The 517570-nt window shown below is 39.7% G+C and overlaps 3 protein-coding genes across 4 annotated transcripts in view; 1 reads left to right on the top strand and 2 right to left on the bottom strand.

Annotated features, from left to right (window-relative positions):
• Positions 1–105071: 105071 nt before the first annotated feature.
• LOC136860718 (uncharacterized) lies at positions 105072–144929 on the top strand. Its single transcript, XM_068225442.1, has 6 exons — positions 105072–105208; positions 105381–105390; positions 105474–105747; positions 113451–113582; positions 118447–118593; positions 144681–144929. The coding sequence occupies exons 1-6, from the start codon at positions 105087–105089 to the stop codon at positions 144761–144763; spliced, it is 768 nt and encodes a 255-aa protein (XP_068081543.1). The 5' UTR covers positions 105072–105086; the 3' UTR covers positions 144764–144929.
• A 13069-nt stretch (positions 144930–157998) lies between these two features.
• Positions 157999–477370, bottom strand: Amph (amphiphysin). 2 transcript variants are annotated; one of them, XM_067156011.2, is made up of 9 exons: positions 477279–477370; positions 227667–227802; positions 219345–219535; positions 217941–218213; positions 210640–210755; positions 185484–185521; positions 176088–176315; positions 162452–162594; positions 157999–160075 (listed from the first exon to the last, which is right to left on the bottom strand). In XM_067156011.2, exons 1-9 carry the CDS (start codon positions 477345–477347, stop codon positions 159995–159997), a joined length of 1275 nt encoding a protein of 424 aa, XP_067012112.2. In that variant the 5' UTR covers positions 477348–477370; the 3' UTR covers positions 157999–159994. The 2 variants fall into 2 exon arrangements, with proteins under 2 accessions (XP_067012112.2, XP_067012113.1); XM_067156012.2 differs by lacking the exon at positions 176088–176315.
• A 34462-nt stretch (positions 477371–511832) lies between these two features.
• The window catches only part of Gpdh1 (Glycerol-3-phosphate dehydrogenase 1), a 152282-nt gene continuing 146544 nt past the window's right edge, over positions 511833–517570 (bottom strand). The window contains exon 9 of the mRNA XM_067156010.2: positions 511833–516937. Within this exon, the coding sequence (XP_067012111.2) occupies positions 516925–516937 (13 nt within the window). The 3' untranslated portion in view covers positions 511833–516924. The remainder of the gene's footprint in view (positions 516938–517570) is intronic.

Below are 517570 nucleotides of genomic sequence, written 5' to 3'. Positions count from 1 at the left end.
CTTCATATTTCAGGAGTAATTTCAGACATTACACTATTTAATTTTTATAGTTTGCACATTTATGCAGAATGTAAGTGGTTTAAAAACAGCATTTATAACAATACTCAACTATAAAATTAACTTCCAATTGTCAAATATTGTGATAATGTGTAAAAGCAATATCAGATTGAGAAATGGTTGAATTTCATTGATAAAAGAAAACATTTGGCAGGAAAAAGATTGTGTAGATGAATCATACTTCAGTGTATATAATTGTAGTGAAAGATTTCATATGCCTATTAATTTTTATAGTCTTATGCTGTCTACTCTTTGCTGTTGCAAAGAGGTTCATATGAGCAGCAAAAGTATTGCACTAAACTCTTCTTATATAACAATAACTATAGGCTTAGTTATTATTAAACAGTATTAATAATTATACTCTACAGTTATGTACACAGAAGCCACATAATTGCCAAAGAAGTAAGTTACAATATATTTATGTATATTTTGTGCCATACATTGAATACATATCGCCAGTAAGGATAACCTGTACAGTTTATATCTTATGAACTACCTGATATTGTTAAATATAAATATTATATTTAGCATGTTTATATGTTATTATTAAAGTGTATTAATATAAACATCTATTCTATTTATTTACCTTGTAAAATATTCTTTTAGCTTCCCACATCTACCACGCAAAGACCACTCCTAATCCAATAACGAACAATAAGAAGAAAATGGCAAAATGTATGTTGGGTTTTCAGCCCGAAGGCTGGTTTGATCCTCTACAGCTCCACCAACAGCTGTCATAGATAGCCTAGGTGTCACTGAAGAGGCATACTAGGGAAGTGAGGAGTGAGGTGGTTTCCCGTTGCTTTCCTCGGTGAGCCAGAAGTTGCTATTGCATATCAGTCTGCCAAGCCCACTGAAATGCATGCACCAACCGACCCTATGAGCGATATTTTCACACCATTCAGAACAGGGACTGGCTGCATAAGGAATGGTATTACTGGCATCGCTCATACCTCAGTCACTTTCATATTGTCAACGCCAAGGATGAGACTGAGACAGGTCAATGAAAGTAACAAATTTATTCTAGCCCATACCAGAAGACATAGTGCACTGTAAACACTACATCCTGCCAGCAAAGGCAGAATGGCAAAATATGAAAACAAAAATTAAAAATATGACACACAGATTTCAATGTTAAAATCTCTTTAACCTTAAACTACACTACATTTGAAGGATCAATAATCCCATTAATAAAAAAAATCAGTTGAACGAATCAAGTACCGGTATTTAGAAATTCAATTAATCAATCAATCAATCAGTAGTGATCTGCATTTAGGGCAGTCGCTCAGGTGGCAGATTCTCTATCTGTTGTTTTCCCAGCCTTTTCCTAAATGATTTTAAAGAAATTGGAAATTTATTGAACATCTCCCTTGGTAAGTTATTCCAATATCTAACTCCCCTTCCTATAAATGAATATTTGCCCCAGTTTGTCCTCCTGAATTCCAACTTTATCTTCATATTGTGATCTTTCCTACTTTTATAAACGCCACTCAAACTTATTCGTCTACTAATGTCATTCCACGCCATCTCTCCACTGACAGCTTGGAACATACCACTTATTACATGTAATAAAATTCATTTTTGGGTCCGTATTGAAAGTATTTATATTAATAACACTTCTATGTTTTATTATTCACCTGCCTGCTGTCATCTCACAACATTTTCAAGGTCACGTTGCAGTTGCTCACAATTTTGTAACTTATTTATTACTCTATACAGAATAACATCATCCGCAAAAAGCCTTACCTCTGATTCCACTTCTTTACTCACATCATATATATATATAAGAAAACATAAAGGTCCAATAATACTGCCTTGAGGAATTCCCCTCTTAATTATTACAGGATCAGATAAAGCTTCGCCTACTCTAATTCTCTGAGATCTTTTTTCTAGAAATATAGCAACCCATTCAGTCACTCTTTTGTCTAGATTTTTGCCAGTAGTCTCCCATGATCCACCCTATCAAATGCTTTAGACAGGTCAATCGCGATACAGTCCATTTGACCTCCTGAATCCAAGATATCTGCTATATCTTGCTGGAATCCTACAAGTTGAGCTTCAGTGGAATAACCTTTCCTAAAACCGAATTGCCTTCTATCGAACCAGTTATTAATTTCGCAAACATGTCTAATATAATCAGAAAGAATGCTTTCCCAAAGCTTACATACAATGCACGTCAAACTTACTGGCCGGTAATTTTCAGCTTTACGTCTATCACTCTTTCCTTTATACACAGTGGCTACTACAGCAACCCTCCATTCATCTGGTATAGCTCCTTTGACCAAACAATAATCAAATAAATACTTCAGATATGGTACTATATCCCAACCCATTGTCTTTAGTATATCCCCAGAAATCTTATCAATTCCAGCTGCTTTTCTAGTTTTCAACTTTTGTATCTTATTGTAAATGTCATTGTTATCATATGTAAATTTTAATACTTCTTTAGCATTAGTCTCCTCCTCTATCTGGACATTATCCTTGTAACCAAAAATCTTTACATACTGCTGACTGAATACTTCTGCCTTTTGAAGTTCCTCACATACACACACTCCCCTTGTTCATTAATGATTCCTGGAATGTCCTTCTTGGAACCTGTTTCTGCCTTAAAATACCTATACACACCCTTCCATTTTTCACTAAAATTTGTATGACTGTCAATTATGCTTGTCATTATGTTATCCTTAGCTGCCTTCTTTGCTAGATTCAATTTTTTAGTAAGTTTCTTCAATTTCTCCTTACTTCCACAGCCATTTCTAACTCTTATTTCTTTCCAGTCTGCAGCTCCTTCTTAGTCTCTTTATTTCTCTATTATAATAAGGTGGGTCTTTACCATTCCTTACCACCCTTAAAGGTACAAACCTGTTTTCACATTCCTCAACAATTGGTTTAAACCCATCCCAGAGTCTGTTTACATTTTTATTTAACATTTTCCACTTATCATAGTTACTTTTTAGAAACTGCCTCATGCCTGCTTTATCAGCCATATGGTACTGCCTAATAGTCCTACTTTTAAGCCCTTCCTTTCTATCACATTTATTTTTAACTACGACAAAAACAACTTCATGATCACTAATACCATCTATTACTTCGGTTTCCCTATAGAGCTCATCTGGTTTTATCAGCACCACATCCAGGATATTTTTCCTTCTGGTTGGTTCCATCGCTTTCTGAATCAGCTGTCCTTCCCATATTAACTTATTTGCCATTTGTTGGTCATGCTTCCTGTCGTTCACATTTCCTTCCCAATTGACATCTGGTAAATTCAGATCTCCCGCTACAATCACATTCTTTTCCATGTCGTTTCTAACATAGCTGATTATCTTATCAAATAATTTTGAATCCATGTCAGCGCTACCCTTTCCCGGTCTGTATACTCCAAATATATCAAGTTGCCTATTATCTTTAGAAATGAGCCTTACACCTAGAATTTCAGGTTTCTCATCTTTAACTTTTTCGTAGCTTACAAATTCGTCTTTCACCAGAATGAATACTCCCCCTCCCACCATTCCTATCCTATCTCTATGATACACACTCCAGTTCCATGAGAAAATTTCTGCATCCATTATATCATTTCTCAGCCATGATTCAACTCCTACTACAATATCTAGTAAATATATATCTATTAAATTACTTAATTCTATTCCTTTCTTTACAATACTTCTACAGTTCAACACCAACATTTTTATGTCATCCCTACTTGATTTCCAGTTCCCTGTTGCCTTATCACCGCTCCCTAGGCCACCCCATTTCCCTGAATGTACTCCCTATTACCCTTCCAAACAAATTTCCTAACTTATATGTACCACTGCGGTTTAAGTGAAGGCCATCTGACCGCAGATCCCTATCTCCTACCCACCCATTAGGATCTAGAAATTGATTTCAACAACAAAATTTCTCTTGACAGACATAAACTAATAAGGCTGTAACTTCTGACTTTAAAAATCTGATAAAAACAAACTTCTAAAACCAGAGCAAAAGATTAAGATTATTAATAAATAGTTTGGCCAGGTTTAATCTAATGGAAATTCTAAGTTCCCATGGAGGGAATTAGATATTTTTCCACCAATAGAGCATATCAAAAATCAGATCAAAAATTAGATGTATGGCTTTTCAGGCATTTGCTCTATTAACCAGCGTTTTGTCTTAGGTCTGACAATAGACTCGTCAGAGTGGGATGTGTCAGACCCTACCCACTGATGCTGGGGTGTATGCAGGTGAACTTACCAGAAGCCTATTTAAGAGGCACAGTCTGATAACTGCATATGGGAGATAAAACTCCACAATGGAATTAATGCCCGCCTAGCAATTCTGAATGCAAATTCTAAGTTCCCAGTTCTAAGTTGCTAGGCAGGCATTAATTCCATTGTGGAGTTTTATCTCCCATATGCAGTTATCAGACCGTGCCTCTTAAATAGACTTCTGATAAGTTCACCTGCATACACTCCAGCATCAGTGGGTAGGGTCTGACACATCCCACTCGGACGAGTCTAGTGTCAGACCTAAGACGAAACGCTGGTTAATAGAGCAAACGCCTGAAAAGCCATACATCTAATTTTTGATCAGGTTTAATCTATCCACTACAATGTGCCCCTCTGATGCAACTGTCAAACTCCCTTCTTAACCCTCAAACGTGTATGGGGTGGAATCCACCCCAGGTCATTTTATTTCGTACTGAAATGAACAAATAACTTTTCTGTGCTCTCTCCGCTCTTGTACCTTTCGGGCTGGATCCCTGCAGAAAGAGTAATTCGTACATAATCTATCTTATAATCTCCAATTAGTACAGTAATTCATATTTTACAATACAATTATATGTGGGGTCAAAAGTGCCCCCACGCGTGTGTCTGCACCCTAAGATCTGGCGCGTGTGCTTGAGGGTTAAATATCTGGACAAAATTACTCATATAAGTTGTTCTATAAAAGAAATAATGATACTGCCAGATGATAACCGTACTCTGAATGCTATGTTGTATAGTGCCAGAAAAGTCAGAGGGATGGGAATAATTTGCACCGAATGGGAAGCCAGTATACTGCATTATAATGTTTGTAATCACTTACTCCATATTCAGGATCTTCCAGTGGCGGTTTCTGGTATAGCGCAATGGAGCAATGAACCTCCAGTTTATATCAAATTTTATTCAACTACTTAATATTCATAACTCCCTTGTCAATCTCGAAGCTCTTGCTTAGCCCATCTATCCGTAATATACTCGTATTGGCTTTCATTTCATGTGAACTGCGCACGTTCCGTGGCTGGATACTTGTCTGGAATGAACCCCCTTCGAAGGCGCTCTCTCCGTCTGTACCTGGGTGAAGGGAGCGGCGAGGTGCAGGGGGACATCGGCAGACACGTAGACAAGACCAGGATATCGCAGAAACAGATATCCTTGGTTTACGCATGCGCAATATGCCACTCTCTCTAGTGTTGTCGGGGGGTGTTGGGGCAAGATAGACTGACCTCGTGTTGGGGTATGTGCCTGCCATCTGTTGCCCTTACAGGAATTCAACTACGTAACAGAAAATAGTGCACATAATTAGCGCTAGTGCTGAAGAGCATCATTACTGCCAGTAGTCACATTAAACTGCCAAATTCCAATTGATGTATTTTCCCAAATTTTGCCTTCTCTGGAATAATTACTTTTTGGAGAGAAAATTAACTTAAAAATCACCGAGGCAAAGAGTAGCGGGAATGTAATACCAAAGAAAACGCTAACTGCCTAGCCACAGGAGTTCTTAAAATTAAGTTACCAACATTGCGAACATGCATCCATAAAGTTTACTCTGTTTTTCAAGTGTGATGCTAGTGTTTACAACAGTTTGCAATAGTTATCATAATTCGTAATATTATTGTACGCTGTACAAGCGTGTGAGTGTTTTTCTGCACTGTTGTGCCGTTCAAAAACATAATTTTTAGGACATAAAGAAGTAACAATATTTTCTCCGTGTGTGTATTTTTGTGCACTGTAGTTGCGTCCATAATTTTTGTTCCCGGGAAAGGTAAGGAGCTACATAATAAGTTTGAAGAGTGATATGACACTTAAGAAGACAACCTTTCTTTCTTTCTCTCTCTCTCTCTCTTTTGAGCGTAAACTTAAGATTAAGGATGCCGGACGCCCAATGCCTGATCTTGATATAACGAGGCATCCTAAAAGTAAAAGTAATGAAATCGTGCGTAAATTCAGATTGGATTTATACCGTATAAAATAATCGAATGGATCTGTGGGTGCGAAATTACTAACATGTTGATTTGTTTTCCTTTTTTATGATTCATGAGTGATGAAAGCAAAGGGACTTGGACCAAAGTCGGAGTGGTAGATATAGGATATCTGCCCAAAAAATAATAATAAAGAAGCACAGAAGTTCTAAATCTCATATGCTTGCCCAGTTACAATTCGATCTCCTGGGAATACACGATAACCGTCAGTAATTTGACTGTGCTTACAGGCAGTCTGTGGAAAGAGACAACGACCAAGTACGAAAAATTCGTTATGTGCTGTGTAAAGTATGTGGCGCATTTGAGATGGCACTGCGCGGGCATGACGAAACAAGTGAATCATCGAATCCTGGCATATTTCGAGGCCTCGTCAATTTTAATTCTGAAATTGACGTTGCATTAAGAGACCATCTGTTCAAAGCTACTGTTTTCAAAGGCACCTCGAAAGACATTCAGAATGATTTGCTTTCGTGCAGGTATGAAATCTGTCGTGAGGGAAAAAAAATCACCACAGCGCACTTCATTTCGGTAATCGCAGATGAGACCACCGATATATCAACTACAGCACAATTTGTTATCATTCTTCCCAATGGTAAGCCAGTTGAAAGATTCTGGGGTTTCCTCTACCCTCTAGTCATGATGCTAAGACAATAGCAGAGTATTTAAAATTTTCTTTGAGCGAAGTTGTGGATAATAGAGATAAGTTGATTTCACAAGGTTACGATGGAGCAAATGTAATGAGTGGTCACCATTCAGGGTGCAAGTTCTAATCAGGGAAGATTTTAGGCATGCACATTATGTGCACCGTTATGCTCATTCTCTGAACTTAGTCATGGCACAGGTGACAGGGGGGAGAGGAGATATTCAGGGGGGATATTTCCTTCTGTTGAACCCCCAGTGACGAAAGTCATGCGCCGCCACTGGGATCTTCATCTACAGTACGTAAGGAAGTTGCCTGAAGAACAAGGAATGGCACTCCACAGACTTGACATACACAAACAAAGTCTCCCCCCAAAGCTTGACAGAAGAAAACTACATGAAGTTATGAGAAATTGAACCTTTTGGTCGTGGTGCCAGTTACCACATAAAGGAAAGGGAGTAGTGTTATATTCAGACTACATGAAAGCAAACTCCTGGATGGCTCATAAATCACCTCTGTCCTCTTCTGAGTACATAAACACAGTGAAGATGTCATGCAACCTCACTGCAGTCAGATCAATTCCCGGTTGGTCATTCAACACAGACAGAAACTCTTGGACATGTGCTAAGATTTTTCCGCAACACTGAGCTAATGTGCAACCATCGCCACCACTGTGTAAGAACAATGATTGCTCGAGCCTTGAGATGGCGTGAATGGGAGGGCCATGAGGTTGATTCACTGCATCTCTACCGATGACTCTATTGGAGGGCTGACATCACAGCCATCAGTAGAAATGATCAAATCAAATCAAAATCTCTTTATTTGCAAATGAGGTGTCTACCTCGGTGGCAAATGGTACACTAAAATACATTATTGTTAAGCACTAAATTTTAAATTAACAAGAGAAGAAAAAAATTCTAGAATACAATAATATACAATTTATGCTAACAATTTTTTTTTAAATATTAAACAAACAGATCATCCTTAATAAATTTATATTGTTTACAAAATTCTACTTATAATATCTCCTATACTTAAAAACATAGTCAACTCATTTACAGTATTTGGAATTACTTCAAATAATACTATGCAACTGGTATGAGATTAAAGTTTACATTGCATTTATTTACTTTTTTTTTTTACCCATATTGGAACCTAAGTAACATAACGACCAGCTGCGTCTTAACCAGAGCCCCCTTTTGCCACCACTTTTCAGAGTTCCTGAAGGGCCTTCACAGCTACCGTAGCGGTCCCAGGGCCCTCGAAGTCCCCACTGTACTTCACCCCTACAGGCAGTCCCCTACTTTGGCTGTCCAAACTCCATGGACCAGGGGATGAAATTAATTTTTTTTTTTTTAAACACACATTTTTTATTTACAATAGCCTGCACTGGTCGAATGCCCTCTAACATTTCATTTATTTTCCCTGTTGCTGTTTATTCTCTTCTTGAATACCTGCACAGATTTTGGAAAAGGATCAAACACTACCCCTGGTAAACTGTTCCACTCCTTCACGCCCTTCCCAATGAATGAATTTACCCCAATTGCTTCTGCTAAAATTCTTCTTAATTTTATACTTGTGGTCAGTTTTGCCGATATAAGTTATTTATTTTCCAACTGAAGCCTCTCATGGATTTCTCCCCATGCTTCTTCTCCTGTATAGGCTCTATATAATCCTATAAGTCTAGTTTTCTCCCTTCTCTTACTTAAAGTTTCCCACCCAATTTCCTCTAACATTTCTGATACACTACTGTTTCTCCTGAAATCCCCTGTTACAAATCTTGCTGCTTTCCTCTGCACACTATCTATTTCTTTTATTAGGTATTCTTGGTGAGGATCCCAAACACTGTTTGCATATTCCAATAATGGATGAACCATACTTAAGTAACTTTTTTCTTTTAATTCTTTGTTGCATCCTTTAAGTAGCCTCATTATGACATGTAATGATCTGTATGCTTTCCCAACAATGTCATCAACATGACCCTTCCAGTGCAAATTACTTTCAAATCTCACACCTAAGTATTTGCACTTGCCATCTTTTGGGATAACTACCTCATCCAAAGTACACTGACTGACAGAGCAAATGCAACACCAAGAAGGAGTGGTCAGAACTTTATGCCAATTGCAGGGTAGACTGACGTCACTGAGGTATGCTCATGATGTTAAATGCGCCGCTGTGCTGCGCACGTAGCGAACAATAAATGGGACACGGCGTTGGCGAATGGCCCACTTTGTACCATGATTTCTCAGCCGACAGTCATTGTAGAACGTGTTGTCGTGTGCCACAGGACACGTGTATAGCTAAGAATGCCAGGCCGCCGTCAACGGAGGCATTTCCAGCAGACAGACGAATTTACGAGGGGTATGGTGATCGGGCTGAGAAGGGCAGGTTGGTCGCTTCGTCAAATCGCAGCCGATACCCATAGGGATGTGTCCACGGTGCAGCGCCTGTGGCGAAGATGGTTGGCGCAGGGACATGTGGCACGTGCGAGGGGTCCAGGCGCAGCCCGTGACGTCAGCACGCGAGGATCGGCGCATCCGCCGCCAAGCGGTGGCAGCCCCGCACGCCACGTCAACCGCCATTCTTCAGCATGTGCAAGACACCCTGGCTGTTCCAATATCGACCAGAACAATTTCCCGTCAATTGGTTGAAGGAGGCTTGCACTCTCGGCGTCGGCTCAGAAGACTACCATTGACTCCACAGCATAGACGTGCACGCCTGACATGGTGCCGGGCTAGAGCGACTTGGATGAGGGAATGGCGGAACGTCGTGTTCTCCGATGAGTCACGCTTCTGTTCTGTCAGTGATAGTCACCGCAGACGAGTGTGGCGTCGGCGTGGAGAAAGGTCAAATCCGGCAGTAACTGTGGAGTGCCCTACCGCTAGACAACGCGGCATCATGGTTTGGGGCGCTATTGCGTATGATTTCACGTCACCTCTAGTGCGTATTCAAGGCACGTTAAATGCCCACCGCTACGTGCAGCATGTGCTGCGGCCGGTGGCACTCCCGAACCTTCAGGGGCTGCCCAATGCTCTGTTTCAGCAGGATAATGCCCGCCCACACACTGCTCGCATCTCCCAACAGGCTCTACGAGGTGTACAGATGCTTCCGTGGCCAGCGTACTCTCCGGATCTCTCACCAATCGAACACGTGTGGGATCTCATTGGACGCCGTTTGCAAACTCTGCCCCAGCCTCGTACGGACGACCAACTGTGGCAAATGGTTGACAGAGAATGGAGAACCATCCCTCAGGACACCATCCGCACTCTTATTGACTCTGTACCTCGACGTGTTTCTGCGTGCATCGCCGCTCGCGGTGGTCCTACATCCTACTGAGTCGATGCCGTGCGCATTGTGTAACCTGCATATCGGTTTGAAATAAACATCAATTATTCGTCCGTGCCGTCTCTGTTTTTTCCCCAACTTTCATCCCTTTCGAACCACTCGTTCTTGGTGTTGCATTTGCTCTGTCAGTCAGTGTATATTCAAATTCAGTTTTAAAGCTCCTGTTTGTAAATGTTGTAACAGTTGATTTACCTCCATTAACCTTCATATTATTTTCTTTAACCCACTGTTGGATAATTTCAAGGTCCCTTTGTAATTCTGAACAATCCTCAATGTTATTTATTTCCCTATATACAATTATATCATCTGCATACAATCTTATTTTTGATGTTATATTGTTCCCTAAATCATTTGTGTATATTAAGAAAAGCAACGGACCGATTATACTACCCTGTGCGATTCCCTTCCAAACTTTCTCTTCCTGTGATATATTATTTCCTACTTTGACTTTCTGAACCCTTGAATTTAGAAATGTTTTTATCCAACGTATAACCCTTACGTCCAATCCTATTCCCTCCACTTTCTTTAATAATATTCCATGTTCCACTCTATCAAAGGCTTTGGAAAGATCTATGGCTATGCAATCTAACTGGCCTCCTGAATCCAACTGATCTGATATGTCCTGCTGAAATCCCACCAGTTGTGCCTCACAAGAAAATTTCTTTTTAAATCCATACTGGCTCCTCATGAACCAATTTTTATCATCACATATCCCTCTGATGTACTTTGCTATTAAACTCTACAGTATTTTGCAAACTATACTGGTCAGGCTGATTGGTCTGTAGTTCTCTGGTTTCCTTTTATCACCCTTTCCTTTATAAATTGGTATTATTATAGATTCCTTCCATTCTTTTGGTATTACACTATTATTTATGACATGATAGTAAAGCAATGAGCTATTTATGTACCATGCTTGCCTCACCTGTCAGCAAAGTACAAAATACCTATTGATTGGTGGATAGTCAGAGCAAGAGGCACCATCCCTAGTCAGACATCAACCTTAAAGTTTCATTCTGCGAAATAGAAAAAAATAGTAATACAGATTCTGAGGGACTCTATAAATCACTCATTTCCATCTATACCTGAGAACGTGATTAACATTCCTCCCTCCAGGAGGAAAGAAGACAATAACAGCATTAACAATTATAAATTTCCACTTTTGATGTTTTTACATTCTATTGAAATTGTAACCTGATTGTATTCCAGATTCAAATGGTTATCTCCATTGGAGGACGGATGATTATTTCTTTAATCAATTTTTCTCTCTCTCCCTCCCTCTCTCTCTATCTATCTCTCTCTCTCCCTCTCTGTCCATCTGGTGACCATGAAGCACCAAGTCTTTAAGGTCTGATACCATGGTCAGCTAGTTCGAGTTCCATTGATGAAAAAACAATGTTCCCATCAGAATATTAGCCAGTTTTTTTCCACAATAAGAAGGAAATGCAATTTTTAATTTTCTATCACGTCTGTATGCACACACATCACGAGAAAAATTGCTGAACAGAATTTAATGAAAACTGGTATGTAAAGTCAGGAAATAAGGCTCTACAGTCTAGGCTATAAATATATTTTTTACACTGACTATAATTAGTAGTTTAGGGAAAGTCCTAAAATTAGGTATGTATATGCTATTAATAGTCATATCAATATATACCATATAACAACAGTTATAGATAATATAATTTCTAATCATTTATGCCTCATACAGTTTTACCATTCTGGCTACGATAACAGAGATATTAATGCATTTAGACTTTTGTTGCTTAGTCCACATCAATGCCAAGCCACGAGAAAATGGCAGAACAGAATTTAATAAAAATCGATATTTAAAGTTGGGGAATAAAGCACTATAGTCTAGGCTGTAAATAATTTTATTCGCACTGGGTGAAATGGTAGTTTAAGGGAAAGCCTAAATTGTAATTCTCAAATATCTATATTATTAGCGCTCCTATCGATAAGTAGTATTGTTATTATTATGCCTTTATTTCCATGGCATGACTCAAGATATGAAGCCTGCTATTTCTCCAAACCATGTCTTATAATGTACATAAGCTTAACAACATATTACACGAATTACACACATACACTATAATACTGATCTGTATACATAGTTATAAAAACACATTAAAAGAAAGAAAAAAGAAATATACTGTTTCCCAGAATAAAGAAAGCCATGTTAATGCATCAATAAAAACAAACTTGGCACAAAAACTTACAAGGTAAGGGCACGTACTGGGGAACTGCTGATCTTACATAAATTTTTTGCACACATTAAATGAGCCTAGAACAACACAATGGCTAAAATACTTCTTTTGGATATTAATTTGTGCGACCTACAGAAAGCGTTAAAATTCACATTTTTGAATTGGCACACTCGGCTATGCGGTACTGCACCGTGTGACAGGTTCATTCGTCAAGAGGCCACTACTCCATACCCTACCTGCAACTTGCAATGTCCAACAGCTGATTTGAGTCCACACTGACATATGCTCAAAGAAAAAGAGCTTTCTATATTGGAGAAGTGGTAAGCAGTGCCCGCTTTTGTTTTCGTCAGTGAAACGAAAGTTCCATTGTGTCAAAAGCAAAAATGATTTATATTTGTGGGAAAAGCATATACAGAACAGTGGAATGCACTGCGACAAATTGAGGGCAATAGCATGCACTGTCATAAAAAATCAATTTTTCCCATCAAAATAACTTAATAACTTACAATGTGACCGTGTGACCATCCAGCAGCAAGTTGTTCATGAAGAACAACGCATGGGATTTAAAGAATGCCACACGTGGGTACGTAGTGCTGCAAATACCATCTGTAATGATGAAAAAGCAGACCAACAAAGAAGAAGAAACCACGGCAGCAGCAGAAATATTCATAGAAGAAGTTAAATCTGTTATAGAGTCCTACGGCTTTACAAAGGAAATTTAATTTATCCTCCTATTCAATACATACATATCGTCACCTTTAGTTGGAGTAATATTAATCATACATGTTTCAACTCATATGAGCCATCTTCAATGAAAAAAGATTGAAAATGTTTACATAATTGATGCTGAAAGAATATGTTAAAACATAATGAAAATGAATGAGACATAATGGAATTAAAACAATAAGTTATTATGGCAAGGTTGTGGACCTCTTAATCTAGATGTGCAGAGTGTTACAATTAAAAAACGAGGACAAATCACCATGCTAAAATTTAAATTGACAGTCTGTCTTCATTGAGTCACAATCACGAATAGTCAAGAGGGCAGCGAAAAATTGAGAAACTATGTTTGAGAATAAAACAAATGCCAGGTAAAATGTATGTGACTCATAGCGGAAACCGCCAATGAACTTCAAATCTGTAATGGAAAAAGTACGTGCGTGCGTGCGTGCGTGCGTGCGTGCGTGTGTGCGTGCGTGCGTGTGTGCGTGCGTGCGTGCGTGCTTGCGTGCGTGTGTGTGTGTGTGTGTGTGTGTGTGTGTGAGAGAGAGAGAGAGAGAGAGAAACTTGAGCTAATAAGTAAAAAATAAGTGTGAAGAGACCTTTAAACTTACTTATTGAATTGTTGCCCTCTTGAATGGCCTGGCCTTCTTAACATAGCGGTCCAGCTTTCACTAATCGTGTCTGTTGCTGGTTCAGCTGTGTTTACGAGGATGAGAGGAGTGAAGGTAGAAGGGGAGGGAGGTGCTGATTTGACTGGGAAAGGGGAAGGGAGGAGTGGTGAGTTGGAGAGATGGAGGTGGGGTTTGTTTATATTATAGAAATGCTCACAAATATATGGAATGAAGGTTTCAAGTAGAATATACTTTCTTTCATTGATTTCATTTAAATTATAAGAGAGGTTCCTAAACTGATCTATATTGATGTGGATACTCTCAATAATGTTGAGCAAGGTGCCTTTTGGCTCATAATGCAAGATCTTATGATCTTTATCTATTGTTGTATATTCGTGACTGGATTCTTTATGATGCTCACTCATAGCTGAAAAATTATTATATTTGAGAGTGTTGCGATGTTCAGCATATCTTATGACAAAATTGCAGCCTGATTGACTGACATAGCTGGAATTACAGGATTGGTACTCTAATTTGTAAACTCTTAACTTCAAGTATCTTTTATTATTATTATTATTATTATTATTATTATTATTATTATTATTATTATTATTATTATTATTATTATTATTATTATTATTATTATTATTATTATTATTACATCAATTTAGTAAGGCTCAGCTTGTGCCAGTAATATAATGGGCTGACTCGGCCTAAGCAAGAAGTCACCCTCTTGATTACAAAACTATAGGTACAAATATTTACAACAGAAATAATTACAACATATACACTTATACAATAAATATGCACAGATGATGTCACTAAACAACTTCTTATCTCCCTGTTTTGGGAATCTGTTCTTCAGTATTACTGGAACTTATTATTATTATAACTATTTGAAATACCGTACATTGTTATACGACACGGAAGATGGTCAGAGAAGAAAACGGCTCACAGCTGGTGCAGCGCAAGGCTCAATTCTCGGACCACACCTTTGGAATATCATGTATGATGGTTTGTTACGGCTGGAGATGCCAGAAGATCAAGGGCGGCTTTTCAGGTGAAGTAGGTGAAGTGCCACTTCACCACTTATTTTTACCATAATGAATTACTTAAATTTATTTTTCTTATGACATTTGTTGGTTTTACGGAAAGAAAATGTTTTATTGTACGGCGTTTGGAGCACCTCATCACCTGATGAGAACCAGGGGAACTCACGAAAGCGCCGGCTGTCGGCCACAGTACGGCGCGTGAGACTGAGTGAAGACAAGAGATTCAGCAGCTGCCTCTACCTCCCAAGTGCTCCCTCCTAGCACTTGGCCTTGGCGGTTGCCATGACAACCGTGACGTCACCCGCGTACTTTCCACATAGTGGAATGTGCTAGTGAAGTTGTCGGAAGAGCAGAATGTTTCATCTTCCCTGCGTCATCCGGTGTGAAGTACGAGTACTTACGCATCGTGGTTCATTCGTAGTGTTGTGCTGTTTTATTTAAATATGTATCATATTTATGACATAGTGTGCATTTTATTATAAACACCATTTTCATGTTGGAGAAACGAAGATCAGAATGAAGTTCTACATTTTGATCGCCCTTCTGAATCACTGCAAATTTGTGCTACAAAAGAAGTGAAACATTCTGGTAAATCTTACAATCTTAGTTTCAAACGATTGTGGTTTAAGGAATTCCCATGGTTGTGCTCCTCTCCAGCTCTACAGAAGTTGTTTTATTGGGCCTGCTTGCCTTTTATCAATAAAAATAACGTTTGGAATAAAGAAGGATTTTCAGCCCTTTTGAACATAACACGTTCTTTACATAAGCACTCAGACTCTGCAGAACATAAAATACGGCAGCTAGATTTCAAGACATTGGAAACAAACCAAAATACGATATCTGATGTCCTGAAGGTAAATGCTAGCCTGTATATTGTAATTGTACAGTTCAGTGAAATGTACATTTAAATAGGCTTTTCCTTCAGTTGGTAATTGATGCAGTGCTCTATTTAAGTAAGCAAGAACTAGCTTTTCGTGGTCATGACGAAACATTAAATTCAATAAATCGTGGTTGCGTGCTGGACCCTCCGCCAGTCACAGGTACGAGGCACGAGTACAAAACAACCAAAAACAACACGTAGTTCCTAAATCTTGTCCTCCTCTGTGGTGTAGTGGTTAGTGTGATTAGCTGCCACCCCGGAGGCCCGGGTTCATTTCCCAGCTCTGCCACGAAATTTGAAAAGTGGTACGAGGGCTGGAACGGGGTCCACTCAGCCTCGGAAGATCAACTGAGTGGAGGTGGACTCGATTCCCACCTCAGCCAACCTGGAAGTGGTTTTCCGTGGCTTCCCACTTCTCCTCCAGGCAAATACCGGGATGGTACCTAACTTAAGGCCACAGCCGCTTCCTTCCCTCTTCCTTGTCTATCCCTTCCAATCTTCCCATCCCTCCAGAAGGCCCCTGTTCAGCATAGCAGGTGAGGCCGCCTGGGCGAGGTACTGGTCATCCTCCCCAGTTGTATCCCCCGACCCAGAGTCTGAAGCTCCAGGACACTGTCCTTGAGGTGGTAGAGGTGGAATCCCTCGCTGAGTCCGAGGGAAAAACCAACCCTGGAGGGTAAGCAGATTAAGAAAGAAAGAAAGAAGTTCCTAAATCTGTCGCTCGAAACCGAACGGATAATAGCTCTTCACTGTACTTTACAGCCACGAGCCGCCACTGTAGAAGATGTAAAACTTGTGGGTCATGCTGATGATGTGGCTGCTGTGATAGTAACCCGTAACCTAGAGCTGGCTCAATTTAAATTGAATCAGGTGATGTGACGTGTCAAAGAATGGATGACAAATTACAAGTTAGAACTCGCAGATCATAAAACGGAAATTTTCCTCCTGACGAGGAAAAGGATTAATACTGTTGTACCGATGCAGATCGGGCAGATAGCCATCGTAAACAATTAGGAGCACACAATATCTTGGTGTAACGCTTGATACTAAGCTTACATATTGGAACCACATCCAACGGGTAACAGATAAGGCAGCGAAAACCATGACTGCACTGAGTACATTAGACTCATGGGAAATATCAAGGGGCCGAAATCTAGTAAAAGGCGGCTTCTGCTGTCGACTGTTCAATCAATACTGCTATACGGTTCGGAAATTTGGGCTGAATCGTTAAAAAATGTGAAATATCTGACAAAAATTGCGGCTGTACAACGGAGAGCAGCTATACGAATTGCTTGCGCATATCGCACAGTATCAGAACCTGCGATTCTAGTAGTAGCTCCTATTGACTTGTTGGCCTTCAAAAGACAAGAAATTTGGCTCACACAAGAAGAGCTAGGAAGGAAAAGGGCAAAGGCTTTGGCTCTTAGTCGCAGAATGCAACGATGGCAAACAAGATGGGAAGATGATTCTAGAGGGAAATGGACGAAAAGACTTGATACCTTCTCTGGGCGTATGGGGTGGCCGAAATCATGGTGAAGTGAACTACTATCTCACACAGTTCTTGACAGGTCATGGATACTAGCAACTAGTCCGGTGTGCATATAACTTACTGTGGTGATATCGATGACGTATTACATACTTTCTTTATGTGTGTTCATTGGCTGCCACAAAGAAGATGCTTAGAAGTTATGCAGGGAGAATTGACGCCAGAAGGGATCGTGTCAGTAATGCTACGAAGTCAAGAATCTTGGGACCAGGTGGCAGTCTACATAGAAAATATTCTGCGTCAGAAGAAAGAGGACCTGGACGATTATGACAGACAGTAAAGCAGAAGAAGGAAGATGAAGCACAAGATGCATTAAGCACGACATCCGTCCTGAAGTAATGCGAGAGCGGTTTCCGGGGCGGAGATAAATGTCGTGGGAAAAGGGAGTGTGGTTTTTAGTGGGTAAGAATCTCCACACACTTGTTGAGTGCGGACCCTCGCAAGCGTCTTATGAAAGATTTTCCACACTCCCTCGCAAAAAATTATTATTATTATTATTATTATTATTATTATTATTATTATTATTATTATTATTATTATTATTATTATTATTATTATTATTATTATTATTATTATTATTATTGACAGTGTGTGGATTGAAAATAAGTCTGGAGTTGGTGTGGGAGGTTCTAAACACTATTTTAATGTTGTGTTTTTTGAAGACATTTGAAATTTGGTAAATGCTACTACCTAGGTACTATTGAATGTGAAAGTAGAAACCTTCTCTTTAGAAGCGGAATCTTTTTCTAGGGTAGTCTTAATTCTGCTCTTATATCTATTGATGATTCTGTTGAAGAAGGTTCTATTGAAGCCGTTGTATTCTGCAATATTGTAAATAGTGTTTATTTCTTTTTTGTAATTCTTGTGAGATAAAGGAACAGTTAATGCTCTGAGTAACATCTATATAAATAAAATTGTAATGACCATGTGTCTGTACGTTGACTATTTTGGCGAAATTTACGTACAGTGTTTCAGGTGTAATAATGACCATCTGCATATTTTTTACATTTGGTGTCTGTATGTCTGTTTGTCTATAACTTGAAAACTACCGGACATATTTCTACCAAACTTCATATTTAGAATCCACCTGTCCTTGGGTAGGTTTTAGGGCCAATATTGTTTCTAAATCCCTGAACTGATGGGGCTTTATACAAAACCGAAACCGTGATTTTCACGCCCACAAAATATACACAACCAAACTTAATGGAAATCTACCTGCCTTAATGGTAATCAATTTCTAAACCTTTTTCCTCATGTGCATCATTTCAATACGAGGATTGATAAGGGAGATATCATTAATGGACCGTCTTTCGGTACAAGTCCCACCGGACTTAACTCAAGAGCGGGTGCGTGTAAAGCGTACTTCTTATAACGTGTAAACTGCTGGAGATATTTCAGCTCATATTTAGTATCCACATGTCCAAAGGTAAGTTTTAAGGTCCATACCATTTCAAATTCCCAGAATGGACTGGGGGTTTATAGTGAACTGAAACAGTGATTTTTACCCTCCCACAATATATACAAGACCAACCTGACTGGAAATCGATCAACCTTGGTGGAAATCCATTTCTAAAACATTTTTTCTCATGTGCATTTTTTCGACAGGAGGATTAATAAGGAAGATATCATAGACAGTCAATTTTGCAGGCTAAGCGCAGTGGACATAACCCAACAGGTGTTGTACGTGGAGCAAATTCCTAATCTATATGAATAAAATCAGAATAAAATCATAACGACCGTGTGTCTGTACATTGACCATTTTGGCAAAATTTTCGTGCAGTTATCCGTTTCAAGTGTAATAATGACCATCTGCATTTTTGTTAGCTTTAGTTTCCTGAAAGTCCACATTTTACCCCCACCCCCACCTACCCCAAAGCAAGATTGAGGCACAATCTGCGAGACGAGCTAGAAAATTGAAATTTGGCAAAATTATATGTCTTAGGCTGTAATCCATTTCTTACTACCACTCCTACTCCATTTCGCTTTCCCTCATCATTTCCTATCCAGTACAACCAAAAACTATTCTGCAGCTCTCTCCTACCCTCACCCCTCCAGTTAGTCTCTGCCAGCCCTAGTACATCCAGTTTTCTTTTTTCCATCAATGGTTACAACCTCTTCTACTTTTCCGGTCAATGTTTGTATATTCAGTGTGTCAATTCGTAATCCTGTTCCTCGCCAGGGTTGTCGTCTGTTACATCTGTCCGGCTTATCGTTCCTTATTTCCTTGAATGCGAGTTAATATCCATCACCGGCTTGCTAGGCCTGTCGTGACTTCACCAGAGCCCTGTTAGCCGCCATCTTTTTCAGGATTCCTGTAGGGCCTTCACAGTACCGTAGCGGTCTTTGGGCCCACACAGTCCCCACTGTACTTCACCCCCACAGGCTATTCCCTACTTGATGACGTTGCCCATCTCCCATGACGTGGACAAGGGGTTGGACTTGTGGGAGACACCTACCTGTTGGTAAATAACATTAATGAAAGTGAAGAAATTGTTATTCAATGTGAATTTCAGAATCTGAATAAATTCTTCTATTTCACCTATACTTAATTTACTGAATTTGGAAAGATTGTTCTTAATCAATCGTACAGTGTTGTTAACGGGCACATTAGCATACATGTTAATAATATCAAATTAATGAGGTGTGTGGTGTGTGGATAAATTAAAATACTTCATTCTACTGCAAAATTCTATGGAATTTTTCACTGACATATTGGCTTGAAAATGATAGTGTGATTTAAGGAATTTGTGACTGAAATGAGATACTTTATAGGTCGGACCATTTCTGAAATTGATAATGGGTCTAATGGGGACATCGGCTTTATGGATCTTGGGTAGCGCTTTCACTGCGGGAAGCTTCGGATTCATGGCAATCATTTTGGATTTTTCAAGGTCTCTAAACAAAAACAAAACGTTCTTAATAATGGTTTTCAGGTCTTTTTGTATTTTACTTGTTGGATCACGTTTAGATCTTATGAGGTTGTTTTCTGTAAAAAACATATGTGCTTTATTGATGTAGTCGTTTTTATCCATTATAACGGTAGCGTTCCCTTTGTCGGGTTTTGTTATTATTAAGTCATTGTTTTGTTTTTTTTACTTTTTTCTTTAGTATATGGACGTTAGCTATGTGTTTAGCATTGGTTTCAATGGTTTGTTGTTGATTAAGGATAAAAGATAGTTTATGTTTGACTTCATATTGGACCTCTTCTTGTATGTTTATGAGTAACTTATTAATGGCTAATTCTGATTCAGCTCTGGTGGAAATTAAATGACCAATTGTGTTTAGGTCCCTTGCTCAGCACTTTGAGATCATCGACATCGAAATTGATTTTACTTATGTTCAGAACAGGTTGGTGAAAATCATTTGGTTTAACGCTGTTTGGGATATTACTTTTGCAATGTGTTGTTTTTGCAAGAACATTCCATTCCATGTCAAGCTTGTTTCGTTTCTTTAACAAAATATAATTATGTTTATTAGTGACATATAATTGAAAGGATGTCCATTCGAGGGGGCAGAGAAGAGTGGAAACTTCTAAATGAGTTTCATATAGTTTGTGATTCAGAAGAGATTTCTTTTTATGGAGAAATTTGATTTTGTCTTTAATCCAAATTTTGTCGGTTTTAAGTTGAGTTGCCCAAGTTTTTGCAGTGTTCCTATGAGTATTCTTATCGAATTTCAGAAATTTAGGGGTTAAATTATTCATGAAGCATTTTTTCAAAAAACTTAAATCCTTCCCTACTTTAGCAACCTTTATTTTTAGATTGCAATAAAGGTTGGCTTGATAGTAGTGGAGCAATGTATGTTCTAAAAGAATGGGTGCTACGTCAGCATTTTCCCACAAGGTCATTGACCCCTAGTAGTAGATGTAGGGGGTTCTGACCCGAGGTCATTGACCCCTAGTTGAAGGGCAGGGCTATGGGGATTCGCCGATTTTGCGTACAAGAGCAAGCTTAACACCACAGACGCCATTTTGGAGGTGCTTAACGTCACAGGGCCTAGTTTTACGGTCATATGCCCTTCCCACCTCCTCCTCCTCCTCCTCCTCGGACCTAGTTTTACAGGTAGATGGCCTTCCCTCCTTACAGATGCCATTTTGTTGACAGGGCCAAGTTTAATGTCAGATGTCCTTCACTCGTCCTTATCTGGCCTAGTTTTACGGTTAGATTACCTCCCCCCTCACAGACGCCATTTTGCTTTCAGGGCCTAGTTTTAGGTCAGATGCCATTCCCTCCTCCTCATCAGACTTAGTTTTATGGCCAGATGCCCTTCCCCCCTCACAGAAGAAATTTTGGTGGGGCCTAACCTCATATGGCCTAGTTTTACGGTCAGATGCCTTTCTGTCCTTCTAATCTGGCTCAGTTATACGGACAGATGGCCTAGTTTTACTGTGAGAGTTCTGCTTAAGGCTTTACGTGTTCATCCGACAGATAAAGTAACTATGGACAGTGTTATATGCCCACACTGTGAAGAGGATTGGAATATTCAAGGATTTTTTGGCATATACAATCTAGTAATTAGAAATTGTATACCACTGGATGCTTTCCCTGACATCAATCTTATCAGGGAAGATAATGAGATGAAATGAACGACATGTTATATATGTATGTTCAGTCCGTCAGTGATTCCGCTGGTGGGATCCGCAACAGCACTGCCATCAGCTGTCATAGATGGCCTAGGCATCACTGAAGAGGAGTACTAGGGAAATGAGGAGTGAGGTAGTTTCCCGTTGCTTTCCTCACCGAGCCAGAGTTTCTATTACATATCAGTCTGCCAAACCCACTGAAATGCATACACCAACCGACCCTATGACAACGTTTTCACACCATTCATAGCAGGGACTGGCTGCATAAGGATTGGCATTACTAGCATCGCTCATACCTCAGTCACTTTCATATTATCAAAGCCAAGGATAAGACGGTGACAGATCTATGAAAGTAACAAAGTTGCTCTAGCCTATATCAGAAGACATAGTGCACTGTACACACTACGTCCTGCCAGCAAAGATATGATGTTATATATAGGACTAGCAAGATACCCGTGCTTCACTACGGTATTATACTGAAATTTATAATTGAATGCTTATTGTTGTAGATATATAATCCGCCGAAATTCGCGATCTGACTCGTTTACTGCGAGAATCCGCCAGAATTCGCGATCTGACTCGTTTTCTAATAGATTACGGCAAGTTTCCTCCCATTTTTCAATCTTTCTTTCCAGCAATCGATTTCGTACTTCCCGGCTAGGTTCAGGTATTCCACCCGGTCAGTTGGGTCCCTAAATCTTTGCCATCTATTCCTATAAGCATTTTTAATATGGATCAAATCCTTCAGGAGATACGGCGTGGTGTCTTCTTGGGTGCCTTGGCGGTACTGAACCCGCGGCCGGACTGCATTCTTAGTCATTACCCGTCCAGGACCCGTTTCCAGCGGGATCCGCACATTTGAAGACGATCCAAGGCAAGTGTGCGGGATTTCTGGCGATACGAATGACATACTCCCGTGCATTATTGACCTTATTATAGAGGTGAACAATTGGACGGTCAATCTCTTTCCTATCGTTTATTTCAAATGTGTTTAAATTTTTATTTATATGCCAGGAGAATCTACTGTAATCTAAGAACGTTCTCCGAAGGAAAAGATGGTTCTTGAAAACGAACCCAGTAACGATTAGAAATGATCGGTTTATGATCAGAATAAGTACATCGAAAATCTACAGCCTGTTTCCAGTCATTCGACAGGGTCAGGAATGGAATGAATAAAGCCCCCGTCTAGCGGCGACAATAGGAATTGTTCCGGCTGCCGAAGCCTGTCGCACTTCTCTGGGGCAATGATTATTAAATGACAAATGAAATGAATTGATACTGGACAGTGTTGCTGGAATGAATGATGACAGGGAAAACCGGAGTATCCGGAGAAAAACCTGCCCCGCCTCCGTTTTGTCCAGCACGAATGTCACATGGAATGACCGGGATTTGAACCACGCAACCCAGCTGTGAGAGGCCGCCTGAGCAACGGAGGCTCCTTGTAAGTACATTGCGAACAGTAAAATCAATTGGTCTCCCCTCCTTGACACTCCACCGCCGTTAAGTCTATTTACCCCCCAAAAAGGAATGAAAAGATGGCGTGCTTCTTTATGTTTAAAGGAGATTCCAACACCAATGTGGTCACGTCTATTACCTTCAGTTTTGAGATATAAGTATACCCATAAAAATAATTCACTTTTTTCACTTCCTTTCACACTCCTCCCCCTCCCCACCCAACCAAGTGAATTTTCCAGCAAAAAATACTTGTTTCTTTAATAGTAAAGGATCTTCTAAATGCCAAATATCACGACTCTAACTTTTTCAGTTTATCCTCACGAAAGGAATTCAACTCCTTTTCACTCCAGCCCCCCCCCCCCCACCCCCAAGATGGTTTCCCCCAAAACGCATTTTTCTTTGTTTTTAAAGGAGATCCAAATACCAATTTTCACGTCTGTAACAACTTTAGTTTTTATTAGCTTATGTATTCTCATACAAATAAGTCAATTAAATTTTCAATTCTTTAACCCCCCCCCCCCCCCTTTCATTGGATTTTCCGAGAATACGTGTTTCTTTACTTTTAGAGCAGATTCCAAATATCAAATTTCACGTCTGTAACATCTTCATTTTTGAGATATCAGTAGCCTAATTAAAATAATTCAACACCATTTTCAGTCATTATTAACTACCCCCTCCACCCAAGTGGTATTTCCGAAAACTAAAAGTACACGTTTCTTTATTTTTAATAGAGATAAAAATACCATTTTTCACTTCTGTAACATGTTAAGTTTTTTGAGATATACTGTAGAAATTCTCATTCTAAAATTTCACCCCTTTTTAGTTCCCTTAAGTGGAGTTTCCAAAAACAAATCACCTATGTTTCTTTACATTTACAGGAGATTCCAAATACCTACGTTTTACCTCTGTAACATTTTACGTTTCTCAGATATTCTGTAGATATAGTCTTTCAAAAAATTCACCCCTATTTGTCACTCCTGTTTAACCGCCATTAATTGGATTTTCCAAAAACAAAAAATACGTGTTTCTTTATTTTTAAAGGAGATTCCATATTAAAATGTTGAGTTCTGTAATATCTTCAGTTTCTGAGGTATATGTATCCTCATTAAAGGCATTCAACCTTCACCCTTTTAACCCCTCCTATTGGGATTTACAGAAAACAAAAAAATACGTGTTCCTTTATTTTTAAAGGAGATTCTAAATACCAATTTTTCCATCTTTAAAAACATTTAAAGTTTTAAGATGTAGACACACTCATTTTAAAAATTCACCCCCCTTTTCACCCCCCCATTATTTGGATTTTCCAAAAACAAAAAATACCTGTTTCTTTATTTGTAAAGTAGATCCCAAATACCAATTTCAGGTCAGTAATATCTTCGGGTTCGGAAATATAAGTAGCCTCATTAAAGGCATTCAACCCCTTTTTCACCCTTTTCCACCCTTCCTATTGGGATTTTCCGAAAACAAAAAAATACTTATTTCTTTATTTTTAAAGGAGATACTAAATACAAATTACTACATCTATAAACTTTAGAAGTTTTGAGATATAGATACACTCATTTTAAAAATTCACCCCCTTTTCACCCCCATTAATTGGATTTTCCAAAAACAAAAAATATGTGTTTCTTTATTTTTAATGAAGAATCTAAATACCAATTTTTACATCTGTAAACTTTCAAAGTTTTGAGATATAGATACACCAATTTTAAAAATTCACCCCCCTTTTCACCCTCCCATTAATTGGAGTTTCCAAAAACAAAAAAATACGTGTTTCTTTATTTTTAAAAGAGATCTAAAGTACCAATTTTCAGGTCTGTAATATGTTCAGTTTCTGAGATATAAGTACCGGTATCCTCATTAAAGGCATTCAACTACTATTTCACTCTTTTTTACCCCTCCCATTGGTATTTTCCGAAAACAAAAAAATACGTGTTTCCTTATTTTTAAGGAAGATTCTAAATACCAATTTTTATATCTGTAAACCTTTAACGTTTTGAGATATAGATACACTCATTTTAAACTTTCACCCCCCCTTTTCACCCCCTTAGGGACGGAATATCCAAAAATCCTCTCTTAGCGAGCACCTACATCTTATTATGAATGTATCCTCAAAATTTCATTTCTTTATGTCCAGTAGTTTTGTCTCGGCGATGATGAATCAGTCAGTCAGTCAGGACAAGTTACTTTATATATATATAGATTGGAATTTATTCAAGGCTTTTTTGGAACACATAATCTAGTATTTAGAAATTGTCAAATACACATGTAGATGTTCTTTCCTGTTCAGAACACAAGAGATTGTATGCTAACTGTTCAAATCTTTTCTGTTCATTACAAAATACATGTATATTTCTAATTTATGAGCAAGGTAAGTAAACAACAGACAATGTATGTTCAAAACACTAAATAAATAGGTTGTGAAGATAATAAGATAAAATGGATGCCATGTTATAATTAATAGTAGGAAGGGAGAGGGTAAAAAACTTTCTCCTGTTGATTAGCATCGAGAGTTCTGCACAAGGATTTACGTCCCCATTCAACAGACAAATAACCATTATCAGCGTTATATGTCCCTCACTACGGAGAGGATTGGAAGGCTTTTCGAGCATACACAATCTATTAATTATAAATTGTATACTACTACCTACGTTACCCTGTTATGCTGAATGGCTCGGACGGCGCTGGCCTTCCCATCGCAAAACTGTGCAGGTTCAATCCTGTCTCAGCTGTGTGGGTGGAGGGAGGAGAGAGGGACCAGAAATGCATTGTGTGCAAGATGGCTGCACGCCTGACAATGTTTTTAAAGCATACAACCTATTTATTTAGTGTTTTGAACATACATTGTCTGTTGTTTACTTACCTTGTTCATAAATTACCGGTACAAATATACATGTATTTTGTAATGAACAGAAAAGATTTGAACAGTTAGCATACAATCTCTTGTGTTCTGAACAGGAAAGAACATCTACATGTGTATTTTTTGATAGACGGTAACTGAGGAACATTTGAAAGGGAGAGTTAACGCTCGTCTACATCAAACCTTACGTGTTCAACTCCTTCAAGGGGAGACACCCGGGCTAGTAGCAGCTTCGTATAGTCACAAAAAATTATTATTATTATTATTATTATTATTATTATTATTATTATTATTATTATTATTATTATTATTGAATAAACAGAATCATAATTTTAGTAATTAACACTACAATTGACGAACTATCTAAGTTAGGAGCCTCCTGGTACTGATATGATATAGCATCTTCTGCCACGGTGAAGAACTGGAGATTTGACAATTATTGCACTTTTAACATACCGGTAATTGAATGCGATTAACTATATCATGAGAAGAATAGTTAAATAAGGTACAGTCTCAGCATTTGCCTCACTTCAGATAAAGTAATATGAACATTTGAAGAAAAGAAATGGATTAATAATTTTTACCCTTTTAGTCACTGCTTACGACAGATAGGGGGGACCTGAAACAAATCTCTAACCTGGCCAGGAATCGAACATAGCCACAAAAAATATTATTAATGTTGAATAAACGGAAATCATAATTTTATGATTTTACAATTGATATGCTGATACTATGTTGTTAGGAAATTGAAACCCAAGCTTGAATAAACGGGAATCAAAATTTTATTAATTAACATTACAATTGATGCGCTAATTGATAGTATGTTGTTGGGAATTTAACACTGGGCCTCTAGTCATGAATTACGGATCATTTAGGGCCTATTCTGTTTAATAGTAAAAACATGATGACTGCGGATAAGTATTTTTATCTGTCTACAAAAGCAGCCGCTCGCAAGTTGGGAACCCCCTGGCACTAATATGAAATAGCATCTTTTTACACAATAAAGAATTAGAGAGTTAACGATTATTGCACTTTTTAACGTAACTGAATGCGATTTAACTACATCGTGAGAAAAATAGTTGAATAAGGTACAGTCCCAGCATTTGCCCCACCTCAGATAACCTAATATATAACTTTGAAGAAAAACAAAATGGATTAATTTGTCTTTTCTTTGATGATTTTACCCTTGTAGTCACCATTTACAATAGGCAGGGGGATACCGTGAAATAAATTCCTGACCTGGCAGGGAATCGAACCCGTGGGTAGAATCATCTGTCACAGTGAAGAATTAGTCAGTTAAACAGTTATTGCACTTTTTAATGTAATTAAATGTGATTTAACTGTATCATGAGAAGAATGGTTCGATAAGGTACAGTCCCCATTTACCTCACCTCAGATAATGTAATATAAACTTTGATGAAAAGAAATAGATTAATTCGTCTTTTCTTAGATGATTTTACCCCTTTAGTTACCACTTACAACAGGAAGGGGGATACTGTGAAAAATCTCTAACCTGGCCAGGAATTGAACACGGCCGCAAACTAGCCCACACATGCAGGTAAAAATCCCTGACCTGACCGGGAATCGAATCCATGAATAGCATCTTCTGCTACAGTGAAGAATTGGTCTATTAAACAATTATTGCACTTTTTAACGTAATTGAAAGCGATTTATATCGTGAGAAGAATGGTTGAATAAGGTACAGTTCCAGTATTTGCCTCACCTCAGATAACATAATATAAATTTTGAAGAAAAGAAATGGATTAATTCGTCTTTTCTTTGATGTTTTTATACTTGGGGACAAAACATGACGACCTCGCCTCACACCATTACTCCCCAGCGGCAGCCCGGTGTCTATTAGCGGCTTATAGGATTTACTACGTGTACTGTAGCCGGAGCTGCCAGCTCGTCTACTGCATTCGACACGAAGAAAGGGCAAAGACAGAAGAGAGCATGGAGAGTATGGAAGAAAGTGGTTTGGCAACCTCTCCACACCAAGCAAGGATCACATAGAGTTCGTTAACTCCGCAGCGTGCGGGGTGTGATTGCTGGCTTCCGGCTCGCTTTCAGGAACTGAGGCCGTCATGTTTTGTCCTCAACTATACCCTTTTAGTCACCACTTACAACAGCCAGGGGGATATCGTGAAAAACTCTGACCTGGCCAGGAATCGAACCCGGCCGTGAACCAGCGCTCAGATGCAGGTAAAAAATCCCTGGCATGGCTGGGAAACCAACCCGAGGCCTCAAGGTAAGAGGAAGGAACGCAACCCCTACACCTACACCAACATCTTTTAAATCGTATCTGCTAATTATTGTATTATAATTCTGTGTTCGACCAGTACTGTAGGTAAGGATGTAATCAGCGTGCTGCAGTGCGTGCAAGTGTGTTCTTGAAATTTGATACATCCGTATTCCGGTAGTGCTCGCAAGCGCTCGCAGGCAGACACAATGTTTCAGCTGCAGTCGTATTAATTGCTTAAGATAACATGCTGATGTTCACATATACAATTTTAATCCTTTAATTCCCTCATTTTTCATATGTAAGTATGTATATTATGGTAATCCAACGTAAGCAATCTATATAAATAAAGTTGTAGGGGTTCCGCTGTCTGTAATTTCGTTTGTTTTGCCAATTTTTCAGATATTTATCCGTTTTAGGTCAACTCAAGACCGAATCGGTGGTTTTTATTTTTCGCGTCTGTTTGTCTGTCTGTTTTTTCCACCATCACGGCAAAACGGCTGCATAGATTTCAACCAAACTTCATATTTAGAGTATAGTCATCCCGAGGAAGGTTTCGATATGCATATAATATTAAAATCTTTGAATATACGGGGGGTTTATAGGAAAACCAGAACGGTTTTCCTCCATTTTCTCTTATACTATTGATTTTCTGTAAATTCCGTGGACCGTATGTGAAACGCATCTTCATTATAAACAACTTTCGTTATGTTCATAATTTACCTTACTCTTCAAATGACGGAGAAATTAACTATTTTTTGCGGGGTATCATGCTCTGCATTTTGTGACCGACAGACCGACAACGAACTTACAGGTTACCACGGCAACGTCTCTGACTGCATGCCAGCAGGGAAGTAACGTATTGCCATTTTCCTCATCATGCCTTTAATTCGTGGTTGTTCTTTGGGTAGAAGGCAAGAGAGGCGTCAATCGGACATTCTGCGGGATATTGGCGGAATATCGTTGGAGATTATAACCGTCCTCGAATAACTCAAGTAATAACACCATTACCCATCTTCTTATCTGTTTACCTAAGAATCCCTGCGCCTAAATCTCTCCTCTGTTACCGCTTTCTTATATCCATAACTCACACCAGCATAATTTATTGAGGGGCACTTGATTTTCCAATACATTCACTTGGTATTTACATATTTGTCGTCATCCGGTTATCCTCAGTTATAATCCATTTTCTATCAATGTCAGCTTTCTTAGATGCGAGTGCTTATCCCGAAAGCTGGACAGTCTTTTCTTTGAGGAAATATTCTAAGCTATGTAAATGTATAACTTTCGGCCCCGGAAAATATCGAAATATGGATGCAATTTTAACGACGGTGCAGACCTTCCTTTCGGAATAATTGGTGGCTAAATCGTAAGTCATATCACAAAATATCGCGTTTCATTTTGGAGAGATCTACAACTTTGGTCCTATGACTTTTTGTCGTATTAACTCTGTGTTATGTATCCTATACTGTAAATACTCTGTAATCAATTCCTGTACGTCTGCAACTTTTATGTTATGTAATTGTAAATAATCTGAAATCTATTCTTGTACTTCAGCAACTCTTATGTTATGTAAATGTAAATACTCCGTAATCCATTCTTGTACCTCTGCAACTTTCATGTTATGTTAATGTAAATACAGTCAGAAATAATTCTCTGTAATCCTCATATTGATGTACATATTTTATATATTGTATGTGTTTATATGTTCAACCGTTTACTAATTATCTTATATACACAAACTATATTTTGATGTGTAAGTGCCCGCCAGTATGTAATGTCCTGTACAATTCCTATGTATGAGCCTGCAGGCTCGTTGGAATTAATTGAAATGAATGAATGAATGAATGAATGAATGAATGAATGAATGAATGAATGAATGAAATAGAGCTGTATTTCTTGACTTCAAGTTAATTTTGTACTTTTACACGTATATGTTATCATTTGGCACACTTATAGGAAAGATAGAATCATGACATTCGGCTCGCATATTAACATGACCAGTGGCCATGTAATAGCCAAATTTTATGATTCTGTCACATGAGTATCAAAAATATAAAGTAGTATGTGAAAACTGTACAAACTTTCACCCCATTCAATGACTCTAACTTAATCAAACTATAAATATAGGAGATACGAGAAGACGTCATGGGACCAGCCATGTAAAACACTGAACGAGGCGTCTGATGGTGGAGTCCGTTTGTAGATATGTCGTACAGTTTCAAAGTAGTAGCTCGAAATAAAGGTCTGCACTGCTAGACGTGTCCATGCTTATCTATCTATATAAATAGAGTTGTAGAGGGTCCGCTGTCTGTAATTTCGTTTGTTTTGCCAATTTTTCCGATATTTATCCGTTTTAGGTAAACTCAAGACCGAATCCGTGGCTTTTATTTTTCGTGTCTGTTTGTATGTTTGTTCCACGATCACGGCGAAACGGCTGGAGAGATCTCAACCAAACTTCATATTTAGATTATACTCATCCCGAGGAAGGTTTCGATATGCATATCATATTAAAATCTTTGAACAGAACGGTTTTCCTCCATTCTTTTACCGTATACTATTGATTTTCTGTAAATTCCGTGGACCGTATGTGAAACGCATCTTCATTATAAACAACTTTCGTTATGTTCATAATTTACCTTACTCTTCAAATGACGGAGAAATTTACTATTTTTCGCGGGTATCATGCTCTGCATTTTGTGACCGACAGACCGAAAACGAACCTACAGGTTACCATGGCAAAGTCTCTGAAGCATGCCACCAGAGAAGTAACGTATTGCCAGTTTCGTCATAATTCCTGTAAATTCGTGGTTGTTCCTTGAGTAGAAAGCAAGAGAGGGGTCAATCGGACATTCTGCGGGATATTGGCTGAATATCGTTGGAGGTTATAACCGTCCTCGAATAGCTTAAATAATAACACCATTACCCATCTTCTTATCTGTTTACCTAATAATCCCTGCGCCTAAATTTCTCCTCTGTTACCGCTTTATTATATCCATAACCCATACCAGCATGATTTATTGAGGGGAAATGTTCAATAATTTTCCAATTTATTTGCGATCATTCAAGAAAAGGCTAGGAAAACAACAGATAGGGAATCTGCCACCTGGGCGACTGCCCTAAATGCAGATCAGTAGTGATTGTGTGTGTTTCTATCTTTTTTCCAATACATTCACTTAGAATTTACATATTTCTACTCATCCCGCCGTCCTCAGTTGTAATCCTATTTTCTGTTAATTTCAACTTTCTCAACTGTATTACTTTCTTCCTTACTTACTCCGTACGTATGCGACTATTAATCCCGAAACCTGGACAATCTTTTCTTGGAGGAAATACATCTTCCAGGCCATACAAATGTATAACTTTTGGCCCCGGAAAATATCGAAATATGGATGCAATTTTAACGACGGTGCAGGCCTTCCTTTCGGTGGCTAAACCGTAAGTCGTATCACAAAAGATCGCGTTTCAATTTGGAGAGATCTACAACTTTGGGCCTATGACATTTTGTCGTATCTCTATCCCTTATTCGTTAAATAGTACTGCATTTGTTGAGTTCAATTTTATGTTGTATTTTTTACACGTGTATGTTATTGTTTGGCACACTTATAGGAAAGATGCAATCATGACATTGGGCAGGCACATTGATATGACCAGTGGCCATATGTTCGCATAATTTTATGATTCCAGGGTCACATGAGTATCAAAAAAATAAAGTAGTAGGCTATGTGAAAACTGTACCAAATTTTTATCCCCATTCAATGAATAACTGAATCTAACCCATAAATATAGGAGATACGGGAAAATGTCACAGGACCAACCATGTAGAACACTGAACGAGTCGTCTGATGGTGAAGTCCGTTTGTAGGTGCAATTTAATATGGTTTTACTCACTGCATTTACAGTAATTTACGGAGAAATACGTATACAATGTAGAATACCGTAGCGAAGCACGGGTACATTTGCTACTTAAGTACTAAAAGTGATTGAAGTGTGCGCAGAATCAATCACGTTAATGCATCTGTAAATACGCCGTTTTCCAGAGGATGCTATTTTTATGTCAATGTTTTAAGTCTAAAGTCTGAAATGTTGTGTAGTAACCTAGCAATGTCTAGCTGATTCTGGCATACTGCAATGTGCGGTGGATGTGCAACTTTCCTCACTATGCTCAGCTTTACAGTCAGCTGTCTTTCCTAACGATACCTTCGTAGTAGTCATGGAACACGGTATCACCTGAATGTTGAAAGTGGATACTAAAAGCGGGCTCCCAACTAGGGAGCACAGTGTGTGTATGCTATACCTCTCAGCAAATGTCTAGCTGATTCTGGCATACTGAAATGCGCGTGAAACTTTCCTTACTAAGCTTGGGCTCCCAGCTTGGGAGCGCGGTGTGCGTGCGTGCTATACCTCTTAAAATCATCAAAGAAAACGACGTGACGTGTTAGTCCATTTCTTTTCTTCAAAGTTTATATTACGACTGAGGTAAGTGTAGTGTGTGTGTGAATAATTACTTCAATATGATCTACGTTTATTCATAATTAAACTTGTTCAAGTATATTTAAGGAGTGTAATGTGTTACACATCAGTAAAATGTGGCGTTTAATATGTATTACTGTAGCACAGTGTAGGGGTTGCGTCCCTGCCTCTTACCTAGAGAATACGGGTTCAATTTTCGGCCAGGTCAGGGATTTTTACCTGTATCGTAACCGGATTCGATTTCAGGCTAGGGGCTCCCAACTTGAGAGCGACCTAAAAGTCCCCCGGTGGGTGGGGGCGGTAGAATAACACCCACGGTATCCCCTGCCTGTCGTAAGAGGCGACTAAAAGGGGCCCCAGGAGCTCTGAACTTTGGAGCGTGAGTTGGCGACCACGGGGCCCTTAGCTGAGTCCTGGCATTACTTCCACTTACTTATGCCAGGCTCCTCACTTTCACCTATCCTATCCGACCTCCCTTGGTCAACTCTTGTTTTTTTCTGACCCCGACGCTATTAGGTTCGCGAGGGCTAGGGAGTCTTTCATTTTCACGCCCTTCGTGGCCCTTGTCTTTCTTTGGCCGATATCTTCATTTTTCGAAGTGTCGGACCCCTTCCATGTTTTTTTTATTTCTGATTAGTGTTATATAGAGGATGGTTGCCTAATTGTACTTCCTCTAAAACAATAATCACCACAACACCACCGACATAAAAGTGATTGAAGTGTGCAACAACATTCTATCAGTTAGCGCGTCAATTGTAATGTTAATTACTAAAATTATGAGTTCCGTTTATTCAAAATTAATAAAAAATTGTGGCTATGTTTGATTCCTTGCCAGGTGGGAGATATTTTCACGGTATTCCCTGCCTGCTCTAAGTACTGACTATAAGGGTAAAAATCATCAAAAAAGACGTATTAGTCCATTTCTTTTCTTCAAAAGTGTATATTACGTTATCTAAGGTGAGACAAATGTTATTCTTCTCACGATATAGTTAATCGCATTCAATTACGTTAAACAAGTTCAATAATAGTTAGACCTAACTCTCCAATTCTTCACTGTGGCAGAAGATGCTGTCTCATGTCAGTGCCAGAGGGCTTCCAACATAGATAGCGTATCAACTGTAATGCTAATTACTAAAATTATGATTCCGTTTATTCAATAATAATAATAATAATAATAATAATAATAATAATAATAATAATAATAATAATAATAATAATAATAATAATAATAATCTTTCTGTGATGATACGAAGCTGCTACGACTAGTAGCCCGGGTGTCTCCCCTTGAAGGAGTTGAACACGTAAGTTTTTTTGTTTTTATTGCTAGTGGCTTTACGTCGCACCGACACAGATAGGTCTTATGGCGACGATGGGATAGAAAAGGGCTAGAAGTTGGAAGGAAGTGGCCGTGACCTTAATTAAGGTACAGCCCCAGCATTTGCCTGGTGTGAAAATGGGAAACCATGGAAAACCATCGTCAGGGCTGCCGACAATGGGATTCGAGCCCACTATCTCCCGGATGCAAGCTCACAGCTGCGTGCCCCTAACCACACGGCCAACTCTCCCGGTCACGTAAGGTTTGATGTAGATGAGAGTTAACTCTCCCTTTCAATTGTGCATCAATTATCGTCTCTTTAAAAAAATACACATGCAAATGTTCTTTTCCGTTCAGACCACAAGAGATTGTATGCTGAATGTTCTAATATTTTCTTTTAATTACAAAATACATCTATTTTTCTAATTCATGAATCAAGGTAAGTAAACAACAGACAATGTATGTTCAAAACACTAAATAAATAGGTTGTATGCTTTAAAAATATTGTCAGGCGTGCAGCCATCTTGCACACAATGTATTTCTGGTCCCTCTCTCCTCCCTCCACCCACACAGCTGAGACAGGATTGAACCTGCACAGTTTTGCGATGGGAAGGCCATTCAGCGTAACAGGGTAACGTAGCTAGTAGTATGTAATTTCTAATCAATAGATTGTACCTCATGTGCTAAAAAGTCTTCCAATCCCCTCCACAGTGAAGGACATATAACGCTGATAATGGTTATTTGTCTATCGGATGGGGACGTAAATCCTTGTGCAGACCTCTCGATGCTAATCGACAGGAGAAGGGACTTTTTACCCTCTCCCTTCCTACTATTATATATAACATGACATATATTCTTATTATATTCCCTGATGAGATGGGCGTCAGGAAGGGCATCCAGTGGTATACAATTTCTAAATACTAGATTGTGTGTGCCAAAAAAGCCTTGAATAAATTCCAATCCTATATACAACATGTCATTCATTTCATCTTATTATCTTCCGTGATAAGATTAACGTCAGGGAAAGCATCCAGTGGTATACAATTTCTAATTACTAGATTGTGTATGCCAAAAAAACCTTGAAGACATTCCAATCCTCTTCGCAGTGTGGGCGTATTACACTGTTCATAGTTATTTTGTCTGTTGGATGGGGACGTAAAGCCTTAAGGTGGTGGTGGTGGTGATTATTGTTTTAAGAGGAAGTACAACTAGGCAACCATCCTCTATATAACACTAATCAGAGGGGAAAAAAGGAAGGGATCCGACACTTCGAAAAATGAAGATATCGGTCAAAGGAAGACAAGGGCCACGAAGGGCGTGAAAATGAAAGACTCCCTAGCCCTCGCAAACCTAATAGCGTCGGGGTCGGAAAAGAACAAGAGTTGACCAAGAGAGGTCGGATAGGATAGATAACAGTAAGGAGCCTGGCACAAGTAAGTGGAAGCAATGCCAGAACTCAGCTAAGGGCCCCGTGGTCGCCAACCCACGCTCCAAAGTTCAGAGCCCCTGGGTCTCCTTTTAGTCGCCTCTTACGACAGGCAGGGGATACCGTGGGTGTTATTCTGCCGCCCCCACCCACAGGGGGAGTAAAGCCTTAAGCAGAACTCTCACAGGAAAACTAGGCCGTCTGCCCGTATAAATGAGCCAGGTGAGAAGGAGGAAATGGTATCTGACCGTAAAACTAGGCCATATGAGGTTAGGCCCCTCCAAAATGGCATCTGTAAGGGGGAAGGGCATTTAGCCGTAAAATTAGGTCTGTCAAGGAGGAGGAGGAGGAGGTGGAGGGAAGGGCATCTGACCGTAAAACTAGGCCGTGTGAGGTTAAGCGCCTCCAAAATGGCGTCTGTGAGGGGAGAAGTAAATCTGATCCTTAAACTAGGCCCTGTGAGTATTGGCCCCTCCAAAATGCCGTCTGTGAAGGGGAAGGTAATCTACCGGTTAAACTAAGCCATATAAGGAGGAGAGAAGGGCATCTGACCGTAAAACTTTGCCCTGTGAGGTTAGGCCCCTCCAAAATGACATCTGTGAAAGGGGGAAGGGTATCTGACCGTAAGACTGGGCCCCAGATGGCGACTGTATGTTTAGGTCCCTCAAAAATGGCACCAGTGAGGAGGGAAGGGCATCTGACCATAAAACTGGTCCCCAAGATGGCAACTGTAAGGTTAGGCCCCTCCAAAATGCCGTCTGTGAGGGGGAGATGGCATCTGGCCTTAAAACTGGGCCCTGTAAGTTTAGGCCCGTCCAAAATAGTGTCTGTGAGGTGGGAAGGGCGTCTGACTATAAAAATGGACCCAAGATGGTGACTGTGAGGTTTCGCCCCTCCAAAATTGCGCCGATCGTGAGACTGGGCCCTGTCCCTCCAAAATGGCGACTGTGAGGTTAGGCTTGCTCTGGTTCGGATAGTCATGAGGTAGGAAGGGCAACTTGCCGTAAAACTGGACCCCCTGTCCCTCCTAAATGGTGCCACTGGACTTGCCGTCTCGTGATATCGCTATGGCCCTATGGAACTCTACACATTTTGCTCTGCTGATGCTTTCTACGTTAAGCTGGAAGACACGGATGGAAGGTCCGATGTTTCTTTTCTGGTAGCTCTAAGAAGACTTATTTCCACGAAATAATCTTGCTGGGAGATCTTTAAAAAGATAGGTCCACCAGCAGATGCTTTCTTAGCACCACCCCGGAGTCACCTGTAGGGCACTTTGAGGTAAATGCAATGCAATGGCGTATGGCTTTTAGTGCCGGGAGTGTCCGATGACAAGTTCGGCTCGCCAGATGCAGGTCTTCTGATTTGACGTCCATAGGCGACCTGTGCGTCATGATGAGGATGAAATGATGCTGAAGACGACACATACACCCAGCCCCCGTGGCAACGGAATCAACCAATTATGGTTAAAATTCCCGAGCCTGCCGGGAATCGAACCTGGGACCCCCGTGACCACAGTCCAGCACACTAACCATTCAGCCATAGAGCCGGACACGTTGAGGTTAAACCTACGGACGTGAAGCAAGAATGTACCCTCTATGGGACCTTTGACTTTACATTTACGATCTCTATGGTAGGAGAGCATGTATATGTGTGCAGTGGCGTAACGTTAGGGCCTGCAAGGCCTGCAATGCGAGCGGGCCCGGGGCTTAAGGGAACCCGCAAAGAATTCCCCCGGAAAATAAATATACAAAGAACATTTTTACCCGAATGTCATTCTGTAATAGAAAGGTGATATCACGATGTTTTTGTTGAATGGATTTAAAAATATTAATTTTACAATTGGTCAGTAAGAGGAATTTTCATGTTGTTTGCTTTTAGCTAGACATTATTATTATTATTATTATTATTATTATTATTATTATTATTATTATTATTATTATTATTATTATTATTATTATTATAGCCTCTGTGGCTCAGGCGGCAGCGCGTCGGCCTCTCACCGCTGGGTTCCGTGGTTCAAATCCCGGTCACTCCATGTGAGATTTGTACTGGGCAAAGCGAAGGCGAGACAGGATTTTCTCCGGGTACTGCGCTTTTCCCTATCATCTCTCCTTCCAACAACACTCTCCAATATAATTTTAATCCATCTGTCAGTCATTAACCATTGCCCCAGGGGACTGCGGCAGGCTTCGGCAGCCGGCACAATTCCTACTCTTGCCGCAAATATGGGCTTCATTCATTCCATCCCTGACCCGGTCAATGACTGGAAAACAGGTTGTAGCTTATCATTTCTATTATTATTATTATTATTATTATTATTATTATTATTATTATTATTATTATTATTATTATTATTATTATTATTATTATTATTATTATTATTATTGTATGTATTTAACACACACGCACCTCTCATAACATGAACTGTAAAGAAAGTCACCTGCAGCTGATTACAAATTCATTAGTAGTAAAAACTCAATCACAGTCTCAAGTTTCAGCTGTTTATAACACTTCGCGCCATTGTTTTTTTCCATGGGGCGATAATGTTCAAAAAATAGAACATGTAAAGGACTATCTACGAAATTATATGGCCCAATACAGACTCGGTGATCTCAGCCTTCTCAGCATGGAATATGTCAGCGAAATCATTAATAGCTTTACATCCCAGAAAACACCTCACATTAGAATCTAATGTGATTACAACGAAGTTCGAAAAAAATATAAAAACCAAAAACAGAAGCAAATCATTATTTATGCTGTATTTCATTCCTATAAAATATTTAATTTTTTAAAAAATCCATTAATTAGATCTGTAATTTTACAATATTTCTCTGTACAATAATATTAAAGGGATATAGATTGCGTTTAAGTTTTGCTTGTATCTGCTACAGTAAAATGTATATGTGTTATTGCCTGGTTTTACACATTTTCTTTGAGGAGGCCAAATTTTTGTTTCCTGCAGGTGGGCGTGTATATTATTCTTTACACCTTTGTATCCGTATAAAAAGTAACCCAATGTATGAAACCAATAGTTGAAGAAAGAATGTGTTAAACTGGCTTTGAACTTTGATGTACCGTATACAGAATGAGGGTAAGTTGTGTACAAGTAACTCAGCACTAGGGTGTTTAGGCATTTGGAAATACATAGCACTTACAGGGTTAAAGAGACAAGAACACAAAATAAAAGACACATATTCGATACAGACGAATCTGTTGGTTGATTTATTATAAAGAACATTTACAAAAATCAGTAACAATAGAGTATTACTTTCAGCAACATAAAAGCTGTTATGATATAACCAGTAAAGAATGAAATGGCCCTGGCTGGTTGAGGTGTAACATATATAGCATATACTATCGTATGAAATATTCTTGTAGCTGTGAAGGCCTGAAATAATTTCTTTGCTAGAGTCCTATCCGGTTTGGTGAAGATAAATAAAAAGGCTACCATAAGGAAGATTGGAATGTTCTCCACGTCATTACGATGAGCTCTGAAAGAAAAGTAAATTCATTAGGGCTCAAAAGCAAAAGAATATAAGTACCCAAGTAAAAACATACTTTTTTCATAATGAATGCTGGAAAGTTTCCTAACAGTGCAAATTAAAGAAAGTGTTGAAGAAAATGTTCCAGATAGTAAGGAGGTCGTTCTCTCCTTTCCTCACATCCTGGTGGGGTCACAGGTGAGAACTGTGTTGCCGAGTCAGAGGAATTAATCACACGCGATTAAAATCCTCGACCTGGCTGGGAAACGAACCCGCAACCCTCTAATTGAAAGGCCTCACCGCTGACTATTCAGTCAATGAGCCAGTCTGAGATAATAGGGAGGTAATCTATAATTCACAGACCGGCAAAATTAACGGATTACTTGAAAGCATGTTAAATAGTGAAACACTTTATTTTTTTATTTACATTGATTATTTTCATGAAAAAATTATCTAAGTAATGTTCTCGTCTGCTATTACTACCCTTATAGTTACATGGATAATTTGTTCATGAAAATAATCAATGCAAATGATAAAACAAATATTTCAGAATTAACATGCTTTTTCCTTTGAAAATTCAAGTGACCCATTCATTTTTACGGTCTGTGTAAATAACAAGTAATAATAATAATAATAATAATAACCCTGTCAGCTTGCGTAGGGGTCTAGCCCTGAATTGAGTAGGGGTTAGGCATAACTCTACGCGAGACACTGGGGCGGGGGCCCTCAATCCCGACACGGCGCGTCCCAATGGCTGATAGGGAAAGTTCCTGCAGATATGCAGGACAGGTGTGAATAAGGCCTAGCCAAATAAGCACCCGCGGATCAACTGAGGGAATGCGAATATGGTCAACGGCCTCGACGGCAGAATAGGATATATCCCAATGGCGGAGAGGGCGGATGAACTTACTGAACACAAACCATCTAGCAGCGTCTGTACCTCATGTTAGAGGCGGCTGTGAAAGGCGTCTGTACCCCATGTTAGGGGCGGCCTCATTAAAATACTGGCAGTAGGTATAAAATGCAACCCATCATTGATGGAGGAAATGAATAATAGAAATGAGCCTCGGAAAAGGACGCTACCCGAGGGTCGTCGGGGCACGCTTGGAGCTGGTGCTGAGCGTAACAGCAGGCAAGCCACCAGTGACATGATGCTGATCAGGCGGGCACATGTCGGGTCACCCGAAAATTGTACAGCCGACAATTCAGCTAGGAAAACTCAACAGCTACCTACTCCTCCTGCCGAAGATGTTTCAGAAGTTCAGCTGACCACCAAGGCAGGTAAACCGAGGCAGCGCTTGAAATGGACAGATGATATGAATAAATTCACAATGCGCTCCTACTTTATAACTACGAACTTAGAGAAAGACCTTACAACCTACAGGAAAGATATGCACAGGTTGTTTGTGGACAAATTCCCCCAGTACTCCTTTGTCACAGAACAAAGAGTTGCAGACCAAAGACGTGCAATAGTAACCAACAACAGACTTCCTGCCACAATAATTCAAAACCTTAAGGAAGAAGCTGCTAAAATTCTAGCTACGAGGCCGAGCAGTGAAGGCAACTCCATCTCAATGCCTCAAATTCGTCAGGATGATTCTGGAAGAAAAGAACCACAGGAAGACAAATCTGTGGAAATAAGAGATACTGGTGATTTCTCAGGTGCTGATGAAGCACGTCGTGCTGAAGACATGTTTAAAGAGGCGATGGCGGAGTTCGTGGGTCTCAAAGTGAACTATAGACCAAAACTGCCCAAAATTCGAGGAACACCAATGAGAAAAAAACCTTGTAAGTACTGTAAATAACATCCTACAGCAGTATATAGAAGAATCCAGTAGCATAGAGGAAACAAACACCCTCGTTTATTGCGCAGCAGTAACTGTGGTTAGGATGAACAACCAAAATCTAATACCCATCTCCAGAAGCTCTTGTAAGAACGCTGATTCAGAATACATTCCACCATGGCAAAGTCGATTACAAAGTGATATCCAAGAGCTAAGAAAAACCATTGGTCAACTTTCCGCATACCTCTGTAACAAAACGAAAACTAACAGAAACTTGAGGAATGTGTTCAGGAAAATCAACACCCACACAAATGAACCCGAGCACAGAGAAAAGGTCAAAGAATACACTGACACCCAAAAATAAAAGTTGTGTGCAAAAGCAGCAAGGCTCGGGAGGTACAAAGAGTCTCGAGCTAGGGAAATGCAAAACAACATTTTCTCCAAGAATGAGGGCCAATTCTACAGAACGCTCAAGCAAAATCGGCAAACTAAGGCAGAAGAACCTCCAACTATGCAGGACACGGAAGACTTTTGGAAACGTATTTGGTGTACCAACACAGTCCACAATACAAACAAAACATGGATTAAGGAAGAGAAAAATACAATGGTTATGCAGAAATGAGTTTTGATACCATAGAAGAAAGCCATGTGAGTAATGCTGTCAGGAGAACTCAAAGTTGTAAAGCACCTGGTACAGACAAAATACAAAATTTTTGGTTTAAACATTTCACTTGCGTCCACAAGAAAATAGCCCAACAATTCACTTATCTTATGCATCATCCTGAAGAGTGTCCTGAATTTCTTACATCGGGAATTACATACCTCCTACCTAAGGAAGGTGGAAATGCTAAAGATCCATCAGCTTACAGACCAATAACTTGTCTACAAACGATCTACAAACTTTTTACATCCATACTCACAGAAGAAATGTATAAACATATCAGCAACCATAACATTCTGACTGAGGAGCAGAAAGGATGCAAAAAGTCATCACTAGGGTGCAAAGAACAAATAATCATAGACTCCGTTGTAACACAACAGGCAATACACTCACAAAGGAACCTGTACACAGCGTATATAGATTATCAGAAAGCATTTGACTCAGTTCCCCACTCATGGTTAAAAGAAGTACTTCATTTATACAAGATCAGTCCTGCCATAATTCATTTTCTTGAAGTTACTATGAACAATTGGAAGACAATGCTCTGCACTAAGACAGAAAATAAATGTATCATGTCCGACACAATTAAAATTGAACGTAGTATATTTCAAGGAGATTCATTAAGTCCTCTGTGGTTTTGCCTTGCAATGAATCCCCTATCATATCTTCTAAAAGCTACTGGTTTTGGATTTGATATTAAATATAACAATGGGAAACACAGAATATCTCATTTGTTTTATATGGATTATCTGAAAGTGTATGCCCACAACGAAACACAAATGAACGCCCTGCTGAATATAATAGACTCTTACTCATCTGATGTGGGAATGACGTTGGGAGTAAAGAAATGTAAGCTGCTAACAATTGAACGTGGTCGGTACACAAACTCCCATCCATACCGGATCTTTAATTGAGAGAATGACACAGAGACATACAAGTACCTTGGATTTGCTCAGAATACAACTCTGGAGCACAACAAAATCAAACAGGAACTCACTAATAAATATACATCGAGGTTGCATCAGATTTTGCGCAGCTATCTAAATGCCAAGAACAAAATTAAAGCAATAAACACGTACGCTATTCCAACCCTTGTTTATTCATTCGGAATTCTGAAATGGTCTGCTACAGAAATAGACAGCATACAAAGAAAAATGAGAACTTTGCTCACCACCTATAGATTACATCATCCCAATTCATGCATGGAAAGGGTCAGTCTCCCACGAAAATCGGGAGGCCGAGGAGTACTGGATCTTCAAGTCGTGTTCCTGAATCAGATAAAGAACCTACGGAGATACTTCCATAAAAGGCAAGAAAACAACCTTCTCCATAAAGCTGTAGTACTTGCTGACAAGTACACTGTTCTGTATCCATACAATGCCTCTGACCCACATACAAATCACCAAGTATCCCTGCTTGTGAAAGAAAGGACATGGTGAGAGAAGACCCTCCACGGAAAATACTACAGCAATCTAAACCAACAGAGCATAGATAAGAATGCGTCGTGTATGTGGTTACAAAGTGGGCGCTTATTTGGGGAGACAGAGGGATTTGCAGTTGCTATACAAGACCAAGTAATAGCTACAAACAACTACAAAAAGTACATCATCAAAGACACCAACGTACTCTCCGACAAATGCAGACGATGCTCCGTTCATCTCGAGACCATCAACCATATCACTGCGGGCTGCCCAGTACCGGTACTTGCCCCCGTAGAATACACAAGACGACACAATCATGTCTCGGGAATCATACACCAGGCACTTGCTCAGGAAAACCAATTAATTCAGGAGCGTATCCCTTATTACAAGTACCATCCAACACCATTCCTGGAGAACGGTCGATTAAGCTTTATTGGGACACTGCTGTAATGACAGACAAAACAGTCAACCATAACAGGCCAGATATCATACTGGTAAACAAGAAAACTGGGACGACTTTCATTATTGACATCGCTATCCCCAATGACACCAACACTGACAGGAAGTACAGTGAAAAAATCTCCAAGTACAAAGAACTTGCAGAAGAGATAAAGAGGATCTGGAAGATGAAACTGGTACGAATAGTTCCTGTGATTCTGTCAGTCAACGGCCTCATTCCACACACACTTCACAAGAGTCTGCGAGAACTGGGTCTTCCACCGAACATCTACAAAATTATGCAACATTCTGTCCTCCTGTCAACATGCAACATTGTGCGATCGTTCCTTTCGCAAGAATGAAGATCCCGTGATCTACAGTTTTGTATATACCTGTACATCAACTTTTTGCATCCCGTGCCCCATTACTACCCATATTTCCTGTGGAGAAGTGTATGAATAATAATAATAATAATAATAATAATAATAATAATAATAATAATAATAATAATAATAATAATAATAATATCACCTCAGCTACTATATGTCCACCTCCGTAGAGTAAAGGCTAGCGATATTGGCTGCAATCTTGGAGGTCCCGGTTCGATTCCAGTATGTCAGAAATTTAAGATTGACAGGAGGGTTAGTATGGTTAGTATGGTTAGTATGTGGTTAAGAAAGTACACGCAGCTCACTTCCATTGGGGGTGTGCCTGAAATGAGCTGCACCACCTCGAGACGAGGACACGAATTTATATCGTCCGGCCCCTTGGCTGAATAGTCGGCATAGTCACCTTCGGTTCAGAGACCGCCGGGTACAATTCCCGGCCGGATCGGAGATTTTAACCTTAAATAATTCCCCTGGCTTGGGGACTGGGTGTTTGTAATGTCCCCAACATCCTGCAACACACGCAACACTATCCTCCATTCCGATAACACGCAGTTTCCCATACACAGCAGATGCCGTCCACCATGGCTGGAGGGTTTGCCTTACAAGGGCTGCACTAAGCTAGCAGTAACCACACGAAATTATTATAGCTACTATGTACCCACAGGCATCTACGCTGCCTGCGCACCAATTTCAGTATTTTGTTTTACTCTACTAGACGGCAGAGCAAAGGATCTCTCTTGGACGACGTATGGGTGGGATTTTGTTAAATTTATCGAGTAATGCCAAATCTGTCACCACAGATCTTTTCCGCGCCGGTATCGTACGACATGGAATGTCCACCTTTCAAGAATCCCATTAAGTCCCCACTGTCGGAAGTTCTGAAGATGGTTTTTCCGTGGTTTCCCACTTTCACATCAGTCAAATGTTGGAACTGTACCTTTAAGGCCACGGTCGCATTCTTCCTACTCCTAGGAGGAGATAGGGATCTGCGCTCAGATGGCCTTCATTTAAACCGCAGTGGTACATGTAAGTTAGGAAATTTGTTTGGAAGGGTAATAGGGAGGTACATTCAGGGAAACGGGATGGCCTAGGGAGCGGTGATAAGGGAACAGGGAAGTGGATATCAAGTAGGGATGACATAAAATTGTTAGTGTTGACCTGTAGAAGTATTGTAAAGAAAGGAATAGAATTAAGTAATTTAATAGATATATATTTACCAGATATTGTAATAGGAGTTGAATCATGGCTGAGAAATGATATAATGGATGCAGAAATTTTCTCACGGCACTGGAGTGTGTATCGTAGAGATAGGATAGGAATGGTGGGAGGGGGAGTGTTCATTTTGGTGAAAGAAGAATTTGTAAGCTACGAAAAAGTTAAAGATGAGATACATGAAATTCTAGGTGTAAGGCTCATTTCTAAAGATAATAGGCAACTTGATATATTTGGAGTGTACAGATCGGGAAAGGGTAGCACTGTCGCGGATTCAGAATTATTTGATAGGATAGTCAGCTATGTGGGAAACGACATGGAAAGAAATGTGATTGTAGCAGGAGATCTGAATTTGCCAGATGTCAATTGGGAAGGAAATGCGAACGACAGGAAGCATGACCAACAAATGGCAAATAAGTTAATATGGGAAGGACAGCTGATTCAGAAAGTGATGGAACCAACCAGAGGGAAAAATATCCTGGATGTTGTGCTGATAAAACCAGATGAGCTCTATAGGGAAACTGAAGTAATAGATGGTATTAGTGATCATGAAGCTGTTTTTGTGGTAGTTAAAAATAAATGTGATAGAAAGGAAGGTCTTAAAAGTAGGACTGTTAGGCAATACCATATGGCTGATAAAGCAGGCATGAGGCAGTTTCTAAAAAGTAACTATGATCGGTGGAAAACGGTAAATAAAAATGTAAACAGACTCTGGGATGGGTTTAAAGAAATTGTTGAGGAATGCGAAAACAGGTTTGTACCTTTAAGGGTGGTAAGAAATGGTAAAAACCCACCCTATTATAATAAAGAAATAAAGAGACTAAGAAGGAGGTGCAGACTGGAAAGAAATAGAGTTAGAAATGGCTGTGGAAGTAAGGAGAAATTGAAGGAACTTACTAGAAAACTGAATCTAGCATAGAAGGCAGCTAAGGATAACATGATGGCAAGCATAATTGGCAGTCATACAACTTTTAGTGAAAAATGGAAGGGTATGTATAGGTATTTTAAGGCAGAAATAGGTTCCAAGAAGGACATTCCAGGAATAATTAATGAACAAGGGGAGTGTGTATGTGAAGATCTTCAAAAGGCAGAAGTATTCAGTCAGCAGTATGTAAAGATTTTTGGTTACAAGGATAATGTCCAGATAGAGGAGGAGACTAAGGCCAAAGAAGTAATAAAATTTACATATGATAACAATGACATTTACAATAAGATACAAAAGTTGAAAACTAGAAAAGCAGCTGGAATTGATCAGATTTCTGGGGATATACTAAAGACAATGGGTTGGGATATAGTACCATATCTGAAGTACTTATTTGATTATTGTTTGGTCGAAGGAGCTATACCAGATGAATGGAGAGTTGCTATAGTAGCCCCTGTGTATAAAGGAAAGGGTGATAGACATAAAGCTGAAAATTACAGGCCAGTAAGTTTGACATGCATTGTATGTAAGCTTTGGTAAGGCATTCTTTCTGATTATATTAGACATGTTTGTGAAATTAATAACTGGTTCGATAGAAGGCAATTCGGTTTTAGGAAAGATTATTCCACTGAAGCTCAACTTGTAGGATTCCAGCAAGATATAGCAGATATCTTGGATTCTGGAGGTCAAATGGACTGTATCGCGATTGACCTGTCTAAAGCATTTGATAGGGTGGATCATGGGAGACTACTGGCAAAAATGAGTGCAATTAGGCTAGACAAAAGAGTGACTGAATGGGTTGCTATATTTCTAGAAAATAGATCTCAGAGAGTTAGAGTAGGTGAAGTTTTGTCTGACCCTGTAATAGTTGAGAGGGGAGTTCCTCAGGGCAGTGTTATCGGACCTTTATGTTTTCTTATATATATAAATGATATGAGTAAAGGAGTGGAATCGGAGGTAAGGATTTTTGCGGATGATGTTATTCTCTATAGAGTGATAAATAAGTTACAAGATTGTGAGCAACTGCAACGTGACCTCGAAAATGTTGTGAGATGGACAGCAGGCAATGGTATGTTGATAAACGGGGTTAAAAGTCAGGTTGTGAGTTTCACAAATAGGAAACGTCCTCTCAGTTTTAATTACTGCGTTGATGGGGTGAAGGTTCCTTTTGGGGATCATTGTATAAGTATCTAGATGTTAATATAAGGAAAGATCTTCATTGGGGTAATCACATAAATGGGATTGTAAATAAAGGGTACCGATCTCTGCACATGGTTACGAGGGTGTTTAGGGGTTGTAGTAAGGATGTAAAGGAGAGGGCATATAAGTCTCTGGTAAGACCCCAACTAGAGTATGGTTCCAGTGTATCGGACCCTCCCCAGGATTACCTGATTCAAGAACTGGAAAAAATCCAAAGAAAAGCAGCTCGATTTGTTCTGAGTGATTTCCGACAAAAGAGTAACGTTACAAAAATGTTGCAATGTCTGGCTGCTCGACTAAGTGGTATGTTCCGAGCTGTCAGCGGAGAGATGGCGTGGAATGACATTAGTAGACGAATAAGTTTGAAAGGTGTTTATAAAAGTAGGAAAGATCACAATATGAAGATAAAGTTGGAATTCAAGAGGACAAACTGGGGCAAATATTCATTTATAGGAAGGGGAGTTAGGGATTGGAATAACTTACGAAGGGAGATGTTCAATAAATTTCCAATTTCTTTGAAATCATTTCGGAAAAGGCTAGGAAAGCAATAGATAGGGAATCTGCCACCTGGGCGACTGCCCTAAATGCAGATCAGTATTGATTGATTGATTGATTGATTGATTGATTGATTGATTGATTGATTGATTGATTGATTGATTGATTGATTGATTGATTGATTGATTGATTGATTGATTGATTGATTGACTTTCCCTATCCCGTCGCCGCCGCAATACCTTTCTGTGCGACGTAAAGCAAAATCAAATGTAAAAAAAAATGTATAACCGATTTACAGTACGTTAAAACGGTACTTTTCAATGAAATGTCTTCATTCAGCCGTGGCGAATAATTGGTCGGTACAACTTAACCATTCGATGTTACGAGATGAAGAAAACGCGTGTATTAAGCAAATAAGGTTAGGTGAGATGTTTCATATTAATCGTGAATCAAATTACAAGCTACAGTAATTTAATCGTTGGCATATATAACGTACATATTAAAAGAATATGTTAATATGCTAGGGTATGCTATAACAAATGTCAAAACCTATTTCAACTGAGAGTTGAAAGAATTGCATAAATCAATATATATATATAACAGTTGAATCTTTATTCTATGAGACTCTTAGTTAAAACAGCACAGTTGTCATATTATAAATATCTTAAGATGAAAGAATTTGCGAATACGTAGATTATTTTGATAAAGATTGTGGCATTGTGTGTTATTGGTCCAAGGGCTAGTTAGCCTACACTTACCGTCTCATTCTCTCCACATCTGGATCGTCATAGCGAATCGTTATTTTCCTGTATGTACCATCTTCTGGGCTTGAAAATACCTAGATTATATCATTATTTATGACTGTATTTGATATATAATTCATTATTTATACAGCTACTTGTAATTAACCATACCCCTTTCCTGAATCGCTGGTTTATAGTAAGCAAAGTCATCAACATCATTTTAGATATTAAAATTGAAGAGTAAAATGCGTAATCTTTAAAAATATCATTTGAATTTACGTATGTAATTAATGAAATCAGTTCTTCCATATTGTCAATGTATTATCAGTTCAATTTGTACCTGTCAAACCAGGTAAGATATAAATGGTTGTTCTCCTGAACATCGTTGTTTTCGTCTGCCTAATCTCAGCTGTTCAGTCTACATCCAATCACAAAATTATCTGATGATGTGCAGATGAGTCCAGCTGAGCGAATGAAATAACTCTGATTTAGCTTAGTCACGGGGGAAGCGAATACTTTCTAGAATCGAACACAGTGTATTAAAAACTTCTAAGAATTAAAATTTTCATTGGAAATAATATTTGCCCCAATTTTTCCTCTTGAATTCCAACTTTATCTTCATATCTTGACCTTTCCTACTTTTAAAAACACTACTCAAACTTCTTCGTCTCCTAATGTCAATCCACGCCATCTCTACACTGACAGCTCGGAACATACCGCTTGGACGAGCAGCTTGTCTCCTTCCTCCCAAATCTTCCCAGCCATAACTTGGCAACATTTTCGTAACGCTACTCTTTTGTCCGAAATCACTCAGAACAAATCGAACTACTTTTCTTCCGCTTTTTCCAGTTCTAGAATCAAATAATTCTGGTGAGTGTCCCATACGTTGGAACCATACTCTAATTTTGGTCTTACTAGAGACTTATATGCCCTCTCCTTTACGTCCGTACTACAACCCCTAAATACCATGATAACACTATGAAGAGATATGTAACCTTTGTTAAAAATCCCATTTATGTAATTACCCCCAATGAACGTATTTCTTTATATTAACACGTAAGTACTTACAATGAGATCCATGAGGAGCTTTCTCCCCATCTATGCAGTGATTAAAACTGACTGGACATTTTCCTCTTTGTAAAACTCACAACCTGACTGTTCATCCCGTTTACCATCATACCATTGCCTGTTGTCCTTCTCTCACATTGTTAAGGTATTTTTTGCAGTCGCTCACAATTTTGTAACTTATTTTTTGTTGTTTTTTATTTGTATGTTACTGTAATATTTCGACCGAACATCATAAATAGATGGCCGCGTTCCAACCTCACATATGAATCTGTATCCAACATGGTTACAATGGATATGTATTTCACTGCGACCTGGAAGCGACCACAAGCAATAAGGTGAAGCACAACATTACAATTGCCAGGAAAATGCTCCGTGTAACGAATAGCAAACACTGTCTGTCATGTCGATGTAATTTCCTGTAATTTATGATGACCCACTCAGCGCGCGCGCACACACACACACACATAATTATATTTGAGAATGTAAAGTGGCTCTTTATAAATTAGGTATTTGTCCACTTCACAGGAGGTAGTCCGGCTCGCTGGTATTGCCATGGGCGGGTGATAATCATGATTGACAGGTCTCACTTTCACCTTACTTTGCTTCCCACGTTCAGTCATTTCACACAACAGCTGCACGCGGACAGGTTCGAACACACAGTCTGTTAACAATCACGATGTACAACGTTTCTTCGCTCGACTCCGGAGAAGTCCATCGCTCACACACCTATTTCACTACTTAACACTGACAACTACACGGCAATCACATAACAGCAACAATCCAACAGTGACAATCGGCACTGCTCCAACTCTACTCACACCAACCGTTCAAAACATTGACTCCACTTCGGTATACATACAGTACTCAGTACTCCACGGCAACACACACACGCACGCGCGCACACACACACACATATATACACACACACACAGTACTCCAACAACAGTCTAACACGACGATACTCTGACACTGACCCCGGTAGGACATCCACCACAATAATTCTGACGACAGCCAGCACTACTGCTATCCAACAACCGTACACTGACTGTGTGTTCGCGGAGATCCTGGTTTACAGTATAAGCCCGGTGATGAAGTTTTAGGCTTTTCGGCGTACGGCTGGAATGATTACATTCTGGTTACGCCTTCCAGAAGATCCACGAGAAACAAGATGAAGAGAACAATAGAGGGGAGAGGCTGTCACTATGCCCCTCTGGTTCGTGTGTGGCCGGTTGTCGCCGCATTGCTATTACCATATACTGCAATGAGAAGACTATTTCCCAGCCGACTTACTAGTTCCTTCCATGAAATACCGAAGGGGGCTACAGACAGAGGGCTGGCTCCCCTTCGAGAGCTATTCCTCGGTAAGGCGCGAATCGGTCCAGATATACCACCTTCATCTTGCATCTTGTCATTTCTTCATTTCAACATACGGTAACGGCCTTCCCACACCTTCTGGGGCTTGAAAGACAAACATATCTTCCTTATGGGATTATACCGCCACACTATGCAGCAGGTCGTATTTATGATGTCCGGTAGCGTCCACTCGTTGGTCGTATCGTGCCTACTGGATAGCGACATGTGCTGTACATCTTCTAGTCTCCTTGTCAGATCCAGGCAGTACTGGTCAGTCGGGGTAGAAGGTCCTCTGGTTCATGTTGTCGCCGCTTTTCTATTACCATATACTGCAATGAGAAGACTATTTCCCTTTTTCAGAAGAACGCTTTCTCGACCACATGTGAACCATTGTCGCCAGCTGTAGCCGATTCCATCCACTGACCACAGCCCGACTGCAGTACTTTCCATTTCACACGGATGTCAGCCACATCGCGACAAGTTCCCGTTGGCAGTTATCACGATATCGATATAGCCTTCTTCATCAAAGTATATGTGTTTGAAATAATTGGTGCAAGTTCCTATAGTAGCTTAAGAAAATAAATTTTAGACATTCTGAAGAACTGGAAAAAACTTATCTGGTTGCTTGCAAAGGTCGAGATAAAAAGAATGAAACTACTCAAACTGTAGCCGGACTTCTACTATTGGATGTAACGACGTTCTCCGCGTTTTTTCTCTTTTTTCTGCGTCATCCTATGAGAAAAAGAAGTACAGCCTCCTCTTCAGAATCCATGGTGTGAATGACCGAAGTTCCACTTGCCAATCGAAATTACTCCATACGCGGTGAAGCTGGCCGGACCACACTTTGACTCTAGCCTAGGCACAAAATGTAGCCATAATGAACTACAGAAGTGGTCGGGCCGGCGACAAAGAAGCGTATTTTTGCAGTCGACAACGACAACAGGAAAACGCTCGTGTGTAAGGACTGTAAATCCACCGGAAGGCACAGCTCACCTCTAAACAGCTCTGTGACCTTGTACACTGCCTTTGCCTACGTGATATACAAGGCCTGAAGAACAGGTGATTTTCCACCATAATAGCGGGACACTTGGGGTTTGTAGTCTCACCGGTAGATGTCAGATTTATGGGCTGCTCAGCATTTCCACGCCTTGTATATATCACGTAGGCAATGGCAATACAAACAGATATGCAAAGAGGAGTGGGGCGCCACGTTCAAAGTGGCTAGAAAGCGCTCCGTATAGATTCACAAGCGTTGCCGACATATCCAGTTGCACTGAAAACGCCAAACAAATGGACAACGTCGACACACAAGGCGTTTAAAACGCTCATATAGATACAGCGACGTGCTGCCCGTTGATTTATTGAATTAGCGTTAACGTGGCTTTAGAGCCGCCGCGTTTTAAGTGTTCGTATAGAATGCCTCTTACGTACGAGATACACTTGTAAACCATGCGAGAAACAGGAAAATGGAGTTCTCCCTACGAAGATACCTTATACCATTTTCCTTCCTAGTATCAGGCATAGTAGAGAAAATATCAATGTTCAGTGCTACATTTACTAGGGACCCCTTTCTTTTATGGTTTTATTGTACTGTAAACTGGAGATACTTAGAACACTGTTTAACGTTATTGCAAAATTCTAGGTTTATTTTCAATGCAATTAGTTTTTGTCTCTTCGCTGAAGTAAGGGAGCCAGGGAGGCTAAATGATTACATAATTCAGTGGAGGTAGTAAATAATTTTTAATCGCTAATGATGATGGACCTTAGAAACTGAAAAATGGTTCTGAACCAAAAATTGTGTGCTGATACGAATGCCAATAATAATAACTGTTACCGTACTTTAGTAGGTTGCAGAGGTGTAAGAAGGTGCGGGCTTGAATGGGTGGACAGACAAAAGATGAGAGCATAATTTAAAACACTAACATTTGAAATTTTACTTCTCTCCTTTCTTTTTTTTTTTCTGAGTTTGAAGTTTGATAAATAATCTGCATGAACCACAGCAATAACAGTTGAATAGACAATGGCGATCTCGTCAGCTCTGATTACAACATTGACTCAAAGTCAAAATTTAGTTACAATAATTTACAAAATTAGCTTGTAGCTCAAAACGTTACACTATTTTCTAAGAGCACCTTTTCCCCACTCAATTTACACTCTAGGAGACTGAGCTCCAGAACTTACTACAATCTAGCCTCTCCAAGGCACAATTTTCTTATTCAAACACTAGATAAACCTTGAAAACACGGTTCACTGTCATTTCAGCTTGACAGTCTATTAAACACTCATCCATAATTAAGGACACTTTATACAGAGGCAATAAGTACCCTAAATGCCCTTAGCGGTCAAAAGTAAAGGTTTAAGATATCGGTCGTAAACAAAATGCTAGAAGGCGAAATACTTGCACTCTTTTTTAAATACACTTGAAACACTTAAAGAATTATATATGGGCTTATGGCCCTCAGTTACAGAGGCTAAGCCTATACTACAGAGGCTGACTAGATGGCGAAAAATATTAGTTTCTAAAAAGTTTCGAAGAAATTTAGACTTTTAGAAAATCATAGTCACTTCCATACCAAGTTGAATGGGAATTAGAAGAGGGTGCACACTCTTTATTCCCTAAGTTACATTTTTCCCAGCAGGGATTTGAATAGAGTCTTTAGACTGTCTTGTAAATAGCATTTAAAAGGTGATGTTACGGAGTTATCCGTAGATCAGAAAGAGGTGAAGGAAGGTGAGGGTGAGAATGGGTCTATCTACTATATCAAAGATTGAATTAAAACTTTAACATAGGTTATATTTCTCTTTAAATCACAAACTTAACAACTTTTCACTGAGTGAAAATAATAAAATCTCAGGTACAGTGCCAATTTTGCTACAAGGGTGGAACACCCCAGAATAGGGAATTTAACAGCTTTGGGTTTCAAGCTACAGATTTACAAGTTCTGAACTAAAAGATAAAGTTTACAAAATTTGCAAAATTTCAAGGTTTAGACAAGGACAGGAATATCCCAAATTAAGAGCACTTTGCTCCAGCAAATTTTCTTTTTTGCTAGGGGCTTTACGTCGCACCGACACAGATAGGTCTTATGGCGACGATGGGATGGGAAAGGCCTAGGAGTTGGAAGGAAGCGGCCGTGGCCTTAATTAAGGTACAGCCCCAGCATTTGCCTGGTGTGAAAATGGGAAACCACGGAAAACCATCTTCAGGGCTGCCGATAGTGGGATTCGAACCTACTATCTCCCGGATGCAAGCTCACAGCCGCGTGCCTCTACGCGCACGGCCAACTCGCCCGGTCCAGCAAATTTAAAGCCTTCCAGAGGAACCCCTCAATATTACAGTAGAATTTAGAAATCACCGAAAAAGAGCTTACATGCTCCCCCACTCTAACTAATTTCTTACAGCCCGCTTAAGGCAACATTACACAAAACCTTACAATCTCTGGCCTCTCTAGGCCTAACACTTACAATTAGTACACAGGGGTATCTATTACCCAAACTACTGGGCCTCCATGGAAAGAAGAACAGGTTAAATTACTGGCCCGAACACACTTGCACTCCTAGAAAAATAAAAAACCCTAATTGGGCTCTCGGCCCGATGATGCAGAGGCTAATCCCAAGCTACTGAGGTGACTAGAGTGGAGATTAATCTAACACTTTACAGAAAAGAGAAAAGGTTACAAAATCATAGTCACCTCAAATTAAATTGAAGGGGAACTCAAGAGGGTAACGCACTCTCTATCCTTGATTTACAGTTTTAAGAATTTATGAAATTTTACATTAGCCGAAAAGGTTTACATTTTAGAAAACAGGAGGTTACATAATTGAAATCTAAACCTTCTCCTCGCGTAAGTCTGCGGAGGTAGCTACAGAAAAATAAGCCTGTTGGGCATTACCTTGGCTGATGGACTGCCTGGCGAAGAATGAGGCGCCACGCCTCCTGTCTTAACACACACACTTTCAGAAATACGGCGATCAAAAGACAAGGTAGCCATCCCGAAAAGGTTCGGCTGAAACAACTCATGGACTTTTTAAGATCTGAGGTCGAACGTGAACAGAGAATTTCTATGGCAATGGCTGGTTTCTGTCTCAGGGATGCGGATAAATCTAGAGCGAAAGTCACAAAGCCTACAGCAAAAGGTGCAGTTAGGCAATCCACAGTTGTTTCAAATAATATTGCCACTGCTGCAGGGCTGCTCACCGCCTCTAAAGAGGAGAGGAAATGCCTATTTTGTTCTTCTGGTCACAGTTCTCAAGATTGTATTAAAGCTCAGGACTTGTCTTTATTAGAAAGATGACAAGTAGTGGATAAAAATAGGGCATGTTTCTGCTGTCTGCGAGTTGGGCACCTAACTAAGAGATGTAAAACGTCCCAAATGTGTCATTTGTGGAAAGGGGCATTTTGCATTAATGTGTGGACAGGTTCAGAAAGAGCGATGTAGCAAAGGGGATGAAGTTGCTGGGCCAGTGACCCATAATAATAATAATAATAATAATAATAATAATAATAATAATAATAATAATAATAATAATAATAATAATAATAATAAAGACGAGGCCCTCGCAGCTGTAGCAAATCATTGCAATGTTTTAATTCAAACACTTGTAGTTTATGTCAGAAGTACCGGTAATGATCGAATGCGTAAGGCGAGACTTTTGATCGACTCAGCATCTCATCGCTCATATATATTGGCCAGCACTACTGATGAAATGGGGTACGTTCCAAGCCCTCAGGAATTAATTCAGCATTCACTGTTTGGAGGAGCTACCACGGAAGTGGTGGAACACAATGTTATCACACTTTACCTTTCTAAATTGGACAAATCATACCATTGCCATTTTGACGTGCTTGGACAACGCAAGATCTTCGAACGAATTGCTCCTGTTTTAGATGGCCCTTGGATACAGGAACTTGCTTCGCAAAATATAGAGTTAAGTGATGTTGACTCTTCGGCAGATATTGAGATTTTAGTTGGAGCTGATTTTGCTGGCAAACTTTGGACTGGTAGACGGGTACAATTGAGTTCAGGACTAGTAGCAATGGAGACAATTCTTGGCTAGACATTGACAGGGAAAATTCCTGACATCACACCCAGTAATGAGAATCTAGCCATTGTGGTATCTAGCATGTTAACCAAAGAAGCCACCATCACTTTAGGGATTAGTGACCCATCTGAGAAACTCAGCAGATCTGAGATTGACTCTACTACACAGCAACATTTCCTTGATACAGTATCAGTCAATAAAAAAGAGCGTTTTGATATTCACCACCCATGGGTTGAGAACCATGCCACCGGGCGAGTTGGCCGTGCACGTAGAGGCACGCGGCTGTGAGCTTGCATCCGGGAGATCGTGGGTTCGAGCCCCACTGTCGGCAGCTCTGAAGATGGTTTTCCGTGGTTTCCCATTTTCACACCAGGCAAATGCTGGGGCTGTACCTTAACTAAGGCCACGGCCGCTTCCTTCCAACTCCTAGGCCTTTCCTATCTCATCGTCGACATAAGACCTATCTGTGTCGGTGCGACGTAAAGCAACTAGCAAAAAAAAGAGAACCATGCCTGATAATTACCAATTATCACTGAAGAGACTGCTGTCTACTGTTAAGAGATTGAAGACTGAAGGTTACTATGATGCTTATCGGGAAGTACTAGATGATTGACTGAGGGAAGGGGTGATAGAAGAGGTGCCTCCTCAGGAAATGGATGTTTATTGCCACTATTTGCCTCATCGTCACGTTGTGAAACCTGGATCAACAACACCAGTGCGCCCCGTGCTCGATGCCTCGTCTAAAAATAAACAGCCCAGCCTCAATCAATGTCTTGAGAAAGGCCCTAATTTAATTAAGAAAATACCTTCTGTGTTGGCACGTTTCCGACTGAAGAAGGTGGGAGTTGTTGGAGACATAAGAAGAGCTTTTCTCCAGATCAGCATTCGCGAGAGACAGAAATTTTTGATATTCTTGTGGTTAGGCAGAAATGGAAGTCTCAAGACATACAGACATTGTCGTGTTATTTTTGGAGTCTCTCCAAGTCCTTTTCTTTTAGAATCATGCATCAAACTTCACCTTGAAAATACATTAATACTGTGTGAGGAAGAGAAGTCACCATGGCCCAAGTCATCTGTGGAGCTTCTTACACATAGCTTCTATGCTGACAATTGCCTTGCCAGTTTGGGCGATGAAAAACAAGCTAAACAGTTTATTGATGTAGCTTCAGGTGTCATGAGGGAACGGCAATTTTGTCTTCGAGGGTGGGAGTTGACCGGAAGTAATGACGTTTCCGGACCTACCAATGTGTTAGGACTCTTGTGGAACAAGTCCGACGATTCCCTAGCAATCAACATAGATAGCCTTCTTTCGATTAGCTTCGAGAAAATAACAAAGAAAGTTATTTTGAGTGCTGCCCATAGATTTTTTTTTGTTAGTTGCTTTACGTCGCACCGACACAGATAGGTCTTATGACGACGATGGGACAGAGAAGGGCTGGGAGTTGGAAGGAAGCGGCCGTGGCCTTAATAAAGGTACAGCCTGGTGTGAAAATGGGAAACCACGGAAAACCATTTTCAGGGCTGCCGACAGTGGGTTTCGAACCTACTATCTCCCGAATACTGGATACTGGCCGCACTTAAGCGACTGTAGCTATCGAGCTCGGTCCATAGAATTTTTGATCCGGTGGGTGTCACATGTAGTGTAGCATTAATACCAAAATTGTTGCTTCAACAGACTTGAAGGGAAGGTTTGACATGGGATGAAGAAGTCAATGAAGAGATCAAAATGAAATTCTTGAGTTGGCTTGAAGAAGTTCCTCTTTTAGCTCAAGTTAAGATTCCTCGTTGGTTGTCTAACTGCAACAGCCCAAACGACTCCTGGACACTTCACATTTTTTCAGATGCCTATCAGACATCATATGCAACGGCTATATTCCTGCGTGTCGAGCAAGAGGGTGAAGTGAGTGTTCACTTGGTGGCTGCCAAGTCAAGAGTTGCACGAACTGGAAAATCAGGCAAGGAATTGACCATTCCTAGGTTAGAACGTTTAGCAGCTTCAATAGCAATGAGATGATATGCAGCGATTGTACAGGATTATTGCATTCCCGATATTAAGGCAATTTTTTGGACAAATGCTTCAACTGTTCTCGCTTAGATTCAGCGAAGTGAAGCATGGGATGCTTTTGTCATGAACCGGATTAAAGAGATTCGGGAAGTCACTTGGTTGTGAATGGCGACATGTTCCTGGAAAAGAAAACCCATCAGATCTTCCATCACGTGGATGTTCTGTGAAGAAGTTGATACAATGCCGTTGGTGGAAGGGCCCTAGTTGGTTGAGAGAAAATCCAGACTGCTGGCCACAAACTTACTTTTTCTTATAATGAGCAAGAGGTAAATTCCGAGAGAAGGAAGAATGTCGTTTCATTGATATCAAGTAATTCAGAAGACATCAGTAAGGATTGGTATTACCGACACTTTTCTTAGTACAAGAAAACTGTAAGGATGGTAGGCTGGATGTTGCGCTTTCTGACCAACTGTCGCATCAGCAAAGCTCAACGCATACACCGTGACCTGACAAGTGAGGAATTTGTCACGGCAGAAAGGAAGATTTTTCGGTGGGTGCAGGAGGAAGTGTTCATAGATGTTTTCAATTCCAAACTAAAGAGCTTACTTCCATTTGTTGACGAACAGGGAGTGATTCGTTTGATGACCAAGATATCTAACCGGGATGATGTCAGGGTCTTTTGTCATCCCATTGTGCTTCCAAAAGCTGATCACCCAGTCGTTCAGCGACTGATTATGGACGCCCATCTTAGCAACTGTCATGCTGGTACGCAGATGCGTTTGTCAATGCTGAGGCAACAGTATTGGATTCTAGGAGGTAGACAAACAATTAGAGCTGTTATTAACTCCTGCATGATTTGTAAACGTCACAGTTCAAAGAGGTTGGCAGCTCATCCTTCATCATTACCTGAGAGTAGAGTGCGTGACGCAAGAATTTTTGAAATTGCCGGAGTTGATTTTGCTGGTCCTCTCTACATCAAAGCCGATGATGGAACCTCGGAGAAGGCATCGGTTTGCTTATTCACTTGCGGAGTTTACCGTGCAGTTCGATTGGAACTGATGTCTTCGTTATCCACAGACAGCTTTCTACAAGCTTTCATTCGTTTCTGCAGCAAACAAGGAACAAATTTTGTTGGGATTAAGAACTCCTGTCACAAACTGGACTGGAATGCAATCTCACAGTACAGTTCAGTGCGGAAGATAGATTGGCGTTTTAATCCTCCAGGTTCGCCATGGTGGGGAGGTTGGTGGGAACGACTAGTAGGAATGCTCAAAACTCTTCTCCGTCGATTGCTTGGTCGATCATCTATCAACTATGAAGAGATGCAGACAATCCTCTGTGACTGCGAAACCGTCATAAATTCTCGGCTATTAACCTATGTCTGACAACCCATCAGATCTGGCTGCTCTTACTCCAAACATAGCTGCCTCTGTGGATCAGCGGTAGAGTGTCGGCCTCCGGATCCCAAGATAGCGGGTTCAAACCCGGCAGAGGTAGTCGGATTTTTGAAAGGCGGAAAAAAGTCCATTCGACACTCCACGTCGGCATGTAAAAGATCTCTGGTGACACATTTGGTGTTTACCCGACAAAATTCATTAAATCTCAGCCATAGACGCCCAAGAGAGTTTCGGTTTACTCGGTCTGCCATCTAGTGGGGGCCTAGAGTAAAACGGAACGTCGAAATTGACGAGCAGACAGCCAGATGGCGTCAAATTGAAATGTCTGCACACGGTAGCTGAGGCCATACGATTATTATTATTATTATTATTATTATTATTATTATTATTATTATTATTATTATTACTCCAAACATGTTTCTACATGACATAGAAGAAGTAGGAGTACCTGTGTATGACCTGTTCGAAGCAACTGATCTTTGGAAAAGGCTGCAGTATCGCCATCAGCTGAAAAAAGAATCTTAGAGAAAGATTTCGTACTGAGTATTTAGGTCAGTTGAAGTGATTTTGCCAGCAAGGATAAGCCACATGATCTCAAACTGGGAGAAATTGTTTTGGTTGGCAATGATGACACTAGAAGAATGGATTGGCCATTGGGACGAGTTGTTGAGCTTGTTAAGGGAAAGAATGGCAATGTTAGTGTAGTTCGTGTTATCACTGCTTCAGGCGAGCTTATAAGGCCAGTTCAAAGAATCTACCCAGTAGAACTCGAATTTCAACCACCTGAGGATACCCAGGAAATTCGAAACCACCTAAGAAAAGACTTTGTTCCAAGTGAAGAAAATATAAAGGATGATCACGAGGCCGAAGCATGTGACTCTTCTACTATTCCTGAAGATGGTCCTCAAGTTTCAAAGCAGGCAGTGAAAATAACTCATCTAGGACGACTGATTCACAAGCCAGAAAGGTTAAATTTGTGATATGTGTCAGTTAACATATTTCTTTGTGTTTATGTTATTGAATTTTATCATTTTGTAATTGTTTCAGGACTATATTTTATGAAAGTAGTAAGGTGTAAGTCAATTCATGTTAACATTCATTTGACTTAGGTAGGAGGATGCTGTGTGAGATCAGTTAGTGTAACCTTTTTGATTCTTGTTACTCCTTAGATTTGTTTTCGAGGGCTTTGAAATAAGCAAAGAAACGCACTTCAAGGGAATAGATTGGGATCTTTTGTTGTTTTAAAAAGAAAAACTACGAATCGTTGCACGCTGCTAAATCAAAATATATACATATTGTTATTGTAAGTATTAAAGGGTGTTTAGTAGCGAGAATAAAGGTAGTTTTTTCCCACAGGCGGGATTACGGACAATTAATTTTTAAGGGAATTTTCAATGAGTGTAAACCTTAGGCTTTTGTTGATTGTTTTTTCATGTGTAATAAGTTGTCAACACTCCGACTGCCTCCTCCTTCCTTAAGTTAATAACCAATCAGGAATTTTGTGTATATTTCTCTAGCCAATTCAAATTAGGGGGTGTGTACAGGCATTCTGCCGATCTCAAGAGTGTTCTGGAACTTTCCCTTCTGAGATGCTATAAAAGCTGGGCGCTTTAGGGCCGTATTGTCATATTCATCATTCCGGTCTAGTGTGTGTGCGGCGTAATAAGGAGACTGGGGCTGCCTGCCATCGTCGGAAGGCCCAACTACTCAAGGTAATGGCAGAAATTTCTTAATATGTGATGGCTCCAGGCAGTTAACTTGAGGGGAAGGTTTCAAACTCCTTTTATTAATGTAAAGTTCTAAAGTCACGGTTTAAATTTTCGACAAGTCTGAGGACTTTGTTCTTCTCCCTGCTGGAAAATATGTAACTTAAGGGAATAAGGAGTGTTCACCATCTGTTAATTCCCATTCAACTTGGTATGGGGTGACTAAGATTTTCTAAACCTGTAAATTCTTCACACTGCTTTGGTACTTAATATTTTGCATCTAGTCACCCCTCTGTAGTATAGGCTTAGCCTCTGCAACTTCGGGCCATAAGCCCATTTAGGATTTTAAGAGTTTTGTAAAAGGAGTGCAAGTGTTTCGCCTCCTAGCCTTTTGTTCATGGCCGATCATGTTAAACCTTTTATTTTTGCATTAAGGCCATTTAGTATGGACACTGATTGCCGCTGTGATTACTGAAAGACAAATGTGTAAATGACTGTTGAGCAGAAGTGACTGTAAACACAGTATTTAAAGGTCATCAGGCATAATTTTCTAAGAAACTTGTGCCTCTGAGAGGCTGGATTGTAGTAACTTTTGGAACACAGTCTCCTAGAATGCAAATGAGTGAATCAAAAATGCTCATGTAAAAGTGCACCTGTTTTGAGCTATTTTGCTCAACCCTTGTAAATTGTGTGGATAATTCCACTATTGTACCTGATTTTGGACTTACAGTCCGCTGTTTTTAACAGCGCTGACGAGCTCTTTGGCAATTCTATTTAACTGTTATTTATTCCAAATCACATTTTAAACTTCAAAAAGGAAAAAGGAAAGAAATAAATTTGAAAAATATAGTGCTTTAACTTGTGCTCTGGTCATTTCCCTGTCCACCCATTCACCCCGGCACCTTCTTACACGTCTCTGTTCCACAATATTACGGTAACAATAATATTATTCGAACCCCACTGTCGGCAGCCCTGAAGATGGTTTCCGTGGTTTCCTATTTTCACACCAGGCAAATGCTGGGGATGTACCTCAATTAAGGCCACGGCCGCTTCCTTCCCATTCCTAGGCCTTTCATATCCCATCGTCGCCATAAGACCTATCTGTGTCGGTGCGACGTAAAGCAAATAGCAAAAACAATAATAATATAACCATCACCACTGGTTTAGTGCAATGGCTTCGATTTTTTACGATGATTATCTCTCTCCTGTTAGTGTAGCCGACAGTGTCTGATGTCACAAATGCTAGATCACAGGCTCTGCTCCTACGAATACCGTCCGTCCACAACAACGTTGGCGCTCATCGATTTAAAATTTAAAGGCGTGGTGTAATTCCTACAGTAACTCCATATTGGAATGGAGTTAGTCAAGACAGCGACCTTGAAGATCTCTTGCCTACAGACACTATATAATAAGTGGGTGAGACTAGTTAGGTACCTTTACGGAAGCGAACGAGGTACGTGAGGACTTCAGTGTGACGTAAAGAAACGCGTAACCTTGTACGAAACACCACATCGATTTTTATTACATCATTGTTCTGTATATGGGTTCTCAGTTACATGAAGTTAACTTGTACAGGACGTCCTCCTCGCACATGTTAATAGCTTCCGAGTAGGGCTCGGAGGATAAGGAATTTTCTTTTTTTCGGTGTCCGAAGACGAGGCCCAACATAATATAATGTTCATTCTGGGTCATTGTAGGCCAGAAAATGGTGAGTTTTATTGGTCCTTTTTCCAGCCTTTCTTTAGGTTTTTAACGGGTTTTTTAACGTCACCCTCTTTCGACTAGACTTTTACTGCCCCTTCTCAATTAGAATCATCATTAGTTCATCCATCACCCCCCTTAAACACCTTTTTTAGTAAATATATTTGAACCATATCTGAAAAGAGAGAAAATGAAATTAAATTTAAAAATGAGTTCGCCTCTGTGGTGTAGTGGTTAGTGTGATTAACTGCCACCCTCGGAGGCCCGGGTTCGATTCCCGGCTCTGCCATGAAATTTGAAAAGTGGTACGAGGACTGGAACGGAGTCCACTCAGCCTCGGGAGATTAACTGAGTAGAGGTGGGTTCGATTCCCACCTCAGCCATCCTGGAAGTGGTTTTCCGTGGTTTCCCACTTCTCCTCCAGGCAAATGGTACCTAACTTAAGACCACGGCCGCTTCCTCCCTCTTCCTTGTCTATCCCTTCCAATCTTCCCATCCCCCCGCAAGGTCCCTGTTCAGCATAGCAGATGAGACCGCCTCGGCGAGGTCATCCTCCCCAATGTCTCACGCTCCAGGACACTGGCCTTGAGGCGGTAGAGGTGGGATCCCTCGCTGAGTCCGAGGGAAAAGCCAACACTGGAGGGTAAACAGATTAAGAAAGAAAGAAAGAAAGAAAGAAAGAAAGAAAGAAAGAAAGAAATTAAAAATGAAACTAGTGCTTAAGCAATCCAAGGCTATCAAATTATGTGGAAGATAAGTAAAATATTGAAAGGAGAAAATGTTGAGAGTTTTTGAAGAGGAAGATCTCACTTGATTCAAGTATGAACTCTTAACATCCGTTGATGTAAAGTCAAATAAATATGAAAGTTTATTTGTTCCACCTTTTCAATACATAAAAGAATTAATAAAGAATTAAAACTCTAGGGGCATGTTTCGCTCTTTAATTAAGAGCATCATCAGCCTATATCGCAAACTGAAAGGTAAATAATCAGGTAACTGATTGTAATTAAATTAAATATAAATGTGAAGATGATGTTACAAATGGTCAACGAAATGGTTGACAATAGTTTAAAGATTAAAATATGGATAGTCGTAAAAATTTTATACACCCTCCTGAAAGTCCTTGTTTAAATACAGCAAATAGGTGTTCTGTGGAGGTTGAAGGCGTAATAGAAAACTAATAGATCGTAAACAGATTGATTAACATATTAATGAATAAAATGTAGCTGACAATTCCAAATGGTGCATTAATACATTGCTCACTTCAAGTGAGGTCTACGGTAAACTGCTAAGTTGAAAGAAGAAGAGTAGTAGAGAAAATTTATCAGTCTTAAATATTTCGAACGTTGGGAATAAATCAGAGTGGAGTTCAGATCCAATTCTTAATATTTATAGCATAGAGACGCTTCTGTGGTCCATTTTAAGTGAGGTTTATAATATTATGTGAAGAAATAAAATTGTAGTCCTCCAGAAGTCCGAGAGAAGAAGGGTGCTTGATGGTAAGTGGCTTGTCAAATGGTAGTTGGAAGGAGTAACTTGTGTAGAATTGAAAGAGAAATTAGGATTGAAGTCTGAAACAAAAGGAGAATTGTGTGTTAAAGAAAGGATTTTAAAGAAAGGAGAGTTTAAAGAGAAAATGAAGTGTGTAGATCGCTTACCTTTTTAGTAATGTTGAAATAGGTTGGCTTAAAGAAGAGTTGAAGAGAAAATATTGTTTGTAATTTCATTTATTTTCAGTTGTAATAGTATTAAATGGTTGCTATGGTAGCGATGAAATGACTGATATTTAAGTTGCTAGTGTTGCAGAATGAAGTGAGATTAAAGGCGGAGAGGGTTGAATCAGTGCTAAGTTTATGTGCGGTTCGCTGTGGCGGGTAGCGGGAAAATGAGTTTAAATCTTAGAATAAAATAAAGAGAAAGGATAATCAGTAATAAGAGGAATTCATATAAAAAAGATCTAGTTTAAAGTCCATCTTTAGTGTGGAGATAAATTAGTCTTCCTATTGAATTACGGTGCAGGAGTGAGGGAAAGCGTGGCAGTGAACAAACATGATTTTTTTATAGAACAAAATAAAGAGATACGATATCATCATTACCAAGAGGAATTCAAATAAATGATCCGGTCTAAAGTCGATCTTTAGTGAGGAGATAAATTAGCATTCCTTTCGAATTACGATGCTGGAATGAGGGAAAGTGGGGCAGTGAATAAACATTAAGGAGAAAGTATGAGTTAATACAGTTAAACAGAAGTTGTTAATTGTTCTTTGAGCTTCTGATATTGTAACAGTGTGAAAAGTGGGAGGTGGAAGTGGTGGGTTGGGAGGGGTGTTAAGTTTATGTGGTGGAATTATGGGTATGGGTGGGGTAGGAGTAGTGTTTTTTGGAATTAATGGGGATTTGGAATTTAATAATTTAATATTATTTAGAATGTTGTGTTGATTTAAATTTAATGTTAGCAGTAATTTTGGTAAAATTTCGTATAGTGGGTTTTTTATTTCAACTATATCGTTGAGGTTTAGATTTTTGTTATAGTATTGGTCTAAAAATATATAGATGTTTTCTAATGCATTCATTAATTTTCCTTTACTTACTTTTTTAATAATTGTGAGGTCTTGATCTATAGTGGTGAAGTGATGTCCGGTTTCTTTCATATGAGAACCCATAGCTGAGAATTTGTTATGTTTGATAGGATTAAAATGTTCTAAGTACCTAGTTTGAAAGCTTCGGCCTGTTTGACCAATGTAAGAGGCGTCACATTGTGTGCATGCGAGTCTGTATATGCCTGAACCTGTGAATAAATTGTTGTTAGAGTTGATTGTGTTGTGATTGAAGAATAATTTTTGGTTAGTGTTGGATGTTCTATAAGATATACAAGTGTTTAGTTTTTTATGGGGTTTGAAATTTGGTATTCCCAACGTTTCGAAATATTTAAGACTGATAAATTTTCTCTACTACTCTTCTTGTTTCAACTTAGCAATTTACCGTAGACCTCACTTGAATTGAGAAATGTATTAATGCACCATTTGGAATTGTCAGCTACATTTTATTCATTAATGTGTTAATCAATCTGTTTACGATCTATTAGTTTTCTATTACGCCCTCAACCTCCACAGGACACCTATTTGCTATATTTAAACAAGGACTTTCAGGAGGGTGTATAAAATTTTTACGACTATCCATATTTTTATCTTTAAACTATTGTCAACCATTTCGCTCACCATTTGTAACATCATCTTCACATTTATATTTAATTTAATTACAATCAGGTACCTGATTATTTACCTTTCAGTTTGAGATATAGGCTGATGATGCTCTTAATTAAAGAGCGAAACATGTCCCTACAGTTGTAATTCTTTTTTTTATTTTTTTTTATGTATTGAAAAGGTGGAACAAATAAACTTTCATATTTATTTCACTTTATTGTACATTTCAATACGGACCAAAATATGAGAATCATAATATGTTATCCGTTGATGTGGAGAGAAGTTTCCCTATGTTTCGCAACGTGCTGTCTGAAAGAACCTGGAGATTACTATTGTTATACTGTATACTGCAAAGCCAACTGAGGTAAGGTTTCCCAAATACAGTAGAGACAATACGTGACGCTTACGGATTTAGCCTTGTTAAAATGGGAGACAATTTGACGATGGCGCTCCTAGTGACTTAACCTGAAAAGTCGCGCTAAATTCAAATATCAACGGAAATGCATATACGAAAATGGATAAATAAATTACGTCTAGAAAGAAAGTGTTAATGAGATATTAACTTCGAAGTTTCTAAAGCAATTCTGGATAAATGAATGAAGAATTATTTAAAAGGTTATTATTTAAACACTAAAATTAGACATATAAACAAGATGTGAAATGTACTGTTTCAAATGGCTTGATCTTTCATTTATGCATTACTTTTTTTTTGCTTTAGCATTCCTGCCTGAACTTTTACGGTTAGATTTGTCTTTTTTCTCATTTAAAAAACATTTTATCATCACATTAAAACACTTGTCAAATAAAATCTCGGCACATTCCTTACACACATGATGCAATGAATTAACATTTAAAAGCAGGACAATTTTCCTCTTAATTCGTATGCTTGTACACCTTATCTAAATCACTTCTATGACATTTAAAAACTCACAGATCACACCTACAACAACACATCGGTATTGAAGGTTAACTGCTGCACTATACAATAAAATATGCGTATTATATTTTAAGCCAGTTAAAATATGGGTCGAGCAGGTCAGAAAATTATGAAGTACTATAAAAATCTCTTTGTCACTGGAAGAATATATATGCAAACACAATATTACTTACATTTTCTTGTCACGAGGTAAACGAAAGAAAGACCGCGCATTCTTCCCTACTTCATAGTTACTGCAGCCAAACACAGCTCATACCTTTCCCCTCACGTTGAGAGGAGATATCAAGGAATGACACACGCTACTATTTTATTATGTCAACTCACTGAAAACGCATAAATAACACCAAAAACTTCACACACAAATACACGTGCTCTTATGACAGAATCAGTAGTTCTCAGGTCCATCCGCTAGAGAGAGAGCTCTAATCGCTGTCCCTCGATATCTCGCTGAGTGTCGCGTATTGTCTCTACTGTATTTGGGTTTTCGAATTCCAATTTCTGTAACTCTAGTGCGGTTAAGCCAAATATGATTCCAGGTATGCTAACTTAAATTTCTTTCTCCGGGATGCTCACTGCGGGTTCGCTGAATTCATTCTAAGTGGAAAAATTATTTCATTCTAAATTCTGCAAATACTTTTTTAACAAACACGCCTTTTTAAAATTATGTTAATCTAAAAATACACTGACTGACAGTGATAATGCAACACCAAGGAGGAGTGGTTCGAAAGGAATGAAAGTTGGGGAAAAACAGAGACGGCACGGATGAATAATTGATGTTTATTTCAAACCGATATGCAGGTTACACAATGCGCACGGCATCGACTCATTGGGATGTAGGACCACCGCGAGCGGCGATGCACGCAGAAACACGTCGAGTTACAGAGTCAATAAGAGTGCGGATGGTGTCCTGAGGGATGATTCTCCATTCTCTGTCAACCATTTGCCACAGTTGGTCGTCCGTACGAGGCTGGGGCAGAGTTTGCAAACGGCGTCCAATGAGATCCCACACGTGTTCGATTGGTGAGAGATCCGGAGAGTACGCTGGCCACGGAAGCATCTGTACACCTCGTAGAGCCTGTTGGGAGATGCGAGCAGTGTGTGGGCGGGCATTATCCTGCTGAAACAGAGCATTGGGCAGCCCCTGAAGGTACGGGAGTGCCACCGGCCGCAGCACATGCTGCACGTAGCGGTGGGCATTTAACGTGCCTTGAATACGCACTAGAGGTGACGTGGAATCATACGCAATAGCGCCCCAAACCATGATGCCGCGTTGTCTAGCGGTAGGGCGCTCCACAGTTACTGCCGGATTTGACCTTTCTCCACGCCGACGCCACACTCGTCTGCGGTGACTATCACTGACAGAACAGAAGCGTGACTCATCGGAGAACACGACGTTCCGCCATTCCCTCATCCAAGTCGCTCTAGCACGGCACCATGCCAGGCGTGCACGTCTATGCTGTGGAGTCAATGGTAGTCTTCTGAACGGACGCCGGGAGTGCAGGCCTCCTTCAACCAATCGACGGGAAATTGTTCTGGTCGATCTTGGAACAGCCAGGGTGTCTTGCACATGCTGAAGAATGGCGGTTGACGTGGCGTGCGGGGCTGCCACCGCTTGGCGGCGGATGCGCCGATCCTCGCGTGCTGACGTCACTCGGGCTGCGCCTGGACCCCTCGCACGTGCCACATGTCCCTGCGCCAACCATCTTCGCCACAGGCGCTGCACCGTGGACACATCCCTATGGGTATCGGCTGCGATTTGACGAAGCGACCAACCTGCCCTTCTCAGCCCGATCACCATACCCCTCGTAAAGTCGTCTGTCTGCTGGAAATGCCTCCGTTGACGGCGGCCTGGCATTCTTAGCTATACACGTGTCCTGTGGCACACGACAACACGTTCTACAATGACTGTCGGCTGAGAAATCACGGTACGAAGTGGGCCATTCGCCAACGCCGTGTCCCATTTATCGTTCGCTACGTGCGCAGCACAGCGGCGCATTTCACATCATGAGCATACCTCAGTGACGCCAGTCTACCCTGCAATTGGCATAAAGTTCTGACCACTCTTTCTTGGTGTTGCATTTGCTCTGTCAGTCAGTGTATATAGGTACTGTCTTAAAGGAGAAGTATTTCAGTCATATATTTTTGCACTGTGTATTACATACCACCAGAATTTTGTATTTTTAAACATATTTCTTCATTAAATATGTAATTAGCCTGCGCCATGGTCTGGTACCTTGACGTGGTGGGGAGGCTTGCGTGCCCCAGTGATCCCAAAAGCGGTGCTGGTGAGAGCGTCGGCTCCTGGCAGGGTCACCCTTGCCGGTGAGGTCGAGGGTGAGAGGCCAGACTAAATGACCGACCTTCAGCTGCAGGCCCTGAAGGAAGAAAATCTTTGTCTCAGGGTGTAGAGAATGGGAACACCATCAGTCCTGAAGTCGCAGCATGGCAGGGGCACAGGCCCTATATGCACTGTGGGCCCATATCTCACCTGCCCGAAGTAACTTCCATGAAAAGTCAAAACGGAAGATATACCGGACTGCTAAACCCGATGGCAACGTGGCGGGGAAAGAGAGGTCGTTGCCATTGCCGGAGATAGGAGTTGATTGAGATCTCTCGTATCCTCGGCACCTCATGGAACAAGAGGACCGGATTAAGTAAGTAAATATGCAATGAAAATTAAAATCCTGAATGAATTTGGATTGCATTTTTACGTTGTTTTTGTCAGTTTTAAGACCTTTTTTGGGATATTTTTAAGTCTTTTATAGGCAGTTTATAGGTCTTCAACTTCCAACCCCTGCTTATGAGACTGGCAGTGCCCTTGTGAAGTCACGGGATATAAGTCGAAAACTAAGCTCTCTCTGTGAATGAGATGCCGAGTGTAGTCTCCCGGATCTCAAGGTCGCAGGAGAGGTAGACAGAATCTTTGAAGGGCAGAAAGAAAGTGAATTTGGCACTTCATGTTGTAAGATGTCGGCATGTAAAACATCTCTCACTGGTGACAAATTTTCCCCCTTTGGGTGGGGGCAGTAGGATGCATGATATTCCCTGTATGTGGTAAGATACTACTACTGTAAGAAGGGTAATTCCCAGAGGCTCTCACCTTCGGAGGGCTGGTAACCACGAAGCACCTAGCTGATTCTGTATTGCTTTCACTTACTCCTATCTTTCATTTTTCCCACCCGACCTTCCTTGATCAGCGGTAGGATGCATCCACGGTATTCCCTGCCTGCCACAAGATATTTTTTTTGCTATGGGCTTTACGTCGCACCGACACAGATAGGTCTTATGGCGACGATGGGATAGGAAAGGCCTAGGAGTTGGAAGGAAGCGGCCGTGGCCTGAATTAAGGTACAGCATTTGCCTGGTGTGAAAATGGGAAACCACGGAAAACCATTTTCAGGGCTGCCGATAGTGGGATTCGAACCTACTATCTCCCGGATGCAAGCTTCACAGCCGCGCGCCTCTACGCGCACGGCCAACTCGCCCGGTCCACTAGAGATTACTAAGAGGGGTAACCTCCAGAGGCTTTTAAGTTCGGAGCGAGGGTTGGTAACCACCAGGCGCCTAGCTGATTCTGGCATTGCTTCCACTTACTCCTAGTTTTCATTTTCCCTATCCGACCTTCCTTTATCAGCTCTTGTTTTCTTCCGACCCTGACGGTATTAGGTTTGCGAGACCTGTGGAATCTTTCAATTTCCTGTGGGTGGGGGCCGTAGAATAACATGTACGGCATCTCCTGTCTGTCGTAAGAGGCGACTAAAAAGAATGTAAGGGCTTTCGTCTTGGGAACTGCGTTGGCTATCACAGGTCCCCTAGCTGCTTCCACTTACTTGTGTCAGGCTCCTGGACTTCATCTTTCCTATCCGACCTCCCTTGGTCAACTCTTGCTCTCTTCCGACCCTGACGGTATTAAACTTGCAAGGCCCCGGGATTCCCATTTAATAATAATAATAATAATAATAATAATAATAATAATAATAATAATAATAATAATAATAATAATCAGTTTACGTCCTGCTAACTAGGTTTACGGCTTGCAGAAACGACGAGGGACCAGAATTTTGTCCCACGGGAGATTATTTACGCACTGGTAAATCTACTGACACAAGGCTCGTGTATTTGAGCACCTTCCGATACCACCGGACTGAGCAGGCATCGAACCCGTCAGCTTGAAGCCAGAAGGTCAGCGCTTTACTGTCTGAGCCACTCATTGTACAGCTGGTATGGTACCTTTCCTGTGTCCCTTTTACTTGTGTCCGTTCCGAGCAATCAGGTTCTCGAGCGCTATGAAGCTTCTTAATTACGAGGCTCATTATATATTTTTCGCAACTGATACACTTATTTGTTCTGTATGAGGACTCATCTATAGCGGGGCTGTATATGGATCAACGCGGAAATTCCGATTTCTTGCGTCATCAGGTGTTTCATAACGAGGAAACATTTGGTGAGTCATTCGCCACTTAATTTGTGTAGTTTCCCGCTGTGGTTGAAGTTAGCAGACACTGTCCTGCTTTTTTGTTGCTGTTTTTTTTTTACATTACGTCATACTGAGATAGACAGATCTTATGGCGAAGATGGAATAGGAAAAGAGCAGGAGTGGGAAGGAAGCGAACGTGGCCTTAATTAAGCTACACCCCGTCATTTGCCTGGTTTGAAAGTGAGGAAACCACGGAACAGGGCTGCGGACAGTGGGCTTCGAACCCACTATCTTCTGAATGCGAGCTGATAGCTACGTGGCCCAAACAGCGCGCAGATACTGTTCTCCGCCTGGTTGGTTGGTGTTCCATTCCCTCTTCTGCCAAATCAAGACTGATTATAAGAAATGAAAGTCCGGCTCCATGGCTAAATGGTTAGCGTGCTGGCCTTTGGTCTCTGGGGTCCCGGGTTCAATTCCCGGCGGAGAGCCGGGCTGAGTGGCTCAGACGGCTGAGGCGCTGGCCTTCTGACCCTAACTTGGCAGGTTCGATCCTGGCTCAGTCCGGTGGTATTTAAAAGAGCTCAAATACGTCAGCCTCGTGTCGGTATATTTAGTGGCACGTAAAAGAACTCCTGCAGGACTAAATTCCGGCACCTCAGCGTCTCTGAAAACCGGAAAAAGTAGTTAGTGGGACGTAAAGCAAATAACATTATTAATTACGATTATAAGAGACTAGAACAGGATGTACATGGCTTTAGGTAACAACGCAGTAGAGAAGAGGATTAAAATATCTCGTTGTCTGTCTTCTATTGCAGAGACCCTCTGTGGTTGGGACGGTAGAATACATCCACGGTATTCCCTGGCTGTCGTTAAGAGAGCAAGGGACTCTCGACTTGGGAGCGTGGATTGGCGACCACGGGGCCCTTAGCTGAGTTGGCATTGTTCCACTTGTGTCAGACACTGTCAACTTTCCTCTGCGACCTCTCTTGATCAACTCTTGTTCTCTCCCGAACAAAACTGTATTAGGAGTCCGCGGCCTAGGGAGTATTTCATTATAAAGCCCTTTCTGGCCGTACCGTTTCTTTTGCCGATACCTTCATTCTTAGAAGAACCAGAACTCATCCATGTTTCCTCTGATTAATGGTTAGAGACGGTTGCCCATCTTTTCTTCATCTTAACACCTTAACGCACACATTTTTTTTCCCATGCCTTTTACGTGGGTGGTTAGTGGCTATAGATGTGTTGACATTTTCGCCACATAATAATTGACCACCTTTCACCTACTGAGCCTAGAGCAACACTGCCTTTGAGAAACCACTCTGGAAACCACTGCGGTCATCCCTCCGCAATGCAGCCATCCAAGTGAATAAACACAGACAATTATTTTAAAAGTATCTGCGTTGTAGTTCAGTAGGTAATTACGGTTACGTAACTGCCAATCGTCACATTACAAGAGAACACATGAAATTCAGAAATCCAATGTGCGTAAATAAATTAACAAATAGCCGCGTAGTGATAAAATTAGAAACTACGTTCATAATCCTGCTAAATGCAGCTATTAAGGCGAGCTGTTCAAACGACGATATACCGTTGCTGGCACTTTACGCACAAATACCAAACAACGATAAATCGTTGTCTGGCATTTTTACAGAGGAAAAGCACGATTTTCACCCCTCGATAACTAAATTGTTTTTTCTTGATAAGAACCATTAAATGTATTCCAAGCCGCCTCTGTGGTGTAGTGGTTAGCGTGATTAGCTGCCACCCCCGGAGGTCCGGGTTCGATTCCCGGCTCTGCCACGAAATTTGAAAAGTGGTACGAGGGCTGGAACGGGGTCCACTCAGCCTCGGGAGGTCAACTGAGTAGAGGCGGGTTCGATTCCCACCTCAGCCATCCTCGAAGTGGTTTTCCGTGGTTTCCCACTTCACCTCCAGGCAAATGCCGGGATGGTACCTATCTTAAGGCCACGGCCGCTTCCTTCCCTCATCCTTGCCTATCCCTTCCAATCTTCCCATCCCCCTACTAGGCCCCTGTTCACTATAGCAGGGGAGGCCGCCTGGGCGAGGTACTGGTCATACTCCCCAGTTGTATCCCCCGACCAAGAGTCTGAAGCTCCAGGACACTGCCCTTGAGGCAGTAGAGGTGGGATCCCTCGCTCAGTCCGAGGGAAAAGCCGAACCTGGAGGGTAAACAGATGATGATGATGAAATGTATTCCAGGTGGAAAGATTCGAAATGAATGCGCGGTATATTAAATGATAACATATTAGTATAGTATTAGTATAAGGTTAACTTGTGCTGGGCTGAGTGGCTCAGACGGTTAAGGCGCTGGCCTTCTGACCCTAACTTGGCAGGTTCGATCCTGGCTCAGTCCGGTGGTATTTGAAGGTGCTCAAATACGTCAGCCTCTTGTCGGTAGATTTACTGGCACGTAAAAGAACTCCTGCGGGACTAAATTCCGGCACCTCGGCGTCTCCGAAAACCGTTAAAACAAATAACATTATTATTATTATTATTATTATTATTATTATTATTATTATTATTATTATTATTATTATTATTAACTTGTTGTCCGACTCCTTGGCTGAATACTCAGCGTTGAGGCCCTCGGTTGAGAGGGTCTCGGGTTCGATACCCGGCCGGGTCGGGGATTTGAATCGCGCCTGATTAATTCTTCTGGCTCTGGGACCGTGTGTTTGTGTTTGTCCCAACAGTCCCCTCTTCATATGCATATAACACACCACACTACCAACCACCACAGAAACACGCAATAGTGATTACATCCTTCTACATAAGGTTGGCGTCGGGAAGGGCATCCGGTCGTAAAACCGAGACAAATCCACCCTGTACTACACAGTTTGCACCCGCATCCCACAGGTGTGAGGAAAGCTGAAAAAGAAGAAGAAGAATTGTAAGGTCAACTTGCTCAAGTATGAACAACTATCCAAATGCAACGGGCCGGCACGGCTATCATCGTCAGCACAGCGCCCGCTCCAGAATATTGAGACCGGGCTGAGTGGCTCAGACGGTTGAGGTGCTGGCCTTCTGACCCCAACTTGGCAGGTTCGATCCTGGCTCCGTCCGGTTGTATTTGAAGGTGCTTAAATACGTCAGCCTCGTGTCGGAAGATTTACTGGCACCTAAAAGAACTCCTGCGGCCCTACATTCAAGCACCTCGGCGTCTCCGAAAACCGTAAAAGTAGTTAGTGGGACGTAAAAACAATAATAATAATAATTATTATTATTATTATTAGAATATTGGACGGCAGGGCACTCTGTTATGACGTCATCGGGCACTGAGTTGAGGCTGCCTGCTGTAAGACAGCCCCCTAGAACAGAACTCGCTTGGCACCCATGTTCAATACAAGGAAGTCCAAGGAGAAACAAAACGTCCGTGTAGCGTAACTCCCACTTCTAATATAGTAAGAAGATTACGTCCAGAAGTTGCCATTGTCTAGTCATGTGCAGACTCGTGTGGTTGGTGGTATTCTTGGCGGTAGCTGTCACTTTGACGCTTAGCGGTAAGTACAGTTCCATCACTCCTGATTTCTCAACGAACAGTCCGGCTCCATGGCTAAATGGTTAGCGTGCTGGCCTTTGGTCACAGGGGTCCCGGGTTCGATTCCCGGCAGGGGCCGGTCGGGAATTTTAACCATAATTGGTTAATTTCCCTGGCACGGGGGCTGGGTGTATGTGTCGTCATCATCATCATTTCATCTTCATCACGACGCGAAGGTCGCCTACGGGTCTCAAATCAAAAGACGTGCATCTGGCGAGCCGAACTTGTCCTCGGACACTCCCGGCACTAAAAGCCGAACAGAAACAGATTTCGAAAGTTAGTTATGAACACGCACATGACAAACTAGGAATTATGAATTAACTGATTCAAATCGCGACGTTCGGACTTCTTTCATCACAGGAACATTCTGAAATTGTTCTTCATCGAAATTCCGAGGCATTTTCCTCTCGTTCTTATCCGTACAGCCCCACCAACATCTTCCGTTGTATTTCTCGCGTACTGGTCGAGTGCGGTTGCGAACTGCGTCGCACAAATCGCCCTGTTGTACGGCCGGATGCTCAGTGGCGTAACGTTAGGGTCTGCAAGTCTTGCCGGACCCGCTCCAGAGAAAGTAAATAAGTAATAAGTATATATTTTTTGCCACTTGTTTAACGTCACACTAACACATCGAAGGTTTCCGGCAATGGAAGGATGGAAAAGGGCTAGGATTGGGAAGGTAGAGGACGTGGTCTAATTAAGGTACAGTCCCGATATTTGCCTGGTGCGAATATTGGAAAATCACGGAAAACCATCTTCTACCGTTTATCCGTTTATCCCGCGTAATTGCAGGGTGCGCTTTTGTCAGCTTTTCTGTACTTCGGTTTCAATCTTTGTGATCTTTGGCATCAACTGAAGTGACGCCCACTAAGCGCATGTCCTACCGCAGTGCGTCGATCCATCACTTCCTTTGCCGCCGTCACATAGGAATTCACACATAACGTAAATATTTTTGTGAGTGGTCAGCACTCCGTCCCGTACAGTGTCACAAGACGAAAGACCGTTCTGTAAATCTGTAATTTTAAGTACAATGGAACATATTCTCGTAGCTTGGTGCCACTTCATCCAGGCTGCATTTACATTGTTCCTTGCATATGGGAGTGAATCTTCGTAAAACAAATCCGTTTAAATAGGCCGATTGGGGTCGATCATCGTGATTCAATACTCTACGAGCGATACAATGACTGTAAATACTAGGCCTACTAGAAAAGATCCAAAGGAAAGCAGTACCTACAATTTGTTCTGGGTGATTTCCGATAAAAAAATAGTGTTACGAAAATGTTGCAAACTGTGGGCTGGGAAGACTTGGGAGTAAGGAGACGAGCAGCACGACTAAGTGGTATGTTCTGAGCTGTCAGTGGAGAGATGGCGTTGAATGACATTAGTAGACAAATAAGTATGAGCAGAGCTTTAAAAAGGATCCTGATCTTTCTTTCAGGTATGCGATTTTTAGGCTGATTATGCCCTCATTATGGGTGTAACATGTCCCTATATCTAATATCTTAAGAACTATGTCTTAAATAAAAAACTCTTATGTATTGAATAGGTGGAATTTTATAATCTAGTATTATTATTATTTGATTTTAATACATTTCAATACGGACGAAAGCATGAGATTTGTAACATGTAACATACCACTTAGTCGAGCAGCTCGTCTTCTTTCTCCCAAGTCTTCCCAGCCCAAACTTCGTAACATTTTTGTTACGCTACTCTTTTGTCGGAAATCACCCAGAACAAATCAAGCTGCTTTTCTTTGGTTTTTTCCAGTTCTTGAATCAAGTAATCCTGGTGAGGGTCCCATACACTGGAACCATACTCTAGTTGCGGTCTTACAAGAAACTTCTATGCCCTCTCCTTTACATCCTTACTACAAACCCTAAATACCCTCATAACCATGTGCAGAGATCTGTACCTTTTATTTACAATCCCATTCATATGATTACCCCAATGAAGATCTTTCCTTATATTAACACCTAGACAGTTATCTCCATAAGGAACTTTCACCCCATCAAGGCAATAATTAAAACTTAGAGGACTTTTCCTATTTGTGAAACTCACAACTTGACTTTTAACCCCGTTTATCATCATGCCATTCCCTGCTGTCCATCTCACATTATCGAGAAAGCTGGAATTCAAGAGGTCAATTCATTTATAAGACAGGGGTTGGAATAATTTAACAAAGGAAATGTTCGATACATTTCCAAGCTCTCTGAACACATTTAAGAAAAGGCTGATAAGGTTGATAAGGAATCTGCCACCTGAGCAACAGATGATTGATAATTGATTACTATAACCGTATGTCTTAAACAATGCAATTTAATATGCCTTCGCAGTGTGATTTTCGAAAGTTCTGGAAATTACTTAATGTCTTCCCTTTCTTTTGATCGAACCTTTTCCTCTCTCTTCAATAACCAGTAAAAGAGAGAAATTATTGGGCATATTTTCAGCTTGTAGGCTGGTTGTATTCTTCAAGCTTATCCAGGAAACATATAGGAGCAGTTATGTGCCAAGCTACGTGAACGGAAATTAGGTCAACTTTCAAGCTCACTGAGGAACTTAAGCTGAAAATATGTTTAATAATGCCCGTCCCTTACTGCTTATTGCAGAAAGAAGAAGAAAACAACATCCAAGCAAAAGGACAGGTAAGTCCTTGAACTTTTGGAAATTGCAATAAATTATACAATCTCTCTCTCTCTCCTTTTACAGTTATAGAAATGCGTACATCAACCAACTACTTCTATGGTTTTCATAGATGTTGAGGTGCCAGAATTTCATCCTGCAAGAGTTATTTTATGTACCGGTACACTAGACGAGACTGGCGTATTTGAGCACTGGGCTCAAACCCACCAACCTGACCTCTACCATCTGAACTAGTCATACATTCTCTACTTCACTCGCTTCAGTTAATTTTAAACATTCCCTGCCTTTATGTTGATGTACGCATTACTATAACTGTAAAAGGAGAGAGAGAGAGATTGTATAATTTATTGCAATTTCCAAAAGTTCAAGGACTTACCTGTCCTTTTGCTTGGATGTTGTTTTCTTCTTCTTTCTGCAATAAACAGTAAGGGACGGGCATTATTAAACATATTTTCAGCTTAAGTTGGTGTATCTCAAGCTTACCACATTAGGGAAACCCAGGAAATGTACAGGGATACTAATAAGTCGAACAACATTACCAGATTTTTATATATATTGGCTTAAATCACACTAACTGAAGACAGGTTGTAAGGCAAGAATAGGATAGGAAAGAGGGCTAGGACTGGAATGAAAGGAAGCAACCATTGCCTTAATAGAGGTATAGCCACAGTGTTAGCCTGAAGTGAAAATGAGGGAACCATGAGGGAAGAAAACTTCAGATATGCTGACTGTGGGATTAGAATCCAACATCTCCCGAAAGCAAGCTCACAGCAATGTGATCGAGTTGCACAGCCAATTCACTCGGTTTCTTGTGATTCGTAATACCACATAGGCTTACTGTCCCACATTACACAGTTTGGACTTCTCCATACGGCGACCCACTTACTTGTATATGGATCTTCAGTTATACATTTATCTACCTTAATAAAAGATACTTCCCTAGTCCGTTTTCTGATTGGTGCAGGTATAACAAATCTATTTGGGAAGAAATACTTTTATATTTACATCATAAAGAAGGCATGTTGTCATAGCATTAACAATATGCAATGAAGTAAATGAATACAAAGAGATAAGCATAATTTACTATATTAAATATTAGTTTATTTACATGTTAATGAAAATGTAATAATAATAATAATAATAATAATAATAATAATAATAATAATAATAATAATAATAATAATAATAATAATAATAATAATAATAATAATAATAATAATAATAACAACAAAAGTATGCAATAAAAAATATAATTTACAACATCAAGAGCCATTCCATGGTTACTGAATTACAGAGCAGGGGGTATGAATAAACAAACATAATAAACATGAGTACTAGTATTTTAAAAGCAAAGTCATCTCCGCACAAGCCATGAAGGCCATTAGAAGGTTGGAAGGTAAAGGCTTCCACTATCCATAACATTGGCACTTGGTGGGGTAGAGTGGTTAGCTCTACGCCCGGCCGCCTTTGCCCTCAGGAGTTCACCTGATACTCATTTTTGGTGTAGGCTGAGTGAATCTCAGGGCCATGTGCTCCTCCAGAAGTGGAGATATTGCTTCTTAAATTTTAGAATTTGTAGCAGGGAATCAAACTCATGCCCTTCCAGGTGGACGATCCAAGCATGCATTTACCGCCTCGGCAGCCTCTAACGTGAGTTTTTAGTATAATTAATTACCGATATACTAAACATTTTTGAGCAAATACTCCGCTTCATAAGAATTAAGTTCCCGAGATTGTACCCTTTAACTGAGCATGTATGTTATGGAGGTAGTGTAGTATGAACTGATATTTCGAACAGTCTCATAGCAGATTCTCAATTGTGGTGGTAAGACTAAAGGAGAGTATCTTCTCTGATTAATACGTATACTAATGAAGAATTGAATCAATGACACCTGGCTGATAGCACGTAGACCAACTTTTGCCCTGATGATTGTGACGATATGGAATGACACAGGTTCAAAAAGACACTGGAAATGTTGGGAAACTATCCTGAAACACAACAACTGCAGAACCTCCCATAAAGCACAGAGGTCCGGTGGAACAATAACCAAGGCACGCACATCACTCTCCAGACCATCCCAGATGTGCTCCATGGGACTGAGGTCAGACGTCCTTGGGTGGTAGGCAATGGGGGTGTTAACTTACTAATGCCCACGGAATTATATATCATACGCAAAACATTCTTTCCAAATGATTTTATACCCCTGTCACTCATGTCAAGCATACTAGGGTGGTGAACACATAAATAAGAATGCCAATGAAAGGATTTTCCTTCTGGACCTTCATGGTCGCCTGGAATGCCAGACAGATATTTTGTTTGAAAACAAGTTTTTTCACTACAATATGATTTATCTATAGAGCGAGACCGCTGTAGTGTGCATCTCATAGCTATCGAGATGGAACTGGGAGACAGGGATTCCATCCCTACTGTCGGCATTCCTGAAGTAGTTTTCTGCCAGGAAATGGCGAACCAACACCATACATACATAGTTTACAGGAATCAACAAAACAGGATATTAATTCATGGTCTCACTGTTCTTTAAAGAGAAGAAATATACAAACAACAATAGTTACAATGAACTTGGTTTTTACTATTATTGTGTAAAATAGCAACTTAGTTTTGACAAGCACAGTATGCCATCATACACATACATACAGAATGTTCAACAGTGACTCATGAACGATGACAGGCAGGATGTCCAACGTCACTAATTTATGTTCCGGACTATTTCTACTTAAAAAATTGTATTTGTCCTCTTCTGTGATTTTGCAATTTTTGCTGATATTTATATGGCTGTAGGTGGATAAGCTACATGGTGTCCTTTTTTATAGGAGGAATGTGTCATGGCAATGAAACTCATAATTCGGGTTTCATGTACTTTTTATAGTTTCTCTAAGAGATGTTGATAGCAATTCAGTCATGTACGATGACAACAACGTCTTCCATGGTAAAGACGAATTATTTCACAATGCTATCTGTGATAATGGTAATGTACTGTGTATCTGTACAGGCCTATATATAAGACTTTTTACAATTACTTGGTTTTTTTTGCTACTTGCTTTACATCGCATTGACACAGATAGGTCTTATGGTGACGATGGGATAGGAAAGGGCTAGGACTGGGAAGGAAGCGGCCATGGCCTTACTTAAGGTACAGCCCCAGCATTTGCCTGGTGTGAAAATGGGAAACCATGGAAAACCATCTTCAGGGCTGCTGACAGTGGGGTTCGAACCTACTATCTCGCGGGTGCAAGCTCATAGATGCGCACCCCTAACCGCACAGTCAACTCGTCCGGTCAAATACTTGTTAAGTGAGATTATAGCTGAGTGATAATGCTAAAAGACTATGGACTTCAAGATTGCTGGTTCAAGTCACCCCTGGAGAAATCATCACAAGCATAATTTAATACAGTGTAACTCCGCCTTTGGACTTGATAACCACCTGGATTCAGTTAGGAAGTGAATCCACGAGGTTGTGCAAGTACATTGCATCCAGATCAAGCCATTCACTGAGGATTTGATAGCGCAATTCCACCACATTGCTGGGATGCTTATGTCGGCATTTTATCCGCTGTTCAAACATGTGTCACCGATTTTTATTGGGGTTCAAGTCCGGTGATTTTGCAGGCCAATCGAGATGTAATAGTGTGGGGGAGTGTTCATAAAACCAGTCACATATACTTCCAGCCCTATGAACTTTGCTGTTATCATCTTGAAAAATAGGGGTATCAATAGCATACTCATCATGCAGATGTTGACTGAAAGGCAACATCTGATCATCCAGAATGTTTAAATAAACATTTTGGTTCATCTTAGTGGTCACCTCAGTAAGTTGGCCCAATTCATGATACGAAAAACACCCCCAAAACTTCACAGACCTACCTCTGACATGAACCTGACCTTGCACACATCCAGGATGAAATGCTTTATTTGGCCTTCGGTGCACTCGACGACGTGCGTCATTGGAATATAGGCAAGAAAAGTGATTCGTCAGACACATTACGTTCCGCCAGTCAGCTACTGTCAACGTTCAATGATTTCTAGCTCACTGAAGACTTTATGTGTCTGTGTGAGCAATGGCCTCTTGTGAGGTGACCGACTCCAAATGTTCATTGCATGCAGTTCCCGTCGCAATGTTCTCTCACTAACAGGTTGGCACGGACCTTCATTCACTGACTGCAGCAATTCTTGTTGGATTTGGAAGCGATTTTGATGCACAAGCCGTGAAACGCGTCTCAGTCAGGATCTTTTACCGGCCACAATTCTGATCAAATTTAAAAACTTCATGTTAATTCCGTATTGAACCGAGAATCTAATGGGAACAAGAAAGGTCCACCTATTCAATACCAATGTACACAAATTTTACAAAATTTACACTTTATGCATTGTTTTTGTAACCTTGTCATTTTATGTTTTTCTAATTTTATGGCTGATGATGATGCACACCAGCATCGAAACTGGTCCTAAGACTAATAAAATGTTATAAATTATTTTATAACATTGTATGGTATTGAATAGGTGCGAATTTCGGTATAGGCCCTAACACAATTTGTGTAACATCTTCCTAAATTTTTACTTTTCATCTTGACTCAGCTTTTCGGTAAGTTATGGAGAAACGTTCAAGTTTAAAAACTTCATGTTAATTCCATATTGAACCGAGAATCTAATGGGAACAAGAAAGGTCCACCTATTCAATATCAATGTACACAAATTTTACAGAAATCATCTAGTTCCCATTAGACACAATTCTGATGTCGTGTTTCATGGCCATGTGTAGTACACCACTGCTTGTAGACACGCCGAACAGTCCGCCGCAAAACACCAACAAATCCAGGAACTTCACGCATGGGCTCGACCAAAAATGATTGCTCCTTTTTGCCACTCAGTCACATCCTTACATCTACCCATGTTGACATACACTGTCCGCTTGAAACATGTATATCTCACTGATCGCTACTGCCTTATGCTCACACTGAGGCAGTGCACATGCGGTTGAGCACGGGACTTGTTTGCTGAGCTATCTGTACAGGCTTAACGATCCGTCTGTGCGTGCACACTAGAGTGACTAATTTTTTGTCCAGTGAGCTTATACTATAAAGACAAACTTCAGGAGGTTAATCCTGATAGAAAAAGGAACAAAAAGCTGATATTAACATTATTTCCAGAAATGTATACTTACCATGGTAGATGGTACTGCTGTCCACGACGTCATTTTGCCATAGCAACAGTTACCGTGTGCGTTTTCGTGCTGCAGTTTTACTTTTGAATGATCGTAGTAAGGAAATAAACCGAGATGGTATTCACATACGGACAAGCACTTTGAAATAGTCGAGAGGCCGGATGGATTTACCGAGAAAGGTACTTCCACAAACAACACTACCCATATCACTAAACTTTTGCAACAATTTGCGAGGCGATAGTAATGTAATGCTTTACAGACTACGAATTGTTCTACTGTAGACTCACCGTCCATTTCTGTATATATGTTCATATAAGTTTTTTGTTCCTTTTCCAGTCAAGATCATCTTCTGAAGTTTGCTCCTGTAGTTTAAGTACACCTTCTGTGTGTGTTCGCGTGCACATGTCATATTTACTCATGCATATATCTCGCAATTTTCCCTAAATATTCAAGTTTAAAAATTGAGATGCGAATTAGAGGGATATTAGGAAATTAACTTCATTAAAACTACCATAGCCTACTTTTCAAAAGTAAAAAATATATATATTAAAAAAACTATCACATTTTCATGGCACAACTTCAGTTCACGAGTTTTAAAATGTGACATTTCGCAAGACACTCCATTTAAATATTTCTCGTACTGAAACCATTTTTGAGCTAAAGCCCCCTGCACACAGGGACAGTAGTGGTGGCCAGTACTGGCGGCTAGAAGTGGCAGCCAGTGAAATGGTCGGACAGTAGGCTTACACATGAGGACAGTAATAGCTTCTATTTTTATGTTCTAGTGACAGCCAGTAGCCAGTTTTAATGTGGACGTGGTTAAGGGTGGAAGTGTTTCTCTAGGATGTCAGTGTATTCTCAGTTGTCAGAGGATGTGTAAGAATATGGAGGGGGTTGATGAAGAGTACGAGGAAGCTGTTGATGAGGCTGTAAGTGATATTGTACATTTTTTAAGTGAAGAGCTTCAAGAAATATTAACCAAGAGTTGGGCGTGCTGGGTTAAAGACTGGGTGTGTCGTAGAGATCAGCTAGCAGCTTCGTCTACAATACTTCAGGAACTTGCCGAGGAAGATCCTCTGGAATACAAGAGAATTATGAAAATGAGTGTGGGGTAATTTAATGAACTGTTTAATTTAATCGAACATAAAATATCAAAAACAGATACGCAAATGAGAAACGTAGTTCCTGCCCATCCAAAACTAGAAGTTGCCTTACGATTTTTAGCTCGTGGTGACAGTTACCAAACTCTAGCAATCATGTTTCGAATACCAGCCAACACCATTTCTAGTTTTATGCCAGAAGTACTTACAGCAATAACTTCAGCATTACAAGAATATATGAAGGTAAGATCTCACAAGTTATTGCGTACTAATTTGTTCATTTATAGTATAGGGCAGTAGAAAAATCAAGACTGGGCTGTCTTTTGTATCATTTCATAATCATTTGCAAAAAGTGTAGCAAATTCTTAGTTTATATACTGGTGAGTTCAAAGTAAACATGTGCAGAAATGTGCATATCCTTTAGAGGTTGTCACTCCAAACAACTATGCTAACCATAAAACAGGTGTTTAAACCAAAAATATCAATTTTCTGCAGAGTAATTTGTTATTAAATGTAATGTTAGTTATAATGCATTGTAAAGTACACAAAACAAAATTTGTTTGTCAGGTAATGTCCTTTCATTATAAATTTCTATAAACAAAATCTCCTTCAGCTATAAATTAGTTTGGAATTCTAGAGTCATCATCAGAATCTTCCGTGTAGGATGAGGATCCAGATAACATCAGAGAATGTGAAGGTTGTGGAGATTCTAACAACCTCAATCTATCTTTTGTTAACATGAATTGAATTTCGTACTGGCAAGTAAGGCAGTTTCTCATGGGAAGGTCCCGCAACTGAGCTGCAACATATTTGCCAAATACGTCAACCTCGTTGGGCTCGACTTTGGTTGAAGTAGACGGGTGACTCTCAGTTATTTTTTGCAGTTTTTCAATCACACACTCAACTTTGGATAATTTCCTTACACGCCGTTTTTTCTATTAAGTGTTTGAAACGTAGGCACATTTGGGGATTGTGACGTGTCCTCTTCAGTGTATATGTTGACATTCTGTTCACTTTCAACAGTTTGTTGTTCAATTTCTTCATCCATCCCATCATCTTTAGGGCTGATAGCTGCTGTAACCTGAAATTAAAAGACAACCAGTAATTTACCGGACTCACTCCTCTCTATGTTTGTTGTGTTTTTATGCACTTGCAAATAATTTAGATTGTACCCTAATATTTCTTTTTTAGGTTCCACAAACATTCGAGGAATGGGTGGAAATACAAAGAAATTTTGAAACAAAATGGAATTTTCCTTTATGTTGTGGTGCTATTGACGGAAAGCATGTGGCCATAAAACGTCCGGCTGGGAGTTGCTCTGAGTTTTACAACTACAAAGGAGGTTACAGCATTATACTTTTGGCATTGGTAGATGCTGATTGTAAATTTCTATACGTAGATGTGGGAACCAACGGAAGAGCCAATGACGCAAGTGTATTCCGGTTGTCTTCGCTTAAATCAGCTATAGACAATAGAAGGCTCAATTTTCCTAAGGACTACTTCATTTTGGGTGATGACGCGTTCCCTTTGTCACCAAACTTAATGAAGCCCTATTCAAAAAGAAATTTGACATTACTGGAACGTATATTCATCTATCATTTATCGTGTGCACACAGAGTGGTGGAAAACACGTTTAGTATAGGCCTAATCGCAGCAAGATTTACAATCTACGAAAAAGAAATCGAAGTTGATTTACAAACTGTAGATCTGATTGTACAATGCACACGTACTCTCGACAACTGGTTGCGAACAACGTCACCAGTAACGTACTTTGAAAGAGGATGGGTTGACCATGAAGATACTGACACAGGAGTTCTTCACCCTGGCCAGTGGTGTTCGACTGGGACAGAACTACCATCATTGAGAGGAACTCGCTCGTCATGCACATATTCGAAAAGAGCTTTGGAAACAAGAAAGAAACTGGCTGAGTACTTCAGTGGAGATGGACGAGTGTCTTGGCAGGTGAAGGCTATTGGCATGTAATCAGTGGCACAGCAAATTTACTTAAGCCCTACTTTGTTATTGACGAACTCTGTGAAAATAAAATGTTCTTAAAGACTTACTAGTGTTATTGTTCAGTGAATCACAAAATAATTTTTAAATGTTGATACCGGTAGTTGAAAACACTAACAACATTACAAAAAATTTTAAAACACAATGGGTCCGTAGTCTTTTGATATAGTCTTGTATCTTATCTTATCTTATCTTATCGTATCGTATCCCTTCCCATGGTTATTAAATTAGATATTGAACTTTTAAATAGTTCTTATTATCCCTTTTCTCCTTATTTTTACAAATATGTTTGTTGATTCTGTTTCTATTTTGGCAACTAAGAACTTAATGCATATGACCTAACCTCTCGACAGGTGACAATTAATTGAATAGCTACTTACCTTGACACACAGTTTTGACCTAACATACTTCTACATAAGGATTTTTAAAAATCAAACTTACCAAATTCGATGTGGACTTCCTCGTGATGACTACATGTCTCAAGAAACTGTCTGCTGCAGTGAGCCATGGTAGTTTCGGTACTAGACGTCGTACGTGCCTGCTCCACTTCTTTTAGATTCATTCACTTTCAGGAGTTCACCTCTGTACGTGGCCTTTATAGCCTTTATACGGGCTCCCAAAAAGCTCAAGTTAGGAACCGCGACTCTTAGTCCTATTAATTCACCCTTTAACTTCATCATTGAACTCTCCCTCTTCGCCTTGTTGGCATAATCAGAATGACAAACATTCCATAGTAGTTCATAGTTTATGTAAGTTTCTAAAAATGTACCAATATTCTCCGCACTCCATTTTATACTATCAGTAGGTTTTGTCTTCACTTCTTCAGATTGTGAACACATTTCGCAACGAATGTAAGTACAAAAGTAAATCACAAAAATAGTTCTCTAGCATTCTCTAGCCCTCTAGGGTCCAGTAAACTCAATCATGCTTGAGTTTGGTGGCAGCAGGTAGCCAACTGGACGTTGAAGCGGAAGTACCCCTGCACACAGGGACAGTAGAGGGATAATGATTGGCGGCCAATACTGGCTAGTACTACTGGCCACCACTACTGTCCCCCTGTGCAGGGAGCTTAAGGAAACTTTCCACTTTTAGTTCTCTGCATGGCTGTTCATGATTTGTAGGTAATTTCAAGAACAACTGTCTTTCTTCTTCAGTTGTGTAGTTAAACTCCATCACATAAAATTCTCGGACCACGGTACAATTACCGTGTTTCCGTGCTAATACAGTCACTCGAAGTTTAAAACTTTTCTCTATAACTTACTGAAAAGCTGAGTCAAGATGAAAAGTAAAAATTTAGGAAGATGTTACACCTTACGACTAGCACAAATTGTGTTAGGGCCTATACCGGTATTGAAATTGAAGACATTCCAATTCTGTGACTTTCCATGTAGTACATTAGACCAGGGAATAACCAAGTATCATATAATAGTACTATGTCAGCTTGCTTTCGGGAAATGGTAGGTTTGAACCCCACTGTCAGCAGTTCTAAATATGAATTTCCGTGGTTATCTATTTTCACACCAGGGACGGTCGCTTCCTACCTCATCGTCACCATAACACCTGTCTATGTCGCTGTGACATCACGTACAACTACAAGCTTTCTGCTTTTCTGTTATTAACTAGCGGTATCCCTTTGTATAACTTGCAGTTCAATTCCTGAAAACTGCTGATCTCAAATCCCTCCCAGCAATAAAAATTCTACAGATATCCATTATAGTGACACCGTTAACAATCTAGGACTAATTTTGGACAGAACCCTATCCTGATCTGATCATACGTCAAATGTGATCAGAAAAGTTGTGTCATCCATGCATATTTTGAAACATAACGTGTCATGTACACCACCTTACATGCGAAAACTACTTGTACAAAGTCTTGACTATGGATCAGTCGTATACGACGACTTATCTGAAACTTTGAACATAAAAGTACAGAGTGTACAAAACACAGGTGTTCATAACGTGACAAATGCCAGGCGTAATGAACACATAAAATAGCTGCAATGGCTGAAACTCCATGAACGGTGAAACATCTCAGTAGCCATTGCTACGCACAAAATTCTCAAACTGAAGGCCCCATCCTGCCTTTATAATGCATTTAAACCTATGGAGTTAGTATATAACAGAAATAATAGGTTTACAAAAACTAAAATTAGCAAGTCCTTTGTTTGCACTGCATCCCATATCTTTAACGTCTTCACCGTTTTGCAAATAACACTAACTGTATCCAACTAAAGCAGTCCTTAATGTCTATCTTCCTGGAGGAGTACACAAGGTGCTGATATCAGGTATTCTTTTGTCTAACAATCAGAAATATGTATATTTCTAAAAAAATTGTTCTCTGTTTTAGCTTCATATTCTTTAGATTCTTGTAGTCTAAAATAATAAATAGGCTTAATGATATACTTTCTTACTTCTTATATAATTTATGTTTTAATATTATTGGATTTGGTAACTGTATTCTTTGTTAAGTTTAATGTTTAATTTAATATTTTAATATTATAAAAATGTAGTTAGTGTGTTCATAAACCTGTACTGTATTATATGAAGACGCTATATAAAGAGCCTGTTCAGCCTCAGTGGCATGTAAATCATCAATAAATTCAAATTCAAAATTCAATTAATTTTAAGAAAGAAGTTCATTGATTAGCCTGTCTTTAATTCAAAGAATTGGAGACTGGTAGATTTTGATCTGTGCGCCAGCATGCATGTCACAAAGTGTCTTCTTATCACATTCATAGTGATACATGCTGGGCTGAGTAGCTCATACAGTAGAGTTCAAGTTGGCAGGTTCAATCCCGGCTCAGTTCAGTAGTATTTGAAGATGCTCAAATACGCCAACCTTGTGTAGATACATTTTCTGTCAGGCAGAAGAACTCCACGGGACAAAATTTCGGCCCTTTGGCGTCTCTGAAAGCCGTAAAAATAGTCAGATGGACGTAAAATCAATAACATTATAATAATAATAATAATAATAATTATTATTATTATTATTATTATTATTATTATTATTATTATTATTATTATTATTATTATTATTATTATTAACACCTGAATGCCAACCTGTGTGAAGTATAAACAGGGATTATTTGTTTCTCTTAGTTCCATAAAAAAAAAATTAGGATGAATGGTATACACGAGTAAATACAGTATACATTTCTTTTTCAATGGAACTTCCTTTATTTATACAATATATGTAGTAGAATCTCGTTAATTCAAACTAATTGGGACCAGAGTCTGTTCGGATTATGAAATTTTCGGATTAACTGGAAAATATTCTCTAATATTAATGTTATTGTTTTTACGTCCCACTAACTACTTTTACGGTTACCGGAGACTCCTAGGTGCCAGGATTTTCTCCCACAGGAGTTCTTTTATGTGCGAGTAAATCTACTTACATGAGGGTGACATATTTAAGCACCTGCAAATACCACCGGACTGAGCCAGGATCGAACCTGCCAAGTTGGGGTCAGAAGGCCAGCGCCTCAATCATCTGAGGAAAATAGTTTCTACAATACAGTACAGTACATACTGTAGTTTGAAATGTTCATTCTTTAGCAGTTACATTAATAAAATATGCTGGTTTAACACTGCATCTTTGAGTAGGTTCCAATCACTACGGCAAAAGAAACTAACAGACATTGTAAAGATAATCGACGTGTGATTGATGGTTTATGATGTGTAATTATGTTTACGTTAAGTTAATCTAGTAAAATATGACTAATAAAATGCAAGTAAATCTTCATTCTATAATATGTTCATTCATTTCAATAAGGAGAATTTTTTTAAAAAATTGAATATTTCAGTTCGGATTAACCGGACTTTCGGATTAACGGTACTCTAGTGTATAGCCTATCCATCAATTCCTAATACCTCGAAAATTTCCCATCATACTATCTTCAATTTTAAAAAAAAATATATATATATATATTAATATGCACTTGTTGTTTGGGTCATCAGTCCATATACTGATTTGATGTAGTTTTCCAGGTCACCCTATCCTGTGCTAACATTCAAATTCCTACCTAACTACTACATCCTACATCTGCTGTAATCCCTTCGTCATATTCATAGCTTGGTCTACTCCTACCATTCTTACCACCTTCAGTTCCCTCATTCATTCATGATTTGATCTAACCCTCTAACCATCATTGATGATCAATCAATGATCAATCACTACTGATCTGCTTTTAGGGCAGTCACCCAGGTGACAGATTCCTTATCTGTTGTTGATTTCAAGGAAACTGGTATTTACAGATCATCTCCCTTGGTAAGTTATTCCAATCCCTAACTCCCCTTCCTATAAACAAACATTTCCCCCAATTTGTCCTCTTGAATCCCAACTTTATTTTCATATTTCCCACATTTAAAAACACCACTCAAATTTATTCATCTACTAATGTCGTTCCCTACCATCTCTCCACTGACAGCTTGGAACATACTGCTTATTTGAGCAGCTCGTTTCCTTTCTCTCAATTTTCCCAGACCAAACTTTGCAATATTTTTGTAATGCTACTCTTTTGTCAGGAAAAAAAAGAAACAGAAAAAATTGAGTTGTTTTTCTTTAGATTTTCTCCAATTCTTGAATTAAGTAATCCTGGTAAGGGTCCCATACACTGGAACCATACTCTAGTTGGGAACTTACCAGAGACTTATATGCCCTCTCCTTTACAGCCTTACTACAACCCCTAAACATTCTCATAATCATGTGCAGAGATCTGTACACTTTATTTGCAATACTGGTACTGTTTATGTGATTACCCCAATAAAGATCTTTCCTTATATTAACACCTAGGTACTTACGATGATTCCCATAAGGAACTTTCACCGAGCTCGATAGCTGCATGTGAATTGTGCACGACGTGCTCCCACACTGTACACATCGACCAGTCAACAGTACTATCAGTAATATATTACTAGCATGTCCAACAACACAACTACAAGGAGGGAGCATCTGCACCTATTCAATATCTTATAACAAGATTGGTACCAAGGAAACTAATGACATACCACAATATTTCGATGTAAATCATCCAACATTCTCAACTGTATGAATGCACAAGATAAACAATTCACATCTACGAACATTCTAGAATGCTTGGTAGAAACATATCTGTGAATGTACCGGTACACAATGCTTTACCAACATTAATATAACTCCAAAGTGTACCGCAAGAATACTGTGCACATTTTATGTTATAGAACATTGTATTTTAATGTACTATGTGTTACTAGTTTTATAATAATAATAATGATGATGATGATGATGATGATGATGATGATGTCTGATGCGGCAAATGGCCAAAAATAATTACAGGATATACACATGAATTATTCCTTACTTAGTTCAGTCAAGGACATATTTCTTTCCTGACAAAGTGAGGCATGATATCTATCACATCTCCCGCCACACCACAAGCACATACATTGTAGATCTGGTACGTGATATGCCTTACGTTGGCAACACTTATGATGAAACCCGTGAACAGCAAAGCGGGGCACTGAATGTCTCAATTCATAACCGCTATCTGTCCACTCTGTCGTTGTCATCGCATCAGTAGAGTACAACAGTTCTTCCCATATTTCTTCTTTCTTCCTCTTCAGTTCGTCCAAGAGATCTAGTTTTTATCACATCCATATCTTGAACTTTTTTCAATATGGCGACTACTGTGTGTCAGTCTGTGATATCCGTTGTGAATAATGTGGCAAAAGCAGAAGAGTAGTTAAAAATGGGATTCTGTGTCGTAAGTGTGATGAATTGTACCATTTTTGTTGTGCAAATATTGTAAATAGGACTGACCAAGGACCAGGGGAAAAGTTTTCATTCCCCTTCCCGCAAGGAAGGGGCGGGCCACCTAGAAGGTATATTGAAGAAAGTATGTGGCAGTGTCCCGAGTGTAAACAAACTGATAGTGAGGCCGTTGCCTACATAATCATAATAATCTTGTAGACAATGGTGAGGCAGAACAACAGGAAAGAGAGACTTGCGAAACTATACTTTAGATTTTAGGAGTCCTACAAGAAGACTTATGTGCTCTAAAACTTTAAAATGAAAGCTTAAAGGACAGAATAAAGAAACTGGAAGGTAAAGAAGACATTGGAGAAGAAAGTTTGCCATGGACGGATGTGACACGTAGCCATTTTAGGCCTAATATTAAACATATGGGAGAAACTATGTGCAACTTACAACCGGGAAAAAACTCTTTGCAGTGCCAAAATAGATTTCAGTCATTGCAACAAGTTCCAGAAGAAAACACATCAAGTTTTCTGAATAATTTTAAATCCAGTGGAGGTAAGCTACAGAAGAAAACCAACCGGACATCAAGATCGCCAAAAATTCATCTCTACACAGACAGTCAAGGGCAGGGTATGGCAGAAGGCATCAAGGATGAGCTGCAGAATCCAAAAACAGAGGTTTTAGGACTAATAAAACCAGGTGCCAAAACTGAAGACGTCCTTTCAAGTTGTGATCCTGTGTTAAAGAAGGACAATTAGGCCTATGTGGTGATTGTGAGTGGTACAAATGACATTGCTGCAAATGAAGGTGAGGAACTAATTACGACCCTCAGAGGTAAGATTTCCAAACTACCTGACTCAAAAGTAATTGTAATTAATGTGCCACCCAGGTATGACCTTTAAGAGGACTCGTGTGTGAACAAAGCTGTACATGATGTAAATATAAAAATCAAGAGATTATGTAAGAGTTTTAGAAATGTCTATGTAGTAGATACTTTAGATCTTGGCAGGCAAATGTTCACTAGGCATGGGTTACATCTGAATGGTAATGGAAAAGCAACTCTCTGTAGACAAATTGCTACAATTATCAACAGAGATCTGCACTTAAGAAAACCCATACCACTACACTGGCACATACAGGGAAACTTGCCAGAAAACCCAGATCCTTAAATCAAGATCTATGTACAAGGATCTGGGTTCCAGAGAAGTTCTCAACTCATGAGTCAAATGTTACCCAACTGCAAGAGACAAGTTTTAGGGAGGAAGGGGGTCTGAGATTGCTCTTGGTAAACTGTCAGAGTGTAGGAAATAAACAATTAAAATTTGGTACATTGAGGAATCTTATGAGACTGATGTGGTGATAGGAGTGGAATCGTGATTGAGAGAAGGGGTGGATAATAGAGAAGTATTTCCAGAAGGGTATACAGTCTATCGTAGAGACCGAGGAGATAGAATGGTGGGGGGGTGTTTATTCTGGTGAAGGAAACTTATTGTTCACATGAATGGTTTACCGATGAAAGGGATGAAATATTAGGAACATATAGGCCTGGAAGAGAGGAAAGAGACATGGAAATATTTGAGAAAATAATAGATTATACTCATAAAAACAATAATAATGATATGGTAATAATTGGGGGAGATCTAAACTTGTCTGAAGTTGAATGGGATGGAGCTGCAAGTGAAGCCCATGAACAAAAACTGCCAAAATAAGTTAATTTGGGAGGCAGGGTTTACACAGGTAGTAAAAGAACCGACTCGTCTCAATAACTTAATAAATGTATTCTTGGTTAAACCCTGGGAAATGATAAAACTGCTGAGGTACTGGAAGGAATAGGTGACCATAAGGCCATAATAATGGATGTAGGACTCATACCAAAAATGCTTAATAAGAGGGTCACACAAGAAATTATACAGAAAAACTAAAGTTGATGAATTTGGGACTTACCTTAAATCACAATTCAGTTGTTGGATAAGTGAAGGGAGTAATGTGGATACACTTTGGGCTAAATTTAAAGGAATCATTTGGGAAGGAGAGAAGAGATTTGTACCTGTTAAGAAGGGTAAAATGACCTCAGACCCTGTTTATTATACAAGGGAAATAAGACAATTAAAAAGAAAATGTAGAATAGTAAACAGGAAAATCAAAGAGGGTAGGGAGAATAGAGAAACTAGAAAACAGCTAATGAGGGAACTGAATAGAGTGAAAAAGGAAGAAAAAGAGAATTATATGAATGGCGTAGCCTACTTCAAGAGGGTAATGATCACAAAGGGAAATGGGAAAAGCTGTATTCATATATTAGGAATAAAAAAGGAAAAGGAATCCAAATTCCTACAATGGTGGGAGAAGGGGGTGAGCACTATTCAACAGATAATGAGAAAGCAAATCTATTTAGTAAGGAATTCAGAGATTGAGTAGAAGATTGTCAGGAGTTGGAAACCATAACAGAAGATAGAGAGGGAGAGACACATAGGGGAAACAAGAACCTTCTCATTCACAAATGAAGATATTTTCAGAGAAATCCAACTGCTTCAGCAAAGAAAAGCAGCAGGAAGTGATCAAATTACTTGGGAGGTATTAAAGACAATGGGGTGGTACATAGCGCCTTATTTAAAATTTCTCTTTGACTATGTCATAAATAATACTATAATACCAAAGGAATGGAAGGAATCTATAATAATACCAATTTATAAAGGAAAGGGTGATAAAAAGAAACCAGAGAACTACAGACCAATCAGCCTGACCAGTATAGTTTGTAAAATACTGGAGAGTTTAATAGGAAAGTACATCAGAGGGATATGTGATGATAAAAATTGGTTCATGAGGAGCCAGTATGGATTTAGAAGGAAATTTCTTGAAAGGCACAACTGGTGGGATTTCAGCAGGACATATCAGATCAGTTGGATTAAGGACGCCAGTTAGATTGCATAGCCATAGATCTTTCCAAAGCCTTTGATAGAGTGGAACATGGAATATTATTAAAGAAATTGGAGGGAATAGGATTGGACATAAGGGTTATACGTTGTATAAGAACATTTCTAAATTCAAGGATTTAGAAAGTCAAATCCGAAATAATATATCACAGAAAGAGAAAGTTTGGAAGGGAATTGCACAGGGTAGTATAATCGGTCCATTACTTTTCTTAATATATGCAAATGATTTAGAGAACAATATAACATCAAAAATAAGATTGTATGCAGATGACATAATTGTTCATAGGGAAATAAATAACATTGAGGATTGTTCAGAATTACAAAGGGACCTTGAGAGTATCCAACAATGGGTTGAAGAAAACAATATGAAGGTTAATGGAGGCAAATCAACTGTTACAACATTTACAAAGAGAAGCTTTAAAACTGAATCTGAATATGCTTTGGATGAGGTAGTTATCCCAAAAGTTGGCAAGTGCAAATACTTAGGTGTGAGATTTGAAAGTAATTTGCACTGTAAGGGTCATGTTGATGACATTGTTGGGAAAGCATGTCATAATGAGGCTACTTAAAGAACGCAACAAAGAATTAAAAGAAAAAATTTACTTAAGTATGATTCGTCCATTATTGGAATATGCAAACAGTATTTGGCATCCTCACCAAGAATACCTAATAAAAGAAATAGGTAGTGTGCAGAGAAAAGCAGCAAGATTTGTAACAGGGGATTTCAGGAGAAAAAGTAGTGTACGGTATCAGAAATGTTAGAGGAACTTGGGTGGGAAACTTTAAGTAAGAGAAGGGAGAAAACTAGACTTATAGGATTATATAGAGCCTATACAAGAGAAGAAGCATGGGGAGAAATCCGTGAGAGGCTTCAGTTGGAAAATAATTAACTTATATCGGCAAAACTGACCACAAGTATAAAATTAAAAGGAATTTTAGCAGAAGCGATTGGGGTAAATTTTCATTCATTGGGAAGGGTGTGAATGAGTGGAACAGTTTACCAGGGGTAGTGTTTGATCCTTTTCCAAAATCTGTACAGATATTCAAAAGAGAATAAACAGCAACAGAGAAAATAAATGAAATGTTAGAGGGCATTTGACCAGTGTAGGTTATAGTAGAAGTAGAGCAAGCTCTCCATAGGATGAGAAGTGGTAAGTCAGCAGGAGCTAATGAAATTACAGCTGACATGATTAAAGCTGCTGGTCTGCCAGGAATACAGTGGCTGTATAGAGTTCTCAGAACAATATGGAAGGATAACGAAATACCGGACGATTGGACAAAAGGGGTCATAGTTCCTATCTTTAAGAAAGGGAGTAGAAGGAAAAGTGAAAATTACAGAGGCATTACCCTCTTATCACACGGCCTTAAAATTATGGAGAAGATCATTGAAGCCAGGGTAAGGGATATACTAGAGCCTATCTTAGAAGAGGAACAAGATGGATTTAGGACTGGAAGAAGCACAACAGATCTGATATTTGCTTTGAGGATGTTGGCAGAGAAACACTGGGAAAGAGGAAAAGACCTAATTATTGTGTTTATGGACCTTGAAAAGGCATATGATAATGTTCCTAGATCAACTATTTGGAAAAGTCTTAGAAAACTTGGTGTACCGGAGTACCTTATTAGGAAGATCCAAATGCTATATACTAATTGTAAAAGCTGAGTCAGAATTGGAGATGGTCACTCTGAATGGTTCAATACAACCAAAGGAGTACAACACCTTATCACCTCTTCTATTCATAGCAGTTATGGATACCATTTTAAAGGAACTAAAAGGAAATGGTAATAAAGATCTTCAGGCTCTGGTGTTTGCAGACGATGTGGCAATATGGGATGAAACAGAGGAGGGAGTGCAAAATAATCTGAATGCATGGTGTAAGAAGTTTGATGATTATGGAATGAAATTGAACCCATCAAAAACAGTAGCATTAAAAATCAGCAGATATAATACAGAATGCAACATAAAAATGCAGGACCACCAAGTTGAAGTAGTACACCAGTTCATTTATTTAGGAAGCATAATGGCTAGTAATAACAGAGCTGAGACAGAAATAACAAACAGCGTAACCAAAGGCTCTAACTTTTACAGTATTGTTAGACACCTACTATGGGATGAGAAGGTCCCACAAAGAACAAAAATGACTCTGTACAAGTCATATTTGATTCCCATCCTTACATATTCTCTGGAAACCTGCACACTAACATCAAAGGATTGTAGTAGGATTCAAGCCTGTGAAATGAAATTTCTTAGAACTGCCCTCCAAAAGACCCGACTTGATCATGTGAAAAATGATGAGATCCGATCTAACCTAGGTCTAAATGAATCGATGGAGGAAAGACTTAGGTCATCTAGACTTAAATGGTTTGGGCATGTTAAACGAATGAATAGCACAAGGTTACCATGTGCTTATTTGGAAAAGAGAATAACAGGTACAAGACCAGCTGGAAGACCAAGAAGAAGATGGATGGACCAACTGAGGGAAGACGTGGAGAGAAGAGGATGGAATTGGGAATCTGTCCTGGACAACGAAATGTTTTTGAATAGGCAACTTTGGAAGACGCTCGTTTTCAAACACCCTACCCGGCTCGCTGGAAGGGCAAACCGATGATGATGATGAGGTTATAGTAAATAAAAAAGTGTGTAAATAAATTAATTTCATCCCCTGGTCTATGGAGTTTGGACAGCTGAAGTAGTGGACTGCCTGTAGGGGCGAAGTACAGTGGGGACTTTGAGGGCCCTTCAGAAACTCTGCATGAATTGTTAAAATGATGTCAAGAGAAACGAAGGAAATAGAAAGAAGGAAAGATATTTGTTTCGGTGCATTCAGCGAGAGTCTTCATAGGATGTTTTAACCTATGCCCAATATCTATCCGTAGTTAAACTGGAAGTTTATTTCTTCCCTGTACAGACGGTAGTTTTAATTTTCATCACTATCACTGCTGCCTGACCACATATTTATCAAATTATATCTGAAATAAGCATATTTAAATAACACTAGTACATTTATATATTATTGTCCTTTCACTGGTAGAGAATACTTCTCAATTCACTAGTAAGTTACAAGTACTAGTACTTTCGTGGAACACACCCATAAAAATTCACTGGTAATTTGCAAGTATGGAGTAGTAAAGTACAACTGTAGAAAATTCTTTTGTGGAACAGAAACTCTGGTATTTGTACTAGTTATTAGAGAATTTACTTGTAATGTACAAGACCATACTTATGTGGAATAGGCCCCTGACATTTAAATTTACATATAAAAACACAAGCTAAGCACACCTTGGGTTACAGCTTGGGTTACAGCAGAAAAACCGGATGAGAACAGGTGTGTCCAAGTGCATGGGGTGAAATGGGGTTAAGCGGAAGATCCAAGATGTGACTGTGGAGGTATCCAGACTCTTTTTTTTTCTGAAGTTTTCATTCCCCGCCTGAAAGGCGGGGTGGGCCTCTTTGTTGGTTACGCCCTCACTCAGGCCGGGTGAAGTGATAGAAGCAAGAGATTTGTAGGACGAAGAAGAGGGGAAAGACGAAGTGAAGAGTAAGTAAGGTGTTATCTTGGGGCGTCTTGGTTGGGGGAGATGGCTACGGATGGAGATTTATATAGGAGTGTCGAGAAGGAAGTTTCGAGGAAGTGTGAGGTGGTGAAGTGTTGAACCGATGGGGTAGAGGACAGTTATGAGGTGTCGGAGGTGTTCAAGGGTTGGTGGTGGAGGGATGGAGATATTAGCAGAAGAAGGAGGTGAACGGACATAGATAGAGCTCTGGAAGGGAGGATGATCAAGCCGGGTATGGCGACGAGATGTGGAGTGGTGATATCTAGGGCGGGGAGGTGAGCTTCGACGGGATGATGACGGCCGTAGAGAAGTGCTCCGCTGGAGATCAGGTGGGCGACGGCTGCTGCACTGTGAAACTGAAGTCTGATTAAATACGTCGGACCGGTGGAGTTGTAGATACGGAACGCCCTCTTGACGGGTATGGCTTGAAGGCGAAGTTGTTCTTGAATGTCGGTTGCCGGGATGAGAGGGCTTACGCCACGGACGACGCAACTGAAGACTTTGTTTGTGGCTGATGTGTCTAACGGTGATGGAAGTTGAAGAGCGGCTGCTGCTGTTACGACGGACAGTGGTGGTGGTGTCGTAGTTGGCAAGGCAGATGTAGACAGCGTAGAAGGGTGGGTGAAGTAGCGGGGAGGAATACGTAATAGTCGAGGTGGATCAACAGAAGGTAGCGCGGGGAGAGAGAGGGATAGAAGCGGTTGTGATGGAAAGCGAGGAGAAGGTGTGAGCAGGGGTCACAAAGGTAGTGGTGATGGTGGTGGTCGTCATGGTGGTTGGTGGTAGGGAGGCTGACATCCAACGAGGAGTCGGCCTATATGCTTTGTTGGCTTGGCGCGAGCAGAAAGTAAAGATGTGTAGCCACCCGGCCGATCGAAAATAGCAGGAGTGTCTTCTGTGACGAGTTGTGTAGTCCCTGTCCTCTGGTGTGCTGTGTGCCATCCAGACTCCACAACATTTAACTCATATATCAAGAGATGAATGACTCCTGTACCCAGGAAGATGTGTCTCCCGGACACGTAAGTACGTAAGTTAAAAATGAGCACATCGCATAATGCATACTGACGATATAAATTCACCATAAAAATCACAATGAACCATTAACATATTGGAATTTAGTAACAAAGGAAGAAAACATCAGAGGCTGCTTCGATACCGCTTGAGCGCCCGAGCATTAATGGAGCAATTCACGGTTCCCAATTATAGAACGCGCGTGCATGTTGGGTATCAAGAAAGCATGTACGAACGATATGACACGATACGTGAAGCAGCAATGAGGAGAGATACTACCGTTACATTTGGCAGTGGCCTACCTCTCTTTGGGCCTAGCGACCCACTCAAAAAACGTGTTATTACTGCACTCATACAGAAAAATTAAAACGGAGGCTACGGTACATTGTAAGTTCACACAGTAACAAGAAAAGGACGTAGTGTGTTCAAACAGCGTCATGAAATGCTATAAGATATGTTCATTAGGTACAAGGAAGGAGTAGAGGTGCGAAAATACTAGGTTTTTGTATATTACCTGACATATAGAACACTGAAGGGTATATACTACACTGACTGACAGAGCAAATGCAACACCAAGAAGGAGTGGTCAGAACTTTATGCCAATTGCAGGGTAGACTGACGTCACTGAGGTATGCTCATGATGTGAAATGCGCCGCTGTGCTGCGCACGTAGCGAACGATAAATGGGACACGGCGTTGGCGAATGGCCCACTTCGTACCGTGATTTCTCAGCCGACAGTCATTGTAGAACGTGTTGTCGTGTGCCATAGGACACGTGTATAGCTAAGAATGCCAGGCCGCCATCAACGGAGGCATTTCCAGCAGAGAGACGACTTTACGAGGGGTATGGTGATCGGGCTGAGAAGGGCAGGTTGGTCGCTACGTCAAATCGCAGCCGATACCCATAGGGATGTGTCCACGGTGCAGCGCCTGTGGCGAAGATGGTTGGCACAGGGACATGTGGCACGTGCGAGGGGTCCAGGCGCAGCCCGAGTGACGTCAGCACGCGAGGATCGGCGCATCCGCCGCCAAGCGGTGGCAGCCCCACACGCCACGTCAACCGCCATTCTTCAGCATGTGCAAGACACCCTGGCTGTTCCAATATCGACCAGAACAATTTCCCGTCGATTGGTTGAAGGAGGCCTGCACTCCCGGCGTCCGCTCAGAAGACTACCATTGACTCCACAGCATAGACGTGCACGCCTGGCATGGTGCCGGGCTAGAGCGACTTGGATGAGGGAATGGCGGAACGTCGTGTTCTCCGATGAGTCACGCTTCTGTTCTGTCAGTGATAGTCACCGCAGACGAGTGTGGCGTCGGCGTGTAAATGCCCACCGCTACGTGCAGCATGTGCTGCGGCCGGTGGCACTCCCGTACCTTCAGGGGCTGCCCAATGCTCTGTTTCAGCAGGATAATGCCCGCCCACACACTGCTCGCATCTCCCAACAGGCTCTACGAAGTGTACAGATGCCTCCGTGGCCAGCGTACTCTCCGGATCTCTCACCAATCGAACACGTGTGGGATCTCATTGGACGCCGTTTGCAAACTCTGCCCCAGCCTCGTACGGACGACCAACTGTGGCAAATGGTTGACAGAGAATGGAGAACCATCCTTCAGGACACCATCCGCACTCTTATTGACTCTGTACCTCGACGTGTTTCTGCGTGCATCGCCGCTCGCGGTGGTCCTACATCCTACTGAGTCGATGCCGTGCGCATTGTGTAACCTCCATATCGGTTTGAAATAAACATCAATTATTCGTCCGTGCCGTCTCTGTTTTTTTCCCCAACTTTCATCCCTTTCGAACCACTCCTTCTTGATGTTGCATTTGCTCTGTCAGTCAGTGTATATAGGACTGTAGAGCACATGCAAGGCCATCTGCAATAATATCGGACCTTAATACAGAAACAACATGGCCGACGCATCGGTTCAATGTAAACATGCCTGTGATACGTAAACATAAAATTTTGATTATCATATTGAATTGCTAGGCTGTCAATAATAACGAACAGAATACTTTACTTTGGGTAATAGACCAATGCTATCTAGAAGTACCCTATATTTTGATAAGCAATATGCGGATAATTCAAAATATAAATAATTTCTATGAACTAGTATGGTAAAGGAAATAGGTAATATAGGATTGCATTCTAAAATAACAATCCTGGGGGAATATTTGATGCGTTTCAATTCAGTCAATTAATTAATCAATCAATCACCGATGATCTGAATTTAGAGCTGTCTCCAAGTGGCAGATTACGTATCCGTCTATATACCTAGTAGAGATGGGCACTATCGACTGAAAACCACTATCGACTAGTCGGGCGATGGTCCCTTCAAACCATCGACTGAATAGTCGAATGTTTTCAGTCGAACATAAGTATTCATTACTTCCTGTTGAGAAGACTGAACAGTCGAATGATTTCAGTCGAAAGAAAGTATTCATATAACGCAAGCAGTCAGTCCATGAAAAACATTCGAATGTTTCCAGTCGAAACTCTCCGTATCAAAAGTGGAGAGTCGTACTTTTACGAATTCGACTGATTTTAATGCAATTTACCAATAATTAGAAATCACTTGTATAGACACCCATTAGAACAAAATTAATGTTATATTGAGTGACTTACAAATTACATCACTCCACATTAGGAATAACAAGCTACACCAGCTGGATATCCCAGGTCCGTATTCTATTCACTGACAGCGGATACCATATCCTTAATGCAGTTTTCCATGGGGTTTTCTACATTCATTCCTGGCTATTGCCACAACATTACTGTACCTTGGGCGCATACCCAAATCCCAGACTTATATAATCACACTATCGAGGAATTCACAGTTGTGACACGTAGCTCGACAAGACTACAACAGGTGGACCTCTAGGATTGTTCACTGGAGACCATGGGGACACAAGAGAGGCATTGGAAGACCCCTGAAGAGATGGCTCGACGACATAAAGCTGTTGGCTGGAACACGCTGGTTCCAAGTGGCTCAAGACCGAAGACGATGGAAGCACATGGTAGAGGCCTATATCCAGCAGTGGATTGAAATAGGCTAGAAAAGAAGAAGAAGAAGAAGAAGATAATTCTCCTTCCTATAAATCAATACTTGTTTTAGAAATACATTTATTTGAATGACCTTTCCATTGCCATACGTTTTTAAATATAATATCCTACCTTGTACCAGAAATTTGTTAGAAACATAACCTTGTCGCGAATTTCAATTCTCTCATAACAATGATCCTAGTAATGATTCACCAAACTGCTACATCTGTTTCATTTCAGATAATCAATAGGAGAATCAGTCTGAAGCTCTCTGGTAGCATATGCATTTTCGTATAAAGCACTTTAACACCCAAATCGTTTCTTGTAGCGCAATGACATCAATCTGTTGACCTTTCAGAATTTTAGCTTGACAATCGCATTTTGCTCTGCTGATGCCTTCGATGTTAAGATGGCATATTCGAATTGAAGGTCCGATTTTTCGGCTATAGGCTTCCGGGTCCTGATCTACCCAGACGTCAATGGAGGAAGTTCGTGAAGTTGATTTGGGCTCGTTATTTCACCCAACGACGTCAATGGAGGACTCTAAACAGGATAAGAGTCAATCAAGGAAGATGCGGCTATACTCTTTATAAATGGGGCTGGCAGAAGTCTTCTGGGTGTGATTGTGGAGCTACCTCACAGACCATCCACCACGTACCGGTAATTGCCGAGTGTCCACAGAGAGCATGAGGCCTTAAAATGGATCAATGGACTTGATTTGGAACTATAGGCTTCTGCTTGTATATATTGTATACCGGTACTTATTTATATAATCTATCTGTGCACATCATACGATAAATAAATAAACCCAAATCGTTGGCAACGTAAATGAGTACGGTACTGTAAGAGATCAGTTGATACCTTGTCCTCTAATTTAACAAAGAGAATATAATCATCACTCACAGATAAATAAATAGCTTTATCACTTTTTATAACCTCACTTTAAAAATCCTCAAAAGGTATAGTAATTCAGAAACGTACCGGTACTAGAATTGGCACCAACACAGAATTTTGGCCTTATCCGGAAAAAAAAAACAGCTCATCAAGTACACGGAATACATCCTCTCTATTGACAAATTTATCCTCGAGTGTTTTAATGCACCCGAATCAATTACGTGTAACTTCGAAATCGTCACGATGCATTAAGTACACTTGATCTGAATGTAAGTGCATCCGCGGTAATATGAATTGCACCCAGGCATACAACACGATCGACACGTCCCAATATATCAAAATAGTTTTAAAACCAAAATTTCAATAAAAACATCACTACACTAACGTTTCCTAATCAAACCAAACCAATAGAAGAACTAAACAGATGCTTCGCACATGCTCATGTTTACATTTGAGCAAACCGATCGGGGCGCCATTTTAGCTAATATCGATAGCTGCATTAAGGTCCAATCTGAACGAAGACTCAAGGTGATAAGTTTGTTAAAACTTCATTCTGTAAAGTTGGGGGAATTTACTCCCAAGGATCTGACAGTTACTTTCAGCCAAGATAAAATAGTTCAGAACTTGCACAAATTTCAGTCTGCCTCGGATGAAACACCTTTAGTGTCGATTTCTCTTGAGACGCTAAAAATAATTGTATGCATTGCAAGTTACACGAGGATGAAGGTTTTGTTAAAGTTAGAGAAAAGTGGAAAGTGCACACAGTGTAAGCAAGTATTACAATCTGAAGATGATTTGATCATGAATTGTGACAAGGAAGATCTTCTATCTTACTTCAGTGAACTCAACAGGGGTGGTTTGAGGTGTCCTTCATCTTTTTTGATGTGTTTATGTTGTGACATTTATAGACTTTTTCAGGTACTCATTAGCAGCAGGTTTGAACCTGCATTTTTTAAGTTAGAAAATCAGAGAAATGCTGTGATTACATTAGGTATACAGTTTATAGAGAGCAATATAAGCATTGTAAGTGATAAATGCAGTTGTGGTGTGCCTTTGATAAAAATTGTCAAGAAATGTGTGAAAGTGTTTGCTAACATATTTGTTAATAACTATTCAAAAGTGCTGCATGATAAAAATGTGTCCAGGGAACTGGCAAAGAAACTTGAGAACCAGGAACATAAAATGAACATTACTGAGGAACTTGCAGTTAAAGTGAACAAACGTAAGGCATTAAAACTCAGCAGTAAATAAGGTAGGCCTAAAGCATATTTTACATTCATTTATTGTTCTGTAGCATTTGCACCCATTTCCCTTGGCTGGCTTGATTACCTCCATTCACCTTCAAACATTAGCTTGATTCATTCCAGGAATATTCCAGCCCCACATCCTCACCAATTCACTCTGCTCTGTAATATTCTTGTTAAAATGTTTGATTCCCTCAGAGCAAAAGTTATGCTTTCTTAGCTCTCATGCATAAGAACAAATTGAGAAATTTTACACCATAATTTGTTTAAATGTTCAGAATGATGTTATAAAATTATTTAACCGGTTTTGTAATCTTTTCCCATTTTCCTGTGAAGTGAAATTGAAGAGACAGTGTTTGTTTGACTAAGTGAAATTTCTAAATAATCAGCTTGCTGTTCCTTTTTTATTTTGGGGTTGTCCATTTATTGTAGTAGAATATATGTACATCTAGTTGATTATATGTGATGGGCAGTGGTTGCCGACGTGTTTTCGTACGTGCAAGAGTGGTTTTCCCTATGATGTTAAATTTGTAATGTTAAATTACCGCCTGTGTACTGTACGTCATATTTTCGCGTTAGCCAATCGCAGCAATTCGGCTACAATAGCCGCCATGTTCTTTTTATATTACGGTCTGAGGATTGGAGTCGGTCTTGTCTTGGCACATGGCGACCATGTTTAATTGGTGACGACAGGTGACGGAGGGGTGATGATGTCATACCGGACGTCACAGTGTGTGTGTGTGTGTGTGTGTGTGAGAGAGAGAGAGAGAGAGAGAGATGTATTTAATTGAAAAAAAAATGTAAATGAAGTCCGAAATTTTACTACTGTGCATGCGCGACGAATTTAAGTTTTTAATCAGGAAACGATAATCATATGATGTACTTTCTTCACCAATAAACAAGTATATAAGTAGTGCGTGTGGGGTTAGTCGGGCGGGGTGGAGGGGAGTTCAGTCACTTACTGTCATATTCTCTTTCCTTACAAATGTGCCACACACTTATTCTCTTTGGTGCCAGACTGTATTTGCCTCTTATATCCACTCTCTTTGATTATGCTAGTCTCAAAATGGAAATCCAGGCGTGCAGGACATTATGCCAGTTCTTCTCCTCTCTCAGTACACTAGTGTGTACTTCCGTTTCCCACTACCCTCCAATCTATCCCTTTTTGTAACAGACACTTTGATTGGTAAAGTTTAAAACAACCCAGTGACTGGACGTAGTGCGCTGCGCAGAGTCCAAAAACAAACAAAGGAGAAGAGAGAGAGTGCCAGTTCTTCTCATACCTAGCGGTAAGTTACGGGATGTGATTATATACCTGTTTTGGAGGTTTGTGTACACGATAATTTGCAAGATATTTGTTTTTCTTGAACAGCAAAGCGATGAGGACATCGTTGTAGACCTCCAGCGGCAAGGTCTCTCGAAGAAGGCTGGGAAATGTCCTCGTTGTAGGCGTAGGGTACCGCGTGTGATGGAGAAGAAGAGTAATGTGACGACCCATCTCGGCCATATCCTTCACTGCAGGAAGTGTAAGAAGACGAAGTCTTTAGCCGAAGGCACATTCTTCGAGAAATCGCACCTGTTAATGTACTTGCGGGCTACTAGCTCTACTGTCGGCGTGCCTACGGTGCAATCCGGTATTATAAAGGGTACTGTGGTTCACTATTTCACCTTCTTCCGCGATATCGCCTCATGGAAGATAATCCAGAACGTCGATGGGTACCGTTTTGGTGGGCCCAATGTCGCCGTGCAGGTTGATGAGTCGGCGGTTATACATGGGAAGTATGGACGAGGTCGTATTGTACCGGCAAAATGGGTACTCGGAATCTACGACGCCATGCTGAAGCGAGGCGTAATTCGGCACGTTGTTGCTAAGAACCGACGTACCGGTATAATACCTACCCTGATTCCGATAATACGGCCAGGTCGTACTTCCCGGCTCAACAATTTATACCGATGAATGGCCAGCTTATCGTGTTCTTGGTTATCTAGGATAGGACCACAGGACCATCTGCCATAAGGATGGGTACCGTAATCCCGTGGATGGGACCTGCACAAATGCGGTTGAAGGATACTGGAGCCGTTTTTAGGGGTTCTGCTGGTGACGAGGTGTAAGTACCAATATTGTACAATAATACTCGGATCCCTTCATTTGGCAGTGTGTGGAATGTGACTTATAGTGCTTGTTGTTTTTGTTTTTTGTTTTTTTAGGTCATGAGCAGTCCTCTTCTTGGTTACAATTTGATGTAGCAAAATCCTGACTGTAGGGCAGCTGCAGAAAAGTACATAGGCCCTACGAAGTCCTGCGTTTTTTTTACTATATCAATCACTACGATCTGCATTTAGAGCAGTCGCCCAGGTGGCAGATTCCCTATCTGTTGTTTTCCTAGCCTTTTCTTAAACGATTGCAAAGAAATTGGAAATTTATTGAACATCTCCCTTGGTAAGTTACTCCAATCCTTAAGTGCCCTTCCTATAAATAAATATTTTCCCCAATTTGTCCTCTTGAATTCCAACTTTGTCTTCATATTGTGATTTTTCCTACTTTTAAAGACACCACTGAAACTTATTCGTCTACTGATGTCATTCCACGCCATCTCTCCACTGACAGCTCGGAACATACCACTTAGTTGAGCAGTTCGTCTCCTTTCTCCCAAGTCTTCCCAGCCCAAACTTTGCAACATTTTTGTAACGCTACTTTTTTTTGTTGGAAATCACCCAGAACAAATTGAGCTGCTTTTCTTTGGATTTTTCCCAGTTCTTGAATCAAGTATTATCGGCCCACTTCATCTGGATGCATTTACACCCTGGTGCTGAATCGGTCGACCTTGGCAATCTTCGAGATTCTTACTGGAAACCTTTGAAACACAAACTATGAATCACTTAAGCATCGTTGTGCGACATCTGGCGTGCACTTTATGTACTAGTACTGTTCTTGTTTACACAGCAAAGCCAAACTATAGAATTCATGCTAGGAACAAGATTCGCATCAAGAAATGTTATATAATGTTATATAAAGTGTATGTGACACAGTTGTTGGCTTAAGATAATAACAGTTTAGAAACTTCATATCGATCGATCATATTCTCGATTCAATTCAGATTTCATTTTAATTCGGTTGGCTGCACTACCGGAACCAGGACAGCTCCCTCCTTACTCCTCACCACCGTACACAAATGCATCCAGATAAAGTGTGCCAATAATAATCCTGGTGAGGGTCCCATACGCTAGAACCATACTCTAGTTGGGGTCTTACCAGAGACTTATATGCCCTCTCCTTTACATCCTTACAAAAAACCCTAAATACCCTCATAACGATGTGCAGAGATCTGTACCCTTTATTTACAATCATATTTATGTGATTACCCCAATGAAGATCTTTCCTTATATTAATACCTAGATACTTACTTTTGAGTAAACATTTTCATGGAGAAAAATAATTCCACGAGATAGCATGCCTTTGTGGTGGTTCTGAATAGGCCAACAAAAACAATAGGAAATTGCATTTATGATATTTCCAGGTATAAATTCATTTAAGGACCCAGAAAATGGATGCCATGAGTTTCTGCAATGATGCAGATTGTTTGATTTTGCGTGGTTGTTTTGACAAGTTTGAATGATACCACTCAAGCGACTGCCGTTTCACACTTTTCATTCCCGTGCCAATTTGGTCGATGAGCTCATTGCCATAATGTTGATAACACTCCAAGAAAGTCAGTGCAGCACCCATTCTTTCAGCTCTTTGTTCATCTATAAGTATCTGTGGCCTGTCTGCCTATTAACAAGAGATCTGTATTTGATACCCAGCCAGTTCTAGGATTTTGATTCAGAATTGAAATGTGTTATGAGAAGAAACTGGAACAGGTAGATCATTTCAAGTGTCTAGGATATGTGTTCTCCCAGGATGGTAGTATACTTCATGAAATGAATCAAGGTGTAGCAAGAGCCGATGACCTTAATCAATCTCCCAGGATGGTAGTATACTTCATGAAAATGAATCGAGGTGTAGCAAGAGTAATGGTATGGGCTCGCAGTTGCGATCAACAACATTCTGAAAGAAAGAAGTCAACTCCCAAGAGAAACTAACTTGACACTTGTCTGGTATCAGACCACTTTACCGTCATCGTACACCAAAAGCCTTGTCGCCTCAACCATTCTCCTCGCAATCCTGCCTCTTGACTTCCTTGTAGTTTTTATGTCCCATCAATTTCCTCACATCCTCTTAAGTATATCTTCCTTTCTTTCCTAGTACTTTTCCTTCAAAGACGTTTTACTAGGTAGTCATCATGTCTCAGGATATCACCTACAAGTTTTTTCTTCCTACTTTCCATATCCTTCATCAGTCTCCGTTATTCATTGATTTCCTTTAGTGCATCTCAATTTGTCTTTTTTTTTTTTTTTTTTCAGCATGTTATTGTCATTTTTCTCCAACTTCAGATTTCAGTTGTTTCCATTGAATTTATTTCCTTTCTTCCAATAGTCCAGCTCTCACAACTGTAAAGTGTAAAGGACTTTACAAAAGCTTTTATTGTATCTAAACTTATATGGGCATTTGTTAAAAGACTTCTTTTAAATCGAAAGGCCTATTTAGAGCTATTCTTCTTTGGTTTCCTTGGTGCATCTATTGTCTTTAGTTATAATGCTTCCTAAGTAACAGAAATGTTGCACTTCTTTTATTTTGGAATTTCCTATTCTTTATTTTGTATTAACTTTACCATCTTCATCCATTCCCTTTTCCAGATTCCCTCTGGGTAGGGTAGTGTACCAAAGCAGTCCTGAAGTCCTCTTGACTTCCTTGTAGTTTTGATGTCCCATCAATTTCCTCACATCCTCTAAGTATATCTTCCTTTCTTTCCTAGTACTTTTCCTTCAAAGACGTTTTACTAGGAAGTCATCATGTCTCAGGATATCACCTACAAGTTTTATCTTCCTACTTTCCATATCCTTTATTATTCTCCTTACTTGATTTTTCCACCACTCCTCTTCCAGTACTTTATTGCTATAGACTCTCCTATTTGCAATACAGTCCACAACAGAACTCCTCCATCTCATTCTAGGCCGTCCCCTAGGCGTCTTTGCAGTCTATCTATGAATGTTCTCTTTGGTAATCTCTCTCCTGGCATTCTCATCATGTGTCCAAACCATTTCAGCTTTGATATCAATCTATTCTTGAACTTTACATACTCTCTCGCTCTCTCCTTGTTCTATTCTCTCTCCTGGCATTCTCATCATCTGTCCAGACCATTTCAGCTTTGCTATATCAATCTCTTCTTGAAGTTTACATACTCCCACGCTTCTTATTTCCTCATTTCATATTCTATTTAGTCTTGTCTTTCCCTGCATGCTCAAGAACCTCATTTCAGCTGCTTGTATCTTACTTTGGTTCCACTCAGTCAATGTGCCCAGGTTGTTGAGGCATAAGTCAGTATAGGTTTATAATAGGAAGAGTATAAAACCTTCTTGCACTTCATTGGCACATCTTTGTTCCATATAATGCCTTTCACACACTGGTAGAAACTTGCAGACTGATGTATTCTTAAATCAATTTCTCCATCCAAATTTCCATCTTGTGACATCATGTTGCCCAAATATTTAAAAATGTTCACTACTTCAGGAGGTTCATTTCCTATTCTTATCACTCCCCTGGATTTTCTGTTACCTCTCATCATGATCAAAGTCTTGCTTTTCGCAGTACTATTCTTAATTCCAATATATCTTATCTCCTCATTCCATAAATCAACTTGTCTGTACTTCCTCTTCATTATCTCCCCAAACTACAGTGTCATCAGCGAAGAGCATAGACTTTACTTGCTCATCTTCTCCATGACATTATGAAGAATTTTATCCATGATTATTATGAAGAGTAAGGGAGACAATACACTTCCCTGTCATAGGCCTGTCTCAACTCTGAACCATTCAGTTTGACCCACTTTGGTTCTAACACAGCTTGTGCAATTTTGATAGAAAGCTATTACCATCTTCATTGTTTCATTCCCAATGTGTGCCTCTGTCAATGTTTTCCGTACCAAATTCCTTGGGATACTGTCATATGCCTTTTCAATATCTAGAAACGTTACTACAATGTCCTATCCATATTCCCTCTACTCTATCTCTTATTTGTTTATCCAAGATTCTTTTAAGGATCTTAGCTGTATAAGGTATCAATGTCTTGCCTGTAATTTTCACATTGCTTCCTGTCTCCTTTCCTGAAAATTGATATAATGACCCCTTTCGTCCACTCGTTTGGAACAGTCTTTTCTCTCAATATCACTCTGAAGAGTCTATACAACCAATGTAGACCAATAATTGCTCCTGCTGTTATCATTTCTATGGCGACCTCATCAATTCCAGCTGCCATGCCTCGTTTTATCCTTTTAGTGGCCCACTCAATCTCTGCCATTGACACCTCGTTTTCCTTATCTTCCATCTGCAGTAAATCTGGTTCTTTGATTTCTCCTTGTACCGAGGTATTTTGCACATTGTAAAGCTGTTCACCATATGGGAGTAAACTATTTGGAAGGTAATGGACATGAAAGTAATGAGAATGATTGTTGGTACAAACAAGTGGAAACAATGGCATGGGGTTTCTTGGAATAAGGAGATATAGTAATAAACTTGTTGGATGAAGCTGTAAGTATAAACTGGGTTTAGTGGTTGGGTCATGTGAGGTGAATGGTGGAGGATAGGTTACCTAGGAGAATAATAGACTCAGACATGGGGGGTAAGTAGAGAAAGACCAAGGTGACTATGGTTAGACTAGTTTTTTAATGATTTACGGTAATGATAAAAGATGTGGAAATAAATGAGGCCACAGAGGAGTGTGGAAGCTCTTAGTTAATTCACAGATGATTTCAGATGGAAGTATGAAGATGTACTGTAAGTATTGATGGCTGTAACAGCGTATACACAGCCTCATAAGACCAACTGAGAAGCTGATATCAAGCAATGACTGAGGATGCCCTCACACTGACCATGTGGCACACCAATACCTGTTGGTCATTTAGCTGGGTAACAATTGTCTGGGAAAACCAAGACTCATGAAGGAATGCATGTGCCACATTTACTGAAACATTGTTTCTGTCCAGCTGATGAATACTTACCTCACAGTTGCTTTCTCTAGAGATGGAACTAAGCTTTGTGCTAGTTTATAATGTTTTATTAATAAACGAAAGGGCACTGTGAAAATTGGAACTCAGTCTGGAAATTGTGGACAACTTTATCTACCTAGGAAAAGAATTGATGAAAAATGCTAGGGTGGACATGGAGATTAGCAGGAGGGTACAGGAGGGCAATGCATTCTACCAAAGTGTAAGAAACCTTGTTTGGAGCAAAGAAGTACCAAGGAAAAGTAAAGAGATAATGTACAAAATGTACTATGTACCCATACTGACTTATGCAGCTGAGACTTGGACTTTGACTAGCAAGTAAGAGAGTAGAATTCAAGCGAGATGAAATTCTTAAGAAGTATGATAGGAAAGACAAAGTGAGAAATGAAGATGTTGGGAAAGAAGTTGGGATAGGCAAGCTAAATGAGAGAGTTGAAAAGAATAAACTAAGGTGGTTTGGACATGTAAAGAGGATGGAGGAGAATAGAATTCCAAGACAGATGCTGGTGGCAAAGTGCAAAGGCAAGAGAGCAAGAGGAAGATCTAGAACAAGCTGGATTGTATCAGTAAAGAGCGGCATAAGAAGACTAAATTTAGACTGGGACAAGATCGTGGAAGAGGAATGGTGGAAGGAAAGAGGAAGATGGAGAAGTTCCATAAATACCCCGACCCGGCAGGAGCTGGATAAGGGGAAATGATGATGATGATGATGATAGCATAATGTATTGTTTGGTAAGACTTTTCTTCCTTATTTGAAAGTAAGCATTATCTCATGAACAGATTATTTATTATTACTGTCAATAGATATGTAGGTCCAATTCAGTAGGTTTGTGTATTATCTGCTTTCTTCAAGTACCATCCTTTGTCCCTCATACATTGACTATTGCTATGGCAAAGGCATTTCTGTCTGTTAGCTTAAACTATTCTCCAACATAGTGAATCCATGACCAGTGATTTATATTCTGAGGCCAGAACATTTTTCTTCTACCATGTCCTTGTTTGCCTTCTATTTTGTCTCAGTATTAGCTGAAAGAATTGATGTTTTCGGCCTCTAAGCACTTGTTCTACATTTAATGACAGGCAAGAGGAGAAGTTTACTATTTGTTGTTCTTAGGACATATCTGTCCATCACTTTATCAATCCACAGCATTTTCAGCATTCATTGATGGATCCACATCTCAAATGATTTCTGATTTTTTTCATGGTGTTAATCTACAATGTACAAGCCTCTATGCCGCGTAAGAGAGTCAACCAGATGCGAGTTCTAGCCATACTGTGATCAGTGGCGTATGCTGGGATCAGGACGTGGGCTATCACTAGATTTAGGTTACCCATTTTCAATGGCTGGTTTGGTGAACGTCAAGCCTTAAGCATCTTGAGCTGCAGCCAATTGAAGAAGCCTGCTGTGTGTCGAGGCTGTTTTGCAAGCTACTGCCCTGGGCTCTGCTACTGGCAATACTCTGCACTGATCAGTGGAGATGGTAGCCTGGTATTGTAGATGAGGAGAAGGGAAGAGTTAAGACCCTACCGGGTAGCAGTTTTTATATATAGAAGATAAGAGATTCACATCTCAAGACGGTGATTTTAAATGTGTGTCAGTAAATGTTTCAGGATTTAATTTCCACTGAAGATGACTCTAAAATGGGTCAAATGGAGGTTTATCGTTTTTATAGGTGTCATCATCATCATCATCATTTCCCTTTATCCAGCTGTAGCCGGGTAGGGGCAAATATGGTTCCTCTCCACTATTATAATGTATTGAATAGGAGGATCTTTTACATTTAAATTAATGTAATTAAAACTGTAACAAGTTCCTATGCATAGACCACAGCCAATTTCTTCCACCTCTTTACCCAGTTTCATTCATTATATCTTCAAAATCTCCTCAATTGATGTTGGCATTGGTAAGGGCATCTGGCCATTAAAAATGCCTTATCATTTTATCCCACCTCCCTCAAGACCACATATCAGAAAATGGGTCTGAGGGATAGACTTGCATTTAAGAATGAAAGTGGGCAGATGATCTTAGATGTTAGGTCCCTTTAAACAACAATCATCATCATCATCAAGAATGAAAGCCTTCTCAAATACTAGAAAATGAAAATGTTGATAATGTTCTATTGAGGTGGTTTTACAAAATCTCCTTTATCTTTAATTTTAAAACCAGGCAACCCTAGACATCCTGAATGAACATTGAACCAACTTACAGGTTGTATGTAAAGACAGAGCTCCACGTTTTGTTCCAGGTCGGGGACCACTTGCTAGCCCATGCCATAATGACGTCGACTGTGTGACAAAGCATGCTCATTGCAAGAATGGTTTCTGTGCGTGCAGGGTCCAGTTCGTACCATCTCAGCGTCGAGATTCCTGCTTAACTGGTGAGCATTGCTGATAACAGATGTCTTGATAAATCATAACTGATTTTTAGAAGTATCATATTCACTCTGCCCACAGTAATAGCGTGATGAGTAATCAAATCTTTGTGTCTTGTCAGAGACTGCACAAAGTCCGTAAAGTGGGGATTGTTGTTGCTTTAGGTAAAGAGGAGAGAGAGAATGCGTTACCTAGAAGTACAGTCGAATAATTAACTTGAAGGTACGCTATCATACAGTAAATTTTAATTATAAAAGTGAAATTCAAAGGCAGCTACATAGAGAGGAAGTGCTTTATTTTACTTTTCAGTGAAACCCTACAGGGAATAGTGTACAGTGTGGTAAGTCTCTTAACACTCTTAGGACTATTTCTTTTATTGTATACTATCAGTCCATCAGTCACTACTGATGTACATTTAGGGCAGTCGCCCAGGTGGCAGATTCCATATCTCTTGTTTTCCTAGCCTTTTCTTAAATGATTTCAAAGAAATTGGAAATTTATTGAACATCTCCCTTGGTAACTTATTCTAGTCCCTAACTCCCCTTCCTATAAACAAATATTTGCCCCAATTTGTCCTTTTGAATTCCAACTTTATCTTCATATTGTGATATTTCATACTTTTAAAGATACCACTCATATTCGTGTACTAACATCATTCCCTGCCATCTCTCCACTGACAGCTCGGAGCATACCACTTACAATGAATCAATAACAATAAATTTCCACCTTTTTGATACTTATATTTGCTTTAAGCAAATCAATTGATCATTTACAGTACATGTTTCATTCCATTTGGAACATCTTCAGCTGTATTACAATGCTTAGGTGAAATTACAAAGTATTTATCTTCTTAAGAACATCTTAATGAGTACCTTATTTTGCTTAAAATATACCTGAATTTAAACATTTAAATAATTAAAATCAATATGGATGGTAAAATGGGAAGGAAAATGGATTTGCTTATTTTAACCTTACTGTCCTTATTTTAAGAAGATAAATACTTTGTAATTTTACCTAAGCGTTGTAATACAGCTGAAGACGTTCCAAATGGAATGAAACATGTACTCTAAACGATTGATTTACTTAAAGCAAATATAAGTATCAAAAAGGTGCTAATTTACTGTTATTGATTCATTGTAAATAAGATTTGATATGAGAAATGAAGCTGATTTCTTGCAAACATACCACTTAGTCAAGCAGCTCGTCGTCTTTCTCCCAAGTTTCCCCAGACCAAACTTTCCAACATTTTTGTAATGCTACTCTTTTGTCAGAAATCGCTCAGAACAAATCAAGCTGCTTTTCTTTGAATTTTTTCCAGTTCTTGAATCAAGTAATCCTGGTGAGGGTCCCATACACTGGAATCACACTCTATTTGGGATCTTACCAGAGACTTGTATGCCCTCTCCTTTACATCCTTACTACAACCCCTAAATACCTCATAACCATGTGCAGAGATCTGTATCTTTTATTTACAATCCCATTTATGTGATTACACCAATGAAGATCTTTCCATATAGTAGCATCTAGGTACTTACATTGATCTCCATAAAGAACTTTCATCCCATCAACCCAGTAATTAAAACTGAGAGGACTTTTCCTATTTGTGAAACTCTCAACCTAACTTTTAACCCTGTTTATCAACATACCATTGCCTGCTGTCCATCTCACAACATTATCAAGGTCATTTTGCAGTTGCTCACAATTTTGTAACTTATTACTTTATACAGAATAACATCATCTGCAAAAAGCCTTATCTCTGATTCCACTTGTTTACTCATATCAATTATATATATATATATAAGAAAGCATAAAGGCCCAATGTGAGGAATTCCCCTCTTAATTATTACAGGGTCAGATAAAGCTGATACTGTACAAAACAGATACAACTAGCTATTGTACCCGGTGTTGCCCAGATAGTTTTTGAATGTTTACCTTCAAAATTTGTATTACTTGTTAATTATGTGTGAAGTGAATTTTTGTAGAATTCATTATTGAGATGCTGATTGATATTTTACAATCTATTATGTTGTTTTAAACTTATTTATATGCGTTCAATTTCAGGTTTTAGATTGTTTCCTTTTCGAGTAAAACTTTGTCCATGTGGAAGCCCGAATTGACTGGGAAGTATTTTATCCTTTCAAAAAATTAATACGTGAAAATGGTTCGATTGTATTTACCCGTTGCACTTTTGATATGGTGTACATGGTTTCAAATGTCATTGAGACTCTTGGCAGTCATTCTTGTGAACACAAATTCTGTGGATTCAATCTAATCTCGGTCATTTTAGACTATTTACTTTTCACCCCATATCGTCCTCTGTCCCAATGGAGGCTAAACGTGGATTTAAACAGTATCCAGAGTGTTACAGTTCATCTCAGCGACACAAAAATAATGGATTCGACATTTTCTTTATTTTCCATTATTTTAATCGCGTTTGCAATGCCTCTTTCTCTTTCTAAGAAATTACACATATAGAAGTTACAAAATAAATGAAAGACAGTTTTATTTTGTGCATTAAATTAAATTTGAAGGAAGTTTATTCAAGTGCTTTGGGATATATAATATTTTTGGTCTTTCCATCTTCTTCAAAAACAAATACAGTACATTTTTCAGCTCTCCCATTCACGAGTATGCAACACATTATTGACTAATATTTTTGGTCTTTCCATCTTCTTCAAAAACAAATACATTTTTCAGCTCTCCCATTCACGAGTATGCAACACATTATTGACTATGTGAAAATCATGGATTTTCCAGATTTAACTCACACAGCAATTGAGTTTATGCCTCGTTGATGGTCATTGAGAATGCAAGGCGAATGGGGAAATGAAATGGCATGTCTGTGGGAATGATGGGAATACATGGCTCGTAATGGCTTTTTTTGGCTCTGCTACTTTGAAATATATTTATGTGCTTTATTGACTACGAAAGAAAAAATAAAGCCTTTGATGAAGTCAAATGAGAGAAACTGTGGATGATCTTACAGTATGGACACATCTTTGCATCTGATATGTTTAATAAAGCAGCTTTACAAAGGAAACACAATGGGGTCTGGATAGGCAAAACTCTCCAAAGAGTCTAGCATCTCAGCTGGGGTAAGACAATGATGTATTCTCTCTCCAATACTATTTAGCATCTACAGTGAGTTCATTATGCACACAGTTTTTGAGAATTGAGATGGAGGCATCGCAATAGGTGTCTGGCTCCTTGGCTCAAAGGTCAGCAAAGTCTCCTTTGGTTCAGAGGACCTTGGAGTAGATTCCTGGCCAGGTCGGAGATTTCAACCTTAAATGGTTATTTCGCCTCGCTCAGAAACTGGGTGTTTATATGGTCTCCAACATTCCTGAAACTCACATGCCACACACATCTTCAGCTGGTCATGAGACCCAAAGTTAACATATAATTTTAAAACATTACTAAATCTAATGAAGAAAGTCACATGATAAGAGTGATAATATTAAAATATACAATGATATTGTGTGTCCTCTGGTTTAAAAAACAAGCGTCAATATTTTATGAGTGATGAGCATCCGGTCTGCAATTTGTTAAAATAACATCCAGCCACGTTTGATTTTCTTTTTGGTTGAAAATTTGAATAACCTAAACTTAAATTCCATGCGTGGAGTCATCATATTAATTAGGAAACAAGCATCCACGTGGTTTTTGGTCGAAAGTTTGAGAGACTTAACCTAAAATTCAACAAGGCTGTATAGCAATCGTAATACTTCCAAACAACCATCCACGTGATTCCTTTTAGGGGATGAGGTGGGGATATAGGCTAATTTATGAATATTTCACAGTAAGGTAGGCTGTACCATTCAAGATGGTGTAAATGTATTTTAAACACACATATAAATAACGTCCAAAAATTATATCTGAAATCGGCACTTACTTTTCAAGGTAGTCTCAGAAAGCAGGAGGGTCCAACTTGTGGATGGGGACATTAGTCTGCAGGCAAATCTTCACAGTATCCTCAATGAACGTTTGTTTCGTGGTTTTTGCTCTTTTTGTCTTTCTATCCATTTCTGCTATTATGGCTTGATGCTTGATGCCACTCTGTTCACGTGCTGGTTGGGAAAAAAATCCCTCCTTTAGTTTCAGCTTTTGCAGTGTTTATACAGAACAACTTTCTTCTTGCATTCAAGTCTTTGATTGCCAAGTCGGTTCATCAGTATATTTGTATCACTTACATAAAATTGTTCCGATTTGTAACTCTCGGCACACTGTTTGATTGTCACTTAGCTTCTACCCATGGTTACCAGACAATAAATCGCTACCGTACTTTAAAACAGAACTACTACTCAACACCTATGTCAAGAATAACCGACTAGGATCAAGGGTTAATACAAAGTGAATGAATGCATGTGCTTGAAAGTGTATTTAGCTGTTTGATTGGTTGTTCTTTGCACTGCTCTTTGGCTGCTGAAAGATATTCCACACATTGAAAGATTTAAGATGTCGTAATAATTCTTTCCCCTGAAATTAACAATATATATCTTATTTTTAAGAAACATCCATCGTCGTTAAAATAATATATGTTTATTTCGCAAAAAACTGGGAATTTTGCATATATTGCGCATAAATGGTATAATTTTGCATTTTGAACCAATTTTGCATTTTATCGCTAATTCACAATCGCTAAAATCCACTCGTAGGGGTCATATAAGATGAAGGCACGTACACTGACAAAGTTTCAACATATTTCGCATTTATCACAAATGCTAAAAACCACAAACTCTAGATATAATTGGTGACTGTATGGGGAGCAGAACAGGTAACCATAATGACAGGTTGCTATTGAGCGAACTGTAACATCTATCAAAAGATTTTGTCTTCTCCAACATATGAGTGTGTAATATCTTCTTCCAGTGTCCTCGATGGGTGGAGCTTGTAACGAGACGGAGCAGTGTTTCAGCCTGGGTGAGCTGGGGATATGTCAGCAACATAAATGTGTGTGTGCTCTGGGATCAGAGTGGAACCTGCAGCGCGAGGAGTGTGTGACGACCTCCAGTGCAGGTGAGTCTACTGGATATCAAGTCATTTAAGAGATACAGAACATGAAAAGACAAAGCCGATTTTAAACTAGCTTATCTTGTAGACATTTTCAAAAATTGAATGATCTAAACCTATTAATGCGCGGATGCCAAGAAAATATACTTAAATCATCAAACAAAATGAAGGGTTTCCAGGGGAAACTCAATTCTATCTATCAAGCTTGCCCGCACTCCACAAAGTGGTATAGGGAAATAAAAATGAAGAATTGGCAATTAATTGTTGAGCATATTGTGAACTTGGAAGAAAAAATTAAAAAGCTATTTCCCCATTGCTCAACAACAAACTTAGACGTTTTGGCAGTGAAGAATCGCAGCGCATTTCAATTAGTTAATCTCTTTCGACTGCCATCATATCCAAATCTTCAACTTTAAAGTTATATAGAAACCAGATTCATTTTCCAAGTCAGAAGTTCACCTAAAAAAAAAAAAAAAAAAAGTCTCAGGCTAACCAGTCTTCAGAATCTGACACTAGGCATTGAAGAACTTGTTCCAGTAGGACAAAAGAGAGACCTGCCTAAAATGAGATACAACACAAACAAAATGAACACCACTGAAGACATCATTAAAAACTTCAGGGACAAAATCTGGACCAGCAGAAAGGGGAACTGTTAAGAACTATGCAGGGAATCAATGAAACCGCAAAGAAAACACTCAAATAGGCTAGGAGGAAAAGAGAAATATGGTTGAATGAAGAGTGCGAGGAAGCTCTCAGGAAGAGGTCCGAGAAATGGAGAAAATGGAAATGCTCCAGAGAAAAGGAACACATGGAACAATTTAGGCAACAGAGGAAAGATACATCCAGGATATTTTGAAGGACTAAACGATAATTTGAAGGAGCTCAACTGGAAAATATCCAGACCGACTTTGTCAGGAACAATTTCAGAGACTTTTATCAGATATTCAAGAGCAAACTCAAAGGATAACAAGCACAAAGTTTGAGCTTCAGAAACTAACAGGGTAAAATTGGACTGAACAACCAAGAAAACTGTGAGATATTAGCCGGATACATCCACACTCTTGAATTGTCCTTCCCCAACCTCCAAACTAGAATTTCCAGACATACTAGAGAACTCAGAAGATGATGAGCGACCAACAAAGGAATGACATTAGTAGATGGCGTGGAATGACATTAGTAGACGAATAAGTTTGAGTGGCGTTTACAAAAGTAGGAAAGATCACAATATGAAGATGAAGATCTTCATTGGGGTAATTACATAAATAGGACTGTAAATAAAGTAAGTACCTAAGTGTTAATATAAGGAAAGATCTTCATTGGTGTAATCACATAAATAGGACTGTAAATAAAGGATACAGATCTCTGCATGTGGTTATGATGGTATTTAGGGGTTGTAGTAAAGATGTAAAGGAGAGGGAATATACGTCTCTGGTAAAACCCCAACTAGAGTATGGTTATAGTGTATGGGACCCTCACCAGGATTACTTGATTCAAGAACTGGAAAAAATCGAAAGAAAAGCAGCTCGATTTGTTCTGGGCGATTTCCTACAAAACAGTAGCGTTACAAAAATGTTGCATAGTTTGGGCTGGGAAGACTTGGGAGATAGGAGACTAGCTGCTCTTCTAAGTGGTATGTTCCGAGCTGTCAGTGGAGAGATGGTGTGGAAGGACATCAGTAGACGAATAAGTTTGAGTAGTGTCTTTAAAAGTAGGGATGATCACAATATGAAGATAAAGTTGGAATTCAAGAGGACAAATCGGCGAAAATATTAGTTTACAGGAAGGGAAGTTAGGGATAACTTACCAAGGGAGATGTTCAATAAATTTCCAATTTCTTTGCATTCATTTAAGAAAAGTCTAGAAAAACTACAGATAGGAAATCTGCCACCTAGGTGACTGCCTTAAATGCAGATCAGTATTGATTGATTGGATTGATTGATTGATTGATTGATTGATTGATTGATTGAAATTCTGAAATGTATAATGGTCTATAATAGAAAAGTACAAATGCTTCCTCCTTTCTCTCTAGTTTATCTCCCATTAAAGAAGAATTGGAATTTTTCTTTCAGTCACTCACTTCTTGTAACCTCTCTGTACTTGAAGGCACAGATTTTTATCACAGTATACATCAGTAGGTTAACCAAGCTACTTCCAGTTGTCATATCAGTGGTAACAGTATTACCATAATTGATTTCAAGCACAAATGAATTCAAAAGTAATATAAAACACTACAAATATATTATGTAATGCAAGATCACAAGCAGAAAATTTCTAATCAGATCATCATAGACTCAGGTGAGGAATAGAAGTTCCCTCCACTTGCATCTGTCTTGGTAGGTTTCTTCTGCTGGATCTGCTGCAACCCCAAGTCTTGTTTCTGCACTTCTTATTTAATATGATCAAGCCATCTTTTCCTTAGTTTCCAGCTTGTGGTTCTTTGTATCTTCAACAGTTTTAAATGATCAATTTGCCTTAGCCTGGCCTCAGATAAGGTTTAACTTAATGACTGTTTAACTTGGGCTTGCTGATGTATTACTTTGTTGTTTTTTGGACAATTATTTGTTAGGTTTTACATTACTGACCAGCCAGGGTTGCCTGCTAACAGATGGAGTAGACCATACAGCCAGTGACTGAACACCAAGTGTTGTGCAACGGTAAGCAATCTGACGCTTGAAAGGGGCCAATAACTTTTGGCAGAGGAGCCCCTTTAATTGGGTACTGGTTCTCTAGTGGACAAAATGACACTGAAATCCAGCAGACAGAGTTTCTTCTCCAGGTTAGGGGCATAGGATATAAACTTCAGTTTTGATTCATATTGAATTGTGATCACAATAATAATTATTAAATTAATGGCATAATGGTCCACCTTTTCAATACTATAATATGCAATATTTTTGAATGACATTACTAAACTAGGGACTAGTTTCGGCCTTGGCTGACCATCTTCAGCCTTAATGTAATACATCTAATAGCTAAACAAATGTACAAACACACAATTGACATAAAAACAAATGTACAACAATACAATTGACATTAAAATCTGGGATGAACACACCACACAATAGGCCACACACCACATGCCGAAACGAGATGTTAACTTCATGGACACCGCAATGAATTGCAAATTTATAATGTTAACTAGCTGATGTACCCGTGCTTCGCTATGGAATTCTACATTGTATACATAATTCTAGGTTAGGTAGTGTACACGTTGTGAGCAAGATTGTCTTAAATTGTATAGCTCTTAACGTTACCCTAGAAACACGACGGGAGGTCACTAAACATCTTTTCTCATATGAAAACTGAGGGAATTTTCACTTTAATGGTAGACCCAATTTCATACCATCAGTCACAATCAGGTTGGGATGTTCTCATTACAATGCCTTTTTAAATCCTCAGAAAGACTGTCTTAGTGGTTTTCCCTACTGAAATGAACATACAATGACGTCAATAGGAATGGCGCAAATTAAAAGCAATGCTTTCATGTTACGAAATACTCGTTCAAATTAAACACCACACATTTTCTCACTTTTAACGAACAGGACTACGCTGTCTATCTAACAGTCCAAAGTTCCAGACCTGGAATGACCAAACCGCAGACAGCCGTGATCCGTGAACACTCTTAGGCTTTCTTCGGCGGGGAGAGGGTGAATAGTGGAGACTCCCAGGGCAAAAACTATGCCCAATTACTATTCTGTTTCCTAGGAGTACCCAATGAGTCAGAAAATATCAATTCACTACACTGGCGGCATAAAAATCTATCTGGCTTGAAGGCATATTTTTCCTCCAAGCCAGAAGAGAAACCCCCTCTTCACTGCTAGTTTGGACAGGGGCGAATGCTGGTCATGAAAGTCAGGCTTGCTCTTCCATTCGTGAAAGTTGGTGGGGTGGGACATGCATAGTTCTGAATGAATAAAATTTATAAACCCAATAATCGCTAAATCACATGGACATTTTAATCATCGGTTACATGAACATGCATTCAAACTGGTTACGTCACACCTTCAAGAATGGCCAGAAGAATAACAGACACATTTTATAATTATTAACAAATCATGACAAGCCAGTGATTATATAATTTAAACAAGTAAACGTCAAACTATGTACACAGAAAAATTGCAACTATTTATTAGATCTTCCTACTTGAAAACAAACTCTACTCTGCGGCTTCTCTTTACAAAACCATCAATAACTTCATCATAGAAAGAGGACTGTAATCTAATTTTTGCAAGCAATCCTTTTTCAATCGACAACATAGCTAATGATGATAGCCTCTCTTGACTTTGAGTCGATCTGCAATATGTATTAATGCGTCTCAGTGTTGAAAAAGAACGTTCTGTAGAGGATGTAGTAGCAGGAATTATTGCTACAAGTTTGATGAGCTTGAAAATTGCTGGCATACCCATGTACAATTTATTTGTATGCATAAACTGCATTAAGTCTGAAACATTTTTCTCTTTAAAATCAGAAGATGAATACATCACACTTAATTCGGTTTTTAAGCGAACAATGTTGAAAAATGACCCATAGGTCTTTTCTAGGGCAGTAACATCACTGTCTGGAAACCTATTTCTGTGCTTCTCAAACAAATCACAATCCAACAGCGAGAAGAACACAAATTTCTTTATGCATTTAAACGCTCTCCTATTAGGACAAGTACATTGTCAATAATTTCATTGAATAGACGTTTGTATTTTGATTTTTCTGGTTCATCACTAATTCTTCTATTTTTAGAGCACGGCTGTCTCCATAAACATCAGTTTCAGTATCAACATGTCCATACAAACTATCAAAATCTTCATTTCTCATTGACTGGATATTTAAAAAGAGCTCCTCAACCAGACTTTTTGTTTGTAAAATATTGAAACAGTATCGGAGAATGAAAAACTCTTGGAGAACACTGCCAGCAGAAATCTAGTGTTGAACTTAAGTAAGAAGAACAAAGATCCTTGTGCTTTCAATATAGTGTCTTCATCCCAGTCGTCTGAAGTATCCTATACATGTTGAAAGAATTTCACCAGCGTATTATAATATTCCTTCCCAGTATGAATAAGTCGTGAAGCAAAATTCCATCTCGTTGGTGCTACTGTTGGCAACTTCTTCTGAACAAAATATCGAAAAACAGCTGTTCTCTTTGTAGACTTTGAAAAAAAGCAGCAAATCCTGACATTGTTTGGAAGAAAATTGTACATTCTTTGATTTTTGAAGCAGACTGCTGTAGTGCTAAAATCAATAGGTGGCAATAACAATGCACAAATGTCGCATATGGATACTGGTCTTGAAGTAGTTTATTAACCCCATGCACATGACCGGCTAAGACAGCAGCACCGTCATATGTTTGAGCCACAATCTTTTCCTCACAACTGAACTCTTTTAAAATAGCACGAACATGATTTAAGAGGGCTCCAGCAGTGCGATTTTTAATAAAGTCAGCAAAACCAAGAAACCTCTCTTGAATTTCACCACTTTCATCTACAAAACAGACTAAAGTAGAGAGTTGTGACTTATTAATAATATCGGACGTTTCGTCCAACATTATTGCCACAAAAGTTGCTTGTTTAAGCTCCTCCTTTATTCTTCTCACAATTACTGAACTTATTTCTGCTATTAAATCATTTTGGATAGCAGACGACGTCCCTCTAAAAATGGTGGAGTCTTTCAGATGAGCTGCCAGAAGAGGATCATATTCACTTATAATTTGTAAAAGTTCAATGTAATTCCCTCTGTTTACGGAAGTTGCAGACTCATCATATCCGCGAAATGGTAGTTCCTGTTTTGCTAAAAAACACACTGCATCGATCAGTCGTTTAAGTATGTCACGATTTTTCTTTACCTTTTCATTATGAAGTTGGTCACTGATGCGTTTCTGTTCATCCAGCTGGTGCTCGATCCTTGTACGCCCAAAGTTATTTAACTGCAAGAAACACTTCATATGGTTTGTAGATTTCTCATGTCTTGTAATGGACAGTGCCAAGGTGTTCAAACTGGCAAATCCACTTTTACACCATACACCGTTATCAGCAGAAAATAGTAAACACGGCCAGCAAAACAGTCTATTCAGTTTCTTGGACCCTGTCAACCAGTGCGTATTATTATATTGAGATACAGAGAACGAACGTACATATTCTCTATTTTTCTCCCTGTGCTGTGTCTTTAAATCTGGCAGCGCCGGACAGGGCCTGCCATTCTTAATAATGTCTGTTTTCTCTTGGATAGTCCTCCGAGAAAATGGATTTGATAACAAGCTGTCAATAATGCACGGTTCGGAACCCATTGCAGCACGTCAAATCATTCAGAATAGATGATCAGGAACTTACAGTACACTACTCACTGACACAACACACTAGATCTGTAGCTCTCAGACCAGAGCTTCCAACTACACATTACAAATGTGATAGCTTGCAACCGGCCTTGGAGAGTAGAAACCTGCGCGCGCATACATTTCTCGCTGTGTCGACAGCTCCGCTGAAGCTCCTAAGGCACGAGCAAGCCTCGCTGGGCTCGCCAAGATATATGCAACATGCGATTTGTATAATGCAGATCTATTACAGATACGGTACATAATATTAATTTTTTTAATTCGCCTGCTTTAGAAAAATATTGCACTTGCGCAGCAAGCGTAGCATGCTCGGAGAAATCGTCCCTGAGTTTGGAATAAGTTGAATGTAGAATTTAATAAAAGTGAAGAGAAAGATGCTTTTCTTAAGAAACGGCTCTTTTCAGAGTTGAATTTTGAGTTATTTAGTGAATATTGTGGTGCTATAATTTGGAAAAAGCCTAAATTGTTATTCTAGACCAGGCCATACTACTACTACTACTACTACTACTACTACTACTACTAAGTGAGGCTCTGCCTTAAGTATGCACACTGCTCATTCAAAACAGCGCGTCAGAGTAGGGATCAAATAGCTGAAATACTATGATGATCCAGTGTGTTACGTACCAGCTGTATCAGAAATGTATGAACCAGAGGAATGGCATGCTAAAGATGAAAGTTTTCTAACTCCCCGGCTATTTCCTGCCAATATTCAGTCAGGCTGTTATACTCGGTACGCAGCAGTAATCCCATCTATCGGAGTTGAGAGGCAGCATAAGAGACAAAGTACATCACAATAAACAATGGTCAATGTAATGTTATTGTTGATCAATGTTATGCGCTTTCGATATTATAGGCCTTCACATTTCGTTTTATTCCCACTCTGAAGTACCACTCTTATCATAGTCGGTACAGTAAAACTGAATAAAAGATAAATGATCGGAAATTGTATTCTCTATAACTTTATTATATAGTACTTTTAGATAGGACCAATAACATTGGTATTTAAATATGACAGTTTAGGCACCTTAACCTAAACTACAATTTCATCCAGGATGAATAAATTTGTTTATAGCTTAGACTGTAGTTTCTTATTCCCCTACTCTATATGCCGATCTTCATTAAATTCTGTTAACCCATTTTCTCATGGCTCGGCATTGATATGGACTTGGCAACAAAAATACAAATTCATAAATATCATTATCATAGCCGGTACGGTAAAAATGTATAAGACATAAATGGTCGGAAATTTAATTCTCTATAACTTTGGTTATGTAGTATTATCAATACGACAACTAATAATATAAATATTTGAAAATTACATTTAGGCCTTCCCCTAAACTAACATTTCACTCAGCGTAAATAAAATTACTTATAGCTTAAATTGTAGTGGCTCATTCTCCGATTTTTGCATACCATTTTTCAATGAAACAGGACCACTAATAATGTAAATATTTAAAAATTAAATTTTAGGCCTTCCCCTAAACTATCATTTCACTCAGCATGAATAAAATTATTCATAGGCTAGATTGTAGCCATGTATTCCTAGACTTTGCATACCAATTTTTATGAAGATAGGACTACTAAAAACATAAATATTTGAAAAATAAATGTTAGGCCTTCCCCTATACTACCATTTCTATCAGCGTGAATAAAATTATTTATGGCCTAGATTGTAGCGACTTATTCCCCGACTTTGCATACCGATTTTTATTAAATTCTCTTTGGCCGTTTTCTAGTGATGCGTGTACGTACATACAGACAGACAGAAATTACGGAAATGTAAAAAGTGTATTTCCTGGTTACTGTGGACATGACCGATGCAGAAATACCATTCTTTTCAAATTCTGAGCAATGTACCGACAAAACTCTTATTTTATATATATAGATAATAATAATACTTTATTAACGGTAATACCATTTTACATAACAGAAGAGAAGAATAAACAAAACAAAACACACTAAAAAGAAAGTTCAATGGAGTATAAGTAGAAAAATATGTACAGATATATACACAGGTTATATTACAAGTAATCACAGGAAAGTAATAGTCAATTCTGGAGATTATGCAAGTGATTTCTCAATTTTGACAATGAGCAGTTAAATACATCAATATCCACTTTGTTTAGAGATCTTGACATTCGTTCAAATGGCCCATTGAATGCGTAGTTAGTTCTATGCCAGTTTGTATGACAATGTATTCTTGAACCTTGTGCGTCTGTCTGGTACATGTACATTAATTTTTGCAAGGAGTTGTGGACAATTCACCGAGGAATGAAGCAATTTAAAAATGAAGAGTGTATCCAATAATTCACGGCGTTGTGACAGGCTATGCAGATTTAAGGACTGTTGTCCTACCTACAACCTGTTTTCCAGTCTTTGACCGGGTCAGGGATGTAATGAATGACGCAGATATAGGCTGTTAGTACGATGGGGTCGCCACTCCCAAAGTGATTTATTAATGAATGATAGATGCTATGAAATGATACTGGAGAGTGTTGCTGGAATGAAAGATGACAGGGAAAACCGGAGTACCCGGAGAAAAACCTGTAAGGACTGTTGTAAGGATGTATAATCAACATTATCATATGAGAATCCTGCTCTAAATGAATATAAACGAAGAAATTTATGTTGTACTGAATCTAAGCTATGGATAGAGGTCTGATGAGAAGGGTTCCAAACAGGTGTACAGTATTCTAGTATAGGGCGTACCATAGACACATACAGCAATCTATAGGTAGCTAAGTTTGAAAATTCTCTAGAATATCTAGTAATGCAACCCAATCTTTGAAATGCTTTCTTACAAATATTTTCAATATGTTCATTAACCGATAGGTTATAACTGAATAAAACACCAAGGTCATTAACTTGTGAAACAGGAGTTAGAATGTTGTTATTACTAAATTTGTACTGAAATTGTATTTTCTTCTTGTTTTTAAAAAACTATATTATTTTACATTTCTCATGATTAAGTTTCAACCCATTTTGAATACAATACTTTTCCAGATGATGTAAATCTTCTTGAAGTTTTAAACAATCAAGTGGACAATTAATTTATATAAAAATTTTTGCATCGTCAGCAAACAAAAGCAATTCAGAATTCTTAAGTATATTTTTAATGTCATTTATGTAGAGAGTAAAAAGTAAGGGCGCAAAGTGAGACCCTTGAGGAACTCCACTGGTAACAATAATAGGTACAGATAAATGATTCCTTATTTTAACAATCTGCAGGCGATTTTTAAGATATGATTCAAACCATGAGAGGAGAGGCCCATTAATTCCGTAGCCTGTTAGTTTTTGCAGCAAGATATCGTGGTCGACAGTGTCAAAAGCTTTTGAGAAGTCTGTATAAATGCAGTCCACTTGGGAGTGGTTCTCAATTGCATCCAAGAGGAACTGATAGAATAAAAGAAGATTGCTACAGGTTGACCGTCCTGAAAAGAATCCATGTTGCTCATCAATGATGATGTTTCTAAAGAGAGGTGCGATTTTGTCAAGAATTATTGAGTCAAAAATTTTGGAAATATGAGAAGAGATTATAACTGGTCTATATTGTTTTATGTCAGTTTTATCACCATTTTTGAAAACTGGACTAACAAATCCTTTCTTCCATTCCACTGGAAAAACGCCTTGGTTTAATGATAAGTTGAACAGATAAGAGTGCTTCACATAAAATAAATGAGCAGTACTTGAGCAGGTAAGTTGAAACACCATCAGGTCCTACAGTTTTCTTTAATTCCAGAGATATAAGTTTCTTGCAAATTTCTGCCTTATTAATGTTTATAACTGATAGATTGACAGAGAAAGGATAATCATGACATACTACTACCATTTTGATAAGAAGATTAAACAGATGAAATGTGGTTAGCAAAAAGATTGACAATATTTTCTCCAGTATCTGCTGTAGCTTCATTAAGATGCATTGTTGAAGGAATATTATCACATGACCTTTTAGAACTGAGATACTGCCAGAATTTCTGTGGATTGGAAGTAATACTTCGTTCACAGTTGGAGACATACATTGTATAGCAAGATTTAGATTCAGACTTGCATTCATTTCTTAATTTTGAGAAATGCTGATAATCACTATTGAGACCTGATAATTGGTATCGCTTGTGTGCTTTCTTCTTTTCAATAATCAGGGATTTCAATTTATGATTAAATCACTTCGGGAATTTGGGAGTCTTAAAATTCCGTATAGGGATGTAAAGTTCCATGCCATAATGTAGTACTGAATAGAAGATTTCTACTGCTTTATCAATTGATATATTTTGAAACATCTCCTTCCAGGTGAACTGTGACAGATAATAATTTAGTCCATTATAGTCACCATTTAAAAAGTCAAAATAAAAACTATTAGCAGGCAAGGAATTATATAGCTCATTTAAAGGTAAAGAAATCTCTAATGCTGGGTGGTGTCTAAGGAGGGGGACAATGCTTTCATTACTAGATTTTACTTCAATGGAATTGGAGTTACTGAAAACCAAATCAAGAAAGTGATTCAGAAAATTTAGGATAGCATTAAATTGATTTAAAGAGAGATAAGAAAAAGTGTCTATAACTAAACTGGACTGCATGGTGTGGTTACCTACTGGCATAAGGCCAGAAGATGTTTCTTCATTTACTATCCAATTAAGATGTGGTAGATTGTAGTCACCAACAATGAGCAAGATTTGACATAATTTTTTCAACAGCACTGCAATGTTCGAAATATTTTTGGACAGGAGACTTGGGTGGAATGTATACAGCACCAATGATTAATTTTGTGGTGTTAAAAGTCAGGGACATAAACAACTGTTCAACTGTGTTAATGCATGGTATCAGAGTAGGTTTAAACCTCTTGTTAATACAGATCATTACCCCCCCATGGGATGCCTTCGTACTCGTTAAAGAAGACCTATCACATCAGAAAATTGAATACGTTTCGAGTCCGAGTTCCACATCACTAATTTCATCATTTAAGTTTGTTTCGGTTAATACCATGAAGTCATAGTCAGCTAAACATGAAGAAATTTTAAGTTCAGTTAGTTTGCTTCGAAGTCATTTACATTTTGATAGTATCCTCTAAAATGTTCAACTAATCTTTTTATTGATGTCTTTGGTGCTTTCTTAGTATAGTGTATCTGATCTCTGTGAAATGATTCCCTATCTACATTTTGTATTGTATTCCTGATATAAGTTATACTTTCTAAATCATTTTCTGTATCACTTAAGTTTTTGCCATTAGGATTAGCATCCCCCCTCATTTCTTAATTAGTTTCCCGAGAGCATTCTACTAGATATTCTATTGAGAAGTTTACCAAACTTAGAGGTTCCTTTTCTGTTAAGGTGTAGCCCATCTTTTCTAAAATCACTACCTCTAAGCCAACTATTACCATCAACAAAAAGGACATCTCCATTTTGGCATAACCAGTCAAGAGTGGAGTTTACAGCATCTATATAGCGATATAATGGTGAAATGACAGTCAAAACGGCAGTTAGGGAGAAGAATAAAGCTTTCAGAGTGTGGTTTCAACAGAGGACAAGGAAGACAAGAATATAAGATGAAAAAGGTAGAAGCTAAAAAGGTTGTAACAGAGGAGAAGAAAAAATGGATGGAAAAGTGGACAAACATGATGGAAGAGGATAGCAAAGGAAATAAAGTACTGTATGGAATGGTCAAGAGTAAGAGGAAAGGCAAGAGGGAAGATGTTATAATGATGGACAAAAATGGAAATAAAGTGCAGGAAATGGAGAAACTCAATGGAATGTGGAATGAGTATTTTGAAGATTTAATAAACCCAGAAGGATGCACTGAGGAGGAAAGTAGAAACAGCGAGGAAGTAAGAAATATGGAAGAAGAAAAAGACTTAACATGGGCAGAAGTGGAGCTAGCACTGGACAAGATGAAAGGAGGGAAAGCCCCAGGGTTAGATGAAGTGATTATTGAGATGGTGAAGGCAGCAGGAGAGGTAGGGAAACAGTGGCTTTATCGTGTGCTGAAAGTAGTATGGAAGGAAAGAAAGACCCCTGAAGATTGGAAGAAGGGGGGTAATCATACCCATTTTCAAGAAGGGGAATAGAAAAGAGTTTAAGAACTATAGGGGAGTCACATTCATATGCCACTGTGCAAAGGTGTTTGAGAAGATTCTGAAGAATAGAATCAGAAAGAGGGTGGAAGAAAAGAGAAGAGCAGTATGGTTTCAGATCAGGAAGGTCCACAGTAGACCTTATATTTGCAGTAAGGCAACTACAAGAGCGTCATTATGAATGGGGTAAGGATCTTGTGATGGCCTTCGTGGACTTTGAGAAAGCTTATGACCGTGTGTGTAGAAACAAGGTATGGGAAGCCTTACAGAGAAGTGTCGAGGAATAGACCGTAGAAAGAGTGAAGGAGATGTACAATGGGAGTGTCAGTTGTGTGAAAATAAGAGGAGAGAGAACAGGCTGGTTTGAGGAAGGAAGTGCTCTGTCACCCTTGCTCTTCGTAGTAACAATGAACAAGATAATGACAAAGTTGGCAAGGAAAATTGGAGAAGGAAAAATGAAAGTGATGTTTGCAGATGACCTGTTAGTCTGGGGAGAAAAGGAAGAGGATATCCAGGAACAGTTAGATGCTTGAGTAGATGAGGTGGAACAATATGGAATGACATTTAATGCCCAAAAGTGCGCGATAGTGATCACAACTAGAAAGGAGAGATCTACTAGAGGGGATAATGCTTGGAGGGGAACAGCTTAGGAAGGTAGAGAATTTAAAGTACTTAGGAAGTATCATAGAGGAAAGTGGAAGAAATGATAAGTAAATAATAGAGCGTGGAAGACAAGCAGGAGCATTCCTGAAAAGTGTCAGAAGCCTGGTTTGAAGCAAGGATGTCCTTCAGAGAAGCAAAAGGGTGATATACAGGACGTACTATATACCTATTCTGACGTATGCAGTTGAGACTTGGGTAATGAGGCTGAGAGCCATGAATAGAATACAGGCAAGTGAAAAGTAATTTCTTAGAAGCAGGATAAGAGTGACAAGATGGGATAAGATAAGAAATGAGAAGGTTCGAGATATAGTAAGGGGAGGCACTACAGAATAGACTAGACTTAGATGGTATGGACACATGAAGAGAATGACAGAGGAAAGGATACCGAGGAGGATGCACGAAATGGAGATAACAGGTAAACGGGAATAGGAAGACCAAGAGACAGGTGGATAAAAGGAGTGGAAGAGTGTGTACAGAGAAGAGGAAAGGACTGGGCAAGAGTGACTAGGGAGAAGTGGTTGGAAGACAAGAGGAGATGCAGAGGCTTATGTTCCAAGCAGACCCAGTCAATAGCTGGAAACTGCAGATGATGATGATGATGATGACGACGACCAGCCACAAATTAAGAATTCAGTTTTAACCATATCTTCATGTGCCGTCCTGACAATGTCCAACAGCATTTCAGCATAATTTTAACAAGCACTACAGGAACATATCATTTTATTTACGTTGGTTGATGTGGAAACACCATCTAGCAGTTCTGCGTCAGCCGGTGGTTATATACATTGGCGTCCAGTGGCTTGCATACCACTCAAGTAGATTTGGTGATAGATGATCGGACTACAAAATCAACATTTACCAGTTCCCGTTTTGCAGTTGAAATTGTATTGATTAGCAGTGATGGAACTAACAGTTCTATGAATATTAATGCAAGAAAGAGTCTTGGATGATGAGCATACTCCAGATGCTAAGAATTTAGAGTCTCATTTATTTATTTTTCAAATACACTTACTTCATCTCAGATTTTAATGTCAATTGTATTGTTGTACATTTGTTTTTATGTCAGTTGTGTGTTTGTACATTTGTTAGTTATTAGATGTATTACATTAAGGCTGAAGATAGCTAGCCAAGGCTGAAACTAGTCCCTAGTTTAGTAATGTAATTAAAAAATATTGTATATTATAGTACTGAAAAGGTGGACCATTAAGACATTAATTTAATAATTATTATTGTGAGGTTAGGGGCAGCCTCATTGAAACATGGCAGCGAGCCCAGTGTAATAATAGCCTATATGAAGAGTCTAAGTGAATCAGGGCAAAGAGCTAATGAGTATCTCAGAGGCACCATTCATCTCTTATGTCTCCAGGGAGATGCAAGAAGTGGATGGAGGTCAATGACCCACTGCCTGTCCCAGGAGCTCTCTGGATAAGTGTGACAGGAGGAGGAGGAATTTCATTTCCACTGCTTGAAGCTCGTTAATATCTCTGCTTGTTACAGAGTAGGTTTCAAGGTCATGACAGGCACAAAGAAACTGTAGTTAATTGTCAGGTAGGTTGTTTGTGGGAATTAGGAATCCCATAGAAGTTTTTGCAATTTGATTGTACAGGTCGATCTCGTTACACACGATAGTTACGTTCATTTTACTGACTATCCACTTCGTGTCCGTATCAGTATGACAATCTAACAATCAAAGAAATCTTTGGCCACCTAATCGATACCTTTATTTGCCTTCGGTAATTTTATAAAATCATTAATAGTACATGTTTTGACTGCTTTGCAGTCATTATCAGCTATATTCACGTAACCTTAAGTGTAAATAAGGTAAAAGTATGCACAATATACGTTCTCGTATTAGCCTTTATAACTTCTCATGGGAAACTTAACAATCGTTTGTCCATTGGAGGAGGATGGAGGTAGTGAGGAAGAAGGGGGTTGGACAGGAGAAGAGTACTTAAAAAATGATTAATAGCTTGTCCTTAACTAAAATACTGTTAAAAATTCTCTTCTTCCAATAAGAAGATAAAAACGTCTTTTAAGTCTCTTTTCTTAGCTTCTGTTCGGAAGCGTATTTGAAGAAACACTGATTAACTTTTCACCAACTAACTACTTGAGATGTTATTAAAGTATAATTGAAATTCTTAACTAAAATATTAAAAAACATATGTCAGCTTCCAGTCGAGGAGTTAAAATCTTCTTTTCTAAATCCGATTCATGTTTGCGCTTGACTTATGGAAGAAGCTGGTTAACTTGGCAGATTATTAGAATGTCCTTGCAGCTCTATGTTGGGATGTGCTTAGAAGTTTTGTCCATAAACCATATAACTGGGCGGCTTGTAACACGATCCCTCTCTGGATTTCTGTCTTTACTTCCCGCTATCTTGGGTGTGGGTCTGTGTCAGTCCTCCGTCCTCAATCTGGTATAGTAACGTTACTACCAAATTCGCGTAAATCGAGAGTCATGTTATATGTAAAATATAGGGTTAAGTTTCCATTTACTCACATATTACATTTAAAATCGCAGAGATTCTTAGTATTTTTACAAAAAATAACCATTATCATGTTTCCGAAACTCATTTTAATGCAAAATTTAATACTTAAACACACAATAATAAACTAAACTCTCCATACAAGCTCTTGGCTTTGGTTTGATTAGCAGCTCCAGAGAGCGGCATGTGTTGTTGGTTGTGATGCTTAATCCAATGGCTTGGTATTTTTTCAATTCTTTCCATCGCTTCCAAGCGAGATTTGGTCACTCTGGTCACACTTAAGTTAGTAGGAGATTGAGCAGTTTTTCAAATTGATTGCACATTGTCACGAATAGTTCTTACAGTGGATTTCCTAAGTCCCTAAGCATGCTGAATGTCAACAATACGCTCACCTTTCTCTTAGCGATCCATAACTTCCAACTTTGTTTCTAACGAATAAGACTTTTGTACACGCTTCTTTCTTTTTTTACTTCACATTTTAAATACAAAACCTGTCAACTACAAATTCACAGCTCTGCTCACTGGAACTGACGATTCATGTCTGGACAAACACAACAAAAGATGCACGTAGAGATACACTTGCCCCGTTTAACCTTGGCGTGCAATGTAGTGTACATTACAGAGTTCGGAACGCATGTTTGTACTTGCCTTAGGGCATTACAGTTTCCACGTACTGGTAACAGATGGCAGCATTAGACTTAAAACCAAAATTGTGGATAACGAATTCGTGTATAACGGGACTTACCTGTATATGTGTGCTCAGTTTCTGGACTTTACTGGTAACATACATACATAATCATTATACACTGTTATGCCTTTCAGCGTTCAGTCTGCAAGCCTCTGAGAATTTACTAAACGTCGCCACAATCCTCGATTTGCAACTAGTGTTGTGGCCTCATTTAGTTCTATACCTCTCATATTTAAATCGTTAGAAACCGAGTCTAACCATCGTCGTCTTGGTCTCCCTCTACTTCTCTTACCCTCCATAGCAGAGTCCATTATTTTCCTAGGTAACCTGTCTTCCTCCATTCGCCTCACATGACGCCCCCACCGAAGCCGGTTTATGCGAACAGCTTCATCCATTGAGTTCATTCCTAAAATAGCCTTTATCTCCTCATTCCAAGTACCCTCCTGCCATTGTTCCCACCTGTTTGTACCAGCAATCATTCTTGCTACTTTCATGTCTGTTACTTCTAACTTATTCATAAGTTATCCTGAGTCCACCCAGCTTTCGCTCCCGTAAAGCAAAGTTGGTCTGAAAACAGACCGATGTAAAGATAGTTTCGTCTGAGAGCAGACTTCCTTCTTACAGAATACTGCTGATCGCAACTGCGACATCACTGCATTAGGAAATTCTAAGTTCCCATGAAGGGAATTAGATTCTTTTCCACCAATAGAGCATATCAAAAATCAGATCAAAAATTAGATGGATGGCTTTTCCGGCGTTTGCTCTATTAACCAGCGTTTCGTCTTAGGTCTGACACTAGACTCTTCAGAGTGGGATGTGTCAGACCCTACCCACTGACGCTGGGGTGTGTGCAGGTGAACTTATCAGAAGCTTATTTATGAAGCACAGTCTGATAACTGCATACGGGAGATAAAACTCCACAATGGAATTAATGCCCGCCTAGCAATTCCAAATGGAAATTCTAAGTTCCCATGAAGGGAATTAGATTCTTTTCCACCAATAGAGCATATCAAAAATCAGATCAAAAATTAGATGGATGGCTTTTCCGGCGTTTGCTCTGACACATCCCACTCTGAAGAGTCTAGTGTCAGACCTAAGACGAAACGCTGGTTAATAGAGCAAACGCCAGAAAAGCCATCCATCTAATTTTTGATCTGATCACTGCATTAGCTTTACTACACCTTGATTCAATCTCACTTGCTATATTACCATCCTGGGAGAACACACAACCTAAATACTTGAAATTATCGACCTGTTCTAGCTTTGTATCATCAATCTGACATTCAATTCTGTTGAATTTCTCACCTATTGACATCAATTTAGTCTTCGAGAGGCTAATTTTCATACCATACTCATTGCACCTATTGTCAAGTTCAAAGATATTAGACTGCAGGCTTTCGGCACAGTCTGCCATTAAGACCAAGTCGTCAGCATAGGCCAAACTGCTTACTACATTTCCACCTAACTGAATCCCGCCCTGCCATTTTATACCTTTCAGCAGATAATCCATGTAAACTACGAACAGCAAAGGTGAAAGATTACAGCCTTGTCTAACTCCTGCAAGTACCCTGAACCAAGAACTCATTCTACCATCGATTCTCACTGAAGCCCAATTGTCAACATAAATGCCTTTGATTTGAATAATCTACCTTTAATTCCATAGTCCCGAGTATAGTGAACATCTTTTCCCTCGGTACCCTGTCATATGCTTTCTCTAGATCTACGAAACATAAACACAACTGCCTATTCCTCTCGTAGCATTTTTCAATTACCTGGCGCATACTGAAAATCTGATCCTGACAGCCTCTCTGTGGTCTGAAACCACACTGGTTTTCATCCAACTTCTTCTCAACGATTGATTGCACCCTCGCTTCCAAGATGCCAGTGAATACTTTGCCTGGTATACTAATCAATGAGATACCTCGATAGTTGTTGCAATCCTTCCTGTTCCCTTGCTTATAGATACGTGTAATTACTGCTTTTGTCCAATCTGAAGGTACCTTACCAACACTCCACGCTAATTTTACTATTCTATGAAGCCATTTCATCCCTGCCTTCCCACTATACTTCACCATTTCAGGTCTAATTTCATCTATTCCTGCTGCCTTATGACAATGGAGTTTATTTACTATCCTTTCCACTTCCTCAAGCATAATTTCACCAACATCATTTTCCTCCTCCCCATGAGCTTGGCTGTTTGCAACACCACCATGATGATTTCCTTTTACATTGAGAAGATGTTCAAAATATTCCCTCCACCTCTCCAGTGATTCCCTGGGATCTATTATGAGTTCACCTGAATTACTCAAAACACTGTTCATTTCCTTTTTCCCTCCCTTCCTAAGATTCTTTATTACTGTCCAGAAAGGTTTCCCTGCTGCTTGACCTAGCCTTTCCAGGTTATTACCAAAATCTTCCCATGACTTCTTTTTGGATTCAACAACTATTTGTTTCGTTCTGTTTTTTTCATCTACGTACAAATCCCTGTCTGCCTCGGCCCTTGTTTGGAGCCATTTCTGATAAGCCTTCTTTTTACGTTTACAGGCTGCTCTCACTTCATCATTCCACCAAGATGTTCGCCTTTTCCCATCTTTACACACAGTTGTTCCTAGGCATTCCCTTGCTGTTTCTACTACTGCATCCCTGTATGCCACCCATTCACTTTCTATATCCTGAACCTGCTTACTGTCTACTGTTTGAAACTTCTCACTAATCATATCCATATGTCTAATTTCCTCGTCCTGGAGATTTTCTACCCTTATTCGTTTGCAGACAGATTTCACTTTCTCTACCCTAGGCCTGGTAATAATAATAATAATAATAATAATAATAATAATAATAATAATAATAATAATAATAATAATAATAATAATAATAATAATAATAATAATAATAATAATAATATATGTTTTATGTTCTACTAACTACTTTTACTGTTTTTGAAGGTGCTGGGGTGCCGGAATTTAGTCCCGCAGGAGTTCTTTTACGTGCCAGTAAATCTACAGACACGAGGCTGGCATATTTAAGCACCTTCAAATACCACAGGACTGAGCCAGGATCAAACCTGCCAAGTTGGGGGGTCAGAAGGCCAGTCCCTCAATCGTCTGAGCCACTCAGCCCGGCTGGACTTCGCTGGTAGTCTCTGCATAACATTGATCATCTTCTTGAGCAAACTGTACAGATATCTGAACTGATCCACTTCATCAGGGTTTTTCCTCACCCAAGGTGGTGTTTGTTTGCCTTTTCTTTTTGTCAACTAAATGTGAATTTGTATCTTCAGTTTCAGGTGGTGCAGTTCTTTTTAGTCACACCTCTAATGGAATGAGCTGCATTATCTTTTAAACCCATTCAAGTCTCAATAAATGGCCACATTGTTGACTGTGGAATCAGATTTAATTTACCTACTTTGAGTGCACCTATCACACACAAACTTGCCTAAATTATTACCTAATGAAGATAATTCACTCAAATTTCATATTCATGCCAATGAAAGTTGTGACTTACCCATTCATTCTTTGAATGACTGTTGGCTGTGGTACAAATGTTTCATTTGAAATCATTTCAAAAGGAGCAGATCCACGTACTCTAAAAACATTGCACGTTGGGATGGTCAAAGGACTCTAAATTTTTCGTATTTCTGAAACACTGCTATATCCACAAAATGGATGTATATCAGAATTAATGTCTTTGTTCTCCAATTTCCAATCATTATGATTCTTTTGTCACCGGCCACACACATTTGGGAGGATTTGCACTCTCACTTTTTTCTATACTCTTCGCACTCGAATAACTTTCACTGTTGCTATCACAACTCTCGAACTCTGATTCTTTTTCCAAGACATAATTATTGCCATAATCACCATCTAAAACAATGTCTACAAGCGCATTCCTACTCTCGTCATTATCGTGTTGTCTGTTCAACTGCATAATTAATACTGAATGCCACTGAAAATAAACTGTTGTTCAACAATCCCAATGCCGTATAGAAATACAGACAGCATTGTTTACCAACAGTACATGTCTTTGTGAGAACTTATATCGAAGACAGAATCTAATATACAGAGATAAGCGAGACACTGCGTCATTGCGAGCTGAGCTTGAAGTTTGATTCGTGCATCAAAATACCATGTGCGACCATAGCTCATCAAATGATGCGAATGGATTAAACATACACTAGTCCTGCCAATTTTAAATTTGTGAGAGTGCTAGGAATTGAAACCTGGGCCTCTGTGGATAGCAGCCAAAGTGCCAACCATTACACTATGGAGGTGCCAACTAAATGACAGAAGAAATGACAGTTTCTGCTGTACATCTGCTTTTGTATTACCCTATATTACTACATTGTCACGACAGGCAAGAGACCTGAAATAACTGATATCAAACTACTCTCAAAGTGATTTTCCTTTTTGCCCAGAGCATCCAAAAGAAAGAAAGGCTGAAGATAATGTCAATCAGTCAGTCACTACTGATCTGCATTTAGGGCAGTTGCCCAGGTGGCAGATTCCCTATCTGTTTGTTTTCCTAGCCTTTTCTTAAGTGATCGCAAAGAAATTGGAAAATTATTGAACATTTCCCTTGGTAAGTTATTCCAGCCCCTAATTCCCCTTCCTATAAACGAATATTTGCCCCAATTTGTCCTCTTGAATTCCAACTTTATCTTCATATTGTGATCTTTTCTACTTTTAAAGACACCACTCAAACTTATTCATCTACTGATGTCCTCCCACGCCATCTCTCTACTGACAGCTCGGAACATACTACTTATTACATATAATTTTAAAAAAATATTTGTTTAATGTCAACCTAGTCAATACTTACAATTACCACTATTGTGGTTAAATGATCATAAATAATTGAAAAATCGTGAACATGTTTCGCCCTTCTTAATGGGCATCATCAGCACTATGAACAACTTTAAAAATAATAGTTACATTTAAGACTGTCTTACAATAATCAATCATATAAGATTGGAATAAAATGTGACATTAAAAGTTGTTTTTGATACCATTATTAAAAAGTTATAAGTAAATCTTATAAACAAGTTAAAACAAATTGTAGGTCAATCTCATAATCTAGTCTAAAAAATATATATGTTAATGTTGGTAGGAAGATTTCAAACGGCATTCGTCTGAAATTGAAATGGATCCATTTTCTTTAACATTTGGTGAAGGTCCATATTAAGCTGTATTCATCAGCAAGTAGAAATTTGAAGAACAAAATATATACAAAACAAGGGCTCTAATTAATCATGTAGTAGAAGATTAGGTCAGGGATGATCATGGTAATTCTTCTTGAGTTAAATTGGTTATGTAACCAGTCGAATAAGAATACGTTGAATTAAAAATACACATCGTAAATTCACGACAATGCACTGGATTGAAGATATTTATCAATATAATTGTAGTATCCCTTCTGTTGTGTAAATTTTCAATGATTAGAATGTTGGATAGACTGTAAAGAAAAATATAAAAAAATGCATTTAAAGTGTATGTACAAAAATAACAGTTGTGGTTGTATACGGTTATGGGTTACGTAAAAATGGGTACTTACGCGAATGCCGTAGAGTGTCTAACTTGTTCTGTTGCTAGCGGTAATCTGACTGGCGTTTCTACTACGTGTATTGTATGGGTGTGGCGGAGGGAGGGGGACAAGTTGAGGGAGGGAAGAACTGGGCGGATTGGTACATATTGGTGTCGATATGGGAGGGGGATTATTCGGAGGGGGAATTATAGGTAAGGTATCTGGGTGCGTGTTTGGAGTTGTTGTATTGGTAATTTTTAAAATATGCGGGATTCTCTTTTGATTTGGGATAACTGTTTTCAACAACTTAGGTATTAATGTGTACAAAGGACTCTTAATTTCCGTGTCGTCATTAAGGTTATAATCCTTATTAAACGTTTTGTCCAAATAAATATAGATATTTTCAAATTCGTTTAGCAGTTTTCCCTTGTTAGTATTCTTTATTATTGTTAGATCTTTTTCTATTGTGGTAAAATGGTGGCCTGTTTCCTTCATGTGTGTACTCATAGCGGAATATTTATGTTTTTCGGCATTGAAATGTTCCAAATACCTTGTAATAAAACTTCGCCCAGTTTGACCAACGTATGAATAACCACACTCTAGACACTCTACGGCATTCGAGTAAGTACGCATTTTTATGTAACCCATAACCGTATACAACCACAACTGTTATTTTTGTACATACACTTTAAATGCATTTTTTTATATTTTTCTTTACAGTCTATCCAACATTCTAATCATTGAAAATTTACACAACAGAAGGGATACTACAATTATATTGATAAATATCTTCAATCCAGTGCATTGTCGTGAATTTACGATGTGTATTTTTAATTCAACGTATTCTTATTCGACTGGTTATATAACCAATTTAACTCAAGAAGAATTACCATGATCATCCCTGACCTAATCTTCTACTACATGATTAATTAGAGCCCTTGTTTTGTATATATTTTGTTCTTCGAATTTCTACTTGCTGATGAATACAGCTTAATATGGACCATCACCAAATGTAAAAGAAAATGGATCCATTTCAATTTCAGACGAATGCCGTTTGACAATCTTCCTACCAACATTAACATATATATTTTTTAGACTATTTATTATTATTACAACTTCCCCCATGCGGAGGCTGCCACAAGGACAAAGTATGTCGACTACACAGTATTTTGTCTTCTAAGTTACTGTTGACTTTGCTAGTGTGCCAGGTAGAAGATTCACCAAAAGACTCAGGAATAGATTTGCAATACGGTTCTTCAGATGTTATATAGATGATTGCGGAGTATGGTCACTGAACCTCGTATTGCGGCGATAGCGATGTCGTGAAGTCGTGTCCGGCTAAGACCGAGAGAATCCCATAGCTGTACAAGAAATTTAGGGATTGTGCCTCGAGCTCCGATCATGAGTCCATGGACGGAAATATTGTCTAGGTGATATTTATCTTTATAGTAGTTTACAGTTGGCTGGTAAATTGACTTCTTTTCGGCGTCCACCTCTTCGGCCTGGCCAACGTGCGACTCGAAGCGTATTGTGGGATCTAAGATTAGTCCTTGCTTGCTAGCTGGTTGAAAGGCTATCATGTCAATATGTCTGTTACTCCCGTCGGTAGCTAGGCCAGAGACCTCTTTGTGCACCGTGAAACCGTGATCCCTCAGCGAGGTCGCAATCATGTGTCGTATTGTATGATGGCGGGAATTTCTCAATACCTCCCCGTGAGGGCAGGCTCCCAGGACATGGGCAAGGGTTTCGTGCTCTCTGTGGCAACGCCGACAGAGGGTGTTGTCCTGGGACCTTCCTGGCATGGAGCGAACGGCGCACACGTTCGCTGTCATCTTGATGGCCTCTCTCCATTCCGCACAGGATAAGCCTCGGTGATCTCTTATCCATTTGTTCGCTGGCGTGTATTCCTGGAAGAGTCGAACGCCCTTTCCTTTGTGCAGCAACTTCGTCCATGACTGAACTTCTCTGTCTCGTAGTATCTGTCGGAACTTCCTTACGTTGGGAAGAGGGCTATTTTGGACATAACTCGATCATTCATTTCTATGCCTAGATCTTGCAAACAAATTGTACGTTCTTGTTCCAAGTTTCTAGTTGCATTAATGTAGCCGTTATTTGCAAGTGATAATTTATTACAGATGTTAATATGCTGTAGTTTGGCTTCCCAAGTGGCGCGAAACAAACCGAGGCCTTTATACTTCCTTTCGGAGTATACCATGTGATCCGGAATGTCTGCTGGTAGTTGTAATAATTCTTTAGTTCCACTCTTTAATATTTTATCTGCATCTGATAGAAAAGATTGAGGTATCTTGTTTAGGGGAGTAACTTGGAGTGGATAAATAAGAGTAGGTGATATTGAACTGTTTAAAATTGAAAATTTCTGGTCAGATTACAGCAATGGTGAGCTAACAAGGGTGTCAATCTTGTTTCGCGTCTTTTCAAGTACGGCTTGTGGATCCAGTTTAATTTCATTGATGAAATTCACACCTAAGTAACGAATCGCACTTCCGTTGCACTGTGATTTAATTTCACAGTCGTCATTAATGATGATATTCTCCTCCGTTAGCCGACCTTTCTTGATAGAAAGACAAGCTGATTTTGAAGCGCTGATGTCCAGGCCGAGTTCCTTAAATCTTTCTTTGGTGATCCTGGCTAGTTCGGCAGCAGATTCAGTGTTTTCCCAAATATTACCGTATCGTCGGCGAAACACATTATAGTGAGGTTAGGCTCCAGTTTGCAATCGAGTAACCGTAATTCCTTGCTAAAGAATCTTCAGAAAGTTCTTCTACAATATGATTGGTAGTGATGTTAAATAATGCCGGTGACAAAGGGGAGCCTTGAAGCACACCGCGATTAATTTTGATGGGTTTTGTTCCCTGTTTTTGTGTCTGTATCTGTGTTACGTTTCCCTCTTGTAGAGCAATTATCAGTCTCGTCAGTTTTTCGGGAACTCCGACTCCAGTGTGCTCTGGAGGTGCGCATGTCCGACGTTATCAAAAGCTTTGCGAACGTCGAGAAATATAATGCATGCATCGTTCTTTTCTTGCCTAGTGTGCTGTAAAGCGGCTTCCAAAATTGAGGTATTTATGTAAGTACCGGGTGTATTGGTGAAACCCCTTTGGTTGTCATGAAACCCAATGTAGTTCCGAAGCTGTTTGTCAAGAACTCTCTCGATGACTCGTCTAATAACTGAGCATATAGTAATTGGACGCCAGTTACTGGGATCGTTTACGTCACCTCCTTTATGAACCAGAATTGTACGGGCTTTCTTGAAAGTCGATGGTACTGACCCTGTTGTTAGCATTCTAGTGGCGATGATTGCGATTATGTCTGAAATCGTGCTGTTTTTAATAGCTCGGACGATTACATGGTCAGGACCGCTTGCGGTGTCTATCTTGATTTTCTGTGTTGCCTGAATAATGTCTTCTTTAGATATGACCGGATTGTATAGGTCGTTAGTCTCCATGATTTCACTCTCAGTGAATTTTTGAGGGTATTCTGGTCTTTTGTGGTCGTTAGGCCTAGAAAATATGTCCGAAAAGAATGTGTGCAATACATCTTCTTTCAGGCTGCAAATTGGTTGTTCGTTTGTAAACACATTGCGTATGGCTTTTCGCCACTGATTGTAATAGTAGAACTGAGTGGATTCATACATGTACTTCCTTCTTCTCTTCTCTCTTCCCCTTTTCGTTGATCTTTCAGGGTTTGAAGAGGTCCTATATGAACGTTGGGCAGAATTTAGTTGGCCATTCTTTCTCAGTTCGTAATATTTCTGGGCGGGGTGTTTCGGCCCGGGAAGAATATGTGGTACTGAAGCTAAGAATTGGACAAGAATGAGATTGACCTACAATTGTTTTAACTTGTTGTTTATAAGATTTACTTATAACTTTTTAATAATGGTATCAAAAACAACTTTTAATGTCGCATTTTATTCCAATCTTATATTGTAAGACAGTCTTAAATGTAACTATTATTTTTAAAGTTGTTCATAGTGCTGATGATGCCCGTTAAGAAGGGCGAAACATGTTCACGATTTTTCAATTATTTATGATCATTTAACCACAATAGTGGTAATTGTAAGTATTGACTAGGTTGACATTAAAAAAATATTTTTTTAAAATTATATGTAATCACTGTCGTCAATACAGACCAAATATGAGATTAATGACTTGTAACATACTACTTAATCAAGCAGCTCGTCTCCTTCCTCCCAAGTCCTCCCAGCCCAAACTTTGCAACATTTTTGTAACGCTACTCTTTTGTCGGAAATCACCCAGAACAAATCGAGCTGCTTTTCTTTCTACTACTAAGTAGTAGCAGTATTTAATAAAAATTCTCATTTCTTTTGTGTTCCAGATAGAGCAACGCAATTCCAGCTTCCCATCATGGCAGCACTGACTGTAGTTTGTTTCTCCACACGGAACTATGTCAGTCCATAGATATCAACATATTCATTCAACTTTAATCTTTATATAGGATTCTTAAAGTGTGTATTTTACAGGGACATTACCATTATGAACTAATGATATACAACATACTTGTATAACTTTGACCTAAAATGTACAATGTTTCCTAGTCATATGCAATAAAGGCTATGAAATGTCTTTTAAATGAATGGTAGTAAGTCAAGATTTTTGTGCCTCTCCCTCCAAATTTTGATGATGATGTTTATTGTTTAAAGGGGTCCAACATCTAGGTCAGGCTCGGCCAACTGGCTGGCGTGTGATGTAAGAGAGACCGTGTGACGTCGGAGAGACCATGTGATGTAAGAGCGCAGAAGGTGGGGAGCCGCTGTCGTAGGCTGGAGACGAAGAGACAGCCTCGCTTTGTAGTAAACACGTGAAGTGCCATACATGCTGGTGGCTACGGCTTTTATAGACAATTTTCACAACAAGCCACACAAATCCTTCTTATTTAAAAATTTATCTCTTAGTTCTCTATCACACTGTAAATCTAATAACTCTAACTGTAAGTCTAGATCAACGTTATCTACAACTGAAAATGGCGTGGTTAAAAGTTTGTATCACGCTGCAGATTATGATCAGTATCAAGGCGAGGAAAGGGTACGTGTAATTACAGAACTAAAAGGTAAAATAAATAACCATGTCGAGCATTCGATCAGTGAGTCAGCAGTTCAAATGAGTTATAAAATTTCATATTTAATTACAAAGAAACTTAAACCGTTCAGTGGTGGTGAATTCGTAAAGGAATGTTTAATTCTAGCAGGTGAGGAGTTTTGTCTAAATATCATTCAAGAGTTCGAAGCTACCAGCTTGTCCGTGCACACAGTATCGACAAAAATTCAAGACCTATCTGATGCTGTCCACCTACAATTATCAGAACTGACAAAAAGCTTCCGGGCATACTCCTTAGCAATTGACGAGGGCACAGATATTTCTGACACGGCCCAGCTAGCCGTTTTCATACGAGGGGTTGACAAAAACTTAACAATTTGGGAGGAAATACTGGATTTAGTGCCTATGAAGAATACCACGAAAGGCATCGACATTCTCAACTGCATTGTAAGTGTTGTTGAAAATGCTTCTTTGCCATGGAACAAACTAGTTTCAATAGCAACAGATGGTGCACCTTCTATGGTAGGGCGCAATTCTGGTGTAGTTGGGCTCATAATATTAAAAAGAAAGGTTTCCCCGATTGCATAGGTTTGCAGCGGGAATGTTGAGTATATTAGGTTCCACGTATGCCTGTGAACGAATCTTTTCTATTTTAAATCAACAAAACCAAAATATTGAAGCCAGTTGTCAGATCACGATTTGAAGAGTGCTCTTAAACTTAGTGTTTCCTCAAACATTAACTCCAAATATTGCAAAACTAATAAACGAAACAAGATTACAAAAATCAAAGAAACCCACGAGTGGCAACTGAGTATCGATATCATGAGATAAAACGTATGTTTCGAGTTTACACATTACTCTCTGTACTATTTTTGTTGTAAAACTGTGCTGTTTGTTACTATTAGCACTATTTTTTACAGTGGGTGATATTGTAAAACACAGCAATTTTGTGTTCAATATCAGTTCCGAAGATTCACCGGAAAAAGTTAGTTTAGTTTGTATATGTAGAAATAAAGTTGCTTTATAACTTTTATATTAATTCATAACAAAGTTACGTTACAATAAATTACGTGGAGAGAAATATGTACTACACATACCGCATTGTACTACCTGCAGCCCTTGGGCCTCCCTCTACGAATGAAGTTGCATTTCCCCTCGCCCCTCTAGCCTTCACTTGTCAGTTACAGTACTAAGTACTTCGCTTCGCTGCCCGAGCAGAGTGTGTGACGTGTTACCTGACATCACACGTACTCGCAGTTGGCTGACCCTGATCTAGGTCATTAGCCCCACCATATTTAGACATACAACTTACAGGGTGAACCCAAATTCATCAAACTTTCAGATGTTGTTCAGGGATATTGGTGGGTCTCCAGTGGCTCGTTACAGTGTAATTGTATTTAGTTTGGTTTGTTGTTCCAATTAACTTTGTATCCCATATTGCACTGAAAATAATATTTGTTTAACGTACGCCTTGACTTCCTTTGTTTATATACAGTTAGTTTATCATATCAGTTTGTGGTAATACATTTAGATGGTGTCTAGTATTTTCAGACCGAGCTCGATAGCTGCAGTCGCTTAAGTGAGGCCAGTATCCAGTATTCTGGAGATAATAGGTTCGAACCTCATCGTCGGCAGTCCTGAAGATGGTTTTCCTCGGTTTCCCATTTTCACACCAGGCAAATGCTGGGACTGTACCTTAATTAAGGCCACGGCTGCTTCCTTTCCAATCCTAGCCATTTCCTATCCCATCGTCGCCGTAAGACCTATCTGTGTCAGTGCGACGTAAAGCCAATTGTAAGTATTTTCAGTCAAAGACAATGGACTCAGATTAAGAGGATTTGGCCTCTGTTATTTCCACTGTTGTTTCTTGTTATGATTTAGAAATGCAGTTTTATTAGGCAGATTTCCTCCCCTCATCCTGCTCATTGCTTCAAAAGCAAACTATTTTGCAGTATAAACTTGTCCACTCCCACCCCCGACTTCCGACTTTTCTGAACGTTTTGCAATTCTCGACTGTACTGGGAGCGGAGGGACGCTAGTTTTTTTTTGATGCACTCACTAGAACAATTTTTGCCAGGTGCTTTACGTTGCACTGACACAGATAGGTCTCGTGGCGACAATGGGATAGGAAAGGCCTAGGAGTTGGAAGGAAGCGGTCGTGTCCTTAATTAAGGTGCAGCCTGGTATGAAAATGGGAAACCACGGAAAACCATCTTTAGGGCTACTGACAGTGGGATTCGAACCCACTATCTCCCGGATACATGCTCACACCCGCGTGCCTCTGACCGCATGGCCAACTCGCCCAGTATGGGAACAATTATAGATAATTTCAAGTTCCTGTAAACTGTCAGCTTTCTTCACTTTATCTCCATATTCCTTTGATGAGAGACCCCACAAACAGGGCCTTTCTATTATATCATTAATTAAGTCCAGAATAATCTCCTTGCTCCACTCCATTTCTGACTATAAATTTTAGTATAGTGCAGAGAGAACGACACACGTGCACGTACTGTATTTGTAGCTTATAACAAAAAGAATGAGTGTTGAGTGTTGTACTATAATCCTACTTCACGAGAAGCACGTCTTTTGCATCATTTACGCTATCTGTTGGCACGGAGCAGCACGGAAGTTGCGGAAGCTGTGCCGACATCTCACGAACAACAAATTGACCTGACATGTTTTCCACTTGGTGCGGAAAACACGCCAACATGTTGAGTGTTAAACTTCAACATTCTGAGTTAACATGTAAAGTCAATTGGACAAGACAATCACAACATACATGTCAATTGTAACATGTTAATTGTAACATGTTAAATTTAACATGTTGGTGTTAAATGTTAATCAGTGCAGACCGGCCTTTACATGGAAGCCAACAACATGGACTTATTACCTTTAAAATACCCTTTAAAGGGATATTACAGGCTTTTTTAATGTTGTGAAGGTATTTTCAAAGAAACAAGGATGATTGGGGTAACAAACCGTACAAATCATAATTACATTATTAATCTGAATGTATAATGTAACTTTAAAATAGTTTATTTGAATCCACCTTGATCAATACACTCATTAAATGAAAGAAAAACAATTTATTAAACCAAACATGTTTCGGGAAATCTCAACCATTCCCTTCCTCAGTGGTCAGATCAAAGAACAAAACATTATCACACAATCTTTTGTTTTACAATTTAAAGAAGTATTGTCCTAATACACCATATCAAAGAGTAAAAAGAAATATTATCAAAATGATCAATACATAAAATTTTGGTTGAACTGAATGAGAATACTATATAAATTTAGGATCTTCAAGTTTTTCTTTTTTTCTTTTTGCTCCTTAAATGATCATATGCTAGTCTGAAATGAGCCATCGGAAACCACAAGTCCCTAGTGCCAATATACTAGGAAGGTATCCCTGAACAACCTCCAAAAGTTTGTCGCTGGAGTTTGGGTTCACCCTGGATAGAGAGTTAGGAACATGTTTTCCATCCTTGTGGCCATGTGCTTCTCGCATATTCGTAAGAGTAATGGTGGCTAACTCTAATACTGTATTTGTAAACAATGATGATTTAGCAGATTATGTAAATTCTTTTTGTGATAATGGCGACAATGTGTCAGCAGGTGATGGAAATTTTAGAAATGATTGTTCATGATGATACTGTGGAAAGTTAACTAAATGTGCAGCCTGCCTGTCTGGCTGTAGATGTAATATCCCAGTGCAGCAATCTCTTAAAATTTGTATATCTCAAGTACTCAACATAGGACTGTGAACATTTCTGTGGTGACCAACAACAAACAGGGATGTCAAGAAAAACAGAATTTGGGCAGTGTTCTCAATATCTTACTAATATAAGAAGACTGTAGTGTCTGTCCATACATTTGTTTTCTTGTCGCGAGTTTGAGAGGGTTGATAGTATACACCATTGCATGCGTTATTGTACAAGGCTGAGAAGTGGGGGCGCTCTATGTAGTTATTAGTTCTCCTGCTAGGTTTGCCTATATGACAACTTTTAAATTTCTTCATATGTTTAACAGGGAGTTTATGATAAGTACTTGTGAATACAGTCTAAATCAGTTATAACGACCCCAAACGGACCTCCAATCAATGGTCATTATAACCTATAGTCGCACAAACCATTTTTTGGTTGTTGCTAAAATGTTATACCTGTAAGTTTTAGGCTGTACTACACGTACATGGTTAATTACCAGAATTAAGTTAAAACTTATGAACGATTTGGTCTGACCATCAACACCTATAAGACTAAAATACTTGAACAGCCGGCACCAGGTGAACTAAATGTCACCATAGCAGGAACACCTCTTGAACAGGTAGACCAATTCACCTACCCGCACGCTGCAATGCAGAAAAGGATGTGGAATATAGAAAAAACACTGCACATGCAGCTTACGTCCGCCTCTCCCACCAAGTTTTCTATAAGTATCTCAAAATATATACCAAACTTATGGTGTACCGACCGAGCTGTGGTTATAACATTACTATATGGATGCAAAACCTGGACACTTTACCGTCGTGACGTAAAGAAACTGGAACGCTTCCATCAGCAGAAACTTAGATCCATCATGAATAGGGTTGTCACCTGTCCCATATTTGAGGTGAAAATTTTGTGTCCCGTATTATGAGCTGTTGTCCCGTAAAAACTAGTTTGTCTTTTTTGTCTCTAAATATTTTTAAATCCGTATTTAATTTGAGCGCCATTGAAGTTCAAAGTAACTCCATTATTTTTTTCTCTTTGGAGCCTCAGAAGAAGGAAATCTCGTGATGTCCCGCCATTTGCTGGTAAGGCTGAGCATGGTGGGTTATTTGCCTTCTTTCGCTGTGTACTTCCGTAGGTTTTCCATTCCAATTTCCACGTGATTGTTCATGCTGTTTGAGACTAAATCTATGTAAATTGTGAAATTATCAAAGCTCATCGAAGACATCAGTGTTAAGATGTCGGATGAATTTTACTGTATGTATTGTTAAGTGTGGAAGTTTCTTTTATGAATTTCAATAATTATCTTATTCTGTTAATGAAACTAATTATAACCTAATTGAAATTGGTACCTAAATTTTCTTTTCTAGTATTTATGAACTGTCCCTTATTTTTGTGAAAAGTCCTGTATTTTTAGGTAAATGTCCCTTATTTCTTGTATCAAAAAGCGGCAACCCTAATCATGAACATCAAATGGGATGTCTACATAAGTAATGTGGCAGTTCTTGACAAGGTGCATATGAATAGCATAGAAGTCTTCATTCATCACTCATCGGCTTAGATGGGTTGGTCACATCCAGTGTATAAATGATAGACTGCCTAAACAACTTCTCTATGGTGAGACCAGTCATGGTAAAAGGCCTCAAGGTGCTCCTTTGAAACATTATAAAGACCAGCTTAAGAAGACTATGAATAGCAGCGACATAAATGCTGACGCCTTGGCAAGAACTGTACAAAACAGTGTTCTTTGGCACAAAGCTACTGCAGAAGGCGTCTCGCTGTTCGAGCAGACACGTCGCAGACAAGAAATTTAAACCCATGAAAAGCAGAAACTACGTCAGATCCACCCACCTTTAGATGTGACCTGTGTAACCACAGGTTTCGTGCAAAGATTGGCTTGATCAGTCATCAACGACATCTCCATAGAGCCAACAGACTTTAAGAAGTGCAGGAGAAAAACGTATTCTCAGAAACGAGTAGCGACCGACGACAACGAGTTGAAACTTCAAAGTGAAATAAGTACTGTATTAACAGTATTATGGAGTAGGACTGTGAGGAATTTCACTGGTCAGGACATTATTTGTTGATTGCTGCTTAAACCATCTAAGTAAAGATATATTTGTACCCGGATGATCTGGCCTGCTCGATTCCCAAATTGTGGAAATCGTTTGGTGTGATACACCCAATTCCTTCGCGATGCTGACGTTTGTTTCCCCATTTTCTAATCGCCATATAATGTGTGACTTTTCCAATACATAAACATAACATAACCTTCCTTTTTTCTATGACATCTTCACAGCGATGCTTGCCTTGACTATTTAACAGACAGACTGATTTGAATTCTACAATAATAAGCGTTACGTCGTTGTCAGCAACCCCAAATATGTGAGAAATAAAAATCAACACTGGACATTATAGCCGATACTTTTCTCTGAAAATGTGATTAAATTGTCGGGGTTTTTTTTAACGATATGTCATTATAACGATGCCATACTAAGCGATTTTTAAATACAGTTTTTATATAGGATTTATACGGGACCATTAGATTTCACCATTATATCCAATACATTGTTAAAAGCATTGTCTCAAACGGTTTTGACTGTATTTGCTAATATAGTGCTAATTATGATACTTATGAAGAGATTACATTTTCTGAATGTTTCTTGCGGTCTGTTTTTGTTTTGTTTTTAGTGCAAATAATTCTACGATTGTGCTAAAATAACTTGCTGTGAACTTATCTACGTCTGTAAGATTGTGACCAAATGATCCAGTGCCAACTCTATTTTATACAAGGGCTGCAAATCAGTAAAGTAGTGGCAACGTAGCCCAGACACTCGCTGAAGATCGGGTATGCGCAAATGATATATGGGAGTGGTCAGGTGGCACTTGTCGATGTGTAGTGTGCATTTGATGGGCATCCAGTTGGTAGTGTTGTTGCTGTGTGGCGTTTAATTGAAGAATGTCAATTTCACCGATCTAAAGCATGTTTAATGTCAAGAATTCCATTTTTGGTCCGTATTGAATCGAAATTTACAGTTACAGAAAAGGTTAAAGGTTTCCACCTGTTCAATACAATAAAATAGTGAAATTATTCGAATATCACATATTTATTATCTGTCATTTTGGGACCGGTTTCGGCACCTTCCTGTGCCATCATCAGCCTAGGAAATTGTTGCAAGTAAATGACAGATAATAAATATGTGATATTTTAATAATTTCACTATTTTATTGTATTGAACAGGTGGAAACCTTTAACCTTTTCTGTAACTCTAAAGCATGTTTTCAATAGGTAATCAGCGTTCATGGATTAAAATCAAGGTTGCCCGTAGCAAAAATGCATCAGAATGTTATCAAGGATTACATGAAGCCTGAGGCGAGAGTGTATTAGTTGAGCAGGCAGAAATGAGAGAGTGGATTTGCATCGCACAGGTTGGCCGTCCATTCCTTAAGATCAATTTGACAACGTGAGTGGTCTTGTTTCCGTAGACCATCAATGGATCGTCCGAGAATTATCCGTAGAGGTTGGTCTCAGTCATCAAATGGTGTGGCACATACTGATGAAATGTCCTAACGTGAGGAAAATTGCATCTTGTTGGGTTCCATATCAACTCGCCGATGTACAGAAATGGCACCGGCATGCATCCATCTGGACAGGTACCGCAATGAAAGAGACACATTTCTGCAGCGTATTGTTGCCATTGATGAGACATGGGCACGAGTCTGAATTAAAGAGTCAGTCGAATGAATGGCGTCACCCAGGCTCGCGACTTCCACTCCACAAAAATTTCTACAGGAACCCAGTTGGGTAAAGCTTATGCTGATTGTGACATACAACTATGAGGGTGTTATTCTTATCCATGGTGTGCCTGAGGGACAAACAGTCAACAGTGACTCCTATTGACAATATCTGGAGCAACATCTGCATCTGGCTATGCAGCGCAAATGTCCATGTTTATTGCAAGACGATCGCCCTATTGTGTTTTCGCTGTCATGTCACAAACAATTGCAACAGTGGCATTCGGAAGTCTTGGAAAACCTTCCGTACTCACCAGACAACAGTCCTTGTGACTTCAACCTGTTTCCGAAGTTGAAGGAACTCTTCCAAGGCTGCCGATTTCTGACATGGCATCTGTACTCTGCGCAGTGGGGCGCTTCGCTGGTCATCAAAAGAGAACGCCTTTCCAGTGGTCCGCAATGGCGTCCCAACATTTAACAAAAGGTAACAGACTTTGCAAGTGACTACAATGAAGGAATGTAATGCAGTTGTACTTGTTAGTTCATTAAGTATTGTGTTCTATCAATATCGCCACTACTTTATTTACAGTCCTCATATGTATATACAAAGATGTTTTAAAAAGTGTTTGTGAGAGTAGGTAATCCACCAGTCCACTGACACACACACACACACACACACAAAATTTGTTAATGACCAAAAAAAATCTCTGTAAAGAAAGCAGTCTCCAGTTCAAAGTCGTGCTGTAAAATACACATCACTTCCCAAATTAGCTATAACATTTTATTCACAGGTTTTTGGTCTATTTCTACAGTTTTTTTTTCTTTTTTCACTTTGATGACATAGTTCTTGTAATATTGTCCAACGAAGTCTTTGGTTCTTTCTGTTCAGCATTTTGGCTGAATGGTCAGCATAGTAGTCTTCAGTTCATTGAGCCCAGGTTTGATTCTCGGCTGAGAATATAGCGTTGGTGTAAAACTAGACTAAATCCACTCAAAGTACCGACCCCACATAATTGGGAAAAGGTCAAGAAGAAAAAGAAGAGACACGTAATTTCTGCAGCAACAATACTGGCAATATTTTGTTGTGGCAGATCTTATTCATAAGTTTTCTTATAAACCTGTCTTTTGGATAAAATAATTAGTGCAGATCAGTTCATAGCGTTTTCTTGGGAGATAGTGTATGGTTTCAACAACAAAATTGTAAGACATTTGTGTCAAAGCCCTGAAGAAAGTGTTCGGGTACCTTAAACCTCCCGTGTCCTGAAAATGGATTAAATACATTGCAAGACTTCTAGTTGCACGTAAGGATATTTTCTGTAGACAATTGTCGTAGCTAATTTCTTCTTCTGCTCCATGTACCCATTTTCTGACCTTTTCTTTCTTTTCTTTTTTCTAGTATAGTATTGTATAGTTTCTTCAATTCAATGGAACAATGCATGCCTGTGAAAGGTAATTTTCTTCACTGACTGAAGATTTAGTTGGCTCCCCACGATGTTCAGTTCTCTTCCTTTCCCACGTCTATAGCCTTCCTCTTTTTATGATCATCTTGTATGTGCACAAGTCTGTTTGTGCTTTGGAAAATATTCAAATACAGATAGAAAGGCATTTGGAGGTAGGGTTTTTGTTGCTGTGCTGACTGTGACACTAGTCCAATTCCTCAAAGGCCTGCTGCAAACAGTGAAAAATACACTTGAGGCTACCGAGTGAGTTGGCCGTGCATACTGACAGTGTAGCTGAAAATGTACATTTGGGATATGAGGAGTTCGAACCCTACCATGGCAGCCCTGTCTTATTTCCCATTTTCACACTACTAGGCAAATACTAGGGATGTACCTTAATTAAAGCACCACACATTTTGAAACGCTTAGTTTTAGTGGTGTACCACTTGGAGACAGCAGTACTATTCTTTCTGATCATAATGTTCATTTCGAAAGATTTTCAATGGGTTGATGGTTTCAACTTATAACAAGAGAAACCAACATGTTCTAATATTACTAAAATGATACTGAATGCATTTTGATCCAGTTCCACTGTTCACCAGTTCTATAAATGGCTACAAAATAAATTTCCACGGATGCAAAGCCACAGTCAAAAGCTAGTTGTCTATAAATGTTTGAATAAAAGAGTACACTTTTTAAATTTCTTATTGTATAATTGGTCTTGTTGTTCTTCCTTTAGGTACTTATTACATAACAGGAATGTTTATTTGCTAAAAACGTGGTAACATTTTCAAGGAAATAGGTTGAAAATTGAGAAAACTGCACTTGCTTTTCTTCACCTTGGCATATTAGGCTGTTTTCCACTGGCATACAGGGTCAGAGGAGGCTAATGTAAGATAAAATACAGTTGTGTAACATATTCAAGTTTATTTAAAATAACTGTAAAAACTGTACACAAAGTGTAGAAATGTGGTGATAAAAGTTTCTTTTAATTGATACTCAATTAATATTGTAAGGAATCACAACATTCTGTTGGATAATTTTGTTTCATCTCTACCAAATTAGAAACCAAAATAATATGTATATAACAATTCAAATTCAGTAGTGAGCATTATTTTCAATGGCACCAGACTTTCATAGTAGAGGACATAGCTACAACAAAAATGTCAACAAAGGGGTGGAAATGATGACTAGGGGTAAGAAAGAAGGTGGTCTACTGTAGGGTAAGATGTAATTACTAGCAGCCATAGCTTCTCTGTATTTGTTTCATGTTAACTGCCATTCTCAAACCACACATAATTTTTAAAACCTGAGAACTTAACAGTGTCAATCACATTTTACATAGAAGGCTTCTCTGAACATTAATCAGAAGTTTCTCTCTGTAAAAAGGGCAAGCAAGCTACCTTGAATTTAATCAACTCACACAGGCTGTCTTGCTGACATTACCAAGGATGGATATGAATTGGATTATACAACTCAGAAGTATTTAATTCTACATTACTGGTCACCACCAAAATTCAAGGTAGCAAAAAGAATATTTCATGCAGATATTTTTCCAAAGTTGTTCACAGCAGAATCATTAGTACATTATTTTCCCCATTCCATTACTGTATGTCCAACCCTTGTCCCGTTCCTCTATGGAGTCAGATATGCACTGAGATGAATCTCTGTTGAGAGTTTTTACGACCAGATGCCCTTCCTGACGTCAACCTCATCAGAGGAGTTAATGAGATGAAATTAATGACGTGATATATTATAGACTCAAATATGTATAAATCATCTCTAATTTTCACATATAACCTTGCATATTCAATGTTAAAATTAAGTTCCCAAAAGAGAATCATAATTGCGTATAATAAGGCAGGCATTTATACAAGTATAGGAACATATTTGTTACTGCTCCGTCCTACAAATGAGGCTAGCAGTAGTGTCTCAAAGACGCACTAGCCGCCAGCGTCTTGGAAACTTGTGGCAATCCAACTGATACCCCACTGACGCACTGGGGGGAAATGCTGGTAATTTCACGACTGTAAAGACCTTAAATGTTACTTGTTTTACATCCCACTAACTACTTGTACGGTTTTCAAGGATAACGAGGTGACAGAATTTAGTCCTGCAGGAGTTCTTTTACGTGCCAGTAAATCTACAGACGTGAGGCTGATGTATTCGAGCACCTTCAAATACCACCGGACTGAGCCAGCATCGAACCAGTCACGTTGGGGTCAGAAGGCCAGCACCTCAACCGTCTGAGCCACTCAGCCCAGCTCTACTCCACTCAAGCATTGAAAGTTCAAATACTATTTCCCATATACAGTACTACCACACAAGTTGCATGTACAAAAAATTTATCTTCACTACCAGCCTACATTTCATATAGTGAATATAAAATGCTTTGAGAAACCAGTTCTGATAATGGACACACTGAGAAAATGGCTAAACAGATTTTGATTATTGTTCCCTCATTATCTGAAGGTCCTTGGAAAATAACTAATTTTGAAAGGACTCCTGATTTTCCTTCATTATTTCCTTATTTTCCCCATATAATTCGAAAGTCTTCTATACTAGGTACTTTGATGTGTGACAGGTGGTATCATCGCTACTAGTGATATAGTAGGAGAGTTGTCAGTTGAACTGCAGTGTTAGTATACTGTTAAGCCATAAATGTTAAGTTATTTTGAACTACTGCTTGAAGATTTGTCATTACAAATTTATAGATTGCTATATAAAATTGAATGTACAAATATATATACTATCATATCTGCTAGGGGATGTCTGATCCTACAGAGAGACACATGAGAGAAACTGAGCCCCGACAGTTTCAATGGCAAAGATCACAAAAACTGATTGCAGTTTCTTCCAGGTACCTTGGAACCATGATTTCTGTAACCATTTGCTGCACAACCGTAGTCTCTTAAACTGTGATCTGTGTACCCTAAATTCAGTCCTCAACACAGTACAGTTGGGCAATCAGTACTGCTAAAAAAGCAACAATCATGATAATATCAAAAACAATAAGTTTTTAAAATTATTACATCCTTTCAAATACTTTGAACACGTAAGATTGATCATTTACACAGCATAAACTGTTAAGAAGGAAGTGTCGACTTAGTACAAGGTAATATAAAAACTTTCCAGTCTGTTAAACACAAAATTTAAATGTAAATTATAACACTATAAACATACCTGTAAAAATACACACTATTATACAAAGAATGACATGTTTTGTTCTACAAGAACATCCTCAGAATCTATCAAATCACTTAAATCATGTATATATATGTACAGTATTGTTTATGTTAAGTAAACTTTTAAATCAGAGAGTTAGGTGATAATATGAACAAATATTAACAAATAATGATTGTATAAGTATTCAACCATCATGTTTATAGTGTTATAATTTATATTGAAATTTGTTGACAGACTGGAAAGTTTTTATGTTACACAGCATAAACAGACATTTAGGGAGGAGCTTCAGTCTTCTGGCTAAGAAATACTATTTACAAAACTATGGCAGCTAATAATTTGATATCTGTGCAATTAGAAAAGGAAAAAAGTGAAAACCAGTAAATCATCAAGAAACTGTAATCCCTTGACATAACAAGGTCTAGTATCTTCATGATCTTCTGAGCAAGTTTACAGTATATTGAGGAAGACACCATTCAGCTATAACACAATTGGTGGCATGTATGATCACATGTTATTGCTTAATATATATATATATGATAACAAAAAATAAAAAATAAATTTATTCTGATAGAGATTTAACAATAATTCTTGTAGACAAAATGCATTACTTAACAAGGTGCTACCTACAACTGTAACTGAAAGGTAAGAAAAACAAAACAGAAATGTTTTTATATGCTTATGTCCTGTAGTTTTTACAAAATAAAAGGCAAACATTCCATAGTCAAGAAATAATACAATATCAGATCTCTAAGGTGGTAAAATTCACATACATGACTTGGTCAACTAACCTTCTTCACACACGCACACGCCAAAGTTTAATGAAGTAACGCGACACCTCAATTATAATTACATTAAATTATTATTTATCAACTGTTAATTATTATAAATCTGTTGTCATCATACTGGTCTGATGAGTAATACTTACTGCACAGGTGGATTACCAGCCTCTGCACATGAATGAATAAACCAAAGTTCAGTAGGTCTTCCAAGTCCTACCCTTAATAACATGATGAACATTTTAGGATCATAAATTTTGTCTAATTGTAGAGAAAATAAAATCCCTTCCAAGAAGGATGATCTCTGGTAAGCATGTAGGCCAGCTCAAATTCTCATTCTATTTCTAACCATGTATGTTAACATGGGTCAATATGAAATAAGAATAGGATCACTAAATATTATATAAAAATTAAGTTACAACATTCTACTAACAGTATCATTCTTTCAAGTCAAACTCTGTCCATAATATTCCATCAAAAGTAGATAATTTTGTTCCCCACCAATACTAAAATACATTAGGCCTGCAATGTGAAAGTTCTCTGGTATTCTTTTAGTCCCATCAGAGGACGCTTAGTAATGCCTCAAAAATGATGGAACATATTATAAATTTTATTTTATTTAGAAATTTGAAGTCATAGCTTGAAATTTACCCAGCAGTACAACAATAATAATATTCTCTTTTAAAGCTTATTACCATTCATGAACAGTAAGACATCAAGATATGTACACATAAATTCAGTAATAGCAGTCAACATACAGTATAAAGAGGATGTATGAATGGAGAAACTTAGCAAATATTACATCATGGCAGTAATCAAATGGAATATAATCTCAGAGCAGGGCAAATGCATATGCTGTACTGAAAAACCGTTACAATGAAGGACTGTCACAAAACTAGACATGATAATGGCAGTGAACATGAAAAGTTGGTGCCATTTGATGTATGTTGTTCATTATATATTTAATATATCATCAATCTCTTATATTATGAACTTCCAAACATTTACAGTGACTGCTAAAACTGAATTTATCATGAGGTAAATTTACAACACACAAACAAAAGTACAGATTTAGCTGTTTTAGTCAATTCACATTGCTCTGATCAAGCATTTTAAGTAATATTTCTTTTGGAAATAAAAGAGTGACTTGTTGGAAAGGAGAAACAGGTTTCAATAGAAACCCAGGCTCAATCACAACAGACAAATATAGTAACTAAAAATTTTGGCTAATCTGGTCTACAAATGCTATGTTATTTTTAGATATTGGTGATTTTATCTTTTATAGCTATGTAAAGGCACTTCAAAAGGTCAGGCAAAGATACCATCAGCTCGTGCAGTGCACCAAACTTTTTGTCAGCATATGAAGCCTGCAAATCTTGTACGAATTTCTTCCTTCTCTTCATGACAAAAGGAACAGACTTCCAAAAAATGGGAGTGGTTTCCTATTATTTTGATTAAGCCAATCAAACAAATAAAAAAAGCTTTTTAACAGGGTACGACACATCCGCTTCGTCCTTGTACTCTTCAGCACTGAGGACTGCCTCTCACTATCACATCACAACTAAACCAAAACCTCTCCAACTAACTGCATTTCACTGAGCACAAAGTACTCTTACTTTGTGGCAAGTAAAAGGAGACATGAAAACAATCCTTCAGAGCCTTATTGTTAAGGTTGCTTGAAGACTCAGAAGAGAGCTGAAGAGTCGTGGTGATCTTGATCCCTGGACATTACGATTTCTTCATTGGTAGATCTCACAGAGGCCGTGTGAAATTAGCAGGGAACATGCCTTTCTCATTCGAGTTTTCTTTTACTCCCATTAGCCATCCTTCCTCCTGTTCAGACAGACAATCAGACAGCATGTAGCAATAAATATACATACAATAGTATTTGTAACAAGATAGACCTAGGGCCGATGACCTTCGATGTTAGGCCCCTTAAAACAACAAGCAACAAGCAAGATAGACCTACACCCAAGGAGGATTTATGGGATGTGTTTATATAATATTTTAAATTATTGTTGTAACATTTCGTTAGTTGGAATATATTTAGTATTTTTTCACAGTTGTCCTATCATACAACATTTTCTCAAGAGTGGCTCAGTTGTAACTGATCGGCTTGAGTGCATTTTTTGGAGTCTCCATGAAACTAATGAAAATTGGTGTTAAAGAATATATTTTTGTTAGGTTTATTTTGTAATAGGAATCTTATTAAGTGTAGTTTAATGTTGTGTGCAATGCAGTGCAACATGAGGTAATGAATGTTTAGAAGAAAAAAATTGGTAGCACTCTACACAGGTGGTTAACCTGCGTTTATGTTGAGTCTCAAGCTCTCTGAGGCAGAGAGTAGCCTAAAGATCAAGGAACAAAGTTTCAAAACTTCAGAGTGTGAAGAAATAACAACTTAGAAGTTTCCTTAGAAGCTGTTTCTGTAATATAAAACACAAGTATAACAAAGAAGATTGTTCATACTTAGATATCCCCTCAAGATTTCATAACTTCTTGTGGCAACCACAGGACCCTAAGCTAAGTTGAGCAATGGTTCTGCTAATTTGTGCCAGGCAACCCTCTGTTATCTTCCCTGTCTGACATCTCTCATTCAATTCTTATTATTTACCAACCCTGTTGGTCCTATGTTTGCAGGGCTGAGGGAGTCTATAATTTCCTCATTTAGCAAAGGAATGTTCTTCATGAGCTGTACAAAAAGTTCCCAGATGACAACAGAAATTGTTTAGCAACACTTGGATCCTTGCCACACTCTGATGAAAGTAAAGAAATCCTTCAATGACAAAATGTTTGTGGTCAGGGAGTTTCCCTGGCATTATTCCCTTAGAAAACATATGGGCTGTTTGTAAAACTTATATGTTCAACAAAAACACACATGATAGACAGACTCTCTAACCAGAGTGAGGTATCATGATGATGAACTTAAAAGTATGAGATCAAAGCCTGTAGATCTATTCCAATTTAGAAAACAAAAGGAGGGCATTTTAGCCAATTACCCTTCAGTGAAGCAGACCATTCATGTACCGCATCACCCAGCACATGGAGGCAATTCTGGTGTGAGCACTATGAAAATGTGGGAGGCCTATTTAAAAATTCACTGTTACTAAAATGTGGCTGAAATTAGTTTCAAACGTTTACGAGTAGAGACTCAAAAGTATGGTGTAATCCAATTATTCTCTGATTTATTCAAAACTTTGATTACTTCACTTACATTCAAACTGTGCCCTGCCTTCTTTTGTAACATGCAATGTCACATCTCATACCGAAAGCAAGCTGAGCAATTACAAGTTGTAAAATGTTTCAAGGCATTGATAGACTTATAGGAATCCCTGAATAAGGTCAAAATACATATTGACTGGAGCCTACAGAAGGTTCTAATTATATAAACTTGAAAATTTAATCAGTCCCACATCCACTACAATGCACTAGAATGCTAAAGCTATGCACACAATAGCAAAGACTTGATGAAATTTTATTAGGAAAATAAAACTGAATTCTGACCTGATTATATCAATATGCAAATCAATGAAAAGATTAGGGCCATTTGGACCTGTCTTCCATCTAACCAGCTTATGAGATACAATGTATATATAATTATAATAATTTCCTTTCCTATAAACCTACGTATGGAAACATCACAAAGTGAACCAAGCATCAGCCAGAATGCAGCGATGAGTTAAGTCTACAGTATACATAGTTAAGTAAAAAGAGATGAGACTATTTCTGTCTCTCTAAAAAAGAAAAAGAAACACTGACTTGGGATGATTCATGCATGTTCACAAATATACCACTCCTGTCTTGATAGTGTTAAATACAAGCTAGAACAAAATAATTTTAGGCCTACAGAGATCTATACCACATATGGAGGTTGGCAGCATGGGAAGAAAAGGAGCTCTATATGACATATGGAGGTCAGCATCAAGGGATTAAAACATATGCAATAGATGAATATATGGGAAAAATTGTATATGTTATTGTAATGTTCTGATTAACTTTCACAGGACTATAAATAACTGCTCTGAAGGCAGAATTATACGCCCCCAACTATTAACATTTTGTTGAATATTCATCATGACACATAGCTACTGTGCAGAAGATAGACTTATTAGATTCTTATATCAGGATATATCATCTAATTAGTTTTTTAATGAGTTAAGACTTTAATAGAACTGCAGAATAAAGAACCATAGATCATCAGTGCCATACCTGTTCCTCAGGATCATCATACTCTACAACTCTGATGATTTCACCGACATCAAAGGACAGCTCATCAACATCTTCACGTGTGTACTTGTACGTGGCTTTTACTCGATACAGCACACCAGGAGGTAGATTATCAGTCGTAGCACCTGAACAGTGAGAGAAAATGGATTTAACCAACAGCAATACATCACTCATTTAATACAAGAACGTCATAACTCAAGAACAGCCTGTTTTGAGTTATGTATACCATTTTATTGGTTCTTGCATGCACTTTTAATTGGTGTCCACAACTCAAAACAGGGAGTTATGACGTTGCTGTATTAAATGAGCAACATTGTATTACCTACTATTTTTTCAGTTGATGGAGGCAACATGAAAATAATCTATTGTTTTTGCTATATATCCTCACTTATAACAAAAGCAATACTGTAGTAGTTGTACTTTCCAAAACATAGAGTGCATTATCATAAGATAGGATGCATAATGCTCAGGACAGAACAGCTTTAGCAATGAAATCTAAACTTGCAATTTACTACAGCATAGCAACACACAATAAGCCAAAATGCAGATATAAGTTGGTAAGCAACTAAATAATTCTAGCAACATATTTTACCTCATGCAATCATCAACTACACTAACTAAAAATGAATAATGAAGTAGTACATTATAAGCATTCACTGACTAAGAACAACGAAGAGGGACACAATAATCTCTCTCTTCAAAGAACAGAGGACTTCACTGACCAATGGAGACCCTTAAAGAATTAGTTCCTCTTATTGTTATACATCATGTCAACAGCCAGCTGGAACATCACACTAATGATAAAGCATTATTTCCTTTTTTAGTTTAATGTCCGTGATCTCCTCAACTATACAGGTAAAATTAAGTCATTTACAGAAAGGTACATAATAACAGACCAGCATTGGAAGAGGGAGCAAGAGAAAAGGAAATGTATATCAACTATACAGGTAAAATTAAGTCATTTACAGAAAGGTACATAATGACAGACCAGCATTGGAAGAGGGAGCAAGAGAAAAGGAAATGTATAAACACAAAATCATAAAACTACAACGATAATCTGCACATCTTCATAAAATGCCGTCTTCAAACAGATTGGATCTCTCTGTATTAATTCCAGTTCTTCTACATCCACTCTTTCTCAGCCCCCAACGAGCTCATATCTGGTTCCCAGATTCATGGGGCGGATGGGCATCAATACTCACTGAGAGGCCAATATGACAGATATCTGGTCTTGATGTGAGAAGTAATAATTTAAAATTTTGTGTGGTTATTTCTATCCTGAAGAGGGTCTGCCATATATAGGAAATTGTTGTTTGTGTGGTGGTTGATAATGTAGTGGACAGCACACACACTCAGTCCCCAAGCCAAGTGCATTAACTGTTTAAGATTCCTTGACCCAACCAGGAATAGAATCTGGAGCTCCTAGAACCAAAGGCCAAGACACTGAACACTTGGACATGTAGCCAGACAATGTGGAAAGTATAGGATAAGAATAAAAGCTGGATAAAGATAGGATAAAGCAGGGCCTCTCAGGGTGCATTGCGCGATACAAGGTGCATTAGAGGACTTCGCTAGGTTGACCACAGTGCAGATCACCCACTCCTCGATTTTGAGCAATAGCTCTCTCTCTCTCTTTTTCCCTACGCCTGTCTCGCTCCCTCCGCCTGTTTCCCCTCTTCCTAACTCGCTCTGCAGCGCTCCACCATCCGAGCTGAGCTTAGCCAAGTCACACCCACGCATGGTGCACAGAACCTCTGCGCCTCGGTTTACACAGGTGAGATTTTGGGCGTTTGAGAGGCTCTGGGATAAAGGAAGATAAAGATGGATACAAGTGTACTCACAAGGACAAGGACAGAAGAGCAGTATTTCACTTTTTTCTTCTTGTATCTTCCCTGTTCCAATTTTTATCTGGTTTTCTTCTTATCCTACACTTCCTGTACCAAGAAGGCCACTTAATGAGTTTTGATTTTTGCCCTCCTGATGAAGCCGAGAAGCAGAAATGAGCTCGTTGAGGCTGAGAAGAAACAGAAGGATTGGTTTTGATGATGAGAGAGACACCCTGTTTGAAAACAGCATTGTATGAAGATGTGGAGATTGTCCTTGTTTCCTCTTCTGTTGCTGACCTGTCTTTGTGCTTATCCTATTATGTATTTCTATTAGTGTTCCTAGCTTTCTCTATATGACCTCACTTTTATTTGTCTGTTCCTTTTCAATACTTATCAACGTGCAGAGTAAGGGCTAATAACTCTCCAACAAAGTTTATTAATACACTGACTGACAGAGCAAATGCAGCACCAAGAAGGAGTGGTCAGAACTTTATGCCAATTGCAGGGTAGACTGACGTCACTGAGGTATGCTCATGATGTGAAATGCGCCGCTGTGCTGCGCACGTAGCGAACGATAAATGGGACACGGCGTTGGCGAATGGCCCACTTCGTACCGTGATTTCTCAGCCGACAGTCATTGTAGAACGTGTTGTCGTGTGCCACAGGACACGTGTATAGCTAAGAATGCCAGGCCGCCGTCAACGGAGGCATTTCCAGCAGACAGACGACTTTACGAGGGGTATGGTGATCGGGCTGAGAAGGGCAGGTTGGTCGCTTCGTCAAATCGCAGCCGATACCCATAGGGATGTGTCCACGGTGCAGCGCCTGTGGCGAAGATGGTTGGCGCAGGGACATGTGGCACGTGCGAGGGGTCCAGGCGCAGCCCGAGTGACGTCAGCACGCGAGGATCGGCGCATCCGCCGCCAAGCGGTGGCAGCCCCGCACGCCACGTCAACCGCCATTCTTCAGCATGTGCAAGACACCCTGGCTGTTCCAATATCGACCAGAACAATTTCCCGTCGATTGGTTAAAGGAGGCCTGCACTCCCGGCGTCCGTTCAGAAGACTACCATTGACTCCACAGCATAGACGTGCACGCCTGGCATGGTGCCGGGCTAGAGCGACTTGGATGAGGGAATGGCGGAACGTCGTGTTCTCCGATGAGTCACGCTTCTGTTCTGTCAGTGATAGTCACCGCAGACGAGTGTGGCGTCGGCGTGGAGAAAGGTCAAATCCGGCAGTAACTGTGGAGCGCCCTACCGCTAGACAACGTGGCATCATGGTTTGGGGCGCTATTGCGTATGATTCCACGTCACCTCTAGTGCGTATTCAAGGCACGTTAAATGCCCACCGCTACGTGCAGCATGTGCTGCGGCCGGTGGCACTCCCGTACCTTCAGGGGCTGCCCAATGCTCTGTTTCAGCAGGATAATGCCCGCCCACACACTGCTCGCATCTCCCAACAGGCTCTACGAGGTGTACAGATGCTTCCGTGGCCAGCGTACTCTCCGGATCTCTCACCAATCGAACACGTGTGGGATCTCATTGGACGCCGTTTGCAAACTCTGCCCCAGCCTCGTACGGACGACCAACTGTGGCAAATGGTTGACAGAGAATGGAGAATCATCCCTCAGGACACCATCCGCACTCTTATTGACTCTGTACCTCGACGTGTTTCTGCGTGCATCGCCGCTCGCGGTGGTCCTGCATCCTACTGAGTCAATGCCGTGCGCATTGTGTAACCTGCATATCGGTTTGAAATAAACATCAATTATTCATCCGTGCCGTCTCTGTTTTTTCCCCAACTTTCATCCCTTTCGAACCACTCCTCCTTGGTATTGCATTGTCACTGTCAGTCAGTGTATATCATAAAAGAAAATGCGACTTTCACATAAATCTCTCTCTATATAAAATAACGTCCTGACTGACTGATTCATCAACGCCGAGGGAAACCTAAAAGTAATGAAATTTTGAGGATACATTTATATTACAATGTAGGTGCTTACTAAGGACGGATTTTTGGATATTCCATCGATAAGGGGTTTAAAAGTGGGGTGAATTTTTAAAATGAGTATATCTATATCTCAAAAACGTAACAGTTTAAAGCTGTGAAAATTGGTATGTGGAATTTCCTTTAAAAATAAGAAAACACTTTTTTTTGTTTCCAGAAATTCCTCTAAAGGGGGGGGGGGGGGGGTGAAAAAAAGTTAAAAAGAGGTTGAATACCTTTTATGAGGACACTTATATCTGAAAAACTTACAGACATAAAAATTGGTATTTGGAAACTCCTTTAAAAATAAACACACATTTTTTTTGTTTTGGGAAAATCCAATTAATGGGAGGTGAACAGGAGTGACAAAGGGGATACATTTTTAAAAAAGACTTTACATAAAGTACATCTCAGAAATGTAACCTGTTACAGACATGAAAATTGGTATTTGGAATCAACCATAAAAGTAAAGAAACAATTTGTTTTAGGAGAATCCACTTAAGAAGAACTGAAAAAGGGGGTGCATTTTTAAAATTAGCATATCTACAGTACATGTCAAAAATTTAACATGTTACAGGCGTGAAAAATTGGTATTTTTAATCTCTTTAAAAAATTTTTTTTTTTTGCTTTTGGAAAAACCACTTCGGGGGGGGGGGGTTAAGGACTCAAAAAGGAGTTGAATTGTTTTTATTAGCATATTGATATCCCCAAAACTGAATATGTTACAGACGTGAAAATTGGTATTTGGAGTTACCTTTAAAACTAAAAAAATATGTATCTTTTTGTTTTGGGAAAATCCACTTAAAAGGAGGGGGGGGTGAAAGAATTGAATAGTTGAATTCTTTGTATGAGGATACTTATATTGCAAAAACTAAAGATGTTGCAGATGTGAAAATTGGTATTTGGAATCTCCTGTAAAACTAAAGAAACATGTATTTTTTTGTTCTCGGAAAATTCACTTAAGGGGGAGGGTGAAATGAAGTGAAAAATTCTGAAACCTTTCTATGGGGATACTCATATATCAAAAACTGAAGGTTACAGTTGTGAAAATTGGTTTTGGAATCTCCTTTTAAAATGAAGAAACATGCACTTTTTGAAGGGGAAATCAGCTTAAAGGAGTGGAGGGGTGCTGAAAAAGAAGTTGAATTCTTTTTATGAGGATACTTATATCTCAAAAATGGAAGATGTTACAGACATGAAAACTGGTATTTGGAATCTCCTTTAAAAATAAAGAAACACGTACTTTGGGGGGGGAATTCTGAAAAAAGAGTTTAATTCTTTTCTTAAGAATACTTATATCTGAAAAACTTAAGATGTTATAGACAAGAAAATTTGTTTTTGGAAAATCCACTTAAGAATTGAAAAAAGGGTGAAGTTTTAATATGAGTACCAGTATATCTACAGTATATGTAAAAAAATATAACATGTTACAGACGTGAAACTTGGTATTTGGAAAGTCCTTTAAAAATACAGGAAAGTGTATTTCTTTATGTTTTTGGAAAAGGTATTTAACGGGGATGAAAAGATGTGAAAAAAGAGTTGAAATATTTTTTCACAAGGATACTTACGAAGTACATCTCAAAAACTGAAGATGTTAGAGACGTGAATATTGGTGTTTGGGATCTGCTTTGAAAATAAAGAAACATGTAATTTTTTTGTTTTCAGAAAATCCAGTTAGGTGGGGGTGGGTTGGGGGAAGGACTGATAAAAGGGTTGAATTACTTTTATGGGGAAACTTATATGTCAAAAACTGAAAATGTTACAGACGTGGAAATAAGTATTTGTAATCTCCTTTAAAAATAAAGAAACACTTTTTTTTTTTTTTTAAGTTGAGAGAAGACTGTTTATCACATGTACAGTTCTATGTCGCATCTTAGTCCAAAAGGCAATACCACAAATATGGTTTACAAAGACTTTCTGGGATAAATGAAACTCATTTTTTGGTGAGTTTTTATACTTTATGGATTTTTAAATAATGTCTGAGTACAGTACCGAGGAACTATTACTTTTATCAAATTACGAAATCCACGCGAGCGAAGCCGCGGGTAACTGCTAGTTATACAATATGGGATTAGAACAATTAATTCACACAAAGCACTAGTTCTTGCACGGGACACCCACCATGGTGATAACACTGGATTAGATGACAGAAGGCAAGAGGAAAGGGAACTACTTAACATCAGTCAAGTTTTCAGAAAACAACAAGAAGTACAGCATAAAACACATATGGCACTATTAGATATCAAGAGTAAGTGATCTTGTAATGGTTAAGAGGGGGGTTCTTGCAAGGCAGTAGTATTAGACCTTTCTCTTCTCATTATGGCCTGCTAGGGACTTCAGTAGCTGCCTCTGTGGATCCGTGGTAGAGTGTCGACCTCCGGATCCCAAGATAGCGGATTCAAACCCGGCAGAGGTAGTTGGATTTTTGACAGGCGGAAAAGAAGTCCATTCAATACTCCATGTCGTACGATGTCGGCATGTAAAAGATCTCTGGTGATACATTTGGTATTTACCTGACAAAATTAATTAAAATCTCAGCCATAGACGCCCAAGAGAGATCCGGTTTACTCTGTCTGCCATCTAGTGGGCCTAGAGTAAAACGGAACGTCGAAACTGATGAGCAGACAGCCAGATAGCGTCAAATCAAAATGTCTGCACACGGTAGCTGAGGCCATACGATTATTATTATTATTATTATTATTATTATTATTATTATTATTATTATTATTAGGGACCTCAGTTTCTCAGACTTCGATGTTTCCTCTTCCTTTCTTCCCAATACTCCTTCATCCTCTCTCTATGTTTGTTCTTTCTCTCCTTAGACCTGGTTTCTTTTCCCTGTTGCCTTGGAAACCTTCCCTACTTAACACTTCATTTCTAAAAATACCTCTTTTCTAGATTTCTTTTTCTCCTATTTTATTTCTTTCCTCTGAATCCAGGTTGTAGTTGACTTTTTCTCCCAAAGATATTTAAATATCATATTTGTCATTCTGTTTATTATTTCTTACTTATATAAATGATATGAGTAAACAACTGGAAACACATGAGGCCTTTTGCTGATGATGTTATACTGTGTAGAGTAAAAAATAAAGTACAAGATCATGAACTACAGGAAGACCTCAACAATGTTGTAAGATGGACAGCAGATAATGGTATGATGGTAAATGGAGTGAAAAGTCAGGTTGTAAGTTTCACCAAGAGGAAAATAACTCTCAGTTTTAATTACTGTGTTGCCGGAGTGAAACTTGGAGACATCATCCAAGAATGGGCTGGAATTTAGTATTGAAAGACTTTTCCATCTCGCAAGAGATTGCCACAGAATTCACCAAAGTGATTGCCAATGTCAGGGAAAGGAGTGAAAGTCCTCCTTATAGGGATCACTGTAAGTATCTAGGTAATAATATAAGAACATAACTTCATTTGGGTAGTTACATTAACAAGGTTCATATGATTATCAGGGTATTAAGGTGTTATAGTAAAGATGTAAAGGAGAAGGCGTATAAATCACTCTTAAGACCCCAAATAGAGTATGGTGCAGTTGTTACACCACGACTACTTGATACAAGAACAGGAAAAGATGCAAAGGAAATCATCACAATTTGTTCTGGGTGTTTTCTGGCAAAAGAGTACAAAAATGTTGCAAACTTTGGGCTGGGAAGACCTGGGAGTAAGGAGACTAGGTGCTCAACTAAGTGGTATGCTCCGAGCTGTCAGTGGATAGATGGCATGGAATGATACTAGAATAAGCTTGAATTAGTTTTTTAAAGTACGAAAGATAAAATGAAGATAAAGTTGGAATTCAAGAGGACAAATTGGCACAAATATTTGTTTACAGGAAGAGGAGTAAGGGATCAGAATAACTTACTAAGGGAGTCGTTCAATAAATTTCCAACTCCTTTGAAATCTTTTAAGAAAAGACTAGGTGAACACCTGATAGGGAAACTGCCATCTGGGCAATACCCATATCAAGGTTCAGTACCTTTAATTGAAACTGATCTTAATTTTCCCAGACTATACGAGATCATCATCATCTTCATTTCCCATTTCGGGTTGTGAATGAGGCGCCTCCATCGCTGCCTGTCTCTCCACCACTCTTCTCCTTTTTTAAGTACATCTTCCGGTTTTCCTCCTCTCTTCTCTATGCACTCCCACACTGAATCTGTCCATCTCTTTTGGGGTCTACCTCGTGATCTCTTTCCTGTTAATTTCTCTGAAAAAGTTTTTTTTTGGCACACTCCCTTCCCCCATTCTCATCATATGCCCATACCACTTTAGCTTTGTTCCTTCTATCCCGTCTTGAAGTTTCTAAATTCCTGTCCTTTTCCTTATCACTTCATTTCTAATTCTATCCTTTCTGGTCTTGCCCTCGATACCTCTTAGGAATTTCATATCTGTCAGCTGCCTGTATTCTACTTTCCTCTCATTTTGTTGCAGTCCACGATCCATCTGCATAGGTTAATATGGGTTTATAATAGGTTGAACATAATACTTTCTTACATTTCTTCGGGACATCTTGGTTCCACAAAATACCCCTTACACTCTGGTAGAAGCTGTTTGCTTGCTGTATTCTTCTGTGATCACACTTCCCAAGTACCTGAAACTTTTAACCACTTCCAAATTTTACCATTCAATTTTATCTTTCCCCTTCCTTCCTTCCTTCCTTCCTTCCTTCCTTCCTTCCTTCCTTCCTTCCTTCCTTCCTTCCTTCCTTCCTTCCTTCCTTACCCTTGTCATCACTATTGTTTTAATTTTCTCTGTGCTTACTTTCATCCCGAATTTTTCTATCTCTTGATTCCATACATCTACTTGTTTTTGCATTTTTATTTCATCCTCACCCCATATCACTACATCATCTGCAAACAACATGGCTTTTGTTGCCTCTCTTCCCAATCTCTATTTAATGTTCTTATGAATTTCATCCATGATTATGATGAATAGTATAGGGGATAGTACACTTCCCTGTTGGAGACCAGTTTCAACTTTAAACCATTTTGTTTTTCCTATACTAGTCTTCACACTACTAGCACAATTTTTGCACACAGCTTTTATCATTTGCACTTCCACTCTGTTAACTTGTTTCTCCCTTAATGTGTCCCATAACAACTGTCAATAAATGTCATCGCTAAGTCTTTTCCAAACTCCCATCTTTTCTCCATCATATGTCTTAACCCATTAGTGTATAAAGTTATTTTTGTCCTGCCACCATCCTGGCTACAAATGTGATTCAACAATGAATGCTAAGAATTGAGAATAATGTATTCTTGTTTCCTGTTAGCTACAGCCTTTCTCAAGGGAAAGAAAGTACTGTGGGCTTAAAACCATGCATAAAATTCGTACTTTTTCTCATTTTTAAGACGTCCGAAATCCGATTTTTCGGACGCTATGCACTAAAAGATCAGGTCAAACGTTGATCTGTCTTTCCTAAAACCATACTATTCTTCCATTTCTCCTTTTAGCTTCCTCCAGAGTCTTCCTTCCAATACTCTCTCAAATATCTTAGCTACATGGGCAATAACCTCAGCCCTTGTGGGGATAGGGGATCCGTACAGTACGCAGGGCTGGTTGAAATACCCAATACAACCCGCGGACCAACATGTAGCCCAATTCCTGGGGACTTTAAAATACCCCTCTCCAGGGGTCACAAATATGGAGGGCCCTTGCCCTGGGTTATGGGTGAAGACCTCAATGGCATCTACTGCAGAGAAGATGGACTTCAGTATGGTGGAGATGGTGGAAGGGGCTAACCCGTAGCATCTGTACTCCAGAGGAGCGACTACAAAAGGCGTCTGACTCCATGTTAGGGGCAGCCTAATTTGAACCTGGCAGAAGGTAATAAAATGGCTTTGGGAGTGCCAAACCCATTGTACAAACAGCCTAAAAAATGAATGTGAGTGAATCGAGGCCTTGGAAAATGCTAGAGCATCACCCTGAAGTGATGCGCAGTTCCCGGTGCTCTGGGGGGAACTGTCAGAAGTGGGCTACCAGACATCACAAGAATCGGTATCATCAATGTCATGACTTTGAATGGCAAGGTAGAAGAACTGATAGATATATGGAGAAGAAAGACATAGCAATGATGGGAATGAGTGAGATAAAATGGAAGGGCAAAGGTCAAAAAGAATTGAAGAAAGGGTATAGATTATATTGGAGTGGAGGAAATATGGCAAGAAATGGTGTCGGTGTTATATTGAGAGAAGACCTAGCGCAATATGTCGACAAAATTGACCAGATCAGTGACAGGATAATTAAAGTTGGACTTGAGAGTGGAATCAAGGATTTTATACAGGTTTATGCACTCCAATCGTGGAATGCACATGAATGTTTAGAAGAGTTTCTAGAAGAACTGGAAAGTTGTATTGAAAACAAGGTTATAACAATGGGAGACATGAATGCACATGTTGGAACAGACAGGGAAAGGAAGAGATTATTGGCCCCTACAGTTATGGAAACCAAGATGAAGAAGGAGATTTGGTAATAGATTTTTGTACAAGGAATGGATTAATTGTTGGCAATATGTGGTTTAGAAAAAAATAACTCACAAAATAAAACTATACCAATCAATGAGAGAGAAAGAGAGTGTAAAGGAACAAACTCCATGGTCCTATGGCCCTGATGGGCCTTGACCTACAGGGTGACTGCTACTCCACCTCAAGGCCTACAGATTATGGGGCAACATATGGTCAGTGTGATGAATCCTCTTGGCTGTTAGTCTCGGCTTTTTAGACAGGGGCTGTTATCTCACCATCAGACAGTGCCTCAATTGTTCTCCTGTCAGCTGAGTGGACCTCGACCAGCCCTCAGATCCAAGTAAAAATCCCTGATATGGCCAGGAATTGAACCCCAAGCCTCCAGGTATCCCTGGATCGCGAGGCTGGCACAATTGTCAAAAAGGAGCTTAGGTTTGGTTTAGACAAAAGGTGTGGAGGGTGTTCCTATATTAGGTCCATTGAGAGAGATTTATGGTTTCATAATCATATAAATATTTCTACGCCGCTTTCTGCTTCTAGCACAACATCAGGGAATGAACATTCAAAGTCTTCGTGGGCATTTAGTGGCTGCAATGCTGTTGAATGACAAGTTTCATTCCTTCGTTGAAAAAATAATCTAACACCAGAACAAATCTACAACACTGATGAATCTGGTCTTTTCTGAAAAATGATGCCTTCACGTCTCAATCTCGTTAATATAAATCCAAATTTCAGTACTGTAGATATGAATTACATGGGAAATATATGGGTCATGATGCAAATCAAGATGGGTACAAGCAACTAGAAGAGCATGATGACATTGCATATGTGCAACACATACACTCAACAAAATGATGGAGAATCCAAACAGTTAGTTGACACAGTAGAAGATAAAATCTCACTGTCTACTGCAATGAAAGTGGTTGACACATTGATCAATTTCTTTGAACTTATCAATTAAAGTAATGTTTCATTATTTGTGACTTTCAATTTTCTGTGTAACAGATAACGGAGGTTCTACTGCCTGCAACAACTCAAAATCTCACAATATCTGATATCTTGGTGATGGGAATTGTAAAAAATGGGTTATATGTGATAATGCTTGACACTGTATTCTGTACACTTCTGTGAAATAGTAGAACCAATAATTCTTAAAATAAACCATTGAACTGTTTAAATGTAATAATAAATTAATACAGTAATTCCAAATATCCAACCTGATCCTCCAGAAAGCAATTTGAGAAACTATTTGAGAAACACCAATTTAGACTACCATGAAGATAAGATTCATATTCAATGACAGAAAGTGCTCCAACAACTCTACCAAGAGGCACAGAGCTGTGTTCAAATCCAGACTGGCAGATGAGAGAAATTTGAAACTAAGAGAAAAGTCCAACAGAGTGTTGTATCAAACATCAAAAGAACAGCAGTGAAGTCTGTGTATTGCATGACTGATATCCATACCTTTAAAACAAAGTTTAAAACTGTGAAAAGAAAAAGAAAAACAAAACAAACTAATGAAACAAGTGGCGAGGTGCTTCAGCGTGATATATATAGTAGCTTCATTTCACAACATGAAAATATCTGCAAACACTGTAAGAATTATGGGAAAAGAACTCAACAAAATTTGCTACAATTACTAGTTTAAAAACAGCTATCACTGACTGGAATGGAAATCATTTGCAAAAGTTAAAGTAAATTCATAAAAATATAATATTTTGTTTAACATAGTAGCCCATAAACAAATTATTTTGGATGTGTCCTTCACATTCCTTGATTGAGTGAACTGAAGAGTGCACCATTTCTGGTTGGTGTGCTGAACAATATCATCAAAGCATTTCGTTAGTGACAAAGAAAGGCGGAGATGAGTGTTAGCAACCGTCTTCACATGAGTATTTTGTTATCAAATCGTACAGTACTTGAGGCCCATCAATTTTATGTTGGACAATGAATTTTCCATTATACGGTAAATTGTCCTCTGTGTCAAGATTTTCTTCATTCTCCTCCACTGACTGTTCCAAACGAGATAGAATATCACTGACCAAATACCACAGAAGTGTCAGGTAAGATTACTGCTTGAGTAAGACAACTTTACCAAGAGACACAGAGTTGTGTTCAAATTCAGGCTGGCAGGTTGGAGCAGTTTGAAAGTAAGAGGGTATTTGTCTATATCCAGTCCAATTGAATGATGCAATCAAAGCTGAGAAGAATGAAGTTCCTTCCTTCCTGTCTCCAGATGGAAAGGAGAAACAAAATAAGAAATGAGGAATTTTGCCAACAGCTTGGGTTGGAAAGGAGTTAGCCAATAACATTAAAACTGAATAGACTAAAGTACAGCGTTTTCCCTAGGACCTTTATAATGGGCGCACCATCCTGCTGTTTTTACAGACCATCCGGCTAACATAACCTAGATATGTGCTAGTTACATAGTATTAATACATATTGAAGTCATTGGGTGCTCCAAACTAAAATGTAAATACTGTAAAATTGTTTATGTAAATGATAAATCTTCATTATTGTCAGCATAATTGCATCAATTACATCAGAGTTTAAATGTTTAACTTGTCTATCATGTAATGTGTGTGAGCAGTGCCTGGATTAGCATGGAATCTCATGCGGGCTCGATTCCGCATACGTCACAAAACCCATATGGCACTCCACAGCAACTGGGTAGTAAGCTCCGATGTTCTGCAATTGTAAATGAGCAGTAGAAAGTTCAAAATACACTCATGTCTTTTTCGTGAAAATACCACTGAAAAAGTTTAATTTTGCAGTTCATGTTTCCTGTCTGATATTATATTAATGACCTGAGGGGAAGCAATGAAATGTTATCGTATTCATTTTCTATGCAGTATTCCCCTCCTGGTTACTCATTCCTGCCACCCAGCTGACAAAAATTTCTGGGGAGAACACTGAAGTGGTATGGCCATATGAAAAGAATAGTCCCTGAAGGACTCCAAAAATGTACTTTGATCAGATTGGGTCAGGCAAAAAGGTCGCAAGAAAGGCCCGGAGACATCTGGAAACAACAAGTATGGTGATACTTGGCCAAGAGAGACACAGGACGGCAACAAAAACTAGAATGAATTGGAAGAGGCTAATTTATAACTGTACTCACTTATTGGAGTGTATACATGATTATGACAATTGCAGGACAGTTGAAAGTTGATTACATATACTCAGAAAAGAATGAATACCACTTCTCAAGGATTAACTAGTATACATGAAACATGTTCAACCAATTTAAATCATAAACATGTCTTATCAATATCACTTGTTTAAAATAGTTCTCTTTAATTAGCATATGAACTGATGAACCTGTAGGGAAGATACTCACCCACTGGAATATCATACAGCTCCTCGACTTTCTTGTTGTTATTGGGTGATCCAGGGCTCGGCGGCTTATCGTTACCATTTACCTGGGCAGGTGGTGATAATACTGGACTGTCCTCAATGGAGGGTTTGGTTTCCAGGCTGAGATTTGGTTTGTGTTCGGTAATGGTGGCATTTATTGAGGCAGGAGATGTACTTGTAGGGGTAGTGGGAGGGGTGGGGGAGTCGTCCGCTGCAACACAACAACACAAACACACTGTCAAAACAAACACATGCACTTAAAACACATCACAGTTAAAGCAAACCCGTGGAATTATCCAAGTACAGGGAGTTCAAGGAGTCATAAGAAATAAAAGTATTAATTATTATATTACAGTTGCTGAAACAAATCACTGAAATGTAAAGCATAATTATTTACAAATAATTTCTGTGATTTGCAGCGTTAGATTAAACTCAAAGTGCACACAACCTCTGTAGCTGTGTACCTATTACACAACCTTTCACTACCGCTCCAATGAGGAGAGCCCATCCTCATTCAGCACACACAAAATCATACCAAGAACATCAAGAAGAAATACAAAAACCAAGGACAGAGAAACCATAACCAGAAATTTTCAATACAGTGGATCGTTGATTGTCCAAATTTCAGTGACCTGAAATATTCCTTCTTGGAAATTCCCATTTGCAAGTTCATTTATTCTTTACTGACAATCTTCTGCATTCTGTTTTGTCAGATACCATTCATAAATGCAATACAGCAACTAAACAGTTCTCCTCTGAAATATAAATTGTTGACTCAAATAAGTGGGAACTTGTGTTTCAGTTAAGAAAACCTGATGAATGTGTTGTGTTACCTTGTATTGTGTTCTGCACTAGTTTTCTAATCCTATCCATTGTACACTATCTTTAAATAAACAAAATTGCAATGTGCTAACAAGAATAGAAATTTCAAACCATCTTGCAAAAGGGGAAAGTCGATCTTCTCTAGGAAGACTGTACAAAATGGGAGAATCCATCACCTATGATACTAAACTAAATAACATTATCCTACAGAAACCTTTCAGATTTACTCATTCTGTGATTTCTAGGTTCAGTTATCTAAAGAATCAAATGTCCAAAACTCAGTGGCGAAGCTATTAGTCAATGAATGGGTAGGGAGGAAATATTATCTTAAAGTTTTTTCTAGAGTAGTTCCAAACGTCGGTCAGCCCTCGGTGTAGGGTTAGCGTGCCTGCTTCTTACTCAGAGGCCCAGGGTTCGATTCCCGGCCAGGTCAGGTTTATTTACTTCGATATGAGGGCTGGTTCGAGGTCCACTCAGCCTACGTGATTGGAATTGAGGACCCATCTGATGGTGAGATGGCGGCTCCGGTCTGGAAAACCAAGAATAAAGGCCGAGAGGATTCGTCGTCCTGATCACGCGACACCTCATAATCTGCAGGCGTTCGGGGTGAGCAGCGGTCGCTTGGTAGGCCAAGGCCCTTCAGGGCTGTTGCGCCATGGTGTTTGGTTTTTAGTTCCAAACGTCTCGTTTTCTTGGTTGCAAAATGGTCAATCACACTGTCCTTCAATACTTGGTCACTCATCAATTCCTTCACAAGCATTCTATCGATAAAATTGGTACTAAGACTGCTGAGTCTTTCATTGTTCTTGTATTACACAAGTATGTCCATATCTTCTTCAGAGTGCTCATACTCCTTTCCAGAAGATGAACTCTTTTTGAGGATCTACTAAAAAAATGAATGAAACGCTATCAGATTATGAATGAACCGATGTGGACTGGAGATGGTTTCGAATGTACTGTTCCTGTTTTGAAAGAAGATCTAACAACTCTAGGTTGATCGAGTCTTCCCCTTCAGAATGACTTCGAAATCCAAGCTCCTGTTTCCCAAGAAAACACACAATGTCAACAAATCTCTCAACAACAAGCCGACTTCTTTGTTATGTTTAACGGCTTGAATTCTTGAACCTTAAGATAAAGAATATTCTATCATATCGCGCCCCAGTAAACGGATCTCTCTTCATTCTGAATGTTTATTTGAATTTTGATGCTAATTTGCTTTTTTAAGAAAGATTTTTGTAACGGTTACCCCATTTAAAGTCTTTTTTTTCATCACCAAACAAAACACTCTTATAACATAAAAGCTTCTTGCTTTCGGAACAGGCTGTTAACCATGAATATCGTGTATACCAAGAAAATTGAAATGTTCTCGCTACTTTACCGTCAAAATACTTAATATCCAAATTATGTATACATCTTTTGTTTTCGGCTTCACATTTCTCTTTGTAAGTCCAATATGAGAACGGTTTACGTTTTAAATAGTTCAAAAGACTCCTTAAGTTCCAGAGTTTCATCCAGATGATGCCAGTCTTGTCCATGTCTGACTTGTCACAAATAAAGCTAATAATGCATTTATTGCCTACTAATTCAAAAGAATAACACGCAATTAACAATACGGTACTTCATTGTCACCTTCGCCGGGGAGTTTCTGCACTCTCAAATAACAGACGAGGCATGCCTCTCTGGGGTCTAGACCTTGCGGAGAGAGGAGCGCGGGCGGTAACCTATCTTTCCTCCACCACCCCGCTCCAGTCACCAAGCTGAAAGAAGGAAAAAAAAAAAAAGTCCTGGGTGAGAAGTTTCAGACTGCCTCCCTGTCAGAACAAGTAGTCTGCTGTCACCATCTAGCGGGGCGATGAGCGAATCACATCATCTGCTGTCATCATGTAGCATATATCAAATAGAGATTATTGTTGATTTAACACAATAACAACGGCAGATAAATTTGTTATGATATTTAGTTATTTACTGTATGTTTAATCGTATTTCCTAGGGTAGGCATTGCCTCAAATGACTCCAAGTAGCTTCGCCACTGCCAAAACTATAACTGGTACCAATTAATGCTGTCAATTAGTTAGTACCAATTAGTTTGGACAATTGATGTTTTACGTTAATTAAAGACATCCCTACATCTGGCTAAAAGGTAAGTTATCTAAAAAGATTTGTAACAACTATAGTTTTAGCTTTTCTTGCTATACAGTTTAGAACTAATAAGATATTTCTAGGGACATTCAAATTCGATCTTTGATGTGAAGCCTTTTGAGTTCAAACTGAACTGAATAATTCACTGGAATGGTGTGTGTAGTATAGCTGATGGTGTGCGACCATTACTGCACACACCGCAGCGCGAGGTCCAAATTGGGTTCCGCTAAGAACTGAGAATCAATATATCCACGCGCAGTTTCCACCTTCTTCTCAACCAGAAATTCAAAAATAACTTCATGTCCAACAATTCAACAACGCAACCGATCAACACAGCTTTAATACACCAAATGCCTAATTTCTCCGCTTAAGTGATCAGTGTCAAGCCGACTCGACATCAAAAGAGTATCACTCTTTACTCTCCAGACTTTGTACATACTTGTATATATGTTTATATGTGTTATTTTACATTGATTCTTTAGTACAAGGACTACTGACATCCACGAGGTTATATTTTTACAACTCTAAGCACCCCACTTGTACTTTGTTCCAAACTTGTTTGTATATATATTATTATTATTATATATATTATTATTTACTACTCACCTGTACCATACTAACATTTCTCATCTCATTACCACACTTCACTTTATAAATTATAAATCCATACGATTATTACAGTTAAAAATGACATGTTTTAGGATTCGACAACAACTTATGTATGCTTTAATATGGCTGATGATGACCCCTAGGCGGGTCGAAACTAGTTCCATGTAATTTATAACATTGTAAATACATATTAGTACTGAATAGGTGGAAACCTTTACTGTGTTACTATTCATATGTTATAGGAAGGGGAGTTAGGGATTGGAATAACTTACCAATGGCGATGTTCAATAAATTTCCAATTTCTTTGCAATCATTTAAGAAAAGGCTGGGAAAACAAGAGATATGGAATCTGCCACCTGGGCAACTGCTCTAAATGCAGATCAGGATTGATTGATTGACAAGAAAGGTCAACTGCGATTTTGAGAGATACACTCCAAACAGCACAAAAACCATCTGTATAACTTAAAAGTTATTTGAATAAACAGAATCCATAATCTGATGCAATGCTTTATAGGTACATCTTTCACTTTCCTTCTATCAAACTGGCAGAAGATGCTTAAGATCGGTATGAAAGCATTCCATAAGAAATTTAATCTATAAGTTTTTTTCTTCCTAAATGTCTGATGTTGCACTAACACATCAACAGTTTTTGGTGGTGGAATGGATGGGAATGCGCTAGGATTGGAGAGGTAGTGGTCGTGGCCTTAATTAAGGTACATTGCAGTATTTGCCTGTCTAAAAATGGGAAACCAATGAAAAACCAAGAATCCAAAAGAATAATATAAGTACAAAAATGTCATGGTTATAAGGAAACCGATGGCATTTAAGGTCAACTTCATGTATGTTACTATCCACACTACTGTTAGGTTTGTTTATTTAAACATGTGATTCATTCTATACTGTTCAAAACATTCTGGAATTTTAACAGAGTGCCCTCGTGTGTTGTAGTGAGGAAGGATTGGTAGACCTACATGGCTCTGATGATACAACGCTACTGGGAGTTGAATTTGTTATCTCCTTTAGTTACTGTTCATGGTTACCTTCAACATTACATTGCTGTGAATATTTTGCTAAGTTTTATAGGTGTTTACATTGTACAGCCAGCAGAAGATACTTAACAGCTGTTTGATGGATGATGTGGTTTATGTTAATTAATGCAAAGTAGTGGACAAACAATATTTGGTCAGAAGTCAAACAAAACTCAATATGAAGGATGGAAATGAAACAGTAAATGTATACGGAATGTTTAATAAAGAAAAGTTTTGTGCACAAGCAGCACAAAAGCTTCAGGTATTGTAGAGATGGCCTAAAAGGTGACACACAAGACAGCTGCTGAAAATGGTAACACGATACGTGAAGTGTGCTGCGTAGATCATCAAAACTGAATATAACATTTCATTTGTAAGTGACATTGGTCATGGCTTCAAGTTTATATTTTGACATTCAGTGAACATACAAATTTCAGATGAACAACAGCTGTCACCCAGAAGAAAACAGCTTAACAGAGATAAAACGATTATGTTATGTCCCTTCCTAGCAATACAGATACATGTCACAAAAGGCAATCCAAGTTCTACGAATAATTAAATACGGCAACTACACAATAGCTTCAAAACAAAGCAGATTCCTTCCATACTGCATTTCAAATTAAATGAATTGCCTCCCACATGTGCCGAATGATTTATACAACAAAGAAATTAACTTTTAGAGTAGTTTCTTTTCATACAGAATTATTAACTGTTGGTAAGCCCAGGTCTGTTTCTGGTGGGATATACAGTAGTTTTTAGAGTGCACCATGTCTTCTGGTATGGGCTAGAACAAATTTGTTACTTTCATTTACCTGTCTCAGTCTTATCTTTGGCTTTGATAGTATGAAACTGAAGTACAAACAGTGTAATAAAGAAGCGCAGACATCAGTGGTATGGGAACATTACGAGAATGAATGGACAATACTTTTACCTTACTGTCCAAGGAAAGAGACCACGGGGAAGGGCCAAGGAAACGCTGCATAGAGGCAGTGAAATCAGATGTGGAGGAGAAAGATCTGAAATGGGAAGATGTCCTGAAACAGAAGATGTATGCAGGCAGGAAGAGATGGCAAGCACTTGTACACCACACCCAGGAAACAGGAGGTGGAAAATGATGATGATGATGATGATGATGATGATGATGATGATGATGATGATGATGATGAGCAATGTCATTCTTTATGCAACTAGTCACTGTGATGAACGGTGACAGAGTGGTGCTCAAAGGGTTGGTTGGTGTGAGCATTTCAGTGCGCCTGGCAGACTGATATGTAATATATTGTCTGACAGAGTGAGGAATGCCACAGGAAACTACCTCACTTCTCATGTCCCTAGCATGGCTCTTCTGTGACACCTAGGCAATTTATGACAGCTGACAGTGAAGCAGTCAAGCATCTAACTGGCCTCCTGAAGTAGAAACAAGCATGTCCAAAGGTAAAAAGAAAAGGATTCAGAAGAACTGGAATTGATGAGGAAAGAGTCTATCCATTTGAAGACAGTGATACATGAAAATGTGAAGATTATCCTTGTCTTTTTATGTTTCCATGTTTTTCTGTATCTATTTCTCAATTGTGCTTGTCCCATTCTGTGTTCCTTTTCATTTCATTTTTATATATTGCTTGTGTAATTAAACATTTTTGCCAAACAGTGGCACCACCATTGTTCCTCCTCCTTACATGATAGCATATCAATATGAAATAATCCTCAGATATGGCATAGTAACAAGACTAACAAAGAAATAACATATGAATTGAAATCATTAAATGAATACTGAAGCAATTCTAAGTATCTTAACAAGAAACAATCCATCTCAAAACACAACAAGAGATTACACAGTTGCATGAACTTGTCACATGTGCAATGAAGGAACTTAAATCAACAATACAACAAGCGTTTATGCTCTCCTACAATGATTCTGAAATTATACTCACAAAATTACAGGCACCAATTAAAAATCACCACCCATTGTCATCCCAACATGCACGAATGGGATTTCAACACAAATATTGCTAAACACGCACGCATATACAATACATTCACAAAAATAGTATTATAGAATGTGCATGAATTACACCTGCTGAATTAAAATATTCTATTATTTTTAATGTATTTGTTGTAAAATATAATTTGATGTCAAGAATGAGATATCTGTATGAATATTACCAACAGTACTTTGAATGATGGTTGAAGTATTATTAACTTCATTTATTATGTGAATATTCTAGAGTATTCGGGAGATAGTAGGTTCGAACCCCACTGTCGGCAGCCCTGAAAATGGTTTTCCGTGGTTTCCCATTTTCACACCAGGCAAATGCTGGGGCTGTACCTTAATTAAGGCCACGGCCGCTTCCTTCCCACTCCTAGCCTTTTCCCGTCCCATCGTCGCCATAAGATCTATCTGTGTTGTGCGACGTAAAGCAACTAGCAAAAAAAAAAAAAAATCTAGAGACAATTAATCAGAACTATAGGGCTGGGCACGATAAGCTGGCCCACCTTGTCTTGTTAGATATTCAACACATTCACCTGGTCTGAAGCTATACTTTCTACAACACTCATCCATTATAGGTCATCCCTTCCTCACCTCTTCACTGTATTGGCATCTGTTACAGTTTTCAATGCAACCTATGCGTTGTGCACGAGCATAACTTTCTTATTATCAGAGCAAATGAGAGCATACACACATACCAACTCTGTCCAGGAAACACAGAATTATCCAGGAACAAGTTTCCACACTGTTCAGTACCAGTGAAACGCAACATTCAAGAGTACAAAAGGAATGGCAATGAATGGATCCGTCGCAAAAGCGCCGAAGAACACAGCATCTTTTGTCTGGTCACCTCAACATGTGGCAAAAATTAATGAAATGATGACAAAGAGTCCTCCCAAGTTAACCACCAAACTGGCTCAAGAAGTCAATACAGACCATGTGTTAAATGCTTTGAAATTCAAATTGTAGTTAATGACAGTTGGATTTATGGTTTGGTAATTGTGTGAATGATCTTGACAAGAGTAAACATGTGAATTAACAGTTGGATTTATGGTTTGGTAATTGTGTGAATGATCTTGACAAGAGTAAACATGTGAATTATCTATTGCAGGTCGTTGAACATGGTGGTAGATGGTTCTTTGGATCTAGTTTTGTTTATAAATATCAACAGGGTATGATTTGATCTGTTGAGTGTTAGCTCAGTAACTACCTGTTTAGCATGCTGGCCTTTGGTACAAGGGGTCCCAGCTTCGATTCCTGCCCAAGTCGGGGTTTTTAACCTCCAGTACTTATTTCCTCTGGCTCGAGAATTGGATTTTTGTGCAGTCTTCAACATTAGATTTCATTCCAGCTAGGTCCCTATGCTCACAAATGCGGAAGTCACCCATGGACGTCAACTCAGAGACTTGCACCAAAACCTCTCCGTAGGCCACGTGGCATCATCATCATCATCATTATTATTATTATTATTATTATTATTATTATTATTATTATTATTATTGTCTGTTAGGTTGTATACCTCCAAGAACACCAGGGACTGGGTGGCTACATAAGTAAACCCTAGCATGCGGTGACTGCCACACGCATTTACTGCCAAACAAAGTACCAATATCGCGAGGAAAAGAGGCAGAAGGTGTCTTCCACCATCTTCAATTCGATAGTATTTAGGAAATAGCTGTGATTTGTTACAGAACATAACATATGATCCAGAAGAACCACAGGAAACATTAAACGGTGGTACACACAGCAGTTTACATGCCTTGGACAGATCCTATCATTCCAAAACAGTCAGCATTTAGAAATTGAAGCAAAAAAAATCCAAAAAACAAAACAAAAAACAGATGTAAAATGTATTGGGCCTTTGGAAGCTATATGAAAGATGACTTACCTCTTTGTTTGAAAAGGGAAATATTTACCTTGTGCATTAATCTCACACTCAAGTATGGCTCACAAACCTGGGCACTAGTGCAAAAACAAGAAAATCAAGTTACACTGGTAGAGAGAGCGATTGAAAAAAATACGCTAAACAGAAGTCCGAGAGACTGAATCAGAAATACAGATCTACGTAGCAGAATGGTGTGAAGGATGTGTTAATTCAAGCCAAGTCCCTGAAATGGTGAGGAAATAACATGAGAAGTCCAGATGACAGGTGGAGCAAGGCGGTCACAGAATGGATATCTCTGTAGAAATTCAGGGGAAGGCAGACAAGAAGATGGTGTGACAAGCTGAAGATCCACATGGGATTACATCATGGTTAACGACAGCTCAAGAAAGAGTTCAGTGGAAGCAACTGGGAGAGGCCTCTGCCCAGCAGTGGGACAATGACGATGACAAAATATTCTAAAGAGGTGAAAATACTGAATTACAAAAACAGTTCTTCATTAAGCACTTCAATTTTTCAGCAAATCACAGTTTTGCCTGAACAGTTTAAACTCAATCCTAAAACATATTCCAGGATTATGCAATGTCCATGTCTCAACAATCTTATCCAGCCAAGATCCAGAGTAAATCTATCTCAGCATTTACAGATGTCAAACCAGAAAGTTTCTTTGTTACCCTATTCCTACAAGCAAGAAGATTCCTTGCAAGCAAACCATTCCTCAAGATAAAGCAAGAAGGGCTCTCTGTCATGGAGTGGGCCATCTATTTACTACATGCTTGAGTACAGTGTATTCACTACAGTCTTGCTTCCTTGCAAGACACAACATTCAACTTACTTGGACCAAAACATGCCAAAGGTTGCTGACACACAAGAAGCCAATGCACCATGCAAACAAACAGAAATATCACTTACCTGGTCTTGCTGGTGATGAAGGCAAACTCTTGATCATGCTGCAACAAGACAAATAACACCCATTATTTTAACAATTTAACAAGAAAAATAAGCAAAAAGAAAGGGGAAAAACAATTGTTAAGATGATAGATGCAAGGGACATAACAAAGAACAATATCTGTGCCCATCTCAAAATTGCAAGCTGTCCACTTCATGACCATACTGATGAGTTAAATCAACTTATTAGATTAAACTAGCAAGGTACCCGTGCTTCGCTACGGTATTATATTGAAATTTATAATTGAATGCTTATTGTTTTAGATATATAATCCGCCGAAATTCGCGATCTGACACTTTTTCAGCGAGAATCCACCAAAATTCCCGATCTGACTCGTTTTCTATTAGATTACGGCACGTTTCCTCCCATTTTTCAATCTTCCTTTCCAGCAATCGATTTCGTACTTCCCGGGCTAGCCTCAGGTATTCTTCCCGGTCAGTTGGGTCCGTAAATCTTTGCCATACCGTATTTTCCTATAATCATTTTAATCTGGATAAAATCCTTCAGGAGATCCGGCGTGGTGTCATATTGGGTGCCTTGGCGGCACTGAACCCGCGGCCGGACTGCATTCTTAGTCATTACCCGTCCAGAAGCCGTTTCCAGCGCGGTCCGCATATTTGACGACGGTCCGGAACATTATTATTATTATTATTATTAATGTTATTCTTATTCTTATTCTTATTCTTCTTATTACTATTATGTGTTGCTGGGATGAATGATGACAGGGAAAACCGGAGTATCCGGAGAAAAACCTGTCCCGCCTTCGTTTTGTCCAGCACGAATGTCACATGGAATGACCGGGATTTGAACCACGGAACCCAGCTGTGAGAGGCCGGCGCGCTGCCGCCTGAGCAACGGAGGATCCTTATAAGAACATTAAGAACAGTAAAATCAATTGGTCTCACCTCCTTTTCCACCCCACCGCCGTTAATTTTTAATGCCAACCCCCCCCCCCAAAATAATTAAAAGAAGGCGTGTTTCTTTATGTTTAAGGGAGATTCCAAACACCAATGTTCACGTCTATTACCTTCAGTTTTGAGATATAAGTATCCCCATAAATATAATTTACTTTTGTCACTTCATTTCAAACTACTCCCCCCCCCCCCCCCTCCTAAGTGAATTTTCCCGCAAAAAATACTTGTTTCTTTAATAGTGATGGATCTTCTAAATACCAATTATCACGACTCTAACTTCTTCACTTTTAGATTAATGTGTCCTCATGAAAGGAATTCAACTTCTTTACATTCCCGCCCCCCAAGATGGTTTCCCCCCCCCCCCAAAACGCGTTTTTCTTTGTTTTTAAAGGAGATCCAAATACGAATTTTCACGTCTGTAACAACTTTAGTTTTTATTAGATATATATATTGTCATAAAATTAAAGTCAATTAATTTTTCAATTCTTTCACCCCCTCCCCCCGCTTCATTGGATTTTCCGAGAATACGTGTTTCTTTACTTTTAAAGCAGATTGCGAATATCAAATTTCACGTCTGTAACATCTTCATTTTTAAGATATCAGTAGCCTAATTAAAAGAATTCAACACCATTTTCAGTCACTTTCACCCCCCCCCCCACCCTCCACCCAAGTGGTATTTCCGAAAATTAAAAATACACGTTTCTTTATGTTTAATAGAGATAAAAATACCATTTTTCACTTCTGTAACATGTTAAGTTTTTTTAGATATACTGTAAAAATTCTCATTTTAAAATTTCACCCCTTTTGGGTTCCCCTTAAGTGGAGTTTCCAAAAACAAATCACCTATGTTTCTTTACATTTACAGGAGATTCCAAACACCCACTTTTTACGTCTGTACCATTTTACGTTTCCAAGATAATCTTTCAAAAAATTCACCCCAATTTGTCACTTCTGTTTAACCGCCATTAATAGGATTTTCCAAAAAATAAAAAAATACGTGTTTCTTTATTTTTAAAGGAGATCCCATATACAAATTTTCAGTTCTGTAATGTCTTCCGTTTCTGAGATATATGTATCCTCATTAAAGGCATTCAACCCATTTTTTACCCTTTACACCCCTCCTATTGGGATTTACAGGAAACAAAAAAATACGTGTTCCTTTATTTTTAGAGGAGATTCTAACTACCAATTTTTATATCTGTAAATTTTAAAGTTCTAAGATGTAGACACATTCATTTTAAAAAATTCACCCCCCCTTTTCACCCCTCAATATTTGGATTTTCCAAAAACGAAAAAATACGTGTTTCTTTACATTTAAAGTAGATCCCAAATACCAATTTTCAGGTCTGTAATATCTTCAGGTTCTGAAATATAAGTAGCCTCATTAAAGGCATTCAACCCATTATTCACCCTTTTACACCCTTCCTATTGGGATTTTCCAAAAACAAAAAAATACGTGCTTCTTTATTTTTAAAGGAGATCCCAAACACTAATTTTCAGGTCTGTAATATCTTCAGTTTCTGAAATATATGTAGCCGCATGAAAGGCATTCAACCCCTTTTTCACCCCTTTTCACCCCTCCTATTGCAATTTTCCGGAAACAAAAAAATACGTGTTTCTTTATGTTTAATGTAGATTCTAAATGCCAAATTTTACATCTGCAAACTTTAAAAGTTTGGAGATATAGATTCACTCATTTTAAAAATTCACCCCCTTTTCACCCTCCCATTAATTGGATTTTCCAAAAACAAAAAAATACGTGTTTCTTTATTTTTAAAAGAGATCAAAAGTACCAATTTTCAGGTCTGTAATACCTTCAGTTTCTGAGATATAAGTACTGGTATACTGATTAAGGGCATTCAACCCATTTTACCCATTTTCACCCCTTTTCACCCCTCCTATTGGGATTGTCTGAAAACAAAAAAATACGTGTTTCCTTATTTTTAAAGAAGATTCTAAATACCAAGTTTTACATCTGTAAACTTTTAAACTTTCGAGATATAGACACACTCATTTTAAAATTTCACCCCTCTTTTCACCCCCTTAGCGAAGGAATATCCAAAAATCCTCTCTTAGCGAGCACCTACATCTTAATATGAATATATTCTCAAAATTTTATTTCGTTACGTCCAGTAGTTTTGGCTCTGCGATGATGAATCAGTCAGTCAGTCAGTCAGTCAGTCAGGACAAGTTATTTTATATATATAGATTAAGGGTTAAGGGTTGAATAAGAAAGGATAGATGGAGTATACTTAAAATTAAACCATTGTAGACATGGATTTTAATTTTAAGTATAATGCATCTATCTTTTCTTATCCAACCCTTAACCCTGTCCTTTCCTTGTTCAATATTAAATAGTAATAGTTTTTTAAAGTTCCCATGGGAAAAAATGATTTAAGGTTTTTAACATGCTTACTATACATGTATTATCATCTAAGGTTTTTTGGATACAGCTGAAAATGATCACTAAGTGCTCGAAACATGTACTGTGATTGTTAATGTTTTTATAATTTTGCCAAAGGTATGTAATAAAGTATCAATTAGGTGGTAATTTAATCTAATAAGTTGATTCATCTCAAAATTTGCATTATAACAACACTGATGTCGTGCTGCTCTCACTCCTCCATCCACGCATCCTACAGCACGGTGCACTGTCAGGGCAGCCAACAAGCGGCGATATTCAGATAGGTTGCCTGTACGGAGGAGTGGGGACAGTGGTAAGCTCTACTCTCGCGTTCATCTCACTGCTTGTGCTTGGATGCTTCCTGCCCCCTCACTATATGTCTCATCAACATTCAGAAGGCAGTCCTCAAACCACATTCCCAACTCTTCACACCATGGATACACCCTCAGACATCACACTAAGAAAACTGGAATGATTTCCCCTGGACATTTTGAATCCAGGACATAAATGAACTTGCAAAAATCTATATTCCCCCTCCCTTCCTTCTCTCTTAACTTTGGTTTTCAACAAATTCCATGACATTTCAATGTTCCAGATATGAATTTGAGAATCATCAGGTCACATATAGTCTGCTGAATATATCTTTATAGAAAACAAAACTCAGGGAATTAGAGTAGATGAAGCATTATCCTATCCTGTAATGATGAAGGGGGCGATCTGCAGGGCAATATTGTTTTCTTATACTGCATACAGTAGTGCAAAGTATTTTTTATGACAGGTATATTATTGACAGGACTTCATACCTGCAAGCAGAATCAAAACAAAATAAACTAATGGTTCAGACTGCTTCACAATGTTGTGGTTTTGTGTACTTCAGTAGAAAGGAACATTTCTTTCATCAATAAACTTCCATTTAATGCTACGGTTAGATTGAAAGAAAAATCTGACCTTCCAATACTTGTTTGTTTTTCACTGCTAGTCTATGTAATTATGAAACATATTCCAGCTTAAAATCTAATTACATTATTTTAAAAAGTTCATGTTTCGTTCCTAATATGGAACATCTTCAGCTCAAAAAAGGATACAAAAATTGGCATAAATGGCTCATGGGGAGGAGGAAAATGATGATGAAATTACGCGGGAGGAAGTTGAAAAGGTGGCAAATAAACTCCAATGTCATGGCGGAATTTGAGGTGACGCTATGAGTGTGCTCTGTGTTTATCCCGTGCTAACTGCATTTATAACAGCATATATAGTACGTAAGTTGTGTGAAAAGCGGTGTTAAGTAGTAACTGGTGTACGTTGGAAGATGCCTTCAGTCAAAGGTGCACAAGAAAGACTGGATGTGAAGCGGCTATGAACAGGTTCGAGGCACGCCTAGAACTTGTTGATGGCTCCCAAGCCTCCAGCACAACCAACCCTGCTGGTAACTCCCTAGCTTCCTTGAGGCAGGAATTCATGGAATTTAGGTCTGCGATAACCAGTGAACTCAAGTTGCTTAGATATGAACTAAACAGTCTTGAACATAAACTGGAGTAACATGATGAGCTACTGGATGAGGCAGAGCAGTACAGTAGAAGAAACTGCTAGCTGATGCATGGTATCGCCGAGGAGCCAAATGAAAACGATTGGAGAAAAGTGAAGGACGTGTTCTCCAAACATCTAGAGTTGGAAGTGCCCATGGAAGGGATCGATAGAATCCACCGAACTGGAAAGCCTCAGAGAACAGCAGCTGAGGTACCAATAGTGGGTAAGCGGCCGATTATCGTCAAGTTCGCTCGCTACTGGGAACATTAACGTGTGTGGGGTGCTAAGCGCAAGCTCAAAGGCACGAAAAGCCTGATCACTGAATCACTGACAAGGACATGTAAGGTAATTTTAAATTCTGCACAGGACCGATTCAGCATGAGAAATGTGTGGACACTAGATGGTCGTATCGTGCTTCCAGACAGCACTAAGAAGATTATTTCCATCAATGCGGATTAGTGGGATAAACGATAACAAATATGTTTCTTGTAATTGTTATTGTTGTTATTATAGAGTTCTTAAGAATGTATGAATGTGTAAGTGCCAGCAAGTGATAGTCAGCTGTCTCATTCTCCAGGAAGTTGAGGTGAGTTTCCTTCTTTAAAATAGCATGTATTGTTATCTTATAATCTACTTGTCAGAATTCTTAGTATTCAGCTAGACAGTTATTGTTCTCCTGGACCTGACCTTGGCAGTGACAATATCAATAATCCCTCCCTCCTGGGCTCTCCCTTCTACGCAGGTACTCTGTTGAAACAAGCATTGTCGTCCTCTTCTCACAGCCTGCAGTGTTGCAATGGACGAAATTCAAGCAATACTAACGAAAAATAATTTACATATACTTATCAGATGTAAGGCTTTTCAGGCGTTTGCTCTATTAACCAGCGTTTTGTCTTAGGTCTGACACTAGACTCGTCAGAGTGGGATGTGTCAGATCCTACCCACTTCCATTACATATACTTTGCATTTCTGAAACCTGGCTGACTCCAAGCATTCCGTCCTCCATGGTTGATATTGATCGATATGATCTAATATGTTTCGTTACATAAAATGAACTTCATTATAAAGCCCGTATTGTCGTAAGTATACTTTGAAGGTTGAGTCAAATGTTCCACCTTTACAAAACCAAGATTCATTATCTAATTATTTACATATCATTTTTTAAAATATGGCGCGATATCGTTCTTGAACAGTTGAATGCAGTCGATTCATGGATCAAGTTTACTTCTGAAGCGGATGTCAATAATTCTTTACATTTCTTAGATGTTACTATCAACAACAGCTCCAACAAATTCTCTTACATCATATTCAGGAAGCCCACCCAAACTATTAATACCATCTGGCAAAATTCAATGCATCCGGAATCTCAAAAAAGAGCAACATTTTATATTTTGATCTACAGAGCTTTTCATGTCCCTTTATCTAATGTAAATCGTAAAAAAGAACTCGACTCCATCCGCTCAATAGCAAGAAAAAACGGTTTTAGCAAGCATTTTATTGACAGGATAGTCAATAAAGTTACTAACAAATCCAGTTCAACTCTGCTTAGAGAAACAAAAAGAAAAACAGATAAATACGCCACTTTCACTTATACCAATAATAATATTTACAATATCACTAACATCTTTAAGAAGCATAAGATCAATATTGCTTTTAAAACAGTCAATAATAACACTAATCTCTTTTACAACCAATATAAAATTAACAATACTATGAATAAATATAATAAATCAGGCGTATATAAGTTGAATTGCAACCAATGTCCCGCGAGCTATATCGGACAAACGGGAAGAGGCTTTTCAGTTAGATATAAGGAACATATCAACGCTGCTAAACACAGAAGATATTCCGCCATGAGCACTCATATGACAGAGTCCAATCATTTCTTTACTTCCATAGAACAGGACTTAAAAATTCTTTATTTTCATAATAAGGGCACTTTACTTAACGTTCTAGAAAACATCTATATTAATATAGATCAAAAACGTAATCCCATTCACACTTTGATGAAAATTTAGAAACCGCGAACGTAATTTTCGAGGCATTGCTTAAAAGTTCCTACTTTGACAAACTTACAAACAAGCTTCCACGTGATAGCTCCGCACCTATTGATTCCAACCTTCCCCTACTTTCCCCTCATACCAGCTCCCACCACACACGACCTCCATAGTTCGCCCCCAGTTAGCCACAATCATCCACGCTGAACTAGTCGCTCTCGAACAGGCAAGAACGTAAGTAATCAGATGTGCCGCACACTCTTTATATATTTTTTCATTTATTGCTTTATATCACAAGATACAAAAACTTGCCTATTTTAATACTAACAACAGCTATCAATCTCGTTCTAGGGCCCTTTACTGCACATTCCATGCATGTTATTGTGTTCAAATATTCCATCTAACTTCTCAGCTAGAAATGTCAACATCATGCCAATAAGACGACCTTAACATCCGCTCACTGGATTCCTTACACATCGTCTTTATGCTACTGGATTTAACATTGTGCACCACATTATCAACTTTCACTGACACAACAGAATATTGTATGTCAACACAGCACCTTCATAAGAAGAATTTTAACGCCAAGTTTTACTGAATCATCCCACATGGACAATTTTAATTTTAATGTCAACAATATATTTTTAAGTGTTGTGCTCTGAACAATCCTGAACACTCTTCACCATTTTAACTGACGTATTCGGGTACCCAAATTATTTTAGTGTGTTGCTTTGTCCTTGTTCTTGTTGCGTTCTCTTAAAGACTTTTGCAGCTGATGATGTCTACAAGTTAGACGAAACATGTCCCGTCATATTTTTAAAAGTTATATGTATATAGTTAGATAATAAAGAATCTTGGTATTGTAAAGGTGGAATATTTGACTCAACCTTCAAAGTAATATGTTTTGATCGGTCGAATGGAAGGCGTGGAGGCGGGACAGAGATTTACTGTAGAAATGACCTAAAGAGCCGAGTTATATCTACATCTTCCCAGGGTGTACAAACACGGCCGGAATTCATGTTCGTTGAAGTAAATATTAACAGACAAAAGGTGATGATTTCTGTCATATACAAACCGCCTGGTGTAACAGATATGACCGAATTCAAAACGTATTTACTAGACTTCCAGGCTATTTATGAACACAACCATTCATCATCATCATCATCCTCCTCCTAAACCATCTCCAGTTTCCCGGGTGTGGTATATGAGCCTCCTCCATCTCATCTTGTCCTTGTACCATTCCTCCTCCACCAACTTGTTGTCCCAATCATGACCTCTCAGCAGTACACTGTTCCTAAATAAATCTATCCATTTCCTTCGTGGCTTTCCCATGGGTCGTCTTCCTTCTACTTTTCTGTCAAATTCCTTCCTTGGAGTTCTGTTAACTGGCATCCTCTTCATGTGACCAAACCACTTCGGTCTTGATATTTGAATCTTAAGGAGAAAATCATCTATTCCTACTTCTTCTCTAATTTTCTCATTCCTAATCTTGTCTTTCCTGATTTTCTGGATCATAGTGCGCAGGAATTTCATTTCAGCTGCCTGGAGTTTAGAATTATCTCTATTGGTCAGTGTTGTAGTTTCGAGACTGTATGTAAGAATTGGTGTATAATAGGACTTGTACAATGTCACTTTTGTTTTCATAGGTAATTGCTCATCCCACAGCAGGTGTCTTACCTGGTGGTAAAATTGTGTTGCCTTATTGATCTGATTGTTCACCTCATGTTTTGCTAGGTTGTCATTTGATAAGAACGCTACCCAATCATTATGGGTGACTAACTCTAACCTACTTAATACGACTCATGACAGTAATCGATTAGCAGATTTGTTTACTACTTGTAACATGACTATTTTCCCGCTACAACCCACGAATCACCTGTATGCAATAAACCATTCATCACACATACTCATCGATGTCATTATAACGAACAAGCCAGGTAAAGTAATAATCGAAGGTATATAGAGTATATTAGGTAGGCCATTCCCGCTCACAGTGCTTTCATTGGTTGATCGCGTGTGATGTAGCCGGGAGGGCTAGAAGCGCGCACCTGCATTGCCTGCATGCAGCATAAACCTCAATAATTAGGAAAAATAAGTTCAATTTCTTATAAATAATTAAAAGTTTGGCCTTATAATAAAGTGGTACTTTACATACCACCTAAATTCTGTGATATAAGACTGTTGATAGAAAATATAAGAAACTCTGTGTAATTACATCTTAAAGCCAGCTGTAAGAACAATACATACATAGAAACACTGCAATACTTACTTGTTTAATTGTATTTAAAATTCACGTTTTGATGACTTAGGAAGTTATTGAAGAAGCTGAAGCTGCCCACAGACAACTCTTTTTCGCTGAATACTTCTTCATAGCATCTATATGATTATTTTTTGTTGAGGTGACGTATTCTGATGAAAATCCTAGTTCTGACGTACAACGATATAATATTCTTGTCAAGTTCTGGAAATTTTGAATTTATTATAGAAGTAAAAGTCTGCATTACTCTTTCACATTTAGAAATATAAAGCCCGTGAAAACTACCAAACAATACCTCAAACTGCATCACTTTTTGATACCATTCTTCAGTTGGATGGGTAAGGCCTCCTTTTGAAATGATTGATAACCAGTCGTGGGGCACTTTCTGTGGGAAGGCAAACATTTCACCTTTATCACCCGCGCTGTCATCAACAGAGCGACATTTGAATGCCAAGTAGCCTGCAAGGTATTTAATTGCATCCTGGTTTATGTCTTCATTTTCAAAGTCCTGGCTCAAGTCTTCCAAGTCTTAACAGCTCCAACGTTTCTTTCTGTTCATCTACGGGTACAGGTGTTAACAGCCCCTCAAAAACATCTATACATAGTTCATTGCTTATGAAGCTCAAGAAATCTTCTTCATTATGAGCATCAGGATGAAAAATACCCATATCACTCGGCGATGAATTATTTTCAGCTTCTACTGACACACTGCAGGAGAGAGGGATTTCATTACTCCCTGTGAGTAATAGAAGTCGAATTCTGTTACGAACTTCAAAAGGGGATGGATTGCTATAAAAAACTCCTAGGCAACGGACACGTGAAAAAATTCTCCAAGCAGTCTTTATTTAATCTGGCAGTTAAAATATAAGACATATTTGCATGTTTCATGTCTTCAAAAAATCCTAAGAGAGAATTTATAGATATTATGAACCTCTTCTGAAACGGAAGTAAAGTTTTCCATTTACCAAATCTCACTTGTGTAATCACCTAAAGAAAGCGCTTCAGAATATTTTCCTGGCTCCTTATGTTTAAGCCGTATCCACTCCTAAGGGGAGTCTTTTCATCTTTAGGCACCCTGGAGTTCAACACGTCAAAGGTGTCATTGACTAGCTCAAAGTTGCTTTCAGCGTCCTTATTTAAAGTATACCACACTGCCAGAGCTGTGTGGCTGGAAAACATCTGCGCAGCCATTCTCACATTCTGACGAGATCTGTTTGTTACACTTAGATGAGCCTCATTAATATGATGTGTAGTTGATAGGTCCCCTGTTTGAGTTTGTAATAGGTGTTCCATTGTCTTCTTCTGAAATTCTGAACCATCAGCTAACGTCAAACCTTCATCTAAAAAGTGGTTTCGCAATAATTTCAAGAGGTGAGGTACATCACAGAACACCCACACCTTCCTTTTATAATCCACTGGATTGGCAAAGAAGCTCTTGTCCTTGTGTACGTTTAGTTCCTTCCACACATTGGTATTTTTCCCCCCCATGTCACAAGTTAGCCGGCCCCGTGGTGTAGGGGTAGCGTGCCTGCCTCTTACCCGGAGGCCCCGGGTTCGATTCCCGGCCAGGTCAGGGATTTTTACCTGGACCTGAGGGCTGGTTCGCGGTCCACTCAGCCTACGTGATTAGAATTGAGGAGCTATCTGATGGTGAGATAGCGGCCCCGGTCTAGAAAGCCAAGAATAACGGCCGAGAGGATTCATCGTGCTGACCACACGACACCTCGTAACCTGCAGGCCTTCGGGCTGAGCAGCGGTCGCTTGGTAGGCCAAGGCCTTTCAAGGGCTGTAGTGCCATGGGGTTTGGTTTGGTTTTTATGTCACAAGTTACTGCGACAATATGATGTCACAAGCCTCAAGTTTGCTAATTATGTTTCTTAACAACTCTAACATCGTTTCACATCGAAATTATAAAAAATGGGTTGCTTCAATGCAGCAAAGAGCCCTCGAACCATCGCTACCTGGACGTAGCTCTGAGGCCCTAGTATGCGGTCATCAGATGAATCGTATGAAATACGTCCGTCTATGTTCATTTCATCAAATGTCAAAACCACCATCTTTTCAGATTCCTTGTAATTTACTGCACTCCTCACATTTTGGAAATCTGTAGTACAAGACAATTCCCAGTTAGTACAATGTGCCATAGCACAATTAATGTTATATTTAGAAACCTTACTCATCTTTAACACAACAATCAACACAATACAGAAAATGTTACAAGACTGCGTACCGCAAAATAGACAAATACTGAAAGCGAGTTCCTTATCATTAGGGCCCGGATTCATATGCACTAAAAACTCCAAAAATATGCATGCACATATGCATTAAAAATGTTGAAAATATGCACAAAAATATGCACTAAAAATAACGAAATACACTTACCAAACGCATTATTTAATTTTAACTCAGTGTTAAAATTCATTCCTTGTAAAATGATGCATGGCAGTAGGTTATCAACAGGTTTTCAATGTTCTCAGGGGTCAATGACTTTCTGTTGTCGGACATAATTTATATGCTAAAAATGATCATTCTACGTCAACGGACGTAACTGGGCAATACTTGTACACTGGCCCTGACTGCTCAGAACATTCTTCTAGCAAAGACTGCCTGATTCCACTTATGTATTTGCTTATGGATTGAATTTTCTTCAGTCCTGGGTATGAGTCCAACAACGCACTGAGTTTCCTTTTTTAACTTTTTATCCATTGTCACCATGGACACCATTTAATGAACTGATGGTGTTTCGAATTAACTGAAGGAATCCGTGTAGGAGTGCACCACGAGTTTCTAGGCCCTTAATCGCCTTCGAAGTTGATGAATAATGCACCTGGATGAAACTGATATCTTTATATACAGTTTCAGATTCAAATGCGCACTTTGCTTCACGAATACACGTTCAAAATATGCATTTGCATATGCATTTTTAAAATATCCGGGCCCTACTTATCGTTCACCGCAACAGCTGCCGACAAGAGACCTCCACGTGACGTCAGCATGAGGCGATGTTACGCTCGAAGCAAAGTGAGCCCCGCTGGTAATAACCCAAGGGCAAAACCCTGTACAATCCATTTCGAACCACGACCTTATATATTTATCCTATTCCCTCAAAGTGCCTAAATACAAACCCAAGTACATAACTGTCAGAAATACAAAGGACATAAACTTGAATTACTTAAATTATGACGCTTATCAACTACCGTGGGACGATATACGGAGTCTAAATTATACCGACGCTAAAGTTAACATGTTTAATACGATGGTAAAGAACTTACATGACAGACATGCCCCTAAATATAAGAGAGGTAACTTAAAGGGTCCATCTTTTCAATACAAATAAATATTATAATGTTTAAGTTACAACATATTTACTTGGAACTAGTTTCAATGCTATTTAGCGTCATCTTAGATTTAAATGCCCCTAAATGTCGAATAAAGGTTTCTTGCCCTTCTTGTCCATGGCTAGATGATGAAACCCAGAGAATGATGACCCACTGTGACTCGTTATTTTGACATTATAAACAAACCCTAGATGACACAGACTTTGAATCTTACCGCATCTTAAGAAATCGCACAAAACAGTTAATCAGAAATAAAAAAATTGTGGAATTTAGCTAACAACATAAATTCTAATCGTGCATGGGACCAACTTAGAGCTCTGGGAATAGGAAAACATCAACAGAGACATTCCATTTGACAAACTGAATGATTACTTAAGCAGAATAAATACGTAGGTGGTTGAAAAGTTCTCGGAACGTACTAGAATTAAGTATCTTACCTCGGTGGAACTGCTTTTATTTTTCAACATAGTCTCCCTGTAGACTAATGCATTTGGTCCAGCGATGTTCCAATGCCTTGATCCCATCTCGAAAATGAGATTCCTCCAGGCCTGCAAAATACCTCTCCAATTCGGTTGTCAGTTCTTCCCTTGTAGAAAATCTCCATCCACCGAGGAAAATTTTCAACTTGGGGAATAGATGAAAGTCTGATGGTGTCAAATCAGGTGAATAAGGTGGATGTGGCAACAATTCGTACCCCAGTTCATGAACTTTTGCCATGGCAATAACACTTGTGTGCGGCGGAGCGTTGTCCTGATGAAAGATGACCTTTTTCCTTGCCAAACCAGGCCTTGTTTTGCGTATCTTTTCCTGTAGTTGGTCTAGGAGATTTGCATAGTATTGCCCCGTAATTGTTTGGCCAGTAGGAAGATAATCTATCAGCAGAATGCCTTTTGCATCCCACAAAACTGAGGCCATGACCTTTCCGGCCGAACGCACTGCCTTTGCTTTCTTTGGTGGTGGTGAATCAGCATGTTTCCACTGCTTTAACTGCTGTTTTGTCTCTGGGGTATAGTAGTGGACCCAAGTTTCATCTGTAGTCACAAACCGGCACAAAAAATCTTGTTGGTTGCACTGAAAATGGGCCAGACTTTGTTCGGACATTTCCAATCTGAAGCGTTTATTGTCCTATGTCAAGAGCTGCAGCACCCATCTTGCGGATAATTTTTTCATACCCAATTCTTCGGTTAAAATATAATATACCCATTCAGAAGACATCCCTACAGCTTCAGCAATCTCCCGCACTTTCAGTCGACGATCCTCCATGACCATTTCATGCACTTTTGCGATAAATTCTGGGGTCGTAACACTTTTTGGCCGTCCACTACGCGGATCATCATCCAAGCTCTCCCGACCAAATTTAAACTCGCTGGTCCACTTGGCAACAGTTGAAAATGAAGGAGCAGAGTCCCCCAGTGTGTTTTGAAAGTCGGCATGAATTTCCTTTGCTTTCATACCTTTCTTTACAAAGTATTTAATCACTGCTCGAATCTCAGTTTTTTCCATTGTCACAAATCACTAAGTGGGAACAACAACAAAGAGTCGTCACTACCACACTCCTGCAGCTAAAGCACTGATGCGCCACGTGTTCACTCACAAATGATGTGTGATTATTGCGCAGGAACCTTGTTGCTCTAGCACTGACATCTAGCGGTGATTCCGAGAACTTTTCAAACCGCCCTCGTATTCATTCTACCCCAATTAACTGCACTGACTCACTGCCCTCCCCTCCAACCAGTCACCATTCACTTTCACAGTGTTACAGAAAATAAGGTTAGAAAGGCTTTGTACTCTATTAAATCAAAGGCCACAGGTGTAGATGATATTCCTATTACTTTTATACATAACATTATGGGTGCTGTCCTGCCTATACTGAAGCACATATTGAACTACTGTTTACTAAACGGAACTTTCCCTACTGTCTGGAAAACAGCCAATATTGAATATTCTACTGGTACCTAGGAGTTTAGACCCACAATCACCCTCTGACTATCGTCCTGTGTCCATGCTCCCTGCGCTTTCTAAAGCCTTTGAACGTTTAATATACAAGCAAGTTCTGGAATACCTAAATAAAAATGCTCTTTTGGACCTTTTGGAATCTGGATTTAAGAAGGGGCACAGTACCCGTGACAGCACTTTTGAAGATTACTGAAGACATTAGAAACGCTATAGACAAACGACTGCTCATTATACCCTTCTTGACTTCAGTAGCGCCTTTGACACTATAGAAATTCCGACTGTAATATAGAAAATGGAACTGCTAAATTTCGACCCGGCTGCCCTTAAGATTTTTAGTTCTTATTTGAGTAACCATCAACAGCGTGTAACAGTAAATGACAAGGCCTCTAAATGGAAAATGCCCCACGGGGCAGTAATCTAGGGCCCTTACTTTTCTGTATTTGTATCAATGACATAATACCATCTGTGACAGGAAATAACACACACCACCTCTATCCTGACGATCTTCAAATATATCGACACTGCAAGACAAGATATTAACAATGACCTATGACGACTCAGTATATATGCACAACAAGATTCTCTTATACTAAACTCCACAAAATCTCAGGGAATCATATTGGATAACAAAAATTACTGAGCTGCTCAAGCAATGTTGCAATCCCGCCTATCCTACTGAATGGTAACATTATTCCCTACAGTAAAGCAATTAAAAATCTCAGCGTAATTATGAATAAAACACTTGATTGGTCTGGCCACGCGAAAGAAATACGTAAAAATATTTTTGGAGTGCTTCACCCTCTTAAACGACAGAGGGATGTATTTCCATTTGAGCTAAAGGCCAAACTAACACAGATACTCATTTTCCCTATTCTTGATTATTGTGACGTCGTTTTAGTTGACTTGACAAGAGAAGAAATACTTAAACTTCAACGAGCACTGAATTCCTGCCTGCAATTTATTTACAATATCGGGTACGATGTTCATATCACCCCATACTATCAGGCTTTCTCATGGCTGAAGCCTGATAAACGGTGTCCCCCTGTGGGTGGGGGCGGTAGAATAACACCCACGGTATCCCCTGCCTGTCATAAGAGGCGACTAAAAGAGACCCCAGGGGCTCTGAACTTTAGAGCGTGGATTGGCAACCACGGGGCCCTTAGCTGAGTCCTGGTATTGCTTCCACTTACTTGTGCCAGGCTCCTCACTTTCATCTATCCTATCCGACCTCCCTTGGTCAACTCCTGTTCTTTTCCGACCCCAACGGTATTACGTATGGAGGCCTAGGGAGTCTTTCATTTTCACGCCCTTCGTGGCCCTTGTCTTCCTTTGGCTGATACCTTCATTTTTCGAAGTGTCGGACCCCTTCCATGTTTTTTATTTCTGATTAGTGTTATATAGAGGATGGTTGCCCAGTTGTACTTCCTCTTAAAACAATAATCACCACCACCTGATAAACGGCGGCAGCTACACATTTTAACGATGGAGTTTAGAGTGTTAACTGAAAGTCAGCCACTGTATATTTCTTCTAAATTCACCTTTTTATCATCATTTCACAACTTAAATACACGTTCCAGATCCTTCCTTTCTATTCCAGTGCACCGCACAAATAAAATTAATAGATCTATTGTAGTAACCAGCGCCAGATTATGGAATTCCCTTCCAGGTCAGGTCAGAGAAACTAGCTCTTTACCAAGATTTAAGGTCATGTGCCGAGACTACCTGCTGAGGACAGCTGACCGAATGGTTGAAGTATGAATATGTGCATGCCTGAGGATCAGTCATTATTAAGAGTTTTTAATATTAATTAGTTTTAATATAAATTTAGTTAGTAATTTATGTAAATTTATTTTCAATTCTATTAATTTATGTAATAATTTATGTAATTTTAACCATTTTAAGTATCTCAGTATTTCATTTAAGATTTTGATTAGTATGTGGTTAAGTGGAAGAAAGGGCCTCGATAAATAAATAAATAAATAAATAAATAAATAAATAACTAAATAAATAAATAAATAAATAAATAAATAAATAAATAAATAAATAAATAAATAAATAAATAAATAAATAAATAAATAAATAAATAAATAAATAAATAAATAAATAAATAAATAAATAAATAAATAAATAAATAAATAAATAAATAAATAAATAAATAAATAAATAAATAAATAAATAAATAAATAAATAAATAAATAAATAAATAAATAAATAAATAAATAAATAAATAAATAAATAAATAAATAAATAAATAAATAAATAAATAAATAAATAAATAAATAAATAAATAAATAAATAAATAAATAAATAAATAAATAAATAAATAAATAAATAAATAAATAAATAAATAAATAAATAAATAAATAAATAAATAAATAAATAAATAAATAAATAAATAAATAAATAAATAAATAAATAAATAAATAAATAAATAAATAAATAAATAAATAAATAAATAAATAAATAAATAAATAAATAAATAAATAAATAAATAAATAAATAAATAAATAAATAAATAAATAAATAAATAAATAAATAAATAAATAAATAAATAAATAAATAAATAAATAAATAAATAAATAAATAAATAAATAAATAAATAAATAAATAAATAAATAAATAAATAAATAAATAAATAAATAAATAAATAAATAAATAAATAAATAAATAAATAAATAAATAAATAAATAAATAAATAAATAAATAAATAAATAAATAAATAAATAAATAAATAAATAAATAAATAAATAAATAAATAAATAAATAAATAAATAAATAAATAAATAAATAAATAAATAAATAAATAAATAAATAAATAAATAAATAAATAAATAAATAAATAAATAAATAAATAAATAAATAAATAAATAAATAAATAAATAAATAAATAAATAAATAAATAAAGTGTTGGTAAGATACCTTCAGATTGGACAAAAGCAGTAATTGCACCTATCTATTGGCACCGTGCGTGTCGCTCTAGCGGCCGGGCGGAGAACAACAAGTGAGGCAGACTTCAGACTCGCAGTAACTGTTCTGTTATGAGTGAGCGTGTAGTTACTCCGATGAAAATGGCAGAGAAAAGGAGATCAAGTAAACGCAATTGTTGTGTTGTCGGATGTTCCAATACTTACGCAAATACAGGAAGTGAAGTACAATTTTACTGTTTTCCAAAACGAGCGATAGAAGTGGACCGAAGGAGGCGATGGATACAAGTAGTTAACCGAACGAAGTAAGTAGGTCTACGCATACGTACTGCACATGTTTGCAATAAGTTCAACTGATTCGATTTAATTTCATTCTGGTTTTAATTTTTAGCACTGATGGATCACTTTGGCAACCTACGACTTATTCAAGAATATGTAGTGCACATTTCATCGGAAACAGAAAATCTGGACACCCACTAAGTCCAGCCTATGTTCCGACAATATTTCCGGATGAATACAAGAAGAGGAATGTGTCGCTGCGACCCAGCTTACAGCGCTTTCACAGACAACTCAAGCGATTTAAAAAGGAAGAATCAGATGGAAAATTTTCGAGAACAGTTTGCCCAAGTAACATAACCAAGGACGCATCCGTGGGAACAAAGGCATCTGATTTTTATTGTTCAGACTTCATGTTTTCTTGTTCAATTAATGAAAACGACGTAAATACACTGTATTCAAAGAATTAAAATAAACAAAATATTACAGAAATTGCCAACAGAACTTTTTTCACACGTGGATGACATCGTGCATATGTGTTGCGTGTTAACGAATTTGCAACCTCCAATAATTAAAGAATAGTTTAAGAATTGTTCTACCATCGGTTTACATTTTGATCTGTTCAACGTTCAAAAAACAAGAATTGACAAATAAATACTTAATTATTTTTATCATTATTTTTATCATTATTTTTATTAGGAATACCGCTAATGTTTGGCAAGTAATTATTGAAATAGAACTTTGTCATTTTGGTGAGACATTCCTCGACATACTTATTGTCCTGATAAATAGGTATTGTCAACTGTTGTGCTTTGCTATATACATATAGATCACATTTTTCCAAGCCAGTTATGTACATCAGTATTAGTATTTGTGTGTAATACATATGACTTGTCTTTAACTGTATGTTATTTTGCTCGTCATAGTAAAGATAACGTACTCGCACATTTCCTGACTCATCTACTATTGGTTTATCTTTACACGAAGATGGACACTTAACTTCTAACACTCTGTCAGCTACATTTCCTCTGAGAACTATGCCATCTAACGATCCACAAATCCAAGGTTGTTTCTTGTGGATTATTAACGCACATCGAATAACACGAACACCAAATGAACTTCCATAGCATTCTATTGCTTCACTTTCCATTTCACTTCCGTAAGAAAGATTGTTCAAAGCAACTCCCCCAATTGGAGATTCAGTTACAAATGCGAGAGCTAAAGTATCAAAGTTATGTCGCCTAGTTTTGATCCGATGTGCTTTAGTGCTAGCAGATATTCTTATCTTTCTTTCTTGAAACCACTGAGGGCTTCCTGATTGAGATAGAGTATCCAGGGAGATTTTAATTATATGATCTGTATCAACCTGCACTTTGCTGGTAAAAAACATTTCGTCACTCATAGTGCGAAAGGTGTATTTGTCTGGCAAGCGCACGTCGTTAGAGACTTGTAAATGTAATAGCTGTGTCACAATTTCCTCACATTCTTCTCTCTCCACATCATTCACTACCCTGTCTATCAATGAGATGACTACGGCCCTGCACGATTGTTCGATTTCAGTACCTGCTTCTTCTCGAAGCATTGTACGAAGACTGCAAGGGATGTATTTTAAAATATTCTCAGTTAATTCGAAGGGGGGAAGAGATGTCCTCAAAGTCTTTTTACCGAACAGTTCTTCTACGCGTTTGCCTTTTCTATATTTTTCTTTGACATTGTTTTCGGGCTCGGTTTTCCCCATTGTTGCGGACGGTCTGTTTTGGAGACAACACTTTCATTATTTATATAATACACTACCGCAGCCACGTGTTTGCAAGTTCCTCTGGCGCCGTCAGGACAGGAACATTCGCTGGTAGAGACATTACGATTCTGGTCAACCTGAACACAAAATAAAAATGCGTACAACTTAGCAAACATTCATTAAGTAATCCTTACTAAATAAACTTTATAAATTGTTACCTAACTATACCTTGCCTACCTCAAGTTTCACGATATAAGGCGGCAAACTGACAGACGTTTACGGGTGACTTTTCCTGTGATGTATCCGAAACCATTCGAAATTAACTCTTCAACGCCGTTCACGTGGCCACTGACAACAAGGTTTCTTCCTTTATTGCATGATGATTCACTTAGATCCCCGAATTGAATCACTTTAAACCCGCAACTTGTTCGAATGTCACACATGTTGTACTGAGACTCTCGCACTACACCTCACCTCTTGTTTCAGAGCGGGCCACTATGTAGCGCTAGTAGTAGCATTTTGATCTATCTGCACGGTGCCTATAAGCAAGGGAACAGGAAGGATTGCAATAACTATCGAGGTATCTCATTGATTAGTATACCAGGCAAAGTATTCACTAGCATCTTGGAAAGGAGGGTGCGATCAGTGGTTGAGAGGAAGTTGGATGAAAACTAGTGTGGTTTCAGACCACAGAGAGGCTGTCAGGATCAGATTTTCAGTACGTGTCAGGTAACTGAAAAATGCTACAAGCGGAATAGAGAGTTATATTTATGTTTTGTAGATCTAGAGAAAGCATATGACAGGGTACCAATATAAATGGTCCTTTATTGGACATTATAAATTTTCCAGCTAACTCATTCCTGGTTGCCAGCATTTCGCCCCCGTGTGCTAGGTTGGACTCGTCAGTTGGTACCTAAGCACACCTACCAAGACGCATGGCTAGTGCATCCCTTGTTGGCCACTGCATAGGCTACTTGAAGGGCGAAACGCTGGCAACCAGAAATGAGTTAGCTGGAAAATTTATAATGTCCAATAAAGGACCATTTATATTGGTATTATAAATTTACTCATTCGGAACAAATATTTCAGATTCCCTATGGGAATCAACACCTATATTATCTGATGGCCAAGCAGGCATCAATTTTTGGTAGTGAGACAAAGTCTCTCATAGTGCATTGGCACTGCCGGTGGCTTCAAGTAGCCTACGCAGTGGCCTCCATGGGATGCACTAGCCATGCGTCTTGATAGGTGTGCTAGGTACCAACTGACGAGCCCAACCTAGCACATGGGGGTGAAACGCTGGCAACCAGGAATGAGCTGGAAAATTTATAATGTCCAATAAAGGACCATTTATATTGGTATTATAAATTTATTCATTCGGGACAAATATTTCAGACTCCCTATGGGAATCAATATCTATATCATATGACAGGGTATCGAGGGAAAATATGTTTGCCATACTAGGGGACTATGGGATTTATTAAAATCAGAGGCATTTATGTTGACAACTGGGCTGCAATGAGAATTGGGGGTAAAATGAATTCTTGGTTCAGGGTGCTTATAGGGGTTAGACAAGGCTGTAATCATTCACCTTTGTTGTTTGTAGTTTACATGGATCATCTGTCAAAAGGTATAAAGTGACAGGGAGGGATTCAGTTAGGTAGAAATGTAGTAAGCAGTCTGACCTAAGGTGATGACTTGGTCTTAACCTCTCAGTGTGGAAGGACTTTCACTATCTGGTTACCCTGTGCTGCAGGAGGAGTGTAGCACTAAGCATGGTATGAATGCAAGATTTTAGTTAACCCTTTGTTGCCTGAATAGTGAAAAATAATAAGTATACTTGATTTTTTCACCTTATTCTAATGGAATATGTTCAAATAGTAAATGCTAATACTTTCAAATCATAATTTTAATTTGTGGTATGTTTTTGGGGCCTGGTACTTTTAAGTACCGTCAGGCATATAGGAGGCTTCATATTTGGGTAGATAAGAATGTTCACATTTTGGAATTATATCACATTTATTGTCTCAAAATATTAGTAGAACATTTTTTTCATACCTAAAACTATTACAAAAATGTAAAAGCAAAATTTAAAGCAATTATGTGTAATAAGAGTGAAGTTTCCTAATATTATTGTTCATATGCAGAACATCTTGCATACATCCTATACAGCTGACACATTATGATACTCTGCAAAGCAGTTTTTTTTCATTGCAGCAAAGAAGAACACTACACGTAGTAAACTTTGAATGCGGTCTTGACTGCACCTTCTTTCCCGAACACACCTCACATCGACCATGGTTTTTTACAAAAACAACAAAATGATTTCCACGATTACTTAGTCTGACATCACTGGGCACAGAATATTCTGTTTTCCTCCTTTTTGGTAGACAAGTTTGCTCTGGTGACTTTGGTGACCTCATATCACGTGAAAGTTTTCCTGGAAGAGGAATTTCTTTCTGGTTCATCAGTCCTAGGGCCACATTATGCCGGAATGCCATTAGAGGGACTTTTTCATGCAGATTACAGTATATGATGTAGGCATTGACAAATGCTATCTCAATCATTCCCCAAAATAATCTATGCCACCATTTTTGGATCGACGTTCTAAACCATATACAGTACGCCTCGAAGTCTGTCAGCATGGTCCACTCCACCCATGTGTGCACTGTAGTCTTGCACAACCACCAGGCAATCAACAGTAACATTACTTCCATCCTTCTGTTTCCTAGAAACAGTTGTGGCTTCTGTTCCATGGAAATTAGATGCTAAGCACACACCTTTACTGTCTTTCCATAGAAAAACACCGATGTCCATCGAAGGAAAGCATTACTTTTGGTTTTGGATATGACTGACATGAGACCCTCCATATGGCCTGACGGTACTTCTAAGTACCTCGCCATTTACTAGCTACATATCCACGCCAATTGGAAATTTCATTAATTTGGGTATTTTATTGCATTAAAGAAGCATATTTACATGTACTAAGATCACTTGCAGGTCAAATGTAACAATAGGAGCTAAGAAATAATCAATCAAAATGTCATTTGTTTACAGTGGTAACACTATGACTACACTCCTAAGAATAAAACGATCTCCTGCGTTTTTCATCAATACCAACCTCAAAAATGAAATATCTCTGTTTCAAGAATTAGTTACTTGAAAGTACCATGAGGAAAATACAAGGATAGGATTTACTGAATAATTCCAAAGCCATGAAATATGAGATGGTACTTTAAAGGACCGTCAGGCAACAAAGGGTTAATCGAGCATAACTGAAAAACGGTTCAATGAATGTTACCAATATTATCAGTTTGTTATTAATGCATTAACATACATACAGAATAAGTTACCAGAATTCCCTAAGGTCAGTGCAGTGGAAAAATCTTGTAATGCTTTCAAATCAAACAAGGAATATGGTTGAACCAAATATAGGAGTAGCTAGTACCTAGTTTCTTGAGAAATAAGATCTCGATATAGATTTCTGTATTATGCTTATTAACATATAAACTACTAAAACCACATACATTTCCTACAAAGTACCTGGAACCCATTAATTTACCCCCTATCAGAACAGACTGCATGTGATGTTGAGCATAAATATCTGTGTGTTCTACTACCATCCTTACGAACTCAACAGTAAAAAAGAACTGAAAAATTTTCATAGGATATAAGCAATATTGACAGTATTCTGAGCCCCATAATCTGTCAAGATTTGCCCTCTTTAATTATCCATGTCTTCCCAAACAAACCCACCATTGATAACATTATGGACAATATTTTCCCATGTATCACAAGCAACATCGCTGTCATGATCACTACTTTTATCCTCAGATTCTATATCTTAGTCCTTGTTTAACAAAACTTTCTGTATCATAATTTGCTAAAATATCGTTATTTTTCACATCCGCTATCACGAAAAATGTTTAGCTGCTATGGTGTCATCAAAAAAACTTGTTGGTTTTTCAGATGCGATATATCATATGTAATACCAATATAGTTGGTCTGTTATTGGACATTATAAATTTTCCAGCTAACTCATTCCTGGCAAATATTTCAGGTTCCGTATGGGAATCCACATCTTTATTATATTATATGCAATCGATAAAAACTCGATAGATATACACATCAAATGAAAGATCGATGCTTTGTCTATAGATATATGTCATTATATTTGTAATAGTTCAAGAAATGTTTGCTAGATAGAAGCACAAAGCAGAAGCTGCTACGCAAGTGTAATGCAAGTCACTCCGCGACAGAGAGCGTTAGGGAAGTCGGCGTGCAGTGTATGGCACTCCATGTTGAGTGGTTAATGGCAGATTGTACCGAGAGCCTGCAGTCTAATATCCTGGAACTTGAAAATAGGTGCAATGAGTATGGTATGAAAATTAGCCTTTCCAAAACTAAATTGATGTCAGTAAGTAAGAAATCCAAGAGAACTGAATGTCAGATTGGTGATACCAAGCTGGAACAGGTAGATAGTTTCAAGTATTCAGGATGTGTATTCTTCCAGGATGGCAGGATAGTAAGCAAGACTGAATCAAGGTGCTGTAAAGTTAATGCAGTGAGCTCGCAGTTGCGATCAACAGATTTCTGTAAGAAGGAAGTCAGCTCCCGGACGAAACTATCTTTACATCGGTCCGTTTTCAGACCAACGTTGCTTTACGGGAGCAAAAGCTGGGTGGACTCAGGATAACTTATTCATAAGCTAGAAGTAACAAATGTAAAAGTACCGAGAAATGATTGCTGGTACAAACAGGTGGGAACAATGGCAGGAGGGTACTCAAAATGAGGAAATAAGGGCTAAGTTAGGGACAAACTCGATGGATGAAAACGTACGCATAAACTGTTGGCTGATGGGGTCATGTGAGGCGAATGGAGGAGGATAGCTAACCTAGGAGAATAATGGACTTTGTTATGGAGGGGAAGGGGGGTAGAGGGGTAGAGGGAGATCAAGATGATTATACTTAGACTCAGTTTCTAATGATTTAAGAGACAGAGAACTAAACGAGACCACAGAACTAGCTACAAACAAAGGATTGTGGTGGTGATTAGTAAATTCACAGAGGCTTGCAGACTGAATGCCAAAAGACATAACAGTCTATAATGAAGATATATGTACGATGTTATTCAATCATAAATTAGTTTTGAGAGACTGTAGAATCTAACAGTTATAAATTAAGCAGTATATTGCAATCTGTCAGTGGAGAGAGGGCATGGAATGACATTAATAAACGAACGTACTTGAATGAAGGTTTTAAAAAGTAGTATTGATCACAATTTGAAGATAAAATTGAATTAAAGAAGACAAAGCAGGGCTAATATTAATTTATAAGAAGAGGAATCAGGGATGGAAATAATTTACCAAAGGAGAGGTTTGATAAATTTCCAAATTTAAGTAAGGTAAACAACTGATGGTGAATCTGCCACCTAAGCAGCAGCCCTAAATGCAGAACAGCCATGACGGACTGATTGATTGATTGATTGATTGATTGATTGATTGATTGATTGATTGATTGATTGATTAAGTATAAGTCTGAAAAGGATTACAGGCCAAACTGGAGCCAAACCTCACTTGTTCCTTTTCATAGCCCTTAGCCCTTGATTCTTATCACAGATTGTACATAGCCAACACATGAGATGATATTTAACAACAAAGATACTGCAAAATTTGCCCAGTGTACTGAGTACTTCTCAGGTGTGTATATCAACCATCCTATGACCGAAAGAACATTTCTCACATTATGAATGACTAACAACTTGCAAGATAAGACTAATATCAACATACTTATTATTTCCTGTAGGTGACTTTGGTGATTTAGGTGAGCTTTTCTTTAGAGTATATGAACCTCGTTGACAGTCACTGGCCAATTTGTCTACTATTGCCTCCAGCTCAGAGTACACCTAAAAAAGAAAAAGAAAAAAACAATGATTAACACATGCTTTATGTACTTTAGTTAATTCTCAAAGCAAATCTAACAAGGTTAAACTCCAATGGTTTGTTCCAAGCAAAATACATACATTTGTGGAATGCCTGAAATAGAATAATTACATAAAGCAAGGGTTTAAGCATTTGAAGATAATATTTTGTGTGAAAATCTTCCTGTAGCATTTTCAGGTTGCAGTATTGACAAAGAGTGGATAAAGGTATCCAGCTAGTCACTACGTAAAATTACATACTGTAATTATTCTTAAAACATTTTATTGAAGTCAAATGTGTTAAGGCCTGTAAGCATGACAGAGTCCAAATCATTCACAATTTTTAATGTGTCATTGAAATCATTCCTAAACAAAAGTTGGTAAGAAATTCTATTCTGGATTCTATCATTAAACCAATCATGGTCATTCATTCTAGATGGAATTATTATCAAAAGAAATCAACAGTTGATTCATAGATGCACTTTTGGCAATATCGACTTCCTCATATTGGTTTTCATGGGTTTCAAACTTGATAGATAGATCAATGATGCATCCATGATGGGAGTTTGGCTTAAATATGATTATGCCTGCCCTCTGACTGATGTCAATACTAGAGCACATACGCACCTCTTCATATACACACTCATCTATGCAATGTCACCATCATCATACCCAAATGCCCATGAAGAAACCGAAATCTAGTTATGGTAATTTCTTTTTTTTTTTTTTTTTTTTTTTTTGCTAGGGGCTTTACGTCGCACCGACACAGATAGGTCTTATGGCGACGATGGGATAGGAAAGGCCTAGGAGTTGGAAGGAAGTGGCCGTGGCCTTAATTAAGGTACAGCCCCAGCATTTGCCTGGTGTGAAAATGGGAAACCACGGAAAACCATCTTCAGGGCTGCCGATAGTGGGATTCGAACCTACTATCTCCCGGATGCAAGCTCACAGCCGCGCGCCTCTACGCGCACGGCTAACTCGCCCGGTATGGTAATTTCTGACCCTATAGAGAATTCCCTTTCTCTTAAAATTAGGTACTTTCGCACTGAACCTCTTTGTAAAACAAAATAAGTTGACATTTTAAATCCATATTGAGTATAGTCTGTGTCAACTCAAGTCATCAGTCATCAACTGATGAACTGAGGAAGATATCTTTCCAGTTGTGAACACCCCCCCCCTGAATCAGGGTTCTCATCCTGAACCTGGTGGGTAATGTAAACTACGTTTAAACATATGTAACATCAAATGGACTGCTTAGGATTTGAGTCGACTCCGAATATAGTAAGAGTACCTTTCTAACACATTGCCACCAGGAAATACTAGAAAGTTTATTATCTTATTTTGAGCCAAAGATATCTTGGTCATCAACTCCATTCATTAGCATATGTAAAACTTATTTGATAATTAAATTTGCTCCATGGATTACGCAGCAACAAGAAAATTACTACAATCTACAACGTGGAAAGATGTTCCATGAAATGCTGTTCGATTAGTGGAAAAAACACAGAATTCCTGCTCCTCCTCATATAAATCATACAATGAATTCATCAACCACGTTAAAATGACAACATTGTTTATAGTTTGCTGCACATATTCATGCCACATCTATGAAGTTGTCAACATCTCAAACATGATTGTATATCTGTATTCAGTCTAGGTGAACAGGTTCATATAGCAAATCTTGAGTTTTCCAATTATGTTTCACTGTAGAACACAGTAAAATTACTATCCAGCTCCAAATGTTAGCAGACTTATAATCTTTTAGTTTTCCAGTCTGTCAAAACTAATACAAGATTAAGAAAATACTAGCAAAGACATTAAATTAGCCATTAAAAACTTTATTTTCCATTTCTAGTATTATCTTAAATCTTGGAGCTTAAAGGTAATTTGAAACTGAAAGAAAATGGCTTCCACTTAAGAAAACTAAAAAAAAAAAAAAAAAAAAAAAAAACAGAAGATCAAAAACAAATGTAATTATCTCTTATCATTTGAACTATTCAACAATCAGCTAAACAGTTATTTTCCTCACATAAAAATATGGCTTTGCTTTTCCTTTCTTTTTACAATTTGTTTTACGTCGCACCAATACAGATAGATCTTATTGCGATGATGGGATAGGAAATGCCTAGGAGTGGGAAGGAAGCAGACATAGCTTTATTTAAAGTACAGCCCCAGCATTTACCTGGTGTAAAAATGGGAAACCACGGAAAACCTGGAAAGCTGGACGGCGCGCGGAGAGTATTCGCCTTCAGGAAGACTCTGGGAGACGTATCCCTTCTGGAAGCATCCAGATGGCGTGGACCCAGGTATTAAAGTCAGGCACGGCCTCCGAGTGGGTGTAGTTCAGCTGGTGTAAGTGAGCGAAGAGTGCAGTCAGTGTGTTAGTGACAGCCTGGGCTGAGATGTCAGTCTGTTGGAGCCGAGGACTTGTTTCTGTGTGCCTGTCGTGATTCATGTGAGTGTCTTGGACCAGCTGCTGGAAGTGGACATAGCCTGTCCTGTGCAGTGTGGAGGACAACACTGGGTGCCAAAATGGGGCTGTGAGTGGAGTTCGACGGACTGAGTGGACAGCGGATACCATCCCGAGCTGCGAGGCTAACATATGGACTGCGGACCGTGACAGCGCTAATAAGAGTGACTGAGCGGCTGAGTGAGTGTAGTGTAAGTGATTGGAGAGAGAGAGAGAGAGAGAGAGAGAGAGAGAGAGAGAGAGAGAGAGAGAGAGAGAGAGAGAGAGAGAGAGAGAGAGAGAGAGAGAGAGAGAGAGAGAGAGAGAGAGAGTGTGTGTGTGTGTGTGTGTGTGTGTGTGTGTGTGTGTGTGTGTGTGTGTGTGTGTGTGTGTGTGTGTGTGTGTGTGTGTGTGTGTGTGTGTGTGTGTGTGTGTGTGTGTGTGTGTGTGTGTGTGTGTGTGTGTGTGTGTGTGTGTGTGTGTGTGTGTGTGTGTGTGTGTGTGTGTGTGTGTGTGTGTGTGTGTGTGTGTGTGTGTGTGTGTGTGTGTGTGTGTGTGTGTGTGTGTGTGTGTGTGTGTGTGTGTGTGTGTGTGTGTGTGTGTGTGTGTGTGTGTGTGTGTGTGTGTGTGTGTGTGTGTGTGTGTGTGTGTGTGTGTGTGTGTGTGTGTGTGTGTGTGTGTGTGTGTGTGTGTGTGTGTGTGTGTGTGTGTGTGCGCGCGCATAAAATATGAGAAACTAAGAGAGAGATCACGAACCACGTAAGTGTGTGTCCTGTGTACTTGGCAAAGTTGTCGCAATCGTGTGTGTGTAAATGTGTAATTTTAGTGCTTCATTAATAAATCTTAGAATAGGAAGCTATTTATTTATTTACCCTGCCAACACATTACAATATATTTCTCAATTGTATTTGCCTTGTGTTAGTTCTATCATCATAGGAAAATGAAGGCAGATACTTCAAATTACTTACTAATAACAACCTATCAATTTAGAGGTAGATTTTAGGATTCTCACAATCAGAGAGAGAGAGAGAGAGAGAGTGTGTGAGTGTGAGTGTGTGTGTGTGTGTGTGTAGCAACAGAAATAGGAGATGAGGACAAGCATGGAAGGACAATCTCCACATCTTCATGCACTGCCATCTTCAAATAGACAGCCTCTCTCCTCGTCAATCCTACAGCTCATTCCATGTTAAGAAAAGAGTATTGCTCTTATGGATCTACAAGGAGTGAATACACCCCCTCTGAGACACCCATAATTCCTCGTGATTAAGGGATATTATACCATACTTTGTAATATATTATGAAAGGACGAGGCATTTTTGGCCATGAGATATTAAAATAACTACGTAACATTTTCTTCTTCATAAATACATTGGTAGGGGGAAGCACAATGGCAGGAACAGCCATCGTTTTGTTGCCTTCCTTCAATTTCCTTCTTCTGTGCTGCTCTGCTACAAGCCTTGTGTAGTCCCTCACTCTGTGAACCACCAGCAGCTCACTTCTGTAGTGAAGTCATCTACAGTATTTATTTGTTGCGTGTGTGTTTTTAGGCTTTAAATCAGTGCGTACTCGTCTTATGTTGAATGAGAGTTGGTCGTATATTGTATAGTATTTGTGTGTGTTCTATTATTTTTGTACTGTACAGAAGTTGTTACTAAAGATTTTGGTGTTGTGGTGTGCAGCAATACGTCATGGCATTTAAAAAAATGCTGTGTGTTTTATTTTTGCTTGGTTTTGTTATTTAAATGTTCTTTCTTAAGCTCATTTTAATTTTACCACTTTTTTGAAACCGCATTTAATTTTTACTATTGTTTTTATGAAAGTATTACAGAACTATTTAAAATAGTTTTAGTTGAACCGCCTTGTCAATACACTTATCTGCCGTGAATCCACCTTTACAGGGGCTAGTTTTGGTTTGTACGAATCAGAGGTACACATAAAAAACCTCAGCATTGAAGTGTAAGGCAAATTGGGGCAGAAAATATAAAATGCACTTAATGACAAAGCAGATTCAAATAAAACTATTTTAAATAGTTCTGTAAAACATTCAGACTACTCAATATGGATCAAACAACCATATTAACCTATCATGGTTAAGTTTATCAACATTGTTTTTGTGAGCGATACAAAAGCACAGTAGTACCCCACATTGCCTGGGGATAATTAGTAAATGCAATTAAATGCATTCCGCACCCCTCAAGCCCATAAAAAATATTACTTTTCTATTTTCTGCCCCAATTTGCCTTACACTTCAATGCTGAGGTTCTGTAGTGTACCTCTGATACCGTACAAACCAAAACTAGCCCCTGTAAATCCCCCATCCCCTTTAGTTCATAAAAGTAATTTGCAGCTTAGTTCCTTCCACTTTTTATCTTGAACTTAAATACTGAATTTCACAAATTTATGTACCGCCGTTTTCCTGTGTTGGTGTTGAGCAGAGCCGTTAGATATGGCAACCCTGTTGTCATAAGAGCAATACTGTTTTCTTAACACGGAACGAACTATAGTTCTTCTACATCCATCTCTTCTGAACCCTTCACAAGCTCATTTCTGCTTCCCAGCTTCATCAGGAGGGTAGGCATTAACACTCATTGTGGGGCCATCTTGACAGATCTCCAGTCTTGATGCGGGATAAGTGTAAGATAAGAAGAAAGTCAAATAGGAACAGAAAAAGGGATGAAACTTGTATAATCTTGTAGGGAGATATATAACTTTCTCTGTTACTATTAAATCTACCACGGGAAAAGTCCCACGTGGACTACAGCTATTTTTAAAAAAAAAGCTAATTTTCGTACCTATGGTAAAGAGCGTGATAACAGTCATATATATAGCTTTTTTCTTATTAATTATATAAGATCATGAAATTAAAATGAATATATTATGCTCCTCCACTAGATATGTCGAGAGGACAGACTGGAAAACAAATTTTTAACAACCTTGAAATAAGGATGATTTTTAAACAAAACAACTGATAATCCATTCCTCCTAAGACTATGATTGCACAGGCACTCTTTACTTTTTTCGGCAGTTCGAAATTGTAATTCAGAAAATAGAAAACTATTTCAGACACAAAGTTATCATTGAAAATGCCATTCAGAATATTTGCTTGACAGAATCTTTATAAGAAAATTACAATCTGCTTTTCTTTTTTTTTTTCCTAATCATCAATTCTGTTCCGATATACAAGTCAAATTCAGTTAACGACAGTAAATGTGAAATGGAAAATTATGAAGAAGCAGTATTTGTTTAAATGTCTTCACTTTTCTTGACACTTTGTCTGAACCATACTGTTCTAATTGCATACTTCCGTCAATAAGGTACAAGTAGTTTAAATAAATATATTAATGAAACAGTAAGTTAAATTTGTATGAAGGTATAAAATAAAATGAGGGTCAAGAGCTAAGTTTTAAAACTTGCGGCTTGATGAATTGCTTGCAGTTAGTGCATGAGTGCCAAAATAACCTCATCATGAACTTTCTGACCTGCACCCCCGTCCTTCGTGGAACATACTTAATGCAGATGATACTGTCTACATAAGTGAAGACCAAGAGGATCTACAAAGGATACTGGATCAATGGAGAGTAATTAGAAGCAGGTGGTCCAAAAACCAGCAGGTAGAAGACTGAATGTGTGTGTTGTAACTTTAACAACACTCCTAACCAAAGTTATACATGCCTACAAGAAACTCCCCTCTGAGAAGTTGAAGCTTTTAAACATCTCGGATCAATAATTTCCAAAGACTGAACCACTAAAAGAGATGTTGCACATCACATAAACTCTGGATGGATGAAATAGAGAGACCTGTCTGGAGTACTATGTGACAGAAGAATTCCAGTAAGGAGAGGTGTGTATAAAGCAGCTATACGAGAGGAGCAATTCACGACTTTCATCACCGTATTTATAATAAGAAAGGTTTTCACCGTGTATCCAGCAACTGTGTTTGTGAAATCTGCAGCTCATATTGTTCACTATACCACCTGTTCGACTGCACACAAAAAACACTTCCTCTTTCTCATTATCCTATGGGTGAAACCTTGTACTGACAGTGAATTTCTCTATTTTTAAAATCGTTATGTACACATTGCGTTTAATATTAAATAGTATTATTATTATACAGCAGCAATAAGACCAGCCATACTGGATGGTGCAGAATGCTGGCCTGTAAAGAAGGAACATGCGGATAAGTCACAAGTTATAGGATATAAACTTCACGGTCTTGATCCATATTGAATTGTGATCACAATAATCATTATTAAATTAATGTTGTATGGTCCACCTTTCTCAATACTATATTATGTAATATTATTGAATTACATTACTAAACTAGGGACTAGTTTTGGCCATGGCTGGCCATCTTCAGCCTTAATGTAATACATCGAATAACTAAACAAATGTAAAAACACACAATTGACATGAATATTAACGTACAAACACACAATTAACATTAAAATCTGGGATGAACAAAGTGTAAAATCTGAAAAATAAATTAGTCTCCAAATTCTTAGCATCTGGAGTATGCTCACCATCCAGACATCATCTGAATCAACATCTGTAAGAGTTACTGTAAGAATGTGCAGGTAAGAAATCATCATATTTTAATAGTATCTTCAACTGCTAAGAAATTGTACTGTAAAGTCACAAGTTGTAAAACACCAAGTACTACCAAAGACATTATGTCACTAGTCACTTGTTTAAACACAGTATGAAGAAATGATATCCCTCACCTTGGCAGTCTCAGCATGGAACACCTGCTCAGCAGCAAACAAAGTCTGAAGATTGGTCACGAGGAACAAGACTCTTGAATCGTATAGAGCCGGAAGTTCATCATGCAGCTCACTGTTCAGAACCTCGTACGTCCTCTTCGCCTCTTCCAGTGATTCCTTAGCCTTGGCCACTTTGATCTCGTCACGTTTCTTTGGGTTGTTCTGCAGCGACTGGTAATTGTGTCTTTGGCTGTCAAAATCCACCAGTTTGCGGCCACGTTTATCGATTTTTTTCTGTGGACACACATCAGTAGGAATTAAAAGTTATTCTTCTAATATAAAAAGCAAGCAAGCGGCTTGTAGTTTTTTAAGTGAAAGTTGATATCATGATTATAACCATGAGCCCCAGTTTTACATGCAATCCCAACCTCAGGGATATGACTTCTCATTTCTCATTTGCAAAGTAAAGAAAGGATTTAATCATAGGCTAGCATTTAACAGGATGGAATCCAAACCCAGTGCAGAAAATTGTTAATTAAATTGCAGTATACTGTAGCTCTAACAGAAGTCAAGCTATAATATAGAAATTACACATACTGTAAGCAATGATACTGTGTTGAATTCTGTACTTACAAGGCACGTTTGTTGCAGAAAAATGTTATTACTGCATCTTATAATGTACTGCTAATCAATACTGTATTTTCCTCTTAATTTAAGAAACGTTCACATTTGTATGAAAAGACAGTAATTTTCATGTCACTAGAAAAATCAGTAATTAGCTTTTGGCTTAAAGAACTAAATGGGTAACCACTACACTATGTTGCCTTGTAGCTGTAACAGTATTCTGTTCTGTACTTTTTATTTTCAGGTTATGAAAACATTTTCAACACATCACAGCCCCAATTAATTCAGACTAATCAGGGTTCTACTGTACAATGGCTGTCATTTGAACCACAGAAGCCTTGTGAGAAGCCAGTGGTACTCAACTATCATACCCTGGCCTTCCTGCATAATCTTAAGTAAAATCCTTAGGGAGAAAGCAACTTTCACAAGCAATGTTTTAGAAGTATTTTTAAAATCTATACACCAATATTTTTTTTTAAAGTATTGCTACATGCCAGCCCTGTTGTAGCCCCCTTTGGTACTTCCTGCAAGGGATTAGCTAGTGAGACCGGGGAGCTCTCAGCCAGCCTGGACGGCATAGCCGGCCTTTCCATGTATTGTGCTTTCGTCTGGTTTTCTCGTGGGGCCTTCCAGAACGGGAAATGAGAAACCTCCCTCTCTAGTTGAGCCCTGAATATTCTAGTACTCCACAATCAGGATATAAAAAGGAGGCTAGGCACTAATGGTCGTCATATATTAAAGTTTACTTGTGTAACCATACCATCTCTTTACTTAAAGGATAGATATAGAGATGATACATACCCTCATTTCTGGGAACTGACTCTGGTAGGTGTTGAGAGGGATGAGCACTTGGTCACCCAACTTGTGACTGAAGTCCTGCCATAACATCTCTATGTTTTGAGCCTGTACATACAGTAAATCATGTCCTACCCAGTTGCTCTCGTAGATCTCGTTCAGAGAGTCCATTAACGTTTTACTCGCCGTCTGCACCGCTGAAATAAGCACCCATATATTAGTCATATTGGCACAACGCACTACAGTATATACATTTTTTATCAAAAGACTTTACAATGACACACCATATTCATTAATACTAAATTATCACCACTAAACACTGCCTCCAGTAACAAAAAGAAAGAATGATGACAGGTTACGGGTAACAGGAAATCGTGTTTGTTGTTTAAGCAGTAGCTTCTTTCTTCCTACTGTATATACACATACTTCATTATAGACAGTTCTGCCTTTCAACATTCAGTCTGCAAACTGCTGTGATGAACTAGGTGCCTTCACAATCCTCTGTAACTATCTCTGTCGTCCCATTTAGTTCCACACTTCGTATCTCAAAATCATTAAAAACTGAAAATTTACCCTTCATGGCCGAGTCCATTTTTTCTCCTAGGTAACCTATTTTCCTCCATTTGCCTCACATGCTTCCACCAGGAAAACCAGTTCATATGAACAGCTAATTCCTAACCTAGCCCTCATAGTGAATGCCTAATAATAATATTGGTTTCACACTCTAAAAACTGCTCTTTTGGTTTTCAGGCATCCCAAAGTGTCAGAATTTTGCCCTGAAGAAGTTGTATTTTTTGATTTTTTATTTTTTTGCTTTACGTCGCACCGACACAGATAGGTCTTATGGCGACAATGGGACAGGAAAGGCCTAGGAATGGGAAGGAAGCGGCCGTGGCCTTTATTGCCTGGTGTGAAAATGGGAAACCACGGAAAACCATCTTCAGGGCTGCCAACAGTGGGGTTCGAACCCACTATCTGCCGGATGTGAGTTCACAGCTGCGTTTGTCTTCCCGGTCATGAATTAATCTGAGCCAATTTTGAAAAAAAAAATATATCCTACAGGATTATTGAAATAGAGTCATGGAAATACAAGGAACGGAAATCAACAACAGGGATGCTTACAAGTCGAGAATCAAGGCCACGAAAAGGTTTCAAGAAAAAGTTAGATCCCATACCCAAGCGCAATGGACAGAAGGAAGGAGGAGATTGCAGAGTGAAAGGATGAAGGAGTACTGGACGAGGATTAAAGCCCAGAAACAGATGAAGTGGAATATGAATTAACATGGGCGATAGTCAGCCAAAATAAAAGGAGAAGAAGAAGAAATAGAGTCACAGGAAAATGTGTCTCAAATTTCTGAAGATAACTGACTGCTCAACTCTGAGATACATTATGTCCAATGGTTGTAAACTGTAACTTGAACCCTATCCTGCTTACATTAGTTTTATTGTGCCAGTACAAAGAAAAAACATAAGTCTGCTTTATGTTCAGCAGAAATATCAAATAGAAACACATTACATTTTACACATGAACAACCTCTTGAGAAGCCATAAAATCATAATTTCAACAGAATTTTGTATCTTGGGAAATGAGCCATTGGATTTCCTCAAATATTTGAGACATAAGAAAGTGTGACTCTCTTTCAATAATTCTGGGATTTTTTTTAAATTGGTGCAAATTACCTCGTAACTGAAAGGGTTGACACAACAATAAATTTATAGACATGAGACTGACGTATTTGTAAATCTACTGACATGGGACTAACGTATTTGAACACCTTCAAATAGAACTGGACTCGATGGGATCAAATCCAATTATGGCACCTATTCCACATCAGTAAAATCAAATTCGGACATGTTACTACAAACCAGAATCTAAGTTTATCTGATCCATTTCATCATCGTCGTCATCGTTGTCGGTCTCAAGTTACCTGGGTGCGATGTAAACTCCACTCCGGTCTGCAGAGGAAGGTCTCTTCTAACTGGATATGTTCCCACTCCAGTCCTTGGTTTCTGACCACTTATCCTACTTGATCAAGCCACCTTTTCCTTGGCCTAGTTCTTGCTTTAATTCACAGTTTCCAGCCATTTTCTTGTTGTTCTACATGGTTCCAGCGTAGCCTCTGTAGCTCAGGTGGCAGCACATCAGCTTCTCACCGCTGATACTGTGGTTCAAACCCTGGTTGCTCCATGTGAGATTTGTGCTGGACAAAGTAGAGGCGGGACAGGTTTTTCTCCGGGTATCCGGTTTTCCTGTCACCTTTCATTCCAGCAACACTCTCCAATATCATTTCATTTCATTTGTCATTCACTAATCATTGCCCCAGAGGAGTGTGACAGGCTTCGGCAGCCGGCACAATATCCTCGCCGCTAGATAGGGCCTTCATTCATTCCATTCCTGACTGGAAACAGGCTGTAGATTTTCATTTCTATGTGATTCCAGCCATATGACATGCCCAAACCACTGCATTCAACAGGGTTTCACTCACTGACTGTTTAACATGGACCTGTGTCTTATTATTTCAATTTGGATCTCTCTTTTTGACTTGTTCTTAAATATTTCATCTCCACAGCTTAGAGCTTACTTACATCTCTGCTGGTTAGAATCCAGGTTTCAAAACTATATGTGATGATTGCTAAGAAAAAACTGTTATAGGCTGTTAGTTCTTATTTTATTGGGATTTGGTCATCCTATAAGATTTTTTTGCACTTGATGGTAAAAATATGCTCCTTTTTGGGCTCAACTGGTGATGTCAACATGGGACTGATTATCTTCTGTGACCATACTGCCTAGATATTGAAATGCTCCACCCTTTCTAGTTTTTCCCTATCAAAAGTTATGTTCACTCCCTCTTCTTGTTGAATAGCTGACAGCAGCACTGTTTTGGAATGACTAATTTTCAAGTAAAACTCTTTGAACACATCATTCCAGCCATTCATTTCCTGCTCTACTTCTGCTTCAGTGTTGCCCCATACTAAATCATCTGCAAAAGCAAAGGAATTAAGTTCACTGTTGTTGGTCCGTTGTTTCACCCACTTCATTATTTCATCCATCACAGCGATAAATAACAGTAGGGATAAAGCACTTAGTTGTTGTTCTCCGCGTTTGGTCGCAAACCAATCTGAACAACCATAATCTATTAGGATGCAACTCTTAACTGTTCTTATACAGCATTTTCACTTTATTTACTAAGGACAGTAGCATATTTCCTTCCTATAGACATTCCCACGCTTTGTCCCACTGTAAACTGCCATAAGCCTTTTCAATGTCCAGGAAAATGAAAACAACACTTTTTTCCTTTCTCCCAATGTTTCGGCCCCAGGGGCTCTTAACTTGGGAGCATATGTTAGCGACCATGGGGCCCTCAGCTGAGTCCTGGCATTGCTTCCACTTACTTATGCCAAGCTCCTAACTTTCATCTATCCTATCCAACCTCCCTTGGTCAACTCTTGAGGCCTAGGGAGTCTTTCATTTTCACGTCCTTCGTGACCCTTGTCTTTCTTTGGCCGGTGTCTTCACTTTTCGAAGTGTTGGATCCCTTCCATATTTTTTCTCTGATTAGTGTTATATAGAGGATGGTTGCCTAGTTGGACTTCCTCTTAAAACGATAATCACCACTACCACCACCTCCCAATGTTTCTCCATAATCATTCTAACAGTAAAAATCAGGTCTGTTGTTGTCTTGTTAGTTCTGAAGCTATATATTGTTCATCTTCAAGCTGCAGTTCAATGAAATGAAATGTTGTATGGCTTTTAGTGCCGGGATATCCCAGGAAGGGTTCGGCTCGCCAGGTGCAGGTCTTTCTATTTGACATCCGTAGGTGACCTGCGCGTTGTGATGAGGATGAAATGATGATGAAGATAACACATACACCCAGCCCCCATGCCATTGGAATTAACCAATTAAGGTTAAAATCCCCGACCCGGCCGGGAATCGAACCCGGGACCCTCTGAACCTAAGGCCAGTACGCTGACCGTTCAGCCAACGAATCGGACTTGCAGTTCAATGATAGATCTTTAGTCCATGTGACTGAAGTGTAATGCTCCTTTAGTTACAACATTTTCATCCGTTTCCTTTTTAAATAATGGGATTATAATGCCCTTTTTTTTTTTTTTTTACGTTGCACCGACACAGATAGGTCTTATGGTGACGGGGGGACAGGATAGGGCTAGGAGTGGGAAGGAAGTGGCCGTGGCCTTAATTAAGGTACAGCCCCAGCATTTGCCTGGTGTGGAAATGGGAAACCACGGAAAACCATTTTCAGGGCTGCCGACAGTGGGGTTCGAACCTACTATCTCCTGAATACTGGATACTGGCCGCACTTAAGCGACTACAGCTATCGAGCTCGGTATAATGCCCTTTGACCAGTCTTCTTGGGTTTTCTCTTCCTTCCAAATGGCATTCATTACCCTTTATAACCAATGCAGGCCTTGGTTTCTAGCTGCTTTGATCACGTCAGTGTTCACTTCATCAAAGCCAGGTGTCTCTGCTTTTCTCGTTTACTTTATAAAGCATTTTCAACATATGTCCATGTTAATGGAGAATCATCACTAGCAGAACCCAAAAGGCACTGAAATTTTAGTTGGCTATTCTGTGAGATTCCCTCCATTACACACCTTGTTGAAGAACCTCCCCATCTCCTCTTCTCTTACCTCATCCATCATCTTTCCATGCAATGTTGCCATCCTCTTTTTTCTACAGCTTTTAATGATACATAATTTTTCCTCTTGCTCTTCATAACTTGGAACAGTAGCTTTTGGTTTCCTTTACTGTCTTCTTTGAATTTCTGAGCAAACTCAATTCATGACTTCACTTCCTTTGTTTTAATAAACCTTTTTGCTTTAAGTTTAAGATATCTTGTACAAATATGATAAAAGCTCCTTTATTTTTTCCTTATCCTCTCAGATTTTACCTGGCTTTGTCTCTCTCTGTCTCATCTGGCTGCATTTTGTTGTCTTATACCAGTAGCTGCCCTGACAGTATCATTCCAACCAGAAGGTCTCTTTAGCTATAACTCTACCACTTATCTTTCCTACCACACTGACCATTGCACCAATCAAAGTTTTCTTATATTCCATTCCTTTCTCCCATTCCCACTTCACTCTTGAGCAACTGGTTATTATTCATTCTCTGATATTCACATTTTCTCTTCTGGTTTATCCAAATTCCAGATTTGAATCTTTTGTCTGTGTTTATTATCAAATCAAATCAAATCAAATCAAATCAAATCAAATCAAATCAAATCAAATCAAAATCTCTTTATTTGTAAATGAGGTGTTTACCTCGGTGGCAAATGGTACACTAAAGTACATTATTGTACAGCACTAGATTTTAAATTAACAAGAGAAGAAGAACATTTTCTTAGAATACAATATTATACAATTTATGCTAACAATTTTTTCTATTAAGCACAGAGCTCATCCTTAATAAATTTATATTGTTTACAAAATTCTACTTATAATATCTCCTGTACTTACAAACATAGCCAACTAATATACAGTATGTGGAATTACTTATACAACTGGTATAAGATTTAAATTTACATTGCATTTATTTATTTATTTATTTTTTACCCATTTTGTAACCTAAGTAGCATAATGACCTGCTGAGTTTTAACCAGAGCCCCTTTTGCCACCACTTTTCAGAGTTCCTGAAGGGCCTTCACAGCTACCGTAGCGGTCCCAGGGCCCTCGAAGTCCCCACTGTACTTCACCCCTACAGGCAGTCCCCTACTTTGGCTGTCCAAACTCCTTAGACCAGGGGATGGAGTTAATTTATTCACACGCATTTTTTATTTACAATAACCTGCACTGGTCGAATGCCCTCTAACATTTCATTTATTTTTTCTGTTACTGTTTATTCTCTTCTTGAATATCTGTACAGATTTTGGAAAAGGATCAAACACTACCCCTGGTAAACTGTTCCACTCCTTCACACCCTTCCCAATGAATAAAAATTTACCCCAATCGCTTCTGCTAAAATTCCTTCTAATTTTATACTTAGGGTCAGTTCTGCCGATATAATTATTTTCCAACTGAAGCCACTCACGGATATCTCCCCATGCTTCTTCTCCTGTATAGGCTCTATATAATCCTATAACTCTAGTTTTCCCCTTCTCTTACTTAAAGTTTCCCACCGAAGTTCCTCTTAACATTTTTTATACACTACTTTTTCTCCTGAAATCCCCTGTTACAAATCTTGCTACTTTCCTCTGCACACTATCTATTTCTTTTATTAGGTATTCTTGATGAGGATCCCAAACACTGTTTGCATATTCCAATAATGGACGAACCATACTTAAGTAACTTTTTTCTTTTAATTGATTGTTGCATCCTCTAAGTAGCCTCATTATGACATGTACCAATCTGTATGCTTTCCCAACAATGTCATCAACAAGACCCTTCCAGTGCAAATTACTTTCAAATCTCACACCTAAGTATTTGCACTTGCCATCTTTTGGGTTAACTACCTCATCCAAAGTATATTCAAATTCAGTTTTAAAGCTCCCGTTTGTAAACATTGTAACAGTTGATTTCCCTCCATTAACCTTCATATTATTTTCTTCAACCCATTGTTGGATACTCTCAAGGTCCCTTTCTAATTCTGAACAATCCTCAATATTATTTATGTCCCTATAAACAATTATGTCATCTGCATACAATCTGATTTTTTATGTTATATTATTCCCTAAATCATTTGTGTGTATTAAGAAAAGTAACGGACCGATTATACTACCCTGTGCAATTCCCTTCCAAACTTTCTCTTCCTGTGATATGTTATTTCCTACTTTGACTTTCTGAACGCTTGAATTTAGAAATGTTCTTATCCAACCTATAATCCTTACGTCCAATCCTATTCCCTCCAATTTCTTTAATAATATTCCATGTTCCACTCTATCAAAGGCTTTGGAAAGATCAATGGCTATACAATCTAACTGGCCTCCTGAATCCAACTGATCTGATATGTCCCGCTGAAATCCCACCAGTTGTGCCTCACAAGAAAATTTCTTTCTAAATCCATACTGGCTCCTCATGAACAAACTTTTATCACCACATATCCATTTGTGGTATTAATCCTGATGTTTCCTAAGGTAGCTAATAGCAGTCTGTGGTCACTGTCCAAACACTCTCCAGGCAGCACTTTTACATCTCTAATATATTTCCCAGCATTCTTTAACCAAGATGATAAAATTAATGAGAGATTTTTGTTCCCCATTCCAGCTGCATATGGTGATCGTGTGACCGAGTTGTTTCTTTGGTGATGAGATTGTGGCATAACTAGAGAGTCCGTCTCGCAATGTTAGTAACACGGGGCACCACAATGTGGTACACTCAAAGTGATTGTTTAATACTTAGGTTTGCACTAGTAGCACTGGGATAAGTAGAGGTAAGTAGAATAGCACTGCTGCCAACTGTTGGTTGTTGGTTTGATATGGCTGTCTTTTTTTTTTTCCCCTTGCCGTGCGGACAGTATGGGCCGCGCCGATAGAAAAAGGCCTCTGAAAGGGAGTGTGGTCCCTTTGGGGTCACTGTTCTCATGACAAAGATTGGCCTGGATGTGCAAAAATACATTCCACGTGCTCAATGACCTTTTTTTTCTCTTACTGTAAGCCCCAAAATTAAAGGAGGAATTGAGCAAGTGTAAGATTATTGTCCGATGCCACGACACTTTCAAACATGGCGGGCCTCTTTAGCCTTTTTTCTTCTGCAATGGTTGGTAACAAAATCTCTGCCTCTTCATTGGTGGGAATGACATCTTAATCTTTAATATCTCTGCCAATGCCTGTGATCCTTGGCAGAAGCAATGGATAATGGCGCCTGGAACATTACTTTAGGTTATAAAAGTAAACATATCTAGGAGCGCGTAATTGACACATCTCTCCTCTAGGTAAGAATAGCAACATTCAAACTAACATATCATGTTATAATCCTTGAGGGGCAGACTATTTTTCTACCGAAATTGTTTCTTACGCAGAAGTCGAGGAGGCACTCTCCTTCCTGATTTCTATTTCCAAGCCCATGGGGACCAATGACAGCTTTATAACCTATCCTGACAGTACCAACCCATGCATTCAGGTCACCCATTACAATTACATTTTCATGTTCTAGGGTTGATTACCAACGACTTCCAGAATATAGGCCATCTTCGCAAAGGAGACTAACAAAATGTACAAATTATAGGATAAAATTAACTGCATACTTTAGCAAAATGAAGATTTCACACACTTCCCGCTATACTAGAGATTAAATTATTACTGAATCCATTTTGAAAAGGGAAATGACCACAAAGGAAAAACAGGTAATAAAATTGAAGTAAAGCATTTACTTACCTCGTATGCACCTAATATAATTATTGAATTCTTTCTGTAGTCGATTGGCGGCATTCTGTTGCCTTGTAAAATTCTGTAAATGTTCGTCGAAGATTTCGTCAGCTGTCCGATCAACCTTACCCAGGTTTTGCAGGAACTGTAACACACAAAAACAAAATCTTTGTCAATTAAAACACAAATGCAGATAACAAAGGGCATGCAAGTATATACACACACTGACAACACTATTACAATAAAACAATATTACAAGTTAAAGAAGTGGTTGTGCTCACTGCTCTGAAATTAAATTACAGTAGCATTCTCTATATAGCTACCCTCGTAATCACGCTGTCTTTCATACATAGGATACCGCGAGTTGTTGTGGTGGAGGACATCGTTGCGTGTGAGGTGCAGGAATGTCGAGGAAAACACAAACGACCAGTCCCCGAGCCAAGAGAATTAACCGTTTACGATTAAATTCCTCGACTCGGCCGGGGATCGAACCTAGGGTACCAAGGACCAACGGCCAAAACGCTGACCATCCGAAGAATTAGTGTCTAGTTAAAAAAAGAGCCGCCACATACAGACGGAGAAATTAATTATTTCCTGGTTATCCGTGCTATCAACTTGGAAACTACAAGTTAACGATAGTCAAACGAGAGAGTTTAGGCAGAAAACATGAAAGTGGAAGCAATACTAGGTGATGAAAATTACCTGCTACCACTTCCTATAATACGTCCCTTAAGATCACCACTTTTCACTGTCCTGTTCATCTCTCCGCAATGCATCATGTAGCACGAACTTTTTGACACTCCAGTGCCTTATTTGTCTTGACCCGAAGATGCGTGGGGCCAGCAGAGTAGGGTCGCGACCTCAACCCAACACCACTTTTTGTTACAGTAATGAGCCGTAAGTCTGGTAAGTACTGCCAAACGAAACAAAACGAAGTGAGCATTAAGTAAACGGCTTCCCTTCTCAATCTCACGAATCGTTCATCTCCTACTAATATGATGGCGAAATTGTCCTATTGCTCTTTAAAGGACGGTTCGCAAATCTCCGGAACGTGATGGTGCTTTCCTTTTCCGTATTCGTCCTCTTCGCCATGAATTCTTTACGTCTCTGCTCACATTCCAGTTCCGTACAGTTAACTTTGCAGTCACGTGTTCCATGTTAGTTACAACGATAGTTACAATCCTGGATGAAGAGGAGAGAAAGAAAGAAAGAAAGAAAGAAAGAAAGAAAGAAAGAAAGAAAGAAAGAAGGGTTAGAAGGAGATTTTTCGACTTTAAAACAAGGACTTAACGGATGATGAAGTAAAACGAGCAGAAATACATTCTCAATTTAATACTGAAGTTGAAAAAAGGATACTTTCTGGAGACCGGCAACTATACCGAAGGAAAGAGACAGTATGCCTAAGATAGGCATATTTAAACTATTTTAAAGTATGTACTTCAATGAAATTAGTAATGATGTTATTTGCTTTACGTCCCACTAACTACTTCTGATTGTTTTCGGATACGCCGAGGTGCCGGAATTTAGTCCCACCGGAGTTCTTTTACGTGCCAGTAAATCTACCGACACGAGGCTGACGTTTTAGAGTACCTTTAAATACCACCGCCGGACTGAGTGGCTCAGACGGTTAAGGCGCTGGCCTTCTAACTCCAACTTGGTAGGTTCGATCGTAAAAGTAGTTAGTGGGACGTAAAGCAAATAATATTATTTTAAAAAATACCACCGGACTGAGTCAGGATCGAACCTGCCAAATTGGGGTCAGAAGTCCAGCGCCTCAACCATCTGAGCCACTCAGCCCGGTAATGAAATTAGTAACATGATAGTTTTTATTGCAGCGTGGATATATAAAGATCCGGTATGTTTTAAAAGAACTACAAGCAGGTGCAAAAGTTTGCGAGAAAAAAAAATTGAAAATATATAGATTTTAAACAACAGAGAAAAATGTAATAGAAATCACAAATGATTTTTGGATGAAGTAGCTGTCATATTACTGAGCTGAATTCCCACCATAATTCTGTCAAATGTCCTCCACAGATAACCACAGCACTGGAAGAAAACAGAGAAGCAGGATTGGCCGGGGGGGGGGGGGGAGAGAGAGAGAGAGAGAGAGAGAGAGAGAGAGAGAGAGAGAGAGAGAGAGAGGCGGAGAGAGGGAGATAACGTCCGTGAAAACAAGAAAATATCGTTGGCTAGCGAAAACGTTTTGCCGGCCCAGATCACGGAGAAACACTGAACATGACTGCAAATGCCGTTGTCGGAAGTATTTGAATACACCCTTTCACTTACAATGTGACGATATTTATTTTCTAGGAAGATGCTACCGGAGATGTGTGAATCTACCTTGAAAGTTGGATCTTCTCTTCAATCCCTTTTAACTTCTGAAGCCATTTTTCGAACTGCCCTCGCTGAAGCTGATAAAGCAATCAAGATACGGGCAGCAGATCAACAGCGTGATACCTGCTGACAATGTAGACCTTAAAATGCTTTCGAATAGCATCAACTGAGTAGGCAAAGGCATTCAGAAAACAAAATTCACGGTAACCAGAAAACTGAAAAATCATCAACGCTGTCACCACTCTGGACAGAAACATCATTGAAAGGGTGTCTATCTTCTAGGTACCAAGGATGCTGGCTAAGAATGGGTTAGACTGTAGAAATCAAAACCAGATTCGGAAATTCTGAAATTAAAACATCTCGTGTGCAACAGTGGCCTTCGATACGAAACTCCTTGAAATGTCATGAATAGTGTTATGAGTAGACCTCGAATTTTAGGTAAAAACCTGTTATTTTCGTAAAGAAATAACTTAAAAGGAAGTTGTATTAAATTGCAAAAGTTATAAAAAGTATAAACCCCAAGACTTGTATACACTACAAAAAAACAAGATTAACAAATTAAATGTAAACAATATAGTCATTAAACGGTAAATCACGCATGTTAGTAAGGCCAAAATCAATCTAAGAATAGGAGAAAAATAACACATTAAACAATTTGACACCATGGTATACGTCCCCTCCATAGAAAACAACTCGAGTGCATCAGCAAAAGTTTGGGGTAACCCAATAAATCCTACTTTAGTAGACCCTTTACGGATTTGAATATATCCTAAAACCTACGTTTCATCTATTTATAAGGATAAAAACGGTAGTCCTATAGTGCCTAAAATGACTAAATTGAAGTTAAGACCTATATTTGCCTGTATTCCTATAATTCCTATATTTTATTCCTAAATCGATTAAAATGCTTTGTATTTATTCCTAGAAACTAAAATATTTGCCGACTCGTTTTCGGCATCTTGAACAGTATATTCTTGAAATGCATTTCAAACATAATCTTAAAACCGGGAAGCTGTAAACCACACTCCCCGGAAATCCCTAACAACCTCCCGCATCAAACACGCTCGAAGTCTGTATGTCACGAGGAGGGAGACAAAGTATCCATTGACCTGTTGGAAACAAAACTCATTTCATTCTCTGAGAACATTTCAGTTGTTCGTTTGTTCAGTGTGTGCATTAGGCCGAAAGTGTCGGTTTCCAAGTCGCCTTTAATAATAATAATAATAATAATAATAATAATAATAATAATAATAATAATAATAATAATATACATTATCATTATAGACCGTTATGCCTTTCAGCGCTCAGTCTGCAAGCCTCTGAATTTGCTAAACGTCGCCACAACCCTCTATTTGCAACTAGTGCTGTAGCCTCATTTAGTTCTATACATCTTATCTTTAAATCGTTAGAAACTGAGTCTAACCACCGTCGTCTTGGTCTCCCCCTACTCCTCTTACCCTCCATAACAGAGTCCATTATTATCCTAGGTAACCTATCTTCCTCCATTCGCCTCACATGACCGACCACCGAAGCCGGTTTATGCGTACAGCTTCATCGAGTTCGTTCTTTAGTCTTTATCTCCTCATTCCAAGTACCCTCCTGCCATTGTTCCCACCTGTTTGTACCAGCAGTCACTCGCTACTTTCATGTCTGTTACTTCTAACTTATGAATAAGATAACCTGAGTCCACCCAGCTTTCGCTTCCGTAAAGCAGATAGTTTCGTCCAGGAGCTGACTTCCTTCTTACAGAATACTGTTGATCGCAACTGCGAGCTCACTGCATTAGCTTTAATACACCTTGATTCAATCTCACTTACTTTATTACCATCCTGGAAGTACACACAACTTAAATACTTAAAACTATCTACCTGTTCCAGCTTTGTATCGCCAATCTGACATTCAATTCTGTTGAATTTCTTACCTACCAACATCAATTTCGTCTTCGAAAGGATAATTTTCATACCATATTCATTGCGCCTATTTTCAAGTTCCAAGATGTTAGACTGCAGGCTTTCGACACAATCTGCCAAGTCGTCAGCATAGGCCAGACTGCTTACTACATTTCCACCAAACTGAATCCCTCCCTGCCACTTTATACCCTAATACAATAATAATAATAATAATAATAATAATAATAATAATAATAATAATAATAATAATAATAATAATAATAATAATAATAATAATAATAATAATTAGTTTTTACGTCATAATAACTACTATTACGGTTTTGGGAGACGCCGAGGTGCCAGAATTTTGACCCGCAAGAGTTCTTTTATGTGCCTGTCGAGGCTGACGTATTTAAGCACATTCGAATACCACCGGACTTAACCAGGATCGAACTTGCTAAGTTGGGGTCAGAAGGCCCCAGCGCCTCAACCCTCTGAGCCAATCAGCGCGGCTCCCATTTCACATCGGATGGTAAAATATTCTGTGACGTTCGCTGCAAACAGGTGAGTGAAATTTTGTTATATTTCCCCGTAAAGAGTCATTGCTAATTTAGCAAAATAAAAATGGCGTTTCAATTGATAAATGCTTATTAAAATTGCGTAAAACTGAAGCTGCCTCGTACATTTTAAGCCTTTTTTAGGCACCTAAAAATCCGATGTCTGGTTATGAGTTACGGTGCCGAAGGATGGCCGCTAAAGGTCCCATCGATGAACCGACTGTAGGTCTTTGAAATGTGGATGTATCGCAGAATGTTCAAGATCCCATGGACAGTCCACGTCACCAAGGAAAAGACACTTCTTTGTGTCGGGAAATTATGAGAAAGCGAAAAACACTAGGAAGGAGTTTATTTCGGTGACATCTTCACAAATGACAAATACTGCATGATACAACTGATCATTGAAATAAATTAAATGGCGTATGGCTTTTAGTGCCGGGAGTGTCCGAGGACATGTTCGGCTCGCCAGGTGCAGGTCTTTTGATTTGACACCCGTAGGCGATCTGCACGTCATGATGACGATGAAATGATGATGAAGACGACACATACACCCAACCCCCCGTGGCAGCGAAATTAACCAATGATGGTTGAAATTCCCAACCCTGCCGGGAATCGAACCCGGGACCCCTGTGACCAAAGGCCAGCACACTAACCATTTAGCCATGGAGCCGGACTGATCGCTGAAGACAAGATAGAAGGGATACGTGGACGTGGAGGAGAAGATTATCCTAGGTGCGGAACCTTCCACAGTTGCTCGACGTCAAAGATACGGCAGCTCTGATAAAGGGAAACAGGAAACAGGAAAACTCCCCCATGACGGTACATGGCATAAATGATTATTTTTCGAAGTTCAAACTTTTCGAAATCAAGTAATTCGAAACCAAAACCTCAATGAACTACGAAGACATCAGCCGTATTTTAAATCGTTAAAGTAGACGACGGAATAACTTAGAAAATTTGAAATTGCCATAACTGTTGTAATATGTGTGACAGAACAACGAAATGTTGTACAGACATTCACAATACGTTTAGCACTGCAGGTAATGCTTTCCGGTTTTTTTTATTTTTTATTTTTTTTATACCGACAATGACCGTCCAACCAATTTTTATTCTTTTTTTACTTATCACACCATTCAGGTAAAAATAAAATCAAAAACGCAGAGAGATATAACTTAAATTTGTGTACATGTTTTATGATATGAGAACCTTAATTTTATTTACACGAATTTTAGCATATTTTTCAAAAGTAACTGTTCATTTTTTGCCACTTCATAAGACAATTACGAATACAGAAAGCTTCCAGTGAAATTTACATGACTTCAAGATAAATCCTGTGAAAAGTTCTCGAAAAATGTTCCAATGCTATGAAAAATGTACAGCTTAAAACCAAGTAGGTATAAGATGAAGAATACGTTTACGGGGACACTGAAAGTTCCCTTCCCCACAAACTTTACGACGGCAAGCTGACCTAACTGCTTTTTTCAGTAACGACGAATCTAATGTTCTGACCCTGCAGTTTTGTTTTACTTTCTTGAAGGCTCCAGCAATCCTAACATTCTGAACCACCTAACTTACAACACAATGAAATGAAGACTCACTATTTTCACGAGAAATGAACATCTAACACCCCAAAACAAAGTGACCACTGGACGCCAACAAACAGCCACTGACTTTTACATGGATCGAAGAACGCCTATCGAATAAGTAATCATTACAGCCATCTTGAATCTGCTACATACCAGAGCACCACCTGTCAAAATTATCATGAAAATGAACATAGGATACAACGTTTCACAGACCATGAGGCTCTTACAAGAGCAATTAACTCATTAATAATTTTGTTTTAAGCAGGGCATTTTTGGAATATATTGTCTTTTTAGTTATTTAACGTCGCACTAACACATCGAAGGCAAGAGTAATTAACTCATTAATAATTTTGTTTTAATCATGGCATTTTGAATATATTTTCTTTTTGCTTATTTAACGTCGCACTAACACATCGAAAGCAAGAGTAAATAACTCATTAATAATTTTGTTTTAAGCCATGACATTTATTGAATATATTTTCTTTTTAGTTATTTAACGTCGCACTAACACATCGAAGGCAAGAGTAATTAAATCATTAATGAAATGGCGTATGGCTTTTAGTGCCGGGAGTGTCCGAGGACAAGTTCGGCTCGCCAGATGCAGGTCTTTTGATTTGACTCCCGTAGGCGACATGCACGCCATGATGAGGATAAAATGATGATGAAGACGACACATACACCCAGCCCCAGTGCCAGCAAAATTGACCAATTATGGTTAAAATTCCCGACCCTGCCGGGAATCGAACGCGGGACCCCTGTGGCCAAAGGCCAGCACGCTAACCATTTAGCCATGGAGCCGGACAAATCATTAATAATTTTGTTTCAAGCATGACATTTTTTTGAATATATTTTCTTTTTACTTGTTTAACGTCGCACTAACACATCGAAGGCAAGAGTAATTAAATCAATTTTTTTTCTAACGGGCGAGCTGGCCGTGCGGTTAGGGGCGCGCAGCTGTGAGCTAGCATCCCGGGAGATAGTGGGTTCGAATCCCACTGTCGACAGCCCTGAAGATGGTGTTCTGTGGTTTCCCATTTCCACACCAGACAAATGCTGGGGCTGTACTTTAGTTAAGGCCACTGCCGCTTCCTTCCCAGTCCTACGCCTTTCCTATCCTATCGTCGCCATAAGACCTATATGTGTCGGCGCGACGTAAAGAAAACTGAAAAAAATGTTTTGAGCATGACATTTTGGAATATTTTTTTGTACTTGTTTATCGTCGCACTAACACATTGAAGGCAAAATGTTCTGCGATCATCATCCCTTAACATACCAGAGATGAACCATAATCTGATGTTAGTCTTATTCATAACACTTGTACAAGACCACGTTCCTTCACTGGCAGCAGCCATACTCCGGAGATGAGATACCGATACTTGACGTGCCCAGTCGAATGACTGCGTTCGGATATTGTTTCAAGAGAGAACGACGAGAGTGCAATGCGAGAGAAAATATCCGAGTCAGTCTCCAAAACACAACTGTAGATAACTATAAACAGATTAGACAAACTTAAAAATAGTCCACTCGTTTCGCTGTCAGATCACACAGGTGAACAGAATGTGAGGACTTGAAGCAGACGTTACGCAATTGTATGGTGCCAGGATGTGGGAGGTTGGCACGAGACACAAGGCCGACTACCGTTCGTGGGAATCGAGCTATAGCCCTCAGCTGTTCCCACATCACTCAAGGTGCATGTGAAAGAAAAAAAACACTATCGGCAGAGAGAAAGGGGACGGCATATTCAACCGTGATCACAAATTTCTCCTACCAACAAATACTCGAGGTACGCTAGGACGTGATGCTGATACTACTACTACTAAAATGCTTTCATTCCTCCCCTTAGACGGTGATGCCGTCTCTCAGGCCGGGAGATTTGTTACGGTGAAGGAGATGCTCGGAGAAGGTGAGAGGGTTGGCGGCCGTGGCTTACATTAGGAACTGTCCCGGCATTTGCCTTAGTGTAGGAGAATGGACAACCATGAAAAACCATTCTCAGGACAGCCGGCGGCAGCCGTAAGGTCCAGCCCTGTCCCGTCTCCCGAATGCAGAGGCGTAGAGCCACGGTAGAGCCGTGGCCACCCCTCCTCTGCTCGGGTGGCCGGTTAGAGTGCAGAGCTGTTGGACCACGGACCAGCCGTGGCCACTTATGAGCCGAGACCCACTCTGCATCTACCGACCGACGTGATGCACTTCGCTGAACACTACACGGAACAGAAATTGTCTTAATCTACGGGGGTACGAAGAAACGTGGGGTGATGGAATCAGCCATAATATAATGCCCAGCTGTGACTATCGTGATGGATACAGGTTTTTTTTTTGGGGGGGGGGGGGGGAGGGGGCACAAGCAATAGCAAAATGTAGCTTGTGCTGACATCTGTCTCATTTATGGCTGTGGCTGTATAGAAGCCGGGGCGATGATTTTAACTGCGTACCGTTAATACCTCTGGCTGGAGGACCGGGTGCTCATGTTCGCTTCTCTCCACCTCCATATAACACATAACACGACAAACCACCACAGCAACACGCAATAGTGAATACATCCTTTCACATACGATAGCCGTCAGACCAGGCGTGGATCAAATCCATGACAAGTGTGTGTAACAGAGTTCATCATTTCGTGTCACCCACAAGAAGTGAAGTGCGGTCGATTTTCAGTGAAATTTCCATGGCTATACTTAAACATCAATAATGTAATCAGACGGACAATATTCCACGTTATAACGAAATATATTTGCACATCTTTTAGGATATCCTTTTTCTGTTACTTCCTCCACTTCTCCTTTGCAACTCAGTTCCTGTCAAGTGTAATAAATTTCCAAAATAAGAGAATACATTGGCTGGCGGAAACAAGAGGGGACCTGAATGAATTGAACATCGGGGAAGACATCAAGAGAAATCGCGAGGTCTTCAGGACATCAGTAAATAAACACACATTTACTGTGAAAAGTAGCAGCAGGGCTGTTACAAAGTAGTCAGAATATAGGAAGAGGCAACACAATGCGTGCGTGAAGAGATTTTGGAAGAATAGGAAGGCGAAAATCATCATCAAGCCAATGAACACGCTCCAACGCGCTCTATGAACGGACATATAATACTGTAGTTTTTAAGTCGGAAAGGCGAGGTGCCGGGATTATGTCCCGAATGAGTTCATTCACGAACTGCTAAATCAACCGACACAAGGCTGGCGTATCTGAGGATTCTGAAATCGCTGATAATTTCACTGTTGAAAAGGCCTAAGAGCGTGACTGTTTTCACCACCGAAGTGAGTTGGGATCGAACTCGGCGCCTTGGGCTCAGAAGGCCAACGCTTAACCGTCTGAGCCTCCTTTCACCCCAGCAGACTCAAGCTTTCAGAAAAATGACATGACATTTCAGCCCATGCTCTGAGGCGAATTGCGAGGAACACTGCAACTTTCAGATGTTCCCCATAATTGTTCAGATAATTGAATATTATTCGACTACAGTAAGGTGCCTGTATCATCCACGTTAAGTTTTCAAAAGAAACCAACAACAGAAAGTAACATTTCTCCTCGTTGACCTTCCAGGTAGTGCAGCAAACAGGAAGGTGACACCACCCGAGGTTGCAGGTAGCCCTACATACAAATGAGAAAGAAGCGACATTCACTGTGAAGCCATTAGACAGGACTGAACGGTAAGGTGTGGTTGTGAAATGAAAGTAGCAAACAGGTAACACCTCGAAGAACGAACGGCAGGTGACAATGACTTTTCTTTTATGGTAACAATCTACATCAGATTGTACGGAAATGTACTGTGTATTGGCTGCACGTACAAGACAGGGTGAGGTTAATATGGATACGGTCAATACAGGCAAAAGTAAAGCGGGCTACGATACTTTGAAGTGAAACTTCTGGAAAATTATACATCATATTCGAGATATGTATTTGCCCACTTAATAATAATAATAATAATAATAATAATAATAATAATAATAATAATAATAATAATAATAATAATAATTTGCTTTATGTCCCACTAACTACTTTTACGATTTTCGGAGACGCCGAGGTGCCGGAATTTAGTCCCGCAGGAGTTCTTTTTACGTGCCAGTAAATCTACCGACACGAGGCTGACCTTCACCGAGCACCTTCAAAAATCACCGGATTGAGCCAGGATCGAACCTGCCCCTGTGGGTGGGGGCGGTAGAATAACACCCACGGTATCCCCTGCCTGTCGTAAGAGGCGACTAAAAGGGGCCCCAGGGGCTCTGAACTTTGGAGCGTGGGTTGGCGACCATGGGGCCCTCAGCTGAGTCCTGGCATTTCTTCCACTTACTTGTGCCAGGCTCCTCACTTTCATCTATCCTATCCGACCTCCCTTGGTCAACTCTTGTTCTTTTCCGACCCCGACGCTATTAGGTTTGCGAGGGCTAGGGAGTCTTTCATTTTCACGCCCTTCGTGGCCCTTGTCTTCCTTTGGCCGATACCTTCGTTTTTCGAAGTGTCGGATCCCTTCCATTTTTTCTCTCCGATTAGTGTTATATAGAGGATGGTTGCCTAGTTGTACTTCCTCTTAAAACAATAACCACCACCACCACCATAGAACCTGCCACGCTGGGGTCAGAAGGCCAGCACCTCAACCGTCTGAGTCAGTCAGTCCGGCCTTAGTTTCTCGACTGAATAGTCAGCGAAGTGGCTTTCTGTTCAGGGAGAGACCCGACTTCGACTCCCGACTGGCCCAGGGATTTTGGCTGCGGCTGGTTAATTTCTTTAGTTCGGGGCTGGGTGTTTATATTCGTCTTAATTTCATTTATATGAAACAGATCGCACTACAAACGTGAATTCGCTTCACCACATAGGGTTTGCGTCAGGAAAGGCATCCGATCGTAAAACTGGGATTAATCCACATGAAGTATCGACCCCATGTGATTGGGGGATAAGTTAGAAAGAAGAAGAGACATACGAGTTAATAAAACATGCAAGGCGGTAATATCGCAACCCCACTGTTGACAGCCCTAAAGATGGTTTTCCGTGGTTTCTCATTTTTACACCAGGCAAAAGCTGGGGCTATACCTTAATTACGGCCACGGCCACTTTCTTCCCACTCCTAACCCGTTTCTATCCCATCATCGCCATAAGACCTGCCTGTGTCGGTGCGACGTATAGCAAAAGAAATTGTAGTAATATCGCTGACTTCAACTGAATTTCCCATAATTTAACTCTGATTTAGATTTGCTAAAGGAAAGGTTTTGTACACCTGTAAGTAAACTTACGCAGCATTTGACAGCTACATCAGGTTGCAAAATACAGTGCATAACAGTCTTCTTTGTACATCCCACCTAGCAGATATAATGCCTTTATAATTTCTAAATATGCACGAAACTTGGATAAGTTATTGCACAAGGTGTTGAGAACTTGATGTTAGCGATCAAAAGCCTCGGTATATCATTTTAAAAGAATAGGAGAGAAACATGTTGTGTAGTGGCCTATTTGCTTGCAATAGTGTTGTTTTTTTTTCACTACCGCGTATTCGCTCGGGAACACTCCCAGTTAGATCGTGCGTATGTGTGCTGTGCAAGTGTGTCTAGTTTTGCAGTTAGTGCACCAGGCCGTGTGTTACATAATGGGTAAAAGAACAGAGTTAAGTGACGAACTGAAAAATGTAATTGTATCTCTGGGATTGCAAAGATATTCTCTGCGTGAAATCGGACACAATGTAAATAAACCGCATTCCACAACATACTGTGTGTTGAACAAATTAAGATATAGAGGAACCACAAAGAATTTGCCAAGAAAAGCAAAAGAAACGATACTGAATAGGTGAGATGAACGTCATATTTTGAAACAAGTAAAACAGAATCCACAATTAAGTGCGCCTAAGATCCGCATAATGCTGGAAGAAAGTACGAAGAAGAAAATGTCTAGTCAGACAGTTCGTAGGGTATTATGAAAATATGATTATCACGGTAGACGACCACGGAAAACGCCATTTTTACTAAGAAAAATCGACAAGCCAGAATGAAATTTTGCAGAGAGTATGAAAACAAGGGCTGTACGTTCTGGAACAAAGCTATTTGGTCAGCTTACATCAAAATCTTATATATATAAAGCCGCAAGGCTAACTGACTCACTGACTGACTGACTGACTCACTGACTGACATTAATGTTTGCCCACTTCCAAGTGAGCTAGGAACTTGAAATTCGGCAATCTGATAACTATGAGGCTGCAACCGAAGAAAAAATTCCAAAAAGTTAAAATTTTTTATATATAGCCCCCCTTTCGCCCCATCAAAATATCGGACTAAAATTTCGTGTTAGACTCTTCCAGATGAGCTAGGAACTTGAAATTCGGAAATGTTATAGGTATTAGGCTGAAACCCAAGGAAAAATTCCAAAGAGTTATAATTTTTCGTATTTAGCCCCCCACCGAATCAAAATTTCGGACTCAAATTTCGGGTTAGACCCTTTCGTTCAAGATAAGATGGAAATTTGGAATTCAGCAGTCTGATAGCTATTAGGCTGCAACCCAAGGAAAAATTCCAAAAAGTTGACATTTTTCATAATTAGCCCACCTTCCGCCCAAATAAATTATCGGACTAAAATTTCGTGTTAGACCTTTCCAGAGGAGTTAGGAACTTGAAATTCGGAAATCTGATAGCTATTAGGCTGCAACCCAAGGAAAAATTCAAAAACGTTGAAATTTTTCATATTTGGCCCCCCTTCCGCCCCATCAAAATATCGGACTAAAAATTTCGTGTTAGACCCTTCCAGATGAGCTAGGAACTTGAAATTCGGAAATATGGTAGCTATTAGGCTGTAACGCAAGGCAAAATTCAAAAAAGTTATAATTTTTCGTATATAGCCCCCCTTCGAATCAAAATGTTGGACTCAAATTTCGGTTTAGACCCTTCCGTTCCAGATAAGGTGGAAATTTGGAATTCGGCAGTCTGATAGCTATTAGGCTGCAACCCAAGGAAAAATTCAAAAACGTTGAAAATTTTCATATTTAGCCCCCCTTCCGCCCCATCAAATTATCGGACTAAAATTTCGTGTTAGACCCTTCCAGATGAGCTAGGAACTTGAAATTCGGAAATCTGATAGCTATTAGGCTGTAACCCAAGGCAAAATTCCAAAATGTACAAATTTTACGTATTTAGCCCCCATCGAATCAAAATATCGGACTCAAATTTCGGATTAGACCCTTCCGTTACAGATGACCTGGAAACTTGGAATCCGGCAGTCTGATAGCTATTAGGCTGCAACCCAAGGAAAAATTTAAAAACGTTGAAATTTTTCATATTTAGCCCCCCTTCCGCCCCATCAAAGTATCAGACTAAAATTTCGTGTTAGACCCTTCCAGATGAGCTAGGAACTTGAAATTCGGAAATATGATAGCTATTAGGCTGTAACCCAAGGCAAAATTCCAAAAAGTTATAATTTTTCGTATTTAGCCCCCCTTCGAATCAAAATGTCGGACTCAAATTTCGGGTTAGACCCTTCCATTCCAGATAAGGTGGAAATTTGGAATTCGGCAGTCTGATAGCTATTAGGCTGCAACCCAAGGAAAAATTCAAAAACGTTGAAAATTTTCATATTTAGCCCCCCTTCCGCCCCATCAAAATATCGGACTAAAATTTCGTGTTAGACCCTTCCAGATGAGCTAGGAACTTGAAATTCGGAAATCTGATAGCTATTAGGCTGTAACCCAAGGCAAAATTCCAAAATGTACAAATTTTACGTATTTAGCCCCCATCGAATCAAAATATCGGACTCAAATTTCGGATTAGACCCTTCCGTTACAGATGACCTGGAAACTTGGAATCCGGCAGTCTGATAGCTATTAGGCTGCAACCCAAGGAAAAATTTAAAAACGTTGAAATTTTTCATATTTAGCCCCCCTTCCGCCCCATCAAAGTATCAGACTAAAATTTCGTGTTAGACCCTTCCAGATGAGCTAGGAACTTGAAATTCGGAAATATGATAGCTATTAGGCTGTAACCCAAGGCAAAATTCCAAAAAGTTATAATTTTTCGTATTTAGCCCCCCTTCGAATCAAAATGTCGGACTCAAATTTCGGGTTAGACCCTTCCATTCCAGATAAGGTGGAAATTTGGAATTCGGCAGTCTGATAGCTATTAGGCTGCAACCCAAGGAAAAATTCAAAAACGTTGAAAATTTTCATATTTAGCCCCCCTTCCGCCCCATCAAAATATCGGACTAAAATTTCGTGTTAGACCCTTCCAGATGAGCTAGGAACTTGAAATTCGGAAATCTGATAGCTATTAGGCTGTAACCCAAGGCAAAATTCCAAAATGTACAAATTTTACGTATTTAGCCCCCATCGAATCAAAATATCGGACTCAAATTTCGGGTTAGACCCTTCCGTTCCAGATGACCTGGAAACTTGGAATTCGGCAGTCTGATAGCTATTAGGCTGCAACCCAGGGAAAAATTCAAAAACGTTGAAATTTTTCATATTTAGCCCCCCTTCCGCCCCATCAAAATATCGGACTAAAATTTCGTGTTAGACCCTTCCAGATGAGCTAGGAACTTGAAATTCGGAAATCTGATAGCTATTAGGCTGCAACCCAAGGCGAAATTCCAAAACGTTCAGATTTTTCGTATTTAGCCCCCCTTCGAATCAAAATATCGGACTCAAATTTCGGGTTAGACCCTTCCGTTCCAGATGAGCTGGAAAATTGGAATTCGGCAGTCTGATAGCTATTAGGCTGCAACCCAAGGAAAAATTCAAAAACGTTGAAATTTTTCGTATTTAGCCCTCCTTCCTCCCCATCGAAATATCGGACTAAAATTTCCTGTTAGACCCTTCCAGATGAGCTAGGAACTTGAAATTCGGAAATCTGATAGCTATTAGGCTGCAACCCAAGGCAAGATTCCAAAATGTTCAAATTTTCGTATTTAGCCTCCCATCGAATCAAAATGTCGGACTCACATTTCGGGTTAGACCCTTCCGTTCCAGATGAACCGGATGCTTGGAATTCGGCAATCTGATAGCTGTTATTCTATAACCCGTGGAAATATTTCAAAATGTTCAAATTTATCACATTTAGCCCCCCACACCGGATTAAAATACCGGACTCAAATTTCGTGCTACACCCTTCCGCCCAATCAAGTTATCGGACTCAAATTTCGTAGACCCTTTCTGATACCTATTAGGCTGTAACCCAAGGAAAAATTTCGGAAAGTTCAAATTTTTCATATTTAGACCCCCCCACGGCTCAATCAAATTACCGGACTCAAATTTCGGGTTAGACCCTTCCAGATGGGCTAGGAACTTTGAATTTGGCAATGTGATAGCTATTAGCGTGTATCCTGCGGAAAAATTCCTAAAAGTATAAATTTTTAAATTTACCCCCTCCCCCAAACAAAATGGCTACACCGTGATGCAGCGCCTTACAAAATTAAAATTTGGCAAATTTCTAGCTCCTAAACCATATCCGGCGTAGAAACTGCAATAAGTTAATATAATTAATATTCAATCCACTAAAAATTCGAAATATTACGCCAAATTTAAAAACGGTGCATCCTTTTGTTTCGAGATCTCTTGTGGGTAAACCGTAATAGTTATCGATAAATGGACTGCACTTTCATGTCCTAAAATGAGTAGATATACAACTTTGGTCCTATGACTTTCTGTCGTATCTCGACCCCTTCTACCTCAGATTGAGCTTCATTTTCCCGGTTTTGGAAAATTTTGTTAAATTTTTAAAAATTAATTTACTGATTCACACACTCATGAGACAGATAGATGCACACAATTCAGCACGGTCCTTGGCACGGTTATTGGGCATATGCAGACCGACATTCATTATTCTAACTGCCTTGAATGTATAGGAAAATGGAAGGAATATATGAAAACACCAATAAAATTTCAGGCTAATTTAAGGTTCCTAAGCAATTTATGGTGAATCCCTTGGAGATACAGCAAAACATTAAATAAGTAAAATTCTATCTCCAGAAAATATCGAAATCTGGAAGTAATTTTCATTATGGTGCTAACTAGCGTTTCGAGGATTTTGGTGGCTAAACTGTAAGTTCTACCACCAAATGGACAAGACGTTCGGATCCGATCATGAAGAGATCTACAACTTCTGACCCGGGAATTTTAGTCGTATCTTGATCCCTTATGCCTTAGATAGAGCTGCATTTTTCAGATTTAACGTCAATTTTTACATTTTCCGTAGTTAATTTTACTGTGTTACACACTTATAAGACCGATAGGTTCATGAAATTTAGCAGGCTCACTGGAACTTTCGAGGGTGACACGTGAGCAAAATGCATGATTCTAGCACCCTGTAAAAATGGAAAAACGAAAGTAAAACGGAAACACTGTATTCCTAATCCAAGGTTCTAAACCAATCTGCGGCGAAAACGATGCAGATACGACTAAACATCAAATAACGGAAATATAGAGCGTTTCAAATACGATAAACCTACCAACTTTCAAGACTGTAGCTCCCCGTTACGTTAGGAAAATAATTTCTTATCTTGTGAGAATCGTATGTAATTTTCACCACGTCGAAACGTTTAACGCTATCTTTTCTATAACTCGTGAATGTACGGTACGAGAAAATATTAGAGGACCATACATGTAAGCGAATATATGGGCCGTCTGGTGGCGCAATCCGTTTTTCGTAACGAAGTATAGGTTCGTCACTGTAATTTTCCATGTGACTACTTATAATGTACAGGAATGGGGGGTTTGGGGGCGCAGCCCCCAACGAGCGAAAGCGAGTATCTCTATATGGTTCGGATAGAAAGTTATGTATGGATACATGTAAAAACAGCCAATAAACCTGCAAATACGCTACCCACCGTAACATATGGAGGTGGATCAATTATGATTTGGGGGTGTATATCGTCTCGTGGAGTGAGAAATATCAGAATCATCAATGGCATCATGGATGATGGGGTTATTTAAACATTTTAAAGAACAACGTCAGAGTGCAGTAAAAATGGAGTTGGGGTCTCGCTACATCTTTCAGCAAGACAATGACCCCGAGCACACAGGTGATATTTGCAAGTAGTGGCTGATATGAAACGTACCAACGCAACTGCAAACTCCTGCCTAATCCGCTGACTTGAACCCCATAGAACATTTATGGGTCGATCTAAAAAGAACGGTTCATGCAAGGAAACCTCAATCACTTGAGCAGTTAAGAAGTAGGCCTATAGTCAACGAAGAATGGAGTAAAACTGGCCCAAAAGATGTGAGAAACTGGCTCATTCCGTGCAGCGAAGGTGCAAGGCAGTTCTCAAACCCAGAGGATACTCATCGGGGTATTAAATCCAATGTAACAAGTGTTTTTGAGTGAACTTTTTATTTTCTTCGGTAAGTGTACAAACACGATTGTTGCACGATGAATGTCTTTTTTTGGTACATTGCTTGTATTTGCATTAAACTGTAAGATCACAGATCTGTTTTTTTTATTATTTTCATTGTTTAGTGGTGTATCTATTACGATATGGGCAATAAAATGTAACACAATAATTGTATACAAAAATTTAACCGTTATTTCGTTGCAATAAGTTGCTGTACAAACAAGACTGTTATGCACTCTACCTCCGACTATTATTCTAGCAAAAGGGAGAATACAGATTCTTACTTGTCTGGACAATGGTTGCAAAGTGCGAGACCAGGAAAATATCTATCATGGAAATTAGTTCGTACAATTTAGCGACGATTGAACTAATGGCAATGGTTAGAGGGGAATTAACTGTGGCAATGAAAAAAGGACTACTAACAAATCCGTGTTTGATGCGGGAAGATCGACAAGAGAAACAGGAAGTGAAGAAGGCTGAGACTAGAATATTTAATACCAGACTGATAGAGTGAAAGGAAGTATGTGAGAACAGGAATGATTGGAAGAATGGGCAGTAAGAAATTAAGTATGCATGTATATATTACACAGAACTATTTAAGCATTGTGTAAACCATGTAAATATTGTAAATAATCCTACCTTAAGATAGGTCTAGGGAACATTTTATATGTACATGGAGCTCACCCTTTTTGCGTAGAACTTCCATATTTCTGCTCAGAATTGTGGCAAATAAATAATACTATACACTTGTTACATGGAAAGAAGAGTCCTATGCAGTTGTTAATTTCTTACAAATCAAGGAGATTCATTCCTATTTCTTGAGATGTGATTAGCCTAAAGCCAGTGCGTAGATTTCCAAGATTCGAGCTCCAAATTAATCACTGCAAGCTTCATCTTGATATAAAACGTAAAACTTGGATTCTGTAAGTGCCAATGGGATTGTCCACTCTTATGAAAGCAATGAACGTGATCAATTGGCTAGAGCAACCCGGGAAAAAATACGTAAAAGCTAAATAAAAGTGGTGAGCATCTTTAAACAGTTAAGACAGAAAACCAACAACTGGAGCTTCCCCGGTAAGATTTTGACTCAGGCTTCCATTCTGGAATTACAGGAGCACTATCTTCGTTAAAGACCGGCAGACCTTCGGGAACAGCAAGGGACAATGTTAGCAGAGTAGCGGAACCTGTTTCTCCTCAAATCAGCAATAAGCTGCGTTCATTTGTATCATTCTCCTACAGCACTGATCAGCAGCATACTGACGTTTACATATCTGTACCACGTGGAGTGAGAATTGTGATATTTCAGGGTCACAGGAGCTTATAGCGGTATTCGCAATATATATATATATGCTGCTTGTAGTCCATAATATTCGTTCAATCAATCAATCAATCAATCAACACTGATCTGCATTTATGACAGTCGCCCAGGTGGCAGATTCCCTATCTGTTGTTTTCCTAGCCATTTCTTAAATGACTGCAAAGAATTTGGAAATTTATTGAACATCTCCTTTGGTAAATCATTCCAATCCGTAACTTCCCTTCCTATAAATGAATGTGTGTCCCAATTTATTCTTTTGAATTCCAACTTTATCTTCATATATATATATATATATATATATATATATATATATATATATATTGTATTCATAATCATTTAGATTTGAATAACAAAGTACAGAAACCCTTTATGTCCACATTTTTTTGCTAAAACGAGTTAATGGTACTTATGAGTTTAGTATACCAAGGCACACAAACTGTGCAGAAACCCACTATGCCCAGACCATCTGCGCCTAAATATAGAACAATGAAGTTTACATGAAGTTCAGTAACACCTAATGTTCTGGATTTGAGAGGTTTCTGCACAGCACAAGACGTACGTTGGCAGCCATGTTGTTCATGTGAGCTGATGGTTTCGTCTATTTTCTGTTGTTTATTGCGTGTCATTAGCCTAGTAAATCAAAAGAAATAAGAACCACGGAGTGATTTAATGGATCTTGATACTTTTAAGATGATGTTTACTGGCTGAGAGGACATGAGGTTAACAGTTACACAAGAGTACAAGAAACAAACATGCGTAGCTCTCGGTAGGTGAAGCGAATCTGGATCGCTTGATTTGCTGCTTGTTAACTACGATAGTGTGCGAATAATAATTGAGTCACCGTTCTTAAGCTGTACATAGATAAGTGCATTGTAGACAGCGGTAAATATCAGGAATGGTACCTAATAGCCAAATCTAACTGACAGTTCGACAAACGCCTACCACCAACCTTGCAGGACAAGTTAAAGTCGAGGGTGAGCGCACTTTTTTTCGACTCTATTCAGAGAAAAAAAATCTACATTAGGGGGAAGCTATCCTCCAAAACTGGGACGAAGACCCTTACACTGGCTTCGGGAGAGCACCAGGTAGCAACACTGACCTATAATGTATTCGTAATAAAATAAGGAAAACAGATGTGAACACGCGTACTAGAGGATAACAATCTTGTAGAACCTTTTATTTCTATTTATTTATTTAGAATCGGAAACAACATAGTGCCGAATTACAAAGATCCGTAATAAAGTTACAACAATTAACCTAAAATGAGAAATGAACACACATTTACAAAGGATACAAATATACAAAAAAATAAACTGTACAAGCCTAGTGCACCTCAAACCCTACATTTTACACATGTACGTAAACACTGACATAAAAGAAAATTCACGTAAATACTATACACTCAAAATAAGAGAACAATATTATTTTACAGCCACAGTGATTAATTTTATCGAACTAGCCACCATTGTTCTGTACTTTATTTTGCATTCTTCGTGGTGGTGGTTATTGTTCAAAGGTGTTGTTTAAAGGGGTCTAACATCTAGGTCATCGGCCATAATAGCGCTAACGTTCCGCTACGGAGGCGGACAGTGTTTATTCTGGTAGGTGCTAGGTAAAATTTTCTTTCATCGACATGCGTCATTCTGATCTCTGACAATGTGAAAGTGACTGTGGTATGAACGATGCTAACAACACCCATCCTTCTCTAGCCAACCCCTGCGAAAAATGATGTACCGAACGAGTTGGCCGTTCGGTTAGGGACGCGCAGCTGTGAGCTTACATTCGGAACAATGTCGGTAGCCCTGAAGATGGTTTTCCGTAGTTTCCAATGTTCACACCAAGCAAATGCTGGGGCTGTACCTTCATTATTAAGACTACGTTCGCTTCCTTCTCACTCGTAGCTCTTTCCTATCCCATCGTCGCCATGAGACAGATATGTGTCGGTGCGACGTAAAGCAACTTGTAAAAAACGGGGTAGAAGTATCGATTGTAAGGTTAGTGGGTGTGTACATTTCACTGGGCATGAAGACTAATATAGCATATTCACAATCGATGAAAAAAGCAACGGGAAACACACACACACTCACTCTCTCTCTCTCTCTCTCTCTCTCTCTCTCTCTCTCTCTCTCTCTCTCTCTCTCTCTCTCTCTCTCTCTCTCATTTCCCTGGTACGCACCTTCAGTGACATCCGATGCTTGAACTATCGTAAGTGGTGCAGCTCAAAAGACACACGTCATCACTCATCAGACTCTCCTCGAAATTTCTAATAATGTAGTTGTACCGACAAAGATGATTCTCATTTGTCTCTCTCTCTCTCTCTCTCTCTCTCTCTTTTTCTTACTAAAATACCCAGCATGTTTAAGTGTATTTTTCATTATTTGTTTCATGTACTCGGAATTTTGTTACTTCCTGGTGCTTTGGTTTATATCAATTACCGGTATACGTACGGCCACATGATTCATAAAAGGGAGTTGAACAAGGCTGCAATGATACTGACGAATGTCATAGGTAGAAGACAGAAGAAAGCAAGCGCATCCTGCCTCCTTGCGTCCATCGTAACTTGCACTTCCTACTTGGCTAACGACAGTACGACTTTCTAAACCTGTCAACTGGGACACACATGTATACAATACAGTAGTATCTCGAGGCAGGATGCATTTTGCTTTATTCTGGTGTAACATCCGTCAACACCACAGCAATTAGTTCGCGTTAGCCACTGACATGCATCGTTCGGTCAAGCGAACATCCTCAAACGCAGTTTAAAATACATCGGTATGAAGTGTATATCCCTAAATGGCTGTAAACATACACTTTTTTTAAATTTCTCTTTTTAATGTTTATACTAGACCTACAACAGTTATTAGTTCAGAGTGTGGAACTAGTGAGTGTTATTTCTCGTTTGCTATGTGTTTAACTTGGTGCACTATGTCTTCTGGTATAGGCTAGAGCAATCTGGTACTTGTATCGATCTGTCCCAATACTACCCTTGGCTTTGATAATATGAAAGTGAGAGAGATATGAGCGATGTTAGTAATGCCATTCTTTATGCAGCCAGTCCCTGCTATGAATGGTGTGAAAATGTTGCTCATAAGGTCGGTTGGTGCGTGCATTTCAGTGGGCTTGGCAGACTAATATGCAATAGCAACTTCTGGCTCGGTGAGGAAAGCAAGGGGAAACTACCTCACTCCTTATTTCCTTAGTACGCCTCTTCAGTGATGCCTAGGACATTTATGACAAATGATGGAGGAGCTGTTGAGGATCCAGTCTGCCTTAGGCATAAATATCCAACATTCATGTGTTTAACATGCTAGTCTACTAATGTATGTATGTATGTATGTATGTATGTATGTATGTATAGTTATCTGACGATGCCCAGGAAACGGTTAGAACTGGGAAAAGATTGTTAAACAGCGTCTGGACATACCGGTTAGCATTAACGGATTGGTGAAAGGTGGTGGTGGTGGTGGTGGTGGTGGTGGTGGTGGTGGTGGTGGTGGTGGTGATTACTGTCTTAAGAGAAAGTACAACTAGGCAGTCATCTTCTATATAACACTAATCAAAGAGAAAAAATGGAAGTGATCCGATGCTTAGAAAAATTAAAGTATCGGCCAAAGAAAGACAAGGGCCACGAAGGGCGTGAAAATGAAAGACTCCCTAGCCCTCGGAAACCTAACAGCGTCGGGGTCAGAAAAGAACAAGAGTTGACCAAGGGAGGTCGGACAGGATAGATGAAAGTGAGGAGCCTAGCACAAGTAAGTGGAAGCAATGCTAGGACTCAGCTAAGGACCCCGTGGTCATCAACCCACGCTCCAAATTTCAGAGCCCTTGGGGCCCCGTTTAGTCACCTCTTACGACACGCAGAGGATACCGTGGGTGGGACTCATTGCGCACCACACACCAATCTTAAGATTATGCAACGGCTTTTCGACGTACTGATGGGGATTTTCTGATGGATAACGGCACGTGTTCTGTGACAACAAGCTGGATAACAAGCTGAACCAGACCTTCTCTGAAGAAATGAAAAACCGAGGATCCAAGAGTCCTGACTCTACTTCACTCAGAAATCACCGGCAGAACTCAACACGCGAAAGTTCGTCTGGGCACTCAAATGTTGCAAAACAGTAAATATGTAGGGGTACAGATGCAGGTCCTTTTTGATAATATTTCGACACGATTATCTCTTTAATTCCAACTTGCACAGATAAACGGTGTTGAGATTCCGTGGGACTTCGTTCCGGGCTTTCCTTCTCTCCAGCAATGTTTTCTGGTGTTCGAACTCGCAGACAAGTGCCAGCAACAGATTGGTGCATCGAAATCACGGTTTCCAACATTTCCTGTGATGGACAGTTCTCCTGTTCATTAACAAGGGTCAATTCCGCGTCAGTCTTATAAATATTTTCCGGGCTAGTTTTATTTTGCCCACCATGTATAACCTGATACAACTAATCACAGGGGGCAAGCCAGAAGAGAAACAAGGACGTGGACGGAGAAATTTATCCACGACGCGGAACCTCCGATAGAGGTTCGTCATCCACGAAACGCTAACACTAATGTCGGAAACGCAAAATAGGAAAACTTACTCCATGACGGTTCGCCAGTCTTCTGTGACGAGACGGAAGATATTTGATGATGATGATGATGATGATGATTTCTTCTCTAACATGACCCAACAGAACTAGTAAAAACAGCAGAAATATGAAGAAAGTTAAGTGCCTCTCAAATATAACAAAACCTCCAACTCATTATCTCCGTAGATAACCGACCACCATCGCGCTAAAATCAAGGCATCTGATGCGGAACCAAGATAAATATAATATAATATAATATAATATAATATAATATAATATAATATAATATAATATAATATAATATAATATAATATAATATAATATAATATAATATAATATAACAGAAATACGACCATCATCCAGTTTCGGATCACCTGAAACTGGAGAGGGAGTAATCATTTATGTTAATCCAAAATGTGTACTGATACATGCATTCTTTTCCCTATTACTTCATTAAACATTACAATAAAACTTATTAACTATTTTTTCAATCCAGTTGAACCAAGATACATTAACACAAGCTGAAGAATTCACCACAGGATAAGTACGAAAGAAAAGTGGCCACCTCTCGCTTTTAAACAGACCGTCCCTAAGACCCCAGTCCCAAGCTCTTACTGGATTGCAACTCTAACTGGTGCCAACTAAACAGTTTTAGAACTGGTGTTGCGAGATGTAAAAGTGAACCACATAAGTGGGGAATAACAGACGCTCTAGAGTGACTGTGGACCTGCCAAACAAACCGTGAACCACGCCATTACAGTGTCCCCATATGAGTTTCGCTGGAGACTGGGAAGAATTGTACGACAATTAAGTAGCTCTAATATCGTTGAGTCAGCGCTAGCACTGCCCCCGTATATTTGTAAGTGTGTTGATTGCCCAGTCCTTTTAATCACACTCACCGGTTACTATTATGTAGTCTTCATGTAGTTAGGCTTTCAGTGTCTTCGTTGTTTTTTTTGTTTTTTTTTGTTTGTATTTGTTTCACGTCGCACTGACAATGACAGGCCTTATGGCGACGACGGGATAGGACTGGATAGGAAGCGACCGTGACCTTAATTAAGGTACAACCCCAGCATTCGGCTGGTGTGAAAATAGGAAACTACGGAAAAACGTACCTTTTTAGTGTCTTTAAGAGTTCGTACTGTAGTTTTCATTATGTTCTAGCGACTTCTTATTTCTTTGTATTGTAATTCTTGTTTTCTTCTTCATTGTTGGTTATTTTGTATTCAGTTGAAAATATATATTGCGGATTAACATACGATAAGTAAATATATGAATAATAATAATAATAATAATAATAATAATAATAATAATAATAATAACAGCAACACCGGACAATGTAAATATGCTCAAGATTCTTGACGATTATCCTACCAAACACAGGAATTCCTCTAATTGGACAAAGTTTCCATGATTTCATTTGAACCCTTACCTCACATGAAAACGCAATCCTGCTGCGAGATGTACGTATTTGGTCCCAACACCTGTCCTCACCCACACGGCAGCATCGCGAGCGGAGTGGGAGAGAAGGTCGTTCACTTACGTGGGGGTGGACGACTCGCGGGCGATGCTCCACGTTAGTGCAATCCCATCCAGCACCGATCGCGAGTAAAATTCCCCACAACTACCCTTTCCAGACTGCAACACATTCCTGGGGGAAGTTTCGTTTGTATTTCATTATAATACGAGAACAGTTCATTCAAAGTGATTCTCGAAAGTAGTTAAATAAAATATTGTCCACTTTTAATGGGATATTATCGATTGATATTTTGGACCAAAAACAGCCACGAGATTTTGGTACTAATAGACGCTTCAAACTTGAGGGAATATGGTGATAACCATTTCTCTCTTTTGCATTTGCGCTAATATTTGAAGGTTCTGCGAAGACATTTAAAACACACCAGCGCATCCATTTAACTACTGTAAACATATCCACTCCAGCCTTGCCTTTTCTGAAAAGTATCTTTTTTTTCCTCTCTCTCTAGAATTGCTCCCAGCACTTCTAACTTTGTACAAATGAGCATCTATATCTTGTTTTTTAACATGTAATGACCGCTTTCAAAATGACTGAAAACGTTCAGTACTTCCAGTCAATACATGAAAATGTCCACTGTTTTTAAGACGCCATGCCACTAATTAATGTTGTTAAAATATAAGCTTTAAATTATTAACAAACCTAATGCTACAAATTATTCCTTTGACCTTCCTAAGCTTAACAACCAAGTTTCAAACGAGGAAACGAAAAATTGGTACGCCTGGAGAATTTTGAAAAAAATAGGAAAAACTAATGCCATAATTACGAAATTAACAGCCCAGTTTAAACCTACTAATATTTCTCTGAGTTTAGACTACAAAATTGTCTCGCGTAACGTGGTGTAAACCACGCTAAAAATTAACATGTCAATTCACTATAAGAACTAGCTTCTTCTGTGGATCAGTAGTGAAGTGTTGGTCTCCGGATCCCAATATCACAGGTTCAGAGGTACCACAGATTTTTGAAGGGCGGAAGAAAGCCAATTCGACACTCCATGTTGCACAATGTCGGCATGTAAAATATGTCTGGTAACATATTTGGTAGTCCGACTCGTTGGCTGAATAGTCAGTGTACTGGCCTTCGGTTCATGGGGTCCTGAGTTCGATTCCCGACCGGGTCGGGGATTTTAACCTTCATTGGTTAATTCCAATGGCCCGGGGGCTGGGTGTTTGTGCTGCCCCTAACATCCCTGCAACTCACACACCACACATAACACTATCCTCCACTACAATAACACGCAGTTACCTACACATGGCAGATGCCGCCCACCCTTACAAGGGCTGCACTCGGCTAGAAATAGCCACACGAAATAATAATAATAATAATAATAATTATTATTATTATTATTATTATTATTATTACTACACATTTGGTGTTTACCCACCAAAATTCATTACAGCTCTGTCATAGTTCGCCCAAAAGAGATACAATTGGCTCCGCGGAACATCGAAATTGACGCGCAAACAGCCTAGATGGCATCAAATTAAAACGCCTGCACACGATAGCTGAGGTCATACGATTATTTATTTATTTATTTATTTATTTATTTATTTATTTATTTATTTATTTATTTATTTATTTATTTATTTATTTGCGTGTATGCATACAATCAATATACAAAATACGGATTATACAAACAACAACCTCGCAAACTATAAACCACTGCTGTGACAAAAACAATCCGACTGTACGGCACGTGTCCAACAAAACTGCTCTCTGCATTCCTGCAATTAGATGCTCCATACCTAGTTCTTCCAGACCTGTTACCAGCGCTTTTTCTGACGATACCTATCGCTGACATCACCACTCTTGTGATTATTATTATTATTATTATTATTATTATTATTATTATTATTATTATCATCATCATCATCACCACCACCATTTCTCCATGTGCTGGTAATGCTATTGCGCAGTGAAATTTTGAAATGTTTGAGGTGGACACACAAGACCACGCGGACCGAGCTCGATAGCTGCAATCGCGTAAGTGCGGTTAGTATCCAGTCGGCAGCCCTGAAGATGGTTTTCTGTGGTTTCCCATTTTCACTCCAGGCAAATGCTGGGGCTGTACCTTAATTAAGGCCACGGCCGCTTCCTTCCCATTCCTAGGCCTTTCCTATCCCATCGTCGCCATAAGACCTATCTGTGTCGGTGCGACGTAAAGCAAACAAAGACCTCGTGGCTCCTTGGCTGAATGGTCAGTGCACTGACCTTCGGTTAAGAGGACCCTGGGTACGATTGCGGTCGGACCGATGATTTTAACTGCGTATCGTTCATTCATCTGGTTTGTGATTGTAATACACTTATTTTCATACAAACAAAATACACAAAACTACCAACCACCACAGAAACACGCAACAGTGAATACTGTACATCCCTCCGCATAGAGTTGGCGTCTGGGGAGGGCATCCGGTTGTAAAATTGGAGCAAACACTTATCCAATGCTAACCCTATAAATTGGGGAAAAGGTTAGGAAGAAGAGTACTTTTTCCGACCCTGTCATCTAGGGGTAGCCCCGGACTCGATTCCCGGCCACGTCAAGGATTATTACCTGGATCTGAGGGCTGGAGGTCTACTTAGTCTTCATGAGAACAACTGAGGAGTTATTGGCGCTGAATTAGCCACCCCGATCTAGAAAAACCAATAAAGGCCGAGAGGATTCGTCACTCTGACCGTAGGTCACCTCGTCACTTCGGGCTTTACAGCGATTGCTCGGTTAGACTACAACCCATCAGGAGTGTAGCTACTCTATTAGTTTTACGTCGCATCGAATCAGGCCCGTCTTTTGGCGATGGCGGGATAGAGCATGACCAGGATTGGGAACAAAGCGGCCGTGCCCTTAATAAATTAAGATACAGTCTCGGCATTTCTCTGGTGTGAGCAAAGGAAACTGCAGCAAATCATCTTCAGCGCTGCCGACCATGGGATTCGAACCCACCATTCCCAGCTCACAGCTACGTGACTTGAACCGAGCAGCTGTAGCGGCACAGGATTCAGTTTGGCCGTGGTAATTTTACTGTGTATCTAGCAGATTCGGTGAGGTTTCAGGACCTCATTTCATTTGACTGATAACTGCGACTGTACACACCAACCACTCGAACTAACTTTAAAGGTAGTGTAAACTTAATACAATGAACCTTGGAAACGTAGATGTTGTTTATGAAGAAAAGGATAAGTTGAACGGCACACTACAAGGAGTGGATCTGTCCTTCTGCCCCACTTAACGAACACTTAACAAATGAACTCTTTCACATAGGGAACTTTCTATTTAAATTATTTTACTGTACTTCACACACTCCTTCATGGAAAGGAAAATAAGTTACAGGCTAGTAGTTCAGTGTACAATGAGTTTCGAAGCAGATATGCTACACATTTCTGTATCAGGCTACTTGGCTCAATGATCGGCGCAGCGGTTCGAAGAGACTTGGGTTCTATTCCTGACTGGGTCGGGGATGTTATATTCCTCTAACTGAAGGAAGGGCTGTTTATGTTTGTCTTAATTCACATCTTCATTTATGTATATACAACATATCACACTACCCACGCACTATTAAATGCATATTTCACAAGCCGGGCTGAGTAGCTCAGACGGTACGGCGCTGGCCTTCTGAACCCAACTTGGCAGGTTGGATCCTGGCTCAGTCCAGTGCTAAAATAAGTCATCCTCTTGCCAGCAGATTTACTGGCACGTTAAAGAACTCGTACGAGACCAAATTCCAGCACCTCCACCTCTCCGAATACCGTAAAAGTAGTTACTGGAACTAAAATGAATAACTATTATTATTATTATTATTATTATTATTATTATTATTATTATTATTATTATTATTATTATTATTGCTAGTGGCTTTACGTCGCACCGACACAGATAGTTCTTATGGCGACGATGGGATAGGAAAGGCCTAGGAGTTGGAAGGAAGCGGCCGTGGCCTTAATTAAGGTACAGCCCCAGCATTTTTCTGGTGTGAAAATGGGAAAACCATCTTCAGGGCTGCCGACAGTAGGATTCGAACCCATTATCACCCGGATGCAAGCTCACAGCCGCGCGCCCCTAACCGCACAACCAACTCACCCGGTATTATTATTATTATTATTATTATTATTATTATTATTATTATTATTTCACAACTTTATAGTTGGTAATATAGCACGCATTTCGATATTTTACATATAAGAAATAGAGCTCAATCATAATTTATATAACTTTACAATATACGCCTTCATTTTTCTCTTCGTTGTAGAGGTTGCAGCCTTTTCAATTTATGGTCCGTACTGAACATTCAGGAATCTTCTGACGATGTTGCAGGTCTTCAAAATTGCAGCCTTTTGTGCCACATTGTGAGTGAAGATGGGGTGCTGTAGTTTCATTCAGTTTTCTGGAAATGATATTAGTGTGAGTCCAGTGGGAGAAAGGAGGAAAGGAAAGATTGTCACTCTGTCTTGTTTCCAGATCCTTGCTACTTCCACAACCAGAGGAGTATATTTATCGACCTTCTCCCTGTATTTCTGTTTCATATTGTGGTCATTCGGGATAGCGATGTCAATGAGATATGTGTGTTGATTCTTTTTATCTTATGTCTGGTCTATTGTGCGGAGTTGTTTTATCTGTTTGTATTGTTCGATCCCAGTAAAGTTTAAAATTTTCATTTTCCAGTACACTTAGCGAGGAGAATTTGTAGTAAGGCACTCTGTTCTGGATCAAAGATCGGGTCAGGGCAATTTCTTGATGTATAACTTTGGCTACATCATTACGTATGTCAGTGTACGATGTTGGCGCTAGTAATCTGCAGTTGCCGATGATGTGCTCAATGGTTTCTGGACTGCTGTTGCATTTCCTGCACTCGTCATTCTTAGTAGTAGGATCTTTAAGGACGTGTTTCCAGTAACTTTGTTGAGATCACTTTATCTTGAATCGCCTGGTTGAATCCCTCAGTTTCTGGAAATAACTCTCTCATCATTGCTCTGGTTGTAGTACCTTCCATGAAGTTCTTTACTAGCCCATCTCCCTATCTTTTCCCTGTGCAGGATGTTGGTGTCTTTGATATCTGGATGTTGGTGTCTTTGATATTTATGTGGTGTTCATGTAAATTCAGAGGGGCGAGTCCATACAGTCCCACCGATGTAAGGTTGCACCGGTTCGGGCAGTGTCACCTCGAATTCTGTTCAGTCGTGACCAGACAGCCCGAGGGAAATAAAATCCAGTGTTTTATGGTCGAGTAAAAACATACTTAAAAATGGATCTTTTGACCAACAGGTTCTCACAGGAACAAAATTCATTGAGTAATAAATTATATTTCAGAATCTGGAAGGATTACCAGTATAGAAATCCGGTGTAAGATCACATTCAGGATAGCACCAAAAGTCAGTGTGATTAAGATAAAAAGCCACACATCTGTGGCATCCAAGAACGGATATAGAGGTAAGAAACTTCAAAGTGAAGACCTTCTAAAATTCGCCCCTTTACTTTTTCACTTGTTTAAACAGAACATAAGTTTCAACGATGAAGGGAATAATAATAATAATAATAATAATAATAATAATAATAATAATAATAATAATAATAATAATAATAATAATAATAATAATAATAATAATAATAGGCTCAGACGGTTGAGGCGCTAGCCTTGTGACCCCAACTTGGCAGGTTCGATCTTGGCTCAGTCCGGTGGTATTTGTAGGTGCTCAAATACTTCAGCCTCACGTCGGTAGATTTACTGGCACGTAAAAGAACTCTTGCGGGACTAAATTCCGGCACCTCGGCGTCTTCGAAAATCGTAAAAGTAGTTAGTGGGACATAAAGTAGTTAGTTGGAGGTAAAGCCAATAGCATTATTATTATTATTATTATTATTATTATTATTATTATTATTATTATTATTATTATTATTATTATTATTACAGTGATTACATCCCTCCATGCAGGGTTGGCGTCAGGAAGGGCATCCGGCCGTAAAACAGGACCAAATCCACATGTGCGACGCAGTTCGCACCCACGACCCCACAGGTGTGGGAAGAGGCGGTACGAAAAGAAGAAGAAGATTGACAAAACAGATATTAATGTACCTTTGGGAGAAAAAGTCAACGAGCTGGATACAAGAGGTCAAGAAAGATTTAGAAAGAAATAATATAAGGAGAAGAGGAAACTATAGAAAGAGAGATTTAGAAAAAGGAAATGTTAAAGGAATGGAAGGATTCCAACGGAGAATGAAAAGGAAACCCGGTTCAATGTGGTCTGAGGAGAAAAGAATAAAGCGCTGAGGAATCACGAAGGAATACTGGAAAGAACGGAAGAGGAAACAACGAAGAAGGATGAATTGAAATTGACGTGTAGTCCTCGGTGGGCTTCATAGAAAAGAATAATTATTGTATGGTCTCGGCTATAGTTTGCAGGCATTTTGATTTAACGCCATTTAGGCTGCCTGAGGGTCAATTTCGACGTTCCGTTTTACTTGATCACATGGCAGAGAAGTGGATCTCTGTTTGGGATCTATGGTTGAGCTGTAATTAATGTTGTCTCGTAAACGCTAAATGTGTCACGAGATATCTTTTGCATGCCGATATCGAACGGAACAGAGTGCCGAATATGCTTTCTACCACCTTTCAAAACCTTGGAGGCCGACCATTTACCACCGATCCACAGAGGGAACTACATTTTTAGAAGACATTCTGTACTTTTTCAAAGGCTGCATCAAGTTGTGCCGGGAAGAACTGTGACATGAGGTCTTAAGTTGGCAAGGACACCCCGCCGCACAGTTTATTTTGAGTAGACACTACACGGCCGAGACTACAAGGTCATAGCCGACATGTGAATTCTATTCATTCGGCTTTCTAAAGCATAAAATTAGTTTCAAGTATGTACCATAATGAAACTATTAAAGCATTTTTGACACATTTTATTAGGATCTTCTCTTACACTTCATCCCGAAATTCGGTCTCCGAAGAGGCCTGATGCAGGTTTTTCGTGTTGACGCCGTATAGGCGACCTGCGCGTCTATGAGGATGGGGCCCCACCTAGGATGAATGCTAATGATCGGAGCTATCGGAATTAACCAATGAAGGTTAAAATCCCTGACCTGGTCGGGAATCGACCCCCCCCCCCGCCCGGGCCAAGGCCAGCATAACCATTTAGCAATGCAGCCCGGCACAAAAGTATTGAAATGATATTGATGTCCGGCTCCCTGACTGAATGGTCAGAGTCAAGACCTTCGGGTCAGAGAGTCCCGAGTTCTATTTCCGGCCGGGTCGGGGATTTTAACCGCGTCTGGTTAATTTCTCTAACTAACCGGGCGAGTTGGCCGTGCGGTTAGGGGCGCGCAGCTGTGAGCTTGCAACCGACAGATAGTGGGTTCGAACCCCACTGTCGGTAGCCCTGAAGATGGTTTTCCGTGGTTTCCCATTTTCACACCAGGCAAATGCCGAGGCTATACGTTAATTAAGGCCACGGTCGCTGCTTTCCCACTTCTAAGCCTTTCCTATCCCACTGTCGCCACAAGACCTGTGTCGGTGCAGCGTAAACCAAGTTGTTAAAAAAAAAAAAAAACCTCTAACTGGGGTCTGGGTGTTTGCATCAGTGCCAATATACCCCTCTTCATACACATACGTCATACCAGACTGCCAAACATCACAGAAACACATCCCTTGACACAAGGTTGACGCTAGCAAGGGGGTCCGGTCGTACAATAGAGCCAAGTTCAAATGTGCGCCACGGTTCGCACCCGCGACCCCATCAAGGTAAGGGAAAGGCTTTTTGCGGATGATGTTATACTGTGTAAAGTAGTAAAATAATACGAAACAGGATTGTGAGCGACTGCGAAAAGACCTTGAAAATGTTGCGAGATGGACAGCAGAAAATGACATAATGGTAAACGGTGTGAAAAGTCAAGTTGTAAATTTCACCAAGAGGAGTCTCCTCAGTTTTAATAACCGTGGAAGTACCTCATGGGGATCGCTGCAAGTTCTTACGCGGTAATATCAAAAAAGATCTTCACTAGAGTGATCACATTAACGATGTTGTAAATTGTTATGAGGTTTTTATGGGTTGTAGTGAGGGTGGAAAGGAGAAGGCGTATAAGTCACTGGTAAGACCCCAATTACAGTATGATTGCAGTGTATAGGGCCCTCACCCAGGGTTACTTCATTCGAGAACTGGAAAAGATCCAAGGGAAAGCAGCGTGCAATATGTTCGGGCGATTTTCGACCAAAAAGTGTAGTGTGACGAACATGTTACGTCTTTGAGCTAAGATGATTTGACAGCGAGAAGACGAGCTGCTCGACTAAGCTGTCAGTGGAGAGATGGCGTGGAATGACATTAGAAAACGAATAGGCTCGAATTATATATTTTTTTAAGTAGGAAACGTCATTCATGAAGATAAAGCTGAAATTCAAGAGGACAAGTGGGACAAATATTCATTTACAGGTAGAGGAATAAGAGATTTGGACAATTTACCCACCGAAATGTTCAATAGATGTTCAAATTCTTCGAAATCATTTAAGATGGGACTAGGCAACCAACTGATAACGAATCTGTCGCCTGGGAGTCAGCCCTAAATGCAAATCAGTAGTAAATGAAATGGCCCATTAATGATGAGTCTATTTTGTAAACACGAGACACGGAATTGAAATGATTGAAACTTGCTCTTCGAAGGAATAAATTTACACAAAATCTATTAAATATTGGCTAAAACATTATCAGATACCTAATGAAAACAAGATCAACGAATCTGTGGCATATACCCTTAGCGACATAGTGTAATACTTCATTTGTAACATGAAAGGTTTCGGGAACAGTACTAATTTAATTAAGATGGTGGGTAAGTAAGTAAGTGAGTAACTTATCCAGTTCCTCATATATGTTTTCCAGTACAAGTCTTCCTGTACCGTTATCACAACTCAGTGACTGATAAAATGAGTCAAAGTAATAGGTAGTACAAACTGCAGTAGAATCTGTAACTCCCTAAATTTTGCATGCATTATTGAAATCATGTTGGCCAATGAGAAACGCTGACTCGTAACGGTAGCGACACATATGGCAAGGGCCTCTTCTTTTCGTTACGGATGTCCGAAGATCACCAAGACTTTTTTTTTTCCAGTTTACTTACAGGGAATAGGAGTTTATATAAGTCTCTATTGTATAAAAAGGACGCACAAACTGAATGGTCAGCGTGGAGGCCTTCGCTTGAGGGTCTCCCGTGTACGATTCGCGGCCGAGCTGGGGGATGTTAATAGTATCTGATTAATTCCTGACCCGGGGACTGGGTGCTTGTGTTCGTCCTAACACTTTCCTCTTCATATACACACACATAACACATCTTACTACCAACCACCACGGAAACACGCAATGGTGGATACATCCCTCCATACAGGCTTGGCGTCAGAAAGGGTATCCGGTCGTAAAACAGGGCCAAATCGACCAATTCGACGCAGTTCGCATCCGCGATCCCACCAGGGTTAGTTTAAACGGCAGAAGAAAAGAAGAATTACAGGGAATGAGTGGGAGCTACAGGCTGGATGATGCGGATTGCGGGGTGATACAAATATCTGACAATCACCAGCCATGTGCATCCTTTCCACTAGGTTCCTCAATTCCAGGCCAAAAAAGTCAAAATGAGCAACAACAAAATAGTCTTACTACACAGCCGAGAAAGGAAAACTAGTTCAAAATCCCTGGCATCACCATTTAACGTATCCATAAACTCCTAGTCGGTAAGACTTCATTTCCGTCGTCTCTACGACTGAATAATAGCATCGTGACCTAGTTCAGCATAATCTCGACGCACAATTCTAAACCAGTTTCAATACCAAAAATGATCACTAACGCAATTACAGAACACACCCCGATGTCAGTCGGCATTTGATAAATAAAACGGTCGTAATGAACCGTGTAAATATTTTACCTTTCTGCACGAACATTGAAGGGTGACGAATTTGTAATAAATATCAGCAGTTCAGGGGTTAACCCATCGGAGCTATTCTGCCTATACGCCACATACACCTTTCAATAATAATAATAATAATAATAATAATAATAATAATAATAATAATAATAATAATAATAATAATAATAATAATAATAATAATAATAATGTATGTTGTTGTTGGGTATTCAGCCCGAAGGCTGGTTTGATCCTCTGCAGCTTCGCCAACAGCTGTCATAAATAGCCTAGGCGTCACTGAAGAGGCGTACTAGGAAAATGAGGAGTGAGGTGGAGTCCCGTTGCTTTCCTCACCGAGCCAGCCGTTGCTATTACATATCAGTCTGCCAAGCCCACTGAAATGCATGCACCAACCCACCCTATGAGAGATATTTTCACACCATTCATAACAGGGACTGGCTGCATAAAGAATGGTATTACTAGCATCGCTCATACCTCAGTCACTTTCATATTGTCAAAGCCAAGGATGAGACTGACAGGTCAATGAAAGTAACAAATTTGATATAGCCCATACCTGAAGACATAGTGCACTGTAAACACTACATCTCGCCAGCAAAGACATAATAATAATAATAATAATAATAATAATAATAATAATAATAATAATAATAATAATAATAATAATAATAATAATAATAATAATAATAATAATAATAATAATAATAAGTCTATGACCTCAGCTACAGAGTTGCAGATCTCCTGAGCTGGAGTCATCTAGGCAGCCTGTATATCAAATTAAACATTTCAATTGTGCTGTTGTTTAACAGCGACAATAGAATTTTACTCGACAGTTCCTATGGCTGACTTAATTTAATTTTGTCGGATGCACTGATCTTTTACATGCCAGCAACAATGACATGAAGTGCCACGATTTCTGACAATCCTTCAGTAATCGACTAATTCAGCCGTGATCGAACCCGCGAAATTACGATCATGAGTCGGACAAACTACCAATGCTCCACCGAGACAGTTACCATTTTCTACAAACCATATATTAATGGTATGTGCTTAACGTTCCGTGTCTGGCACGTTGCTTGAATGGACAGTACAAGGGTCTTTGGTGCGGAGGGCTCTGAATTCAATTACTGGCCGGGCCGGGGATTTTAACTGCATTTGATTAATTAGTCAAGCTCGGGGTCCGGGTGTTTGTGATCATCGCAGTACACATCTACATACAACACACCACACTGCCAACAAACACAGAAACATGCAATAGAGAATCAACCATCTACATAGAGTTAGCGTCACGGCCATAAAACTTGCCTTGATCCACATTAGTGCTGTTCCCAGATAATGAGGAAAAGTTCAGAAAATGAGTTCAGTTGTTGAAGAAGTCTGGTTACTGGAGTTTTACCTGCAAAGAGGTTCTTCAATGTTCCGGCAAATCTGTGGCTAACTGCGATATTCTGTGGCGTGACCTGGACTCCGAATAAAAGCAACATTAAGACATTATAAGCCTTTGAGATATGGTGCTAGAACCGTTAGTAAACGCTAAACTGGGTGCATAAATTGACTACGAGTCAGCAAGGAAATACAGCTATTCAAGAAGATCCACAGGAGATCGTCGTGGCTGGGACACAGATTGAGATATAGTAAAGGGTAAAATACCTGGAAAATGACCTTCTGAAATCGTTCTTCACTCTGAAGAACTACGTATAGGCTAAAAGGACAGCTCACCGGGCGAGTTGGCCGTGCGCGTAGAGGCGCGCGGCTGTGAGCTTGCATCCGGGAGATAGTAGGTTCGAATCCCACTATCGGCAGCCCTGAAAATGGTTTTCCGTGGTTTCCCATTTTCACACCAGGCAAATGCTGGGGCTGTACCTTAATTAAGGCCACGGCCGCTTCCTTCCAACTCCTAGGCCTTTCCTATCCCATCGTCGCCATAAGACATATCTGTGTCGGTGCGACGTAAAGCCCCTAGCAAAAAGACAGCTCAAGAGGGATTCACCAGACGAAACTCATAGTAGGAACAAAACCAGTCTCAATACCTAATACAAACCCCCATGACACTACAGCCCCGACGGGTACGGGCCTTGGCCTACCAAGCGACCGCTGCTCAGCCTGAAGGGCTGCAATTATGAAGTGACGCACGCACGGCAGTGCAAGGCGTAATACACAGGACATGAATAATCAACAATTGTAGCAAAAATTTAATACGGGGTCAGGTCACTTCTTGAACTCTCTAGAACAGCGTACAAACGTCCCGAAGGTCAAGAGCCTAACCCTCCTGGTAAGGATCACCTTACGCGGGCTTGGAAAGACAATTTGAAGAAACAAAAAATGAAGCAACAAAGACGACGTCTTAGTCGGTGCCGAACCAGTATGCCCTGACTTTTCAGTCCCATAATGGAGCAACGATTATTACAGTTACATGCATTTCCATTATAAAGCTAGTTCCAGATGTGCCGCGTATTAAGAGACTGTGTTATTAAAATACATGCATACATCTTCATTACAGACTGTTATGTCCTTCAGCGTTCAGTTATAAGCCTCTGTGAAAGAAGTAAATGCACCACAATCCTCTATTTGGAACAAGCTCTGCGACATCGTTTAGTTCCACATCCCTCATCATTAAAACATTGGAATATGGGTCTTGGTCTTCCTCTATTTCTCTTACCCACCATGGCCGTGTCAATTTTCTTCCAAGGTAGCCGAATTTCCTCCATTCGCCTCATACGACCCCACCACCGAAGTCGGTTAATACGCATAGCTTCATCCATTGAGTTCATTCCTAATTTGGCATTTATCTCTTCTTTCCGAATACCCTCCCGTCATTGTTACCATCTGTATCAACACACATTCTCACTACTTTAATGTCGGTTACCTTCAAGTTACAAGATGTCCTGAGTCCACCCAACTTTCACTTACTTACAACATAATAATGTTATTTACTTTACGTCCCACTAACTACTTTTCCGGTTTTCGTAGACGTCGAAGTGCCGGAATGTAGTCCCGCAGAAGTTATTTACGTGCCAGTAAATGTACAGACACGAGACTGACATATTTTGAGCACCTTCAAATACCTCCGGACTGAGCCAGGATCGAACCTGCCAAATTGGGGTCAGAAGGCCAGAGCCTCAACCGTCTGAGCCACTCAGCCCGGCTTACATACATCAAATTCGTCTGAAAACTAACTGATATGAAGATATTCTCGACCGAGAAATAATTTATTTCTTCCAGAATACCCTTGATCGAAACTGCAAGCTCAATGCATTAACTTTGCTGCACCTTAATTCAATTTCACTTAGTACTACCACCTTGGGATAATCCAGATCCAAAGTACTTGAAATAATCCACCTGTTATTAGAATATGAGGTTCTATGGAATATACAGCATACGAATGACTGGAGTAGGGGACATCTAGACGGCTGTATTAATAGTTGGTCCGGAGCAGCCTCCTTGCACCTGGCCCCAGTTCTGAAAGGGTCAAGGACCGCTGGCTAAACCTCAAGACACTTGGCGAGGAGAGTCAACAACTTACATATGAGGATCTACTTTTGGGGCGCTAAGAGGCCATTAGACCAAATGCTACACAGCCGGCATTCACAACGGAGAACGACACTACGACATCCCGAAAGATGCTGTAGATCACATGTTTAGGTATCTTATAATGCTGTGATTTGGCATTTAAGTCACAGATTAAATTAACAAATTTTAGAGAGAGAGAGAGAGAGAGAGAGAGAGAGAGAGAGAGAGAGAGAGAGAGTGTGAGTGTGAGTGTGAGTGTGAGTGTGAGTGTGAGTGTGTGTGTGTGTGTGTGTGTGTGTCTTATGCATTGGTGCTTTGCTCGAGGGGACGTCTTCAGCACCTAATAAGGGAAGTCTATTGTGAAGCCGACACTGACTTAATTAAGCCCACGGCCGCTTCATTCCCATTCCTAGGCCTTTCCTGTCCCATCGTCGCCATAAGACCTATCTGTGTCGGTGCGACGTAAAGCAAATTTTAAGAAACCTAATGTAACTTACATGGGTACAAAATCAAAACCTATTTAGAAATTCTCTCGAATGAACGTTTCAATTTTCAAACAGCACTTATAAGCCGTAGTCTAATACAAGCTAGTATTCAGAAGTGCATTCCCCATTCGGGTCTCCATTAAGTCATGCATTATTTATTGTAAATTTGTTTTTTACTCGTTATGTTATTTTTAACTGTAAATCTTTCTTTCATAGTCCTTCTATCGGCAATATAATATATGTAATTCTAATCTTTAATCCTAGCATCAACTTCACTTTGTTTTAAAATAACAATCTACATTTTTCAATTGTGTAAGCGGGCAATTTATTTCAAAGTGAAAAATAGAAAAAAAACTGTGTTAAAAATACAAAAGAGATCTCAATGAATCTGTCCTTCAAATTTGAACAAATTTTGGTAAGTAAATGTTGGCGCTGAGAAAAAGTACGTCTTTTAGGAAAAAGAAATATATGGTATACAACTTTCGGGAAATGACTCTGACAATGAAATCATCTTTAAGGCAATACGTATTGCATATAACTGGAAACATGAAATTATGTAGGTCATGAAAAGAATTGAAAATTCAAAATTTCACTTATTTCAACATGTTCAGAGCCCCATAAGGTAAATAACGCTGGTACATTAATTTACTGAAGTGCAGTTTAGTGCAGTATTGGTATACGTTGCAACAGGGAATAGCCATACAATTTAAACAACTAAGATAGAATAAATTTTAAGAAAATACAGAGAAGTGAAAGGAGTGTAAAAAAAAAAAAAAGGAAGGTTCAGTGATAACGCGAACCCGTGTACCTCACAATGCGGAGCCAACGCCTTGACCAATGTACTTCGAAAATGCTTCTCTGAATGCTGGCTTAAAGGTGACTGCTTTTTAACTTGTGTTTGAAATCTTAAACGTTTAAAATCTCAATAACTCACTTCAGATAATTTCTAAATAGAAATTAATGTGTATATGTGGGTGAACCCCACGAAAGATCGACAAAATCTGTGTCCGCCACAAAACAGACCGCCCCTGTAAACCGACCAAAAGTCACATCGCGTATAACTATATTGAATTTTAGTCATATCTGGCCAATAATTTGCGTAGTGAAAACCTTTTACTTCCTGCCACATGTAGTGGTACTGTATATTGTTTCTTCCTATCCAATGCACGTACAAAACGTGCACACGCACTGGTGCATGCGATGTTGTAACAATCACAGGAGTTGTGGGCATTATTCTAAGAATATTACAAGCCAGTGAACGCATATAAGGAAACGGTGTGGAACTTCTTGTTATTGCTAAACATGAATTGTTATCGGATTCACCTTCTAAAATGTATCAGAAGGTGAATATAAGGAGGGCCGGGCTGAGTAACTCAGGCGGTAGAGAGCTGGCCTTCTGAGCTAAAGTTGACAAGTTCCATCCTGGCTCAGTCCGGTGGTATTAGAAGGCGCTCAAATACGCCAGCCTCGTGTCGGTAGATTTACTGGCACGTTAAATAACTTCTCCGGGACAAAATTCCGGTATCTTGGCGACTCCGAAAACCGTAAACCCGTAACCTGAATACGAGTATTTTTGAAAATAAATAATATTACTTTAATTCTGAAAAGTATCACAATTGAGACAAACAAGCCAACTATAGAACATAAAACAAAAATTACTAACAAAAATAGAATAAATACAAACCAATGAGATTGCTGAATATAACTTTTACATTTTTTCAGTATGTCGAAACATGAAATACAGTGTAAAATACCGGCAAAAGAAAGCATCAATAACAGAATGACATGTTTCCCTCTGCAAGAAAATACTCAGATTCTATGAAATACCTTTTAAAACTTGCACATTTATGTACACTATTGTCTATGTTAGGTAAACTCGTCAATGATTTTATGAGTGGATGATATGAACAAGCGTGAAAAACTATATGAATACTGCAAGTCCGCGATCAAACCTTAATAAATTCTACATAATAAACAAATCTTTAAGGATATATTAAGTCGACACTGAAAAGAATGGCTTCCATCTTCAACGATATCAGTGAAGTTATAGCAATAAGTTTTCACTTTCAGTAACTTATCAAGGGACTCATAATCCAACTCTCAGTACTTTTTCCAGAATGCCAGTGTCTGCCGAGATAATGGTACTAACTCCGTTCTTTTTACAGGAACAAGAGGTACACTGTTTTCGTTTTTCCTGTCGATTGCAGGTCGCACCTGCTCAGTCAAGTCTTACGGCAACGATGGGAAGGAAGAGCCTGTGGTCTTAAGGTACAGCCCCAGCGTTTGCCTGGTATGAAAACCACCTTCAGGGCTGCCGACAGTAGGTTCGAACCCACCGTCTCCCCAAGGCAAACTAACAGCTATGTGGCCCGAACCGCGTAACCAACTCGCTCGGTGTGTGTGTGTGTGTGTGTGTGTGTGTGTGTGTGTGTGTGTGTGTGTGTACATTTTTTATTTACGTCGCACCGACACAGATAGGGACAGGAAAGGGCTAGGAGTGGGAAGGAAGCGGCTGTGGCCTTAGTTAAGGTACAGCCCCAGCATTTGTCTGGTGTGAAAATAGGAAACCATAGAAAACAATTTCCAGGGCTGTCGATGGTGAGGTTCGAACCCACTATCTCCCGAATGCAAGCTCACAACTGCGCGACCCTAACCGCACGGCCAACTCGCTAGGTACAGTTTCCTAAGCCTAGCATTAGTGTCATGTAGGTACAGTCCGACTCATCGGCTGAATGGTCAGTGTTGAGGCCTTCGGTTCACAGGGTCCCGGGTTCGATTCCCGGCTGGGTCGGGGATTTTAATCGCGTGTGTTTGTGTTTGTCCTAACACTTTCCTCTTCATGTTCAGGCAACACACTACACTACCAACCAACACAGAAACACACAATAGTAATTACATCTCTCCATATAGTGCTGGCATCAGGAAGAGTATCCAGCCGCAAAACATGGCCAAATGTACATGTGCGACACAGTTCGCACCCACGACCCCGCAGATGTGAGAAAATCGGAGGAATAAGAAGAGTACCATGTAGGTACACTGCAAATTCAGACGTGTAATTATTTTTAAAATCCGACAAGTAGGCCTACCTTTCGAGGAAATGGAAGGCCACAAAACGTGCTACGTTCGCCAGTCATGGGCAACCCTGTTAGAATGAACAACTACCAGATCAATCAATCAATCAATCAATCAATCAATCAATCAATCAATCAATCAATCAATCAATACTGATCTGCATTTAGGGCAGTCGCCCAGGTGGCAGATTCCCTATCTGTTGCTTTCCTAGCCTTTTCCGAAATGATTTCAAAGAAACTGGAAATTTATTGAACATCTCCCTTGGTAAGTTATTCCAATCCATAACTCCCCTTCCTATAAAGGCATGCACTTACGTATGAATCCTGAGCCTGTTTTCTAACTGCTCCTCGTTCAATGTGAGCATTTATTAAGGAGTAGATCCACTAAAAACACAATAAAACAAACGTACAATAAAACAAACGTTCCAATATTTAGGACTGTAACCAGGTAACACTACAGAGTTTAATCAGTCCGACACATTTTGTGCTCTCAAATTTTAATCTCAACAGTCAGAACCACAAGAAAACCGAAAATAAAAGCACAAGAAATGTGTTCAATGAAAGTAATTTGTTAAAAGTGAAAGTTTCTACCTAAGAAGTGCAGTTATTATAACATTACTGTTCTAAGGACAGAAAGAGGAGCCTGTAGCACAGGTGTCGAGTGACATATGCGAAGTTTAGGAGTGTTGACATCGTCACTTTCTTCGTGGAATGTGTAATTAATGTGTACAGGTTTCTCTTAAGGAGGGCTGCCAAGAAGAGACGGGCCTTCCTGATCAGAACTTTCTCACTGGTGAAACATGTTTGAACTACGCTATCTGTCACGAAGGCCAACACAGAGCACGAAGATCAATTTTGTATGAATAACATCTGCAAACGGTTATATCAGCCAATAAAAGGAACTCTTCTCTGTACTGGGATAATAACAATGATGGTATTATTATTATTATTATTATTATTATTATTATTATTATTATTATTATTATTATTATTATTATTATTATTTCAACAGCGGCCCTGAAGATGTCGAAATATATTTTTCCGAACTAACGGAGCACGTCCTTGAACCAGGAACTCCCGCGTCTCCTGCGTTTTCCCACAGATCATCCTCCTTAGATTTTCATCTCAAAGATGATAGTCGGAAAATTCGTATCGTTCGCCTCTCATGATGTGTCCAATGTACGCCTACTGGAGCTTCCTGTCCTCGATGGTCGTCAGGAGCTCTTTGCTTTCACTCATCCGTGTAAGGATTTCCTCGTTAGTTTTTCTGTAGTTTTTCGGAACCTTTTTTACTTTCCTTCAATTGCTATACATTTTAACAGACGCCAAGAAAATCATGTTTTTTCTCTTCACATTCGGATTCCATTAGCCAAAGACATATTAGCTGTAGCATGTAAACATCATCAAATGTTAACGACCTTATTTGGGATTTAATTCGCTCTCCTGGGAACAATAGCCCTACGACGAACCGACCGCATAACTGAGCTCGACTAAAACAATCCTTCATAGAAAAGAACTCTGATAAACATTGTACGGGTGGAGTCCTTTAAAGAGATTTTGATGGTGAAATAGTAAGGGCTGATAATCTCTTCCTGTTACGTCTCACTATATTTAACACTGAAGGCCTTTAAATACATTTACGATCACGAAACTGAACCTCATACCTAACAAGCCCGTATCTCATGTGTGTGTTTAAACAGTGCCTTCCTTCTGAACTATAGTAGGCAACAAACATTCCCTTCCATTACGTGATGGCATTTGTGACGTGTGCGACGCCGGGCTTTCTCCACTCAATTTGACTTTTTTTTTTTGCTAGGGGCTTTACGTCGCACCGACACAGATAGGTCTTATGGCGACGATGGGATAGGAAAGGCCTCTAGGAGTTGGAAGGAAGCGGCCGTGGCCTTAATTGAGGTACAGCCCCAGCATTTCCCTGGTGTGAAAATGGGAAACCACGGAAAACCATCTTCAGGGCCGCCGATAGTGGGATTCGAACCTACTATCTCCCGGATGCAAGCTCACAGCCGCGCGCCTCTACGCGCACGGCCAACTCGCCCGGTCAATTTGACTTTTTTTAGGTGGATATGAATACCGTAGATGTTGACACAATAATGGTACGCATAGACCTGTGTTATTCTGGTGCCTCTATTAAAATAAGAAACATGTATCTTGAAAGTACGGTTGAGGCTGATGACTCAGGATTTGAAAGAGATACAGTCAGAATACTATCCCAATAAATTCCTAGAGAAAGAGGAGGATAACCGCTGTCCAAACCGTAACTTGAGTCTCGAAATACCGAAACAATCACAGCTGGCGAAGTCCGACGTTACTGCTTTCCTTACAACTGCACTAGGTCGCCCAACAAACTTCTTTACGTAATACACACATTCCGTGGAAATGTTCTCCACAGAAGCAGACGATTTGCTGTAGTACTGGTGGCATAACATTCTATGGATATCACCACCCCTGGGCATGATCATGAAGTACACATTTTTCGAACTTTATAAGAGGTTAAAGAAAAAGAAAGAAAGGTAAGGCTAAACCAGAATAAATAAATCATCATCTTCAAAACAGTTGCAGTTTATCTGTAAGTTTTAAGAAGATAATAATAATAATAATAATAATAATAATAATAATACCCGTGTGGGGATTTACCAGTTACCTCCATCGGGCGCGTCCCATTGGAATTGGGGAAGCTCGCTGGCTCTGCCGCCAGCAGAGTCACAGGGTAGTAGGGAAATAAAATACCACCGTGAAAAAAGAACTGGTCCATTGCCTGGGTTACGGCGAAGACTGGTAAATGACCAGAAGCCAGAAAACATCTTGAGGCAACCTCTAGGGCTAACAACCCTAGTTGTAAAAGGATGGGTACCCGTCCAAAGCAAAGTTAAGTCAAAAAGCATGATGGCACAACAATTCAAGAAACATACCCCAGGGGGTAAATCTTCGGATAAATCCCTCGTCGTGAACGCCATGGCGCACGAGTCTCATTCGGATTCTGGGGGAGACTCGACATCATGCAAGAGACGAGTCGGAACGTCTCGGTGTACCCCGAAGAGTCAAAAACTCAGGCCAAAATCTAAAACCTTTCTAGCAACTTTCAACATAAATTCACTTACACAAACTGGCAAGCTGAAAACCCTCACCAAAGCTCTTCACGAAAATCAGATATCCATAATGGCCCTACAGGAAACAAGGTACCCGGATGAAGAGATTTTTGAATCCGAAGGCTACCGATTTTTCAAGAGCAAAAGCGCAAAGAGGAATCCTCAATGGAGCTGTGATGCTTGGAACCACGTTTACTGTTAGAACCAAGATCCTTAAATCGGTTGCAAATTTCGAACCTGTGAATGACAGATTGTCTATAGGGCCTACTCACAATTAAATACTCGAACAAAACCTACGCCCTAGTTAACGCACATGCTCCTACAAACGATAAGAACAAGTCTGATCCAGACGAAGTTGATAATTTCTGGGACCTACTGGAGGAAAAATTAAACGAAATCCCCAAACACCATGCCAAGCTTCTTTTGGGTGACTTCAATGCCCAAGTAGGTCGTGAACAGAAGTACAAGAAAGTTATAGGAAATTACCCTGCTCACAAAAGAACCAATCCCAATGGCAAAAGACTGGTGTCCATTTGCGAAAATCACAACCTGCAGGTCATGTCGACCCACTTTCGCCATCTACCCAGAAAGCAAATGACTTGGCGTTCTCCCGTCCAAGCTCTCGGAGAGTTCCAAATTGATCATGTTGCAATCTCCAGGAGAAACAGCCCTGAGATTATGAATGTCAAGGTAAAGAAAGGCATCAATGTGGCCTCAGATCACTATATGTCTCTTATCAAATTCAAACCAATTCCCGCAAACACAAGGAAGACAACCAAACAGATCATACGCTTCGACAATGATAAACTTCGGCAAAGGGTCGAGGAGTTCCAGGAGAAGGCTAGACCAAATGACTGTGACTTTAACAACGCCAAAAATCTCCTTGTTGAGGCCGCCAAAGACGTTGCAGAAATCAAGAGAAGCAAAAAGCATGCCTGGTGGAATAGTACCTGCGAATCAGTCCTCCAAGAAAGACTCAATGCGTGGAAACAGTACTACTCTACGAAATCAGAAAATGATTGGGAAACCTACAAAACCCAACGTGCCCAAGCAGCTAGGGTGTTCAGAACTGAGAAACGTAAATACGAAAAATCTCTCATTGAAAAGATAGAACAAAACTTTAGGAAGAATGAAAGCAGAGAGTACTACAGGGCCTTCAAACGCAAACTCACTGGCTATAAACCACCATCTCTATGCTTTGAGCGAAAGGACGGCACTCTGGCGACGTCAAATGAAGAAAATTGCAGCATTCTGGCAGACTACTTCAAGAATTTACTTAATTGCTCTAAACCGCAAAGCCCCATTGAGACCAAGGAACCCTTACTCAGGTACCCAGATTCCAGACCACCCGACAGAGATGAAATCAAGCGTCACATTGCCCGTCTCAAAAATAACAAAGCGCCGGGGGAAGACTCAGTAGTAGCAGAACTATGGAAATATGCCCCAGAGGAATCACTTGATATCTTGCAAAAGCAAATAGAAGAAATTTGGAACAAGGAGACCCTACCCGAAGATTGGAAAATAGCTTTGATCCATCCATTACACAAAAAAGGCAGCATGAAGAACATAAACAACTACAGAGGAATATCTTTGCTACCCGTGACTTACAAAATTCTATCACTTGCCATCCTGGAGCGTTTGGAAGCACAAGTCGAACATCAAATAGGTGAATACCAAGGAGGGTTCAGAAAAGGTCGCTCAACAGCCGAACAGATCCAAAATCTCAAAACGATCATCAGATATTGTACACTAAGGTCCAAGCAGTATGTGTCTGTCTTTGTGGACTTTAAGAAAGCGTACGACTCCATTAAGCGGGAAGTCCTGCTAAACATCTTAAATGAATTTGGAGTTGATTTGAAACTGCTGGCATTAATTAGAGCCACCCTGACCGATACAAAATCCAAGGTGAAGTTCCACGGATGTCTCCCGCATTCCTTTGACATCAAAACAGGAGTCCGACAAGGTGATGGGCTATCCCCGATACTCTTCAACTGTGTTCTTGAAAAGATCATCAGAACCTGGCGGGTGAGATTACAGGAAACCAACAACAGCCCTTTGAGAATAGGAACCAAATCCAAGGGGATCGCAACAGACTGCTTAGCATTTGCCGATGATATTGCTGTTCTCTCAAACGACATAGAAACCACTAGAGCTCAAGTTGAAATTTTAAAGGAAATTGCCGAACAAACTGGTTTGCAGATATCGTTTGAGAAAACGGAAGTAATGACTAACATCAAAGAGGCTCCACCAAAACTCCATACGAAATACGGGGACATCACCCAAGTAGACAAATTCCAATACCTGGGTGAGATAATCATGAAAAATGGACTGGACAAAGAAGCGCTTCAGGAGCGAGTACGCAAACTGGAAATAGCCTACGAAACAACCCGCACAATCTACAACAAAAAATACCTTTCCCAAAACACCAAGATACGTCACTATGAAACAGTTCTGAAGCCAGTAGTTCTATATGCAGCCGAAACCCTGTCTCTAAATGCCAACAAAGGACTCCTTGAAGAACTGGAGAAAAAAGAACGCAAAATTGTGAGAGGAATCTTGGGATCAAAGTACAGAAATGGAATCCATCAAAAGAGATCCAACGAGGAAGTCTACAGCAAAGTAGAGAAAATTACCGACACAATCAGAAAAAGACGGGCACGGTTTTACGGTCATCTGAAAAGAATCGACGGAAGAAAGTTAACTAAAGAAATTTTCACTTTTTTGATTCAAATCCCAAAACCACAATTCCCTGGTTTAGAAATACCAAAAAGACCTGCAAATGCTACATATCTCAGCTGAAGACGCCCTTAACAGAGATCTCTTCCGCAAGAAAATATTGACGAACGGGCTAAACCGAGACGAGCAACCGAAGAGAAGACACGGTGTCCCTTGGACAGAGGAGCGCAAGCAGACCCACTCACAAAGAATGAGGGAAATTTGGGCTCTAAAGAAGGCCAAGTTCAGTGTCAAATGCAACAAGACTTAACGTGGTCCTTGATGGCCCCAGCGAATTATATATATATATATATATATATATAATAATAATCGTCGTCTATGTCCTCAGCTACTGTATGGAATCATTTTAATTCGACGCCATCTAGGCTCCCTGCATACCAATTTCAACGTTCCTTTCTATTCTACCAGATGGCACGCTTAACCAGATCTCTCTCGGTCTATCTATGGCTGAGTTCTAATTAATGTTGCAGGCTGAACACCAAATGTGTCACCAGAGATCTTTTACATGCCGACATCGTACGACATGGAGTGCCGAATGGCTTTTTTCTTTTCGTCTTTTAAATATTCGACTGCCTTTGCCGGGTGTGAATCCGTGACCTTGTGATCCGGAGGTCGACATTCTACCACTGATCCACTGAGTGAGGGAACTTAAGAACATACTGGAAAGTATTCACAATGTCAAGCGCCCATACAATATATTCGAAGGAGAGAAAAATACAGACTACCTCCAGCATGCATCGAAAGGTAATAATAAATACTAAGTTCGCAGTCATGATTTTAGTGAGGGCTTGTTTTAGTCGTCCTGTGTCTATGTATCTTCCCTTGAACTAAGACCACATTCATAATGTAACTTTAATTCCGAAATCATAAAAAGTGTCTCATAACCACCACAATTTCCTGGATGTACCTTATAATCCGCTTCCCCCTGTATCAAACGTACCCAATGACTAATAACCCCATCCTCTTTCGTCGTCAGCCTTCCGCCTACTCACGGACGGCTTGCATAGGATAGTTGATGGAGAGCGATCTGTACGATAGGTCGGCCAGGACCGCTATCATTATGGATCCCAAAGCTACTCAGCTGTTTTCGGTCCGTTAGAGACTCTTAAAGTATACACAAATTAACGGCAGTGCAGAGAATCAAACAGGAGACCTCGAAGGCAAAAGTTTGAAATGCTAGCCGTCTGCATTATCCTGAATAATAACACACCGGTGCTCTGATGTTTGATATCGCGTACAATTCTTTTATAGTTGAATCTTTCCCTACGAACGTCTTAAAGATTTTAATATACTAGGCCTATTCTCATTATAAAGTCAACAGAAAATGAAATCCACAGACTGTTTCCAGTCATGCAACCGAGTCAGGAATGGAATGAATGAAGCCCCGTCTAGCGGCGAGGATAGGAACTATGCCGGCTGCCGAAGCTTGTCGCACTCCTTTGGAGGAATGATTAACGACTGACAGATGAAATTAAATTATATTGGAGCGTGTTGCTAGAATGAGAGGCAACAGGGAAAACCGGCGTACCCGGAGAAAAACCTGACCCGCCTCCGCTTCGTCCAGCACAAATTTCACATGAAGCGACGAGGGTTTGAATCACGGAACCCAGTGATTAGAGGCCGACGCGCTGCCACCTGAGCCGCGGAGGATTACGATAACGTCAACAGAGTTTAACTAAATTTCTAAATAATAATTAACCATAACCAATTGAGATAGCCCAGCGTGTTAAATCGCCGACCAGTGTCTTGAGTATCGGAAAACAAGCGGGTTCGACATCACCGTTGTTCGTCCTTAACATGGACGTCTGTGATTCCTTACTCCGACACCATGAAAAAGCTGGCCTTTGGCCACAGGGGCCCCGAGTTCGATTCCCGACAGGGTTGGAAATTTTAACCATCATTGGTTAATTTCGCTGGCACGGGGGCTGGGTGTATGTGTCGTCTTCATCATCATTTCATCCTCATCACGATGCGCAGGTCGTCTACGGGAGTCAAATCGAAAGACCTGCACCTGGCGAGCCGAACGTGTCCTTGGACACTCCCGGCACTAAAAGCCATACGCCATTTCATTTCACAACATGAAAGCTATTACGTTAGAAGAAATTACATGGGCTTGGTGACAATATGTCGTATAAAATAAGATAGCTCCCGATCCTGTGAGAATACAGTTTAGTCTGTAATACACACACAATCAACCTTTTATTAACAGTAGACTGATTCACACATATTTGGTCATTTCAACTGGAAAATTAAGGAAAGTGTGTAAAATTTAGTAAGATGTTCAATCAAAGAAGTAATGAACGAATGTTTAACAAGCCACGAATTCAAGCATAACTTCCAATGCTCCTTCCGGTCTACGCAGCCGCAGTCCGCGAGTCTAACACTCATGCTACCGGGAAGTTGGCACAAGACATAAGGTTCATGCCCCGGCCGCCCACGGACAACACACAGTGTAGGTTGGTGGGGCCAAGACGAGACTGGTAGACGTATGCATACTGACCACTTTTCCTCGTTCGGACGGTTCAACGTACAGTTCATCTTTATTCAACTCGACTTCATGCTCGCATTCAAGTAATCATCTAAAGTTAGTACTAAATTCATCAATAATTTACCAAGCACGCAGAGTGTACCGTTTGCATTAAGGAAAGTTAACATATCCATGATAATTTTTCAGGTTTGTTCGGACATTTCGGCCACTAACAAGTTCGGGTATAAAAAACCGAGTTCCCAGAAGGAAACGATAATTTCGTGTTGCCATTAATGCTTTCACGGCCCGTACTTAGAGACACGATACTGTGTTGGCTTTTGGGCTTATGCCGTGTCAAGAAAATAAGATGAAATTCTTAACGTTTCGCAGAAAACTGCGCCCTACGTCCTCAGAAGAAATCTTGACTGACCACGAGAAAGGCTTCTTAAACAATGGCCTAGTTGTACTTCCTCTTAAAACAATAATCACCACCACCATCTTAAACAATGACACTTTGAAATTTGGACGTTATAACAGAAGTGGAAATGGTAGTTCATTCGCCACCAGATGGCCCCCAGGACGTGGCACAACGCTAGCGTTCGAAGCGGAAGCCTTTCTCGTGGTCAGTCGAGATTTCTTCTGAGGACGCAGAGCACAGTTTTCTGCGAAACGTTAAGAATTTCATTTTATTTTCTTGACACGGCATAAGCCCAAAAGCCTATACAGTACCATGTCTAAACGATAATTTCATTTCATCGATTGCAAATGTTTAAAAAATTGAGCCCTTTAGGCCTCTTCAATCGTGAAATTACCAGCGTTTCCCCCCCAGTGTAGCAGTGGGCTCATGAAACTTGGTAGCGTTGCTTAATGTAAACCTCGTGTCAACGGTCGCCCAAGAGGCGAGCCAGGGGCGTGGACTTCAGGTGGCACCAAAATAATGAAAAATAGCATTCCTATTTAATGGAAAACTTGTGTTTTATAGGAAAAAATCCTGTAGCTGAGCACGCTGATTAAGTTATTTCACAGTAGGAAATACAATAGTGTATTTAACTTATCGTTATCACTTACGATACACCCAGCGAAAAATGTAGCTTCATTAAATTAAAATAGCTATTTAAGTAAGTAATGTGTTATACGCACGCAACGTGATGATTGTTCACCGAACTGAATGTGAGGGTAAGTCGAGTGTGTGATACGCACTTTTCGAATGCGTCGCATACAAGATATTTTTAGACAGCCGATTTATAACAGCTCTTTCAGCAAAGAAAAATTAATATCACTTTCTTTCAGATGTTATTACAATAATGACGATTCTAATAAAAGATTGTTGCTGTGGACTCGTTTTGAGTAGATGATGATGATGATGATGATGATAATAATAATAATAATAATAATAATAATAATCGTATGGCCTCAGCTACCGTGTGGAGACGTTTCAATTTGACGCCATCTGGCTGTCTGCTCGTCAATTTCGAAGTTCTGTTTTACCCTAGGCCTACTAGATGGCAGACCGAGTAAACCGAAACTCTCTTCCTCTTGGGCGTCTATGGCTGAATTTTGTCGGGTAAACACCAAGTGTGTCACCAGAGATCTTTTACATGCCGACATCGTACGACATGGAGTGTCGAATGGACTCTATTCCGCCCTTAAAAAATCCGACTACCTGTGCCGGGTTTGAACTCGCTATCTTGGGATCCGAAGGCCGACAAACTACCACTGACCCACATACCTGTAAAAACACTAATAAACAAGGAATAAAAATATACAATATTAAACAAATCCTTGTTTTTACGGACTGTTGTGTTCGACGTCTTAAACACGTTATCCAAACGCTTGCAGCAAAAGGAAGTATCAATTCTGTTGAAAAATGACCGAAGAAGAATGATATGTTACATCTCTAAATGTTAACTCTGTAACTTGAAGAATTGCGTTGTGAATATTTATAATAAATGAAGCTTTTATAATTCTTTATTCTGAATATTTCCCGTGTTAAGAAACTACATACAACACAACTAGTGCGTAAAAGTAGATCATTTCGAAACAAAAATGTAATTTTAAAATTTTTAAAATTTTAAATTTTAAACATATCTGCCTTCTACAATGAGCTAGGTCCGTTTGTCAGCGTTAGCAAGCATCTAAACTAAATGTAATTTAAAATCATTTCAGTCTGTCGAACACACAAGTAATAAATATTACACTATAACATACCTGCAAAAAACACTAATAAACAAGGAATAAAATACACAATATTAAACAAATCCTTGTTTAATAGTGTGTGTTTTTTACAGGTATGTTATTAATATTTATAGTGAACTTGAGTGTTCGACAGACTGAAAAGGTTTCAAGTTATATTTAACTGAGTCTGCACTGGAAAGCATGGTTTCCTTCTTAACAAAGCGTCTGTAAATTATTATTAAAAACTCGATCTCTCTCAAATGGTGAATACTTTCGCGGAGAGCAAAGCCAGACGCGAGAAATTTGTGCGAGTAGTAGCCCATTTAACTTTCTGTAAGTTGTGCAAATATATATTCATAAAGAACTTTAACATTTTTGTGCTGATTGAAAATTAATGTAAAGTTTTGAAAATATCACCATATAAGTATTTAAAACATGCTATACAATAAGATGGACTGAAGTAGAACAACATCAACGTTGAACTCGATAAGGGTTGTCGGTGCATAGGGTTTTGATGTAGGGTAACTTAATGTATTACTTGGATTAGTTATGTTTGAGTGTTGCAGAGACCCAAAAACCTTGAAAAGCGGATGGGGACGCAATATCATAAGCAGCCCTGTACAATAAATTCGTCTGGGCCGGGAATACTCGTGTGGCAATGGCAGCATACAAATACGCCTCCCACCCCATCTCTTTGAAACACGAACACAGCGAGGCTGACATTGTGAGCTGAATGTGAATGAACTAATTGAAGGGGTCTATGTCTGACATGCTCGAAAAAGACGATGATGACAATTAACAACAGTCGGCGTTTGAGAAGGATCGCGTCACGACAATGTTGTGAGAGGATAAGCCTAAAGGATTCTGCTGCAAATGACAGTTTAGAGGGGGGGGGGGGGCGCGTACTAAATTTTCTATTTTTGTTCATTTTAGAGTTATTTACATCAGCTTGTATGAACGCATGAGTGAATGCGAGAATGAGTGACGAAGTGTTTAAATATGTCTATTAGTGATAGAATTGTAAAACGATGTACTAAGTCATGTAGACCATCTGCTACGAATGTTCTGTGCATTTACTCGTTTTTATTATCGACAGTATCAACCCTCAGTAATCTAGTTACGCACAGAACTACGTATGTTTTAGTCTAAGTTACCACAATTCCTGTTTTCATTTTAACTACAAATTGGTCGTTAAAACGTCTTCTTCTTCTTCTTCTTCTTCTTCTTCTTCTTCTTCACTTTTTTTTTGCAAGCTGCTTTACGTCGCACCGATACAGATATATCTTATGGCGACGATGGGATAGGAAAGGGCTAGGAGTGGGAAGGAAGCGTCCGTGGCCTTAATTAAGGTACAGTCCCAGCATTTTCCTGGTGTGAACATCGGAAACCACGGAAAACCATCTTCAGGGCTGCCAACAGTGGGGTTCGAACCCACTATCTCCCCAATACTGGCCGCACTTAAGCGACTGCAGCTATCGAGCTCGGTTTCTTCTTCACTATCATCATTATCATCATCATCACAATCATAATAATCGCCTTACTTATTTAAGGCAACCTGTAATTAAGAATGTAGTTAAGTGTAAGAGACGGACAAGCTCTAACTTCGCTACCTGTAAATAAATAAAGGACATCAAATTTAGTGAGACAGTGAATATAGTCCAGAAGAAAAATTACTATTTGTTTTACAATGAGCAATTAGTTTAGATATTGTGCCTTCTTTTGTTGAAAGAGAGGTATTTTTCTTTTCAAAATTCATCAGAAGCATGTGAGGTTTTTTTCTTTTGAAACTTGCTTTCTAAGCTTAGGAAGGTCAATGGAACCACTTGCAATACTTTTGTTATTGATCAAAATTTTTAAATAACATTTTTTTAAACAAGTGGCATTGCATCTTAAAACAGTTGTCTTTAACCATTACCTAACTCGAGGTATGTCTTAAAAAATCATGCCAAATTTTAATCCATCACATACATACTGTAAATGAAACAAAAAAAAAAAGAAAAATTATCCACTACAATAACACGCAGTTACCTGCACATGGCAGATGCCGCCCACCCTCATCGGAGGGTCTGTCTTACAAGGGCTGCACTCGGCTAGAAATAGCCACACGAAATTTATTTTTCTTGTATAAAAGAAATGAGAGTATACTGAGTCCCCTGGGACTATCTCCAATGGGAGACAGTTTTCAAATAATAACTCAACCATTTTAAATTGGATACTACAAATTGTGAACAACACAGAAGTGTACGTACAGGTAGGTGCAAAGTCCGAAGATAACTAAGTTAAAACTGGTTTCTATGGAGCATTCTGAATTCTATATGGAGACAAACCAAAGCAGAAGTGGGCGTGCCCAGTGAAAGAGACGCGCAGCTGTGATTTAAATGTATCCGCAGGAACTTTAAAAATGGCCACACATTAAAAGTGTACCACCACGTGCTCCAAGCGCGGAAGTCGAGGAGAGGAGATGACATGTGTCGGCTAACAGTACCAAAATCTCATTTTATCTTCCTTTTGCTATTTTTTTGCCCCTCAGTAGGATCCCCCTTTAAACCCCTACAGAGTATAAAAACACAGATGCATTTAGTGTGACACGAATGCACTACAAACTACTATCACTATTGTTATCAAATATTTCAAATTAGATGTGAAAAAGAGATGCTGTCGTAATCAAAACTGAGTACTCCTTGCACATTCTCAACATCGATACGTACTTTATGGCTAGAGCGGATATACAAAATAATATCCGCATCCGCACTTCATTCGCACCCGCGGATATTGTAAATATTTAACTACAGTATATTACACCCAAGGTATTGAAACTAAGTTAAAACTGCTTTGTATGGAGCATTCTGAATTCTATATGGAGACAAACCAAAGCAGAAGTGGGCGTGCCCAGTGAAAGAGACGCGCAGCTGTGATTTAAATGTATCCGCAGGAACTTTAAAAATGGCCACACATTAAAAGTGTACTGCCATTAGGCAACAAATAACTTTTCACCTGTGTAAATGGATAAATATTATAGACAGAGGTAGTTTTACGGCACACCTTCAACTGTACAGTCAATTAAACACATATCCCAGTGATGCCTTGTTTTTTTTGTTTTTTTTACATAACATAAGACAAAACAGCCCTACAGCCAAAGGTACTCCTTCCACCCCGTCAACATCCACGCGAACCAACCACCGTTTATTTTACGTGGGCCCTCCCCATCATATTACCACAGGCTTCAGGAGTACCTCTGGCTCAACCTCAGACATTACCGACCTACGGTCGTGCAAGCATACTTGCGCCCTGCAATACGTACCCATGGCCAGTAGGCAGTAATGTTCGGTCTTTGAATGTTAAAAGCTTAGCGATACTACAAATTGTGAACAACACAGAAGTGTACGTACTGGTAGGTGCAAAGTCCGAAGATAACTAAGTTAAAACTGGTTTCGATGGAGCATTCTGAATTCTATATGGAGACAAACCAAAGCAGAAGTGGGCGTGCCCAGTGAAAGAGACGCGCAGCTGTGATTTAAATGTATCCGCAGGAACTTTAAAAATGGCCACACATTCAAAGTGTACCACCACGTGCTCCAAGCCCGGAAGTCGAGGAGAGGAGATGACATGTGTCAGCTAACAGTACCAAAATCTCATTTTATCTTCCTTTTGCTATTTTTTTGCCCCTCAGTAGGATCCCCCTTTAAACCCCTACAGAGTATAAAAACACAGATGCATTTAGTGTGACACGAATGCACTACAAACTACTATCACTATTGTTATCAAATATTTCAAATTAGACGTGAAAAAGAGATGCTGTCGTAATCAAAACTGAGTACTCCTTGCACATTCTCAACATCGATACGTACTTTATGGCTAGAGCGGATATACAAAATAATATCCGCATCCGCACTTCATTCGCACCCGCGGATATTGTAAATATTTAACTACAGTATATTACATCCAAGGTATTGGAACGGATAGATCTGTTAACACAATACAACAGGCCTCATAATGGTACCAGAACCCCTACAGTCACAGGTTTATGAGGGATTTTCTCTTGCGACAACAACCGACGTATTGACCTCTGTTCATTTCCATTAATTCTGGGCAGGAGCCAGTTAGGCTTAGGTCAGATTTACGACTTTATGGTCTCAAGGTTCTGTATATATCACCATTCTCCCAAACCACTGTCAAGATTCGCCTAACCACAAGCAAAAATAAGAATATACATGACTGAAAATCAATAACCGTCATTATTTAGAAATGATCAGCAAAATTATCCGCACTGCTATACACAGTTTGTATCTGCCAAGACACTAACGTCGCGGATATCCGTGCAGGGCTCTATTTACGGCTTATCTGATATTGTTAAAAAAAGACAAATGGGAGAAAATGGCACACGATGTCACAATTCGTGACGAATCCATTTTTGCAGAAGGATTAATTACCGATACACCATGTCTTTGTAAGACCAATGATAGAGAGATTTCCTATTTTAGTCTATTAGTCATTTTACTGAAATGCCCAGCTCCTTAGCTGAATGGTCAACATTGCAGCCTTCAGTTCGGAGCGTCTCGGGTTCCATTCTCGGCTGGCTTGGGGACTTTCGTCCTACTTAAGGAGTGGCTTTGTCTTAATAAAGATCACTTCACTTACAACAACACACCACACTACCAAGCAACACAAACATGTAACAATGTCTGTATCGTTCCATACAGCATTGGCGTTTGAAAGGTTATCCAGAAGCAAAACAGGGCAAGTCCACATGCGCGACACAGTTCGCATCCACGACCTCAACAACTTGAGGGAGAACAACTCATGTTTCTCATGTGCTTTGCCTAATACAATGCATAGCAATAAATGTGAACTAATTGTTTTTTGAATTCTCCAGGTTATTAATATTGTATACAATATTGCGTGGAACTCACTGAGAGTTATTTATGATTTGTCCTAAACGTGGGCGACTGAGTGGAAGGATGGTGAAAGTGAGGTATGGCTAGAGACCGCTCAAGTCGAGAAGTGAAAATGATAGGCCTGTCTGCTCTGCGCACCTCCTTCCGCTTTACCATCTCTCTTCGGCGACCGTCGGTCAGAGGGGTCATTCAGATTCCTTCTGCTAGACGTGATAAAACGTTAACGTATCCTGCGATCTCCCTCGTATAACTTTTGTTATGTTGATGATATATCCCACGTCAAAAGGTCGAAAAATTTAAGAAACGAGATTTCCACATCCGGAGGTGCACATGGCCCTGAGGTTCACTCAGCCTACACCAAAAATGGGTACCAAGTTAATTCCTGGGGGGCAAAGGCGGCCGGGCGTAGAGCTAACCACTCTACCCCACCAAGTGCCGAGGTTAGGGATAGTGGAAGCCTTTCTTAACCTTCCACGCCTCCCAGGGCCTTCGTGGTCTGTACGGAGATGACCTCTTTTTTTTATGCTATATGGTTAACCGGGAGTTCTTTGGTTCACTGTAAGCCCGGCTCGTTAAGGCGTCAGGTCTCTATGGTCTGACACCGAGGTTAGCTAGCTCGAATCCCGTTGATGAAAAAAATTACCATCAGAATGTTTGTCTGCAGGGTAGAAGAGGTGATGGTATACATTTTCTAATCATTAGATTGCGTGCCAGAAGCCTGGAATAAATTCAAAACTTCTCTGCACCGTTCATATAGATGGGGTCGTTAAGCTATGAGCAAACCCCTTGGAGTTATTCGACAGAAGTAGGCTATATACCGACACCGGTTTCACCCTCTCCTTACCTCATCATCATCATCATCATCATCATCATCATCATCATCATCATCTCACACCAAGACGCGCAGATCGCCCACTGGCGATTAAAAAAAAAGACATGCACGAGGCGAGGCGAGTCGAGCATATCCTTGGCCGTTCCCGACACTAAAAGCCAGAAAATAAATAAATAAATAAATAAATAAATAAATAAATAAAATAAAATAAATAAATAAATAAATAAATAAATAAATAAATAAATAAATGGTTAGCGTGCTGGCCTTTGGTCACAGGAGTCCCCGGTTCTATTCCCGGCAGGGTCGGGAATTTTAACCATCATTGGTTAATTTCGTTGGCACAGGGGCCCATCTTCATCATCGAAAGACCTGCACCTGGCGAGCCGAACTTGTCCTCGGACACTCCCGGTACTAAAAGCCATAGGCCCTACGCCATTTCATTTCATTACTGGGATATGCATAAAACAAAGCTTTAGGTCCAGCAGCCAATGTAGTTGATATCTTGCTACCACTCAGGGTGGTGCAGCAACGACAACTCCGATATGGCAAGAGATAGAGATTGACCGTTCGACAAATGGCTTCCATAAGTAAGTCAGAACGACGGATTAGCGGGGTGCAAATCTGTATAGTTCTTTCCACGGTATCAATCGAGAAAATTCAATACGGTGACAATTAGGCCAAGAAATAACACTCTTAGCAGATTAATCTATGGATCCATGTGAACTAATTTGAAATACATGATTTCTATCTCACAAACATAATCCGTCAACAATGGGTTCTACAGCAAGGTTCATAAATACATGTCGCAATCCTGATATTTTAAAACGCATATTCTCCTGTTGATATTATTAACTGAATTATTTTAAAAGTCGGACAACGGGAGCCGAAATTACAACTGAACGATCAATCTACCTCCCGTGCTGTTCTACGCACCAGGACGTTATAAGCGTTGGGCAAATCCGTAAAAAACACACACACACCCACGCAGACAGCAAAATGTCTTGTAATACACGACAGGTATAAATAATTAGTCAACTCCAAAGTTTCACCCCTTGCCAGTAATTCTGATCTTCCTTAGCAAGAAAAAGAAAACCAAGCTTGCAGTTTTACGTGACTGTTGATATGGTGATTAAAGCCACGGCACCCCCAGTTTTATGATGAATCCAAACCATATGGACACGACACGCCATTTAAAAAATACCACATGCATTGGCCGGGATTCGAATCACGGTCGCCTTAGTGGCTATGCCACCGCGGTATCACGCCCCCGTCCCCATCCCCAACCCCACTATTACTCACGCATGCATTTGGAGAGGTGCAAACTACCAAGAAAGAAAGTAGAGAAACTTTCAATAGATACATATAATATGAATGGAATACAAAGCATAGTACCGAGCGAGTTGGCCGTGCGGTTAGGAGCGTGCAGCTGTGAGCTTGCATTAGGGAGACAGTGGGTTCGAACCCCACTGACGGCAGCCCTGAAGATGGTTTTCTGTGGTTTCCCATTTTCACACCAGACAAATGCTTAATTAAGGTCACGACCGCTTCCTTCGCACTCCTAGCCCTTCCCTATCCCATCGTCGCCATGAGACCTAGCTGTGTCCGTGCGACGTAAAGAAACTGGTAAAAAAAGTTTCGCTTATCAAGATACGGTTTAACGTGTTACACCGCAGTATATTTCTTTTCACCAGCTACTTTCATATGCCAGTGCCGACAAAATAATACCGATTCATGCATACAGAACTCATTTTCACCGTACTGAGGCAAGAACTGTTTTAATGTGCATGTTCTATTTGGTTCTTGGGCATAATGATAACTAAAATCAATATTGCAGATCAGGTTTTATTACAATTTGCTTTACTTCGCACCGACACAGATAAGTCTTACGGCGACGATGGGATACGAAAGGGCTAGGAGTGGGAAGGAAGCGGCCGTGGCCTTAATTAAGGTACAGTCCCGGCATTTGCCTGGTATGAAAATGGGAAACCACGCAAAACCGTCTTCAGGGCTGCCGACAGTGGGGTTCGAATCCATGATCTCCCGGATAGAAGCTCACAGGTGTGCAAATGTAGATCCAAGTTATATTGTAACTGTCTTGATGAAATACTGAGAGATGAGTTCTAGGCCGACAGATAAGATTCTGCCTTAAAACTTGCCTGAGTTGAAGAAAAAGCCAAGGAACATACCAACGATAATCACCATCGCCTAGGACAAAACTACTCCTCAATTCCCTTCATTCATTATTTTACGCAGGAGGCCCACCAAAAGGAAATCACCGAGGATAAATGCCTCCGTTTCTTTTTATATATTAGTACCTGGAAAGGGAAGGGAGCACGAACGATGACATCATCATCATACACCTTCCTACGTGGTTCACGCATAATACTGGTCTTGATTACCGTACCTCAGTGCATCAGAAGGCCAAGCAGTAGTTGTGCATGTCGGCGATATGAAACATGCAAAATAAAGTAATATGACGACGAGGCTAACTGACGAGGTGCGCTGTACGGAGCTCTGCTGGGAGCAAACGTGTCTTGAAAACATTCGTTAGAACTGGTGCACCTTTTGATGCTGTTACTCTCCGCACAGAGACTTCTTTCCACTGCTTCATCACCGCACTTGAAAAGAATGGTCTCAGATTTGGAGAAAAAATCAGAGACATAAAGGACTGTTTTATGCTTCACATCAACCAGATCTGCCAACAAAACCTCGATTCTTCACATGGAACGCCGACAGAAGATATATAACACATATTATATATATGCGAATCAATCACGGAAGCTTCAGAAGCCACTTGTTGAAGTTACTCTCCCTACTGTTCATGCGATAAAAAATAGTCAATTCAAGACTTAAACAGCATTTTCTTTGCGTGTGACCTTTTATCGAGAACAGCAGCGATATTTTTTGAAACAGTTTGTGTGCGCTGGATTCCAGTTCCCAGTTAACATTCAGTGGTGACTTTCCACGGACAAAATTCAGGTTTACAATGCCATTACTTCTTTCCTAAGACAATCTAATTTACACTTGTAAAATCAATTTTGTTCAGTATCGTTAAGTCCGGTATAGCGCGTAATTTTATACGATTGTGCTTTAATTTAAATTCGTAAATCCATTTATAGGAACTCTTTATTTTTTAATTTAATGTTGTAAGGACTATTTTTGACAGCAGGCTTTAATATGATCAGTGGTTCAAATTTTTTTTCTCCAAAGGTATTCTTTCTGCGTGTACTTCAATATTTTTCAATTTGTTAATGTCTGTTATTATGTAATTGCATGCGATTATGGACTGCTGGCTGCATGGCTCCTTGGAGGCCACAGCCAAAGAAAAAATAAAAAAAGAAAAAAATTAAAAAATCGTAGCAGCATTAGGCCTAACACAATTCGACAAGCCATTATCACTGGTAGACTTTCCAAGTGAACACTAATCATAAAAATAAACGGTACAAAAGAGACCAGCAAAATATAAATCTAATATGAAGTATCCTAGTCGTGGAACTAGTTCAACGAAGGCTGAATGAATTTGAGGTGGAGCATCTGAAACCGACTGAGTTTTATAAATTGGGATTCTACTGAGACTCGATTCACAAAACTACTACTACTTCTTGGTCCCAATTTCTGGAGGTCGACACTTCGCGTGGATCTGACTTACTTTTACAGCCGGATACCCTTCTCCACGTCAACCTTATGTGGAGGGATGTAATCACTGTTGCATGTTTCTGGGCTGGTTGGTAGTGTAGTATGCTGTGTGTGTGTGTGTGTGTGTCCCTCAGCCAGATGAATTAACCATAAATAGTTTAAATTCCCTAGTCCGGCCGGTAATCCAACCCAGGGCCCTCCGAACAGAAGGCCAGCACGCTGACCATTCAGGTAAGGTGCCAGACGGTTAACAGATCGCCCAACAGAGTTCAATTTCTCTTGCCATCTGGCAGAGTAAAATGAAACGTCGAAACTTAGAAGCAAGCAATCGAAACATGAGTCATCAAGATGCCGCGTTCTTCTATAAGAGTGTTAGTGGTTCTGGTGCTTGTTTCGGCTGCGAATTGGTTGTTAGTGTTCGGAATTCACATCTATGCCGTATAATTTCCCCGGCGATGTTGATTTCCTGGAGGTCTGCTTCAATTTCACTACGCCGATTGTTCTTGGTTTTTATTGAAGGCAAGTTTTAAAATTATTTCAGTCTTTCTATCCTCGTTCATTCTTGAATATGACCATAGAATTTCAATCGCCTTTTTCTGAAGGGGAGTGTGATTTTTCGGCAAGACAACATACTTCCTTTTCATCCAGATTCAATATCTACAAACTGGGCCGGAGAATTTCGGAATGGTGTTTGTCATATATCAAGATCAGGTGAAACCAGGCTATTGTAACGACTATTTAACTACTTTAAGAGGAGTAACAGAAACAGTAATTGGTTCAAAGAAGTCCAAGATGATTTAGAAGAGCTGGATATTATAATGCAACAAAATGCAAATAGAGAAGAGAAAAGGAATCTAAAAAATAAACATACGAAACAAACTAAAAACTCTGCCATGAAAGGAATATGTCGTATCTGATGAATAAAAGGACAGCCAGGTCGGAAAAAGGAAGAGGTTCTGGAAGAGAAGGAAGATGATGAAAGCTAAATTTCCGGTTAATTCTTTGAAGACCTAGATGTATATGGTTTTTATTTAAGTGCTCCAATGTGGGAGTAAAATACACAAATAAATAAATAAATAAATAAATAAATAAATAAATAAATAAATAAATAAAACAAACAAACAAACTAATTAATTAATTAATTAAATAAATAAGGAATAATGTGTACTTCAATCTCTCATATAAATATGTGCTCATTTCCTTTCCCGTAATTTCAAAAGTAACATTTCCAATCTAAACCGATCATCGCTGCTAGAATATGGAGCCTGTCCTACGTTCTCCAGCCATGCGACATTTGCCGCTGGCATTTCACAAAACTACCGAGCATCCATTTGAAGTTCTGCCAAGAGCACAAAGTGAGCCAATTTCCAGATGTCCCATTAACAGTTCATAAGGTCTCGGCGTGCACGTCGTAGGGTAGTTATTACAGAAACTTGATATCTGGACCGAATTTCGCACCAGAAGCCATAAGAGATTACTATATATATATATATAGTCTACTACTAGTACTGAAAATGATTTTCTGTGATTTCCCATTTTCACACCAGAAATAGTTGCTACCTGTACTTTAGTCAACGCCAATGTCGCTTCCTTTCCGGTCAAAGCCCTTTCCTATCCCATGTCTAAGTTGCCGCGACGTTAAACTACTAGCATATAAATATCACCTTTACGGTATTCGGAGATGTCAAGCAGCAGGAATTTTGTCCCAGAGGAGTTCTCTTATGTACCGGTAAATCTACAGACATGAGACTGGCGTATTTGAGCGCCTTCGAATACTACCAGACTGAGCAGGGATCGAACCCGCCAACTAGGGTTCAGAAAGCCAGTGGTTCTACAGTCTGAATATATATGTCCGGCACTGCTGATGTTGCTGCTATTATTAACATTACAGTTACTACTATTACTAAAACTACAGCTCTTGAAATAACATTTTAATTCGTACTCTGGAGAATTGTGTACGGGAAGAAGTAATAAATGATTACAATATTCTACGAGTATATTTAGCAAACTTCCAAATCGCAGAGAAACTAATCCGTTAAAACCAGCTGAAATTAGTTCCATGGCCATATATTCGAAATATCTGTGCACCTGTAAACAAACTTTTATTTCGGTGGTTTTTTTTTAATAGACTGGTCATCTTTGAATACTATTCCATAACAGGAGAGAGAGAAAGAGAGAATACGCGACTGAGATCAATTTATTGCACATACAGTAAATATTAATAACCATATGAACATTTATATAATACCTAGTACAGTATATCGTTTGTTTACGAAGATTGATACATGTGTAAGCGCGACTCTCGCTCTTTCTTCGTCTTCCGTCCTTAAACTCTATCACAATTTTTGGAAAGAAAATAAAGTAGTAGTAGTAGTAGTAGTAGTAGTAGTAGTAGTAGTAGCATCCCTTACGAATGAGTGAACGCATGTTGACAAAGAAAATCTTCAATAACATCAAACTAAAGGCGACCACAAAATGGGTTGAAGAAACTAGAAAAGACACGGAGGAAGTTTGGATCAATTCAAAGGGGATCTAGAATAGAGATGTTCGGAATGATATTTTTTTTGCTAGTTGTTTTACGTCGCACCGACACAGATAGGTCTTACGGCGACGATGGGACAGGAAAGGACTAGGAGTGGGAAGCGGCCGTCGCCTTAATTAAGGTGCAGCCTGGTGTGAAAATGGGAAACCACAGAAAACCATTTTATAGGGCTGCCGACAGTGGGGTTCGAACCTACTATCTCCCGAATACTGGATACTGGCCGCACTTAAGCGACTGCAGCTATAGAGCTCGGTGAAATGAAGGATGAGGAATTTAAAGGATTCCAGGAAAATCAAAGTACAAGAGCCAAGAGCATCTGCTCAAGCTAAAGGAGAAACCACAGCGAACGAATGAAGAAATTCTACGAAAAGAAGCAAAGACCAACCAGCAAACCAATAGTTTCTCGTAGTTTACAGTAGGACAAATTCGAAGAAATAATAATACCCGTATGTATAAATTTCCACACGCCAGTTCCGTTGGATATTCAGATATGCTGATGTATTTTTCCCCATTTCGACTTCATAATTCTCTATAAATAAAATAAACTGAGGCATGTCTGAGAATAGCTGTAATCAATTACAGTATAAAATATTGAGAATAATCATAATAAATTATAACCCTTTGGTATGTATATTTCACTTCACTTATTCATGATTCGTGCGACGGATATGCTTGTATGCAATAGACCAGAATTACTGGATCTCCAACTCTAGTAATCAATGTTAGAGAAATATAATCTGAAAGTCTTGCACAAGGTATGTTGTTGCCCACACAGTTGCATCCCACTCGTGAGACAAAGTTATATATATTTGCTTTACGTCGCGCCGACACAGATAGGTCTTATGGCGACAATGGGACAGGAAAGGGCTAGGAGTGGGAAGGAAACGGCCGTGGCCTTAATTAAGGTACAGCCCCAGCATTTGCCTGGTGTGAAAATGGGAAACCACGGAAAACCATTTTCAGGGCTGCCGACAGTGGGGTTCGAACCTACTATCTCCCGAATACTGGATACTGGCCGCAATTAAGCGACTGCAGACAAAGTTATAAAGCGTAGAAGAAACAGTCTATGACTTCCCAGTTCAAGCACGTGTCCTACGTCTCTGACTGCTTCTCTCATCCTTCATAGTCCAGTACAGCAGGTATATCTACTTGGCTCAACCTCCTCCATTAGTCTCTCAATGAACCCATCGCCGTAGCAGATTAATACGCACAGCTTCAATGTATTCATTCCCTTCACTGTGAGTGCAATCGTGTCATTACATCCACCTGTTTGTATCAGCAATCATTCTCGGTGCCCGAATCCATCACCTTTCACTCCCATACAGCAAGGCCGGTCTGATGCGGATATTTAATCTGCAAACTCGCTTCTTTCCAATAAAATACCGTTGATTGCAACTGTGAACTCACCGCATTAGGTTTGCTCACCTTGATTTGATTTTCCTTACTACGCAACCAACCTGGAAGAATACACATGCTAGGTACTCGAAATGATCCACCAGCACCAGTTTTGTATTTTCTCCCTGGCATTCCATCATCTTAAGTTTCTTACAAATTATCACTAATACGCGGCTAACTTTCGTATCGTACATGCCAAATTTCTGTTCCAGGATATTAGACTGCAAGTTTACAACACAGTCTGCCATCAAGACTAAATAATCGGCATGAGCCAAAATAAATACTTTTTTCATACTCTTCATTAAACGAAAGATTACAGCCTTATCTAGGCTAACCAGAATAATTACTTTGAACCAAGAGCTCATTTTATCATTAATTCTCACTGCAGCCAGACTGTCAACATAAATGCCTTCGATTGCATAACTGGGCATGGTATCTTATAAATCTATTAATCTAGGTTGTGAAAGCATCACTACCACATTACTCCTGTAGCATTTTTCAGTTACTGGGCGACGCATACTGAACATCTGGCCGTGGCAATTCCTCTGTTGTCTGAAACCATACTGGTTTCCATCTAATTTACAACAACAACAACAACAACAATAATAATAATAATAATAATAATAATAATAATAATAATAATAATAATAATACTATCAACCATTATCTTCAAAGTGTTTACTTCTACTCTGAGAAACATACATTATTAGCGTAATCTAAGACTATACGACGATGGTAGATAGCCCTTACTATTCTTGACGAAACTTTATGGAAGAGGAGGAATTTCCAAAAAATGTACAAAATCATATCTTCCATTTATACAATCATAGTGATGTGAACCACCCTGAGAAATATAATAATAGTTTACGCCCCACTAACAACTTTTACGGCTTTTGGAGAGGCCGAAGTGCCGGAATTTTCTCCCGCAGAAATTCTTTTACGTGCCACTAAACCTACCGACACGAGGCTGACGTATTTGAACACCTTAAAATATCATCGGACTGAGCAGAAATCGAACCCACAACTCGGGCTAAGAGCTACTCAGCCCAGTCCTGAAAAAGTTCATCATAGCACTGAATAATCTTGAATGGCGGTGGTGATCTCCTAATTATGTTTATTTTAAAACCCACACGAAGATTTTCAGATCATCGAATGGAAATGTTATTACCAAAAACATAATCATCCGTCATCAATGATCTGAATTTAGGGCGGTCGCCCAGGTGGCAGATTGCCTATACAGTTTTTACCTACCTCTTTTCTTAAATATTTTCAACGAACTTGGAAATTTATCGAACATTTTCCTTGATATGAATATTGAATTTTCACGACCGCATTGTAATGAAAACAGACTTTCAACGTATTAGGTCGTGTTACGTACATGTAGTACGTGTTGAAGAGATGTTAAGTACAGTTAGGCCACCATAGCTCAATTGGTAGAGCAACCGACGCGAAATCGGGAGGTTGTGGGTTCGGATCCCACTGGTGTCCGGCTGGCCATTTTTGTTCTGTACTTAACATCTCTTCAACACGTACTACATGTACGTAACACGACCTAATACGTTGAAAGTCTGTTTCCATTTCCCTTGATAATTTATTCCAATCCCTTATTCCCCGCCCTATAAATTAATATTTGCCCCAATCTGTCCTCTTGAATTTGAAATAAAGAAACATGAGAAGCGTGCTCGTCTTAACATATGGTAAAAAGTAGGGCCACAACAGGCATAAAGACCCCTAGTTAATATTTTTTAAAATAGCTGTGTTACACATTCCCAACTTCTATCCATTAGCTGCAGACGATGTAGTCTGTTTCGAGTTAGGCCTAAGACTGCCTGGAATAATTAGGAAGTAGTACCGTGAGAGTATTGCCATTCCTCCTGTAGTGAATTCACGCCATTCAAGTTTGAGAAATAATAAAAACTATTATATGAGCCTTTCATTAACTAATAGTGAGATGTACGAATGAAAAGATTTTCGAAATAACCATAAGCAATAGCTAATATACAGCTATAAGCTACATTCTCGATTCAGAGTAACCCTTTCAACGGAAAAATATCAAATTGTTAATATTGTTCTGCTGAAAATTCTGCGAAATATAAGTTTTGTCACATCTATTCTTTATGAAATTTAATAAAGAAAGTGTCCAAACCTTGTCAAAACCGCGAGTAACTTTCTATGTTTTTACTGTCTAAGGTGAAAGTGTAATAATAAACAATAAATTCCTCTTCTGGTTTGCATTAAAATCGCCAATTTGCAAGCAACGACAGAGAAGAGAGTAAATCTGTGTGATCTGAGAGCGATCGTGAGTATGCCAACATGTAAAGGCAGATCTGTTTTCAATTCTAATAACTGATCACAAAGAGTAGTTTGAATTACTACAGTTCTGAATTCTACGACTTCCTTCTCGGGCAGTGATAGCTGTAGAAAACTAAACCTTCAAGTCAGAAACAGGAATAATTGGGTCATTGACTGCTGAACAATAATCATGCTGTATAGTGTTTTTGTAGTATCACAGAACGGAACTTATGATCATTAATATTAAATATGAATGTATACATCTTCAAAAATGAGTTTGTTTATTATTCTCAATAATTAGGCCTACATTATTTCCTTTGTTACATACTGTATTTGTAAATTCCCTTGCGTTAATACTAATTATTGATTTATGTATGTAGTTTAGGTATTGCGATACTTCATAACAATAAAGTAAACTGCCAAAAAACCTCAGTCTGCATTTCACTTGACCACTATAGTAAAAGGACCTGCTTTCCGTGTGTGAAATTCTGGTCACCCTAGTTCCTATTAACAAAATAAAATACTACAATGCGTATTACTAAGTTTAACGCTACTTCTGTTTAATATACAAGACGCTTCCTTTTTAAAAATGCTTAGCGTTCAAATAACCCAGTGCAGATAATAAAAATTGGGTTTGGCAGTAAATGTTACTCAGTGAATTCTTTACAAGCTGAACGGGGTCGGTGATCCTCAAGTACTGTTCGCAGAACACCTGCACTGACAGCATTCCAGCCGCAGGACGGTAGTTTCGATGCCTCCTGTAACAATCAGATGGGCGTGACGTCAGGACAACCTGAAGGCCGTTCCATAGCTCTTTAAAAGGGTGACGTAGAAGAGGAACTGGAGACTCGTCCTGCTTGCTATTACCAGGACACCAAATTGTAAAACAGCACAACCAAGTAAAGTCTTACTATTACCGGTACACCTCCCGACGAGAATTCTATGCGGCCACAAGAACTACAGATCTATCACTCATCAAGGTTTAAGAGAGATACAATAATAAAGAGGCACGTCATTCGTGACAAAAAAAAAAAAAAAAAAAAAGTCGTACACCTTGGGATCATGAACCAATAAACACGAAGTATACAGGATCCTTCGCTGAATAACGATGACAAGTATTACGCAACGCAATTAAAGGTCATGGCAACTCATGTGCTACTAACTCTACGTTTGTGTTAGTGAATATTAATTGTCACCGAGGTATTCTTATTACTATAAATCACAAGAAAGTAATATTCATGGATATTATTCAGAGTCGGGGAAGCAATCAGCTCCTGAATGAGAATTCCTTTAAGCTTATCTGCCTGTTAACGCTTTCAACAATATTACTCACTGGAGTAAACAATGAGTCCCACCACTCCGCCATAAACTGAGGGTTCGCTTTAAGATACCTCGGAGGTTCGAAGTTCGTACCCCAGCTTCCGAAGGCTACTGAGAGTTAGAACCAAAAAATGCCCCCCTTCGCCTCCCAAAAAGGCGAGGTTCTGGTGCTAGGAGACACTCCAAAATTTGGGACACACAGAAGTATCCTTTCTATTGCAAGTGCCGCCATTTTAAAAGTCCTACGGACATATTTACATCATACGCATCCCTGTTTACTAGGCACGCCCACTCCAGCTTCGCTTCTTCTTAGAAGTAATATTTTCTAATCGATTATGCAGGGTGATTCAAAACAACCCTGACGTTTAGTACGTTGTAAGGGACAGAAAACTAATCATATTTCGAGAAGGGAATAGTAGACGATTTTTTTTACAATTTGTTTTACTTTACGTCGCACCGACACAGATAGCTCTTATGGCGACCATGGGATAGGAAAGGGCTAGGAGTGGGAAGAAAGAGGCCGTGACCTTAATTAACGAATAGGGTCTAAGCTTGGGTGGGGTTTTTAAAAGCAGGAAAGATAATAATATGAAGATAAAGTTGGAACACAAGAGAATAAATTGAGACAAATACTCATTTAAAGAAACAGGAATTGCTAGCCCCGCGGTGTAAGGGTAGCGTGCCTGCCTCTTAGTTGGAGGCTCCGGATTCGATTCCCGGACAGGTCAAGTTTTTACCTGGATCTGAGGGCTGGCTCAAGGTCCACTCAGCCTACCATGATTATAACTGAGGAGTTATCTGAAGGTGAGATAACGGCCCCGGTCAGGTACACCAAAAGGATAACGGCCGAGAGTATTCGTTGTGCCGACCACACGACACCTCGTAATATGCAGGCCTTGGAGCTGAGCAACGGTCGCGTGGTAGGCCATGGTCCTTCGGGGCCGTGGGGTTTGGTATGACTTGGTTCATATATAATTATACCATTTTTTAGCGTATGGCTTTTTGTGACGCGAGTGTCCGAGGTTATGTTCTCCCACTGGCGACCTGCGCGTCTGGATGTAACATGATGAAAATAATGGGGTAGGGAGAGGGTAAAACGCGATGTCAGTATACAGCCTACTCCTGCCGAATAACACCAAGGGGTCTGCTTAAGGCTTAACGTCTCCATACGACGGACTAATCACCATCAACAGTCGTGTGCCCTAACTCCACGTCAACAACGCGGAGAGGTCTGGAAGGGAATCCAAGCTTTTGGCACCGGGCGAGTTGGCCGTGCGCGTAGAGGCGCGCGGCTGTGAGCTAGCATCCGGGAGATAGTAGGTTCGAATCCCACTATCGGCAGCCCTGAAGATGATTTTCCGTGGTTTCCCATTTTCACACCAGGCAAATGCTGGGGCTGTACCTTAAGGCCACGGCTGCTTCCTTCCAACTCCCAGGCCTTTCCTATCCCATCGTCGCCATAAGACCTATATGTGTCGGTGCGATGTAAAGCCCCTAGCAAAAAAAAAACAACACTTTTGGCACGCAATCTAGTTATTAGAAATTGTGTAACACCACCTCTCCTACCCTGCCAGCCAACATTCTGATGGCATTTTTTTTTTTCAACAACGGGACTAGAACCGGCTAACCATGCTGTCATACCAAACAGACTTGACGCTTAACGAAAATGACCACCTGGCAGGTTAATTATGTTAGCTTATCTGGGATGCAAGAAATGGGTAAGCTGAAAAAAATGTGCGTCTGGAATTCTTAAAAGCGAATATGGTGCCTAAACTACCGTATTACAGATACATAAAGAAAAGCATGGGTTGCTATGAATGGTGTGAAAATGTCACTAATAGGGTCGGTTGGTGCATGCATTTCAGTGGGCTTGGGAGACTGATGTGCAATAGCAACTTCTGGCTCAGTGAGGAAAGCAACGGGAAACTACCTCACTCCTCATTTCCCTAGTACCTCTCTTCAGTGACACCTAGGCCATCTGTGACAGCTAATAGTGAACCTGTTGAGGATCCAACCAGCCTTCGGGCGGAATACTCAACATACACAACATTTGTTAATGAAATATAAAAAGAAGTCCGCACAATGTAAGTTTATCTTCAATGCTTACTTTATCGTTCATCAAACGGGGAAAGTGTAGGAACCAATATCGAAGAAACCTCCAAGATCTCATGAAAACGAACCACACAGTAAGGAAGTAAATGTAATACCGATCCATAATATAGGATGCTTCAAACAAGGCAAAAAATGTTTTTCTCAAAGCCAATTAAATGCATTTTATCAAGATTCAGCAGTTTAGGTATGAAATATATTTTAATGAGTGCAGGTAATTCAACTAAAAATGTAGTGCATACAGAAGAAAACCTAGCGAGTTGGTTATGCGGTCTACGTCACGTACCTGTGAGTTTGCATTCGGAGAACAATGGGTTCGAACCCCACTGTCGGTAGCTCTGAAGATGGTTTTCCGTGCTTTCCCACTTTCACACCAGGTAAATGTTGAGGCTGTACCACACAGGCCACGGTCGCTTCTTTCCCATTCCTGGCCCTGTCCTATCCCACTGTCGCCATAAAACCTGCCTGTATAGGTGCGACGTAGAACAAATTTAAAACAAAAAGAAGAGTAATGTAATTTGTTTTACGTCCCACTAAGTACATGTTACTGTTTTCAGAAATGTCACGGTGACGAAACTGTCCCACAGAGTTCTTTTACGTGCCGGTGAATATTCCAACACGAGGCTGGCGTATTTCAGCACCATTAAATACCACCGGACTGAGCTGGGATCGAACCCACTAACTTAGGTTCAGATGACCCGCGCTTCTACAGTTTCAGCCATTCATCCCGGTGGTATAAAGAAGCACTCTGAATTCACTGTAACTACTGAAAGTATTGCTCCCTACAGAAAGTGTGTCTGCATATCTTATCGCTCATTAAAAACACATTTGATACACAGAAACTTAATTTAAAGTGTTCATCAATTCCATGAAGCCGCGGGTGAAAGACCGTTGGATAGTATTAATAACAATCCTGAATTGTGTGTATTGGGTACGTCCCTTGAATTCCTCTAAAAATTATGGCCGCTGTTTAACGTTTAGAAGTCCTTGACCTGAGGAATTCATCCCATTAAACTCTTCTTCGATCGACCAACATTAACATAACTGTTCAGTTTTATTCTCGAAAAATGCAGAGAATATGTCTCCCGAACAAGGAACCACAGTCTTTAGCCGCGTTCACCTTTCATGTTGAAGCCCCATTACGAGATGAGAAGTAGGCCACAGGAGAGACCTTGCATGCTAACATGTAACACCGAGTTACTGGGAATAATGGATCATTTGTGTTTAAAGTGTTGTCAAATGAGATGAGACTAAAGTCTAAACAAAAAATATGATGCATCGTTATACGAAGACAAAATATAAACCTTAATTTACTTTCTAAACAAACGTTATTTTTAAAATACTATCATAGATGAAAGATAGGCAACAATGGTACTCATCTTTAATTGTATTTATTTATTTATTTATTTATTTATTTATTTATTTATTTATTTATTTATTTATTTATTTATTTATTTATTTTGCTAGTGGTTTAACGTCACACTAACACTGCAAGGGTTCTCGGCGACGCAAGGATAGGAGAGAGTTAGGATTGGGAAGGAAGCGGCCGTGGCCTTAAGGTACAGCCCCCGCATTTGCCTGGTGTGAAAATGGTAAACCACGGGAAACCATTTTCAATGCTGCCGACGGTGGGATTCGAACCCAACATCTCCCGAATGCAAGCTCATAGACACGCTTTTTATTTTTTATAGTATTTCTTACACCGCGAGGTTCAGGCTACAAAGCCTGCTATTATGTATTGTATAAAACCGTTATACAATAGTAAAATATACCGGGCGAGTTGGCCGTGCGCGTAGAGGCGCGCGGCTGTGAGCTTGCATCCGGGAGATAGTAGGTTCGAATCCCACTATCGGCAGCCCTGAAAATGGTTTTCCGTGGTTTCCCATTTTCACACCAGGCAAATGCTGGGGCTGTACCTTAATTAAGGCCACGGCCGCTTCCTTCCAACTCCTAGGCCTTTCCTATCCCATCGTCGCCATAAGACCTATCTGTGTCGGCGCGACGTAAAGCCCCTAGCAAAAAAAAAAAAAGTAAAATATTATAGATACAGTATTATACATATTCTAATCAAAAACTTCATATTTCCAAATACTATTCAAATTATTTCACTAAATCTCTTCAGATTTAATTCATTGGTAATCGTTTAAATAACCTTAATATTAATTTTGCTACTGCGATCTTTATTTGTGAAATATACTTCTTGTGATTTATTATAAATACTACTTCACACATTTTCTTTTCAATAGCCTTGGACTGCTTATGCCTCTTAATTTCAGGTGGGATACAGTTAGAGGAACGTATGGTACTTCAATAACGATAATAGTTTAAGTTAACCACGATCTCTTGAAAAATAGAATCAGTCACCCACAGCTGATATCACGAACAAAAATATTTCTAATGATACCGATACCACGGAAATACCTGCATAGAGCAGATGTTTTTGATCGAGAGAGTAAGACAACCTGCGGCTACGGTGATGAGGTGAGGCATGAGACGGGCAGTGTGTGCCCGTTAACCGGCATTCCTGGGCGTGGGGCAACCTACATCCCGCAGCTTGGTCCTAACCACAGCCTGCTCCAGCCATCCTTTTCAAGTTCAATCTGCATGCGACCTCCAGTATCCCAAAGTCATGACTGATTTATCACAATGCAGACATAATGCCATCGTAGTCACCAAAAGTACTAATCAATCTGTGCATCAATCAAGCACAGAGGTTCTGGGAGGAAAGTACCTGACTCCTGCGACATTATTACCTAATTGCATTCTTATGCACCGAAAAATACTGAAGAATGTGCAATAGTCATTTTTTAATACGTATAATCATGTATTCGCCAGTGGTGCAAACAGGAGCAGTCCCACAAACACAGTAGATAAAAATAATAACAAATCGAAGACATTACAATACAGTCACTTACACATGAATGGATCCATGGATCGGAAACGCTCATTTGAAATGGAAAGCAAATATCACAAATATAGAAACAAAAAAGAAGGAAAAACTCACAGGTAAACTATTCCGATTCAGAAACAGACAAGAAATCAAACACACAGATATTCACAGTGACCTTGGAAAACGCAGATTGACATTTTACGGACACGCCAAAAGAATGAACAAGCTGACAGACCCGCAAAACAAACAGTCGAATTTTATGAAAACGCGAGTAAAATCAAAACGACACAATGTAAGGGATCCGCAAAATCGAAAACAACCTTTAATGTTGACAAGAATAATCCAAAATAGGGAGATCTTCAGAACTGAAATTCACAAATGGAAGTTGACCAGAATAAGAACGAAGACAAACAAACGTCTCTAAGTACTCGAAGTAGTCCTAAAAAAACTTATTTTCAACTAATATATCAAACAATAATAATAATAATAATAATAATAATAATAAATTTAATTTGACACTAAAATGTGCTTGCCATGAGACACAATAGCACACAAGTGATTTACATGCATTTGTACTAAATTTCGAGCCATACTGTAGATTCTAAGTGAAATTTCAAGCGCTGCAATGTTCGTACAGATGGTTTCTGACTATTACTACTGGAAATTTTATAATAGCTGTTACAACCTGATCTTGAATTTCTTTTTCCAATTTATATGTTTCCCTCCACTTCACAAATCGTTTGGGAATCGTTCCTCTGGATCCAAAGAACAAGCCTTATACGGTGATTCTGTCGACCTTATACGATCTTTGAAAGAAGGGAATTACTGGCTCATATATATTTTTCTTTTCTCTGTCGACTTCCTCAGGTTGCGAAATAAAGTCTTCAAATCGAATAATGGGATCTATTATTTCAGCTTTTGTTGCGGTCAATGGCGATTATGTCTATGCGTCTGATGAAATATGATGATTACAGTGCATTATATCATCTGGTATGGGATAGAGCAAGTTTGTTTTCATCGACTGCCTCGGTCAGTTCTGTGACAAAATGAAAGCGACAGATATGAGAGACGCTAGTAACAACATTCCTTAGGTAGCCAGTCCTCGTGATGAATGGTGTGAAAGTGTAGCTTGTAAAGTCAGCTGGTCCGGTCCCGCGCTGTAGGGGGGCAACGCGTCCGCCTGTCGATTCCCGGTCGGGTCAGGGGTTTTTAATTGTAAATGATTAATATCCCTGGCCTGGGGACTGGGTGTTTGTGTCGTCCTTAACGTTGCTTTCCTCACATTCAACACTCTACACTTTCGCAATTACACGCAAGTTCCTCTCAAATGGTGAAAGTAGTGGGAAAATATCTATCGACGCCACGAACAAATAAAATAAAATTAAATATACATTTCAGTGAGTTTGGCAGACTAATACGCAAGCAATTTCGGACTCGCCGAGGAAAGCAAAGAGAGACTGCCCCCATCTTCCTAGCATGTCTCTTCAGAGACACCCGATGATGAAACCGTTGGGTGCCGACCCCAAGAAATTGGAAAAGGCCAGGAATAATAATAATAATAATAATAATAATAATAATAATAATAATAATAATAATAATAATAATAATAAGGCGTAGGGATGTGGCGACCCCATCGCCCAGTGGGAAACCACCCGAATATTGGCGGGAAAACCATAGCTATTGGGGGGTATGGAGGAAATGCCTACTCCCAGCCCTGACCAACTAGGGTGAACATTATCCTGGCAGAAGGTATAAAATGCCCTCTGGGGCTCATTACCTCAGTTGTAACAACGCTACCGATATTGCGCTAGCCCAGCTTAATACTTCAGCTTGTGAAGTAACCATGGAGCACATGATAATCACTACTTTACCCCAGGGGCGTTAATCTTCAGTCGACGCAAGCAGGTTGTCGGATTCAGGGGAACCTGTATCGTGTGCGGAGGGAGAGTCGGAGCTCCCCAATACCTCAACAACCTCAATACGCCGGTCACAAAAGATCAGACCCAAGAGAACTTTTAATATTTTTTTTTTTGCTAGGGGCTTTACGTCGCACCAACACAGATAGGTCTTATGGCGACGATGGGATAGGAAAGGCCTAGGAGTTGGAAGGAAGCGGCCGTGGCCTTAATTAAGGTACAGCCCCAGCATTTGCCTGGTGTGAAAATGGGAAACCACGGAAAACCATTTTCAGGGCTGCCGATAGTGGGATTCGAACCTACTATCTCCCGGATGCAAGCTCACAGCCGCGCGCCTCTACGCGCACGGCCAACTCGCCCGGTAGAACTTTTAAATTAGGAACCATCAACATACAGACCATGATCAGAATGGGGAAACTGAAACAAGTCCTAGATGCAATGAGAGAACATGGAATCGGCATACTGGCTCTACAGGAAACGAGATTCAGAGATGAAGATACGGTGGAATCAGAAGGATATGTAATTTTGAAGGGAAAACCAGGTATCAAGATGAAGCAACAGCCGTTTATGTTTGGTACGGCGTTTATAGTAGGCCGAAGCTTCTTGTGTAGTATCATTGACTGGAGGGGTGTGAATGAGAGACTGTCATACTTGATGATGAAAACTGGCAATAAAACTTATACACTTGTCAATGCACATACCCCCACAAATGATAAGAACAAAACAGACAAGGCAGGGACAGATCCCTTCTAGAACACACTGGATAAGGTAGTAACGGAAGCAAACAAGAGAGGTGTCACGATCTTGCTGGGGGATTTCAATGCACAACTAAGCACTGAAAGGAGATTCAAAGGCCCTGTAGGGAATTACCCTGAGCACAAGAGAACAAATACGAATGGAGAAAGGCTTGCGAACTTGTGCAAAAGACACAAGATGAGAATCATGACCACACACTATAAAGCCAAAGCGAGTAAAAAGACAACCTGGGTAAGTCCGGGCAATAGAATTGGTGAAAGGCAGATAGACCACGTAGCGATCCGAGACAAAAACAATGCAGAGATCATGAACACCAAAGTCAGGAAAAACAGCAGAATGGAGTCTGACCACTATCCCACTGAAATCAAATGTAGATGGATACCAAACAGAACTAGGAGAAACACGAACACAAACTCACACCAGATCGACAGAGAACTGCTGAACAAAAACCGAGATCAGTACATGAAGAACCTGACAGTGGAGAGTAAATGGGAAAACTTAAAGGACAAGGTTAGAGAAGAATCCAAACGATAGGCCACTAATAACAAGAGAAGGAAGCATGAGTGGTGGACAGAAGAATGTGAGGAGGCGGTAGAGTACAGGAGGAAGATGTGGGTAAGGTGGCAGACTACCAAGAAGGAAGAGGACCTGTCAACATTCGAGGCAGCGAGAAAGATGGCTGCCAAGACGATCAGGAATGCCAGAAGGAAAAGGTGGAATGAGAGGCTGGAAGAAGCTGATCATGCATTTACGAAAAACAAATCACGATCCTTCTTTAAGGAGATAAGAGCAGGATAAAGGGTTATGAGGCGAGAGAACCTTTTGTGAAAGGACAAGATGGCGAGTTGAAAATAGGCGAAAAAAGATGTTTGCGAGGAAATGGCAAGATATTTAAAAGATCTACTGAATACAGAAGCACCCACAGGGAGTATTACTCTACAGTACAGCAGAGACAAAGACAAGCACCCACCAGAACAGAAGTTGTGAAGGCAATCAAGGATCTCAAGAACAACACAGCGGCAGGTAATGATGGTATATGCGCCGAGGAGATCAAATGAGGTGGTCCTGCAATGGAAGAAAGCATGTACAGAATAATAATGGACATCTGGATAAATAAGATAACTAGAGACTGGAAAGAAGCCATAATTATACCAGTACATAAGAAAGGACACAAAAGAATACTGGATAACTACAGAGGTATCTCATTGCTAAACAATGGATACAAGATACTCTCGAGATTATTGCTGAATAGAGTGGAAGCACAGCTTGAATCGACCATAGGAGAATACCAGGGTGGTTTCCGGAAAGGGAGGAACTGCGTAGAACAGATCTTTAGACTCAAGAGAATCATAGAACACAGACACAGGAAAGGAAAAGACACAATAGTTACATTTGTAGACTTCGCAAAAGCCTACGACTCAATAGACAGGAACACACTAATGAACATCCTACGCGACAGAGGATTGGATTCTACGACACATGCATTGGTGGGGGAAACATTGAAGGCTACAACTGCTAGAGTAAGATACCGGAGTATGTAGTCAGACAGCTTTGAAATTAAGACAGGAGTCCGACAAGGGGATGGTCTGTCGCCAATATTATTTAACCTAGTTTTGGATGAAGTGGGCAGTGGAGACAGTTGAATATAACCATGGGAATTGAAGGTGTACAGATTGGATATAAGATCAAAAACAATGTCATAGTGGATTTCCCTGCCTTCGCAGATGATATGGTGTTGTTACATGAGAAGGAAGAAGACGCGAAGTTGGCACTAGCAAATCTAGCAGAGACTGGAGCAAAGGTTGGTCTAAAAATAGCCTACAACAACACGAAGGTACTGAATACGAAGACCGATTGGAATGTAAAAGGCCAAGTGGTAGAGAGAGTCGACAGCTTCCGGTACCTAGGTGAGAACATCGCGGGTAAAGTACAAAGCAACAAAAGTACCACAGACAGAGCTCAACTGCTGCTGAAACTACGATATGCAGCCATGACTACATATAGAAAGAAGAACCACTCGAGGAATGCCAAACTGCGACACTACATGATAACCATCAGGAATGCTGCATTATACGCAACTGAAACGCTGACATTGGGCAAGAGAGCATGCATACAATTAGAGGAGGAAAGAAGAATCTTGAGACATATATGGAGCGCCAAAAAGCAAGGTGAAATCTGGGTACACAGATCAAGGCAGGAACTATATGCGAGTATAGAACCAATCTCGAGTGTGATAAGAAAGAGAAGGTTAGGATTTGTTGGACATCTCATGAGGATGGATGACGTAGGCTGACGAAGAAGATATGGAATGCCACCTGCTTAACTGGAAATAAGTGGATGAGGGAAGTCAGAGAAGATTGGGAGACTACTGGCATAAAGGAAAAATATCCACTGATGACAATACAGGATAGGTCCAAATACAAAAAGCTCGTGGAAGGTCACAGATGGACAGACACTAGGATCCAGATTCAGATCACAGAAGCCGAGAGAAAGAGGAGGAGTGAGAGAATGAAGAGGTATTGGGAAGAAAGAAGACATACCGAACAAGTCACTCGTGATCCTCAGGGATCGTAACGAACCTAATAATAATAATAATAATAATAATAATAATAATAATAATAATAAATAATAATAATAATGTTATTTGCTTTACGCCCCACTAACTATTTTTATGGTTTTCGGAGACGTCTAGGTGCCGGAATTTTGTCTCGCAGGAGTTATTTTACGTGCCAGTAAATCTACCGACACGAAGCTGACGTATTTGAGCACCTTCAAATATCACTGGACTGAGCCAGGTTCGAACCTGCCAAGTTGGGATCAGAAGGCCAGCGCCTCAATCATCTGAGCCACTCAAGCCGGCATTATTATTATTATTATTATTATTATTATTATTATTATTATTATTATTATTATTATTATTAACTGTCTACTATCGCATTAAAAAGGGGTTCTTAATCTGGGGTCTGTGGACTCACGGGCGTCAGAGAAGTAGGGGGAGAGGGGCTCGTAAAAATCACACACAAGATTTAACATTTATGGTCACTATAATTTTAAAGTGAACGCCGAGAAATGTTGTTTTTCGCTAAGCATAGTAATAATTTAAAACACCACAGTTAAACGGCTATGATTGTTCTGATTCTATGTGCCAATACATACCCTGGTGTCCGGCTCCGTAGCTAAAAGGTTAGCGTGCTGGCCTTTAGTCACAGGGGTCCCGGGTTCGATTCCCGGCAGGGTCGGGAATTTTAACCATCATTGGTTAATTTCACTGGCACGGGAGCTGGGTGTAGGCCTATGTTTCGTCTTCGTCATCATTTCATCCTCATCATGACGCGCAGGACGTCAAATCAAAAAAACCTGCACCTGGCGAGCCGAACTTGTCCTCGGACACTCCCGGTACTAAAAGCCATACGCCAATTTCATTTTTTCCATACCTTTGTGAGTTAGGGTTTTCAGCACTTATTTCTCTCAAAATAAAATCGATTGGATGTCAAAGATGACAAGCGTGCTGCCTTGTCTAAAAGACCATTCCATAGATTCATCTTCTTATTCATGCTGAAGAACAACCTTCGCAATAAAATAAACTTTAAAGCTGAATTTGATTTGTTTCAATTTGCATTTGATGACTGCCTTTCATTCTTGTATGGAGTGGCCATTAATTATTGAATGGTTAAGAGTGAAGAACATAATTTTTGGTTTATATTATTTCCTTTAATCATACATGGCATGAGGTAATCGGCTTTCAGAAGAATAAAGTACATTCATTGCCTGCAAAGTTGTATTTATCTGCTTATGTTCATTTTTTACTAGGAAGGGAGTCCAAGGGTATCATCAGATTTTTAAATGAGGTCTTATTGCGACAAAGGGATTGAACAGGAACAGAAATGGAAGGAAGCGACCGTGGCTTTAATTTACGGCAAAATCCCAGCATTTGCCTGTTGTGGAAATGGGGAACTACGGAAAACCATCTTCATAGTTACGGACCAACATGTGCCTATTTTAAGCTTACTGAAACATGGTCTCTGACAATTATCTGTTATCAATTTATCACGAATACATCAGTGTTGTAAATGTGAGTTACTGAAATCTGATGACCTCCGATAATACTGACTTCGCCCTATGATTTGCTTAAGACCTCCGAAACAGATAACTACTTTCCTTTTTTTTTTTTTTTTTTTTTTTTGCCGTAAACTGTTCGCCTTTGTCGACGTCTCCATTGCGTTGTCACGGCAACAACCAGCAAGCTCTCCTAAAGCTACCCTGAGCTACTTGACTGACTGACGGAACGCCTGATAGGAATTCCAATGAACCATTAAGGCCTAATCTACAGCCCGGAAGTATTCACATCCAGTATATCAACGGCCCTGAAAGCTTATATTGTTTTATTCTTCTCTGGTTATTAAAAGTTTTCTGTTTGTTAGCATAATTCCGCTAAATAACAAGGGCTGAATAATCAGGATTATTTTGTGGAAACGGAATTCCTAAAATGACATGAGGTGGAATTTCCTTGGACTTGAACGCGATACTCTTCCGCCGTGTATGCTAGCCATAGAAACGACTACACAAGGGATACTTGTTTGCGCTTATTAAGGACTCACCCTAAATGCACTTCCGGTAACCGCCCCTGTCTTGAAGCACAGTAAGGATGTTCAGTAGACCGAGTAGAGATTGTCTGTCTACCCAGTGCCGTACGGTACCGGTGTGTTATCATCAGATATTACATTTATAGGTTCTAGGACCCTTATGTATTTGCTAAAATCTAAGTGACCAAATGCATGCTAAAATTCGAAAAATGGTACGGTACATGAAGCGTCTGATTTACTGACCGACTTCTGCTGTCAGGGGTGTGGAAAGCTGCAGCTGAACCACTGTGCTATACATAGCAGGCCCCGGTTAATACAGTCCAGGATCTTCAGGGTGTACCAGTTATTCCTAGTATCGCTGACCCCCCCCCCCCTTCCACTCATTTGGATCTTAATAATAATAATAATAATAATAATAATAATAATAATAATAATAATAATGTTACAGTATTGGTTTTACGTTCTCACCAACTATAACGGGTTTTGGAGACGCTGACGTGCCGGAATGTTTGAACCCGCATGAGTTCTTATAAGTGACGGTAAATCTGCCGACACGAGACTGGCGTATTTGAGCGAATTCAAATACCATCGAACTGCGCCGAGATCGAACCCGCCAACTCGGACTCGCAAAGCCAGCGCCCTAGCGTCTAAGCCACTCAGCCCAACCATTTGAGTTTTAATCGAGGGTTCAAGGCCGGATGACCTTTCTGATGTCACATGGGATCCACGGGTCTTCAAATCTCGACCAACTTCGTAAAATACTAGTAGTGAAGCCACTGCGCTACGCAACCCTAGGTCTTAATATAAGGAAAGACCTCCATTGGGGTAACCACATAAATATGATTGTAAATAAAGGGTATAGATCTCTGCACATGGTTATGAGGGTATTTAGGGGTTGTAGTAAGGATGTAAAGGAGAAGGCATATAAGTGTCTGGTAAGACCCCAACTAGAGTATGGTTCCAGTGAATGGGACCCTCACCAGGATTACTTGATTCAAGAACTGGAAAAAATCCAAAGAAAAGCAGCTCTCTTTGTTCTGGGTGATTTCCGAAAAAAGAGTAGTGTTACAAAAATGTTGCGAAGTTTGGGCTGGGAAGACTTGGAAGAAAGGAGACGAGCTGTTCGACTAAGTGGTATGCTCCGAGCTATCAATGGAGAGATCGCGTGAAATGACATCAGTAGACGAATAAGTTTGAGTGGTGTCTTTAAAAGTAGGAAAGATCACAATATGAGCATAAAGCTGGAAATCAAGAGAACAAATTGGGGCAAATATTCGTTCATAGGAAGTAGGAAGGGGAGTTAGGGATTGGAATAACTTACCAAGCGAGATGTTCAATAAAATTCCAATTTATTTGCAAACATTTAAAAAAAGGCTAGGAAAACAACAAATAGGGAATCTGCCACCTGGGCGACTGTCCTAAATGCAGATCAGTAGTGACTGATTGATTTAACACACACCCACCCCCACCCCACCTAGTAAATATTTAGCTCGTATGTTTAAAATTGCAAATACAGTAGAAGATGCATTTATAAGAGGAGCCAAATCATCACTTTCAATAATAATTATTGGACTGTAAATACGGTGGGATGTAAGAACAGAACGAATCATTTAAGTTTCTGCTGAAAATGTATAATTTCCCTAACAATCCATTGTTTTCAGGTGAAGTGACAGAGCTACTCCTTAAGGATGAAGAATGGCCTTTTTCTTAAGGGAGCAGTTAGGCGACAGGTCACCTCTTACTTGGGTCATTATTTTCCTTATAGTCAGTTCCTCACTCGGCGCACAAGTTCCAGAAGATCGAAACAAACCAACAAACAAACACTCGATGGCCCTACAGCCCTTATGTACAATGACATACCTAACGCCCGCTACTCATCCCAAAGTCCTGCAGACGCGTGATCGGTGCAAATAGCCTATAATTATCTCGCCTTATTCTTGGTGTCATAGACCGAGGCCGTTATCTCACAGTCAACAGCTCCTCAATAGTTCTTACGTAGGCTGAGTGGACCTCGAATCAACCCTCAGATACCCTGATCTGGCCGGGATTCGAACCTGGGGGCTCCAGGTAAGAATAGGCTCGCTAACACTAGAGCCGCGGAGCGGACCCAGTACTTCAAACTAATTTCAAATATGTTTCAAATTTGGAATAAGATCCAAGACCATTCAATCTATACACGACCTTCCATCAATTGCTCACCAAAGTTTGAGAATATATAATGCGTTAAGAGGCAGAGAGGACTAATCGTCAAATCCAGATATTTCAGTTTTCGGTTGTTGCTTTTTTTTGTTTTTGTTTTGTTTTTTTGTTTTTTAGCAACCCCTAGTATGAAAGCTAGTAAAATGGATTAACCTCTTCACTTTCTATTTTAGCATAAAACGCGCATTCATAAATGACCAACCTCGCAAATATGTTAATATTTAACTACAGTCAAAGTGGACCGACACAGACTTACTATCAGCAAAACGGACTAAGCAAGCTTAAGGCGGAACCTAATTCGAAATTGCGTACAAAATTAGAAAATTATAAAAACCGCACAGAAATACAAACGAATCAATTTCATTTTTAGCTTTCTCAAGTTTGTAGTGGACTTATATACTTTCTTGCTGTATGGTAGTACACTTGTTTACGAAACTGATCGTCAGCTGTTTTTTTAAAGCAATTACTGCTGCGAAGCAGAGGCACAAAACGTATATAAGCTATACTGGATTGAAATTCTCCGGTAAATGTACGTGCGTCTGAAAATGTAATTTAATTTTAGATTAAGAGTCTGAAAAAGGAGCGAAAATAAGAAATGATGTAACGCATGAACTTTTTATGTATCAATTTTTTAAAGAAAGATTTTATTTAAACGAGATAAAGAGCGATTTTATAATGGTAATTATTGTTCTTTATGTGCAATATGAAGAGTTGGAATAGGAAATAAAAGTCTTATACATTTTTGCATTGCCTACTGAAAAAAAGTGCAATTGTTTCAGCCTCACTGGACCAAACTAACTAACTAAAGCCTCAATTGCTACATAAACTAACTTGTGTTATATCAAGCAATGGAGTGATCAGGAAACTAAAACAGACTAACCCATGCATTTAATTTAATCGAAGCTAACTCACTTTAATAAGTCAAAATCTGAAGTACTTCAGATTATCTTTGTATTATACTAAATTCTATGAAATGTTATCCCCAAGTTGACAAGAACATGAGTGTAATCTGTGTATTCCAGATTTTGTAGAAGTGTTTAATTGTAATGCTCATTGTACCTACGCAAATGTTCTATGAGTTAGTCCACTCTGTCTCTTAACGTCTCGTATGTTGTGTTCTGCACTATAAGCCCCATTCCAACAGTACTCGTACTGTGTTTTTATTTAATTTTATATACTTTTTGTTATCTGCCTCTACGCTCTAAAGCAGATGTACCAAAAACTGAAGTATTCTTATCACTGAACTAACTCGAAATTGTATTAATTAACGTACATGTACTCGTGCTTCAGTATAAGTTTAACGTCTGTTCAATTACTATCGGGCTTAAGAGACGATGGAGTGCCAAAGTTTGTTCTACAATGGGTGTTTAATATGACCGTAAATCTGCTGACACTGATTTTTTTGGTTTACGTCTACAATAATTTCGAATTTGAAAAATGTACGCAAAACTGAATGTCAACCTACTGCTCTTTGATTTGATCATACGACTCTGAACTCGTACAACAAACGCGTAAATAACAGCGCTAACCACCAGCTGGCTCTTGCTTAAATGGGAGTACACCTTTATGGGCCAAAATTGCATTTTCAATGTATCTCTCTCCCTTATAGGCCATTACAAAAACTTCAGTAGGAGTATAGTAATTAAGAATAATGTTTTCATACAAAATACTCGATCAAATGAAAAACCGCACATTTTCTCACTTTAATGAACAGTACTACGGTGCCGATCTAATAGTCCAAAGTTCCAGTGCTGGAATGACCAGGCCGCAGATAGCCGTGAACACTCCTGTGCCATTATTCCGTTAAATATGCACAGTGCCTCGGAGTGGGGATTGAATAGTTCGAATGGTATGATGAACCAGCGTGTTACGTATCAGTATAATATCAGAAAATTTACGAACCAGGGGAATAGCATGTTAAAGAAGAGAGTTGTCCAATATTCAGCCCTGGAGATGGTTTTCCGTGGTCTCCCATTTTCACACCAGGCAAATGCCGGGGCTGTACCGTAATTAAGGCCAGGGCTGCTTCCTTTCCTCTCCTAGCCCTTTTCCTATCCCATCGTCGCCATAAGACCTACCTATATCGGTGCGACATAAAGCAAATATTTAAAAACTCGGCATACAGCAGTAATCCCATCTATCGGAGATGAGTTGCAACAGGGACACAAAGCACATCCCATCAAACAATGGTCAGTGTAATGTTATTGTTTATCAATGTTATGAGCTTTCTGTATTGTAGCCTAAGCCTTCGCATTAAGTTTTCTTTCGATCTGTGATATCAGAGCGTCTTACAAAATTATTTATAGAGTAGACTAGTTCTTTATTTCCCGACTTTGCATACCAATTTTCATTAAATTCTATTTACCCATTTTCTCGTGACTCGGCGCTGATATGGACTTAGCAACAAAATTCACGAATATTTCTGTTATAGCCGGTACGGTAAAAATGTATAAGACATAAATGATCGGAAATTTAATACTATATAACTTTAGTTATGTAGTATTTGTCGATAGGATCACTAATAACACAAATATTTGAGAATTACATTTTAGGCCTTCCCCTAAACTTCCATTTCGCTCAGCGTGAATAAAATTATTTATGGCCTAGATTATAGCAATTTGTTCCTCGAATTTTCATACCAATTTTCATTAAGATAGGACCACTGATAACATACATATTTGAGAATTAAATTTTAGGCCTTCCCCTAAACTACCATTTCTCTCGGCGTGAATAAGATTATTTATGACCTAGATTATAGAAACTTATTCCCCGACTTTGCATACCAATTTTTATTAAGATAGGACCACTAATAACAAATATTTGAGAATTAAATTTTAGGCCTTTCCCTAAACTACCATTTCTCTCAGCGTGAATAAGATTATTTATAGGCCTATATTGTAGCGACTTATTTCCGGACTTTACATACCGATTTTCTTTAAGACAGGACCACTAATAACAAATATTCGAGAATTAACTTTTAGGCCTTCCCCTAAACTGCCATTCTCTCGGCGTGAATAAGATTATTTATGGCCTAGAATGTAGCGACTTACTGCCGGACTTTATATACCGATTTTTATTAAATTCCCTTCAGCCGTTGTGTCGTGATGCGTAGACAGACAGACAGACAGACAGACAGACAGACAGACAGACAGACAGACAGACAGACAGACAGACATTACGGAAAATTAAAAAGTGCATTTCCTTGTTATAATAGACACGACCCATACAGAAATACCATCCTTTTTAAATTCTGAACAATGTACAGACAAAACTCTTATTTCATATATATATTATGCTTTTTAATCAGGCGAGAAAAAGTCTCCACTACGCTACTTCAGAAGATGTGTTTGTAAAATATACTGTATCCGTCTTACTAATAAAAAGTCCTTATACACTTGTTTAACACTTGTATAGTTATACAGTGAATAAACCCTGTATAAGCGTTGTACATTTTTCTTACTAATAAACGTGGTATACGCACTGTATTACTATACAGCACGTACACACTCGTTCCAAGGCGTAGGAATCTTTTCCTGTAGTTCACTGACGTATTTCGCACGTTCACCGCCTTTATGATCGCTTCTGCTTGTTATTTAAGAGCTAAACTTTCCGGAAAGTCGCGCAGTAGCGCGGCATATCGAAAAAGCAGTGGCAACACAAAGTGAGACAGCTGGAAATTGACTTAAATTGATATTTACATTTCTTCAGCTTGCTTGTGTATTGAACGCCAGGAAAGAAATGGAAAAGCTTAAGAAAAGATCAAGAGCTTCTAACTGGGATAGTATGGAAAACGTAAGCAATTGTAATTGAATCGGCGAGTTGAAAAGTGTACACATTCCAAAATCCTTACTTTTCAGGAGAAAGGAAAAACTGTTTTGTAGCTTAAAAGAAAGGTTTGATCAAAAAAGTTTCGATTAAGCATTTATACATCATATTTCTGCGTATTCAACTACAAAGTATGGAAATCATATTACGTACGGTTTTCAAGTTATGCCATTTTTTATGTCGAGGAATATGTCCCTTTTTATACTCAGATTTGAGAAAGATCTTTTTTTTTTGCTACTTGCTTTACGTCGCACCGACACAGGAAGGTCTTATGGCGACGATGGGACAGGAAAGGCCTAGGAGCGGGAAGGAAGCGGCCGTGGCCTTAATTAAGGTACAGCCCCAGCATTTGCCTGGTGTGAAAATGGGAAACCACGGAAAACCATTTTCAGGGCTGCCGACAGTGGGGTTCGAATCTACTATCTCCCGAATACTGGATTCTGGCCATACTTAAGCGACTGCAGCTATCGAGCTCGGTAAGAGAAAGATCTTTGTAGAGGCAGATAATGTATAATAAACTCGCAATTTCAAAAGTCTATTAAGCAGTAACGCATTATTACACAAAAATACGCCCAACCATCATTTCTTTTATAGTCATTCATTGTCATTCCGTCTCTTTAAAGTGTTTTACTTTACGAAAATGTCTAGCCTCCATAACCTCTGAATGGTGTATGTCTTCTATGTTTAAAATACCGTGAAGATCATCAACGATATCGTCCATTCTTTCAATGTGTGTTCAATGTTAAACGGATAAGTCGAATATTTCACTACGATTATATTACTGTAGACAACAAATACCACGAAAATAAACTGCTCACTCGTTTCTTTTTCCGCTACTCGCTGTTATACAACGCTTATACAAGGGTCCTGGTCTGTATAAGCAATTCAATGAATAACTATAACAGATGTATACACAGGAGGCTTATACACGGGTTATTAGTAACGAATTTCACATAAACGGTGTATAAACCTTGTATAAAAGTTATACACCGTTTATTAGTAAGACGTGTTTGTCACTTGCTGCGTCCCTATCTGTCATTATGACAATTGCTCATTCCTGTAACATTCAATTTCCCGCATAGTTTTCATCATAACTGAACAAAGTAACATGAAACTTTGCGTGGTTGTGTATTTTATTTGCTAGACCAATGTGGCTTAAGATCTATTCTTTGACACAAGTAATTTACATTTTAAAAATAATAATTTTAGTAAATGAGCTTAAAAGTAACGACCAAGAAACAAAATGTCTTTTTAGGTCATCAGATTATTTTAGTATTTATAAGAATCGTGTGAATATTCAATGAAACGTAGACAACCGAGCTCGATAGCTGCAGTCGCATTCGTGCGGCCAGTATCCAGTATTCGGGAGATAGTAGGTTTGAACCCCACTGTCGGCAGCACTCAAGATTGTTTTCCGTGGTTTCCCGTTTTCATACACGCTGTGCCTTAATAAAGGCCACGGCTGCTTCCTTCCCACTCCTAGCCCTTTCCCGTCCCATCGTCGCCGTAAGACCTACCTGTGTCGGTGCGACGTAAAGCAACTTCTATCAAATAAAATAAATAAACGTAGATATAGGCTACAAATCCCAGTTGGCTGCAAAAGATAAATATACCAATTTGATTAAAAAATTATGGATAATTACTAGGCTCGTTAAAAACATGAACATTATTTCCTAAATGGTGATGAATGCATGTTAAACATGCAGCATTTTGTCTAACATTCGTAGTTGCTCAGAAATAAAAATGTGCCCACGTTTTTATTGTTACCTGCCCAATACTCTTAGAATAATTTAGCTAGCAATGTCAGTATACTCACCCAATCCTGAAGAAGAGAATGTGGTTCGGAAGTGACCTACTTAAAGCTGGACAGTTTGTTAGTCAGGAAGTTCACCGCTAGCAATATTAGCGACGGAAGTTTGTTGATAGTCGTAAGTAAACAACTGGAACGAACGAAGAAAAAAATAAGAGGAAGTGAGCTACGATAAGTTTCGAGGGAGTAGCTGTCCAGGTTGATAAGCACGTGATATGGTAGATGGAAGGTCAAGGAGACTTGCAATAATTAACTGTCTCTCGCAGAGCTTATAATTGCCTGCTCAGCGCATTCATATGCCACCTGCTTGTATCCGTCCGCTGAAAATCAGTTTATAAGCAGCTTTCGCCTTTTAAAAAAAGCATTGTCAAACTTAAGAGCATCTAGACGTGAAGCCTGCATGTTTCAAGACCCATTTTCTTGGTACATATCTACGAAACTATTTGATTCAGGACTACCAAACACCGCTCATCTTTTAGCATCAACTAAGCAGCCCTGTCCAACGCGGCGCCCGAGGTGCCCTTTTATGGCGCCCTCCGCAATTAATTTCCAAATTAAATTTTATTTAATATTTGAAAACAATACTTTTGCATTTCAATAAATATTCTTACTTTTCTCTTAAAAATTCCGTCCTCAACGTCAGGAAATTTGTATATCCGTACCTCCAAATACACAAAGAGCTTTGAGTAAGTTATAAATGTGATCTAGGCCTAACTGACTCGTGTCCGCAATTAGTGAAGAGATAGAAGAAAGGTTCAGAAAGAGAGCTATTCGACATGTAAGTAGTTGCGACAAAGGGAAATCCTCCTCAAACCTCTCACTGTGGGGGGGCTAGCGCCAGGTATAAGGTCCTCTCTACTCACGGAGCCAAATATAGCCGCGTATTTATTCTGCCAAACAGAACCGCTTCCTTATGATTCACTTGATTGCAATGCCATAAACTACCTGCCATGACAGAGTTTCACCAGGACGACAATGGGACACACAATTTGCCCACAAAGTAACTTTAATCCCAACAAAGCTGTGCCGTAAACAATGAACAAACGATTTAGGAAAGTCTTGCAGTTGGAATGTTCCCAGTTCCTAGCTTTCAGGCGAACATTCAGTATTACTTGTGAGCTTATGCAGGGCTTATGGAATACGTTTTGAGTGCCTTGTGTTGTGATAAGTTGTACATTCAAAATGTTTCGTGTGCTTTTTTTTATTACTATTTAAACTTCAAATTATTCAGTTTATAATCAGTTATATTTCATTAAACATAACTCTTCTTAACATGGCTAAAAGGCAAAGAAATTATAACTTTAACAGTGAATGGGAGGACCAGTATTGCTTCATTGAAAACAAAGGAAAATCTGTGTGTTTATTGTGTAATGCTAGCGTGCCTGTTCCTAAAAGAAGTAATGTACAACGACATTTTTTGACTAATCACAAAAAAAATGACAGTGAATTTCCTGTTAATTCTGAACTAAGAAAACACAAAGTGAAAGACCTAAAATCTAAATTAGCATTGCAACAATGTGCGTTGAAGAAGCCAGTTCAGCAAACGCGTAACGTGACAATAGCTTCTTACGAAGTTTGTTACGTCTTAGCTAAAAGGAAAAAAGCTTTCAGTGATGGGGAAGTAGTGAAAGAAGCTATGCTAAATGCCGCTGAATCTCTCTTCGAATCTCACAAAGACAAATCTGAATTGATATCTTCAAACAAAGGACTTCAGTTGTCTCACCAAACTGTCGCTAGGCGGGTTGAACAGATTTCTAATAATATGGAATCTCAATTACATCAGGATTTGAAATCGTGTGAACATTTTTCACTCCAGTTTGATGAAAGTGCTGATATGTCTGACACTGCTGAGTTGTGTGTATTTGCTAGAATGGTTTTTTTAATGATTTTGCAGTAAAGGAAGAATTTGTCAAGCTATTGCCACTTCATGGACGTACTAGGGGAGAAGACATATTTAATGCTTTCGTTAAATTCACCAAAGAGAGTAACTTACCACTGTCAAAGCTCGTCGCTATAACAACAGATGGGGCACCGTCTATGACTGGTAGAAATAACGGATTTCTTTCTCTTTGCGCTAAGGATGAATCATTTCCAAAATTTCTTTCTTATCATTATATTATTCACCAGGAAGCTTTATGCGCAAAGGTTTTAAAGTTCAATCATGTCATGAAAATTGTAACTCATGTCGTGAATTATATAAGATCGTCATCTACTCGTCATCGATTGTTCAGAAATATTTTATGTCAGATTCGGAGTATGGTAACGTCATCCTTCATGCAGACGTAAGGTGGCTTAGTAGGGGGAAAACACTCGAACGGTTTTGCTGCCTGTTGGATGAGATACGAGACTTTATGAAATCATCTCCTGGGAAATATTATCACGAACTTGATGATATATCTTGGCTAATCGAATTAGCATTCTTGGCAGACATCACCTCAAAATTAAATGAGTTAAATCTCGAATTGCAAGGAAAAGATCATAATATTTCAGGTATGATAAGTATTGTCAATGCATCTGAAAAGAAACTTAAGGTATGGATTGTCCATTTAAATAGAAATTCCCTTTCACATTTTCCAAATTTGAAATCTATGGCAGATACAGTAAATGGCGGCAAGCGTGATTTTTCATCTCTTGCTAAAGATCTTGAAACTCTTGGGTCCGAATTTGGTAGCAGATTTAGACAGTTTTCAATGCTTGATCCAGTGAACATGTTTGTCAATAATCCCTTCGCTTCTGTTGACGTTTGTGAGCTTGGAGGGAGTGTGTGTGAAATATTCGAAAATTATAATCCTGAAGAATTAGAAATGGAAATTTTAAGCTTTCAGTCAGACCTTTCTTTGAAATCCTCCTACGCAACGTGTGGCAATTACTGGACTCTGGTGGACGGTAAAAAATATCCCATTACCCGCAGTGTTGCTCTGAAGATGCAATCTTGTTTTGGTTCAACCTATCTTTGTGAAGTCGCGTTTTCGACTATGAACATAAAAAAACAAATACCGATCCTGCCTGACAGACTCACACCTGGATGTCGCGTTAAGAGCAGCCTGTTCCAGTTACACACCAGACTTTCTTCAACTTGAAGCGAGCATGCAGTGCCAGATTTCACATTAATTATATGAGTAAATCAATTTTCATATAATTTTTAATTCTAGACATTTTATTATTATTATTATTATTATTATTATTATTATTATTATTATTATTATTATTATTATTATTATTATTATTATTATATAGTCGTTGTAGTACCGATAACAGTAGTCGAATTAGTGGAATCGTACCTGGCGCCCGCATACCCTTAGTTATCATGTGAATGTGCTCGTGTAGCAACGAACGTTGGACAGCCCTGAACTAAGGCATAATACAGTATTATCCGAGAAACTTTAAGTGATACGTCGGCTCCCTAGCGCTGAATCGGTAGAGCTCGGTTACCTTGGAGATTCGTATTGGCAACCTCTGACACAAAAAATTTGAATCGATTATGCATCGCCGTGAGACACCTGACGATATAATTGCAACACTTTAAATACTGTTGTTATTTACACAGAAAAGTCAAAATATAGGGCTTGAACATGAGTGAGGTAAATCAAAGTAGGTACATCACAGGAACGACCTAGAACTCCAACACGGAAACGACGGTTTGGAAAAATTCGTATCGATCGATCATAGTATTGACTCAATTCAGATTTCATTTTCATTCAGTTGGCAGTATTACCGGAACCGTTGTAGCTCCCCCCCCCCCCCTTACTCCTTGCCCCCGTAAAACAAAGTGTCACTAAAAGTTTCGCGGATAATATATATGCTTATCTATGGTTACTGTCTATTTCCTTACTTCATTAACAGGGATGCAGCAAACAGCAACAAATTCAAATTTCTGCCACGACTTAAGGTACAATTTTCATGGAAGATGTGAGTCACGAATCATTTAGAGGAAGTTAATAGATTTCTTTGGTGCTGCCGAAGAACGTTACACATACCTTGGACAGCATTTCGCACCAATGATTTAATAATAAACAGACTCAACCCCAGAATCAGATTATCATGAACATGTAAACAACGAGTTTTACAATTCTTTGGTTCCACTATCCGACGTGGGAATGACAGCATAGAAAAACCGATCAATCTTGGAAATGTTCCCGGCAAGAGAGACAGTGGACGAGTTCCCACTCGATGGCGGAACATTATCAAGACCATAACTGTGTTGAATCTGTTTGGTGTAGCACGTCTGACCGAGGACCACAAGAGATGGGAAACAACTGACCAACAGCCTCCTCGGACATCACGATCCTCAGAAAATTGAGGGAACGATAAGAGACAGAATAATACTAGCACATTCAATAAAGTACGTTATCCTATTAAATGGGTTCTCAAAAATAAATTATTTTCCTTTGAAATTTCTATGTTAATGTCATACCTACTGCTTAAATTTTAAGGTTTTCAAATCGAATAGTAGAGGATAGATTACCTAGAAGAATAATGGACTCGTCATGGAGGGTAAGAGAAGTGGAGGGAGACCAACACGATGACGGCTAGTAGTAGCGGCGATTGGGAATTAAAAGTGCGCGTGTGTGTGTGTGTGTGTGTGTGTGGAGGGGGGTGTTATATCGAAATTTTAAAAAATAGGTACAACATGGTAAATTTTTTGATCTCTGAGCGAATTTCGAGAGAGAGGTAAAGCTTCACAGTCTACCTACTTACGTGCGACAATAATAACTTTTTGAGATTTTGATTCAATACTATACAATAAAAAATTCACCAAAGGAACAATAATTATACATGTATTACATTAAATAGAAGTACGGCGTCATTATACAATTAAAAACCGTTTAGTATTTGACTACACACTAACAAAGTAGCAAACAGTAGATAGAACTGCACAAACGCATTAATAAATGAGTAAGACTGCCAGACTGACGGCAAGCGGGTGAATCACACTTCAGTGTCCATGACTTGGGCAAAAATATACGCCTGCTACCCTTCTCACCACACATGCTACACGTTGCTGCCCAAGTCTCAACTACCTGCTGTGGCGCTGTACGAATCGGTTCGCCGGGACGAACGACATTTTGTGCGTATTTTCCCTAAGTATTTTTCTATAACTAGAGGACCCGAACTGCTCCGCAGCATTCGTTATAAATAGGTCAGATAACTCATCTTGATATGCCTGTCATAGTCATTGTTTTACCTGCCCTTATTCGCGTTTTCTTTTATCCTGCAGTTCTTGGTGTAAAGCTTTGTACTGGTATTTTTAATAGCATTTCTTCTATACAGAACGGTTGTCTTGTGAGCTCAAAGATTACTCTCGAAGGGGCGTTTTTTGCCATACATTTTTTTAAGATACATGGCCTTCATTCTTTGTAGTGTAGCTAGGTTATCCTTCAATATGTGTTACCAGATAATATCTAAGACGTATGTCATAATGGAGTCTGTCTGTACTTCGAATTTTTTCCTCTAATCGAACATGGCTGCATGCATTCACATTACTAACGATGAAAATCACACAGCCTATATCAGAATATTAATGGAAGTGTTAATCGCTTAGCAACCTGTTAAGTACAGAATACATTGCAGGTTAGGGTAAGCTTTCGCCTGAATATTATTGGAGTGATTTGATTTTATGATTACTCAAAGCTGTCCGAACTTAGAGACCTATCAATGTCTCATAATTCACCGGCAGGTAATTCCGGAGAGAATAAAACAAAAATGAAGCAAATCGGACCAGTAGAACGGACGGACGGATTTCTCACAGCTGTTTTTAGTAAACTCTTTTAATGAAAAAACCTACAACCTGTTTTCCAGTCAGTGACCGGGTCAGGGATGGAATGAATGAAACCCCCATCTTGCGCCAAAACCTGTCGCACTCCTCTCAGGCAATGATCAATGACTGGCAGATGAAATGAAATTATATTGGAGAGTGTTGCTGGAATGAAAGATAACAGGGAAACTCGGAGTACCCGGAGAAAAACCTGTCCCACCTCCGCTTTGTCCAGCACAAATCTCACATGGATTGACCGGGATTTGAAGCACGGAACCCAGCGGTGAGAGACCGGCGCGCTGCCGTCTGAGCCACGAAGGTTTGTCAGTAAACTCTTTTAATATATAGATTAAATAAATTACAGGAAAGAATTAGCTGACAAGACAACAAGGTTTGTGCAAATGGCTTTTTTTAATTCCTAGTTTCAGGCAGCTAAAATGGAATTAAAATGTAATGTTTTCTCCGCAAAGTGGGAGGGGGGGAGGGGCAGTCGCCACTGATGGCTAGACTCAGTTTCTAATAATTTAAAGATAGAGGTATTGAACTAAAGGACGCCACAGAACTTGTTACAGATAGAGTAAATTCACAGACTTGCAGACTGAACGCTTAAAGGCATAACGGTCTATAATGAAGATGTATGTATGTATGTATGTATGTATGTATGTATGTATGTATGTATGTATGTATGTATGTATGTATGTATGTATGTATGTATGTACAGTGAGTCACAATGAAACTCATACATCAGAAAAATATTTCTTTGAGCATTTACCAACAAATATATAATGTTTATTTCAAGCTGTTTTTAACTCTGTTGTAACCAATAAACATTTTTTTTCTACAGTATTCAAAATTAAGGTAAATATATTTAATCTACAGTTAAAAAGCTCTTCTGAAACGTACACAAAAAGAGATGACAGTGAAACTCATACACCCTGTGGTAGGTCCTTGAAACTCTGAATAAGACACAATCACCTATAAACCTAGTATCTTGTTGGATATCCCTCGGCTCATCTAACATCTCTCAAATGGGCAGGCATCGATCGTACCAATTTTTCGCATTATGATGGACTTATTTCCTCTCATTCTTTGCGTAAAGCAACTTTCAGGTCATCTTTGTTGGAAATCTTACATTTCCTTATTGTCACTTCCAAGTGATGCCACAAGTTATCCATAACATTTAAATCTGATGACTGAGGAGGTGTTTCCAACACCTTTGGGCAGTTATACAGGAGCCACATTCTCACTATGTGAACTTTGTGCTTCTGGTTGTTATCCTGATAATACTTCCACTGGTCATGTATTCCAAGTTTTTTGGGCACTAGCAGGCAAATTATTTTTCAGTATGTTCAAATACACATTTTTTATCCATTATCCCGTCAATGAAAGTCAATTTCCCTATACCACTAGTTGCCATGCACTCCTAGACATTAACACCTCCTCCACCGTATGGAACACCTGGACGCATAGTGGTAGGGTTTTAGTTCTTCAGCCGGTTTTCTCCAGACAGTAAATTTCCTATCTGATCCATAGAGATTGAATTTGCTTTCATCTGCAAATATTACCGTTTTCCTGAAGTCAAAATCTTTTCCCATGAGTTCTCTAACAAACTGTAACCTCTTCTTCCCATTCAGTGTGTTGACTAATGGTTTTCTCCTACTTACTCTTCCATGCTTATTACTTTTCCTGATAATGCGTCTGATTGTTTCTGGATGGGCTTTCTGCCCTGTATATTCCTTAACCATCAAGGCAAGTTTTTGAAGCATTAATCATTGGATTCTTCTTAACCTCTCGTAGCGTCCAATGTTCATCTATGGAATAAAAATTCTTTTCTGACTTTTTTGCCTTTATTTTCAATCCGGTTGGTAATTTTACACCTATCTATAACACACTGCACAGTTGAATAACTTCTGTTCACAATTTTGCCAATTTTTCCCCATGATTTCCCTGATTTAAAATGATAAATCATCAACTCTCTCTCTTATTTCAAAGACTGGTCCTTCTGACGGCTCATTATTACACTACAACGTGCCTACTACGCAACGCTTGATGATAGACTGGTCCCCTACGTTTCGTAAAGCACTTGACAGTCAAACGTGCAGTGTTTATACCTGTCCATCGAGGTCTGTATGAGTTTCCTTATGACTTCGAGCAGCAGCATAATACCAAAGAATCAAACATATTTGGGCAGTTATTGTAAGTGAATTTGGACAAGATAAATAACAAGTAGTGGCATAATAATACAAGGTATATACGTTACGCTGCACATAAAAATATGACAAATATAATCACCCAATTTTCGGTTCATAACGAAACAAATATATTACCACCGTGTACTGTGACTCATTGTATGTACTGTATGTCAAGTCTTCCATGTGGCTTTTAGGCAATTACAGAAGTACTGATTTCCATTGCTCTAGCTAGCTCTTATGGTTCCTGAGAAAAGTGTACCTAATATATATTTTTTAATGTTATTTTCGAAAATGTAATGTAATCTTGACAGATGAAGAGTCCACCACATTCAAATAACTGTTTAAAATACACTTTTATTGCAGGAAAAAACATGCATTATATATTTTTAGGTTCACGAAAGTTTACTCTATTCATTTTTTTTTTTAAGTGAATTTTTACTGAATGTTCACGTCGAGGACGCGGCCTTTAAGTGACTGATGATGACGTGAGTGGCACAGTTACCAGCATCTTGCGGGATGTTGAGTTGGGCTCACAGTCAGTGATGACCATAAAAAGGACGGCTGAGTTGGGCCCATGGTCAGCTCGGAGAGTCGAACTGCCCCCGTGGAACTGCTCCTAGTAGTCAAAATTTTTGGAAATCGGTTTAAATATACAGTTAAAATAAGTTTTAAATGGGGGTGCAGAGTCCGTACTCAAAACTACGTTAGGTTAGATTTAGTGATTAAGTAATGATTTAATCATAAATGATTTTTTGTTTACATTATTCACTGTTGTTAAAAATAGGTTTAATTAATGGGGATGTAATACTTTCATGTTTGTTGTTTTAAGGGGCCTAACATCGAAGGTCATCGGCCCTGTAATACTTTCAATAACTGACTTCAATTGATGAAAAAATGTAATCTTGATACTTGTTAACATTAAAAAGGACATTCAAATAAAAACGAACGGCCGAACAATAACAAATGGAGAAACCTACCTTGATGAACAGGGGCACAACTAGACCTCGATCCTTAGAGGATCGACGGTAATCCGCAGGGGAATGTTTTGATCGTGGGCCCAACTCGAACGTGTCCCAGCATCTAATCAAGGCAGCCACAGATCAAAGCCTAGTCGTGTGGGATTTTTGAAACGAAAAGTCATGTCGTTGTTTGGACCGCACGTAAAACCCAGTGTCCCATGGCTATATTCAGGATATCACCAGTCACGTTTCCTCAGCTCTGAATGTTGACATTAGTCAATTACTGGCACTACACTATCAATAAAGTAAATGACAGATTATGTGAATGAGTTTGCATTACAAACTGTTGCTACTTTAGTGGAATGAAATGGTCCGATCGCTGATTCGATACAGAAGTAAAGTAGTGTTTCTAAGTTCTAATAACGGCTAATCGACCACGACAGGACTGTTCATGCTCGAAAGAAAATGTGGTCAGAAACTATAGAGTGGATTAGGACACATGTCATCAGAAATCTTTGAGGTAGATTTCCGAAGTATCAATTAAACTCCAAGAAAATGCTGAGCTGGTCCACTGTTTATTAGCCCTAGCAGCGGTCATTATAGCTCCCAATCTGTGTATATAAAGATAGCGATATAGCTTATGAAGTTTCTCAAATCTACGCACGTGCACCGAATACCTGGAAATGATGGTCAGGATGTACATAACCTCTAAAAATTGCATCATCTCTAAGGCTTCTTACGAGCATAAGTACAATTATTGATGATATGAAGTACCTAACACATAAGAAAAAAGAACAGAAATAAACCATGGCTGCAAATACTGGAGTGTTATACGTGGTCAACGTAACAACTTCCTTGGCCGTAATGCGTGACTTTCTTTTAGAGGTCTGCATTATCTCTGATTTTTACCGGCAAGTACCGCTCGCCTCTCTGGCTCTCGGGAGTTTGCGGCCGAGCGTCCTGTGCAGCCGGTTGCGAGCTACCGATCATCAGCGACTGGCCGAGCGCGCCAAACGCTCGGTCGGTCGCCAGTAACCGGCGGACAGTGCTAGCCAGCCAGCGAGCTGCGCTTCGCCGGGCTCGAGATCATAGGCCACTACTTTACATTAATCCTTACCTATTTCTTTTACAAATGTCTTTCGTTTTCTACTATCAGTTCTATAACCTAAATAATACAATTGTATATGTTACATTTGAAGTGTGTTAATATGTTGCAGACTATTGGATTTTCGTCTTTGAGGTGTTCATGTATTCCAATAATTGTAACGTTATGAACTGTATAAAGTCTTCATATAGTATTTTGTTACGTTCGCTAGATAAACGGGGACACAGTAATAGTGGGCTATGTGTAGCCTATCTCCAGACTCGGCCACATATACACTGTACTAATATCAAATGCAGGATCAAGAAGGAATGCAGGATTGTTTTTAAACAAATACTCATCGATTTTCTTTTTACAAGCGTTAATTTATAAACAAATTATGACCTGTAAATAAAGTTATATGTGAACCATAACTATACAATTCGTTTTTCGTCATTGGTGCTGCCTGATGCACAGGATTCATTTGTGTTTCTGGAGCTACTACTACAGCTGGCGGTTTGCACTTCTCCCTGTGAAGTAAATGAAAGTAGAATCATACATTTATAGCGTTTGAGGCATGTTTCCTTTCTTGTGATTACGTGGTATGTTCAGAATACTTACAAAATTGTGATGGATCAATAAGATATCATACACCTTGTCTGATTCCAAGCACGATCTTTTGCTGGACAGCAGGTGACCGGCCTGGCTAAAATTTATCTCGCTGGCAGCACTAGTGGCAGGAATGCAGAGTACTCTTCTGGCTACTACCGACAGAATTGGAAATAACTCCGCATGCGTTTTCCACCACTTCAAAATGTGTCCTTCGGCACAGCAACAGTCGGATTTGGAGAGCGAAAGGTACCTGTCGAGATCATTAGTAGTATTTGTGTGTCCATCTTCGTCGTCCTCATCTGAACTCCAGTCCACCTTGGACTTTTTCATGGGAAGAACTTCGTCACTGTTTGCTTGAATGGACTCTAAAAATGAACGAAACATCCGTAATGCATTCCTGTCAACTTTAAATATGTATAAAACTTACGATTACTGGTTACTATAAAGCTATATTTCCAGTGAATTCATATATATATCGCAAAAATTACATTAAAACGCATTGTGGAATTTTTAGGCTGCGAAACCCTTTCCAAATATTGTATATTTTAGACGGCATAATTGCTGATCTAACGAAAGGTGGAAAATTAGACAAACAAACATTCGTTTAGTTGTCATTAATGCTTTCCCAGCCCGTACTTAAAGACATGATACTGTATAGGCTTTTGGACTTATGCCTTATTCTCTTGACACGGCATAAGGCCAAAGTGATTCGACCTTACCATTTACAGGCAGTTCCGAGAACAATCGTCGAACTTCAGCATAAGCGACCCGCTTTTCTTCTGCCGTGACTTTCTTCAAATGACGTCGTGATGGCTACAGAACCGTGGCAACGTAATGGATAGCCTCCAATTTGCACTTGTCTCTGATGAAGTATGCTGCTCTCGTTTTTATTATCGTCATGCACTGAAAAGTATAAACAATATATACATAATTTAATTCCGATAATTCAGCAGGTTTATAAACGATCGTAACTTATAAAAGTATTTCTTACTTCGTTGTCACTCTCTTCTGATTCACAATAATGTAACAGACGCGTGTACCAAGGCAGCACACGTTCCAGCCTTGTTACACTTTCCAAATCCAAACTAGCTTCTTTAAAAGGGGTTAGAAAAGCGATAACTGCTCGTACGCACTCTTCATGGAAAGTTTCTAAGAGTTTCGATTGCCCGCGGGATTCTAGTAGATCTCGAATATCGTCAATTTGACTTATGATGGAATTGAGCATTAACAGTATACTGTTTCACCGCGTTACAGCTTCTTGCGTCACAGAGTGCTGCAGACGCCCCGAGTGACCCGATCTCTTCAAATAGCCTACTATAGCTCTTGCTGATAGCAAACACGACAGGATTTCAGGAGCTTCGTTTTCTAAAAACGTCTCTTGAAATGTGTGACGAAGCGCAGTCATCAGGCAGTGATCAAAGCAAGGCAAACGGTCGTAAGATGCAAGTGCCTTCTTCATATTAGCTCCTTGGTCGGTGACAAAGTAAATTTTGTAAGATCATTCTTGTTAATTGCTAACTCAAGCAACCGCTCTTCGATTTCGTGCCGAATGTTCTCTCCTGTCTTAGGTATGTCCGGAAACTCAGTTGTTAGCAAAACAAGCGTTTCTAGCTGCCACTCATCCTTAACATAATGCGATGTCACAGTCAAAAAATTTCTCTTCTTGTAGTTATCAGACCACAGATCAGCGTCTAAAGCGCACATATTGTTCTTTATGGCACATATTAGCTTGGGCATCATTGTCGCCCGTATTTTGTCGGCCTTTTCTTTAACATGCCGTTTTTTTTTTAATTTCGTGTGGCTATTTCTAGCCGAGTGCAGCCCTTGTAAGGCAGACCCTCTGATGAGGGTGGGCGGCATCTGCCATGTGTAATTATAACTGCGTGTTATTGTGGTGGAGGACAGTGTTATGTGTTGTGTGTGAGTTGCAGGGATGTTGGGGACAGCACAAACACCCAGCCCCCGAGCCAATGGAATTAACCAATTAAGGTTAAAATCCCCGACCCGGCCGGGAATCGAACCCGGGACCCTCTGAACCGAAGGCCAGTACGCTGACCATTCAGCCAATGAGTCGGACTTTAACATGCCGTGATACAGTGGTAGGGTGCGGAAGAACATCTTCTATATTGACTTTGCCATAAGTGGCGCCAACATTGATGACCTCCTGCGAATAAATCTTGAAGCCAATCTTACTACAAGTGTTTAACGGTAGCAAACCTATTCCACTCATATCGACCAACTTATCAACACCAACTTTCTTTATGCTGCTTGGTTCGCCTCGTTCGGTGGAATTCTGATACTCAGTTACTTTTGCAGCGCCAAATCATACCTGCTGTGCTTGGCTGGTAAGAAAGTACAGTATCACTGCACGAACCCAAAAGAAGCCTGCGTGACAGGATCCACTACAAGTGCAAGCGATTTCCAAGCTTCACTCTTCGCCTCCTCTTCCGACATATCTTTCTTCTTCAGGACTAACGAGCCGCTCCTAATTCTCTCCAGAATACTTCTCTTCGTTTCTTAAATGCAGCGTTTACAACCTATACTTGGTTGATCCATAACGCTGTCTGCACTGCTCAAAGCCCAGTCACCAACTGATTTTACACACGATTTCTAATGCATTCCGCACTGTAGAGCGCGCGGCGGTTTTACTGTCACCGACCGGGATTACGATTACGCTCGAGCGCCCGGCAGTGCTCGACAGTTCCACTGATCACCGAGAGGTGAAGGAAGGCCGGCCACATGGTCCGTTAGACGGCCACAGCCTTATCGCAGCGTGGGCTTTTCCCAGCCGTCGAGCAGCGGCACGAAGTGGGCAATGCTCGAGCGGTTGTTTTCTTCAAAATGCAGAGCTCTACTTTCTTTACTAGGTTCGCTGCCACTCAAATCAAAAGCTTCCAAGTTGAACTCGCGAGTCTGACTGAACCCCGTTCCAGCCCTCAGTCCCGGATTAAAATACTTGAACGAGCCAGGAATCGAATCCAGTGCACCAGACAAGAGCCAGACATGCTACCCCAACACCGTGGAGTAGGTAATAATATATATATCATAAGATACTCGGAAGAGGCACAGAATCCACGATAAAAGAAAGAGTATTTGATCCTTTCAGAAAACAATATGGAATGAGAATTAATAATAAGATCAAAAGTATGATAATTGGAGGAAAAGGTAGAAGTTGTCATATTAGTATAGGGGGAGAAGAAATTGAGCAAGTCAGTAACTTCAAGTATTTTGGGAAATATGATCAGAGATGATATGTATTGCACAACAGAAATTAAGAAAAGAATTGCCATAGCAAAAGTAGGCTTTAAGAAAAAATTAAAAAGATTTTTTGGACCACTAAACAAAGATTTGAGGAAAAGACTTGCTAAGTGATACATTTGGAGCATAGCGCTGTATGGCGCAGAGACTTGGACATTGAGAAAGAAAGATGAGAGAAGATTGGAGGCACTAGAGATGTGGGTATGTAGGAGAATAGAACGAGTGATAGGAAGACCGGGTAAGGAATGAGGAGGTATTACGAAAAGTTGGAGAAGAACGAAGTATGTTACAAATCATTAGGAGAAAAATGAATTGGATCGGACATTGTTTGAGGAGGGACTGTTTACTGAAAGAAGGAATAGAAGGAATGGTGAAAGGCAAACGAGGAAGAGGAAGGAAACAGTATCAAATGTTGGACAATATCCAAGGAAATAAATATTCGGACATGAAAAACTTGGCGCAGGACAGACAACAGTGGAAGAGGTTCATCCCATGACAAAACCTGCCATAAGGCAGAATACCTAGACGACGATGATGATGATGAGGATTATTCTTATTATTATTATTATTATTATTATTATTATTATTATTATTATTATTATTATTATTATTATTACCATACCAATGCACTTAGTGACAAGAGTCTTGAACACATTGGAATCATTAAATTATATTCCTCACCCGTACGGTCGAGTCTAGACTACTGTTGTGAGGTGAGGACTTCCTCACAGCAAAAGTAAATGCCTTAAAGCGACTGCAGATCAGATTTTGTAAATGGATCAGCGCGAAGGGTCTATGCATCAAGCTGTCATCGGTAGATTATGATCTTTTCTGTACAAAGATACATATTGAATCACAAACTCGGTGCAGGTATGTGAGGGCAGGTTTGATTCTCAAATGTGCAGGTAATTTGCTAGACTGTCCTAATTTACTCCAGTAATACCAGTAATTCATGATCCTTCCCGTAACTCTACACTTTCTTTTTTATTATTACAATTTTGCTTTACATCGCACCGACACAGATAGGTCTCATGGTGATGATGGGATAAGAAAGGGCTAGAAATAGGAAGGAAGCGGCCGTGACCTTAAGGTATACCCCCAGCATTTGCCTGGTGTGAAAGTAGGAAACCACGGAGAAACATCTTCAGGGCTGCCGACAGTGGGATTCAGACCCACTATTTCCCGAATGACACTAGACAAAAGGTCACCTCTCGTTTACCAAAGAGTATGATCTATTATATCATCTGTAACCGGAGAAATATCAATTTGGTTGATGATGAAATGAAATGGCGTATTGCTTTTAGTGCCGGGAGTGTCCGAGGACATGTTCGGCTCGCCAAGTACAGGTCTTTTGGTTTGACACCCGTAGGCAACCTGCGCGTCGTGGTGAGGATGAAATGATGATGAAGACGACACATACACCCAGCCCCCGTGCTAGCGAAATTAACCAATTATGTTTAAAATTCCCGATCCTGCCGGGAATCAAACCCGGGACCTCTGTGACCAAAGGCCAGCATGCTAACCATTTAGCCATGGAGCTAAATTAACAAATCAAATCAAACCAGTTAGGCCGCGATTCCATCCCGTAACCCTGAACAAACCGGCCGAACAAAACAGTATGTGTAACAGGAACACACAACTCAACTTCTCTAAAATAAATGGATAGAAAAGTATACAAATAAATACATAAATCTAAGAATGAAACAATCGTACAGTCTAATCCTTGAGCGAGAGTCCACAATTACTACGACAGCAACAGTTTCCTTTTTATGCGTATTGTGTGGGTTACGCTGTTATCTATTCTTAGATCGTTGGATTTCAATTATGCGAGATATTTGGCATTATTCCAGTGGCAAAAATCTGAAACTTGTTTAAATGTTCTGTATTACTAAACAATGACGTAATGCTCCGGTCACCTCGACCGCTCTAGAGAAGACAACATCGCCCCATCATGGCCTTATTTGTGGAGAACCCGGTTTGCTTCTCGGTGCTGCCTGTAAAATGCCAGGCCATGGACTTGATCATGGAGAACCTGGTTCACTTCTACTCAATGGCATTGTTGCTACGGGTCATTGCCATACAAGGTTCTTGTATACTCCACACGCTGACACCATTACACGCTTATATAGTTCCCACGTTACAATATACTCGGCAGAGGGGCATAGTTTACAGGATAAAATATAGTGTATTTTATATTTCGGAAAACGTAGAGTGAATAAAAATGAAAGTTACATGCAGAATAGTAGAACAGCGGCTGCTCTTTCAAATACCGACATCGGACAATATGGAGAGCCCATCAAAAATCCGACTTCCTCTACGCCGGCTTTGAAATCGCTATCGGAGGCCGACATTGATCCAGATAGAGCTGTGGCCCGAGGTAAACCTACATAATGAGCTGGCCCTGGCACGCGCTGCTGCTCCCAGTACTACAACAGCATGTGTCTCTTCATGAAAGCAGCAGTAGTACGGTATGTTCCGCGGAGTAGATGAGATGGATATGAACCGGTTAGGAGTAGCGTCACGCAGTCAGTGTGTCAGTGGAACGGAAATGCACTCAAGTCGCGACTTCCGGCAACACGAGTAGCAATAGCGCGCGAGAATACGACCACTACTATCTTCTTCGCCTTGACCCTGCCATTGCACTTCTACCGCTCCCTGGAGTAGCGAGGTCAACAGAACAGCCTCGCGCCCTACAGGCTACAGCTGCCTTTTAAATTACACAACAAATTAAAGTTATACGCTGTTTACGTTTCACCCATTAATACTATTGTGTTAAAAACTCATTGTTCGGTTTTCTTTAAATTCCATATACGTACGACAGCTGATGGTGAATATGTTGATGATCCAACCAGCCTGCGGGCTAAGGACGCAACACACGTACGTAGATGCACACAGTGAACACAGATTACATCCAGAAGAAAACATCGCAATTAGCGAGTTCAAAGAATCTAAAAATTACAATCCTCAAATACTAAGTAAGCCTATTTACAGGTGGAAGCAAGAGTAGGCCTAATATAGGAGTTGGTTCGGGTGTACTATATATTTTGGAAAATACTCACCCAACAGTTAAAATTTAAACTGTTCGAATGTTCGAATAACCAAGCAGAGCAGACGGCAATTCTGCAAGCACTCGAATCAATTGATACATTGGTGATGAAGGAAAATATCTCGCGGAAAGCCATGATATTTACCGACAGACTTAACATGTATTAACCGCTACAACTACTTTATTCACCTAATCAAAACGAAAGCGAAGATGCTTGTGACAAGTGGAAAATTTTCACCTGGGTTGACGCCCACGCTGAAACTACAGTAATGAGGTGACGGATAATCTGGCCAAGGAAAGCAGCCGACGACAGAGAAATTAGAGCGTGTTATAGCAACATTCCTAAAAGTGTTTTCTTTAACGTATTGGGAGACGAGAGTTTACGAAAATGGCAGGGTGAATAGCATCAAATGACGAATGGTTCACTTACAAAATCATTCTTCTCCAATGTGACAGGCACACTTTCCCAACGAATTTATTTAACACCAAATTTCACCGCAATGGTAATGGGGTCATGGGACATTCAGAGACTATTTTCATCGCTTCAAGATTTTAGACAGTCCAATATGTCCATGCAATATCAGTGATCAAACAGTGGGCCATTTATTAGTTCAGGGCGAATTTACTTGAAAGAGAGAGAAAATGAGCAAAAGCAGGTCAGTCAAAAATTATTTAAAACAATTCTTACGTTTCACGAACTCAATAGTATTTGAAAAAACTAAAGAAAAACACCATACTCATATTTAAGCAATTAAATGTATATCATAACAGCCATCGAATTATGACGGTATCTCACATGTAGTTAGGAAGTTAATTTTTGTAATATGATTACTCAAAGCACGTAGTTTTACTGTCCATGTAATGGGGCATGCTGAGAATAAATGATTAAATAAAACATACATACTACCACGTTAGATATTCAAAACCAAACTCCTTCAGGGTCTGTAGTCCCTTTCGCAGGTTGTCTCGCTTATAGTAATTCAACTCCAGAATAGCTTTAAATTTTGCATATATTTGAATATCACGGGTGCCGTTACAAAGCATTACTCATATCTGACGAAAAGTTTATTTCACGAGCAAGGGAGAAAAATGAAACAATGAATGCAGAACACAAATTTCTAGAGGAAGAATGCCAATTAAAATGAAAATACAGTTTCGGTAAGTAACAGAGGAAAATGTACAATAAGTGTGCACACCCTCAAAAAGCAAGCTTGTAGTTTTTCGTGTCCGTTAATATCGTTAGCACAAGTCATAGGACGTCCAGTTCTACGTGGAATTCGAACCATAGGGACATGACTGTTCATTTCAAAAATGCACTGGCCTGGTTCAAACTGCAGTCGCCTAGGTAAGAAGCTAGTGCTGATGTCACTCGGCTACCACGCTCCCTCTCTGCTGAACACATTATTAAAGACTTAATAATACAATAGGTCTGTTGCACCTAGCTCCCTCTGTGGATCAGTGGTAATGTCGAACTCCGACTCTCAGGATCACGGGTACAAACGTAGCGGAGGTAGTCGGGTTTTTTAAGGGCGGAGAAAAATCCACTCGTACGATGTAGGCATGTTAAAGATATCTGGTGATATAACCGGACAAAAATAATCACTCGGTCACAGATTGCCCAAGAGAGATCCACCATCTGGTAGGCAGTAATATGGCGTAACATCAAAATCTCTAAAAATCAGCAATCTAAGTAGTAACCGAAATCGTAGCAACAGATATAACTATGAACATTACAATAATATAAACATCACTAAAGACTGCACGGTCTACAAATGGACTTTGCATTCAGAAGATAGTGGGTTTGAACCCCACAATCGACAGCCCTGAAGATAGTTTTTCACTTTCACATCGGGCTCGTCGCTTCCTTCCCAAACCTACTGTATAACCATAGCCTTGTCCTATCCCAACGTCGCCATATTACCCGTCCGAATCAGTAGTTTTCATCAGATTTCTAAATACCTAAACTAGCAAAACTTAGCATTTGAACTGGACGCCTAAGTTCCCCTAAACTTGATTTTACTGGTAGGCCAAGACGGGGCGGGAAACAAGTAGAATACTTCCAGTTGTACTTACATAACACGGAATCAAATTGCGTAGCGAGTAGTCAAGGTGGAGAGGCGCAACAAGGGGAGCTGCCTCTAACCACCTCGCAGGCAACAGTTCATTGTGAATACTGAAAATAACTACTGTATGAGGATGTAAATTCTACACACAAACAACCTCGAAATCAGCAAAATAAAAACAGACACGCGATTATACCAGGCGCTTTATTAGAATATCGCTAGATTCAACATACGGATTCCCTAAGGTGACCCCCCTTCAAGAGACGGTTGAGCGGTAAGGGTCGTGTAGCTGAAATTGCATTCTGGACATGGTGGGTACGAATTCCCCGTCGGCAGTCCTAAAGATGGTTTCCCCATTTTCACACCAGGCAAATGCTGGAGGCACTTAATTAAAGCCACTATCGCTTCCTTCCTGTCCTATCTCATGGTCGCTGCAATATCTGCCCGAGTCAGAGCGAAGTAAAACCAATAAATAAATATTTAAAAACCTAGCTAGAAACAAAAAAAGGTGAACCCCATTAGGGACCTCGTCTTTTAAACGGTATACACAGGTATGCCTTTCTCGCACGATTATAGCAGATGTTTCTGCAGTCACTTAAGAGCAGTCTGAATCACTAGTAAATATCTGTAGAAATCAAACGCTACTTCGGTCACACTGTCCCCACCTAACAAACTTCCTAATTATTTGAAGCGGACTCCACGGTTGGTTAGATACCCTGGTGAAAAAGAGTTTTGCATATTGCAAGATTTTGTATTTCTGAACACGTCCTGTAAATTATGTCGCATGTCTTTGTTTTGTATGATCCTTGAAACGCGTTATATTTATTTTCCTGACAATGTGCTCATACATTCACTACTTGGTAGAGATTCTGATCAGTTGAGAAGTTGAGCTGATGGGGTGCAGTTGAGAGGGAAGTAATAAATACTGTTTGACCGTGTAATTTACTACGGCACAGTAACAGCAATGCCACGGTACACGTTTTCAGCAGCAGATAGGGTTCGGATAGTGAATTTAATGCAACATGGTCAAATGACACAAGCCGAAGTAGCTCAAGTGGTGCAATGCAATCAAAGTGACGTTTCCAGACTGTGGCGGAAATTCCAACAGACACAATTCATAGTTGGCAAGCCTAGGACAGGTCGACCACGCAAAACAACCACTGCTCAAGACCGATACATCCGTATTTCCGCTAGGAGACCACCTGGGAGCACAGCGACCACCTTACGGAGACAGCTTCGAGCGGCTACAGGAGTCAATGTGTCTACACAAACTGTTCGAAATAGACTCCACAATGTAGGACTACGTTCTCAAAGGACATTCAGGGGGCCACGCCTCGAATATCGCCACAGACGACAGCGTGTAGAATGGGTAAGAAGATATGAAAATTGGACCCGGGAATAATGGGGCCCAGACGTTATTTACAGATGAGGTACGCATTTCGTTGCATCCATATGACAAAAGTATTGATGTCTGGTCTGGAGGGCAAATGGTCAACGTTTAAATAAAGCTTTCATTGTTGAACGCTACCAGCAAGGTGGTGGTTCAGCACTCTTGTGGGGCGGAATAATGATGGGCCGCCGCACACGACTAGTCCACATCCAGGGCAATATGACGTCACAATAATACGAGGACAACGTCCTTGAACCCATTGTTCGTGGATTTAGAGCTGACAGTGGAGCAGATTTTAGTTTAATGGGCGACAATGCTCGTGCCCACAGCGCACAGTCTGTGAATAGGTTCTTGGAAAGACATGGTATTCAAAGGATGGTCTGGCCACCATCGTCTCTTGATTTGAATTTCGTGGAGCATGTATGGAGATTATTGAAAACAGTCATTTCCAACAGTCTCCAACGACCACGAGCCCTCTGAGATCTTATCCCTGCTGCCATAGACGAATGAGGCAATCTTCCGCAAGATGTACTGGATACCATGGTACTGAGCATGTCGCAGGGCTTATGGAGGCCACACACATTACTGATTACACAGAAAATGTCTTTAATTGTGGTTTAAGGATTACGTGAGTTTTTGTTTACATTCCTGTATGACGAAATATTCTTTTTGTACACTGGCTCTTGTGTTATCTCTAGGACAAAGTGGTTTTATGTTTCTTTGTACTGTACACTATCATAGGATAAACAATGTTTAATCAATACTCATCTGCATTTAGGGCAGTCGCCCAGGTGGCAGATTCCCTATCTGTTGCTTTCCTAGCCTTTTCCGACATGATTTCAAAGAAATTGGAAATTTATTGAACATCACCCTTGGTAAGTTATTCCAATCCCTAACTCCCCTTCCTATAAATGAATATTTGCCCCAGTTTGTCCTCCTCAATTCCAACTTTATCTTCATATTGTGATCTTTCCTACTTTTATAAACGCCATTCAAACTTATTCGTCTACTAATGTCATTCCACGCCATCTCTCCGCTGACAGCTCGGAACATACCACTTAGTCGAGCAACTCTTCTTTCTCTCAATTCTTCCCAACCCAAACATCGCAACATTTTTGTAACGCTATTCTTTTGTCGGAAATCACTCAGAACAAATCGAGCTGCTTTTCTTTGGATTTTTTCCAGTTCTTGAATCAGGTAATCCTGGTGAGGGTCCCATACACTGGAACCATACTCTAGTTGGGGTCTTACCAGAGACTTATATGCACTCTCCTTTACATCCTTACTACAACCCCTAAACACCCTCATAACCATGTACCCGTTATTTACAATCCCATTTATGTGATTACCCCAGTGAAGATCTTTCCTTATATTAACACCTAGATACTTACAATGATCCCCAAAAGGAACTTTCACCCCATCAACACAGTAATTAAAACTGAGAGGACTTTTCCTATTTGTGAAACTCACAACCTGACTTTTAGCCCCGTTTATCAACATACCATTGCCTGCTGTCCATCTCACAACATTTTCGAGGTCACGTTGCAGTTGCTCACAATCTTGTAACTTATTTATCACTCTATAGAGAATAACATCATCCGCAAAAAGCCTTACCTCCGATTCCACTCCTTTACTCATGTCATTTATATATATAAGAAAACATAAAGGTCCGATAATACTGCCTTGAGGAATTCCCCTCTTAATTATTACAGGGTCAGATAAAGCTTCACCTACTCTAATTCTCTGAGATCTACTTTCTAGAAATACAGCAACCCATTCAGTCACTCTTTTGTCTAGTCCAATTGCACTCATTTTTGCCAGCAGTCTCCTATGATCCACCCTATCAAATGCTTTAGACAGGTCAATCGCAATACAATCCATTTGACCTCCTGAATCCAAGATATCTGCTATATCTTGCTGGAATCCTACAAGTTGAGCTTCAGTGGAATAACCTTTCCTAAAACCGAACTCCCTTCTATCGAACCAGTTATTAATTTCACAAACATGTCTAATATAATCAGAAAGAATGTCTTCCCAAAGCTTACATACAATGCATGTCAAACTTACTGGCCTGTAATTTTCAGCTTTATGTCTATCACCCTTTCCTTTATACACAGGGGCTACTATAGCAACTCTCCATAGCTCCTCCGACCGAACAATAATCAAATAAGTACTTCAGATATGGTACTATATCCCAACCCATTGTCCTTAGTATATCCCCAGAAATCTTATCAATTCCAGCCGCTTTTCTAGTTTTCAACTTTTGTATCTTATTGTAAATGTCATTGTTATCATGTGCATTTTTAATACTTCTTTAGCCTTAGTCTCCTCCTCTATCTGGACATTATCCTTGTAACCAACAATCTTTACATACTGCTGACTGAATACTTCTGCCTTTTGAAGATCCTCACATACACACTCCCCTTGTTCATTAATTATTCCTGGAATGTCCTTCTTGGAACCTGTTTCTGCCTTAAAATACCTATACATACCCTTCCATTTTTCAATAAAATTTGTATGACTGCCAATTATGCTTGCCATCATGTTATCCTTAGCTGCCTTCTTTGCTAGATTCAATTTTCTAGTAAGTTCCTTCAATTTCTCCTTACTTCCACAGCCATTTCTAACTCTATTTCTTTCCAGTCTGCACCTCCTTCTTAGTCTCTTTATTTCTCTATTATAATAAGGTGGGTCTTTGCCATTCCTTACCACCCTTAAAGGTACAAACCTGTTTTCGCATTCCTCAACAATTTCTTTAAACCCATCCCAGAGTCTGTTTACATTGTTATTTACCGTTTTCCACCGATCATAGTTACTTTTTAGAAACTGCCTCATACCTGCTTTATCAGCCATATGGTACTGCCTAACAGTCCTACTTTTAAGACCTTCCTTTCTATCACATTTATTTTTAACTACCACAAAAACAGCTTCATGATCACTAATACCATCTATTACTTCAGTTTCCCTATAGAGCTCATCTGGTTTTATCAGCACCACATCCAGGATATTTTTCCCTCTGGTTGGTTCCATCACTTTCTGAATCAGCTGTCCTTCCCATATTAACTTATTTGCCACTACAACAGTCAGTTGTTCCCCCCTCATATAGAAAACGTATTACTAGCGAAACTTTTAGTGATACTTCTTTGTACGGGGGTGAGGAGTAAGGACGGAGCTAGCCCGGTTCCGGTAATACTGCCAACTGAATGAAAATGAAATCTGAATTGAATCGATACTATGATCGATCGATATGAATTTTCTAAACCTTTATTATCTGAAGCCAACAACTGTGTCACACACACACACACATATACATATAACATTTCTCGATGCGAATCTTGTTCCTAAGCATGAATTTCTAGAAATATCACTTCCACAATCACAACAACAGTACTAGTACGTAATGTGTAAGTCAGATGTCTCACGGCAATGCACAATCGCTTCAGAGTTTGTGTTCAAAGGTTGCCAATACCAATCTCAAAGATTACCGAGGTCGACCGATTCAGCACTAGGGAGTCCAGGTATCACTAAAAGTTTCGCGACTAATACATGATCAATGGATAGGTAAAGAAATATCTACGATTCAGCTTTGAAATGTCCATCTACAATCAGTGCTTTCTGCTTCGTTGTACTGTTGGTGTACTGTAAAGTAGAATCTTTTTCGGTAAGAAAGTGTATGAATTCTGTGTTCATGGCATGTTTGGAATATGTACCTTACATAATGGTGTTGCAAAACTAAGAAAGGTAGTATAGGCCTATATATCATGGAAGTACTAACAGTAAAGAGAAAGTCTCCATGGCCCGGAATCGAACCAGTCAACTTTCGCTTCCGACTGCGTACTCTCGCAGCTATAGAGGTTTGTATTCTGTATAGGCACCGTTACCAAGCCCTAAGCAATACTCTAGAGCAGCCCTGTCCAACGCGGCGCCCGAAGTGCCCTTTTATGGCGCCCTTCGCAATTAATTTCCAAATTAAATTTTACTTAATATTTGAAAACAATATTTTGCATTTCAATAAATATTCTTACTTTCCTCTTAAAAATACCGTCCTCAAAGTCAGAAAATTTGTTATATCCGTAACTCCAAATACACAAAGAGCTTTGAGTAAGCCATAAATGTGATCTAGGCCTAACTGACTCGTGTCCGCAATTAGTGAAGAGATAGAAGAAAGGTTCAGAAAGAGAGCTATTCGACATGTAAGTAGTTGCGACAAAGGGAAATCCTCCACAAACCTCTCACTGTGGGGGGGGGGGGGCTAGCGACAGATATAAGGCCCTCTCTACTCACGGAGTCAAATATAGCCGCATATTTATTCTGCCAAACAGAACCGCTTCCTTATGATTCACTTGATTGCAATGCCATAAACTACCTAACGTGACAGACTTTCACCAGGACGACAACGGGACACCCAATTTGCCCAAGGTTCTTAAACACTACTAAAGGTTGGGCCCAACGCGAGACGAGCTGCTATTGGTTAACGAAATGACGTCACAGTAGGAGCAAAGCAGCCGAGCCCTGAGCGCGCGACACGCAAATCAGTAAGAAACTCATAACGTCAAACTTTGCAGTTTCTCAGAATTCACAGCAGATCAGACATAAAGATTACTGCTGTTATAAGATGGAAAGATGGTCCAGCACAGTTAGTTTTCATTATTTATATTACGAATAAGGCGTAAATGTAATATGTGAATACCTGACATTACACTGGCCAACGTTTGAAATTTATGAACATTTCCAAGTGCCTCTATAGTTTAAGTAAGGTTACGCACTCTAAAATCTGTAAACAAAAATATTTAGATATGCAATGTTTGTTATATTAAATGTTGACAGTAAACGCTTCGGAAATAGAACTACCATATGTTAACATAGATAGGCCTATATTGACTCACTTCGGCAGGTATCGAGTTTAAAGCTAACACATATTATAACGGCAGCATAAGCAAGTTCATATTCGAAACCATGCATAGATATTTCTACTTTAAAAATACAGAATAGGAAAGAACAAGAAAAACATTTAAAATAGAGCAGAGTTCTATATGTGATGTCAGATGTTATGAAGTGGTTGTTTTTGACAATGAAATCCACTGTTGTGCCGTTCGCCGAGGAGCTGCAATGGATTTTTCAGTCCTTGCCCGAATGTTCATTTGTCGCATCCGTATAAATGTTGGTTCTAACATACATTTTTAATATTTCTGGTGGCACAGCGGGGAATTTACTGCTAATTATTTGACGCAGTCTGCGTATAATATAATAACATTAGGTACCGGTACGCGTGACAGTTCAGTACGTCCTTGACGGTCCGTGAAAATTAATTCAAATTCCTTTATTTGGTTTAGCCATTCTTCCGATGGATCGAGTAGACCTGCCCGAGATAACAATTCTCTCCATTCTACAGGGGTTGTACCAGAAGAAATGGAAAGCATTTCCCCGGTGGGACTCCCCATTGACCTGTCATATTTCCTTCCACGGTAGGCGATGTAGCCGGCGAAGTACCGAAATCCCTCTTTAGGAAATGAATGATACACGATCTCTCTTCCTTTCGTGTTTCTGCTGTATGACAGACAGCCAGTTCTGCACATCCAGCCACTGTTGACAGTTATTTCGACCAGTTATCATCTGCTATAACACATTTAAGAAATGTTATTCACACTCAAAGTACGGTATCGCAAAATAACACGCAAATATATACACTACATTGATACTATGAACACACAAAAATTTCGCTCCAGGTACTGTTGTAATGTTCACGCAAATAACGAAAAGAAAATAAGTTCACCTTGCTGCATGAAACACAGCAACTTATCAGAGATCTCACAGAAACGAACCACGATACACACACTACGCAATATAGGCCACTATTCAAACCAATTGCAATATTCGGAAAGAAATTACATATTGATATTATGTGGAAATAGCTTTTTTATAAGACAGACAGCGGTAAACGACACACCTGGTTATATGCTGCACAGTCGCGTGCTCCTGTGATGACGTCACGAGCAGGACGAGGAAAAACTAACATCTACTGCGCAACCAGTCTGGGCCACCCGTGCAATTTGCCCACAAAGTAACTTTAATCCCAACAAAGCTTTGCCGTAAACAATGAACAAACGATTTATGAAAGTCTTGCAATTGGAATGTTCCCAGTTCCTAGCTTTCAGACGAACATTCAGTATTACTTGTGAGCTTATGCAGGGCTTATGGAATACGTTTTGAGTGCCTTGTGTTGTGATAAGTTGTACATTCAACTATTTAAACTTTTCATTACTATTTAAACTTTAAATTATTCAGTTTATAATCAGTTATATTTCATTAAACATAACTCTTCTTAACATGGCTAAAAGGCAAAGAAATTATAACTTTAACAGTGAATGGGAGGACCAGTATTGCTTTACTGAAAACAAAGGAAAGTCTGTGTGTTTACCGTTTAATGCTAGCGTGTCTGTTCCTAAAAGAAGTAATGTACAGCGACATTTTTTCACTAATCACAAAAAAATTGACAGTGAATTTCCTGTTAATTCTGAACTAAGAAAACAAAGTGAAAGACCTAAAATCTAAATTAGCATTGCAACAATGTGCGTTGAAGAAGCCAGTTCAGCAAACTCGTAACGTGACAATAGCTTCTTACAAAGTTTGTTACGTCCTAGCTAAAAGGAAAAAAGCTTTCAGTGACGGGGAAGTAGTGAAAGAAGCTATGCTAAATGCCGCTGAATCTCTGTTCGAATCTCAAAGATAAATCTGAATTGATATCTTCAATCAAAGGACTTCAGTTGTCTCACCAAACTGTTGCTAGGCGGATTGAACAGATTTCTAATAATATGGAATCTCACTTACATCAGGATTTGAAATCGTGTGAACATTTTTCACTCCAGTTCGATGAAAGTGCTGATATGTCTGACACTGCTGAGTTGTTTGTATTTGCTAGAATGGTTTTTAATGATTTTACAGTAAAGGAAGAATTTGTCAAGCTATTGTCACTTCATGGACGTACTAGGAGAGACGACATATTTTATGCTTCCAAAATTTCTTATTGTATTATTCACCAAGAAGCTTTATGCGCAAAGGTTTTAAAGTTCGATCATGTCATGAAAATTGTAACTCATGTCGTGAATTATATAAGATCGTCATCTACTCGTCATCGATTGTTCAGAAATATTTTAAGTATGTCAGATTCGGAGTAAGATGATGACATCATCCTTCATGCAGACGTAAGGTAGCTTAGTAGGGGGAAAACACTCGAACGGTTTTGCTGCCTGTTGGATGAGATACGAGACTTTATGAAATCATCTCCTGGGAAGTATTATCACGAACTTGATGATATATCTTGGCTAATCGAATTAACATTCTTGGTAGACATCATCTCAAACTTAAATGAGTTAAATCTCGAATTGCAAGGAAAGGATCATAACATTTCAGGTATGATAAAAAGATTGTCAAGGCATTTGAAAAGAAACTTAAGGTATGGATTGTCCATTTAAATAGAAATCCCCTTTCACATTTTCCAAATTTGACATCTATGGCAGATATAGTAAATGGCGACAAGCGTGATTTTTCATCTCTTGCTAAACATTTTGAAACTCTTGGGTCCGAATTTGGTAGCAGATTTAGACAGTTTTCAATGCTTGAACCAGTGATCATGTTTGTCAATAATCCCTTCGCTTCTGTTGACGTTTGTGATCTTGGAGGGAGGGTGTGTGAAATATTCAAAAATTATAATCCTGAAGAATTAGAAATGGAAATTTTAAGCCTTCAGTCAGACCATTCTTTGAAATCCTCCTTCGCAACATGTGGCAATTTCTGGACTCAGGTGGACGGTAAAAAATATCCCATTACCCGCAGTGTTGCTCTGAAGATGCAATCTTGTTTTGGTTCAACCTATCTTTGTGAAGTCGCGTTTTCGACTACGAACATAAAAAAAAACAAATACCGATCCTGCCTGACAGACTCACACCTGGATGACGCGTTAAGAGCAGCCTGTTCCAGTTACACACCAGACTTTCCTCAACTTGAAGCGAGCATGCAGTGCCAGATTTCACATTAATTATGTGAGTGAATATATTTTAATATAATTTTTAATTCTAGACTTCTTCTTCTTCTTCTTCTTCTTCTTATTATTATTATTATTATTATTATTATTATTATTATTATTATTATTATTATTATTATTATTATTATTATTATATAGTCGCTGTAGTACCGATAACAATAGTCGAATTAGTGGAATCGTACCTGGCGCCCGCATACCCTTAGTTATCATGTGAATGTGCTCGCGTAGAAACGAACGTTGGACAGTCCTGCTCTGGAGTATGGAACAAGTTTTCATTCTTCCATTTGTTTCCCTCCACCCTAAACGCTGAATTCTGTGCGCGTTGGCGATAACCGCAGTTGATCTCATCGTTCCCGTTAACATTTCGTGTCTTCTTCATGAACAATGTCATCAAAAACACGGGTCACGAATCAGATCCACAAACGAAGTTAGAACCCTATCCCGCACACCAAGCAAATCCCCACAAAATAATTTTGTATTTCGAATCAATGGTAGAAAGTAACAGTAGTGTTTGAAAGTGCTCAAACACGCCAGCCTCGGTAGAGTATTTACCGACACGTAAAAGAACTCCTGCGACACAAAATTATGGCACCTCGGTCTCTCCAAACACCGTAAAAGTAGTTGTACATTTGTTTTCGGAATGAAAATCTAAAAATTTCATATTTTCTGTTTCTGTGGCCAACAAATAATTCACATTACCAGAAACAAACAGTGCGAAACTCGGTAGTTGTATTTCACCTCGAAATGTAAGTGAAGCATGCCTCTAAACTAGCATATACTTTGAGGACCGACTTATTATTATTATTATTATTATTATTATTATTATTATTATTATTATTATTATTATTATTATCATCGCATGATGATGCTGATATTATTCCTTCTCTTATTACTACTTTAACTACATCACGAACCGTAAGTCATGACCTCCCACGAAGCAATTTACAGACCTTCAAGTCTGTGAAGACAGTCAAGGTAATTCCCGTGCAAGAAAAGTGTGTTAATATAACATGACATAACCATCCCAAGGACAAAAGAGAACTTCAAGAGAGAACAATTATCTTCCTGCATGAGATACTACAATAGCAACAGTATACCAAGTGAGGCTGAACTAAGCTCGTGGAAGTCCCACAGTTTCCAGTGTAAGGAAGATGTCTCCAAGAAAAAATATGTCCCGCCTCCGCTTTGTCCAGCACAAATCTCACAAGTCACCGAGATTTGAGCCACCAGCGGTGAGGGGCCAGCGCCACGGAGGCTCTTGTACCCCAAAAGTATTTTACCTAATTAAAATGCAGTCTAAAAACGAAAAGGATATCTTCCTCTCAAAAATGTGGAAGTAGTTAGTGCCATGCTACTAATATTTTTGGGAAAAATACCCTTTTTGCAAATCTTCCTCGTAGCCTTTAGTAAATTAAAGAAGTGTGCTGGGTTTGATTGCTCTACCTCTTACGGTTCCTGTGAAAGAATTACTTCATTCCAGAACTGGAAAACGAAAGGAACACGATTTGTTCTGAGTGTTTTAACAAAACAGTTGTGTTACGAAAATGATGCATACTTTGAGCTGAGAAGATTTGTCAGTAAGGAGATGAGCTGCTCGACTGAGTAGCATGTTCCGAGCTGTCGGTGGAGAGATGGCGTGGGATGTCATTAATAGACGAATAAGCTTGAGTGGGGGCTTTTTAAAGGTTAGAAAGATCATATTTTGAAGTTGCAATTCAAAAGGACGAACTGGGGCAAATATGCATATGAAATAGGAATTGGAATAATTTACCATGGGAGATGTTCGATAAATTTCCAATATTCTTGAAATCGTTTCCGGTGAATTATTCGACATATATGTTGAAAAGTGTTACTGAAATACATCCCTGTCTCACACCTCTTCCCATACTGACCTCTTCCGTTTCATAATCTTCAACTTGAACTACCATTTTCTGTTCCATATACAGCGTCTTAATTAGTAATGCATTTACTGATTCATTTATTAATTTCAAAGGCTTATTCATTCAGATTACAATATCGTCCACTGGTCTTTTACAACTAACCAGATTAACGCAATACTATTTAATACGACTTTAACCCTTAATTATGGACGTGCGTTCTGTGTGACCACGGCAGAAAAATAAATTAGTCTCTTCCCACACTTCTCCCTCTAAGAATTCGCTCGTTTATAATACCCTCCTGGCTTAATCAGGTCTATCACTCATGTTGACCTTGTTGCCGTTAGTATAAATGCGGTCGTGATAATAAGCAGTTGCGGTCCGAGTGCCCTCTCGTCCATGGTATGTAGCTATAGATGAGGTCCAAACCAGCCTCCGGGCTGAACACTCAACATACATACATAAATATACCGATCCTATATCAAACATATGTTGACTGAAAATCGTAATAATGTTATTCTTTTGGCATAAATGCAACAACAGCTGAATGTCTTGAATATTCAAGTTCGAATGATAAAAGGTCAGCTATTGCTTTCAATGCTTGCGATTTGAACACGTGTGTTTGGAGCGATTAGAATTTACAAGCATAACATCTCTATTAAGTGAAGAAATGATGTGATTTTGTAAAGTTTAAAGATATATTTTTAAAATAACAATTGGCTTTGATTCGTTTTGTTAACATATCCTCCAGAATAGGATTAACATTAAGCAGTCGAGATCTCACGTCATGTGAGTGTAACAAATAATTTATGTCCATTGTTAAGGGTTAACAAAGATAATAAAAAACCTTTTCTTCTATACATACTACTGTATATAAATAATGTGTAATCTAGATATAATTTACCATTTAATTAAATACTGTTAACTGCCCGCAGCATCGGAGGTCAGTAATACATTAAGAGTACGTGGAACGCAACGTGGTTCGTAAAGAACACGGGAGTAATTTACATATGGTTCCAAGCATCAAGCTATGTGTGAAGGCTAACACCAATCAAGGACAGCGGGAACAACTCTCTTTTCAACACCGCTGCAGCACCCATGACCATTTAAGGTTCAACGAACCAACCGGACCAATGTATAGCAACAACTTTCGATCTAGAAACAGAGATTGAATATTGAGTCCTAAACGATTCGTTGAACAACCTTCAACAGCTGCTTTGGTGAATCTCAGGTGGAGTGTTCGGCTGATTATACCCAGTTTGGGTTTCGATCTAGGACAAAGTACTTGATATTTGATGAAAGTGCAAAATTTGTGGCATTCCATGTCAAAAATTGTTGTCTTGTTAAGGGCCTATGAACTGCGTTCATTCGGCAGAACTAGTGCGGCCTGACGGACCGTTCAGTAATTTCATTTCAGTGCTGTCAGACTCGTTGGCTGAACGGTCAGCGCACTGGCCTTCGGTTCAGAGGGTCCCGGGTTCGATTCCCGGCCGGGTCGGGGATTTTAACCTTAATTGGTTAATTCCAATGACACGGGGGCTGGGCGTATGTGTTTTCTTCATCATCATTTCATCCTCATCACGACGCGCAGGTCGCCTACGGGAGTCAAACAGAAAGACTTGCACCTGGCGAGCCGAACCCGTCCTGGGATATCCCGGCACTAAAAGCCATACGACATTTCAGTGCTAGATGGGAGCAGAATGGGAACGTTCAAATTTATTTTTCACAGAGTGCTTAAATGGTAGCAATCCTGTGATGAATAACAACAACAACAACAACAACAACAAGTTACAGATCTGATGTGGTGCCATCAAGGTGGTCTGCCTACCAATTTGGACATTCCGACTGTGCTGCTATCTAGCAATAAAAGTGTAATTTTGCTAGAAAGATACTGTGGCTGAGTTAAGTGTAATTTTGTCGGGTGAAACTGAGTGCCCAATCAGAGATCTTTGACATGGCACAACGATGAAAAAGACCCCCAAGATTTTTTCCACCCCTCAAAAACCGATTATCTCTGTTACCGTGTTTTAGCGGTAGGTAGAGGTGAAAGAAGGTGAGGGTGTGAACGAGTCTCAAGCTACGAAAGTAAAATTAATTTAAAATTTAACAAGGTTATATTTTCTTTTCAAAATAAGGAAATAACAAGCATGGCAGGTACAAAGTAGCAAGTCAAAAGGGTAGTTACAATATTTACAGGATTTGGGCTTCGCGCCCTGACTTCACAATGCTTGGGCAATCAGCTCAGTTTTACCCCAAACACAAGTTTCAACAGAGGGGCAGAAAACCCCATTCATGCCTAGGAGCCCTTGCTCCAAATTACACTGAAAAGCCTCCACGAGGCATACAACACTCAATTTTCAAAAAAGCCACTCGCTCTCAACTTTAAGCCTCTCAAAGGCCACACCAAACTCCACCTTCGAGTTGTCCTCACTGGACATAGACACAGGGGTAAAATACCCAACCTACTGAGGTCTATTAAATGAAAAGAAGGTTGATTACATGACCTCTAAAATAACAATTTGAGAGGAGGCGATCTGCACTCCTAATACACTTTGTTTTTAAAACCTAATTTGGCTCTTAGGCCACTGATGCAAGGGCTAATCCCATACTACGGAGGTGACTTTAGAAAAGAAACAAATTTACATAATGTTAAGGAAGAATAGGTTGAGAAAAAAAGTTCACCTCAAAACAATATGAGTGGGAGATCGAGAGGGTTAAGCACTCTCTATCCCAATACGTAGTTTAAAAGATAAAATAGATACCAGATTCTTTACATTTTTAAGGAAGGTTACATAACGGAAAAACTTCGGACCCGCCCCGAGAGTTAAACTGCTGAGCTAGCAAAGAAAGAAGTTATTAATTGGCCATTACCTGGTTGTTGACCGCAGCCGGAGAAAGAGGCGCTTCCCGCCCCCTGCTATGTACTATACACACTGAAAGATGGAACAGAAGTCGCCCGGAGACCCTAAAATCAGCAGTTTATATCCTCTCGCGGAAGGTTCGAGGCGTTAGGGGAATGAAAACACCCTCCCACAAAGTCTTTATTGGGTAGGATACAGCAACATATTCAAGTTGGGGGAAGATACCTCGGATTGGTCAGCAATTAATAAAAGAAATTCGGGATTGGGTAAATACAAAACAAGGGGAAAGAGAGGGGTATACAGCCAACTTAAACAATAACAGAAAGAAATTTAACAAGAAACAAACTTTTGAAATAAAAATTTCTCCAAAAAACAGTTCTTTCACTCCGCACTAGGGTGCACTATTGTTGATCTTCAGTAGTGTCCTCTAGAAGAGAAAGTTCACACTTCTTACTACAAGCAAAACAAAAACACGTCGAAAATGACACAGTTCAAAAACTCCAAAATTTCCAGGTAGTGACATCTTCTGAGAAACTTGAAAATTAATACCGTCAATAAAGTTCAGACTTCCTCCAGCAGAGGAGTTTCAACAGGTGCAACTTTTAAATTAGCGGCGTGGAGGTGTACCGCCCGGTACAATCTCTATCGGTATCGAATCCGCGAACTTAGGATCATGAGTTGGACGCTCTACCAGTAACCCACCAAAACTAACCCAGTGGCAAGTCATATGATGATGATGATGATGATGATGATGATGATAGCCTCTTCTTAAACAATTAGACCACTGGAAGACGCTTAACAGATTGAGATCTGGAGTGACGCGATGCAAAACCAGCTTGAGAAGGTGGGGCTACGGTGATCAAGATTTGTGTGAGTGTGGTAAAAAGCATGATCATGGACACCTTCTCATCTGTAGAAATCTGCCTAAACCATGTAGTGTAAAAGGATATGGAGCCAATGGGGCAAATATTCATTTATAGGGGGTTAATGGGGCAAATATTCATTTATAGGAAGGGGAGTTAGGGATTGGAATAACTTACCAAGGGAGACGTTCAATAAATTTCCAATTTCTTTGAAATCATTTAGGAAAAGGCTAGGAAAACAACAGATAGGGAATCTGCCACCTGGGCGACTGCCCTAAATGCAGATCAGCATTGATTTATTGACAAAGAATGTGCCATCTCGACAGTTGAATACTGGAAAAACAAAGTGTAAATAGAGTAGCTGTAAATATATTGTAGTGATTTCGGACTCGGATAAATAAATAAAACACTTCCACACATCAATCTTGTCATTAGCGAAACAGCTCAAATATTCAGTTGATTCTATTCTATCTGATACACACTGACAAATTTACCAATAACTTTGAAGGCATACAATATATTGAAATCTATATCTCTGTCCTTGTGGCAACCTCCTCATGGGGGAAGTTGTATTAATTAATCAAATCAATTTCAAAACAATTTTGCAACTGGCAATATATATTTCATTATAGTAAATCTAAACAATAAGAAATCTCGAGCTACATCAGATGGCTGAAGATAATGTTGGTTAATATATATGTTTCTCTTACACAAAAGCGAGCATAGCTGTAATTGGACTGGTTTTACTTGTTTTATAGAAGAAGAAGTCGTTTACTCCTGTCATTATCACCGCCAATATCGCCATACCCTACACGGTCAATATTATTGTCAATAATTGTATCAATAAATGTGCTCAGTACGTTTGGAATTTCCACCATTCGGACTAGTGAAATTGTGTCTTTTCAAGTGATTTTTTGTGGCGTTGTGTGTTTTGAAAACATGGACGATCGGAAATATAAGTTGTGTAGCCATAATTATGGCTATCGGAAGTATTCGTCGAGTTCAGCGAAATCGGTGGATAAAAGAGTGGTTGAAAAATCGTGAAGAATATTCTCATTTGAGGCTGCTGAGGGAAATCAGATTGCCAGATGCGGAAGATTTTCACAATTATTTCAGAATGAAAGAAAGGACGTTCATAAAATTATTACAGATGGTAGAACCACTCTCGAGAAGGCAGAACACAAACATGAGGGAATGCATCCCTGTTAATGAAAGATTAGCCTTAACCCTGAGGTACTTAGCTACAGGAAGAAATTTTGAAGATCGCAAGTTCTCTGTCATCATGTCGTCTGCAACTATCAGCGAAGCCATAATTGAAATGTGTGAAACTCTTGTTCATGTCTTACGAGACTACATGAAAGTAAGTGTTTTGAATTACATTTTTCAGATACCTTCCTACCTACCTAAGCATATCAACCTGCCATTACATACAACCTCTTCTTCACTACCTATATGAAAGCAGTTAGCATGACAGTAGAAGCAGGGAAATGCATATTGAATCATTTAAAGCAAAAGATAATAGCAATTTTGTACTGATTAAACAGAGGAGGATGAAGTGCTGCCACTACATCGTCTCAAGGTCACTCGATTTGTTCTGGGTGATTTCCGACAAAAGAGTAGCGTTACAAAAATGTTGCAAAGTTTGGGCTGGGAAGACTTGGGAGAAAAGAGACGAGCTGCTCGATTAAGTGGTATGTTTCGAGCTGTCAGTAGAGAGATGGCGTGGGAGGACATCAATAGACGAATAAGTTTGAGTGGTGTCTTTAAAAGTAGGAAAGATCACAATATGAAGATAAAATTGGAATTCAAGAGGACAAATTGGGGCAAATATTCGTTTATAGGAAGGGAAGTTAAGGATTGGAATAACTTACCAAGGGAAATGTTCAATAATTTTCCAATTTCTTTGCGATCATTTAAGAAAAGGCTAGGAAAACAACAGATAGGGAATCTGCCACCTGGGCGACTGCCCTAAATGCAGATCAGTAGTGATTGATTGATTGTACAATCCATAATACTTCGCAAAAAGATCACTTCCGTTCCCTACGAAAGCGCGGCAACAACTAAGTATTGACAATATTATTAACGTCCGCCCCTAGACGATCAATAATATTGACAATATCCTCTCCACTTTTAAATATTCACCCACGAGATCAGAAAACCTGGATTTCATCATTATCACTTCAATAACGTCAATTCTCTTTTTTTCACCTTACACGATCAATATCATACTGTATTGCCAATATTATTGATCGTGTAAGGGCCGATGTAGAACACTTAAGGCCTTCTCTTGAGCTTCAAGTGGTATCGAGATGTTCGAAGACTGGCTGAATCCTCCAGTTTCGTTTCACACGACGAGGAAGTCATTACATGAGGATCATATCTACTAAGGATAGTTTTGTATTCACTAACTAATGCGAAAATCTAAGGACAAAGATCCTTAAGAGCTAATAAAATAAACTGAACGGCAAAATATAAATAATATATTTGTATTCAGCGAGCTTAAGACACTTTGTCATTCATGATTCTGACCCAGTCAGGAGAATGATGCAACTAAGCTCTACGATGGGTTCAGAAAACATTTCTAAATGGAATATTTAAACACTAGAATAATAAAGTATCTTGCAAAAAAAAAAAGCTCAGATTGCCTAACTAGAACCAGTTAGAAATCTCTTCTTGATATTTCAAAGGAGCCTTCGATTCCCTTTAGAGATCCCGTTGATTCAAACATACGACACACTAAGTCGAGAATGGTTGTGTAATTTAAATACGGGTTTGTTTACATCCTTCAAGGACGCAACCAACATGGAGTACTTAACATGGTCGAGACGTCGTTCTCAGAGGCCGTCATGTGCCAATGTTGGTACACACATATTGATTCAAATATCTCTACCTTTTCAGTAGATTTAGTAGGAAATTCAATTCTTGCCACTCAGTTCCAGGAGTTATAGTGTATGGCGTGGTTATAGGCCGCACCTGTGGCAATATTGGGATGTACAGCAAAGAGAAATAACTCCCGAAAACATCAATACTGACAGGAAGACTTGACGCGTGTACAAATCTCCGTAATCTTACGAACTTGTGTTAATGATTGCCAGGCGAATTAGTGTTCCAAAAGTGAGTTACCGTAGACCTACATTTAGACTATCTTGACGAGGAAACGAGGCAGATCGCGCGTGTACACGTCTCGCTTATCTAAGGACCGTCACGTTCCACGGGTAGTATAAGAAAAACCAGCGGGAAAAGCACAAAAATTACATTGGAGCATTGTTAAAAGGATGTATCGTTAGAATCGCTACCACAGCAATACGAACGACAGAACAATTCCACTTACAGCAGGCAGAAGGAAAAGTAATACTGAACTCCGTAGCGAACGTGTTTATCATTTCATTATAAGACGGCAATGGAGGGATATTCGTTGTGTCAAATTATCATCTCAAACAGTAGTTTCAGAGTGAACAACACAAACTATCGCTATTATCCAACAATTATTTTACAATTATTTCACATCTCTTTCACTAGGGCAGAGTTCCCGACCTCTTACAACTGGCGCCCCTTCGTAAGCTCTGCACAAATCCCACTACCACCTCCTCATACCATTATTGCACTTTTTTCTCAAGACACTGTATGTTAAATGAGGTAATTTCAAAATTCACAATAGGAGAGGATTTGTTTTAACAAAACTAGGATGTTTGGCTGAAACAATAATGTAAATTGAAATAATCATACGTCAACAAAGTGTCCATACAAGCTGATGCTGTTTCAAATACAAATTAATTTGCTTGAAAATTAAAACAATTATTTGCCTTTATTCAGCACATAGACTCCCAGAAACAATACTGGAAGAGAAATTTTGAGACAATGGACAGGACGAGAAAACCGAAACAAACCCTACAATATGCGCCCACTGGGAAGGATCTATCGGACATCCGATGAAAAGCTGGACTGAGGCCGTAACGGATCAATGTTCCAGTATCTGGCTGGATAATAATGTTTAATAGTGTTTTAACGTCGCACCGCGTAGCCAACTCGCTCGATAATGATGAATTTGAATATACAGAAACGACTCTCACTCTTAGAAGATGTTTTGTTTTTATCTCACAAGCACCCATAACGTTTTAATCGCGTTATGTATATTACTTTCTCTATTTATTGTGCCATTCGTTTCGTCATGTTCTTTTACTTTTCTGTAAGTTGTCTGTGCCCCCACCCCTCCCGGTCACCTTTGCAAATTCCCCGTCAACACTCTACGAAGCACTATACTAGGGTACAATACAAATTTCCGATACAGAGTGATATAAAATCGCCAGTAAAATTCTGTTAGGCATTTATCGAATTCTAATCGGGCAACACATCACTGTCATCAGCACGAACAGAGTGCCTCATTTACCAATTTTGTGAACTTCGATTATTCCATCTCATGAGAAAACGACAGAATTATTACGGATGAAACTTAATTCACTACAAACACAATTATATTCTCCAAAAAATACAAAAATAGTCGCCCATATCATATATTTCTAGGTAACAGTAACTCAACAAAGAGCGATAATCCTTTCTTACCAGTCACACAGGTGATAATCCTTTCTTAACCAGTCATACGGCTTCAAAACTCACCTGAAACAATACAAAAAATAATATTAATAACCTTTATAAAATGTGTTACCCTCCTTTCTTTGTAAATCAGCAAGAGATAAATACAGTACATCACACAAAATCAAATGATGACAGTACGCCGTTTTCAGTTAAGTCTCTTAAGAGTAACAATGCTCCAGCAGATGAAGGTACATGTCTAAGGAACAATGTAAATAAATCACCCCACCATTCAGCAGGAAGTCCTTTCTCAAATGTGTGTGTATTGTGTATGTATATAATGTTCCTTCAATTGCTCACGATTTCATGGGACTGTCTCCAAAAAAAAGAGGTTTCAACATCAGTAAGTCTACTGACATTGATCAACACACACAAATGCCAAACGATTGGGTTAGGAATTGATCCCACAACCTTGAGCATTAAAGCAGAGTGGCTAACCAACTAAGTTAGCCAGTCAGAGGAGGTGATGGCTGTTGGTATTATTTTGCTAGCGGTTTTTACCTCGCACCAACTCTGACAGGCTTTATGCGACGAAGGGGCTGGACTGGGAAGGAGCGACCGCAGTCCCAGCATTTGCCTGGCGTGAAAATGGGAAACCACGAAAAACCATATTCAAGGCTACCTATAGTGGAGTTCAAACCCATCATCTGAAGCTAACAGCTACACGTCCCGAATGACCCAGCCAACTCCCTCGGAGAGATAATTGTTTAGAAGGCCAAAGTAACGTGATTAATTATCAGCTCCCTCAGTGGATCGGTGGTGGAGGGTCGGCCTCCGGATCCCTGGTTCAAAGCCGGTCGAGGTAACTGGAATTTTTAAGGGCGGAAAAAAATGTCCATTCGATTCTTCATGTTGTATGATATCGGCATGTAAAAGATCTCTGGTGATGTACATTGCGTTTATCTAACAAAATTAATGGCCTAACAGAGATCTCTTTCTCTGCCATCTGGTAGGCTCTAAAATGACGACAAATCAAAATTCCTGCCCAGTGTCGCTGAGGCCATACGATAATAATAATAATAATAATCATCATCATCATCATCATCATCATCATCATCTCCCTGAACAAGACACAAGGAAATTAAACATCACACAATTATTGAAAGAATAGATTTGGAATAATAAGAAAAGTTAGATATGTATAGTTTTTAAATAGAAAGTAGAAACCAATTCATCAAGAGTAACCCTAAGTAAATGTGCTCTTGAAATTTAGAAATTCTTAAAACTCTCTCACCCATACCGTGAATGACGAGATCAGCAGTATCTCCCGCGACAAGAAGCAAAAAGTTACATAAAAATTTGAATCTTTTACCTCCAGGAAGAGCAACTCGTCGCTTTTTAGATCTTACAAAATTCGAATTGAATGGGCCATTTGTTAAGTTTACAGCAGGACATTTCGAAATATTAAAGATGGACATGAAAAGGGCGCATGGTATGGCTCCATTGCACACCTTTACTTATATTTTAAAATATGCTATTACAGCGCTATTGTTAAAATACACAGACTTGCAGGATATGGGTTGATGGGATTCAATTATCTCAAAATTCGTACCTTGCGAAGTTCTCATCTGCTTGCTCCAAAATCCTAGCGTTTAGTATGTAAATGCATACACAAAAACAGATAATAGAATAGCAAAGATCAGAAGACGAAACTTGCAAAAGAAGGAAGAACGAGCCTATTGATCACGATGTTCTACAGTATATGCATGCAATTTCTTGGGTGAATCTTTAGTAAATGGACAAACTTAGACTTTTAAGGTATTTACTAAACTGTGACAGGGTTTAGGATAGCTTCTGATACATATCCTCACCACTAGCTACATGCATCTTCTCTGTTTTCACTCTCATGAAATTTCTTTTCACACATTCCTCAACCCAGTTTTGCATTTTTCCTAGTTTCTTCCATCCTCTGTTTAATAACTTAAAAAGATGTTTAAGTTCAAGTTCATTCTCAGTTTTGCATACCTCTTTCCCATCTTCATGTTTTTTGTCCGACTGTTCGTGTTTCTTTAGAATCTTTTAACAGATGTGCTACTTCCGTTATCTTTATTGCAAAAATGCACTGATATTTTTATTTGCAAGTCTAATGGTTTTATTCTTATACGCTCGCATCAACCACCAAATTATCCCTCTGATTACTCTTTGTTAACATTTCGGTCTTAATTGCCATATTTTTTTACTTATTTTCAGAATTCTATTAGTTTCCATGCTGTTGCATCATGCTCTTACTTTTTTTTTTTTTTTGTCTTTCTATGTCTTTTACTCGTCGGACAGCTCCATCTGAGCATCGTGGTAGAGTGACGGCCTACGGATACCAAGTTCGCGGGTTCAAACCCGGCAGAGTTAGTCGGATATTTATAGGGCGGAAGAAAGTCGATTCGACATTCCAGGTTTTTTACTATTTGTTTTACGTCGCACAGACACAGATAGGTCTTATGGCGACGATGTGATAGGAAAGGGCTAGGAGTGGGAAGGCAACTGACCGCGGCCTTAATTAAGGTACATTCCCAGCAATTGCCAGGTGTGAAAATGGAAAACCACAGAAAACCATCTTCAGGGCTGCCGACAGTGGGGTTCGAACCCACTATCTCCCGAATGCAAGCTCACAACCGCGTGCCTCTTAACTGCACGGCCAACTCGCTCGGTATTTAAAAAAAACTAAGTTCCCAGAAGGAAATTATTATTATTATTATTATTATTATTATTATTATTATTATTATTATGCTCGTTGGGCCACCTTTTACAGTCTCCTGCCGTCCTTCGATACATTTCTTTCACAGTAGTACCCAATTCCTATGGCATCTAATAGCTGGTTCACGCCATACACCTACAGTCTGCCACACGATGTTTGAGAGTCGGAGTATACAGTCTGTGCGAGGTTAGGTTTAGGAACGCACTCCCTACATGAAAATCTGCACAAAAATTAACGTTGCTCATCTTAGATAATTTGGAAGAAATGTAACAAGCCTAGTATACGATGTTTATGTTCATTATTAGCAGCATAATTTGAGTATTCTTTATTCTTCTCATATGTATATACAAATATGTTACATCTCCCAGACACAAGGAGGCAAGTCACTTGACGGAAGAATTTGTGGGAAACGACGATTCGTTTCGCAAACATTGTTCTTTGAGTCCAGTAGCTCAGTATTTGCTGATCCGAAGAACACGTGTCTGTCCAGTTTTCTTGTTTGCTTGTTTTAAGTTTATTGTGAATCCCAACGTCTATCATTTATATTTTTTAATTAGTTTGGAAGTGCAAACGTCCGTCCAGTACATGTGTGTGTGTCAGAAAGTGCCGACATAAAAAATAAAAACCACTAACGAGCGGCGAGCAGACATGTGTGTAAAATGTGTTTACCATATTTCATGAAGAAAATCCGTGAAGTACTCTGGATGAAGTAAACACGTACAGTGGCCGATGGAACAGGTAGTTCTAAGGCGAGCATTTACCGTGCTAGGAAAGAACTGAAGATTGATAAGAAACTGGTTACTCGTAAACATGTAAAGCCACAAAGTTTCGCGAAAAATACAACAGTTTTACAAAAGACGTTATCCGTAAAAAAAATCACGACTTCTTTTCAAGAAATGAAATGCCAACTCTTAATAAATTATTAGCTTCAGTTAAGAACGACGGTACATTGCCTACCTTTTCTCGTGCAAGTCTTCACAGACTATTGAACTTTATGAACTTCAATTACGTGTCTCAAAATCGCCAGTGGGCGCTTACTGAAAAGAATGAAATAGTGTTGTGGGGAAGAAAGTATTTACGTCAGATTAAGGAATTTCGTGAACAGAACAAATCTTTTAATTTCCTTGATGAAACGAGGGTTAATGCAGGGCACACTACTACGAGAGTTTGGAACGATGAAACTATAAAACGTAGTAAAGACGGATTTTTCATGCGATTATCGAATGGGTTGAAATCTCCCTTCGACAAGGGCAAATAGCTTATTGTTCTCCACATAGGAAATGACAACGGTTTGCTCAGACGAAACAATCTAATGAACGAAAAGAGAAATATTTTGGAACAGGTAGTACTTCAGAATACACGTGCTTGCGACTGCTTTCTCCGACTCTCAAACATGGTGAGACAGACCTCTAGTAGTCCTCATTTTGATGTTTTATTCGATACAGGTACGCTATCCTTAGAAATTCAAGTCCTGCCCCTGTTTTTATTCTCAACCACTACTTAACTATTCGCGTATCAAGAGTAACAGCATGAATTGTATCTCCAGACCCTGAACTTCTGAGATTGAGGCAGAAAGGTCTGCACTACAACGTCAACTTACCGAAATGTTTGCCCACTTAGTGACGTCATTGTCACCTCCGCTTTTATTAGCAGGACTAGTGAGTGGATGGGAAGAGCAACGCCCTCGGCAGGGAGATATGTGAGTGTCAGCAAGGATTATTCAAGAACTGTCTACAGTCCGTTGCCAAATTAATAGACCCATTAGGCTAAACCACGTATTCTTAGAGGAAATGCTGAGAACGTTACATACAAGTCAATTAATAAAAGCCTCCAAAGGATGTCAGTATCACATAGGATCAGTATGCTTTTTTTCAATTTACGAAGCTGACGAAACAAAGGAATAGCTGTTAAAAATTGTTTTCCAAAATCCCAGCAAACTGGCAAAGGACTGTACAAGTCTGATGGCAAAGAGCCAGAATATAATAATAAAATCATCAGAGAGCCAGAAATTCACACACTTCAATTGAATTCAAATAAGCGGTCCAGACAGATGAACCATTCTGCTATTGTGATAAAGTTCGAAGTCACGAATTCGATCAACAGTTTAGAAGGCAATCCACAACCGAGAGTATAAAAGTGATTTTCCTCCCACATTAATGAAAATGAAGACTTTTCTTTTACCGTATGATAGTTCTATCACAATAACAGTACAAACTAACATCAGAGTCACGGAATCACGTAAGTTCCAGCGTTAGCTACAAACACAAGAACCTACAGTACACTTAATGTATCCAATTCAATACATTACATTGAGGTTGTTTATGTAATATATTGCACTAACTGTCCCTGTCAGGACATCACTGCAGCCTCCACGATATACCCGGATTTAGAACACCGTTAATATTTGCTGAACGGTCTGCTTCTCGGCACCCTCGCTTATACAGAGAATCCGCGCACCTTCCACGGGCAGTCCAGATTGATCGAGTTCGATGTTTCTCCAGGATGCAGGGCAAGCTTCGATGCTGTAAAGGGCAATTTTGTTGCCAGTATCCATTCTATGAGATGAGGATAAATTCTTTTTTATTTATTATTTATTACAATTTGCTTTACGTCACACCCACACAGATAGGTCTTATGGCGACGATGGGATAGGAGGGTAGGAGTGGGAATGAAGCAGCCGTGGCCTTAATTAAGGTACAGCCCCAGTATTTGCCTGGTGTAAAAATGGTAAACTACGGAAAACCATCTTCAGGGCTTCCGACAGTGGGGTTCGAACCCACCATCTCCCGAATGCAAGCTCACAGCTGCGCGCCCCTAACCGCACGGCCAACTCGCCCGGAGTGCTTTTGCAGTGTAGGTGGCTGGATGTCAAGATGTGAATCTGCTTATTGAAGACTTAATGAGCCCCTCAGAGGATGCAATTAAGTCAGAATACATTTTTTACGTTATACTGTATTGCCACCCGTAAAGTTACAAATTTACTCAACGTTCCCGAACATAAGCATGACATCAGACATGCATGTCTTGGTTTTATCTCCGAACAGTTGAGATTTATTCTGGGGAAGCATGGCAAGGTCTTCGTGAAAAGTCGAGTATTCTGGCAATTTGTCTTGTTTCTGACAGTAAAAGAAATCCCACCAAGTACTATCATGTCTAGTATTCTGGATCTACGAGAAAAACACTCTCTCTCATATTCCACACAGCAAAAAGCAAAGTCAAGCTAAGCCAAGCCATGTACGTAAAGGCTTCCACTGTTCGTAACCTCGGTACTAAGCGAGGTAGAGTGGCTAGCTCTATGTCTAGCCGCTTTTGCCCCCAGGGAATTAATCTGGTATAATACTCACTAATGGTGCAGGGCGAGTGAACTTCAGGGCCATGTGCCTCTCCAGAAGTAGAAATCCACTTTCTAAATGTTTCGATTTTCTGACGAGGAATCGAATCCAGGTCTTTCCCGGAGATCCAAGCATGCCCTTAACGTGTTGGCTTGGCAGCCAGAATAAACAATTCTCCCTCAAACTCAAGGTTTGTAGAAGGATATGAGTATAAAGTATAATCAAAATCCTCCCGCAAGGAAAAATAAATGCTTAGTTGTGTATTTTATCTAAGGTGCAAGCAACCCGATAAGTATTCCCAGCTAAGCCTCAGAATATCATACCATGCATCCTGAGTCGGAGTTAACATGCAATAGGATAGCCAGCTCTTTCACCAGTATACGCAATTACCAATTCAATAGCTGGCCATGTCAAAAGATGCTAACTAGGAGATCCCAAGGAATCCAGTTCTGCATCCGAAAATCAAAATCAAAATAAGACGACGGAGGGGGGGGGGGTAGGGGAGTGCGTAAACAGTGCGATGTCTTAGTTGCTGGCTTCCCATCCAGAAAGTCGAGGTTCGAATTCCAATCCGCCTTGGGTTGGAACTTTCACCTGAAAAATCACGTGGAGTCAGGATAGGCACTCGGCCAAAACCCAATATGAACCAGAATGGCTCTAACGTCCTCAGAAATATCTGGGATAACCTGAAGAGATATTAAAAACAGTTTATTTCAAGCTCACAAGTCGAAGATAGGAAGGAAATAAAATTAATGACTCGAGAATTAGTGTGGAGATTTACACACAACACGCAACAAAATCACACTGGAGAAACTTTCCACGAGTTGAAATTCCAATTGCAATTATGCTCCCAAAATACAAGAACTATGAGAGCCAGACTTTCTATTATAACACAGAGTAGAAACGACCTGCCGAACGATCAAAACAATCAAGTGGAATATTCTGCACAGGGTCTGGCGGAACTTCAAAGGTATTCTTTACTACGCAATTCTCGCACAATCAGATGAAATGAATGAATTGGTGTATGGACTTTTAGTGCCGAGAGTGTCCGATGACAAGTTCGGCTTGCCAGGTGCAGGTCTTTTGAATTGATGGGGATGAAATGATGATGAAGACACGTACACCCAGCCCCCGTGCCAGCGGAATTAACCAATTACGGTTAAAATTACCGACTCTGCCAAGAATCGAACCCGGAACCCCTGTGACCAACGGCCAGCACGCTAACCATTTGGCTATGGAGCCGGACGCACATTCAGACGACGAGTTTTTTATATCTCCTGTAACCAACCGGAGAAGTTAGGTCAAAAACGTAAATTGAAAGAGAGTCAAGAACTTTTTATCACAAAGGGTACGATGTTCCACCAAGCGTGAGGCCGCACGTGCCTTTGGTCACCTGCATAAAGTTACATGAGACTGGCTGGAATGTCTTACCACACCCATCATATTCATCGGACAGTGCGTGATTCAACGTCCACGTGTTTCAATCTTGCCTCATGAACGAAAATTCAGTGCGATATTTCAACACTAGGACGACTTCTTCACTTACAAGCCAACAAATATTCTGACGAGCACGAACTATATTTGCCGGCTCCGCGGTGGGTAACGAACCTGGTCTTGCTCGAAGGTCCCAAATTCGATTCCCGGACAAGTCAGGGACTTTTACCTGGATCTGAGGGCTGATTCGAGGTACACTCAGCCTACGTGATAACAATGTAGGGACTATCTGACTGTGAGATAGTGGCCCCGGTCAAGAAAGCCAAGAATAACGACCGAGAAGATTTGTCACGCCGACCCCGCATCGCTTCGTAATCTGCAGGCCTTTGGGCTGAGCAGCGGTCCTTTGGCAGGCCAAGGCCTGTAAGGGTTGTACGGCTATGCGGTTTCTTTCTTTCTTTCGTTGGTTGGTTGCTTTATGACCTATATTTGTATTTGGTGCTCAAAGCAAGAGAGGCGGGGAATACGACCAAGTTCAATATGGCATTCCTTTCACGAATTAGTGCCACCTTATCACCTTTTAATTATTATTTTTGCAACCTCTCTGGGTCAACCTGCATTTTCTTCTAACTCTAGTGCTATTAAGTTCTCTTTTAAAATTGTATTTGTTCGGCTCTTTCTTTGTCTACAACTTTTCGAGACATTTCCCTGTTTTCTTCAATGCTGAGCTACATGCCACTGATTCAATCTAAACATCAATCGCAAATGTAGTATTGAAAATACTGCATCTAGCGTCAAAAGCACAGTCAGGGCCGAAGGCACATCATCTTAACAACAACAGCAAACATCTCCCAATCTTTTACGTCTCAGTGTACTGGATTTGGTGCAAGTAATAATACGTTTCTTTCTCATGAATGCTCTAAGATCGCGTTACGAGCGAGTGTCTTCCTGACCATCTTTGTATGAAACCTGGTTGATATCTTTGGAATAGTGAAACTGTTTTTGTTGAACAGAGGGTTGTATATATGAGCTTGGGCAGGAGATGGGACTGTATCTTAACATTATTAAGAACAAGATGCTAACTAAATGATTACGAACGAACATGCATTTCAATGGTGATGTGATCCAAGTGGTAAATAGTTTCGGTCTCTTGGGATAAACCATCAATAGTCATGGCTCTATTGGCTCAGAAACTCACCTTGATTAACTCTTGGTAAGGCAGTATTCAAAGGTCGCGATTAAATCTTCAGATTTCTGATGTGTCTGTGCACACTAAGATCAGAGTGGTTAAGGCATTTTGCTTTCCCTCAGCTACATCTGGTTGTGAGAGTCGAACCATAAAAGAGAAGGGAGAAGCAGCACATTGATGCGTTCGAGTTATGGTGCTGGAGAAGGCTTTAACGTATGCCTTGGAATGTCAAGACAACAGCAGCTCAGACCGGATCTATTCTTTGAAGTCTTCATTCTTAAGCTAAACTTTGGGAATGTGATGAGGCAGTCTGACTCATTCGACAATATGCTTAAGCTTGGAAAGATTGGGGGAACATGCGGAAGAGGATAACTGGCATTGAGGTGGATCGGCTTCATCAAAGAAGCAACGAAGCCATCACTGAAATAAAAGACTGAAAATACCGCCGACACGGCAAGGAGTGTACGAGGAGAAAAAAACACGTACTTTAGCCGACGATAGTCACTGTGGTCGGGCACAAATTCACTCAACTTCGTTTTTCCAGTTTACTGAGGGAACGAGACTGTCTTAACTGACCCACTGGTTACGAAAGGGTTTATGATAGTATTTGAACTTGATTTTTTAAAATTAAGTACCAAACAGAATATTCTCAGAACTTTCTGGCCACTTCTATAAACGAGTAAAGAAGAATTATTCTCAAGGTAGATAGACGTTCTCGGTTTCGATCTCCGAATGAAATCATAAGACTACCACAAACTCCATCAACCTTCAAAATGTGTCTCATTTTATGTGCAATTATTCATATTGCACGTGAAACTTTGCATTACAGGTCACCTAAAAATAGCAAGCGAAAGGTCAGTGGTAACCGTATGACCTCACGCACAACAAATCTAATTATCGCAAAGCTTGTTAGCACCCATACCGACACTGGGAAGTGTAGAGGAAACTGGCTAAGACACGTCTCTGGGAGTCTAGTGGTAGGTTTATAAGAGAGCGAACAAGAAACTAAACTTCTTAGAATACACATGCATACAATAGTTAAAGCGAATGTGTAATAATAATAATAATAATAATAATAATAATAATATAGCCTCAACTATCGTGTTCGGGCATTTTAATTTGACGCCGTTTGGCAGCCTGTGTGTCAATTTCCGCATTCCTTTTTTGCTAGTGTTTTAACGTCGCACCGACTCAGTAAGGTCTCTTGGCGACGATGGGATAGAAAAGGGCCTGAACTGGGTGTGAAAATGAAAAGCCATGGAAAACTATCTCCAGCGTTGTTGACAGAGGGATTCAAAGCTATATCTCCCGAATGCAAGCTCGCAACTACGTGACCCGAATCGCGCAGCCAACTCGCTCGGTTTTCGACGTTCCCTTTTACTCTACCAGATGATAGAGAAACTATATTTCTATCGGGCCACCTATGGCCGAGTTTTAATTAATTTTGACAGGTTAACACCAAATGTGTGTCAGTTGGTGAGATCCTTTACATGACATCGTACGAGGAGTGCTGAGTGGACTTCTTTCGGCCCTTTAAATATCCAACTACCTCAGCCGGGTTCGAACCCGCGATGTCGGGATCTTGAGTCTGACACTCTACCACTGATCCCGAGAGAGAATTGTAGTGTATGAGACCCTAGCCAAGAATACTTGATACAAGGACTCGAAAACATTAAAAGGAAACAGCACAATTTGTTCTGGGTGATTTCCGACAAACGTTGAGCTGGGAAGACTTGGAAGTACGGAGACGATCACCTCGACCAAGCGGCATGATTCGACCTACCAATGGAGAGATACCTTGGAATGATGATAGTAGACGAATACGCTTCAATGGAGTTTTTGATAGAAGGAAAGATCATAAATGAAAGATGGAATTCAAAAGGACAAATTGGGGCAAATACTCATTTACAGGAAGAGGAATTAGGGACTGGAATAGTTTATCAAGAGAGATGTTTGGTAAATGTCCAACTACTTTGAAATCATTTAGGAAAAGACTAGGTAAACAACAATGGATTTTTTTACAAGCTGCTTTACGTCGCACCGACACAGATAGTGTAGGTCTTATGGCGACGATGGGAAAGTCAGGACTAGGAGTGGGAAGGAGGCGGCATTTGCCTGGTGTGAAAATTGTAAACCACGGAAAACCGTCTTCAGGGCTGTCGACAGTGGGGTTCGAACCCACTATCTCCCGGATGCAAGCTCACAGCTGCGCGCCCCTAACCGTACGGTCAACTCGTCCGGTAGGTAAACAATTGGTAAGGAATCTGCCACCTGGGCGATAACCGTAAATACAGATCACCGGTGACTGACCGATTGAAATGGCGAACCAGCGTAATTATTATTATTATTATTATTATTATTATTATTATTATTATTATTATTATTATCATCATCATCATAATAATAATAATAAATATACAGAGGGAAGCAACAAAAGTAAGCCTCTGTCATACAAGAGGATATCAGCGCTATACGCAATATAAGTTCTAAGCAAAAGAAACAGCCCAAGATAGGAACTCAAACCTCCCTTTCTTTAAGGAGAAAATTAAGTAGCTGCCCACAGGATTTAACTTTAATCCTCCTGATTTTCCAGGCGGGAACGATACCACTCACCAGAACAGCAGCCGCGAGAAAGGTTTCATACTCTGAATTCATGATAGGAAGAAGCATACATTCATTCCATTCCTGACCCGGTCGAATGACTGGAGACAGGATGTGGATTTTCATTTTTTCAACCTACCCTCTTCCATTCGTCTTTCATGACCAAGCACAGAAGGCTGTTTATATGTACAGCTTTATCTACTACTACCAACACCACCACCGTTTTTCCCCACACCCTGTGGATCACGGGCGCGAGCTGTGGCGCACATGTGGATCGGGACCTGTTTTACGGCCAGATGCCCTTCCTGACGCCAACCCTACCTGGAGGGATGAAAACACTATTGCGTTTTTCCGGGGTGGTTGGTAGTGTGGTGTGTTGTCTCAATATGAATAGAAAAGTGTTGGGACAAACACAAACACCCAGTCCCCAAGCCAGAAGAATTTATCATACGCGATTAAAATCTCCGACCCGGCCGGAAATCAAAGGCCACAACACTGAGCATTCAGCCAAGGAGTTGGGACATATGTACAGCTTTATCCATTGAGTTTTTTCCTAACTTAGCCTTTATCTCCTAATTCCGAGTACACTCCTGCCATTCTTTCCATCTGTTTGTACCTGCAATAATTCTCACTGCTGTCATCTCAGTTACTTAAAACTTATGAATAGGATATAGCGAGTTCACTCAGCTTTCACTCCCGTACGGCCACAGATCTATCAGATAGTTTCGTCCGTTACAGAATACCGCTGATCGAAACTGTGAACTCATTGCATTAGCTTTGCTGCACTTTGACTCAATCTCATTTACTATGCTACAATCCTGGGAGAATACACATCCTAAATACTTGAATTGATCTACCTGTTCCAGTTTTGTATTCCCGACCCGACAATGAATCCTGTTCTGTCTCTTCCTTACTGACATCAGTTTAATCTTGGAAATGCTAATCTTCATATCATGTACTCGTTGCACCTCCTTCCAAGTTCCAAAATATTAGATTGTAAGCTTTCAACATAGTCTGTCATTAAAACCAAGTTGTCGGCATAGGCCATACTGCTTACTACACTTGTACCCAACTGAATCCCTGCCTGCTATTTTCTACTAGGAAATTAAAAGTGGAATGTCGTGCAAGACAAGTTTAAACCTCAACTTTAGCAAGTGATTTGTTTGTTATCGCACTGTATTTTTAGCTCTTGACTTAACAAAGGTCTCACAGTTGGCTGTCACAGTCGGAAGATAATGAACCACTGCATACTTGTTAATATGCAGAGAGTAGTTTTACACGCACAAGCACCACCGTAAACAGGCATCAGTATGCAAAGAATCGCACCATGCAAAGCAGCCTTCAAGAATGCAATATATTTACAAGTGTAACAGCAAGGGACATTCTGATTCATCCAAAACATTAGAACAGAACAAATCAAATGCATAACTTTTCAGTATCGACCATATGTTTTTTTAAAGCTGGAGTGCTAACAATTAATATTTTAGAAAAGTGTGACGTGTCGCTCAATTGTGTGATCTGCAGACTATCTCAGGCTCCAAGGACCTATTTCATGGACATTACACGCAACTCCGTTCTATTTGTTGTTATAAAAACACCCCTTTATATTTTCCCTTGAGTAAAAATGGCATTTCTATCTTTCGGAAAATGAACTGTAATGGATAGGACGAAGCAGATTTCAATGAATCTTAGGCGAATTATCGTTTATCATATCCTAAAAATGATGACAATCATGGTACCGAAAATAAGATTTTGACACTACGAACAGTATTTCAAGTTCTACAAACCCTTTTACTAACAAGTATATGTGAATATATCAATATACTAGGTTTTGTTTCTTTACTTCTGTAATGCTTATAATGGAAGCTGAAACAATTTGTGAATTCGTCCTCATCTGTAGTCTATACAGCATAAACCTGTATGCTATTAATATTTTACTAGTACAAACGAGGAAACTACCGGATTCCTGCTCAGAATAACTCATTCTGTCATGTTGTGGACAGCCCGTGTAATAGTGGCAGGCGTGCAGCGATGTTCTGATGTCTTAATTGATCTTACTAAGTTTCAGTGCTTAAATACGTCAGCCTCGTGTCGGCAGATTTACTAACACGTTAAAGAACTCCCGCGGTAAAAAAAATTCCGGCACTTCGTCTCCAAAATGCGCAAAACAAATAGCATTCATTATTATTTTTATAGTACGGCACTGTAGGTTCGTAGACGGTCTTTCACTGCCAACCTCCTGTGGCTGGTCTGAACTCGGTTCAAACCTCACAACTGTATCTAGTACATAGCCAATTTTGGAGTCAGCTTTAAAGGCTGTGAAATCGATTCGCTTCGTGCTGCCTTGTATAGTTATTCCAGAAACTTCCTCGTGAGTGGTACTTGTATACTCTCTCCTTAGTAAAGAATCGGCTACCATGTCACGGATGGCGTGGTGACGGACATTGCGAAGTTTCATCGTGTGGGCAAAAGCCAAGGATGTGTGTAAGGGTTTCGATCTCAATGTGGCAACGCCGGCAGTGCTTACTATCCAGACTCCACCCCCATCCCGCCCTTCGGCTCACCTCGAACTGCGGCAACATTACACGTCATTTTAAGGGCAACCTTCCATTCGGAGCAACAGAGTCCATTGAGGTGCCAGATCCAATTATTAGCAGGAGTATAGGCTTTATAAAGAAGAACACCTTTACCCTTATAAGGTAGATTCCATGTCACGGAGCTCAGTCCTAACTTCATGAGCATCTATACAATTGTTCCTGGATTTATTTATTTTCTTCAGATCTTAGTAACTTTTACCGAAACAGAACAGCTTCACATTCGGCTCAGAATAAACCAAGACCTTTATACTTACGATGGATGTACAAAAGAAAGAAAGAAAGAAAGAAAGAAAGAAAGAAAGACGTACACACATAAATGTTTTACGACATAACATTTTATTGGAAATATTTCGTTTTCAACCTGATAGATCTGATATTATGTTACCCTTTATTTTATTTTTTTCAAAACATAAATAATGAAATTGTACTCGGCTGAATGAGTGTGAGAGATATTAGTTTTAAGCCCAATGATTATGGATTATTTTATGAATACTGCTGGCGTATTTTCGATTAAAGTGGTCTATATTTGGTTTTCATTTTCAAGCCCTTGTTTCCTTTTCATTTAAAATTTACAGCGAATATTCACGTCAGACACAAACCCCATTCTGTAGTTCAAATCATTACGGAAGATACGAGTATTTCGACATCATTGCCACTGGATTTGAGGTTCCCTGACCTCGGCACGATGTTGAGTCGTGCGCCAGCTAGAAAACGGCGGTCCTACAACCCCGCAACACCAGACGAGTAGAGTAATTACTGGCGATCTGTCACCATCCCAGCTCTTTAATGCGCCTTCCTGTCTGCCCCAGCCCCGACTGAATGAACTCCACAATGAAGTACGTGGAAGTTTACCACTTCAAAATCACGTAGAGATTTCCCATTCTCAGTAAAATATGAACGCTACGTAAACTCACATTTTCAGCATTGTTAGTTAATTTCTTCCTAATCAATGACCTCAAGCTGAATGTGTGTAACTCACACCATGTTACATATCACAAGGGTGATATTCCTTTTATATAAAGCAATTTTGGGAATACATGTACCTTAACATCTTCCATTTACGTCACTAATTCTCATGGCCATTAGAGAAAATATTACGGAAATGAGATTTTATGCAGTAATGCCCGACAAGTAAGCTGCGGAGAATTATGAACCAAACAGGGTCTAAAAATCAAACTTCCGAGTTACAAAAATCTATAGTTAGCGATTTTACGTCGCTCTAATATCGCGAGTTTACAAACGAAACATTGTAAGTTTGTTGAGTTCTTGGCATTTTCACATTACCCTGTAATTTCCTCCGCCCTGTTCACTGGTGAAATCCAGTAAGTCGTACGAGGTCAGTTTGGTCACTGATTTCTTTAATTTTTAATTTTCTTGCCAAGTTTCAAGAGAGGAATTTCATTCATTCATTCATTCATTCATTCATTCATTCATTCATTCATTCATTAATACAATTTCAGTTACACACTCTTCCTATACATTACGTTCCTTAAGACTAGTCACGCCTCCCAGCGATATATTGATGAGCTAGATACTCTAGCAAGCCCAGTGCATAATTTAAAAGTTAAATGTTCTTATTCTCAATGCAAGACCGAAAGCTTTCAAACCTCTTTTCCTCGAATTTAACACATTTTACTTTGCGATTTTCATGTAGGTTGATAAAAGCGTTTACGGTTCTGGAGGGAAATATCAGTGCTGTCGAATAAATACTTTCGTCCTGCTTAAAAAACGTATTGAGAGAAGAAATGCGCTGGCGGACAAAAAATGTCGATCACTTTGTAAAAACGACATCGTAATTGTTAAACAATGGTTTCATTAATTACATTAATTTTTACATTAAGGTGATGTCTAAGATATATTCTACAGGTTTAGAGAAGAATATGATGTTTGGAAATCAAATAAACTTAAGAAGCAGCTCTCCACCCATAAGTGTTAGGCACTAAATTTTATTGTATCAACCAGCAATAACAAATCGTCCCTTAAGAAACAACACCGCGTATCTGACAATGCTCTTCCTATACATTACGTTCCTTAAGACTAGTCACGCCCAAGTCACGCCTCCCAGCGATATATTGATGAGCAGTCCATCAGAACAGTTTTCGTTGAGTTCATTTTCCTATGCGCGTTTGTAAATGGAAATGAATCTTACCGTACTGTAGGAATGTATTTCGCATGACATAACCCCGTCCTACAGTATGATGTATTTAAGGTTAATTTTTCTTTACGAAATGTATGACAGCACGGCATTGAGGCATTATGATACACCCTATTTCCACTGATATCTCGCTTTTCAAAAAATTCTTGGTTACATGCTTATTCCGCGGAGGTCTTCAATTATTATTCTACTAACTTTAGCTGTCCTTACATTTAAACATGTTCTTTTGGATCTTGATGTAGAAATCTGTTAAGCACAAATGTAAACGACAATAAGCATGTTTCCGTCACCGAAAACCTTCGCTGGTGACCTTTTGGAAATGTTACAAGATAAATATCGCTTCCCACGCCTTCTCCACACTCTCTCTATCTACCATTAGTGACCGGAGGCACAATCGTGACACATCTGTGATCAGTGCCATTGACCACTGCTCCGCAGCCTAATTCCGATGTTGACTTAAAAAGATTTACGATACTGGGGTGGAAGCTATTGATGGATTGTCAGTGTGTGACACAAGTATCTGTCACAAAGGAACATTTTCCTGTTTCTCTTTCACATTTGAAAGTTAAGAAGTCTCTTGGCCCAGAAAACGTTACAAGAGCAGTGGCGGTGGTGGACGCAGCATTCATTATGCGGCTAATGCCATCAGTGCATCGTATGGAAGCGTCCAGCGTGTTCTAAGACGATTTCGTGAACTCGGTACATATCACAGACAACCTGGATCAGGCCGTTGGAGGTCTACATCTACTAGAGACGATAGATTTCTGGTCATCCAAGCCTTGAGCCAACGCCAAACCTATCACCGTCCAAGCCGGATTATCAACTCGAGGCAGTAAGAAATGTCACTATGACTGCGAGGACTTTCAGACGAAGACTCCGGGAAGCCAGTTTGACCTCACGAAGACCTGCAACTTATCCACAACCTACCCCCCAGCACAGAACAGCTTGATTATCGTTTGCGCGCCAACATCGGAATTGGATTGTGGAGCAGTGGTCAATGGTACTGTTCACAGATGAGTCACGATTGTGCCTCTGGTCACGTGATGAGAGAGAGAGAGAGAGAGAGAGAGAGAGAGAGAGAGAGAGTGGAGAAGGCGTGGGGAACGATATTCATCTTGTAACATTTCCGAGAGGTCAACATTTCGTGGTGACTCCGTCATGGTATGGGCCGGTATCAGTTTTGAGGTCTGGACGGAACTTCTGTTTATCGATGGAGGTGCTCTGAATGAACACCGTTACGTCTTAAGAGGTGTTAGCAGAACATGTAATCCCCTTTACTACCTTAGTTGGTGAAAATTTCATCCTGCTGGATGATAATGCATGCCCTCCATACCTCTCGCTGCCTGACGGAATATCTACGCGACGTCAGGATACGAACCCTCGACTGGCCAGCTCGCAGTCCGGACTTCAATCCCAGATAAGTGTCCGGCGTCGCAACTTTGACACCCTCAACGAATGCAGGCAACACTACTGGAAGAGTGGGCGCCCATCCCCCAGGAACTATCCAGGACCTTCTAGCTAGTATGCCGCGAAGGATAGAGGCCGTAATCATTGCCAGAGGCGGTAATGCCCAATACTAAGGCAAGATAAGTGTAGAGTGTCATCAAGAAAACTTTCACTTGTATGTTCATAAGTTTGCTCAGTGTAATGCAATGTTAATGAAAGGTAAAGACATTTACAGTACATACATTATAGCTCTAGAACTTTTTGGATAAACTTCAAAAAAGAACTTCGATAATAAGTATGAAGTGTGCGGAGCACTGGTTAACTTATGTTAATATGTTGTAGGAATGAAGAAAAGGCAAGGCTTAAGATAAATAAATACAGTTTTTGTTCTTAAATTAAAGTGATCCACTTTTTTGTCTGCCAGTGTAGTAAATTACATTTTTTGCATGAAGAACGTTAAAACTGTATCATTACTGTGTCCATAGGTTGAAGTGATTAGTTATCTTTATGTATATCAGAAGTATTTATGTTTGCACTGGGTGTTCCATAAATAAATACTTTGGTTGTTTCCTAGTGGTAGTACGAATACTTACGTCCATGTTTGTATATGTTAGGACGATGGATCATGTTCTGTTGCACAAGGGGACCAAATGTGCCACTTAGTTCGCGTACGACAATAAGTAGAGAGAGAGAGAGAGAGAGAGAGAGATTTAGCTTATACGGATACAACGGACTGAATTGTATACGTATGTGATATTCCAGACGCTGATTTCACTCCGATAATCTTGACTCTTTCACCGATGCTAGATAATGTGCGGTCTCCGCGAATTTCATAATTAAATCCAGATTAGTCGGTATTCATAATTTCACCTGATGAATAATTATTAAGAACGATTGTGTCAGTGAATTCAGTACCAAATGCAGTCGCAGGATTCTCAATCTCTTCTTGTGATTGAGCATGTTTGTAAGTTACATGTTTAACTTTGCGACTAACAATCTTGTGAACTGCCGTGAAATTCCAGATCCACTAACCCAGCTCATTCCACCTTTGAAATCAGTCAGTCTAAGCGCTCTTAGCTTTCGTGCACGCCCGCCACTTTATATCAGTATCATGGACAGCCATTAGATTAGCCCTTGCCGCTTGAAAATTAGACCACACGTACTCCGATATGACCTTGGATTTATCAAGTCTTTTTCCTTGTTCATAATATCTCTGATAACGAGATAGATAGCTCTGTCATTGACCCTCAAGTGATGGATGATTGTTTTCAATGACCATCCTTTGTTTTTAGCTTCAGTTACCTTCTTGACATTATATGAAGGATCGCGCAGTCTTTAGCTACATCATTCAAAGGCTCATTAACAAGCTCGACATTAATGGTTTCCTCTCCGAAAACTGCTACAGTAGTTAGTGGGACGTAAAAACAATAACATTATTTTTTAAATATTGAAAGTAGTTCCATTGGAAGACATTTGCACCAGTTCTTCATCCTCTATGATGTCAGTGACAGTGACGTCTTCAAGCTTCCTGATCAAATTGAAGATAGTATTTGTAATTTCTCTTCCCTCGTCATGCACTTCACGTAATGTAGACGGTAATTCAGTCTGCTGTAAAACCTCTGACACCTATTTGCGTCAATTCTCATTGTGTTAGACACAAACACAAGTGTGGTCTAAAGGTGAATATCGCGCAATTATCCGCTACAATTTTGCTCGTGGATTAACTGTTGACTAATGCCTGGAGGAAATGACTCCTGTGCTGGGGAAAGACTGTCCACATCGGACAACAATTTTCCGCTGGTACAAAGAGTTCCAGAGGGGAAATTTTTGGGGTTGAAGACGATCCTCGTCCTGGGCGACCGTTTGAATCAGTGAGTGAGGAAAACATTGAAGCTGTGAGGAAAATGTTGCAGCAAGAGAGGCGGTTGACGTATCGGCAGGAAGAAGAGACCCTCCACATCCCTGCACCAGCTATTCATTCATTTCTACACAACCATCTCCATGTTAGAAAGGTTTGTTCCCTTTGGGTGACCCATTCACTTTCAGAGGAACAAAGGGCACATCGAGCGAAATGGTGCCGAAAAATGCTTTGAAAATGGGACTTCGCGTAACGTCAATGGCATCGTTACAGGTGACAAAACTTGGCTTTATTATTACGATGTCCCAACAAAATCCCAGAACAAGGTGTGGCTGTTTGAAGATGAGGGTACTCCTGTGACTGCGAAAGTCAGGGTCAGTGAAGAAAAGGATGATTGGAGTATTCTTCACTAAAAGGGGCATCCTGACTCGGGTTGTGCTAGAAACACAAAGGACAGTTACTGCGAAGTGGTACAGTGAGACTTGTCTGCTTCAGGTCATCCAGGCTGCTCAACACTTCGCTCTTCCATCACGACAATGCTCCAGCACATCGTGCTAATGTAACAATGGATTTTCTTGCTAGATCAGGGTTGACTGTGCTTGATCACACTCCATACAGTCCTGATCTTGCCCCGTGTAACTTCGCACTCTTCCCAGAAGTGCAGATGAAGCTGAAAGGGTAGCGTTTTGCTTCCAACGAGGAGCTTCTGGCAGCATGGGATCAAGAGTGTGAAAATGTAACCGAAGAAGAGTGGCAGAGTTGGTTCAGTGACTGGTTTCGACGTATGGAGAAGTGTATTGAGTGTGGTGGAAATAATTTTGAAAAAGTCTAAAACGTTCACTCAGATTGCAAAACTTTCCTAGTGCCCTTTGTATACACTCACAAACGTAAACGACTACTTTGTAGTCGGAACAGCGTTCTAATGAACTGCCACAACAGCATAATGCTGCACGCACGGATTACCTCGAACTGCTTATATGGACTGTAGCGAATGAGTCAGTACGGGCAGCCACAATTTGCGTTACTGCCATCTATTGGATCATTTGTGCCTGTTTACAAAAGATGAGATAAATAGCTTGTCAGATTAGAACATTTCTTCTGCGCACGAATTATGTATAGAATTTTTAGTGATAGAACAGTTGGTTATATAACTTGATGAGTTTTGTCATTCGTTATCGAGCGAGTGGCTGCGCGGTTCGGGGCGCATAGCTGTCAGCAGCTCACATTCGGGAGATAGTAGGTTCGAACCCCGCTGTCGGCAGCCCTGAAGATGGTTTCCCGTGGTTTCCCATTTTCATACCACCCAATGCTGGGGCAGTATCTTAATCAAGGCCGCGAAATCTTCCTACTCTTAGCCCTTTCCTATGCCGTCGTCGCCATTAGACCTATCTGTGTCGATGCGACGTAAAGCAAATTGAAGAAAAAAGACCCCACTTAGGTCATTGGTAAAGAGACTGTTTTTGTACCCTTTAAAAAAACCTTCTTGTTGAAACTCTTTTACACTCAATAATCTTTGTTTTTAATTGAATTTTAATATCACAATACGCATATTTTGCTTCCTAGTTTCACGAACATTGTATGGATAAAGTGCGGTATCTCGTATTGTTCATACTGTGCATAAAATGGTAGCTAATGTTTGACTGAAATGCTGCTGAAGAGGATGGAGTATGATGTACAGACCTGTCTGTAAATAATGAATCTCTTCCCTGACGAGGACAATATTAGTACTCTAATGATAGACGTCAATCCAGCCCTTTACATCGATACAACGTACGAATGTTTCCGCGATCAAGACAGGCAAATCGCCAGTAACTTGCTTTTAGCGTCCATGTCATCCGCTTCCATTGAAGATCTCTGTCAGTGATAACACATGCCATTACTGAATGGGTTTAATTCGTAGGTCTCCTGCTGTTTCTGTGGACGATATTTATTTTTGCCTTGTTCATAATCGATTATTATGGGGAATTTTGTCGTTCTGGCAAAGCATGGATCTCATCGTCAAGAGTGGGAAGTCTGTTATTCTTCGCTCCCCTATTACCTTGACATAAAAATTGATTCAGACGATTTAATTATGCTATTTGGAATTATAAGTCAGGCAGGAAAATGCCAAAACGAACGCTGAGAAACGAATAACAATAAGATAATTTTGCCAGCCTATTAAATGTTCAACACGTATTAGTAACGATAGTTGCAGAGTTTATTTCCAAGTTACCTGAAGATTCCACGTGCATTTACACACATTTTTCATTCATCTTTTATTCATAAAACTCGACATAAGCTATGTAAGTCACGCAAAATATTTTCCGAATTAGTAAGCCAAGAATACTAATTATCAGTATGGTGCACTGTTCCTCATCAACGAGCTGTCTGAGTGGCTCGTGTAGTATAGTGTAAGTATAAGCTTTCAATCGGGAAATGCTGAGTTCGAACTCCTGAAAAAGATTTTTCATAGTTTCCAATTTTCATAGTGGACAAATTTCGGGGCTGTGCCTTGAATAAGTCAACGGTTGATACCTTCCTAATTTAAGACCTCCGCGGAATAAGGATGTAACTAAGAATTTTATGAAAAGTGAGATTTCAGTGGAAATAGGGTGTTTCATCACGCCTCTATGCTATGGTATCCTCTTGTCTAACATTTGAACTTCAAGCTGGATTACAGCCAGCAGAACTTTGTCCTCCGTGGTGTAAGGATGGAACATCAGTCAAGATGGTGGACAGTGCTTATGTTGGTTCATCACGAGGAGTAATAGATCATTTAAATAAAGATCATAGACGAAATCACATATATATTTTGAAATATTTCCTTGTCTTTTTACTGTTATTGGTTTTTTTTTACTACACTAATATTATTTGCTATCATTTGAGTTGCAATTGCATGAACAGGATTTCTCTTCTGCTATACAGGGACATTATTTTATCCATTCGGGGGATTCTCACTCGCCCGGTCGCCTGCGCTGCGAGCCTGTCTCCCGCCAAGCACTTTAACCGTAATGCGGCCAGCGCGTGTTTTCGCACAAGATTTCCTGTACTTTAAGAAGGTATTATGTATATACACACGCTCACGTAATGAAAATGGCATTGGAACAACACAATGCGCACTAAATACGTGAACACATTACTAAACTGAACTTTACGCTGATAAAGCTCGCAGCAGATTGCATAAGAGCGGGGGAGTTTGTGGCGCCGAGAGGCATATAACGGCAAATTGGCGGGAGATAGGCACGCAGCGCAGGCGGCCGGGCGAATGAGAATCCCCCTAATGGATAAAATAATGTCCCTATATATACATGTAAGACATACTTGCACTGTATCAGTTCTAATTCATACATTTTTTAAAACCTTAAGTTATAACAATAAAATACTGTTTTTCACAGATGAACTCATTTGTACACTTGCATGAAATAGACCCCGAAAATATTTTTTCTCTCCTGAAAAATTACTGTATTGTTGGTTATATCCTAATTCCGAGGAGAATTATGAATAGTTGAGTTTCCTCACTTTATTATAAAAATATCTAGCTAGGCTAATCAACATGTATATTTACCGCTTTGGGCATCTAAATGGTACCATAAGCAGTGATTACAGCTGAACTTCCCATAGCATTTAATTTTATATTATAATCCGTCAGGCACTTTGCGAATGTTTCGTGTGAGACGAGCAGAACTATGCAATATGGGTGGTCTACTATGATAAAAGTTTTCAATAACTGTTACTTCCACGCTAAAATCTGTGAGTGTGCTGACGCCCAGGCACTTTGAGACGAGTCCATTGGTCGTGACGATAATCAGTTAGCAAGCTTAATTTACACCATGTTAAAAGCTATAACTGCATTTTCTGTTTTCCAACAACTGCAGTACCGTACTGAATGGAGATTGCTAAATCAGGCGAGTAAACGTACACCCTACCGGAAGTAGGCTTTTGCTAGGGTATTGTACAGGAAATGTAAAGTCGAGGCCACAGAAGGGACGAGTCCTCGCTATCAAACTCCATACAGGTGAGAGCAAATGACTGGGAGAAATAATCCATTTCTCTCTACGAATTAAATTAAACGCCAACTAACATGTAATCAGTTAGTTAAGAAGGAAGTCATATTTTCCAGTGTCGACTTAATGTAAATTTAAGGCCTTTCAGTCTGTCGAAAAAATTAATTATAACACTTATAACCCTATAACATATCTGTAAGCAGTCCGGAAGCAGTGATTCAAGGCAACCGACTACACTTTCGCAGCTTAGATAAGTACAGAAACATTTCTACAATATGGTGACGGCTGAATACTACTACAGTCATTAATTGTTAATGCTTGTTCATATTATCATCAACTCTCAATCACTGACAAGTTTACGCAACGTAAAGAATATTGTACATATACACGCATGATTTAAAGGGATTTGATAGAATCTGAGGATGTTCTTGTAGAACGAAACATGTCATTCTTTGTTTAACAGTGTGTATTTTTTTACAGATATGGTATAGTGTTATAATTATTGTTTTCGACAGAATGAAAAGCCTTCAAGCTAATCTCAAACTGGACTGTACGATTTCCGTACCACTGGTACTCCAATTAAACTGTAAAACTTCTATACAGAATATTATTATTTTCCTCTGTAGCTATTTCTTTATGGATGCAGTATATTTTCATCTGGACGCAGGTCAGACCACAATGTAGCTCTTATTGAAGTCTGTCTCATTTATAGCTGCAACAGTACTGAAACTGCTGAGGCACAGGTGGTTCTGAGTAATGACGTTCAAAGCACTACTAGCGATGTGAAAGGTGCTGCTCATATGGTCATTCGTGCTGGAAAAGCATTTTCTGGCTCAGTGAGGAAAGGACTGGCAATATAAGCTCATTCCACCAACAGTATTACTCTTATGAACCTACAAGGAATGAACATATCCGCTGTGAGACACCCACAATTCTTCGTGATTAAGGGATGTTACTGTACTTTATAAAGTATTACGAAAGATAGATAAAAAGTATAAGGCATTTTTGCCCGTGAGTTATTAAAATAACTACATAACATTTTCTTTTTCATAAATACATTTGTAGGGAGGAAGCACAATGGTGGTAACAGCCATCGCTTCGTTGCCTTCCTTCATTTTCCTTCTGTGTTCCTCTGGTACACGCTTCATGTAGTCTCTCACTGTGATCCGCCGGCACCTCACTTCTGTAGTGAAGTCATCTACAGTATTTATTTGTTGCGTGTGTGTTTTGAGGTTTTAAATCAGTGCGTAATTGTCTTATGTTGAGTGAGTTATGCGATCAGCCTATGTGTGGAATTTCTTTAACATTAATACTGTGATCTTTTGTAGAATCATCTACAGTATTTATTTGTTGCGTCGGTTTTCTAGCGTTTATTGCCTGGAGAAATGTATTAAATGCAATTAAATGCACCCCTCGAGCCGATAAACATTATTTGTCTATTTTCTCCCCCAGTTTGCCTTACACTTTAATGCAGAGGCTTTTCATGTGCCTTAGTTTACCTCTGATTCTGTACAAACCAAAAACAGTCCCTGCAAAACTCCCGTTCTCTTTAGTTCACAAAAATAATTTGTAGCTTAGTTTCTTCCGCATTTTGTCTGGCACTTAAATACGGAATTTCATAAATTTATGTGCCGGCGTTTTCCCGTGATGGTGTTGAGTAGAGCCTTTCAATATGGCAACCCTGTTGTCACAAGAGCAATACCTTTTTCTTAACGTAGAATGAGCTGTAGTACACTTCATTATAGCGACGCCATCGGCTACTGCGGTTTCTTCACAACATAACCTTCGGTGATGCTATCTGAGGATTTTATACAAAGATGTTCTTTATTGTTCAATACTGGATTAATTCATCCAATTGTGTTAACAATCATCAGCATCCTTACACAAATAGGCCTACTAACTTATGTGAAAATCACTAATGATACCTTCTGCGATCGCCGAAAATCATTTCCCTATCAGTTATAATCAGTGGCACTATGGGATAACCAGAGGCACACTTCCATGCAAAGAAACATTATATACCCGCCCCCCCCCCCCCCCGGCCAAAGACTCTAGGAGGAGTAAAATACTGACTGAATTGCTGTTCTGAACGGGAAGGAAAGCCTGACAAAATTAGCTTAGTAAGGTATAGGAAATGCCGCCAAAGAAATCAAATCGCACTGTTATACGCGCAAGTTTTCTTGGGTGTTTGGCTCCCTAATCCTCATTCGGAAGACTTCGGTCAGCTTTGTATATGGAGCTAACAATATTGAAATGTGGAATGCGCTATGACCGCTCCAACATCTCGTGGTTTTGTTACAAAGCTTTCAGTCTCGCATGCTTGCCATACTAGTGATTTATGTTCTGGTGATAATACAGGGTCTTTTTTATGGCTTGCTCCGTGTGCCAGGGGAACACGCACGGAAGGCGATAGCCGGGTGACTCATTTGCCGAGAGATATATTGCTCTGAGTGGTGCTGCGGAGTCAGCTAAAGAAAAGACCCTATAGCTCATTTTCAGTAGTGCTATCCTGTGTAAATCACTAAACTTATTTACCACTACTGAGTAATACCAAGTTATTTCAGCATCTCAGGTAATAGCCTATTCAGTAAGCAGTACAAGCAGCATGCTTGTAATTCAACAGAATTTACTGCAGAGTAAAGAGTGAGATTTTCGTATTTGTGCAAACGCTTCATTTTCGTAAACGTAGAATCCGATATGGTACATGTAGCAGAAGTTGCCCCATATAATATCATGATTTGCTAGTATTTTAGGGACGTTATATTTAACATAAGAAATAAAATATTCTAGCGCTAATTTTGATTATCTATGCACATTTTTGTTACCTTACTATAAACATTTTGCAAGACCACGAAGTGCATGCAGAACAGGCACAAATATTATACATTTGCCTGAATTTCCTATTCTCTTTGTAGTAAAGTAAACATGCATATATGAAGAAACAGAATGAGATCGATTTGTTACTTTTCTCCATCTGTTTCTCTCTCTTTAGTTAGAGAGCTGCAGCAATGAACAGTGAGGTGCCAGTTTTCCCCTCCCCTGTTCCCACTTCCCTGTAAAGCCAGTAACCAACGAAATTAGTGTGCGTAATACATATTAATAACGGAGTTAAAATGCTATGTGAAGATACAAGTATACAAGCAGATATAGTTAACATTTAAAAGGGGCGACGGGAGGGAAATGTTGAATTTAGCATACCCATACCAGATGAAACATTGTAATGATGATTATTGGGTAATAAAAAGATTCTTGACAGAATAGGAATGGGTGGAAGATACTGAGAAGTACATGATTATTGGTAGAATGTAAGACTAAAATAACATTATTGGAAATCTGCGAAATTATTTAAAAAAGCCAATAAAGAAAGGCTTCCAAACAGAGAAGTAAGAGGTATGGTGTGGTAGCTAATAGGGGGATATAAGAACAAGGGTCAGAGAAACATGACAAAAATCGTAGTTTATTTTGTAGAGAAATAATGGAAGATGGGCAGTCTACTGAGAATATGAAGGGGAGACCGATCCACTAAAGAGTTTAATATGTATCTGGCTAGGAAATATAAAATAAAAATATAAAGAGAGGAAGAATTCTACACAACTGTTAAATTACCGGTACTAAACAAGATTTTCCTGTATTTAAAAAAAATATGTGTCAAAAGGAAATAAGAAATAATAAAATAAGCACCAATGAAAATAATGAAGAATAAGACGGTTGTCCTAGAATAAGTAGCATTTTATTACACCTAGGACAACAAGAAAAAAAGGGGAGGTGATAATATGTTGAGTGGATATTAACACTATTAAGTCCGGCTCCATGGCTAAATGGTTAACGTGCTGGCCTTTGGCCACAGGGGTCCCGAGTTCGATTCCCGCCAAGCTCGGGAATTTTAACCATCATTGGTTAATTTCCCTAGCATGGGGGCTGGGTGTATGTGTCGTCTTTATCATCATTTCATATTAAATAACTCTGTTACTTCTGGTGTGAGAGAATCAGCCGTCTAGGAAGAGTCCTAGTCCGTTGCCCAGGAGACACCCGGATGTATAACAATATCGCATGCAAATACACCCTACTGGGAGGTTTCTCTCGTGTCTCGTATCACAGGTTGTTTAAGACCTACTCCCATAGATAAACTCCACTGTCTCGCTGGTATAGCACCACCCGAAATCCGACGTGAGATTGCTGCTAGGCATGAGAAAAGCAAGGCTATGACTATGGAAGCCCATCCTTTGTATGCCTGTCAACCAGCACATCCTAGGTTGAAATCAAGAAAGAGCTTCTTGACAACCACTGAAGCTCTTAAAGGAACACCACAACAAGCAAGAATCTCAATGTGGCGGGAAAAATGTCAACATTTGAGAGAATGGATGGTTCCAAAGGAAGAACTTCCTCCTGGACATTCTGAACAGTGGACAACATGGGAGGCTCTCAATCGATTACGCTCCAGTACCACGAGATGCAAGACCATCCTACAGAAATGGGGCCTTCCTGTGGAGACAGTTTACTGCAAGTGTGGTACTAAGCAGACTAACGAGCATCTTCTACTGTGTCCATCTTCTCCAGCCACTTGTACCATTAAAGATCTAATGAGGGCAACTCCAAATGCGCTTGTCGTGGCCAATTTTTGATCAACCAATGTTTAAAATTTCCTTGTTTAATTTTTGTCTCTCTTACTTTGTACTTCTGACACGATAAATAAATAAATAAATCATCATTTCATCCTCATCATGACGCGCGGGTCACCTACGGGTGTCAAATCGAAAGACCTGCATCTGGCGAGCCGAACATGTCCTCGGACACTCCCGACACTAAAAGCCATACGCCATTTCATTTCAACACTATTAAGTTTAAATAAAATATTTAATGTAGTAATAGAGAAATAGTTGTAACAAGGACAATTTAATACAAGTATCAAATAAATGGGTTGCAAATAAATGAATGCTCTCTCTCTCTCCACTTTCAGGCGACCCGGAACTAGGAGGGTAGAGTATTTTATTATAATACGTTCAACTAGTTTTCCATCAGTCCCGCCATCTTACAACAGTTGAGAGAGTTTGTTGTTACCTTCCTTACTGAACTACGTAAAGACGTGGAAGAAAGGCTGAGGATCGTTAGTTTCAAGTGGCCTGGCCTCGTAAAGTATAAGTAGGAGAACAGAATACCAACGTTCAGGTTGGATAAGATAGAGAATAAAGCTGAGAATTGAGATACAATAGAACGAGAAGAAATTTGTCATGCTAGAAATAAACGGAGCAGTGTCGTTTGAAAATGCATCAAGCAGATCTCTGGAAGGATAAATCGTCGTTGCCGGGACAAAACCTCCTATGTGAAATATTTTAGCTTAAAACTTTGGCCGGTAAGGTTCTGTCATCTAAGGTGCAATATTGTGTGACAGTTGTGAAGGCATTCTCGCTCTTCATAATGTATGTGCTAAGGGTCAGTATATCTCCAAAAATATTATCACATAGGAGGTTTCGTCCCGGCAACGACGAAATGTTCTATGGGAAGGATCACACGTCTGGAAATTGTTGCAGGATCAAACATCAGAATAAACTACGTATGAAACTAAAATGAGATCTTGGAAAAGCTTCAACTGGCTTTGTATGAACCGCTCTGGTAAAAACAAGTCCCCCTGACTAAGAATGAGGAGTCCAGGAATAACTAGAATGCAAGCGAACACACAAATATTTGTCACAGGCCATACAAACTTCTCCACTTGTATTTATATTTTTACGCACCCAACCTTGGGTGTTGTCAGCCACATGATGAAATAAATATATTTCACTACGGCAGTCAACTACTACCCGGAAGGGGTTTGGCGTGCCTCTTAGAAGGTGACTCCTCTCAGGCCAAGAAGATCTGAATTGGTGAAAGATGTATGGTGAAGGTGAGGACGGGGTTGTCGGCTTTGGCCTATACTATGAACTGTTCCAGCATTTGCCTTAGTGCAGGAAAATGGAAAACCATGGAAAACTATTCTCAGGACAGCCGACGGTGAGGACCAGATCTCTCCGTCTCCCGGATGCAGAGGTGTAGAGCCGTGGCCACCAGTCCTCTGCTAGGTTGGTTGGTCGGTCGGTCGGTCGGTCGGAGTGCTGAGCTGTCGGGCCACGGTCCCGCCGTGGCCAATTGCAAGTCGAAGCCTACTCTGCAACCGCCGACCGACGATCAACTAATGAGAAATTGATACCGGGGCCCCGAAGAGTTCACTACGATATTCTACACTTGGGATCAAGGTCACGAAGATTCAGCGAATATGCACGAAAGAAGAAGATAACAATAACAATAATAATCGTATTGCAGCAAAAACCGGCTTGATGGTAACCTACAAAAGACTAAGTTTATCACTAACATAAAGCAAGCTGCTCCTACAATCCCACTAGGAAACAACACCATACGTCAAGTTCCTACAGTCAAGTACTTAAGAGAATGGATCTCAGCAAGCGAGAACGAAACTTTGGCCATAAAGACCAGGTGCACCAAGTTAGAGAGGGCCTTCCATTCCTGTAAAAGCATCTACACCTCCAAGTACCTCTCCAAGAACCTAAAGCTGAAACACTACAACTCAGTAGTAAGACTCTCTGTACTCTACGCCTCTGAGTGCCTCTTGATGAATCGAAACTAGAACTTAAAGAGAGGAAGATCTTGAGGAGCATACTAGGACTCATAAGACAGGCGGAAAGCGCCTACAGGATCAGACACAACAACGAGCTCTACGAACATCAGGAAGACATAGTCACATGTATGAGGAAAAGGCGACTGACTTTCTACGTGCACATGAGCCGCCTGAAACCCTGCAGGCTCATCAACAGAATCTTCGCTGTGCCATGTAGGGGAAAGGCTTCCAAGACCAAGTGGATCACCTCAGTAAAATCAGGCGTAGAGGAACTACAGAGACCATTGAAAATCGATCTCAGTACCGACAGGCCATCCTACAGGGAGTCTTCCCACTACCCCTCACAAGCAAAAAGAGTACAGGGACCACCAGACCTAAGAGGACGGATGGATGGAAGGAAGCAGATACAGCCAGAAAATGAAAGCGTACTGGGCCAAGAAAAAGCAGAAGACCTTAGCTAAGAGTTAAGACGAGCCACGTGGTCCCTAGCAGGTCAAAACGAACAAAAAAAATCACAGGCGTGGCCAGGAAGAGACGTCTGACCTACGGACATAAATTTCGAGGATGCACACACCGGCAGGCTGACCAGTCGGCTTCTCACCAAATGGAAGAACACGAAGATTAGGACACCGCGGTTAACGGAAGTGCTTAAAGATCTGCACGAACTTTGACAATATTTCCACGTCAGCGATGCTCGCCGTTAATAGATTTAGTAATAAAAATCTACATTTGTATACATTACCATAGCTCATGCGGTAAAAATGTATTATAAATAAAAGACTGGAAAATGGATTTTATATAGTATTTGTCATGTAACGTTTTAGAAATAACCAATATTTCCGGAAATATTTGTTTGTGAAAAATGTTGTGAATACCACCGTTATTATCCCTCGCACAGTAAGAAAACATGAAAGATAAGATTGGAAATTACATTTTAACATACCTTCGGTCATGTTCAGTTTTCTGATAAGCTAATTTTAACGCAGAAATCTAAAGTTTTGTTTCAGTCTGCTTAATACTTTTACGCCACTGTATACTAATTAAATAATAGACTACCTAGTGCATAATGTGGCTATTCCTGAACTTAAAACACTGAGTTTCGAGAAATTCTGTAACAAATAAATGAATAAACGAACATTGAACTAAAGCTCCTTTCGACTTCTGTATACGTAATACGAGATAAATTCAAGAAATATTATGAGGAACTTTTTGAAATGTAGTTACAGACAAAATTTGTAATTTTATTTAGACAGACGACGAAACCTGCACCAACATTTCTGCCAATCTAGTGGTTAATACTACCAGAATTTTGTTTTCACGAACGCTATTTAGGATCAATTAATCATTAATCTGCATTTAGAACTGTCGCCCAGGTGGCAGATTCGCTACCAATTGTTTACAGCGTTTCTTTCAATGATTTCAAAAAACTTGGAAACTTATCGAACATTTCCCTTGATACTTTATTCCATTTCCTAATTCGTCTTCTTAAAAAAGAATATTCGCTCCAATTTGTCATCTTGAATTCTTACCTTTAAAAATTCCACTGAAGCTTATTTGTCTACTGTCATTCCACGGCATCTCTCCTCTGACAGCTCGGAACATCAAGCTTAGTCGAGCAGGTCCCCTTCTCACTCCCAAGTCTCCCTAGCCCAAAGTTTGCAACATTTCCGTAACACTACTTTTTTGTTGGAAATAACCCAGAATCGGCGGTAATATGCCGCAAAGACATGGCGCCTTAAGGGTGAAGACTAGGCTAGCCGACGAGCAGCATACTATATGAAAACAATATTTAAGTTCAAGCTGTTGTGGGTTTTCTGAACACCAAGTTACAATTTACTTCGCAGTGGGAACTTTCCTATGTTGACGGTAATACTTATTTCTGGAAGGAGTGTAATTTCCTGTCGAGTATGGATTCTTCTACCGTGACTTAACTAATTTCGAAATCAGTCATTAGAACTGTTTATTCAACTTTTCGTTTCCTAGATCACAGTTCCTTTCATTGTGACAAAGCTAGAGGATCGATGTGCAACATTTTTCTTATCCTCAAACAGGAATGCAATCCTACTAATCGATGGATAAGAAAACAAGGCGTGTTTACTAGTACAGAATGAAAAGATGTCTTAAAGGTGACAGCAAACATCGCACTCGTGCAATCAGTTTCAGAAAGATGCACGGAGGAGAACTACTATAAGTGATGCGGTGAGATCGAATGTCTCACATCCTCTCATTAGAGTGAATTTCTAAGGAACTCGAGTCACCACAGCATCCGTACGTCAATGGCTGACACACTGGTGCGGGGGGGGGTTACAGTGCACGAAGAAGACCACGGTCTTGCAACCAGCGCGGCAGCGTATGAATCAACAGAATAACAATCACGAAGTGGAAGACAAGAAGAAACTAAAATAAGCACATATCATCCCATATTACACGGAGAAGTATCATTTTAGAAGATACCGAGGTGAGGTCATAGGGCTCGTGCTAGCAGGGAGGAGATATATTCTCTGACTGCTGACAACAAAGATCAGAGGCTTCAGTGTCCGACTCGTTGGCTGAATGGTCAGCGTACTGGCCTTCGGTTCAGAGGGTCCCGGGTTCGATTCCCGGCCGGGTCGGGGATTTTAACCTTCATTGGTTAATTCCATTGGCCCGGGGGCTGGGTGTTTGTGCTGTCGCCAACATTCCTGCAACTCACACACCACACATAACACTATCCTCCACCACAATAACACGCAGTTACCTACACATGGCAGATGCCGCCCACCCTCATCGGAGGGTCTGCCTTACAAGGGCTGCACTCGGCTAGAAATAGCCACACGAAATTATTATATAAGAGGCTTCAGTGTACGGAATGAAACATCCACAGTCTGAAATCTTCAATATCCATTTTACAGTGCCGCTTGCTGTTTAAATACGCCTAACATCTAAGGTCATCGGCCCATTTTACAATATAACCTTATTCCTACATTCAGAGACTTGTCAATGGTAGCCTACTCCTTTTTATCTTTAAACGGTAGCTGTGCACATCTTTACCACAATTAATTATACGTATTTACTTCTTTTCAATTTCAGAGCAGTGTCACAGAGAACGTAACTCGTATTCTTTGCTATTTTTCGGCAACCTCAATATTTTGAGGAAGAATAATCAAATAACAATACTGCACCATTAATCCGTACAGAACTTCATCTACCCCCTGTGTTCTTCATACAATGACGTTATGGAGAAGAGCAGTAAAGTGTGATACAGTTAACCTATGACGTCTCAGCCCACGCACGCTCTTTATAGCAGGCAAGCCTGTCTGGCTGATAAAACGCGAACCCATTCATTCCGTCCTGATCACAGTAGAGGGAAGGCCTTCCAACACATGAGAAAAGCTATCCAATGATTTTTACAGCCAAGCTTTATTATTGACAGCGTGATCATAGCAGCGAGACCTCCAGTTGTATGTGTAATTCGAACGACTTTTAATCTCAAAAATCCCACACGCACTAGCAGGGATTCGAACCACAGTCGCCTCGGCTATCACGCCTCAGGAACCTTGATCAAAAATATATCCGGCACTGAATGAGTGGTGGTGTTCGCAGTAAATAAAGTTCAGAACCTGTCTGATCTGCCAGCTGATAACACACGGACAACGTTTGGACTCTAACAGAGGCAGAAGCAAGAACGGCACTCGTCCAGAATTTTAGTGCGTTTCTTCTTCTGCCGCTTTCCCACACACCGGTGATGTCGCGTAGCATAATGCAGAATTTGCCCTGTTTTACGACCGGATGCTCTATGTGAAGGACTATATGGTAGAGTGCTGTACGGGTATGAAGGGTGTATAGTGTGACAAACACCCAGTCCCTAAACTCGGGGAATTAACCAGGCGCAGTTAAAATCCCCGATCTGGCAGGGAATCAAACCCTGGACCCTCTGAACCAAAGGCCGCGACGCTGACCATTCAGCGAAGAATTCTAGTACTAACTGCGACTATCCACGTCGATTTTCTCCGCCCTAAACTCGTGCTGGGTTATCTTCTTGACGCTGCTATCACGGTTCCAGAGCCAGAGAGCACGCGCACGCGGGAATATGAAGCTTTATTAAAACTTGCCGTATCAAAGTTAAAGCTGTAAGAGCGCTGACACAGTTGGCCATTTGTGTAGGAATAATGATGTAGTTTCCGGACCGCGCCCCGCCACACAGACAGGGTCACCGACGTTTCCGACACGAGACCAGTCAGTGCGTGCTCCACCCTCTAGCGAGCAGGACAGTCCGCAAAGGCCTGCTGCCAGCTCTAGCAATGTTCTGGCTGAAATCCAGCGCGTGACCCGAGGTAAAAATACTGTCCCTTGCATCTCATCGAGAGCCCAGCCTCGGCGACAAGGAAACAGCCCATATCGAAACAGAACTCTCCTGCCAAAAAGGGCGACAGAACGAATACATTAGGACACTACAGTTATTTCAAAAGAAAATGTTTACGCTATTGACGATTTCTCCACCTTTAAATAACCTCGTGTATGTTGGATGTATAAGTAGCCATCTCCAAGCAGTACTACTAGAGCAGGAAACGTGATATTAATCTCGTGTCCTGCTCATGCCGTTTTTAAAATCTTTTTTTGGAATCCTTGTATTTGGGGCCCAAGTCCATTCCTGGAACTTTTCAGCATCATTCACAAAGCACTCATGGAATTTCATATTCACTTACGTTTAGAATCTTGCAAATTCTAAAACATTGCACCTAATTTCACAACACTCCGAAGAGGCAGCCAATCGCAAGAGAAAGATCACGACAGTCGAAAGTAGGAACGCACTTGACACGGTTATGGAACTCACGCAAACTAAACTCGATTATAAGAAAATGTAGTCATATATGGCATGCAATCTGTTAATTCAGACTGTGGACCTCCAACTGTCTTGCTGTGGCGGCCGACAATTAACTCTTCTTCAGGTTGCACATAGGTACAGTAGAATTCGTCTAACAATCAACAAAATGCAAATATGTCGTATTTTTCTCTCTATAAACATCGATACTTACTTCCAAGAATACTTGTTCCCACATCAGTTTAAGTTGCAACCCCATTAGGATCCCATATGAATGTTTTTTAATTATTATTATTTACGTCGCACCGACACAAATAGGCCTTATGCTGACAATAGAATAGGAAAAGGGCTAAGAGCGGGAAGAAAGCGACCGCGACCTGCCTTAAGGTACAATCTGGTGTGAAAATAGAAAACCAAGGAAAATCATCCTCGGTGCTGCCGACAGTGGGGTTCGACCCACTATCTTCCGTATGCAAATTGACAGCTATATGACCCAAACCATGCAACCACTCTCTCGGTATAGGGATTGTTTCAAACATCCAAATCTAGAGGTATTTATTTATTCGTATCAGAAGCAATACGTCATATAAATTATTAATTAGAATGAGAAATAATTAGATAGGCCTAACTGGTGAAAACATACTAGAGGTACATTCAAGTAACAATCATATCATATCGGACCAGAATTTGGCGAGATCTCGACCATTTGGTGTGGCCTCCACCAAATCTTGCATGGTGCAAACGAGAGGGCAGGAGTTGCAATTAAGTAGGTGCGCCATGGTTTGTTCTTCTCCGCAGGCATAGAGGGTTGACTCTTCAGATAGACCCCACTTCTTCATGTTGTTCTTAGATCGACCGACCCCAGACCGCAGCCTGTTCAGACTCTTCCATGTAGACCACAATTCTTCATAACCGGCTGGAAGAGCTTCAGATGGATCCATCCATCCACTGAGATGGAGGTTTAATCATTAAAGTACTCTCTGTAATCTACAGGTGAAACAAATACACTGTCAGAAAGTCTTACTAACTAGACTATGGAAATCGCTCCATTTTGATTTTAAGAATAAAATATGAAATATACTTTACAAGTTCTTCTTCATTTCATTTCGCTTCATACGATTACATAAAGTTTTGTGGAAACTGAATTTAAAACAATTTATCTCTATGAAGTCTTTCCCATTTTCGTTGTATACCACCTTAAACTCCACTTCCAAACTGATGGCATTGGCCGCTGAAGCTCTAGCTGAACTCGCTTAGTTCAGACAACAACAAACAATCGATAAACTACGTTTCCAACCATTGAACACTAGACTGACAGACTCGCACACGCTGTGGGAGAAAAGGGCCATCATGCACAGCGTAATGGGCGAAGTGACCGGTCTGAACAACTTTGTTTTTCTGAGAGTATAAACATTGTTATTCAACTCAATTACCATTAACTTTTATTGTTTTGGAGGCCAAACTCGCTGTGCGACTCAGGAGCCAACTGGGACGATTACTTAGGAGCAACTTTCGACCAGGAGCCAACTGGTAGGTGTGGAGGGAGGGGGGCTGTATGTGCTCCAATCATAGAGTCCAATGCAATCTTATGCTGCTCGCAGAACGATTCGCCATTTATGCCCTTGGTGAGAAACCAGTACCGATGTTACTCGGGGCTATCATGCACTTCCCCACGGTATACAGGTAGAGGGTTTTTTTTTTTTTTTTTTCTGCAGGTAACATGAGATGGGTATCTTTCACACAAACTATTCTTGGTTTGGTTCTTTTTTATTTTCATTGTCTTTCTTTCTTCCTTTCTTTCTCCGTTTCTTCTTTATTTCCGTCTAAAGTAAGCACTCATGCTTTTGCACTCATACATTTTTGCCTCTTGTCTATAATCAACCGTCGAAGCTACCGGTAATGATCGTCTACAACTAATTCAATTCCAATTCCAATTCGCCCCGGACACGTTGCGCCGTTGTTGTGTTTAGAATATGAAATTGAACCTATCTAGGACTGGAGAAGAGCTCTGCCCCGAGTGAACTTACATTATAGATGTGAAAGTTTGGACACTGGGAAAACGGGAAAGGCAAAAGATGGAATCAGCAGAGAAGCTTGACACAAAGGAAGAATAACGACCAGATTCTAAGGAAGTGGGTAAAAAGAAAAAGAATAAAATCGGATACATGTGATCGAAAAAGGAAAGGCAAAAACTGTGGGGTACAACTTCTGACATAGTGACTTCCGTGGCAATATATCTGAAGCAAAAGTTGTTGGAAAGGGAGGGGCAGGACGACCAAATTCGTTATCAGAATGACCTGCAGTTATTATACAGAGCTAAAAACAAAAACAAAACTGATGAGAATGCTAACTTATTTTAATGAGTAGCATCTCTTTCATGCATCCTGCCCGGTGGTTCCGCAATGCGAGTTGCATACATGCTAGGGATACGGCCCATTAGAAACCCTAAAGTTTACAGTATGCATCGCCACATTACATAAGCGTAGAACGGGCTAGAAGCCACATGCAACTCGCCGAATAAGTTTGCGTCCTAACCTAAAGTAGTTGTGCCTAAAAATCCGGACTCTAGATGAGACTTTGATATGAACTACTACTACTACTACTACTACTAAATTGTATTATTCCCCAAGAGAAAGCATATTTTAAGACAGCGATGGTGGTAGAGACTGAACGAGAGTATCAGCTCTATAAACATAGACTGTCATTGCATATGTTGATTGTATTAAATGTCAAGTTTTCAATGTATCACTGTTTTGTATATGTTTTTCATCTTTGTGTTATTTTAGTTGATGAAGTCTAGTCTAGGTCAAAACATGTCCTATGTAGCTTTTTAGACATACCGTTTATCAAATGGCAAACGTGTATTTATACAATTAAATTATTTTAGAATTTTTTCTTAGATATTTAAAGTCAATACGGAACCGGAATGAAGTTCATTGCTTGAAGGAAAAAGTAAGTTGGGGCAATGTCTAATTAGTTAGGCCCCAGTGGTCGCCACTCCAACCTCACACACTTTGAGCCCCTCGGGAAACAACAGCTTCTGAGCCAAACTGTAAATCCAGGAATTGAACAAAATAATGTCTAAAATGCTACTGCATTCTACGGTGCGTGATAACCCAGTGGCATCGTCGCTAGCTTCTCGCTAATGTGGGCGCGGTTCTAATCCCGGAGTGTGAACGGGAAATTTTTAAAATGAAAAGTCACGTCTATCTGGTTCGGATTCCTCGTAAATTTAAAGGTGTCCTAGTTATGATCACGATATTATAAGTCACGTAAAAATATACACTTGATCGTAACCTGTTTTTTAAGTTGTTTCTTTCGTATCATCTTACATTCTAAAAGATTGAAAGTTAATGGCAGATGTAGATCACCTACTACTACTACTACTATTACTGTTTATCCCACATCCCGGTGGGATCGCTTAACGCTAACCATTCCCCAAGGAGCCGCACTGATGCATGTGGGATAGACAGTGCAGAGTCTGCTGTCGGTTCGAGTACGGTCTCAGGCAAACTTGTACCAGTGACTTTGAGAAACAGCATGTTTATCTTATCACTGCCGAATAAATACTTACGATAGGAACAAATACGAGTTAAATTGGCTAAGTGGATACCGGACCCGAAAGTTCAAAGGGCTGGGATATACTATTGATAACAAATAGTGGCAATTTCCCGAATGTCATAAGGGCTAACGTGCCTTTGTTCCTTCAAGATAAATGTCTCCTTTTATGCTGTTTCTATTTAGTAGTTATATTTACGCAGTTCTGATATTGTGGATTCCAGTCCAATATATTTACTGATAACTATGAGGTCTGTACTTCTTATGTTAAGAAATGTTTGAACTGAGAGAAGGCGCCCATCCTCTGTGAAATGTACAATAATAACGGAAACAGCACATAATGAGATTCGAATCTGTGTACTGTATCTTACAAAACCAATGGTAGAGGAAATATTGGCCTGCAACTTGTATACGGGGACTTAAGAAATATCATGTTCATGTTTTTTTAGTGGGAACTGTAAATACAGATTTCCATTCAGCATCAAAAGGTCTTGCACATTAAATAACCCTTGTTTTTAGTTCCGAGAGTCTGAATATCCATCTTCGGCAAGGTTTTCTCTGACAGCTTACCTTCCTTGCATTTGATATGCATTATCCAGTGTTTCCCAACATTTTCACACTTGTGTGAAACTCCTAAACCTATTTCCATAAATAATACCCTCTATTTCTAAATATCTGTTTTTCTTAAATACTGATACTTTGCTCAATGTCCAATATAACGAAAAATAATAGAAATGAGGGAATGAGTTGGGAAAAGTACTAAAGTAAAAGTCGCATATACAATTTTACAATAGCTGTAACATAGAAGTATAGATTCATGTTAAATATTGACAGTTAAGTAACAAACTCTTAATTTGTTAATATTCATTAGCGTTAGCCTATCTGAAAAGTCTGTAATTTATTTACTCGTGTCAGAAGCATACAGTTAAAAATAACATAATTAAACTATTTGCAAAAATTAACAAAGGAAATTGACCAAATTTATTGTACATCTAGATGGAGATTTCCAAAACTGAGCCACACCTAGGGCGTTGTCATTAGCAAGCATTAAATCTTGCTCTGAGCATGATAATAATAATAATAATAATAATAATAATAATAATAATAATAATAATAATAATAATGTAACAATCGCTACATAGATCACCATCCAACGGAAACATTGTTTATGAGATCGTTGAACTTTCACTCATGTATTTAGTTTCTTGAAATTAGATTCAAAAGATGCAAGATACAGTTTTAAATTCAGAGTTGCATTAGGATAGTCGTAGTACCACTATAATATTTTTTGAAGGTGTAGCCTAAGAATAAAAAGCCCTCTCCACTACGTCAGTACTAATAAATGGTATATACCGAGCTCGATAGCTGCAGTCTCTTAAGTGCGGCCAGTATCCAGTATTCGGGAGATGATAGGTTCGAACCCCACTGTCGGCAGTCCTGAAGATGGTTGCCGTGATTTCCCATGTTCACACCAGGCAAATGCTGGGACTGTACCTTAGTTAAGGCCACGGCCGTCTCCTTCCCACTCCTAGGCCTTTCCTATCACATCGTCGCCATAAGACCTGAGTCGGTGCGACGTAAAGTAAGTTGTAAAAAAAAAAGGTAAAAAGTACTGGAGAGGGCTTTCTTACCGAGCTGCTCGTATTCTTCACTGACATCTATCCATAATGTTCCTTTTCTATGCTGAATATTTCCTCTGTAATGTTGTTCTGCAATTCACGTTATTATCGCGGATTTGAGGTGCAGACTTAGTTTTTTCCCCTTCATTAACGATTATTTTCGCGTAACCTGTACGGCCAGGGATACGCGTATCAATTTAGAGAAGGAACCGATAAACTCAACACTACTTCACTGCTCTGAGAATGGAGAAAAAATAATTGAGCGGTTGCCGGCAAGAACTCCACTAGTCAGAAAATCACAATTGTGGGAAAACGAGAAAAACCGCATATCTTCGTCCCATAAATAGCTATTTTTCTGTTTTGTTTTGTCTAAATACTCTGTAGGCATCAGGGATGTTATCAGAACTCATCGAGTGATACCAAATTATATTATCTGGGCGCGAAGAAGGAAAATGGATTGGACTAGTGGGTTTTTTGCAGAATTCAATACACCACTAAGATAATGCCTAATAATATTATATTTATATATCATATAAATATAAATGATTATTTATTAAATAAAGTGGAGGAAAATGTGATATACAGCATACAATGACAACTGAAAACATTAATCTTCACATCCATCACTATTGTCATCATTGTCAGTTTCACAGTCACAACTGGTTGTAGGTACATCCACTGATGCAGCTGTGCCAAAGAGGCTTGAGTAGTACTCTTTGCTCGCAGGATTTGCGAGGTATTCGGCAAGTTTTAATATGTCCTTAGCCTTCGCAGGTTTCACTGCAGGAGGGGATGGGAAAGCTCCTGGTAAGTTTTGAATTTCGGATATGTGATGATGTGACTGCTCCAAGGACCACGGTACGTTTGTCGCAAATATATAGCTTTCTGTTTGAAGTCACACCCCATAGATCGAACACAATGAAGCCTGAATGCTGGCTTTGGTTTTTTTTACAAAACAAACTGTCAGTTGCTTTTTTAAAATCCTTGAAATCATGGTGGGTGAATATCTCCAAACCAAATGGAGATGGACGCATTCGGACCTTTCATCCCAGTGTTCAGGAAGTTCGGCGATGGTAGTCTTTCTGCGTTGAGCAGAAATAAGTGAAAAGTCCTGTCGTTTGGTAGGTAGCTATGACCATGAAGGAAAAAAAGTATGTAACCCTTTTAAAAAGTTTGAGAATGTACACTGCACAGAAGAGGAAGTAAACCATTGTTTTATTTTTGTTTTGCCCAGGACAGCTGTCACTTATTAAAACCAGCACATCCGTTAACGCGGAGTGTGGGATGCTATTTATGAAATGTAGCAGCATTGAGATAACCTCACTGGACCATTTGTGTCCATATTAACGTAAAATCTTGGAGAACAGGAGTACAACCTAGAGGAACACGGGCAGTTGTAAAAAAAAGTGTAGCTTATCAGCTCTCGCAGCGCCTGCCTGAAGCACCACTGACGAGTGGTGTTTTCGGTAGCAACAGTCCAGACTTGTGGGTTTTTTGCCGAATCGCCGTATGTTTAGAGGCTAATACAGTACGACTTGAGGTGTTTCTGATAGAATCGGGTGTGTAATCACGTGCGTAATGCTGAACACTACAAGATGGCGCCTATATCTCGTTTTTCGATTTTTCTGACTAGTGGGGCAACCCCTCAATTATATTCGTCTGACTGATTATACAGCTGACCTTAAGGGTGCCAAAACGGCTACACAATTATTACAATTTTAAGAAAAATCTCATATAATACGGGGTAATTAATTCTAAATATGTGAAGCATTATCTATTAGTTAAAAGTACAGATGTGATACAAAATGTTCAGGTGTACCATGGGTGTATTCTTCGTCTGCGTCCCTCACCCACAGGGGCACAAGTGAATTGGTAGACGGTAAGGTCATCACAGAAATTTAACTGAACTTAGGAATTTGGAGCACCGCGAGAAAACTTCTGAGAGATTTTAAAACCAAACAGCCGAGACAGCGGCCAATATTTCTTCATTCTTGGTCACGAAGTAATTTCGCTCTCTGAAGCAAGCCTGAGTATCTCATCTGCGGTCTTTAAACAGGATTTCTTGTGCTACATTCCACCGTCGTACCAATGTAAACCCACAAATTGATGGCTATGGTTCATGCAGACAATGATTGGCCCTTACAGGTCAGAATGGAACGCACGGGGGATCATTTCTAGTTAAGCGACCGTGCTAACAGGAGATGGGTCAGTAATAGTGAAAACACTGAATCACAATGCATGAAAAGTAGTTCGTAACAACTCAACCCGCAGCATTTGTCCTGTTTGCCGCATGTTACCAGTCGTCTTCAAACGTGCTCACGCAGAATACGTCTTTAGTTTCTGAACCATGGGCAGGTGAGCGTTATAAAAACATGAACGTTTTAAAATATAAATAATGACGTTATGTACCCGTGCTTCGCTACGGATCTCTAGATGAAGCTGTGTGCACGTTGTGAGCAAGATTGTATTAAATTGTACAACTTTTAGCGTTACCCCAGAAACAAGACGGGGAAGTTGCCATATGTCGTTTCTCATATGTGAAGACCGGGTTAGGGAATTTTCATTGTACTGGCAGACCGCCTTACCTACAGCCAGTCACAACCGAGTTGGGCAGTTTCATTACAATGCCACTCACTCTCAACCTGCCTTTTTTTTTTTTTTTTTTTTTTTACATTCTCAGAGACTGTCTCTGTGGTTTTGTCAAAGACTTAAAGGATCCGCCAATGGATAGAAAACAAACATGACAGCAATATTAACGCAATAACGCGGTTTTTAAATACGTGTCTGCGTACGTACGAATTCAAAGAAAAATAAATTATGATTAATATTAGTGTTTTATTACTGGAATAGCTGGTCCCGCGGTGTAGGGTTAGCGTGCCTGCCTCTTACCCGGAGGTCCCGGGTTCGATTCCCGGCCAGATCAGGGATTTTTTACCTGCATCTTAGGGCTGGTTCGAGGTTCACTCAGCCTACGTGATTACAATTGAGGAGCTATCTGACGATGAGATAATACCGGCCCCGGTCTAGAAAGTCAAGAATAACGGCCGAGAGGATCCGTCGAGCTGACCACACGATACCTCGTAATCTGTAGGCCTTCGGGCTGAGCAGCGGTCGCTTGGTAGGCCATGGCCCTTCGGAGCTGTTGTGCCATGGGGTTTGGTTTGGTATTACTGGAATATATATGGGATAATTGGCCTGCATATTGATAACGTGTAAAACGGTTCCCTAAAGAATGTTTCCAAAACATACCGCTAAAAATTTGTCATAACTTGGAGAACCGGATAAAGTTCGTCTTTATAATTTTGAGATCAATTTATTATAGTTCCTTAAATATTATTTTGTAGTCAAAATGGCGTTATATCTCTTAGTACAAGTAGGTCTAAGAAATGGGACCTTTAAGGATTATGCATTATTCTTTAAAAAAAAAAAGAGCGTGCCAAGCCTTTAACAAACAATTAGGGTTTTTTAATTAGCTTTAAACTGACTAGTTCGAATTTTAAATGCTAGTCGAGCCAACAAATGAGTCACAAGTTTTGGTCATGACATTATATTAATATAACTGGATGGTCGATGCATTAATACTGCATAACAGTAAAATGCGATATTTTTTAATTTCTTTATTCAGAATTTGTTTTACGTCGCACAGACACAGATAGGTCTTATGGCTACGATGGGATAGGAAAGACCTACTAGGAGTGGGAAGGAACCGGCCGTGGCCTTAATTAAGGTACAGTCCTTGCATTTGCCTGGTGTGAAAATGGGAAACCACGGAAAACCATAATCAGAGCTGCCGACAGTGCGGTTCGAACCCACTATCTCCCGCATGCGAATTCACAGCTGCGCGTACCTAACCGCACGGACAATTCGACCGGCAAAATGTGAAATTACGCCGACACAAGATTAATAGTAAAAGAATAATGTACAATATCACAATGTTTTAATTAAACACAAACATGAAGTTGATGTTTAACAGAGGGGTGTGTGTGTGGGGGGGGGGGGTAGCTTAGTGGGTTAGCTGCCGGCTTCCCATCCGGACAGCTTAGGTTTCAATCCCGCTCGATCCTGGGTTGAGATTTTCATCTTGGAAAACACGAGGCGTCAGGAAGACTCCGGCCAAATCCAAACCGGGGTGGCTCCAGCGACTCCGGAAAGTTAGCCCGCCACCGTGGTTAGACGGTTCAAGTCCCGTTGGTCGGGAAAAAAAATCCTCATCAGAATGTTGGCCGGCAGAGTAAGAGACATGGTGGCATACAAATCACTAGACTGCATGCCAAAAGCCCGGATTAAATTCCAAACTTCTTCACAGAGTTCATCTGGAGTGTGGGCATATTGACGCTGTTGATGGTGATTCGTCCGTCGAATGGGGACGTAAAGCCTCGAGCAGACCCCTTGATGCAATTCGACAGGAGTAGGCTATGTGCCGGCACAGCGTTTCAACCCCTCCCTTCCTACTTTCATATACCACGTCACTGATTTCATCTCATTAACTTCTCGGGTGAGGTTTGTCAGGAAGGGCATCCGCTTGTAAAACTCGCTAGGAAGCTTCATCTCACTTCATACCCGACCCCGTAGAGATACAGGATAAGAGATATACATACAAGAAGCTGGTGTTTAAGGTTATACTGCTAGCGTACCAGTGTTGCCAAAACGCAACGGAAAAGCTCTGTAATTAATAAAATTTTATTTATCGGTCAAGCAGGTTCATCAACTTCTTACGTTTTAAGTAGAAAACCACGGTTACTATTCTATGAATACGCGAAATATCATATTCAACATAATTTTCTCCTCTCTTTTCCTTCTTGTTTTACTTTTGTTTTCAATCTCATTTGGGGGCCATCCGGAAGTCGGGGCCTTCACGACTGCGTCTTGTGCGGCCCCTTAAAACTCCCCTCCGAGAACCTCTGGACCAGCTCTGGTTTCGCGGAACACAGTTTGAGAACCACTGTCCTAGACAATTTCGCAGCCCCGCTCAGTATCTTGACTGCTCGGGTGTGAACTCGCGGGCTAAGACTGGGCTAGCCTCGGCCAGGAATAGCCAAGGGCCGGGCCAGCAGCATTCCTCGAGACGGACGTCTAGCCGCCGGCCGGCAAAATAGGCCACGCGGGATTCCAAACACTAAAACCCCCCTGAAAATGCTCCCTGAGAGAAATTCAGATGTATAGACAATGTAAGATATCAAAGGGTACATGAACGAATAGAATTCTCGCAAAGTGAAGACAAAACAATGCGTATTAGCCTGAGGCAGTAACAAAATACTGTAACGACAGATGCACATAGCCTCCAAAAAGCAAGCAAGCTTGTACAAGTTTACGTGGAATCAGAACTACAAGGACATGACACTTCATTTCAAAAATCCCATATCGTGGTGGTGAGTTTTGTTTTAAGAGCAAGTACAACTGAACAATAATCCCATGTTAACTCTAATACCAGTGAATAAGACCGCCTGGAAGCCATGATCAGGCGTCGAAGTCTATATTATGGTCTGACACGGTCGTTAGACGATTCGGGTCGTTCGTGAAAAAAAATCACCATCAATCAGAATGCTGGCCGGTAGAGTAGGAGAGGTGGTGATATACAATTTCTAATCGCTAGATTGCGTGTCAAAAGCCTGGTTTCAATTCCAAACTCTCCGGACTGTTCATAAGGAGTGGGGGCATATGACGCTGTTCGTTCGTCGAATGGGGACGTTAAAGCCTTGAGCAGATCCCATGGTGTCAGTGTTGCCACACTCCTAGGCCTTTCCTATGCCATCGTCGCCGTAAGACCTACAGTGCGGGACATAAGTATTCATACAGATGGGTTTATATGGAAAAAAAATAACGTTATCAGAATTTAATTATACAAGAGAACGGAATTAAGTAATGAACGTCTGTTTATTAACACCTCGACTTAAACGTATACATACAGAAAATCAACTCCTTACTACATAAAAAAGTGCAACTTATTGGAACATCATTTATACGTAGGGCAATAAGTATTCATACAAGAAAAAGCGTATGTTGTTTCTATAAGAAATATATCCACCAAATCGTTTCTTAATACTTGGTATGCATTCCTTTGTTATGGATGACTTGTGTAAGCCGTCTTGGCATGGAATATACCAATTTCCGTGTTATTTCGGAACCAATTGCGTTTCATTCCCTGTAGCAACAGTTCTTTTAACCTTTGTTTGCTGGTAATGTCGTTCTTCCTTACTCTTTTTCCCAGCTCATTCCACAAATGCTCAGTTGGATTGAGGTCTGGGGACTGAGCTGGGGTTTGCAGGGCGTGTGCTGTATAAGAGAGCAGCCAGAGATTGACAATTTCCGCAGTATGTTTGGGGTCATCTTGCTGGAATTAGAAATTGTCCCCAATGCACTCTCCTGCAAATTTTCCTTCAATATAAACATAGTCAGGTAACCAAATATGTCCATATTTCCATCAATGAAAGCGAGTGCACCTACACCTGAAGCTGTCATGGAGCCCCATACTATTGTTCCACCGCCTCCATGCTTCACAGTAGCCTGGATATTTTTGATGTCCACTCAGTATTAGGCTTTCTTCAGATCAACACTCGTTCATCATTGTGAAGTAAATTTACTTTCGTCACTAAATAAAACTCGGCCCCAAAATGTATCATCTTTTCCTACATACTCATTAGCAAAGTGCAGTCTGGCTACTTGATTTTTCTTACTAATGTAGGGTTTCTTCCTGCGGACCCTAGCTGTATACTCCACGCGATGAAGGATTCTTCTGATGGTTCTACTTATGACTTGTTTACCGTAATATTCTTCTACATGGTCTTTTATTTCCGTCGCAATTATCATCGGATTCTTCATGACTGTTTTCAATACCATTCTCCTTTCTCGAGTCGTCAGTTTGTATGGTCGGCCTGATCTTTCGTTGGTTATAAGGGTTCTGTTTGTTTTAAATCGCTGTATGATACTTTGGTCAATAGTACGGCTTGATATACTATATTTGCGATTTCAGAATATGATTTATTTTAATTATGAAGCCGTACCATAATCTCTCTATCAGCAACCATAGTTTCCTTGGTCTTGTGCACCATTCGGATAACAATACCAACTTGTACTCTGTACCGATGCTGTGCAATGCTCATCGACGTCTTTCTAACAACTATTGGGCACTGAATAGGGAGGGGGATGTAGATAGATAGATAGATAGATAAAGCCTTTATTTTCTGTGGCAAAGTTACGGCTCTTGGCCCTTTCTTACACTTATTTCATACAATGACATTGATTAACTTAAAATACTAAGAACTACAAATAACACTAATTTTTAAGACAAAAATATGAATATATACACGCAAAGAAGAACGAAAGAAAAAGGAACTGCCTATATAATACAGGTTTGAAAAAAATATTTCAATACACAACGAAAGAAATACGAACGTAAAAATACTAGTAAGCTTAGTAAAAAATATTAAATGAAATTTAACTAATTGTATCCTTGCAATACTAGATCTAAGTTAAATACTGTAGTTACCACTAGCTATTTTTAGGCTACTTCTACTTTCGTAAATACAATATGGATGTTTTTAATTGAATTTAAATTATCATATTAACCCAATATTTTATTTTATTGTGCAATAATCTCATATCATTTTCACACACAATCACTCGTTCCACTCATACAGGTACCTTGCTGGAAGCACTTAACGAGGAACTACTAGTAAGAGGTTTTAAATATATTTTTTGATGCAGCATCCTTCATGTCCTTGGGAAGAGCATTCCACCATCCCGAAGCGGTGATAGTAAATGATCGATAGTATGTGTTTGTTCGGTGGACAGGTATTTCTAGGAGGGACAATGAGCGAGTATCATGGAGATGTAAAGAACCAAGGTGACGAAAATTGCTGGAGAGATAAGCAGGGATGTCTTGCGAAAGTACCTGGTACACAAGAGTATTTGAATGTAGTTTACGCCTGGGTCTAGTCGTAACTAAGATAATTGTTGATAGTAGGGAGAAAATCGAGCGTCATACCGTAAATCCATAGCATATCTAAGACAAGCATTTTGAGTGCGTTGTAGTTTCAAGCTTAATTCATTTGTTATATCCGTAAAAATTACATCACAGTAGTAAAAAATGGGAAATAATAATGACTGAACAAGTTGAATTTTTAGTGATCGAGGGAATACATTTCTGAACCGTTTTAAGGGGTGCAAACCACAATAAACCTTTTTGCAGATATTCTTAACTTGCGCTGACCAGTTTAGAGTTTCCGTTATAATAACTCCAAGGTTAGAAACTGATTCACAATAAGGTATAACAGTATTATTTAAAGTTATGGGAGGAATGCAATTTTGTTTCAAAATGTGCGTTTTATGGGGGTTTCATTTAAGGTTGTTTCTAATTGCATAGCCATTAATTTGTTCAAGGTCAGCGTTTACATTACATATTGCTTGTTGTATATTATTAGTTCTAGAGTGGCAATAAATTTGCAGATCTTCAGCATAAAGATGGGGGATGTATCCACTGCCTGTAGCGTTGAAGGACAAACCAGCTGTATGAATACTTATGTCACCGGGCGAGTTGGCCGTGCGGTTAGGAGCGCGCAGCTGTGAGCTCGCATCCGGGAGAGAGTGGGTTCGAACCCCGCTGTCGGTAGCCCTGAAGATAGTTTTCCGTGGTTTCCCATTCTTACACCAGGCAGATGCTGGGGCTGTACCTTAATTAAGGCCACGGCCGCTTCCTTCCCATTCCTAGGTCTTTCCTCTCCCATCGTCGCCATAAAACCTATCTGTGTCGGTGCGACGTAAAACAAATAGCCAAAATGCTTATGTCACTGAGTTAATCCAGACTAATGACGTATTTCGTTATTGTTTATAAACTTTCTCCGTTTATTCACGTTGTGTCGTTTACGATGCTTAGTGATGAAGCATCTCTGTGTACGTTTTAATGATCTGAACTGTGCACATAAGACAACTAATAATTTCAACTCGACATCAGGCGGTATGAATACCTATGTCCCCCACTGCATCTGTGTCGGTGCGACGTAAAGCCAACTGTCAACAACAACAACAACAACAACAACAAAATATGGTATAAAGTGATGAAATGCAGTGATGCAAGTAACACCAATCCATATCATGAACCGGCAATATTTGCACTGCTGCGCCTAGTATTGTCATTGTCAAATCCGGAATTGCAGAGAACTTTTAGTAAGTAGAACATTACTAAAACTAAAGCCAAAAACAGAATGAGACCAGAAGTGACACTTATCAGCTTGGGCAGGAGTGAGAAAAAACAAACAATGCTGCCATATGAGCTACCAAACGAAGTATGCAAGTAGAGACTGTGAAAACATATCAGATATCTGTTTCTTCTCCTGCATCTTCCTCTGTGCCTTCTATCGAAGTGCTTGAAAAAGACATGAATGATCTCATACAATGAAATAAATTCATTCTGAAATATAGGCTATTTCGAATACTTTTAACCTTAATTTTCTTGTTGATATAGTATTTTCGTAACTCAACAAAGCTTACGGAGAAGAGGCTAGTGGTTTCCGGTGGCTTTCAAGCAGCCATTTAATGGATAATCCAATTCCACTGTTGGCAACACTGTTTGGTGTTATTCGACAGGAGTAGGCTATACGGCGGCACCGGGTTGCACTCTCCCCCTACTTCATTATCATCCCACATCCATACGCGCAGGTCACCCATGTGCCCCAGCATTAAACGCCGACGAAAAACAAATAAATAGAGGGAAAAAGAAAGAGGTACGATCCTCCAAAGTTCCGCGAAAGGCGTGTAAATGAAAGACTCCCTCTCACGAATCCAATACCGTCGAGATCGGAACAGAACAAGTGTTGACCAAGAGAGGTCAAACAGCAAAGATGAAAGTTAGGAGAATGTTACAAGTGGCAGAACTGCCGGACTCAACTAGAAGCTCCGAGGTCGCCAATCCACGCTCCCAAGTTGACAGCCCTTGGGGACTGCCCGTTTCAGTCGCCTTTTACGACAGAGGATACTGTTGTTTTATTCTACAACTCCCACCTACAGCAGGCAAAACCCACATGCACTGGCGGGATGCGAGCCGCGGCTGCCTTGGTGAGAAACTATGCCACTCGACTATCACGCCCACAGTTCGATTACAACCCACAGGTGAAATCTGTAATCACCTCAGTTTCTTTAAATTCAACTCAGATAAACGTTCATGAACTTCGAAGTATTCATACGAGTATTATAGTATGTTCGTAATACCGTATGACACTCTACGTTTATATGTGATTGTATACAGTCAATCCATTAAATATTCGGCCACTGATAAAATCCGTGACCGGGCGAGTTGGCCGTGCGGTTAGGGTCGCGCAGCTGTGAGCTTGCATCCGGGAGATAGTGGGTTCGAACCCCACTGTCGGCAGCCCTGAAGATGGTTTTCCGTGGTTTCCCATTTTCGCACCAGGCAAATGATGGGGCTGTACCTTAATTACAGCCACGGCCGCTTCCTTCCCACTCCTAGACCTTTCCTATCCAATCGTCGCCATAAGACCTATCTGTGTCGGTGCGACGTAAAGCAAAATATCAACAACAAGATCCGCGAAAAAGTTATCACAATAACGCAACCATGAGCAGAATGTGAAATCAAATGTGTCTAAGTAAATGGAACTACATGTAATTGCTTATGCCGAAGACCCGGAAAGGCCGGGATTGCCGTTGTATTCATTGACACAAACAGGGCAGACAGCGCTGCAAAACGTTCAGTTCAGTACTGCGGTGCCGCGAAACACGTCGTGCTGAAGTAATTTTCTGCAGTGTTGAGGACTGGTATCGAATGGAGCGCAAAAGACAACGCAATACCACGTTTGAAGAACGCCAATTTGTGATATTACATCATGCTCGAGGTAAATCGCATAGAAAGATATCGCAGAATTTTAACATAAGTAGAATAACAGTTGGAGATATAATAAGACGATTCAAAAATGAAGATGGAATTGATTCAGTTCCCCAGACAGGCAGGCCGAGAAGGCTGACAGAACGAGAGGAGCGGTTTGTGCTTCGGAATGTGAAACCAAATCCGAAAATTAGCGTTCCGGAACTGGCAGCAGCAGTTTTAAAGGTGTGTGGAAAGAAAGTAGGTACTGAAACCGTGTGAAGAGGACTGCAAAGGAATGAGTTCTTTGGGAGAAGAGCTGGGAGGAAACTTTACATCAGTGCGAGTGATGAGTCAAAGTTCAACGTCTTCGGGTCCGATGGAAATCAACTGGTGTGGGGAAACGTCACAAGGAACTGAAAACAAGCAATTTACAAGCAACGGTAAAACATGGTGGAGGAAGTGCTATGGTGTGGGGATGTGTTGCATCGAACAGGGTTGGTGCACTGAGTTTCAGTGAACATACTTTGACATAAGAGGGCTATTTGGCTATCCTCAAAAACAATTTGCGAAAATCTGCGGAATAACTTGGTACACAGCGTACTTTCAAGTTCCACCAACATATCGTCCCCAAGTACAAGCCGTAACTTGTCAGGGAGTGGCTGCTGTACATCTGCCCGAAGGTTTTGGAGACTCCGCCACAATCACCCAACGTCAACCCCATCGAGAATGTGTGGAGTCAAATAAAGGCAGCACTACAATTGAGGCCGCCAAGTTTCCTCACAGACTTGAAGAGAAGACTGCAACAAGAATGGGCGGCATTAAGCCCTGATTATATCAAGAAAGTTATCGCCAGTAGGCCTACGCCGAATCGACTGGAAGAGTCATAAAACATCAAGGTGGACCTACAAAGTACTGAACGTGTAGCAGCGTTGTGAATTATGCGAGTTTATGTTGCTTTTTGTATAGTGTCCGAATATTTTTGTGGTGGCACTGGAATTATTCCTTTTATTTAATGTACGACAAATGGCTTACTAATGACTGTCAGAAGAGTTTGCTTTACATCACAATGTTCGTAGAACGTGGTAGTATGTTTTCCTACATGTTTCGTTGTATTATACATTATCGTTATAGTATAAGAATAACTATACAATAAAAGTGTGTCAAAAAATCAGAGTGACCGAATATTTATGGGAGTACACTGTATGTATAAAGTGAGGTAACGTTACGTGCAGTGTTTCACTTAGTGAGTGGTCTGTGGAGAAGACGGCGGTATCCTATATGCATTAACAGCTAATGAAGAGGAGGGTGATACACAGACGTCAAAAGGCCATTTAACAAAATTTTCCATAACGATAACAATGCTAAATACATTTTTAATGTGGGTCGTAGTTTGTTCGTTACAGTACGTCTTGCATTTGCTCAAAGTAACAGTGAGCAACTTGAAGAAAAGGACGAACGTTAAGTTCATCAAACAGCAAGGTTCGGTCACAAATTATCGTTTTCGCAATATTTTCCGGGAGCGAGTGGAACAAAAGCGGATAAAATATACTCGGGACAATTACTCCGGCTGAGGTTCGAACGCTCAAATTTGCCGACCAACTTCTCTCTTCGCTGTCTGAGGTCGAAATAGCCGGTTTGAGTGGCTCCCAAGTAACGTGATAGAGCGCTAGCCTTAACGATGAATGATATTCAGTACCTCGCGATAACATTGCACAACTGCTTCTATAAATCGTGCAATATATCGATGGTGGTGGTGATCGTATCCAAGTTACTTCGTATCCTCAAACAATTAAAGGTTCTCTAAAATGAAGCGGTTTCGACAGGCTTGTCAATGACTGAGATGAAGTTTTAGAAGTAAGTTTCCACAGGGCAGTTGAGGAAATAAATAAATAAATAAATAAATAAATAAATAAATAAATAAATAAATAAATAAATAAATAAATAAATAAATAAATAAATAAATAAATAAATAAATAAATAGTGGAACACTTTCTATTTGTTCGGGGCGTCGACCTATAGAAACCTTTTGCCCCTACTTGCACCATATGATATGAACCTGCGTGTAATGGGAATTGCGGAAGTGTTGAATGTGAGGAAAGGAGCGTTAAGGACGGCACAAACACCCAGTCCTCAGGCCAGGGATATTAATCATTTAAATTAAAAACCCTTGACCCGGCCGGGAATCGAACCCAGGGCTGCCGGGTGACAGGCGGACGCGTTGCCTCCTACACCGCGGGGCCGGATTGTTTGACTACAGAAAATACCAAAACATGTTTAACAACGTGTATTAACTCATAATTATCCTTAGATTTTGCAATTCTCGACATTGTTTAGTTTCTTAAAGTTTTGTCAGTTGTTTTTTGTCAACTGTTATTAAATTTATGGACAAACAAAACAAAGCTAATGTTTGAACAGCACTTCATGGGGACAATGATCACTAAAAATGTGGTGATAATTGTTTCAATGGGGCCTAACATCTAGGTCATCGGCCCCAAAACGTGTGTTTCCACCCTTACCGTCTATGATGGCCTGTAAACGCTCATGCATGCTGTTCACAAGTTGATGGATGGCCTCTGCCAGGATGCGATCCCACTCCTCCAGCAATGATGTTCTGAGCTGTGCGTAGGTGGTGGTGTCATGTCTGACGTTCCTTCCAATCGTATCCCATATATTTTCAATGGGGGTATATGTCAGGACTACGTGCTGTCCAGTCTAGGGTTCGAATCTCAACTTCTTCAGATGCCTCAGATCTTGGACTACACCGCATTTGTAATTACGTTTTGTATATAACCGGATCATTTGAAGGTAGCCTAAGTTCTAATCTTGTTCACCATTCTTCATACTGGCCGTGGTGATGAGCAACATATGAGGAGTACAAAAACATTTTTTTGTTTTACAGATGTAGCAACCAATAAATAATTACCCAGCTGCCCTGACTACCCACTGTAAGTACACCAAGCCAGCGCGCTGCGAAGCCGAACTCGACCGACAAATTTTCGGAAGTTGTTCAGGGATACCTTCTGATTATATTGGTATAAAGGGACCTGTAGTCTCCAGTAGCTCATTACAGAGTAATTGCATTTCATTCGGGTTGTTGCCCCAGTTAGCTGTGTACCTGTATTGCATTGAAAATAATAAATGCTAGTTCGTGACAAACACCGGGGTGTCGAGATTTTGACCCGCAGGAGTTTTTAACGTACCGGAAGTCAACGATGCTGTGGTCGACATTTTGAACGATACCTGTACGAGAAAAGTTCTGCATTTCTTACGTACTATACTGTGTACTATACACTGACAGAACAGATTGAACACGCAAAGTGTACGTGTTTCGTCTGAGGGTTGTTGGATTACTGTGTGTTTCGTGCTGTGCGTTTTGGTTATTGCATATTACAGGCTTTGCATTACTCTGTGTTTCGTGTTGTACGTTTTGATGATTGCATATTACAGCCTTTGCATTACTCTGTGTTTCGTGTTGTACGTTTTGGTTATTGCATATTACAGGCTTTGCATTACTCTGTGTTTCGTGTTGTACGTTTTGATGATTGCATATTACAGCCTTTGCATTACTCTGTGTTTCGTGTTGTACGTTCTGGTTATTGCATATTACAAGCTTTGCATTACTCTGTGTTTCGTGCTGTACGTTTTGGTTACGGCATATTACAGGCTTTTTCACTTATATGAAGGTATTTTCACATAAAAACAAGGATGATTGAGGTAACAAATCGAATAAATCACAATTACATTATTACTTTGTAACGAGCCACCGGATACTACCATTATACTCAGAAGGAATCCCTGAACAACCTCCGAAAGTTAGTTGGTGAATTCGAATTCACCCTGTATACTGGTAAGTGATATGTATGTATGTACGAGGGTAATTCCAAAAATTAGGTCTCGTATTTTTTTAAATATAAAAACAGAACACTGTTCGTGTGGCTATTGGTCTCAATATTGTGAAGAGTTTCCCGCGCTCGTATATAAACATACGCACGCCGCACAGAAGCACTCGTCTTGGCTTGGCAGCCGTTGAGAATAGAGCTCCCGTTGAATGTTACCGCCAAGTGCGAAGTGCGCGCAGTTATTCGGTTTTTTAACAAAAAAGATACCGAACCGATTGAAATCCGTCGCCAACTGACGGAAGTGTATGGTCAGTCGTGCAAGGATGTCAAAAATGTTCGAAAATGGTGTAGAGAGTTTGCGCCGGTCGGACTGAAATTCACAACGAACGAACAAAGGAGCGGGAGACCGTCAATTTCCATCCAGACAGTCGTGAAGTTTGAGCAAATCATGCGTGAAGATCGGCGGATCGGATGATCTCTGCACTTTGGTTCCTGAGGTTTCCCGAAGCACCGCTCACAACTTCCCGAACAGCATAGCGGCGAGCTGGTATGACATGGGCATACAAAAACTGTCACAGCGCCTTTAAAAAAAAAAAAAAAAAAAAAAAAAAAAGCTAAATGTTCAAGCTAGGTCTATGTATTTATATAAAAAATAGAACTTATTTTTGGGATTATCTTCGTATGAATGTATGTATGTATGTATGTATGTATGTATGTATGTAAGCCCCTTAGTCCCGTGAGATGAAATTATGTGGTATGTTTTACAGCCGCATGCCCTGTCTGACGCCAACCTCACTTGAGGAGCTGAAGAAATTAATGATGGTGAATTAAACTGGGTAAGAAGGTGGAAGGAATGAGCTGTGGCCTATGAATTGGAACTGAACCGGCATATGCTTGGAAGTGAAATCGGGAAAACTCAGAAAACAATTCTCAGGACATCCGACGGCGGCGTTCGAACCCACTCCACTCCCGAATGCAAAGCTTGGCTTCATATCCGTAGATTGATCACAACCTCCGGCCACTCCGCTCCGTATTGGGGCTTATTACTATAAGTTATTAAGTTCCATATCTTGAAAACCCTCAGTAACTGAGTCACCAAGTCAAGACTCTGTAGACTGACAAACCAGCTGCATCTTATCTGAAGTTGTTTGTGTCATCAGTTCACAGACTGGTTTCATGCAGCTCTCCGTCCCACCCTGAGTTTGATCCTCGCGGAGCGACTGCTGCTGATCGAACTTGTGGCTCTTAGAGCGTGGACTCTTAGTTTTGCTTGGTATATTTTTGTGGTTATTTATATGTGAGAATGTTGAGGAATGGTAATTGGTTTATTTACATGTGAAAATGTTGGCAATTGGTAACTAGGAGGTTGTGGATGGGACTCGACAGGGCATGCAGTATTTAAAAATATTTTGGAGTGAATAGGGGAGGTTGTTGCTGTACAATTATTTACAATTATGTACAGTGGTGCTGTAGTGTGGTGTAATTAGCTTACTTTCTAGGGTATTTACAATAATTTACTATATTTACATGGTATGTAATTTGAACTGTAGTTCTTACTTCCTATGATATTTTCAATAACTACAGTATTAACATGATAGGTGGTTCTGCGTTTGTGATTTCTAATGTGCAATATTTACAAGTATTTTGGGGTAGTGTGTTTCTTAGAGTGATTTAGTCGTTGATTAAGGTTTTAGGGTATTTATAACGGTAATGCACGCCTTCGTCCATGTCGTGGAGTTGTATTAGGGGTTAGTATGTTCTTGAGCTAGGAGGTAGAGATGTTTTGCAGCTTTTTTTTTTTAGTTCTTCCTTGATAGAGGTAATTTTTAACTGTCTGTGGATTTCTGTGTTCCCTAGATGGTAGGGGGCAATGACAATCAGTCGTAGGACTGATGTGTGGATGTGTACAGTGTTACAGTCCGAAGAATTGTTTTATATATTAGGATCTTGTTCTTAATGTCTAGCCTTGATCTTTTGTTTATGAGGCATTCAACTGATCTGAGTGCTTTCTGAGATTTTTCAAGGATGTAACTGAAATGTGATTTATATTGGAGTGTGCAGTCTAAGATTACTCCTAGATATTTTGCCTCTGTTGACCACTGAATTTCTTAGCCTTTAAATCGAAGTTTGGCTTCTTTTTTTTTTTTCTGATGGTGTAATATACCGCTGTCGCGATTTGGTTGGATTGATGATTTTGATCTTCCACATGCGGCACCAAATTTATAGGTGTGCTATGGCGTCCTGTAGGTCTCTTATTCCGATTTCTGGTTGGAAAGATTCTGCCATTAATGCAGTATCGTCGGCGTATAATGCTAACTCTGTTTATTGTGTGGTTGGAATGTCTGAGCAGAAGAGCAGGTACAAGTATGGCCCAATAATGGATCCCTGGGGTACAGCGGCTCTCACTGTTTTTATGTCTGACTTCTCACCTGATATTTCAACGTAGAACTGTCTATTTGTTAGGTAGTTGGCAATAAGGTTCCAGTACATCTGTTTCAGTCCTTTCTGATGGAGTTTGTAGAGTAGACCTTCGTGCCACACTATGTCGAAGGCCTATGCAACATCAAGAAATAGGATACCGCGTCCTCTTGTGGTGTTCAAGGTCTTTGTGATAATGTTTACCATTCTGGCGAGTTGCTGGACCGTCGAGTGTCCTTTCCGGAATTCTAATTGTTGTAGGGGAAGAGAGTTGTTTAGGGTAGTATTGTTAATAAGTCGTCAGTAAAGTAGTCATTCCATGACTTTGCCTAGTCCGTCTAGTAGGCTGATTGGCCTGTAGCTTTTGGGGTCTGGTTTTGGTTTTCCTAGTTTGTGGAAGGTTATAATTTTAGCAAGTTTCCATTTTTTAGGAAAGTGACCAGTGCGAAGGATGGCGTTATAGATCCTGAGCTAACATTTTCATTTCTCCGTAGCGGCCGCATATTCGTATTCATACTTTGGTCCCCCCACCCCACCCCTGCCATTCTTACCGCCCTACACTTCACTCAAAAACTAACTGAACAACTCCTGGGTGACTTAAGATGTACCCTATCACTCTATTTCTTCTTCTGGTCAGATTTCGCCAAACCGTTCTCCTCTCACAAATTCGATCCAGTACCTCTTCATTCGTGATCGATCTACCCATCTCACCTTCAGCATCCTTGTGTAACACTGCATTTCAAAATCTTGTATTATATCTTTCTGGGCTAGTTATCGTCCATGTTTCTCTTCCATACAATGTCACGCTCTACACGATTGTCTTCAAAACGATCTTTCTAATCCTTATATCAATGTTCGAAGTGAGCAAATTTCTTTTCTCAAGAATGACCTTCCTTGTTTGTGCTAGTCTGCATTTTATATGCTCTTCGTGATATCTACGTTCCAAATTACTTGTAAGGACAGGTGAATGGATACTTTTTATCATACAGTGTAACTGAAGAGTCGTTAAACGCATAGCATTATTAGGCTCATCCGCTAAATTGCCCATTATCTCAGACAATCACACTCAAATGGACGAAAGTAATATGCTATTATTTAAGATAACCCTTCCAGGAGGGCAACATTATTACCTGAAACCATTACCAGCAGTGAAAAGCGGGAATGAGTCCAAGCGGTAGCGCGTAAAGATATGTGGAATACGGTAACCACGAAGTATGCGTCGAGAGATATGCAACCTATTAAAATGTAAAACAATTACAATGCATTACAATAAGAACAATACATGGAAAGTCTTGTCAAATCAGTAAATTAATACCCTGTGATGATATCCTGAAGTTAAACAGCGGCCGGCACTATGAAAGAATACAATGATAAGTTTGAAAAATATCTGGAAGAGCAGGAATATCAGTGAGAGAATGCAGACTGGTAAGTCATCGCTTTCCCTATAGCCACTTACAGCTGCGAAACATGGACCCAGAAGAAAGCAGACAGGAGAAGGGTGGGCGAATTTGAACTTTGACGCACGCGATGTCTGCTGAGAACACCGTGGACAACCCCCCATCCCACTTAATTCCTTAAACTCCTTTTGAGGAGCACAGGGACGAGACAAGGTTTCGCTATCTGGTTCTGTGATGTACCATGTGTTTCAGCTTTCCTTGTGTATACCCAAGTTGGTCACTATCTCCACTTATCTCCTCCATGTCATCTTACAGGTCTTCCTCTTCTACTCTGGCCCTGAGGATTCCACTTGAGAGCTTGTTTTGCTATGCTGTCATCGGGTCTACGCACTGTATGGCCAATCCACTGCCACTTTATTTTCTTGATCTGCTGTTCAATCGGTAATTGATGGGTTCTCTTCCATGGACCCATTTAACACTACTTCTGGCCAGTATATCCCTAAGATGTCCCTAAGACATTTGTGTTCTGCATCTTCCGTGTCAAAGACTTGGTCACTTAACATGTTCCACGCGGGTAAACCCAGCACAGACTTCACATTGCTAATGAAGATCCGCAGTTTTATTCTCGTACTGTTCTTTAAATCTCCATATGGGACGGAGTGTTGCGAATGCATCCTTAGCTTTCTTCAAACGGCTGGCAACATTTTCATCTGCCCCTCCGTTCACCGTTACAATGCTGTGGACAAGCAGAATTAGTAAAGATCTTGGACCAGAATGAAGCCCCCAAAAAATCCTTGGAAGGAAGTATAGTGGAACAAAAACTGGCCTACTTTGGTCACATAACGAGAAGTACCTTCCTGGAAAACGATGTCATGGTCCGAATGATGAGTGGCAGAAGACGATCAGAAAGAACAAGATCGCGTTGGTTAGATGGTGCCAAAGGAGACACTGGCATGGCGATCACTGAACTGAAAGCAGCATCCCGGTTTCAATTTTGTTAAAGCTTTGGAATTTTTAACATATTTCCTGAATACAAGAAAAACAGTCCTGCTTCATCTTAAAAAGTAAGAAGAGTGTTTTTGAAATTAAAGACGTCTTATGGAGAATTGTAACCTCCGATTCGAAATTCGTTGGCGTGTCGAAGTGTTCGGTGTTTACTGGAGCTGCTTTACATGTCGAAGGAATGGACACTACAGGCTTCGTCAACGAACTGACTGCAGGCCTTTGGAATGTAGATGTGCCGCAGAATCTTAAAGATCCTATGGGCAGACCACGTCACTCACCAAGGAGGAGGTATTCCGGCTATTCCGTCGTGCAGGGAAATAATATGAAGTCTTAACCCTAGAAACATGCGGGGAAAGTATTTTATTAGTCACATCTTCCGAAATGAGAAATACAGCCTGATACAGAAAGACGACGACGGAGTTTCGATTCCTCGAATAATATTTATTTATTCATTACAATTTACGACGTACCGACACCGATAGGTCTTATGGCGACGATGGGATAGGAAAGGCCTAGGTGGGAAGGAAGCGGCCGTAACCTTAGTTAAGGTAGTGTGAAAATGGGAAACCACGGAAAACTATCTTCAGGGCTGCCGACAGTGGGAATCGAACCCACTATCTTCCGGATGCAAGCTCTCAGCTGTACGTCCTTACCCGCACGGCCAACTCGCCCGGTCCTCGAATAAGTAGTAGTATGTTACTGGCTTTACGTCCCACTAACTACTTTTTTTACGGTTTTCGGAGACGCGGAGGTGCCGGAATTTAGTCCCGCAGGAGGTCTTTAACGTGCCAGTAAAACTACCGACACGAGGCTGACGTATTTGAGCACCTTCAAATACCACCGGACTGAGCCAGGATCGAACCTGCCAAATTGGGGTCAGCCTCAACCGTCTGCACCACTCAGCCCGGCAAGAAGAGGAAGAAGAATAGATTTACGTTCCACTATTTCAAAGGTACTCAAGGGTGCAGAAATTTTGTCCCGCATGATATCTTTTACGTGAAGGTACTCAAATCTACCGACACAAGACTTGGCGTATCTGAGCAACTTCAAATACCATCGGACTGAGCCGGGATTGAACCCACCAACTTGAGCTCAGAAGACCAGAGCTCTACCGTCTGAGCTACTCAGTCCGATCTTCAAAGAATTAGAATATCACATAAAGAAAGGGAAGGGCCATGAAAGATCGGGAAATGGAAAGACTCCACGCCTCGCAAAACAAATGCTGTCGAGATCGAGAAATAATGGTGGGCAGAAGCGGTAATAAGAGCAGCTTGAAATTCTAGGCCCTTGATCGCTCAGATGCTTTGCAGGTTATCAATCACTCTCAAACATGTCTTTAGACATTAATAGCTGTTGTACCTTCACTGACAGGTTACTTATTGTACAACTGCGGAAAACATATTTATCATCCCTTCAGCATAATGCCACCTAGCGGAAGCGAGTTGCAGCATAAGTCACAGAACACCACAACTATCAGTTCATTCGATTTACCCAAAACAATATTCACTTCCTTTTTCCCTCCAAGATTCTTTGTTACTGTCCAGAAAAGTGTTCCTGCCGCCTGACCAAGCCTTCTTCAATTCGACAATTATTTCTTCCACTCCTTGTCTTTCAACTACGTACAATTCCATGTCTGCATCAGACCTTGTTTGGCGCAATTTCTGATACGCCTTCTTTCCACACCATTCCGCCAAAATGTTAGCTTTTCCCCCATCTTTACACCCAACTGCTCCTTAGGCATTCCCTTGTTGTTCCTACAACATCCCTGTATGCCACCCATTTTCCTTCTATATCCTGAACCTGCTGAATCTATTCTTTGGAACTTTTCACCAGTCATACCCATGTACTTCTAATTTCTTCGTCCTGGAGATGATCTACCCTTAGTCGTCTGGAGACAGACTTCACTTTCTCTATTCTAAGCTTAGGTACTTCCTCTTCAAACAAAAACCACAACTACCACCATCTCATGCTTAGATAAAGATCAGATAGTGGTTTGTATAATCGAAAAATCCCCCGGAACACCAGCACATTCCTAACAGATTTTTTGAATTCAAAGTCGGTTATGATATGTAGTCTATTACGGATCTGGAGCTCCCTACTCTAACATGTGTAACGGTGAATAGCCTTAGGCTTGAAGAATGTATTCGTAACTGTTAATCCCATATTGGCAGAGAAGTCCACTAAACGCTTCTCATTTCTATTAGCTTCCATAATCTTCCCCACATTTACCGATCACTTCACATGGTTCAGTTCTCTATTTCCAATTCTCGCATTGAAACCACCCATTAGAATATTATCCTGTCCTTGCTGTTGACCCGTCAGTACTTCATAAAACTTTCAACATCTGCTCTCTCACAGGGTGTATATACTGAGACAATCCCGGACTAATTCTTTCAACAGCTAAATCTATTCACATCATTCGCTATGGCGTTTCTGATTAACAGTCCTACCCCACATAATGCCCTTTCCCTTTTCACACCTGTCAAGTACAGCGTATAATCTCCTATCTCTTCCGCGTTATCTCCCCATTATCGGAACATTACTAACCCCGAAGACCTCCAGACGTATCTTAATTGCTGACTCAGCCAGTTTAAATTCCTTTCTTCCACAAGCCCCATTAATATTGACAGCACCCCATGGAATTCCATTTCGTTCGCTAAGTAGTTTCCAAGTATTTCCTGGCCTGTCAAATGGAAGTGGGACTCCCGTCGCTCCCATAGATCCGATGCTTGCTTAAAACATTCTGAGCTCGGTGAATTTCCGTGAATCAGGATGCTACTCTACTTACACATAGTCCCAGTGAAAATTCTCTTCCAAGGGTTTAGGGACCAAGATGGAGTGTATAGTATAGTGCTAGCCGCCTGAGCATAATGAGGGCCACAGTTCAGAATATGTCCGAGATGTCATAGCCATTTACTAGGCCGCTCAAACGCTGCCCATGGTTCACGAATTAGGACGTGACTACAGGAACCCACACAATAATAATAATAATAATAATAATAATAATAATAATAATAATAATAATAATAATAATAATAATAATAATAATAACAATAACAATAAAGGATGAGATTTTAGAAAGATAAGAAGAACAACAAGAAGTCCAGTGCTAAATATTGGTTCTACGAGCTTCGAGGGCAAAACGCATTAGCCTATATAACATAATAATATTTTTCCAAAGAGTGAGACAAAAACTGAACTAAACCTATTCGAGATAAAAGCGAGCAATAGGGCCAAAAAATTCTGCAAGGAAAATTATATTTTATATAGATTTTGTGCGAAAATCCGGGCATATGGGCTTGATTTTCTTTTTACAATACCGAGAGACGTTTAATTTTAAAAAGCAACTATCAATCAAGTTCTTGCAAGTGTTCTAACGTCGCACCGACTGAGGTCTTTTGGCGACGATAGGGTAGGACTGGAAAGGAAGCGGCCTGCCCTTAATTAAGGTATAGCCCTTAGGATATGCCTGGTGTGAAAATGAAAAAAAGCACACTAAAAGCCATCTTCAGGGCTGCCGACGATAGGGGTTCGAACTCACCTCCTTGCGAATGTAAACTCACAGCTGACCCAAATCGTGCTGCTAATTCGCTCGATAACTATCCATCAAATCTCTGAACAAGTTCACAACAATCAGAGGTGCCAACTTTGAAGTGGATTATCAGTAATCGCCCTTCACCCTCGAGAAAAATTTCAAGTCCAAAGCATACGCCTTCCTTCTTGATAACGACATCCCTTTTGCCCTTCCCTCTAACAATCTATCCAAAAGTATATCATATTACACAATAACATTTGCACGCAACCTGTTCGTTCTATGATAAAACATTCCTTGTAGCTTGTTTCTCACGCAGCAGCTGCTTTTCAGTGTAGTTTTTCTTGAAGCATCCTTCCGACTGTGATGACATTTTCATTTTCTGAACCATAAGCGATACCAGTGCAGATGTGCTTAATGTAGGCCTCAATTCTTTCTCAATCTTTCTGTCAACTGTCAGGTACACTTAACACAGCAAATACAACATTACTGAAGGATTTATAGTGGAGAAGAGCAGCGCCTGAGCTCCTTCATTCACAATGAATTTACAACGCTTATGGGTAGCAAAAGGAAGTCACGATCGAATAAGTATCATTGCCAACTCACAAGCATTGAAATAAAGTCGATTTAGGAGAAAGGCTCGAAAGGACTCAACATTTTTCCTTTTCTTTTATTTCCGTCGAAAATGTTTTCGTGATAATGTCAGCTTTTCCGTAATAATTTCCCCTTTGACCGTAACTCCGTAATCGTGAGGTGAAATCCGTAATAATTACGGACAATCCGTAATAGTTAGCACCTCTGCAACATACTAAAAAAGATCCTTGCGTGAATGCACTGTGTCTTCATCTCCTGATAAGTGTGTAAACTTCGTAACACGAAAACTAAACAGAGCCAAAGGGTAACGCTGTTGAATATCAAGGAGTGTGGGCTCTTCGAAATACGTAACATGGCCTACACACTATTGTAGGAAGTTAGTCAGTTGGGCAACACCTTTCGTGTCAATGAACTACACTTGCGGTATCTTAGCACGAACGGAGTGCAGGTATTGTCATGAAAATCACTTAGCAGCCCCCGTGGTGGGGGATATAAATAGTCGAGGGCTTAAATTTAGCGTCCGAGTGCCGCCGTCGGTTTAGTCATGGCAGTGGATGTGGGCCAAGAGAGAGGAACACAGCCACGTTATGCGGGCGGTACCCACACAGATTCAATTATGTTTGTTTTAGAGGCTATGGGCAATGTGGTTGTCATCCCCGTATGCTTGTGCGATATCTATCTATGAGTGTCACCGTTTGGGACAAGGACTGTGGTGTGTGCCCCATGAAGGAAAGCAAGGTACATTTCAGCCTTAGCATTCAGCGAGTGTGTTAAGGTCCTGGCGGTTGTTTTCAGGGGAAATTAACAACATTATCAGTCACTTAACATTTCAATCGAAGGGGGAAGGAGGCAGTGATCTAACATCTCAAAGAATTAGGGAGTCGGATAAAGAAAAGGAACGGCTGTGAAAGGTAGGAAGCTGAAAACTCCGTAAACCTCGCAAACCTAATACCGCCGATGTCAACCAAGTGAGGATGGAGAGGAAAAGCTTGCGAGCAAGCTTTAAGAATAGTTCCTATAGTTTAGGACTAAATCACAGAACTCCTATTCTCTGAACCTCTCATGCGACGGGAGAAAGAAAGAAAGAAAGAAAGAAAGAAAGAAAGAAAGAAAGAAAGAAAGAAAAAAAGAAAGAAAGAAAGATGAAATAATGTAATGTATTGTTTGCAATTTGCTACTGAGGCTAACAAGCTCTTTTATGCAACATTTAGGCCTACAGTGAATACAATATACAATTATTTTAGAACCAAGTGAAAAAGTCTTAAATATCGGCTGACTTAATGCAAGAACATACTATACTTCATTAAATTAGCAGTCTAAACACAAACTTAAACAGTACGTTTTGAGCTATGCAAAGATACATAAACTCCGCAGTAAATAATTTACAGCTGGTTGACCTCAATTATTACAACGATTATGGAGATTCAAAGAACTACAGTACATTGATGATGGACGAGGAGGAGTTAATTACCTATGAAATACATTTGAAAATATCTATGAAAATATATTCATGATGTTTAATTCTGGCTTATAGACGAGATGATGTAGCGGAAAGCTGGCCGATTTACTTGACTTTAATAATAATAATAATAATAATAATAATCAAGGTTTAACGTCCCAAAAACTTTTACGATTTTCAGAGACGCCGAGTTGTCGGAATGTTGTCCCACAGAGGAGTTACACGAGGATGATTTACTTGAGCACCTTCAGATACCACCGGATAGACCGAGGATCGAACTGCCAACTTAAGCTCAGAAGGTCAGGGCTCTACCGATTGAGCTACTCCAGCCTGCTTACGTGATTTTAAATCCAGTGACGGAATATAAGGTTTTACATGAGATTTGAAGCACAGAGGTGCGACTCTCATTTCGAAAATCTCTTGAGTAATGGTCAGAATTCGAAGATCTTCATTAGAGAACAGAACTCTGCGACCGTTAATCCAGGATAAGATACAATATAAGCAAAAAGAGTACAGGCGTCCATTTTTCTGGCGTACTAACAAATCACACAAAAATATGACGCTACAGCAAGCTGTTCATTAAACCACTTCATTCTATAAAATACGTACCACCCTCCACAGTCAGTAATGAAATCACATTTCAGTATTCCTTCACCCACTTCGTTCCCCTCCTAGTTCCATCAAAGTAATTTCCGCCTCTCCCTGAAAGAGACACATGCAATTCATGTTTCATTTATCAGCCAGATTCACTTTCGCGAGTAACCACAACATTTTTCTGGAATTCTAATTGAGAACCTAAAGACCACTCGAAACCTAGCAATATTTGTAATCCTACTCTGATTACCTTGGAAATAGGCCTACGGGGCGTTCCTAAATTAGACTGACAGACTTTGCAAGCAGATGGATGACCTTCTTTCAATTCCTTCGTTTCAGTGCAAGAGGCGTTTATATGTCATTAATGCGACCATCCAGACTGTTTACTCCTTCAGCATGCTATCATTCTCCAACCCAGTTTGTTTACACTACTCCCTGCATTCACCCTAATTGATTAACACCTGAGCTATCAGCAAGTTTGTTTGCTTCAATTCAGTCTGTTGAATTTCTATACTCCGTACCATTCTTCAACCCAGTCTGACGACTTCTTCTCGGAACAGTACAATTCTTCCTTGCTTACAGAACAGTGAAATTGGACCACTACGGCAAAAATGAAACGCTAGGCACGGAATGGGTTGGCGGACATTCATTCAGTGAAGAAGTTGAAATCTGGAAAATGCCTGGCGTCTTTGAAATGGTACCACTAACTGTGGCACGTCGATATACTGCTTGAAGTCAATGGGCGTGTGTTCCAGCACTTGTACTGAAGTAATGGACCCATTCTAATAATTTAACAATGAACTTAGTGTCTTTACCTTTTCCTTCGCTTTGCAATGTTTATGTTTTTCTGTATGTTTAGATCAGGGCTGGACAAATAAGAAAAACATCTAGGAGGCAGTAAAATTTCTTAGGCGTCAGATATAAAAAGTAATATGTTTACCTCCATAATATTAACCAGTTTGATTTCTCATTACATCTTAATCACTCTTAAATCACATCCGCCACACTGGACACTTAATTTAATGAGCTAAAAACCGGCTAGTTAGCCTCAGGGATAGGATCGCATAGCTGTGACCCTGCATTCAGGAAATCGTGGGTTGGAATCCCACCGTCGGTAGCCCTAAAGATGATTTTCCGTGGTTTCTCATTTTCACACCAGTAAAATGCTGGGGCTGTACCTTAAGGCCATGGCCACTACCTTCCCATGGGAAAGGGCTAGACTGGGAGGTTAGCGGCCGTGACCTTAAAAGAGCCATATTTACATCAGTATATTCAGTATGTAAAAACCCGTAGGGCTACTATTTAATTTAAAATACGTAATTTCTTTAAAAAACATGTCAATTAGAAACTGAGATAATCTTTATTTCCTTGAACTCAATAACACTGAACATTTAATGGCTGACTAAGGAGAATTACAGTCTTCAATAAGTCACCTATGATCCGTTGTCGTCCAGGTGGCAAAATCCCTATCAGGTAGACTTTTCTTAAACGATTTCACAGGAGTTAGAAATGTATCGTACATCTCTTTGGTAAATTGTTCCAATCCCTAATATTCCTCTTCCTATAAAAAGAATGTTTGCCCCAATGTGTCCTCTTGAATTCTAAATTTAACTTCATGTTATGATCTTTCCTCCTTTTAAACCCTCTATTAAAGCTTATACATACATTAATGCTATTCCACAAAATCTCTCTGCTGCCATTTCGGAACATACCGCTTAGTCCTTACTCCGAATTCTTACCACATTTTGTCAGAAATCACCCGGAACAAATTAAACTGCTTTCCATTGGGCCTTTTCAGTTCTTGAATGAAGTAATCCAGACGAGGGTCCCAAACACTGGAACCATTCTCTAATTAGGGTCTCACTAGTGACTTATATGCCCTCTCCTTTACATCCTTACTACAACCCCTAATTATCATAATAAGCATATGAAAAGATCTGCAACCTTTATTTAGAATCCCGTTTATGTAATTAGCCCAATTAAGATTTTTTCTTATATTAGCACCTAGGTGCTTACAGCGGTCCCCACGAGGAACTTGCAATCCATCAACACAGTAATTTATTAAAACCGAGGAGACTTTTCCTCTTAGTGGAACTTACATTTTTTTAAATTTGCTTTACGTCGCATTTACAGACAGGTCTTATGGCGACAATGGAATAAGAAAGAGCTAGAAGTGGGAAGGAAGCTGCTCTGGCCTCAATTAAGGTACAAGCCAAACATTTGCCTGGTGGGAAAAAGGGAAACCACGGAAAACCATCTTCAGTGCTGCTCATAGTGGGGTTCGAACCCACTTACAGCCTAACTTTTACCCCGTTTACCGTCATACCATTGTCTGCTGTACATCTCACAACTTTGTTGAGGTATTTCTGCGGCCGCTCACAATCCTACAACTTACACTAGTGTCCACAAGTTAAGCATAAGTTACGAGTAAGCAGGGCAACAGGAAATAGACCGCAAATCATACGACATTTGCACCTATCAACCTTACGTGTTCGCTCTGCATAGGAAAGGACTGTTCCCTGCTCTGACTAGCGGCGTAACCGCAAGGTAAACACAGCCAGTACCTGCGCCCCATATTCTCTCAGTCGTGTTTGCCCTATTATAGTGTGCAGAGTGTAGCCTCGTGGTGAACGTAACAACATAATGGCACAACGACGCCATTTGGACCCCGTTTTGCAGGGTAGAATACTCGGCCGCCTGGAAGCAGGCCAGACAAACCGAAGTCGCCTTATCCTTGAATGTGCCACAAAGTGTCATTTCCAGGCTTTGGAGACGATTTCGAGACACATGAGATGTTAGTCGTAGGCCAGTACCAGGTCGACCAAGGGTAACCACCCCACAGCAGGACCGATATCTGGCCTTAACCACCCGACGAAATCGGAGTGCACCCGCAAGACAATTTTCGGCGGAGCTTGCAGCCGTCTCAGGGGTTGCCCTTTCCCGGAAAACTGTGTACCGGAGGCTCAGACACCAGGGATGCTTGCCCGACGTCCAGCGGTGTGCGTCCCCCTTACTCTAGCACAGAGACGGGCCCGTTTACTGCGGAGCCGTCAACATCGAAACAGGACCATGCATGAATGGATGCATGTGCTCTTCACAGATGAATTCCGCTTCAGTTTGCAGAATGATTCCCGTCGCACAGTAATCTGGAGAGAACCGGGTAGCCGATACAACCACAGGAACATCGTGGAACGGGGACAGTATTGTGGTGGTAGCGTCATGGTGTGGAGCGGCATCATGTTGAATGGCCGTACGGACCTGCACATCTGTGAGATGGACAGCAGGCAATGGTATATTGATAAACGGGGCTAAAAGTCAGGTTGTGAGTTTCACAAATAGGAAAAGTCCTCTCAGTTTTAATTACTGCGTTGATGGGGTGAAAGTTCCTTTTGGGGATCATTGTAAGTATCTAGGTGTTAATATAAGGAAAGATCTTCACTGGGGTAATCACATAAATGGGATTGTAAATAAAGGGTACCGATCTCTACACATGGTTATGAGGGTGTTTAGGGGTTGTAGTAAGGATGTAAAGGAGAGTGCATATAAGTCTCTGGTAAGACCCCAACTAGAGTATGGTTCCAGTGTATGGGACCCTCACCAGGATTACCTGATTCAAGAACTGGAAAAAATCCAAAGAAAAGCAGCTCGATTTGTTCTGGGTGATTTCCGACAAAAGAGTAGCGTTAAAAAAATGTTGCAATGTTTGGGTTGGGAAGAATTGAGAGAAAGAAGAAGAGCTGCTCGACTAAGTGGTATGTTCCGAGCTGTCAGCGGAGAGATGGCGTGGAATGACATTAGTAGACGAATAGGTTTGAATGGCGTTTATAAAAGTAGGAAAGATCACGATATGAAAATAAAGTTGGAATTCAAGAGGACAAACTGGGGCAAATATTCATTTATAGGAAGGGGAGTTAGGGATTGGAATAACTTACCAAGGGAGATGTTCAATAAATTTCCAATTTCTTTGAAATCATTTCGGAAAAGGCTAGGAAAGCAACAGATAGGGAATCTGCCACCTGGGCGACTGCCCTAAATGCAGATCAGTATTGATTGATATTGATTGATTGATCTTCATGGGTGGTCCGAGAACACTGTTAACGCTCGGAGATACAAGGATAAGGTACTGAGACCGCATGTTCGACTCTTCAGAGGTGCGGTTGGTCCAGACTTCCCCTTATTGGACGATAATAATGCCCGACCGCACCACCCTGCTCTGGTGATTGAATTCCTGGCTGGGGAAAACATTCATCGCATGGACTGGCCAGCGAGGTCTGCGGATCTGAATCCTATAGAGCATGCCTGCGATGCATTAGGGAGGCGAACTGCATCCCGTCAGCCTCCACCAAGGACCCTCCAAGACCTTCGCATTGCCCTTTCGGAGGAATGGGATCGACTGTCACAAGAGCTCTTGGACAATCTGATAGAGAGCATGCCCAGCCGCTGCGAAGCATGTGTGGTCGTTAGGCGTATCCATACACCCTATCAAAAGCACATTTTGTTGTGGAAGACACTGCCAAGTTTTATTAGTTGTTGTCAAAGGTGTACCTTAGCTATCAGAACCTTTCTGACACTGCTTTTTTTTTGGACAAGTCGTGTGTCATATGGTGTGTGAGTCAGCTTCCGTTTGTTCAGCAATCCGTCTGACATTTCTATCAGGCGGTATGGTCTCGTTTAGTGATATGCTTAACTTTTGGACACTAGTGTATTTAATACAATATAACATCATCAGCCTTATTTGTGATTCCAGTGCTTTACTCACATCATTTATACATATAAGAAAACGAAGGTCCAATATTACTGTATTCCAGACTCTCCACCATCATTACCAGATCGGATAATGCTTCACCTGCTCTAATTCTCAGAGTTGTATTTCCTAGAAATTTAGCCACCCATTCAGTCACTTGTCCAATCCAATAGCCCTCATTTTCGTCAGTAGTCTTCCACGATATTATCTGACAAAGGCCTAAGATAGGTGAAAAGCAATACAGTCATTTGACCTTCTGAATCTAAAATATTTCCTCTATGTTGCTGCAGTCCTACAAGTTGAACCTCACTCATTTAACTTTTCCTAAACTCAAAACGCCTTCTATCAAACCAGTTAGTAACTTCGTAAACGTGAATAATATAATCAGAAAGAATGTTTCCCAAGATTTAAAAAAAAAAATTTAATTGACCTTCGTTGCAACAACATTTGGTCATCCTCCATGTACAATGAATACCCACAGCACACATACAAAAATATGAATTGTCAGCGCGAAGTACTTATAAGATTTTTCTACTTGTTTTACGTCACACCGACACACATAAGTCTTATGGTGACGATGGGATAGGAAAGGCCTAGGAATGAGAAGGAAGCAGCCGCAGCCTTCAGTAAGGTACAGCTCCAGCATTTACCTGGTGTGAAAATGGAAAACCATCTTCAGAGCTGCCGACACTGGGGTTCGAACCCACTATCTCCCGTATGCAAGCTTACAGCTGCGCGTTCCTTATAAGAAATAAAAACCAAATCGTCCACATGCATCGAGTACATAAAATCACACTGAATCTCTTTTCCGGGAGTAGAGGGGGAGAACAAACCAAACAATAGCAACAATGTGATGAGCACAAAGTCAAATTCTTATATCAGCGGTTCTCAAAAAGTTCCCAGAGCTTATGCCAAGCCGTCTTTTCATCCTGTACATACGACCTAATTTTGGAGAACACGGACCAGTGCAGTGTATTTAATTAATTTTCTTCTACGTGTGTTCTTGATAAAATAGGAATTGTCTGAACATCCTATTCTCAACGTTCGATCTCATTTTTGGTTAGTTTAACTACTACAGTGCTATTTTAATTCATAAAGCAATTTATATGTAGTCCCTAAAAAAGAGCGCATGGTATTGTAAATATTTTATCAGACTTTATTTTAGTTACTATCACAATATAATTCACTTCCCATGCAGGTAAAAACCCAGTGGATATCCACAACAAACCTATCTATAGGTTCAAATGTTTCTGGGAAAAGTGTACCTACGAGGACCTTACGTAATATCATACATTCATTCTTTTTTTGAGCGACTGGAAGACATGCAACATTATTTGAAATAATAAGCAAGTGAAGGGGGGAAAGAACTAGTATCTAACTTCCAATCAGTTTAGAGTTCCGTGAAAGAGGTATTCTCATATCATATTACGTACACACAACTGAATCCTTATAATGAGTGACCCATTACCGTAAACAGGTAAACATCAGACTGTACTTCTCATAATTATCTGTCTCATCACTAATGATTGATACGTATTATGGCGAAAATCACTTTATTCCCAGAAAATCATAATTATTAAGAAAACAAAGGAATTGTATTAAGTGTATAACATTTCAAGGCTAGTACGGAAGAGCTGAATTGTATTTAAATGACTATTAATGGAATGACCAATATATGACAGTAGCGACAAAACTGAACATACGGCAAGAAGTCTCGATGTGTAGCCCACACCTAGTTCGCGATTCAGCATTTCTGCAGGAAAAACTAAATAAAAATCAATGAACATGTACCGGTATTTGGCATTTAAACAACAATATAAGGCTGATGATGGTCTGGGGAACCGTATTTTACCTAATTTACAAAAAAATAAATTTTGATTTAAATGATAAAATCATCAAAACCCTACCTACAATACACTTGATATTTGGATTTGTATATATTTCTTGCTAAAAATATGAACAACAGAAAACCTGCGACTATAACATCATAATTATATTAATGAGAAAAAAAGTTCTGTGATGAGTTACTATTGTTTGAACTTAGAGTATCGTGACTAATAATTCAGAGATCTTTGCATGCGAGGGAAGTCTGGAGAAGCAGCCTATTTCTCGATATAATTCGATGCAGAAGGTTGGCAAACGCAGACTATGTTTCATAGAAAACCAACTTTCTTCCCATCTAAATGTAAACGTGTTTTATGAGTTGGCAACAGTGCATGTCTGCCGCATTACTCAGCTACACTTAGCACATTACGACATGAACATGGCTTTCAAAGGCCAGGCGATCGTCCCCTGCATTTAGAGGATAAGAAACAACTCAGATTACAGCGTCACACTGCAATGATGATTCATTCAGGTATGATAAAACACTGTGTTAGTGCTCCTATTAAGTCAAACTCCAGCCATTTACTTTATAGCACTGTTTTACTAGTCCTGACCCAAAATCCCCGTTCGTGGATTTACCGATATAGTATGCCAACACAGTAGGAAAACATATTATAATTCTTTGTTAATTGGCTAATTATGATAACGAGAAAATTACAATAATTTGTCACAGAAAAATAACGAGAAGTCGTGAAGTAAAATCGCTATAGCCTTTGACAGCACGAAACTGAAATTAAATATATTTTTTATACAATACATACAAAGATATTTTTAATAATCGCCGAATTTTTATAATAAAAAATAAATTCACTGCGTTTTAAAAAGTCCAAAATAGAACACAGCATTTATCAAATAATCGAAGTGATTGTAAAATATCCAGAATGTGCGTATAATACACAGTGTTTTCACCAACATGAAACAGCAAACTGAACAAACTGGAATAACGGACAAAGAACTCTTGGCAACGGGCTGTTGCAAACCCATAAATAAACGCTACGAACGTATGCACCGATCCAATAGCAATGTTTTAACATGCGTCAAGCAACACAAGTAGGCCCCTTTTAGTCGCCTCATACGATCGCTAGTTGTGTGGTGAGACCCTGGTGGGAGTGGGCGGTGTGCGTGCGAGTGTGTGTGTGTGTGTGTGTGCCTGTGCGTGTGTGGAATGAGAGAGAGAAAAGGACCGCTGTTCCCATCTCATGCACTCTTCGAAGAGTTGGATCACTTTTCTTCCTCTCTTACGAGTGATGACTTACTACATTGTCATTAATGGCCAAACATAAATCACAAGCAATTTAGACGTTAACTTCCACTCAAAATTAATGAAACTCCCACAGACAGCATCAAGACTTCCATAGCCAGGGGAAATCAAGCATCTCCCACCAGATATAGTACAGTACTCTGAATAATTATAAGTTTACAGGCATGGTGAAGTTCGTTACACTTTTTGATATGCTGTTTCTGATAATATAATATCATCCTAAGCGGAGGAACATGGGAATTATTACCGGTAGTATATCTGCTTTTTTAAAAATAATTAGAAAAGAAGAAAGAATTGCCCAGTTCACGAACTAAAAATGCCATAGTCTCTGTGAGCAAGAAGGTAAAAATAACGGCATTTCATTGCTTACATCTATATAAAATCATCTATATAACATTTGAAGAACCATACATCATGCCATATCCAAAATTAATTGCAAATTTATTCCTGAGCTTTGTGGTGGTTATTTCTATCTGGTACACTAGCAATCTCAACAGTAACTTAGAAGACAAAATACTGTGTAGTTGACATACTTTGTCCTTGTGGCAGCCTCCGCATGGGGGAAGTTGTATTAATAATAATACACGGCCTTGAGTTTAAGTTCGAAAAGGGACACCTTAGAAAAAACTGGTTTAAAGAAGGTAGATAACACAAGTAACTATTGTATTTAATTACCACTTGTTACTTTATTCAGTAATTTTTAACTTAAAATGAATTTGCACCGAAGTAAACCGATCCATATTGCTAGCTTAATCATAATTGAATTATGAAACTTAGTTCATTGGCAAATGCGCAATTTTAAAACAGTCATGATGAAATGTTTAACATTGACTATTATTATTACATTAATGTACATATTTAAATAGCTGTGGCATTAAAAACAAACTCAGCTTAGTGATATATCGCGGGGTGTATTTCAGACGAAGGAAAACAATACAGGCACTAAAAAGTTTCCCTTGGATAACTGAGGCGACCATTACTTTCCAAGGCTGAATAACATATCTCGGAATCGCACTGAAATGCTCCCGGTAAGTTCAGAATATTCAGTGCTACATCAGATCCTGGGCTTTCGCAACCAGCTTCAAGGCTATAGCTTCTTAACAGAAATCAAAACTAGAATCGGTATTGCAAGAAAGTGTGTTCTGAAATTAAAACATCTTATGTGTAACCCAGTGATGTGCGGTGTATTCATTACACCAGCTGCAAAAAAAGGTTTTTTTTTTAATAAACAATCGTAGCCCCACTACACTCTCTAAAATCAACATTGCCATTTTATAAGGCTGCGTTTTTCGTGGAAAGGTCTACCTGAGAAAGATCTTTCAAGAATATCTTCAACCACACGCTCGCACATACTTCCAAATTGATATCCACGGCAGTAACGACACCATCATAACTTAATCTATAGGAGATTTTTAACAATGTACTTACAGTTTCATCCGATGACGCTTCGTGATAGTACAGCCATGGTTTTCACAAAAATACACTGGGACTATTTGTTTTTTTACTTAAAAACCTAATCTAAACTAATCAGCAAAATTTAACTGGTATTTTACCGTCGCTGAAGTTTTATAGTTTCACTCGCATACTGAGTGTAGGCCTACGTGCATCAACGACAAAGGAGGGAAAATATTTGTCACGACTCATAATATACGTTATACTCGTGAAGAGTGCCACAGAACTCGCGAAACCTACACCTGTAATCCAAGAACACTACAAACATTCACTATATACCAACATCACAGACAACCAAAAGCAAAATTCTTTTACTTCGCGCTAAAATATATTCTTCTATATTACAATTGATTCCATATACTGGCCCCATTTTTATTAGCAATAAGTGGCTATACTGTTAAGATGTTGATATTTTTCTTGCAGTCTCTAGTGTGTGGCGCTGAAGATTTCGAGTGTCAAGTATTAAAACTAACATTACCTTACTTAAGCTAGCTGGCATGTTGCCGTAAATTGATGTCGGGGAAGAACCTACAGCTCCGCCCCGCTCCCAGGACAAGGAAGTTTCAAGTGCATGCGTCACCAAAACGACCTTTAAATTTCGCGCCGGCAAGGAAACCCAGCTCGCTGGAGAAGCTGAACTGCGGCAGTGCGAGCGGATTGTCGGGACAGCTGTACTTGGTTTGGCTTAGATGTTCGCAATTTTTTAAACATTATAAAAAGCGTTCTAAGGAATAATTAGAAAATGTTAATACAAAGTTCTTTACCCCAGCAGCGCTGGGGTAGACGGAGTTCAGTGCACGCCACTGGTGTAACTGTGAGTGGTGGTGGTGATTGTTTTAAGGGGAAGCACAACCGGGCAACCATTCTCTATTAACTCTAATCAGAAAGAAAATGAAGAAGGCCCGACGCTTCGGAAAATGAAGGTATCAGCCAAAGGGAGACAAGGGCCACGATGTAAATAAAAGACTCCCTAGGCCTTGAAAACATAATACCGTCGGGGTCGGAAAGAAACAAGAGGTGACTACGGGAGGTGGGACAGGATAGATGAAAGTCGAGGAGGCTGGCAAAAGTGAAAGCAATGTTGCACTTGTTTCTTTTTTCTTTTTTTTACTAGAGGCTTCACGTCGCACCAACACAGATAGGTCTTATGGCGACGATGCGATAGGAAAGGCCTAGAAGTTGGAAGGAAGCGACCGTGGCCTTAATAAAGGTACAGCTCCAGCATTTTCCTGGTGTGAAAATGGGAAACCGCGGAAAACCATCTTCAGGGCTGCCGACAGTGGGGTTCGAACCCACTATCTCCCGGATGCAATCTCACAGCCGCGCGCCTCTGACCGCACGGCCAACTGGCCCGGTAAGAAAGCAATGTCAGGACTCAGCTAAGGTCCCATGGTCGCCAACCTACGCTCCCAAATTAAGAGCCCCTGGGGACCCTTGTAGTCGCTTCTTACGACAAGCAGGGGATACCGTGGGTGTTATTCTACTGCCCACCCACTGGAGAGTGCACCGTGAACTCCCATGCCGGTGTTGATTTACGGTGTAGACGGATGGATACTTTTGGCTTCGTCAATGGAGCGACTGCAGGGACTCGGAAAATGTATATGTAGCCTATCGCAGAATGTTCAAGATCCCACGGGTAGACCACGTCATCAACGCTTAAGTACTCCGTCGTGCCGGGAAATCCAGGCGAAGTCTTTAACAAAATGGAGGGGAAACGTGGGCGAAGATTATCATCTTGGGCGAATGTGTTGATCAAATTAAAGCTGCTAACTTTTTATTTTAATGGATTAATTCCATTACCATTTCTCAATTTATATAGTTTAAACAAAGGAATACATTTTCATTGTATACATATTAGTAAATTTATAAATATTTAAAAGATAAATAACTTCCCCAACATCTTCAGTGCTGTGCTCGAATATAAGCTATCTAACCCTAGAACGCTTACCGGGGTGACGCGCCACCCCACCGTGTTCTTTTATCCTGTTTTACGTGGCTGCGCTTGCGCATTGGTCTCTCCCTTTCTCAGTAGTCTCATAAAGCAAGCCGAGTGACGCCATCAGTGTTGCGTAGGCATGCGCTGAGTGTAACTGAATCGAGACGTGTGGTGGGGTTACAAGCCACCCCGTTAAGCGTTTACGTATGTGATATATTGTTCACTGCATTAAAAGTAATAGCGGTTTATATAATGGAAATTAGTGTGGCGGACACTAACTTTACTGATAACGTTCTCGCCATACCTGATGAACAAAGTGAAGGTGAAAATGACAGTGAATTTCAGAAAAGTGAGAAAGAAGATAATGTTGAGGTGGATTCCCATAACCCTACTGAAATTAGCGCGTCAGAGGATTCTGACGGCGATACTGATATTCCTGGCACTGTTCTGAAGGGGAGGAATGGTCACGTGTGGTCATCTACTCCACCTGCTCGGACCCGAACTGCTGCGCCCAATTTTCTTGTACGACTTCCTGGTGTCAAGAGCGAGGCTAAATATGTGAACAGCGAAGTGGAATCCTGTCACATTCTTTTTACAGATAATATGATCGACTCTATTGTCCTGCATACGAATGAAGAGATTTCCCGCCAGATGCAGGCATACTGTAAGGAGACAAAATTTGTGGGAGCTTGTGCTTCTATGGAAACAAAAGCCATGATAGGACTACTCTACATAACTGCTGAACAAAAGGACAATCATCTTGCTACACAAGAAATGTGGTCAAGTTATGGAGCTCCAGTGTACCGTGCCATTATGAGTGAGTCAAGATTCAAGTGTCTATTGAACTGTTTGCGGTTTAATGACAAAGAGAAAAGGAACACAGATGACAAATTTGCTCCAGTTCGTGAATATTATGGGAAGAATTCATTTCTCATTGTGGTACTGCTTACACACCTCATAAGTATTGCACAACTGACGAACAGTTACTTGGATTCCGTGGAATAAGTACGGCTTGAAAATAGTTGCAATGTGTGATTCTCGACCTTACTGCATGGTGTCTGCCATACCGTACATGGGAAGACAGGATTGCGATAGGAACGCTGAGCCACTTCCCGTTCACTATGTGAGAAAGCTTACAGCACCAATACATGGAACCGAAAGAAACATAACTTGTGATAATTGGTTCACTTCAGTACCTTTAGTTCAAACAATGGTACGTGACTATAATCTAACAATGGTAGGAACTCTGCGCAAAAATAAACCTGAAATTCCAGCTTCGTTCCTTCCGTGTAGAAAAATAGAAATTCTTTCGTCTCAGTTTGCATTTGATCGCGAAACAACATTAGTTTCATTTTGTCCAAAAGGGGGGAAATAGGTGATATTGTCAGTGATATTGTTGTCAACAATGCACAATGACAAAATTGAAAGTGTGACAAAGAAGCCAGGAATTAATCTATTTTACAACTCCACGAAGGGAGGGGTTGATACGCATGATCAGATGAGCCACAGCTACTCCACGGCGAGGAAAACAAGGCGTTGACCCCTTCGTTTCTTCTACGGCATGATGGATCTGGCAAGGATTAACTCCAGAGTACTCTACGAGTCGCAAAACGAATTGAGAAGGTGAACAGACGTTCCTACGTGAAAACTCTCAGAACTGAACTTGCTAGGTCCCATATGCAACGACGATTGACTCAAGCAATCTCTAAAAGAGCCTGCTACTAATATCAGAACTGTGTTAGGTGCAGAAATGGATGACGCAGAACCAGGACTGAAAGCAAAGAAAGAAAGACAAGGGCGCTGTGCTATCTTCCCAACAGCCAAAGACATGAAAACGAAAACCAGCTGCGTTTCATGTGACAAACGTGTGTGCTCCCAGCACAGGGGTGACATTTGTACAGAATGTGCAGCAAAAGGTAACAAATAATTCGATTACTGATGAAAATGAGACCTTTGTTCAGTTTACAAGAGGTACATTTAGAATGCAGGACTTACGTGCAAGAAAAATGTGAAACGAGTAGAGTCATTTGTCTTTTGTCCCTTGAATTTCAGAGTGCTATTTCCCAAGATTGTATTTCAGTATGCTTTGGTATAAACTATTATAGTTATCATAATTAGAGTTTATGGGCATGGTACATTTTTTAGAGTGCCTAATACTATTCGAAGTACTGAGAATTTTGCAGATGTGAATTTTAGTAGATTAAAACGAAATGTACTTTCTAGTGTACTGATTGTGTTCCTGATTTCTATTTAACTTCACGCATCATATCCTACTGCTCGATGGATTCTGTGTAAATTATATGGAAGTACATAGAACAAAATATGACCATATACCTAAGAAACAGGAAAGAAACTAATGGGATGACGCATCACCCCAGGTAAGCGTTTGTAAGTAGCAGAAACAGGTAAGCATTCAAGGGCCAAGTATAAAATCAATAAAGTCAATATAATTATTCATAAAACAAAACTAACTAATTAAATACCGGGCGAGTTGGCCGTGCGGTTAGAGGCGCGCAGCTGTGAGCTTGCACCTGGGAGATAGTAGGTTCGAATCCTACTGTCGGCAGCCCTGAAGATGGTTTTCCGTGGTTTCCCATTTTCACACTAGGCAAATGCTGGGGCTGTACCTTAAGGCCACGGCCGCTTCCTTCCAACTCCTAGGCCTTTCCTATCCCATCGTCGCCATAAGACCTATGTGCCGGTGCGACGTAAAGCCACTAGCAAAAAAACTAATTAAATAAACTTTAAGTGGTCCGAGATCCACGATATGGCAACTCTGACAGCTCTCCCTTATCGTTCCCTCAATTCTGAGGATCGTGGTCTCCGAGGAGGCTATTGGTCGGTTAAGTCCATTCTTGCGGTCTTCGGCCAGACGTGCTGGACCAAAGATTATGTTCTACCACCGAGTGGGAACTTGTCCACGATCTCTCTTGCCGAGAACATTTCCAAGAATGATCAGTTTTTCTATACTGTCATTCCAACGTCGCATAATGTGTCCAAAGAACTGCAAAACTCTTTGTTTACATACTGATGCTAATTTGATTCTGAGGTTGAGCTGGTTTATAATGGACTCTGATATGGGAAAAACAGAATAGGAAAATTTACTTCAAAATGGTCGCCAGCGTTCAGTGAGGAGGACTATGATGCACAAATATTTCTTGTGAACATTATGCACGGCTCAAAACTCGTGTTTAATGTAAGTGCTGGGGTCATCGTAATATTCAACCATGTGTAATTATTGCGCATCGCCGGGCTGCGTGGCCCAGATGGCAGAAGCGCTGGTCTTCTAAACTCAAGGTGGCGGGTTCGATCTCAGTTCAGTCCGGCCATACATGAAGGTGCTCAAATATTCTACGCCAGGCACGGCGAACCTAGGACACGCGCACACGACTTCTGTGGCGCGCCGCACAACAGACTAACATATTTTAACGTTTTTAACAGGTAACGAATAGGTCGAAAATCTACCAACATAGCAGATTTTAACATTACGCTTTAACAAATAAGTATGTCACAATTAATTCTATGGTCATGCATTTTTTTTTTTTACAAATTTTATTAGGTTAAAGCAGAAATATAACTTATTCTTAAAATGTACATGTTTTTGAGAAGTAATTTTCGGTGATGTTTACAAAATAAAACCATGAAGCAGTCGGTCGAATGGATTTATATGTAATGTAATCTAATACCTACATGGAGTCAAATGAGGGTGCTTTCATGATGATTTCATAGGAAAACAAGCGATGGCACACTAGGCAGTAAAAAGTAATAAACAAGACCTTAACTGACACGCTGCTCGGAAAAGGTTTGCCATCCCTGCTCTACGCCAACCTCGTGTCGGTAGATTTGCCAGTAGGGTACGTAAAACAACTCCTGCGAAGTGAAATTCCGGCATCTCGACGTTTCTGAAATCCGAACAAGTTTTTTTTGTTTTTTTTTTTTGTTTTTTTAGAATTTGCTTTACGTCGCAGCCACACAGGTAGGTCTTATGGTGACGATGGGATAGGAGAGGCCTAGGAGTGGAAAGGAAGCGAACGTAGCCTTAATTGCCTGGGGGTGAAAATGAGAAACCACGGAAAACCATCTTCAGATCTGTTGACAGTGGAATTAGAACTCATTATCTCCAGAATGCAAGCTGACAGCTACGTTACCCAAACCGCGCGGCCACTTGCTCAATCATACATGTAGTAAGTGGGACGTAAAACCAATAACTTTGTTAATTATTAACACATCTCTGCTCCGCAGTGTGTACTTTCATTCACTGGGGTAGAATATTGGAAAAATAGTATTAAAAAGCCTTAAGAAAGATGCCCCAGTATTTCCCTTACGCTGCTATGCGAGGTCGTGGAAAAGTATTTCAAGGATAGCCGTCGACGAGATTCGAACTGTCTCGTAGTCACGGATAATCGTCACACATACCTATACATGTCGGTGCCAACAATCTTAAGAGAATTTCGGTGGCATTTCTTCATTACAAATGCTTTTTAGATAATCCTCCCACCGTGTCTCACGTCTCACGGTAAATTAACACAACTACGCAGAATCGGAGTGCCAACGGAAAATAACGCAGGAGAACCTTCAAACATTCCTCAACCGTTACGCGCTTGTTCACCCAATCCAGGTACTCGCAATCAAGAACTCCGATGGGAAGAATGTTTCTGACACGCCTCACGTACCAGCGAAGCAAAAGTGCGACAATATCGATCTTCCTGCGAAATCCAGTTCCTGGAAATAAAACTGGATGGGGGTTGCTAATGAATCAGTGAGAATGTGTAAAAGACCGCACGTGTAACGGTGAATGTCAATCAATCTCAAAAACATCAATTTTAACAATTCTCCAATTACAGTATACCTTCCAATGTTAATCTATGACATGCTTCTTGATATATCTCCGACAACTGTGCAGTGCAGTAAGAAGCTATTGGAGCCCCCTCCAAGGGCTATCATCTGAGGAGTGGGCTGGTGACCACGAGGCCCCTAGCTAAGTCTGGTATTGTTTTCTCTAACTTGTGCCAGCCTCCTCACTTCCATCTTCTCCCCAGTTTTAGATGATCCGTACTGGGGAGGGGAGGGGGTGAATATTATATTCTATTCACTTCCATCTTTCCTATCCGACCTTCCTTGGTCAACACTTACTCCTGTCCGACCCGGACGGTATTAGGTTTGCAAGGCTACGGAGTCTTTTAATATCACGCCCTTCGTGGCCCTTACCTTTCTTCTGTCGATACCCTCATTCTACCAAAGACATGAGTTCTCTTTCCCGCCTGTAAGTGTTAGGACTAGCAGAGGATGGTTGCCTCTTAAAGCAATTATCACAATCACCATACTTACTGTATTAGGAGAAAAATAACATAGTTTAGACCTGGATCAAAACAGAGAATGTAATACATCCATCCATCCATCCATCCATCCATCCATCCATCCATAGAAGCAATACTATTAAATGAAAGACTGACCAGTTTGTCTACTCAAGAGAGCTCGTTGGGTACTCGCCTTCGGGGTCCAAGAACCTGGGACCTAATCCCGGAATAACTAAATAATATGCACGTGTATTTAATGAAAAAAGACCTACCAGAAGATTTGTTATTGGCATTTGATGACATACAAATTATTATTATTATTATTATTATTATTATTATTATTATTATTATTATTATTATTATTATTTATTATTATTATCCTCTTCATGACTAATGGCGCTGACAGGAGCATCAACAGTATAATCTGTCATGAGGATTTTCTCAACCTTACAGCGCTAAATAATAATAATAATAATAATAATAAGACGACACATTCCTCATAATCAGGTAATCCGGCTATTAGCCATTCAATGAAAATGAGTGAACTGAAAAATTAAAGAAGAGGGAAAAAAGGAAATGATGCAATAGGGAAAAGGGACTCTTCTCACGTAATTCGTAAGTTCCTAAAGCTGGATAGCGCGAGAAATATGTAATTAACTGAACTAACATGAAGATGTTAATAAGAAATCTATCGATACATTTTAAGACGAATGCTGCTTGTACTAAGCTCGATATAAAGTCCAGGTGGACGTAAGGATTTATTTTTCCAAGCTGCGAGCACCCAACAGGGAGCCTGCATGCGTCATGAGAAGCGGAGGTGTTTACATCGAGGAGTATTTGTGTCTCTGTGGACGGGACAGTGGACTGCAAGTATCTACCGACCTACTTCCGTCGTTCAGTCACCAAAAACAACAACGGTGGAAAGTTTCCGTCATAACCCTCAAGGGTATTACCCTATTATTCACCATTACTAGAGCCATGATTTTTTCGCATTAACGACAAACGCGACAAAAAATATTTTGAAGCGATTTTGAAATATCTTAAGGAATCATATGATTCTGGTTAAGAAATCTGTGATTTTGTTTTCGCGAATTACAGCAAAGTAAAGCGATAAGGCCAGTTTATAGCGCAATTTACTCATTTCGCGATAAGTGCGCAAATCCAGCGAAATTCATGGAAAGTAACGATCTTGAAATTGTATCCCAACATCACGTGTGTGAAGGGAAACAGAAGACAGAACAAGGATTTCTCATTTCGACATAAGCATCTCTTCGTAATAATATTCTATAGAATCCCTTAATGGTATGGCCATATAGGGTGAAAGCTATGCCATGTACGGTGAAAGGGTAATTTGTTATGTCATCTTGATAAGGGCTATAACACAGCCCTCATCAAGATTACATAACAATAATGAATGATTATCAATATTACTTCTCTTTATTTATCTATCTTTCGCATAAATAATTCAGAAATCTCACGAATTAAACTTTTTATGAGTAACTTCAGGAAAGCATTAAAGCGAAATTAAAACGATGGGGTCAGTTCTATTTCGCGAAATAACGCGAAAAATTGTTTCCTTTTCGCGAAATCGAACACAAATGCGAAAAATTCATGCCTCTAACCATTATGTAATCAGATACCCTTTTCCGCTACTGATCAATATGCTACTTTCTTCGCCGATTTAAGAGGAATAAAACATTTCAAAACATATGTTAGAAATGATACAGAAAGTGGAAAACTCGACGGGACAATATGATCGAATCACTGTCATGGTACAGCGATCAGATTCACCTTGTTCAGTTGTCCGTCCTAGTATTATCTTGCTAAGAAATCTCTGTGATAAAGTCCTTTCGGTCATGCCTCCGACGACCGAAATAATAATAATAATAATAATAATAATAATAATAATAATAATAATAATAATAATAATAATAATAATAATAATAATAATAATATTGTGGGTTTCACAGCACAATCCGGAGATTGGCCAGTACAGATGCAGGCGCCTCGGAATGCCCGCGTCATTGTTGAGACTACGTCTCGGTTTGCTCCAACGCCACAACACTAGTAAATTAGTAAATTCACAGAGGCTTGCAGACTGAACGCTGAAAGGCATAACAGTCTATAATGATAATGATGATAATATAATGCTATTGGCTTTACGTCCCAATAACTACTTTTACGGTTTTCGAAAACGCCGAGGTGCCGAAAATTTAGTCCCGCAGGAGTTCTTTTAAGTGCCAGTAAATCTACCGACACGAGGCTGACGTATTTCAGGAACCTTCAAATACCACAGGGCTGAGCCAGGATCAAACCTGCTAAGTTGGATTCAGAAGGCCAGCGTCTCAACCGTCTGAGCCACTCAGCCCGGCAAGAGAGGATTTCAATATTCACAATAGTACGGTTACTAATTTTAACAACATCTAGGATGTGTGGCTGAAACAAGAATGTAAACTGAAATTTATAAAAATATCTAGCTGCTACTTCAAATCTAAAGAGGTGACCTGAAGAGATGTTTAAATAAACATGTCGCTAAGGGAATAAAGTAATTATTTCCACTCACGTTAATTTGCTTGAATATTTTTTATAAACAACAGTTTACCTTTAAGAACCCAAGCTCCAGTACACTGCCACTTTGAGATACATCTGGAAGAGGCATGCTGGAAGAATGGACAGGAGGATACTGAAACAGATCCTACGATATGTGCCAACTAGAAAAAGACCTGTTCGACGTCCGTATGTATGCCATACGTCTATTATTTTCTCTATTCATCAGGTCATATGTTTCTTTTTCCTCCTGAGTAAGCTGTAAATCTCCTAGCTGCCCCCCCCCCCTCCCGGTTTTGTACCCACTGTTTTATATAGTCCTTTGTTAGTTTGGTGTTCTTAGCGACTAATATGATGTACTGATCTAGCCAACCACACTTGGGGAAGATTGATGGACAGCTGAACAAGGAGAGTCTGATCGCTGTACGAACACAGTTATACTGTCCCTCCAAATCTGCGCCTCCAGGATGCTTTTCTCTGAAAGTACAGGAAGATAATAACACCAAAATTTCCCTATGCACAGACATGCCACTATGTAGGAATCGGGAATATATCTTATAACTGCTCAGTGACTGCAAAGAACTTTCACAAACTTTGTGGACAGAAAAGTAGAAAGCACAAACAGCATATTATGAACTGTGTGACGTCTTAGAATGCAAAGAAGACATCCTTTCCATGAGATCCTCATCGAAGAACGTGGTCAAGTCTGGACAAAATGCAATTAACTTGAAAACAGATTACTTAACCTGGGATGGTCCTGAACAATTACTACTACTACTACTACTACTACTACTACTACTACTACTACTACTGGCTTTACGTCCCCACTAACTACTGTACCAGTTTCCCGTGGTGTCGACGTGCTGGAATTTTATCCCGCAGGAGTTATTCAACGAGTCAGTAAATCTACCAACACGAGGCTGGCAAATTTGAACACCTTCAAATACAACAGGACTGAGCCTGAATCGAACCCGCCAACATGAGCTCGAAAAGTCAGAGTTCAACTGTCTGAGCCACTCAGCCCGGCGTATCATATTCATCTAAATGTTACCGAGCGGAGTGTTCGCACGTATTAACGTGCTAGGGCTATGGAGCGAAGCTCTACATTCGGGAGGCGAGTGGGTTCGAACCCAACGTCATCCGTCTTGAGAATGGTCTTCTGTGATTTTCCATTTCCACTTCCAGGCAAATGCCGGGACAGCTCCTAGAGTATCCATAGGCCACAGCCGATTCCTTACCCAATTTCATTCACCATCATTCAACTTCATTAGCTCAACTAAGGATGACATCAGGTCGTAAAAATGACTAAAAATATCATCTCATCCCCAGGGAACGGGACTAAGGGGTATATTTATATATTATCTAAACGTTCATGCTATTTCCAAGCCCAAAAGATTGAAACAAAGCCAGTGGCACTGCATCTCATTAAGGGTCTTGGTCTGCCAAGTCGGCTGCTGCCTAGTCATAAGACCTGACGATTTTGGAGTCCCAAGTGGCCAGTGTGACACCCTCAGACACATTACTTGATTTTCGTGACCGGGCCGCTGCCTCTCTTATCAGACAACTCCTCAGTTGGTCTCACGAGGCTGAGTGATCATCGTTCCAACCTTCAGTCCAGAATAAAACTACCCAGACCGGCCAGGAATCGATCCCTTGGCCGCCCTCTGAGCCGAACGCCACAACACTGACCATTCAGCCAAGGAGTCGGACGACAGAAGTGAGAATTGTATGAAAGAAGCACTACACTGTGTGACTACAGTTTGAATAAGCTCTGTACACAGCTATTTTTCACTTCATATCTAGACAAAACACGGTAAAGCAACATAATAAAAAGCTCGCAAGTCACAGCAAAAGAGTTACTATTCGAGGAAACTATATTGACATGTATGCAGTGTGTGCACTTGCAGGGGTGTCCAACAAATCTCTTTGTTTCAATGTGTTTACGTCACACCGACATTGATAGGTCTTAGGGCGACGATAGGGTAGGAAAGGGCTCGGAGTAGGAAGGAAGTGACCATGGCCTTAATTAAGGTACAGCCACGGTGTGAAAATGGGAAACCACGAAAAACAATCATCAGGGCTGTCAACAGTGGGGTTCGAACTCATCCCAATGCAAGCTGACAGCAACGTGACCCAAACCGCGCAGCCACTCGCTCGCTATTTACATTAGAAATTAGGGTTCTCTAATGCGTGAAATCTGTTTTTTCTTTTTAAACGAAGAACTTAGGCTATGCATCTTTTCAGTGAGTCGGCTTTATTCAGTAAACTGACATTTAAAGAAATGCTAGCTTCTCCCCGCAGCTTCAATTTAATTAATGTTATCTGTTTTACGTCCCACAAACTGTTTATGGTTTTCGGAGACGCCGAGGTGCCGAAATTCTGTCCTGCGAGAGTTCTTTTACGTGCCAGCAAATCTACCGATACTAGACTGACGTATTTGAGCACCTTCAAATACCACCGAACTGAGCCAAGATCGAACCTGCCAAGTTGGGCTCAGACGGCCAGCGCTCTACTGCCTGAGCTACTCAGCCCCGAAGTTTCACCCGCGCGGTCGTAATTTCCAAGATTAAAAAAGAAAAGAAAAATGTATGACATCCAACGTGTGGAGAATGTATATAGTACTTTAGAATGATTAATAGCATTGCAACTTAGAGAAAGAAAGAGAGGGAGAGTGTTCTCTATATCCCATAATTCAAGCACAGAAAAATGGAATCTTTGTGGATTAGAGCACTTAAATCAAAATCAACTAAGAGTACGCATGTGAAAGAAATGGGAAATAATTCGTCTGGTTCAACACAGCATTAGCTCACAATACAGAGCAGGCACAATACAATCTCGCTGTGTCCTGTCCGCAGGATCACTAAACCACAACAGAGGTCCTCAAACTTCTATAAGATTGTACCCCTCACTCATGACTAAAAGTTCAATGTCCCCTCAAGGAAAAAATACCCTAAATGCTAGGTTTACAAAATATGAGCACCTAGCTAACTATATTTTTATAACATAAATGCTAGGTTTACAAAATATGAGCACCTGGCTAACTATATTTTTATAACATATCACATGAAATAGAAAAGTTCGTGTCTGCATCAACTATTATGCCCTCAGACGGAAAAAATCCGTGACCTGCCCGGAAATCGAAGACAGAGCCTCCAGGTAAAAGGCATACTTGCTACTCCTATACCGCGAGACCAGCCATTAATATACATGGAAGACCAAAATAAATGTAAGGACATAGACATAAAATAATTATTTCAAAAATCCCATACCAATGGAAGTTCATACATTCTTGAATGAGAGTAGGCTCATCAAATCCTGACACACTTTAAACGAAAAATAATTACCAAATTTCCAACCAACACTGGCAATGGCAACGATAATTCAGAACACAGAAACAGCGTACAAGATTGTAGTATATTAAACACGTCAGTCACATTTAAGGATTTAACACGCTATTTTTACACCATTTGCAGCCGAAATTGGAAGGCAGATCTTTCAATAATTGGCTATAGCCTACAGGCACGCGTTTACTACAAGCAGATTATATAATAGCACCCAAGCAATTGATGGCGTAATTGACACAAAGAGATGTAATTGGAAGTAATGTAAGACAGTAGGCAATTATAGTTCTTAATTACGCCAACAAAAAGTAGCTATCCAATCGTGAAAACGTACCTGTAAATTACAATTTTACAAGCGTACACTCAGACTTCTGATGCGATCCCTTGAGTGTCGTCCGACTCAAGACATAAAAAGTGCTTCACTCACTTCCGAAAAACTATAGACGCACTTCCTGGCTTAAAGGTGCACGTAAACAAACTCCTGCGGGACGAAATTCCGGCATCGGCATCTCGGCGTCTTCGAAAAGCGTAAAGGTACTTAGTGGGTCGTAAAAACAATCATTATTATTATTATTATTATTATTATTATTATTATTATTATTATTATTATTATTATTATTATTATTATTATTGAATTGGCAAGAACAAAACACGAAGTATATAGATAAGTTACTATTGGAATGTTCATTACTGTTACGGACAGTGTTCAAATCCGATTCACCGAGCTCGATAGCTGCAGTCGCTTAAGTGCGGCCAGTATCCAGTAATCGGGAGATAGTGGGTTCTAGCCCCACTGTCGGCAGCCCTGAAGATGGTTTTCCGTGGTTTCCCATTTTCACACTAGGCAAATGCCGGGGCTGTACCTTATTTAAAGCCACGGCCGCTTCCTTCCACTTCCTAGACCTTTCCTATCCCATCGTCGCCATAAAACATATCTGTGTCGGTGCGACGTTAAGCAAAATAGCAACAAAAACAAATCCGATTCCTAATTCTGACTTAATTAGGGAGGAGCCTCAGGTTCTGCCAGTTTGCAATAAAAATGGGTAGCGATTCTGACTGTGGGTTCGTATGTTTAGGAAACAGTTAAAGTGACGCGAAGCGATACATGTAGTAGTAGTGACAGGGGCAGTTGCAAGGGACCCATCAGCTCGCTCCAAGAAGTATTCCTACGTATTTAGAACCACTACAATCGAGACTGGGAAAATAATGCGAAATGCGACCATTTTCTGTGTTCCTATTGCTTGGCTGTAGTTAAAGCAAGTTTCCTATTATCCCCGATAGAGCTCATATCATGTCTGGCCACACGGCTGCCACTTTCGGTGAAATCAATCAATCAACCACCACTGATCTGCATTTAGGGCAGTCACCCACGTGACAAATTCACTATCTGATGCTTTCCTAGTATTTTCTTAAATGATCGCAAAGAATTTGGAAATTTATTGAACATCTCCTTTGATAAGTTATTCCAATTCCTAACTCCCCTTCCTATAAACGAATATTTGCCCTAATTTGTCCTCTTGAATTCCAACTTTGCCTTCATATTGTGATCTTTCTACTTTTTAAACACCACTCAAACTTATTCGCCCACTAATGTCGTTACACGCCATCTCTCCACTTACAGTACGAAACATACCACTTAGTCGAACAGCTCGTCTCCTTTCTCCCAAGTCTTCCTAGCCCAAACTTTGCAAGATGTTTGTAACGCTACTCTTTTGTCGGAAATCACCCAGAACAAATACAGCCGCTTTTCTTTGAATTTTTCAAGTTCTCGAATCAAGTAATCCTGGTAAGGGTCCAATACACTGGAGCCATACTCTAGTTGAGGTCTTACCATAGACTTATATGCCCTGTCCTTTACATCACTACTACAATACCTAAATACCCGCATAACCATGTGCAGAGATCTGTACCCTTTATTTACAATCCCATTTATGTGATTATCCCAATGAAGATCTTTCCTTATATTAACACCTTGTCGCTGTCACGCGAGGCGACCCCGCAATCGAATCTTTACTATAAATATGTACGTACTGTCACATGTTTCAAACGAACTTTTGTTTGGATTGATATTTATGAGTACCTGAGAGATTAGTGATCACAGCTGCACAATTATGCCAGGACAGGTAATTCATGTGGGTCGTTATGCTGAATAGAGGCTAATGACTGACACATCTGTTAACTGCCCCCTTTCCCCAAGTCAACACACTAAAACATGAAGATCTTATTCTGACGAATATCACTTGATGTAGCCTACCTAAATCATGACAACAGCTCTAGCTTTCCTTACGCTGATGCGGGACACTTACTCAAACAAGGACCAGCACGGAGTATGGCTACGTTCTCCTGAACTCAAACCTAGATCTTTATGACCTTCCCAATCACCACTACCATCAAGCGCATTAAAAAAAAAAGTTGTTATCTATAAAATTATCTCGCGAATAGCAAGAAATGCCATCAAGAAACATACTGTACTTACCTCTGTAGATTCTCGATCTATATTATACATGACGAAAACCCGCACACAATTTTGCTGTGTCAAAAGAAATTATATAACTTCTAATTCAAAAATGAATCGTGAAATGTTTACAAAATATGTTACAGAATATCAACAATCAGTCGAGAATAGCTTTACATGCCCTAGGTGATCACATCGATTATTAAAGTGACAGCTAAAGGGTTTCAAATTTCAGTTATGAAAGGTACAGTAGTAGTGACGGTATTAGCTTTAAGTGGAAAAAAAACAACGAGATCAGGAGTCCGTTTTAACAATAACTAAAATTAGGAAATTTTCAAATCCTCAAAAGAGGAGGATCGCTGCTAAAGAAACGGAAGAGGCTTGAAGAGTGGGAGAGGGAACATTCCCAAGGTCTCGCAGTCCTAACACCATCGGAGTCGGACGTAAACAAAACGGGTCATCACACAGGAAATATGAAACAAAATAACCTGGGACAAAATTCCTTCGTAGCCTTTCACCGCAGTATTGGGTTTAAATATCTCGGCGACTTAGCACATCAGTTTATGCCGAACGGCCTATATGTGCACAATTAACGAGGACTTTTAATTTTTACGATTTGCTTTACGTCGCACCGATACACACAAGTCTTACGGCGACGATGGGAGAGGAAAGGGCTAAGAATGGAAAGGAAGTAGCCGTGGCCTTAATTCAAGCACAGCCCCAGCATTCACCTGACGTGAAAATGGGAAACCACGGAAAACCATCAGCAGGGCTGCCGACAGTGCGGTTCGAACACGCTATCTTCCGAATGCAACGAGAAGGACCAAGACAAATAGCCTCGAGGAAGACAAAAGTGGACGGAGAAAACAGCAGAATGAAGAATAAGCGAAGGATGTAATGGAATTTCCATAATGTTTCTCTGAAGGCATTAAACTGCACTGAAGGACGTACAAAATGAGGTAGGATACAAGAAGTAGGGCTGGTTGGGTATGTAGCAAAATATAATCCCCAGAAACGAGCATAGGCTGTAACGGAGTGGTATACGACAGACAGATATCGGAGAAGGGGACGTCTATTGTCCATGTGGTGAGGCAAACTATGGTGCCACTGCGGAAGATAACTGCCCAAGACAAAAGAACCAGGAAGATGATCGAGAAGGTATTTGCACTAAAAGAGGACGGATCAGCCTCTGATGATAATAACGATGATTTAGAGTGAAGTTTGTATTGGGATGAGCAGAGGCGGGACAACTTTTCTCCAGGAGTTCCGGTTTCCCCTATCAACTCAGTTCCAGTCTTCGTCTTACGTATTTCCCACACTCTGGTAGGATAGCGGATGCGAACTGTGTCGCACATGTGGACATGGCCCTGTTTTACAACCGGTTACCCTTCCTAATAATAATAATATTTTACGTCCCACCAACTACTTTTACTGTTTCCGCAGACGCCGAGGTGTCGCGATTTTTCCCGCAGGAGTTATTTTACGTGCCGGGAAATCTACCGACATGCGCCTGACGTATTTTGAGCATCTTCAAATACCACCGGACTGTGCAGGATCGAAGCAGCCAACTTGAGTTCAGCAAGCCAGCGCCTTAACGGTCTGAGTCACACAGTCTAGCGGATGTTCTTCCCGACGCCAACCCTTTGTGGAGGGATGTATCACTATAACGTCTTTCTGTAGAGACTTGAAGTGCGATATGTTGTGTGTAGGTATATGAAGAGGAATATATAGGCTCAGTCCCAATACCACTCCATAATCATCCATTAGTCATCATTCTGAAGGTGTGAGACAGCCCAGCCAGTTGGCACCTTTCAATACCTGGGCGTTAGTTTGGGTTCCATCTCCCGATTGGCTGGTACCAGGTTAAAATGGATTACTGCTATCGACGTAATTACTATCATTTTTATTTCATTCAAAAAATACGACGTGCTATTCATAATGGCGTATTCTATACTGAAAGTCAACTCAAGAGCTTAGGAAAAGTATCCTTCCGCATGTGAGCATGTCCCCTACTCCCCTTTCCCGTCTCCGTTCTCCATCTCCGCCACAACCAGCTTATCATTAACGCCGTGCGTATATCTGACAAGCACTTCGTTCTGAAATAGTGAAGCATCAAAAGAAATCACTTCCTTTCACATAGCTGTACTTTGATTACGTACCATACCTATTTATTCCTTTATTGACCATGTAAAACCTACAGATTACTGACGAATACCGAGGCAAGAGAAGCAAGGTTTATTTTTATTTCATAATGCAATTTGTGTGAGGCACGTGGAGACTTACAACATGAGTATACGATTCCGCTCTCGTGCAACGACTGTCAGTGGCAGTTTCTCACAGTTCAGAAAGCTGAAAAACCCACCCGTGAGTGGGACTGCAAAATACAATGTTTCCAGGAATGTTGTAAATATTGTAGTCTCGTCATTCGGAAGGTAAAATCGAACTCATGATCCCCTCATGACAACATTTCTGCAGGTAGAGGGCGGTTACGAATATAAAGTATAGTACAAATTATTATTATTATTATTATTATTATTATTATTATTACTACTACCTACTACTACTACTACTAATATCGAATACGCCAAGGATCCTATTCCCATACCGTGTTAAGGCCCTTCTTGTTTTATTTACGGCGAGTGCATAGTTTGAACTGAGCTGACACATCGACCTTTCGCTGGAGACTTGGATTTTCCGTGGAGTTTAAATTCCACGCGAGAGGCGTAAACACTGTACACAGAAACGCCGGTCAGCTGCGCGGTTTTTTTCACTTCTACCACAGTCCACAGCGGATTGTAATCTCGTAGGCTACTGTAAACGTTTAAAACAATTTGGTTTAGATTTCCTACTTAATTTTTCTCCACTTTTGTTAGCTTTAAAGTATTTCACAGGGGACTCAAGCGTCACAGCATCACGCGTCTTGCTCACAGCTGGCAGCCATTATGAATACTGAACATGCTGTTGCAACCAGTATTGCCCTTATCGGCAATGGAATGAACTTGAACAAAGCTTACTAAGTACACAGTGCAATAAGATATCAATATATTAAATTATTTTTATTTTGCTACATACAACACTGAGAACAATAACTATTCATAGCCATCCACGTATGAAATATAAGAGTTGGTAACAAACCCGAATAACATACAACCTGTGATATATTTTCCATATTTATACAGGGCAAAAAATGTTAATTCGTCAAGTCAGTTCACCAGAATATCTAACCAAACTGAAGAAAGCTCCTGACTTCAGGAACAAGTAACAAACCTAGGAAACTATTTGGCGATGCGGAAGCCTTTTCACCGACCAGAAGTCTAACATCAAAGGGACCGCTAAGGTTTTGAGTTGACTCTCAGTATAGTGTGTATATAATGACAGGATATTTGCAAAATCATTCTCAGACTTAAGGATAATGTCCTGGAAACAAACCTTTACTAGAAATGGGAGGAAGTATACTCAAACTCAGTTCTGAAACACTCGCAAAACTTTACTACTACTACTACTACTACTGGAAGTATCCGGGGCACAATATAATCTCCCATAGCCGTCAGCAAGCGTAGTCATTCCTAGACATCATCTATGTTGGAAAGGTCAACAGATGAACCTTGGCGACAGCAATTAGCAATCTCAGTAATTCTCCATCAGTCAGTATCTCAATTATCACCTCTCCTACAATGAGAGGACATGAGACAGTAATGGCAATGGGTGTCCTCAATTCATGCGGGTGAGAAGACTGGCTGGCACTCAGTCCACCCAGCAGAGCTCTAATCATAGAGAAGCGTCCAAGGTTTTTGCTGATGAGATTCCAAGTACAACTGTACTCTCACAATCCTAGCAAATTTAGAGAGGAAAATATTACATAGACGGATTATTACAAGTAAATGCTAGATACTGATCACCACTGAAGATGCTAGGCTATCTTTCGCGAGATATTACAGTTCAATTAGCAGGAATAGAGTATATTTGCATTAACAGAGTATAGATTCACTGATCATTATCATGTTAAAAGAAGATAAGAACGCCGTGCTTGAGTATACTAGATTTTGTCGTCGCTTTTTCAACGCATTATACTAGTGATGTGCGCAGCCCAACAAAAAATGTATGTTTAAATAAGGCAGTACCACTGCCATTCCTCAGCAGTCGCTAAGAATACATGATTAAATATTTAGGTATTTTCTCATGAAACATAAGTACACTTCTTGAATTGCCTAAAAGCTACAATGAAGACTAGAAAAAAAGTATATTTCCCCACCAAAATATTAGCATGGTACTAACCACTTACCATTATTTCCTTTCTTTTTTTTTTTTGAGAGAGAGCATTATAATACGGCAAAATACTTTATGGATACGCATGCCTTTATTGCGTGTACTAGTGTTATTAACGAATACAAAAATAATAACTTAAACCAGTATCTTCTGTGAAAACTGTATCTAAAGTTTTGTCAATCTTTTGAATTTTTAAATGTGATTTGTTGCTATCTGCACCACTGTTGATGACCTAAGAGAAATAGCTAGATGTTATGCATGTATTTTGCCCTGGTTCATGTTAAAAAGTGAGCGAAGTTTGGAAGTCTTGGAACAAATAGTTTCTTAGATATTAACCTACAAAATGGGCCTTACAAAGTGCAGGTTCCACATCCAGATTTCCTTAAAAGGGTACGATACTCCTGACACTAAAGAAATAATTACTGACATAAATGAAAAATAAAGCAAATCATATTATTAATAATTTCGCAACTGTCACCTGAAGGTTAACACTCCGCACACAAAGTGTCCTTGGTTTGGTTGTGTGATACAGGTCACGCACAGCAAGCGTTTAACTGCGTTTCGCAAGACTTGCTCTTCTAACATTCGCGCTGACATCGTGCAAGAGGATAGTATCACGCCTCAATGAATGATCAACATTACCTAGAATGTCCAATAAACTGAATAATTTACTGCACAATCAAAACCTCTCAATTGAATTCATGCTACATTTTTTATATATATAAATTACATGAGTAAAGAACTGGAAACAGAGATAAGGCTTTTTTGCGGATGTCGGTATTGAACAAAAAAAGTAAATTACTAAACGGTAAACGACAATCAATCAATCAATCAATCAATCAATCAATCAATCAATCAATCAATCAATCAATCAATCAATCAACCAACCAACCAATCAATCACTACTGATCTCTATTTAGGGCAGTCGCCCAGGTGGCAGATTCACTATCTGTTGTTTTCCTAGCCTTTTCTTAAATGATTGCAGAAACTGGAAATTTATTGAACACCTCCCTTGGTAAGTCATTCCAATCCTTAACTCTCCTTGCTATAAATGAATATTTGTCCCAATTTGTCCTCTTGAATTCCAACTTTATCTTCATATTGTGATCCTTCCTACTTTTAAAGACACCACTTAAACGTATTCGTCTACCGATGTCATTTCACGCCATCTCTCCACTCACAGCTCGAAACATACCACTTAGTCGAGCAGCTGGTCTCCTTTCTCCCAACTCTTCCCAGCCCAAACGTTGCAACATTTTTGTAACGCTACTCGTTTGTCGCTCGTGGGATTCGAACCCACCTACCAACGCAGCATGCGTCAACACGTCTGTGGTTATATAAGAGATTTCCACTTCCGGAGGTGCACATGGCCCTGAGGTTCACTCAGCCTACACCAAAAATGAGTATAAGGTTAATTCTTGGGGGCAAAGACGGCCGGGCGTAGAGCTAACCACTCTACACCATCAAGTGCCGAGGTTACGGATAGTGGAAGCCTTTACCTTCCACCCCTCCAAGAGCTTTCATGGCCTCTAAGGAGATGACATTGCTTGCTTTGTTTTACTCTTTTGTCGTATATCACCCAGAAAAAATCGAGCAGCTTTTCTTTGGATTTTTTCCAGTTCTTCAATCAAGTAATCCTGGTGAGGGTCCCATACACTGGAACCATACTCTAGCTGGGGTCTTACCAGAGACTTATATGCCCTCTCCTTTACATCCTTACTACAACCCCTAAATACCCTCATAACCATGTGCAGAGATCTGTACCCTTTATTTACAATCATATTTATGTGATTTCCCCAATGAAGATCTTTCCTTATATCAACACCTAGGTACTTACAATGATCCCCAAAAGGAACTTTCAACCCATCAACGCAGTAATTAAAACTGAGAGGACTTTTCTTATTTGTGAAACTCACAACCTGACTTTTAATCCCGTTTATCATCATACTATTGCCTATTGTCCACCTGACAATATTATCGAGGTCATTTTGCAGTTGCTCACCAATTTTGTAACTTATTTATTACTCTGTACAGAATAACATCATCTGCAAAAAGCCATATCTCTGATTCCACTTCTCTACTCATATCATTTATATATGTAAGAAAACAAAGGTCCAATAATACTGCCTTGAGGAATTCCTCTCTTAATTATAACAGGGTCATATAAAGATTCGCCTACTTTAATCCTCTTGAGTTCTATTTTCTAGAAATATAACACACATTCAGTCACTCTTGTCTAGTCCAATTGCACTCATTTTTGCCAGTAGTCTCCCATACTCTACCCTATCAAATGCCTTAGATAGGTCAATCGCGATACAGTCCATCTGACCTCCTGAATCCAGGATATCTGCTATATACTGCTGGAATCCTACAAGTTTACTTTCAGCGGAATAACCTTTCCTAAACCCGAACTGCCTTCTATCGAACCAGTTATCAATTTCGCACACATGTCTAATATAAGCCGAAAGAAAGATTTCCCAAAGCTTACAAGCAATGAATGTCAAAGTGACTGGCTTGTAATTCAGCTTTATGTCTATCACCCTTTCCTTTATACACAGGGGCTACTATAGCAAATCTCCATGCATTTGGTACAACTCCATTATGCAAACAATAATCAAATAAATACTTCAGATATGGTACTATATCCCAACCTAGAAATCTTATCAATTCCAGCTGCTTTTCTTGTTTTCAACTTTTGTATCTTATTGTAAATGTCGTTTTCATCATAGGTAAATTGTAATATTGTACTTCTTTAGTATTAGTCACTTCCCCTATCTAGACAGTATCCTGTAACCAACAATCTTTACATACTCCTGACTGAATACTTCTGCCTTTAGAAGATCCTCGCATACACACTCCCCTTGTTCATTAATGATTCCTGGAATGCCCTTATTGGAACCTGTTTCTGCCTTAAAGTACCTATGCATATCCTTCCATTTTTTTACTAAAATTTGTATGACTACCAATTATGCTTGCAATCATGTTATCCTTGGCTGACTTCCTTGCTCGATTCAATTTCCTTCAATTTCTCTTTACTTCCACCGTCATTTCTAACTATTTCTTTCCAGTCTGCACCTTTTTCTTAGTATCTCTACTCTGTTAAAATATAGTAGATCTTCACCATTCCTTGCCACCTTTAAAGGTACAAACCTGTTTTCATATACCTCAACAATTGCTTTAAACCCATCCAAGAGTCTGCAAACGGACTTCGACAACGTTGTGCGATGGACAAGAGGCAATGAATGGTATAATGATAAACGAGGTAAAAAGATAGGTTGTGTGTTTCACAAAGAGGGAAAGGCTTCTCAGTTTCAATTACCGCGTTGACGGGAATCACTATAAGTAGCTAGGTGTTAATATAAGGAAAGCCCGACTCGTTGGCTGAATGGTCAGCGTACTGGCCTTCGGTTCAGAGGTCTCGGGTTCGATTCCCGGCCGGGTCGGGGATTTTAACCTTCACTGGTTAATTCCAATGGCCCTGGGGCTGGGTGTTTGTGCTATCCCCAACATCCCTGCAACTCACACACCACACATAACACTATCCTCCACCATAATAACACGCAGTTACTACATGGCAGATGCCACCCACCCTCATCGGAGGGTCTGCCTTACAAGGGCTGCACTCGGCTAGTAATAGCCACACGAAATATATATATATATATATATATATATATAAGGAAAGATCTTTATTGGGGAAATCACATAAACAGAATTGTAAATAAAGATTACAAATCTCTTCATACGGTTATGAGGGTATTTAAGGGTTGTAGTAAGGATGTAAAGGAGAGGGCATGTACGTATCTGGTAAGACGACAATTACAGTATGGTTCCAGCGTATGAGACCAACACCTGGATTACTTGATTCGAGAACCGGGGGAAAAAAAATCTAAAGAAAAGTAGCTCGATTTGTTCTGAGAGATTTCCGACTTAAGAGAACATACATTCATGCATACATACATCATTATAGACCGTTATGCCTTTCAGCGTTCAGTCTGCAAGCCTCTGTGAATTTACTAAACGTCGCCACAATCCTCTATATGCAACGAGTGCAGTGGCCTCATTTAGTTCTATACCTCTTATCTTTAAATCGTTATAAACAGTGTCTAACCATTGTCGTCTTGGTCTCCCTCTACTTCTCTTACCCTCCGCAATGGAGTCCACTATTCTACTAGATAACCTATCCTCTTCCATTCGTCTCGCATGACCCCACCACCGAAGCCGGTTTATGCGTACAGCATCATCCATCGAGTTCATACCTAACTTAGCCTTTATTTCCTCATTCCCAGTACCCTCCTGCCATTGTTTCCACCCGTTTGTACCAGCAGTCATTATCGCTACTTTCATGTCTGTTACTTCTCACCTGTGAATAATATATCCTAAGTCCACTCAGCTTTCGCTCCTGTAGAGCAAATCTGGTCTGAAAACAGAGTGATGTAAAGATAGTTTTGCCCGGGACCTGACTTCCTTCTTACAGAATACTGTTGATCGCAACTGCGAGCTCACTGCATTAGCCTTACTGCACCTTGATTCAATCTCACTACACTAGTGTCCAAAAGTTGAGCATAAGTTACGAGTAAGCAGGGCAGCAGGAAATAGACCGCAAATCGTACGACATGTGCACCTACCAACTTTACGTGTTCGCTCTATATAGGAGTGTTCCCTGCTTTGACTAGCGGCGTAACTGCAAGGTAAACACAGGCAGTGCCTGCGCCCCATATTCCCTCAGTAGTGTTTGCCCTGTTATAGTGTGCGGAGTGTAGCCTCGTGGTGAACGTGACAACATAATGGCACAACGATACCATTTGGACCCCGTTTTGCAGGGAAGAATACTCGGCCATCTGGAAGCAGGCCAGACACAGACCTATGTCACCGTATCCTTCAATGTGCCACAAAGAGTCATTTCCAGGCTTTGGAGACGATTTCGAGACACAGGAGATGTTTGTCGTAGGCCAGTACCAGGTCGACCAAGGGTAACCACCCCACAGCAGGACCGATATCTGGCCTTAACCACCCGACGAAATCGGAGTGCACCTGCAAGAAAATTTTCGGCAGAACTTGCAGCCGTCTCAGGGGCTGCCCTTTCCCGGAAAACTGTGTACCGGAGGCTCAGAACAGCAGGGCTGCTTGCCCGACGTCCAGCAGTGTGCGTCCCCCTCACTCTAGCACAGAGACGGGCCCGTTTACTGTGAAGCCGTCAACATCGAAACAGGACCATGAATGAATGGATGCATGTGCTCTTCACAGATGAATTCCGCTTCCGTTTGCAGAATGATTCCCGCCGCACAGTAATCTGGAGAGAACCGGGTAGCCGATACAATCACACGAACATCGTGGAACGGGACCAGAATGGCGTGGTGGTGTGGAGCGGCATCATGCTGAATGGCCGTACGCCTCTGCACATCTTCATGGGTGGTCGAAGGAACACTGTTAACGCTCGGAGATACAGGGATGAGGTACTGAGACCACATGTTCGACTCTTCAGAGGTGCGGTTGGTCCAGACTTCCTCTTAATGGACGATAATGCCCGACCGCATCGGGCTGTTCTGTAGGATGAATTTCTGGCTGGGGAAGACAATTCATCGCATGGACTGGCCAGCGAGGTCTGCGGGCTGAATCCTATAGAAGATGCCTGGGATACACTGGGGAAGCGAACTGCATCCCGTCAGCCTCCACCAAGGGCCCTCCAATACCTTCGAACTGCCCTTTCGGAGGAATGGGATCGACTGCCACAAGAGCTGTTGGACCATCTGATAGAGAGCATGTCACGTCGCTGCGAAGCATGTGTGGACGTTAGCGGCAACCATACACCCTATTAACGGCATATTTTGTTGTGGAAGACATTGCCAAGTTTTGTTAGTTCCTGTTAAAGGTGTACGTTAGCTATCACAACCTTTCTGACAAATTGTCTTTGGACAAGTTGTGTGGCATATGGTGTGTGATTCAGCTTCCGTTTGTTCAGCAATCCGTCTGACATTCCTATCAGGCGGTATGGCCTCAGTTAGTGATTATGCTTAACTTTTGGACACAAGTGTATATTACCATCTTCGGAGAACACAGGTCCTAAATACTTTAACTTATCTACCAGTTCCAGCTTTGTATTACCAATCTGACATTCAATTCTTTTGAATTTCTTACCTACTGACATCAATTTAGTCTTCTAAAGGCGAATTTTCATACCATACTCATTGCACCTATTTTCAAGTTCCAAGATATTAGACTGCAGGCTTTCGGCACAATCTGCCATTAAGACCAAGTCGTCAGTGTAGGCCAGACTGCTTACTACATTTCCTCCTAACTGAATCCCTCCCTGGCACTTTATACCTTTCAGCAGATGATCCATGTACAACTATGAACAACAAAGGTGAAAGATTCAAGCCTTGTCTAACACCTGCAAGTACCCACATCTCACTGCAGCCCAATTGTCAACACAAATGCCTTTGATTGATTTTACTCATTTACCCTTGATCCCATAGTCCCCCATTATGGTGAACATCTTTTCCCTCGGTACCCTGCCATATGCTTTCTCTAGATCTACAAAACATAAACGCAACTGTCTATTCCTCTCATAGCATTTTCCAGTTACTTAACGTATACTGAAAATCTGATCCTGATAGCCCCTCTGTGGTCTGAAACCACGCTGATTTTCATCCAACTTCCTCTCAACCACAGATCGCACCCTCCCTTCCAAGATGTCAGTTAATAGTTTGCCTGGTACAATAATCATGTAGATACCTCGATAGTTGTTGCAATCCTTCCTGTTCCCTCGTTTATAGATAGGTGTAATTACTGCTTTTGTCCAATCTGAAGGTACCTTACCAACACTCCATGCTAATCTTACTACTCTATGAAGCCATTTCATCCCTGCTTTCTCACTATACTTCACCATTTCAGGTCTAATTCCATCTATCCCTGACAATGGAGTCTATTTACCATCCTTTCCACTTCCTCAAACGTAATTTCACCAACATAATTACCCTCCTCCCCATGAATTTGGTTGTTCGCGACACCACCAGGAAGATTTCCTTTTACGTTCACAAGATTTTCAAAATATTCCCTCCACCTGTCCAATGATTCCCTGCGATCTACAATGAGTTCACCTGAATTACCCAAAACACTGTTCATTTCCTTTTTCCCTCCCTTCCTAAGATTATTTATCACTGTCCAGAAAAGGTTTCCCTGCTGCTTGACCTAGGCTTTCCAGGTTATTTCCAAAATCTTCCCCCCACGACTTCTTTTTGGATTCAACAACTATTTGTTTTGCTCTGTTTTGTTCATCTGTCTACATCGGCCCTTGTTTGAAGCCATTTCTGATAAACCTTCTTTTTACGTTTACAAGCTGCTCTCACTTCATCTTTCCACTAAGATGTTCGCTTTTTCCCATCTTTACACAAAGCTGTCCCTAGCATCCCATTGCTGTTTCTACTACAGCATCCCTGTATGGCACCATTCTCTTTCTATATCCTGAATCTGCTCAGTGTCCACTGTTCGGAACTTCTCACTAATTATATCCATGTACTTCTGTCTAATTTCCTCGTCCTGGAGATTTTCTACCCTTATTCGTTTGCAGACAGATTTCACTTTCTCTATCCTAAGCCTACAGTTCACTACAGATCAGATAGTGGGCTGTTCCTTCGAAAAATCCCCGAAAAACCCGTACTCCTAACAGATTTCCTGAATTCAAAATCGGTTAAGGTATAGTCTATTATGGATCTGGTACCCCTACCCTCCCATGTGTAGCAGTGAATAGCCTTATACTTGAAGAATGTATTTGTAACTGCTAAACCCATACTAGCACAGAAGTCCAGCAAACTCTTCCCATTCTTCCCCACATTTACCAATCACCCTTTCGTATCATTCAGTTCTATTTCCAACTCTCGCATTGAAATCGCCCATTAGCACTGTTCTATCCTTGCTGTTAACTCTGACCATGATGTCACTCAATGCTTCATAAAACTAGTCAACTTCATCCTCATCTGCACCCTCACACGGTGAATACACGGAGACAATTCTCGTCCTGACTCCTGCCAAATATACCCACATCATTCTCTCGTTTACGTTCCTAACAGAAACTATGTTGCGTGCAATGGTATTCCTGATAAACAGCCGTACCCCAGACTCTGCCCTTCCCTTTTTAACACCCGTGAAGTACACTTTATAATCTCCTATATCTTCCTAGTTGTCTCTCCTTACCCGAATATCACTTACTCCTAGAACATCCAGATAGATCCTCTTTGCTGACTCAGCCAGTTCTGCTTTCTTCCATAAGCCCCATTAATATTGATAGCTCCCCATCAAATTCCATTTCGTTCGCCAAGTTGTTTCCAAGAAGTCCCTCGTCCGTCAAATGGGAGTGGGACTCCGTTACTCCGATAGGTCCCAGGCTTGCTTAAAATGTTCTGAGCTCGGTAAATTCATGAAGCAGGATGCTACCCTACTTACACATAGACAAAGTGAGAATATCTACTTTAACGTGTTAGGGACCACCGATGGATTGTATAGCCCTAACCGTCTGAGCACAAGGAAGGCCATGACTCAGAATATGTCCGAGATGATCACTCCCATTCCGTAGCAACTGGTATCCCGACTCTCAGGGCCACTTACTAGGCCACTCAGCCGTTGCCCACAGTTCACGAACTAGGACGTGACTACAGTAACCCACACCATGAACCATGACAAAAGAGTAACGTTACGAAAATGTTGCAAACTTTGGACTAGAAATACTTGTTAGAAAGGAGACGAACTGCTCGACTAAAGCGTTATCTTCCGAGCTGTCAGTCGAGGGATGGCGTGGAATGGCATTAGTAGACGAGAAGTTTTGAGTGGTGTTTTTAAAATTAGGAAAGGTCACAGTATGAAATTAAAGTTGAAACTCAACAGAACAAATTGGGACAAATATTCGTTTATAGAAATATAAGTTAGTGATTGGAATAATTTACCAAGGGATATATTTTATAAATTATTTGAAATTACTTACGAAAAAAGACTAGGTAAACAACAGATAGGGAATCTGCCACCTGGGAGACTGCCCTAAATGTAGATCACTAGTGATTGAATGACTGATTGAAATTTTTCTTGAATGAACAGAAAGAGCACAACAGAGAAGACTGCGAAGAAAGGAAGCAGACAGTGAATTATAACTTCTTGGGAATAAACAGACCTTTAATATTTTTTTGTTATCGGTTTTACGTTGCAACGACGCAGACAAGGTCATATGGCGACAGTGGGATAGGATTGGGAAGAAAGCGACTGTGTTCTTAAGTTAAGTACAGCCCCCAGCATGTGCCTGATGTGAAAATGGGAAACTACGGAGAACCATCTTCAGGGCTGCAGACAGTGGACTTCGAACCTACCAACCGACCACCACGGTCCGAACTGCGCGGCCAACTCGCATAATTTAGGAATAATAATAATAATAATAATAATAATAATAATAATCATGTTATTGGTTTTACGTCCCACTAACTACTTTTGCGGTTTCTGGAGACGCAGATGTACCAGAATTTTGTCCCAGGGGAGTTGTTTTACATGCTGGAAAATCTACCCACACGAGGCTGATAAATTAGAGCATCTTCAAATACAATCGGACTGACCCGGGACCGAACCCGCCAAGTCCGGTTCAGAAGGTCAGGTCTGAACCACTCAAGCTCGGCGCATACATCCAACAACATACATACAACCTTGATGACGAGACAATTTTAAGTAAAGAAGCGTCTGAAAATACCAGAATAACTTTGATCGAAAGAGCTTTAATAAAACTGTAGGAACTGATTCCTGGACATATATTTATCGTGCATAACTCTCCATAAGTACATCAGCATGCATGGGTCTTATCTACTAAGGCATTATTAGCAATTTTAAAAAGAGGGTGTGATACTCGTATAGGTTTGGCCATTAAAATTTGTCGTAAAGGACCTTGAAAGATGTTTGTGATTTTTACAATTACGATTAAAGTAAGAAATAAGTAGTTTACCAATATTAAGGTAATAAGATGATTAGGCTTATTATAGAGTTTAATTAAATGGGGGGGTGGCCTCTGTATTTAGAGAGTTATGTATTGGATCAATTGAAATAAGGTCCATCTATCTTCACACGTAGAGCGTCAAACCTCAATTTTCCTTTGTATTTTCCGCACAGTCCATACAGACCAGGTTGAAATATCGTATTTCACGTTAAAATGCAGCTAGCTTCCGACACGCTCTGACAAAACAAAAAAGGAAACGTATAAAGAAGTAAAACAAGAGCGTGTGAAGAGAGAAGTGGCGTTTAGGGTAAAATGTGTATACACAGGCTATATAACGCCAGTGAGACTGGGTTACTTGTTCGATCGACGAAATTACATCAACACTATCACACAGAACTGGCAACATACGCATATATATTTAACTATTCATTGCAGAACCACCATGTCTCTACAGGCTTTCCATATTATGTTGCAACCATTATCATATGCGTATGTTGATGATGATGATGATGCTTGTTGTTTAAAGGGACCTAACATCTAGGTCATCAGTCCCTATGGTACGAAATGAGACGAAATGCAATGACAATCTAAAAGTACAAAATTCATCCACTGACCAGAGTTCAAAACGTGATGAGGAATGAATTGATGGATATGAATTTAAAACAATCAGTGGATCTGACCCGCAATGCCTCACATTGCCAGAAACAATATTACTGACCAAGAAACTGCTTCCAAAGCACAATCCTGAATCGATGAGGCTTGTCTAAAGAGGTTTAATATCCATGTCAACGGTCCCCCAGAATGGCACTTACCGCTAGTAAGTTGAGGTACTAATCAAAGGTAGCGTAAACTCACGGTGTTCCAACCATTATGGTACTACTCACAAGTATTGCACGTCGTACAGGTAACGCAGACCTCTGGTGTTTCTCACATAATGTCGCCACTCATAGGCAACGCAAACCGATAGTGTTCCTCACATAGGTGTACTATTTTTTTTTTTTTCCTAGTTGTTTTACGTCGCATCGACACAGATAGGTCTCACGGCGACGATGGGACAGGAACGGGCTAGGAGTGGGAAGGAAGCGGCCGTGGCCTTAAGGTACAGCCCCAGCATTTGCCTGGTGTGAAAATGGGAAACCACGGAAAACCATTTTCAGGACTGCCGACAGTGGGGTTCGAACCTACTATCTCCCGAATACTGGATACTGGCCGCACTTAAATACTAATCATGGGCGTCGGTATTCCCGTGGTGTTCCTCATATAATGGGTACTAAACATAGACAACGAAGACCCACGGTGTTGCTCATATTGTGTTACTAACCACAGGCAACGCCCAGACCGGTGGTGTTTCTCACATAATGGTACTAATCACGGGCAACGTAAGCCCGTAATGTTCCGCATTTAGTGGTACCAATCACAAGTACTGGAAACCCGCAGTGAACCACTCTCTGCTGCTACTAATCAGAAAACTATTGAGTACCTAACAGAGTGGTACTACTCGCAAGTAAAGGCGACCTATGGTGTTCCCCGCGTGGTGGTACTAATCACAAGTAGTTTCATGGTTCTGATTCAATCTTCCCTTGGTCGCCCCTTTGAGTCTCCTCTTACGACAGGCGCGGGTTACGATGGGTGTATTCTTCGGCTGCATCCCCCATCCACAGGGGGTGGAGAGAGAGAAAAAAAGAAAAAAGTGATCCGTCACTTCGAAAAATGAAGTACCGGACGAAGAAAGGCAAGGGCCACGAAGGGCATGAAAATGAAAGACTCCCTAGGCCTCGAATGCTCTAATACCGTCGGGGTCGGAAAAGAACAAGAGGTGACCAAGGGAGGTCGGACAGGATAGATGAAATTGAGGAGCCTGACACAAGTAAGTGGAAGCAATGCCAGGACTCAGCTAAGGGCCCCGCGGTCGCCAACCCACGTTCCCAAGTTGAGAGCCCCTGGGACCCCTTTTAGTCGCTTCTAACGGCAGGCAGAGGACACCGTGGGTGTATTCTTCATCTGCGTCCCCCACCCACAGGGGGTACCAGATACGTAGAAAGCGCAGGATACCAGTAGCACTGCCGCCTTTATTTATCTCCACGACGGAGCGCCCTACTGCTCGTGTTCCTCGGAGTGGTTCCTTTAGTATAGGGAACAGATCGAAGCCACAGAGACTCATGCCCGGTGAATAGGGTGGATGCTAAAGGATCTCCCACCAGCTCCACCGTGCCATCAACTGTATTGTCGCGCAGGACAAATGGAACATCATCTTTGCCCTAAACTGTGCAGAAAACGGGCCCGTTTCGAAACGCATCAGGCCATTTTGCTTAACAACAGTGCTCGCTGTCACAACACTGCTCCTGTGAGGAAATTGTTCACCGGACACGAGTGTCTGTGACTTCGATCTGTTCCCCAACTAAAGGAATAACTCGGAAGGAAGCGTTTCCGTACACGATACGCCATACTTCAAGTGGCAGGGCATTCCGTTGCGGACATCAACAAAGGCGGTACTGTTACTGGTATCTTGCGCCTTTCACACTTTTGGCAACAGGTCCAACATGTTGCAGGGGATTACACCGAAGACCTGTATAGGAATGGTGGTTCTACATTAAAGAGTTTCGTATAAAACTGTAGGTAGCATGCGAATGTCGCATTTTTTTTCCTTTTCCAGCCCTCCTGTAATGTTCTAAAATAATAGCCTATACCGCAACTGTCACAATCTAGGAGTCTGGCTCATTGACTGAATGGTCAGCGTAGTGATCTTCAGTCCACAGGGTCCCAGGTTCGATTCCCGGCCGGGTCGGGAATTTTGCCGCGTTTCGATAATTCCTCTAGCTCGAAGACTGGGTGTTTGTGATCGCCTTACCACACGTCTCCATTTACCATGGAACACAATAGAAAATAATAATGTATATATTCCTCTAAGCAGGGTTGGTATCAGGAAGTGCATCTGGCCGTGAAACTGGGGTTAATCTACATTAGTGCCGACCCCAGATAATCAGGAAAAAGGCGAGGAGAGAACTGCCATGGTCTAGAGCGATCAAGTTTTAATATAAAATATTTTCTCTTCACGAACGATGACAGTGGACGGCAGTGATTTCTTATAAGTTTAAGTTTTCTATACTATGTTCCGTTATTATAAATCGTGTTCACTTTTCTGGTATTTAGAAATGCGTTATTCTTTTGTTCGAGGTACTTTTCGCGAGTTCAGTAAATTCGACAATATTATTATAAACGTTCAATGTTATTTTATTTCATATACTATAGCTATTAAGTAACTGCCATGGGGAAACAACTTCTTCCCTCTTATAAAAGGGTTAAAATTAACGAAGAAAAGTTCCTGATAACCGGACTATATCCCACGTGCAAATGCAACCGTCTCCGAAACAAAGTGAGAGTGAATCGTCCTGTAACAGTATTCAAGTCAGTTCGCCTTCCAAAATTAAATGAGAAGACGAGAAAACATTTTCAACGAAGTTTGTTTCGGTCATTTTCAGTGGCGGTTGTACGGCGATACGACTATAATTCAGTGGCTACTGCTTTTTGACTTCAAATTCCATCCTCTGGTCAAGGGGTTAGCCAGAGTTCGAATCTGTTTCTGCCAAAGATGATTTAAATTCAAGTATGAAGGTTAGAATACGAGCCACTCAACCTCAAGTACACTAGAAGGGAAGTGAGTTTGAACCTACTCTCAGCCAACCCAGAAGCGGTTTAATTTAATTTCACTCATCAACCCCACTCCGGTGAATGTTGGAATCTAGTGCACTCGTGATCACAAGAATTCCGGGTGGAAAGGAAAACAGGTATCGTTTAGGCGTAGATTTTGGCCAACCCTGAGGATGAAGGGGAAGTGCGCGCGGCAAGGTCACGTGGGTTCGTCTTCCAGAAGGTGTGGCCTGTGATGTTAGGCACTCAGAGGTCATTCCCAACACCATTTTCTCGCGAACTGATTAAGATGTTTCTATGGTTAAACATTCTGGCTATACTGGATTCACCTAATCACGGAAAACAATTAACTGTAATTAAATTGTGAAGGAATGTGAACGATGTAATCCCGCCCCAATACGCATGTCATTTAAGTGCTTGATCAGAGCTCCGTAGGAACGGTTTTTCAAACACCCTTGCGTCTCCGATGGTATTATTTAATACCACCTTATTTTTACTTTCGTTGTTGAGGATAAAATATATTATTATTAATACACCCTATGGGAAATAAACTCAGCAAAAAACCGAACCCCATGGCACTACAGCCCATGAAGGGCCTTGGCCTACCAAGCGACCGCTGCTTTAAAACTGTAGCTCGTTTCCCCCGGTGAATAACTTATGGACCTGTAATGTACTGTATTTTCGGCAGTATAGAATAGCATACAGCACCTCGACCCATTCGAATAATGATCATGATCAGGCTCGCATTAATACGGATATTTCATGTAAATCAGTGTTTCCAAACTGCTAAAACACAGATAAAATCCTTCACTAGTCTGCGACTGTTATACGTTTTCAGTGTTTTTACTCCACCATCTTACTAGAACGCACAGTTTGGTTTTAGATAAGATACCACAAAGAGGGCACGGAGGACCTTACAACTCCGAGAAAATCGGCGAAACTTGAGAAGGCAACTAAGGGCCTAACATCGAGGTCATCGGCCCTTAATGGTTACGAAATGAGACGAAATGAAATTACAAATTAAAAGCCCCAAAATATCCACTGACCACAATTCAAAACGTGAGGACGAAGAACGAATGGATATGAATTTAAAATGATCAGTGGAACCGACCCACAGAAGCTGGCGTAGAACAATCGTAGTACTGATCAAAGGACTGCTTCTATAGCACAATACTGAATCGATAATACTTGTAGTCAAAAGGGGTCCAAAATCCAAGTCAGCAGCCCCTCACAATGGTACTTATCGCTAGGAAAGTAGAACCATGGTATTTATCATGTTGCGGTACTAACCAAGAGTAGCGTATACTCGCGGTATTCCACACATTACGGCACTACTCACAGGTAATGAAATTCGCACATGTATTACAGACCTACGCTGTTTCGCACATTGCGGCGCCATTTACAGGCAACCCGAACCTATGGTGTTCATCACAAAAGGGTACTAACCACAGCGACTCGTACTATCCCGTGGTGTTCCTCACATAGTGGGTACTAATCATAGGCCAGCCAGAACCATGGGTTACCTCATCCCATGGTGTCGCTCATATAGTGCTACAAATCACAGGTACTGTAAAAGCCGCCGAGCCCTCGTATGCTATAATAATCACAAACCTATTTGGTATCCAACATAGTGGTACTACGCGCAAGTAAAAGCGACCCGTGGCTTTCCCTGCGTGGTGGTACTAATCACAAGTAGTTTCATGGTTCTAATTTGATAATCCTTTGGTCGCCCCTTTTAGTCGCCTCTTACGACAGACAGGGAATACCGTGGGTGAATTCTTCGTCTGCCTCCCCCAGCCACATGGGGTTGTGTGTTTGGTCCGCGAGAGGTATTTTATTTCCCTGAAGTCCGCCGGCAAGCCGGTTAGGACCCCTCTATCCGCCACCTGGGACGCGCCACGTGGGAGTATCACACCTTCCCCTGCTGGAGGTTCGTGGCCTGTGACCAAAGGCCAGCACGCTAACCATTTAGCCATGGAGCCGGACATGGTGATAAGTGATCATCATGGACGTATACTACATCTTTCAGTCTGTTTCGTCTAAAATGCACGTTGAGTAATCATTTTTCCTTAAATATAAAAATATTACCTGTATTTCCCATTACAATCAAATATTCATAAAGCTAATATATTTTGTCAAATACTTACATGTTATTTATTATTCATTAGTTTTAATCTTAAATCATGTTATAATACGTAGATGCATAACAATTATGTTACAAATGCCATGTTTACCATTTTCGTGTGACATTAAATATTTGCACTTGTAAGATGCTTCTATTTTTAACCTGCGCTCTCATAAAGGACCAATAATACAGTTGCATTAAATATTTATAAAACTAATGCATAACATTTTAGGTCATGACATATTTTCACAGTTAAACTCCGTAGGACAAGGTTAAATGTTTATAATTCTTACAAATATTTATTATTGAATAAAATTTGAACTTACGTGACATTCCACATTTAGCCGCTATTTCAAGTCACATTTTCTTAATGTAATCTATGTTACTGTGTTTTCTTTATCCTTAGCATCCAAAATTGCGAGTTTTTCGTGTACGCTGAAAATTAACATTTCAACATCCATTGTTAAGATGTTGGAAAAGAAGTTTTAGAAAGATAAAAGCACTTCGCCGCTGCAGTCAACGTGCAGCACGCTTGCGTCTAGAAACAAATTATTTTGTTTCATAAAATTGGTGGTGCAACCACGAGCACGTGCGCGCATCCAACGTGCACACAGTGTAACCACCCGCCAGCGAGATTCCACTTGTTTACGTCTTGATCAGATTATTTTGTTTCTTTGTTCAAGCTTGCACCACCAGTTTACTCGCGCAAGCGTGCATCCAATGTAAACGAGCCCTGATGAGTGGTGCAAATGTGTCGCTCGAAGAGGTTGGTATAATATGCATTTCACTGGGCTTGACAGTCGGATATGTAATAGCCACCTTCTGACACAGACACGAAAGTACCAGGAAGCTACCTCCCCCATTCCCTTAGTATGCACTTGTAATAATGTGTAAGCATTCTATGTCAGCCAATGAAAGAATTGCCGGAGACTCGACCAGCCCCTGTGTTGATGTCTCTTGTGTACACTATTTAAGTGAATGAATGCACGTAGACTAAACCCAATTTTGTAGCAGTAAACAAGGGAATTCATTCTCTTTATAACCTATACTTGAAATATTGTAATGCATCACCATTTCTTCCTCATTGACAAAAATTAATTCAACAAGTTATACAGGAGGCGGGACAGGTTTTTCTCCGGGTACTCCGGTTTTCCCCTGTCATCTTTCATTTTAGCAACACTCTCCACTATAACTTCATCTGTCAGTCATTAATAATTGCCCCAGAGGAGTGCGACACGCTTCGGCAGTCAGCACAATTCCTATCCACGCCGCAAGATGGGGGCTTCATTCATTCCATCCCTGACCCGGTCACTGACTGGAAAACAGGTTGTAGGTTTTCAACAAGTTATACAATAGGGCCTAGGCCTATATAGGACGGAAAGAGAGTTCTGTATTTTTTGTGAAAAATATCTAGTAACTTGACTTGTGGTCTATCTGTATGTCAATCAGTCAAAGTCATTAGCCCGAAGGTTGGTTAGATTCTCAAATAGCACCACCAAAGTTTATGCTGTTATAGGGAAACCGCAAAAACCGATGGCGGCACCAAACTCAGTAATACTAGGCAAGATGAGTATGGTAGTTTGCCATTGCTTCCTCACTTTACCATGACTGATCGTATGAGTAACACCTTCCATAACACTAAGACGTACAAGTAGTGCTATAAATGTTACCTCAACACCACCCATTTATCAGTAGCTTCCATACTTTTTTCTATTGGTTTTACATCGCACCGACTACGATACGGCGATGATGGGACAGGACAGGGCTAGGACTGGGACGGAAGCGATCGTGATCTTAATCACGATACAACCCAAGCATTTGCCCGGTGTGAAAATCGGAAACCCCAGAAATCCATCTTCAGGGCTGCCGACACTGGGTCTCGAACCCACGTAAGCAAACAGCCACACGGCCCAAACCTTACAGCCAACTCTCGATAGCTTCCATACTGCCACAGCCATATATGAGACTAGGACATCAGAAGAAACTAAATTTTTATCTGGCCTATGCCACGAGACAGATGAGAAAATACTGATCCGCCAAGAAATAGCACCAGGAGGCGTATTTGTAGTATATAACAAAGATTCTCAAATCACAATGTGGAAGATCAAGATTATTGTTCTTTGGAAAACTGCCGTGGAAGACAACAACGTGCGGCATCAATAAGTTCGAAGTACACAGAATCAACAGGATTGGCGAGCGATGGCCCAATCAAGGATGCTACTCAGGTTGGCGCTGCATGTAACATGTTCTTCGCGAGAAACCGGTCTCTGGTAATGGCGCCATGTTGAATACCGTTCATCTAGTCAGCATCAAAAACAGCAAGGGCAGCTCATGACGTACCTTCACGTGTAGGTGAGAACGCCAAACGCGTAGACTAGTAACCTGAGAACCATCGGGAGGAACGGAGCCCAGCTTTAAAACTGGGAAATGCTGCAGCTGATTAAGTTAAGAGAAGCTAAAAACGAATATTGGTAGAAATATGCATGAATAAAGTATTTTCTACTTTAATGAAGTAAACAAGGAATGTGCGCCTGAGCATGTAATAATATACAGTAAGCCCAAGTAGAGTGCCAAGGAAATTGAGACTGATAGGTAGCGTGATTGAATGGTAATGGTAACCTAATTCGTTGTGTGTCCAAAAGCCCTTTAAACTCCTATCAGCTTAAAGAGAAGAGATGCTGGAATGTTGCCCTGAAGATCTACTACCACGGCTCTTTCAAATTTGAGGAACCAACCACATGCGCCGAGAAACGATACTGCAACCTTGAGAACAGGACGTAAGCGACACCTAGAGCTACGTACGCACTTTAATAACATAATAATAATAATAATAATAATAATAATAATAATAATAATAATTTTACGTATCATTAACTACGTTTACAATTTCTGAGACGTCAAGATGCCGGAATTTTGTCCCGCAGTTCTTTTACGTATCGGTAAATCTAGTAACTCGAGGCTGACGTATCTGAGCACTTTCAAATACCACCGAACTGGGCCAGGATCGAACCTGCTCCAGAGCAAATGCTTGTAGGCGTCTGTCTTACTAACACACCTACTTCCAAAGCAACCAAGCTTGTAAATGTGACTGCCAATACTACAGTATAATTATATCCGAAGCATGTCCAGTTGACCAGTGCACCTGAATATTATGAAAGGTGCTACTCATAGGGCCAGTTATGCTGCAATAGAACGTTCTAGCCCAATGAAGAAAGGAATGGCAAACTACCAAACTCATCATTCCCTGTACGCCTCATTACGGTATGCCATTGGTTTGTGCAATTTCCCTACAACCGCATAACTTCTCGTTAGTGCTATCTGAAGACTTGACAGACAATTGATACAGTGATCATGTCCACAAGACCAACAGTTTTACGTGGAATCCAGTTCAGATAGACATGATTTTTTATTTCAGATATCTTACTTGTACTGGCCGGGAATCGAACCATGGTCAGCATAGTAGCCTCCTGTTCAGAGGGCTCCGGGTTCGATTCCCGGCCGGGGATTTTTGCTGCGCCTGGTTAACTCTTCTGGCTCGAGGACTGGATTTTTGTGTTCGTTTTCATTCTCGCCTCTTCATTTACACGTCTAACGAGTGAATTCGGGTGGTAGCCCTGAGGATGGTTTTTCCGAGGTTTCCCGTTTTCACACCGGGCAAATGGCGAACTGTCCTTTAAATAAAGCCACAGCCAATTTCTTTCCTGTCCTAGGTCCTAATAAGAAAAGAAAAACATTTACACACACCACACTACCGACCGTCACATAAATATGCAAAACTAAGGAAGATATGCATAAGGTTGGCGTCAAGAACGGCGGTAGAAAATGGTCTTAATCCACATGCAGTAGTTGGGCAAAGAGCAGGAAAGAAAGGAAAATGAATCTGCTTTTGTCAACCGATTACAGGACACGGAACAGGAACACAAACATAAAGTATCTACAAATATGGAAGCTCTCCACAACAGCTCTGAAGGATATACCCTGAACTCCCAGAAATATTCTGAAATAAACACTCACTATTTCTCAATATACTAACTAAATAGACACAGTTCGCATTCCATGCGTTATACATCATGCATGTCTTTCTAGCCGCAATGTACTGTAGATAATGAACACAACCAACAAGGGTTCCTGTCCCAGGAGTCCAGCCGTTTCCAGTGCTGAAGGCAGTGTCATAGTAATTTGATCACTACATAACTGATGTCACCGTACAAGGAACTAAATACCAGTGTGAAGAATATGGAAGACTTGGGCTCTGTGGGTACAAGGGTAATTCTTTCTCAAGTTTTGAAGAGTATGTTGCGATGTAGTAACGTACCACGTTCGGTTCCTTGGGTGACTGGACAGCGTAGTGGCCTTCTTTTTTTTTTTTTTTTTTTTTTTTTTTTTGCTAGTTGCTTTACGTCGCACCGACACAGATAGGTCTTATGGCGGTGGGAGGGAAGCGGTCGTGGCCTTAATTAAGGTACAGCCCCAGCATTTACCTGGTGTGAAAATGGAAAACCACGGAAAACCATTTTCAGGGCTGCCGACAGTGGGGTTCGAACCTACTATCTCCCGAATACTGGATACTGGCCGCATTTAAGCGACTGCAGCTATCGAGCTCGGTGTAGTGGCCTTCGGTTCCGAGGGTTCGATTGCGGTCGGACCGGTGATTTTAACTGCGTATTTTGTCATTTACATACACCACCCCACACTACCAGCTAGCACAGGAACACGTAACAGTGAATACACCGCGCAAGGGCATCCGGTCATACAACTGAGCCCCAATAACTGGGGAAGGCGAAGGAAAAGAAAAGAAGCATCCAAATATGAACGGGAACAAAATAAAAGCATCTTCCTCCCCGTTGAATATCCAGCACATCACATTATATTTAAAAGAAGGGCTCAACAAAAAAGGTTATCTCCCAAACGAAGTGGAAAGACGCGAACCTTTCCAGACGAACGCGACCTCGACTATCGCTAATTGCTCACCTAGTTATGTAAATGGAAGTCGTCTCCGCTGAGTGCTATTATTAAACTGGGCGACTTCCGCAAACCTCCGTCCCATGCAGACTAGCGGTGGAGCTCCCTTTTAACATTAACAAAGTGAGAAAACACACAGTATTAGAGTGAGTGTGCTCTCGAGGATGAATTAACCTACCAGTGCTCATGTTCGCAATTGTCTCTTCTTGCAGTTTCAGATGAAGATCCTCCCATCTTAATAATAATGTTATTCGTTTTACGTCCCACTAACTACTCTTTTACTGTTTTCGGAGACGCCGAGGTGCCGGAATTTAGTCCCGCAGGAGTTCTTTTACGTGCCAGTAAATCTACCGACACGAGGCTGACGTATTTGAGCACCTTCAAATACCACCGGACTGAGCCAGGATAGAACCTGCCAAGTTGGGGCCAGAAGGCCAGCGCCTTAACCGTCTGAGCCACTCAGCCCGGCCTCCCATCTTCATACCGGACATATAACAACGAGTATAACTTAAGGGGTCCTAACCAAAGTTCCGCATCAAAAACGGGGAGGGGGGGGAGTATTGTCATTTTTAAAAGCTCATACATTGTTCTATTTTTACTTTACTCATTTGTGAACACGTACATTTTTTCGAGCAAAATGAAGTACCGGCTCCTTTTACACGAAATTTTCCGCACGAATTATGCACCAATCAGAACTAAAAATATAGTAGGATAAAACGTTTCCACTAAAAAGAACATTCCGCAAAAAGTTAAACCAAAACGTATTCTTTAAAAACAATTGAAGATAAACAAATCATTTCGTTACATCAGATTACTCCTCACACTCAAGACAAAACTGATGATAATAATAATATGTTATTTTATTTACATCCCACTAACTACTTTGACGGTTTTCGGAGACGCCGAGGCGCCGGAATTTTGTCCTGCACGAGTTCTTTTACGTGCCAGTAAATCTACCGACAAGAGGCTGACGTATTTGAGCACCTTCAAATACCACCGGACTGAGCCAGGATCGAACCTATGTTCGAGACAGAAGGCCAGCGCCTCAACCGTCTGAGCCACGCAGCCCGACAGACAAAACTGAGATCAGTATCTTGAGTGGTTTCATAGACAATGCAACAAAGTAAATCTTGTACACTGTAGGATAAAAATTATTAAAGAAACATTTATTTAATTTATTTTCCGGGTTGAACCGTGTTGTACTTGTACGCATATCACGTACAGTTTGCCGACGTTTCGAATACATTGCAGTATTCATTGTCAAGGCGACTGAAATACCCCTACTAAAACATCTCAATGTATTTTCTTTAAAGGACGCCACCCTTTTACACAACCTCCGTTAGATGAGCTTACTAATAATTATAAATTCTCATAACTGTGATGAAACAGGCGATGACAGCACTACCCATGTCAGTGGCCTCTCTAGTAGTGTAACTCTGCCAGGGAGACTGATTACCTCGGATCGAGTAGGGGTATTTCAGTCGCCTTGACAATGAATACTGCAATGTATTCGAAACGTCGGCAAACTGTACGTGATATGCGTACAAGTACAACACGGTTCAACCCGGAAAATAAATTAAATAATTCTTCACACCGTGGAAGCTTCACTTCTAAGATATTAAAGAAACAAATTAACTTGACAAATTAACCTATCAATCGCTCCATAAATTCACTAAAAGTGGAAAAAATGTAATACAAATCAACTGTATGGTTCCAAAGATATTTAACCGTTGGTTACCCAACAATATCAAAAGATTAGCGCTCCCTTAAGTCCTGTCTAATCACTGTTCAACTACTGAAAACACCACAATGACGCAGGTTGCCGGACATATTTCACGCTAGCGCAACGTCTGAAGCCCTTGCAACAGGCAACAACCACAAGTTGAACTAACTGTATGCAGCCTAGTTACTGCAAATTCGATTTTCAACATAAAATCACGTTCTCAAGTAAGACGCTTCTCTCGTACAATTACGAGGATTCTTAAATCTTCGGCAGAGTTCAACTTCGCAATCTGCCTTTTCGGCTTTTCTAATCTACCAATGAGTAGTTGTGGAATTACCGTACGGTAACTGATTCAAATCTGTATTGAATCTCGCATCCAACTCACCGAGGCAAAAACATCTCAATTTATTTTCTTTAAAGGACGCCACCCTTTTACACAACCTCCGTTAGATGAGCTTACTAATAATTATAAATTCTCATAACTGTGATGAAACAGGCGATGACAGCACTACCCATGTCAGTTGTCATGTATGGTACCTGTTATGTTCAAAACAACACCAGCGAGGAGAGTTATTTTGCTTACAAACACGTTCCAAAGAGCTATGACAGCGTTTTCGTCAGTAGGTGAACTTGTCCCGCCCAGGCCATGCTTGCGGGATTGTTACGCGAAGTATCCATATATGGAGATGCTGCATGTCCCGAAGACCTCTCCTCCCAAGTTTTAATTTATTGTATTTAGGCTGGCAACCCCAAACTTTAATAATTTCCAACACGATGTTCTAATGTTTAAAATTCAGGTATGTTCACTGTATTATGTATGATCCATCCTCACCTCAGTATCTTAACTTCAACGCAAGCAGAGTGCTTCATTCATGCAAATTACATTCCCGCTGTGTGCAACTATAATCAATAAACTGTCTAAGAACATACGCGCAATTTCACCAACAACCAAAAGAAAAAAAAAAACTCCTGAAAGAAAATGAGCAGAAGGGAAATGAATTTCTACCATAGAGTTGAGAGTTGAATTAAACTAATATAATTTTTTATCGACAATTCATTCTGTAAGTAAGGAGTGTGTGTGTTGGACTACTAAAATCAACACATTTTATTCTATGTCGAGCATAAACTACAGGAGACTAACGAGACGGCAGATTTTTATTTGCATGCAAAAAAATTGCTGATCCATATTTTGTTTAGGATACCGATCATCAGTGCAGTGCTATAATCTGCCCATCCTCAACACGATATGTCAATTCCATTTTAATAGCATTATCTAACCACAAAGGCCAACTTCACACATTAGTCTTAAGTTCAGTATTGGTGCGATCTCTTTCTTTCTTCCTCAAAAAATAATAATAATAATAATAATAATAATAATAATAAATTATGTACTCAACTTTGTTAAAGGATATGACAACTGTACGCATACTGCAACAAGATATCTGTAGTTTCAACTACCAACTGTTGTGCTATGTTATCTTAAGCAATATCCTCCACAACAGCAACAGTGAAGTACGCTATGCCAAAATTCATTGACTTGAATCTTTTTTATTATTATTATTTTAGTTAGAAATACTGTCTTCCAGTGCAGGCATACTAAAACTGTAGAAGTAAACGGATATCCATAATGATATCAAGTCTAGTCACTCAACTACGGTTGATTACAGACTTTTCTTCAGCAGGCCTAGTCTTTGTGAATATACCCTTAAGCTATAATACAGGTAACTTTTTATCCACCTGTTACTGCGTATTTTGTACACAAGTTGTTTTTTTTTTTTTTTGTTGCTACTTGTTTTACGTCGCACCGACACAGATAGGTCTTACGGCGACGATGGGACAGGAAAGGGCTAGGAGTGTGAAGGAAGCGGCCGTGGCCTTAATTAAGGTACAGCCCCAGCATTTGCCTGGTGTGAAAATGGGAAACCACGGAAAACCATTTTCAGGGCTGCCGACAGTGGGGTTCGAACCCACTATCTCCCGAATACTGGATACTGGCCGCACTTAAGCGACTGCAGCTATCGAGCTCGGTGTACAAAAGTTAGACTCATCACACAGTATTTTAAATTTATAATGGGTCTTGTATAAAACTGTAAGGAGCATTTTTAGAAATAATTTTCATTGAGACTTCCTTTGGATGAATGGCCAGTGTACTGGTCTTTGGTTCAGAGGGCGCTCAGTTTGATTCCCATGCGGGCCGAAGATTTTAATTCCTCTGGTTCGGTGACTAGGTGTTTGTGGTCGTCTTAATAAAATTCTCTTTACATACCCATAATACATTACAATACTATCCATTACAGAAACACACAACAGTGAATATATCCCTCCACATAGGGCTGTGAAGGCCCTTCAGGAACTCTGAAAAGTGGTGGCAAAAGGGGCTCTGGTTAAGACGCAGCAGGTCGTTATGCTACTTAGGTTCCAGAATGGGTAAAATATAAATATGTAAATAAATTCAGTGTTAATTTTAATCTTATACCAGTTGTATAGTATTATTAGAAGTTATTTCACATACCGTACTGTATATGAGTTGACTATGTTTGTAAGATATTATAAGTAGAATTTTGTAAACAATATAAATTTATTAAGGATGATGTGTGTGTTTAATAGAACAAATTATTAGCGTAAATTGTATAATATTGTATTCTAGGAAAATTTTCTTCGTCTCCTGTTAATTTAAAATTTAGTGCTTGACAATAATGTATTTTAGTGTACCATTTGCCACCGAGGTAGACACCTCATTTGCAAATAAAGAGATTTTGATTTGATTTGATCAGGAAGGGCATCCAGCTATAAAACTGGGCCAAATCCATATCAAGTTACCCCAGTAAATTGGGATCAAGGCCAGGATTAAACTCACTGAGAGCTTCAGGCTTTCATACATGAAAAGATCATTAAATTGCAATTAGAATATTGAAAATGACCTATAACCTTGACTACTTAAATGCAAAATGTTACATCAGATTACTTAAGTTGTAAAAACCACAGGTCTAAGTTAGGATTTTTTCTGAGGATGATACCCTAGTCCAGTAGATCCTCACTCAAACTGTTATATTACTCTGAATATTTATTTTTAAGTTAAGTTTCCATATTTCTTATTCTTACTCTAAATAAAAAACTAATCATTTTTTTTTTTAGAAATCTGAACAGTAAACCAAATTTACAGTTAACTGAACACTACGTGGAAAAACTAAATAACGCTTATGACATTTTCATTGAGCATTTTAAAGGCAATGAGGAACACCAGAGGTTAATACAGTACACATTATATGTTCTATAAAACCTATGACCACATTCACAGACGTTACTACAAAAATTTACGTATGTCTTGCAATGATAAAGAACAACAACAGACTTCAAATTCCTAAAAATTCCCACTAAACTGCTAAAACTGCATCCAGGAAAAACCCATAATACTATTGGCATGCAGTCAAATTTAGTGTAAAGTTCCTTAAATCAATCAAAATCTTGGCAGCAAAATTATTTCAGAATGCTATTTAAGGGTGCTAGTTATCTGAACAAGAGAACACTATTTTTTGAATAATTACAATTTTTTTAAAGTTTCTCTTTTTCAGGAATTCACAGTTTCATTTCTTCTTCAATCTAACATGTGTGGGCATATATTGAATTAAAGGAGGCTAGAAGAGCCGTGCCCAGGTGACGTCTAGAACAAAGTCAGGGGCGATGATGACGAATGTAGCAAAACAAAAGTGATCACAGATTTATCTCCTTTATTGGCAATGCTTCACAATTCTATCAGAATCATAAATTTAAGGAGTATCTTGAGATGTGTAAATGGCAGTAGTATGGCCACAGAATAACAAAAATTATTCACAGCAATTTCTGTCAGCTAGGCATTAATTAATATCAATGATCTGCCAGATTTATTTACTTTTTCCAAGGGTTGCAAGCCAACAGATATGCTATTACAATTTCTTATACGAGATCCTCTTCCAATCATGAATGAATAATTTATTATCACATTATGGCAGTCTCATTAGTAAACGTATCAGCTTCAGATCACCCATTTCATCTTATATTCTAGCATTTAAAAGTATTTTAAATAAAACCACAGATCATATTTCATCTCTTGTTCATAAACACCATATTAGGACATCGCACCTAGTAAATATACAAGTCTTCGTTAAGCACAAATAGTGTTATTCTCTAGTATTTAAAATGCTTTACTTATATTACATATTATTCTTTCTTTCTGTTATTCAACCATCCCAATGCACAGTAGGAGGTACCTAATTCTGCCCTCCTACGGCAGAAAGAAGTTTTATTGGGAATGGCACTATAATCAACCATTTATAGGGTGGAAAGCAACACACTACAAATTATTCCACAACTTTTAAGTGGTGTCAATGCTACCTTACCTTTTCTTTCGCCCTTCCTGCATGTTTTTGGACTGATTTAGCAAGTAACGCACCCTTACTCTCTGCCATCTTGCTTTCACTTAATCCCTTACTACTAGTCCTTTTCCCGTTCCCTTGTTCAACATAAACGACAGAAACAAGCTCAGAAAGGGCAGCCACTACACACGGAATATGCACCATTCGGACCTTTATTTATTTGCAGCATTAACGAATATTTTTATAATAAAATAATATTAAATGAATAAAAGTTCATCATTTTTTATACAATGATTACTTCTCGTTCATCTACCGAAATATTATCTGTAAAATATCTGGAAAGAAAAAGAATGGGACTAGAATGCAGTTGAATAAGGTTGGTTATACTGAAATTAAATTTAAGTTGAATAACGTAATTCTTTTTACTTCCGTTCCTAATGTTATGAATGGAAACATTCACGAATGTTATGGTTTACCCGCCAATTCAAAATTTCCCATGAGAATGCAGAAGAAACGAAGTCATATGTTAGTGCGAGAAGTATTACTAAATATACTCTCGTGTACATGTGCTCGGGAAGACACGAATCTTGCAGTAAACTTACTACATGTCAGTAAACCAACTCGAAACCCATCCTACAAATGAACACTGTATTACATGGCGATCCAATGAGCTCTTTACTATTTAACATCGCGAAAGCGGATGTAAGAGATATATTAGACAACCATAAAAATATATATGTATGCTGACGACATGATGATTACAGCAAGGAAGAGAGAAAACCTCAAACAGAGCTTCAGTAAATATGGGCAAACTTAAACGGTCTAACAATAAATAAGAAGAAGACTATCGAGATGAACCTCCAAAAAATGAGGAAGTAGAGGATTCCAAGATACCATATCATTCAGAGAGGATATCCTAAGCATCAAAAAATCTTATAAATTTCAGCTGACAGGTACCACTTTTGGAATCCATGGAAAAAGAAAAGCTATATTGGCCATAAGAGCCATAAACGACATATCACATCTACAAATGTTATCAATAGAGGTAGTAATGAAACTCTTCAAATACAAAATAGTCCCAGTTTTGACTTATAATTTAAAGAGTCAAGTCAGAATATATTCTGCTACCGTATGTAACAGTAGATGGTACTACCTGCGATTGTCTGGCGGCCAATACCAAACCAGGCAAAGGTTGGATAAGATGAGACCTTTGTGTGGGAAATAACACATAAATACATCAGCTGCTGCCTTGCAGTGAGGTAGGGGACTGCCAAAGACTAAGGGAGACCACCCTGAAAGAAAATCCTCTAGTACATTAGGCCTAGCAAGTCAGTACTGGAGTATAATGCAGTTGCTTTCAAAACGAAAACGAGCCTCGGAAAGAAACATATTCCGAATGTCAACAATACTTCAAGTACTCTTGGAACTAATGATGATGTAATGTCCGATGTTCATTCAAGATGCACAAGAAGAACCGATTATAGAAACAAGGTTTAGAGTGGAACCTTAAACGTTATGACTCTAATAGGGAAATGCAACAAAATCACAGATTTAATGAACCGTAGACATATTCACATCCTAGGGCTAAGTGAAACCAAATGGAAAGCTTGCAACACAAGAATGTTAGAGGACAGATATAAGTTATACTGGAGGGCTAATTCTGCAGTGGCGAGAAATGGAGTTGGTTTTATACTCCATAAAGACATTGATAGTGTAACAGATGTTTCATTCATCAATGAGAGATTAATCAAAGCTAATGTGCCTAAATGGAGAATCTCAAATTGTGATCCAAGTTTATGTTCCTCGGCAGGGTTGTTGCAATGGCCGAAAAGCAAGCTTCCTAGAAAAACTAGAGGACATCATTGATGAAGAGAACATAATGATAATTGGGGATTTTAATTCCCAGGTAGAAACTGATAGGTCAGGTTATGAAGGAATTATTGGTCCATATGGATTTGGTAAAAGAAATGAGGAGGGTGAACTTCTGCATGATCTATGTATACAAAACCAACTTCTGGTGAAGAACTTGTAGTTTCAGAAATGGGATAACCACAATATAACGAGATACAGCTGGGATGGTCAGTCTAGATCATACCATTTTAAAGAAATTAAAAGGAAAAAGTAATAAAGATCTTCAGGCTCTGGTGTTTGCAGACAATGTGGCAATATGGGATGAAACAGAGGAGGGAGCGTAAAATAATCTGAATGCATGGTGTAAGAAGTTTGATGATTATGGAATGGAACTGAACCCATCAAAAACAGTAGCATTGAAAATCAGCAGACATAATAGAGAATGCAACATAAAAGTACAGGACCACCAAGTTGTACACCAATTCAGATATTTAGGAAGTGTAATGGCTAGTATTAATAGAGCTGAGATAGAAATAACAAATAGAGTAACCAAAGGCTCTCACTTTTACAGTATTTTTAGACACCTACTATGGGATGAGAAGGTCCCACAAAGAAGAAAAATGACCCTGTACAAAACATATTTCATTCCTATCCTTACATATTCTCTGGAAACCCGCACACTAACATCAAAGGATTGCAGTAGGATTCAAGCCTGTGAAATGAAATTTCTTAGAACTGCCCTCCAAAAGACACGACTTGATCACATGAAAAATTATGAGATCCGATCTAACCTAGGTCTAGGTGAAATGATGAAGGAAAGACTTAGGTCATCTAGACTTCAATGATTTGGACATGTTCAATGAATGAATAGCACAAGGTTACCATGTGCCTATTTGGAAAAGAGAATAACAGGTAGAAGACCAGCCAGAAGACCAAGAAGATGGATGGACCAACTGAGGGAAGACGTGGAGAGAAGAGGATGGAATTGGGAATCTGGAAGGACAAAGTGATGATGATGATGACAACGACGACGGTGATGATGATGATGATGATGATGATGATGATGATGATGATGATGATGATGATGATGATGATGATGAATATAATTTAATGCAGCCAATGGCCATGAAATAGATACATAAAATTTCACTCAGTGTACAATATGTTGTTCACGGTGTTAATCACTACAAAACTTGGTCAAAGACACCACTCTTTTTCCACATTCCTGAAGTTGATAGCGATCACAACGATTCTTGCACAGCCGACACACACAATTGTCCTGTGGATAATGATATCTCGTATTGGCACATGTTCTGTGATGAAAGCCATGCACCACAAATTGTGTCAAGACTTGTTGTAGCTCATAATATGCTTGTTTCCAAACTTGAGTAATTATGACATCCATGGTATAGAACATGCTGCATATTTCCTTCTTCTTTGAAGAACGTGCTTGTAGAACACTATCATAGGCAGCTGTAGAATGTAGTAGCATCCACTCTCGCAGATCCTCTAAAGAACCTTTCTCTTACTAAGAAGTAAATTTGATAGGCTTAGAATATTCTTTAGATAAACAGCTTTGGTATTCTGTTATTCTCTTAAATTATTCTTGGTAAGATGGTCCCATATTAGCTGTAGTCCATAACACACTACTGGTGAGATCTTCACTTTAAAGAGCTTCATCACCGTATCCATTGAAAGACTCCTCAGGTGCTTGATTTCATTCATGGATATTACCGCAGCAGCAACCTTGTATTTTATATGTATCATGCAAGTGGTATCCATGACCTGTATGTAGTATCATTCCCAGGTACTTAAAGGGAGTGGGCATCAATAATCTCTCGCACTTATAATAAATTATGTCTTTCAATGCAACTTTCTCTCCTCATCTGAGTGTCAAAACTACTGTTTCACTTGCGTTCAGCTGTAAATCGCTTCTACCTGCCCATTCCACTAATCTATCAAAAGCTGCTTGCAGATCTTTGCTTGACAAAGACACAATTGCCATATCATCCACATAGACATAAATTTTTACATTCTCCGCACTTACTGTCCTGATTGCATCCATGGTCACTATGTTGAACAGAATTGGGCTCAACGGATCCCCCTGAAGCACTTCTGTTGTTTGTTCCATTGGAAAATACCTTGTCAAATTATCGTCAATTTGTACATACTGTAGTTCTCTGCAAGTATAGGCTATTTCATATCATAACAAATAGGGCATTATCACTTCCAATGAGGGGCTCCAGTTTTCCTATCAGTAATGCTTTGTTGACCGAGTCAAAGGCCTTTGAGAAGTCAATGAAAGCAACATTTAGTTTCCCTTTCTGACTTCCTGTTGTTTCCTGTATGTCATTTTGTAAGCACTGAACAGTCTGTAGAGTAGATCTGCCCCTTCAAAACCCAAATTGCTCTTCTGGTATCACACGGTCCACAAGTTCTGTTAGTCTTTTCTTTGAAGAAGCTTAGTCAGTATTTAAAATGGAGTGCATTCTAATGCAATGCCCCTGTAAGCATGTGGATCCTCATGATTTCCTTTTTCCTTTTTATAGTATCTTTAGTGTGGCGTATCTCCAATCTGTCCGGAATGGATCTTCTTATGAGGCATTGAAATGATGGCTGTCCAAGCTGCGTTGAGTTCTGTAATGCTCCATTTCAACTGTTCATTAAATAGGTTATCTGGACCACAAGCCTTGTGGTCTTTAGTTTTCCGGATTGCCTCCTCTACTTCATCTTCTGTGATCAACCGAGTAATGGTAATATTGTTATTGTCGTTCTTCGTGGATGGTCTGGAGTCCTTAGCTTGTAGTACCTTACTGAAATGTGATGTCCATGTTTCCATTGCCATATGCCTTGGGAAGTTTGGTTGCCTGCCTGGGTTGCAGAACCCTGTAGGGATTTTATTCTGCTCTTTCTATCAATTTAATTTCAGTTAGATGCTGGAGTGCTTCCTTGGCTTCTTTAATCACCTACTTGTAAAGGCTCCTTAGTGTTGAATATGTTTGTACGTTTGTCTCTGTTTGAAATCTGAAGAGATGAAGAGCATCTAATGAATCACTCGTTGTCTCATAGCAAGCAGCATTGAACCATGGTTTAGCTCTACGTTTGTTTGATCGTGCTATTGCCTTTGAGTTTTCCAGCACATTTTCTATGATATGTACTGCTTTGTTCAGATTTCCCAAACGTATCCTACCTCACAGTGTAGCGGTAGCGTGCCTGCGTCTTACCCGGGTTCGATTTCCGGCCAGGTCAGGGATTTTTACCTGGACCTGAGGGCTGGTTCGAGGTCCTCTTAGCCTATGCGATTACAATTGAGAAGCTATCTGACAGTGAGACAGTGGCCCTGTTCTAGGAACCCAAGAATAACAGCCAAGAAGAATTGTTGTGCTGACCACACGACACCTCGTAATCTGCAGGTCGTCGGGGTGAGCAATGCTCGCTTGGTAGGCCAAGGCCCTTCAGGGCCGTTGCTCCATGGGGTTTGGTTCGGTTTTTATCCTCTCTAGTAGATCTGGTGTTTTTGCTAATTCCTTAACTAGACGGACGCTATCAATCATCCTTGAATTCATCACTTGTCGTGAGTGGAGAGCACTGTCATATCCTCTGTCTGTTATGAGGGTCATTTCTACTGATAAGTGCTTTCTAACAATTATATCTTCAAGGACTTTCTGTTTCATGAGGTTGAATCCCTTCATGTTTGAGAAGACAAGATTGATTGTACTGCTCCCGTTATATGAGAAGTATGTTTTCTTCTCTGAATCATTGAGAAGGGACAAACCGTCTGTTTTTAGGAAATCTAGAACTAGTTTTGTCTTAGTAGACTGATGATCTATTATACAGTTCAAATCATCAGACGTTATGAAGGGCTCATTCTTGTTTGTGTTATTGAAGGCTGTGATGCATTCCTCTATTGTAATTCTTTCATGAGTGTCGGGTGGGAAGTATACTCGCATTATGGTGCGCTGTGTAGTTTTTACAACTAAAACTTTTATTTTTAAAAATCAATTCAAAAGGTGATAGACCTGGACTTATTAAGCACAATATACCTTCTTTTGGGAGCCCATTTGGCCCCTGTGTTGCTAGCACATGGGCAGCGTACTGACCTGCTGGAGTCCATTCCTCTCTTAAAAGGGTTGCTAATAAGACTACGATATTATATGTATCCAATTGATCTTGACTTAATTAGCTATAAGCCTTCTTTAGCTCTTCTATATTCCAAGTTATGCATTGGAGCTTCTTGTATTGTGTAAAATTCCTACCACTCTTCTCTCTTAGTCCATTATAGTCATTATTGGTGGTGTCGCACCTTCTTGTGTGTTCCTTCGAAAGGGACGAATGAATCATCTCACTATCACTCCATTCAGCTGGGTCTGTGGTTGGTTGACTACATCCAACATCTGAAATGGTATTCCTACTTTAAATGCCTTGTTACTGCCCCGTATAGAGAGCTCCTCACACTCACTTCTTCCTTCAACCACACCATTCTCCTTTAGGAACAATATTAAACCTTCCTTATCTGTTGAATGATGTAGATGACCTACATACAGCCATGCTGCTCAGTCACCTACTTCAAGTGTGTTTCCTTCTACCTTTCTCATACCCATTATAGGGGTGTTGCTTTTCCTCTGCCTTCACCTTTCCACCTTCTCCCATGTGCCCTCTTCTTCTATCAGCTCGTTGCCAAAAGTTGTGATATCTTCATCCTGTATGGCCTTGTCTTTTGTACATGAATCATTCTTATTCTGAACTTTTATGCTCTGTGCTGTGTCCATCAGGTTTTGAGTCAGCATCATTCTGATAGCATAGAGTGATTCCCTAACCTTAATTATCTGAGTTGTTGTCCTAGTTGTTTGTTGATCACTTGCTTGATCTTGTTTAGATGTTGTCTCTGTCCCAGCTGCATGGGGATATGATATCCACATAGTTTAGGAGCATCTCAAGGAAAAAAACCTAAAAACGAGGGAGAAAGTGAAGGCTTCATTTCTTAAGAGGGTACTGGGGGTATCAAAATTTACGCCATCCTGTTATGCTTAACCTTTCTGAGTGGGAGCATTTAAAAACATAACCTTCACTAGCATCTAGCATCGCTAGAAAATTTATGCTTGTTTACCAACGCCATCGTGGAAAAAGTACACGAACGAATAGTCGATGAACAGTGATAAAAAGGTGAAAAATCGTTAAAATCGTTAAAATGGATCAATAGATGTATGAAATGAAATAATGAAGCTTCTTCATTATGGCTGTGAAGAGACCTCAGACGTAGAAGGAAACTCGCTAGATGGAACGACACAGTAGATGCAGCACAATGCGTGTCAGACACGTCTCTCCACAGCAGCAGATGGCTACTGCATGATGTGTGCTACACGTCACTCCATGGTGTAGGGTTAAGTACTAACCTAGGAACCCTTCCTGATTGGAGGCCTTCAATATGTTTTGCTACTCCCAGCTACTGTTCCTTATACAGAATTGTTAGCAGAGAACTTGAGGAAGAGGAGTGAGCACCATCATAGACAGAAGATGGATGGAAGCGAATCAGCTATTGAGAAATATAGTGAGCAGACTAGCAGTGCATGGTTTCATTATGTGCTGTTGGTAACTTTCATTATAGTGTCTGACTACGGTATCTGCAGATTTCGCAGAAAGATTTGTGATAAATATCATGTTCTGAACTGCAACAAATGCACCAAAACAGTGACTGAATTCAGTGCCGAAGGCTAAAACATTTGTAATATCAAAATCAAATAAAAATTTCTTTATTTGCAAATGAGGTGTCTACCTCGGTGGCAAATGGTACACTAAAATACATTATTGTCAAGCACTAAATTTTAAATTAACAAGAGAAGAAAATTTTCCTATAATACAATACAATTTAGGCTAACAATTTTTTCTATTAAACACACAGCTCATCCCTAATAAATTTATATTGTTTACAAAATTCTACTTATAATATCTCTTGTACTACTTACAAATATAGTCAACTGATATACAGTATGTGGAATTACTTCAAATTATACTATACAACTGGTATAAGATTAAACTTTACATTGCATTTATTTACTTTTTTTTTTTTTTTTTTTACCCATTCTGGAACCTAAGTAGCAATATATTGTACACTTGTGCATGTTTTGTCTTAATAATAATATACTTGCATCAGCCCTTTTCTACCCTTTCCATTTCCAACACTTTACCCCAGTTCTTTCTGGGATTGGTGGAGCCACCCTCTTTTGTGTGTATGAGACCAGATACCTCTCCTGAAGCAATGCAATATTTCAGGTGAAAATTCCATCCTATTATTGATTAGTATTGAACCTCAGTCATCAAAGTGAAAAGTCACTAGATAAGCCACTGTGCTATTCATGCCACTCACCCCATTTTAAACTCAACCTAACAAGGCACCTAATGGGAATTTGTTCTTCTATATAATTTACTGTAATCTTAATATTTCAACTCTTTTGTTTTTATTTAACCACTCAACAGGATAATCTTCACAAAGTGGGTCTAATGTTTAATGTAATTCCTGTATGATACATGAACAATATGCTTGTACAATGATGTTATCTGTTTAGGTTTACCACATCAGCAAAGTGATAAAAGGGAACATTTTCAGTGACTCGTGAAAACATGACTATATTTGACATTGACTGTGGGAGTAGTGGCACCACTGTTAGAGTAAATTGGGGTATAATTTATTTATTTTCATTTACACCAGTCAAACATAAGTGTGTGGTCATTTATAGATGAATCTGTTCATTGTAGTGATGTACAGTATGTGGTAGCCTTTTGCTAGCTGTTCATCATTATCATCATCATCATCATCATCATCATCATCATCATCATCATCATCATGTCCTCGGACACTCCCGGCACTAAAAGCCATACGCCATTTCATTTCATTTCATCATCATCATCATCACCAATGTCTCACTCCAGTCATCTGGGTGTGATTTTGCTAGCTGTTATTACCTTTTAATGGTCTTGATCAGGGTGAAACATCTCTAAGTTATGATTGATCTTTTTTTTTTTTTTTTTTTTTTTTGTGTGGTTAAAGTGGATGTGAACTGTAGATACAGTGAGGATAGACAACCTTATCAATTGTGAATTCACTACTATATTTTAAGATTATGTATTCATTATAGAACCAGATCCAAGGAATGTAACCGTTCCACATATGTTTGACTGGTGCAAACAAGTTTTATAATTTTACCAAAATAGTGATGTAGGATAATAGAATGTGGACTTTTTATTAGAATTTAGGACTGTGGACATGAACTCTGAGATGAGTGATATTTTAATAAGTGAATTTGCTCTTTAAATTATTAATGGTGTGTGTTACGGAGTTATCCGTGGTAGTTAGAGGTGAAAGAAGGTGCTGGGATGAATAGGTCTCAACTTACGAAATTAAAATTAATTTAAAATTTAACAAAGGTTATATTTTCTTTTCGAGATCAAGAAATAACAAGTATAACAGGAACACAGTTGTATATCAACAAGTTAAGAATGTACAATTACAGTTTATTAATGGATTTTGGGCTTCGAGCCCCAGATTCACAATCCCTGAGCAATGAGCTCAACTTTACTTATACACAGGGTTTGACAAAGGGGCAGAAAACCACAATCATGCCCAGGAGCACTTGCTCCCAATTACCCAGTAAAGCCTGCTCGAGGCACACAGAAATCAAATTTAAGAGAGAGCAACCGCTCTCAAAGTTCAAGCCAATTCAAAGGCCACACCAAACTCCACATTCAAGCTGCCCTCCAGGCACACAATAACAGGGGTAAAAATACCCAACCTACTGAGGCCTATTCCATAAGGAAATAGGACAATTACATGGCCCCGAAATACCAACTTGAGTGGAGGCGTAACTAGCACTCCAAATACACTTTTTTTAAAAACCTATTTGGCTCTAGGCCGTTTATGCAAGGGCTAATCCCATACTACGGAGGTGACATGATAGGAAAATTAATTACATTATGAAACGAAGAAAAACAGTTATGAAAACGTAGTCACCTCAAAAACAATATGAGAGGGAGCTCGAGAGGGTTAGGCACTCTCTATCCCGATTGTAGTTCAAGAGACGGAATTTATACCAAGTGTCTATTACATTTTAAAGGAAGGTTACATGATAAAAGTTTCGAACCTGCCCCGAGGGTTAAACTGCTGAGCTAGCAAGCAAAGAAGTTATTAAAAGGCCATTACCTGATGGAGGAACTGCTGCCCGAAGAAAGAGGCGCTTCCCGCCCCCTGCTACATAATCACACAAAGAAAGACGTTACTGAAGTGGCCAGGAGACAAGAAAATCAGCAGTTTATATATCCTTGCGGAAAATTCGAGACGTTTCATGAATGAGAACCCACACCCCCCTCAACTTTATTGGCTAGGATCAAGCAACATATCCATATCGGAGAAGACACACATTATTGGTTAAAAATTAATTAAAGAAATTCAGGATTGGCTAAATTCAAAACAAGTGGAAAGAGAAGGGTTATACTGCCAACCCAAAAACTGACTGAAAGAAATTTAACAAAGAACAAACTTATGAACACAAAATTTCTCAAAAAACAGTTCCTTCACTTCGCACCAGGGTACACAATTGTAGTTCTTCAGTAGTGCCATCTAGAAGAGAATGTTCACACTTCTCACTACAGAGAAAACAAATATAAATCGAAAAAGACACAGTTCAGAACTCTTCAAAATTTGCAGTAGAGACATCTTCTGAGAAACTTTAGAATTAACATGGTTGTTAAAGTTCAGGCTTCCTCCAGAAGAGGAGTTTCAACTGGCGCAATGTTTGAATTAGCGGCGCGGAGGTGTACCGCCCGGTACAGTGTGTATTACAGCTGAAGATGATCCTAATAGGATCAAAACTAGTACTGTAATTATAATGTATTTTCAAATATACATATATATACTCAATATCATACATAGTATTGATTAGGTGGAGACATCCAAATTTACAATTGTGAATTGTAAAGTTATCAATACAGAAATGAAACTCATAGGCCTATAATACTGTATCTTACCAAGTTCTGTAAGAAGAAGAAGAAGAAGAAGAAGAAGAAGAAGAAGAAGAAGAAGAAGAAGAAGAAGAAGAAGAAGAAGAAGAGAAATGATGAGTTCTTAATTTATATGCTCATTGTTTTGAGTGATTATTTCAATACAAACAGGACAAGAACTTAACAAATATTTTTCATTTTTTTTGTACATTTTATTACGAATATTTGAATTTTCATGACCTCCTCTGCTGCAGTTGCCCTCTGTTGACTATAGTCAGTTTTCTGTAACCGATCTAGCCCATTTCGCAAATATGAATATAATATTTCAAATGTGACTGCACATATTCACATCAAAACCAACATGAATAGATGTATGAGAAGTCCGCGAACCATTATTACTTGCACATACAAATGTGGGCTGATAACTTAATCTTCTTCATAACCAATCATATTCAATTATGTTTCTTACTTTCCTTTCAACCAAAAGAGAAACAGCATTTTTATTTACTGCTTAGGGATAAACCAGCAACAGTCAAAATTCTAAAATTATCTGGGAGGATTCATATAATCAGAGGATGTCCCTATTTTAGTGTAGACATCCCAGGCAAAGAGTGATGATCTATATCTGGGTAAGTGCTCAAGATATTTCTTTCTTTGTTCATTTAACTTTCTTCCCTCAAACAGAAGAATATTGATTTGATTTTCAGTGAAAGCTGTGCTAAGTATTCTACAAATTTTTTTTAGTCCTCTGGTTTCAACAGTTCTTTTACGTTTTAGTTTAAGAATTTCCCTTTTTAGTCTAACAAGGTGGGTCAGTTTCTTATCCAGCTTTAAATCTTTTTGCCATAAATCATACTCTTCTTGAATTATGTATGTGTTTTCTAAAAGATGACTGACATTTCTTTTGAGTGCTTTCTTTTCATTGGGTATATCTAACTTAAGTGAAAGCATAAGGCTGGTTTATAAACTAGCTAAAGAATCCTTCTATGTAGAAGATCTGAGGTTACAACTATCACTGCCATCCACAAGAAGCTATACCGAGCATAAAGAAGGAAGAATAGAAAACAGGAGAGAAATCAATTTAGATTTGTACACCAGAGATGCATTCTTGACAGGAACTGGACCAGAGAAAACCAAGAGCAAAGACATATTATAACACGACTTGCCATTCATGGCTTTCACAATAAGATTTGTGGGAACAAAACCTATCACGATCATAACAAAAGATGTGTGCAGTAAAAAGTATGACAGATATCATATAACCATGTGTCGAGCAAGAACAAAATCGTTGAGTGACTACTGTAAAACCTAGTTTATAATCTAATACCCATTCGGGCAAACCTGCTGTTATTTCCCTCTCATAGCCTTTTCCCAGTAAAATGTTCTGAGTATGTGAATGAAGTTCTAGGATTCTAATCTACATTTCTTCTGGAACACTGCTCCTAGTGTCTACTTACAATATCTTTCAGAAAGTATGGGATTTTTTGTGTCCACTTTTGGGATTTTGCTTCATTTTAATGAGACTCTTTATCCCTATCTCTCCTCACCCAAATCCTTTCCCCTTTCAAATTCTTAACCTTAAGAATGACTTTGTTCGCCATCAGAGCCAAGACCAATTTATCTTTAATCGGTGTGTTCCCTTTTACTCTCCCCGGCCAGTGGATGTCATCAGTGTCCACTTCCCTGCAGTTTATCTTCCTGTGGTTGTTTATAATGACTAACACTTCACTCACTAACTCATTTGAATCTTCAGTTTCATTCGCTGTTATACAGTACATGAAAATGTTTTTTCCTTTTGCTTTCTGGTTGATGATTTTCTTTTGCCACTTGACTTGTCTCGACTCTTCCTCTAATCCCTTCACTTTAGCCTTCAGTAATTCTACATCACCGGAATTCTCTACAACCTTTTCTGTTATGTTCTTAGCTTTTCATTTACACATTTTTTTGTCTATTTCACTTCATTGTAAGAGGTGACTAAAAGGGTTAATCCCCAGGGGCACTCAATTTGAGAGCATTGGTGGGTTGGTGACCATGGGGTCTCTAGCTGAATCTGGTATTTCTTCGGCTTACTTCTGCCAGCCTCTTCACTTCCACCTTTCCTATTTGACTTTTGACCTCTTCCTACCCTAAAAGCTTACATTTGTGAGGCCTAGGGAGTCTTTAATTTTCACATCTTTGTAGCCCTTTCCTTTCTTTTGCCAATATCTTCAACTTTGAAAGATTGGACCCGGTCCTTTTTTCCTTTTGATTAGTGTTAAGAGAGGATGGTTGGCCAATTGTATTTCCTCTTAAAACCATAATCACAACCACCACCATCACTAGCTGCATCCAGAGCAGTTCACAAAATGGGTTGTTGAGGCTGGCATTCCAATTCAACGCAAAATCAATCAGTCATCAATGATCTGCATTTAAAGCTGTCACCCAGGTGGCACATTCCCTATGAGTTGTTGTCCTAGTTTTTTCTTAAATGTTTTCAAAGAACTTGGAAATTTATCTAGCGTTTCCCTTGATAGTTTATTCCAATCCTTTACTCCTCATCATATAAATAATTATTTGCTCTTAGCTGTCATCTTGAATTTCAACTTTATTTTCATATTATGATATTTCCCATTTTTAAAAGCTCCACTCCAGCTTATTCAGCAGCTAACATCCTTCCACACCATCTCTCCACCGACAGCTCAAACCCTAATACACAGTCAAGCATCTCATCTCCTTACTCCCAGATCTTCCCAGCCCAAACTTTGTAACAGTTTTGCAACCCTACTCCTTTGTCAGAAATAACCCAGAGCAAATTGTGCTACTTTCCTTAGTATCTTAAAAGGGATTTAAATGCGTCTCATCTTGGATTTTCTGAGTATGAGACGGTGTATATAAACTACAGTTTGACGTCCCTACGAAGAGAGGTTCTTGGCCAAGCTCGAAAAATTAAGAAGGAGAGAAATTATGCTTTTCTATGGGCAGATCATGGAGGTAACATTAAACTCCGAAAAAGAGAGGGTGATCGGCAGGTGTTTAATCTAAAAACCCTGGACGATGTGTATGGATTAAATGAGACTGTGTAACTTTTTTGTTTTGAGAAAAATGATTTTTAATGCAATTAATATTTACTACCAGAATGTAAGAGGGTTAAACACTAAAATTTCAAAGTTTTATGTTAACAATAGTGAATCAGAATACGATATTCTGTTGAATACGGAAACATGGTTACAATCTCATGTTGCTAACAGCGAACTGTTTAGTAGGGATTTTAATGTGTATAGAAAAGATCGTGGAGGTACAAGAAAAGGAGGAGGCGCATTGATAGCTGTTAAAGGTTCTATAGTATCAAGACAAATAGCGTTAGATTTTGGTGATACTGAAGCAGTTTGTGTAAAAATTATAGTTAATGGTCACAGTTATGTAATAATGTCAGTGTATTTTCCACCTGCAACCAAATTGGAAGCATATTTGGACTTCTATAGATTGTTTGAAGTTAATAAGGACTTTTCCAATTTAGATCTTATTATAGCTGGTGACTTTAATTTGCCATTAATTACTGGTGAGCAAAGTAATATTGTAAATTTTGGACCTGCATATAGAACCTTAGCTGAGTTTATGTCACTCTATCAGTTGCACTTGGTCAATAATATTCTTAATGCAAATGGAAATACACTTGATCTTATTATTACGAATGTTAACACATTAACAGTATATAGAGATGAGTGCCCCTTAATTAAGGAGGATAGTTATCATCCTGCAATTGCAGTCACGCTACTATTAAACAGAGAGCGTAGCCATGTTTCACAACAACCTGAACAACCTAAGCAGTTATTTGACTTTGGAAGGGCTAATTTCTTTCAAATGTATAAAAGGTTCGAGCAAATGGATTGGTCTAGGATTGTAGAATTTACAGACGCTGACCAGGCTGTTGAGTATTTTTATGCTCAGGTACACTCGGTATTTTGTGAAACGGTACCTATGAAGAATTTTCACACAAAGAAAAAGTATCCTCCATGGTTTACTAAAGACATAATAAATAACTTGAAACTGAAGGAAATCCACAGAAAGCGAAGGAAACATTCAGAGTATAGTAGGGTAATATTTAACCAGTTAAGGAGAGAAACGAAACATATGATCAGTAAAGCGTATAAGAATTATATTTTTAAACTTGAAGAGAATATCAAAAGTGATGTTAATCAGTTCTGGAGCTATATAAAATGCAAAAGAAATACCAAGGAGGGTCTGCAACAGGGCATGAAATTTAACAATATCTTACTTAATAATAATAAAAGTATAGCTGATGGCTTTGCAACCTTTTTTGGATCGGTATATTCGAAACCTCCACCAACCTATGATATTCCTGATTCATCTGATGTATATGTTAATTATCCGTTATCTTTAGAATTAGTGGACGAAAAAGAAATATAAGTTAGCTATTAAAAAATTAAAACCTAAAAGGTCATGTGGTGTTGATGGAATACCGCCGTACGTACTGAAAGCATGTTCGAATTTGTTGGATTTTCCCTTACGAGCCTTATATAACATTGTGGTAAAAACGCAAACCTTTCCAAAAGTATGGAAGATAGCGAAAGTGTGTCCAGTTTTTAAATGGGGGGACAGTAAAAATATTGAAAACTATCGCCCTGTTTGTATTTTGTGTGCACCGGCTAAAGTATTTGAGCAAATAATGTACACGCGTATATTTAATCATGTGAGGGTCGGTATACATATCAATCAGCATGGTTTTATGCCAGGTAGATCAACTACGACTAATTTATTAAAATTTATACAATATGCTTATACTGTTTTGAATAATCAAGGACAGGTCGACGTAATATACACAGATTTTTCCAAAGCCTTCGACAAATTAGATCACGGCATTTTAATGAAAAAATTGTCATGCTTTGGTCTGACCCCTCCTTGGTTAAAACTGCTTGCATCTTATCTTAGTGCACGGAAACAATATGTTTACTATCATCAACATGAGTCTTTCACATACAATGTTACTTCTGGTGTACCACAAGGGTCTAACCTTGGCCCTTTATTCTTTATTTTATATATTAATGATTTGCCCACTAGAATTAGGTTTTCTCACTGTTTATTATATGCTGATGATGTCAAACTTTATAAAGAGATAAAAAATGTTGATGATATGTTGAAATTACAATATGATTTGGATTACTTATACGCATGGAGTGTTGAAAACTGTTTGCAACTTAATATAAATAAATGATGTTTCCTTCAGATTTCAAATAAGAAAAATACATTGAATTATAAATATAAAATTAATAATGAAGAACTCAAAGTTGTCCACTCTGTTAATGACTTAGGAGTAATTGTTACAAGAAATTTATCTTTCAAGGAGCATATTAATACAATGGTTAATGATTCCTATAAGAAATTGGGTTTTATAATTAGAAATTCAAGAGATTTTTCTAACACGTATGCACTCACCTTATTATTCAATAGTATTGTCCGATCAAAACTTGAGTATTCATGTATAATTTGGTCTCCATGTTATAAATCTTACCAAAATCAAATTGAAAGGGTGCAGAAACACTTTTCAAGATATATTTATTATAAAAAATATAAGATATTCCCCTTTAGAAATTATGTTTCATATGAATTTTTGTTGAATGAATTTAAATATGTATCGCTAGCCAGTAGGCGTGTAATAGCCCAACAAATTTATCTCTATAAGATGGTTAATGCATTAATTGACGATAATAGTTCGCTTCACGAGTTATGTTTTAATGTTAGAAAAGGAAATTTAAGATTTCGGCAATTGTTTATTACTCCAGTCTCCAAAACTGTATTTTTTAAGAACTCTCCGTTTATCAATATGTGTGAAACATACAATAACTTAGTTAATAAGTATCATATAGATCTTGACTTTGCTTATGAATATGACACATATGTAAATATATTAAAAGAATTTTTCTCGTCGAAGTGATTTGTTTATATGTATAATATTTACATGATTTTGTTACAATTTTTTGTTTGATTTATTAACAGGCTTCTGTATACGATATATTGTTTCATCCATTTCATACAGAGCATTATCATCTCATTTACATAGCGTTTTCACATTTTCTTCTTTTTGGTATTTCTATGTTATTTGTTCAAATAATTTGTAAAAGCCACCTATAATTGGAGCGTGTCTCTGTTGGTGGCACATGTATTAAATAAATAAATAAATAAATAAATAAATAAATAAATAAATAAATAAATAAATAAATAAATAAATAAATCTTTTCCCGTTCTTGTATCAAGCAGTCCTGGTGTGGGTCACATTCACTGGAACCATGTCTCGAACTGGTGTCTTACCAGAGACTTATATGCCCTCTCCTTCACATCCTTAAATACCATAAATGCCCTGATAACCATGTGAAGGGATCTGTAACCTTTCTTAACAACCTTGTTAATATCATTACCCTAATGAAAATCATTGAAGATCATGTTCTATAGGACACACGTCAGATCTATGGGCTGGATAGTATGTTTCTAGAGCCACACTGTCCACAATCCATTCCTACACAGACTTTGCAGCATTGCCCCACTGAGACGTCAACTGGACTTCTACCATAGATAATAAACAAATGTTCAAAATGTCTTTGGATCTTTTAACATTTAGATTCCCATCTATACTTACAAAAGGCCCAAGTTCATTCCTATAAGCATCCCTACACTGAAAATTTACATTGTAAATGTTATTATAGGTGACTCATATGCTGGAAGGAAGTGGTACTTTTACCTCCAAGACCTATAAATGTGATCTGCTAAAGACATTTGTTCTCAGCTAAATTGAATCATCTTGGTGTCCTGGGAATCGGAGTGGTTACCTATCCAAACTCCCAACAAACTAAGAGCAATTAAGAAGACAACTAACATGTGACAGTCCTATTTTCAACCTCCACAGAAAGAGGCCATAGTATTGTGTAGGCTGAGGATAGTCCACAGACGATCTACGCACTCTTATCTACTAAAGAGGGAAGACACCCCAGAGTGTTCTTGTGGTGCTGTCTTCACTGTGGCCCACATCCTCACAGAGTATTTGCCGCAGTTTGTCCTCTTGAATTCCAGTTTTATCTTCATATTGTGATAATTCCTACTTTTAAAAAAACCACTCAAACTTATTCGTCTACTAATGTCATTCCACACCATCTCTCCACTGACAGGTCGGAACATACAATTTATTTTTAAAACATCTACTGTGATTTTGTGAATATAATTGATCACTAATGCCCGGTTTCTGGAATGGTGAGATATATTTCCGATAGCTATTGCTTTGTTACAGCTGTTGACTCGATAGATCTTCGCTGCGTTGCACATCGGAATAAGAGCCAACTTAAAAAAAAATTAGATGTGGGTTTTTCCGGCATTTGCTCTATTAACCAGCATTTCGTCTCAGGTCTGACACTAGACTTGTCAGAGTGGGATGTGTCAGACCCTACCCAGTGACGCTGGGGTATGTGCAGGTGAACTTATCAGAATCCTATTTAAGAGGCACAGTCTGATAACTGAATACGGGAGATAAGACTCCACAATGGAATTAATGCCCGTCTAGCAATTCCAAATGGAAATTCTAAGTTCCCATGGAGGGAACTAGATATTTTTACACCAATAGAGCATATCAAAAATCAAATAAAAAATTAGATGTAGGGTTTTTCCGGCGTTTGCTCTATTAACCAGCGTTTCGTCTTAGGTCTGACACTAGACTCGTCAGAGTGGGATGTGTCAGACCCTATCCACTGACGCTGGGGTGTATGCAGGTGAACATCATCATCATCATCATCATCATCATCATCATCATCATCATCATCATCATCATCGTAAGGTTGGTTCATTCCCACTCCTCAAAAGAGGAGGGGGCGGGCCATCAGCTCAACTAAGGGGCTCTTTGGCCATTAGGAAAAGTAAAGAACATAGAAATAGACAATATTATAGAAAGTATGTAATGTACATACCGAAAAGGAGAATAGGAAAGAAGTGGCGCAGGGGGACCGGGACAACGAGGCGGGGCCCAGGGGAGACCCACAAAGCACCCCGCACGAAGAAAATCCCCGCGAACACCTGGAGAAAACGGAGACAAGGAGTTTATTCTTTGGAAGTTATCTCGGGCGCGTATGTGGATAAGATGCGACATAGTCTTACAAAAGTACATTTCAGATATTAAGCCGTAGAAAGAAACGGGTTTATTGAAATTTGGGAGGAAGAAGCGGGGTAGTAGTGTAAGTTACTGAGGTGTAAGAAGAGGGGGTTGCGGAAGAAAATGAGAGTATGGAGTAGGATAATGGTGTAAAAGAAGATAGTAGAGGGCAGTGGTCATATTAGTAATGGACGTGGCATAGAGACGGAGGAGGTCCAAAATTTGGAGAGGGGGTAGGACGAACGGTGGTTGCGAAACAGGAAGGTTGACTGTGGGCGACGGTGGGGAGGGTGGCGTGATTGGAGGAGAACGAAGAGGAGGGGTAGGAGAGAACAGGGGGCAGGCACAAAGGGAGGAGCAGGAAGGTTCCACTCAATACGCTCGCCGGCAAAAACGGATTCCAGTCCCAAGGAGATGATCGACGTCGGCAGCAGATGAAAGTTGGAGACGCATCATGAAGGTCGGGCCTTCATCGTTAAAGATCCGAATCGCCCGGCGAGCTGGGATGCCTGTCCGTTGCAGTTCACGAAGTAGGTCCCGTTCGGTGATAGCCGGATCAATCCCCCGGATGACACAGCTCGGAGGGTGAGATAGTTGGCGCGCTGGTCTGGAAACATCTTCGTTGCCAGTGAGGTTTGCGGGAGCCGTGTTGGTGTCAGCCGGAGAATGGTTGAAAGACTGATCCAGGAGTGGGTTAGGGTCGCAGACAGTACTAGTCGAAGAAGGGAAGGGTTGTGAAGTGGGAGCACCAGTTGTATGGTCGGCGACTGAAACCTCGATGGAAGGATCTGGAGGCAAGTTTGGATGGGGGAGGGAGGTGAGTGGGGCAGACATAATAGGAGAATGATGACTGGAGGTAGTAAGAACGATGGAAGGAGAGGCAGTGGTAGTGGACGGGGTAGTAGTGGTAGTAGTAACAGTAGTAGTGGTGGTGGTAGTGGGAGCAGAGGTTTTCGCTGGTTTAGGCGGATAACGGGAGTGAATAGTGACAGGAGGGTCTGGAAGTTGATGCAGATCTCGTAATAGATGCTCAGGAGCGGCGACCACTTCGTGGTAATGAGTCTTGAGAAAGAGACGATTGGTTGTCAGGCAATAGCCTTCATACGAGTCTCGGTAGAGGAGCAGAACATCTGGTGAAGGGTGACCCGATTGACGATCTTGAAGGCGGATAACTTCCGAGAGTGATGTGTCGGAAGGGCGAAGAGAGCCAAGGAGGCACTCGTAGATGTAAGAATCTGGGATGGATGTGTCCACGCCCTTCACAAGGTATGCGTACATGTTTAGCAGGGAGGCGACAGCCAACGAGGCGTCTGCCTAATTATTATTGATTGGCCCGGCTGAGGCTACGATGAGGAAAGAGCCACCCAGCCTATGCTGGTGAACTTATCAGAATCGTATTTAAGAGGCACAATCTGATAACTGCATACGGGAGATAAGACTCCACAATGGAATTAATGCCCGCCTAGCAATTCCAAGTGGAAATTCTAAGTTCCCATGGAGGGAACCAGATATTTTTTATTTGATTTTTGATATGCTCTATTGGTGGAAAAATATCTAGTTCCCTCCATGGGAACTTAGAATTTCCATAAGAGCTAACTTATCAAACTGTCAACTATTGGCCCATTGATCAAGTTCCATAAATACACACTAGATGCCACCCCTCGTACTGCTTTGTTTTTTTGCATTAGATTTGTTCCCTAGATTGCCAGGCGCATGTGCACAAGTAATGCATCGTATTTGAGCTTTCTGTGCAGCTCCTATTATCCCCTCTTTGCCATGCAGCGAGAAATTGGTATTCGACTAGTTCTTCCAGACGTTGGTGACAGTTTCGTAGTGTTTAAGGACTGTCAGAAGAATTTGATATTGTTTGAGGATATCTAATGAAATATGCACACCAGTAGCACATGTCACGCGCGATCCTGTTTGCACTGAGCCTTATAAGTATACCGTACTGGTATCTCTTCCCTGTTATCTATATATATAAAATGACTTGTCCTGACTGACTGACTGATTCATCATCGCCGAGCCAAAACTACTGGACATAAAGAAATGAAATTTTGGGGATACATTCATATTAAGATGTAGGTGCTCGCTAAGAGAGAATTTTTGAATATTCCATCGCTAAGGGGGTGAAAAGGGGGGTGAAATTTTAAAATGAGTGTATCTATATCTCATATGTAAAAATTGGTATTTAGAATCTTCTTTAAAAATAAAGAAACACGTATTTTTTGTTTTCAGAAAATCCCAATAGGAGGGGTGAAAAAGGGTGAAAAATTGGTTGAATGCCTTTAATCAGGATACTGGTACTTATATCTCAGAAACTGACGATATTACAGACCTGAAACTTGGTAATTTTGATCTCTTTTAAAAATAAAGAAACACGTATTTTTTTGTTTTAGGAAAATCCAAGTAATGGGAGGGTGAAAGGGGGCTGAAATTTTAAAATGAGTGTATCTATATCTCACAACTTTTAAAGTTTATAGATGTAAAAATTGGTATTTAGAATCTCCTTTAAAAGTAAAGAAACACATATTTTTTTGTTTTTGGAAAATCCTAATAGGAAGGGTGGAAAAGGGTGAAAAAAGGGGTTGAATGCCTTTAATGAGGCTACTTATATTTCAGAACCTGAAGATATTACAGACCTGAAAGTTGGTTTTTGAGATCTACTTTAAAGAAACAGGTATTTTTTCGTTATTGGAAAATCCAAATAATGGGGAGTGAAAAGGGGGGTGAATTTTTAAAATGAGTGTGTCTACATCTTAAAACTTTAAAAGTTTACAGATGTAAAAATTGGTATTTAGAATCTCCTTTAATAATAAAGGAACACGTATTTTTTTTTTTTTTCTGTAAATCCCAATAGGAGGGGTGTAAAAGGGTGAATAATGGGTTTAATGAGGATACATATATCTCATAAACTGAACATATTTCAGAACTGAAAATTTGTATATGGGATCTCCTTTAAAAATAAAGAAAAAAGTATTTTTTTGTTTTTAGAAAATCCAATTAATGGCGGTTAAACTGGAGTGACAAATTGGGGTACATTTTTTGAGAGACTATATCTACAGAATAATTGAGAAACGTAATATGTTACAGACGTAAAAAGTGGGTATTTAGAATCTCCTGTAAATGTAAATAAACATAGGTGATTTGTTTTTGGAAACACCACTTAAGGGGAACTAAAAAGGGGTGAAATTTTAAAATGAGAATTTCTACAGTATATCTCAAAAAGCTTGACATGTTACAGAAGTGAAAAATGGTATTTTTTATCTCTATTAAAAATAAAGAAACGTATATTCTTAGTTTTTGGAAATACCACTTGGATGGAGGGGGGTTTAAGCATGACTGAAAATGGAGTTGAATTCTTTTAATTAGGCTACTGAGATCTCAAAAATGAAGATGTTACAGACGTGAAATTTGATATTTGGAATTTGCTTTAAAAGTAAAGAAACACGTATTCTCGGAAAATCCAATGAAAGGGGGGGGGGGGGTGAACGAATTGAAAAATTAATTGACCTAATTGTATGAGAATACATACATGTAATTAAAACTAAAGTTGTTACAGACGTGCAGATTGGTATTTGTACCTGCTTTAAAAACAAAGAAAAACGCGTTTTGGGGGGAAACCCTCTTGGGGGGCGGGAGTGAAAAGGAGTTGAATTCCTTTCATAAATCGAAAACTGAAAAAGTTACAGTCGTGATAATTGGTATTTAGAAGATCCTTTACTATTAAAAAACAAGTATTTTTTGCCGGAAAATTCACTTGGGGGTGGGGGGAGAAATGTGAAAGGAAGTGAAAAAGAAAGTGAATTATTTTTATGGGGATACTTATATCTGAAAACTGAAGGTAATAGACGTGAACATTGGTGCTTGAAATCTCCTTTAAACATAAAGAAACACTCCTTCTTTTAATTTTTTTTTTGCGGGGAGGTAAATAAACTTAACTGCGGTGGGGTGTAAAAGGAGGTGAGACCAATTGATTTTACTGTTCATAATGTACTTATAAGGAGCCTCCGTTGCTCACGCGGCAGCGCACTGGCCTCTCACAGCTGGATTCCGTGGTTCAAATCCCGGTCACTCCATGTGACATTCGTGCTGGACAGGTTTTTCTCCGGATACTCCTGTTTTCCCTGTCATCATTCATTCCAGCAACACTGTCCAATATTTAATTTTATTTGTCATTCATCGATCATTGCCCCAGAGGAGTGCTTCGGCAGCCGGCACAGTTCCTATTGTTGGCGCTAAACTCCATTCCTGACCCCGTCGAATGACTGGAAACAGGCTGTATATTCTCGATGTACTTATTCTGATCATAAACCTATCATCTTTAATCTTTCCTGGGTTTGTTTTTAACAGCCACCTTTTCCTTCGGAGAATGTTCTTAGATTACAGTATATTCTCCTGGCATATAAATAAACGCATTTGAAATAAATGATAGGAATGAGATTGGCCATCAAATTGTTCACCTCTATAATAAGGTTGATAATGCACGGAAGTATGTAATTCGTATCGCGAGAAATCCTGCCCACTTGCCTACGCACGACAATGGCAATGGCAGCAGATGTAATTTACCGCCAAGTAGCGGTCTTGCATCTTTCTGTGGGGACCAGAACATTTATAATAATAATAATAATAATAATAATAATAATAATAATAATAATAATAATAATAATAATAATAATAATGTTCTGGACCGTCGTCAAATGTGCGGACCGCGCTGGAAAGGGGACCTGGACGGGTAATGACTAAGATTGCAGTCCGGCCGCGGGTTCAGTACCGCCAAGGCACCCAAGACGACACCATGCCGGATCTCCTGAAGGATTTGATCCATATTAAAAATGTTTATAGGAAAAGATGGCAAAGATTTAGGGACCCAACTGACCGCGTGGAATATCTGGACCTACCCCGGGAAGTACAAAATCGATTGCTGGAAAGAAAGATTGAAAAATGGGAGGAAACTTGCCGTAATCTTTTAGAAAACGAGTCAGGTCGCGAATTTCGGCGCATTCTCGCAGAAAACGAGTCAGATCGCGAATTTCGGCGGATTACATATCTAAAACAATAAGCATTCAATTATAAATTTCAGTATAATACCGTAGCGAAGCACGGGTATCTTGCTAGTTCCAAAATATGAACATTGTTTGACCACAGTGTAACGATATATATCGGGTAATTAACATAATTATATAACCTGTTAGTTCCTTGTAATGTAATATCGTTAATTAAAAACAATCCCACAATAAAAGTACCGGTATATGCTCACTGTCAATGCAAGTAGGCCTGCAGTAGGCCTACTAGGATAAATGTGTAATTATCTGTTATACTCAGTTACTGGTACCAGTGCTTTTATGGACACGAATGCAGTCACAGATACAAATATGAGTCTTAAAGGGTATCGTAATTAATATTCGATCAACAGGGTACAATGGCAAATTATTTGTCACAGGACGCAAATTGTCGCCTGTAACCTCTACCAAACCTAGGCCAGTATATTTGTTCAGTCTCAATCTGTCTTTGAATTCATTTTCACTATACTTCATTAGAACATCAGACCGACGATGATATAATCGTGGTCGTTCTACAATGTTGACCATTTATACAATTTCTTTGTCGGAAAAAGATGAGATAGCCATAGAAAATTTTAACAAACACAATGTTAGTTGCTGTCACGGAATTACTGTGCACGCGTCACCAGGTTAACAAATAGATATCTCCTGGTCAGGGCCCTCTAAGTTAGCAAGCGATTTATCGAACCGATAAATGTATCTTACGTTCATGCAACGCCAAAACACAAGTTAACCATTCGATGCCCCTATTGGTTCGATATCTCACGTTCCAGAAACCGGGCATAAGAGTGATTATAAGGCTGTTTTGATTTGGTGGATCTCCCCAACTGTCATAATTTTAAATTTCGGAGTCAGTACAGAACAAAGATGAAGTCGAGCAGCTCGTTTCCTTTCTCCCAAGCCTTCCCAGCCCAACCTTTGCAACATTTTCGTAATACTACTCTTTTGTTGGAAATCACCCAGAAGAAATGAGCTGCTTTTATTTGGATTTTATCCATTTTTTGAATCAAGTAATCCTGGTGAGTGTCCCATACACTGAAACTCTACTCTAGTTGTGGTCTTACCAGAGACACAGATGTCAATATTAGATGGATAGCTCCAACTTCAGAAAATTACGGTAGGTTTTTTGGTCTAATAAAACCTGCCGCAAAAAGAGCCATTCCTTGAGGCTATCGGAAGGATTACATTCCAGGTTGGAATGAGGAAACCAGTCGCTTGTCTGCTGAATGATCAAACTCCTGAAATCCCTAGATAATGATGGAAGATAGAAGTGGGTAACAACTGTAAGGGATCTGTCATCCGCAAGCTCAATCCAACTTCCACACCATCAAGAAATCACTCCTCAATTAATGTGGAAACCATAGATAATCACCTTGTCTCAACATCATGGATTTCAGGGGATAAGAAATTCACCAAGCAGGTTAAATCGGAACTAAGGCAGAGAAAACAAGACACCCAGCCAAATGACCAGTATACAGTACAAGTCCATTTTCTTCAGAAGAGGTACAAAAAGGTTTGGACACACTCAGAAATGGTAAAGCTGCAGGACTTCATGGCATATACCCAGAACTTTTAAAGAACTGTCGTCCAGCTTGCTTCTTTCTTCAGCGATGTTCTGCAATCGGGCTGTTTGCCTCCTCTATTCAAAACAGCTAAGATTATTACTATCTTGAAACCAGGCAAGGATCCCAAATCACCTCAAAGCTATAGACCCATAGCTCTACTAAGTGTTACATATAAGCTTCTAGAAAGACTGATCCTCTATAGAATAGCTCCTGCAATTGAACACCTTATTCCATTTGAGCAAGCTGGTTTCCGGCACGGTCGAGACTGCAGTGGTCAGGTTCTCGCTTTAACTTCCTTCCTTGAAACAGGATTCGAGAGGAAAATGAAAAATCTATCTGGGTTCCTTGATGTCACGGCTGCTTATGACACTGTTTGGAAAGAAGGCCTTCTCCTGAAACTCATCAGGGCTATACCATGTCTTAAAAGTTTTACCCTGATAAAAAACATGCTCAGTAACAGATTTTTCCAAATTCATAGAGAACATATCCGTAGCGGATTCCATAAACTTAATAATGGCTTGCCACAGGGATCAGTCTTGTCTCCCATTCTCTTCAAATTACACATCCATGATCTCCCAGAAACCGTATCTTGCAAGTTCATCTATGCAGGCGGTATCAGCCTCACCACACAAAGAACAGACTTCAATGAGGCAGAAGACATTCTATCCCAAGACTTTGACAAAATGGGTGATTATTTCAAAAAATGGCACCTGAAACCTAGTCCACTAAAGATAGAGGGAGCTACGTTCCACTTAAATAACAGGCTGGCAAACATCAACCTACGATCAGGTTTGGAAACCACACATTGCAGTATAATACCAACCCAAAATATCTGGGTGTATCTTTAGACAGGTCCTTAACCTATCAATGCCATCTTGAGAAAGTGACTGCTAAGCTTAAAAGCCATAACAAATTGCTGGGTAGACTAGCTGGTACTTCATGGGGCGCAGATGCGTGTACACTACGAACAACTGCTCTAGCAATAGTATATTCACCAGCTGAATATTGCTCCTCTGTATGGCTCAATAGCTCCCACACTAGTCTGGTTGAGGTCCAACTGCACCACACAATGTGAATTATATCTGGTACATTGCGCTCTACTCCTATTCAATGGTTACTGTTACTGAGCAATATTCAGCCTCCTCACATCAGATGGCAAATTTCCCTTGTTAGACTGTGGACCAGGATAGCGAAGAACAGTTACGCCCCAATACATCAGGATACAGATACCTTTTGTATTTAGCCTTATTCACATTTCAGCTGATGATGTCCAATATTCTAGGATGAAACATGTACTAATCAATGTAAATAAATTGAGGAAACTTGTGACTCTCTTACAAGCCTTTTATTGAATAGGTGGACACTTAGATTCTTCTTCATTTGAACTTACCTCATGACGGTTGGCTGCCTTAGCTTGGAGACGCCCTCGATAAGTCATTTGATGCTTGATATTAGTGATTTTGGACTTTTTGGAATTTGATAAGCAACTCTATTCTCTTGAATGAATTTTTGATACTTTTGAAGCTATTTATTGCCCATTGAAATTCTTTGCAGTTCTTTGCACCACAATTGTCTCAAATGTTCAAGATTTGTTTTTATTTTGTTATATACATGTAGAACCCACTGAGATGAATCAAATGACACTTCACACGATGTGCTGCCATGCTAGAGTCCAGAGCTACACTGATTGTTAGCCATGTGACACGGCGATTTTAGAGCCTCAAGATGGCAGCATTTTTGTATCACTTGATGACGTCATATCAAGGCCAGATTTTTGCTGATAGATACATTGGTCCTTCCTCTTTAAAATCTTTCATGTTTTTGTAACGAACACCGGGCCAAGTACAGTTCCGAATCTATAGACGTATTCTATGTCAAAAGGAGTCTTTTTTTTTTCAAGTTGCTTTACATCACACTGACACAGACTAGTCTTATGGCAACAATAGGATAGGAAAAGGCTAGGAGTAGGATGAAAGCAGCCGTGGCCTTAATTGAGATACAGCCCCAGCATCTGCCTGGTGTGAAAATGGGAAACAATGGAAAACCATCTTCAGGGCTGCAGACAGTGGGCTTTGAATCCACTACCTCCTGAATAGTAAGCTCAGAGCTACGCTATCCTCACCGCACAGCCAACTCCCTTGGTCAAAGAAAAAAAAAAAAGGGAATCACTTGAAAAGATATACTGTGTATTCACCTGTGTCATATAAGGAGATGTTGGAACTGCTTTCCTTCATTTTTTAAGCATAATGAAGTTGTCCATCACTCTTCGTAATTCTCTCAGAAAAATGAACTCCATTACTTGACAGATAACCATCTTCAGTTCCCCTAAGGTGTGCAGATTTATCCTGTACACTTTTATCTTTTCGTGAACCCCAGAAATAATAGTCACTTCTTACCTCAAACTCTCAAGGGGTTGTGTACTATCATGGTCTGACTTGCATACTTCATTTCTATAGCTTCAACACACACGAACAACAGGAATTTAGAAGAAAGTTACAAAATCAAACATTTTTGGATGCCTATTGTATTCAAATCTGTATAAGGCAGACCATGATAGCACAGGCTCCTTATCTCAAACTTACAGAATAGTAACAGAAATTTCCCATCCAACCACCGGGCGACAGGTACATTCTAGATGTACGAAAGGTACTCTTGGGGCTCGTGGGAAATTGGGAGGAAGAGAGACGATACAATGTGATACACAGTGATCACCTTCGTAGTTGATTTTAACAGCCTGGGGACACTGATTACCACGGATCAAGTAAGGGTACATCCAGTAGTGACGATTAGGGGGTCGAGGTGGGGGGCAGTTGCCCCCCTCCCACTTTGTGGAGGAAACATTACATTTTTATTCCATTTCAGCCAGCTGAAACTAGGAATTATAGGAATTATTTAAAAAAGCAATTTGTACAAGCCATGTTGTCTTATCAACTTTTTTCCTTTATTTTCTTTTATTATTAACAAAATTATTAGCAGAAATACGCACAAAATGTTGTTTGTCGCGGCTAACCGATTTGTATAGCGCCACAGCAAGTATCAGAGACTTTGCAAGTGCTGTGAGGAAGGGTAGCAGGGGTATAATTTTGCTAAGGTCAGGGACACTGAGGTATGATTCACCCGCTTGCCATGCGCATTAATCAATCTGGCAGTCTCTTTAGTGTCTGTTGGTTTCTTATTGTGTAGGTACTCAAATACTAAAGGATTTTTAAATGTACATATAGTCACGTCGTACTTCTATTTACTTATTGTAATACATCTGTATATTGTTCCTTTGGTGAAAGTTTTATTGTACAATATCAAATCAAAATCTCAACAAACTATTATTACCTCATTTAAGTTGGTAAACTGTCAACGTTTACCTCTCTGTCAAAATTCTCCCAGAGAGCATCAAAAACGTACTATTTTGTAGCTTTTCAGTTTTGATTTATATATATTTTATGTATTTTCACAACTTCCTGTATAATCCTAGACCTGTAGTGTTTAGTGTGAGTAAGAGCTCAAACATCTTGGATCATGACCCATTCACAGGCATGCTCAATTATTGCTGACTTGTCTGGCTGGTTGAGACGGATATTTTGTTGGTGTTCCTTGATATGAGTACCAATAGACTGGCTTGTTTGGCCAATGTATGCCTTATTACATGTTATAAACCTCATTTTAGGTCCGTATTGAAAATTTTTACAGTTCAACAATAATAAAGGTGTTTTAATTTGTTCCACCTATTCGATACTTATATTTTCACTTATAGTGGTTACATAAATAGATTCTTAGTTACATGGGACATGTTTCGCCCTCAATTAAGGGCATCTTCAGCCTAAACACATTCATCAACAGTACAACTAAATTAAAAGTGGAAGTTAAAAGTTTAGTCAGTTATTAACATTCGGAACATAAAAATGTGAAAAGTGATACAATATATAAAGATGCTAATGGAAAACTGTCTTATGATTAAACTATAATCTTGTCGGAGACTAAAACTTCTTCTATTAAAATTCTAATTAAAAACAGTTCATATAAATTATTAGTGGAAAAACAAAAGTGGTAATAATATAAAGCCAACGACATGAGGGCGTGAACACAAGCATAAACTTGATTGTCACGAATACAATCTTTCCAAGGCCGCTGATGAAATTCATCAGCAAGTGAGACAGAAGCATCTGTTGAAAAATTGTAAGTGGCCCTTAGCACCGGTAGGTAATAAAAATGACTGAAACCTTGCCAGAAAAAGTCAGTATATGCAGAAATAATGTTTTCTGTAAGAGAAGGAAAAGAAGAAATAAGAAATTGAACGTAAGGAGAGAATTCGGTTTACATAAAATTGTAACAGATGAGGACTTACATGTAAGTGGAAGTTGTTATTTGTTATCTACTGTTGTGTTGGTTGCTGCCCGTCTGTTGGCTCTGAGTCTGGTGTTGTAACTGTGCTGCAGAGGCGGCATTGAACTCGGAGGGGAAGGAATTGGGGGGTGCGGAAGGGAGAAGAGGATGGGTGGAGTCAATTGTGACGAGGCTGACAAAGGGGCGGAGTCAACCGTATTGCTGGAAGTAGGCCTAATATCTGTGGGCATGGGAGGAGTATTAGAGTTTGAAGAATTAAATATATTAGGTATCCTAAATTTATTCAAACTAACTGACTTTAATAATTTCAGCATTAATTCATGTAACATACTTTACATTATTTCTGCATCTACTGACTTTTTCTGGCAAGGTTTCAGCCATTTTTATTACCTACCGGTGCTAAGGGCCACTTACAATTTTTCAACAGATGCTCCTGTCTCATTTGCTGATGAATTTCATCAGCGGCCTTGGAAAGATTGTATTCGTGACAATCAAGTTTATGCTTGTGTTCACGCCCTCATGTCGTTGGCTTTATATTATTACTACTTTTGTTTTTCCACTAATATTTTATATGAACTGTTTTTAATTAGAATTTTAATAGAAGAAGTTTTAGTCTCCGACAAGATTATAGTTTAATCATAAGACAGTTTTCCATTAGCATCTTTATATATTGTATCACTTTTCACATTTTTATGTTCCGAATGTTAATAACTGACTAAACTTTTAACTTCCACTTTTAATTTAGTTGTATTGTTGATGATTGTGTTTAGGCTGAAGATGCCCTTAATTGAGGGCGAAACATGTCCCATGTAACTAAGAATCTATTTATGTAACCACTATAAGTGAAAATATAAGTATTGAATAGGTGGAACAAATTAAAACACGTTTATTATTGTTGAAATGTATGCCTTGCCAATAGTACAGGAAATTTTGTACACCCCAGAGTGTAATAGTGGGGACAATTTGTGCTTGCTGTTCCCTAAATTGTGAGCTATTTTTGTAATGGTGCCAAACACGGTTTTTATATTGTTTGCGGAGGACCTTGGCAATGTGAACTGTGGTATTGTAGATGAAAGGAAGGTAGGCAGTTCCTTTAACTTCTTCATTTTGTGAGTTTTGCTTAGTCATCCCTCTGGGATGCAGGGCTCTATGAATTTGTATATCATTCTAACAATTACCCTTGAACGGGACTTTGAGTGTGTCCATCTCCTCCTGGATATTTGATACATACATACATACATCATACATACATTATCATTATAGACTGTTATGCCTTTCAGCGTTCAGTCTGCAAGCCTCTGTGAATTTACTAAACGTCGCCACAATCCTCGATTTGCAACTAGTGTTGTGGCCTCATTTAGTTCTATACCTCTTATCTTTAAATCGTTAGAAATCGAGTCTAACCATCGTCGTCTTGGTCTCCCTCTACTTCTCTTACCCTCCATAACAGAGTCCATTATTCTCCTAGGTAACCTATCCTCCTCCATTCGCCTCACATGACCCCACCACCGAAGCCGGTTTATGCGTACAGCTTCATCCATCGAGTTCATTCCTAATTAGCCTTTATCTCCTCATTCCGAGTTCCCTCCTGTCATTGTTCCCACCTGTTTGTACCAGCAATCATTCTTGCTACTTTCATGTCTGTTACTTCTAACTTATGAATAAGATAGCCTGAATCCACCCAGCTTTCGCTCCCGTAAAGCAAAGTTGGTCTGAAAACATACCGATGTAAAGATAGTTTCGTCTGGGAGCTGACTTCCTTCTTACAGAATACCGCTGATCGCAACTGCGAGCTCACTGCGTTAGCTTTACTACACCTTGATTCAATCTCACTTACTATATTACCATCCTGGGAGAAGACACAACCTAAATACTTAAAATTATCGACCTGTTTCAGCTTTGTATCACCAATCTGACATTCAATTCTGTTGAATTTCTTACCTACTGACATCAATATAGTCTACGAGAGGCTAATTTTCATACCATACTCATTGCACCTATTTTCAAGTTCCAAGATATTAGACTGCAGGCTTTCGGCACAGTCTGCCATTAAGACCAAGTCGTCAGCATAGGCCAAACTGCTTACTACATTTCCACCTAACTGAATCCCTCCCTGCCATTTTGTACCTTTCAGCAGATGATCCATGTAAACTACGAACAGCAAAGGTGAAAGATTATAGCCTTGTCTAACCCCTGTAAGTACCCTGAACCAAGAACTCATTCTACCATCAATTCTCACTGAAGCCCAATTGTCAACATAAATGCCTTTGATTGATTTTAATAGTCTACCTTTAATTCCATAGTCCCCCAGTATAGTGAACATCTTTTCCCTCGGTACCCTGTCATATGCTTTCTCTAGATCTACAAAACATAAACACAACTACCTATTCCTCTCGTAGCATTTTTCAATTACCTGGCGCATGCTGAAAATCTGATCCTGACAGCCTCTCTGTGGTCTGAAAACTTCCTCTCAACGACTGAACGCACCCTCCCTTCCAAGACGCCAGTGAATATTTTGCCTGGTATACTAATCAATGAGATACCTCGATAGTTGTTGCAATCCTTCCTGTTCCCTTGCTTATAGATAGGTGCGATTACTGCTTTTGTCCAATCTGAAGGTACCTTACCAACACTCCACGCTAATTTTACTACTCTATGAAGCCATTTCATCCCTGCCTTCCCACTATACTTCACCATTTCAGGTCTAATTTCATCTATTCCTGCTGCCTTATGACAATGGAGTTTATTTACCATCCTTTCCACTTCCTCAAGCATAATTTCACCAACATCATTTTCCTCTTCCCCATGAACTTGGCTGTTCGCAACACCACCAGGATGATTTCCTTTTACATTGAGAAGATGTTCAAAATATTCCCTCCACCTCTCCAGTGATTCCTTGGGATCTATTATGAGTTCACCTGAATTACTCAAAACACTGTTCATTTCCTTTTTCCCTCCCTTCCTAAGATTCTTTATTACTGTCCAGAAAGGTTTCCCTGCTGCTTGACCTAGCCTTTCCAGGTTATTACCAAAATCTTCCCATGACTTCTTTTTGGATTCAACAACTATTTGTTTCGCTCTGTTTCTTTCATCTACGTACAAATCCCTGTCTGCCTCGGCCCTTGTTTGGAGCCATTTCTGATAAGCCTTCTTTTTATGTTTACAGGCTGCTCTCACTTCATCATTCCACCAAGATGTTTGCCTTTTCCCATCTTTATACACAGTTGTTCCAAGGCATTCCCTTGCTGTTTCTACTACAGCATCCCTGTATGCCACCCATTCACTTTCTATATCCTGAACCTGCGTACTGTCTACTGTTCGAAACTTTTCACAAATCATATCCATATACTTCTGTCTAATTTCCTCGTCCTGGAGATTTTCTACCCTTATTCTTTTGCAGACAGATTTCACTTTCTCCACCCTAGGCCTAGAGATACTTAGTTCACTACAAATTTGATGGCTCACAAATTTGTTTTGCCCTTGTGGTGAGTGTTGTGGGAATGCCCTGTTTTTGTGCTGGGTAGTGGTGAGAATCTGCATGGAGATAGCGATTTGTGTGGGTAGGAATTATGATAGATGGTGTACCCTAAGGAGCCATATGGTTTCTTTCTTATTAGAACATCCAAGAAATGAAGACATCCATCCAACTCCATCTTTATAGTGAATTTAATTGAAGGATGCTGCTTATTTAGATGGTTTAGAAATAGGTGAAGTTTCTTAGGACCTTCTGTCCAGACCACAAATGTATTGTCAACATGCCAAATCACTGGTTTGAAGGACACCGAAGCAATAGCCTCCTCCTCAAAATCCTCCATAAAGAAAGTAGCCACTACTGGTGAAAATGGACTTCCCATAGCCACACACCATGAGGTGGTGAAATACCTTAGTGATGTCCTCAACGAACAGATGCTCAAAGAGAGGCACAGCCAAGTTAATCGCCACTTTATTGAACAAGGACTCCACATCAAAACTCACCAGAAGTGCACTGGGTTGAAGGGTTATGGCTGACAACTTATTAACGAAATATAGAGTCCTTAATGTATGATTCAGTACGTCCTATATGTGGCTGAAGCAATTTGCTTAGATATTTAGCCAGAGTATTCGTAGGAGAACCTATCGCACTGACTATTGGTCTGGGGGGAACATATTCTTTATAGAATTTTGGTAGTCCATATAATCTTGGCGACAGTGTGTCCCTCAGAGTCAGATGCTTAGACTTCTCTTTTGAAATTGAGGACCACCTTAAGAGCTCCACAGTGCTGCTGGGCACACAAGTGAGAGGATAACGTGAGCTCAATCTGTAAACAGGCTCTGACAACATAGATTCAGATGATTCTGAACTGACAATACTCTCAGCTAATGCGATGGTGGTAATGGACAATGACAAGTATAAGAACAAGATCTCGGTTATGTTGTCAGAGCCTGTTTACAGACTGAGCTCATGTGTTCCTACCATTCATGTTCCCTCTAAGCCATGTGCACTGTCAGTCACACACGATCTGCCCCAATCCATGAAATCCTCGGTGCATTAGATTTTTCCTTCCCTGTAGCAGCAGCAGCAGTAGTAGTCGTTGTCGTCGTCGTCGTCATCCTCTTGAATCATGATAAATATTTAGTTGAAAAGAATGAAAGATCATTTTCAAATGTATATTAAAATTTAATCAGTAAGGTGATTACAAAAAATTTACAACAGTTTTAAATACTTCTATTCAATTCAACAACAAAGTAAAGACTTTGAAATGTACAACGGCAACTGATTTTCTTTAATTATATAATACAACCATTCTTAAATTGCACTGAGATACTTTTAAAAAATTCTAGCTATGTTGCAATGTCTTTTATGTCATTCAAGTGGTTTATAAAACCAACATTGAACATTTAAACATTTAATATGTTGAAACATTACTATGTACAATATAGAACATTAAGTAATGGAAAGGACTTAGATTAAGAATATCTAAGGTGATCAACTGATGGCAAACAACAATGCATTTTTAATAAGGTCACATATTGATAAAGTTTTGAACATTTTAAATGAAGTAAACATAAATTATTGAAAATGAACCCTTCTCATAAATAACATCTGTACAACATTATGTTTATTAACAGCATTTATTTTTTAAATTTTAAATAAAGGTATTTTAAAAGTAAATGAAATAGAAAAGATTGGTTCTTTGAGCTTCATGAACAATATTAACTTAAAATAGAGGGAATGCTGGGTAATATATATGTAACATTTGTAATTCAATAGTTCCTACATACTACTATGTACAACTGTGAGGTTGAGTTTATTTCATACCTGCAGAAATTCTATTATAGATTATCAAAACATATATGGAACAGTGGATAAATTGTGAACATTACATTTGGAGTCTTTAAGAAAAATCTTACTGGAAGTGAAAGGTAGCGTTGGTTATACTGGAGAAAGCCTTCCATGTCCTCTTTGCCCAGTATAACTTAAAAATAATATGAGTATGAATAACTTGTACAACTACAAGAATAATGACTATGCCTAGACAATGTAGTTTGAAAACCTCACTAAGCGAAATAAAATTATATCTCAACCTTCTTCAAGATCAATGAAAGGAGAATCCATTAGTTTGTAATTTAATGAAAAGGGCATCTAGAAATAACAGGTGGTTTATTCACAATATTTTTACCAGATGAAGCTATGATGGATCAGCTAGTCGGTAAACTTGGTGAGAATTTATTAAATATTATTCAATTCAGCAATAAATTCTCACAAAAAGTGTTGATTAGTTGGTCTTTCTCATAGCTTCCCTTGATACCATATTACTGTATTATAGTCAATAGGGATAAAAATGAGATTCTTTTTTTCTGTCATTATATTTTGTAGCTGAGAAATATTTGCAATACCAGTAGCTAAGTTTTTAAAACTACTGGTAGCCTTTTTGTGACAAGTGTTTAACCCTCCAAGTGCTATGGTCTCGCTACGAGACGATTAGGATCCCGGTTCAAGTGCTATCATCTCGCAGTGAGACGATTCGTAAAATCAGTATAACAACTCATAAAATCAGTAGAACAATAGATTTTACGAATATTCAAGCTGTGAAATGAAATTCTCTATCTGGTAGACAGTGCAATTTGGTCTTTGGTTGGGGAAAGAAAACAGTAAGGGGCGATCTTGTCTGGTCTTTGTTTACATCTACTCAAACTGTCCAGTTGCTTTGAGCATTTGAAGATTATTGTTTGCTAGCCAATTTGTGATAATTGTGTGCCTGATTTACTCTATTTTAATTGGTTTATTTTAGTTTAGTGATTATTATAATATAAACATGAGTGAACTAATTGGTTCAAGTGCAATTAGAAAAGCATTGGAGGAGCTTGGGAGTGATGAAAGTGAAGACGACATTGTTTTTTTTTGCTAGTTGTTTTACGTCGCACTGACACAGATAGGTCTTACGGCGACGATGGGACAGGAAAGGGCTAAGAGTGGGAAGGAAGCGGCTGTGGCCTTAATTAAGGTACAGCCCCAGCATTTGATGGTGTGAAAATGGGAAACCACAGAAAACCATTTTCAGGGCTGCCGACAGTGGGGTTCGAACCAACTATCTCCCGAATACTGGATACTGGCCGCACTTAAGCGACTGCAGCTATCGAGCTCGGTGACGACATTGGAAATGTAGAAGATTTTCCTGATGATTTATCATTAGACGACTTTTCTTCTGGAAGTGGGGAAGAATATGACCTTAATTTAGATACCCATGACTATAGTGATGCGTCAAGTAGTGAAGTAGACAATCCAAACGTGTTAACCCTACCAGCCACATCTAGACCTAATGACCCACCGCAACAGACTCTCTCCGAGTCTTTTTACCTGTGACTTTTTTATTATTCATTGAAGTTTCTATTATTATATATCATTTTGCTTGTAATGAAATTTGGCACATTTTGTATATCTTGGAATTTAATTTTAGATAATGTAGGCTAGTGCTTGTGACCAACCTCAAAAATTGGAATACCTTTTGATTTAAAAAATATATATGACTTATCATCCATTATACTTTTACTGGATACTTGTAAGTAAAACATCCTACAATTATCTTATTCTCTAATTCTTTGTGAACAAATTGATATATAATATGCCATATGTAGTTACAAATTTGTATTTATTACAATTTTTTAAAATGTATCTGCACGCTGCCTTCAGAATGCTCAACACTTAAGAGTGAAACGATCAGCACTTGGAGGGTTAAAAAAAATGGTACTGGTTCTCATCAGTACAGTACTGTACCAGTTGTGTGACAAACTTGATGAAATACCACACAACACAAAACATGTAGAATCAGGAGATAATAAAAAGACCATCAGTTATGAACAGTTTCAGTTTTATTACCTGGGGCATATTCATTAAAATATATCTCTAAATGATATAATGGCAATGGGTCACTCCAGCCAACTCCAAATGAAATTGAAATAATAATAATAATAATAATAATAATAATAATAATAATAATAATAATAATAATAATAATAATAATAATAATAATAACAATAAGTAGAAGAAGAAGAAGATAGCTTGGCATCATACCTCAGACCCTGCACTTGGGCTGGAATCATATTATTATTATTATTATTATTATTATTATTATTATTAATTGGATCAAAACAACTTTTTGTATAATTCATGTATGTATGTTGGGTATTCAACCCGAAGGCTGGTTTGATCCTCTACAGCTCTGCCAACAGCTGTCATAGATAACCTAGGTGCCACTGCAGAGGCATACTAGGGAAATGAAGAGCGAGGTAGTTTCCTTATGCTTTCCTCACCAAGCAAGAAGTTGCTATTGCATATCAGCCTGCCAAGCCCACTGAAATGCATGCACCAAGTGACCTTATGAGTGGTATTTTCACACCATTCATAACAGGGACTGGCTGCATAAGGAATGGTATTACTAACATCGCTTATACATCAGTCACTTTCATATTGTCAAAGCCAAGGATGAGACTGAGACAGGTCAATGAAAGTAACAAATTTATTCTAGCCCATACCATAAGACATAGTGCACTTTATACACTACATCTCGCCAGCAGAGTAATGTATGAAGAGAATGTATATCTGAATATACTATTTCCGTACACACATACTGCATATTCTCTTTATATAGTGTAAACTGATTAAAAACCGAGTAGAGTGGCTGTGCGTATTAATGTGCTATGGCGATGGAGCTAAGCTATGCAATCGAGAGACGAGTGGGTTAGAACCCCATCGTTAGATGTCCTTAGAAGTTTTCTGTGGTTTCCCATTTTCACTCCCAGGCAAATGCTGGGACAGTTCCTATTCATAGGCCACAGTCACTTCCTTCCATCTCCTTATACAATTTCATTCACCATAATTCACTTCATCTTTATTAGCTCCTAAAACTCAAGCTGGTATCAAGAAGGACATCCATCTATAAAAGCATGCCATATACAGTCAAACTTTGATATCTCAAAGTGCTTGTGGAGGCTGAAAACACTTCGAATGATCAAATATTTGAAATACAAAATAACATGTATACAACTTTGGCTCCACCAATGCCATTATATTTTCTTTGCTTCTACAAGTTGATGTTTTAAAACCAGCTTTATTATGCCTTTATAGAGAACATTCTTATTTTGGATACCAGTACTTAAAAATTCATATGCCGGGGTGAGTGGCTCAGACGGTTGAAGTGCTGCTTTCTGACCCCAACTTGGCAGGTTCGATCCTGGCTCAGTCTGGTAGTATTTGAAAGTGCTCAAATACGTCAGCCTTGTGTCGGTAGATTTACGGGCACGTAAAAGAACTCTTGCTGGGCTAAATTCCGACACCTCGGCATCTCCGAAAACTGTAAAAGTAGTTAGTGGGACATAAACCAAATAACATTATTATTATTATTATTATTATTAAAAATTCATATTGAGTCTGTAATTTTCTTTTGCTGTTTTCTTTGTAACATAAATTTTTCTAGCATATTGACAGCACCAAATGTGCCCTCACCAACTGATGACTGTCCTTGAATACAACTGGAAAATCTGGCCAGGGCTTGACCAACCCAGCAGGCCAGGAACTCTCAACTTTCACAGAGCCCTGTACTGTCAATAGCTTCTTGAGTGTTGCAAAGTAAGCCTAAAGTAGGATTTTAAACTGATATGATACACGGCTATTGAAGGTTGTGACGTGAAGTACTATTAAGATGCTATGGCATGCGCCTAGTCAAACAACACACTCTGATTAAAATTTAGAGATTGCTTATACTTTTATAAGGAGATGACTTAAGTTCAGGTTCCTTCTATAGGAACTAGTTTTTTGTGGGAATAATGTGTACAAACAAGCATAATGTTCCGCAGAATTTTGAGTTACAGAAACACATTTTACATCTGGGCTTCAAATATCCTTCTGGGTATAAAAAAAAATTGAGTAATAGAACTTCGTGTTATAGAAAATATTTAACACATAAAACATGTAAGATTCCATTGGGAAAAGTAAATCCCTTCAAGATGTCAAAAATTTGAATTAGAGAAGTTTTTATTTTAATTTCATCTCACCTCATCCCTGATCTCATTTAAGGAAAAAGTGACTGTGTGATAGACATACATACACAAACTGATTTCAATAATAATTGTGTAATTTATAGTGAAGAGTACAGTGACAATGTCACTCTGCAGGGATAAAATATCAACCTCAAAATATTCTAATTTTGAACAACTACGATACTTGCCTTTATTTCAACATAATGGACTTACACTCCTTACACCTTGACACTGCAAAAAGAAGGCAGTTTATATTATTTTCGGGCACTGGAATAATTGTGACATATTGCAGGTAAGTATGTTAAATAAAAAGTGAGGTGGTCAAAAGAATGGAAAAAATAGGTCAAAAGAATGGAAAAAATAGTGAAGAGGGGAAAGGAAAGAGAAAATTGTAATTAACCAACATTGAGAGTCACTATTTTCTATCTAATGATATGATGAACTATAATCTCGGCAAGATATTTTAATGGAAAAAAAAAAAAAAAAAAAAAAAAAAAAAAAAAAAAAAAAAAAAAAAAAAAAAAAAAGCTCATGGCACAACAGCTCTGAAGAGCTGTGGCCTACCAAGTGACCGTTGCTCAGCCCCAAGGCCTGCTGATTACGACAACTTTTATTACAAATGTTACACACTTTTTAATCCACAGTACTGACGGTCTCACTACACTGCCCAGCACAGTGTTTTCATAACAGTCAGCAAATTTTATTTGTCAATCAAGAACGGCCTATCAGACGAGAGGACTTTGTACCTCAATATGTTTTTTAATTCATTAATCATGATCACTGTCATTTCACTTCATCAAGATTTTTAAATTTGTTTTTGTGTCATGTAATAATTGTTCTGCTACTGAAGATGGCCTTCAGAAT

The sequence above is a fragment of the Anabrus simplex genome, chromosome 1, assembly GCF_040414725.1.
Source record: "Anabrus simplex isolate iqAnaSimp1 chromosome 1, ASM4041472v1, whole genome shotgun sequence".
Classification (NCBI taxonomy): domain Eukaryota; kingdom Metazoa; phylum Arthropoda; class Insecta; order Orthoptera; family Tettigoniidae; genus Anabrus; species Anabrus simplex.
The sequence above is the reverse complement of the archived record's forward strand: the minus strand, read 5'-3'. Positions and strand labels throughout refer to the sequence as shown.

What these genes read in the sequence shown, in the direction of transcription:
- LOC136860718 (XM_068225442.1), top strand. Translation starts at nt 105,087, where the DNA reads ATGTGCCACACACTTATTCTCTTTGGTGCCAGACTGTATTTGCCTCTT. An exon ending in TCGAGATTCCTGCTTAACTG is followed by an intron (nt 113,583 to 118,446) that starts GTGAGCATTGCT and finishes ATCTTCTTCCAG; the next exon opens with TGTCCTCGATGGGTGGAGCT. An exon ending in TGTGACGACCTCCAGTGCAG is followed by an intron (nt 118,594 to 144,680) that starts GTGAGTCTACTG and finishes TTTGTGTTCCAG; the next exon opens with ATAGAGCAACGCAATTCCAG.
- Amph (XM_067156011.2), bottom strand. Translation starts at nt 477,347, where the DNA reads ATGGCAGAGAGTAAGGGTGCGTTACTTGCTAAATCAGTCCAAAAACAT. An exon ending in TCCATGCTGAGACTGCCAAG is followed by an intron (nt 210,756 to 217,940) that starts GTGAGGGATATC and finishes TTTCTTTTTTAG; the next exon opens with GTGTACTCTGAGCTGGAGGC. An exon ending in GCTGTATGATATTCCAGTGG is followed by an intron (nt 162,595 to 176,087) that starts GTGAGTATCTTC and finishes CTCACTGTTCAG; the next exon opens with GTGCTACGACTGATAATCTA.